Genomic DNA, 562,134 nt, shown 5'->3' with positions numbered 1-562,134 from the left:
TGGGGATTTCCTCCCCACTTTTAATTGGAGCAAGGCAAAGAACACTGAGTCTGTTATTAACCGGTTGCTGTCGTCACCAGATTAGCTGAACCTCTCTCTGCGCCCTCTCTCTGTCTTCTCTGAGGATTCCCTCAGGCCCCACGACTTCACCTCTCCCACGGGGCTCGTGCTCCCATGGTGGGACCACAGTGCTGGCTTTCCCAGCCACTCTGCTCTCCTCTGCCTCTGCAGTTTATTCTCCCCGGTAGTCTGCAGTCAGAGGAATGAGGTGGCCCAAAACAACCTTCTTAAAATGTTGCTTCTTTACCTCTAAAAGCAAAGCCCGGCTTTGCAGGGAGAAGGGCTACAGGTGCCAAAGTGCCACTTAATATGCTAGGTGAGCTGTTTCAGTCCAAGCCCACTAGGCCTGGGGTGTTGGCATCACTGTTTTGCTAACTCTCCCTTGCCCAGCCCTTGAACGACTGACACCTAAACCATGTAGGTGCTCCCAGAGCCAATGCGGGGAGCTCCTCTCTGAAGCAAGCTGTGCAGCATCTGTGCAAGCTCCTTCATCGTCTCTCACCATGTGGGCTGAGAAGATTACATCTACATTTTCCATTCTCCCCTCTGGCTGCATCTTCACAGAGCCACAGAAGCACAGAGCAACCGAGGTTGGAGAGGACCTTGGGAGGTCTCTAGTCCAACCCCTTGCTCAAAGCAGTACCAGCTTCGAAGCTAGATCGGGTTTCTCAAGGCCTTGCACTGTCAAGTTTTGAACACCTCTGAGGATGGGGATGAGATTCTCCAGCCTATCTGTGCACCCTGGTACAGTGCTTAACCACCCACCACTTTTTGTGAAAAACTCCTTTTCTTTTATCAAGTCCAAATTTGCCTTGTTGTAACATGTGACTGTTGCCTCTGACCCTCTTTCTCTGCACCTTCGAGAAAAGTATGACTCCGTCTTCTCTATAAGCTCCACAGAGGTATCTGGAAATGTCTCCCAAAAGCCTTGTCTTCTCCAGGCTGAGCAGACATAGTTCCCTCAGCCTCTGCTTGTATAACTTGTGCTCCAGCTTGGTGGTCTGCACTGGCCCACAGTATGTCAGGGTCCGTTTTATACTGGGGAGCCCAAAAATCAGCACAAGTGCCGAGTAGATGGGAGGGATCACTTCCCTGGACCTGCTGGTGATGCTTTTCCTAATGCAGCCCAGGAGGCTGTTGGCCACCTTTGCTGCAAGGGTGCATTACCCACTTGTGGTCAACTTGTTGTCCACCAGGACCCCCCAGGCTTTCTCTGCAGAGCTGCTTTCAAACTGGCTGGTCTCCAGCAGGTACTGGTGCCTGGGGCTTTTCCATCCCAGGTGCGGGACTTGGCAGCACCTGTAGTTGAATTTCATGAGATTCCTGTCCAGCCTGTTCACATTCCTCTGACCAGCAGTCAGAGCCGTCTTGCTCTGTGACTTGCTGGGAGTGTTCTCTGTCCCATGTTGGTACTGAGGACACTAAACAGTACTAGCTGCAGGATCAGTCCCCAAGGGATGCCCTTAGTAGCTGGCCACCAGCAAGACTTTGAACTGTTGGCCATCAACCTTTGGCCACAACAGCCCAGCTAGCTCTTCAGCCTCTGTATAGAGCAACCTGACAGTCCTGCTACTGAAATAGCTTGGGTTTGTGGCAAGTGCATGACACTAACCTATAGTACATATAGCAAGGGCCACAATGATCCAGTCAATAAACAGTATTCATGAACTATCAGTAGGCAGCTCTTCATTGATCACAGCAGTCACATGGGAGAGACAATTCTGGTTTACCCAGAAGCCAGACTGCAGGGCACTGGATCAGATCCAGTACCAGCTACTCTTTACTCTTCTCTCCTGTGTCTGGCAGGAGGGAAGGAGAGCCTCCGGCAATTAAATGCTGCAGGGCAAACATCTGTGGGATAATCTGGTCTCCTATATGGCCCTTTGTCCTGGTTTTGGCTGGGATAGAGTTAATTTTCTTCTTAGTAGCTGGTACAGTGCTGGGTTTTGGATTTAGTGTGAGAATACTATTGATAACATGCTGATGTTTTAGTTGTTGCTAAGCAGCGCTGATCTTAAGTTAAGGACTTTTCAGTTTCCCATGCTCTGCCAGCAAGCAGGTGTGCCAGAAGCTGGGAGGGAGCATAGCCGGGGCAGCTGACCTGAACTAGCCAAAGGGGTATTCCATACCACGAAACGTCATGCTCAGTATATAAATGGGGGGGGGAGTTGGCCAGAAGGGGTGAATCGCTGCTCGGGCATCGTTCAGGGGGTGGTGAGCAATTGCATTGTGCATCACTGGTTTCTTTTCTTGGGTTTTATTTCTCTCTTTTTTTGTTATGTTCCTTTTCATTACAATTATTATTATTATATTATTATTATTAGTTATTATTTTATTTTACTTTAGTTATTAAACTGTTCTTATCTCAACCTACGAGTTTTACTTTTTTTCCCGATCCTCCTCCCCATGCCACTGGGAGTGGCGAGGGGTGAGCGGCTGTGTGATCCTTAGTTGCTGGCCAGGGTCAAACCGTGACAGTCCTTTTTGGCACCCAACGTGGGGCACGAAGGGTTGAGATAACGACAGATCTGATCAGAGTGTGTTAAAACAAATTTGTTATAAGTATTCATTGTATTGGTTTAATAGTTACTGGTCACAATGTGGATTCTTTTGCTCTCAAAGTTGGTGTGGTTGTTCTTAAAGTTGCGTTATGTCATACCTTACTTGCAGTATATGCTCCTTGTGGTGCTGTTTATCACCTGTGGGAACTGGACTGGAGTTCTCATGCTGTTGTTGTTTGTAACACTGGCTTACGACATGATAGAAGTGCAGGTCGTGAAACTAATTTGGTATTTGTACTCAGCATCGCCGTCATCTCTGTACTTCGGGAGCCATCTATGGGAAACTATTGATAATACACCTTTTACCTGTTCTCGAAGAGCCAAGCTATGGAGACATCTCCGTACTTCGGGTGCCATCTCCTGGAGACTATTCATAATTACACTTTCTACCTTTTCTCCTCGGGGAGCCAACCTATTGGGGAGACATCTTCCCACATCTTCCCCTTCTTCGCCAGGTTAATTACAATAGCGTTTGAGGAGCTTGCAAATTTTGAATATCCTTGGGATGCCGAACTCAGCATGGTCCTATTGCTAGGAGCCAGCATGTTCCTGAATGTGGTTCAGACCTTGTTTAGGATTAAACAACCATTTAAAAATAGCACCCAGAGAGCAGCTCCCACGACTGCAGCTACTCCAACCCTGGTGACAGGCACTGCAGCTACTCAAACTCTGGCAACAGGCACTGCGGCTACTCAAACCCCAGCGACAAGCAGTGTGGCTACCCAAACTCTGGCGACAGCTACTGCAGCTACTCTAATCCCTATGACAAGCACTGTGGCTACTCAAACCCCAGCAACAGGCACTGTGGCTACTCAAACCTTGGCGATGGATGATGCAGCTGAACTAGAGAATCAACCGGTGCCAATATCAATCGCCCCTATACAGAAGAAGAAATATACAAAAAAATCAGTTCGCTTAGCGAAGGATGAAGGTGAACCAGGGTCATCACGAGAACAGCAGGAAGAGGCAGAACCGGAGATAATCACCCGATCCCTATCCCCGAGTGAGCTGCGAGATATGCGAAAAGACTTCAGCCGTCATCCAGGCGAGCACATTATCACCTGGCTGCTCCGATGCTGGGATAATGGGGCAAGTAGCTTGGAATTAGAGGGTAAGGAAGCCAAGCAATTGGGATCCCTTTCTAGGGAAGGGGGCATTGACAAGGCAATTGGAAAAAAAACACAAGCCCTCAGCCTCTGGAGGTGACTTCTATCGGACGTGAGGGAAAGGTACCCCTTCAGGGAAGATGTTGTATGTCACCCAGGCAAGTGGACCACTGTGGAGAGAGGTACCCAGTACCTGAGGGAATTAGCTGTGCGGGAGATGGTTTATTATGACCCAGATGATGGGCGGTTACCCACAGATCCAGATGAAGTCCAATGTGCACGACCCATGTGGCGGAAGTTTGTACGAAGTGCACCATCACTGTATGCCAATGCATTGGCAGTAGTGGACTGGAAAGACAAGGAGGGACTGACAGTAGATGAATTGGCTCGCCGACTTCGGCAATACGAAGAAAGTCTCACTTCCTCCCTCGTCGCGGCTGTGGAGAAACTGGCAGACATACTAGCCGAGAAACTGTCCTGAGAGTTCCAGCGATTTGAGGATAAGTTTGGCCACCCACCTGTACGGACCAATACCTCAGCTATTAGGAGAAGGTATTCTTCTGGGCAAGAGAGAGGAGAGAGAAGGTATATGCCACAGGGTACCCTGTGGTTTTACCTGCTTGACCACGGAGAGGATATGAGGAAGTGGGATGGAAAACCTACCGCAGTCCTAGATGCACGGGTACGGGAATTGCGAGGAAAAACAACCACAAATGAGGGTTCTTCCAGGAAAATGGTTGCTTCAGCCTCCAGTGAGCACTGTGAGCGGTGTGGCTGACAGAGTGGAAGGGCTGATCTTACTCCTGATTCTATGAAAAGGAATTCTAATCCATTTTTACAACAAGTGGAGAATCCTATGACCAGGACTAGAGGGGCCCTGCCTCCAGCCAGGTGGAGGAAAGGGACAACCGGGTTTACTGGACTGTGTGGATTCGATGGCCTGGTGCATCAGATCCACAGGAGTGTAAAGCTCTAGTAGATACCGGTGCACAGTGTACGCTAATGCCATCAAGCTATAAAGGGGTAGAACCTACTTGTATTTCTGGGATGACAGGGGGATCTCAACAGCTAACTGTATTGGAGGCTGAAGTGAGCCTAACTGGGAATGAGTGGCAAAAACACCCCATTGTGACTGGTCTGGAGGCTCCATGCATTCTTGGCATAGATTATCTCAGGAGGGGGTATTTCAAGGACCCAAAGGGGTATCGGTGGGCCTTTGGTATAGCTGCCTTGGAGACAGAGGAAATTGAACAGTTGTCCACCTTGCCCGGACTCTCTGAGGACCCTTCTGTTGTGGGGTTGCTGAGGGTCGAAGAGCAAGAGGTGCCAATCGCTACTACAAGGGTGCACCGGTGGCAATATCGCACCAACCGAGACTCCCTGATCCCCAGCCATACGCTGATTCGTCAACTGGAGAGCCAAGGAGTGATCAGCAGGACTCGCTCACCCTTTAACAGTCCCATTTGGCCAGTACAAAAGTCTAATGGAGAATGGAGACTAACAGTGGACTATCGTGGCCTGAATGAAGTCACGCTGCTGCTGAGTGCTGCCGTGCCAGACATGCTAGAACTTCAATATGAACTGGAGTCAAAAGCAGCCAAGTGGTACGCCACAACTGATATTGCTAATGCATTTTTCTCAATCCCTTTGGCAGCTGTTGTAAAACTGAAGGTTTGAATAGTTTTGTCATAAGGGTTCAAATAGCTTCTGCCATAAATGTTTAACCGATTGTTTGGTGTCATTTCACCTTAATTTAGCCCAAAGGTATTCCGAATATTGGCCATCCCAGAGGGGGTTGTCCAGTACGGTCCTTTCTGGGAGGCAGGACACGTGGCACCCCAGGAAGGACTGAGTCAGACAACGGGACACATTTCCAAAACAATCTCATAGACACCTGGGCCAAAGAGCACGGCACTGAGTGGGTGTATTGCATTCCCTGTCATGCATCAGCCTCTGGGAAAATTGAGCGATACAATGGATTGTTAAAGACTACATTGAGAGCAATGGGTGGTGGGACTTTCAAACATTGGGATACACATTTAGCAAAGGCCATCTGGTTAGTCAACACTAGAGGATCTGCCAATCGGGCTGGCCCTGCCCAATCAAAACTTTTACGTACTGTAGAAGGGGATAAAGTCCCAATAAAAAATATGCTAGGGAAAATGGTCTGGGTTACTCCTGCCTCAGGCAAAGGCAAACCCATTCATGGGATTGCTTTTTCTCAAGGACCTGGGTGCACTTGGTGGGTGATGTGGAAGGATGGGAAAGTCTGATGTGTGCCTCAAGGGGATTTGATTTTAGGGAGAACCGCCAATAGATCAAATTGTATGATGTTGATTGCTATATAATCCTGCCACTGTATGTCATCATTATTATAATTGTTATATGCTATATTAATGGTATTACAGTAAGAATTACTTAGATTAATGAAGAATGAACTTTGATAAAACCGAGCAAAGTGCAGTAGTGATGGAACCAGAACTGACTGCAGCATGCAACAATCCAACACCACACACCATCCTCCTGCTGCGCCCAGTGTCATCCGCCCGCTGCACCGCACCAAAGCCTGATCCTGCTCTGCCGACTGAGTGGACTTTGCACCATCCCTCCTGCCCAGACAGACTGTTACGACAGATGGAGCCCAACGTCATGGTCTGAATGAACTCAACAGACATCTAATAGAGATGGCCCATAAACTGCAGGAATTATATCTGTGTGTATATATTAAAAGACAAGAAAAGTAGTGGTGATTAATTGGAAATGTATCGGAAAGTGTGGGATCTGGGCATGATGTAAATGGTATAGAATAAGGGGTGGATATTGTCCTGGTTTCATCTGAGATAGAGTTAATTTTCTTCTTAGTAGCTGGTACAGTGCTGGGTTTTGGATTTAGTGTGAGAATGATGTTGGTAACACGCTGATGGTTTAGTTGTTGCTAACTAGTGCTTATCCTAAGTTAAGAACTTTTCAGTTTCCCATGCTCTGCCAGCAAGCAGGTGTGCAAGAAGCTGGGAGGGAGCATAGCCAGGACAGCTGACCCGAAATAGCCAAAGGGATATTCCATACCATGGAACGTCATGCCCAGTATATAAACTGAGGGGAGTTGGCCGGGAGGGGCGGATCACTTCTCTGGCATCGGTCAGCAGGTGGTGAGCAATTGCATTGTGCATCACTTGTCTTTTCTTGGGTTTTATTTCTCTCTCTTTTTGTTATGTTCCTTTTCATTACAATTATTATAATTATTATATGTTGTTATTATTATTGTTATTATTATATAATATAATAATATAATATATAATAATATACCTGAGCTGTAACACAGCCAGGCTGTGGCACTGGAAATTAAAGAGCTTGTAGAGGAGCATTTCCACTAGAAGCAGGGGAAAGCTGACAGATGCAGAGGACTACCTGATTTGGACTGATGTGATCTACAAGGTGGACATGGCTGACGTTCAGTTTACCTCTGAAAAAAACAGGAGGGAAATAAACAGCACAGTCACAATAAATGAGAAAAACAAAACAGACAGAATAGTGGCAAGGGTTTGGCACATGAAATATTAAGCAATGCAGCGAGGGCAAACTTAAAAGTGCTTCTGCACAGTTGCTAGAGGCTTCAAAAACAAGCCAGGAGAACCCAAATGCCTGGTGCCAAATGACAACCCTGAGACAGCAGGCATCTCAGAGACTTGGTGGAGGCTAGAAAACCAATGAGATACAGCACTGCCAGCCTTATAGGAACAACAGGGTAGGATGTAGAGGTGGAGGAGTGATGCCGTATGTGAAGGATAAAAATGTAACAGCATAAAAATATTACAGAAAAAGAGAAGCACCCTAAAAACCTGTGGGTGGAAATCCCAGTTGCTACTGATAAAAATGCTGTAGTAGGACTGTACTATTGATCCTTTATGCAGATGATGAGAGTGGTCAGTGAGACGAGAGAAGCAGTAAATACAGGATGGTCGTACGAGTGGGAGCCTGCATATAGACTGGATCAATGCCTCGTCAGGATGAGATGCAGAAGCAGAATTTTTGGTTGCAATAAATCCATGCTTCCAGGAAGAGCTGGTCCAGGAACCCACAGAAACAAACGCTAGAGAGTGGTACAAGGACTTTTTTTGAAGGGTGTTAGTGGGAAACTGCTCTGAGGTTGCAATCCCACAACATGATCACTTTTAACACTGAAATGGGAAAAAGCACACCACGTGCATCCAGTATGGGAGTATTCGGTTTCAAGGAAGGCAATTAAATAAACTGATGCAAGCATTAGAAACAACAGCCTCCAGCAAAAAGAAGCAGCCCCAAACCGAAGAAGCCTGCAAGCATCCTGGAGGCTGTTCAGAAATACCATGTTGGAAGCCTACACTAAAAGGATGCCACAACTCAAGAAGAAAACAAAATGTTGCCTCCTCAAAGGAAAAGTTAAGGTGACTACCATAGGAAAAAGGCTACTATGCAGGAAATGGAAAACTTGTCCATATCAGAATTGGTGGTAAATTGACATAAAACACAGGAGGTCACATGTAAACAAGGAAAAGGACTGAAAAAGGGTTTGGAGAGTGCCTTGCAAGGGATGCTCAAACTGTTAGCAAATGGTCTTCAAAAGCAGCTAGGGGAAGGTCAGGGCCGCTTGGTGAAAAAGGTATGAAAGGGGCACTCAGGGAGGACAAGGCCTTAGTAGTCCTTTGTAACCTTTGTGCCAGTCTTTACTGTGGAGGCTGTGGGGAGGTTCCCATCCTGGGACAGTTGATAGGAGCCAGATTAATTCAGTATAAATAGTAAGTAAGTACTGGAGCAAACAGAAAACCTCCCTGTCAGTGAGTCCACCCCGGCCAGGATGGCTGGGGGCACTGAGCTGTGCCACAGCAGAGCAGGCAGCCTGGGCAAGGGCTCTGCTGCCGGGCAGCATCAGTGCCGGCATGCCAGTGGGCGGCCAGTGTCACCCTCAACTGCGGCACCGGCTCCAAAGGGGTCCTTGGGACCACAGGCTGGAGCCCGTCCTGGGCAATATAGGAGAGTGTACATTAAAGATAAGATCACTGAGGTGATAGATAAACCTGGTCACCTGGGAGATGGTCAGCCCAGCTCCCATAAGGGGCAATCCTGCCTTGGTTCCTGATGGTCTTCTGGGACGCTGTCAGTGAGTACGTGGATAAAGGCCACTGGGTGAAGTATAGCTGGGTCTTCAAAAAAAATTTTATAAAGATTCAACCCAGCATTATCAAGGAACCTATGGCCATGGCTTTGCTGCCCAGGAGGCTGCGGAGGCCAAGAGCACCAGCACATTCCCATAGCGACTGGATGGATTCATGGACAACAGTGCCATACAAAGGGTGGACGTGTCTCCTGCCACCCCTCTTAAACAGCTGGGGATGCTGGGGTCACAGGAGGAAAATGGACTGCAGAAACCAGCCAAGCTCATGTGTCCTCCCCAGGGAGCATCTCCTCCTGCTGCTGCTGGAGACAGATTTCAGGGGTGACTGACCACCAGTAATACCCACACAGCGTTTCTCATATTCATCTGACACCTCCAGTTTAAAGGGGGGACAGTGTTGCCCTTTCTGGCCTGGATAAAACATGAGGTTGTTTTTATCAGGAAGAAAACCCCATAAGATGAGCCTAGTATTCTGGGGTGTGGTCCTGAATGTGCCCAAGGCAACCACCAGAGAAGCACCGTCCTGGGAACACGTTGCTGGCTAGGAAATCCCAGCCCACTTTTTCAATGTGTAACGAAGCAGAACAAACTCAGTTATTCAGCACTGCATTGCTGTGGTGGCATTTCCCTTTGTTTTCTGCATCTCTTGGAGAGAGAGACATGGACGTGTGGCTCAAACCCATCCAACTTCAGCGTTCAGAGTCAGTCATCAGAGCAATCTGTTCACCCATGTGGCTTACGACTCTGGCCCATGGGGACTTGTTTTTGGCAGTGGTTTCCTACTGCTTCAGTTACTGCTGAAACAGGTTGTTTAATTGTTCCCTCTACCTGGTGTCTATGAAAGCCAGTCATTGCAGCCCCAGACTTCAGACAGATCCCTGCCTGAGCCATGGAGGGATTGGCCCATACTGCCTGTAGCTTAACAATTCAATGAGAGAGAAAGCTTGCCACCTCACCATTTGTTGTTTATTTTAAGAAGCACATTTAAATACATTTCCCAATACTGACATCAGTTGTAAAACCAAAGCATAGGACCCTAACGGAGAAGATTTTTCTTCCCTGTCTGCAATTTGTTGTCTTTTTGACTTGCTGACTGCTGATACTGATGCAGCGATGTTAGCCTGGAAAGGTCCTTAAACAACACCTACTGCATTTCCCCACTCTATAGCAGCATGACATACAGCTACTTTTACATGTTGGTCTTGTTTGTTCTTTAAAATGCCCAGTGAATGTTGCATTGCTTCATTACCCTGAAAATTTTTTGAAGCATCCAACACAAACCTGCTGCCAAACTCAATGCTACTTGCCTTACCCTCAAGGGGAAGGGAAGGACGTGAGTCATTGCCCTCCATTTCTTCTGCATATTAAAAAATCGTAACTGTGTCCTCTTTCTCTTTTCTGGAAAAAATCTAATTCCTTGTTTGCAAGGAGGATGGAGCAGCAGAGAGGAGCTGCTATGGACTGAGCACAGGCCCCATTCCCTACTTGAGGAGTGGGGAGAGGAATCGGGAATGGAAGAGTGGAGCTGAGCCTGAGAAAAAAGGATTGGGGTGGGAGAGGTGTTTTCAGTTTTGTCTTTGTTGCTCACTTCCCTAAATTTTTAATTGGCAACATATTCCTTCACTGCCGCAGCTGTGAAGGGAGCCGGGACTGGGACCCCAGCCATGGGGCTCAGCCAGCTTGCTCCTCGGGGGAAACGATCTGCTTGGTCTTTACTTTGTACTTACTTTTCCTTCTTGTTAGAGACAGTAGCAATATGACCGCTAATAGATAGGTGTCCTGGTTTTGGCTGGGACAGAGTTAACTTTCTTTTTAGTAGCTGGTACAGTGCTGGGTTTTGGATTTAGTGTGAGAATGATGTTGATAACACACTGATGTTTTAGTTGTTGCTAAGTAGCGCTTATCTTAAGCCAAGGACTTTTCAGTTTCCCATGCTCTGCCAGCAAGCAGGTGTGCAAGAAGCTGGGAGGGAGCAGAGCTGGGGCAGCTGACCTGAAATAGCCAAAGGGATATTCCATACCATCGAACGTCATGCCCAGTATATAAACAGGGGGGAGCTGGCCGGGAGGTGCGGATCGCGGCTTGGGAACTAACTGGGCATCGGTCAGCGGGTGGTGAGCAATTGCATTGTGCATCACTGTTTTTTTTCCTTTCCCCCCCTTCCTTTTTTTGTTGTATTCCTTTTCTTTACTATTATTATATTTCATTATTACTATTGTTAGTATTATATTTTTCTTTAGTTATTAAACTGTTCTTATCTCAACCCACGAGTTTTACTTTTTTTTCTTTCCTCCTCCTCACCCCACTGGGAGGGGGAGGGGGAAATGGCTGTGTGGTGCTGAGTTGCTGGCTGGGGTTAAACCACGACAATAGGCCTCCATAACTTTTCTGATCAATGAATATCTGATTTCACATCACGCTGGGCAGTGAAAAGGCCCTGGGTGCAATGCAGGCATATCATTACCCAACATAGGTCAGAGTAGCAGCAGAGTGAGTGCGTGTGCCACATGCACACGTATGAAAGCATGAGAATTAACTTCTCCCCAAAGGCTCCTCACTGCTGCTGCTGCTGCTGCTGCTGGTAGTGCTGTTGATGCCGTGGAGGGAGCCAGGAGGCCAACCATGGAGCTCAGCCCGGCATGGAGCTCCCTGGGTAAGCCAGGGAGGCCCTTGTGCTGCCCCCGCTGCTCTTTCTGGGGTGGTTTAGGGGCCCTGGGAGCTCTGTCCTGCCGGGGGGGTCGGTGCTTTGCAGGTTGCAGGGGCTGGAGAGCCAGGGGCAATGGCCATGGCCGGCCGGGCGGGGTGTTGCCGTGGGGCTCTGGCGCCTGTGAGAGCACAGAGGACAAGTCATAGAGGGGTGTCACCAGGGGTGCCAGCCGGCAGTGCTGCCGCTGCAGTCCAGCTCGGGCCAGCGGTGAGTGAGGCAGGCAGGGGGAAGGCTGGGCTGGGCGAGGGCCGGGGCAGAAGCACTGGCCTCTGGGGGGGTTTCTAAGGCTGGGGCGAGGGCGCAGCCGCTGTGGGGAGCACCTTGGGCAGGGCAGGTGCTGCCCTCAGGGCTGAGCGCAGAGGTGCCCGGGACTGCCAGCCACGGTGAGTGCCCGGGGAGGGGCTGCGGGGATGTGCCCCCATCCCCGCAGCGCTCACCAACCTTACCCTCACTGCCTCCGAGCTGCCTCTCCCCCTCTCGCACCCATCCCCTGCCCCCACTGCCCCAGCTGCCATCTCCCTCCCAGCCACCCAGCCCCGCTGAGCACCTTCTCTCCTTCCTCCTCCAGGCCATGGCTGTGGGCATCACCCACATCCTGACCGTGCTGAGCATCGTTCAATACGCGCTGAGGGTGGGTGACCGGACAGATGTGGCCACGCAAGACCTCCTGCGGCAGCATGAGGAGCAGCAGAGTCGGGAGATGACTTGGCTGCTGCAGGAGATGGAGCAGAGGAGCCGGGAGCCACATGGGCTCGCCCAGGAAGGCGTGCTCCTTGCTGCCTGCCAGCACTGGTGGCTGTGGGCCTCTGCCGAAACCCTGCTCGTGCTCGTTGGGCTCTACTGGCTGCCCAGGCAGAGGAGCACTGACTCTGACAGCGGCAGCCAGCAGGGAGGCTCTAGCAGTGCGGAGGAGGAGAGGGAGGACGACTGGCAGGACGAACGAGACCCTTATGACACTCTGGGTCAAGACAAGTCTCTGGAGAATGTGGGCACCTCCGCTGCATTTGCCAAGCCCTTCTCAAGAACAGCTTTCTGATGGGGCTGCATCCAGCCATGGGAGCGGGCAGCGCCTATGAAGACCTGAGCGCCCACAAGGACAACATCATTGACTGCCTGCTGCTCGTGCCCCTCAGACCACCCATCGGGCGCTTCTTCCACCGGAGCTGGGCAACGTGGGGAAGATGCCGGCCAGGCACTCCTGCGTCTGCGTGGAGCTGGCGTGCGTGTGCAAGACGGAGCAGCTTTGATTCCTCCTACACCTTGAGGATGAGCTGAAGAGAAGTCGGGGCCCCTGCTTCCTGCGTGACCCTGGCAGCCGCCCCTGCCTCGCTGTGGGGAACCCGCCTGCCGGTTGCAGCTCTTGCTGAGGGCAGCCTGGGTGTTATTTCCTCAGTCGCTCCGCTGCCAAGGGACGGTGCTGCCCCCCTCCTGCTCCTGCAAGCTCCGGTTGAGGAAGGCCTCCAAGAATACCCACGAGTGTGTAGGACTGTAGGATAGTCTTGGTAGTCATAGATAAGGTAGCTAGGAGTTGTTTCCTGCATCGTTTAGACTCTTCAGTAGAAATGGATCTGCATGCGGTAAGGACCGCGGTCCAGCTGGCTTCCAGGCATTCAGCAAAACCAGGGGCCAGCGGAAGATGCAGCTGCAAGGAGGCTTGCAGCAGAGACCTCTGTTACCACCATGAGAGCAACCGCAAAGATGCCAATAAATGAGGCTGGTTGAACAAACACTCTGCCTGTGTATGTCTGGGCAAGGCTTTGTCGGGGAATGTGGGCCCCTCAGAGATGCTTCCACGGTCAGCTGCGGACGAATCAGGCGAGTGTTTTGTGGAGAAGTGGGTTTGGGGGGCTCTGTATTGACCCACCATGTAACTCAGGTGTCCCTGCCTGCCCCCACTCCTCTGTCAGGGAGGAAAGCTGGGTGAGAGAGGCCGGCACTGGCACGTCCCGGGAGCTGGCAGCGCTACTCCCTGGGAGGCAGCGTGTGAGCACACCTGCCTGCCAGGGCTCTGCCGGGCACCGCTGGGAGGGGAAGCCCTCCTCCTCCGGTACCTGGTGCTCCCAGTGCCCCGCTTCCCCTCCTTCAGCCCTCCTTGCTGCTGAGGGCTGCAGCTCTGGGGGAACCAAGAGCTGTCGATAGGCACACACTCACTTCCCCTGCCATGGCTGTGCAGGTCGTGGAACACCCTCCAGGTCTGTCAGAGCCTGATTTCCCCCTCTCTCTGATGGCACTGTATGCTTCAAGTCGCCTCTGGTCATCCCATGCGACCATACTCATCCTTCACAGCTCCTTAGGAACTTTAGCCCTTTCCACCTCCGTGAATAGCCTTTACACTGCAGGAGAAGGGCTAAAGTTATGGAAAAGTACCACCGCCTCATTGTTGCCACAGCCTCATTTTCTCCTGGGACGTAGACATGGACATGCTGGAATCGCCTTGGAGGTGAGAGAGAGCATCTGCCAAATTCCCATTGGAAATGAGAAACCTCGGAAAGCTGAAATCAGGGATGCTGTGGGAAATTGGAGCTAAGGCTGGCAAGGGCCTTTAAGAGCCGCTTTCAATGGAAAACTAACCTCCCCGGTGCCATGAGAAGGCCAGGGAAGAAGCACAGAGATGCAGTCACCTGGGGCACCTAGAGGACAATCGCTCTTCTTCACGACAGCTTAGAGCACGGTGGTCTTGTTTGTTCTTCTTCCGGCCGAGACCATGCCGCTGCCAGCCAGCGATGCAAGAAGAGCCCTGATAACTGGCATCGGGCACATCAGGAGTCCCCAGCCCTGCTCTGGGAAGCTTACATGGTGGAGGGAACATCCACCCTCCCTGAGAGAAACAGGCTTCCTCAGGTCCGCAGATGGAGACCTTCCATTGAGTTGCGATCCTCCTGAGCACGTTTTTGTTGATGCGACAGACTCAAACACTGTAGCGAAGCCTCACTGATGCTGAGAGCTGAACAGCTAAGAGGAGAATTACCCCAGGTGCTTCATACACAGTGCTATGGTAAAGATAAATCCCCAAACGGGATTCTCCCTCTTCTTTTGTGTGTCCTCCCCCTCTCCCCTGGCATCGACTTGTTCGGTTCCCACTGGACCCCCCAGCTGTTTCCACAGGAAGGTTGCCCACCTGCTCTACCCCTGCTTACGCCCCTGCTTGAGCTCCTCAAGTGTTTTGCACCTGTGTTTCCTTTATTTCAGTACTTTGGTTCCTAACTAGTTTTGTTAGTTTTTAAGCATCAGTGGAAGTGTTCATGTTCCCTCTCAGCGTAGCCCATGGTTTGATAGCTCTTGTCCACCGTTCATTTTCCAACCAGAAATTTGAGAGAAACTGGTGTAGGACAGACTTGTGCAGCTCCACTTGAAATGTCTCACCAGTTTGACCACCAGCTGCTGATAACCAGTGCTTTTTGTACTTATCTTAAGGCCCTTCACATATGAGGGCACTTCAGATTGCTGCTTAAAGCCTTATCGAGCTCATGATATGGCACAACCACGGCTTCTCTCTTGGCCACTTACTTGGTGAGATAAGGACTTTGGTTGGTCTGAGGTGGTTTTTCCCTGCCAAGCCAGGCTGCCAGAGCCCTCCTGACTGTTTCTTGCTGCCTCATCGTCCCCCAGGTACTCGCAAAGCAATCATTCAATCCTTCACTGTGGCATCTTCCTCCGTGTTGCAGCCAGGTGTCCTGGTCTGTGATTCCCTGGACCTACCTTTCCCCTCTGATTCAGCTTTTCTCTTTCCTTACCTGTTGTAGTGGGTTGACCCTGGCTGGCCGCCAGGTGCCCACCGAGCTGCTCTATCACTCCCCTCCTCAGCAGGACGAGGGGGGAGAAAATAAGATGGAAAAAAACCTCATGCGTTGAGATAAGGACAGTTTAATAAAAGCAAAAGCAAAGGCTGCGTGCGGAAGCAAAGGAAAACAAAAGATTTATTCTCTACTTCCCATCAGCAGGCGATGTCCAGCTGCTTCCCGGGAAGTAGGGCTTCAGTACACATAGCGGTTGCTCTGGAAGACAAATGTCATAATAACGAATGCCTCCCCTTCCTCCTCCTTTCTCTTAGCTTTTATTGCTGAGCAGATGTCATATGGTATGGAACATCCCTTTGGTCAGTTTGGGTCAGCTATCCTGGCTATGTCCCCTCCCAAGATCTTGCCCACCCCCAGCCTACTGGTGAGAGGGGGCAATGTTGGAGAGACAGCCTTGATGCTATGCAAGCACTGCTCAGCAGCAGCCAAAACACTGGTGTGTTATCAACACCTTTCTAGCTACCAATACAGAGCACAGCACTGTGAGGGCTGCTATGGGGAAAATTAACTCCATCTCAGCCAGACCCAGTACACCAGTGCTACTGCTTTTTCTGATATGTTACTTGGTATTAGATCATTTGCTTTGCAAACTGCCTGTTTGTTTTAATAGACCACGTGTCAAAAGGGTGACCAAGAGTGTGACCACAACAGCCCTGTGTACACCAGCCAGACGAGTAACCAGCAACACGGACGCAGGTGATCAGGAAAAGATAGGAAGGGAAAAGCAATCTGAACTCACTGTTTGTCAAGAAAGCTTTTGCTCAAATCTCAAGGCAGTGTGCCAGTGTTAAACTTCCCTTAATTATTTACTCCTTCCTGCCAATTTATCAAGCAATTATATTTCAACTCATTTTCTGCAGAGATTTTCCTCATTCACTACAAAGTGCTGATACCCTAAAATAACATTTGCAACAAAATATGGAATTCCTGTAATCAGGATTTTTAAATGGACTTAAAAAATAAATAATCCTTTGTGGCAGGCAGGTCTGCAGGCCCTTGGGTGTTGCTACCATAACGTGAAGCAGGAGCTTCATAGGTAACGCATGCAGAAATTGGACTCTTGAGGAGCTCACAGATCTGCAGGGATGGCAACATCAGTAGTGGTGACAGGGAGCTTGCTGGCAGCAATGAAGGGTGACATGACGGGAACCAAAGAAAGCTCCACTCTTGTTCACCCTACAAACTCAAAAAACAACTTTATACACATAGGCAGCAATGAGTTTCCCTGCCCCATTTGAAGTTTATACTGATCTACCAAAAATGCATTCATAGGTTTTACATAAGAGGTTTGTATAACATAGAGGTTTATATAAAATAATGCACCAAAGACTTCAACCTATGAATTTTACATAAGCTATTTCAAGTACAGGGGATCAAACCATGTGATATGTTTCATAAGTTTGCATTACAAAGTAATGATTTTACTAAAATTATCTTAATATAGTGCAGAATTCAGTAAAGACTAAATAATATATAGTTTAATACCTGCGATTGCTCAACACTGAGCTGTTTTCTGTAGTCTTAAAAAAAAAAAAAAAATTAGTAATGTTAGAGACATCCTAGAGCTCCCTCTGGTCTCCATAGATGATAAAATGAGTTTGCTTGCAAATACATTAATCATGCGCAGTCCTTGCCGTGATGGTAAGCAGATGAGTGACTGGCAAGACAAGGAGTACAGCATCAAAATTGCTCCACTTGCAAAAGCTGTCTCCAAACCAGCTCTCACGCTGCCTGTGTTGACCCTGCCCGGCAGCCCAGGCACACGTGCAGCGCAGCCCCATGCTGCCGGGCAGGGACCGCCAGGCACATCGCCTCTGCATTGGCAATGGTGACAGCTGGCAGAAAGGTGCCCTGATGCCTCCAAAATGGTTATTCAGATGGCTAAATGTGAACGTCCTTATTCCTCTGTTCACAGGTTTGGGGGCAGTGGCCGGGCTCGGGCTGCCTCACGCCCTGCCTCCCAGCCCAGCTCTTCTCACCCACCCCAGTCTGCAGCACCATTTCCCTCTCTCTGTTCTCAAATTGAGTTTTACACCCATTCCAAGAGTACCGAATTGGGTTGTTTACTCAAGTTGCAGGTTGCTGCCCATCGGGCCCAATAAATTGAAGGGAAAAAAAAAAAAAAAAGATTGGGATTCAACATTTATCTTTATTTTCTCTCTTATTCTCAGTAAACCTAAATTTGCACCCATACCCATCCACATTGAAGAACACTTTCAAACAGAGCTTATAAACCCAGAGCTAATTCACTCCTAACTAGAAGCTGGGATTCCTGGCAGAGGGACAGAAGCTGAAACGCTTTTAAACTTGGAGGAAATTCAGCGTAAAGGTGCCAAGGCTAAAGCAGGAAAGGTTGTATTTTTTTTTTTTTACCAACACTATTGTTGTGATACAGCTCCTGGGGTGGGTATGTACAGGGCTGGCTCCTGCTCAGAGGGCTGCTCTGTAATGGAAAGGTGGTTTGCATGCCTGCTATGGCGCTTGCAATACTTCCCATAGAGAGGATTTCCCCTGTTGCGAGGCTGCTTTTCACTCTGAAGAAGTCTCCAGCCCCACCACGGCCGTGGGCTCCAGGGCTCAGGAGACTAACAGAAGCATGTTTAGTGTTGTCTCCCACCAGGCTGGCCATAGGAATACACAGCTAGTGCAGAGACCAAAGGCTTGGCAAGAAGTCTCTTCATTGCCCTGTAGCCAGCACAATCAAGGGGAAGGAAGACTTTAACTTGGGGGCTTCATCCCCTCCGTTGGCCAGGGAGAGGGAAGGATGGAGGAGATGGGAAGAGAACACCTGATGCTCAGGGAGAGCTGCTTGTGTGCCCGTGCCTGGGGGATGCACGCACAGCCCCAGGTTCAGCTTCGAATGGGAAGAGGCACTTTCCTCACCCGACACTTAAACATCGCTGGTCTGTCCCCATCTGCCTTTCAAAGGCCTCGAGCTTGTGGTATCTCATCCCTGCGGGTCCCCTGGGAGGCAGCGCTGAGCTTGCCCATCAGCGAGTGGGGAGCTGGGGTTTGCTGGAGCGAGCAAGGTGCCGTTGCCATTGCCACCAGCATCGGTCCTGCCAGGAGACCTGAGGAACTGCTCTGGGTACTACGATCACTACGGGGCTAGTCTATGTAGAGGAGAGGCTCGGTGGCGCGGTGGGTTTATGAGCTAGAACCCATGTCTCTTAAAATACTGGGCTCGCCTAATCACGCTGTTGACGTAGTAGTTGTCTCTGTTGCATGGGTCTTCGTCGTAGACCTGGAGGTTGCCCATTTTGGCACGGTAGGTGCAGATTCCCCCTGGAAAGTTAAGAAGGAGTTGTTACGGGCTTCTAAGTAAGAGATAGAGATTTAAAACTAAAAATTCTTAGCCAAAAGGGCCATGCATCTCACCAAACCTACACAACTGCTTAGGAAATTGCTAATTGTGCATTATTGTTGAAAAGTGACTGATTTTGCAAAATCCTTATATCTATAGTGAAGGAACCCATGACTCTCTCCAAACACAGGTGAGAATGACACACTGGTCCCAGAAAAAGGTGTAATCTAAAAAGACAGTGGTGGAGTAAGGATGGGAGAGTAAGAAATAGCATAGGGTGAACAAACCAACATGCAGATAACATGGACTACAAGCAAACCTGGATCCCAAGCTTCCTTGACAAAACTTAACAGCCTGCCACGATAAGCCTGTTGTGTTGCAGTGCTTCGATTTCTGCCTTCCCCAGTAGCTTTTGTTTGATTGGTTTCTACCTTATTTATTCACCTGACAGCCATTTCACTTGTGGGATGAACAGATAAGAGGATGACTTGAGACCTGTTCATGTTCACTGAGCACAATGCCTTTTCCAGGGAATTTACGGAGGTCCTGGATCTGGCCATTCACCAGCAGTGGTCCAGCTGCTCAAGGTAGTGGCCCTCTGTGGGCATTTGTCACTGAAGTCAAGGGGCAACCTGCCGAGGCTGTGCCCGACACCTTTGTCCACCCCTGCACTGGGTGCCTTCATGCCGCTGCGGCAGCTCCCAGGCTGGGCTGTTTTCCCGTTGCTTCCTACTGCAGCAAAGCTGCCAAGGAGCTTGGCATCCCACCACAGTCTCCTGCAGGCAGAAACATGGAGGCCCTGTGGAGAGTGCTTTGAGCTGGGAGTCTGCAGACCTCTTGCCGGTCTGCTGTTTTGGGGTTGCCTCTTTTAAATTAGAAAACTCTGGTTTGGTTTTTTTTTTTTTGTTAAGAGATGCTGTAAAATCTGCTAGACTCTTTTTCCCTTAAAAGTGACACCAACAAATGCACAGCACTCCCCATCACTCAGCGTGTCCCTTGCTAGTATATAGCCCATTGCGTACCTCTCAGCTGCTGGTCCCAGGTCCAGGTAGGATGTCTTGCCCGTACTTCATTAATTGCAAGAACCAGGATAGTTGAGCACTGATTTATGTGTTCTTCACTATCCCACACTCCAAAAGGGTGGTGTTGCTGCCCGTCAAGCTAGAAAAGTCAAGCAAGAAAATGGGTTTCCCTCTGAACACAACCACCTCTTCTTTGTACTCCCAGGCTGTGACTCATTGAAGTGACCTTATTCAGGACAACACTTAAGCACAACCTTTGATGCAGAGGGAAAGCATTTAAGTGCTGTCTCAAACACAGAACAGTCATTTGCTAAGGTAAGGCCCTGGGATATACACTACATTACTGTTCTGTTACTCATCATCCCGATGTACCTGCATCAAGCCATACTTGTGCCGTTCCTGGTCCCAGCCGTTGTCCAGGAGCAGGCCGACACGGCTCTCCTGCGAGATGATGGCAGCGATGAGCGCTGGGTCCAAGCACAGGTTTCTGGCTACTCTCTTAATCGGGATCTCATATTTCCTCAGGCGTACAATGTCTGCCTCAGCAGTCCTCTGTACCGTGGCAAGTCCTGCGGCATAGGAAAAGGCAGACTTGCACACCCTCCTGTCCAAAACCCTCGCTTTCCCCTTGAGTGGGTGTATCAAAGGAGTAACTCAAGTTTTGAAGAAAATGCAGCTACACCGAGTTGGGCAGTGGCGCTTGAGGAACAAGCACAGCCCTATGGGCTCTGACCATGGCCGGGGAGCTGCCATGCCAGTACCCGAGGATGATGAGGGGAAGAGGGCAGCTTCTCAGGAGGTGGGGCCATGTGTTTGTGGTCCTCTTCTGCTGCCACACTGCTGGAAATGCGGCTCTGGAGTTGGAAAAGTGAATTTTCAAATTGCATTTGAAAAAAACGAGAAATGCATTACTATTGACCAGCCAAACTGCAGTAACAGCTACATTGTTAGTCTGTGTATAGAAAGGTGGGGTTTTTTTTAAAGTAATTTTGGAACAGTTTGGAAACAAGCAAGCGGGTTCAGATCCATGCTTGGGCACCTGCAGTCAGGTGTCTGCTCTGGAGGTGCCTATGTCCGAGGTACGTGGCAAAGTCCCTGGAGGTCTCAGCAGTATGAACCTGACATAGTCAGCTGTGTGGTGACATGGGGCAATAACACAAGGCAAGAAAGAGGGAAATGGGAAGGAGTTACCAAAACCAGGTCACCCAGAGGTAGGATGGCTACACACCTGGGACCTTCCCCCTGCACATTGTGTCTCTGGCAGGTCATCACTGGCCAGCTCAGCTGACATGCCAGCACTCAGGACCTGGCTCTGCACATCTTCCCCTTCGAGCAGACAGGCCCCAGGGTTTTGTGAGCATGCTGATGCTAAAGTCCTGGCTGATGAAGAAGCCATTTTAACGGAAAAGGGGTTGCACCATTTCCCTTTGCCTAGAGGCTGGGGATCCTGACTATGGGACCTGAAGTTTGTCCTCCCACTTCCCACCAGGTCTGGAGGCTTCACAGCACCTGCCGTTTTGGGAGAGGAGGTGTTGCTTTCTCCCTTTTGGCTAATTGACTAGCTGCAGCACATTTAATTTGGCAATAACAGAAGGTGAAGCCTCTCTCTGTTAGGTACAAATAGGTTGACAAATCAAGCAATGAATGATACCTACCACAGTCTGGGGCTCTTACGGCTGTACAGGAGATCGAGGGGGCTTGAAGAGCACTTATATCACCATAGCAACTGTAACTCATGGATGGAGCTGAAAAATTAAACGGAGGTGTTTGAACACATAAGATCTCAGAGCAATATCATACAGTGTGCTGCAAGTGCATACAAGTGAAGCATGAGGGATTCATCCAGACCCGTAATCCACATCACCTTGTGCTGGCCGTGCTTGTGTGGTTGCCGCTGCTCTCCATCAGTAACATTATCAAAAAAAGCTAGAGAACAGAAGATTGTTCTTTTCTAGTTGAATAGGTTGAAGCAAATGAGTCTAATGACAATTTAGGTGAATAGGTGTCTGCCCCGTTAAGTCTAAAGGGTGGTGTGAGAGAGGGGAACCACAGCCTCTGCATGTATTTCAGATGGGTCTTCCCATTCAATGCCCCCAATATCTGAGACCCCTCAGATGATGGCTGGTGGTACCTGAGCACCCTGGCTGAGAGTGTCTCCTGCGTCCCTCCGTAACTTGATGAGGAATTAATTCAGCAGAGTGCTTGCCTCAGCCTGGGCAAATTACCCTGCTTCCCCAGTAACTGAGGAATGAATAGCCTCCATCAAACAGCTTGCCACATTTGTGAGACCATTTCTGACTAGGCAGAGAGATCGTATAAGATTAGCTGGGAAAATCAAGAGGAAATATGTCTGTGACTCCCTTTTGGTGTCAGTCCTGTACTCCAGACATGCTGGTTTAAAGGGCACACGTGGGCAGCAAGCAGCCTCATACAGCAGCCAAGGACCTTCAGCCACACAGGGTTTTACAACACGGTGCAGAAAGGGGACCTCAGGCCTGACTGCACACCTTCTCTCTGCAAACAGTTCCTGCGGTGCTTTCAACAGTAACCCAAACCCAAACCCCGGCTCACCGACCAGGGCCGTAAGGCCCAGCAAGAGCAGCATGGGGATCATGGTGATGGCTCTCCTCAGCAGCCCCAGGAGATCTGGAAACACAGTGGTTTGCAAAACGTGAAGAAATCAGTGCTGACTTTTCAACAGCCCTGAAGCAAAGTTTGCGTGTCAAAAGCTCCAACCCTGAGGCACCAGACAGAGATGGCGTTAGCTGAAGACAGGTTGGGGAGTGGAGGCACCCTCTCCACAGCACGCTCCCCGCCCCCCATTCCCAGCATGGGATGCAGCTGCCAGCTTCAGAGAGTGGTGGTGGGAGGAGAAGCAAGTGGTGGGAGCCCCATCTGCTCCTTATTTCCTCCTTGTTTGGGGGATACAGGCTTCTCCTGCGGCTGAAAGTCTCCTCCATCTCGTGCACCACTACACCATCACAGTGAGAGGGAAGGGCTGAGCCTGGGGAGCTTATGAGCAGGGAGGTCCCTGTCGGCAGCCTGGGCCATCAGGGATTTTTTTAGCCCCTGTCACTTCGCATTGCTTGCTCACATGGCCCCTCCTGAACACCCATAGTATGTCTTTACGATGAGAAGGTACAATACCTTTGCTTTAATTATATAGGTGTTTGAAGTCTAATGTGCTACAGAGTGCACACATCCTTTGTCTCTCTGTTCAAAAGGCAATGGGATTTTTACTTGGCTTCTGGAAAAACATGTTTTCAAAAATCAAGCAATATGACCCTTAATTCTCTGCTAAAAGCATGCAAGGCAACTCCAAGATTTATCTGATGAAATAATACCTCTGTGTTAATTTCTGTGTGTGATAATGGCAGATAATCACTTTAGTAATAAATGCATCTGTTGTGCTTATTAATAAAATTCCAAAATGTCATCAGATAATAGCTATCAACAGCAAAAAAACATTGACTGTACCTGCCTTGCTGGTGAATGCATTTAAACTGAGCAGTTTTTATGGTTTAGAAATTTTTTTTTTCCCCAAGGGGGTTTCAAATACAAAACATGCCACAAGTCTTGTAGGCAATCATCACACAATGCTATTAACATTTGAAAATACCTTATTGATTTTAATAATGTGTGACCTTTTCCCTAGCCTGTATTTCTACTGCAAACCAGACTGCATGGATGCAGAAATACAGATAGTCCACTGGTGTCACTGGAAAGACTCTCTTGTCCTGAGTGAGCTTATTCAGGCCAGAAAACACCCATGGCTGGAGCTGGGTACGCGCAGTAGCTCAGTTTGAGCTCTAACACTGAGTATTTGCAAACCCAGATCAATATAGCTTGACCCAATACCTATGAATTCAATGGCAAATCCATATGGGGCCCCATCGAAAGCTACAGGCTGTAGCTGTTTCCACATGCAGAAAATTGCCAGATTATAAAGTTTTAAGTGATCAGCCTTTTTTTCCCCTCCCATCACAAAAATCATCACAGGCCTTAGGTAGAAACAGTGTAGCAATTGCAATATTAACAAAATGCTAAATCAAAACCAAATCAAGGCTTCTGGCTCTAAATAAATATTCTATGAGTGAATTCAGACTCACCTGTCTTCAGTCAACCTTCCTCTGAGGCAGGTCACTTGATGACTTTTATATATATGTGTTTGAAAAGGTACCCACCTATGGGCTTTGGAATGTTAATTCCTACCTAGCGTGATGACATTTGTTTTAAAGTACAGTAAGTAATATATATTTAGAGCTTAGAACTCTTACTATTCCTTTCATCCAAAGATTTGTACAAACAGTGGTTAGTAAGACTCAGGACAACTCTGTGAAAGGAAATAAACACTGGTTTTCCTCCATCAATAAGCGCAGTGATGCACAATAAATGACTTGCAGAAAGCATTGCAGTGAATCAGTGGCAGAGGCCAGGCAAAAATCAGATCCCTGTCTAGTGCTCTCCTTGCTTTGCATCTGAGATCAGTCTGGACACATTTCTGGAAGGATTTTTTGTCTCATTTCCTCAATGATTTTAGATTGGCAAGCTTTTAATTAAGTGTCATACTTTCATATGAATTCTAAAAAGGACAATTAAAGAAAAGCATCTTACTGCTTCATTGCTTACAGCAAGTCTAATTCAGGAGGGTGAGTTGAGTACTTGAGAGCAGAGGCAGGGTTTGACTTTCAGATTTGGGGAGGCAGGATGCTGCAGCTGAAACGAGGTGGAAGGGAACTGGTCTCTCAGCAGCTGAAGCCAGTGGGGGCACACAGAGCGTCTCTGAAAGACTTGCACCTTGTCGCCAAGACACTTTTCACATAAACATCTGAGTCTCTTGGAGATAGAAAGACGGTCTGGGAGGCCAGTGCCCTTCAGTCCTGTCCCCTTCCCCACATTTTTCTCTTCCCAAGACTCTGCCCAGCATGCGTGGAGGCTAGGAAAGCAAGATTTTCTTCCAGTAGCTTTCTCTTCATTATTTAATACCTCACAAATCCATCTATTCCCATTGTTCTCTTTTGGGCTTGAGATGTGGTGGGTAGGAAACATTGTTTTGGCCAGATACTAATTACTGGGTTCAAAACCAAGCGATGGTTATTAGTCTGCAAAGCACAGGAGATGATCAAGTGGGCCTTGTCACGTTAAAAATCAATAAACACAAATATCATGGACTTAGATCCTGAGACAGTATGAAGGAGGGAAGCTTCACTGGAGAACCTAGCCCTGTTGTGACAGGAGTGTTGGGATATGAGTTAAGGTGAGTCTTAAGTACAAAACTCATTTATTTGGGTGAAACATGGAAATAATAGACATCTTCCCAAAGATTACAACAAGGCTAGGCATTCATTCTTCATGTACAAACCTGATATCTTATTGTGGTATCTCAGACTAGACTATCAATTCTTTTGCTGGGGTTTAACATTTTACATAGTAAAAGGTAATGTTTGACATAATGTAAGCTAAGAATCTATGTGGTCTCTTTGGAAATAACACGTAGAAAATAGAGACATCACATGTACAGTGTGGCTTTAATCCTTTCAAAAGGAAACAGTGACTGAAGAAATGCTAGAGTGGAGGAAAGCCAGAAGAAATGAGCTGGGAAAAGGTCAGAGTGCACAGCTTGATGGCAACAAACCCAGCAGATATATTCATTTGCCTTCTATAGAAGAAGATAATCTGTATTAGAAAGAGATGTGTTCTCTCAAATAGATGAAAATAATTTAGTTTTGACATCCAGTTACCTTTTATAAAAACAGTATCATGTTAGTGATAATGAACTAGTGTTCGTCTGTCACTGAACCTGTGTTCATGCTGATGACTTGGGACCTTTTTTGAAAAGTAGCCTCTGACCTTAGGTAAGATTTCTTTCCTAATGTGTTGGCCACTTGCTGATGGTCCTTAAGATAGTTTTGAGTTTAAATACTGTTTATCTTTGCTATATATTTTCTCTCTCATTTATTACCCATGTAATCACAGATTTTCTACATTTCACAGTACTGTCACATGAATTCTTAATGCCTGCTCTGCATTGCATTGCTTTTTATTTACTCATTGAATGGCGGATGTTATATTTTAAGTACAATTATTTTTATCTGTGCTGCTATATGCTCTTAGGTCCCTGGGACAGATTCCTTGTATTCACACAATTTCCAGTATAAGGCCAAATAAGAGGATATTTTTTCAGGAGCATTATGAATGGGACTTTTTCTTGCTAAAGACCTCTTTATCCTCACAAAATTTGCCAACTGCCTTTTAGAGTGAATGCCTGAAGCAAGCAGCCTCTATGGAAACAAGGTCGTGCTCACATACGTTGAATGGAGCAGGGCTCTAAGCCAGTGCACTTGTCCAGGGGACAAGTCCACGTAAGGGGACCTGCAGGATGTTAGAAAACACGATCTTCTGCTCAAAGGTCTTTGTGGGGCTGTAAACCCAGAGCATCGAATCCAGGTGAACCACTTAATGAGAGTGGGCTGCATCTGTCACTAGTACGGCACAGTTTTTCATTTTTATGCTAGATTTAATTTGGAAAATTATGTCAAGAGTCAGATAAGGTCTACCTCTGACAGCCCATAACCCGATAGAAGGGATGTACACGGCTGTGATATGATGCTACTTTTGATAGGCTGAAGAGGGGATGAGTTAGAAGGCATCTTTGTGTATATGACTAAAGCAGCTCTTTCTAAATGGCTGGACTTCATAAAGAGATATCCAGGAATGTGCTGGACTGATGTCCCCAAAAAATGTTACCTTCTCTCATAACACTACCATACCTCTTTTTATATTTTTCTTTATTATTCTTGATATTTTGTTTAGAAGCACAGGTTTTTGGATTCATATGATATTGCGAGACTCTCATTTAGAAGGACAGCAAGTTGCTAGCCCTCATGCCTGGTAATAGGGAAAATATATGAAAGCCATGGAAATATGATGTTATTATTAAATTAATATGAAAGAAAAAGGACACAAATGTTATAATTTAAAAAAAAGACAGCAGCCCTGTAATTTTAAACTCCTTTTGCTGTTGTGTAATTTTTAAGCATAAAGGATGCCAGTACATATTCCCCTTGTGCTGGATTTTGGTCAGCACAGTGTGTGATTGGGAGGGAGGGGATGGAAACTCAAGGAAAGAGGAGCTGTTCACTTACCAAATGGTATCTGCATCTTCTTAAACTTAAGAAGCAGGAAAGCTTCCTGGTATTCACAGGGGCATCCTGGCAATAAGCTGCAGTCAGTGACCACAGATACAGTTTTCCCATGGCCTTTCGCTGACACTGTTAGTTACACTGAGCTAAAGGGAGTACAGAGTGGACAAAAAAATGCTGCCTGACAGAATAGCATTTTGCACTCGTTTTACATAAGCTAGGAGGGAGCACACCTGAGATCTAAAGCACAGCAAGGCTCAATACCACCAGTTCTTTCCTACTCACAGATTTTCACTTTTTTTTTTTTTTTCCTCATGCCAAGTGATCTACCAGGGTGAGGTTTTTTTTCATTCCACTTAATGGAGATGCAATCAAAATGGAGCATCACTTTGAAAAGCATTATGTATTGCACATGCTATTCTCCTTCAGGTTGCAGGTTATAGCATCATGTTTCACTGGGTGGTGGGAATACTATCTAAAATTACCTGGAACAATACCCACACTAATTACTGTCTCTGTTGTGAGTTTCAACTCTGGTTTCATAAGATTGCCAGGCAGATGCATTTCTCAGGTTGTTCCTTTTGTCTGGGATGTAATTATAGGTAACACCAGGTATTCACAGACTTTATAACTGCTTTAAAGGGAAGCTGCCCGTGACAGCTGACGCATGTTGGATGCCTACCACTAACTGGCCAGTTAAAGATGCATCTGTAGCATCATCTCAAACAAACCCTCTAGAGTTGTCTTTCCCAACTTTTAAAGGGATACAGCCAGTTTAATAATTACGTTCCCATAGATTTTCTTTTCTACATCTAGTATACCTATAACTAATGATAGCAAAGGTCTTCAAACTTGTAAGACATGAAGCTCTCAGTTTTCACTGTGTTCAGAAGTGAACAGGTGCTGAGGGCCCCAATCTCTTCCTTTATCTTGACTTTCTGAAGAATGCAGGTGGGCATCGAAATGACATCCCACTCTGCACAAAGCATCTCTCTAGCCATCATGTAAAATAACTAAGACCTGAAGTGTTTATGAGGGAGGAAAAAAGTATTTTCCTTCTGTTCTCTAAAACAAGACTTTGAATTTCACTGTAGGAAACGTGTTCTAGCAAAGAGGTCACTGGACTGCCTCTTATGAGACCTCAGTTCACATCCCAGCTTGAAGACAGATCTATCACCTAAAGCAAGTAATTTGAAGTTTGAGCCAGGAGGTGGTCCTGCACATGGGTCAGGGCAATCCCAGGCACAAATACAGGCTGGGCAGAGAATGGATTGAGAGCAGCCCTGAGGAAGACTTGGGTGTGTTGGTTGACAAGAAGCTCAACATGACCCGGCAATGTGCGCTCACAGCCCAGAAAGCCAACCATATCCTGGGCTGCATCAAAAGAATCATGACCAGCAGGTCGACGGAGTGATTTTGCCCCTCTACTCTGCTCTGGTGAGACCCCACCTGGAACACTGCGTCCAGCTCTGGGGCCCCCAACATAAGAAGGACATGGACCTGTTGGAACGAGTCCAGAGGAGAGCCATGAAGATGATCAGAGAGCTGGAGCACGTCTCCTATGAGGACAGGCTGAGAGAGTTGGGGTTGTTCAGCCTGGAGAAGAGAAGGCTCCGGGGAGACCTTATAGCAGCCTTCCAGTACCTAAAGGGGGCCTACAAGAAAGGTGGAGAGGGTTTTTTTACAAGGGCACGTAGTGATAGGACAAGGGGTAATGGCTTTAAACTGAAAGAGGGTAGATTTAGATTAGATGTAGGGAAGAAGTTCTTCACTGTGAGGGTGCTGAGGCATTGGAACAGGTCGCCCAGAGAAGTTGTGGATGCCCCATCCCTGGAAATGTTCAAGGCCAGGTTGGATGGGGCTTTGAGCAACCTGATCTAGTGAAAGATGTCTCTGCCCATGGCAGGGGGGTTGGAACTAGATGATCTTTAAGGTCCCTTCCAACCCAAACCATTCTATGATTCTATGATAACTATTAAGAGCATTCCTGTGTGCCTGGAATTCACGATACAAAGCACTGAGGACTGTCAACATTTTGGAAACCAAACAGGAAACAATTTCAGACTTTTTTCTAGGGCAGCACACTAACAAAAGAAATAATTAGCAAGGAGGAAGAAGACCAGGAAAGGAATTAATGTGGGTTTGTGTGTTACAATCACCTGGTTTTCATACAATGTCATCTTGGGAAAAGCCAATGGTTACTGGAGATTGCATGGTTTGTGAAGCAGATAAGTTAATTCTTAAACCTTTTTTATAAGAGTCACATGCTGAAATCATACCACCAGGCAGATGATGTCTGAACAGGTTGTATTCAAAAAGGCAAAGTATATTAACACAGATTCAACACTGAGCTGACACAGCTACATGGCTCCTGGATCAGTGGTTGTTTATTTTAGGCAGCTCAAGCCATGGCTGTAATAGCTAATCCAAAAAAATGTAGCCTTAGAATATGCACCTCATGAGATCTCTAAAAGCAAGTTTTCTTAACTACTCCCTTTCCATCAACAAGCATCAGTATCTCTCAGCGTACATGCACTTAAAATTAATCCACCAAATTCGAACAAGTTTTTTTTTGGGTGATGCTCTGGTCTCTTATGTACTACTTCAGCCAGTTTGATGTGTTAGCTTAAATTGATGAAGAAGGTATGGGCATATGTTCCCTTTTGCAGCGTACGATACAGAATGGTGCTGTCCAGGGGGACGGATAACAAGGAGCATCTGGGAGACTGGAATGTCTTGGATCACCACAATCGTATTAGACAGGCTTAACACTGAAGGCTCCAAAGCATGATCTAAGAACTAAAGATCAGAGCAGACCTTCAGAGCAGTAATTTGCTCAAATGTGGTGGAACTTATCTATTTATCCTTTGAAGGGGGCTCAGGGACAACATCCCCCTCAGAATAGTTCTAAAATATTCTACTGTAACATCAAGTACCCTCTACTTCCGATTCCTAGAGAAGCTTTCCTTAAAGTCTGGAGTGTAACCCTCACTCTCGAACTGTCGTATACAGCTGTTCTAAAGAGACAGACAGACGAACCCACTACTGACAGAATTTTCCTTTAAAAAAGTAGAATACACAGCTATTGAATATGCAGCGAGTACAAAAGCCGTACTATTTCTGCATCAGCTTGTGCTTGTTTGTGTGTGTGTGTATGGAAGGAACAAAATGACAGCATCCCTCACACTGGGTTGAGGACACTGGCTTTACTCTTACGTGGAAGACAAAGGGCTTGTTTCAGAAACTGTACTGTTCAAAGCCCAAATTTTCTGTAGAAATTTCTGTAGAAAAGTATTCCTTTTAGAATTTCTAGACGGGAAATAGCACAATGTGGATTACTTGGAACCAAGGACTGGAAGGCATCAATTCATCTTTCGAGTCGGCCTCCCTCAATGACCCCTATTACACTTGCAGGCAATCCAACCTACTAATGGGGTCTGAGAGCAGCTGCTCTCCAGTTTGTTCCTCATCCCATCTCTTCCGGGGACCAGACTTCTTCACGCTTCCCAAATCCCAAAGCTCAACTCAGCACTTAACTTCTAGGTAGATTTCTTGAGCAGACCATCACAAGTGTAACGCGGGATCAATCAGCGATCAAAGACTGCCCCGTCAAGTTCAAATAATCCAGCATTAAGAGCTGAACAACAGGGATCTTGTTTGGTTATTACTGTCTCCATGCATTTCTTTAATAATTACTTCCTGCAAGCATCAAGCACAGACTTAAGCACTAATCATTACTAAAGTTACATGCTGAGTTCATGCATAAGCCCCATAACTTCAAAAGCTATACGTGAACATTTCTCATCTCTTTGTTGTATAATACCCTTTCATGGCTAACACATGCCAGACCAGGTACCATTTTGTGATTAGTCTAGGCTCAGGAATCTTATTTAGTCATGTCCTTACATATACTATCTATCTGCTGCAAGCAATTAATCACATGCAACCGGCGTCCTTTCTAGGTATTGCGTATCGTCATCATCTTCTCATCTATCAGCCATACTGCCACTAGATCACTGTCGACAAGTTAAGCTTTGTGCTTTTCAAGTCTGTACAGCTGACATTCATTTGAGTTGGTGTTCTCTGTATTGTTTACGCTTCTAGCTTGCTGACCTAGGTCTTATTATCGTGCACACTTCATTATTTAATCTGCACTGCAAAATCACTGAGCTCTACCGTAGAAGAATAATCTGTTCCTCATTACTCAAACCTGAAGAATTTTCCAGTTCTTAAAGAATTTGTAAGTTTCAGCCAAAATAAAATTCTTGGATTTGGATTGTTCACCTCAAAGTAATACGCAGATCAAGAATGGAGATGTTACCAAGAGAACCGTTCAATGACAGTTTTAATGTTCATTCAAGACAGAAAATGCAGAAAGCAGACATGAAAGTAAAGACTTGAACATGACAGATCTATGAGGCTGCTACTTCAAAATAAATTTAAACTTATTAGTACAAACGGTCTCAACGTCCCCTTTTACCCAAACCATGCATTCCTGCAAACTCTTTGTATCAGCAGTAGAGTGCGTGTGGCCATATTACAAACCAGATGAAGGAAGAGGTCCAACTGAAGATTAACCTAGAAAAAAAATCAGCAGCTTAAAGTGACATGAAACCACAGACTCTGACTAGGATTTGCATTGAGTTTGTAATGGGGCTATTCACACATGGAACTGAATAACCTCTAACAACGCACCATGCTGGAATCCTGACAAGCCCACATGTGTTTCCACACAGCACACAACTACATTAGACATGATTTTGTATTTCCACAGCCTATTCAACATAATTAGGACTCAGAGATGAGTCCTGCTAAGGCACTCTTAAAAATGCTGTTGGAACATTGGTTTCCTAAATTAAATTTCATGCAGCTGGATTGGGGGGGAAGCACTTTCTAGTGCATTTAGAGAGTTTGTGCATTAAAAAGGGGATCAACTCCAAGCAAGTCTACTTTATGCTTCTAGTAGATTAACGGGCAGCTGTGTACATCTTGAGCTGATTGCCTTCTCAAAGTGATGTCATAATGTTAGACGGAACTGTATGTAGTTTGCTAGAAATTTAGAAAAAGCACATGCAACTTTCTGATGGACCTTTTTAAAAGAAAAAAATAACCCACGGCACCTAGACCACCTTATGTGAAAGGATGCAAAAGTCATTTAGAATTAAAATAATTTTATTTCAATGTACATGAACAGAAATTAAATGTAATTTTTTAAACTTACTTACAGAGATATATTGCTGGGCTGGCCCAATCACAAGTGTTCTCCACTACAAGGCAGCAAGACTGACTAGACCCACTTCACTGCTTTTTGGACCAACTGAATTCAAAGTACCACCTCAAAAGGGTCCTTCAGCACACAGCAAACTATTTTTTTTGAAAATGAAAGGAAAACTCATCAACTCTTGACCTAGCCAGAAATTTTACATTGTGTTCCAAGGAAGATCTCCCTTGAAAATCCTGTCCATTACTGAAGAACGGTACACAGTATGCGGCGCTATATCTAAACTTAACGGATCAAGGTTTCTCCCAAATACTTTTCTCTATTCTACTCTCTTGTACAAAGCATCTGCTATAAAATCCACACATTCAAACCCACAGCATTATACAAACCCGTGAACAAGGCTGTTTTCAATATTGTTGTTGCTATGTGCTATTACTCGCTGTATCAGCTTTAACATGCAGCGTACATAGATGGCAAAAGGGCATTTCTCTTGACCATCTATTTCAGAATTCACAGAAGTTATGACTGTTTTTACAACTTAGAGTGCAATGTAGTTAAGTTATTCAATGTCATGATATGGCACCATAAGATAAGCAATCGTTTGTTAAAATGCACAATTCCTTTACTAATCGTTTTGTGGTGCTTTACTGATATTATCAGTAATAAGAAATTTAAAAAGACAACTGGTAGAGGAACTGATAGGGAAAAATCTTTTTAAAAAGTGTCTATCATCTCCTTTAATAAAGAAAATTAGAAAAAAAACCTGGAACTGTCAGATTCAAGGAAAACAATAGGAAGTAGTTCTTCACACAACACAGTTAAACTGTGGACTCCTTGCCATATGATGTGGATGCTAGGATACTATGAGGATTTAAACAGATTCTTCCTCTATGATTTTAACCAGCAAATGCTCTCAGATACAGAGTTCCCCAAGCCACAGGTTGCTTAAAGTATATTCTGGGGAAGCATTGCTATCTGCTCACCCTGTTTTTACTCTTCCTTGTGCATCTGCTTTTGGCCACTGAGACTGGATACTGGGCCAGAGGGACCTTTGGTCTGACTTGGTACAGTTGTTTCTAACAGTTACTTCAAAACACTTCATAAACTTATACATAAGACAAAGTTCATCATTTGCCACGTTATTTAGTTAGGACAACTCAGATTTTTGAATTACAAATGACTTCCAAAAGAGGAAAAAAAAAAAAATTTAAGCTTTTTTTCTGCTATGACTCAGTTGTATAAAACTGTATAGAAAAATGAGCATTATGTGCAGATGTAATGAAAAGCAGTGAGCTTTATAAAAAACATTTTTAGAAATGTACCAAGCATAAACAAAAGATGATTTACAAATACATCTAGCTGTTCTTCTAGTCATCATCAGAATCTGAATCATATTTCTTTCCTCTGATGGTCTTCTTATCCAACTTCGTAAAGCTTGTTCCAAATTTCTTTTGACTTTGAAAAGGTGGGTCCATCAAGTTTCCACTAGAGAAAAACAGTAAGACATGTTGATTAAAGCTGTATTCATGCAGACAGTAAGCAGCATCTCTAACTACCTGTTTCTCCAGAAAAACATTGTAAGAGAACACAACCCCTACTCCTTAAAGCCACCCTAAGTAGTATTGCGGTGTTGCTAGCATAGCACATCCTGGACAAAATGGCCTGGATAACTGTAGTTACGACAGGAGCGTGAGTGTGAACAGCACCTGTGAGTGGAGCTCTAGAGAAAAACTGTCTGAAAGGGCTTTTGCTGCAAACTGATCATGCTAAGACAGCCATCTGTCAGATTGAACAATAACCAGGGAATTACAGAGAGACTTTTCAAAACAAATGAGGAGCCAAAAGTACAAAAGAAGCTAAAATTTTGTAACAGGGACTTCGGAGTAGAAACAGATGAGTCAAAACTGGGTTTTGCACTGCCAGAAGTCACCTTGTACTATCTCTGCCTAGGCCAGACAGAGCAGCTTCCCCATCGAACACTGCACTCCAGCTAGTGGAGTATGGAGGGACTCGGGACTCAGTGTGCATGTATGAGCCCGTAGGGGCTTTCTCACCAGCGTGTGGGTCCACATGTTGTTGGGAACAGCAGGTGTTCACATAAAGCTGGAGCACCCATATCTCCTACAGCGGGGGTGCGCAAGGAGGGGAATCCCCTCCCCTTGCTCAGAAAAGGGTGCTTGTGCTTTCACTCACATGACCTGTGAGGCGTTTGCATCTAAGTGTCAGTGAGTGAGCAATTAGAACCCTCTGGAATTAGCTATAGAAGGGTGTTTAGAAATTTGTTGGTATTAACATTTTGTAAATAACATTTTGCTGATATTGATCCTAAATGTACAGTTCACTGATTGCTAGTTAATTACATGTCAGTAGTAAGTCAATACACCACTTGAATCCTGATTTTGGTCAAACAGTGTGACCTGAACAGTTTTTCCCCTAAATACAGTATATCCTTTCACCATCTGCTATCCCACAGGTTGAAGGAAAAGAACTGTTTCTAGGCTCTGAGGAGGACTATCTCCTTTTCAGGAACTCCAGAGCACCAGACATTACATTCAGAGCAGCGTGGAGATGCAAGACTTGTACATAAATGGATGTCTCCTGGAATGGATCTCCTGGGCTGTGCAGATATTGTGGCTCACTTTGCAAAGCCAGGGTACCAAACTCAGGATCTGGCAAAATGAACAAAGAACGAAACAACTCCTCCACTCCACCAGGAGCTAAGAGCGGAATACACAGTACTAGTAGAGTCAAATAGGAAGCAAAATTATGCCATAAGCCAATGTACTAACATTTAGCAAATTCAATGCAGCTTGGTACAGGTCCACTGAAAGATTTCTCCCATAAAAGGCTGTTGCTGTCTAGAATATATATCCATGCTGTCTTTGATTCCTCTGCATATTACTGAACTGGGAAGCGGGTATTACCACTTGTTTTGAATTATAAATTTTCATTTCAGTCATTTCATCTGAAGTTCAACAGCTACTAGGCTAAATTGAATAGTAGTTTCTTTGCCTTTGAGATACAACAACAATTCTTGCCAAAATTTGGAAGTCAGACATTGAAATAAATTCAGATAATGAAGTTTAAAATAAAAAAAAGCCAAAGACATTCAAAACACAAGAGCAAAATTAACCTAAAAAGATAAAGACGACATTTTAGCCACACTGGAAAGCAAAGCAGAAAGTTCTGGTAAATAATTCTCCTGTAAAGTTACGCTATTGTGGTGACAGTTATCTTCTACTGCTGTCTATCCTGTAGTCTTAAATGTGGGATTTATGATGATTATATTGTACTGCTACACAAATAATTTATTTGCTCTTCTGCAACTTATTTTCGCTTTCTGTACTGTTCATTGGAAAAAAACCCATATTCATGTATGTAATATGGACTAAGATGCAGTTTAAGGATGACTTGCTGAGTTTTCTCTGAAGTGGATTAAAAATGCTCAAACTCTACTGCATTGCAACTGTGACATCTAAGCATCTATAGCTGATTTAGAAAGGATTACATTAGATGCATGACTCAGAGGCGAAGCAGCGTAGCTACTCTATACATCTCACGGCAAGAACTCTGCTTATTTTTGTTCCTGTACAAAAAGGACAACGTAACGCTCATTATAATGTCTCAATACTTTGCCAAAGAGACACTCTCTTCTTTCCTTTGCCAAAGTACACAGATTAAATAACCGGATTAAACTCTCATGTGTCTTAAGCATACAACTTATCAGTCAAAGTCACAAACTTTTACAGATTCTCCTGTCTGCAAGCGTGTTCTCCTTGCACTGTATCTGAAAATAAAACAATCACAAAACAATTAGTTACCTGTAATTAATTACGTCTGCACAGCCTAATCTCCATTCTAAGGTCTCTGTAGTGAAGTCATCAGTGTTACCAAGATCAGTAAAGCCCACAACATAGTCTTGTGTTTTTCCATCTTTTACTAGTGCTAGAGTGGGAATTACTTTGATGCGCAGTCTCTCGCACAAGAAAGGAGATTTTTCAGCATTTAGTTTCAAGAATTTTGTCTCAACGTGCTTTTTTGCCAATACAGTCAAATGTTTGTCCATTATTTGGCACCTGTGAAAAAAACCCAAAATACATAAAGTGTTAGAATCAGTAAGCTGAAGAATATGTATTTTAGAGAAAGTTTAAAAAGAACAGTAAAGAGCTAGTTCTATCATGTTAATTCCTCAGATATGACCTTTGTAATTAAGAATTTAGTTTCAAAAGAAACTGTATTTCAAAGGTAGCTGGATTTAATGATTAACAGAACAACAGCCTGGAGTACCTTGATTGCACAATTACAGCATCCATTTCTCTAATTTCTTCCTAATTACTCCCACATACACCTGAAAGCCTCTCTCATTTCTTGAGGCCTGCATTTATTGATGAAATTTCCCTCTGACTTCTATTCTTCCTGCTCTAGCTTCACTGCCTGTCAGCTGGAAAAATTTCTCTATAATGAACTTCACATCTTCAGAAAAGTACTCTCAACATGTTACAGCGTTTTGGTTTTTTTCAGTCACTACCTCCACAACTGAGATGCAGTAACTCACTGTACAGAAAAAAAATGATTTGCACAGACTGCTTCAGTAGTGCTATAGGCAAAAATATTTCACTTTTCTGTTGCAATGGAATAGGTGAGCATACAATTATTGTTTCTCAGCTAAGGGACAGTAACATGAACTGCTCAAAACACTTGTCAAATGGCAGAGATTTGTGGACCTGTCACCTGAAATCTCAACTTGCTGGATTGTCTTCTTTAAGTGGTTTGGCTTAGCTGCATGAACTCTGTGATGTGACTCTCCTTTAACTCAAGACGAGAGCCAAGCAGATCAAAAAAAGCTGGAGTGGGCAAGGATGAAAGCAACTTGATACTGTGGTTGGTAAACCTGACACACTAGCTTCAAGCTGGTTGTCAGCATGACACATTTTACAAAGAACTTTCTCTAAAAGAAAAAGTCTGAGAGTGTCCGAGTCTACAGACTTTGTTGGTTCAAGAAACAAGAACCAAACCACCCAAACCTGTTCCAAGCTACTTTATTTGCAGAGACAGTCTTTCAACTTCTTTGAGTAAAAGCTAGCCAAATACAACCACTTCAGATATTTCTGAAACTTAAACATTTAACTTAGAAAATGTAGGACGCAGATACCTCACTGCATAATCCAGCTTTGACCTCTTTCAATTTCTCACATTGAGGTTTCAGTTTATATTCTATAAGCTAGAGAGAACATAACACTTTGGGGGGGGGCGGGGGGGGGGGGGGGAACACAACCAACCAACCAAAACCAGTACAACTGGCACCTCCTTCAACAAACTACTCTACTTTGCAACTGCATTTTAACAGAAGACATTGAGACAGACCCTCTGAGGAACAGCCTACAACCCAGAACTTCCAAAATTCTTCCAAGGAAGTGGGAGATCTTATTTTAGGTTCCTATTCTGAGTCAGGACATATTCTCAGATCTAGGTCTCTCACACCCTAAAAAAGTGACATAATCACAAAGGCATAGGCACAAAGGGAAAGCAGCTGCAACTGGTATCCACAGATCCTTTCAAAGTAAAAGGTTAAATTCTGAAGATGCCTAGACAAGTTTTTGTTTACGTTTTTTATTTTCGTTTGCCAGAACTGTCCAGAATCTCTCTGTCTGGAATAACCACAGTGATCTTTTTGAAATGCTGTTCCTGTGTGGTCACTACGTTTACAGACCTGGCTCCCTCAAACTAAATCAATAATGAAACACAGCACACTCTCAAATATTGTCAAAGAAGTTATACATTTAGATTCTAATCAACTATGTAACAGAGTATTAATCGTTGTCAAATCATGTTCAGATTAACTGGAACGGAAAAAAATATTTAAAAAATCAAATGTCTTGAGAAGGGAGCAAGATTTGGAAAATGAAGGAATTTGAATACTTCTAAAAATGCCTGTTTGTGGGATTTGAAAGAACAGAAGAACATGTCTAGTTTTGTAGACCTCTGTAAACAAAAGGTTTCTTGAGCATAGCTTATTTACTATACCTGAATGTTGTATCTCTATAGAAATGGCAAACCACGTTTTTACTTTCTTTGACTTCTTGGAAAAAGTCTCTCTCACTTGGGATTTCTCTGTATTCTCCGTGTCCTTTTGAAAGCCACTCCTTTTGGAAAACATAAAAGGAAATAATTAGTATGGAGTCTGTTAGTCCTGCACCTGTCACGCAAGCTCTACAGCTTTTAAGAAAAATAAAAGAGGGGGCCTGCAGTGGAAACCCATTTCATACAGTAATAGAAGGAGAAACAAATTACTTCCCCCCTCTTTAGTTCTATTTTGAAAATACGCAAATGCCACTAGGCTAGACAATACTTTTGGATTGCCTCTTTCTCAACAACAGATAGGTGGTTGAGCAGTAAGGCTACCTTACTTATTTGGAAATACAAATTTTGTACAGAGCTGCATAAATTTCTGCAGTGCAGCCTCTCAGTAAGACTAGACTAGTTCAAAGAGAACACCAACGACAGAAAATTCTCAGCATTTGAAAACTGCTAATTGACAGCTTGGGCTACTCTCTCTAAAATGGTTTTGTACACTCAAAGAACTCTTGTCTAAAACTGATTCAAGTCACTACCTGTATTAAAATAGATTTCTAATTTTTTCCTCTATGAAAAAATCAGGGAGAAAAAAGCCTACTAATTCACCTGCAACAGATGATGTTTATCTATCAAATATACACTGAAGGTATCTTAATATAAGCCAGGCTTCCAGAAAACCATTCAGAAAATACATGCATACCATTAGTCATGAAATGTATGGAGAAACAGAATTTCACAAGCTGAAATTTACAGGCAACTTCAAAAACTGCCTAAGTGTGCAAATACAGTTTAGAAAAAGCTAATCTTCTAGATTTTCAACAAATGCACTTAAGAAAAAAAAACAGCTTCTACAATACTGAAAGTTAATTGTAGTGTATTAAAACAGGCACAGACTAAGCTAAATGATTAGAAGTACTGCAGTATGACAGAACTGGACAAAAAACTTTAGTTTCCAGTGGGAGAAAAAAAATTTAGATAAATCACTGTTCTTGATCTTGCAGTTTTGTCTTAGTAGAGTAAAAAACAAACAAACAAGGTTTCCAAGCAAACCAAAAATATCCTGTAAGCTAAATTAAGGTAGAACAAAGAATTTCCTGAACATTGTACACATTAAAAATGCATAGAAGTATGAGCACATGAAGAAGTCATCATAATGCAAATCAAGAACTGACTTATCCTTCATCAGTAGGTATGCATTAATTCCCCTCTGCACAATCCTATTCCAGAATAGTGTGGCAGTGTACTCCTTTTACTGAGTAGTGTCCTACTTCAAATTTGCATTTGAAAATGCATGAGAACAGTGACCTAAGATCAACTAACACGAACAAGTTTTTGCATGAGAACTACCACAGGTTCACATCCAAGAACATCCAAGTGTTATGACTCCTGAAAAAGGAAAACACTGGAATCAAATATAAACTGAACTTTTGAAGACAAGCAAATAGTGTGCCACTTTCTCTACTTCCGTGTTTAGAGAATCAAAGCCACTAACACTGCTTGTTCTCCAGCATCCCAACCATGCCATGACATTTTACCGCATTCCAGTTTCAAAGCACGGCATTAACTTTTATGGGTTCCGCCACAGCCAGAGCACCTCCTTTCAACCTAGTCACCTCCCCCCCAACCCAGTCTATTTCTTTGTTTAGGTTTGCTTAGATGGAGTAAGCTAAGAAACCTATGGCTTCCCTACTTACAATTCAGGTCTCACACCACATGTTACCAAAATTTTAGTGAGAACTATGTTTAAAGAGACTTTTTGGGGACCATAAAGACCACAATTTAGCATGAGGTATCAGGCACCAAAGCAGAATTTCTTTCCTGCAAGAAGAAATGAGCAGTCATACAAAGACAACATTTCATTGGGTTAGAAGGAATTGGACAAACGATTCCACCCTAGGAACAAGGAAAGACCCTGTATCATTCTTCTACCTTAAGAGAAGAGCATGCATCACTTACACGCTATAAGCAACAATCTCCAGAATTCAGAAGCTTAAGGAGCCTAAAGGCTTATGATTAGGTTGCCTATAAGGCTTATGCTTCCAGATAGCAACGCTCAGTGAACACAGACACACTCAAATCTTTGTACGAGACTCTTTATCCTGTCCTTATTGCAAACAATCACAGAGGTTCTTCTTCTCTCCCCCTGTTAAAAACCACAAAGCATGCACACATGGACAGACACTCGCTTTCCTGGATAATTTCAAATTAATAAGTACAGAAAGGTGAGGAAGAAGAGAAAAAAAAAAAAAAAAACCAACAGCAGCCTCAAAACACTTAGTTCACGTATACAATTTCCCTAGGATTTCCAAAAAGTCTGTTACACTGTACACATCAAGACTTTGTATTACTACAGGAATTACTTGTTTCTGTTGCTGGGCCTTTTTTAGTGCCTCAAGCCTCCTTTGTTTAAGGCATTCCAATTCATCTTCATCCATTTGGTCCAGCTTCTGTATTTCAGCATCCAGATGTTCTTCCACAACCTTGGTAGTCTGAAGTATTTCATTCTCCAGAACTTTTTGAAGTATTTCAACAGAGGTATCAGCAGCCATCTTTAACTAGAAAGTGATCTCTTCAGAGCTGTGGAAATAGTGATACATGGAATTAACATTTATACAAACACTTAACTAAAAGCATGACCTCTCTTACTTGCAGTTCACCCTGTAGAGAAACAAAATGCTATGCTATTTGAAGATAACAGTAGATAGTTCTTTTCTATATTGCAACCCCCTTTGGAAAATACTTTCACAGTGAAGACAGATGGCAACAAAGATACCAGTCAAGTCCTGTTCTCTCAATCCCAAAGGCAGCTGTTGAAAGTGCACAGGAACCTGAAATTACTTGTCAATATAAAGTAGTAAAATTCACCAGTTCCAAAGGAACACTCATCCTGAGCCAGATCCATGTACCTTTAATAAATATTCTGAAACTAGAAGATGCAATTGGAAAGCTCCAAGCTGCTGGCAGGAGGTGTGAGATGTAAGATGTCTCAGAATAAGTCTAAGCAATGCTCAGTATATAAGTTTCTGCGAGTAGTTTAAATGCAATTACTTTAAGTACCTGATGCATATTAACATATTTAAATCTGAATTACCACTCCTCTCTCCTCAACTAAAAGACAGACAAGGCACGCAACAGCAAATGCTTTAGGCCAATACACTGCTTCAATTAGTACAAGAAAATTGCTATAGCAAACACCACCCTATGGCAGCCAGCAAAAGGATTTAAAAAACCCCAACAACCACTACCTAATTGCTGTGTGAAGAAATACAGCTAAAATAATTTTCTGTAAAGTTCTCCCTGCCCAAAAACTTCAAAAGGCACAAAATACTAAGACTGGGGTGCATGAAGAGCTGGGGCAACATAATTGATTGTGGTCCCCAATAAACTTACACTACAAAAAACTGTCACTGTAACAAGTAACAGTTTTGAAATGGGGATGGTGCACAGTCACCCTAATCAGATGCTCAACCTGCAGGCCACGGATTTGATGTGCTGAATTTGGGTTCCAGAGTACTCTTGGCTGTACTTCAAAATAGCCAAACTACCAGTGCCATTGGCTTTGTGAACACCTTGCGTACAGAGGCAAGAAAGCATTTTAAGTAGCAATGGGCAAAGTACCAACATCACAGCAGCACTCCAAGTGTAATGCAACATCGGCAGTGCTAAGCCTGCTGCCACACTCCACATGTGTCACAGCCACACTTGCTCTGACCTGCAGCACCTTGAGCCCCTCTCCCCGAAGCTGTTAACTACAAAGTCCCTCCGTTAGTGTTTTCTATCCCCCTTTCTTGTATTTCCAGAAGAAATAAGAACCTTGCTAGCGCAGATCAGAGGCCACTAGGTCTTCAGGACAGGGAGGGAACCCTGCTCAGCTGGGGCGAAGGGAGGCTTGTCCTCCAAGCAAACACGAAGCAAAACGGAAAATCAACGCCAGCCAGTCTCCACCACAGCCTGAGCTCCCCAGAGGGCTCCCGGCTCCCCAAGCCGCAGAAGCCTGGGTGCCAACAAGCGCTTCCTACGCAGCAGGGGACCTGCGCCCAAGGCCCGCTCCCGGGGGACTCAGCACCACTGACGGGGCCGCGGTCCTGCCCGCTCCGCCAGGGAGGGGCGCCGGGGGCCCGGCCGACACCGCCCGCCGGAGACCGCCCGCAGCGGGGCCGAGGGCCGCCGCCGGCTGCGGGGCCGGCACACGGCGGGGCATCGCGCAGGCGCCGCGCGCCTCCGCGGGGCCGTTAAACAACGGTCGCCCGCCCGCATGCCCACCCACCCAGCGCCTGACGAGCTCTCCAGGGAAAGCCTCACCCTCCCCCGGCCACGGTGCCGGCCCCCACCGCAAGCGGCCGAAGCCCCGACACACAACCGCCACTCACCCCCTCCGCCGCGCCGCTCCCCGCCCCGCCCGCCTCGCCCACCGGCCGCGCCCCGCCGACGTCTCGCGAGAGCCAGGGCGGGGCGGGGCCGGCTGCCGCGTGCGCGCGCGCGCACGCAGAGCTCCCCGACGCGTTCATTGGCCGGGGTGGCGGGCGCGTCCCTGCGGCGGCCGGCGCCCAGCGCGCATGCGCCGCGCCGGTGTGGGTGTTGCACCTGCGGGCAGCAGCCGGGAGGGTGGGCGTGTGTCTGCCCCGCGGGAGGGGCGGGGCTCAGCCGGGGCCGCTCCCCTTCCGCGCCGCAGCTCCGCCCCGCGGGGACTACCGCTGCCGGGACGCGCTGCCCACCCACGTCCCGTCCCCCTAGCAACCGCGCTCCTCCCGGCATGCGCAGCGGCTTTCTCCACCTTTCCCTCCCCTGAGCCGCCGAGCGGACGCGGCTGGGGTGCAGCGCGGCTCCCCCGGCGCGCGGAAGCGGGGCCGCTCTAGGCTGCTGGCCTCCTGCGGCCGCGCTGCTCTGGGCGGGGCGGGACCGCGAGGGGGCGTGTCCTGCCCCGTCCCTTCCCTCACCTCAGTGTGGGGCGGGTTCGGGGCGGCGGCGGGCGGTCGTAACGGCTGTCGGCGGGAGCTGGGCGGGCCCGCCGCCGCTGCCCCCTCCGCCGCCGCCTTTCTGGGGGACTCCTTCTCGGGGTTCGGCGTGTGAGGCCGAGGCCGAGCCCCGCAGAGTGTCGGGGCGCGGCGGGGGCGTAACGGCCGGGAGCCGCGGGGCTGGGCCCCTCGAGCGATGCCGTGAGGTAAGGGCGGCCCGCGCGGCGCCTCGGCGAGGGCAGGCGGGGCTGGCAGGGGGCGGGGGCGGGCGCCGGCGCCGGGCTGCGGCGTGGCTCGGCCGGACGGCTCCGGCGGTCTCGTGGAGAAGATGGCTGTCTTGGAGTAGCCGGGGCTTGTCGTCACTTTGCTCTTGCAAGTGCGCTAGAAGATCCACAGATTTAAATAATGGGATATTAAAGTGTGTTTTCAAAAAAACAAGTGTTCTGCTTTCTTGTTTCCCGGAAATCTGACTCCCCGGTACTGAAGTATGCCGATGAGGAAGGTGGGGAGGGAAGATAAGCTCTTGGCCTTATCTGCAGTCTGCTGGGAGCCTGGGTGGGAGAGGCTGATAAGGAGTTGTAGCTCTATGAAGGCAGAGAGAAGTAGGAGGTGAGGGGTTTAGGGAGTGAAGCAAGATGGAGGTGGTGAGCCTGAGGCTGAAAGGTGAAGAGAGGCGTGAGGCCTGCTCTGTCCGCAAAAGGAATTACTCTAACGGGGTGATGACAACAGCAGAAAACGTGCAGCTCTCAAAGCATGTTAAATTGTGTGATGTCTGTGACTGCTGTTTTTCCTGCTCCATCTTGCTTTGCTCTGGAGAAGCATGGCCGGGAGGAGATGGGGTTGCACCTGAGAGCCCCTCTGCCATAATGCACAGTGTTTGCTGTCTAACTTCGGTGCCATATTTCTGTGAACATAGGCTGTCTTCTCCTGCCCCACAGCAGCAGCATCCAGGCTCTCCTGTCAGAGAGCACAGCACCATTTCAGCTCTCATGCTGCAAGACTTCTTGGAGGGGAGAGGAAGGAAGAGCTTTGTACACTGAGAAAATCTGGCGAGGAGGGAAGGAAATACCGTACTTTTAATGTTGCCGCCCAGCAGCCGAACTCCCTGCGGGGGAACCTCTTCTGTCCCTGGAGCTGAGTTTGATCGTTGCCTCTGCACTCAGCTATAAACCCAACCCTGCCGCCTCTGACCCCCCGTTTTGGCAGGAGGCCAGTCACCGGAGGGGTGGACGGTGGACTTCCGTTGTTCACGCTTCACCTCCGGCGCGGGGCAGTGCTGGGGACAAAGGACCAGCAGCGCCCCAGGAGGGGCCGTGGGAGCGCAGCTTGTGCGCAGGGAGGAGGAACGGCGAGGCGTACCGGGCGGCGCTTGCCGACGTGCCCTGCGCCTGGATTACCGCCGGGTCGCCGTGCTGCCACCATGCACCCTAAAAGCTTTCCCCTTAACCTCTCCGTTCCCCCACTTTGACCTAGCTGTCCTGTTTGCCTGCAGATAAAGGCTTTCCGAACGTGTTTATTTTGGCTATTCAGTCGGGTTTTGTGGCCAAACGGGCTACGATCCGGCCGGGAGTTCTGGGCCTCTGTGCAGCCCTCTGGGGAGGCAGGAGGGCTAGAGGGAAACTACAGGTTTGGGGCATCACTTAGATGTTTTCCAGGGCTGCCTGAGGACCGAACTGATGGGAACAGAGCCGATTTCAAGAAGCCGGTCGCTGCAGCCCCCGAGAGCAGCCGTGTCCCCGGCGAAGGGGCCGCCGGCTCTCACCCTCCTCTCCCTTCCCCTCCCCGGCCCGGGCCTGGGTCTGGGCCAAGCGGCGCCGCCTGCTCCCCCTCCGGCCGGCAGGGGGCGCCAGCGCCCGGAGGCGCTGCTCGGCCGGCGCCGCGGGCGCCGCTCGTCGCGTGCCGGCGCGGGGCCGGCCGGGACGGCAGGGGCGGGGCGGGCGCGTGCGCGGCGCGCGGCGGGGCGGGCGGTGGGGGCGGCTTTTACCATATGCACGGGGCTGCGCGCGGGCGGCCGGGCAGCGCTGAGGCGGGGGACGAGCGCCGGGGCCGCCGCCATGGGCAAGAAGCAGAAGAACAAGAGCGAGGACAGGTAGGGCGGCAGCGACCCCCTCTCCTCGCCCCCCTTCCCGGGCCGCTGACAGCAGCGGCGAGCGCCGGTGGCCGCGGCGCTGAGTCAGGCCCTGCCGGGGCTCGCGGCCTCGTCGGAGGTGGCGGGCAGGCGGGGCTCGCCGGGTCCGGCCCGGCCCGGCGGCCGTGGGCCGGGCGGCGTCGGGGCGGAAGGCCCGGTCGTGCCCCTCGGGGAGCGGCACCGGCTGTGCGTGCGGGCCCGGCCGGCGCCGGAGGCCCGAGGAGACGGCGGCCGCGGGCCGGGCCGCGGGGGGCGGCTGGGTGTCCCGCGGGCGGCGGTGTGGAGGGAGAGGCTGGCGGCCGCTGAGGCTGGCGTCGGCGGGAGGAACTTGGCCGTTGGCGCTGGAGCGGCTGCGTTGCTGCTGCTGCCGCCTTTGCGCTTCCTCTGAGAGGCGCTTCCCTGAGCCTCGCCCGGGTTCTCGGGGAGTTCGTCCGGGAGCAGGCAGTGGCAGACGGCCGTTGGTTGTGGGCGCAGATCTCGATTGTCAGCTAAAAATAGCTGCTTGGTTCAATTGCAGTGCTTGAAGTGTGTATTTTTCTGCGTTTTTTTTGTTTGTTTTTTTTTTTTAATGGGAGACAGTGCTATAGATCATGCTATAACTTAGTGATTTGTGCATGTTTAATAAATGCAGATGTTGGATATTTTAGTGGCTGGAGAATAAGAGGATCACTTCTACGGTTATGTGCATATCATCTTGGATACTACCCCATCTGTGAACTTTTTTTGTGTCTAAGAGATTCGTATAATGGCAGCTATATTAACCATATGGAACACTGACTGAATAACGTTGTGTCTATATATGCTAGCAGGAGAGAACATATTGTTACTTGTCACTGTAAAATAATAAATACAAAGATACAATCAATTTGGAGAGTGTTTTTAGTTCTTAATATTGACAAGGAGTTAAATGAAAACTGACATCTTAAAATGTGTATGAACTAGAAACTACAACTCCTTTTCCTCACCGAGACTGCTCATTTTATATATCCTTTTTGAGTCATTAAGTGTTTCTCTTATGAAAGTACTCCCTATGATGGCTATTTCACAAAATATTATTTGCTCTCTAAGCATTCCTGACTACCTAGAAATGTATTGCATTAAGATGTTGATGTTAGTGACTTAAGACTGTTACCCTTTACCAGGTTAGGGTGTAAACTGTTTCAATTTCTCTGGTCCTTTCTGGGTAATGAGTATTTTGCTAGTGAGGTATTTTGCTTGTCTGACTATTTTTCCTTGCACCTTTTGCCATATCATGTATGCTGCTTTGTAGTGTCTGTTGTTATCAGCTTGTTTCACGGGCTGTATTTCACAGGTATGTCTTGGGAGCAGCTCTGGCGAGGAGGTGAGTCAAGTGTGATTTGAGAAGGAAGAGGGAAGGGTTGGATCTTTGTGCTCTAAAGGAAAGAAGGCCTAGTGCTCGTCTTTGTACCTGGTGAGGTAGATGCCGGAATCATGCAGAAGCCTTTGGGTACTGAAGCACTGCTACTTGGGGCCCTTCCAGTGACAGCGGCTGCTATGCGGGGGATGCTTTGAGAATCTTGGTGCCTACTGGATACCTTGTTCTCTTTGTGTATCTCCGCATGTATTTCTGTGCGTCTGTAAATTACTGAGCACAGGCCTCTCTTAGGTGCTATGCGCAAAATCTCATTTATGTCTAAAAAAATGGAAGCATACCTTAAAAGAGAGGCCAAGAATTTATTGTTAGAATAATTGAAATCTTGAGAGCCTAATGATTATTAATTCAGATCTAATGGTTACAAAAAAAGGAAGAGCAGTAATGCAGTTAAAGTAGTTACGCTTACCGTCTCGCTGCTGCTCTGAGTCCTAAGGTCAGTGGTTTCATCCTGGTGGTGGTGAGCTGTTACGGCGAGTTGTGAGCATCAGGTGTCCTTCATGAGGAGCAGTACGATCATTCGTGTTGATGGTTTCATCTTCCTTGCTCTAGGATCCACTTGAGATCATTTTTTTTATGCTTGCTAACATGCTTGTATGCCTTTGCTCTTCATTGGTTTGCAGCTCCATGTTAAATGCAAATATGTAAAAGGCACTATATATTAGATACTATTTCTGGCTTGTTTGTTACCCCTAAAACCAGTTTTGTCCAGGTCTGCATTTCTCTTAGCCAACCGCCGGTGAGTTGCGGGGTGTCCGGTGCCAAGTCCTGTACAAGCCATCTCTGTTTATCCCATGCCTGCACTCCTCTCCGCTGCATCCTGTGTCTCCACTTCTCAAGGCCTCTGCTACCATACCAGGCCTGTATTTCTCTACACTACATCATTGTCGTAGAATATATTGTTCTATACAGAGTAACTGCTTGTTACTGCTATCTATATGAAACTATGGTTGCAGCATGCCTGGGTAAACAAAAGTAGAACCAATTAGGCATAGGCACCTGGTCAGTTAGAGAAATTGCTGTCACAGCTAAATCAAGTAACAGTTGCAGGCAGGTCAAGAAAAGTTCAGCCAAAGTAAGCCTGACAGGCTTTAGTCCTAAGGCCTTACAAATGCAGTACAGAGCTTATGGACTGCTACTAGCAGTGGCAATACTGTGTTACAGGGCTACATGGCAGTGGGATGGATGATGTGGAGGAAGAATTCACACAGATATGTGTTTGAGAAGGACAGGGTGGTTAGACTGTGTGTATTTTATAGCCAAGGAGTTTGAGGGGATGGGAGTGAGGATGGACCTGGAAAGCCAGTGATGTTTTGGAATAGGCTCTGTCTGCAGAGGTACCCTCATCATCTGGTGGTGTTGGTTCTAGCTGACACTCCTGTGAATGTCAAGTTCCCTTGAGGGAGAGGCTTTATCACATATTTGCATCTGTAGCTTGAAGTTGGCCTTCAACATTCCCCATCAGACTCCCATTCCCAGTAGAGCGAGAGAGGAATGGCACTGTGTAATCAAAGGCTTCCAGTCGGTTTTGCCTCCTGCATCTTCTGTTCTGTGCTATGCAGTGTTACTTGTTTTCTCCTCCTTTTCCTCTCTCCTTCCCCAGCAATTATGTTACGGATACAATCCCTTACATCCCTTTTGGCCACAGTTCCCAAAGCATGTGGCAGCTCACGGGCATAACTTGCAGTGCGGAGTAACCATGTGGGAAGGTGCAAGTGGTATGTCTGTGTTGTGAATATTGGTTTGAGAATTGATGTGACAGGAAGATTTTCTGCTTGTCTTCTGACATACTGAGACAAGTTATGGAAGGTACAAGTCATCTTTACTCTGCTTTTCTCCCCTCACACCCATAGCTTTGACTTCTGTTGTGTAGTTTCCTCCTCCCTTGTTTCTGCTGAGTACAGTAGAGGTCATACTGATGAGTTTTGATGTATGTCCGGGAAGTGTGCTGGTAAATGAGGGTGAGGATGAATCTTGTCATGGGAACACGGTATAAGTACATAGGGACAAGACCCTGAGTGAGATAATAGCTACAGTGAGCAGGGAAAGAGTGGGAATGCAGGACTGTTGCCTGTTACAAATACAGATTGTTACCTGAACAGATACACCTACAAATCTGTTTCTACTATACCAGCACCTGTGTTATGCTCCTCTGGAGCTCTATGCCACTTGATTGCTGTGCATCTGTCACTGAAGAACGTATTTATCTAGAACGGTCAGATACATGGTCACTGTAGGAAAAACTGAGTGTGGTATGTTAGGTGCTTTGTAAAGGTAGAGAGTGTCTTGGGTCATAAATAGCTCTTAAGCCATATGGAAGTTGCTTTAATTGTTTCCTCTTTGGAATTTTTATGGTTGTGTTGATCACTCATTTTCAAATGAAATGTCATACCTCATATTTTTACTGAAAGATTTGCTATCTGAGTTTTCAGGCTTTCCTAATGGAAGAGTAGGTGTTCTAATGTGTCGTCTAGCTCCTCCTGGGAGTGATGTGTTATGCTTTGGCTCTTGGATAGAGCTGTAATGGCAGAAGGTATGTCAAGGTTCTACTCTGCTGTCTTTGTGAATTTAGTATAGGATTATTTTTTTTGGTGTGTGGGAAGAAAGGCTGTTGTAAACTGCAGAACTGTGCTTTGAATTCAAGCCTCAAACTGCTGCTGTAGATTTCCAAGTAAGTGTGCTATATGCTGTATGTTACAAATTATTTCCTGCCCGGAATATGGATCTTTCCCCTTGATGGTGTTAGCTTTTCATGTGTTTTTCCTCTTCTCCCAGCTTTAAGTCATCTTTCTCCTAGGAGTTTTCCTTAGTTTCCTGTGGGTAGTCTTTAGGTGTGTTTATTCTTGTGCCCTTTAATATTGTGAACTGTTGCCTAGGCATACCACTCTGATCATTCATGCATATTGCTTTAGAAGTTACAGGTGCCAGCTGTAATTCTGCAGCCAAGAGTGAACACTGCTGCTAAAATAAGACTTACAGTGCTGTTGCTGATGCTATATATTGCTTTCTCTTCTGCAAATTAAATTGCTGGCATTGTCATCTAGTCATTCTATTTGGCTATTTTTTATTAGTGTGTTAAGTAAAATCTTCTTAATGTGCTGTAGGAAAGTTCTGTGAAGGCTAGAAAGCCTACAAACACCAGTAGTTCAGAAACATTCTGTACACCAGAAAATTTACAATAACTGTCTCTATCTGCTTCTCAAAAATATTTCCACAAGCAAAGCTTTCTGCAGCTCTGTCAAGGAGAACAGCTGATAAACCCTTGAAATCCCTGTTTTGCAAATCTCATCTGGAAGATGCCAGGATTTTGTACTGAAAGATGGAGTAAAATAATGCAAAATAGTTTCTCCATTACAGAAATTTATTGGCCTGTTCTGTGCAAACGTATATTTCTGTTCCCCCCCCAAACCTATGGTTTTTAACGCAGCCATTTCGTATTTATAAGAAAACTATTTGTAGACATTTGTTGGATTTTTTTTTTAAGCAAAGCATCATTGTAAAAAGACTGTAAGGATCTTCAAATATTTGCGATAATGGCAACATAAACCAAAAAGCACTGCAGTACACTAAGTATATTGTTAGAAGCAGCTTTTCTTGTCAAAATCTTGATTCTCTTCATTTGTTACCTTCGTGAAGGCATCTAAACCTTATGTATAACTACTGTTTATGAAAGGTACGAAAATAGTACATTACAAGCCAGCAGGAATTGCAGAAACTGTTCTTTCAGTTCTCTGAAGATCTCTGGAAAGCCTCGCTCAGAATAAAGAGGTTTATGGTAAGTTGAACTTTGCTGTTGTTGTTGACACTCTTAATATCAAGCCAGACAAGCCAACAGCTCTACATATCTTTGCCGGTTTTAATTGCATTAGTACTGTCATGTTTTTCTGACTCTGGGCTCCTGTGCATCGCTGTACATTTGTTCTGTGCTGTTCATCACTTAAAAGCTGCCTGGGAGTGAAGGTTACAGTTCTGGACAAAATCTCCAGTTTTGTAACTTTTAATGCTTGCATAATATTCCTTTTCCTTCTCCCTCTGACTCCCTCCACAAAAATAGTCCCCTAGACTGGTAGAGGAAATAATTTGTCTGCACACAAATTATGTGCACACATAATTAATTCAGTCATTAAGTTTGGCTTGCTAAAAAAGTACACTGCAGTCTGGTGGGTGTTCAGGTCTGAAAGCAGTTGGTATCTTACAGAAGATGTGTGTTTTGATGATCCTGGTGTTTGCAGCAGTGATGACTTATTCTTCCCATATGTCAAATTTTTTTTTTCTTTTAAAATTTCCACTAGACTATTGTAAACATGAATCTGCTATCTTAACACTGAAATATGTTTCTTTAGATACGTGCTGTAAGATGCAGTATTGGTTTTAATTATAGTTAATGCAGGTGGGCATCCTTTGCTCTTCAGGATTATAGACAATCTAAAGTGTATTTCATGAAGTGTTCTAAATGGTATTTTTGTGATGTATTTTGATTTTATACAAGAGATACATAGGATATGGAAGTTGTGAAACACTGGACTTGGAGGTAATTTCTGTCATCTTTGCACTTTTTCTAAACAAACAAAACCCAAAAGAACTAGTTCAGGAAAGACCGAATGCTAGTTCTTTACTTAGTGTTTCGTATTCCATGCTTTTAATCATCTTGTTCTCCTGGGACGTAAACACTTAAACTGAACCTTGAAGAACTGCTTTCTTCCAGAGCTCCACGCTGCCAGCTATTAGCCACAACAGAAGCTTTTTATCTTGAAGTTTTGCTATATCTTTGTTTCAATGGGAATTTTAGATTGTGGTGAGCTTTTCTCCTTTTTTCTTTTTTTTTTTTTTTAAATCTGGGTTGTATAAAGGAGACTTTCTGTTTTTCTAGAATCTGTTGGGGTTAAAAGTTATGTTTTGTATGTCTTTTTCAGAAGGTTTTGCTTAGCTCATAGTTATTCCACTCTTCTTTTTCCCCAGCCAAGCTTGAAAGAGACGGCACAACTCTTTAATATTAAAAATGGAATCATTGTCTTGGGAGCCTGAATAAAAAGCAATTACCCTTTCAGTCAAATTTTACTTCCTTGCTGTCTCAAGTAATTAGGTAGCTTCACCAGCTTCCTTCATCTTACTAGGGAAAAATAGCTAAGGTGTAGCTTCACATCACACTCATCAGTTGAGCTGTCAGACGTTTCAAACCTTGTGGTCTTACTCTTGCTGTCCCCAGCTGCATGCTGTAACTGCTTCCATTGCATTGGATTCAATGCTTGTGTGCCCACAGTACAACTCAGGTGTGTGATTTGGTCTGCTGCCAAAAAAGTGTTTTCTGCAAGGACTTGTGGCTGCAGGATTGCCTGAGCTGATGAGAGGGGAAAGTGTGGCTGGGAATGGGGAAGTAAGTCAATCCTCCCCTCCCCTGCCCCATAGTTTGAGGAAAAGGCAAGGGGAGGGTGGCCTTCTTCTGGGGCTGTGATTTTATTTTATTTTTTTAAGCACTGTCAGCTGCGGTGGTGGGTTGTATAGCTGGCGCTCATGTGGACACTCCTTCACTTCTTGGGCTGAGGAAGGAGTGCAGTTCATTCTTTCCTGAATTTCAAACTGTCTCAGGCATATGTAATTTAAATGTTTTCAGCAGGAAAAACAAGGTGGCTGCTTCCACTCTAAAAAGAGAAGTTTGTGGTGTTCGCGTTCTTTGATAGGTAAGAATGAGAAAAAGACCAGGGCTTTGTTTTCATGTTTTGAATAGCCTTGCTGAGCCAGCAGATGCTTGCATTTTCAATTTCATAACCCAGTTAAAGAACAAGTTGGTGGTGTGTGGTTTTGAACAATTAAATAATTACTTCCAAAGTGGTTTATGTTCTGTAGCGTTTTAAACTAGTTGTTCTAAAAGAACTTTTTTTGGAAGAGAGAATGCCAATTTATCTTAATACCTACAAGTACAAACAGCTACAAATATGCCATTCAGCATTGGTAACTTGCTAATTTTGGATAAGCCTGTATTTAGAAATGCATCCTTATTACCAGGCTTACGACCTGCATATACAGAGGATGGGTAAGGTGCTCTAGGGGAGTAATGGTAAACACTTCTCTATTTGTTTTACTTGATCTAAAAGTATTGCAAAACCAAACACATGGAAACAGATGGTTCAGCTTCTTTTCAGTCTTTCTGAAGTTCAAGGGCTTCTTTTTAAGCAAAAGAAAATGACTTAATGACAGTGATGTTCCTTTGAAGGTGGTTAGAAGAGCTGGTGTCATGTAAATGATGAAATATCTCCAAAGTTGCCTCAGCAAAAATGAGTCTTCTGATTATGCAGGAATGTGGGCAGTGAGTACACAGTAGTGATGCAACTTTCTTGCTGTGTCGACTTACTGACTCTTCTGCCCCATGCACATGAATGGTTTTTTTAGTCTGTTTTTAATTGTACAGTATTTTCTGACATTTGAACTTCATCTTTACAGAGACAGCTTAAAACCAGTCCTAACTAAAATATTTTTAGCATAATTTGACTTAGCTTTTTATCTCAGCTGTAAGATGAAGGCAAGCTTTAGTGATCGTATTTGTGTCGGTCAGTGCAGTGGATCAAAAAGTACTTGTGATCTTTTAAGTCTGCGTGTACCCTCTAGTTTTAGTTTCAGCAGGAGAGTGTTACCCTGTTGACTTTGTTTGCAAAGCTGGATGTTGGATTTCCAGTAGTTAAGGGCTTGTTCTCATTTTAAGCTGAATTCTTCCATTTAATTTCTGCAGTTTCATTTAACTAATTTCAATAGAGTCAAATTGATGTAAATGAGGGCAACTCAGCTCCTTTGTATACTGCTAATTAATCCCATTGCTCCACTCTTTCAGTTCGTGTATGGATTAATAGTTTCCTTTGCTCTTTATCTTCCTGCTGCCTAGTCAGGACGCCATCTCTGTCACACGTAGACGCACAGTGCCTATTTATAATGAAGTTTTGCCCTGTGTTGGGGATATGTATTGTAGGTACTATAATAAGTGTACTCAAAGTCATAATTGTGTGTGGTCTTGGGAAAGAGCATGAGGAAAACATGCATGTTTGCTGGTGGTCTTGCTAATATAATATGCTTCTCTGTTATCAGAGAGTATCTGTGAAATGCTGTTGGTGTCAGTTGGCTTGCAAGGCTATCCTTCACTAGAACCTGCACGGAAAGCTGGAGGAGCTTGTTTGGCAAGGAAGGGCAGTTATACGTTTCAGCTGCCCAAGTTCACTGAGCAAAGAAAAATGCTAAAAGTCTGTTGACTCTTATTTCGATAGCTGTAGTCCTGTCTTCCCCGCATTTGGCCTTGTTTTCTGGGGCAATGCCCAGGAAGCCTTTCAAGTTTCTATGCCTAGATTTGTCTGTTACAGAGATTATATTGCATGTAGTATCTGTCCTTAGTATGGAAGCTTAACACTGAAAATCCCTAGTGATGAATAAATTAACTATGCCAGTACTTGGAGTCATTTTTTTTAACTTTCCATGTAAGAGAGAAGTGATAGATAATTAAAATGTACCTGTAACTGTTCTGAAATACTTTGTTAGGAAGCTCTGATGGTTTTTCTTATTTCAGAATTGTAAGTTTAAGTCTTGATTTGGAGCATGACAACTTCTGTTCTGGTGAGATGTGTGCTAATTAACACCTGTAATATCCTAGATTGCAAAAGAAAAGGTAAAACTTCAAAAATACATCTCGCTAATTGTGCAAAAGTGTTAGAAACTATGAAACTTTAGAATTTAAGTGTTTGTAAGCAAAATGGCAAAGCACGCCCTTAAAAGACTAAAGCAAACCCTAGTATGTGGAAACTAGGATTAATGTAAGCTTGAACATCTGTAAATCAAAGCTTGTGTTAGGGTGAACTCTGGCCTCATGATGGCTTCCACAGGGAATTTCTGGGTTCTGGCTGTTGCAGGCCATTGCATCAGAAAAAGAACTTACTCCAAAACAGTGCTTGTTTCTCATGTTTTAAAGGACACCTCCCCCCTGCCCATGTGTGCCCCGCCCCCCCCCCCCCCAAAAAAAAAAAGGCAAGCCGAACACCTTAAGGTATGTGCTATTTTAGTATTTTTTCAGCAGATGCTGTGTAATAGCTGAGGGTTTTTTGGGTTTTTTGGGGGGTTTTTTTGTTTTGTTTTTTTTTACTGGGGTTCTAGTCTTAAGTATTGTTTCCTTGCTGTACTAGCAAGAGAAACACTGCGATGTTTTTCTACAGACTCTGCATCTATCAGTCACGAGGTTTTTCCACTTTTCTGACTCAATAGCTTGCAACTGTGTGGGATCTTATAAGTAGGAGAGCTCCTGGCCATCTTTTTACGTCTGACTGAGCAGCGGTAGGTGACAGCTCTTAATTTATTTCCTAACTCTGCTTTAATCTTCACACTGAAAATGTTTCATACTTTCTCTTATAGGCAGGATTTGGGATTGTAGCTTTATTTGTCATTGGTTTTGCTTAACATGTAACACAAGTAGCTTAGGTTGTGTTTTGGAGTGTCACTTTCTGTTACTGGCCTGATTAGATGCTTTGATTGTGTGAGAGATGTTGTTGAATTTCCTTTGTTGCCCATGCCTGTCTTAAAAATCTCCAAACACTTACTTGGGATGATCTGGGTATATTTGATTCTGGGTAGGTACAGAATGGTGTGCTAGCACAGCATTTAACTAGTGACCCAGTGAATATTCAGGAATCTATTCATAACTGGCTTTCTGTATGTAATGCAGGTTTTCAGTAGTCTATGCAGACAACTTGTATTGGAACCCTTTTGGGCAACAGATGATTTCTTAATGTCATTTCTAGGGCAGTAAGGTCAATATTTTTCAGTATAAAGTATGTGAATGTTTCTATATGCTACTTTTAAAATGCTTTGGAATATTTTGAAGTCTTACATTGCTCTGATCCTGCTTACATGGCAAAAGGCAGTGAAATTGCATAGGGGAAATGTAAAGCTTTTTTTTTTTTTTTGATCAGTGATGTAATTCTAAAGAAATATAGTTTTGCTTGGTATCTGAAATGTGGTGATCTCTGCATGCTTGTTGATTACTGTAATCTCCTTTAATTAGCCTGACTGCTGTGTCTTCTCCTGCTGCATGGTTTTGCCCTGTATTAGGCACAGACCTCCATGGAGGAATGTCTGCAGCCATTTAATGTTTTGGAAATTGCTTGTCTAGGTTTGAGTGAAGCACACACACCTAACTTGCTGTAATTTACGGCATTGAAATGCTGTTTTAGCAATATAGAACTCTTTTCATATCTGGCAGCAAAAATAGAGGCTGGAATCAAAAGTATGTGAATAAGAAAGGTGGCTCAGGCTTCACTTCTGAAACAGAGACAAAAGAAAATCAGGGAAGTAACCCCTTCTCAGCAGTGCGGTAGCACTTGGGTTTCAGTTTCACGCTTTCCAGACCTCCTTGAGCCTCTTGTGCTGGGGAAACATGGGGTTATCTCGGTGTGTGAACTTGATCAACAGCAAGCCTCCTTTGAGTCCAAAGCATTATGAGCTTGAATGGCCTAAGGTAGTGAGGCTGTGAAGTCTTCATGCAATAGCAATTCGAGGTCAGAATTGAAAACTGTTTGAGCATACTGGTGCTTTCAGGTTCCTGTATCAGGCACTCTTCGGGTTGGGGTTAGGACCCTTGTAAAGGCTCAATGGAGGGGCAAGAGAGGCTGTGTGGAGACCTTTTGGAGGACTTGGAGGAGGTTCCTGCAAGAGTGTTTGAGTTTCTGAAACGTGTTTGGGGAAGGCTTAAAGTTTACAGGAAAAAGTTCCTAGATATATCTTCCAATGCCAATAGGAAAGAAGCTCTCCTGTTGTATGTCGAAGTGCAGTGGGTTCCTTATGTCATAAGAATCTCCCAGGAAGAGAGAGAGGGGCACCTTCTCAATCTTCTTTTCAACTTTCTTTTATTATGAAATCCTCGTGGAATATTATTAGAGTTTTAAAAGGTAAGGAAATTCAAGGTCAGTATGGGAATAAACTCTTAGTAATGGAAGCCAATATTTGAATTCCTTGGCTTTCCAATGATATTCTTGCTTTCAGTTCTTAAGAAGAATTATAACTGTATATATTGCTGTATATATAAGTGCATGCAGCCTTAATTTTACTTTTTAATTCATGGAGGCTCAAATGTTTGAAGCCTTGTCGTGGTTTAACCCCAGCCAACAACTAAGCACCACGCAGCCGCTTACCCCTCCCCCCTCCCAGTGGGGTGAGGCGGAGGAAAGGAAAAAAAGTAAAACTCGTGGGTTGAGATAAGAACAGTTTAATAACTCAAGTAAAATATAATACTAACAATAGTAATAATGAAATATAATAATAATAGTAATAAAAAGGAATATAACAAAAAAAAGGAGGGGGGGGGGGGAACCAGTGATGCACAATGCAATTGCTCACCACCCGCTGACCGATGCCCAGTTAGTTCCCGAGCCACGATCCGCGCCTCCCGGCCAACTCCCCCCTGTTTATATACTGGGCATGACGTTCCATGGTATGGAATACCCCTTTGGCTAGTTCAGGTCAGCTGCCCCGGCTGTGCTCCCTCCCAGCTTCTTGCACACCTGCTTGCTGGCAGAGCACGGGAGACTGAAAAGTCCTTGGCTTAAGATAAGTGCTACTTAGCAACAGCTAAAACATCAGAGTGTTATCAACATCATTCTCACACTAAATCCAAAACCCAGAACTGTACCAGCTACTAAGAAGAGAGTTAACTCTGTCACAGCCGAAACCAGGACAAGCCTCCTGTGTCACTTCTTAGTAAATGGAAATGTAGTGGAAAGTATAGATTTCTTGGAAACCATTGACTGTTACGCAGTGGAAGCCGAGGTTGGAAAGACTCTCGTACTATATTTATGCCACTATTGTGACAGCTGAACAGTCTTCATTATTATTCCTAAACTGTTCTTGCTGGTGGGTGTTAAAGCTTAATGTCTTTGAATTAGTTTTTTCAGTGTTTGATTTGAGAGCTTTTTTCCCCAAAGAAGTTTTCTTCTTCAAGGTTCAGTTGAAGTGAGTTGACTTAAAAACAAATAAACCCCCACCCCCTTAAAGCCTGTATCCTGGAAAACATAAGGTGCCATAAGTATCCTCTTTGCTAGTAGCATAAAAAACATGTGTTTTATGTTTGGACGTAACTTTCTGCAAAGTTGCAATGTGAAAAGTCAGCCTTGAGAATATCCATGTAAAATACAAGCTGTTTAAAGGCTTGGCTCTTTAATATCTGTACAACCATATGGTTAAGATCCTGTAGTAGTGGAAGCGGTACAGCCATGAAAGTAGTAGTGGAGCTTATATTTTGGTCTCTTCAAACTATTGCAAGCTTGGATTTGACTCAGTCTTCTCCATTAACTCCTAGAGTAGAAGGAGGTAAGCAAGTGTGCTTAATAAACGGGTATGCTGCACTTAATGGAGAAAGAAATGTGTGGACCTAGATGTAATGTAGTTAGCCTGGTGTTAGGGCTTTAACTGTAGGTGTAGAGATGATTGTTGACATTTTTATTTCAGCTGTCTATGCTACCCCCGGTGCACAGCCAGTTAAACAGCTTATAAAAACAGCTCTTAAAATTGCTGAAACATCAAGTCAGCTGTTCTTAAGGTAGAAATGGCCAAAATGTTTACTCTTTCCTCTTGGGGGAGGTGGGGATTGGGTTAGAAATCTTGCATTAACTATTTGAGTTACATTTCTTTGAGAAATCTATAACTTCTCATGTCAGCACATAAGTACTACTACTAGGTATATTCAAGGCGTGTTTTTTCTTCTCTTGACTAAAAGTAAGTATCTCTGGTAATAAAGATGCTGTACAGTCAAGTGTTTCATTGTGCCGCTTTTTATTTGGTTCAGTCTATATAGAAGAAAATTTAAGATCTTAAAAATACAAATAATCAATCTTGGCCTTTAAAAAAAGGAAGTGCATTGTTGCTTACTTGTGCTATTCTCACGTATAGACAGTGTTTGGTGACTTGCTTATGCCCGATATTTGGGATAAAATGGGTTTGTGAATGTCAGTATTCACTTAAACTTGTAAAATGATTCTCTCAGCCCTCTCCTTTTGCGAAGTGATATACAACTTAGACTTACTGAATTTCAGAATCTTTAAAGGAATAGTAAGTACTTGATTTTCTTTGTTAATATTCAGCTCCTGGGTTTGAAAATTGGCAAGGCTGAAGCTCTGGTAGTTTAGAATTGGTTGATATCTTGGAGGTCCTGAATTTGGAAGAAATTTATTTCCCTTATTTTCTGGGTATAGATTCAGGTATTTGGTGGGTCAACCTTTGTCTGGCTGATTTGTCCTAAGTGAGTAGTAATAATCGAGACAGTGAAATTGTGAAACAAAGAACAGTTTTCTGCACACGTATCTAAGAGGGAGTTAGATGACATAATGATAACGTATTGATTAAATGGTTTTTGAAACTGCAAGCTGTGATAAAAGTAGCATCCTAATATTTGCTACTTTAATAGACCAGTTTTGGTTTGAGTACTGAAGTTCTAAGTGTGAAGCAGGGAATAGGTAAGTCTCCTGTCTTACAATTGTATTGTGAATGTGATTCGGTGGAAAAACCTGTGGACACTAGACTTAGTCTTTGCTCAGTTCTCGTGGTATGGGTCAAGAAAAAAGTGCATCAGCACTACAACTATTGATAAAAGATAGGAAAAAAGCCACTTCTACTTAGTTTCAGGTAAGAAGTTATTTACAGCAAGAGAAGAAAATGCTTTTGAAAGAGAAACTTGATATAATGAGATCTAATAAGGAAGGATGCATATTTCAGATGCCTAGTGAAACTTCTTTTTGGCTTTCAGGCCTGGGAGAGATAATACTAAGGCAAGTGGTGGAAATGATTGCTTGCCAACTACATTGGTATTTTTCATGATCTGCTTTAGAGTCTGGCCCGGGGCTGAACTGTGTTCCTCCGTGTGACTTCTTTTCTTGAAAGATAAGAATAAAACTTTTCAGTCTGATGGCAAAGCATAGGCAACTGTTATCGTAAGTTGGAAGCTGTGAAGAACTTCCACTTATTTGCTAAATAAAAATACAGTAGCTTTTTTTGTTTGCTAAAGGGTGTTTAAAGGAGCATATAACTGCTTCTTAATAGAATTTCCTGGTTACTAAATTGCATGATTTCTTCTATTTGTGTGTCATTTTTACACTTCCATTGCCGGGGCAGCTTTTCTATCAATGACAGCTACGGTAATTTGAATGGCTAAACAATTTATCTTTCGGAGGAACAAAGTGAAACAGTCTTGTTACGTTCTTCCAAGAAGTTTTATCAAATCTCACATCTGAACTTTTAAAGTCAGTGTTGCAAGAACTGAACATGTTTTACTGTTCCACCTCCCTTCAAGCAGATGACATGTGTGAAGGTTTTTCCTTTTTGTCCTACTGGGTGGAATAAGGTAATAGTGTGTAATGGTTTGTTAAATGTGGGTTTTGCCCCTGAATTGCTTATGTTTAGTGATTGATTTTACATTTTGAAGCTTTTGTTTGTTTTATGCAGATGGCTTCTACTTATGTAAACTTAACATTTGAACCCTTGATAACCCTGCTTTCCTTTTGCATTTTAGTGCAAAAGATGATATTGATATTGATGCTCTTGCTGCTGAGATAGAAGGTGCAGGAGCTGCAAAGGAGCAAGAGCCTCAGAAATCCAAAGGCAAAAAGAAAAAAGACAAGAAGAAACAGGATTTTGAGTAAGTTTGGGGTTTTCTAGCTGTCTTATTTTATTCCATTTACAAAACCTCAGTTACTTAAGGACCCTAACTTCTTTCTTATTTTAGTGAAGATGATATCCTGAAGGAGCTGGAAGAACTGTCAATAGAGGCGCAAGGAGGGAAAGTTGACAGGGAACCTTCTACAGGAAAGGTGAACACTGAGAGGGAGGTGGGCTATTTAAGAGGAAATAGTTGAAATACGAGACACCTCTGTCCCAGAAAAGTTCTAGTGTTGCAGTGTAGCTGGAGATTCTATGTGAAACATGCAGCTAGCATGTATTTTTAATTATACTTGATCATATTTTCATAGTAAAGTCAATTGTGAAAGATTTTACCAGAAGCCATGTCTTCATGCTGATATTTATTCAAAGCCAATCAGAATAAATTTTAATTGTGGGCTGAGGTGTAGTACACTCAGCAGGAATAGTTATTGCTTTCAAACTTTGTCTTCAATAAGATAAGTTTTTCTTGACATCTCTCAATGCTACTTCTTAGCTCACAATAGCAAGTAATTTTTCATGACTGATTATTGAATTGTTTAATTACTAGGTTGAAAATGACAACGAAGAAATCTTGTCAAAACAAGATAAAAAAAGGAAAGGAAAGAGTAAAAAAGCCAATCTGGAAAATGACTATGACAGTGAGGAAGTGGAAGATAAAGATAAAAAATCTAAAAAAACTCAGAAAGCAAGACAAGACATGCTTTCTGGCAGTGATGATGATGATCATGAGACACAGCTTAAGAAAAGCAAAGGGAAAACTCAGAAGTCGAATAAAAAGCAAGATCTGTCAGAAGAAGATGAAACTAACATTAAGAAAAGCAAAGACCGTGCGGGGGCAGTGTCTACAGGTGAGAGTGGTGATGAATCAGATGAGGTCTCCCAATCTAGAAAAGGACAAAAGAAAAACCAAAAACCAAAGTCCACTGCTGCTGCTGAAAGTGGGGATGATGAAGAAGAACCTTCATTCAAAGTAAAAACAGTGGCTCAGAAGAAGGCAGAAAAAAAAGAACGTGAAAGGAAAAAACGTGAGGAAGAAAAAGCCAAACTGAGGAAGCAGAAAGAGAAGGAAGAATTAGAAGGTGGTAAAGAACAAACAAAGCCAAAGGAAGCTCCAAAAAAAGCTGAAGAGAAGGCTTCTTCTGAAGTCATGGCAACCCCTGGCCCTGGGGAAAAAGGAGAGACTCCTGCAGGAACAGAGGGTTTGTAAAATGGTTTCTAAAACTGTAATTTAAACATTGTAGCTTTTATAAGAAGGCCAGAGAGTTGGCAGGCAGTGAGGATGATTTGTTGCTTTATTCTGAATCGGGAATACTAGACATTTGGTAGCCTTGTCTGCCTCTCTGTGTTGGCTCACATGTGATTGTTTTTTCTGGCCTGTAGTTTGTTCAGGTACATGGGAAAACAAAAGCCAGATGGCAAATTCTCATTACAATATATGCTTACAGTTCTGCATTGCAAACATACTTTTTCACTTCCCAGTTATTCTGTTACTTTAAGACTTCAGGCCCTGACTTTGTAACTTAAGAGACAGTTATATTTTTTCATTATGAAGTGCTTATGTGATAGCCAGTCAAAATGTTCCTTATTTGGTGTTATTTATCATATTTGAAATATTAATTGTATTTAGAGTATCTTTAAAATTTCTGGGATCTTTGAATGTATGCCTCTTCTTTCTGTAGCTGATGACAATGAGGGAGACAAAAAGAAAAAAGACAAGAAAAAAAAGAAAGGTGAGAAAGAAGAAAAAGAGAAGGAAAAGAAAAAGGGTCCCAGTAAAGCCACGGTTAAAGCTATGCAAGAAGCGTTGGCTAAAATGAAGGAGGAGGAGGAAAGGGCAAAAAGAGAGGAGGAAGAACGCATAAGACGACTGGAGGAACTAGAAGCAAAGCGGAAAGAGGAGGTACTGTGTATCTTACTCTGAGGACAGAATAAGGGAGAGGGTAATCTTAACTTGTACTGTTGCTGGTGCAGTTGGTGGATTAGTCCTTAATATGTTTCTCATCAATAGAATATACACTTGGCCAGTTTTTGTGTAAAGCATGCTTTAAGATATCTGCATGTGTTTTAACCTTTTTCTAGGAACGATTAGAGCAAGAGAGGAAAGAAAGAAAGAAACAGAAGGAAAAAGAGAGGAAGGAGCGTTTGAAGAAGGAGGGAAAACTTTTAACAAAAACTCAACGAGAAGCCAGAGCCAGAGCGGAGGCTACTCTTAGACTACTCCAAGCTCAGGGTAAGCAGTAAAGTTTAAAATAATAATAATTAAAAAAAAACCAAAAAAACCATACCCCTTTCTGCTCTGTGTTTGTTTTTTTATCTGGAGCTAGGAGGGCAAATACTGAGTAATTCCATGTAAAGCTGCTCTGTTGTCAAGGCAGGCAGTGTGTGTGGCTCCCTCCTTTTTTTTTTAAGTAGGTTTAAATGTCTGTATATTTTCATCTTATACTTTAAATGTCCAACTTTTTAATACATTCCACTTGTGGTTTAAAGATGTTAGTTATAGAACTTAGGAAAAATCACTTCTTCCCATTGCTTAGTCCAAAGGCCAGGAACAGCAGATGGGCTATGCTGCAGGTCTTGTAAGACCAGTGATCTGGATCCTCTTGAATTAATTCATGTGCTTGCTTAAGCAAGTGCATTGTTTTGCCTCAAGTTAGCTAGTCCATGGGAACAGTATATTATCCTCTTGCATTTGCTTCAGGAAAAGGGTATATAGGAGCTTTCCTGCTTTTCTGTCAAACATAATCTGTTTCCACTGCAACGAAGTAAATGTATCCAATGTATTGTAAGTCCATACAAGTTCCTGGTAACTTGTTTGTGGCTAAGGAAAGAAATGAATTCCTGAGTGCTGAGTATCCTTCTTTTTGTATTTGTAGAGGACACTATCTGACACTTTGCTGGTAGGTGGATGTATAAGGGTAGGAATCTCTGTAGCCAGTAATATGTTTGGAGCTCTTAAACATACACAAAGGCCATTTTTCTTGAGTCCTTGCTGTAGTTATTAGAATCCTTCTATTTGTGTGCTGCCACAACTGGGTTTTTGTCAAATCTACACTGTAAATCACACAGTATCTGAAGGAATTTTGAGTGTTTCAGAAGATGCAGCAGTAATTAAATTATTAATTTGTCTCTGCACCAAACTTCTCTTTTTAATTGAATCCATTCCAACATTACAGTGCTGTCTTTCTGGTGAGGTGAAGATGAAGCTGATGAATTGAACCTGGCATTATTTTAATACCTAAAACCATCTATGTTTTTAAAAAAAAACAAACCAAAAAAACCCCAACGTTGAGCAAAAGAGAAAATACTATCTACTGAACAATCTTAAGCTTTTAAGAAGAGCTGTGCCTCTTAACTGCTCCAGACTGTCTGAAAGTAGGATGATTGGCAGACTGGTTTTAAGTGAGTTTTAGCATGGCAGACTTTAAATTGACATATGCTTGTTAAACTCGAGGTATGTGTGTTCATGAAATTCTATGTAAGTATGTGATAGCTTCAAACCTCGAGTCTTAGGATCAGATTGGTGTTTTTGGGGTTTGTCTCCGCCCGCCCCCCCCCCCCCCCCGCCATTAGTAATCTAACTTCTTTTTGAGAGCATTCAGAGTATCTGAAGAACTATACTTTGCTCAAGTTTTGCAGCTTTTGAAAATCAGACTTTTTAAAAAGATAAAATATGCATTGAACCTACTTTCCACTCTCTTCCTTCCTCCACCTTGCAATTCTGGAAAATGTGTTCTCATTTAAACCAAAGCTTAAGTTTAGTAATTAATCACCTGGATTTTCTTTCTAACAATTTTTTTTTTGCAGGTGTTGAAGTGCCATCCAAAGACTCTGTGCCAAAGAAGAGGCCAATATATGAAGACAAAAAGAAAAAGAAGCAGCAGCAGCCGGAAAATAAAGAAGGTGTGGCTTGCATATAGGGATACTTAATAGATTAGTCATTTCTGGAAGTGTTTGTGGAATAAATCATCTAATCCTAAACTAATTGTACTTCAGGGTGCCTGTGAGGTTCTTTTGACACCCCTACCCCAACACGCAAGTCCTGATGCATTAGGATCCTAAAGTTGTTTTGAAGACTGCTCACTTAATCCTTTGTTTTACAATCCACTTGACTGTTATTTTTTTCCTAACCTGGGTATTTTCTTTAGAATTTCTAAATGTTAGAGATGTACAGAATGTAAAGGCCTTTTATGAATGTGAGGTTGAATGCTTTGGGTGCATATGTAGGTTAAATACAACGTAGTGCAAGTAATAATGACTTGTAATTAAGTCTAAGTTGATGTCCCAGGATGAAAGGGGTTTGATCCTAGTTGTAATACTTCTCTTTTAAGTTGGAGACAATTTTTTTGTTTGGTTTTTTCCTCATATATAAAAACAGTTTGCAATTTCCAGGGCATGAGTAGTTCAGAGAGCTTGCATTTTTGAAAACTTAATTTGTTGTACTAGTTAGAGTGAGTGTACCAGAATTTTTTACTTTTGCACTTCATGGCTTTCCTGTGGGGGTATTACTGTGGCTCTTCTCAAGACTATTCCTTTGTTTAAAAACCCCCAAACCTCCTTGCATCAGTTTTTTTGTTGTTTAGCTGGTTTTTTTACATTTGATATGAGAGTTATATGGCTACTTACCACTTAAGGAGTGTGTGTAAAGAATTGAGAATGGCGCTTATCTGAATTCTATCAGTGTTGGGTTTTTTTGTATGGAACAGTAGAGCAAGAATGGGTAGTTCATTAGTATTACTTCATTTTCTCTTGTCTTTTAAAGAAAGTGAGGTGTTTTTAATGTTCAAAAGCAATGGTAATCCTCTTAGCCAATAACTGACCTATCACATAAATCTATTTAACTGCTTAGAAAGCCAAATGTTTTTTAAATAAGCCACATGCTCTAACTTTGTTTTAGCTCAGTAAGTGGGAGTTCAGTTAGTTTGGTATTACATAAATTCAGATTTCATTTACTTGTAACAGCACAACTTAAAAACAGAACTTAAATGTGAAGCTGTATGTCTAACTAAGTTGGTTTGCACTTTGGAAGAATGTAGCAACCAATTTGCTTTCTTGCAATTTCAGAAAGTGTTGAGGTAACTTCCCCAGCTGAAGATGCTGTAGAACTGGAAACACCGGTAAAAGATGAGACTCCTCTTCCAGTAGAGCCAGGTTAGTAGTAATGCTAATAAACTTAAAACACGTAAGACTGTGTGGCAGTATTGTGGGTAGATATGCTACTTTGTTGGATGGGGGCTGAGTGGCCATCCTTTCTTGAGGTAGTTGCTAGTTTTTTTTTTTTTTCTTTTCCTAATGGAGGAACTGATGGAATTTTATGGAATAAAAAGGCATGAAGCTTCAAAATGAGAGTGTAAAGGTCCCTTATCCTGAATGAACTCCAGTGTTCAATTGGCTTAGGCAACTATCTCAAATAAGCACATTCAGTGCCTTATGATTAGGTCCCTTGATTTTTCATTTGCTTTCTAAAAGGCTGTTTTGTCAGCAGTTAGGTGGGGCTAGGGAGAAAATATGCTGCTTCCAGTATTGATACTGCAATATTCACAGCGATGGTATTCTTGATTCCAAATGTTTTGCTTTCACAAGTGCTGAATGCAGTGGATATGGGTTAGCTTGTGAAACTGAGTATCAGCCTAGCAAGTGATTGTTGCCCTCATTTTTGCCTACACACAATACTTGTTTTGGCAAAATCACATTGTACTGGACTTCTTCCTCAGCAAGGAGACTGTTTCAGTTTTTACCCTTATTTTTAAGTCAGACAAATACTGACAAAATTTCCAGCTTTTTGAAAACAAAGCTGAACATGTACTCCAATTCTAGCTTGACTTATCTCTTGAAGGAGCAGTTCCATTGCCATAAAAGAGAAGGGCTCGCTGGCAGAGGATTAGTTCCCAGTTAATATTCTAGCAGTCTGAAACTTACTCTTCATTTCAAAGAGCTGAAATTTCATGACACTCCATGTGCTGCAACATATATATTGTTTAATGCCTCTTTTGGAGAGGGTTAAAAGTTTGCATTTTTCCATTTGTCTGTTATTAAGAGCTGCAGTCTCTTCGTATATCTGACTGAATTCCTGCTGGAATGAATATATTTAATGCCTCTGGAATCCATGGTATAATTATGTTAAGGCAGCTGGAGTCCTAAAATAGCACTTCTTATGGACAATTTTGTTATTTTCCCACTAATTAAAATCAATACTGGAACCCAACTTGTTTTCTTGTTTCTCTGTCACTTTGTTACACATGGCTAACTGTTAATTGGGCAGCTCCTTTCAGGGAACGCAGTTGTGGTAGAGGTTTGCGTGGCATGCATTATGCGGGCACTTGCCTGATATGCAGACAGGAACTAGATGAGTAGTTTAGCTATGTCTTCCAACAATATGTTTTGCTAGGCAAAGATGCTAGCACTATAAGATTTTGTGGAGAGAACTGAAGATTTTTCCTTAAGTATGCAGCATTTTCTGTTTAGGGAACATGGAGATAATTTGGTAGAATTATGGTAGCAGCAAACTTGCAAGTTGCAGTTGTCAGCATGTCAAAGGAAGGGGCATCTAGAAATGTTGTATGTTGCTGGGCTGTTTCTTTTCCTTTAATGTTGGATTTCTTAGTTTCAGAAGAAAAGGAGGAAGAAGAAGAAATGGAAGATGCGGGTTTGGATGACTGGGAAGCTATGGTTAGTGATGAAGATGGAGAGAAAGGTGGGCATGTAAATACCAAACGGATACTTTTTCTGATTAAGAGGTTTCTTTGGGCTGAGTTTTTTGTTTCTGTAGAAAACCATATTATATTTAGATTCTCTCCCTGCCCCATTAGATAACTTATGAGGCAAGCGTGATGATAAATAGGTATAAGATCCTCTTCTCAAAGGCAGAGCTTTCAGAAACTGTACAAATACTGCTCAAGACGACCCTTTGGAAATACTCGTATGTGCAGTTATAATCTAAAATAAATCAGTTGGAATTTTTTTTTTTTTTTTTTTTTTTTTTTTTAAGGGGAGTAAAAATCCTCTTCTCTTAGTATGTGCTTAAACCACCTCTGGGAGTTTAGGGAAACCTTTTACCTGGTACTGTATTTCTCTAGTAACCATTCCAAAGCCATAACAGCTTTACTACATAAATCTGGCAACATCTAGGAGAGTACCTTTGAGACAAGTTCTCAAAGAAGCGGGGGACTAAGACGGTGTGAAGGTTAGCATACATGCATTATAGTAAGTTCTAGATACCTTCTCTCATCTGCTTCTCCAAGAGGCAGTTGCGGAAGAAGGGAAAGAATTGCCAGAACATTGATATTCCTGCATGTATATGCCAAAGCCCATATTCTGTCTGTGGCCAACAGCAGCATTTATGGGGAGGTTAGAGCTGTGCAAGAATGCAGGGATATAACTTCTCAGGTGTCTTCCGCCAGTGGTGGAGAAAGCCGTATTGCTGTGAGTCTTCCTGAACAGGAGTTGATTACTGTTCTTAGCGCTTCCATGATGTGTCTTCATTGTTTCTTAAGATCAAAGACTATTCATCAAGTATTTCTTGACTTGCTCAGCCCTATACTTCTGGCACCTGTGCTTTCAAGTGTAATACTTTATATACATGTATGTACAGCAGTATGGATTTTATTTCAGCACAAGTGTGTGTTCCTGTGGTGCTGGACTGTTCTACTTTGAGTACTAAGGGCTGCTCACCTTCTTGAAAGTCTGTTTTAGTCTGTTGCCACTGTCCTTGGGAGAACGTCACATTCCACTTCTTGCTGCTTGGATTTGAAAGATCTGCCAATGTGATCCAGAGAAAGAGCCTTCCTGGGAATTAGATTGAGTGTATTACTAAGCTGATGGACTTTGAGCATAGCAAGGGAACATAACTAATCTCTAAGAGCAGTGAGCCTCCTAGCAGCTCTGTACAGAAGAGAATGCATGGCTTTACAGTGTTCATTACCTTGTCTCTTATGATTTCCCAAGTATGATAAATGGGAAGCTTTCAAAGAAAGAAAATTACTTTTTGATAGTTCTTTTTGTTTGTTTAGTGAAGAATTCCTCTGAAAAATATTAATCTTCTCTGAACAGTCTAGGAAAACCTTAAGATGAGATTTTTTTTTTTTAAAGATGTGGAAGAGACCGTTTGTTCTGATTGTTCCTTCTGCTTAGATGTGCATTCCTGATCAGTAATACACAGAATCCATATTGTGTTGAATTTGGAGTATTTTGACTTTCTGTTTAAAGGTGTTAGTGCATTCATTCCTTTATGAAGTGCACACAGCTTTAAATAATGTCACTTCAACTGAATATTTGCAAATGATGTCAAGCATAAGTGTGCTGATAATATCATTCCTCTCCCCACCCCAAACTCACTCTGCTTGCACAGATTCTAAACACAAGTTAGCAGCTCTGAACATGAAACACTTTTTTATATTGAAAGTTGAAAAATGATCTTGACTAGCACTTCTTGAATGGAACCTACTCTGTCCTCACTCTTCTATAGGAGTCTCTTTGGTTTTTTTGTTGCCCTCTCCCCCACAAGTGTGAATTTAATAGAGAATTTTTACTTTGGATTTTGTTGTTTTTGACAGAGAGCAAACCTGTCCACATTGAAGTCAAAGAACAAAATGAAGTGGATGAGGAAGAGGAGGAAGAAGATGATGAGGAGGAAGAGGAAGAAGAGAGTGAAGAATCTGAAGATAGTGAAGGGAGTGAAGATGAGGATGAAAAGACTTCAGATGAGAGAGAGGCAGACTCCCAAGCTATTGGAAAACAATCTATGGAAAAAAAGCCCGGCAAGGAAATTAGCTCTGATTCTGAGTACGACTCTGATGATGACCGCACTAAGGAAGAGCGTGCTTATGACAAAGCTAAACGGAGAATCGAGGTATTAAGATACAGCTTTATTTGAACAGCTGAACTCTTGTGTTGTATAAGAAACAATCTTCAGTTCATTGAAAAGCCTTTTAACCATATTTGTCAAAATGTCACGACTAATATTTAGGCAGGTCCAGAAATTGGGTTAATTAAGAAAAAATACCTGGTTTTGCCTGAAGCATTTGGTTTTAGATGACTTGATCACAAAGAATGTGCACATCAGTGTCATTCTCCTCCACCTCTCCCCATCCTGGAGAAAGAGGCTTTTATCCTTTACAGATAGATATTTCAGTTTTAAAAGATGTCTTTCTACATTGTTCAACCTTTTTGTCACTGCCAGTGTCCTTGGTTTCCTTACCCAAGATGCTTCTTCAGAATGCACCATCAACAAAGCTACATGTTAGCAGATACAACAACTCAGCCTACTAGACTGTAATCAAAACCAAACAAACTTAACTGTTAGCTGTAAATTTTTGATTTGCCAAAAGAGGGATGACAGACCTTGAATTGCCTTGAAAATTTCAGTCCCACAGTTAACTCTGTTTTATGTATGTATGTAATCAAGTCAAGAGGTGAGCTGTGGTTTTTGGTTTATACTTACCAATTTTTATGTGTCTTTTACATAGAAGCGACGAGCTGAAAACAGCAAAAATATGAACACTGAAAAACTCAGAGCACCTGTTATCTGTGTCCTGGGGCATGTAGACACAGGCAAGACCAAAATTTTAGATAAGGTAAGATGTGGAATGTGAAGGCACTGCCTGTGCATCTTGTTTATGCATGTGTTTTTTTGGTTGAAAATAGAAAGAATTGAAGTGTGCTCAAAGAGATGACTTTAGTCTCTTACATGTAAGTATTTCTGGTCTTTTTTTTGTCTTTAGCTCCGCCATACTCATGTACAGGACAGTGAAGCTGGTGGTATCACTCAGCAGATTGGTGCGACTAATGTTCCCCTTGAAGCTATTAATGAGCAAACTAAGATGGTGAAAAATGTAAGTTATAGCACTTCAAAGACTGTTTTTTAAAAAATATGAAATGTAAACTAGTTAAGGCCCTGTGAAACTTCCTGACATGGGCATATGTACTCTCCCCCCCATATCTAATATTGGGGTTGATTGTTTTTTAATTCCTGTCCTCCTCCCCGCCCCCTCCCCCCCAAAGGGGAGGCTGTGTCATTTTTCATTTTAGTTGATACATTTGGTTTCAGTTAATACATTGCCACTTCTTCAGAAAAATACACAAATACTGCTTAGTCTGTTCTGGACAGTACACATATGTACATAGGCTGCTTATTTTTCAGTCTTTTGATTGTAAATTGAGACTTTTGAAACTTACTGAGTATATTTTCTGTTAAAAACTTACCTCTTTACTGTGTGTGCTGAAATTGGGCCAGTTCCTGGGCGATGAATTTTATTGTGTTACAGAAATAGTAACTGTTCTGTATTGCTTGTTTTGGATACTATATCCTATTTTGCTTGCAGCAGCAGCTGACTGAAAAACCTTGGTAGCGATGACTTTTTCCAAGATTTTACTCAATTTATTAAAAATGTAAAGTCAGTGGAGAGGAGGAAATCTTCAGGACAAGGATGATAAATCTCACTAGCCTGAACAATTTTATCCTCTGTAGGCTGCCTTGTCTTACAAATTTTAGCTGAGCTTATGGCCACTTGATACCTAGGGGAATGTGCTGCATCATTTTTTTAAATATTGAAATGAGCTTTGACTGATTTGGTTTGTGGAGGGTGCTGGCCTTTCTTAAAATATGTATCTGGATTTTTGAAGTGAAGGCTGTCAGTAATGCTGCCAGCTCTTAGGTTTTTTTTCTTCTTGTGTAATCTGTACAAGATGGCTAATATTTTGAAATGTTAGTTTGACAGAGAGAACATAAAAATTCCAGGCATGCTGATAATTGACACTCCAGGACATGAGTCTTTCAGGTAATGTTTGCTCACAATATGGTACTTCCCAGAAGTGATGGCTAAAGCGTCTGGATATATTTTTAACAAAGTGCTAGGTCTTTGCCTAATCCATTGTGTTTCTTCTCACTTTAAAAAAAAACCCCAACAAAACCAACCTAAAGTAGAGGAATAAGTGGATTTGTTTAGTTTGCAGGTGCTTTTTTATATCTGGTTAATTGCTGGCCTTTTATATCGGATTAATTTTCTGTCTTCATGCCAATTGAGCCATGAATATCTGAAAAAGCACATGAATAACTTCTTTCTTAATAGTTAGTGTAAGAGGAAAGATGGAAGCGGGAAGCTAGCTGGAGAAGAAAAGGTGAGGATTTCAGGTGACCTAAGTACTCTGCTGTGAAAAATTAAAACTTTTGTCCTAGCCTCCAGTTCATAGTGTCCCAGTTAAGGTAACTGAGTTCATAAAACTGGAAGTTACCAATTGCACAAGTCAGCTGAGTCTTAGGAGAGATCATATGCTGTCTAGGAACACCAGTGGCAGGCAGGCAAGCCACTAAATCATCTTCTAAGTTTAAAACATGATATGCATAACTACTCACTGAGGTAGTGCTCGGGTGAAATCTCCAAACAGAAGGATTAAGACTTTGATGTGACATTCTTAAACATAAACCTCTGCAAGCATTGAAATGCCATGTCTTAGGGCACTTGGTAATGTTCTGATCAGTTCCTTGGCATCATACAGCTTACAGCTCTTCGTCTTCTAGCCAGGTCTTGTTTGGCACCAAAGATGTCTGACAATCTTAGTGTTTATGTAGTATTGTATAATAAACTGTCTTGTTCAGATTTTGCACTCCTGTATTTCACTGTAAGAGTCTCAATTCTCACTCTGAAAAAATCAGAACATATCTTAACTTGTAAAAACATATAATAATAGGAAAACTCTTAGGAGAATAATAGTTTCTTATTTTTGCTTACACAGGCTCTAATATATTCTGTTAAATGGAATTTACACAGTGTGATTTGAATGTTTTTTTGATATAGTTTACATTTTTGAGGGAAAAATAACTACTTGATCAGCTTTAGCTTTTTGTTGGTCAATGTAAGTTTGACATTGTATTTGGTGTTTTTATTAAAATTCTGTTGCTACATGACTTTTTTTTTTTCCCCCTCTTAATGCCACAGCAATCTAAGAAATAGAGGAAGCTCACTTTGTGATATTGCTATACTCGTAGTTGACATCATGCATGGTTTGGAGCCACAGACAATTGAATCAATAAATCTGTTGAAATCGAAGAAATGCCCCTTTATAGTAGCTCTCAACAAGGTAAGATAGCTTTTTACTCTAATAGTGTGTTTTTCTACTCTAATAGTGTATATGACGTCTGACAATTTTCTGTTTTCATCCATGAACTTGAATTGTTTGTGTAAAGTCTGAAGCAGTGGTTCTTAGATCCTCTCTGTTGCATTTTTCATGTCCTTGATACCCCAGTGGCTTTACAGGAGCTTTGCAGAACAATCTTATCAGTTCTTCTCAGAGTCCTTACTGATAAGTTTCTTTACCTTATGTAACTTCCATATATGGTTCACACTTCTGGAAGTTGTACTTCAGTTGTGTTTTTTTTCTTGCACCTACTTATTTGTGTGCATTTTCTGATAAAATTGAAAGACAAGCTTCATGTTGAAAAGTCTTTATTTTAGCTACTGATACTTGTTAGTTTGACTTGAAGACAAGCTGGCTTTTAAGCTCATGGAACAGTAATGTTGATCACTGGTGGGAAGTATTTCAGGCTCTGCAATATTAGATGGTAAAGCCAGTTATTTTCAGCCTTGTTTTTAGAAATCCTGTGCATGAGAAATTATGCTGGCTGTTTGTGATGACTTATATGAGTTATAATAAGGAAATTACTCATGTCCAATGACTTTGGATGCTGTCTGACGTGCTGACAGAGAACTTACAGAAGGGTATTCATGTGCAGTGTAAAAATTGCAGTATAATTTAAAAAAAGAAATGAGCATTAAGATTGAAGGTTGTTGGAACTGAGGCGGCCATTATCTCATTGCTGAAAACAGCTGCTTTTTTAAAAAAACTATTGGATGGAGAGGTTTCAAGGCCTACAGTGAGCCTGAGATTAAATAGCCAAAAGTTCTTGCATTTCAAGTTATAGTTCTATCATTTGACCAGGTTACAATCCATTTTCTAAAGATGTAGTTTTGATTTGTACAGCAAATGTAATAGTTTCTTGGACTAAGTCTGTCTTGCTTTGAAAACTTACTTAGGGAAGTATTTCTGAAGTATGCAGTTGTGTCTCTTGAACAACCCCCCTGTGATCCCTTCTCTGTAGCAACATGGGAAGGGGTCCAAATTCACCAGTAAGTTTTAAAAGTTCTTTGTAAAACTAGTATGGTCTCTTTTCAGAAAAAAACCAAAACAAAACATTCGTGGGTTTTTTTTTTGTGTATATGAAGCTATACGTGGGTCTCTCTCCTGAATGTTTTACCTTAAACTTGATGTAATTAATGTAAATAAACTTTTCCCATATGAACCTAGATTATTAGAGCTTGAATCTTTAGATCCTGAAGTAGTATTGCTATCATGAAATACTGTCTGACATTGGGTAAATATATAAACAGAGATAAATATAGCAGCTAAAGCAAATAAAAAGATTTAATTTGATTACTGGAGCAAATAGATGGCTAGCTATGTTGGCTGGTAAAGTATTTCTCACAGATGATGTGACATAAGCATAAAGATGCCCTTTAGTAAGCTGCATAAGATGACATATTACTGTTTTTTCAAGATTGATAGGTTATATGACTGGAAAAAAAGTCCAGATACAGATGTAGCTGTCACCTTAAAGAAGCAGAAAAAGAATACGAAAGATGAATTTGAAGAACGTGCAAAAGCTATCATAGTGGAATTTGCGAAACAGGTAGGCTGGAATATTCAAGGTTCTTTGGTTAACAAAAGTGATAGTAAAGGTGGTGGGTGGGTGGTGTGGTTTGTGTGTGTGGGTTTTTGTTTTGGGTTTGGTGGTTTTTATTTTTTTTCTTTCCACAAAACAACTTGGAATATCAAGAAGACTGCATCTCTTCCGACACATTGGTGTTTACCTCTCATAAACCAAACTTTGTTGTTGGTAAATCTCTCTTAACTGCTCCATCTTTAGAGTGCTAGTTTGGAGAAAAGGAGCAGCTAGTTGCTGTGCGTGGTCAATGGAGTCGTGAATAGCAGATTAAGTTTTCTGTCCCTATTCTTTCTCTCTTTGGGAATCGCCTGAGAGAATCCCATCTGTCTCTTGTTCCCTTGGACGCTGGCAGCGCATGAATCACATCAGTTCTGGGAACTTCTGTTGGCGACATACAATGCTGTCTAGAAGCTAGATGTGGTAATTAGCTTTGCAGAGTTATCCCATACTGCTTCCAAGTGTGGGTTGAGGCTTCATGTTCCATAGTATACTGTCAGTAATAATGTGGTTTTTTTAAATTGGGTTTTAAAAAATGCAATAGTGATTGACTGGAGTTGAATGTTACTGTTAATACTGATGTGTATGTATATTTTTCCCTATATAACTATTAATCCTGATTCCAGGGCTTGAACGCTGCCTTGTTTTATGAGAATAAGGATCCCCGCACTTTTGTTTCTCTTGTACCTACCTCTGCTCACACAGGGGATGGCATGGGAAGTCTGATAGCTCTTCTCGTTGAGCTAACGCAAACTATGCTGACCAAGAGACTGGCTGAGTGTCAGGAGCTGAGAGCTCAAGTCATGGAGGTAATTCAGCAGCTGTTCTTTGAAATTAATCTAGAAATTTCTCCCTTCCCTGCCCCCTTCTTCCTGGTAAAAAAAAGGTGTGTTTGAAGTGCTTAAATAGGGAGTAACTTTTTTCCCCTTTCATTCAGGTTAAAGCACTGCCAGGCATGGGCACTACCATAGATGTTATTTTGATTAATGGACGCCTGAAAGAAGGAGATACCATTATTGTTCCTGGGGTAGAAGGTCCTATAGTAACTCAGATTAGAGGTCTTCTGCTGCCGCCTCCTATGAAGGAGCTACGAGTTAAGGTATGGAAACTGGTTAGTGTATTGACATTTAGAGAAGATTTAGAACCAGAAAAAAAAAGTCAAGTTTTAGAAAAGATGAGAATGTAGTAGAGTGCAGTTATATTAGCAGTATCTAAGGATGACATAAAGGGGAAGACAGTGCACATCTAGTGTTTTGTGAATGTATTTGTATATACCTATTGGTGTGTCTGTTATAACAGTGGCAAAGAAAAGGATCAAGGAGTTGCCTTGCAGTGAGGATTAAGATGTGTATGCTTTAATAAGGGATTCAAGCACGTGGCTACGTGTGAGAGGGAGATACCCATCTTAAATGGAAATTGGAGTGTACTAGTACAGTGACTTCTGAGTTAAAGTATATATTATTAGTAAAAGTGGTTTTTTAATAACAAAAATCATACACACTTAAATTTGAGAAAAGTGAACAAGTGAGTTTCTAGGAGTAGTTGGTGAGTGGTGATGACCAAGACCTCTGCAGAATCTGCAGCCTTTTGTCATTTTCAAGAACTGTTGGAGGTTTTGCTGCCCTAGTCTTAATAGACTGGGGAGAGACACTGAATTTGAGATCCTGCCTGTATTCCTTTCCATGAAAGGAGGAGGAGAGCCACAGAAACCAAAGGCTATTAATACATACATTAATATTAATACATACAATTCAAAGATGATGAAAAGAGCTGCTCTGATTTTTCCTGTTTAAAAGGGAAGGAATAAGTGTCTGCACAGATTTTGCTTAAGGCAAAGAAAACATACAGATAACCTCGGTGAATGTAATAGGACAGGCCTTATAGGTTTGGTTTAGAGGTGGAAAACTAGTATTGGGGTCCTAATCCAAGGCTATAACAATTGTGGTGTGCTTCATTTCATTGGAGAACTGTGTCCCTGCAGGCCACTGTAGTCCTTAGTGTTTAATCTAGTTCCTTCCTGCAAACTTAGATACTCCTGTGAAGTAGCACTAATAATTGCTGGGGCCTGGGTTGACGTTGGCATTCTCTCTCTGCCACGGTGATCCTCTGTTGTGAGACCATTGTGGCCTCAGAGGTGCTGAAGGATGCAGTATTGATGCTGAGGTGGAATCTGAGCAAGAGCTTCTTGGCCTGCTTTAAATAGGAAGACAGGAGCCACTCTTTCCACTTGTGTGTATGGCAGTCTAATCAGCTGTGGGGTAGGACAGGTGCCTTGGAGAATCTAAGTCAGGCTTCCTGCTCTGGAGCGCAGCTTTACAGTAGTGACTTGATAATGGTTAGAGAGTGGCAAAAGGACAATTGACATTTATGCTTAGGTTATGTTCTCTGCTTTGTTGGAAGCTGTTGCATGTATTCTGGTACTGTGAGGAATGAATTGAAAGCATTTCTGTTTATTTGCTTCCCTTTACTTAAAGCAGAAGATAAACTGGTGTGTGAAACTCTTATGAGACTGAAGGTTTTTTTTGTGGGACTGAATAGCAGTGTAACAGATCACAGGTTCCCATCAACAAGATCTTCAGATGAGTTTCTGCACTTTGGTGGGAGATGGAGTATAGGGTACCAGCACCACGATGAAGAACACTGGATTTGGGAACCTTTAGCTGGGGAAGTGCTTTGAGGGGAGCTGTTTTTTTTTTTTTTTTTGAAGCGGTCAATGAGGATACATTTCAATTCAGCCTGTCCATGGGCAATTGTCATCCTTGAAATAAGACCCAAATTTTGGAGTGGAGAGCTAAAGAACAGAGGCTTGCAGGAACAAAGTGCTTACTGAGGAAGGAAGCTGCCTTGCCGTTTCAAGAAAAGGGTGGGATATCTCCTAAACAAAAGAAATGAAGAAACAAACCAGAAAAATCCCTCCAACGTTGATTTAAAGATCTTCAGGAAATAACTGCTTCTGTGATGCCTTAGAGCCATGCCCTGAGTGGGGAGAGATCTTCAAGGTTCCCCTGTGTAGGGAGGAGCACCTGGGAAGTGGAGCATGGAACGACATCCATGAGAAGGCCGGGTGGGAGGCCTCCAGTGGGAGAATGAGACACATTCCTTCCTGCACAGAGCCTTGGGCTGTATCAGCTAAGCTTTAGTGCTTTAGTTGAGCTGTCGGCATCTTCCCCTTACTTCCCTATGGGGCTGAATTTGTGGTTTTCTCTTTAGTGAGCAGCTGCCTATCACTGCTTGCTCTTTTCTAGTATATATTCCTTTTTGGCTGCCGCCTCTGTTTTTAGATGATTCCCCCTGCCCCTCTTGGTGGGGGTGGAGGGGCTATCTGAAGGGAGAGCAGCATGCAGACTGAAACATGCAAAGGCAAAGCAGAGAAGATCACCGATGAAGGATGGGAGCTGCTGGACTTCACTGTCATGCTCTCTGCTGTCCTTGCTGGTGGCAAGTTCTTTAGCTGCTCAGCGCTACTTTGTGTTGCTGTGTAGCATCTACGTGAACTCTTTGCTAGTGTGTGTTCTCCTTTTCAGAACCAGTACGAAAAGCACAAAGAGGTCGTTGCTGCTCAAGGTGTGAAGATTCTTGGGAAAGATTTGGAAAAAACACTGGCTGGTTTGCCATTGCTTGTAGCTCATAAAGAGGATGAAGTCCCAGTCCTCAAGGTGAGATGGCTAATGTTGCAATAAGACACTTAAACCGAGGGTAACTGAGTTCTCTGGTGATGAAGCTCATTCAAATCTTGAGAGCTCGGTATGCAAGTAACCTGCTTTTTTTGGTTGCATTTTAAGAACCGTTACAATAACACGCTGTAGCCTTGTGTCCTTGTGAAGCATTAGTGTGGTGATGTTTTTATTTTATTATCTTGGTCCTTAGCTTTTCCCTGATATTTTGCTGGGGTGTCTCTGCTGGTAGAATAAGGTTTGAAAACAAGTATCATAGCATAGTTTGACTATATGTTAATTACTGATTTGGTATTTGTAGTAATTTATGCATATATTTAAATTATATTTAAAATAAATTCTATTAGGCAAATATCTGCTAGTGGAGTTCTTCAAACTATCATAATTGCCAGGCTGATTTAAGACTTCTGTAGTAAATTTCTGTTGTGACTTACACTTTAAAAATGGCAGAGGAAAGAACGTAGCTATCTTAAAACCAAAATTGAGATGAGATGCTCCTGTTCTCCGAAGCCAGGAAGTTAGTTTAAAAAAGAAACTCACATGTTGATAGTTTACTTTTAACCATAGTTTTACTTTAGCCTTCTGTCTACTTATCTTTCTCTCTAAAGGGAGATTACTCTTTCAGGTCCTCCAAATACAGACCTTGTTGCTGGGTACATATGAGTATGTATGTACGTAGTAGATATGTGAGGGCTTAAAGTAAATGGCAACACTCATTCATCTGTCAGAGGAAAAGACTGAGTGTTTGGGTTTAAAAGGCATGGGCTCTGAAAAAAACGGTTTTTTAACTTCTCTGAAAGCAGCAAAATAGCCTTGCTGCTCTTGCATCCTCTGTTTTGTGCCTAGGCCTAAAGAGCATTCAGAATCCTTTCCAGCTCACGGGTTTAGGAGCGTCTGCTCTTATTGTTGATCCTCAGTTAGGCAGCCAAAGATACTGCCACAGACTGAGGGGGGTGTGTTCACTCAGCCTTGCCAGTAGAAACTTGCAGTGCTGGGGAGAGCAATGCGTAGTCTGCAGAGAAATGTTACTAACTCCCAAGATGGGCACCTGCTCTGTGTTATATGATCACCTTCTTGCAAAATCCTCAAGTCTAGTTCAGTTCAGACTTTTCTAATGCCAGAAACAAGCAGCAGTGTTATCACAGGGCTGCGTATGACCTATACGGCAAGTCTGTAAGTTGGTACCTATCAGTATGGCTGTCATGTACTTCCAGCAGCTCATGAACAGAAAGACTTTGTACCCTGAGGCATAAATAGCAATAGAACTAAAACTTGCTTTTTTCTCTCCTTTTTTTTCTCTAAAGGATGAACTAATACATGAACTGAAGCAAACACTGAATGCAATCAAATTAGAAGAGAAAGGTGTTTATGTCCAGGCTTCTACTTTAGGCTCTTTAGAAGCATTACTTGAATTTCTTAAAACATCAGAAGTGCCAGTAAGTACTTCTGTGCTGTATCTGAAGTTGTTGTTTCTATGTTTTAGTTGGTAACTGTTTCCTTTCGACTCAGAAAAATTAGTGACTGATTTATGTGGCTTTCCCTTTCAACAGTATTCAGGAATTAATATAGGTCCTGTCCATAAAAAAGACGTTATGAAGGCATCAGTTATGTTGGAGCATGACCCACAGTAAGTAACTTCTTTGCTTTACTATGTTGAGAAATGTGCGGTGGTGTTTCAGGAAGGGCCCCTCCTTAGCTCTGGTTCTATGCTCTGTCTAGTAAACTGACTTATTTTTACTTACAGATACGCAGTCATTCTAGCATTTGATGTGAGGATTGAACGTGATGCACAGGAAATGGCTGATAGTTTAGGAGTTCGGATTTTTAGTGCTGAAATAATTTATCACTTATTTGATGCCTTCACAAAATATAGACAAGACTACAAAAAACAGAAACAAGAGGAATTCAAGTAAGTAAGACCAATCCTATTCTCGATGCTTCCCAAATAACAGTGTCTCTTAATTGTTTTATTATAGATGAAATTGCATTTAACTTCTTGTTTCCATATTATTATTTAGCATGTAGTTCTGATGGAGAGGAAGGAAAGGAGGAAGAGGATAGGACAGTAACTCCAGTCTAATTGTTTACATCTGGGATTAGGCTTAGTAGAGTGAGAGTTGTGAAGCAGTTACAAGATTTAGCTAAAACTATCACGTAATATGGAGCGTTCTTATTAACATTTGCTTTGTATACTTGGCTTCTGTTCCTAGTTTGACAGATGGGTTAGTCTTGCAGAGTTAAGAAAACAAAACTAAAGGGATTTGGATTCTATTGTTTCATGTTTATGCAATTCCAGTGTACAAGGCTTAATTCTGACTGCAGTAACATGCATATGCAATCATTTAAGAATTTATAGGGACCCAAAATTAATTTTTGGAATCTGTGTCATTGGCTCATCCTCAGTAAAGTAGGGACAGACAAAATAAATGAAAGTGCATTTCATTTCATATTGATCCCAATTTGAGTTTGTATACCTCAGCATTTAAACGTATTTGTTCACTTTACAAACAAAAAAACTTGAATTTTTGGCATCCCTGTGATGGGTTGAGGCAATAGTATTTCTATTCCTGTGCTCTCCTGAGACTACAATTACACTGTGAAATTACTATTCCTTTGGTCTTGGTCTTAGTTGACTGCCCAAGCCAGTCAAAATAAAATCCGTGCCAGCGATGCTTGATTATTGTTCCCTGTAGTTCTTGAAGATCAAGTATTGACTAGAATTAGCAAGATTGGAAAAGAGTTTTTTGCTGCTTGATTTCTCCCCAAGTGACACTCCTAGAAGAAACGCCCAAGAAGTGTGGGAGAAGGCAGGACTGTTGATGTTGTGTGCACTGTTCCAGCATCTATTTCTAACCGCCTTTTCTTTGTCATCTTCCAGGCATATAGCAGTATTTCCTTGCAAGATGAAAATACTCCCTCAGTTCATTTTCAACTCTCGTGACCCAATAGTGATGGGTGTAGTGGTGGAGGCCGGCCAGGTGAAGCAGGGGACTCCCATGTGTGTACCTAGCAAAAACGTAAGTAAGCGCCTCTTCCCAGCGGACGTTTGATCCTCCCGGTAGTTCCTGGGACGATGCACCAGGAAACGCTTGCGTGCCTTTCCCCAGCGTACAGAGTTTTGGTAGGAGATGAGATTCAGACTTTTAGATCGGGTCTCTCTCCCGGTGATCAGCCATCTTACCGTTCTCCGCTGGAACAGAGTTGCGTCCCGTAGCGGGGCGCAGGCCTCCTGAGTGCCGCAGGGCCCTGCCAGGAAGCATGGCTAGAGGGTCTCTGCCAGTCAACCACCCTCCTTCCCCCGCTGCAGTTTCTGTATTGTGATCTAAAGTAACGAGCAAAATTGTCGTTCCTGGTAGCTAATAAGGGGGGAAGTCAACTCCTGACATTTTAAGGGATAACAAACTGATACCCCAGGTGAACTACGGATGGGTTGATGCCACTGCCCTTTTCAGTACGACGTGCTTACGGTGCAGTATGTTTTGCTTTGCCGGTTCTGAGGTGGCTGCTGCACTAGTGCAGTACTTCATATGAGCAAGTCTGTATATACAAACAGGAATTTAGAGAAGGGTGTGTGCACGGAGGTTTTGTGGATGTGTATTACAGCTTCTTCATTGTATTGCAGTTTGTTGAAATTGGAATAGTTACAAGTATTGAAATAAACCATAAACCAGTGGAGGTTGCGAAAAAAGGCCAAGAAGTATGTGTTAAAATAGAACCTATTCCTGGTGAATCACCTAAAATGTACGGACGACATTTTGAAGCAACAGATATCCTCGTCAGTAAGGTAAAAGCAATCTGCGTTTTTGGAGAGGGCTTATGACATAGTGGCAGCTTGCTTGAAGTGCAAATGTTGCATGAAGCCTGAAAAACATACACTAGAAACCTTCCATGAGAGACTAACAGACACTTGAAATGGTTTGTGTGTGGCATTGTTCAGCTGAGTTTCTCTGTAGCCTTGTTTTGAGGTTTGTAGTAGTGCCCCTCGAGAGGACCGAAGGAATGATGTACTGCAGCTAAAAATACCTTGCAGCTTACTGCACCTGAGCGGGTAAAATGGTAAATGAGCTATTTGCATACTGTTGTGTGTAGCTGGTGCTCAGAGCAGCTTAGCAGTCCCCCATGGCACTACAGCGCGGTTGTGTTTGCCTAGTTTTGAAATTGTGCGATAAATAGCACTACTCTCGTTGCTCTGATTCTGGAACCCTGGGCTGAGATGAGGAGGTGATCCCTTGCTCAGTTTTCTGCTGTCACAAGCCAAGCCACAGCCCTCCATGCTCCTAACTGCTTCAGTTACCATGTCCTAAGACACCCCCTGCCACACACGCGCTGGGGGCATGTACCCACAAATGGGGGGCAAGTAGCCACAGGGGCTTTTCAGATGGAGATGTAGGGCCTGTGACAGGGACTGGGAGGTGGTGCTGTGCTGTGGGTCCTGGGGGAAGCAGGAGATCCTCTCCGGTCCCAGGTTCTTGCCGTACCGCCCAAGGTGCGAGATGGTCTGTGCTGCTGCGGTCTCTGAAGACCAGGTAAGGGATGTGAGGAGAAAGGAAGGGAAACGAATGGGATGGGTCATGCAGCAGATCAGGAGCAAAACTGGGATTAGAACGAGCTTTCCTGCTGCGCAAACCGATGCCCTTTCTTCAGATTAATTGCTTCCAACGCGCTAAAAGCTGCCTTTATTAATATGCATGTTTCTGATGGGTTTGTCTTGTGTGTTACAGATCAGTCGTCAGTCCATCGATGCTCTGAAGGACTGGTTCAGGGATGAAATGCAGAAGTCTGACTGGCAGCTTATAGTAGAGCTGAAGAAAGTGTTTGAAATCATCTAGATAACTTTTTACAGCAATGGGGAGGCAGGAATAAACGCACTATTCCTGTTCTAAAAATTACCAACAAAGTCGTATATTGAAGACAGTGTTGGATATATGTTTGGGAGGAAAATATGTGGATAAAATGTTTTCCATGAGAAACCAAGAAATTTACACTGGTTTGACAGTGGTCAATTTACATGTTCCCATGGTTCCAATGTGCCTGTTCACCTCTCCTACTACCCTTCCTAATACTGGCTGCTGTTTTAAAGTTTGCCCTTCCTTCTCTTACACCTTCCTTCTACCCTTTTCCCTCCCTCTCTCCAAAATAAAATAAAATAAATTGAATTTTTATTACAGAACTAAAGCTCTTTCACTTTTATACTGATGAGATCAGTACTGCAGTATTTGATTAACCAAGCTTCTGCAGACTTTGTGATTCTTGGGACATTTTTGATGTAAGAAGTACTTCTTTATTTATGCATACCTCTTCCTTTGACTCTTTTCCAACATTCTTCTGCTTTGTGCCTATAGAAATTTTTTTAAATAGAAAATTAGGCAATTGGATATTTCTGTATTTGCTTTGTGTGAAACCATGATGTAAAGCATAGTTGGCCGCCTTTTACTGCTTGTACAGTTCATCAAAGTCGACCTGTAATCATTATAACGCAGAGCTGCAAATAAAGGAGATGGACATAGTAGCCCGTTTGTTTTACAGTTTGCTTCAATAAACAAAGTTTCACTTCATGGGCTGTGACATACGTGGAAATGCCAGGGAGAGGCTTGCCTCTCTGTGCTCGGCAATGTAATGGAGGCGCATTCCAAAGGTGTTTCTTCCCCTGGCTTCACTTCCCCTGGCGGAGTGCGCGCTGGTGATCTCGGTGGCTGGCGTCTCGTACCGTGTTCCCGAAGCACCGGAGTTGCAGGGCAGGTGTTTAGCAAGTCACAATGCCCAGAGCGGCTCTGCTGGGAGGAGGTTAGAGGTGGCATCTCTTCTCCAGCTGCTGCTCGGAGTTGCGGTAAGCACCTGCCAAATGGTTGTCTGCGAGCGAGCGGCGACTTTGGATGCGGCATCAAAGCTGTTGAGTCATCTGACACCGTGGGACCGCGCCAGCTCAAAAGGCGTTTGGTTGATGTCTGTGATGACCAGAAGTCAGTCTGTAATCCCAGCACCTTCCCACCCCTCCTTCCCCCGTGGTTCCCTGCTTAGGGTGACAGCTTGAGGTACCCCTGATCAGGTAGTCTCTGTGTAACTTACAGCTCATGTTGAGAGGAGCTAAACACTTTTCAAAAGCACAAGCTGAAACAAAATTGATGTAGCTGAGATTTTTAGCATTTAAAATATTTACAAGGATTTAACTTGCAATAAGCAGTTTGATCAGATTTCTTCTGTCACTTGGGTTACTTTTTTTGTTGGAAAAACCTGAATTTTATCATTGGGGTTGTACAGATTCCGTTACAAAGGAACATTTAATAACTTACCTCCTTTGGCAATGGAATCTAACTTACTGGATTTTTTGGTTTTGGTTTGTTAGACTTTAAACTTGCCATTGAAAAGGACCTTTTCAGTATGGTTGGTGCATGGTGCAAATTCACATCACTGGGCGCGTCGATGGTTTAGAATAGAATGGTCACAGTGAGGAGACTGCATTTAATTGTTATGATTTTCTTTTGCAAACTATGCAATCATGAAAACTACACTAATAAAAGAAGTTCTTAACTTAAGAACCCAGATGTCAAACATTGTGGTCTTGATGTATTCTTGATTGTTTCCTTGAATATGGAAGGGTGTTCTTCCCACAGGTAAAAACTCTGGGAAAGGGATGATGCTGTTTTTGCAGGTTGCTGTCGTGGAACTTATCTACTTCCTTAAAGCCTTGTAATGAAGGTATAACTGTTGAATATAATATTTAAGGGCTTGAAGCAGGGATCACTAAGGGAGAATGAAAACATAATTACAAATAGCCTTACTCAGTTAAGTAATGCTTTGAGTATTTTATTTTTTTAAAGATGCTAGTTTCAAGTATGTCTTGAGCAGCACTCTCAAAACCAGAGCTGTGTACCTGAAACATAATTGGTAAAATACTTGCTTGAATTTCAGCAAATATATTCCTTTGTGTGAACACTTAGCATGCCTGTTTTCTTAAATGGGGAAAGAAAGGAAAAGGCAGGTTCAAAAGCAGCAACTAAAGGGGCTCTGAAAGACCCAAACTAGAAACCAGTGGAAGCCTAGACAACTTGATTCAGATAAGGTCCCTCTCTCTGTAGTTATCTACTACAAATAGATGCAGTTATATAGACAGATATCTAACAAGCTAACTTGAGCTGGAAAAATCAGTCTTATGACAGACGGGTTGAGGTTGGAAGGCACCTCTTGCAGCCACCAAGGGGGTGGTGTGTGTTTAAAAGGAATGTTTTGTACCAGTTAGTGCCCATTGTCTCGTGCCCTTTCACTTGATGCCACAGAGGAGGGTGTGCTTCTGTCTTCCTTATTCCCCCATCAGGTGTTTATACACATGGGTAAGATCCCCCCAGCCTTCTCCAGGCTGAACAGTCCCAGCTCTCTCAGCCTCTCCTTATATTTATGAGAGAAGCTCCACATCCTTAAGCAACTTTGTGGCCCTGTGTTGGAGTTGCTCTGTATGTCCATGTCCCTCTTGTACTGAGGAGCCCAGAACTGGACCCAGCACTCCAGGTGCGTCTCACCAGCGCTGAGCAGAGGGGAACAATCTCCATTGACTTGCTGGTGATGTTCTTCCTCATGCAGCCTGGGAGGCTGTTGGCTGCCTTTGCTGTGAGGGAGTCTTGCTGACTCAAGCAACCCACAGGGCATTATCTGCAGAGCTGCTTTCTAGCCAGTTGGCCACCAGTGCCTGGGTTGGTTCCTCCCTGGGTGCAGAACTTTGCCCTTCTCCTCGCTGAACTTGACGAGGTTCCCACCAGCCCATTTCTGCAGCCTGTTGGGCTCTAGATGCAGCACAGCCCTCTGCCACATCAGCCAATCTTGTGTCATCGGCTAACTTGCCGAGGGTGCGCTCTGCCCCACCATCCAGGTCGTTAACGAAGATGTTGAACAGGACTGGACCTGGTACTGACTGTGTGGGTACACCACTTGGGACTGGCCTCTAGCAGGACTTTGTGCCACTGATCACCATGCCCAGGGCCTGCCTGCCCAGGTAGTTTTCAATCCACCTCTCTCGGTCTAGCCCATACTTCATCAGCTTGTCTATCAGGGTGTTACAGGAGATATTATGAAAAGCCTTGGTGAAGTCAGGGAAACATCTACTGCCCTTCCCTTATCCGTCACCTTGTTGTAGAAGGCGGCTAGGTTGGTACCTCTCCCAGTGTGCGTTACAAGGGAAGCCTAGGGCACAAGCTAAAGCTAAAAAATGCTGTCACTGCTGTAAGCTGTGCTGCACACAGCCAGTGAAGTGACTGCAGAGCGTTCCCTGCTCTAGCTGTACCGTTAGCTGCAGCTAATCTGAGCGCAGCAGCTCCAGACCTGTGCTAGTGGAGATGCTTCCAGCCAAGCTGGTGGTGCAAATCCTGCTTCAGGGCTAGCTCCAGTTTGCGTTCCAGCTTTCAATTCTACAGTCAGGTGGGCCCACACCCATCCAGGACTATGTGGGGTACTTCTGATCACCCTTCTCCCCCACATCATTTCTTCAGAAAATGAAAAGATTTTTCTTACCACCCGGGTTTTCTTCAAATGGTCTTCATTCTTTCCAGGCACCTCAACAGCCTTGCTTCAACATATTGGGCCAAATATGACTATAGGAGGCTGGCATACATCTGGAAAAAGCAGCCTTGCCCAAAACACAAACTGTAGAGATGCAAGCATACCCCTCCCGACCACGGACACAGACATAGGGCTAGTTGTTTCACTTCTGCTACTCACTACAACCTATTTTGTTACGTTGCGTAAAGGAAATGCAAGTCACAGGCAGGGGAGAACTATGGTATTTTAAGAGTGGAATGTGGCTCTATCCCGAGTAGGAGCAACGCAGAGGACTGACACAGGCTCAAACAGTGCTCCATGTTAGCTACTCCCTAGCTCCTTTACAGTGCTTCTTCTGGGTAACTGTTTAAAGATCTCCATTTGTTTTCCTCTACGAGCACACATCTCCAGAGGTGACAGTACACCTGAATACACAGAGCTCAGAGAGCACTTACGCTTCAGCTAACACCGTGTGTGCTGCGGGAGTGGCTGGGCCACACTGGTTTCTGCCTTTGAAGGATGAAACTCAAAATGAGCTAACATTCTTCCCTTGGCTTAAAATCTGTAATAAAGTCAGTGGAGAAGAAACAAAAAGCAGGCGGGTGAATGTACAGCAGTCTCCTACGCGTGCTGAGGCAGTGTCACTGTGTAGAACTTTGAATCAAAGCTGCGGCTTTAATAAAAGGGGTTAGCTATATTCAAACTGAAGCATCACAAAATAGAATCAGTACAAAAATATACATACAGTTCTTTATTAAACAACTGTAAACACTTCACTGTAAAAATCCATAAAACTTTATAAACAAACATTTTGTAAATAGATTCTATACTACAATAAAAGAATTTTAACACAATTATTTACATGCAATACTGACAAATTTGGCACTTTCTGAAAAGAAATGTACAAAACACTTTGTTGTTTAAAAAGAAATTTGAAATTATAAAAACTCAGGGCATTACTATCATGCACTTTGCAAATACCTCACAAGCACTTATGGCACAGCTAGCAGAGAGCTCCAGGCTCTCATCAAGCTCTTTACTACAAGTTCAGATAACTTTTAATGTGCTTCCATAAGTTTGTTGTAAAACTACCTGAACATTGTCAAGAATGAAGTCAAATGCCATATTCCAAACTGATTCCACAGATGACTGCATTAACCTGAAGGGGAAAAGGAAGAAGAGGGAGAAAATTATCATTACAGAACAGTCCTTTTCACAATAAGTTTTGGTCTTCATACTGGAAAACAAAATCACAACAGTCCACTATGCACAGTATTTTGATTCGATCTTGGTACAGCCCTATCTCTTCAAATATACCAAGTCTTACCTAATGCCACAGATCCCTCTGCCATTCAATGGTGAAATTTCTGATGCACGCAGTGTCACACCAGCTTGTAAACGTTAGCATTTTGCAGTGGTTGTAAGCCTGTGATTGAAGTGGTGACCTTCTACCAACTTCATACTGAAGAATCAGAAACGGCAAGCTTCTGGATCCTGATCTTTCCTTCCTCATCCCAAGACATACATGCTACTTTTTTCTTCCAACAAATGCCAAGGGTGATGAAGACATTTAAATAATAGGTTTTGGGGGCACTATATTGTGTTTATTGCTAAAAATGGAACCAAATCATGGAGGCCCACAGAGAGCTGTGAGTTACCTCTATCATTCAGCTGCTACTAGAAGCAAATTAAGGAAATGCCCAAGGAAAACAAAGCAGCTCTGTACTCTCAAAATCCCCTTCTAGATCACTATTACAGGAGAGCAGAGGGTTCCTACACTTACAGCTTTGGAAGACCTAACATCAGTATCATATGGACAACTGCATATCATCCAACTCCTGATGCCTTGTCCTATGCTTGCTACCAGGCTTCGGAGAGACACAATGCCATCGGTGCAAATCTCACCTACAGGGACCAGGAATGGGACATGATGCTTTCTGAAGAGTTTTATAAAGAATTTACTATACAGCACTCAACGAAACAGTTACCTGCACTGTGTGTTTCGCATTTTCTGAGGCCTAAAGACACCCCAAAATACAAAAGCATAGTCAAGTTTTTACATTGCTGTAGTCTTTTGGGTGTCTATTAATTCTGTGAAATATTTTCCAGATCTAAGACATGGAAAGCTGAGCTCCATGGTTAAGCATCAGTTAGTAAGCAAGTCATAAATGGAACTTGGGCCTCCTGACTCATGGGAAGAGTAACAGGAGCACAACAACTAAGTAATAAAAATGGATTTAATAGGTTGTAGGTGAGACAGGATCTGGATACAGCAGCAGAATGAAATCAGATGAAACAAAGGAAAGATCTAAGGTGCTACAAAAAATGAACGAGAACAGGATGAAGAAAAGGGACAATGCTGACAAAAACTATATCCTCTGTCTAGAAACAAAAGACTTTGTAGCAAATACTACTAAATGCTACTCTTAATTTTTCACAAATTACCTATTTTAACAGCCCAACTTCTTCCCCCGCCCCCCCCCAGTTTTTGAATACAATTTAAGCTTAAAATATTTACACTCATCAATGGAATGTCTAATGGGCTTGTGGCCTCACATTGAAGCATCTAGTGCATAAATTCTAACAAAAATAGTCTAAATGACACAAATACTAGCAATTAAGCTACCTTTTCATGTACTTAACAACCAGATCTAACTTTTCCAAATCTTTTTCTTCTATTAGATCAGTACAATACTTCACAACCTGCAGAATGTCTTCTTCCATAGGATCTGTAATAAAAAAAATAAAAAAAATGAGAGAACTTTTCTCTAAGTATACTTAGAATATAATCATAGAATAACTGGAATATAATAGAAAGAAATTCTGCAGTGTTAGCACATCAGGGGCCGATCTGACAATTACTGTATTCCCATACCTTCCCCCAACATCAGAAGTTGTGTACATAAAAGGACTGCAAGGTCCTGAAATATCTGTCTCGTAGACCTCTTCTTTTTCTTCAGTAAGAACAAATGACAGCCAAGCTAATATTAACCAAAGGGAAAAGAAACAGGGATTTAGAATGGAATGGCTGTTTTGAAACTCTTAGGAGAATAGTAATGTCCAGGGTACAAAGGATCTCGCAGGTCAGATTTCCCAAGATATTAAGGCGTTGCTAATTGTTTGACATAATGTTAAAATTCAAATCACAATTTAGCAATGGTGTTACACTTTTGCACTTTATTCTAGAATTCTTTCCAGCAGTTATTTTGAAAAAAACTGCATTCCTTTGCCTCTAAAATGACATCTTCATAAAAGAGGAATTCCCTTTCAATAGCTTTCATCCTAGTGGTTCTAACACGTTGGACAAAATAAGGAAAACCTCCCACACAAGCAACATCAAGGCATAAAACAAGGGCCTAACAAACGGGTTGAAGAGAGAGCAAGTAGATTTTCATGCTGTTAAGCAAGAAACAGGAGCTGGCAAAAACACAGAGTAACAACTGAGTAGGAAGAACCAAGTTACTCCAAGATTGCAAGGCAGTTAAGACTTCAAGATTACTGTGAAAACCAGTGAAAGGAAGAGTGACAGAAGAAGGAAGGAAGTACAAAAAGCCTACTAAAAAAATCGTCTTCCTTGTGATGCATGCAAGAACACCACTAGCATGACATCCCGTACCTGAAATAGTTGTAATCCATTCTTTCAACAACGTCTTTACATCATTGAATTCAACAGCTCCAGCCAGGTTGGGCGCTTGTGGCCTAAATGAACCAGCCTGTTGTTCAGTCTGCAGAGCTGATGGGCCTGAAGAATCTGAAGTTGATGGAACTGCTTCCGGCTGTTCCAAACATAAAAGTTGATAACGCTCAGTCTGACAAATATGGTAACACCATATATATACATAGATAAGCATCTAGTAAAGAATCCAGTAAAGAAAACAAGCTGCATTTGTGAACATGGACTAAGTCTAAAGAAACAGACATAGCTTTACTGAAAGCTGTTAGTGTTAAAATTACCTGAGCAGCTGTTCCTTCTTGTTTCAAGAAACCATCTATTAGCTTCTGTGGGCTTCCAGATGTAGCCGGCATGTTTTTTGCAGGGCTACCAATGAGTTTGTTTTTCAAAGGACTCTGAATCTTTTTTACAGGACTGACTGGATTTTTTTTCCTGATTTTTTTCTTATTTTTTATTGTTGCATGCTTCAGGTGTAGGAAAGGATTTTTTGACACTGAAAAACACAGGAATAGTCAGTGGTTGATACATTTAAAATTTAATACTTTTCCACTGAAAGGAGGACTCTCTATCTTCCATAAAAATCTATGGATCAATTGGGAGAACATAACCTAAACAAAGCAACTTTAACTCACATGCCATTCCAGATATGGGCAATGTTTTAAGTATTTGAAAAGCACTGCTAGACATTAGTGTACTCAGAGGATACTCAACTATTCCAAAGCCTTTTAATATCAAGCATTTCAGTGCTTGCATATGAGCAGCTGGTGAAATCTGAAGCCTACTGGACAAATTGCTTCACCTCAGTCAGAGCACTGTCCCACCTAGATACCCGCTAAGACTTCCCACCAGTGGTTATCAGCAAAATCAGCAGCGAAAAGCCCCCCAAACTGCTTTTATCATAGTTTATGAAGGAAATCGCTCTCATTCCATCATACTAACATATCTGCATTAGTCCACTGACTATGAAATCAAAGTTTGATTACAACAATGAAGTATTTAACTGGCAATGAACCCAATGACATTTCCAACCTATTTTATGAGAAAGCATGTTCACAGGAAATTAATCTTATTTCTTTCTACCAATTATAAAAATGAGACCTGGGCGATCAGCTCAGAGTAAAACCATCTGACTATCAGACATATGGTGAAATGTATCTTATCTCTAGTTGCTTGAAACCCATACCAGTGCTATGGGTTTCAGGGAACCATGAGAATGCTGTCTGAACATAGTTTAACTAACTTAGGTACTGAAGGCGTAATACTTTAAATCACAAGACATATCAAGTTTAAATTCCATTCTGCAAACATATGGACATGGGTAAGTTTAGTGCCACAGTCCCCATGAATTGAATTAATTACCCATTTAAGTAAAGGTAGGCATCTGTTTGCAAAATGAGACCACAGCTGGTTGTAACTGACAGTCTGTCAAAAATAAATACAGAAATTTGATTTAACACAGCATCTTCATAGAAGCTTTAGTTATATTTTCCAGTTCGTTATTTAGGGTTGCATAACTCTCTTTGAACAGTAAACAACTCCTATACAAAACTACTGTACAACTATATATACTCACGAAAAGTGTTAGCAGGTTGCTGCTCTGATTGCTTTTGCCTTTGATCATATGCATCTTTCAGCTCTGCTTGCAACTCAGCAGGTAGTGCAGCAAAAACCTCAGGATCCACCTGAACAGTAACAAAAGATTCATTTGACTATTTTACCAGTGAGCAACACTGCTTGCTTTCCTGTAGATCACTCACATGAGAAGGTATTTACATATTATGGCAAGCAAAAATAAATGAGATATAACTGAAACACTGTAAAATATGTTGTACATTTTCTTCATGTATTTTAGCTTGTAAAAACAATAAAATTTTCCATTACTCTACATTTATTATTTTATAAAATTACTATTTATGGGCCTATAATACACTAACCATCTTTATTCACCTACTTTATTCACCACTATCTTTATTCACCTACTGATATACAGCACAGCTGTGTTAACAGCACAATTAAGCCTAACTCAGAGAACAGTCCCTTCAAATTTCCAAACTCAAACACTGTGACAGTCAGACTTTTGTTCCTCCTTTTCTTTTGATACTTCTATTTCCTGGAAGCTGCTACACTCCTCAAACAAAATATCCTTGGAAATAGTGTCGCTTCTTTAAGGACAGGAAACGCAAGTCCAGCTACCTCATATTTTGAACTAGCGCAGAAGGGTTTAATTTCTTTCTCCCACAGTTGTCCACTCCTTGTTCAACTGATAAAAATGCAGTCCCTTCCAACTGTCCTAAGGGCTTGAATTCTAGACAGGAAATAATTTGTTGCCAATTGCCATACACACTTATATGGACAAAATAAAATTTCATGTATTATCAGTTATCTTCCCTCACTGTGTGTCTGAAGTAGGAAATTAGTGACAGACTAGTCTTGTATTCTGAGTTTCCCAATATTATTGGACAGTGTTTTCAGCTCATAATCTGCAAAATCTAATTCAAAAAAGCAAACCTATCATTTAGAGGATTAAATCTGCCCACTGGGAGAGTGCCCTTCATTTCAGTGGTAAAATTTGGAGATGTGCACAAACAAAAAAAATTTATTCAAAACTACTATTACTATTCTAAGGGCACAATATCATTTCTACCATTATCTGAGATACTGTATTTATTATACGTCAGTATGCATATATATTAGAAGTTACCTCATTATTTTCAATAGAGATTCGATCTTCTTTTTAAACCAAAATATGTATGTTATGTCAGGAAGGTAGGCTGTGCTATTCACACATATGATGTCTAAATTGTATAGATAATAAACATGAACATGCTCCCACAGGTAAAACTCATCAATTTAGCACATTTTTTCCATTTTTAGAACTCCATGTGCCAACACAAATTTTTCACCACACAAAATATGTGCTAATTAAAGGAGGAAATGGGAACAACTCTGACCTCAATTACTGCATATATTGCACAGAACAAAGCATTGCAGTGGAACGTAGCCAGTTAAGTCCAGAGGCTTAAGTCATTTTTTAAATATAAATTTTATTTGATAAAACTATATTAAAAAGGTTAATATTCTCTGGTTAAGCATTTGAGAGTCAGGAATTTGGGAATTTACACTGTTTTTTGTGTACACCACTTAACAAATTCATGCAGAAATAATGCAGCCCAGGGAACTGGATGTGTTTTTGTTATTCCCCCTATCATTGCCCTCTGAAAGTGTAACATGTAAAAATTCAGTTAGAAGAGCCATCAGTCAAGTTCATATGAATTCTACACTAATTAATTGGAGTGTCAGGTAATATACTGTACAGTCAGAGTGGCCTATCATAGCTCTCACATAGCTGTATCACGTTCACATTATGGAGAACCTTGATTTTATAAATTCATGCATTACCTCAGCATACAGCTATCAGTATTTTTGATGTGCTGTATAAATTTCCTTAGAAGGAATCTATACCATGTTAAATGTAAGGACGAAGTGCAAATTTGTCACCAGTAATTAACTCCACTACTACAAATGTCATTCATTTGTAAGCATCTGTAATCTTTACTTCTTGCATCCTATGCTTTTACAGGATTCAGTTGCTGCAGAGATACACAGCTCTTCTAAATTTTAAGATGGCTTCAGCAGCTGATGGAAACGAATGCAACCTATCTGGATTCTTTTTGTGGCAGAACCTTACCCAACAAAGGACATTTTCCACATGTTTTCTAATGAATAAATCACTATCAACCAATTAACTTGGCACCTGGTCATAAAAACACAGTTCAGACAAAAGGAATGAAGGGTTGAAAAACAAACCTAATTAAGCTATAAAAAGATGGCAGGGCATCATTTACATTTGCTGAGTTGATGTAGCTAAAGTACTCAATTTGGAGTGGCTTGCAATATTTCTATACCTGAAACCTATTACTACTTAGTTCACTGCACCATTTGAAAGAAAGTGATCTTAAATGTTTGTGTGTACTCATACAATATACACTCCCACAAAGACTTCAACAATAAAAAAAATTATGTCAAACTATATTTAGACAAAGATGATATTTTTGAATTAAGTTCATGTTTGATTTTAACACAGAAAAAATCCTCCCTTTTTAATGAACTGGTTTTAGCATTTTTTTTTGCCAAGCCTAAGGAAGCTATTCAACCATATTATTCTAGGTATTAAACTTGGACCTAACTCAGAAAATGAAAATTGTAAATCTTAGTTCTCTTTTTGCTAATAAAGAAAGCTGAATGGTTTTCAGGAGAAAATTTGGAGTACAAGCATAAGGCGTTCTAAAATAGACAGTATGGACATCTCTGACAAATAAACAGGAAGTAGCCAATTCTTGAACTACATCTTTAAACAAAAAGGCTGCTCTGCTAAGCTGACATTTTTGGATCAAATAACAGAGTCAAAAAATGCATTAGGAGATAGAGACAGGAAAACCAGTGCATTTGAGTGTGTAAATTAGGTATTTCTAAGACAATTTCAAGAAGTAATGCTGTTATAAAAAAACAACAATCAATTCTCAACTACCTAATTAATAGATAGATAAAGCATAAACACAAACTAAATGTAAGTTTTATAGAAAGCCATATGCAGTTAAAATTTACCCTGAAAAAGCGTACTGAGTGGTAAAACGACTGTGGAGGGGTGTACTTTAAAGCACAGCATAATTTAACACCAAGTCCAAGATAAACTCTTGCCTATGAATGAATGTAACTACATAATTTAAAACAGCTGGGGTAGGGAGAGTTCATATACTATTTGCACAGTATCTCCATAGGGGAAACCCAACTTTGCAGTTCAGGAATAAAAAGTGACACAACTGTTTTTGAACCAATGAACTTGAATCAAGGTGAAGAAATTCTAGTAGCAGAATAGGCTACACATCTTCTAAATAACAATTATGCATTAACTACTATTTACTGAAAACAGGTCAGGAGTTTCTATCTAATTTTCTCTGGATTCTTTGTCAGCTAAGCAGCATTATGCCTTAAAAACAGCAACAAATATCTCTCTCTAAATCTGATTAGGTGCTATCACCTCGTTTGAGAACAGCAACAGAGCAATGGCACAGCAAATAGAAAAATAAAAATACTGCTCTATTTTAAATGATGCATATGCAAGGTATATCTCTGGGTAACCCAATCTCTGATTTTTTTATTACCCTACATTTGTCCAGCACCATCTTGGATTGAAGGGTGGAATATCATTAGAAGCATCATTACTGCGACCTGCTCCCCCTTCAGGCCCCTATTTTGAGAAACAACTTTGCACTTTCCTCATCCTGGACATGCTGTATATAAGCTCATTTAAAAACTATGGAGATATACACAATCTTTAGCCATGCCTGCCTTTCTCCCAGGAATGTTATATAAACAATCACATCTACAGAAGCTAGTAGAGGTTGGCTTTACACCATCGAAACATCCACTTAAACAGAGTGAGTCTCCTGTGACTAGCTAAGCAGATTTTAGGACTGCTTCAGACTTACAGTGCAGTGTAACTCAGCTGCAATGCAGCAAAAAGGCTATTTACACACTGGATTGCAAAGCAAAGCATAAATGAGGAGGTTTTACATTGAACAACAGCAAAAACATAGGCATACTGATGACTATAAATCTTTAATCAATACTGTCATACTATGCTTGTGATAGATCAAGTAACATTTGAAAGTAGACTTTTTAAAGACATTAAAGGACCATAAATAATTCTGGGAAGTCACACATTTTAGTTAATGCTGTCTCAAAAAAAAGTTGTTAACTCTTCCTATAGGTGGAAAGTTGATGTTTATTGATACCCTGCAAACATCCTACCTGTGAGAAAGCTGGCAAGGCTATTACATTAATTCCCATATTGGTATTTGGTTCTTGGAGCTCTGGTATTTGTAGAAGCACTGTTCCAACTGGTTGTGACAGAAGTGCAGTGTTACATCCATTTATTGGCTCTTTTTTGCTATCTCCGTAACTCTCTCCTTGCTGAATGGTGTATATTTGCTCTACTTGTTCTCGGAGATCAGGCGGCAGAGCTTCTAGCACAGACTTATCTAGCTACAAATATATAAAAGCTTTTAGATTTTTCTGAGGAATAGATAACAGAGTTAATTTTAGTCAAAATTTAGTTCTACATTTCTTTCATAGTTCTTGAATTTTAGAAAAAAAATCATTTTAATCTGTGCATGCAAACATACTTAGGAACCTGACAGTTACACTCTACAGCAGCAAAATGTAAAAATATTGTTTAAGACTAAGTAGTTCAGTAATATGAATGCTCAGTTTTATCTTTTCACAATGTTCAGTGTTCTCAACACAAATCATACATAAGGTTTCCTCTACAACTAGCTAGTGATAAGAAAACCCAAATTCTGAGTTCAAATTATATAGGCAACATGTTCATATGAATACTAAATTGGTGTCTGGTACAAAGCAGTAAGCAATTAATTTCTTTCTTTATATAGTTCTAGGATACATGTTACTAATTTACTTTAATGGTATTACGTATGTTTGCATACTGTCAGACTCTTGTCATAGATTTTGATAATGAAATAACCTTTAGATTCAAATTTTTGCTTGCTGTAATTGCTACTTACCATCAATTATCGACTTGAAACAAGTGAAATGACCCCTCAGTGCCTAAAAGCTGCTGTATACAATGACAGCTGCACAAGTGACAGAATGAATATAACTGACAAGCAGATGTACAGCATCATTTTTCTCACAAGTAAAATTTGAGTAAAACTACGCAGATGAATGCCAATGTTTGCCTGTAAGTTCTGCTAAATAAGACTCCATAGCAGTGTTAGAAAACTTTATCTTTTACCTTTAAGAAAAAAATTCAGAGTTTATGACCAGATTCTGGATTTACAGAGGAAAAACTACAAATATCTATGAAAAGCTACTTGGCTTATGGTAACTGAGAGGTTTTGATGAAAGCTGTCTGTATTACTAATCTCTTCAGTTGTTCTTCTACATTCTGCCTGTGTTCCTCATTCCAAGTTTGCTACATATATAACTCTATAAACATTTTCTGGAAATCCTGGGTGTAAAATATCTTGCTGTTGCTTTCCTAGCACACAGTACACAAACAGGAGTATGGGACTAGTTCTCACCATTCCCTTCCTGTACCGAATTCCATATTATATTCCATATTATAATACGGTTATAAAGCAGAAGGAGAGATGAGCATGTTGTGCCGTAAGGCCACCAAAGCTTTAGGAACTCTACTGCACAGCTAGTGCATTTTTCACTTGTTCATACATATTCCTCCTATAGCAGAATCTGAATGTATGGAGCTTCACATTATTCAGTCAAGTTGCTTTTAGATCCTGAGCTAGCTTGGGTATTGCATTATAGAAAAAATTTTTGTGCCAAAAGCATAATTTCCTTCTAAAAATGTACAAATATTTGGGAAAGCCGTTAACAGAACATCAACAAATGCTTTTACAGATCTAAATTACAGAAATTAAAATTACAGATTTTTACAGAAAAGCATGTAAATCTGCTTATACCTAAAATACCTACAGAATTCAGTGCAGCTTGCTCATAGCAGACCCTTCTAACAGATGCCCGCTTGAATAACATGGGGGTGGAAATAAGGAGGCTCTTCCTTTGTTAAAACACACAAAAAAAGTCCCCAAACCCCACAGAAATATTTTACTTAAATAAAGATCGTCCTCCTCTCATTTGAAAGGTGATATCCTGTACAAATGTTAAGTGTGCATCTTAGCTTCAAAAATTATTTGAAGAAAATTTGAAAAAACACAGGAAGATGAATAATTAAATCTAAAGACAAGTTTGACATTCTTTTAGGCAGAAACCTAGAGCACAGCCATTGTAAAAGTATATGAGGTAGCATAAGACTAGTTGCTGTTCAGTTCCTTCTCACTGACTAAATCTTGAAGACAGATTTATAGTGTAATTTAAAGACTGGTATAGAATACATGACTTTAAGAAATTATGTAGAGAAGACTACCTGATTATCATTTATTGGCATCTGTGGCAAAGAATATTGCTGCCATAAAGAGGGATGGAAAACATTTAAAAGTTCTGTCTTCATGAAAATGACACAAAGTACTTGTCAAAATTATTCTTGAGCCACTCATCAGAGATTAAACTAATCAGAAATAATTTTTAAGAGCTAACATAAGAAAAGGGAATTTACAAATCTGCATCATCTCATAAACATATAAACATTGAGCATTAACTATAGAATGTGTCTAATTTCTCTGAATGGAAGTTTTCCTAAAGGTTATTGCGTGTTTTTTATAATTAGGCTCTGGGCTTTGGCTGTGAAAGGTGGAAGGTAATGTTTTTTAATATTTCATCCTCAGCACCTTTTCCATTCCTGTTCCATTGCAGTCCTTTGGCAAGTGATGGGAAGGGAAAAAGATACTGGAAAATGAAATTTCTTTCCTTTGAATAAATACAATCTTTTTTGAGTTAGCCTATAAATGACTGCTTTTAAAAAATCCTTTTATTAAGGCAAAATAGTTTTGCATCAATAACAGTTTCTTACTGTGCATCATACTCTACTAGAGCTTTTTATTTTAAAAAAGTGTAATGTAACTTTTTTTGCTCTATCCAAATAAGACAAACAATCCCAAGTTATTACAATATATTGCAGATGTTTATATTCTCAGGTTTTACCTGGGAAGCAGACGGAACCTCAATACTCAAATTAAGCCTGGATTTTACGCTGATAGGTGAATGCACACCATTCCACTTGACAGCAGACTCAGTGTTGTTCACATTAGAATTGAGACCAGATGTGAGATGGGTACCGCGAGATGGAAGAAAAGTGCAAGTTCTTGAATCAGAAGATATTTCAAGGTCCATAGCAGCCACAAATACTATACATATGAAAACAAAATACAGAATGATCATCTAATAGTTAAAAATACTCTGAAGATTCAAGATACAGTGAAGCTACTTTCCAGTTTTCTTTGCTAAATAGTTTATACAATATATACCATAATTATAACACTTCCTATTTCAAAGTATCCTTTGTTACTATTAACTTTTAAAAAAGATTGGAATAATCGTATACAAAGTTTTATTTGTAGCATTTTCATTTGCAGCAGGAAAACTCACTCTCAAAGAGTTTATGTTAAATAATTTGTACTGGTATAATATTGAAGAAGTATTCCAAAAGGTAATCTATGTTGGAGCCCTTCAGAACTGATCATTATTATACATGCAAAATACAAAGCTTACTGACCTTTCTTATGTTCTTCTTCTGAGCACTTTTTTGCTTTCTGAACATGAAAAAGATCAACAACTGAATGCGATCCACCAGGTAAGTGTCCAGATTGTACTGTTGAGTGAGCTGAAGTGGTTTTACTGATGGGAACTAACTGCTGTACCTGAATTCCAACCTAAATCCAAAACATTAATACATTAATTTTATGAAGTTTAAAAAAAAATAAAATAAAATAAAAAAAAAAATCTGTAGTTCTTTCATAATAGCATTGCCTTCTCTGAAATTGGCTGCCTGTTGTGGGTGGGGGAGAGAACAAATAAAAGTATGTTGAAATACACATAAATAGCCACTAACAACACCCCAAACAAATCCCAGGATTATCCACCACAATCCAACAACTAAGAAATTACAAAGATAATACCATCTTAACTTCTCTGATATACAAAAGTGCTGTCAACAGGATCATGAAACAATGTGTTTATTATGAAATTTCTTAGACACTAACAAATATAGAAGTACTGACCAGGAAGTGATTAGTATTAAATCTGGCTACCCGTACAAGAAAGGAATGTTGTTCCTGAGGACAATCTATACCAAATCCATCACCTCAGTCTATAATTGAGAAAAATAATGTTGTTTCACTTCTAGACATGGTTCTCGCAAAGTCTCAATGGATGAAAGTACTTTGGTGAAAGTAGTCTTTATCAGATGAAGTGTTCCTCATTTTGAAAGACATCCTCACTTTTCATTAACTTTTAAATACCGAATCAACAGGGGTTCAAAAACTGTGTCCAACTAAGAATGCACCGGTACATTGTGCAAGTTTACTGCTAATCCTCCATAATTATTAAGGAAAAAACAACACTTAAAAAAAAATTGTATATAGGACTCAGAAAGCATAAAAGAGCTCGTGTATGTATTTCCACCAGTTCTTCTGTAATTATGTAGGAAGGATTTTGTTTGTTAAGAATTTCTTAGTTGCAATTAATGGGATATTAAAACATCGTTGTAAAAAGTTTTTCTTTGCGCTTTTATCTTTTTGCTTTGAAATATTTCTAGATTCAAGTTCTAGACTTTAAAAGAAGCCTTTGGAATACTGTGTTTGCTGTACTGTACAACAACTTTGCCTTGGGTTTTTTTGCCTTTTAGGACAAGCGTTTGGGTTAAACTGTTACGTGAAGTCTACAGGACAAGTGAGTGGATTCATCTGCCCAAGTGTGGGCATGAACATCTAAGGGTATCACTTTAGGACCTTTTCTAGATATTGAGATAAAAAGGACACTGTAAAGCATGACTCACCTCATGTATAAGCAAAGCTTAAGGGGACTAGCTCCAATACTGACATATACATTGGAGGTATCTGAAGTCAGTTGAAAGGAATACCACTGAGGGACCTTGGATACATGTGCACTTTATTATATAATCTAGAATTGAATGGCCCCTCCAGAACAGCCACCTGGTCAGAAGTAGTACATTGTTTTGCAAAACAACATGTGCAACACCCACGGGATACTAACTAAAGAAGAATCCTCTAAAACAAGGGCTAAAGAAATCAAGTGAAATAGAATGATGTTAGAAGTCAGGAAAGACAGCAAAGGAGACAGACAAGAAACTAGAAAAAGACAGGGAGAGGATGATAAATATTTCCTCAACTCCAAGAAGAAACCCAAGCCAGGGAGCTGACTTTGCAAGGCACCACTGTGAATCAAAACCCTACTTGTACATCTAGGTGACCAATAAACGCAGGTTTGTTTTAGAAAGCCTCTGTGCTCTGTTGTAACAAATGGCTGATGCCAAAATAGTCTTATCATGGGTTCATGCTGCTATGACAAAACCACTGAGATGAGGAAGAATGTTCTAAAATAAACTATGACTCAAAAGAGCCAGCAATTCACCTTCAAAGGCCAAACAATGGGTTGGTAACTTTTCTGGCTCCAAGACTTGCAGTCTAGAGCAAAAACTCCTCTGATCTGTATCTTTGATTGGCATTACAAGCAGTATTTGTATTAGTTACTTAACTAATAACTGTGCAAAAGTTTACAGAAAATTCTAAGTCAAAATAAAATTTACACGTGCTAATAGAACTGTAGAAGATAACAGTCTAACTTTGTTACCTCAGGCTGTTTTAAGTTGTGGATTAATCCATACCACAATAAAATTTTCTTTTTTTACATTTATGGCTTTGTAACCATGTTTTTCAAAGGTAAACATACAAAACATAATACGATTGCATAGCCTAATTTACATAAGCTTTGTATTATCTACACTTTTGCTTAAGTTTGGTTATTGTCTACCCTGGAGAACTGTAAATTTATGAAAGACAACAAAGAAGGTTGATAAAGGGAATAAATTTCAGTTTTCCCATTAACTCACCCCTCGCATATCTGATATGTTCAGTTTCATTGTGTGAAACATGTTTAGAGTTTCTTTCCCAATTACTTTTGCACTGTCTGTTGCATGGTCGAGAGTCACAGTCCTACAAAGAATAAAAAAGTATGGTTAAAAAGGAAACTGTTTCACAAATCCTAAAGACAGCAACGATTCTGTATTTATTCCAGAGAGGATCTCAAAGAAAGACAGATCATAATTTCTTGGCATATAGAAACTGAACACTGTTTTTTTTGTTCTGTGGTTTCTTTTTAAAGGTAATTAGAACTAAGCATGTTGTACAGAAAAAAAGCAGATTACTTACTAATTGAACATTCTCAGTGTGTGGTCCACACATTAAATTGTCAAATATAGTATATATTTATATACATGCTATCTACTGAAGCCAGACAAAAATGTTTCACTTTACAGTACTCATAGAAATGCACTCATGCACTACCCTTCACTCAAGCTTGGTTCATAAAGAGTTTGCTCAGTATTATTTGAGTTGTCAATTGTCAAATATCTAAAGCATGAGTTTCAGAAAGAACTCTGAGGGAGAAGCAGATACAGGCACGTGCATGTGGATTACAAATAACAAAGAACTGGGATTAATGGCAAGTAACTAACTTTAAACAACATTCCAAATACACGTCTTACACTGTGGGCAATTTTCTGCAACAACTCTCACAAAATTACCTGGCTGTGAGTTTTACAAATTGCCACCTGAGAGCTTGGCAGGGCAGTAGCAGCTCTTAGTAGTTCTGGATTCTCAAATGGCCTAACATTTGAGACAGATAAGGACAGAATTTCAGGTGGCTAATCAAATGTATGTGAGTGATGTAAAGTCTTCTCACTGAGGTAACCGATGAAGTTTTAACTCTGATGGAGTGGGCTCTATGGACAAAAGGAAGTTCCACCTTGGTGTTTTGGCAGGGTGCCATCCTGACAACTTACTAAACACTTTGATGGTGTCTCCTTAAATTTTACTCTACTTTTGAATCTGTCAGAAACCACCATGAACAGCCAAGTGATCTCCAGAAAGGTCTGGTTCTGCCAATATGAAAAGGCAAAAACCTCCCTGCTGTGAATGATATGAAGACCTCCCTGAGCCTTACACGTTAACATTTTTAAGAAAAAGGAGATCAATATCACCATTAAGATGCAACTATGCAAAATATTAGGGAGAAATGCAGGATGGGTCTAAAGGTACAAACCATTTCAGAAGAATATTTTACAAAGGTCTATGCTGTACTATCAGGACTTGATATCAATGATGCAGTAAAAATACCATTAACATCTCAGAAGTTGAATTTGATTTTAAGTGTGTCTGTGAGTCTGAATCCTGTGTAGGACTATGATTATCATTCTAGGAAATCTTGACCTGTAGGATGTGAAAGCATAGCAACTCATTCACCTGTGAGGTGAGGGGGCAAGAAATGGATCATAAGCTATAGCTACAGAGAAAATCTTAAATTGAAGAGAGAAACTGGTCACTTTTAGCTCCAGTAAACACTCCCAAACTGTTGGAACTAGGCTGTACATAGGGAAAGCATACTTGAGGGAACACCACCCTGAGACTCTAATCCATTTGCCTGGATGCAACTTCCAGAGTTTACCCTGCTGCTGCTAAAAAGCCTTTCACTGAAACAGAAATGCTCTAACAGAGACAGGAATACAGCACCTATATCATCAAATAGCATAATTTGGATTGACTGGGGTTGCCAAGTTCATTAGTTAAGCCAGAAACACAGAGACACTGCCAAAGGAGATCCTGGCATCAGAACTGCCTCAGCTATGTGTGAACAACTTAGCATCCTTGGGTGCCCCCTCATCTTACCTTAATGAGGACTTTATGAATTAAGGAAATTTCAGGGCACATGTGTATTAGCATGCCTGACAACAGAAACGAGGTCCAAAGCATTGACCTGTTCATGAGAAAGCAGTCTGGCACTAGTTCTAATAAAGGAAGAATAAAGCTCTATCTCAACACACCCTCAATCCTAAAAATATGTTCGTAGGCTGTTAAGAGTAAATCTTCAGCTCAAAGAATTCAGGATAGCCAGAAGACAAAAGTATAGACTGATGGATTTTCTTCTTGGTATACCAATCCCAAAAGGTGATGAGCTTTGATAGTGAAAGGTGAATTTTATAGTTTCAGTTTTTAATACAGCTGAATTGTATATCACAAGTTCACAATTACGAGACAGACCCTGTGCATGCAAGTCCTACTGTTGAGCTCTAACCCACTGAAAGAACACTCCTACCTCTTCCATTATCAGCAACCCTGAGCAAATGACCCTTCAGTTCAGGAGGGATTAATCTGTTACAACAACCCGAGATGGAGGGAAAAGTAGAAAAGACCTGTCTTCAAAGATGCCAAATGCACCCTCACACAAAAGCCAGGATCATCCCTTTACCTAAGGAACAACTGCTTTGATACAGAAGTGTCTGCCTGAAGAATAAACATGTATTTATAAGGTTCTGAGACAATCTTGTATGAGGCAGCATATAACTACATGACGCTCTATGCCTAGATTTCATTCTTGTGTTTTCAGTATGCAAGCACATAAATAAATTTGTGATTAAAAAATCTTTAGTTAACATCATCCAGTTGAACAACAGGAAACAAAGAAGAATCAGAAATAAATAATGGGTAAGAGTAACAGCACTGCTTGTGGAAGCTGAAGGTCCTACTCCTTGGACAGTGACCTATCAACTGACTACCCAGGCAGAGTAACCGGGTTATTCCATTTCACCAGGGATGGGCAGCCACCACAGGTAGCATCTCAATGAGATCAACAATGCTGCAGTGAGACCAAGTAGAAAGAGACTTTATTATGTTGATAATGATCCACAAGAAAACAAAGGCACTTCTGATGAGGAACTTATGACTATATGAAAAAACATAACTGTGAAGGTCAAGAGACATGAACAAGTTGCCTTCTTAACAGCTGAAACATGGGGCACAGTCTCTGACCTCGAGATTTTGAGATTCAACTTTCTTAGCTCCACTTTGGATCTTCATTGTCTTTTCTCTTCTAGGACCAAAAAAATTCTCTGCAGACTTATTGGTGAAACAACACAAAATACAGGTTCGACACAAAGAAACTTGTTTGTACTAAGACGGATAACTCCAGTCCAAGGCGTCTGATGCCAACTCCTGCCTTCAGAATCCAAAGTGGCCTCTCAGTCTTCTGCAGCGAGTAATTCTGCAAATACTGCCCTAGTCCCCATGCGCTCTAAACTTGAAGGAGAACGGTACTGATCAGATATCCTTCTTGACAAGTACAAAGGCAATTTTCTTTGAGAACTGACTCCAACTGTCACAATTTGCATGTGACCAACAACCTATCAAGGAACAGCAGAAAGCCCCTCAAGAAAAAGGAAAGTATCCAACACTACACAGCTCAGGGAGAGGAAAGTTTGCAGCAGCAGAACATTTCAACTCAGCTGGTCACTGAGAGAAATAAAAATGCTGCTGCATGCGTGTCATAGTGCAGGATGTAAATATGTCTTCTACAAGTACTGCAAAAGGAAAAACAGCTCCAATATTGAACAAGCTGGAAAAACGTACACCAACAATTTACATGTACATACGTATTATTGTTTGAAGACAAACCCTTTAAAAGATCAAACGCCTTAATTTCATAATAGTCATGAAATACTACCTAATAAAGAGCAACCTTAAACTACAGATTATTAAAGTCAAAAAGGAAGAAGAGAAAAAAAGGTACCTCCCTACCAAGAGAAATGGATAGTCACAATAATTCATTGAAAATATTTCACTAAATCACTTTCATTTTTAAGTAGCATCCACAGACATGCAAGAGTACATTCTCTCAAGAAAGCAATTTCAAACCACAAAGAATGCACTTGTAGAGTCAGATTCCTTCTTTCCCATTCCTGCTTCCTCTGAAAACCACGAATTGTTTCTTCTATGCCCCAAAACTTTCCAACTTCTGATATATTTTCTTTTTTCCCCATTTTTCTCTTTGAAGAAACTCAAAGGCAGAAGATGACTGTTAAAATTGTTCTCTCTTTCCGATTTGGACACCTTAGTCTCTTCCTTCTTTCTCCTCCCAATATGCTGTGCTTTTTATCATTGGGGGATTTACATTTCATGCTGATGACCAAAAGACCACATATGTACAACCCAAACACAGAGGACTTTTGATAATAATATTCTACTTCTGATTTTGGTGCAGGTGTGATACGTAGACAAAGAGGTACCAAGCACTTTAAAATTTCTGTCCTATCTTCCTATAAGTTTTGGTGCTCAACATCCTGCAGAAGTGTGCTCATGCCTACTACCGACCATTCTTTTTTCCATGCGTAGTTACCTGGCGATATTATCACAGATTCCATGACCTCCGTATTTTGCAGGCTCCACTGGTGCCCCAGCCTTTCTGACCATAATTTTAAGGGTCAACCGTTTACCCTTCATACCAGCAGCCTCAAGTCTACGTTGGATTTCTTCTGAGAGGCTCAGAAGGAAAGCTTCTGCTTCCTTAGGCTGAAAGGGAAAAACAACAACATGTTTAGACAATTACTAGTTTTCAAATACTGAAGGTAAATTAAGGGTTAATGCAATCCAGATTGTGTAAACTGAAAAGAGCAAGCTGACCCACAGACAATTGTCTTATTTAACTTCAAGTGTTTTGTTTACATTGTAGGTTGCTGAAGTTAGGTGAGATGGTAGATTCCTATCCTAATGCTGAAATAAGTAGGAAATACTACGAACTTTTGGAAATAAGTCTTTAAAAAACCCATGTATTTAGAAACCCCAACACAGAATTGCAAGTCTAACTTTAAGCACACACCCAGAAGATGAAGAGTGTAGGGCTTATAAGGAAAATCTTTTTCACCATGAGGAAGGTCTAAAGTAGTGGAACACGTTGCTCAGAGAAATTGTGCAGTCTTCATTGTTGGAGGTTTCCACCACCAGACTGGATAAAGTCCTGAGCAACTGGTCTGATCTCATAGCTTCCCCTGCTTTGAGCAAAAGGCTGGACTACACAACATCATGAGGTCTCTCCCATCCTGATTTTTCTACAATTTCTATAAACTCTTCAGTTCTCAACAAAGAGCTGAGTTATTTTTTAATACAGTTTTGTCAACAACACTCCCCCCCCTACAATATTTGTAAAAAGTCTAAGAAAAATGTTGTACTGGAGCAGCTGGTGATGGTTTCAGGCACTGGCATCTTTGAATAATCAGCATTTAAATGAAAGAGAATGCTAGGTGCTGACAAACCTACTGCAGTTCTTTTTTTCTGTACTAGACTTGTATAATGAATGCAGAATAGCCAGCTAATTTTGTGCAAGCTTCTTTTCAGTCCAATACTTTTGCAGTCTCTCCTCCCATTTTATCGTTTGGTCTCCTGCTTCTTCATTTTCCACATTTCTATTTGGTGGCTAAGATGGTGCTCTAACAGATCAAAGTGTAAGTGAAAATAATCAGAATATGAGAAGATTCTTCTACAGCTGAAAGAAGTCACTGCAGAAGAGAAAGTAAGTTTGAATTTACCTGTGTAAACCTTATTCCATAGTTGATTTCTGCCGAAACAGATTTTCTTTCTTTTTCTGTACGAACAGGTCGATCATCCAAACCACGACAAAATCTGTAGAGCATTTGTCCTGTTTTTGGACCAAATTCTTTTTGCAGTTTTGACATTGAAGCACACTGCAGATCTCCACAGGTTTTAATTCCCAAAGAAGCCAGCTTAGATTCCATCGTCCTGCCAACTCCTAACAACAAAGCAATTAGTTCTGTTAACTCTACACAATTCAGACCCAGTCAGGTTTTGAACAAATAAAATGTCTTTTTAAACCTACACTAGGTCATATCAAATTAATAAATAAATATACACCATAAAAAATAATTCCACTCAATAAAACATGGTTCAAATGGAAACTTTTGCTGTCTTCACCTGTATTTCTTTAATCTGTTTTATATATCTAGTTTAAGATGTCATATGCAGCGTGTTTCTTTATTTCTGGGTAAAATATGAATGACTCCTGCTTGCAAATCTTCTTGACAAGGTACTGCCTGTTACAGAGTATATAGCTCTGAACACCACAGCACTCAGTCCAAAAAGAGTGTCCAACATATAATATGTTTTGCCATCATATACAAGTGATTTAATCTAAAAGAAAACCAACAAATATTTTGACTACTGTTCCACTGCTTCCTAGGTAGAAAAATAGTATTTCAAGTAGAAATGATAGCATACCTCTATCACTTGTGCTTTGAATTACCAAGCACTGGAAATTGTAGGTATCCATGGCAACGGCACATACGTAAGTGTGATAAACTTAAGTATATTTCTGGGTTTTGGAGAGGTGGCCTGTTACTTCCGAAAAATATTAGTCCTATGAGTTTACACTACCAAAGTCAGCAAAAGTTAGAAATCTCAGGTAATCAGCTTCTATCTTTCATAATCTGTTTCTTTGTCGAGGTGGCATTATTGACACAAACACTAAAAAGTTTTTACTATGAACACGCACGTGAATTCTGAAAACTTTAAAATACTCAAGTCAAAGCACAGTACTATATGAATGCTTTTCTGGAGGAAAAATATCTCCTATAAGTTATGCCAGAGAGAAATGGTGCTGTGCTGTAAATTATGTTTGGCCATGGAAGGGGATACATAAAGAGAATTTCTGGTAAACCTGCACTTGTCTACGTATGGTATTCCTACCACTTTGCCATTTCAGTGTCAATTGCTGTCTATTTTTTGTTTCCCTTCTCTTTTTTTTCTTAAACAGAGAAAAACACTATTTTGACCATTTAACACTAAATACATGTGTACACATGCAGGCTGAGCTCAGCTGATCACTAACATACAAAGCATGAATGCTTACTTAGCACTTTTTGCACTACGTCTGTGTCACATTATACTACTAAAGTATTGAATAACAATACAATACAGAGTTACACGCCAGGAAACACTTTAGCTTACAACTGTTTTAAAGTATTTCCCTGGAACAATAAAAAAATGTAATAAAGCCTGTTTTCATACAGGTGTATTCCGTATGTCCTTACTGTCTGTCACTCTCCCAGCACAGTAACTCCAGCTCCCTGCCATCTCTCTGTGAATCCCACTATACCTTTGAGAACCTCCCTAAAACCTGTGGGCCAGAAATGCTTCTTTCCTCCCCTCTAGCTTTCTCCTTGGTCTTCTCTATGTCTGCAGGCACCCCACTCAATCGCTCCAGTTCTCCCTTACTGAAATATCCTTCTCTCTCCTATCTGACCAAGGAATGCAGGACAGAAAACATGTACTCTGGCTGTACATGTGATGACTGGGAACTACTGCCAAAACGTACAATAGCTGAGTTTTGCCTGCCTGTCCCTCAAAGGATGTACTCATTTGGATCACTCTCCTCTGTCAAGCCGTCATTTTTCACAAAACTTTTGGAAACATTATGTCATTAGAACTTCTATCTCTCAGTAAGATTTGGCTGAAACTGCCAAACAGTTCATAAAATTATTAGTACCGTCATACTTGCAAATTATAAATCATAATCATTGTCACAATCATTTCTTCAGACAACTAGGCAAAAAACAGTTGGAATTTGACAAACCTATTGTTGTTCTTTAAAAGAATCAACACATTCTGTCACAGTTTGCAGTATACCGTTGACTAAAGATCCTTACACAAAAAAATAATTACCTGTGTAACAAATGCCTAACGTGTATTCTAAGTCTACCAGAACCAAAAACTGTCTATAGCTGGATGCAGAGCGTAACAGTGGTAATACCCCCACAGTAGGCTTACTTTCTACCTTCCTCTCTGTTTATCAGCCATTCTAATACAGCTCATGTTGCAAGCAGAAACACTTCTCTAGTTCAGTAACATACTCCTCTGCCAAATTTTCTTAATTTTCTTCTGTCCTTATTCTCTTCGAAATCTCTCAGAGTTTCTTAGATGCAGCAGAGATTACACAAACTCCTCTCTCCTCTCTCTCCTTTTTTCCCTTCACATACTCTCTGTTTTATTATGGCATCTGTGCTATTTTTTCCAACTCCTGACTTCATACACTCCTTTTTAGAAAGAATAATCTTAGGCTAGTTCTCAGCTCTAAGCAAACCCTGCCTCTGTCAGTACTAAGTACCTGACATTACTCATTTTATTACATTCATTATGATACAGCAAGCTAGCGCTCACTTGAAATGACTCATCTAAATAATTTTATTAAAGAATATAAGGTTTCATAACATACTAAACTCTCAGCTTCTTCTGTAGATCATGCTGTGTGAATCTGCAAAATTCTTTACTAAAAAAGATGCTTCTCAAAGATACAAAAAGGTCACAGAGATTCTTTTCAGAAATTTCAGAAATTCTCAGAAATCAGTATATCTGCTTTTTTTGGGTCATAACCATGGAAGAGCATCTAATCTTGTTTGATCCAGAACACAGATTTGAAGCTGAAACTGTTTTAATATCAGGAGGCAAAATGTCTTCTAAAAGAAAGGAGTACCTGGAAGACTAGTAACAAATTGCCCTCTGATAAAATCATCCACTTCTTCAGGTTTTAAGTGATACTGTCCATCTGGTTTTGCTTTACGAGTTGCCATTCTGGCCAGCAGAATATTGGAACCTGTAAAAACAACAAATTATACAGTATACCTGTGGTAACTTCTGTCTTCTCAAGTAGAATGTTGCAGTTCAACAGTCAAGGAAAAAATGCAGAAAGTACAGTCAAATTCTTTATCTTCTACAAATAATTTAATGAAATATATTCATATATATTTGCAGTATCTACTTCCACATTAGCAGCTAGCAGTATTTGTGATTACAGCAGTGTAACTGTACTGGTAACTGCAATTGCAAAGTTAAAACCAACCAAACAAAAAGCCACCAAAAAACCAAGTAAGTGCAGGACATTTCACTAAGAACACTGAATTTATTTGTCTTGGTTATGTTCGACACATGTAGAGGTACAGATAAACAGTTAAGTGCAAATGGCTAAAAAATTTAGAAGTGTAATATTTTAACACTGCAGAACTTCAAAAAAATCCACTGTGTTCAATGTAAATAATACTTAGCTGACAAATCTATCAAGTATATTATATGTGAAATATTGGAATTAAGCTAATATTTAGGCCTAAGTATTCACTTAAAAAATCCAATTACTTTATTAAATTATTATATGCACTAATCAAGTGTGGTGGGAACAAGACTTATTTCAGCATTTTTTCTTCCCTGTTTATAGGCTTATTCATGCCCAGCCAATTAGATATCTGAAATAATACTCAAACACATTCATTATTGCCACTCAAACACCCTGTTCTAAGATAAAGCAAACTAATAAAAGGTCAGGGGAATTCACAACTCACAGCACTGTGTGTTACTATTGCTCTTCTCCTCCTACCTGTGTTCACATTCTTTTTGTCTATTCTAAAATTTTAGTCAATAAGAACAGTAAGAGAGTTTTATGTGCACTGTTTCTCCTGAGAGGTTAAACTGATGAAACAATTAATAATAGATTCCTCATTCAATTTCCTATTTAACTTTCGGGATCCATGTTTTGTCTATAGAGTACTGAACATTTCTGATCCTCTTATCTATCAAACATACCAACACAACCTCTAATACCATGAAATCTCAGTGATTTACCTTCTGCAATGTATTATTCCCACAACACTGAAGTAAAGTAGGAAAAAACTAATACCTCACTTAAAAAATGAGAAACCAAGATACAGGATGTTTATAGATGAGTGTTTAATCTTTCACTAGCATTATTTAAATCAGTTTAAGTTTAGCCACTAAAATCTGCAGGGTAAAAATTAAACTTATTCAACTGGCATAAGCAGGTCCTTCTTTAATTTATCTCTAATCAGACAACAGTGTTGAGAGGAGATCTCAATAGTGTAACAATACCTATTCAAATTTACATTTTATTATATTGGTACAACTTTCCCATTGGGCAACATATAAATCACTTACACAAGACGTATGTTTCTGGCAGACCATGTTTTTGAAATAAGGTCTCTACATTCATGTAATAGTACAAGTACAATTGTTTCCACGGATTTATTTACTTAATGATGAATTGCAAGTGAAGAGACAAAGTCCTTGTCGTGTACCTACCATATGAATTTCTAGAAAGGATACCAAAATTATTTTCCAATATCTCACACAAAATGATTGGGGGGGGGGGGGGGGGGGGGGGGGGGAATTGCTCATAGGTATTTGTCTCTTTCAATCAGTAAGAGAACTATGATATCAGATTTGAAAATAACGCTTTAAAAACTAATTCTGCTCTTTCTATACAAAAAACAAACACACTAAATAAGCATATAAAAGAGATCACAAATGTGTTTCAAGTCAAAACAAGACACAAACAGGAATCAAGGGAATTACAGTCTCTGTACTATACCATAAAAAATAAAGGAAGAATTCTGCTTACAGTAATGAATTTCAGCTTGTCTCACAAGTGGATTTCATACACTTATATACAATCAGTGTATTTATTTACAGGTACTCAACTCTAATATTAGTTAGGGACAAAAACAAAGGAGAAAGGAAGGGGTCAAGTGAAAAGAAATCAAGGAAGTCTTTTCAGATGTGTGATTTTATATACAATACCTACTACAAATCACACAAATCTTTGCTTTCAATACCTTCTAATAATTATGCTAAATCATGCCACCCCGTAAACTATTACTGCTATCTCTGATACAGAACACAATCTGTGCTCATTTTTCTATTTACTGGAAAAATGAAGTAGCATTTCATAAAAATGAATGTAAGAATATCATACAGATGGAATTTTAGCATACTGTTCAGATAACAAAGGAGAAGTGATACCAATTTTATAAATTTTTGCTTAAAACTTTCCACTTATGAAGATTTTCTTGCATTTTTATTTACACTAATTTAACGTAAATAGCAATATATTCCATATCACACAAACACTTAAGAGTTTTAGCAATCTTACATAGCTTTGATACACCTAACAATACCAGGGACTGCTTGTAAACAGAAATGAAATAAGGTACTTACCCATCCCAACAGAAGCAGTGCATTTAGTTTGGGCTTTGATTTCGGTGCGGATAGCATTTGCAAGTTCATCAGGAGTCAATCTGGTCTCTGTAAGGATTTCAGTGATATCTACTAGTGCTTCATCACAACTGACTGCTTCGATGTTATGAGTATAGCTATCAACACAAAGTAAAGGAGGTGAAACACCAGCAACAGCTCACCATCTGTTAAAACAAATATGTAGCAAATAAAGTCTTCCTTTTGCGGTGGCATTTCCCTGCTTATTTTGTGTCACACATCACTTACGTAATAAAAATGGTAAAACAGCAAATTACAGTAACATTACTAATGTAGGACTAATTTCAACATGCATCATGATTTTAAAGGAACAGCTGGAGGAGGAGTTGAATACTTATTTTTCATTGACAGTAACAAATTTCCAGTTTCGTTCAAGTGCATTTTAAAGCAGAAAGTAGTTTCTAATAGATGTTACTCCAATAACCCATTCTTAAGTTACTCAAAAAAGCTCTTGGAAGAATCTCACTACTAAGCAGGGATCTGCTGCTCATTGTGTAATCAGTAAAAAATTTAACAATGACTCCTCTGGAAGTCAGATGTTGACTGTTTACAGGATTTGGATTCAAGATAAAACAATGCTCAGAAGAAGCATGGTGCTTAAAATAACAAAAATACTACAAAAGGAAGATCTCAAATAGGAATGGCTTTATTGAAGCTGAAGAGTAACATGGAGATGAAAATACTAAATCAAATAATGGCATTCAGCAGTGGCAAATAAAATATGCTTGATAACCTTACCACAAAAGATCATGTAAACAAACAGCACGTTACCTTGCTAATATTTCATATACTGTCCGTGCAACCTCTTTGTACGCATCAAAATCATACGAAACAGCTTGAAGATTTGGACACAACTTTTTTGCTTGGCCAAAAAACATTCCATTCTTTATGCCGACTTGTCTAAAATTAAATAATAAAAACTCCCAAATAAACACAGTACCAAGTTTTCCACAAATTAATATGAGGTATTTCCAAATGAAGTATTTGTCTTTTCCCACAAAAATGAATTATCAATAAAAAGGAATTTAGTCCAACTGCTAGCAATTTAATAGGTAAGAAAAATAACTGCAAATAGAGTATCGGAATTAGCTGTAGCATGGACAGCCTGCCTTTGGGAACACGCTTAAGATCAAGTCTCCAGAAAGCACTACTTGCTATCTTCTGTTTCAAATTAAAACCACTCATATACTACAGTGACCAAGGTAATTGGATCTTATATTCCACTGTGCAAGCTTACAAAATTATGCTCCTGTAATAAATAAACTCTAACTTTTTGAGATACAAATATAAGCCTGCCTATCCTAGCATGCTTGAGAAAGGTTCCCGTGAAGGAATAACTTCTGGAGTATTATTTCCATCTGGGAAGAAAACTGTATTTCCAACACTGTGCTTATATGTATAACAAGTTGTTTCATACTCCGAACTTTTATAAGCTATGTTACTGGGGATGCTCAACATAATCTGTGCAAGAAATGGCTTTAAGTTTAGTAATCACACTTACTGTCTAACTAAAACCTTCAGTAACAAAGTGTTCTTAATTCCATAAAAGAATGCAATTTTGATACAAAGAAGTGAAGATAACATTATGAAATCAATAATATCACAGTGAATGGCATAAGGTTTTCCTTAATAGGCTTTGTTTCAAGTAACATGTAGGTTAGGTTGAGAGCTATTAAGCAGTGTTTAAAAAGCAGCAGCAGCCATAGGGAAGACCTTATGTTAAATTCTAACAACCTATATATCTACAACTTTTGAAAACATAAAAAAAATTTCCCCTCTAGATAAATTTAAAGAAATTGACATAACAACTGCTATTTTTGGACATTTTATGCCTATCTGTATGAGATTTTCAAGCAACCCGATAGGTAACTTTTACCTACCTGGCTTCGTAACTACAAGAAGCTATTTCAGCCATGGACAGAACAGTGAGATCGAAGTCAGCTCCATTCACATGTGTGGAATCTGGATGCTCCCAGACTGATGAGTCCAGCTTATCAGGTACTCTAATTTCTGCTTGGAAAATAATATTTATATTTGTTTTTATGTTATTTTTCTTAGGAGTTCAACAGAATGAATGTGAATAAAATAAAAATTACGGATTTTATTTCATACAATTTCTATACTGCTACCTGTTGATGAAGAGGTTCTTAACACTATATTGATTCATATCACGGTCCAGGAAAAAAAAAAAAACCAAAAAAACCAGAACCCCCCCACATAGTAATCTCTCCCTGCAGATAGGTATGTACATATTACTGAGAACAATATTAAGCTACAGAAAAATTGTGTTTCTGTTTTCCCGCAAATTACTAGACAGCAGCTTGTTGGTGACTACATACACCATACTGTAAAATAAGACTGATCTCAGTTAGCTTTAATGACAATAAGAATGATCAAACACTTGAGGCTAACTGCTACAGCCATATCCTGTAAAAAAATACAAGACACTTAAAAATTTACCAACTGCTTGGCTGAACAAGAAGACACTTAGCTACATTCCTTTTTACAAAAAGCACAACTACCACCAGAACACAGAAATTAAATTCAGATACAAACCCACTTTTTATCATACCTATAACCTCTTACTTAAAACTATTTTTCTAATAATCTAGATACCACAAAGTGATTTTTAAGAAGTGAACAGAATGCTAATTAGCTCAAATTAAAAAACACTAGCTAGAAACTTATATTTCCTTTAACACTCTTATGGGGATATTAATTGACAAAACTTCTGCTGTTACTTCCTAATAATTCTCTTATTAGGAGATGTCAACTTCTTTCAAATATCACCATAAATTTATCTTGGATCAAAATGATACAATTATAAATACTGCAACCCCAGACTTAAAATGAGACAGACCTTCCCTAATTCCATAAAACTTTACTGCATGCTCTTAGACAAATTTTAAAGAGTCCTCCAGGCCCACTGCATGCTAGGTACTAGAACAGAATTCCATGACACTGAATACTGGAATCAAGTAAAGCCTTTTCTATTCTTTTCTATTTAGGTTTTCACGGTATGTAAACCTTGAAAGATACATGCCTATACTCTAAATATAGATCAGCCTGAAAAAATGGCTAGATGAAGAAACTACTATGCCCCCCAAACTCCCCATCAGAATCAAAACAACAAAGTATCATACAGACAAAAAGCTTCTATTTACTTAAAATGAAATCCAATACGTATGTTATAGTTCTTTTTCATTACTATAGTCTATTTAATACCATACAACTTTGTAATATAATAAACAGGGAGTTTTCTTCAGAGGGCCACAACGCCTAATTATATTTCATGGTACTAACAACTTACACACTGACAATTTGACTGAAAGGAAACATGGTGCTATGTGCACATAGGAGTAGTTATCAGACCAGAGAAAGTCTTGTAACGAGTGAGTGGAGACAGCAGGGGTACAGCCTGACTCATGTGAAAAACTGCTTTTATTCAGAATTTCTGCTAAATTTGTGCACCTTTTTATGTCTTAAATATTTTCATGTATGATGAGCTCAGTAAGTTACCTAAGATGCCTGCAACTGAAAATTAGAGCAAAATTATGCCCCAAATAAAGATAAGAATGACAAGAACAATTTCTTTAGTCCATGCCTTCCTGTGCCCTGGCCTGAGATGATGCTGTCATCTTGTCTATCTTCATTGGACTCGTCGACTTTTTCCACATCGCAGCAGAGCAGATCCCCCCATGAGCTGATGGAGTCACTTCATGTGAAATTCAGGGCAATGCAGAACACATTGTCCTCAATGGAAGGCAAGGTAGAGAACCTCTCATCAAAAGCTGGGAAACTAGACAGGCACATGGTGAATGTGGAGCAACGGATGGAGAAATCAGAGGCCAGGACCCAAGTCTGTGAAAAAGAAATCGCTGAGAATAAATCTGTGACTAATATGATGGTTAAAATCTGCTGCTCTTTAGAATGAAAAAAGGGAGATACTAGGGTTGAGGGAAAGGAAGCCTAGAAAACATTCACATCTTGGGCATCCTGGCCGTGGAAGAGACCCCAAACTATGAATCCTGATTAACATACGTTAATCTTCTATCTTTAGAACATGAATGTTAAAGATGGCACGTATGTAGAGAAGTAATTTCTACTACCCAGAGAGGCTATCTCCAATTTGGAGATCCAGGGTGAGAATGATAGCAAGTTTTTAAATTTAAAAGTTATACATTTTTGGATGAATTCAAACAAGAAAAAGAAAGTATTTCATAAAAGATTCAAGATTCTATTAACACTAGATATTTGTCTAGCAATGCAGATCAAAGGCAGGAACCAGTATCACTAAAGAAGTATTCTGCAAAAAAAGAAGTAGCCGAAGCAGGAGAATTCAGCATTTCGTCAAAAGTGATTCGTAAGGGTTTGGTTTTGTTTATTTTTTGTTTTGTTTGTTTTTAATTTGGAACATTTTTTCTAATAAGCAAGACGTGGAGAAGGCAAAATCAGAGAACAGCCTGGAAAGCATGAAGCATCAAAAAATGAAGTGGGTTCCATGTTGAAGCATGGATGTAAAAATATGCTCATGTTCAAAGTTGGTCCCAACTACCTTTTTATTTCATTTATATAACATATCCCCGAACAGAATTGTGTATGTTTAACAGCATAATTTAGCATTCTGTATTTTTCATATTTTAGAAAAAGTACTTTTCCATGTGATACATGTGCCTACTGGACCATATTACCTCTGGCATGGCACAATTAAACACATGCTGTGAAGTGTGTCACATACACTTTCTAAGATACTGTGATGTTAGAAAAGCCTAACCTGCAATTCTACCTTTTCATCTAAGACCATAACTAACTGTGATTTCTTTTCCCCAAAAGGAAGACAAGCCATGTACTAATGAGAATGCAAGCAGAAACAACAGGTTGTATTTTTGGTTGATAAAACCATTGTACACAGAGATAAAAATTAATAAAGAGACTAAAAAAATATTATGAACTGCAGCTAATGAGATAGAGACTATTAAAAGAGTATTAGGAAAAAATCCTTTCACCAAAACAATAGGTTGCACAATCAGACTATCAAGAAAGAAAGAGCTAGCTGTCTGCCTGCGTGCAAGCCAGTGAGATTGGATGCTGAAGTTAAAGAAATGAACGTGTGGATATCCAGAAAAAGCTGCTGCAGTAAGAAACTGAGTTTGTGATACAATGAGGCTGCAATCTGCTGTACCCTTAAGCAATAAATATAGTAGAAGAGATACTATTGAATTTGTGAATCACAAAGAACATGCTAGGTATCAGCTAAACTTCTGTAATTTAACTGCCTCGCTCTCCAAACATCACTTGATTGTATGAAGTCACACCCTTACCCAGTGTAAGGTCCTAATAAAAGTTATGAAGTCACTGTATAAAACTGAACTACCAATAAATAGTTCATACACAAGCTATACTACAGAAAATCCAACCCCATAAAAACCACAGCTATCTTTGTAACGTACTTATATATGGCATTGCAAACAACACAGTAGAAGCTATGTCTGGAGCATCCTGAAAAGTCCTTGAAAAGTTAAAGGCCAGCGGGTTCCACAAACATGTATTCTACCTCAGTTTTGAAGTGTTCTTAAACTACAGCAAAAAGAAATAAAATGGCATCACTTCCTGTAATACCTTGTTTCCAAATGTCTTTGAAAATTGGCAGAATTTATTAGTTTGTTTTTTTTTTTTTTTAAAGTACTAACATTTCAGAAACCACCATGGAAGAACAACCTGTCTTTTTCCACCTCTTGTATCAACAAAATAACTCACTGAGGTGTAAACTTTATAACAATAGTACTTGCTACCACAAGGTTGGTAAGAAGTGCATGTACAAGGGGCAAAGGAGAAACTCAGCTTCCACATCTAAACTGAAATTAAACAGCAGCTGCCCCTTGTATACGCACTTTTTACCAACCTTGTGGTAAAAACTAAGTTTCAAGCTGATTAAGCAGACTGTTGGAGGAAAAAAAAGAGAAACAAGTTGCCAATGTTTAGCAATATACTTTCTCATACTAAATGCAGTTCAGGCAGTGTAATAACACTTGTTAATAGAAGTATGTTGTGTTTACATTAGTATGCTACTACTTGAGGACACAAAGTACCAAATTTCTAAATTACTGCAGGCAAGTAAGGAATTCTCAAACTACAACAGATGCCCTGGTTTTGAGGAAACAAAGTACTGGAGAGACAGAACTCATGGAAGTTGCACAGGCTTTCCAGAAACCTAAAATGCTCTAAGGACCACCCAAATTAACTCATTGTACCCAGATATTGTACACATGCAATTCAAAAGCCAACTTCAAACAATCAATTTCTCAGTGGCCATGTGCTGTCATCTCTACTTTTATAGTAAAAAAAAATGTAGCAGCCTTTTAAAATTTACTTTGTACCTTCTCTATAATAGACTTACTCAGAACAAAGTGATCCTGGACAATCTGTATTTGTTTCTTATTTTAAAGAATTACTTAACATTATCTTATACTCAACCTCAATGAAAGTGAGTAAAACCTAAATTACTCCAAAATAATTCACCCATACTGAGCAAAGTAAACTAACAAGAAGTCACAGTGGCATGTTATTACTGAGGCCACAGAGCACTGTGCTGTCCAAAGATATTTTTCTGAAATCCCCCGCATGAAAAAAATGAATTTAACCACTGTGCACTTAATTAATAACTTTAAGGAAAAAGTCTTCAATAACAAAAGTTAAAAACATACAGACAAACAAACAAACAGACTTATCTGTACCTGCTTTGCCATTCAATAGCTTATTCTGGTAATATTGCTGTTCAAGCTGGGGGTTTGCACCAGGGCGCAGTGGTGCCTTTCCTGCACCTCTGTTACTAGTAACAGCTACTGGTTTTCCTGTGGAGAAGAAATGCATGTACTTACAAGTCAACATCTATAACAGCTTACATTTTAATAATAGCACAACTACGGTAAGATCATAAAGATGTCCGCTTTATTTTTTTATAATTTATTTCAAGCTTATACATTCTTACAGCATTAAGGAGGAAACAGCTATGAAAGTGACTTTGTATTGCGACCATGAATTTGCTGTCTTAATTGCAGTCACGTGTAAAAAAGAAAAGCTTTTAAAGAGTGAAAATATAGCCGTACTACTTTGCCTTTAATAACAAGTATAAACGGAAGCTGTGAAACTTCACCAACGCCCTAATGATTCATTAGTTTAAGACACAGCAAACTCTGTACTGATTTTAAATACTTTATCATGTTTATTAGCTTAAGTAAACTAGAGGAGTATACATATACCAACACACTCAGTTCCACTTGTTTAATTAACTGTACAAAATCAAATCTTTAGTAAATTTCTGACTTCTTAGTAGTATCAACACCTCCATAATTTTCCTCCAGGAAGCTAATTTACGCACTGAAAGTTCTGGCAGACTTCTGTGCAACAGAAAAAATATTTGCAGAAAAGTCCTAAGTTCTTTATATTCCAGTAACGGAATTTGAAACTTGGCAGGAAATAAAGTTTTAAAGACCCAAACATACCAGGAGTACCTCTGATACAGTTGCTCCTGCCTTTGGACAAATCAGAGCAAAGGAGTTGTATATACAGGTTACTCTTTCCCAAGGTCTACGATAGCTGGGTGTCAGATGGTCACCACTGCACCAAGTCTTTAGACTTGTGCATCACCAAAGTTCAGTGTTTGCACAGAACAACTAGTATCTCCATTTCTGAATGGTACACTTGTAAAAAAAACCCACCAAAACTTGCTAAGGAGCTCCACTAACTCTTCCTATGCCCTAAGGATGATCACACAACTCAGACTTCTAAATGCCAATTGTTCATCCTCCAGGTCTTATAATACTTCATGTGTAAGAGCTTAGACAGAAAAGGGAAGGAGAAGCCAATTTCCCTTGAAAAAGATGCATCAGGCAGAGAGACAATTAATTCTCATCCTTGACCCTTCCACTTTTCCAGTTAAACAAAGCTCCTTACATTAATTCAGGAAAATTAGTAGGATTTTTGGTACAACTAGAATTTGATCTCCGATTTCTAATATGGTAGATTTAAGTCTCAATAAGATATGTGCAATATTATAGAGAATGGTTACTCCAGATTTTACTTCTCTCTTCTTACTTGAGACACTGAAATGATACAGTAAGGAGAATTCCAGTTCTCTCTTCCATTTGCTTTTGGATTGTGAGAAAGTAAGCAGGAATATGAAAATTGCATGGTCTGACTATCAAAGACGCCAGGAAAAAAAAATTAACATGCAAAGTTCATTTTGTAAGTGTGCAAGTTTGGTTTTGTTTTTAAAGGCTTAACTGAGTAAACTGTAACATGTAGAATTAAATACTGACCTTTGAGATCTGGTCTATTTCGGATAGCCACAGACACAAAGAAGCAATCCATATCCACGTGCATTATACAGCTCTGTGGCTTGGCTGAGCTCGCAACAGACACATTACCTAGTATGAAGATACACCAATAGAAAACTTGAACCCTAATTTATACACTTCGGTACTACTCACAGTAGTCATCAAGGACTATTATCAAGTTTTTACCACCTTAAATTATAAAGAATTTTGTTTCTTCTCACCAAGAAGATATTTACATTTACAAAATTCTCAGAGAAATGTAAACATAAACTAGACAAACAACCTAAACAACACATAATCTTAAAGTTTCTATTTTATTTTCTCGTAATTAACACCTTCTACCTAACAAGTTCCCGCAACCTAAGAAGATTAATGCATGTTGTGGGAACTGGATCGTAATTTTGCTACATTAATACTGAATCTGGAACAGAGAACTCTAGTCCTTTTTGTTCATCAATCAGAAAACTGTTCCAAAAGATAAAGTTTAGCTGCACTAAGAGCTACCATTAATTCTTCATGAAACACACTAAAATTAGTTTTAAACCTCCTATGCAATTGGATTTTGTCATTGCTGTACCTACACTCATGCAAACATTCAGCAAAGATGAGCAAGATAGCTCCAGACTGAAAAACTTACATGCCTAAAGCACTAGAAATACTTGTGTCAAGTATTGTGTCTAAAAGTTCAAGTCTGCATGTCTATGTTGCTGACCTAAAAGAGGAGGCTATATTTAACAAAAAAACCAAACCAAACCAACCAAACAAAAATCTTAATTTGAACAATGCATAAAGTGTAACAGTGAAAAAATACTTCAATACATCAAGTGAATTGTTCTGCTTAACATCTGACTTAATTACTGAGTAATCAGAAAAATATTTTCCTGGTTTTAATAATTTACCATTTGGACTCATCCTTTGAAAAATAAGGACTGTCTTGTAAAGGGCATATTTACAAATCAAGTGATCAAGTTAATGTTTAAGAAGCTGCTACTTGTCAACTGAAACACAGTCATTAACTATTTGAATACTCTAGGCCAAATCAAAGAGAAAATAAAAATATATTAGCTTATACCATATTTTGATGGAAAACAAATACACATTAAGGTAGTCTGCAAGCTAACATGTTTTATAACTAGGGTGTCCTGGCACAAACAGAGAATCAGTTAATTTATTTATCTAACAATAATTTTTTAGGATGTGCTAATTTATCGTCAAGCATACTTTCATACGATTACAAGTGAATATTTTACAGTACAACAGAGTCAGAATCTCTTTGATGGTACAGAGCTAGCCTTTTAATTGAATAAGACTGTAAAGGAGAGATTCTAAAGATGCAAAATACTTTATCTATACTTGTAACATTTTGCCTCTCATGAATTACACATTTTTTCATTTTGGCCCTTGATGTAATGACATAAAACATTTCTCTTCTGTCACAAGCCAGGTTCAGAAGTCTCATATGACACTGCTACCCATTTAAACAGACCCAGAGGTATATAAAACTCTTACTAACAAAAAAAAAAAAAAAAATTTAGATTTTAGTTCACTTCCAAATGTTACTCATCTTTTAAATTTTCACACTGAACTATAAGCAGCAAGGTTTTTTCTTCTGTTTTTTCTCTTTAGATTTTCACACAGCAACTACAGACTTGCGTATTTAGAGATATATATAGTATTTTTTTCCCCTTGATCAATCCACATATCTTGGTAAAGTCAGGAATATTATTTCTACAAGGAGGAATTGAATATAGACCAGAGTATCACATTAATTCACATTTTAAGTTTAAAAACCCCAAACAAACAAAACCAAAAGCAGTTGGATCCTTTAGTTTTCAGTGCATCAGTCACCAAGCTTTTCCAGATAGCCTGACTGTAACGTGAATATTGAATACTAATCTACTTAGTCTCAGTTAGACATTTAATGTACAAAGAAAGACATAAGGCACCTTCTCAACATAAACCTTCTTAAACAAGTATCTACCTGTGTCAGTTTTAAGTGCAGACCTGCCTGCTTTCCATTTTTTTAATTTTTCCCTTCCTGGAAAGACACCGCTGTTTTTTCTCTGCAGGCTGTTGACAAACTCTGTCAATTCACACTTCCACGTTGATATATGATGCAGTCTTGAACGTGAATAAAAGTCAGAAATAAAACTACAATCTGAAGGTTTGGACACAGGTAAGGAAGCTGCCTTGCTAGGAGCAGGTACAGAAGTGCTTTTTGTGCTTGAAGGCCCCTGAACAGTGGAGTGGTGAGCACCATTTATTTTAGCATTACTGTGCAAAGATGAAGATGAGGATGAATTACTCATAGTCCTATGTGGATTCCACGAAAAGTCTGTGTTCTTGTTGCTTTGCTGCAACTGCTGCGTTGTGCAGTCTCTAAAGTCAACCATGCCTTTTTCAGTCTTCCCCTCCTCCTGCACAGGGCCTGGAGAGAACCTACTTGCAACACCGTTGCCAGAGGGCACCAAGCAATCCTGTGTCTTTAAGGCACTGGTAGAAGTGTGTGTGTGTCCGTTAAAAATGGCAGTGCTGTCTTTGTGAGACTGAATCCCATTTTGTTTCCGTCCAGGAAGGATCTGCTCCAGCTCCGTAAATCCAAAATCGTCACTTTCTTCTTCCTCTTCTTCATTCCAGCTACTTATTCCATTGGGCGTGATCTCGTTTTCCACCTCACACTTTTTAATATGATTTCTGAAACAGATATGATTATTTAATACCATATCTTTTATAAAAAAAGGCACATTTACAGGTCATTTCAAGTGCTAAGTATTTATCTTCCTAATTGTTATCAGTATATACTTGAGTAGTTCTTACATTCTCAAGACAATTATCTCAAACTCTGAGCCATGTCCTCTCAATGTCACAAAACACTGTATTGCTGTACAAAAGATTTCACAGGTTTGGTGTATTATTCACACAGCACTACCAAGAGTTTACACGGGAGTGACCAAAATCACGCTCACATTAGAAAAGCTATTTCGAAGGCTTTTAATTTGACCAGCAGTCTCCAATCAAATTACAATAATTATTTATTTGTTAACAGAACTGTACTACCATGGACAGCATGAACGGTGCAGGAATATGCAAAACATCAGAGGGAGTTATCTTTTCATCAAGAGATGTGATTTTCCTTATCTAGTTACAAACAAACAAACAAAAAAAGAAAAAAGAAAGTATACATAGAAAATTTCTATTTTTTCGAAAACTATTTTAGATTAATGTGTTAGATTTATTTTGTCTTCTCTCAAGGAAAAATCTGTTCAAGCTCTATAAATCAAACATATTCTTAGCTTTTGACAAAAACCCAAACTACTTTTCAACTTTTAAGCATATAAAACAAAGTATTCTGCCACAAGTGCACTGGCAATTTACATTTACTCTGACAGCGTAGAGGCAAAGCTTTCATTCAAAAAATTAACTCTCTAACAAACTCTAAGTGGAATTAAAACCAAAGCCTTCAAGAGTTGTGCATACTCTTGATCTGCTGAAAAAAACCCCACCCATCACTCCCAAATCCCAAAGCTAGCAATTTAAGTACTCAAAAAAAAGGTGGGAAATAATTAGCTATCCAGTATACCAGTGAAACCAGGAAGTCAATTAACTGTGACAACAATTTGGTAAAGATTATCACAATCATAAATTATATTAAACATAGAATTTTTGAGGAGTTGCATGGTTGAAAGTGGTATATCCAGTGGTACATATTTAGTATCAGTGGATAGGGCAGGCTTTCAAACTCATGCTTTTCAGACTAAATTGATATTTTTGGAAGTCTGAATATTCTTCTCATTTAAAAAACATTAACAATGCAATAATAAGAGGTGATGGTGATTGTATCACTCATTGTTTAAAATACGGGTAAGAAATACTGCTTAGGATATTCATTTTGTGGCACTGGTTTTATTTTTCCTAAATATAGACAAATCCCACTCATGTGGTAAAGTCTCCTCAGCATTATGCAGAACTGGATTTTAAATAAATCAGTGGACTGTGGAAGAACACAGATCACCATTACAAATCAGAAAGTATAGTATCTTGTACAGTATCCTTGGCCCTGTTTGAGCAGTAGTGTTGGACCAGATGACCTCCAGAGGTCTCTTCCAATCTCAAGCATTCTATAATTTTACGATTCTTGCTTCTAAACCACAAACATGTGCTTCTGAAAAAGATGTAGGAAACCTCTTAAAAAAAAAATCTACAGAACAGTCTGCTCAAGTGAAGGTTTCTTTCCAAATTCCAATTCCTTTGCCAGTTAAAAGTTTTGCTGTTCGTCTCTGTTCTATTCCCTTCTCAAGGTCTTTTAGGAGAATTTTTTATATTGTAATTGGATTTTTTAATCCATCTTCTCTCTCAAGCATGACTTAAACCTTGGTGTTAGCATACATAAGGTATGCTGTGACTTTTTTTTTTAAAAGCTAAAGAAAGAACTTAACAACTAGTATGCATTTACATTTTTTCCTAGGCACCTTTAGCAAAAGTAATCAAATCATATCAGCTTTTTGTTTTTGAAATAAAGACCTACTTTTCAGTGTCATTAGTCAGAATCCTTTCATGTATGCCTGTTGCTTCCATACAGATATGTTACATCCTAGGACTCCTAGGTCATGTTATCAAGCAAAGTGTGGTCCAAAGACTAGAGACAAGGCTTGGAGTCAAGGTAACTGTAGTTCTGTCCTCAACTGCTTATACAGCTATACCTTATTTTTAAATTTCAGTGCCTCAGAGCTTCCCTCTTATAAAGCTGAAATGAATTTTAAAAATACTAGTTATAAATGCAAACCCATTATGGGTGAATGATTAGCATCTGCATTACAAGATCAGAAACACTTACACCCTGTTGAGATCTTTAGCTATATTGCTTGGACCTGGCACAGCATCTTCAGGTTTGCATACGCTATTGAAGTTGAGACCTTTTTGAACACTTGACTGCTTGGTGTAAAGCTGATATGGAATGTGCGAGAGGAGACGCCCAGCTTTAATGCTGAAACAAAAAAAAAAAAAAGGGAACAGGTTACTACTTAAGACATTTTAAAAAACCCCAACCTTCTATGCTAAAAAATACCTCATGTACAATAAACTATTACTTTGGTCATCACCTTTTGCTGTTCTGCTATATGTACTTGCAGTCCCTTCCACAACCCCTTTCCCACTACTAACTGGATTGAACTGAAAAGTAATTTGTGATGTGGTGACTGGTAGTACAAAAGATATTTGCACAGTTGTGTTGGTCCACTGTCTACATCCATTTATCTTCTCCAACTGACAGACACAAAACCCAAATTTTTAATTTCAAAACCAAAATAAACAATGCCCAGTCAAAACAAAACCTGGTGAGTGGTCCAGGTTATTCTAACTGAACAATGCTGACTGAGCTTTTTAACTTGGAACAATGCAAATGCATGTGTTCCAAGCAAATTTGGGTAGAATTTGAAGGAGGTCAGCTAGGATGTCGTTCATTATTAAAGAGGAACTACTTTTTCTGTTCCAAAAGGATAATTAACCCTTCTTGTGAGAAAATTCACTGAAGAAAGTTAGACAGAAGAATGATTTCCAAATAGACCTTCCATAAATATCTACCACAATCGTTCCAGTTCTGTCCTATGTGTTCCACTGTATCTCCCTCTCCTTTTTCTTCTTCCACTGAAACTGTAATCATACTTCAATGACTGCTAAATTACTTAGGGAAGTCAAGAACTTTGAAGTGGAATCCTCTCAAAAACACACCACAGCATGATTTCATCTCTCCACCCCAATGTCTGTTGCTGGCAGTAGAGATAACAGCATTCCCAGCCTATACTTCACCTCTTCTTCATATACAACTCTTCATATCGAACACCGGGTCAGAGATGCTGAAACTTCTTACAGCAGACGAATCTCTCTCATATCAAAGAAGCTTAATATTAGCGTTCAGTTTTGAAGATACAATTGGATTCAAATTTTAAAGAGAATTTAGGTCAGTGGCAGATACTGTTTTTCTGTTCTTCAACACCTGAATGCTTTCTCTTGGCTATGTGCTTTTTAACTAGCTCAAATCTGTACTACTGTCAAGGGAGCTGAACAGTAGAACAAAAGCCCTTAGGAGCTTTCTTGCTGCAATTAGAGAAGAATATAGTGGGAGATCACATTTCCCAATTAGATAAATTAGAACTAGTTAGGCATATACACAGAGACCTGGTAAGGTTTCTATGGGAATGGGATAGTAAAGACAGCCCTAAAAATATATAATTTAAATTGTTTGATACACAAATATATAGTATTCATAAAGGAACATCATTTACATTAAACATTGCCAAACAAGAGTTAAAAATACACATGGTAGAGTTCCAAAGCTTTCTTGTACAGAAAATGGTGAGGCAGCAACTAAGCTTTCACAATGCCTGGTTAGACTGTTTCTCGTATCACCACGTGAACCTGGGTGCATAAGCACCCAGGTAATATTTCAAAATCATTACTGCAATTTCAAGATGACAAAAAACCCCCGCATTTATTTAAGAACCTGTTCATGCTAAGATTTTAGCTACTGGAGTAGCTGCATTACTAGATCAATACACAGTTGGTTTGGTTTTTTCCAAACTGTATTAAGATGCAGCAACAGGAATCCTATTTTAGATGCATCATTCAACATCTGTCCCCATTCCACACTCCCTGGATCACAGAATTCATAATCACTAAAAAAAGTTAGGTTGGAAAGGACCTCTGGAGGTCTCTAATCCAAACACTGCTCAAAGCAGGGTTATCATTAAAGTTAGATCAGGTTGCCCAGGGCTGATCTCCAAGGGCAGAGATTCCACAACCTCTCTAGGCACCTGTTCCACTGCTTACTTTCTTTCACTGTGAAAAATCTTTTCCTTATACTCAAGTCAAAATTTTCTTTGCTGCGACTTGTGACTATTGCCTCTTGTCCTCTTGCTGTATATCCTGAAGAAAAATCTGGCTCCATGCTCTCTGTAACCTCCATATAGGTACCAAAAGACAACAGTTAGATACCCTTCTAGTCTTCAAGCAGAACAAAACCAGCTTCCTCAGCCTCTCATTATATATCACGTTCCAGGCCCCTATTCATGTTGGTGGTTCTCCTCTGAACTCACTCCAGTTTGTCAGTACCTTTCTTGTACTGACTGAGAAGCCCAAAATCAGACACAGAACTCCAGATGTAGCTTCAGAAGTGCCGAACAGATTGGAAGAATCACTTCCCTTGACCTGCTGGCTATGGTCTTGCTAATGCAACCCAGTATGCTGTTAGCCTTTATCTCTACAAGGGCACAACTGCTGCTCCATGGTCAACGTCTAGTCCACCAGGACCCTCAAGTCCTTCCCTACAGGGGTACGTCCTAGCCAGTGAGTCCCTAGCTTGTCTGGTTGCATGGAATTAATTCTGTCCCATGTGCAGGACCCTTTGTTGAATTTCATGAAGTTTCTGTCATCCCATTCCTCCTGTTTGTTGAGGCCCTCCAAAGGGCAGCCCTGCTCTCCAGTATACCAACTGTTCCCTTCAATTTGCTGTCATCCACAAACTTGCTGAAGGTACTTTCCACTGCATCCCCAATGTCCACATTGTTAACGAAGACATTAAACTGCATCTGCCCCAGTACTGACCCTTCAGAAATGCCACTTGTAACCATTTGCTAGTTTGACTCTGAACTAAGCCAGGCAGTTGAGCCAGTTCTTCACCCAGCTAGCAGCCTACTATCCCATCCATATCTCCCCAATTTGACTAAAAGAATGCAATGGAGGACTGTGTCAAAAGCCCTACTGTAGTCAAAGCAAATGATACCTACTGCTCTCCCATTGTTCAGTCATCTCACCACAGAAGACAACCAGGCTGGTCAGGCATGATTTGCCACCTTAGATACAGCTTCCAGGAAGGTATCTTCCATAGTCTTTAGTGACTGTGGGGAAGCTGATCACAGTGCAGTTCCCTGGATCCTTCTTCCTTCCCTTTCTGAAGACAGGCATGACATTTGCCTTTTATCCAGTCTTCTGGAAAATCTCAACTGATTGTCACAAATTTTCAAAGATGACAGAGTGGTGTAGCACTGATATCAGCCAGCTTCTTCAGCTCCCTTGGATGCATTCTATCCGGTACTGTAGAGCTGTATATGTCATGTTTCCTTAAGTGAACCATAATTTACGCTTCCTATACCTTTGGTAGCATTTCTTTTCTCCAAACTCTGCCACTAGGCACACAGGCCTTCAAGGCATGAAAGTAGACCTTGCCACTTGTCCTGGTTTTGGCTGGGACAGAGTTAACTTTCTTTTTAGTAGCTGGTACAGTGCTGGGTTTTGGATTTAGTGTGAGAATGATGTTGGTAACACACTGATGTTTTAGCTGTTGCTAAGTAGCGCTTATCTTCAGCCAAGGACTTTTCAGTCTCCCGTGCTCTGCCAGCAAGCAGGTGTGCAAGGAGCTGGGAGGGAGCAGAGCCGGGGCAGCTGACCTGAACTAGCCAAAGGGGTATTCCATACCATGGAACGTCATGCCCAGTATATAACCAGGGGAGAGTTGGCTGGGAGGCGCAGATCGCGGCTCGGGAACTAACTGGGCATCGGTCAGCAGGTGGTGAGCAATTGCATTGTGCATCACTGTTTTTTTTCCTCCCTCCCCCCCTTCTTTTTTTTTTTGTTGCATTCCTTTTCATTACTATTATTATTATATTTCATTATTACTATTGTTAGTATTATATTTTTCTTTAGTTATTAAACTGTTCTTATCTCAACCCACGAATTTTACTTTTTTTTCCTTTGCTTTCCTCCTCCTCACCCCACTGGGAGGGGGAGGGGGAAAACGGCTGCGTGGTGCTGAGTTGCTGACTGGGGTTAAACCACGACAACACTAAACACTGAAGAAAAGGCAGCACTGAGTACCTCAACTTTTTCCATATCCTTTGTCATGAGGTTGCCCCACTCTTCAACAGCAGGCCTGCTCCATGTGCTTCCAATATAGCTATAAAAGCTATCTCCTTCCCCTTCAATGCTTTGCTAGTTTCCAAAAAAAGTTACTGTGTTAACGTAACGTGGCATCTCTTCTGAAAGCTGTACTGTTTTAAGACTGGTAGCTTTTATTTATTCAAATATTTTGCATTCTGAATCCTCATCAGAAAAAGGAAATGAAGTGCGATGTACTAAACTAATTTTTTGTTTTTCTGGGGAAATTATTTTAAACTACTTTCTTTACCTTTGTGTTAGATTAACACAGATCTTTACGAAAAACATTCACTCTATCTGAAAATCAAAATAAGGAATCCACAAATTCTACTGGTAACTCGTTTTAGTGGTTAGTTATCCTCAATCTCCGAAAAGTGATTTTATTATAAATGTCAAAGAATGTTTGTTAAAAGAATACTCAAATTTGAAAGTCAAGCTCTCAGATCACCTTAATTTGGCTTCCATTGGACACTGCACAACAACCTTTCCAAGCTACGTAATTGTGTAAAATAAAGGAATAAAGATTTAGAAAGGTCTGCCTGCAAGTCTCTTCCTTCATTTGTTGCAGAAAGGGAGAGGTAGCAAAAACACGCAACAAGGGGAGTGCAGAAAGAATGATTTTTTCGCTAAAGCAACCACACATTACTCTGCAATACTGGATTTTGCAACTACTGTTAACACAGGATCTCTGTGTGATGCTAATTAAACAAAAATTCTAGAGCTACTTGCATTTAACAACAGGTTTAGGAAAGTCTGACTTTAGACCATAGTTCAGAATGTTCACAGTTGAGAATATGCAAAGCTTTTAATGCAGCAATAAACTTCAACATATGCCTTACCATCCTCGTATAAGTAACTGAAAAATCTTATCTTACATAGTTCACATGGCATATTCCAAATTATTGACATTTTTGGTGTTTTACCTTAATGTCTTTTTGGTGGCTCTCAAAGAAAAAATGAAAATAATAGTCATTGTAATAAGTGCTGTGGTAAGTTCATTAATCTTTGGAAAGCAGACAGATGCTATAGTGATAAGCACCAATAAAAGAGAGGAATTAATTATTCATTCCATTATCAGCAAAGAATTTGAGTCACATGCAGTAAGTAAGGAACAGGGTTACAGAGACAGGAAGCAAAAAACAAGTCACTGAATTAGCAATTTGCAACCTGAACTCAATCTTTTCCGTGAAGAGAATGTGGCAGGTACCATAGTGAAAAAAGATGGCAGGTAATCATGTAATCAAGGACTAGATCATAATGTGTGCACACAAAGAAATAAATCAAAGCTCCACAGACAAACAACCTTTTCATTCTGCAACCTTGGATGACAGGACTGAAGATCTGACAACACTGCTTCACCAGCAATTTGTGACAGTAACATTATAGGCTTGATTCTTAACCAAACTAAAAAAAACCAAACCCATCATATTGCACTAACATGATGTGCACATGAATAGTCAACAAATTTGGAACCTCTACATCCACTGCACCGATTTTCACCAACTGATCCACTGAGGAGAACATAATTTGGTATTCCACACACAGAGATGGAGTATTTAACCAATGAGTGTTCTTCAATACTGTTGAGAGGAAGGGAAAAAAATGAGGGGTGGTTGTGAAATCAGCTTTTATTCCAGATTCTGACACGAACCCTGTTCTACTGAGACAGTGAGTTCCCTGACTCCTTGTGCCCAACCCCATGTATCTGTCTATACTCAGTTCTTCTGATTTATTCTACAGTACAACCTTCCAGAACCAGGAGATGCAGAACCTGAACGCAAGATACCATAAGGAAAATTTTAGGAGATTTCATACATTAGGTTCTAGCAAGTCTCTACTGAATGTATACAAATTGATTTTTCCAACTTGGTTAAAATCATAATGAGCTTTAATGGCATCAATGAAACAGCCACATCTTTCCAATAAAAACACACCTACCACCAGTTTTCCAAGTCCTTAAATTCATGGGCGAGGCCCTAAAACTCTTTAAAAAATGTACCTAAAGTCTTTTTCAAACTGAGGAAGCTATCATTTCTGACAAAAATTTAAAAAATTTACCTTAAAGATACACGATATGAAACAGCTGAATCCAAAGGACTGAAAAATCAGCAAACTGAAAATAGGAACTGCAAATAGGATTTTACCAGTTATGTATGCAGAACAGTTCCTTGTCTGTTTCTGCTGGCCATCTAGGAAAGACACTAGTTAAGAACATCATGACACTGACAGAATGATTTCCAGAACATATTCCTGCCTGTTCTATTTCCCTTGGGTTCCTCAGATGGAAGAAGACAGATGCAAGCCAGATTAACTGCTCTGAGCCTGACTATCATCTTTTTCAAGGACCTGAGGACAATTTTAGTTGATCCTATATATTCCAGTGCATGGAGGAACCAAAGAACATAAATTCTTTGTAAATAAAACTTGTGTTTTTTTTTTTTTAATCTTGTTTTTGTTTTGTTACAAAGTCACAACATAATAAATGTTTAGATGGATTAATTTCAATTTTATGAAAATGCTTTTCAATTGACATTCTTCTTTCTTTACAGATGAAATGAAACTTATGCAACGCACAAGGCAAGAGGTTAAAAAAATAATCACCTGGTACTTATTTAAACATACTGAGATGAATGCTGGTCAATTGACTGGATATTAAATGGAATCAACAGGATAACGTTCAGTTTCCTGATATGCCTGAGACTTTCTGAATGTTCTTAGTGAAGTTTCTTAAGGAACAATCACTAAGCAGCATATCATCAATCTAACAGTGGTATTTTTACTCCGTTGTTGCAAGGATAGATTTATTTTAAACTAAACCATAATCTCAAAATGCAATCTTCTATAATGCTGTTTTTCCAGATTTTTCTTCTTTTTTTTTTTTCCAAAAGGAGAAATCTCCAAAAGCCATAGACCTAAACTTACCTTTCCATGATCCACTCTGGCCGAACTACTTTTTCTCCTTTCAATTCTTTTATTTTGGCATTTGGAAGATTTGTGGCAATGATGTGAGTTGTTTTTGATCTGGAGTAATACACATGGTATTGGCCTCCATGCAACATCATTAGCCGTCTTAATTCATCAGCTGAGGGATCTATAAAATTAAAACCAGAAATATTCCTGTTTTGTGTCAGCAAATGCAGTAAGAAAAACAACTTTAATTGAGAAATATGATGCCATGATCAGAAAGAGTGCAAACCAATGTTTTTCTCCTGAAAAACCTTACAACTTCTTCAAAGAACAAATCAGAAAAGCATTTCTGAAGAAACGTAGAAAACTGTTTCTGAAGAGACTGATTCAAAATGTAAACACTCTACTTGTTATAGAGGATCTTTCTACAACATGTATGGCGGAGGGGGGGAAAATACTCAAGTAGATTTAATGCTAAACTACATTAAAAAACACTTTACATCAACATTAACTCAAAATTAGATTAACTCACTTATTTTTTCACCAGAGTTTCGGAGAGTAGTTTATACCCAGAAGTAATAGAAAAGAATTAATATCAAAAGGGTGTAGCAACAGCACAGAACTCCTACTATACAATTTCTGATTTACTGAAGTAGTTAACTCACTCTTTCCTTACCAGGTTATTCTTGAATTGTTACAGGGAACAGAGGATACCTTAAAAACTAACATCTCTTCTTATTGCCTCAGTCGTGTTAAAAAGAGTACTTATTTTGCAAGCAGAGGTGGGGAAAAAAAAAGTTTTAGCTTTTGGAAAACCTTTGCAGTGGTGTCACATTGACACCAAAAGGTTTGGGTCAGCACAAATAGAATGTTTTGAATAGTTAAGCTGGCACAAGATACTAAAAAACAAAAAAGTTTATCAATACAGGAAGGAAGAAAATATTTTTAAAGAATACAGGTACAATTCCTTCCAGTGGCCTACTGTCAACTCTCAAAATATTTCTAATACTTGATTACACCTCTAACTTTTAACTAAAAATAGCACACATCTTCTCCAAGTGTTACCTTTCCTACTCAGCCTTTTGGACAACCATCTTGTAGAGCTCTGCTGAGGAACTAGTACCTTGAAAAGTATGCAAATGCTAGATTTTCACTAAAGAAACTGCCTGTATTAAATAACTGATTCAGATGTATTAATAGTTTAACATGTCCACCTTAACCTTTTTCAGTCCGTTTGAGCCCTGTACTCAAACCAGCACTGCTCTGTATCAGAGAAGCTGTACACATTGGTTATGTAATAGTCACAACATTCCTGGCATAGGTCTCTGAAAAAGGCTTCTGGGAAGTTTCAAAAAGGTTATTAAGCTGCTTCACAGAACCCAGGAGAAATACGAACGTAAGTATGGTAGATTAAAAATCTTACTCCAGTTAACATACACTATCATATCAGTCCATCACAGACAATGTATGTATATGTCTTACCTCTTCTCTTGTTCCGCCTTCCACTATTAATGGGTTCACTGTCTCACGCATTACACCACTCTGAGCAAGAAAACCCCAACATATCCACCCAAACATACATTTAATGCATGCACTCCAACCATCAATAGTTTGGAAAACTAAAAATTTAATATATGGAGGAATATGGAGGAATTTAAAAGGTTTCATTTCAAATAATAAGATCACAGAAAGGTGGAAAAAATTACTCCTATTGCTATCAGTGACCATTCATGTAAATGATCTGGTAAAGTAATATTTATATTCAGAACCTAAATCTGATTTTATATTGAAAAGCTTAATCATGAAATACAAAGGAACATAATATATAAAACATATACAGTAATTGTTATGTATTTACTTAGCTGCAAACTCATGTGTTTTACAGTTCTTTACTTCACTTAGGATGGTAAACAGACACTAGAACAAAACAGAACAGATCCTTAAAAAAATAAAAGCTTCACCTGTAAAGCCATTGACATAGATGGCAACTCCACTAAAGATACTTGACGAATTTCCATCCCTCTGGTGCTGTATGGCTGAATCTGACCGGAACTGATCCTCCAATTTCTTAACCTTTGCCGACATGTACCCGCCCTAGTTTTTAAGTTAAAACAAAACAAAATCCATGATGCTAGTCTTATTTTCTAAGGTTTATAGACAGAAACTGGTCAATTATAAGACGGGAAAGGTAAGCAGCATTCCTTCAAATTGATTTTGACTGACATACAAAAGACGTATTCTTTTTCCAAATGAAAAATAGCAAATCCTCCACCCTAAATTCTTATCTACAAGATAACTGCATCTTGTTACCAACACAGCAGGATTTATTTCATACTTTATCTTATTCTATGAGAAAAAGATTCTATCTATATAAAAATTCTTATAGAATAAAAAGAAAGAAGAAAAAAGAAATAAGGGAATGATGCAAGTTTGGATGCTAAATCAGAGGCTCATTGCCTAAAGAAACAATGTAGAGAATATTCATTAAGCTCCATGTATTTTCAGTTCTTAAATATACATGAGACAGCAGTATTGTAAATATTTATGTAAATTAGGTGCCTCAGTTATTGTTTGTCCAACTATATAGAATGTGGTGGAGACAACCATAAGTAGTTTTACAATTATTTAGTTTAGTTATTAAATGGTGATTTAAAGCTATTCAAGGGTCTGCACTTATTAATAATGCAATTTAGTGGATTATTGTGAACAAAGACTTCAAAACCTGGTAATTTTAAAAATTTCTTTTGAACTTAATTATGCGTTTTCAAGTGAAGCAAAAGGGTTTAATTTATAGCATACCTTTAGCATATATAACAAAATTGTAAACCTTTTTTAACCACAGTGCCATTTACGTCTTTAAAAAAAAAAAAAAAAAAAGCCACTTGCTTTTGAACATACCCATATGCCCCAGCCATCGCCATCGCCAGCCCGTTTCCGCCATCCACCCCGCCTCATAATGAAGCTTCTGCATAGGAAGAACAATGCTTGATCAATTAGATGTTTAGTAATATCATCAGTGGCATTTCAAATGATGCATTACATGCCATCTACAGATTATCACAAAGATTACATTTTTCAATGGGCTTCACTGAAGTATATGAGTTATACAGTTAACCTAGAAACGAAAAATTGCATAAAAACCTACTTCCACAGTTTTGTAGTAATGCATACTGTAGCTCCTGCTATGTATCAAAAACCACACATGCACATTTTGTTCTATTCACCCAGAATACAAAAAACTCATTACAAAGTTCAGTTTCCATCATGATTTATTAAATTCTTCCTGTTCTTCATACATCTCCTATAAAAAAGGAGTAATAAAAGGTTCTTAAATACAATTGCTACCATTCATGCAAAATATTGCCCAAGTCAGGAACAATCTTTTATTTCCTATTTGATACTATCTACATGGTGGGATGCGGGCAAAGACCTTCTGCTACTCGAGACTGGATTAATTTCACCGATGGATTTTACAGCTCATCATAAAATGTCCAAACACTTGTTGCTCCAATGCAATATATCCCATAAAAGCAAAAAAACCAAAGGCCATCTTATGGTCAATGAAAAGCCAGTTGTTTAAATGATCTAATATGATCTATAGCTAGGTTTGGATTTGTTTCTTTGGGTTTTGTTTGTGTTGCTTAATAATAAATAAATATACGCAACCAGCCAAATTGCCGTTTTCCTTTATGCAAGACACTTATCCCTGGACCATGAGCTGTACACAGCAGCATCCCCAGATGAGCTATTAGTTGGCTAGAACAGGATTGGTGGAGAGAAAAAGAAACGTTTTGGATTGTGGCCAACTGTTCACTGCACCCAAGTGATTCACATTAACTATAGCTGTTGTAACAGTGATTTTAAAATATTGATTCATGATATAGTAAGATCATGAGGTCACTGCCTGCTATTACATCTCTCACTTTCTACTCTGTCCTGGTTTCAGCTGGGGTAGAGTTAATTTTCTTATTAGTAGCTGGCACAGTGCTGGGTTTTGGATTTAGTGTGAGAATGATGTTGATAACACTCTGATGTTTTAGTTGTTGCTAAGTAGCGCTTATCTTAAGCCAAGGACTTTTCAGTTTCCCATGCTCTGCCAGCAAGCAGGTGTGCAAGAAGCTGGGAGGGAGCAGAGCCGGGGCAGCTGACCTGAACTAGCCAAAGGGGTATTCCATACCATGGAACGTCATGCCCAGTATATAAACAGGGGGGAGTTGGCCGGGGGCGGGGGGAGGATCGCTTCTCGGGCATCACTCAGCAGGTGGTGAGCAATTGCGCTGTTCATCACTCATCTTTTCTTATTTCTTTTTTTTTGTTGTTGTATTCTTTTTCATTATAATTATTATTATTATTAGTTAGTAGTATATTTTTACTTTAGTTATTAAACTGTTCTTATCTCAACCCACGAGTTTTACTTTTTTCCGTTTCCTCCTCCCCACCCCACTGGGGGAGGGGGAAGCGGCTGTGTGGTGCTTAGTTGCTGGCTGGGGTTAAACCACGACATACTCTAACCAGTTCCCTAAATAAAAGCGCTGTTTTGTCTTTTAGGGCTATCAGCTCTTAGAGTGTGAGGACAGGACTGTGAAACTAAAAGTAAGAAGATTTAAGCCAGTCACCTTTATTTTATTAAATATTTAATTTCTATTCCTTTATCCTCCATACAAGTGCACAAAACTACAGTTAATACACAGAAGGAAGTCAACTGTTTCTTTTTGATACTTGTCTGCTTTTGAGAAGATACCTATTCTCTGGACTGTCCATAGCATCGTCCAGTCATGGAGCACAGAAGCTTCACTCAGTCTCCAGCCTACCAGAAAGCACATACAGCTGTGGATGGAGATAACAACACATTTTGGTCATTTTCCTATCCAACCCTTCTACTGCACTGTTCTGGAGACTGCCTCATTTATCACATTAAAATTTTGTTTCCTCTGAACCCGGCTGAAAGTGGAATTCTGGCTTTCGTCTCTTAAATCCCTTTTGTTCTAGAGTTACCAAGCAGGCATACTCTGAAATCCAGTTAAACCACCCCGGATTACAGGCAAGTTTGCTTGCAGAACAAGACACAGCCACAGGAAAGTTTTCATAAATATGATTATTTTCATGGAATACTGCAAATTAGGCAACCATAGAATTATAGTCAAAGCAGGTATAACTACCTTGAAAAGACAAGCTTGAGTTGTATGTTTCAGGACCTCTGCAAACACAGGAAGATCATGATGCACCTGGTTCTATTCTTCTTATAGTTGCTGTAATTTGATACATAACCTACACACATGTACATAATTATGAAGATTAATCACACCGCAAGGAGATGAGCTCTACACCAACAACCAAAATAAACAAACTCCTCCTCAGTATGTCGCATTTTCTCTCTAGGTACCCGAGTTTCTTACCCGGCGACCAATTTCCAAGATGTCGGGTTTTCTGAGATTAATTTTTAGTGGTTTGGGTTATATCTAACGGATACCACAGAACTCTTAAGGATCAGTAAGAAAAATGAGAGGAGATGAGCTAGATGACCACATGAAATACAAAATTGACTTTTTTCCTGTAGAGGACAGTACATACTGGAAATGGCTAGATGATTTCTTTCATATGGAAAATTTGTATTTTTCCATCAGCTGAAGTCAACTATAATTCAAATATATCACTTCTGGCTAAGAAGTTCTTGGAGAAAACAGCAAACTGTAAGCTCAAGAAAAAAAAAATTCATGAAAATGTCATCTAGTGTTTTTAGAGACTATACGTATCAGTGTATGAGCTCATAAGAGACACCAGAACTTTAACTATTGATTAACCTTTCTCCTTAATAAAGGATGAAAAAGTCTTAAAGGGTGGCTACAAAAAGGACAGAGGCTCTGCCTTCACAAGGAGCCACATGGAGAGGACAAGAGGCAACGGGTACAAGTTGCACCAGGAGAGGTTTCATCTTGATATAAGAAAGAAATTTTTTACAGTGAGAACAATCAATCACTGGAACAACCTCCCCAGGGACACGGTAGAGTCCTCATCACTGGAGGTTTTCAAGCTGCAATTGGACAGGGTGCTAGATAATCTCATCTAGGCTTCCCCACCCATGAAAGGTTGGATTTTTGAGGTCCCTTCCAATCTGGGCTGTTCTATGATTCTAAGTTTATCAAAAAGAAAATCTCATACGAAAAGAAACTCTTACTCTGAAAAAAACCACAGAATCTTCAAGACTCTATGAAATGCACACTATAAGTCACCGCAACATCAGTCTAACAAAGATGTTCTTTATTCCAATCACCAGGTTTTTGATTTGATAGGTAGTTACTCTGACCCCTATATAGACAACCTCTTGCTTAAACTAAAGTATCTAATGCCTAATACACTGAAGAACTGCCCTCATGAGGGTAAGCTTTTCTTAAACCTTGAAACACATTTAATTTTTATTCAGGACACTGGGAGGTGAGGAAGAAAGATCTCCAGTCTAAAAGCCATTAGATCAGAACACCACAACCAGTGGGGCCAATCAAAATCAGAATCATGGGTACGTGCCTAGTTTGATTAAAACTAGAAATCAGAAAAACAAAACTACTTTAGGTTAGTGTGTTAAAAACACGACATATCAACTGCTCAAAAGTTGTCTTCCTAGAGCCTGCAAAACTAGAGAAGCTAGGCTGTAATGTCTACTTACAACATCTGATAATGATTTACCATTTCCTCGGCAGATGTGATTTTTGACGCAGCCAGTCCACTTAAATTCTAAACACACAAGTTAGGAACATGGTACTTCAGTGATTACTAGATGCCTCTGGCTCAAATCTTGAGAGTTGTGGATTATTTTCTTAATGCTGATATGAAAACCTGGGAGACTAATTTCTCCCTTTGTAGTTCCAGGAATTGAATGATGAACCAAGGTTTCTGGACTAAGGAGAATCCCCACTGCTAAAGACTTGTGCTTACAGTGCGAATTTTTCCTTGAGAATGAAGATAACTTCTACAGCTGAAACCTAAGGAACAAATGAGCGTGAGAGACATCTTGCACGGGATATACTAAATCAGAAGAAAAGTTAAGCAAGATTTGAAAGATGCTCACTGGTTCATGAAATAAGAAATGTAAAGACGATATGATGCTCCCTCTATAGGAATCATGATGAAGCGATGAGCAAGAGAAATGCTTTGTAAAGAACCCTTGAAGTGCGGGCAGAAAGCGGGGGTGGAAATCAAGACGGGGACTTAAACACCCATCACAAGCAGGCCAATTTCAGACAAGATTTCATCTTTCTTGTGATTACAGTATCTAACTTGTTTCATAACAGTTTTCCCTGTTTTCACAAATTCAAGAGCAGAAATGCACAGTGACTCACTGAAAGTGAGCCACCATAGTTAATAGTTTTCAGGGTATCTCTAGAGCCTGAAGGACAAGCTATAGTGACCCTTTGCCCAGACAAAAGCTTTTTAAATAAAACTGAAATGCTCATATTCTGGACCTGTGAATATAAAGAAATCTTCAGCAATTAAAAAAAAAATGCCAACAAACTCTGAAACTGCACAAAAGCCTGCAAAGGTAGAAATAGTATTCCTAGGAATAGAATCCAAGTGTTCAGCACAAGAGAAACAACCTTCCAAGAAAGAAAAAAAAAAGTCAAGTTAAGAACTCCTGTGATCAAAATTAACATAATTTGGCCCTGCATCTCTTTCTAGACCACACACAGATGGTAAAATCTTACCATTCTACAAAATAAGGTTCTTTAACTAAAATTCAAATTTCTATTGGGCAATCCTTTTCAAAACTGAAGAGGAACTAGGAGTTTTGATGCTTTGTACATGACTGGCGGCTCAGAAATACTCAATACAGCCCACTAGGAAAAGATATGTAACATCCCTTCGCACACTGCTTCATAGGCCTAGCATTATACTTCCCAATCCACAACCACTTAATCCTATTATTAAAGACTGTTAATCAAAGCCTACAGATCAGGTAATGGAATGAAATGTTAAGTCTACATTTTATGAACTCTATAAACATGTCTGTGTGTATAGAAGAGTTGCACAGCAACTGTGAGATTTTAGATCGCAAAACAAGGAATATAGATGCGAATGCTGATGTTAAGTTAATATTTGTTTTAATCTCATCTGTAGCACACACAGTCTGATGCAGGGAAGTTATTTCTTTAAATACTTTAAATTCAGGATGGTGTAGTTGTAAGACAAGTCACTTCCCATTATCTCAGGCAGTTGGGATAACACAGATAACAGACAAACCCAGACCAAACCCACAGGTACTATGGGGAAAAATGCTTGGGAGCACAGAATGGAGATCTCAATGACTCTGTAAGAAGTGAACATGGATCCTCACGGGCTTTTTAATTCCAGGTCAGTACTAGTCCTGCCCAAACTTGAGTTGTCTCTGCCATACTTTTCAGCATTCCCTTTTCCAGGTATACGGTACAGAGACATTCCTGCTGCCTCTTCAAGTAGCCAACTTGAATCTGGCAGAATATACACTTTATGGCTCTGCACTACAGGAAAGCATATGAACTATTTCTAAAGACAAAGTGAGGCTGCACTGTGACTCAACAAATAACCCTGCCAAACTTGTGTCTCAATACACGGCACACATAACCTCTAATCCAGACAGTCCAATTTCAGGTAACTGAAAGCTGAGTGAAAGCATAACACATTCTTACAGCTATTTTTGCATTTCTGACCAGAGTGAACATCCTGTCAACGTCCTCTAACGCAAAAGAACTTGATTTAATTAACATATTCAAACACATTCTTGAAGGTGTAACTCCACTGCTAAGGGAAGTATGGCTATCTCGGGCCACTGCTAATGAGTATCAGAATCTTTTGCTTGAACTGTAGATTGAATCCATCCCATCTCAGCAGGGCTTAAAAGTTGTTTCCATCAAGTGGGTATTTTGTGGCCTGTTGGAGTTTCATGCATCTACACTCCAGCTCCCACATCAAACTCACCACTCTACTTGGCACTAGTTTGCAAGCCCTTTGAGGAAAGAACTGTCTTACGTGTTTACGCATTTCTCAGCACAAGAGACTCCTATTCTTGGCTGAGTCTTTTGGAACAGGGTCTAAAACTGTTTTCTACCACATATTGAAAAGTTTAGAATCCAGCAAAAGAACTTAAAAATAAAAAAAGATAGTTCAAAAGTTTTTTTTTTAAGATACTGTATTTTTAAAGCCCCATGATTTTAGACACTTCAGAGTTAACACTACTGTTCCATATTAAAATAAACTAATTAGTATGTTGCAAAGCAACTGAATTTTATTCTAGGAGGGAAATAAACTCTCAGGGTGAAGTTTCATAAGATGGTTGAGTCAACTTCATGGCTGACTGCCACCAAAAGGGATGGTTCTGCTCTTCAATCTCTGCTAGCCTAACAGGCTTTATCCCTTCTTCCCAACCTCTACACTACCTCCGAACACACATGACCCCTATGTTCATACTGGTGCTATGTGTAATTTAGCTCACTAAATCAATAGAAAATTGACATAATTTTACGGGTTAGTTTCCTGCCAATTCAGCACGCAGAACTGACTCACAAAAGCATCAGACAAAGCCAAAGCAGACAGGCCAGAAAAGAGGAATGGATGGGACTGTTCCTTTCGTTGCCAGTGGGATCTTAAGATTCTCTCAGCCATTTCTAGAAACCAACTTTTAGAATCATGGCTATAACTAACTGTGGTGTAAATGTGGACACAGTTGCAATGAGCTAGCTACTCGCTTTTGTTCCCCCCCCCAAAACAAGAGAGGTAGGCTACCTCGCCTTTTCCATAGGGTAAGAGTTTCCAAAGAAAGTTACAATCGAACAGCTCCCCATCTTAGGCCACATATGCCCATACGATAATCACTTCTAACTACAAGCACCTGATATTACAGGGTCAACCAGCAAGTTCTGTTTTGCAGTTCAATCTTTGATGGTATTTTAAAGCAATAGAAATGAAATTAGCTGAAGGACACTTGAAAAATATCTGTCCCCAAAACCACCCAACACCACCCCCATCTCCTGTGAGTAAACCTAAGACTATAAATTAGGAAAGAACAATCATTAAAATTTTGGGCAAATTAAATACCAGACACAAAACTGTTAGTATGAGAAATTTAGAAATAGTATTTTTCTAAAATATGAACATCCATGGCGTTTGCTAGAAAGGTGAAATACCATACAACTCACACAAAGCATGAAAAAACCCAAGTCCTTCAGAATCAACTCCTTATGTGTAGATGACTTTTCTAAGACTGTGTTCTGTGCATACTTTCATTTGAGCTTGACAGCAAAGAAATGATACTCTGACCTTCAGTTCAATCACTCCCCCAGCAAGAGACACAGGAACTCTTTGCTAAACTAATCCAGTTTCCAAACTGACTATTTTTGCAACTCAAAATGGTCTTTATTTCAGATCAGTTTACTTTAACATCAAGGACTAAATACTTTACATACAAGTAACAATTAAGAAACATATAAGTAACAATTAAGAAACATACATTTCTTTTGCTGGCGAATCACCACAATGACCTAAAGCAGTTGTACAGCAGGTAACCATTTATACAAGAGCTGTACAGGACAAAAGTGTTTAGACCTTTTCACAACTGACTCGGAGTCCAGGACAGACAATTGTTTAATTGTCACAACTTAAGGAACTATGAGCACGAGGTACAGGAAACAGCATCACTGCACAGTCTGCACCAGCTTTGAGAAATCTGTTTTCAAGAAGATACTCTTTTTGCTTTTATACATGGCATTTGAGATGGTTAGTTCTCTGAAAAATAGCAAGCCAGATTCAATTTGAGACCAACTGTCAATGTTTCATTCCTCTCTAGGAATAACACTCAGTAGCAGCTACAGTCCATTTAGAGCTTGTCACAAGTAGTGGTTTAACTTGGTTGAATTTTTCTTCTGCTCACAGAAGACTCTGGCTTCAGTTTCAACATTTCTGCATTTTTTGGTAAAGTTTCCCCCCCCTCCTTCAGAGTTCCTCAGCAATGAGTGGCTCTTCTTCATAAATTTTCATTGCTATATTTAACCATGTAGCTCAATTCACTTTTTAGTTCAAATATCACCTCTTTGATATAACTATTCTTACTGCCACAATACACTGGCAAGTTTCAGCAGACTTCAGCAACTGGCTTCATTATTTCTCTTCTGCACTTATATTCTTTTGGGGCTTCAACCCTAAGAGGACTTAGCACACTCACAATCTTTATGCCAGCTTCTAAATGCCTAGATTCCAGAATAAAATCCATTAAGTAAAATGGGAATAAGAAGTATAGCTTGTGGAATTAGGAGTCTCAATAGCAACATAGTGAATGGATTGTAAATCACCAAGAGGAAATTCTCTTTCTCTCTTGGATTTGAGTATCTGAAACAATAAACAAGATGAGTATATGAGTTGGGTAGTCTTCCTTCAAGCCCCTATGTTTAGCTGTCTATAGTATTTGAGAACAGAAAACTCTGTTACTCTCTTCTTTGAAGAGTGGGATGTTCATTTTTCTACCTAATAAATCAATAGAGCCTGTTTAGGAAGTTTTTAGTTTGAGCACTGCTCAGTCTGACAACAATCCAATCCCACAACTCGCATCTTACACAAGAAGCCTATGCTGAGGCGTAGGTCAAGCAGTCGGTAGGTAGCATAAGTAAACCATGATCCCTCCTCCCAAAAAATGAGAAGTGTTGCTGCTGCCGAATGATTTAGGGCTTCCTAAGACTTCCTAGGCACAACTGAAGGAAGTGTCCTTGTAAAGCTAAAGAAATACTTAACAAGGCAGGAAAAGTTGGTAAGTGGAGGTATAATCATTCAAAAATAAGTAACTGGAAAATTTTCATAGGTGATCAAAGCAAGGTATCTGTGAATGCTCTGAATTTGTTAACATCGAATTCAGAGGAACTGTGCTGGTGAAAACCTCTGACATACACTATCCTCAGCTTCCCCAGATTCCCTAGACTTCAGGCCAGCAGACTGGTGAAATCTTGTCAAAAGAGATTACAGATTTTTGATTGATTTTATGTATTTGTTTGGATATATACACATGTATATATATATGTGTGTGTGTGTGTGTTTGTCTGTGCACTTGTGCACATGTATATACAAACAACAAACTTTGTTGCTGACCAATTTGATTGCTCGCTACCCAGATTAACCACTTTGGCAACAGAGAATGGCACAGAGACAAATCCGCTCTCTGGGCCAATGCTCTAACTAACATAATGAGAAGGCACCACTTCTTCTCTACAAGTTTTTTTTTTTTTTTAGAAGTGCCCAGGGCAATTGTGCTTTATGCTCAACTCAATGTTATCAGCGTACACTGAGCAGGTGCTGATCAGGCCAGGCTTTTCAGGGAAAAAGAGATAAGACATCCACTTTGCGAATCTCAAGTGGTAGCTGATGTCAGATACTAAGGAGGACTATCTCTCTACTCACATACAGGTAGCACTAAACATGTACAGCAGCAAAACTGTAAGAACTCAAGTAACTTTACCAGCAAAAGTATTGATGACTACAGATTTAGTATTTAAGTAGGTAGATTTTCTATTGATAGCAGCTTTCGAATGACATTACTTAATTCCAACTGACATTGCGTAGTCAAGTTCCCAAATGTTTTTCTGGATTTGCCTTTGAAACTCTCAAAGCTGCAAAATCTTTTTTGAAGTAAAATCTTCACAAGATATGGCTTCTATGCTTAGCCTTGAAGTTTTAAGTTTCTACTCAAGTTTTCTATATCTTTTGTTAGTCCATGGATGTTACTTTTATCATCAACTCAGACCAACAAGACTAGGAGGAATCAGATGAAACTACTAAGTGGAGAGATCAAAACAAATGGAAATATTTTTTCATCTATGGCCTAGTTTATTTGTGGATTCTCTGACACAGGACACCAAGGATGCTAAAAGTCCATATGGATTCAACAGATGAATGGAATAAAAAGTCATTAAATGTTTTTGGGTTTGGTTTTTTTTTTTTAAAAAAGGTAACAAACCACAGGAACTCAGAATATAAAGGCAAAGTATCTCAGTATGTTTGTTTCTTTACTATTACCTAGGCGAACTTTTGATCTGATCCAATACATTCTCAAGTTTCTTCCTAGATTCACAGGAAAGTGAAAAGATAGAGCACAGTGTTTCTACGTTTTCCAGGAAAAACATAGTTCTAAGTACTTAGGACAAAACAAAAATGCTCTAATTCTTTAGGACCCCTAATTAAAACTCAAATCTGAATTGCATTCTTGGCCTGAAGTGGTTTTAAGTTGGTATATTAAGTACCTCTGACATCGAAACAACAGTCTTACGCTGCTTCTTAGTGGAGACAGATTGATACAAAAAGGCCACAGAGCAAAAATGGCCTATCCCAGGCAAACAGGATGCTTGTGGAACTTAGGTTAAAAATCAAGATAGAAGTTACAGGAATCATTATGGAGGGGCAACACTGCTAACTTCAAATTCCAGATCAGCCAGAAATTAGAGTGAAAAGTCATTACCCCTACCTCTCCCCCAGTATTGTTTTATAATAGGATTCTTGGAACTGCTTAACAAATAATGCAGTTTCAGCATGGAAATCTAGGAAATAGTGACTGAAAAGCCAGTCTTTCCAGTTTCCCAATGCTCTAATGTTTCCTGAAAACAACAGGCAGATTCAGAAACCAGGAACAGTATCCTTTCAATCCAGGCCATTATTTTAGTTCTTTACTTCAACTGGGAGTTGCATTCAAAAGCACAAAATGGTAAAATACATTCACTCTACTTGGTAAGCTGCACTAATCATTTACCTTACATGCGATGGGGTCACGGGCTTTCCTATTTGTAAGAATTATCAGCAATTTCATGACTTCCTTTAAACAGCAACAGCTCCTAGGTTTCCAAAATGATGTAAGTGGACTACAACCATTTGTCCAAGATGCTGACTCATCATGCCCTGGACTAACAGCTGATCTGAGTCACCTCAAAAAGACGAAGTCATGAACATGGTGGACAGAACTTTATTCTACTTTGGATATTCACTGGCAACTAGAACCTGACCAAATATGTTAGCAACAGTCCCCAGGATCCTGCCAAAATGCACCGCATACCTCACCCTGCCAGAATACTGCCAATCTCTAAGTCAAAATGGAAAAACCTTAGAGCAGTTGCACAGCTTCAGCACTGCTTTCATGTTTTGGCATTCACACCAATCCACCTGCATTTGCAAGAATGACTCTGCAAGGTACCTGAGCAGTCTCTTCTCCCAAGTGAAATTAGCTTTCTCTTTTTCAGGACTATTTACTTTCATAAATGAAGAAGCTGAAAAGGTCTGCATGAATTCAAGCAAACCAAATAAGGAGGTTACAACCAATAACTCCTTTATGTTTGGATTTGGTTAAAGTATTTACAGATAGCTGGGAACAGAAAGCAAAACCAACACAGAAGAGTTAACCACAATATGGCTAAGCTTTACTTACGCAAGCAACTAAATTTCAAACCACCAGCTTCAGCACTATTAAACAGGTAGAATTCCAATTGGGAGACCTGAAGCTTTGAGATAGGAAAGGAGTTGGTCGTTTGTGTGTGTGTGTGTGTGTGTGTGTGTCCCCAATTAATAAAATATTACTTTCCCCAAAAGCTAACACTGAAATTCAGGGACCATGGTCTGCTTAGGCATTTACAGCAAAGAATCCTTTCTATGGGTATACCAAACTAAAAGTATCTCCTAGATGAATTTAACGGTCACAGATTCCTTAACTACAGTAGCAGCAGTCCTTCAGTTAGTTTTGAAAATGCAAGCCACAGGAATGGAAATTATCATCACAGCCCAAAATTTAAAGCTGTTCTACACACTCACCTCTCTTCCACTGAAGAGTGAGAAAGAATAAGGGTTTCCTAATTCTGACTTCTATCTTACAAGCACCAGTTACTCCACATGAAATACAGAAGTGGGGGAACAACAGACACAGGAGGCCCTCCTTCCTAAAAACATTTCTCTCTCCAATTAAAATGCTGTCTGGTTTCCACAACAGAGCAGAAAGCTGCTCTCGGGGAGCAGCACTACACAAATTTATCTTTTAAAAAAAGACACTTCCACAAGTATACTATATTACAGATGTTCGAGAATTCCTCACGCTTTTTTGCATCCGCTTAGACTTGCCCTCTTACTTTCAACTTTCTTTATAACTCCATGGCCACTCTCATTTCTATTTCCTTCCAGTTTTTCCTCACTTTGCTATGCTTAGGTAAACACATGGCACTATCACCCAATTAATCTACATTGTATTGGGGAGGGTTTCAACATTTGGATACTTAGCTCCCTTGTTGTATCTATACCAGGCAAACATGCTGCTAAGAGCTGACAGAGATCTCAGTGATAATAATATACACCTTTAATTAAAACAGAAAAATGTTCAATACAAAAAAATTCATTCTTCATGAAATAAACAATAGCTAACAAATTAAATGGGGAAAGCACATGGCAGGGTCAGGCAAGTTATTCTTTTCCTGCTTGTCCTGAACAACTGATTTATTAAAAAAAAGGTCTGTGTAATCATATTAATTTTTTCTACCTACTCAAAACCAGGTTTCATGTTTGAATCATTCTTACTTTTTTTTTAACCTCTCTAGTAACTGAAAGGGATGGTAGAAAGGCTGAAAATTTGCCATGAAACTTCTTTAAAAAAGACATCTGGGTCAAGGGATCAGAAAAGACTAATCAAAATCAGCACTCGGTTACAACACACTATCTCTGCATCAGAACAGGCTGTGACTAAGTAAGAGTACGTACATACTATCCAGAAAGATGGACTGGTGCTACGCTTGAAAGGCCAATTACTGAATAACGTACTGAAGACACGTATACCGTACACAGAAAAATGTACAATCAGTTTACCATCAAGGCTTGAAATATGCTAATGTATTTTTCCTATTAGAGCTCTACTTTTAAAACAATCTTTCCTCAAGTAGTTAAACATCAGTGAGTCACAAGGCAGGTGTCTGCACTGTGCCTCTACTAATACTGTCCTACCAATGACCTCCAGTCTGACAGCTTGGGATTATTTACTAACAGGGATTTGGTACATTGTCCAGTGGAAGAAATGGACTGAATGAAAGACCAATATGGTGGGAATGGGTAATAACTACACGCTTGAGACAAGATTGCAAAGAATGTCAGAGATCTGGATTTCTGAGTTAAATGTTATAAACCTTAGTAAGACAACTATTCTAGAAATAAATTTTAACTATAACCTCTTACAACTAATGGTAATTAGCCAACTGTTTAAAACAGTTCTATCTGAGCAACAATAGCATCTAAATGAATAAAGAATTCGGATCGCAAAATTACAATCCCCTATTTTTGCTTCTTTGGACTACAGTATCAAATTTGAGATTGGACGTGGATTTTAAATCAAGATGCAGAACAAACATCAACTCATCTTTTCATGAAGAAAATCTCTCATTAAGACAAGCAGAGTATTCACAGCCCTGTCATTTTGAAGACTTTGACATTAATCTTAAAGCATCAGAAATAATGGAGTATTACAGCGTACAACACACAGATTTTCTACCAAAAAAATCACATGCCTGTGATATTATCCTTCTCTCCCTTCTTAAGGTTAACATGCCATTACCGTGCATCTCCCATCAGGGGCTTTTTGCTCAGTATCACAGGTCAAGTCAATGGTAACTGTATAGCAAAATGCATCAACATTAGATGGGGAAGGGGTGAAGAAGCATCAGTGAACACATTCCTCCCTCGGTGTTTGTAAGCAGAGGCTTACTTATCAAGCACAGGTCCTCTTCCTTACCGCACACTGGTTATATCCAGCACTATTGCTCAGCAAATACAACTTGTGACAAACACGATGGAAAACCGCAGACAGATTCATGCTGCTACAGCTGAGTGCCACGCGCGTGGCGTGTTCGAGAGGGCAAGGCTGCACCAGGGCTTGGGCTTTCCTTCTCCTCCTCCAACCGATTTCCCTGCAATGACCCCTTAGCTGGCAGAATACTCGCAGCATCACTCCGGCTCTGCCTTGGGAACCGTGTTGTGTCTGAAGCGCAGGCCCCATGTGACAGACACACGCACACACCGGTGCCGTAGCTGACGGGAGGCGGGGGAGGGGAAGGCGAGGAGCGGGGGTGGCTGACCCAGACACCCACACACCTAGCACACCCTCGGCAACTTGCAGCGGCCGCGCGCGCGCGCCCAGGGGTCCGTCCCCCTCCGCCCCCCCCCCCCCCGCCCGCACACCCTCCCGCGCGCGCGGGCAAAGCAAGGCCCCCGCGCCGGTTACATAACCCCGCGCGCCACCCTCCCCGCCTTCCCCCCCCCCCCCGCCCCGCCGAGCCCCGTGCTGGGGAAGAGCTGCGGCGGGGAGAAGGGGGAGGACCAGGCCGCGGGCCCAGGGAGGGGCTAAGGCAGGGCAGGGGCTGCGGGCCCCGCGGCCGCCTCAGGCTCCCCCTTCCTTCCCCCCCCCTCTCCCCGAGCCGCCCCCCGCACGCGCACACGGGGGCGCGCTCGCGAGGGCCGGGCGGCCATGGGGGGCCGGGGCCGCCGCGCCTCGAGGGGGAAGGCGCCCGCTCCGGCAGCCCCCCGTCCGCCGCTCACCTTTCGCCGCGTCCCAGACGCACATTCCCGGGGCGCCGCCGCCGCCTGCCCTGCCGGGCCGTGTGGGGGCTTCACATCGCGGCTCCCCCCGGCACGGACGCACGTAACCACCGCCTCCTGCCCGCCTTCCTCCTCCTCCTCCCCAGCTCTCAGCCCCGGCCGCGCTCTCCCTCCTCTCTCTCTCTCCCCCCTTTCCTTCCTTCCTTCCTTCCTTCCTTCCTTCCTCCCTCCCTCTCTCCCCCCTCCTTCTCCTCCCCCTCTCGGTGTCCCCAGCAGCAGCCCCTCCTCCCCCCGCCCTTCCTGCGAGCGCGTCACGAGAGAGTCTCGCGCCACCAACCGCCGCTCGGTCAACAAGCGGCGCGCGCCGGGCAGGCCAGCCGGCCGGCCCGCCCGCCCCCGGGGCGCCCCCTAGCGGCTCGCGCCTGGCGGAAAGTCGCGTGCGGCGCCGTCGCCGCTCTGCCGAGAGGGCTGGGGAGCTCTCACACCGGGCACGTGACGGCGGGGAGGGGCGGGGCGGGCGCGAGCAGCTCGCGCGCCTCTCCGGTTCCCCCGCCTGGGTGGGCTGCGGAGGGCGCGGGGCGGCGGCGCCCCCTGGCGGCCCGACGGGCGCGCCGCAAGAGCGGGGACTGCTGTAGCGGCGGCGCGGGCAGACATTTCGCACCGGGACGGGACGGGACGGGACGGGACGGGAGCGGAGAGGATCACTGTGCCGGGTGTAGCCCGGCCTTCCCGCTTCCAGGGGTCGCCGGGAGCCATCGGTCGGCTGGCCGGCGGAGGCGAGGAGCGCGCGCGCGCGCGCGCGCGTCCGCCCGCAGTGCGGCCGCGTCTCCCGTAAGCGCAGCAGGCGGCGGCGGCGGGCGGGACCCGGTGAGGGCGGGCGGCCTGCGGGGAGGGGGCCGGCAGGTCTGCTGCCCCCAGCACAGGCACGGCCCGCCTGCCTGGGGCCGGGCCGCGCCGCAGCGGAGGGGGGAGCACACCGCCCCCCACCCACCCCTTCCGCCGCCCGTTGCCGCTCCCGGGGCCGCCGTTCAGGGAAGAAGCGCGCTGAGAAGGCCCGAGTTGGGCTGTGGCGGCGGCGGCACTTCTGGCGGGGCCCGCCCCCCGCCCCCGCCAGGATCCTCCAGCCGCGCCTCGGCTGGGCCCTCCGGAGGGGCCTGCGCTAGGCCGACCCTGCAGCGTCCCCCTCCCGACCGGAGCCCTAGGAGGGGATGGCGGGTCGGGGATCGCAGCCCAGCCCTGCCCCTGCCCTGGCTGGTTCCTGGTGGCTGAAGTGGGGCTGAACCCGGCTGAGGCCTCGCCAGCCTCACACTAGAAGGGATTTCTCCCGCAGGGAAAGGGCCTGCTTGTTCCCCTCGCTCCCTGGGTACGGGAGTAACACCCACTGGCTCCTTGCATGTGAGTCTGCGGTTTTAATAAGCCAGGTTTCTAAAAGAAGCGCAGCGGTGCTACCTGCTCTTCCCTGGTAACTTTAAAAGCCAGTGGCTATTTCAGCCCAGTTTGATGAAGGGATCTCGGCCTCAACAGTGTGAAGCTTTACAAGTTTCATCAGAATGAGCAGCAGTGAGGTAGCATGGGAGCCCAAGGTAACTCGCTCGCTGAGCTTTCTGGCGCCAGCCAGCACGGCTCCCGTGCTGAACCAGTCACAGCACGCGTGTGGGCCCTTCGCCAGTCCTTCCCCAGTTACAGCTCGTGGGAGAGCATTTGGGGATACTGTGAAGAGTGTCTGAGCGGAGGCGGGAAAGAAGGAAAGACCAGTGGTGGGGGAAGAAGACATAGGGTATGTGGGGATCCTTGTATAGGAAAGTGGGCGTTATTGTGGTGTGGCAATGTAGAGGAAATAAGACACAAATCCGTAGGAAGCTGGGCCTTATTGCTTGGGCTACTTACAGAAAACTTGTTTGTTACCGAGTTACCTGTTCTAATTCCGTGTTACGCAATTTGTTTTGTAACTAGAAAATAGCCCCAGTCCTGGGGCTGTATCCACTTAGGTAGATCTGCTAGGAGTCCCCATTGATACTGGGCAAAACTCCAGTTTGGCTAGAAGGACATCAGTCTACCCACATGGACTCAGTTCCAGGGGTGAAGCCGTACATGTCTCTCTCTCTTAAGAAAAGTGCTGATGTGGAACCTTCTTTTCTCCGCCTGCATTGCCAGAGCAGAGGAACAGTTGTCGTGTTCTGTGAAAAATGTTACAATTTCAAGTATTTCCGCACTAGTTACATACTGCTCGAGGTATCCAGGTAGGATAAGGAAAAGTCAAGTTCAGGTCTGCCTAGGTCAGTTGACCATCAGCTGTTTTAGCCAGGACGTCATTGCCTCATTTCACTTTTAGAAAAATATTTATAGGAAACCTCCTGGCACCTTCATGAGAAAACCCCAAATATTTGGCTTTCACTCAGTATTTTAATGAAACTCATCTTCAAAATGCGGGTGTTCCCTGCCAGAGGGAAGCACTAATTGGAGTTTTGACCAGCTTTAACCTGTCAAATTTTAGAGGCATCGTGGCTGGCCGCTTTCTGTCTGGTTTTCATCAGCAATTATATTACCTGAAAAAGTTCTGAAAAATGCTTTGTTCAGAAAATTTACATTATCTAAAATATGTCCGTTTCACTGGGCCAGCATTTTCCAGTTTTGCTGAGAAATGTCTCTACCAGTCTCAGTCCTTGCCAGTCCGGAGCAAACTAACTGTTCCAAGTACTGTGTGACTGGATGTGTGTATTATTTTTTCCTTACAGAGCTGTTTCTCTAGGGGGCAGTTGTGGAGCAGGAAGGCAGAAAGACAAGTGGAATAGGGATTAATTTAGGTTAGCAAGAACAGCTTTAAAATGGTTAGTCAATGATTGTATTTTATTTTTAAATAGAAGCTGACATATAAGCAAATTATAAGAGGAACCAGCGATTATTTAGAGAGGCATGTGGGGACAACTACTTTGTTTTGTGAAGTAAAGCTAGGGTAAGAGTTAACAGTGAAAAAGCCTGAAGTAGCCGTACTATACTTTCAGCAGAGATTACATACAATTAGTCAAAATAGGCCAATATTAGTTTAAGAAGAAACAGAAAAAGGAAAGGAATTAATGTTAAAAAGAGGGTAAAAATAGGAAAGTTTAGGAAAAGGGCCAAATATTAACAGGAGTAAATGATCTTCTATGTCTTGTAAAGCCCTCGTGTTGTAGTGTATCTGCACCAGCCCGCTCCTGAGCTGACAGACAAACATCTTAGGTTATAGTAGCCAGATTGGGAACGGGGTCATGTGCTTATTCGTTGGTAAATGTTTACGGGGTGAAGCCTGGCTCAAAGCGTGCTGACTTCAGTAAAAGCATTCTTGCTGTCTTCACCGAGTTTGAAATCAAATCCGGGGCTGGGGGGAGAGGCACGGTACAAACAGGCCTGCGTTCAGTGGGACTATGGTCTTAGCTGGGGCATCTCAATGAGGTAAGCGTTATTGTTGAGCAGCCTTTACCTATAAATCCCACTTCCTGAGCCAAAATCTGCTCCAACTTACAAAAAGTACATCTGATGTAATTCCAGTAACTCCAGCACAAAGGAATTTCGAGGTGAAATACGAGAGGCTCAGCGTCACGCTACTTGCAGCCTAATAAGGGAGACGTGGCCAAGCGGTGATTGTGGCTGCTATGGCCTCTGAAGGCTGCTGCCATAAATACAGAACAAATCTGGGTCTCTTACTATCAGAAAAGGGGTGTAAAGCCACCGACGGAAGATTTCTCCCCGTGCTGATACTTCTGTGTGTTCCTTCTAGTCTCAGCGTGTTTCCCAGAGTGATCTTGGGCTGTCATAGCATGTATAAACATGAGGGCCAACAGAGAGCCCATCTTTGCTATTCCACAGAGAAAGGAGAAAACTTAGCTTTGGCTGTTCCGTTGCTTGCGATTTTGCTGGTCCGTAGGTAGTTCTGTTTAAGGGGAAAGGCACTGCCAATTGCTTGACTCTACTAGAGCCAAGCTGATCATATCATAAAGGAAGGCTCACCACCCTCATCCCACCTCCGAACAGAGACGCTCAATAATGTGAAGCTGACAACCAGTTGCTGCTCTCTGATTTTCCATGCCAGTCACCGGCCTGCAGCTTCTGCAGCTCTTGTTCTGTGGCAGCGGTCCCCTGACAGGCAAATAACCAATTGAGAATGGCTGCAGTGTGACAGCTAATGGACTTTTTTCCTTGTCACACAGTAGGTTTACCCTTAATTCTCACTCTGTAGTTCTCCTGGTCAAGGAGCTCTTGGAGGAGTCACCTGTGTTGAATTCCTGCCAGGTGGCGGACTCCCCAGCTCAAGTTCAGTTTTCAGCAGTAAATGCAGAGGTGCTTTTTATTCAAGCACACTGAATCCACCTCAAAGTGTGGGCTGGGCTCTCTGGACCCTTTAATACCAACAAGGTTCAGCCCTGTCATTCAGCAGTTTGATACAGCGTACCCACCCTCATCCCCCAGATATTTTTCTACGCGCCAGCCCTGCAACGCTCTTTTGTACGGATGAGCATAACGATCCCCAAACACGCCCGATACAACGACCCGTGAGGCGTTCAGGCCCTGGCCGTCAACGTGGTCCCGTTTTACGCGCAAACACCGGTGCCCGCACACGCCGCCTGCCACAGCCGGCTGCCGGCAGCTGGAGGGACTAATGGGGGTAAACGGTGCGCCGGCTCCGACCCCCAGCCAAACCCCGGCCGAGAGGGTCGGCAGACGCGGCGCGGGAGGCGCAGGGCAGGCTCTGTCCCCCGGTACCGCGGTACGGCACGGACGGATCCGCGCCTCCCGGCAGCAACACCTAACGGGGAGGCGGCGGCGTTGCAGGGGAGCCCGGCCGGCGCAGCCGCTCCGATGCCGTCTCCCGGCGAGGCGGTGCTGCATTGCGGGCGCAGCCCGCCCCGCCCGGCGCCGCCTTTCTTCCCCAGCGCGGCAGCCCCCGCGGCTTCCACCCCGACCTGCGCGGCAGAGGCGGGCCGGCAGCCCGCCGGTAAGGCGGGCCTGGCAAGCCGCCGCCTCGGAGGGGCAAGCGGCGGGGCCGCCGGCTGCTGGCACCGCGCGGAGCCGGGCGGCGGCCGCGGGGAGGCAGCGGCGGCCGGGGGCTAGCGCGCTGCCGTTCCCCTGATGTCCTTTAGCGATGCAGCGGGGTTACGGTGAAATAGCCCCGGTGAAAAGCCCGTCGTTCCCCCGCCGGTGAATAATCGGCCAGACCGCCAGAGGGAAAGGAGAGTACGTGCTCATCTGCAGTTTCGCACGTCTCTCGCAGGGTAGAGGTAATTAGGAACGAGGGAGACACATTTCACAACTCCTGCAATGCTGTAGTAACACAGCCTACTGTAGTGATGCCCTAAATATTGACATGTAAAAGCTGCAGGATTATTGCAGTAGTTTCCTGACCAAGCACTATTGTTTCATGGTAACCAGTGAAACTGCTATTGTAAAGTCTCATCTGCAGCATTTGGTTCTAGCATTAATATGTTACATAAGGCCTATCGCTACGTACACGTGCTTTTTAACTATGATGCCAGTTTTCGTTAGCTTCTAAAACACAATGCAGTCAGATATTTTTAGGCGGAATATATGTTTTATTACAATCATAATTAATTAGTTCTGCTAAGCAGAGCTGCTCTTGCTCTTTCAAGAGTGACAGAAGCTAAGGAAGATTTCTAGCCAGGGATAGAAATCCCTGTCTCTCTTGCATGATTTTTAAACATCACAGAAAAAAAGAAACCTCTGCAGGATAATCTTCACTTGCAAACAATCTTCCCGCCCTCCCCTCCCCCCCCCCCTTTTTCCAAGCATGTTACTAAGAACAGTTATGAAAGGCTAAAACAACATAAGATCAAAACTTGTGGAGAGCAGCAGTCTACATTTGGGCCTGGCATTAGGGGAAATGGCTGTGGGGCTCTTTGCACAGAAGACACTCTCAAGACAAGAACAAAGATCGAGGTAAAAAATGGTGGGAAGCAAAACAATTATGAAAAACAGACAAACCTGGAAAGGCTGTTGGAAGGAATCACAGCCAACAGTTAGCTCCAGGCATTTTGCTAATGATGGAGCAATATGGCTATTACGTTACTGCTGTAGTCCACAAAACCAGTGGTTGAAGGGAAGATGTCACCAATGGATACTTCTCCTGTGTCTTCAACCTGCCCAACTAAGAAGAGCAAAAATGCTGGCACGTAAGCCTGTTCTGATGGCTTTATTTTACCAACCTGCTCTACTCCCCAGTAGTCATTTTGGAGTTGTGCAAAAGTGGCCAGAATGGACCAATGCATCAGGCCTATTTTGCACAAAGTGTGGATTTACTGAAGAGTCTAAAGATCCCTCAGTCCTCTCCTCTTGGTCATTACCACTGACAGGTGCAACACTCTTAACTGGTGCAGACTCTGGTCACAGCTGAATGATGAAGAGTCCTCCCCCAGTTATACGTCAGGGCTGCATCTGCCCTTGGAACTGGGAAGACTACATAAAAATAAGTTTTATTTTGGCTAATTTTGTGCTGAAGCAGTCTAGGACACTGCAGTGGAACTTATTTTAGATGAAAATTGCACATCTGCAAAGATTTCTACATCATCCTGATAGCGCTCTGGCATCTCCATTTCAGTAGCTCCCTCAATGCAAAATTTGTTTTGTGAAGAGCAAATATACATGAGTGAATTGCCACCTGCAGCCCCATTTTCAATGAATCTGAAACCGTGACTCAGTACTCAAAGATATGGTTAGGTAATAATATACTAGATATATATAGATAAAATATAATGGGTGCCTTTAATGCCGTTGACCTTTTCTTTTCATAGTCTTCCTAGGCTAATATTCACTTATTGATGATAAGTTCTGCATCTCCAAAGAGAAGTTGAGATGGAGTCCTGGATTTCAATTGCTGTGTTTTTTATTGTGGTTGCTTCATTATTTCCAACTGAGCTTGGAGCGTTGTTGGACACAGACGTTCTTATGGAGTTTTGCCAAAAGCAGGTGCTTGCTGCAACACAGGGTGGTCTATTCAAAACAACAAAGTCACTGTTAGGCAACTGGAAAAAAACCCAAACCAACAACAGAACCCTAGGTAGGTGTATTGGATCACAATAATATAAAGAAGCCTGAAGCTGTGTCTCTCACCTAACTCCCCAGTTTCTCCATATTCAGAAACGTGGATCTCTCTTCACAGTGACCGAGCAGATGGACTCCCTGCTGACTGCACGACTTTGCAGGCCCTTGTTGGCCTGTTTACAAGTTGCAGAGGAGGAGTGTTCTTACTCTTTGAAATGTTAGTTTTCTGCTGTAAACTCCAGGTAGTCTGTATTTGTGTTAAGGCAGGGGAAGGATTTTTCTGTTACAAGGTCAGTTACCCCCAGTTCTTTTTTTCCCATTTTCTACTCGGAGTCAGTGTCTTCCTTCTCCTCAGAATTGTTTGAGATCTCAGTTATACGGAAATCCATACATTTTACTTCCATTCAGTGCTGCCAAGGGGTTTTTTTACATTGTGATCAGGGATTTAATGGGTGCCACTGGCAGCATTCAAACAGGCTGACATATTCTCTTCTCTCTGCACAGACGGCAAGGTGTTATTGCTGGGGTTCTTTCTCTATAAAGCCACAGAAGAGCTCAGCTTTTCAATGGTGGAAATTAGTCAGTACATTTGTTCAGTCTATCAGGGTTTGAGGTACCTGAATAATGGTGAGGGCCATATCTGGAAAAACAAGTTACAGAGATTCTATTGCAACTTCCAGTTAACAGCCAGGAAGGATCCTGAGGTAATTTGGAAGACAGAGCTGCATCCTGGCATATTTTTGCATGATGTGTCTTGTGGTATCTCCAAGAACGTGAGTGTTGAAAAATGCCATTAACATCAGTGAAGTGGATGCAGTGGATTTAGTGAATGCTGACACAGAAGATGCAATTGGAACCAGAAATGAAGGATTGAATTGATTTCTCCTAATTTAGATAACCTACAGCTGAGCTAGCCTTGAGTGTACCTGTCTCCACTGACTATAAAGAGACCCTAGGGTCACTAGCTCATGTGTAAAGGTCTATGCTCTGGAATGTTTGATATTAACTGAGATGAATCTTACTCATAAAAGTCAGTGTCTTATATTCTTCTCACTTTTCTGCCATGCATCACAGTCTTCTTACATGAGGTCAGCTTATGGGCTACAGGATCAGAACCTGCCTCTGTTTTATTTGCAAGAGATATAGGAAACGAAAGAGTTAGGGAGAAAAGAAACAATTGGATAAGGCAAAACAAATGTCTTTGCTACAAATCCAAGTATCACATATAATGGCTGCCTGGGAAATGTGCTGTGGGAGAAATTAATGAGTCTGAAATGAGAAAAACTTGGTAAGTAAGACAACATTTTCAAACTCGACTCTGGACACTCCTGTGAATCCTGCAAGTCTCAGTGCATCAAAGGCGCATTAAGGGCAATAGGGACCACTTTGTCCTTTGGCTGTTCTGGGCTGCTGGGAAACCCACGGACAGTTCCTGAGAAAGCAGTCTCTTGAATTGATCTGGCCTGCTCTGGCTCTCAGCCCAGTGTGGAGTCCCAGAGAGACAGAATTGCCACAACACTTCAGGAAAGGATAAACAAGTAGAATGTGGATGGTAACATGGGGGAAAGAGGACGGCATGTCAGCAGGATGAAATGGCATGAATGTTACAACCGAGCTAGTAATAGAAAGTAGTAGAAAAGATAAAAGCTTGTGCTGAGGCTAGAGGTAGGAAAAGATTTGGAGGATGTTTGTGAGCCAGAGGAAGAGACTGATTGATACAGGGTTTTTTTGCATGTAGGCAGAGGCCTCTGCAATGCTCTTGGACAGAATTTCAATTGCTTTGGATGATAAGATAGGGAAAATCATACTTTCATTGAGGGAACATTGGGATCCTTCTCTTTTTGCAAGATTCCTGTCTTACTTTCACTGGATGCAATTTTGCCAGGAGGGAAAGCAAGACTGAGGTGCCAGGCTGTGTCTACATGTTGTGGTAGAGGAGGTTTTCAAAAGTTCCAGTGAATTGAATAATATTACAGATGCATGCTCCAATCACACTCCTGAATTCCAGGCAGTTCTATGAGGCTGCATGCTGTACAAATCATACAGCTGCGATGTACAGGAACAGGTCTAAACCAGATTGCAGGAGTTTTATTGTTAAAAAAGGCTGAATATTGGCTGTCACTGTTGTCCCAGAATGCAAACTCTTCAGATGTGAAACTAAGTGAAATTTGGCTTGGAGCTTCATTCTCTTCTTAGAGACCTGAGCCTAAGAGGAGGACTATGAAAAATCTTTCCACTCATGCCTGTGATGAATTCCTCTGACTTACGTATTAATAAAGAGTAACAGAATGCTGCCATGAATTAGCAAAACTCTTTTTTCCTACTACTCTGTCATAGCAGAAGAGAGGATATGAGTGTAGCATGGAGCGAATGGTGATTTTTCCATGCTCAAATAGAGGTAAAAATTGTTTTTCAGAAATGCTGAGCACCTAGAACTCCAGCTGATTGTGTGGGAAGTTTGGGATAAAATGTAGTATCTCCAATCACAACTGTAGCCAAGGGCAAGTTAGTTAGGCTGGGTATGCTGGTTTCCTGCCCGAGAAAGGCATAGCACAAATTATTTCCTCTGATGTTTGTAGCTTATTAAAGATTTATCCATGCTTTGCACTCCTAACTCAAATCACCATGTAAAGACACTATAAATGGGAGCAGCAAATGTTGTTTGAAATCAAGCCTGGTCTATCTGAACTTGGCATTCAGAAAAGTCAACGCATTTTAAAGAAAAAATAGATGTTTTTACATGTGGACCATAAACCAGCTGCAAAATCTTAACTTTCTGAACTGACCACTCTGTGGCCATTTTCCACATAAATAAATGATTAGAAAATTTGCAAGAAAATGCACAGGTTGTCTAGTTCTTCTCTTACATGAATGTGTCTTGGATAGGCAACTGATAATGCCTCAAGTGCGTGCAATGCTTTCAAGGGAAGACCGGAAAAGATCACTCAAAAGATTGCTCACTCTGGATAATCCGAGACAATTTTTTCCTTAAATGACAAACAAAATAAGGCGAAGGCAATAGACCAGCAAATCAGGCTTGATGTTGCTAAGACAGAAAAGAGTTTCCAGGAGAATGCCATGTGGCACATGCATCAGCACAGCATAAGGCTTGCCCATAAACCCTGCTTTAAAAGCATCAGCGCTTAGCCCGCACTGTTCTGGTGCTCGGAGCTGGGAAAAGAGTGTGTGTCCCCAGCTGACCCCTGCTTTTCCACACACATCTGGCCTTCCACACATGGGACATTTCCTGAAGGGAAGTTCTTTGTAATGGATTTTCAGAAATTGCACTGTTGGGCTGAGAGAAAATTTATATTTTAAGAAATTTTTTTAGGAAATGTATATTTTAGGAAATTTGTATTTTTGCCTATGGGGCTATAGTAGTGCTGGTTTCTATATGGGTGAAGTCTCATTTTGTTTCATAGAATCATAGAATGGTTTGGGTTGGAAGGGACCTTAAAGATCATCTAGTTCCAACCTCCCTGCCATGGGCAGGGACACCTTCCACTAGACCAGGTTGCTCAAAGCCCCATCCAGCCTGGCCTTGAACACCTCCAGGGATGGGGCATCCACAGCTTCTCTGGGCAACCTCTTCCAGTGCCTCACCACCCCCACATTGAAGAACTTCTTCCCTACATCTAATCTAAATCTACCCTCTTTCAGTTTAAAGCCATTACCCCTTGTCCTATCATTACATGCCCTTGTAAAAAACCCCTCTCCACCTTTCTTGTAGGCCCCCTTTAGGTACTGGAAGGCTGCTACAAGGTCTCCCTGGAGCCTTCTCTTCTCCGGGCTGAACAACCCCAACTCTCTCAGCCTGTCCTCATAGGAGAGGTGCTCCAGCCCTCTGATCCTCTTTGTGGCCCTCCTCTGGACTTGCTCCAACAGGTCCATGTCCTTCTTATGCTGGGGGCCTTCTTATGTTTCCATGTTTCCATGTTCCTCCTTATGTTTCCATGTCCTTATGTTTCCATGTTCCTCTTTCCTTTTACCCTTTCCCCATGTGCACACATGCAGACACACACACACACAAACAGGACATGGTGCGAGGAGGAGCTGTGGTGTGTGCCTCTCCTTCCAGTACTAGTAGTGAGAGCTGTGAGGTGGGGAATGGAATGTGTGCTGTACCTTGGTGTGGCCACACCAGATGGGGTCTCTGAAAGCTGCAGCAGCCCATCCACAATCTTTGGGATCCCTGGTGTAAGACACTGCCTTGCACTGTCCTCCCGTGCAGGGCCTGGGCTTAAAGCCATCCTTTATCTCAAGCAGCCTGAAGCATATGTGAGCCTAATTTTTGCCAAAGCTAACCCTTCTTTTCTATATGAATGCAGCAAGTGGCAAATCCAAGCGGGATGCTCTGCCCAAGGTGTGAGAAGATCCTGTGGATTCCCATGTCTCTGCTTCTGTGCCTCAGCTAAGCTCTGTGTGTGTGAAATCTCCGCTGGTTGGATGGTAAAACTGGAAGCACGGAGAAGCGATAAGGAACAATGCAAGCGGATTCAAAAGGGATTTGGATCATTTAGTTGATGAGCCAGCAGATGGCAAATGCTGCTTGGTATAGAAAATGAAAAGTAATTAGTCTGGGAACAAAGAGCAAATGTAGGGAATGGGTGTTACATCCAGCACGCTGATCAGAGAGAGAAAGGGGTTACTGTGGAAAAAAATCATAGAAACCGTCACTTCAGTGCACAGCTGCAATAAAAAAGGCAAACAAGACACTAGACCGATGGAACAGTGAGCTATAATGCACAACGAAAGAGGCAATACAGTCCTCTGGAAGATGGTTATTAGGCCCCTCCAGAATACTGCATGGAGCATGGGTCACTATCTCAGGAAGGTTATGTTTGGAGAAAGGTGCTTTATAAAGCAGCTAAACTAATGGTTTCAATAATTTCAGTTCTGAAGCAAAGTTAAGAGGCTCATTCTGAGGGGTCAAAGAGACCTTAAAGAGATTTTAAAATTATAGTAATGACCAGCACAGTTACCAGACAACACTCATAGTGCTACGAGATTATAAAAATTAAGGAAGTGGTACTGAGCAGAGAGCAGAAACTTCACAAACTGCTGCACAAAAAAAAAGATGATTACCTTCTGACTTCATTGAGTTAGCTAAGGGTGAATACAACTTCAGGAACACATAACTCAGTCAAGTGAGTGAAGCACAATTACAGTACATGGAACTGTCCTGTGGAACAAGCAGGAGGACAGTAAAGGCCCAGATAGAAATAGCAAAATGGTTTAGGGGAAGAATCCCTCCCCAGTGTTTCAGGGTTTGTTTTTATTTGGATTCAGTTTGTGCAGGTTCCTAAACTGTATCTGTCTGCTAATAGAAAGATCAACCTTTGCGCACAAGCCATAGTGAATGTGGGTTCCCCCAACCCACATTCCAAGAGGAGAAAAGGGGAGGGGGAAGGTAAATGTTGCCCTGCCCTCTTGGTCCTGCTCACGATGACGCTGTGTGAAAATAAGCTAGCTTCAGGTCTAGTTAAGACAGAGAAGAGTTGTTGGGCTGACTGCTTAGGAGAAGATGGGACAGCAACAGGCTGAATTTGAGGTCGGCAGGTAGTTTACAAGGCTGGGGAAGGAGGGGAAAACTGGAAGCACGTATACCTGCAAAAGGGGATGTAAGCATTTAAACTGCAATTAAATAGGTTTCAGGCACCTAAGCCTACCAGAACTATGTAGAAAATATGTGCTTGGTTGTGTAGGCATCAGAGAGGCACCTGAAGTAAATTTACTGACATGTGCTGTGGTGCAGATACAGAACTGCTGCCACTGCAACTGGGCTGAGCTGGAGGGAGCCCGTACCTCCTATTTAGCCCTGAGGTCCTGAAGGTGATAGATACAGTTTAGAGCATATGGATTAACTATATGGACCTTGACAGAAAGCCTGGGCTCCTTTCATTTAGCGCCATGGCCAGAGAAGACAGTATATCACTTCTATTATAAAAGGTTAGTTCTTAGGGGTATGTCGTCAGGAAATAGGAGGTTCATATGCACAAGCCTCCTAACAGAGAGCTACTTGCTGTGGATTAAGCTTAGGTCGTGATCAAGCTTTGCCCTTTCTGTAAAAGGGAATGCAAGACAGTGAAAAGGAGCGGGCAAGACTGAGCTTGACTCGGGGGTGAGGTGAGGAAGGTAGCGAACTCTGTCACTCCATGTCTACATGGGTGCAGCTCCACAGTCATAGCCACCTTACGTTAAAGGAAATTGTGTTGTGATAAAAATGCCTTGTGCTGATTTACTACAGGTGGTGCCATAGCTGTATTGCTAGTGGAAAAATGCAGGTTTGAATTTGCTGACATTGTTGCAGCTAGACAAAGCTTTTCAGTGCCTCTGAAGCTGATGTGGAAGTGGGAAAATAGAAATTGTGTAGTTCACGTAGACTGATGATCTGGCCATAAAGGGACCAGCATTAACTGCTTGCAAAGAAGATAGAAGGACCTCAGAGAAAGATGTGGGATAATCTATCCCTATAGAAACCTAATTTTAATTCTCCCATAGTCAGGTACTGGCTTAAACTCTGAAAGCCTGTCTTTTTACTTCTTCCAAAGTTTAGCATAATTGTTCTGACTGGATATTCCTGTGATCCATATAGCCGTCCAATCCTTCTTTGAATCCTGCGCAGTTCTTGACCTCAGTGCTTCCTGTGGTGATATCTTCCACTGTCCAATTACGCATTATGTGAAAGAGAATTTCCTTTGATCAGCTTTGAATACATGAGCTCTTCGTTTCATTGAATGTTCCTTTATTCTTGTGTTATGCAGCAAGGTAAAGAGAGGCGTCAGATACTTCTTCTCTAGGGTATTTGGTATTTTATGTTACTGTGTGCCTTCTTATTTGTCTCCTTTCAGAGATAAACAAATCTCATTCCTTTCAATCTCTTCCTGTGATAGTCCCTGCCTCTGCCTCTACCCCGCACGTGCTTATTCTCATTCTTACTCTCTGACCTCTGCTTGTTTCTGCAGGATCTTTTAGAGCTTGGGGAGGGGGACGGACAGTATGCCAGAGGAGAATTCAGCACTGATTAGTATAAAGGGAGAGTATTTTCTGCATTATTCCCCATCTCATTCACTGAGTAGCCGAACATCTTGTTAGCTGTTTGGATTGCAGCTGTACCCTGAGCAGATGTCTTCGTTGAGCTGTCAGTAATGTTTTTTAGGCGGTTGGTGCTGAGCTCATCACCTCAGACCTTAATTACTGTAACCAGCTCCTCTCTGGCATCTCTAACATTCATGCTGTCTCACTTCATTTGGCAGGTATCTTGCTACCCAGGAAGTCTGCATTATCCAGTAACCTGACCTTATCTCACCTTCCTAAATCCTTTTTTCTACCACGTCAAGAAGAAAGGTCTTATCCTTATTTTAAAAAGGCCTTTTTAATGCTTCTTTTTGCTATCTCTCTGCTTTTATGCCATCCTCAAGCTATTTGTGGCTTCCTTTTCATGTATTAGTAGTTTTGACATGCTTTGCCCACACTGCCCGTGCAGTCTCCGTGGTAAGAGCTTTTCCGTGCCGATCTACAAGTTTTCTTATTATTACCACTTTGTAGTCATTCAGATCATCCTTAAAGTCTAGTTTTCTGGTAATACCTCCAAGACACAGTGAAGGGGGGTAATGCAGGGTCATCTGGAATTCCATGGTATGCCTATAAGACATGCCTAGATGTGAAAGCATGTGCAGCACAATGAAGGTGGAGCTCCCCTTGATATTTAGCAGGAGGTGTATCCCTTCCAACCCACTCAGCCCAGGTTGATACATGGAGTTGTAACATAAGCAAAGCCAATTTGTGCCTTCTGTGTCAAGAGCCACAACTACTTCACCATATATGTGTTTGCCTCTATGTACTAAATGCTCTGATGGTGAGGCACTCCATTTTCTGGCTATGCTTCCTTGCTCATGTGGATTGCTCCTTGGAAAGTCACAAATAGTTTATGTAGGATTAGACAGTGACCTCCAGGGCTGTGAGGGGAGCCAGGCACTCAAACGCAGCTCGATTACGTAGATTATCCCACTCCCCATCCCATTACGACTCAGTGCAGAAAGCTTTCTTGGAGTTTTGGAGCTGAAGGTGTCTCTCCCATGCAGCTCTTGTGGGCTGTGTTTTCTGTATAGGAGCCCTGTTTGCAAAGTCCTGTCTTCTAGAACTAAAACCCCAAACATTCTTGAAGCTGAAAAAGGAACTGACTTTCAAGTGTTTTTTGAGCCTACTTCATACTATAGTGCTGTTTTGCTATGTTGGCCAGATAAACCAAGGTGTCTTTCATACTAGTATGTAGTATTGGAAATGAGTAAATTCTCAAAGGTAGGAAGTTGGGATTGAATTGGAAGTTGACTGAGTGAAGTTCAGGAAGTATCTGAAGAACATTACCTGGGAGAGTGCCACTGAGAGCATTTAGTGCTGAGCTCGTGATACATTGTGCTGAAATCCACAAAGCATTTGTTTATGCAGTCTTACTTGAAAAAGAGCAGTAGAGGTATTAGGATCTGTCCAGTTAATTTTAGAGGGCAACTAGGATGACAAACAATTTGCAACATTACTTAAAATTAGGAAGACACCAGTTAGTGGAATCTTTTTATTACTTTAATAAATGCAATGTAATCGGAATGTCATCTCTTCTCCTCATTATGAGCCAGTTGTGCCTGACCCACATGTTTTAAATTGGCACTTGTAAGGCAAATGGAAAGGTGAATAGAATAGCTGAGCTGAAGAAGCAAACCCAGTTGGGTCACTTCTGTTTCTTTAGTGTAGAATTTTCAGAACACATGCACAATAAAGGTATAATCAAAAGTGAATTTTGGATTGCTTTCAGGGTACCAACTGCCTTCCATCTTCTCAAAGTACCTATTCATGCTTTCACAGGAGCTTTATGAAAGCACATGAAGTGGGTATCAATTTACCCCTATCTTATGCTTGGAGACAGACAATATACTTTTATCCTTTTCTTGTGACTTTGTCTGGATGATGATGAGGAGTTTTGTGAGACTGATCTAAAGGAGAAAGACAAGACAAAATAAATTTTTTGTGTACACCTCATTCACTGAGTTTAAGCTTAAATCCTCCACTCTTGCAGTGTTTTAACTCAAACAGCTTAATACACAGCAGAGGATACCTTGTTTTGATTAGAAACTATTAGCTCAAGCTAGATAACAGGACCTAAGCCTAGATCCTTAAATCCCTCCCTAGTCAAAATTTATGTTCTGATGAAGCAAGAACAAATTATGTCTGCTCCATCTAAACCTTTTTGAAGCTTTTACGCCATGCAGCATCATGAAGAGAGCTATAAAAACAATCCACTGAGTCCAGATTGGCCAGGTTGCAGCCACTTGCCAAAACAGATGACACCTTGTTTATTGTTTTGTGTCCTTGAAGTTTAAAGAACTTTTATCACTCTTTTAATTTCCTCTCTTTTCAGTTTATCAGTGAGTTTAGGATGCCAGTAAGAACTACTCTATTGATCACATCAAAGGACCATTTAGCCTAATGAATTTTTTTCTGACTGCTGCCAGTATGGGATGTGCAAGAATGGACATAAGGACGGAGCATGCATGCTGTGGTGGTACATGTCCCAGGCCCTTGGCAGAGGGTGCAATGTGGCTGATGCTGGAACTGTGGAGCCTGTCTTGGGAGTGTGAGTTTCTATTGATTTGATTTTCTGTAGTCATTTTTCAAACACCAGTATTACAAATAAGTACTTGGTCACAACATGCAGCTTGGAGTACAGTCTCTACCTGAGAGAGGGCCTATTTATGTTAAGAAAGGCTTGTTTCCAGGTTGTAGCAAATAACCCGCTATATTGACCTGCAAAAAAAAAAAATAAATACTGGAACTATTGCCTCCTGGCTCACTCGTTTCCTAAAAGGTTTGCTCAGTACCCTGAAAAATGCCTGCAGGAACATACTTTGCCTAGATCCGTCTGGGTGGAAGGGCTTATCTGGGGCCCTGCATCAGGTGCTGATGCTTTAGAAGGGACTGGAGTTTATCGCCCTGCTCAGGCACTGCTACTTGCCTGGATCCAGGAGCTCTTCGCTCAAGTGAAGGTTCATCCAAGTCATCCAGGTCCCTCCACATAGTGCATAGGGTGGCCTGGGCCTGACACAGGGTTTCGTACTCTGTTTGGGGCCAGGCATCTAAAATGATGTGTCTTGTTACAATGCCTAAACCCTTAACTAGCCATAGCTGCAAAAGCTTGCTTTTAGTACTTTTTGAGAAGCGTGCTAGCAGTGAGAGGGCTGGGGATATCTCTCAAGGCAATCTTTCAAAGATGGGTACCCTTTCCCCAGCTGCTTTTCAAAATGGATATACTCCTTGTGCTTAGTGTCTATTCTCTCTGCTTTCCCTGGAGGGATTTGTAAATCATAAGCTGTCCATAGTACTGTGGGACTGAGAAATTTTTTCTGGGGAACAGGAAAAAAAAAGAAAAAGAAAGATCTGTATCTGTAGCATTGGGTTCTCCATTATTTTAAACTATATGTAGGCGTATGTTCTACCAAGTCATAGTTCTTGGCATATGTAACCTTAGCTTCTTATAGCTGATTTGTAATACTGGTGTTTGAAAATTGACTACAAAAAATCAAATCAGTAGAAACTCATGCTGTCAGGAGTTGCATAAATGGTCCTAGGAGACACTATAACAGTACATCTCTATTGATTTGTAATTCCTTATAGTACAGGAGATTTCAGGCTAATAACCCCTATCCAGACAGTTGGGTAGCCTGGGTTTCATTCTAAGAAACATCCACACGTGCTGCTGGTTCCTATTCTTAAATTAAAGAAAACTTAAGAGTCACATTATTATGAATGTGAGCTTGATGCAAATGTGAAAGGATCATGACAGGGTCTGCATTTCAGCAGTACTTGTTGCAATGTTTCCTTTTGTGTTTTGTCTGTGGGCTTGCATGTCTAGTGAACAAGATCACAGCCTATTTTATTTCAGAATAGCAAATACTACTGTCTGTACATACTTTCCTCAAATTAAGAGCAGAAAGTCCCCTAAAATGCAACATTTCCCCGTAATTTTTTTTTCCTTTCTTTCAGTACACATATTGCATCTTCAGGTTTTGAGTTTTCTTTTTTTCTGTTTGGCTTTACGGTTGGCTTTGATACCATTCAAAGTGAAGCCCTAGGGCAGAAATTTTAGCAAATAGCAGTCCAAGAGCTGTGGTAAATTCTTCATTGCTCTGTGTCTTTAAATCAAGATTGGGTGCCTTAATAAAAGGTTAGGCTTCTCTTCATCAAGTTATTAGCCTTTCATAAAGGAATCCCTTGATGAAATGTTATGGCCTCTGTTTTCCTGGGATGTAAGACTAGATCATCGTAATGGGCCCTCCAGGTCTGCAGCTCAGTGGTGCCTGATTTCTTTCCTGACCTTGAATTACGCTGAGAAGAGGAGGTTTTTGAGGAACAAGTCAGGAAGTAAAATTCTGCATGAATATTTTGCAGGATTACCAGCAAACCTCTGAGGCATTCAGGGATAGAGGCAGTGCTGAAGCAAGCAGGTCCAACCTAGCAGAAGTTAATGGAGCTGTGTGTGGTGTGTAGGAGTGAACCGGCACTGGTGTGGGAGATAGCAGTGGGCTCACTCTGAGCCTCGATGGTCTCAGAAACACAGCTACATGTAACTGTCCCTCTGGTGCATGGTGCGTCAGCTCCTCGGCCGCTGCAGGCAATGCCTGGGGAAGCTGTCTCCATCCTTCAATGATGGCAGTGCCTGGGGAGACCACTCATTGCCTGTTCTCCTGTCCCAAGAGGAGACTCCTGGCAGTGACAGGGAGCAGCGATGTCTTGTGTCAGCGCATCATGAATCATGGCACGTCATAAGCCAGAGCTTGTTCCTGAAATACATTCCCTGCCCTCAGTAGCAAAAGCTCTCCATTTGTGTGCTTCAATATGCGATGGTTGCAGTCCATTAAAGGCACATGTTCGTGTATGGTGGTGAGTCACAGAAGTGCAGAACATTTTTTGGGAAGCTCATTTCTGGCCTGTCCCTGAGATGTTCAGCCAGTACCTGCCCCGGCTGTCAGATGCTGCTTGGGAAAACGTGATTTCCCAAGTAAGAAGCAGGAAAACATCCAGCCCCTGACTGCCCAGGTATTGATCAAGCAGATCACCAGAAACTACCACTTGCAAAATGGTCATGTTAAAACAGCAGCATTTAGGTTTTGGCCCCCAAAAACATGCTGGAATAAGTACTTCTGAGAGACGGCAGTCCTATGTGGGAAGAAGCTGTAGGAATTGGGAAAATAATTGGTGAACAATGTGTGTGTGTGTGTGTGTGTGTGGACAAGGGAAGGGAGGATGGAGAGTGACTTGGTACTTGTGTTGTGGTTTTGTCATAATACTGGCCTATAAATTGTGAACTGCTGCTCTGCAAGTGCTGAGATCATAGCTCTCTTGGCACTACCTACGGACATTAGTGGTCTTAAGGTACAGGGGCTTGTCTTCTACATCTAAATAAAGAAAAGTTTGGATTGGTTATGTGCTCATCCTGTGCCTCACTAAAAAGTAGCAGTGACTCTGTTCTCCTTTCCCCAGAGAGCTGCCTCTTTTCATGTCTTTGGTTCTGTCAGACGCCCCAGATAAATCCGGTGCCTTGGTAATGACATCTGCTTTGATGAACGAGCCTTTCCTCCTTCCTTGTACGAAGTTTTGAAACAAGCTCACCTGTGAAGGAGTGTGGAGAAGGGTAGGTGGCTTAGGCAGGATAGGTGGCTTAGGCAGGAGCACAGGCAACTGCAATGGGGCCCGAAAGCCATAACACAAAACCAGGCAATTTTTTCCCTCAGGAAAACGTTTAAGAAAGAGACAGATGAGGCATAATTGAGACAGAAGGATGTTGATTTCATGGTTTATTGTCACATTAAAAAAGTAATCTTACTGATGAATTAATATTTGCTTTTTAATATAAAAGTGCTTATTCTTACAAATCCTTAAGGCTCATTCTGTTACATTACAGTAGGATTTTTCACCATCCCAGAAACTGTGCTACATGATCTTTATATGAACTATGGACATAGCAAAATCTCCAAACAGTAAAACAAGTAATTAATAATTTCATTGCCTTTGTATGCATGAACCTGTTTAATTGTGTAACATAATTTAACATGAAAACAAAAAAACCCAAAATTTTCTTGTATTTTCTAGTTTGACTCGGAACTGATCCCCAAAAGATTTCTATTTTGCTTAAGCGAATGGAAGAAATACAATTGGTTTTGAATCTCAATTTTTTACTCATACAGCAAAAAGAAAGGAGTGAGACAGAGGAGCATTACAGATGTAGCATTTACCGTATGTTTCTTACTAAAGAGAAAAGGAGTGACTACAAAGCACAAGTACTGTTCATACGTGATATATTTATTTTTGTAATGTCCCTATGTTGTACTTTTACTTAGGTAAAGCTCCCACTGAAGCCAACGTGAGTTTTGCCTGAGGGAGGAATAAGACCAGGGCTCTCACGGGGAACATTTTACATTAAGTAGTTTATTATTTTTTTGTCTGACAATGGAAGAATGAAATAGGTGAAATTTACTAAAGCTCTTGTTTGTATTGATCACAAGTGGAATATGATTTCTGGCATATACTATGATACACAGATAAGAGTATACCATATTTATTTTTAATCATAATCAGAGCTATATTAGTTGGATGGGCAGTGAATTTGCTATTTCTACTTAAATTTTAGATATCTATTTACTATAAAGACCAATTTTGTTTTTTGTCAATAATTGAGTCAAAATGCAGTAACTAAAAAAATACCTAATGCAAAAGATAAAAATAATTTAAAGTATTCTGGAGCACGGGGGGAAATGCTAACAGATCTAATAAATAAGGCAGTTTAAAGCATTTGTGACTGCTACTGTGATATATGTACATACTTTACAGCATAAATTACTGTACAGAATACTCCGTTTATTAACCTGTGTAAACAATATTGCCTGCTGTATGGGGACATATTGTGGGATTATGGTCAGTGGAAAGATAAACTGCTATAGCTTTGGCTGGGTGGGGGAGGCCTCCGGTAGCACACCCTCAGAGAGAAACATGAGCGATATTTTATGAGCTGCAAATAAAGCCATCCTGACTTGAATAATTTTACAAAAAATCTGCTGACGTTTGTTGCTATAAATGAACTATGGAAATGAATCTCTGCGGTTTGTTACAAAACTAATTCTGGTCGTAAGCAGATCTTTGCGTACCTCATCTGGCCGGGAACCCTCGCTTAGAAGTTCGCTGCGTGAAAAGGGGAGGTGGGGAAGAGTCGCAACGCGCCGGTATCCCGCCGTGCGCCGTCTGCACTGCCAGCGCGCCTGTCAGGAGGACAGTCGGCGGCTGGACCCCACACTGGGACTGCCGCATTGCCTTTTCAGCCACTGGTGCTACGCGCAGCATGGGAAATGGGGAGGGAAGTAGGACTACTGCAATTATTGCAACTGGCTGGAGAAGTAACGACAAATTTAAGCATCCTGTTATTTTGGCTGCCCTGTACTGTCTTCCCCACCCGTCTGTTTCCCTCACTCACCCGCAGCGTGGTTTGGTTTTGGCTTCTGCATGGTGGCGACTGCATGGAAGAGAGTCTCTGTAGGATGCCTGTCGCAACATGGCCCTGGTCAGCGGACAACACCGCAGTCCAGGTTTCCATTAGTAATATGCCCAGGAAGGCAGGGACTTGCCGTAAGCAATAAGTGTGTGTGTGTGCAGCCATGATTTGTTACACCAGTTATCGTCTCCATCTGCCATGGTCAGCAAGGAGCGATGTTCCTGCAGAGGAGGACCGGGGGTTAGCCTCGGGCTGCCCGGAGCGCAGCTCTCACACTGCCTGGCTCCTCTGCCTTGGCTCCTGCCCCTCCTGTTGCCGTCCGTGGAAAGAGACAGCCTACACACCGCAAACACACCTTAATCTGGCTGCTCGGAAGCTCTCAACACAACACTGCTCTTTCTGCCTCCACCGACAGCAAGGGACGCTGCCTGGCCAGCCCTAGGAGCTGCTATGGGACTGCTGGTCTGCAGGCAGGCCACGAGCTTTAGGTGGCCCTGGGTGGCCTACAGGCTGTTCATCACGGATAAAATTGCCATTTTCACATAATGAATTGAAAAATGCTGTTGAATTTCCACTAAAAAGAGTAATATTGGCCTCATGTGGGCTCACAGCCAATCTCATCTCTTTTGCCATCTACAGAAAAACTGTTTCTTCTGTTTAAAGGAAGCCAGCTCTACTTCCAGACACCATATGGAAAGAGTGCCTGCGAGTGTTTAGTAAACTCCAAAATATATTTTCTTGATATTTCAGTAATCTTAATAGAAGAAAGGTGCACATTCAGTCCTCGAGGAACTACTTACTTCTTTGGATTTGGGCCCAGTGAATTAGACAGTGGGCAAGAGATGGTCCAAGTCTAAAACGTATGCTTTAAACATCTCAGAAATAAATGTATTTACCGCATACCTATTTTCCTGCATATCTGCTCCCTCCCAGCGTGATCTCAGCCCCATCCTGCATCAGCGCATCCTAAGATATTTACCAAATTCAGCAGGCACTCTCGTTAGCAACAGGTATGATTGTAAACCCGAGGTGGGATTTATAACACCTCTATATCTGAGCTCATCACCTAAATTCCCTTTGTAGCCAGTGGACAGAAACAAGCACTTCTAGGGTGTGATTCATTGTGCTTATTTTAGATCTTCAGTACAAGATGAGGTGAATCCCAATTTCTGTGTTTAAATCAGGACCTTTTTTCTCTCCCATTCCACCTTCTCTTGCTATTTAACCCCAGTGAATTGTTACAAGGCTGATTGCGTGTCCTCAATGGCCTAAAAAAGGTCCTTGCACAGGTGTGAGACCACCAGTTCCTGCTGGTTCTACTGCAGGGCTGCAAAGCAGCAATGCTTATTCAAGCAGATCAGTAACACAATGTCAGGCGATGGTGCTGGGCCAGGAGATGCTGCTGTAACCCCTACAGCTACGCTGCTGTTTCACACAGGGTATTTGAGTCACCAGCGCTAAGGGCTTTTGGTCCAGATTACTGGTCTCTCTCATCCACCTTCCGACACAGAGAAGAAGAGCTGGTCAGAAATTGTGCACGGAGTCATCAGCACTCACCGTCTCTTCCTCAGGAGGGAACTGAGCTCTCTTGCTAGGAATAATGGGAGAAGGTGGGCGCTAGTCCCACAGGTGGGGAGGGAACGAGAAGAAAGCAGAAAGATCCTGAGCTGCTCGGAGCAGCTCTGCACTGCCCTCCATCTTTCTTCCTGTGAGTAATTTCAGCTCTAACTTGTCCTGTATGTCACAAGCCCAGGCTCGGAGATGGGGTTGAGGAAGAAAACGTCTAGAACTGCAGGAAGAGCTGACTGTGGGACCAGGAAGGCAAAATGAAAGGCTGAGGAGATAAAAAATGAATTACTGATCATGACACTAGTTAGCTATGTGTGGTTTGCTGGGGAAAGCCAGAAGTTCCCATCTTCCCATACAGCACCTTATGCAAATGGAAGACAGACTTGTTTGTCCTGGGTGAAGGCGGACCCCCAAAGGGACCTTGACATCCAGAGGGACCTTGACAGACTTAAGGAGAGGACCCGTGTGAACCTCATGAGGTTCAACAAGGCCAAGTGCAAGGTCCTGCACCTGGGTCGGGCCAAGCCCCAATATCAATACAGACAGGGGACGTACTGATTGAGGGCAGCCCTGCAGAGAAGGACTTGGGGGTACCGGTGGATGAAAAGCTGGACATGAGCTGGCAATGTGCACTTGCAGTCCAGAAAGCCAATCATATCCTGGGCTGCATCAAAAGAAGCATGGCCAGCAGGTCAAGGGAGGTGATTCTGCCCCTCTACTCTGCTGTGGTGAGATCCCACCTGGAGTACTGCATCCAGCTCTGGAGCCCTCAGCACAGGAAAGACATGGACCTGTTGGAACAGGTCCAGAGGAGGGCCATGAAAATGGTCAAAGGGCTGGAACACCTCTGCTACAGAGAAAGGCTGAGAGAGTTGGGGTTGTTCAGCCTGGAGAAGAGAAGGCTCCAGGGAGACCTGATTGCGGCCTTTCAATACTTGAAGGGGGCTTATAAGAAAGACAGAGAAAGACTTTTTACCAGGGCCTGTAGTGATAGGACAAGGGGTAATGGCTTTAAACTGAAAGAGGGTAGATTTAGATTGGACATAAGGAAGAAATTTTTTACAATGAGGGTGGTGAGGCATTGGAACAGGTTGCCCAGAGAAGTTGTGGATGCCCCATCATTGGAATTGTTCAAGGTCAGGTTGGACGGAGCTCTGAGCAACCTGATCTAGTGAAAGATGTCCCTGCCCATGGCAGGGGGGTTGGACTAGATGATCTTTAAGGTCCCTTCCAAGCCAAACCATTCTCTGATTCTATGATAAATCTAAGCTGCAAATGAAAATATCCTTTTTCAATACAAATATTTTCCAAAATGGAAGTGAGAAAAAGACTAAGAAGGACCTGTCCTTTGGTAAATGTTATCTATGTCTAGCTCGTTCCTGCAGGAAGTGTTTCCTTTCATGTCTGTTGACAGGGTGAGAATTCCATGTCTAAGAATGCTGAGTGGAGGAGAAAAGAATAACTAGTGCTAAGGAAGGAAGGATTTGTTAGTATTGCCTGAATAACGTGAATAGCAATGGAAACATTTTGTTGATTTGACTGGTGTTCAATCCTTGGTGAAGTGCTTTATTGATGGCTTCTAGAGGTAATGTGTCAGAACAGAGTTTGACCCGGGGATGCTGGCTAACGATGGTGTGATTTGGGAAGGTGTGAACATTGTGCTCCCAACATATCTGACTTCCCAGCTCAGTTACTGGTAATGTGCATCACAGACAGACACATATTTTGTTCTGAGAGAGACTTTTTTTTTAATGTTTCGTTAAGCGACTAATCCTCTCTGCAATGCACCATTCTAAAAGGAAATTTCCATTGATTTGAAGTTATTTGAAGCTGGATTTGGAATAACAAATGATTTGAATACTTCTGAGGCTGTTATGAGAAACATACTTGGTACAACTGGGGAGGCAAATTTCTTTCACAGGAATACAAAGTGGCTCAAAGACATAAAAAGATTTGAAATTCTTAGGATAGCTACACAGCACTTGGTTAACCTACGCTGTTTGTCCCATTATGTACTCTTGTGATTCTTGCTCTCTACCAGGATCAAAGTTATAGATACTCTGGGAACAGCAATTTCACCTAGGCTGTGACTCCCCTCAGCGCTAAGCACAAGTTTTATATACTCTGGCACTTACATTGAGAGCTTACATGGTATTTAAGGATTTTGAAGGTCTTGTAGCTCTGGACTCAGGGGTGAAATTCATCCAGTGTACTTAGCAGTTTTTTCCATAGCTCTTCTACAGCACTTTCCTTCTGAGGATACAAAGTGATTTGCAAACATTAATTAATTCTCATAAAGCCCTATGAGGCAGATAAGTGTTAAGTATCCCTGTGTTAGTACATATGAGAAACATGAGACCTGAGTGCCTTGTGATCCATGCTGTTCTCTGTATTCACTCCCAAAAAGGAGTACATGCCTTGGGACAGAGGAAATCCCCAGTTTTTTGTCATTCTGTTCTTTTCCTTGGACTCTCTGGAGTCCTTCAAGGGCAGCAGGGATGAGGCTGGGATTCAAGCTACAGCATGTGAGATTCAAGTTACACAGATCGGAAAAGAGAGGGAGCCCTGCTGCATTTGCTGCTGGTTTTGTGGGGGAAAGCAAGGCCCTTTATGCAACCTGTGGGTTACTTGCTCCATGCTCCAGCACCCTGTTTGAAAGGTAGCTTGGGCTGCCAAAGTAGAAAACACCCCTGAAAGTGTAGGCATACTTGCGGACTACCAAGAGCAATAGAGCCAGACAACAAGCGGAGGCAGAGAAATTACTTGAAGAAATAGCCCCAGCTGAATCCCACCCATCTCACTGAGGAAAACCATAGTCTTTTGAAAGAACGATGGAGCCTCGGATGCTCCAAATTTTAGTGTTTTTCCTCTATGTAGCTTTAGTGAGGTAAGCACAAACAGGGCCTTATGTGACTTTCCCAGTTTGTTAATTAACCTTAAGAACAATTTACAGCATGGCAACCAGTAACGCTGGAAATGGAGTTTGGCCTTACTGAGGGCAAATGGCAGCTTTATGGGAGACATTAAAGTAGCCAAATTTTCATGCCAACAATATTGGGTGAGAGACATTGTTCTCCAGATTTCGAGACAGACTACACATAAGATCATCCAAGTGCTTTTCTGAATGCATTCTGACAAATTTATCTATGGTTACATGCCTTCCCAGCCCTCAGTGCACAGCACATAAGCTAATGTAACAATTATAATTATGATAGTGATCAGACCTACCAGGCCTTTTTAAGACATGAAAATCAGACTAATTCTCTAGTTTCAAACACAATGAGTTCAAATATGTGATGTAAATGCTAACAAAAAGATACCAAAATGAGAGGCATGTTAGGTCTGCGCCAGCCAAACTTCTATTGTTATCTTAACAAGTCCATATTCTTCAGGCATTGTTTGTATTTCTATTATGCCAGGAGATTTTATTCTTTAGTTTGAGGATTCTCCCTGAATGGGGGAGGGAAATTAAGCATTAAGAGGATTATGTAAAGGCAGAGCATATCGCAGAAGGAGATGTTCTTAATATAGCTTTGACCATGAACCCATGACCCTCCAGAAAATTTAGGAGAGTTAAAAAACCTATTGCTTTGACAATCTTTTCATTTAAAAAAAAAATCTTCTTGTAAAAAGATCAAGGAATTCATCCACTGTTATTTACATAAAATTCAACCTTTCCTGCTAAAAGTCATGAATCATTTAATGTCACATCTGCAGGATATCTGAGGCAGATGCCAGTAATCCAAGTAATTTTGCAAATTCCAATTTCATTTGGATTAAAACCTACAACTAAGTCAGTGTATATACTGTACATGCGTTAAGGCTGGTGACTACTAAAGTCTCTCGGGTAGATGAACTAAGCACAGATTAGCCAGGTCTAAGTATATGTCCTCATCTAGGGAAAAAAAGATATCCTGACATTTCAGTGATGTAGATTTGAATCAGTAGCCATGAAAAATGGTTGAACATTTGTATTACAGAAGAGATACTATGGCACAGTCCCAAAGGTGCATTTCTTATAAATTAATTAGCTACACAAATTATTTTGATAACAGCTACTGCACTTCTGAGGTGATATGGCTGCTCAGTGATGAGTACTTGATGATCAATGGTAGGCACTAGTAATATCCTTCATGCTGAGTGACTTTTATTACTATTTAGATTTACAATATATACATATGTGTTTGTATCTACACTTAGGGCTTGATCTTCTTAACCTCCTTTACCTAAGGTCCTCTGTTCACAATAATCTCTTCTTTTGGAGCCCTGTGATATTTGGATAAAAGAAATAGGCAAACAAGCGGTTGCGGTATCCTGCCATGCGACAGGGAGGACTATGCTTGGCTTTTGGCCACACTTGAACCTCTGCGTATGTTTTGTTCTTACCTGTCACTTATGCCACCATGGAATACTATAAAGGATTAAGGGCAAGGGGTCTGTATGATCTTGCTGTCTGTGAGGATCCTATAGGCTGCTCTGTATTTGTTGCATCCACCTGCAATACATAGTTCCTTTGAATCCATTCCCATTGCTTTACCAACCCTGACTGATTCAGAAGCCTCTGTTTGTAAGCAAACCTCTCTCTCCAGGCATAATCCTTCTGGATTTGTACAGAATGACTTCTTACTTTCCCAAAATGAACCTGAACATTGCTATGGCATAAAGAAGCCTTCATGTTCCTGGACTTTTACAACGGAGTAAAACAAGTTAGTGTCTTTCATGGAACCCCAAAGAAGGACAGTCTCCTCTGGTACCATCCAGAACACACAGAGCACCTTCAACTCATGGTGAAGTGCCTAAGACTATTCTTAAGGTGGAGCATATGCTTAACTGGACCAGACCTAAAAGCCACGTGCACTTTTCTAGACCAGGCCCTAAGAAGATGAAATGAAGTATTTGTTGTCACCATGCCACATTCAGTCATCTAAACAGCAGCAACCATATACAGCAAATAGCCTGCACAAAAGACTATTCTAAATAACCTCACCAAAATAGTATAGCTGCAAGAAACCCTATGGAGAGAAAGCAGAAACCTGTAATCCATTTATATGTCTAGTTGGTTTAAATGGCTGCTGTTTCATCCTGTTACACCACCAGAAGTTAAGGCTCAGTGTGCTCATCAGACAACACAGGTGATGCCAGCACAAAAACTAAAAACCAGTGTGTTTTTCCATGGAAGCAATGGGTATTTTAGCTGGAATAATTCCATATAAGAACAATGTACAAGAACGGACAATCATCTACAAGAGATCCTTAGTATTTGGAAATGTTACAACAGGACAGCATTAATTCTTGCATTTCTTTGAAGTCTCTTGACATATTACATCCATACAAAGAGTTCATCGTGATTAAGAAAAATATCCCGATCTTAGTAAAATAAACATGCTTCAAAGTTCCGTATTTGAAACTCAAATGCCACATGTGCAATAAAACTAAACTCCATTTAAGGCAAGTAATATATGTCACTTGTAAAATTTCTCAACATTAAATAGCAGTAAGGGCTCCCAAACCCCCAAACTTATCTGAAGATAGGCACCGTCAAAGAAAACAGAAGCTAATCTAACTGGAATTTCACTTTCCTGATCTGAGGAGAGATCCCACAGTACCTTCATATGGTATTGGAGCAGCTGACAGAATCCGTTGCTACTAGTCTAGTAAATCACGACAGACTTCCACAGCCGGAGATCAGGCAAGCGATAAACAGAAAGGCACCAATCAAGTTCTCCATGATACTTGTGACCAAACAAATTGTGTTCCTTCTGGGGTGGGTAACAGCCAGAGTTAAGAGTGACGGGAGGACTCGGAGGATGTGTATTTTGTCGTTTAAAGCCAGGTCCGTGTTCACTCTTAAAGCCAGCCACACTGTAACACTCAAGTCTATGCTAAGAAGTGACCACAGCCTGAGCTCAGGACTTCTCTTGGGGAGGAAGTATCTGAGCACCAACAGGCACATAAATATCGGCCCAGGATGGCTTGGGGCTGAGCAGTTCCTCAGTAGCTACCCTGCTGAGCTGCTTCAAAGAACGGGGTGAATGCTCTGAGTCTGAGCAACAGCTGAAGTTATGGTAAGCAGCCTCAACAAAAAAATGCAGGTACGTGGGGCTCAGTGTGCTCTCAAGCCCGCTCTTTACCACAGGGTACATACAGCCTGTGTTACCAAAGATGTTTTACTGAGAAAACGTGCCGCATTGTTTGGTATCTTTTTTCCAAAATGAAGCTCGTCAAAAATGGGGGAGGAAAAAAAAGGCAGCAAGGACCAATCAATCAACCATTGATATCAGTGGCTACTTTTACTTGTATCTTCTATTGAAAGAGTCTTTTGTACTCACATTTCCTTAATATGTAAGTAAATTAGATTAGAAGACAACAAAGGGTCCAACCAGTGACTTGGACAAGAACAGTCCATTGAAAATCACTGGAGCTGCTGACTTGAGTAAAGGCTGCAAATCTGATTGCAAAAAAAATTATATTTCCAATACAGAAAAAGAAAACTAAATGTGTGAAAACCACTGAAAATGAACAAAAATGCACTGAATGCAAGCACAGTTGATATGAACTGGCCTTGACCTCAGCTGACCCAAATTAAACTCCAATTATTGTGGGATTAATTCTCCTGGCATGAAAAACACAGCCTGTCAACAGGAACTGAAAACATCCCATAAATCAAGAAACGTTAAAGCCTAGTTGAGGATTATGCATGAAGAGCGAGAGGATTATGATAGGAAACAGTTCTTAGCCTGATGAGCTGCAAACTCAGCTTCCCAGATAAAGGAAATTGCATGTAATGCTCCCATACAGCCTAGAAGAAAATGCTGCAAGCTTCTGCTAGATGAAAAAGATATGAAAGTCAAAATCTGTGGGATGAAGCCTTCCCATGCAAAGCCAACAACTGTTATAGATATCTCTCTGTCTCTCTGTGTGTACGCAGCTGAAATTAACACTTTTTCGTTACTAAGTGGATTGCAGTTTGCCATATTTTTTCATTTATCTATTTACTGTCAGTAACAGAATGCAATTTTCCACCATCTCTTTTAAGTTGTTGCTATCAGCATATCTGTTTTCAGGCTTTTTCTTGATACTGTAGGTTATACTGTTGGTGAGGAGCTGAACAAGAGGTAAAGTTATTTAAAAAGACAGGAGATAAAGAAATGCATGCAATTTGTTGAAACTTATTGCACATGAAGGAATGCCGTCTTTCTCCAACTTAATGCGGACTACACAACTCCTCTGTGTGCCCCAGTGGGGAAATAACAGGGAGATGGCATGTTAATATTGAAAATTCTGTGATGTGTCCATGCTCGTAGTAAAAGTTCTCCACGTCTATGATTTGCCCTCATTCATTCCAGTTCAGGAAAGCCCTTGTGTATGTGCTTAAGCTCTGCCGAAGTCAATGGGATTTCAGCACAAGCTTAAAGTTAAGAATCTATTGAGAGCTTTCCTGAATAGGGATCTGTGCTTATTGCACTTGGTTCAATCAACCCATGAGATTTTGGTTTCTGAGTTTTTCAGCACAAGAATAGAAAGGGTATGCTTTGTGCATTAAGATCAGTTCTTTCTAGTATTTCTAGTGTATGAAAATGTTTGGAGAGTGGTACAGAACAATTCATTCTGAAGAGACATCATTGTATATTGTACATATGCACACATACATGTCTACACTCAGAAAAATTTTGCTCAATATTGAAGAAATATTCACCTTTGTTTGGATCAATGCTGTGGTTGACTATTTCTGTAGCACAGTGTCCAGAATAACTGAATTATCCATGAAAGGTATACTGTCCATGTGAATGGCACACAGTCATTATGGCAAGTGAGCGCTATTCCGCACCCAGTGAAGTCCTTGTTGAGTGTACTGAACTAAATGCTCCATACTGCTGTGCAAGGTGATAGGTCCCATCAATGCATCCAAGTCGTTAAAAAAATCTACAGGGAAAAAAAGATTCAGCATCAGAAGAGTGAAGCTGTATTTGCTACTTGTCACCCTTTAATAGATTTTATTCTCTTGCAAATTGAGTCAAGCTGAACATTTCATGGGAATGAAAGTTTAGTGCTGGCGAGATTAATTTTAAAGCCCTGTGGTTCATGATGTTACAGGCTGATGCACAACAATTTTCTTTTTAAAGAACAAAACAGTGAGTTCTTCGGCTTTGCTTTTCATTAATTTCCATTGAGTCTTGATAAAGCAAACATATGCTGGGCGAGATTTATTTTGAGATTAAGGACAACTAAATCAAAAAGTCTACACACAAGTGCCTCTCTATACATATGCTAGATATCTGAGCTACTGTAACAGACAAATAGAGGCCTGTAAAACATGGTCATCCCAGCCTAAAGAGTAATTTGGCTAACTAGCCACTAAGGACTACATTCAGTTGCCTGCTTAGAGGCATGTAGTGCCCATCTGAGATGCCCTCAGGCAGTTGAGACATACAGCCTGGACTGGCAGATCTAACACAGGACGTACAGGAGACTTCTGGAGTGGCAGTATAGGAAAGGATACCTCAAGTGGCATTTGGCAGCTATGGTTAGGCAACTGAGTTTTATCCCTGTGTCCCCTTCAGGGTGAACTGAACAGCACTCTGAGCTCTGCTGCTTGTATTGAACAAAGCTCCATCAACTGTAATGGGAGATTGCCCCCCCCAACTCATATATACACACCTACACTTAGGTGTCCTCATTTTGATTTGAATCCTGCCCATGTCCATGCCTTAAATACATAAATTAGCCTGAAAACCAAGGAATACTTTATCATCAAGTCAAATGCCGAGGCACTTGCTCATGGGAATGAGTTCAGCTGAGAGAAGTTTGCTTTGAAGAGGGAGCAAGGCACCTCATTCCCATCTGTGTCTGCTCAGATGGGGGGAGGGCTAGGGGCTGTTCATTCCTTCTGCAGAAAGGAAGTGCGTTCCTGCTTTTTGACATGGTCTGGCTAAATGCATCCCATCCAGCTTCACGACTTTGGGGGGCAGGAAGCTGCCTTGCCTCCCACAAACCTTTCTCTCCAGGATGACGTAGATGGCAGTGAATGCTACCCACAGCTATGTCCGTGACCTGTCTGTCACCAGTCCTGACCAGCCAAATAAAGAAAAAAATTAGACTCTTCTGAGCAAGACAGCTATCAAAATTGCCTTTTTGGGCCGTTTTGGAACAGACTAGGAGCAAACTGAAGAAAAAAATCACCTCTGCAGTCCTACTTTGCAGACAGGATTCCTATCAAAATAGTTATTTTCCTGATCAAAATCATGTGACGGTCTTCTAGAACAGTCCATTGCCTTGACTCACTCACCTCTGTTTTCCTTGGCCAGGTTGTCAGCCATCTCCCAGTAGTCATAGCTGTGCAGGATGCTGTTGGTGATGCTGACGTGGTTGGCGGCCATCTGATGAATGCGCTGCGGGATGCTGATGATAGGAGATGGGGAAGGGGCCCCTGTGCTCCCCTGGGATCCTACAGAGCTGACTGGAGAAGGGCTAGGGGACATGGGTGATGGAGTTCCTGTGCTCCTGGAAAAAGATGTTAATAGAGTTACTTTAAAGGTGTTGGCATTAAAAACATGAGAGTATCAGAACACACTGCAGGTAAGAAAATATAATTTCTGACTGTCAATCTGATGTAAGTTTCTGTGTGACTTACTTTCCACTGGCACCCCAAGGAGAAGGGTTCTGGGCAGCTTTTGATGAATTCTGTAAAGGAAAAAATAATTCACAATGCATATAATTTATATAAGACTATGAAATGAAGAACATTAAGCAGCATAAAAGTAAAGAAATATAAAGAAAAAATTGTGCAGATAGAAGTATTCAAGTCTCATGATGCAATAAACCCACTCAGCCTAGTTTGGTGTTGTGATGAAGCAGTGGTACAGCACAGGCTCAAATCACAGTCTATTAAACACCCTGGGATGGGGGCTGATTAGGAAAACATGTTAGCTGAAACTGAAACTTTTCACAGAAATCCTGGGAGTTCAGAAGAAAGTGCTGCCAGGACTCTTTGTGAGGTTTAGGCTGGAATTTCTTGTGATAGAGAAAACCAGAAGTATCTTCTCCCACTCTCCTGCCCCCAAAGACAAATGTCATTCCCCTAGGACCTGCGAGACTGTGCAGGTCTGCTCAGCCTGGCTGACCACAGGGATGTGAATCTGAGGCTCCCTCAGCTCAGGAGGGTGTTTTAACCACCAGGCTCAAGAATCTCTCTCACGATTGCTCCTCTTGGAGCTGTTCCCCTTGGTCTGAATATGGCAGCAGCCACAGGGTCAGAGAGTCTGCCCTTGTAGACTGGTGATTCTTCTAGCTGAAGGGTTCCCCAGAAGCCCCCAGAAGGGGACATTAGATCATTTAGTGTGATCTCTGGTATACCTGCAGTCATTAAGACTCTCACTGGTATACTGTGCTTAGGCTAAAGAATTTAATTGCTTGAGGAGAGACTACCTTGTACAAGCACTACGTTTACAGAGCAGGAGAAATTCAGGTGTCCACAATAATGGAAACTGAATAGCTGAAATGATTCTAGTAGTTAATCTGCAAGAGCTGGTGGGAATTTACTGGCAGATTCCTGCCCATTTGACCTGTGGAAAAACTCCTCCCCTCTCCCAAATGCAGTGACTGATTTAATCCTGGGCCTGTGAGAAAGAAGGATGTAAAAAACAGAGTCTAAGAAACAAAACTTTTCTAGTCCATCCCATCCGCAGCCTCATATTCAGCAATGGCCAGTCTCTGATTCTTCAGAGGAAAGTGACCTCCTCGCACTCTCACCTGAAACCATACATGCAGATAATTGTGTGCTGGAGAACAACCCTCCCTTCCTGACAACCACGGGAGACCAAGTGAAGTCCTGCAGCTCGAGATCTGTTTATGGATATGTTTAAATGCAAGGCTGCAGGTGTTGCAAGCTGCAGGAGTTACAAGCGTTAACAGCAGTACAAAAACTCTTGGTCTCCCATGCCTTAGGAAGGAAAAATGATAAAGGGGCTTCAGAGCTTCATGGATTTCAAGGCCAGGAGTAATCCCCCAGGACACTCATTCTGCAATTTCCCTTTTCCACCAATCATGGAACTTTTACCAGAAGCTAAATTACTTTTAAAATTTATTTTATTTTATTCTTTTTAAGAAGGATAGCTAGTTATATAGAAACCCTAAGACACTATTTATCCTCCTTGTTCTCCTGTGTCCTGTTCTAATGTTTAGCAGGCCTCACCATTAGAAAAACAGATTCTGTTTTAGGGTTTAAAGATTGAATTTTCTTAAGTGCTAGCTTTTGGATTTTGTTGGTCCAATGCCAGCAAAACTGCATGTCGCCTGGTATTATCAACTCTGTTTCCGTATACATACGGAAGGGCTAAGGTGTGAAAGGAAAAAAAAAGAAAAGTTCTCATTTACCATCCTAAATAGAACCAACCTAGGAATCCTCGGCATTTGCTGCTCTTACAGAATTATTTCTTTTTTTTTTCTTTTCTTTTCTGATCTGTCTTAGAACTACTGGCCTTCATCTTTCTAGTGTAATGGAAACTGAGTACATGTTATTTACTTACAGAGTTGGAGGCAGGAAAATATGGAAATCGAAGTGGAGTCAAGGATACTTCCACTGTAAATGTAACCAGCCTCTGCCTTACCGTACAACTTCCCACACCTTTTTTCTCATGTTTTAGGTATATTGCTCCAGCTTCCTCTCAGTTCTGCACCAGAAAGGTGGGGGTAAGGATTCTAAAGAGTGTAATGTTGTAAGGGACCATCTCTTATCCCACTTTGCTTACTGCTACCCATTCTCCTGGTTTCTTTATGCTCTCAAATGTGTCTGGCCCCTGAATATCTGTGGCTTCTTTTTAAGTCTCTGCTGCATTAATTTTTTTTATAATGGAAATAAAATACTTAAAAGGAGATTTAAATAATCATTTTTTCTTTTCTAAAAGAAAAGTGTATCTAATTTTCCCTGCAGATGTGTGTGACAAGGTTTAAAATCTTTCTTTGATTGATAATATATGTGGAAGTTCTTAATGCAGTCAGCATTTCACGTCACTTGGTTTTGAAAGCTTTTAGATACCAAATATGAAATGAGTGGAGAATTGGCTTGTTTTCCACTGAAAATTATAGCAAATGGATTTTTTTTCCATTTTTACTTTCAAAGGTGAGAATACTTTCTAATGTGAAACTACGCTATCATTATATCAGCAGGAGCTCTGCAAAAAAACCAAGCTCATCTTGGCTATAGCAGAGTGTAAGTCCATTTTATGTTTGCTGTGAAACAGTTTCTGTCTGCTAGTAGGAGACATTTTACATGGTTGAGAGCCTGACCATCCTGTTCTTAATGCAGGTATTCTCTGAACTGGTAAAGAAAAATAAAGTACTGTAATAGGCACATATTTCTTTCCCCTGAAATCAAGTCATTGTTAGAGAAACATAACGTGTTGAATTATATATTGCTAAATTTTTAGAAGCAATTACAGTGACTTCAATTTCAGTTTGACAATAACGGATCTGTCAATTTCCTTCACTGTCTTCATGTGTTCAGAATCTGGTCATGAGCATTCGTGCTTGTATTTGAATTTTTTTTATTAACAAAATGTCAAAGGATGGATGTTTTTCATTTCAAGGCACCTCCCTTTGCAAAAAAAACCCAACAGAAGAGCCCTGTGTTCAAAGACAAATGGCTGTTCAGATCCCCCAAAAGAGTTTGTCTTAAAGCTTGTACTTTGTAAAGCTTGTACATATGTACTTGTATGTACATACTATTTTTTTAATTAGAAAGATAAAGGCTAGTTTTGTGTTTGGAGATGAAATGCTGGATGGACTGACTGCTAGGTGAGCTCCACCTGAAAGGTTTTGTTCCTGAGATACTTTCCAGAGAAAGGTTGCCTGTCAAATAAAATATATTAAAATACGTTGAATGACTTCCTGTCTTATTCAAAATAACCAGGGTTTGGACCTGGCAGAGAGTGGAAAACAGAAGCAGTAGCAGGCAAAGCAAAGCAGGCAGGGGAAGCCAGCAGTGCTGTGTCAAGTACATGGCAGGCGGTTTGGTTGCCCTCCGACGCTTTCGTACTACTCCCACTGAAGTCAGCGTGGGATGTTTGCCAGTCCCTTGGGTAAGAACATGTCCCACTGTGCTGTCCTACCTATTGATGCTCCTAAGTGGAAGCCCTGCAGCTGAGGACTGATCTAGATCAAAGTCTTCAACTCACAGGTAGTCTAGTGGGAAGTGTGATCCTGGAGGGGATTCTTAGAGCAAAATCTGCAAAACCTATTCGCAACAGAGCTGCATAGCACTAGACAATCGACCAAGAATAATCTGAAAATACCTGTTTGTTAGTACAATAAATTTCTCATCCTTCATGAAGGGACACGGTGTGTATTTCGCAAAGAGGGGCTCTCATGAAGACAGAACTGACTCAACTCTAGAACTGACTAGAGATCAAGTGTTGCCATGGGAGTCTATGGTAAAACTCTACTGACTTCACAGAGGAAGAACTAAGCCCAGCACAGCTACTGTTTTAGTGAGATGCTGTATTTCCTATAATGACACACTGATTTAAAAACATGTCATAAAGAATGCACCTTGAAATACTCAATAAGTGCTTTCGAATACTTGACTGCATGGTCTCTCTTGAGTCGGAACATCCTCCAGTACAGAAGGGCCAGGCAGCGGTAACTAGAACAAAAGGGAGAGCAGAAGGTAAAGCGTGCCCCCTGAACAGAAATCCCAATTAATTAGCTTAAATTCTCAAACTAACACAGAGTGAAAGGCTGACAGCACCTTGCTTACGGTTTTTATCACCATTTGTTTACAGTACTTCACACTTTGCGATGGATTCATGAGCAAGACTAGGTATTACAGCCAGGACAGGTCACGCTGACAAATGCTACCAAGGAGATACTAAACAAACCATACCACAGAAGGGTTTGCAGGGTTGGGTTCCCAGGCCTTGACTCTGACTCGAAGTCTGCACACTTGACCAATGGCCTCTCTTGTGAAAAGGTCATTAGAGGCCTGGAACCCAACATATGCATTTTTTTGGTATTTCTTTTTGTAAATGCAAAGGCAGCCTTTTGGGGTATCTTATCCTGAGCTGTTATTACAACAGCCTGGAGCCTGTATAATGAACTAGAGTTATAATGGGTGTATTTTGTGTACACCCAGTGGTCTCTTCCAGCAGCTGGAGGTAGCTGGGAAACAGGGAAACCTCGGACCTGCCCAGATTTCACTGGCCAAGCTCCTTTGTGGGAAACCAGAACGGAGATTGTGTTGGAGCCCGGAGGCTATTCCTAGCCCACCTGCCCGATTTGTTCCCCAGAAGGAACCAGCAGTGGGCTGAAAAACTCAATCTACTGTACTAGAACTGTCTGCCCTCGTGTTCCTCGTTAGTCTGCAGAATGCCATACACCTTTAATGCTATGTAATTAAATGAGAGTAATAGCTATTAACTACAATTATACATCACAATAACTGATAATTAGCATTCAGGACACATAAACTCTTTTCTTCGCTATTGGCTTTAGGTGCACTGGTCTATTTTCCGAATCAAGACTCACCACCACCTTTTCCCAGCAAGCTTTTTGATCGGCAAGTGTGGGATTGCCCCTCGGTAACACAGCTTTTGAAGCAAAAATCTGGTGTGTTTTTCCTTTGGCAGCAGAGGCCTTATTTTTAAAAGCGGTATTTAGTCTCGGAGCCAAGCCGAAGCGCCAGAAGGTGGCTTGAGTTTGGAAGAGCAGAGCGCTCCCCATCTCCCCGCGCCCAGGAGCTGCCCAAACCTCAGCAAACCCCTCGAATTAGCAAATGGCTCTTGGAAAAAAATCCCAGCCAGGGTTCCTCAGCCCGTTTGCCTCCTGTCCTGAAAGCAGGAGGTGAATTTCTGCCTTTGGCCGCTGGAGGACAGTCTCTCCTTAGGAGAAGCGGAGCCGGGTGCGCCGGCTGCCTGGCAGCTTGCCCGGCGGGCGCTGGGAGCAGCCCGGGGATGCGGTGGCCTCGCAGCCACCATAACTCTCACTCTGTCACCTTCACAGGTACAGCACATATGCAAATGGTGTCAGCTCATCTGCTGGCTGGCAGACGGTGAGTTAAGATCGCTATTCATCGCCCAGAGAAGGCACCGTCTGCTTTCCCTCGCGCTGACCTTTCTGCTGAAGCAGATGCAGCGGCTCCGTGAATTTGGATGTGGTTCCGCGCACACCGAAGCGCTCCGGCAGTTCTGAGCAACCCTTCGTAATATGGCTTTATTTTTTGGTAACCGTTCTTTAGTCGTTTTCCCACCTAAGCGTTTTTAAAGCAATTGCCATGAACGCGTTCTGTGCTCCTCCCCATGGCACAGCAAACCAGTGACAAAGAAAGGGCATTTTAAAAAAAAAATTGCGTCTCTGAATATTTTGTTCTCTTTTATACAAATGCTTAATTAGGGCTCCTTATTTATGGAGGCTAAAGATGCATTTAATTTGAATTTTTAACAGATGGTTAATAGATGTTAAAAACACACTTGCTGATTGTAAATGTCCACTTACTGAGAATCAGTAACCATGTAATAGGTATTTTATGTATTAACTACATAGATATTAAATTAAAATTTGATTTTAATAGCATTTTAGTATTTTACTAGCAATCAGCAACCATCCTATAGAATCTAAGGTGCATGCTTATATACCTAGAAATCTCAATTTAGAAGGTAATCCAAGAGGCTTAATTATCACCATCACTGTATCTCCCTTCATATAATGTAAATATAATTTATGATTATTGAGCCTAAAATGTCAGCCACAAAAGAAATTACCGAGCTATTGGTACAAAAGTACATCACTCATAAAAACAACAAACCATCAGGCATTTAAAAATTAATTACGCTGACGTACCATAGCTGACCTGTCACAGTCAATAAGTATGAATTGTTTATTTACAGAGACAGAATGCAGACCTGGTACAGTGATACAAGGGCTGGACCTTTCCAGAGCAGAAAGTATTCTCTTAATTTCAATAGACAACATAATCCTATCTGGCTGCGTCCAGCATCTGATTTTCAAGAACTGGCTCACTGCAGAAAAGAAGCCTTTTGAGGAAATCTTGATCTACTAACCATAATGCTGCCAGCTGTTTGTCTTCTGGCGTGGCGTTGGGGCCTGAGTGGGTTTTTAGTCTCACTGCATACCTTAAGCAAAAGGAAAAAAGCCAATGTGAGTTAACTGAGACAGCTTTATATTACTGATCAGAGAGCTAAGCTCACCGATGTCATTTGATCTGCCTCCTTATACATATTTGCTGAAGTTACCAGACATACATGTGCTTTTTCTGGTTGTGTTTCAGAGCTATTTTGCCATTAGCAGTTCCTCCCTGCACTCTTTAAACAGCAGTAACTCCCTTGAACATCAATCAGTCCAGAGGGGAGCCTAGGTGGCGAGGTGATGCTGTCCTACCAAAATAACCTCTGCTGCTGTGGAGACCCAGTTACACAGAGTTCATGCAGAAAGGTTTTCACAGTGTTTGAAGGCAGACAGCCTGCCTTGAAGCTGGTGCTGCCCTCACCCTGCCAGTTCTGAGTGTGTCTACCCAGATTTGCTCCTCCAAGCAGAGCACAGCAGAGGGGGAACATGTGGCTTAGAGCTATTTTTGCTTATATGACATTACATTCAAATTCTATAAATATTAAACATCCACAGAGGTAGCACTGCTGTTTCCAGAGCGTATGTGCTGTGCAATCACAAATTAGTTTCTGGAAATCTCAGCTTCCAGCTGAATACCTGAACAATGGACAAGGTTAGGACAACACACAGCACTTCTGGGCTCACTTCCAGAAAAATACCTGTTCCCCATAATTAGCTGCTTGTGTTTATTCTTATCTTTGCTTTCAAACTTTAATCCTGATATCTGTGCAAAGATTCGGTATGAACATTTTGTTTCAACAGGCATACCTAGCAAACCACTTATTTTTCTGAGCTGTAGCAAGTGACATCAACAGCAATTCACACTACAACACAACCACAGCTACACACATTATTGAAAGCTATGGATCTGCAACCAAAATTCATTTCCAGAGTTAGGACCATATATTTACTATCATGAGAAAAGACAGGGCAGACAAAGAAAGAGCTTTCTGCCTTTTGAAAAAAGGAAGGGAAGAATTGCAGAGATGGGATGTACTACTCTCTTACTGAAAAAAAATATTTGATTTTGTTTAATAACCTTCCAGTTAGAAAGCTGGCCTCAACCCACTGAAATGCATGAGAAGACAGCCCTAAGTGGAATAAAATGCCAATGGAATTGTTAACATGCGAGAAAATCTTCACATCAACACTAAGTCCAAAAGAATGTAATTGTTCTAGAAGCTTTGCTTCATTATGAATACGATTAAAAATTAAAACGTTTTACTTCCTATGAACTTAGTCCTGATGAGAGCTGTGTGGTTGACTGTCCTGAGGAATGATGCCATGGTCACTGACAGTGCAGCTTTCTCTGCTGGTGTGGCTGGGCTTGCTCTCTTGCGGAGAGAGTCACTCAGCTGCTGGGATGATTTTGACCTTTGTTTTCTCTACCGACACTGTCAATAATGTTAACTATTAGTACTAACTATAACGGAGAAAAGGACTGAAGAGACAGACTTTCTTCATAAGGACTGCAGGTGGGACTGAGTTCTAGACTGTCCTGTTTGGAGAGCCATGAAGGTGACTAAATGTAGGGGTAGCTTTAGTGTGAGCTGGCCTGCTTTTGGGACTCCACTGGCTACAGCAGGAGCATACACACCAAATGGACCTTCACTGTCCATTTGTCTATCGCTGTTCACATCTTCTTTCAGGTAACCTTTAAACTGCAGTCTTAAACATGTTGTGACATTTTGCAAACTACCACTCCATGAGAATGTTTTGGTATTATGTATTATTATTTTTCTCTTTTGAGTAGCACGAGACTTACATCATGAAACTCTTGCAAGTAATTTGCAACTCAAGTAATAGGAAAAGCTTTGGGGTTTGGGTTTTTTTGCATTCTGCACAGTTTCCTGATTTAATTTCATAGAAATCACAGATAATACATACACATTACATATGACTGACCAGGCACTTGGGAGGACCTCACTTCTCCCCTTTTACTCTATCTATGGAATTATGTGATAATGTAGATGAGCATGTTTGCACAAACAGAGTAACCCCTGAGGTCATCTCCTCCCTTCCTACCTGATGAGTTCAACTGTTTCTGAATACATTGTATAAGGGGATTTAGATTCCATTGGGCCTTGTTCCATTGCATTTCCACACTCAATAAACGATAGTGCTGCTTCTGCATAATTCAGTGCCTTTCCAAACTTTTCCACCTAAAGGGAAAAAATAAGGACACAGAGAAATAGTGTAATCATCAAGATATGGTTACATTTGATGGGATTTTCTCAACATGAATTGTAAACTTGACACAAGTTGGTATATCTTCAGATTCACAATTTTTCCTACGAGAAAGCTAAAACCCATCAAACCCTGTGAATCAGTAAAAATCGTAAGATACAGAAAGTAGAGCTGAAAAAGGCTACGAGATGTTATTTGGTCCACACTCTTGTGTCCAAAGAGGGATCAACTCTGCCTAGGACATTCCTGACAGATGTTTGTCAAAGCTCTTCCAGTGCTGGAAATTCCACAAACTCATGAGGCCTTTTTTTCCAGCTTTCATTAAAAAGGGTTTCACACATCTTTGCAAATGTAGTTTTTCATCACTCAACAAAGAAAGATAATGATTATCTTGAACTAAGAGAATGAGAATTAAATACTTTGACTACTAACTCTTATTCAAAGGCTCATCTCTGTTCTCATGTCTTCTTTATCCCTACCATTTTCAGCACTGCTTGACCACACTCTCCTCTTGTCAGGAATTTGCTTTCTATATCCTCCTCCTCTTTCAGGGACTGCTCTGCTCCCTCAGCTTCTTCTGCCACGCTCCTTCTTTGCCCCATTTCTTCTCCTATTTTCAGTACTTCTTTGACTCTGTGTGTGTGTGTATTTCTGTACTTACATGGATATACATGCATATATGTCCTCAATGACGGTGTATATGCAAACATGCACATATTGTCCATATGTGTACACTTACATACCACTTATCTGCTCTCAGAATTTCATTTTTGATGTGGATAGAGATGAATCATACTAATACCTCTCTGTCCTGACTTCTCTTTCCTTCAGTCAGAACTCCTGCGGTACATAAAGCCCATTAATGGACTGGATGCATTTGGTTGAAATCTGATGCACACAGTGAAAGGTTAATGGACCTTATACTTTTCCAAGGGATAAAGATTTTAAATAGTAACTTTGGAATGGCACACTGGCTTCAATCTATTTTAGGTTCTTATATGACTCCCATTGCGATCATACCGGAGAACTTCACAAACTTTTTATTATATTTCTCTCCCCGACGCTCTTGTGCGGGTGGAAGTGCTATTATCCCAATTTCACAGATGGGGGACTAAGGAGCAGAGAGACTTAGAGTAATTTTCAGGCTGCTCACTCTAAGTGCCTATGTTAGGTATTGCGGTGCCAAAGTAGGAGGTATCGAGCCTAGCAAGGTGATTCAAGGCACTTTGGCAATATGGCAATTCCTCCAGGATCCCTACACAGTCAAGGAGGGAGAGGAAGTACCTGCAAAGGGCGATTCACAAGGTGTAAGCGAGGTGCTGGTCCACTGTGTAGGGAAGCTGAATGTGAAGGATATTTCAATCACCCAGTACTGATGGGAGGCTATTTAAACTCTGCCTAAGTGACTTTCAGGCAGGAAACTTGTGGCAGAGCATAGAATAATGCTTGCACCTCCTGTTTCTGGGAGTCTACCATAAAAACATTTCTCTTCAGGCTAAGAATTTCCTTTGCATATTAAGTAATCTTTTCCATTCTGTTTAAAGCAACACACTAAAATGCACCATTTGTACTTCTCCACAACATTTTCTGATTTAAGACTCACTTTAGAGTAACATGGAACTGAATAAACCATGGAAATTTGCGCTAATGAACTCAGGTAGAGTGTCAAACTCGGTGTTAGTGTCCTAAATTAAGGGCCTGTTTCTGCTTCCTTGGCCTTTTTACGTTCTGCACAGCTGAGAAAAAGAGGTGAAGAAACAGAGGCTCTGAGCTACCTTTCTTCTTTCCTGCTGCTGTGACAACAAAGTGTCTGTCTGACAGAGCAAGGCAGGACTGCAGCTACTCCCACCTGCAAGATAGCCATATTAATGCAAGGTCCCACCCCATCTATTGTGTCTCCCATCCCAGAGCCCTAATGTTTTTAAGGCTGTGCTAGCTTATTCATAGTGCTGGACAAACGTAGCCTTGGAGAAAGCTGAGAGACAGCTAAGCGGAGCTCTCCTGGAGCGCTGCGTACTTCATTGCACCCATTCGTTTGGAAAGACAAGCGTCTCTTCAGTGCTCCATATAACCTCAGATTCTCCTTTTTGTTACTGGCTACATTTTTAGACAGGTCAAAGCCAGGGCCAAGAATCTGTTTGTTGCAACAGTCCTTTGTGTGCAAGGTGTTCCTCTAGGGTTACAGATTCCTTGTGAGCTTCTGATTATGTTAGGAAATGTCTGCCATGAAACCAGGATTCTTTTGGCACCAAAGAGCCAAAGCTCTTTAAAAAAAGTACAAATACCTCAGCCACCAGACCAAATTTGGGGATACAATTATAGGACCTAGCCAGCTAGTTAAACTGAGAAGATAGGTATGTGGATCCCTTACACAGCCTCCATTACTATAGTTACTAATTAAAGCAAAGGAATAAATGGAAAGTTTTATTTATCCAGGCCTTTATCTCAGTAAGTCATTATTTGTTAAGTCATAGTTTATTGGGCTATGAACATTTGATTATATAAACATTTCTTAATTTAACAAGCCTAGCCATCCTTATAATAGATTTTATAATTACCCCAGCAATACTGCACTGATGAAGAAACTGCATTACAAAAATAATTTGGAGCAACATAACTGGAAAGAAAATGTTCTCACCATTGCATCTGCTTTATGCTTCTTCCGTTTAGCTTCCTGCATAAAGTAATCTGCATTGCGTGGCCTACCAGGGGAAAATAAGAAGACATTTTATTATTTTCTGAAGTGCAGAATATTTTAAAGTTATTTTTCCCTTATTTTAAACCTGATTTGCAAACATTTTTTATGAAGAAAATACACTTATCATGTAACCATGCATCTTCTATTTCCAAATTGCTGCCTGTGGAGACAATAGCATTTATGGCTGTTCTCATTCTTTAGAAGTCAGTGATTCAAAGCAAAAAAAAGCTAATAAAATGCGTTTTTATGGATTATATAAACTGCTTCCCAAATTAGTGCAGTTTTGATCTGCAAAATGGATACAAGTGTTAAGCGGAACACGTTATTCCGTCCTCTCCTCTCCCTGGTGCTTGCTTACCTCTTTTTCTACACTTCTCTGTACATTGTCATTTGCCTTGGCTTCTCACTCCTCTCAAAACAAGTGTGTGTTTAATCTCTCCACTTTGAAAACACACGTCGAACCTGCTTGCCTCCACAACTACCATCTCCCTCCCCTTCTCCCTCTTATCTGTAAGCATGCTGAGAGTGCTGTTTACTTTTGCTGCCTGGAGTTCATCACCGACTCGGTGCTGGGCCGCCTGCTGCAATTCCACTGGCGTTGCTCGTGCCAATTGCTCCATTGATTTCTCCTCAAACAGATCTCAGAGATTCCATCCCTTCCTTAACCTACCTGACCTACTGACTGCAGGGCACAAATTCAACTGCTGTCTCTGTGCTCAAATTCACAAGTCCGTTTCTGATCCAGACTTATCCACTTCCATTCAAACTGAAAGCACAAACTGATGTCTCCTTGGCAATGTCTGGTCACCACTTCAGTGAGCTCCTCATGGCTGAAGCAAATTTCTTCTCCTCCTCCCACAAGCTCTCCCTATTGCACCTTTCTCAGTCACTGTGGAGAATAGCCATTTGCCATGTCATTCCAGGCCACAACCTTGCATCTTCAGTTGTTGCCTCTCATAGAAGTCTTCACATTTCCTGACCCTGCAGATTCTTCCAGTCTCATATATGTGGGAGATGGCCACCTTCTTTCTCTACTCAGCTAAAACATGTCCTGGTTCTTCTCAGCTTATACTGTGGTTACTGCCATATCCTCGTCTCTCTCAGAGAAGGAAGTTTTGCCTTGCAAAATAGTTTTCTTAGTATTGGTTAGAATGTCATCCCTTTGCCCCCATCTAATGAAAATGAGATATTCCTGAGTAGTCAGAGTATGAATTCTGATGTTTTTACCATTCATGCTTTTAAGTGCTTGGTGTTGTAAATGATATAGTATTATTGCCACTCAGCACTCTGTTGTAGGTTAACCCCAGTAGTCAGCTCAGCCCCACACAGCCAGTCACTCACTTCCCTCCAGTGGGATAGGGGAGAGAATCGGAAGAGTAAAAGTGAGAAAACTTGTGTGTTGAGATAAAGACAGACTAATAGGTAAAGCAAAGCAGAATAAGGAATTCATTCACTGCTTCCCATCGACAGGCAGGTGTTTAGCCATCTCCCAGAAAGTAGGGCTTCATCGCGCTTAATGGTGACTTGGGCAGACAAACACCATCACTCCAAATGTCCTCCCTTTCTCCTTCTTCCCCCAGCTTTTATTGCAGAGCACGACGTCATACGGTATGGGGCATACATTTGGTCAGTTGGGGTCAGCTGTCCCAGCTGTGTCCCCTCCCAACTTCTTGTGCACCCCCAGCCTACTCGCTGGTGGGGTGGTGTGAGAAGTAGAAAAGGCCTTGAGGCTGTGCGAGCACTGCTCAGCAACAGCTAAAACATCCCTGTGTTATCAATATTGTTTTGGTCACAGATCCAAAACACAGCACCATAAGAGCTACTATGAAGAAAATTAACTCTATCCCAGTCCAAACCAGTACGCAATCCTGACTAGTTTTTTTTTAAATTGGGATTTCTCATCACATTTATTTAAAAAAATGTTTTGTGTCAGTCAGAGAAGATACAGATCTACAAACTGAAGTCAGTGGGATGGATGAGTAAAAAATTCTTGCTCACAGCAGTAAGAACATGCTCAGATCCATACCTGAGATCAGTGGGAGCAAGAAGATCTTGGCAGAAGAGGACAACCATATATACTTCCTTGAGACCATAAGGCTATTTGGCAGTGCGTTTACTTAGTCTGTTTCCGTCTACTTATGTGCACACAGTTTCAAGGACATTTAATTGCATCACGGAAGGTTAGTCAACCTTATTTTGAATAGAAGGGAGGCTAAATAACACTAGATGGAAATAAAATTCAAAGTCTGGCTAATTTTGAATGACCTCTGCCCTAAAAATCTTGTTGATATGAAGAAAAACAGTTCCTTTGCTCCAACTTCCTTTAAAATATTATTCTCCGTCAGAGTGGAATTTCTCCCCAGCTTACTCTACCCAGTAGGTCAGAAAGGGGACTAAAGACAGGTTTGTGTCCCCTTAATCTATCTCATAACCTACGGCAGCTGCAAATACTTCCTGTGCCCAGCAAGATGCTAACATTATCTTAATAATATGAACCATCTGGATTTGGTCGTGGTCAATTATGAAATATTAGACATTGAAACCATGTTAGCTTGATATAGAAAAATAACTATGTTTTCAGAACCATTGAAAGAATTCTTAAAAAAATGTTAAGTCCTGCCTCTCTTCGTCTTGTGCAATGACCTAGGTAAGATGGTTTACTATGAAGTGCCAAAAAGCAAAGCAAAGCAGAGCAAATCACCAAAACAGTGGTCCCATCTCTCTGAAATGATCAAAGTGATGAACCTTTACATGATCCTTTCAAACTCAGGTCATTACAATATGTCCTTTGCAACATTCCCTCCCATATATCACCCAGCACTATATGTCTAATTTGCTTGTTTGAAGCATGGTAAGAGGGTGTAAAAACAAAGTGAGATAACACAATGTAATTATGGTCTACTTATAAATAAGTTAATTGTAAAATGGTTTTCAACTTGTAGCAGGATTTATTTTCCCGAGTTATGATTAGCAATGATGGTATTAGCAAGAGGCATGCACATTACTGAACCAAGAAGCCTGCTTTGGGAGCCCTGCTATGGGGTGGTTAACCATAATGCAATGGGCAAAAACTGAAGTAATTGGTTTGTACTAAGTCCAATTGTTTTTTGGGAAGCCTAATATAAAAAAGAAACCATTAAAAGGCCATTTTAAAGCAAAGCATATATATTCTCAATTTGAATGTTTGGGTATTTCCACAGGAAAAATATAAGATTGATTTACAAATCAGGGGATGCTTAACAGAAATTAAGATTCATTGGGAAAAAAAGGATAGGGTATAGTTTCTTCTGGTTTCTTAAACAGAGCTTGTTCAATAGTGTTAATAAACACGCCAAGTCAAATTCTGATCTCTTTATGCCATCTATGAAATACTATTCTTCAATTTATCAGTACATGTTAATAAACTTCCTATTCAGATTATTAATGTGCATGTTGAGTGAAAATGGAAAGCTGAAATGTCCTATATATTTAATGTATGTTTATGTACATTGCATACATTTCTTACATAATTTTAATAACAAAATGAGAATAAGGATGTGCTTGGATTTAATTATTTTCTGATTTTTTAATGAGAAAGAAAGGTTTCAAATTCAGTTTTGTTTAGGTTCCCACTGCACACGAACATCATTTGTCTTTTTAAATCCAGTATACTAGTTAAAATTATATGTCATGAAGTAAAAAAACCAGAAAAAAACCCCTTTTCTATAGGCTCCTTGAACATAACAGGTTACCTCAGCTCATGGACATATGAAGACACATGAGAAAGCTGATGCATGAATTAATTGCTCAGGATAGCTCTTTTGCATACTGTACTTTTCGTATCTATGAAGTTCACAAAAGATTGTTAATCATATTCTGATTTTGCAGATCCTTAAGTTATAGTGACTGAGAACCCTTATCTGTTACAAACATGAAGGTTCATCCAAATTTCCTCTGCAGCTTGGCCTGTTTAGTTACATTGGTGATAATCTCAAACTGGAGAACTTGCAGGTAATCTCATTGGATGCTGATTTCAGATACTATATGTTATTGATGAGAGGCATCTCGAGGAGAAGCAAATCTGTTCTCCCACTGACAAGATTCAGAAAGATCTGTGGCTAAACCCCTTTTCAGGTCTTTGGTCTAAGGTTTGCAATCCCTCTGCAGATCACAGCCTTGCTACAGCCTGAGAAGCCAGAGAACAGAGAAAATTTCTACAGGATTAAAATGGTACCAGACTACTGGTTGAACTGGAGTGGATGTGAGTAGCAGAAGAAGCACTGGAGTCTCTTTGTTAGGCTTACTGGTCATGAATGTAAACTGAAGTCCCATGGAAAGTTATTCAGTGACTTCTGGTTTTCAGACAATTGACTCAGATTCTCCTCTTAAGTTATTTACAACTGTATCTATCTATTGGTGTCAGCACTGTCTCTCCAGATTTACAAACAGAATTCAGGCCTCTTGAAAAAAAAAAAAAATTTAAAAAGAAGTCTGACTTGAAATTAACAGGTACAAACAAGTGTTTTATCTCTATTAATAATCTTGACTGCACAAGAAAGTCTTTTGTTTCTGAATATCTGATCGTTGGTACTTTTAGAAATATAGTCCTCTTCAACAAAGCCAAAAAGGAGTTCTAATACACTGCTCTAATGCATCTCATATATCTCTCTGAAAGGCAAGAGAAAGAGCGTAAAGCATCAGTGCCAACTAAGTCAGGCCGCTGGTGAATTCTTTCTGAGATCAAGTGTCATTATGTGAAACTGGCTGCTCTCGAGGAGAATTTACCCTACTATGTTGATTGGGGAAAGCAATCAAGTACCGCTGGAACCATTTCAACGCATTCTCAGTCAACACTACCCAGTCACCTAGGCAGTGCAACAGAATCCAGCCTTTTACAGAATAACCCCCCCATGGCTAGATCTGATAGTACAAACAAGGCCAGGCTTCCTTTTCAGCAGCGGCATTCAAACCATTTATGACTTTGACAAGGGCAGCTTCAGTAGCATGGCTGTGGCTGAATCCAGGATGAAATTTATCAAACAATCCGCTACTGTCCAGAATTTCTCTCACTCGCCTTGCCACCACTTTCTCTGGGAGCTTGTCGAAAACCAGCAGGAAAGACAGCATTGCCATTGCTTGTTATGTTGCGTGGGATCCCAGCGTGAGGTGAGACGCCTGCGGGCATCGTAATTACTCCCCTTCCAGAAGCAGCCTTTCAGAATTTCCAGGCTGTTGAGCTCCTAAGAGTGGTGTTACCATCACCCAGGTGAAATGCTTGTGTGTGTATATGTTCCTCTCATCCTATTTAGCTCTATGCCATTACAGCCCATCTCTGCCACCTTTGTCTTTTGCTGCCTTCTCTGAATTTAATTTACTCCAGTTCAGCAGATAATTGCAAAAATGTAAACTCATGCAGTAAAAAAAGGGAAGAGAATCAAACAAAATGAATCAATAAAAGCCTTACTTCGTACAGTAATTTATCAGCATCTACTGCAACATAATCTCCTTGGAACTCAGAGCAACCGCTGGTATTTACAGAGTATGGTGTAGCTTAGACTCCAATATACAATTTTAATTATAACTGCATTCAAAACCACATTTTTCATCTAATTTTTATATTTTATATGAACTAAATACTAAACTATAGCATTTTCTGCTTCATTTACATAATCTACCACTTGTACATTATTTCTTACTGTGGTATGGTGCTTTATGAGGATACATTAAAAAAAACTAATAAAACTTCAATTAAACATCATAAATGTAGCCAAGTGCATATTTTAATACCCTTCAGAGATAATGCTGCTGAAGTGTTATAAAAAAACAAACTAGTGCTTCCTCAGTGTACAACAATTGCATGTAATAAAAGCGGCTTAAATCATAATTCTAAATATAGGACCAGTTTCACAACTTTAGTAATCTAGACCCTAAAAAAGTGGGTGGGCTGGAAAGGAGTAGAACAGCAGAATGAGTGACTTTAAAATTTGATCAAAGCTAGGGGCAAATCAGAAGAAACTGGTGTAGCCAGGGTTAGCCCATGTCCAGTTTTGAAGCTGTGTCAGTAGGCCCTGAACTTTCAGTCCAAGAAGAGAAGAAAATCCTGTAAGAGCAAGAAAACCCTGTAAAGTGAATGGTAGGCATATACAGCCCTGCCTTTTTGCTGTTTCATACTGGGATATGTGTCAGGAGCATGTCTGACATGTTGGGTCACAGATAAGGGTGGTCATCTTGGGGGTAAAGGATAGAGCTGAGCAGGTATTACTATACAAAACAGTGTTCTCCCCTGATGTATCATGGCCTCCTGCCCATTCCACAACTTAAAATAAATGCCGTTTTATGGGACATGGTACTGCTGTGTCTGGGGCACGGCACGCATGGTGGCACACAGGGTGGGGGAGAGCCCGTGGCACTGTACAAGGTGGGTACGCAGTTATGGGAGTCCCATGCTCACTATGGCAAACCCAGCACGTCTAGGAAATTCAGCAGAGGAGCATACAAGTGGAGAGGGCAGAGAGAGTATTTGTGACCCATTTAAATGATGGTGCTATAGGCATTTCAGAAAGACAGGAACAAAGGATCTGATTGGAGGCAGGCCAAATATAAGAAAAATTTACTCAATCACACAACTACACAACTACTCTTGTTGGGCTTAGTATAACAAGGTCAATAGCTTAGATTAGATGAATAGATGAATAGTACAGATACCTAGAGAGGGAGTTACTGTTGCAAAAAATAGCAGACAAATTAAAGCCTGGCACCTAATTTAAATGAAATGAAGAAGGATAAAATAAGTGGGGTTTCCTATTTTGGCAAAAATGCAAAATCCCCCACACTAACCATGTCAATGTAGTGAAATACAAGATACCATGAGAAAGAGTCAAAATCTACTACAAATTCTTGGGCATGACCCAGATTCATGACTTAAAGATATCCATGTGAAATCAATATCTAGACTAAAACATGCAAGGGCAAAGTGTACAAGCAGAGAGAGAGGAATGAAAGAAGTATTAACAATAGGGACTTGAGCTCCTGTATTAAAAGCAGAGGGAGAAAACATTATATCCTTGCAGATAAACTACAGTTGTGTCTCTTTCAATATATGTTAAATAGATCAACTAATTTCAGTTGAAGGTGGGGTGAAAGCCTTTACAGTCAGACCTAGGGAGAGAGGGCAGGACCACAGCAGTCCAGATCTATATTGTTTTAAAATACCATGGAATCACACCCTGAATTCTCAAGAGGCAGCTGAAAACCAAAGGCGGAAAGATCTTTCTGAGAGAGGGACTACCTGGCAGCCAGTCCAATATTCCCAGCTCTGATGAGTGAGAAGCCAAGGTGTGGGTGAAACTGTTGAGTGACAGCACATGTGAAACATGAGTCAGTGAATGGGGTATCTACACTGAAAGGAGTGATCCTGAAACAAAGACTCTGCCCAGGGCTCCTGTCCTGCAATGTCTGTCTAAGAAACTTCAGTAATCACAGGATTTGAAAGAAATCATAACTAGGCACCAGAAGACCAGGAAAGCATCTGATAGAGATTTGGGGAATTCATATTCCTTATGTGCATTAAGTCATCACAACCCCTCTCCAGCTCCATGACTCGTTGTTGGGTCCTAAGATGAACAGGGTACTCCCAGGCTAAAAACGAGTTTGAACAGTCTACCTGTGATTCTCTAGGCTAAAGTGGTTATGATCATTTGCTAGTGTGGTTTGTTATCACTGGAAGATGAAAATATCCTTTATATGTTGAAGGAATGATCAGGAAAGCTCCCAGGCTTCCTTTGGGGATCGCAGCCTTTCCACCCTAGGGCCATTACAGTGAGCCTTCTAGTCCAAAAGGGAAACTTCTGGGTAATTATATTGTGGAAAATGGACTTGAAGCACATTCCTCAAACGTATGTAAAGATATTTTCTTTATTTGCTGCCACAGGGACAGCAAAGCTGACTGAGGAATTAAGCTGCAAATAGAGGCATTAGAATACCTCTTACACACCACACCTGTGAATCCTGGCATTGAGGGTGATGAAAACCCACGCTGCTCTGTGATCCAGCACAAGAAGACAAACCCTAAGTTACACTGGGATGGACTTTTAGCTCTTTGAGGAGAAACCGACATTTGCCACCAAACCTGAGGAAAAGAAACTCTGTCAAGAACCAGAGGTGTGGTAGAACGGTAAACACCATGCGAGGTTAGATGAGACTTTCTCATATTCAGTACGAGACCTAGACTAGTCAAAGAGCTGCAGGGTTTGGAGGGTGCTCATCACCTGCTGTAGGCATCTGCTCATTGCTCACCAGTTGCAGAGGTGAGGAAAGACTGGGAGAGACTGGTGGGAGAGACTGTCTTCTCCTATCTGAGAGACTCAGCTCTGCTGCTGGGACCTGGAGGAGAGTTTGCTGAGCCTGATTAGAAGACCCTTGTCCTGGTCACTGTTATGATTCATTGTGGACTAAAGATATTTTCTAGTCAAGCTGTAAAGTAAGAAAAAAGCACATCAAAATCAATTGATGCAAACAAATCCTTTTTCCTGTGTGGCAAAATTCTCAGAGGCTATTTCAGATCTGAGTCTGTCAATAAAACCATTCCTTGGTTATGTCTGTGGAAGTGAAATAAGCAGGGCAAGGATACCAGCTCTACCGTTTGATCATCCGTGCTGTTTAATTGCTAATACTCTCCCTGGAGTAGTTTTGAGCTCAGTCCCAGACAATGCCTGGGCACAGCTGGGGGACAGCACAGGCCAGGGACTGTTCTCAGGAGGCAGTGAGCGTTCTTTGTTTTGGGGAGTGAAGGCAGTTTAATCACATAAACATAAGCAGTGCTGGACCACTTGCCCATAGTGTCTTTAGTTGTAAGCGCTACTTAGCAACAACTAAAACATCAGAGTGTTATCAACATTATTCTCACACTAAATCCAAAACACAGCACTGTACCAGCTACTAAGAAGAGAGTTAACTCTGTCCCAGCCGAAACCAGGACACATAGGAACAGAGGAGGGGCATGGATGTAGCTTGTAAGTTCAAATGAGGTCCACAGCTCTGGCTTTTCTTTGACGACAGGGAATAGTGGCTATAAAACCTTTACCCCATGAGAATCTCCTGCTAGAGCTGATTAAGCGTCTATTTCCCACCAGACCAAGCTCTCACAAAGTGTCCCTAAAAAGAAAGAGGGTAGGTGGTCTTGCAGAGAACAGACGGCTTAATTATCTAATCATGGGAGGCAGTGTCTGCTGTCTAATAGTCTAATGTTATTTTATCATGGGTAGTGTACCCATGAGAAAATTCAGTCCCACAAGTAAGAAGGGAAGGAGAGGAAGAATGGGATGGTCAGATAAAGTCTTGAAATCCCCCAAAGCCAAGAAACTGGGAGCAGTCCAAAATAAGCATATGAATTTGGGAGGAACTTAGTGTAGCAGATGTTGGTCTATCTGACCAGTGATTTTTTAGATTGCTGATGAGAAGAAAGAGGAGCCAAGCTCTGTTCCTTAACTGTGCTCCTGAGGATGTGCTCAGCACTACAAAAGTCTCACTAAATACTTCAGAAGACCAGGAGTCCTTGAGGCATTTTGAGCAATGCAAAGTGAGATGACTTCCAGATGTTGTATGGGAGTCACAACCCAAGAGCACCTTTTCCTTTCCACTCTGAGGCAGAAGAACAAGGAAGAGGAGACTGAAAATGAGAGACTTGGGGTTCAAGCCAAAACAAAGAGATGTGCCAAGAAGTTATATTTTGAGCTTTTTATGAGCTCTATGCATAACACCTTTACAGGTTGAGTATTTTCTGGGTATATGGTTTACTGGTTGACAAACAAACACAGGAATGCTATTTCACAGCAGGATATGCCCCTTGGACAATGTAAAGCCGGTGGGTGTGTGTAACACCTAAATCCATAAAGGTGGAACAAACAGTCAATAAAACATTAATTAAAAAAAAAAAAAGGCTGAAGAAGATGTATTATCTTGCTCCTGTAAGGCCAGAAGAAAAGGAAAATAAATGTAAGCGAAGAGAAACCACACCCCAAGTTTGAAAGGGTAACCCACAATGCAAGTGAGAAAATAATCCTGAGGAGCATGTTCTGATTTAGCCACAAGGAAAACTGGCAAGCTGGGTACGCTCTGCTCTTTTTTATACCACACATACAGTATTTTGTGGAGGGTGTGGGACTGTGCCCTCGGGCACCCACAGCATGTCTGTGCTTATCACTTCAAGGACAACAGACTTTGTTCCTAAATGCGGTTATTGGGAATTCTATCATTCAGTGAAATTACAGCAGGACTGAATTTGGCTTGAAGCATTATTATGTAGCCTTGAAAACGTTCTCTTCATAGAGTCAGAAATGGCCAAACATCCAGGAAATCTTGTTGAGAATTAATATTGGAAACAGCATTGATGTCACTTATACATGTGGCATGCTGGGTACCTCAAAGCATATTTAGAGCAGGCAGTAAACAATGGCAAACTAGGGGAAGTAGGATTTTGCCTGCCTTTTGAAGACTGTTACCTATATTTGCTTTTATATTGTGATGTATGTGTATACAGCACTCTGCCAAGCAAGATATACTTTTTATTGACCTACTTGTGTTCCATTGCTAGTGACAGCTGTTGTCAATGATCTGGAGAAAATAAATTGAGAATAAAGCACAGACACACTGATTGGTCAGAAAAATTAGTTGTTTTAAATCAAATATAACAGATTTAGTCTCTTAAAAACTATAGAATCTGATTAAAATGAAGACTTTAAAGCCATGGCTGGATTACAGTAATGCAGAACTTCATGGATTACGAGATGAAATACTTCATAGGCATCATTTTGGACAAATGCTGCCATTAGGATTACTACATAATGTTAGACCTACTGTATTGCATTTCTTCAAATCCTCTGCTGTGGTACTACACAAATTTGAAAGACACTGGCTGCCGTGTTTAATTTGATCCTTCTAACATGTGAGTCAAATTTGTTGACATTTAACATTTGCAGCCAGTCTAATCTGCTACATTTCAGTGACTTCTCCGCACAGTAATTTCAGAATCAAGGTCTAGTATAGCTGGTATTCTGGTGGTGTTTCCTAGATACAGGTTGTGGATGACAGTTGTAGTACATGAAAATCTCCCTCCTCTAGTTAACACAACAGGCATTTAACCGTTTCTGGTTTTTAAGGGCAAGTTAAGATATATTTGAGTCTATGTTTTATCTTATTTGGCTTTTTAGATTGCTTTTTTTAATGGGCCACAAATTGCTTGGGGACATTCAACATGGAAGGCACTATACACGAACAGTTTAATTACATCTCTCTCTGAAAAGGTGAAACAGTTTTATTGAAGATGCCTGCCAGAGAAATCATATGTATCACTAATGGAGAAAGCAAGTGATAAAAGCCTCTTAGATGATAGAGATGGTGAAAAAAGCAGTTTTCCTATGACAGTATTCTAGGGGAAAAACAAAACAAACCAGTCCCCCTGTTTTTTGTCAGCATCTTGAGAGAAAATCAGATGAAGATACAATAGTTCTTTTGTAGCTGTTTCTGATGGTGTTTTTTTCTAATCCAAACAGATGAGCACATCCTACAATTTTGACTTTTATCAGGCACACTGATACCTTTCTGCCTTGTATGTACATGTTTAAACGGCAGAAAAATTGAACAGTTGCAAGTAAGTTATAGATTATAAAGTATTTTAAGAGATAAGAAGAGTTAGGTAGTACTTCTAAACAGTTTCAAATTTCCTCAATGGAGATTGTTGAATAAATATACTAGAAGAGTTAAAAACATGGAGGGAGGCGGAGAAGGAGGGAAAATAAGGATATATACACACAGGGGAGAGTTTTGTCCAAAAGGGGCAGAAAAATTGATTACATCTCCTTATGACTGCCATGAATACACACAGAAATTAATCTCACCAGCCTTCTTTTCTTGACATATCAAAAGTAACATCCTTTTGAAGTCTATGGGAATTATTTATACCTTACAGGAGGAAACCTGGATTCTCTTTATGGGAAGCTGCTGTCCCTTTAGTTGTCCCTGAGACCAGCTAGTGTGAACAAACCTTACTATTATTATTATTATTATTATTATTATTATTACTAAGAAATCCCAGTTCTGGTAGAAAGCAGTTCCTGAGGAAACAAGGCTGTTATCCCAGGGTTTCCTTTGGTATAGAAGAGTTAGAGATGTTGTGGGTGAAAGTCTGGGAGTACGAAAGGTGCGTCAAGGTCACGCAGCTTACGGAGCTCCAAGCAGTCTGAGGCATAGCTTGAACAGAACCTCTTCTACACTAGCCAGAAAAAATCAGTATTTTCAGGCCAGAACATTACCAGTCAAAAAGAATCTGGATTTTCTAGATACTAGGATTTCAACCTTCACTTTCACCTTTATACCTTATCATCTAAACAATACCACATCATAAATGAACTTGGGAAAAAACCCAGCAATTTTAATTTACCAAAAAGAAAAGAAAGACAATTACAAGCTTAAATTATTTTCAGAGGAGGAGAGCAGGGCATGTTTGAAGGATGTAGTGGAGGTGGAGAGGGCCAGGTATCCCTCCAGGTACGCATGCTAAACACTGCTGCTTCCTACTCGCCCTGCCTTTGTGATAACTTTTTCTGAGCAGCAGTAGCAATGACAGCAGCAGCTGTTAAGGCTCAGGGATGCAAGGCTCCCATATGTCCTCTCCCCTTGCTCCAAAGGGTGCACAAGAAGGGTGCCCCTCTCGCTCCGCCTTGCTATGGTTCTGTATATATTAATAGTCTGATGTGTGCATAATTAATGCCAGAGCCCCGAGGGTACTAATAAAGCCTTAATGGCCCTGACCTGCCTCATGTGGGGCCTCCCTCCTCTGCCCATGGGCTAAAGAAATCTATTTAAGCTCAGGTCTGGGCCTTCACTCCCTGTCCAACTCATTGTAAGTGTGCCTGTCTTCAGCCCTTTCACAGCCATGCTTGTGCCTGGCCATGGCCCCCATTGATCTGGACCCTGACCTGGGGACTGTCTTCCTGGCTCGACCTCAGACCTGCCTCATCACTCTGCACGCCTGGCAGTCACTGGGCTGTGTCTGACCCTCACCGGACCTGATCCTGGCCTGAATTCCTGGCCTGACCTTGGACCTGCCTCATCACCATGGACGTGCCTGAGGGTCTAGGCTCTTGGTTGAACCTGACTCCACCCTTGGGCCTGCCCTGCTCACCGTGCTTGGGTGTTGTGGGACTGGACCCCTGGCTGGCACGGCCCCTGCCCTGCCAGCCACGTTCTGCCCCTTGGCTCCTGGCTCCCTGTCCTTTAGGGAACAGCCAGTCCTCACTGCCCCCTGATGATTAGAGGCTTAATTTATGATGAAAAATAAAAGAGTTTATAGAGTATGTCTCATTCATTTCTCAATGTACAGTATTACTATAATACTTCTGGCCATGTCTCAGTTCCTGTTGGACAAATTGTATTTTTCTCTCTTTAAATGCAGAAAATGACACTGTTTTCTTTATCTTAAAGTCATCTGTACTTACATATCATCAAAGATAAGCTTTGTCCTTCTGCAGTCCCTGGGTGTGCTGGACAGCGGTGACCAAGTCTCTGTTTGGGACTGTGGCTTATTGCAGAGAACATTTTCTGAATTGATGTGAATTGCTTTCTAGACAACAAAGAGCAGAGAAGACATTGAGGAATTGACTACTAACTTCGAAAAAGCAACTAATAAACAACAGAGTGTCTTTGCATTGTGTTGTAAATTGACAGTTAGTTTTCCTACTATTTCAGCAGGTAATATGTACAACTGTCCTATCACTGATAGCCACAAATTCACAGATATTGCTCAGAGCACTTTGTAAAGGGCTCCAGTTTCAATGTTATATACAGAAGAAATTGAGCTGAGCTATTAGTAACTATCAAAACACTCTGAAACACAGTAAGTGAAATTTTTAAAGAATAGATCTGTTGTGGTCATTTAGAAGATCAAGTTATATCTCTAGTCTTCAGCTTCCAAACTAGCATTGTACCTTGCCTCAGGAGAGGAATGCTCACTTGTTTGACTCGTTTCACGCTGCACTGCTGATGTGCCTGTGCGGTATGAATTTATAGTGCCTGTGTGGCATGAGCTTGTAGCCCAAAGTCCAGGTTTCCTTCTGCTCTGGGTCCCTGATCAACTTGAAAGATCACTGCTCTGTGTTCCAGTGGAAGCACATGTCTTTTGGCAGGGTCTCATGCATTCCCTCAGCTGCAGCCCTGTTCTTCACCTGGCCTCATGAGCCCTTCGTCCTACCAAGTGACCTGCTGTGTGTGCTACTACGCACTGGTACAGTGCAAAGCAGAGAGCTCCAGGTTGTTTTTGGTTGATAACCACTGCCAGAAAACAGTGTTCTTTCTTCGTCAGGTGGCAGACAGAAACACAATAGGGAAATGGACAAAAAGCTCAAACGGATAGAAGCCACTCCCTGGCTTGCGGTCTCTGACAGAAATTCGAAAGACCACTTGGGCATGCCAGTTAGGTGCCAGATGGGAAGATGGGATAAAACAAAGCTAACTTTAACATTTGTAGTTCATGAGCTCTCATCTTCTATATGGCACATCCAGATCAGTTCAGCAGGCTAAAGTTTTCAGATGAATAACCGGATACATAAGAATTTTATTGCAAAGGTTGTTAAAATGTTGACCAAATGGTGCATTGCTAGGCTACGCAGAAAATCTCAGTGAAATGCATTTGCTAAGGGTGTGGATCATAAAGCAATCACCTTTTACTTTTGATTTCCAGCACATTTGCCTGTGAAGGAATTTAAATTGTTTTGAAGATACCCAGTGAAGAATCATATCATTATAATTCTGAATGGGTTATAAACATCTGAACTTATGTTTTAGAAGTTAAAATGTTTAAAAATTTACATTTAATCCATGAAAAAATAAATTAATGACTATGATATGTTAAAATGCCTTTTTATTGGAATATTTTTATGTAATTAATTTTATTTCAATTTATCAAAAGCATCTGTGAGATATTCTTGAAACACACAATTTATGATAACTTGTTTTTTAAACAGTGTAGAAAATTAAGATTATAGTTACTACTTCCTCCTCCACTCTCAAAAAATGAATACATTTAAGTATATACATATACTTAACATATACTATGGGGACAGTTATCCCCACAGCAAAACTGGCTGGAAGAGACCACTGCTACAACTCAGGTAGTTTGTTTTCCGAAAGTTGCTTAGGCACTAATACTTAGGCTTTTGAAGCCTCTCATGTATCAGATAACAAATACAACAAATAGATATAGGATAAAACATATAAACGGCTTTTGTAGCAAGGAGAGGAGCATGGGCCTTTCTAGCAGCAGCAGAGTGCCCTAACAGCTTGACTAGATGCTCCAGCAGTGGACATCAATATGATGGCACCCAAATTGCTTCTTCTAGGTATTTACACGAAGCAGAACAGCTTCAAGGGGAGGACGTGACAATATTCTGCCCTTGCTCTTCTACCGGCAGTGTCGTGTAGGCTGGAGGGTAGGGTATGATTTTGAGAGGTGAGAGAGAGAGAGAGATGTGAATTCCTTCAATCAGAAGAGCTAACAGGCTCTTTACTCCAGCATCCTCATCACAGAACTCATGCATAAATGGGGGCAGCATCTGCTCCTTTCTGTGCTCTGAAGGCAGTGGCTATCATGTGGTGTACTAATACAGCCTTATCTGGAAGAGCGCTCTGGACACATTTAGTGTGAGCAAGACTCTCTGATAAGTATCTGAATACTTAGGCTCTGATGGAGCTGCGTTGTGAGGCTGGTGCTAAGCTGTTCACTGGTGTCAAGAGTAAGTAGAAGTGTCTGAGAAAGCTGGTTGTAAAAGACATGTAGGAGAACTTGTCTGCAGGCACACTCATGGTTAGGTAGTGGCTGAGTAGAGGCCTTATATAGTAGAGGCCTTATGCACCACACTTTTGGATGTAGGGGGCTTGTATCGTGCCCAGACAATACTCTGGAGGCCTAAAGCCATTCGTTTTGGGCCATTAGCTTTTACCTTTTGCTTATGTAGCCTTTGTTATTTGCCTGCTTTACAGCCTGCCCTCTTTCCTTTCTTCTCTGCCTTGCTAAATTCCAAACCAGAAAAACTGAACTTACAATACAGCATTCATTATTATAATTTTTTTGCATAACATTCTGCAAAACTATCACAGACTGCAATACAAAGTGAAAAATATGCAGCTAGGCTTTATATTGTGAACAACAGCATAAACTCACATTGAAGTCTCCGGGATGTGGCTGCGACTGGATTTCACCCTTATGTTTTTTGCTGGAGGAGATGGAAGGTAATAGACTGCTGCCATTAGGTCTGCTGGAGGAAGTTAAATCATCGTTGGAGTATTTGTGTTTTGATGCATCAGAGAGGGGAGAGACGGGTGACCGAAGCATTTTCTCATTTTTATTTATTGGTATTGCCAAGCTGGAAATGGAAATTACAGTAATGGAGTGTCACAAAGCTGGCTTTGAGAAAGGTAAATGTTTTATATATTACCAAAACTTTGAATTTAAAACCTGCTGGCAGGATAAAGTCTATTGGTATCTGGAAACAAGCTTACCGTATTGGGACCAAGGGTTCATTTACAAATTTGTATCATGTTTCTCCTCTTTCCCTCCAAGGCAAATTGTAATTCTGGAGTTAATATAAAGTCTGTATCAGAGTACTTGAAAAAAAATACAGAGATAAATGGCCACTTGCTCACCATTTCTTAAGGGATAGCCGGAGACGAAGATTAGGCTCTGAAGTGTAAGTTCAGGTTATGGAGCCCTATTTCACCATTACAGGTGACAATTTATAAGCCATGGCAATAAAACCATATGTGAACTAAAACAGGAAATGTGTTTAAAGATGACTGGCTTGTCTTTGTGCTCAATGCCCAGCCTTTGGTAGCACTGTTTATACTAATCTCATACAGATTTTGAAGACAAAGAAAGATAGGCTGGTAGTGCAGACAAAAGGAAACATATGCAAACAGTAGACGCAGAGAAATGTGAGCTGCTCCCTCTTCTAAAGAAGAAAGCTATAACACAGACAGTATTTTCAGCTTTCATTTATTTGGGAGAAGCTTTGGATGAGGAGAAGTCAGACAGACCATAAAAATATGCCCAGAAATAAACTTCAGATGCACTAATTTGAAGAAAATATTTAGCTGAAAATCTTAAAGCAACACACACAAAATAAAACTTTTTTTTAAGGAGACAGGTTGCATTAAGACTAAAACTGTGATTAAGGTCAGACAGACTATTTTAACACAGTATCTTTCCCTGTCACATTCCCCTTTATTCAGCCTATTACTTTTTATGGACAATTCTCACTTCTTTATAGTTACTGTATCAGACAGTATACACTTAATGGAATCACAAAAAAGAATATGGTACAAACTATACTTTATTTCTGCACATAATTTCAGGGAACAGAGCTAATTAAATGTGCTCTTATCATACATTTGTCCATTTATCTGGCAAGTCTTTAAAAACTAGCTGTGAAAGAAGCCATGAGTCGTAATTCAGAACCTTTCCTGTTTCCCACAGTGTAGTACCTTTAAAACACAACGTGAACTGTTTTGCTTTAATGACCAATGCTGTTTACAAAAGCAAGAATCAGGGTGTGTAAGATGGACAACTGTGCCCTTCTTCTCCCCCTAAGAAAAATAAGATCTTTAGCACTGTTTTGAATGTGCAGGCTGATGCTGTCATTTCTTTTCCTCTTTCAAACATAAACCCATGCCTTGGCTAGCCATGTTTATACATCACTGTTAAAGTGCAGGCCTAAAGCATCCAAGAGAAGCCACAGCTCTTTGGAAATGTACCCAGCCCTCAAAAGCTTGGCCCAGAGCTTGTGAGTAGCTGCAATTTCCAGCTGTGCTGCGGACCTTCTACATGGCCTTCAGCACATTGCGTAGGCCACACCTAAACGTATTGTGAGTAGTCAAACTGCAGCAGCACAATCATCTTATACTGAGAAGCCACGCAGAACAACTTGCAGTGAGCTGTCGTCTGCTGGGACTGGGCAGATTGTGGCATCCGACGTAGGTGCAAGACTTTTGGGGTATCTCTGCCTGACGCTGCAGCCTTTCTTGTCAAACAGGGCTTTGCTTAATCTGCACCTCAGACTGTAATTCCACAGTAGAAAATGCTCATGTCTGAAGGTGGTTTTGCTCCTCTCTTTGCTACCAGCCCTCAGCTGTGCTGACAAAACTGTCTGTGTGGCTCTGCTGGGAGCCAAATAATAATAATGCAGCCAAAAAAAAAAAAAAAAGAGAGAGAGAAAGAGTTCTGGTTTCAGACAAGTTTCTTGAGTGAATTTACAGAAGACCCTCACAGGCAGCTATGGTGGCATAACTGGAGGGGGGATGTGCCAGCATGAGCAGCCGCCTGTTGCAAGAGGGACAGGAGGTCCTGATACCTGCACTGCTGGTTTAGCTACAGCTTCAGTAGCCCATCCTCAGCTGTGGGAATATTAGCATTTGATATCGTGTCCTACAGTAGCATAAACCACAGAAACATCTTGGAAGCAGGGCAGACCAGGGAAGAATTAGGAGGCAAATATACATTTAAGACCACCTTCTTTGTTTCTTTAATGTACAGTTTCTACCAGGAGTACTGAATATAATGTCAAGCAAACACAAATTATTGTCCTGCTTCCAGGAAGCACAAAATTAACCCTGTGACATAGCAAGCTATGACAGCCATGCTATTCTCTGAAAATGAATGCGACGTAAAACATACGACACTGCGGTAACGGGAACGGCATGCCTGCATGCAATCACCCACAGTAAAACAAACTGTTCTGTGTATTGTTTTCACTTTATGAAACATATGTGACATGTCAGGACAAAGAAATTGAATGCATATTTTTGAATAAGCACTATATATATTCATTTTCTCCATGATTTTTTCCAGTATTAATGACAAGAATTGCTCAAACTCATCAGTGATGTGTACAATAGAAAAGCCTACTACAATAAATACAAATATTCTCTAATTTTAGCAGTTTCACCCCAAGAGATACCCTGATACTACCAGAAAATGGTTTTTTAAAAAATACTGATGACCAGCATGTGCTAAGCAGCATGCAGCTGAACTCTGAAAAGATGCGTGTCTAAGTTTGACTGTTGGAAGCCTCCAGAGAAACTCAGTATGATTGATCTGACATTCATAGGGGTCTGTGTGCATAAACCATGCCAGCAAATGCTAAATATTCATCGTTTGTTTCACGCCCTGCATCCTTTGAAAATCTCATTGTTTTTAAAGTCTGAGTTCTTTGTCCTAAAATACTTACTAATTACACAGAATAGATTGCTTGTAATCTCAAAAATATTGGATCTCAAATATATTCTGGAACTGAGTATTGCAGGCATTGTTATGAATATTTTTCTCAATCTTTTCCATAGAGTTTATAGATAAATGTATTTATACAGTCAAACTTTAAGTTTGAAACTTATAACATTGTAAGGAAAGAAGAGGCTATAAGATGGTTGCCTGTGTGAATTGGTACCTACAACACAGTGTTTGCGAATACGTCTCGGACAATCGCACTGCTCTGGCTATAATTATTCCATGAGCCTCACACTTGAACTCACAACTTCTTTGTGCAATAGGAAAAAAATGCAAGTATATAAATGTGTCACGAGCTGCTAACTTGTTCGTTAAACCAGAAGAAAGGAGAATGCAGTGGGAAATTTTTCAACATAAAATGTGATAATTAAAAAATAAATCCTATTAAAGGAAAAAAACAATACATGGCATTAAACTGCAACTAGTTGTATGACTCAGTGGTAAATAAGAAGGAAAACGCTTACCTATTTTCATTCATATTGCAGTGATTTGCTGTTGTGATGCTGTGGGCAGACGCAGCTAATCGTGAAGAACTCTCTCGCTCTAAGTGAGTCTTCTTGATGTCTCTGCACTCTTCCTCATTCTCACACTGAATGAAGAGAAAAATAATAATCTTGTAGGTTTTAGATTTACTACAGATCAAAAAGTATTTCAACAAGTCAGGGACTGGTATTTTCTGGCCTTTTGGTATTAATGATGACACTTTCTTTGAGCATATATCTAACGCAGATCAGAGATGATTGGTCCCTGTCTTCAAAAAATAAAATCTAAAGAGGCAGTGTGTAAACAAAGGAGTAGAATATAAAACTTGAATTGCTTCCACCACTTCCCCACTTGCACCTTGGCATATTTTTTCTGTATATTGCCCTCTTTGCCCATCTCCTGTGCGCTTTTCTCTTGCCTAGTCCTCAACCTCATACCTCTTTTGTCTCTCCCTCTCTTTTCCTGGCATCAGTGACTATGCATACACTAGTAAATACAACAGATCAGCAACTGGTCCTGAGGCCAACTGGCATGGCACAGCTCACACCCATGCACTCATCTCACTCCTCCTTCAAACCAGGTTATGTCACATTCAGACTGCCTTTTGGGAAGGGACCTTAGTCTGGTCCCGAGCGAGGGCCAGACACTGTCTGGAAGAACAGAAGTTGACCCAGGCCAAAACCACGTTAGCAAGCATGTTAACAATTAAGCAAAACGGGTGACTGTGTGCCACCACTTGGGACTGCACCCTGGCCCTATCTGGCCTACTAGTATGAACATAGCCAATGTTTCCTGCCACTATTTAATTTCATGTTACGTTCCTTAGGTTCCATCATCAGCTCCCAAAGGCTCTGCTTTCCCAATCTCCTGCAAAATCCACATCCTTTTCCACTTCTAACACTTCTCCAATTTCCAGTGCTGGCTGAGTTTTTCTTGTGAGCTGTCAATTCTGCTGTATTTATTGCCTTGCTGCATGGCAACAACATTTTCTGTGTTACCCACTGCCACTGTGGCCGCTGCTACGGGGTTAACGTTGTAGCTTACACTCCACAGGAGTGAAGATCTCACACCTCAGTGCTTAACCATCCTCCTCTGTCTCTACTTTGCCCATCTTCTTGAGATCATGACAGAGGTGGAAGTGATAAGGACTTCTTTCTAATTTTGCAGTTATGCCTGATAATCCATTCTTATTAGTCTTATTCATAAAGTCTTTTGGGAAGGGGGATCACATATTGCGAGTTTGCATAGCAGCTGTCCCATTGAGGGTCTTATTCCAGGCTGAGGGGCAATTTCGTACTCTAGGAATGCCTTGTATTTATTATATCACTAAAACCACCACCAACAGCAGTGCTTTAAGACAGAAGAGTAAAAGATAATATGTGCCACAGAAAGTCAGATTAAACATTTCTAGAATGACTGCATTTATTTTGCTCTTCTATCGTGTCCTCCTGTTTCCTTCTGGGTGTACAGCCTGGCACTATCACGTTGGCATCTCCTATGGCCTAAATCATAAATATTTTGCTTCTGCCACTCTTTCTTGACCTGTTTCCAATCATTTTTTACTGTGCAATTACTTCCATGCTACTTCCTAAAGAAAATGCAGATAAACACATCTCAAAGCTTATCAGGGCTCTCTGTTATGGCTCTACTAGTAGCTAGAACAGGGTTGCCACCTTTCAGATACTAAAAAAAGAACCAAAAAATGAAAAAAAGATAAAAAAAGGAAAGACTGCTTTAGATAAACAGTCCTCAAAAATATACAGATCAATCTGCACACGTACAGTAGCTCAGAGGGTGACAGATGACTGCACAGTAAAACTGCCCAGCAATTAGGCAGATCGTGATTCCAGTTCAGAGTGGCTTTTGGGGTCAGATCAGTACAAACAGACCAGAAAGCCTCCTTGGTGGACAGACTGTGGCCATGGGGTGGCGGGGGCTTTCTCCTCAGCACTACCGGCAGCTCAGAAAGCATGCGGGAGAGGCAGGGTGGAGGGGTGGATGTGACCACCCGGCTGCTGTGATGGTGCTCCTGGGGAGGGGGCAGCTAATGGACTACTCTCCCACTTCTACATCTCTCTGAGAGCCCTGAGGTAAAAGGGGGCCGCCAGGGTGCGAGGAAGGCAGGTCCCAGAGCCAGGCAGGTCCCAGGTCTCTGCGAGTGCATCCCCCATGAAGCTGGGGCTCCCTGCTGGGACTGAAGGGCTTGCCTCTTGTTGACAATCTGAGGGGAAAAAAGACGCTGCCTCTTCTTTTTCCACACCCGCAGTGATATCGTGCAGATCCTGACAAGAGAGATAGTTGTCCCTTTGTCGACCTAAGCATCACCTCCAAATGCTCAGGTTTTGAGAGAAGCCTCAGGAGAGAAAACTATCCTACTAAAAAGGCAGTGCCTTCACTGAGGTGTGGAAAGCTGCACGCCAGCAGTGAACACCGTCTCCAAGGGGCTGTGATCCCTCCTGGCCAGGAGTTTCACCACCTCCTGGGATGGCATCTCCCCTGGGGCTTAGCCAGTTCCTACGTGGCGAGTGGGGACAAATCCCAGCTCTGAAGTGCTGGCCCGGAGAAGACACCACCATTGAGCACTGGACAAGGGTGTAAGCAATGCTTGCTTCCCACTTGCTGGAGGCCCCCCTACCCGCCCCGATCGGTCCCCCTGAAGCTCACCTTGCGTTTCCTTCTAGATTTCGGTAAACCCTTCTCTGCGGGGGGGTCAGCACTACTACCCTGCGGGAGGCTAGCCACCTGGTTTGCTCCAGCGCTCATGGCCAGTGGCTCTTCGGGCAAACGCTCTGGAATCCTGGACAAAAGAGCCAAGTCAATGTTGACCCACAGCGACTTTACCTCATCACTGTCTTTCAGAGGAGACAGGAGCTCATTCCTACCGAAAGGAACCAGCGTGTAAAACTGTTCCTCCAGCTCCTTTGCTATTTCACTACTAGTCCTGGCATTAATGGAGCCAAAGGCACTGCAGCCGCCGTGGGGTTTGCTGGCAGCGCCGGTCCCCACGTCCTTGGTGCGCGGCTCGGCCCCGGCCGCTGCTGGCGCCTTGGGCGGCGGATGCTCCTCCCGCTCCGACTCAGAGCCCGAGTCGGAGGAGGATGACGAGGATGAAGACTCGGTCTCGATGAACTCCTTGGATTTGGGTGCCGTTTTGCTTGGCCCCCGGGCCCGACGCTTCTCACCAGCTGTGGCCGAACGGGGCTCCCGGCGGTGCCCTGCTCTGCAGCCACCGCCGCTGCTGCCGCCACCGGGCCGGGCCCTCGATGCCTCGCCAGCAGTGCTCTCCGGAAAGCTGTGGCTCCTGGGGGCTCCTCTGCACTGGGGCAGTGGGGGCCGTCGCTGGCAGAGGTCCTCTCGGCCCGCCGCGGTGCCTTCTTCCCCGCCGCCCGCCTCGGAGGCCCGCCGTCAGCGGCGGGGGGTGACTTTTGCCGGCTGCCCTTGCTGCCTGGTGCTTTGTTGGCGGTCCTGGGCCGCGGTCCGTCCCCAACGGCAGCGGTGGCAGCAGCACGGCCCTCCCCGCTGCAGTGCTCGGCCGGGCCGGTGGCCGGGGTCTTCTCGCTTTCTTGCCGCTCCGCCTTCACGTGGCCGTAGTAGGGATGGGCCTCCAGCGCCGGGCCGTCATGGTGGGTCAGGATGGGTGCTTTGTGTGGGGTGACTTTATTCAGCCACTTGTCCAGCTGCCACTTGTTGGACGAGGGCGGCTCAGGCTGAAAGGCAAACAGATGGCAATGAGCTTAGTGGCGAGACCCTGCTGCCCTTGCCCCAGGGCTCCCTCAGGGTCACCAAAATGCCAGGTCCCTCCCGGTACCACAGAGATTTTCCTCTTGTCAAAGAGCCGCCCCTAAGCCATGGCAACCCCCTGGCACTGGCCCTGCGCAGCGGGACGGGAGACGTGGGGCATGCCACTCAAGTGGGGATATTTTTGGTTTCAGAATGAGGTTGGGAAGGAGGACAGCTTCCATGAATCATCATTTCTAAGGATGATTCACGCAGCGCTACTGGCATCGGCTTTACTGGGAAATGCTCCCAAGTTTCCAAATAGAAGAAAATATAATGGCGATAGGAAGGGAGGAAAACAAGGCAGGGGTACGGCTGAGGCTAAGAGAGGATAGCTAGTAGGAAAGCTAGGGACATGTATTTTGTGTCCTGCGCCATCGCAATAAATATGAAAAGCATTTAAAAAGCGTACAAAGTGGCATGTAGTGGGGAGTTGGAGGGCTAACCTGGCAATTCATGTAATCGGTCTGGTATTGATGTTATAATCCTGTGAGATCCCACAAACATTTGTTGTGTGGTGATATTGTCAACTGTTCATTTTATGAGTATTGTGCGGCTGTTTTAGTTTTTCTCTTTGTTCCTATCACAACATGATCAAGTTATAAGAGAGCATCTAAAACATAATGGTGTTTGGACAGTGAAGAAGTGGGATAATCATGATTTCAAATGTAACCACAGCTCAGACAATGTTATTTCAGAACAATGTGCAAGTGTTTTCTAGTGCTTCTTGCAATCAGTAATTTGAATGTAATAAAATGAAGAGGAAAGGCAAAAAAATCCAAAAGAAATACATGATGGAGTAGATGGCCAGCCATAACCTAACCTTGCAGAAGCCAACATGAAAAGTCTCCTAATTTCCTTAACTGGAACCAAAATTTGATCCACTAGGCTGTTGCATATGAATAATCAAAAAGTGTGTCGTGAGTCTAACATGAAAACCATCAATGCTCTGGAAGAAAGTTTGCTCAAGAGAGAATATCCACAGTCTCTAACTTAAAAGAATCTCTTACTTAACTCCTTATTTAAAGTAGGTGCCTGAGGGCAACATAGGTTTCCTGCATAGCCAAGGGCGTCTCCAGAATCACCCACTGAGGGTTGTATTCGCTTTACATGGAGCAAAGGCTCCTAAAATAAGCAAAAAAGTTAGACATCAGAATTCATATAACACAAATATTCCTTCTCACAAAAGTGTCTAATTTACTCATTATTGAGCTAGCCAATACCTATGGGAAGTTTGCTGGATTGGCTTAAGTTTATTTTTTCTTAAGCATACTCCCTAATATCTTACATGAGGAATTTCTTTCCTGAGCTGTAAATCTTGAAAATGGATGGGCAGTATTTCTCTTGGATGAAGTTATATTTTTACAACTCTTAACTCTATCTAAAATAAACAGCTTTTTTTTTGATTGCTGCTGAAAATACAGATAGCTTTTTTTGGTGCCATTCATTGTGCACATACTGAATTTACTGGATATATAATAAAAGGTTCACTATACATGGAAGTCTTTCCACTGTTCAGGTGTACTTAAGAAAAGGACATACATCAGAAGCACGTGGGGAAAAATATACCTCTGCCCATAAGTATAGGTCAGAGTGAGGGCAGCTTAAAAGTTCAAAAAAACTTCCAGCTTTTCTGTTACATCCCATTCTGTCTCTTTATGTACCTTGTAATTCTTGAAAACAGTGGTTCACAAAATATGGATTTCAAGGGATCACAGTAAACCAGCAAAAAACAGTGATTAACTGCTACAGTGTCATCACTTGGCAATGTGGTACTTTCCTAGAGTGATATGTCTGCTATTTAGGCAGAATAATAACAGTCCCACCAACCTATAAGCCAACCATGAAGTCTAATAAAAAGGATCAACAATGTTGCCAGCTTTACTAATTTTGTCAGGAGTTTCAGGACACTTGTTATTTTTTCTTAAAGCCTCAGCTCTCAGAATCATGGGCTTAGATGCACTTCTGGGGTTTATTTAAATAAAAATTCAAATCTGTGTGGCTGCTGAAAACAACCCTTAAGATGTGTCTGCTAAAACCCCCTTTACGATGCATCTCCTAAAAGTAAAAAGCTTGCAGCCCATCAGGTAAATTAAAAGAATCGAAATTTAAAAAATCAGAATTTTGAAACTTTTCTCACTATTTTTGGGCCCTGATACACCTTTGGAATATTTGAGATTGTCAGTGTACATGAGTGATGCCAATTCACTTTTGGAAGTAATTTATTCAATTGATTGCTCTAACTGAAAAGTACTGTATTTGAAATCACTTGAAAAAACAAGGTACCTTGCAAGAGAACAAAATCATGACAGCCAAGAATGAAGAGCAGGCCTGGTTAAAAAAGGGATTGGGAAAATTCACTTGAAAGTTTTTGCCAGTCCACTTTACATGCCAGCTGCAATTATTTGTGGGAGAAAAGAAAATCCCTAATTCTCCAGTCCACATCACCCCCCTGAGCATGTCACATACCATTCTACGGAAGAAAAGTTGGTTTGCTCAAAGTGGGAAATTTTCAGCAGCACATAAGGATAGAAATATATATAAATATATATCCAGAGTGATCAGATAGCAGAATGGTCTCTGTCCCTTGGTTTTTGTGTCATGGAAATATGCTGCTCTCAAGGCCCTGTAGAGAACTGGGCAGTTTTTAATTGGGATAAAGCTGATGGTGCCTAGATGGGCAGCAGTAATAGGAATAACAGTCTGTGATGAAGCTGACTTGCAATGAAATATGGGTTTGGCATGAAAACTCAAACCAGGAAACTTGACGAGACAAAGACAGTTTCAGGGACCAATGCACCACAGATGTACACATGTGCCAGGCTTCATCAAGAAACAGAAGGATGTGATACACTTCCTTAAAAATTGTGGGTGGATTCATCTGTACAACATAGACACCTATATCTGAGCTAGTCAACGAGTTCCTTCTCCAGTCAGTGGACTACTCTTCTAGGGTGTGAAAAATTCCCTCTTGAAATAGACATTTGAAATAGCCCAGATGGGCTGGGCCCTAAAAACGTCTATTCCTCTCCACCAACTGTAAAGGGGAGGCTGAGGTGATGAGCAGATGTAGGTATCTACAGTAGAAGTGTCCAAATTTAGGTGGGATGACTCCCACACAGCACGTCTATATATCTCAGATTTCTTCAAGGCTACAAGTGCAACCAGAGGCACGAGTGGCCTGCATCCAAAAGAAACCTTTGTCAAAACATTATCCAGAAACACTTTCTGGGGTAAAGGGCTGTTAAACAATGTAAAAGTGTAATGGGGTCACTCTACACTTGTTATTACAAAGAGGGACCTAAGGTGTAGCTAATAGCATGGTAAACTGGAAGCATGACACCACTTTCATTGAGAGATTAGATAGCCTATAATATGTGCATTTACTTAGCCCACTGTGGACTGAACTATCCGCCATCCCTGCAGTATACTCCGCCTACTGTAAATCCACATACTAATTTACCCTTATGATAACTTGCTTGTGCTGCCCTGCTATCAAAGATTTCATTCAGGGCAATCCCCATACAAATGTGGTGCCTTTTCATTGTATTTAACGCATAGATGATGATGATGATGATGATGAAGATGATGATGATGATGATGATTACTATTATTACTACTACTACTACTACTTTATTGCTACTATTAGCACTGCTGCTAGCACTTTATCAAATTAGAACTGGGGATTCCCATGTGTTACGCACAGCACACATATACTGTAAGAGGTGGTTCCTGCCACAAAGAGTTTTCTGGAGGGAAGGGAGAGTTTAGTTTGTAGTCATTGTCAAAGACAGTCCCCAGGACAGCTAAAGACTATGAATCCTATTTGGAAAGGTAAAGACAGTGTCTACAGTTGGTCTAGTGGTAAAATCTCCTTTTCTTCTGAGTGTACCAGTCAGGAAATCGAATCATGGCTATACTTAAGATGGGAAGCAAAAACTTATTGGTAACAAAACAGATACAGAAAACGTACCCCTCCTACCCTGCAACCCTAAAACTACAACTATTCTTCCCCTGCCTCCCTAATGAAATCAGTGAAGAAAGGCTGGTGAGGTGGCAGGAGCATGCTCACCAGTTAGCTAGTCTGTTAGATACACACATTCTTCCTATTTTCCGAGCTAAAGAGAAGAGAGCCAATGCCACAGAGCACCTGAGGGAACAGCAGGGATTCACAGGCAGTGGCTCCTCAGCCACTGGTACTGATGTCTAGGCACTTGAAGGACTTGATGCACAGTGGTCAGGAGGTGGCTCTCTGCTGATGAGAGAGGAGTGTGCGGAAGAGCATAACCCTACAAATCACTTCAGCTTTGACCTGGTCAGTCACAATGTGGGGACTTGAGACGAAAGAGTATATCCTGTGATGATGGAATAAGCATGGACAAAAAGTATATGTGAATCCTTCAAAAAGAGGAAAAAACTTTAATGGTTGTGAACTAGTCACAACAGCAGAGGCTGTAAAGGACATTGTACGTGGTGTGTGGGGCTGGTGGGGCCCAGAACAGGACACCTCTCTTTTCTGGCCTGGTTACTGTTGACTAGCCACTGATGCTTTGTCCCATGCAATGAATTCTCTGCTTCCTTCCTGCCCATTCCCCCTTCTAGTCCTCCCTGCATAGTGGGAATTCCCTGTTGTCTAACCAGATTCAGCCTTATTAAAGGTCTGCAGGATAATTCAATGGAACAAAGAACAAACAAACCAAATTCTTAGCTTTTGAGATGTAGCTCTTTCTATGGACTTGACACTCAAGGTTTTTTCCTACCATCTGAAATAATTGCAAGGACAAGACGTCATTGTTTTCCAGAGTCCTCATTTATGATGTTAATTAAGGTCATGCAAAGAATTCATGACTTCAGCAAAAAAACAGGAGATAGAAGCCTCGGTCCCTTGTTCATAATTTCAGGTTTGGCAGTCTACAAAACTGTAACTACTCACATTAATGTCTGAGGCACCTTAATTTGTCCACATCACTGAAACCAGTCTGAATGTTGTCTCCTGTTCTAGCTCAGCCATTATTCTTAGTTTACTGCAGACATAAAGTGTAGACAGCTGAGCTAGTCACTACAGGCTCTAAACAGTCAATGGAAAGAAACAGACACTTTTAGGGTGCAATTCATCTAATCTATTTTATATGTATGCTTTACAATGAGCTGCTTTTACACTCTAGGCAACTGCATTTAGACACCTGAGAACAGCTCACAGATCTCAAAATGAGATGAGGAAAAAAATACAGAAGAAATGAAGCAGCAATTGAATTTCTATATGACCTTAAATGCAGAAGACACACTGTCCTAGAAATAAAAATCTTTGAGTATATGTGTATAATATTTCAGATTATGGAAAAAAAAAAAGAATGAAGGCCTCTGCAGATTTCCAGATTAAGTTCCTCCCAACCTGGAAATATGCATTTCCTGCCCAGCATTGTGCTGGAGTACTCAAGTTCATTGTACCTGAATTTATCAGTTTATGCTAAAGCAAAAGCAAAGATGTATTTGCTTTTTCTCTTATCCAATAGATGAAATTCATTTTAAGAGTAGGACTGGAATTGAGTCCACTACTTAAATTTAGGTGGACAGGGCCTCACTTCAAAGAGCTTCCAAGGACCTGTCTCTCTCCATTTACTGGGTAAGAACGTGGCATATACTTTAGAAAGATGGCTTCACTGGGTGCATAAATGTAAGTTAAAGCATTAATGCAAAGCAGACAGGACTTCCAGTCAGAGACATCACATAAGCGTATTTTGAACTGGTGCCATCAGTCATACGATGGGCCTGAAAAAGCACTGGCCCTTGGGGAAAGCACAGGTATCCTACCTACTTCCCTGGGACACCCTGACCCTATCCATGTGTGGCCTCTCCCATATCCCATCAAGGCATGACCTATGAAAACCACTGCAGCCATCACATTTTTTGAGTCATTTACATTTTCGTATAAGCATGTTTCATACAGCATGTCCTAGAAGGCAAACCACACAAATATAATGCAAAGAGACAAGCAATCTGTTGGAGCAGTGCAGCTGTTTCATGACAACGATCACTGATAACTCAGGCTCTGTACAAAAGTAGTTCCACCGATCTCAAGAGGATATGTATAAAATGCTTAAGAGGAGGCACTTCCTCCACGTTTCCATGACTCTCAGTCCCCTGCTTGACTTCATGAAATCCACGACCTGCCTCAGTTAATTAACTTCCCACATTCCCTGAGGAATTGCTGCTCTCGGGTCCAAGCAGTACAGGTATCTGCCTAGATAGTAAACACTCCTCCCTTCCTGGGTACTACGCTGCTTCTTTTATCTCATATTTCCTTCCGCCCACAATGGTTCCTTCTCTTTCTTCTCTTTGTCCTTTTACTTCCGCCTTCTGAGATCCCGCAGGGAGAGGAGAGACCGAGTGCAAGATCTCTGCACTAATTCCAGCAGGGAATTAGGCAGAGAGAGAACAAGGTCTTAACAGGTCGGATGAGAGAGCTCAGAATGGGAAATAAGACATGGGGTAGCGCAGGGAGGGCAACAGGGAAGAGAGGCTGGAAGGAAGAGAATAGAGACAAAAGAGAACCAGAGGCAGAGGTTTAGCAAAGGGACAAAGTGAGAGGAAAATTAACTGGAAATGGATCTGAAAGTACTGTGAAGGAAAGACAGAAAGGAAGATAACTGTTAAATAAGGAACAAAAGTGACAGAACCTGAGAAAAATATATTAAGGATGTTTCTGCAAGTACTGCATTTTGCCTGATAGGAAACATGGCCCCAAATAACGGAGCAAAAGATGAGGAAAGGCTTGCTGATTATTCAGTATAATTTTTCAGGGTGAGAGAATAGGTGACACATAGTTTTGGGGGGAGAAGTCCGGTGATTGGATGCTTTATGTGGAGCAGGAAAATACACTGACTATATTTCATGTGTATTTACAATCTTGCCGCTAGATTTTTGAATATTTTTACATACATTAATGTGTGTGATGTGGCTGTGGAGTTCATGGTTTTATACTAAAGTTGTGTATTGACCAAAACATGTGAAAACATCAGTCCTGGTAGAAAAGCAGAGCAGAGAAAGCAGCCTTGTCGTGTCTGTTGAGCACTCTGCAGAGGTGAAAGCAGAAGGCGGCATAGCACTGGCAGCTTAATTGTAATTTGGCTAGGGCTTGTCTACATGTGGAAATTTTCAGTACTAGCTTTCCAGATGACAAGTTTGGGCTTCATGTTTTGCACCATGATTTTGCACAATTCGGTTTAGTCCATTTTGGAGGTGGATTAAAATAAATCACACAAAGGCAGGAGTAGCAGAGAATAATTCACTTAAGAGAATGAGGTGAGGGAAGTACGTGAGTGAAAAACAACTGTTTTTCTTTAAAAATCCACCCTCAAACTGATTTTATAATAGCACCCCTGTGCAGAGAAGCCTTTCGTTCCCTTGCAGTGCCGGGAGCCCACATCAGGACTTAGGCATTAAGCAAGCCATTGCTATGGAGGCAGAGTTGCATAAAACTTCAAGCAAGCTGTGCGCCTTGCAAGGCGCTCCACTCATCTCCAATTTGAGGAAAATATCAGAGGATTATTTCTTTCTTCATTTTTGTTTCAAATGCTTTAATCTGCCCCAGGATCCCCTGCCACTTGCATTTCACAGCATGCCAGGAGGAGGATCCCTGGGCCTTTCTCTTCCAATTTTTTTGTGCATCTCCCCACAGCCTCCTTGTGTTGGCTTGGCTGGAAAGAGGTCTGAGTGGGTGTAATAACAGATTGCCACCCTAAATCATAAACGAGCAGAAGCCCTTACCTCTGGGCTGGAGTAATGCGAGGGCTTGCTGCCGTCACTCTCGCTGGAGCTGCTTTCGCTCTCTGAGTCAGACTCTGAGCTGGTTTCGGATTCACTGGAGCTGCTGCTGCTCGACCCCTTGCCGGAGAGTCCCAAGGCTCGGGTGTTGGACTGCGGCACCACCAGGCTGCCAGCCCGACACACAGCCCAGCAGGGAGCGGGGAGGGAAGAGAAGAAAACAAGAACATAAAAAACCCACATGTAAAAACCATAGTGTTTTAGGGAGCATACCTATCTGAATTGCTGTGAGCTTGTCTCTGCTGCTAATGAATGGTGAAGTGAATTCAACATTACATTATTATAATTGGGGGGAAAATATGAGGTTACCCTCATATCCATTTAAATCCATAGCCTTTGCCATTTCTTCATCTGAGGGAGGGTCAAGTTTTCACTTCAGCTTGTCTCTTTTCTCATTCAACAGACATTTTAGGATATATTAAAAATATTAAACGTTAAAAAACAGAGTACAGAAAGCAGTCTTACACTGTCTAATGAACACTGCACAGAAGTGAAAGCAGGAGATGAAAAAGGTGAACAGTTAAGAAACGGAGTTGAACTCCACAGTACCAGTCATTTATAAGTAGTAATAGCAATAACAATAATAATAACAATAATAATACATCCTCACTGGAGCTTCCGACCCCCATCTTTTGTTCTGCACACTTCTTCACCTACCCGTAAATGATGTGGTTACCTGTATATGCCATCTTGATATTGACAACTGCAAGATCTAAGACTCTGATCCTGCAAGAACTTGAAGAGCTCAGGCTTGTGTTTTTGCACGTCAGCAGTGCAGTGCTGTCAGCAGAGCTACTTGCCTTCTTAGAAGTTATGTTTGCATGCCAGTGTTTGTATTATCAGGCCTGACAGCAGAAGAAATGGATACTTTCCTGAAATAGTTGACCATGCATATTAAAAATATCACAGTCATAAACACTTGAGTGTGAAATGTCCTATTAAGTCATCCAGCTTATTCCCCAGGCAATGGAAGATTGTTCCCTATAGCAGGGTGCATTTTCTAGTGAGTTGTCCAATATGATTTTAAATGACTTGAATGCAGCTTTTACTTTTACCCCTGGGAAACTTCTCTGCAAACTAACCCAAATTCCACTGTCAGAAATTTCTCCCTACATTCAACCTGAAGTTGCCCTTTTAAAATTTATTGTTGTTACTTATTATTTCATCCTATTACTAATAGTTACTATGATAAATTATCCTCCTCCCTTTTTGCTTTCACATATGTGCAGGCTGTTTTCCTGCCCTACTTCAGTCATCTTTCAGATAAGGCCTTACACATTTACTTCTTCTGATCTTTCTTCATAAGTCATTATCTCCAGGGATATGGGATCATTTTTATGGCTCTTTTCTGAACTCATTCCAATTTGTCTATATCTCTCTGATAACAGGATGCCCAAAACAGAGTGCAGCATTATAGATGGGTTCTCACTAGAGCCCTACAATGAAGGGCTATTACCTTCCTGCTCCTTGATGCGTTGCTTCTGTAAACATATACCCGAGCTGTGATGGAATATATAGTCCATTAACACTCCTACATCTCTTTCAACACTGCTTTCTCCAGAATTCCTCCACTGATAGCTACATTTTTGATTATTTGCTTCCAGAGACATTAGCCTGCTTTTTTTCTTCATACCAGATCTCATTTTCTTCTTTACCGCACATGCTTCTAGCTCCTTTTGATTTATTTCTCTGCCCTCAGAGGTGTCTGCAGCAACTTCTAATTTAGTATCAAATGCAAACTTAATTAAATGGTTATTCACTTCCTTTTCCAGATCATTAATGAGACTGTTAAATAAACCCCACATGAAACACACCGGTACCCTAATAACCATCTCTTCCCAACTCCATTCACCGGTGTTTATCATTACCCTTGTTTATGCTCCATCAGTCCAATATTGTGGCTAATGCAATGGGATCTTGGAGATGCATTTTGTGAGAAATATCTAATAATTAATTACAGTTCTGCTACGTTGCACCTAATGAATTGTCTTTACCTGCTAATGGTGCATTTCATTCTGGAAAACTAGTACCTGACACAAGCCACATATGACAGGCAATTTCTGGGGCTTTGAAAAGAGGCCAGGCCATCAGAGATGCAGTTTCAACTCCATGATTCCCCACGGCCGCACGCTTCCTGGCCCTATCCCCGCCTCCCCTAACACATGCCAACCTTTCCCCACTGGACCACCTGTCTTGCACAAGCCAGTACTCCCAGCACATCACCTTTACTTATAGTGTCCCCCTTGCCTTTTGCTAGGAAGCGGCACAGCTGCCCGTGGCTTTCTTGCTCCAGAGAGTTTCTGGTTGCCTGGGGAATTGTGCCGCTGTTGGAGAGCCTTCTGCATCCTTCGAGGCACAGTGGGGCCAGGCAGTGCAGAAGACCTCACCTGTGATCTCACCTTACTAATTAAAGCAAGTAAAATAAACAGGAGAGGGAGGAGCTGACATCAATTTATATTTTTGACCTTTATTTCCATCCTTGTAACCATCAGGCAGAAGAGAGAGGCAACAGTAAAAGCTCATGCACCGGCAGGATGGCTCGGTGCTACACGCATGTTCGCAGAAGCGCCTGCCAACTCTTGGGAGGCAAGAGGTCTGTCATCATGCATGGGCATTAAATGTACCAATTACAATGAGTGCCTTTAAAAACTTGCCCTCTGCTATTTTTGTTGTTATTCATGGTGTCCCTTTGTCTAGCCAGGTAGGTGTGGTAAATACAAGATTTTCAGGCAGCCATTTGTGTAACAGCATTAAGGCACAGAGGTGCCTGAAACAGAAACAGCTTATAAGCTAGTAAAAATTTTCCTTCCTGGAGAAGGAAAATTGATGTTTTGTGCACTGCTTTGGGACAATGCAGTTTTCCACTTGTACAGGTTGCCCAGTAAACTCTAGATATAAGTTGCTCACTTATATTAACAGATTACAGTCAATCCCTTGCTAATAAAATAGTAAGAGCTATATAAAGGCCATTGTGAGTAGGTTTTCTGGTTTTGATTTTTTTTTTTCTTTTTTTTTTCTTCTTTTTTTTCTTAAGGGACTATGAAAAGGTAACTGCCTTTTCTGACGGTGTAGCTTAGGGAATGGTTTTGACAGTGTCCGACTCTGATGGATTTCCAGTCCTCTCCACAACAGCATTATGACTGTTGCCTGAAAAGTTCTTCAACATCACAAAACATCTGCACATTTATGTCCTGCCCCTAGTGACTGTGGTTTTAATTTTTAAACCATCATTTTTGTTTGGCATTGACTGAAGTATTCAGAATTGCTATATAGGGGATGAGGGAGAAAAACCCCCATAGTAATATTTCTTTCCTGTTGTGACATGAAATGTTTTTCTAGGCTGCTGAATAGAAATTGTTACTACAGCCATAGATATAAAATATAACTGTTGGACTCTTCACAAACATCTGGAAATCTATGTTTGCTGCTCTAATGGTAGCCAATATACTACAAAAATTTAACATTACAATATTTTCCCATTTATGCTGATACTGTTGAAGTCTCCTGTCCCCCTTCTACCTTTTCCATTTTTAAATATAGCGTATTCTTACAAGGATCCTCATTATATTATAGTGACCAGGGTGAAAACAGTTACATGTTTCTTCATCCATTCTTATTAAAAAATGACCATTATTTTAAATTGGCGACTTCCATTTTGGACTGTTCTTTCTAAAGTATGTAAGCAAGATCATGCAGTCAAAATAAAAGACCGATTTACATTTTAATGACTGTGGCACATAACATTCATGCATATTTTGCTACTGGCTTATGCCCCAGAATTAATTACTACATCATAGAAATGATATTTTTATTTTAAGTAATTAAACAACAATTTGGGTAAGAACCACTTTTCTTTAAAGCCCTTGATCAGAACATGTACTCTGACTTGAGAGAGAGAGTAAATACCTTGTAAAGTTGCCAGAAGTTCAGTAATACGATCACTTAGTAACCAACACACCATCTGAAGCTTCTGATCAGGTATCTCCCATCATCCTGGCTACACGGGACTTGGGCACCTCAACACCATGCAAGTCTCCAACAACCTATGTTCCTGCAGTGCCTAGTGGACAAGTCACCCTTCTCTGAAAAACTGCTAGATACCTTGTTGCCTCAATTTTTCTCAGATGTGCAGGTTCAGAAACACAGTGATTTGGGGAGATTAATACTTCTTCCCCACTCAAACTAATTTGTGATCCAAGTTGAAAGGTGGAGCAATCTCAATCCCTGGAGAAGCCTGAGAGGTTAGTTGTGGTGGGACCAGTTATTAGCTCCATCAGACTGCATGGCCATGGCCAGGCTTTGAACAGCATCAAGGTGGTTTAAACACTTGTGCAGGAAGGTGCAGGCGTTTGCTACTGTCAGTGGAGAGAGATTCCCAAATCAGATATTGCCTCAGTGCCTCAGAGACCTCCTGAGGTTAATCATGCTGGATCTGGGTCCTACTCTATGCTTCATATTAAGCTGCTGCTTACAGCTGCACTCCTTTCCATCATAATAAATCATGGCGTTCAGCACTGGCCACAAGAAGTTTCCGGACAGCTAAGCATATGCTGCATTGCATGAATTCAGTCTCAGCGTTTCAAAGACAGACAGCATGGATGCCTGATCAAGGTAGAAGTAAAACAGATGCAGTTCTTTAACAAACTGCAATTATTTGGTAACAATATTAAATGGATTCAAAAGAGAAAAATGCCTCCTATGCTGAAGAATTTGCGATCCCAATTCTTCACTGCGTTACAATATGAAAGCACTTTATACCTACTTTACACAGGTATGAATGATTATCAGGAACGCAAAGCAAAGGAGAATCAGGCCTTGAAGAAAAGACTGTGCCAAGAAAACATATCGGAGTGAGCCTCTGAAATACTTTTCCAGCCACAGCAAAGGCTACGCAAATGCTCATGCTTCATATTTTGGAGTCCAGTTGGTCTGAGTAATTTCACTTTGCAAGAATTGTATCCAGAACCTTCTTATCAAAAAGCTCAGTAACACTATCAGACACTTTCTGCTGTATTTGTTTTCATGTCTGGAGATGGGACAATATTTAGCCAGTGTCACCTGCATATCTAAACTATTTTTCTTCTAAGTCTCACCTTACAGTACCATCCATCAAGCACTGTGCAACTACCAAGTGGCCCTAACTCCCCATAGGAAAGAGGAATGCAACAATTAGTGCGAAAAGCTGACTTTAAACAAATGACACTGTTATGGATCACATTGTCAACACTGAGAGGTAAACACGGAGAAGGTGATCTGAACTTGTAGATGTCACAAATGTTTGGGAAAATCCTAAGAAAGGCTGTATGAATGCTTGCAGTATTTGAAATAACCAGAAAAGCTATCACTGTCTGGAAGATCAAGGCCAATTGTGGGAAAACAATACTCTGAAACAGACACCAGTCCCTTGGCTGGTATAAACTGTCATAGCTCCATTGACTTCAATTATGCTACACTGATTAAAATCAAACAGCAAATCTGACCAAGACTCTGAAATGATATTTCAAACTCAGTGATGAAAACATATTCCACAGTTTAAAGGAGCTCTGTTTGCAGAGTCTCTATTTTATTCCAGATTAAAGTATCTGAAACACCACTTCCTTCTTCCCTTGAAGCCAACCTAAAACCCAGCAAAGGTCTTTTACGGAAAACTCTTTATCCCTTTGTTGCAAGAAGCAAATTCCACATGGTGCTTCCTCAAAGCACAAACTGAGAACATCGTGCCAAGATCTGTATAATTATCTCTGCTGCCTGGCACTGAAGATATTGCACGTCTCCCATGCACACAGTAGGGAAATTCCTGTGTCGATAATTGTGAATGAATCACAGAGGCAACAGAAATGCCCACTTCTTGCTGCTGCCCCTGTGTATTTTTCAAACTCTGTTTCAGTGAAGACATCTGAAGCATGCTTACCATGAGGGTCTATCTGGACTTGCAGATCAGGCCATCCCAATGTTGTAACAGAACATATTGGGATATTTTCTGAGGCAACTGTAGAATGCCAAGAAATAGCACTGTAAGGATAGCCTACAGAATGAATGTGGACATTGTCCATTTGTTTCAGGCCAAAATCATGCTGAGAAAAAGGAGATGATACCATAAACTCTAGAATATTCACCTGCTTGAGGACAGCCAGATACCTCCATGTTTTAAAATACAAAGGCTGGTTCTGTACTTAACATACAAACGTGAGTATAAGGATCCTCTGCTCTAGTTTTAGCTCTGCCATGTCAAGTCTGAATGACCAAATCAGTCGACCCTTCCAGGGCTCTGGTCACCATCGTAGTCATACATGAGGATGACCGAACTTGCCTGCCTTCAGTGTGTTAGGAGACGTCCTTCGTTATTCTTTAAAAAGCACTTGGATATCCTTGTTCCGAACAGAGTACGGAAGTGACACAAATTTATGGTTTTGTACCTTTGCTAACCGAGAGCATGAAACCAATTAACCGTCTGAGTTCTTTACAGTTACCGATTGTCAAAACCTATTGTTCACTAACAAAAAAAGCAGCTAGCCCTGCCATGGTTGGCTGTTCAGGCCTGAATGCAAAAAAATGAGGCTGGGCACTTCCCTTTCTCCAGGTAAACGATTTCCCGGGCGTCTGTTAATAACTTTAGGAAACAGAGAAATGTTTTCATACCTCATTCCTATAACGGATGAGGTATGAAATGGGAGTCATGATGAGTGAGAGTCCTGGAGGTTGTTTGGCTTGTCACAATATATAATGCTTCTGTGAAAGCACTGCATTATCTGAGCCGCACCACTTTTGCACAGCACAACTAATAAAGCACAGCTGCCAAGAACAGAGTTCATAGACTCCACCTATATTTTAACACTGTCCTTGGGAGTTGCTTAAATAGTTTGTGCTGACAAGACTACAAGTATCATCCGATAATGCAAACCTAAGGTAAACCAGGTCTCTTCAGAGTCAGGTGTGCCCTGTGCGATTGCAGCTTAATTGCCAGAATAGTCACCAAAGAAAAACAAATTGATAGGAAAGGCTGTTTAGAAAAACAAGCTATGAAGCTCATGCACACACACATACAAAAAACCCTCAAGAAAATTCAGTCTGGCAAGGGGGTATCTACTTAAGGCCTGGTTGATACTGGAAGCAGCAGAATCACAGCTCCCACCTTGAAGGAATATGGTAGGAAAGAGAAAACCACTGAAAAAAACCTTGGCTAAAAAACCCCTCCTAAAATAGAACACTACATAACAATTAATAGTGATATCTCTGTATAAATAGCTCTATCAGGAGGAGCATGTGCCGGGGTATCTGAGATGAAAGGGTCCAATAGACCTGGAGCAGCATTAGCGTGGGGATGAAGTGATTAGTCAGCAGGCTGACAGCTGTGCTAGGAGCCTGGTGCCAGATTCTAGTGTATGCTTTCCACCGCTGCCAAGTGTTTGCTTGTCGCTCCAGATAAATGGAGCATCAGCAGTGTTTTATTTGACCTGCTCACAAGAAAAATAAAGCAACTCTGACTTCCTCGGTGTGTTTGTCGTTGACCTTGCATCAGCTGAATATGAGCAGAGAGATGCCCTGGTCCAGGAAAGTTAACTCTTTAGTAGAAGAGGAGTGATAGAGTCTTTTTACCTTGGTAGTATAATTAGTCTCTTAATGGCTCAAAGTACAGTGTCTTAAAAAGAAAAAGTGACAGGCACGGCCTATGTGTCCCATACTGTCCTTGGAACATGCCCTTGGACCAGTGGCCTGGAGAATGATGAACAGCTTTGAGAATAGTCCGTGAACAGCCACCCTCCTGCCTGCAGTGTGAAATCAGGAAACCATTTCTACAGAGACTTTTTGGAGGAGGCGGGGGTGGGGGGCAGAAATAAATTGTAAGTGGGTGAAGTTGTTGAGAAGATTCAGTCAGACAACACCACTTTTGATTTCCCCCTGAGACCAAGGGCAATGGCTTTTGTGTGTTTTCCTTCATATGTACCCCAGAAGTTTTATTTTTCTCTCTTCATCAGTTTGGTCATGTTAGGAACTTTCTATTTGAGATCCCCTCTGTTGTCTGGTCGAGGCCAACTTCTGCTGCTGGGTGGAAATCAGACGCAGTGTCTTTGAATTACACATCTGAAAGGGAATGTAAAACACACACTTTTCTTGACCTTTAATGCCCTCAATGTGTGAAGGTTCTCCTTCAAGGTGGCTAAGAGTGACCACCATACTCTGGAAGCAGCATTACTCAAAGGACTCTCTTGGGAGATATACCCTTTCCTCTTCTCCTCTAGGAATCTAGCCCTCACATCAGATCAAAAGGCCCAGGGAAAGGGTAAGAAATGTAGACAGACTTTGCAAGAAGGAAAAAGGTCTCCTTTGAGCACTTGCAGATATATGGTACTAGTGGCTGAGACTGTGGTCAGGCATAGTTTTTCCATATCCAATAATACTGAAGCTTTGGATGTCTTTCTGGCACTCATTGATTCCTTGTGATAACCAAGGGTGTTCTTCTGGACACTGCTACTTTCCAATCTTTCCTCTTTTCCACCTGTCTCTCCTCCTTTCCTCACTTTGAGGAAGCTCCTTTCCTGGCAGCATCAGGAGTTGCTGCATACAATTGCCAACGGTCTCCAGAGAACATGAGTTCATTTGCCCAAGGGAGATCAGATTACTTAGGTTCACTGAAGAAGGTAAATATCACTAGAGATGAGCTCTGTTCCAATTCCCATTACATGAGTTAAAAACATGCCTGCATTTAGTTGGTTTGCCTGATAAGTCAAACACGGAATAGGAGCTCAGGGCTCAGCTGTCAGAAGGTCTCATTAGAGTGGGCTAATGTGAAAGTAAAGATGTCATGAGGCTCTGCACAAGTTCTTTTGGTCACAGGGAAGCACTCAAGATGCTGAATCCTACCATCTGAAGAATGACTTCTGGACTGATGGCCCTTCAAGAGAGAGGAAGAGCTCCATAGGAGTCCCTTTCTCACAAAATCTTGATGTCACATATGACAGTAGGAGGAGAGATCCTTGTGCTTTAGCAAAATAAAAAATTAGGAAGTTATACCTGAAATCAATGAAAATAGGAAGAAATGCTCTAATTTAGTAAGGGGTGAATGGAAATGCAGAGTCTAAAGAGTGACAAGGACTAAGGACTGTTTAAAGGTCAGCTGGGTGATCACCTGAAGACCTCAACCAAGCCAATTTTCTGACTTTGTGAACAAGTAAGTCATGTGACTCATATAGTCAGGACTCCACCTATTGTGCAGGGCTTAAAAAGACTAAAAAAGAATGTAGCTGAATTAAATCAAGGGGAAATTGGACTCTCTTGATCAGATCTTGATATAGCTGGCCAGTGAGGTAGAGGATAGTGGGTTGGTAGGCATACAGTTTTTCTGCCCTTAACTTACAAGAGGACCTAACTAGTGCCTAACTTCAGCACTCAAAAATGCCCTCTGGAGATTCCTACCTCTCTTGATGGACTAGAGGGAACCTAGGATGCTAAGGATCGCTTAAACAGTATGGCTGGTATGCCCAACACTATGTGCATTGTGACCTGTATGGGAATCAAGGGGGACTTAGTTCAGATTCCTCTTCATAATTTCCCTTTCAGGGTTTGGTCAACTGTCTCCATTTGTCCTAAGGACTGGGGGTGGTATGCAATATGAAGACCTATATCCACTCCCAACTCAGTGCTCCACTATTTCATTAGAGCACTATTAAAAGCTGATCCCCTGTCGGATTCAACGATATCAGTACCACCCATCTCAGGAATAGATCCTCCATTAACATTTTGAAGGTGATTCCAGTGGCTTGGTCTTTGGTGGGATAAGCTTCAGCCCGCTGGGAGAGATGTTGCAAAGATAAAGGTAATTAAGCACTGGAACAGATCATCAGTGAAGATATGGAACATCAGTCACAGTAGATTCAGAAACTAGGTTAGGCAAAGGAGCAATGCAAAATGTTCTGTAGAGTGGCATTAATCCACCATCTTCAAAATGTCTCATCAGGAGAATTTGATACCACTTCTCTGGAAATTAGCCTGGGTGTTACTTTTCTTGTCTCATTTATTTCCTAAAACATGAAGTACAGATGTACTTCTATCCAAGAAAACAGCAATTTTTGCTTATGAGTGACAGCTTCATCAAGCCGCAGAAGACAACCACTGCAGTGCAGACAAGGAAAATCTTCGTCTGCATTGGCCTACCATCACCTTATTTCAGAGTTACTGTTAACATAACTCATGTTGTGGCTGGCCATCTAAACGGACAGCCTTTTGTAATCTTCAGACACAATTGTACCTCACTTCAGCACGGCAGTCTTTTGCCTCAGTCAGCAGGGCCCTGGGTATGGTTCTGCCTTGCAAGACCTCTTGCTAAGCTCTGAGAGTCCAAATACAGATGAACTTGTGCAGATAAAATTACTAACTACCATAATGGCTGTCCAAATGGGTGCAATAAATTTCAGCGTGAGACAAACTCTCTCAGGTTTTACTGACTCTTAATGTTGCTGCTGCCAGCTTTAGTGTTACTCTTTGACTCAAGCCATATTCTGTTGTCTCCCAAAGGTCTTTTCGGCCCGTCAGCTCTAATCAATATGCTGCCTTGAGAAGGAGCTTGTTTTAAGTAGGTTTGCTCACCATAAAGAACCATATAAAGAAAATTTGACTTCTACTCCTTGTCAGCATATATCACTCCCTATGCAGAGCAGCATTTAGATGGCCTGTTAGTTGAATCCAAGTGCTCTTTTTTATACATTTCAAGAAATGACAAATGCCTGGAAAAAATGCATAGTTGTTCTACAGAAGACATTAGGCAGACTCAGGAATGGCAAGCAGAACAGCTAATAAAGCCCCGAATTGTAGCAGAGAGGATGTTAAAAGCTAATTAGTTTGAGATTATTTGAAGACTTGTAAAAGGTTCTTCTGTTCTCCTTTCTGATGGAAGTACAGCCTGTTTTCCAGCAACATGCAAAACTATTTTAATATGTTTCTAGAAAAAGTTGCCCAGGATATGCTGTTTACCTATTATTGACATACTAGCTCAAAATAAAGGATGTTTAAAACCAATTTTCAGCTGCTGAATATTTGCCTGTGGTGCAGCCTTAGGTTTTCAGGGGTCTGAGCCACTGAGAAAAAAAATTCTCCCATTCTGACCAGGCTCAGATTTTTGACCCCTTATTCTGGCCTAGTAGCATCGCACTTTACAGCTTGGATTGGAGTACCCAGAAGTGCTCCTGAAGAGCAGGAATGGTCTGTCTGGTGAGGGTATCAGGATCTGACCCACTGTAACCCAGCAACACAGTGTGCAGATACTTGATGAAGGATTTTAAAATAGAGAGCAGCCCCTACTAGTAACCTTTGCTGTGCCTTCCTCAGGTATAATGTGGCCTGTGAAAAACAATGAATAAGTATGATAAGCACAAATACATAAATCTATGTTAAGAAAGAGTTATATAAATTGCCCTTTACAATTCAAAGGAAAAATCAAATGTGAATTACATCCTTTTGTTAGATGTCCTCCATGGAAAGCAAACTTGAGGTTTGTTCATGCACACACAGATGATGAGGGGAGGCAGAAATAAATTACGACGTAAATATAATTTTATTTGCTTTATTAATCTAGAGTGTGGTACCAATGTGTCTGGACTCAATGGCTCCCGAGCTGCACCCTCCTGCAGGATGTTATCAATCCTTTATTTCTGTGAAATGTGCTATCAACTAGTAGAAAAGCACTAGAACTGTATGACATTTTAATAAAAAAAATTGGTCTTACACCATGCTGTGTCCTGATGTAGTTAAACTTATATCTTCCAATATACCTTTCAATCCGTATCTCTCATGTTCTGCTGTTCATTAACTTCCATGCATCTTTTTAGATTTCTTATGAATTTACAGTATCACTAAGGCATGCCTAGGTGCCTTTGCCTACTCTTCAATGTATCTTTTGTTCTCCCTGCCTCTCCCAGGGAGGCAGAAATGAAACGCACATGTGATAGTGGGGAGAGGGCATGGGAACAGGGAGAAATATTGCTCATTGGTGCTGCATCTCCCTCCCAGTGCCACAACAAGCCGTTGCTGCCGCCTTCCTCTCTCTGGCCCCAGGCTAATGGTCCCTTTCCGGCACTCTGGTCTTACTGTAGTACCTCAAACACCCCTCTGCCTGCCTGAGGTCCTGCATGGTCTAGGATGTGCTGCGTGAAGTGGTGGGCCTCTTCAGAGCACGAACTTACTTTTAGCAGTGTGATCCAGCAGGGAGACTGTTAAAGGTGTAGGAGTCAACATGTGTTGCTGCTAGGAGTTCAGTGCCCAGCTGTGAGAATATACATTCAGTATTTCTTTACACGTGTATATCAGGTCACCTGCCTGCAGCTGGGGGAAAGCGGAAAATTCTGCACAAGAGCTTTGCAGAGAAGATGAGATGGACAGATACATTTCCAGGAGAGTATGGTTTTCCATAGTCAGTGCAGCAAGAAAGTAACTCTTTGGGATTTTTTTACCACCCCGACATGACTCTAAACCCTGCTAGACAAGCCTCAGCTTGGGAAGAAAGATCAAGTGTTGGGTCTTTGCCATTAGCTTAGACACTAGGGGAAAGTGCTAGATGACTTTGTTGATAACTAGCTTGAAGACCCCAGTAGGCCTTCAGACAGTTTTATTCATCATAAAAGTCATTAGAAATAGCGAATTCCTCAGGGGCAAAGTAAAAACAAAACCTCAGAAGAATGAATCAGGGCAGGCATCTCCCATTCCTAAGAGCACTCTGTTCGCATTCCGCACAGGGAACTGAAAGGGAATACTTAGGAGTGAAACTCCCAAGCAATATAACCAAATGCCTTCTCAGGGAAGGGGCAAGCACTTTCTTATGGACTTAGATTGCAACAAGGAAAGATATTGATGGGCTTTGTGTACAGCTCAGAGGCACTGAACTTTCAGACAGTTGACTCTGAGGCTTGCATGTCACATCCAGAATCAGCAAGATAGTTTTCCCCTTTGCCTTTGCGCTTGGCCTTTCCTCTTTCACTTTTTTGCTTTCCCCTTGCCTCTCCCTTTTCCTCTTATCTTTCCCTTTTCCCCTTGCATTACCTTGTCTTTTTAAGAAAAAAATGGATAGAGATAACATTTATTTGCCTCTATGCCACTGTCCAGTGCCCGAGCTCTATCTCAGCAGTCTTTAGCTGCCTTTGCCATATGAACCTGTCAGGCCCCTAAAGATGTCTTACATATCTTAGGGCTTCTCAAGTGACTCTAGATGCCTGTGTTAAGGTACCAGAATCCCATCTTAACTTTGTCACCTTTTGTGAAGGTGTGAAGTTGTGAAGAAATCCTTCCAAAGCAGACCCAATACGAAACAAAGCATTGCTATCTTCCTGGGTCTGCAGACAACCAGAATTGATTCTGGTTTTATTTATTGATAAAAGGTATAAACTTTCCCAACAAAATTAGCTTTATAGGGAAGTTGACCACAAAACGCAATGGTAGTTTAAATGTAAGCATTCATTTCTCTTATTTTAACTGGGAAGATTTCAATGGTGAAAAAAACTGTGAATGAAGAACTGGGACATAAGGCAGGCAAAAAAAGAGGATGGAGGAGAATCGTAGGTGGTGGGAAGGAGAGGAAGCTTGCAGAGCCAGTTTTTCTGTGGTCTGTGGGGCTGGTGACTGAAACATGTACAGTAAGTGAATGATGCAGATCTTCCACCCAGCAAGGTGCCTCCCTGCAACACTAGACATCATTTTTGGACTTCTGTGGCCCGGGCTTGGGAAGACTTGGGTGAGACTCCACGCACCAGTATAAGCAAAGGGGATCAACTGTCTGGAAAGCAGCTTTGCGGACAAGGCCCTGAGGGTCCTGATGGACACCAAGTTTACCATGAGCTAGCAATGCTCCCTTGTGACAAAGGCAGTCAACAGCACCCTAGGCTGCAGTAGGAAGAGCATTGCCAGCAGGTGGAGGGAGGTGATCCTTCCTCTCTGCTCAGTCCTGGTGAGACACATCTAAAGTACTGGACCAAGGTCTGGGCTCCCCAGTACAAGAGAGACATGGAGTGACTCCAGCAAAGTGCCATGAAGATGATTAAGGGACTGGAGCATCTTTCACGTGAGGAGAGGCTGAGATGACTGGAAGGGATAAATACCTGATAGGAGGAAGTAAAGAAGACAGAGCCAGGCTCTTCTCAGTGGTGCCCAGTGACAGGACAAGATGCAAAGGGCACAAACTGAAATATGGAAAGTTTCATTTAAATATAACAAAAAACTTTTTGCTGTGAGGATGGTCAAACACTGGAACAGGTTGCGCGGGGAGGCTGTGAAGTCTCCATCCTGGGAGATATTCAAGACCCAACTGGACACAGCCCTAAGCAACTGCTTTAGCTGACCCTGCTCTGAGCGGGGGTTGGACTAGATGATCCCCAGAGATGCCTTCCAGCCTCAGCCATCCTGTGACCCTGTGGGACCAGCTCAGGTACCACAAACTATGGTGCTCTCTGGGAACACAAAGCTCAGTGGGGTATGAAGCCCACCCAAGAAGCTGGATAACTACGTGAGCACTGAATTGTTCCTGAGCTCCATTTTGCCATGTGTGTCCCCGTTGTGTGTTTAAAGCTCACTCAGATGGCTACATAAGTCATTGCCCCAACTTGACTGAAGTGTAGACTTGGCCTCAGGCACCAACACTACAGCTGAAACCATGTGCCAGCTGCATATCACATGTTGGCAGCTTTACCCACTGCTCCATCCTTTTGCAGGCTACTCCATGCTTGTCAAAGTAAAATGGACTCTGGGGGTGTTATTAGGTTCATTTGCTGCACTTGGTGTATTTTACAGCAGGTGGAAGGTGCAGCAGCAGCAGCCGCAGGCTGGAAAACTTCCTTCTCCTTCAAACATTTCTGGATCTGTTTCCGAATGTAGTCAGCAGTGTCTGAGGCAGCCCATCAGGTCATGCTTTATTTATTTAACTGTACTTTACAGCACCTCCCTCCTTCTATAAAACCTTGCTGTTAGGAGACTGCTTTACATTTTTTTGGGAGTATCTCTCAAGTGCAGTTGTCTAGCATCACTGCCCAGAGCAGCTGCTGACAACGCCAATGCACCAAGACCTGCAAAATCCTTCCTTTTTGAAATCAAGAGTAGAAAAGATCATCATGAAATAATGGACTAATGTGGCCATTCTATCTATGCTGCTCATAAATTACATTTTGAACCTGGCAATTGCAGGGTAATTAGGAGGAGAGTAGCTTTCCTGCAGGAACATATATTTCCTATTCTGCCTGCCTGACACACTCCAGTTTAATTTTTCCTTTGTTCACTCAGCTCAGAGAACGGCAATTACCAAAGGTGATAGCCTAGTGGCAATTTTTGAATCATGAAGAGACTTAGCACAGAAATGAGGAAAAAAAAAAAGGACAGGTATCACTCGTAATTAAAATAATTTTGAATTAAAGGGACTATTTCAATAATTGCTTTTGCACTATAATCATCACCACATAACCTATCCTTATGAATTACTAATACAGTGAAATAACACTACTGTGGAGAGTGAGCTTAAAAAGACAGCTTTCCTAAACACGTAACCTCATCAGTGAGAGATAAGTAATGTTTGGGCAGATGTTTCGGAATGGTAGGTGATGCCACGGCTCTGATCACTAACAGCCATGCAATTTTTAAGCTCTCCTTCCCCCTTTGGCCCTGTCAGAGAGGCACAGGAAACAGAGCAGGAATTCCCATCTCGGGTGGCCAGAAGAAGGTTTCACATTATTAAAATAGATGATTTCCTTCATCTAAGGGCCTCCGAGGAGCATAAATTACAAACAACATCAAAGCAAGTGAAAAGTTTTAGAGCAGACTGTCAAAGAGACTGCTGGGGTTTCCTCGGTAGATTTCCATTTTTAAGGAGCCTCAGCAATTTACTTTCTTTCTCAAAACAATTCCATATGTCTGTGGATTATTTACGGTTGTTTTGATTTTTGTTGTCAAGGGTTCTAAAGAAACAATATTGCAATTATTTAGCATGGGGAAATAAAGTTAGACAGACAGCGCCTGCAGTAACAAATTACTGGGATGATCTCATGGACTAAAACTTTGCAGACTTGCTCTGTGCTCTCCAGGGTTAGACAGCATGAGTCTAGATACAAAGAAAAGCAGTATAGCCAACTGGAAATATGTATAAGTCTGATGCTGTACGAATACAGCAACTAATTATTCATGTTGCCATCACTGATTTTACAGGACGAAACACCATGGCCAGTGTGGCACAAGAATAAGGGCTGTGAGATATGTTGGCCCAGATTTGAAGTAGACCTGAGAAAACTTTAATGATTATTGGAATTCATTTGATAAAAGGCGCAAAGGCCAGCTGCGGTCTTAGACTAAAAGTCATCAGGGCAAGCTGTGAACGCATTCATATTAGCTTCCTAACTTAGGGTGAAGAAGTGACTATTATTAGAAAAGGCGTGGAGAGACTGTGTGCTGACGAGATTATTAGCTAGTCCCGAGGAGGTGGCTCCTGCTGAGTGCAGGTTTTAAGTGCTTTCCCTGCAGGGGAAGGTTGTCATTAGTTGCTGGGACACGGACCATGCAGGAGACTGGTGTGTCACACCTCAGCCTGTAGTTCCTGCCTGCAAGGCCACAGGTATATTCAGCAGCAATCTACAAACTAGATACCAGGTTGTATTGATCACATCCAGGGAACCAGGCTCCATCTATGCAGTGAAGTAAGCAGGGAAAAGGATGGGGCTGTGAGAAGCATTGCCACCTCTCTGGATCACCAAGCAGGAGATGCCAGTTTTAAGCTCTGTCATTATGTTGGCCTAAGCTTCTGCCGTGTTGTGCTGGCAGCCAGCAACCATGTGAAATAAAGATCCTTAGGAAGAAAGCACAAGTCCAAACACTTTATTTTCCTTTAAGGGAAGGATCCCTCTTTATTTCAAATGTGCATGAACACATAGGTGTTTGGCCAAAAAAAGAAAAAGGGAAACAGGTCTATATTAATTGGTTCCAAGCCTAGCAGCAAATGTCAGATTCTTAAATCTGCATTTACTGCTGGTGAATTATTCCAAAAGTTATTCATAGTTCTTACCTAGTAATTCTTCAAAAAGTATTTTCATAAATGTTGCATCAATAATTTAAAATCTGCAACAGCATATGATTTTCAGAGTGACCTCTGATTCGAGTTTGATGGCCAGGAGAGGGTAAGAGCAGAAGACTAATCATAGATGATAATCACGTGACATGAGAAGGAAATGCTAAACTGTGCATCGCTAATGAGTTGGCTCTGATGGGTGTACTTCCCTGGGCTGAACCGTAACAGCACCAGTCCTCCATGCACCACTGGCAAGGACTGAAGAATATAGTCTTTGATTGCCTTACTCAATGCATTGCATTGACTTGAACGTTTGTGAGGAGCGTGGTCGAAACAAGAGCTGGCTTCTCTTCATTTTTTCCTGATGCAAAACTAACTGGATGTAGTTCCATCTCATGTCAAGCTTATAATTTAAAGCTCATTACCTTCTGCATTGAATGTGTTTGTTTGATAACTCAAAGCTCTGATTCATTGGTTCAGGTCTTGATTGTGACCTTGATTTGATGACTGTGTTGTCCACCGTTAATTAGCTTGTTGTGGTTCTGCTAATATGGTGATGTGTTTTACATTTGTTTGCTTATTTTTAGTATACAGGGCTGGCTTATTCAGTCCAACTGTAACATGAGTCATGTCAACTAAAGATGTATGTAACTTAAATAAGATACTTCCCAGCCATGTGGCCCTACAATCAAATAAATAACTCTACCCCCCATGAGATGGTATCAAGATTAAAACAGAGCTATTAAAATGCTGTCTTTTAGTTAGCAATTAAACTAAAAAAACCTCAAGGTTGCAATACTACCTTTAACAAGCTCTTTACCAGGTGCAAGACAAACCTAAGGCAATTGCTTCCTAACTAAGCAAACCCTGTTTACATCTCAGCTTTGGAAACATATGTTGTTAATTTTAGAATTGCAGTTGCCATGTGAGCTGGGTGTCACTTCTAAAAAAAAAAGAAAAGTGCGACTTTTGGGGGTAATTATTTTTTCAGCACAGGTGCAGAAAGTGCATTTGAATGCCCTAAACTTTCACACAAGCTAAGCTTTGACTCAATCAAACTGCAGCCTATCACAACCTGAAAACAGTAGCATAAAACCTATTCTTTCAGGCATGGTATGGCCTTAATAAAAAAGTAGCGCAGAATTTCTTAGCAGAGGCTCATCTTTTCTCCTTCCAGATTTTGCTTTCCCTCCATGATCTCCCTTTTCACACTGGCCAGACTACCCACACGTTTCACCACTTCTTCATCCTTGCAGCTCTTGGATTAACTGGAGAAGTGACTGGTGGGTTCCATGCAGTTATGGAGTTTGCAGTTACCAGTCCTTTCAAGCTAATCTCCCAGTTCAACAGCTGAACACTGGTGCATGATATCCCTGTGGAGCTCAACTCCGAAGCAGCCAAGGAGGGTGTTGTGACACTGTGGTATGTCTTTTCCATGTGGGGCAGCGGGAATTCATTTGCCATACGTTCCCTCATTTAACCAGAGAAGGTATTCATAGAGTTTGCTGTAATGTATTTAAAAGGCTGATGTGGTAAATTACTGACATATGAACAATTCAAACCAGATCCCCAATTTACTGCTGCTCCATAGTGATACCAGACTTTTGGCCATAAAAACAACCGGAGTAATTTGGGTAGGGTAACTCTGCGGTAATCGCCTGTTCTAACCAACCTGGGAGACCTTACCCAGGCAGAGGAGGACAGCAATGTACAGTGGCCAATGACACAAATTTGTCACAGCTCTTGTAATACTAATAAATGGTTAATGCTACATTTTGACCAAACGGAAGAAAAGAATAAAATACCTTTCTTAGAAAATAATGTGGTGTTGACTCAGTTTAGCTAACTACATCAAATGCTAAGGCATTCGTCTGCTTTAACAGTGCCCTTTGTCTGCACACATAAAGAATATACATGGGGATAATGCAAGGCTCCAGGAGGGGGGGAGATATGCTTGCAACACAAGGGAGAAATTCCTGGATAATCAGGTGTCAACCTGGTGCTTTTCACAAGCATTAAATCCCTTATAATTATTTAGGAAAATACATACATTTTTACACAATACTCAGAAAATATCAGCAGTCTGAGGTTAAAATTTGGTGGCAGCTGACAAGCAGATAACATGCTAATACAGAAAATGGTATAAAAAGAGAAGTTGAATCAGAGGTCACAGTACCTCTCTGTATCAATTAGAGAGTGATAATCTCAGAGGAGTGTTTAGGTTTTGCTGTCTTCTCAAGCTGTTCTCTGGGTTTGCACAACCGACTTTGCAGTTGTTGCTTTCCTCTTCAGCTTTAACAGAGAGAGGTGCTGTGCTGTGAATCCCTCCAGCAGGAAGAGGAGGAGGAAGAAAGCTGAGGGTGATCCGACAGCTGGAGGAGCCCCAAATCAGGTTCTTCTGAGAGCTCCACCTTTCAACATCCTTATTTCAAAAACGTAGGCTACAGCTTTCACGTTGGAAGCCCAGCACTCTTCTTTTCTGTACACTGTACCTCTTCCCACAAGTCCTGGGAGGTGTTTGCATGAGGGGGGTTTGCAGCAAAAAGTTTCAAACTGAAAAAATGAGTGTGCTTGTTATTAGGTTCAGCAGACTGGGAATCTGCCAGGCTTTTACAAAACTGCTCATTTTCTGAGTCTTAGCTCTTTTAGCTATTTTTTATTTTTTTAATTGAGCGGAGGACAAGCTCTATCTTATTAAGTGAAAACAATAGAGTGAGAAATTGGAAATTGCCAGGAAGCCTGGGAAAGACCGACACTCAGCCGAGATTTCATTCCATGTTTTCCTGTTGACCTCACAGGCTCTCGACACAAGAGCTCTGAGTACATTAAAGAAAGGCCACAGTCTCATTTGGTCCTGTGAACATTGGCAATATGTTATGAGGACAATATACAAGCTTGAAAGGGAAAAACCGCAGCAATGTCCCCATGCCCTGGAGGTTTTGTCTGGTGCAATGCTGTTTAACCAGAGCACTGTGAGGTTTTAAATGGCCAGATGAGATTTATAGTAGGTCATGACCAGATCTCTTTTCAGGGCAAAGTTTGAAAAGTCCATTTGTCTCAAAATTTAAAAAAAGAGTCTGGTAATTCTCCAAGGTTTTTCCTCTTCCTTCAGGCAACTATTTTTGCCTGGCCAGAGTTCCTAAACCCTCCCCAAGAGCCCTTTTAATGTGGGAAATATTGTCCTAGTGTCTGCTATCACAGGAATAATACTGAAGATACAAATATTTACAAACCCACTCTAACTCCACATGGTCAGTATCAAGCTTATTAAGTTTTAGAAAAAGGGACATCATGACCTTAAAAGAAGTGGCTTCAGGAAATCAGTATTTTAGGGCATTATTAGCAGGGAAGAGTGATGGTTTTGCAGGGAACTGAATGGAGAAGACTCAAGCTGCAGACAGAAATCCCCCGTGTCCGGCTGATGGCGTGACCACCCCACTGCAGGGCCAGCAGCCGAGGGGCAGCCCTGGCTGGGTGGGGGGCAGTGTCAGCCTCCTACTGCTGCCCAGCTGGGCTGCGCCCCACCACGTATCGGCAAAAGGCATAGGCTGGTGTCCTTGGAGCTGCAAAACAAGACAACGGGCTGGCCCCCCACCATGCCTGTTTCTCCTGTGCAGCAGGAAGAGAGGTTGTCCCCTTCCAATGATGGGGGCCACGTCAACCTTTCAGCAGTGGGTGGTGCTTGGGTAGCCTCCGCCAGGCTTCGCTCATGACACTGCCAGCCCGTGGGTCTTGCCTCCCGCTGTGTGGCCCTGAGATTGGGGGCAGCTGGAGGAGACTGGTGGGAGATGGGGTCCCAGGGAGGGCTCCAGGCACGCCAGTGGGGCCAAGGTGGTTTTGAAGAATGGGGAAAGGGCAGGTTGGGCAAGCAAGACAGCAAAGCTCCATGAGGTGCAGCCAGAGAGCCAGCAACAGAGGCTCTGGGGCAAGGTCCCCCTGGGAAACTTGGAGAGCCAAAATCTTGGAGATCTGGGGCCAAGTCAGGGGAGATGCCTGTGATAGAGGCTCTGTGTCTGGTTTTCCTCTTTTCTCTCTAAAGGGGCTGTAGGAAGGAAGAAAAGGAAGATGGGAATGGCAAGCAAAGTCCCGTAGGGCTGCTGGCAGCCAGGCTCTAGCTGCCCCTTCACCAGCGCCTGCACCGCCAGCAGCCATCACCTGCCCGGGTATGAAACAACACAGACCTCCCCGGGTATGTGCGATGCCAGAGCCAGAGCAGATCCTCGCAAAAACATATTAAAGTGTCTTAAAGGATCATTGCAAAGCAAGAAATTTACTTGGCAGGTCTCTATGACTTTTCTGGGGTGAGTTTTATCTGTTGTATAAATCAGAATCATGGGATTCTTTAACCCCACTCCCCTGTTTTTTTATTTGACAAACTGTTTGTTCATTTAGAGCAGTTATGCTTGATTGTGCCAGTAAATAATAAGTGAGAGCTATTTGTGAATTATTTAGCTGCTTGATTTCCACTGAGAAGGGCCTATTCTCTTCTGTGTGAATGTGTGTGCGAGAGGCAGTCCCTCAGCATGAAGAAAAGTTTTGCGCCTGCGTCAAGAATGAAAAAGAACTTTAAAATCTTTATAGCAATCTAATACAGAAGATACACTGGTATGCAAAGTAAATTTCATTAGGTATGAAATACCTACCTTTAAAATAAATAATTTTCTTTTTTGCGAAAATGCCAGAAGATTGCAGACTATATTAAAGATAGCACGTGTCATGTTTAAATCATACCCCATGGAAAAAATACCTAACTTAATTTAAGTAATTTCTATTTATTTCTGCCTTTCAAAATGATATCATTTTCAGGTTATAAAAATGTAATGGCTGAACTTAGACTCTTTACACCTAGTTTCAAGGCAGACCTAATTTTACATCTAAGTTAAAAACACATGAGAGCACACAGTCATAATATGATCTGGCCCCCCTCTGACTGCAAAAAGGGCAGACTTATAAATAGAGTCCTTGAGAGAAGGAAGGTCTTCCATTTTGAGGAGGATTTTGAAATTTCATGCCATTCCAGTTTGGAACAAAACTCTCCAATTCTGAATTTTCCCACGAAACAGAACCCCAAAAGAAAGCAAGAATAAAGAAAAATAAAGCAGAAAGTGTTTGTTCTGATAATTTGTAAAGAAAATATCACCAGACAGACCTCCTGGAAATGCTGACTGAGCAAAAAACCTTGCAACTTTGGAAAATGAGCTGTTTGAGATTTTGGGGTCTTGGTTTGCATCAAAAATCTCCAATGGTTCAGGAGTCCAAATACCTTCCCTGCAGCTCTACTCATCAGGTTGCCAGCGAGGGTGTCGGGGGAGCTGGTAGATAGTCAGGCTGAGTTGAAGTGGAACCGTAACTGAATCCTGATGTCTGAACCGCATGCTGAGTGCATTCCTTTAAAATAATTCACTTGTGCAACCTTTGGAAGCGCAAATAGACAGTGATGTGATTTTTAAAAGCTGGAAATATTTCCAAAGTGCTGAGGTCAAATCCTCAGTGGGTGAAAACTGGGATAACGCTACTGAAATCAGTGAAGCTATTTCATTTTGTACTGGTGAAAATCTGGTCACTGAAGTTTAAAACAGAATTCAAAGTCTACAGCCAGTGTAAAGTAAGAATCATCGCTAGAGTGCACCGATCAGAGCCATTGATGAACCACAGAGAGAATTACTGTGGGACTCAAAACATTAAAAACAATTATATGATTTAAGCTTTCATTTCATGCAGAAAAATATCTCTCAATCAAACTAAAACAGAAACTTGTCATTTTTCTATTTACTTTTCACATTTACCATGAAAAAATGCTCCCTGCTGCCACAAACTACTTGGGTAAACCAAAAGGTTTGCATGCAAAGCCAATTTGTCAGCATTGGCTGAAAAGTATATAAACATACCTCCTCCTGATGTCTGCATGAAAGACTTTTCACATGCATGGAAAAAGTATTCCTCTTTAACCAGCTCAAGCCCTACAGCTAGGTATAACATTTCTTGCTCGCCAAAAACTCCCAACAATTTTAATTTGGCTTCTGGGTATATCAGGAATGTGGGGTCAAGTCCCTACTTTGGAAGCTCTGCAGGGCATAGAAATTCTCTGAATGTGGCCTTGCTTCAGTATCTAGATTTCAATGCACTGCACAGAAAGAAAGGAGGTTTTGTTTGTTTGTTTGTTTGTTTTTGGGTTTTTTTAATAGGAGGAAGGAAAGACACAATTCCTTGGATGGGATGAGACTTTTGCAACCCCTAGGATCTCCAGGATTCTGAGAGTAAGACCGATGGGGGTCTGTAATGGGGCTGTGGAAGAGTATCCCCTTCACAGACTTTTCCATAGGAATTTGGTTACAAATACAGATGGTGGTCCTCAGGAGACTTAGATGGTATTTTTTTGGCCCAAAATCATGTGTAGCCATGAGGTGGCCTGCATATATCACCCAGCATGCACTGATTCTTTCTGATAAGGGAGTAAGATGAAAGCATTGCCGAAGAAATAAGAGTCTGGGAGGAGACAAAAATAGTTTTGTGAATCTGATCCTTTTCTCAGAAAGTTCTGGATGTGAGTCTTTCCCAAGGCTTTCTTACCCAAGGACTTCTCTAGGGGTACTACCAAACATGCCTGAAACCTTTCAGCTGGGATATTTTTCAAGGTAAAGCACTTGTATGAGATTTGGTGGATCACACTGAGCTATAGGACCCTACTGGACCACTGCTTTACCTTCACACCAGCATATGTGAAATAGCTAAGTGGGAAACTGCTCTTCCATCCTACGAGCTCTGTCAGATTTCACAAATGTTCCAGTTTTTCGCTGGGAGGAAACCCAGGCTGTTCAAAGATCAGTGAAAGTGATTTTCTTTCACTGAAATGCAAGAAACCTAGAACAGTGTGAACCCTTCCTCAATGGCAGAATAAATCCAACTCTTCTCCAAGAGGACAGGAAAGGATAAAAGTTTCCCTGCAACCTACGTCAAAATTGAGGTAGTCAGGAGACATCTGGATGGGACTGCATGGGGGAGCAAAGTATTTCAGATCATGACAATGTGATCTCCTTGCAGGAGCATCTCAGGCCTGGTTCAGCCACACACTAATCCCCATGGGGAAATCACAGGGCATTTCTTTCTTTGTACATACCCACCTTTTTTTTTACCAGCAAAGAAACTGGCCACAGTTCTGCTTCTGTGTAGTGTCCTCTTGACCCCTCAAAGAGCAAAGGGCCAGCCAAGGTACAGACCGTGTGTCGTCCCCCCTGGGGCCCCATGAAGACACTGTACTGAGGTGTCCCGTGCCCAGCCTGGGCACAAGCACAGCTCTTTCGTGGGACTGGCCTCCTGCAGAATGCACCTGCTCTCCCCCGAGCAAACCAGGGCTCCCCTCTCCTTTTTGCCTCCGTTGTTGCCAGGGTCAGAACAAAACCAAGAGCAAGGAGAAAATGCTCTTGAAACAAAAATTAAAAAATACAGAGGGCAGTAGGCAGATAGCCTTAGCGGTGACAAAGGCAAACCCAGAAGTTCAGCTGGGATTTCTAAACCACCTTTGCAAGAAGGCAGGAAAAACCGACTGGAGCGAGCATGTCATCCATGGAGCTGATGCCAGAAAACCCTGTTGTGCCTGGCTGATCACTGAGCGATTAAAGCTTGAAGGGGGGATCTCCTTCCATCTGCTGCATGGACTACTGCCTCACTGAAAGGGAACTGAAATTTCTCCTTTGCATTGCTGCATCCGCTCTGGAGACTCGCTGAGCTACAGCTAGGACACGATTCACAAACACACAAGGGTCAAAAGTCCCAAGCTAGCATCATGTAACTGGACCAGGCCGAGGTGCCGCTGCTTGCTATGAATTTTCAGGTTTTCTTAAACTAAGATGGTAATGAAAGTGTGGTGATTTGTGGTAACAGTGTGGTCCCCAGTTTCCTGCTATGGTGCTGTGTAAACCTGAGCTCTCTTTTGTCAGACTGCCAGGAAATAGATACAAATGTATTTATAAGATTTCACTTTTGCAGCATAGCACTAAAAATAGCACAATACATCATTCATACTATAGGTCTCTCTATTCTCTTATCCCACTGCTGAAGTAAGAAAGGCATAACGTTATCAACTAACTGTCCTCCTACCTCTTCCAATAAAGCAAGTTTTAGCTACTGGAGTTACTATCAAGGTTAAAATCTCCTTTGTTTTACAACATGTTCATTGCCTAGGGGGACGGTCATTGCCCAAAGGGAGCATAACGTTCAAGTCTCATTGAAATATCATAAGTAATATCAATAATAAGGAAAACAGAATTCATTAACAAATTCACTGCCCATAGCTATGTACTCATGATATATGGGAGTGGTGTTCAGAGCATCAATTCAACAATACTTTAAGTCAGTGCTCCTTTGACCCATGCTGATGAAGATGGACAGACAGGTTAGACAAGATTATGCCTCCAAGGGTCATAAAAATGTAGAAGTTTCCCAACTGCAAACTGATTTTTCAAAGACAATTACCTGCACAATTTAACCAGATGGCCATTTATGCCTTCCAGGTTTCATATCGTTAATGTTTGTTTCCTCTTGGATTTTTGCTATTTCTCCTACTCTCACTCTTTTTTTTTTTTTTTTGCGCCTCAGATACACACATTAAAAAAACACTCTCACACTTCTTGTCCTATGTGATTTATTCCCAAGAAATTAAATTACATTTTTATAAGCCTGTGTTACTGCAAATGATAGCTGAAGATTTGCTGAAAAAATTAATTCCTGATCTGTTGCCGTGAAGCGTCCTCGCTAGCACTGTACTGACTCTGTCTTTCAAAACCAGATGGAAGCAGTCCAACAGTATGATTAACTTCTTAGTCCCTGCAATTTCCTATTGCTCTACTTGCCCTAGATTTCAGGATTGACCTCCTGCTTCACTGCAAAATGCACAGTTGCTCAGTTTGATAAATCACATGAATACTTTTTTGATCACAGTTATCTACTATTTACTACATACCCAGTGAGGTTAATCATATGCTGAGGCACTTCATATGCTGCACACATATACACTCTTCTTCCCAATAGCACTTTGCATATTCTTCATGCTGCCAGCCAGCAATGGGACCTGTTTTCTCCTTACTAATATGTGAAAGACCACAGACCTGCACCTTGTCTCTTTTCCTCTCCACATTAATTCTGTAATTATCCATACACTGATTCTTAAAAGACCTAGCAAGCCAAAGAAAATGCATGAGAAATTACTAGTCAGACATTTCTTTTAGCAGATAAATATTTTTCAAAATGCAAATGTTTCTGCGAACTAGAACCGATCGTCTCCCCCCAGATATCTTTGGGGAGCCATTGAGAATGCATGGGGTTGCCCATAGGGAGGTGGGAAATCTTTGGCTGTCACGATAGCAAAACACTATCACTTTCTTGAAGAAAAAATGCATTTTAACTTTTATTTTTCTTTCTCTAAACACCAAAGGAATTTCAGTATTTAGTATCGCTAGCTAGGGCTCAAAATTGTTACAGTGCCCTGGGACAGCTCTGCTCCACCTTCTCACGCAGCGTTGCAATACATCCAAATCACGTCTCCGGTGCTACGGTAGAACAATTCTAAACAAACACCAGCAACAGTCAAGGTATGGAAAAACATCCAACAGCGAACAGATGAGTGCTACAGATCTTGCTCATAAGTTAAATAAAGGGAAATGGAGTCCCAGTTTTACAGAGATATCTATTCCTTTTCACGCCAAGCCTTCTACACAGAATGGGCTCTTCTTTTAAAGCCCCTTTTCACTAATTCACAACAGTCTCCAATACTGGAAATAGTATCCTATATACAATATGTATCATTACTCTTCCTCCTTCAAGTTCTGTAACTAGGAGGGCTGAGAAACTCTAGACCATTTCTAGCAGCAGTCGCCCTTTGCTACCCTGTACCATGTGGGAGGGCTGCAACTGTGCGACACCAGCGTTTCCAAACAGCCAAGCTTTCATGTAAGGCATAAATGATAAATCCATATCCCCTGTCGGAGGTATTCTCTTTTTCCTCTCAAAGACAATCCAGATAGTTTAAGCAATGTGCTAACACTGTGAAAGCCGTGTATTTGTTTCTGTGGCAGTGAACACTGTGCGTGTACACTCTTCTAGGGCCAACCTTTGACTCCTGTGGAGCCCATGATCTCAGTTCCATCATGCTCTGCTGGGACCCAGATCAGCTGTGCTGAGCCAAGGCTTCCCCTTGGCTGTCACCGATTACACAGACCTGTCACATGAAGCCCTTCCGGCCAGCCAGCTAGCTGAGTCACTCCGCTGATAAGCTGACCACGTAGCTTCTTATGTGGAGGACTCTCACGGTGTGAAAGGTGATGTTATCGAAAAACTCAGTCCAACACAAACATAAATATGTGAGTGACACGAAGCACATGAGTATTTTTGCTTGCTGCCACTGGACTATTTACTTGCTTTGGCGTATCACAAGTTTAACTGCTTCGCTTAATCACAGCTCAAGCAGATACTTGAGAACAAGAAATCTTTGGCTCAGTCCACTGAAGTTTTAAGGCTGCTTGGACAGCTGCCTTCCCTGCTTTAAGCGATCTATTAAAAGTCTAAATTGCCTCTTATTGTTGCCTTAATGCTTTACAGGCAGTTGCTCCCCAGGCCTCCTAACCCAAATGGTGTGTCTCAATGTGGCTCTGTCTGAAGAAGAGCCATGCTATAGATCCCACTGGACTAATCATTGATCCTGTGGCTGCTTACTTGATCAAGGGAATGGACTGGATTGTCCCAGGTCAACCTTTTCCATTCGATTTTTCTTGCTGCTGAGTGCTAAATATGTTCATGCACCATGAGAGGCGGTGCAGCAGCACCTCTGCTTGCAAACTTCTCTCTCCCTGCAGATGTGGGGCTCTGCTGCTTCGCATGACCTGCTGCTCAGCTCCCCGAACCCTTCACTGCTCCAGAGGACAACCGGGAGTATTTATTTGCCCTTCAGGATCTTAAGTGCGACTGGCCAGACCCACTAGGGTAAACCAACTCATGCCTGGCACAGCCTGCATTTCAATGTCCTAACTGTGATCAAACACGGACAGACAAGGCATGGTTACATGGAAGTGCGAAGTACTATCCCTTCCGCCCGAGAGGAAGGCGGACCAAAGCTCAGACAGGATGCGTAACTCACCAACCATCATGAACGGGGTTTGTCTACACTGCCAAATAGATGTTAGTGTTGAGATGCCTTGTCTATCAACAGCCCAAGGTGGTAAATCAAAAAGGTTTATCATAGCCTGTACTTAACAGTTCAGGGCTGGATGACACGTATATATTAATCAGTTGCTGAGCGTAAGCTAGTGAGTTGGACTCTTCACAGGACTTATTAGCTGGGATGGGCAGGCTTGCCAGCACGGCATATGGCTGCTGGGCTGAGCGGGTTCAGCTCTCCCTCTGCCCTACACGCCTGTGCTGAGGTTCGTACAGGCAGAGCTAGCAGGGTCTGCCTGCGTCCTCCAGTGTAAGTACACAGAAAGGATAACAGACCGCAATTGTGAATTAAGCATGTCTCCTAAGTACCACCCAAGCACCGCGGTGAATGAGCTATCTTTCCCCTATTACAACGAGAGGAAATTCAGCGGTGGTACAACGCTTTCCTCTAAGCATTCAAAACTCTTCAGCAGACCCACTTGGCCTACACTACAGCACAGAGAAATAAAAGCAGCTAGGGGAATAAAAGTGCCCTAGGACCACTGTAAATCTTTACTTCATGGAAAATCTTATCTTGCACATGAATATGAGCTGTGAGTAAATTTAATGTGTGGATTAAGTACTGTGCGGTCTCCCTCATGGTGGGCTTTTCAGCCTAAAAAGAACAAAAGAATAATAATGAGTGTTGTGTTTGGGTATGATTACAAACAGCTGTAATTTACAGCTGGACATTCTCCATTGCAAATGTATCCAGCAAGCAAGTGCTTCTGGGTTAGTGGAACAGACTGCAAAAAATTAGCTTTTAACTTCAGCCTTAAGGTCAGAGTTCTGGGACCATGGGAGTCAATAATAAAATCTATTTAGCTCAGTGGGATTAAGCAGGTTTAAGACCTGGCTTAACCACACTGCTTACTGTTAAATAACAACAGAACACACTGAATATTTTAGTTACAGACGTTTTTCTTCATTTGAAAGGTATTCAGGCAGTGGATATGAGAATCAGACAACTGAAGATATGCTAGCACTATACCATTAAGGTATATGAGTTAAGTTCTTGCTCTTCTCTGTCCCAGAAACTGAGCAATCTGTATAGTTAAACCACTTTACTGAAGAGCACAATAAAATTAAAACCAAGCTGTGCTGTATAAACACCGAGGGTTTTTCACGAGAGAATGAAAAGCTAATGGGGCCAGTGCATCTTTCCTGACAGAATAGTTGGTGCATGTGCAGAGCAACCTGTCTTCTGGAAGCAGAAAAGCTGTTTCAGTCAAGCTTCTGGGTCACTAATCTTTGTGTTTGCACATAAATCTGCTGGGGGTTACTGTGTCATTCTGAAAACAAGACTGAGTGCAATACACTAAAGAAATCAATGGCTACAGGTTTAAAAACTCTCCTTTTTTTTTTTTTTTCCCCTCTTTCAGTTTAGCTAACTGTTACCTTTTTAACAGAACCTGAAAGCAAAAACTGCAACAAGAACTGCTGGAGAATATTTTTCAAAAAAAAAAAAAAAAAAGGGCAAAATTACTGAAAGCTTTATTTAAGCTGCCATCTCCCTTGGCACTGCGAAGTGCTGGTGTGTGACCGGGAGCTCTTAGTTGCTACTGGGACACAAGTAATGAGCAGCAATATCATAGGCATCCTCACTTTAGCCAAGACTAGACAGAAACTGCCATCACAGTATGGGTTTTTGGCCCCCTGCCCTCCCGTTCGCTCGCTGCAGTGAGGTTATGGGCGGCAGGGAGGCACCCCTCCGCAGGGTGCACCCGCGGCCTTCCCAGCACCCCCTCCAGAAGGAGGGGAGAAGGGTGCCCCGGCAGCCGGGAAAGCTGTAGTCTCTGGGCATGCTTTTAGGGGCAGAAAGGGGAATATCTGGTCATAAATACTAAATCTGAGGTGTGATGGGCAACATTTAAGCCCTTTTGCCCTGAGGATGAGGGCAGCCTGCGCCCAGCTCCCTTACCATCCCCGATGAGGTAGGGACCATCTATCCACCATCGCCACTTTTCTTTCTAGGGGAGACAGAAAGCACACTGCGGGGTTTGGGGCTTGTTAACTACCTCCGGGGGCAATCCTGCAGGAATGCTCCTCATTCAGCCCAGGGGAAGGATGCTGAGAAAAAAAAAACCACCACGTTTTCTTTGGTCACGGTATTGTCCCCACCAAGTGCAAAAGCTGCTTTGCCTCGGGGGCGAGCTTGCACACCTCCAGGGAGAGGGGCATAATGCTGACTCTGACTCCTCTTTCTTTTTGCATTCGTCCCAGTTACAGCAAACTTGTGTGCCCTACAGCCACGCTAGCGATTTCACCCGCATCCCATACATTTCACTCGGGATTTTTTTTCCTTAAGGCGGGGGGGGGGGAAATTCTAAACAAAACGGTGTTTGTAAACTTGGGGGGGGAAGGTCGATAATTTTGGCGGTCTTAGCCTCTGAGCAGAGAGAAATGTTATTCATCCATGCACAACATATAATTCAGCCTAAGTGACAGGCTCTGCTCTGGAGAAATCCTGGCCTGAGCTGGCTTCCAGAGTCAATTACCGCTTATTCCCAGGGAGGCGGGGGGCGGGGGGCCCGACGGAGCAGAAGGGGCTGCCAACAAGGCATGGGGAAATTTACTCTGTGTCAGCCTGCATGACACAGTACCTCGTTTGTGGATAAATGTAAATCTGCTAGTTCTTTTTCACAGGCACTAAAATGTACAGTCTCTCCTCCCCCTTCCCTCCCCCCGTTCCCAAAACTGGAAAAGAAATCAGGACCGTCTTAGAAAGCTACCTTATATTTCAATCAATCCTCTTTCATAAAAGTCATTTAAGGTAAATACCTGTGCAGACCTATGGCCCAACTATAACATTTACTATGGCCCAAATCCTGAATTCCTCACTCAGGCAACTTTCCCATTGAAGTTAATGGATTTTTGCTTGAAAAAGAGCTGAGTAAAACCTGAACACTGTTTAAGGATTTGGTCCCCTGCTTATCTGCCTGGAGCACTGCTGCAGTTCCAGAAGAAGTGAAAAAATGAATTAAATTCCTCCAAAATACCAATCCCTCAAAACTTAAGGGGTAAAAAAGGGCATTGTTTTTGTGCATAAAACGTACAGAGAATCTCATCAAAAGAAGAGTAATTCCCAGGGAAAGGATTTGGAAAAAGTCAAAAGAGAACATCTTGGAATAAATGAAGTACTTATTGCTGAAAAATGAGCTCAGATATATCTCAGCAAACTCTAAAGCTCAAAATTTACTGCATCATTCATGCCTTCTCCAGTAAGTTTCTTATCTCTTGTTTGGTATCACAACAAGGGATTCTGCATACTCTGTATGAAATACAACAAGACTGTGATTTTTGCAGTAATAAACTCTACACATGCATGACAAATCCAAGCATGCAAAATGTTTAACATCCCAGTTCACAGATACTTTGGGGACAAAATCCGATTATGAGTTATATGCCACAATAAATAGGGCTCAACGTTTCATAAAGCAATTTATAGTTCATAAAAATGACAAAATGTACCTGTCAGATAGAACGCGGAGAGCAGATCTCTGTGCTGCCTGCTGGAAGAAAGGGCAGAGATGTTTATTTTATATTCTGACTTGAAAATTACAAGCACAATCAACACTTTAAAAAATGCGTTACACACATTTTTGTCACGTGTCCAAAATGTTAAAGTACGAGCAAAGTAGCAGAGAGTCTATAGTCAAATGGACATTCCAGCCTAGTAAATGTAAGAACACTTTGTTAAGTATGCCATAAACCAGAAGACTGTCAAAGCACCGCACGGTATTTGAGGTCTGAACTACTCTATTTAGACGATTTTTTCTGCAGGTCCCTGAAAACTCGGCAGGGCTCGGTTCTCTTCCTTCCCCTCTCCCCGCTTCCGCACTCCCACTCCCTCTCCTTTACCATTAGTCTCCTCCCATTCTTCCACAGAAACAAACATCACATATTTGGTTCCTTTTGCGATGAAGCCCGTAGCTATGATTATAAATTTTGCAAAGTTTGCCAGAGCTGCTGCAGACTTCTCATGAGCGCTGCCATGTTAATCTGCTGGCAACTTTTGACTACACAGTACAGGATTGACCTGTTGCTGGTTTGCTCCTCAGTTTTTCCTTAGTACAACTCTTTGGATGGGGTGGGGAAGCATGGTGCTTGTTCTTGTGTTAACCAGCAGGTCTGGGAATAGAAATTGTAGCCTCTCAAGTTTAATAGGACTCCCAAGCCTATCCCTGAGCTAGTTTGCCACTTTATTATTATTATTATTCTTTCCCCTCCTTCAATCACTTCAAGTGGTGTGATTCATGGCTTTGGCACAGTAACCAGCTGCTAAGCAAAGATGAAATCCATAACATTCTGAAAATGTACTTTAAAGCCTCCATTCTACTTGGAGCTGCCCAGAGCGTCCCCTTCCCAGCTGTACCTGTCCAGGTTGTGCCTCACCTGGCACAGAAGGGACACAAAGCTAAGCAGTACAGAGAGTCAATAGGCAGGGAATTAAACATCAATTTTCTCTTTGCAGTCACCAGTAAATACGTTTTGAAACCATTCTCCCTGGCTTCTCAGGCTGCTGGAGGCTACATCCCCATTCCCGAACAAGCCGCACGGCTTGCAGGCATCCCGCTCAGCACTGGAGAGCATGGAGGCAACCTTTCTGCCCAGTCAAAATGCTGCTGACAGGCTGCAAAGAAAAACTTGGTAAAACCTGACTTGCGGTTGCAGTTATGGAGCATTTCAAAGAAAGGTGTGAAAAGATCCCGAGTAGATCCCTGCAGATTCGACAGAAGTGCAGAAATACTTTGGGAAGAGTTTCTACTTGATTTTGGAAGCAGGATTTCTGCTCGGGGAACTTGCTGGAATAATTTGTGCCTCCTGGGCTCCCTGGGGAGAAGTAGTTTGCCATGTATCACACAGCAAATCGTCAGAAGACAAGGTGGCATGGCTTGCAGGAGGGTTTTTCCTTAGTGTTGACTTTCTGCAGTGGGCAGAGAACCTGTGGGAAGGGCTGGGAAGGTCCCAGCAGCTCAGTGGGAGCATGCCCATGGCACGAACATGTTGTTTTCAGTGTGAGGAAAATAATATGGGGAGTGTGGTATTTTTTACTGTGTCCAGTAAGTTATCCTGTTTGCATACTCTTTGGATACAATGCCATTCACGCCATCCAGGCCACTGGGTACAGGGCAGGGTTTAAGGGGAGCAGCCACTCTCCAGTCCAGCAGACTGGCACCATTTTTACTCTGTCCTCTGCAAGGGGCTCGTTAGGACAATTTCATCCCACTTCTTGCACACAAATGCAGGAGAGACTCAAACCTTAGTTTTAAGAATGTCTTATGGCTTAATCTCCTCTTTAATGCCCCGGGCCAACGCAAGTTCATCTCCTCCCATGCCTAATCACCCTCACTAGCAGGAAGCTATGTCCATTTTGAGCTTCAAGCTGCCCAGCTTTGATGCTGAGGCCCACACTGTGTTACGCCTTTGCCTGCAAAACTCAGGAGCCTCCCTCTCACTATCAGAGCCCTTTTCCACGGCCAAGTTGTGTGGACACCATCAGTCACTCCCTTCTTCTCTCCCACCACCAGCCAGGGCTAGTCTTTCCCTCACAAGCAGCCACTATGTGGCAGTGCTGTTTAAGCCACTTCTAATGTTTCCCACTCTTGGCTCAGGCCACCACAGGTGCTCATGTGGTTGTGCAATGCAACAGGTTGGAAAACTGATCCAGCTGAAAAATAACACTTTTCCTTCTTCTTTTTTTCTTTTTTTTTTTCTTTTTCCCCAGGTTATTTCTAACCTGGATCCCTTTTCTGAGCTGCTTCCCCAGGGAGAGGGTGTCACATTGCAGGGTGCGGTGTGAGAACGGGGACGGGACCGTGGAGGCAGCGTGCAGCGGAGACCTTTGCTGCCGAGATACGGGCATGTCCACCAGTGAGGTTGCTTTCAGCTGACATGGCTCTCACTCCCTTCTGGGGAGCTGCAGAACACTCCTGGAACAACGTACGTGGTGGCTGCGGTAGCCAGAAGGCACTGAAGGAGACAGGCTGCTCTGTAGCCGCAGGCCTCATGGACCTTACAGAGACCTCAAGAAAGCAAACATGGACTTTGATGACACTAAAAGCCCCTAGCATGGGGATGTGAGGTATGTATCACTCTTATATTTCCCTAAAATCCCTAATTTTAGGAGAGAGAGAAGAGCTGGATACTTTCTCTTCCAGTCTCAATAAAAGCTGCCCACAGGAGGGAAGAGGAGAGGACTCTTGTCCAGACCTGTTTGGTGTGCTAACCGAGCCAGGCCATGTGGTGTTGGACTGCAGCCTCAAGTGCCAGTCTTCAGTTTCCCTCTTGGTACATCCAGTTGCTGACAGCTTTGAAAAGGTGATCCCTTCTGGGCAAGAAAGTGGGTTCAGATGACAGGCAGGGCAGCAGAGAGAAATGTACAAGTGCCTTTCAGTGAGATCATTCTACTTTTTCAATTAGCCTCTCATTTTAAGTCCTTTAATAAATGTCCTTTTTCACCAGGATGCAATGCAGATTGCATGGGGCACCTCACTCTGCTTGGTGGTCACACATTCTGTAAATGAGACTATTGATTTCTTTCTTACACCGTCTGAAAATACAGCCGTGTTTGATTGCATATTTGTGTGACCCCCTGAGTTGGTAATGGCCCCATTTCTACATGATGGGGGAATAAGATCCAGTCGCAAGTTTATTCTTCCTCCCTGGAGAAACAGATCTATTGCCTGCAATGAAAGGCAGTTAGCAACTATCCGGCAATTTTAATTCTAGCCTATATTGCTCCCCTCTCCTGGAGAAAGTGAACTGTTGTAATTAAAGGTAGTTAGCAGTTCCTTAGCAAGTATAAATACTTGCAGCCACTAATTACAGTCTGCTCTCTTGTTCCCCTGCTAGAGGACTGGGCTGCTCAACTTAGGGGGAAATATCTGCCCTTGCTTCTCGCTTAAAGTTTTTTTGTGACCCCATTCAAACTCATTCATGAATCCCCATGGAGGGTCATGACCCATAGTTTGAGAAACTCCGGCTATAGAAACAGCTTTCTGTGATTTATTATGTTTCTAATATGCTGGTATTATCTATGTAACAATGTAAGCAAAAGGGTGGTACTTCGTATCATATACTGCCTGCATGACTATTTTTTTAATAGCTTGATTTTGATTGTGCTATTTAATTTGTATTTTATTTTACATTGCTAACAACTTTACTGAGGCTAACTCATCATCCATCAAGAAAGTCTGTAGAACATATTCTCATCTTTCTCCTGGAAGTAAGTGAGTATGCTGGTTATAGAAATCAGGGATAAGAAATAATTTTGAAGTTTGATATTGCTGACAGAATTTAAAGATCTCCAAGACTTACCACTAAAAATGCTTAATGGGAAGCTTAATATTCTTTTGGTAAGTGATTGAGTGTGTTCAGCAGTAACGAGTATAATCCTGAATTTTCAGTTCTTGGAATCAGTGGGGTTACTGATGTAGGAAGGTTCTCCTCCATATGAACACGGATATTGGAGGCCAATCCACCACATAACAACTTTAATGCTGAGTAGGAAGCAGGGAAGGGAAAAAAAATAATCACTTAGGTGACTCAGGTACTTGGGCTAGAGAAACCAGCCACAGTAAATGAGATGAATTACTCTGTTTCAGTACATCAAGAGTTGCAAATTACAGGATACCAGCTGGTTAGACTTCTTTGACCCCCACCTGAGTTGGTTACAGATACATTTAGGTCAGAGTTTCATTGATCTGCCTATAGTTCATTAATCATTCCTGAAAGATTCTAGCTGTACCCCAAGACTACTGGGACAAACCAAGTTTTCAGCCAGCAGTAATCATGTTCAGGTTCTCAGTCTCCAGAGATTGCATCTCCTTTCTCCATCCTTTATTGCAATGAGCCAGAGCTTGGGAACATAATCAGCAGATATTCAGGTTTCAGTGTGTGTTAAATGAGCTACCAAAATTACTTGAAATGTCACAAGTTGCAATCTGTTGTTGAAGGGAAATCAAAGAGGAAATTAAATACTTTCATTGTAATTGGGACTGAGCAGCAAGCTAGTTCATTGTAATTGGGACTGAGCAGTGAGCAGAATGGGTTGAATACAGCTATTGAGCTGGAGATACAGGACTGTTAGGAGTGGTCCCCAGAAATCCCTCTTTTTTTTGTTTTCCTTTTCTTTTTTTAATCTGTTTGGAACAGAATTGCTTCATAAACTGCTGGGCTTGCAGGCATTTTTGGATAAGAAGCAAATGAGAACTACCGAACAATGTTCTGCTGGGCTTGGAAGAGTGTCTTGGGGGCACTGCAGGCTGACTGTGGATGCATTTTCCTATACCTCACCTACCACAGCACACTTTGGCAAATAAAAGCCAATAAATTGACCGTTGGCAGATTCAGACATTTTGCTTTCCATTTTTCCTGTCCTGTGGATTAACCGCTGTTATCGCGGGAGAGCTCAGTTACAGCAATCGTATGGAGTTACACCAGTTATACCAGAGGCTTCACTGAGATGGCGCAGGTGTACATAAGGTGAGAATTTGAACCATTTCTTTGGTGAAATGTACGTACTACCTGTGCATGAGTAAATTGCATTGCTTCCAGAGCATCTTGTTTGTCTTCCTCGGGTGGTAGGTGTTGCCCTGGAACTGTGCAGTGAACCGTTTATGCTGTAAGTCAGCATCTCCCATATCAGCAACCACCCAGACTGCTGGATGTCACCCTGTATTGGGCTGCAGTTAGTGAGCTGTAGATGCACTTTTTCCAAGTCAGGGTTAAGGAAAGATGTCATTACTATATGCTGCCATTTGGGAACCAGACCAGAACAAACACTTTTACACCTGTCTTCTTTCACGTTTCATTCTTCTTATGTCTTCCGTGTTGATTCTGTTTTAATTTCCTAAGGTTTTGTTTGTTTTTAGCCTAAAGGCAGTTTATTCCTAAACTAGTGAAGACAGGAAGAAAATTTTGTGAAGGGCACAACCTGACTGCATGCCATAACTTGGGTCACAGGACTCTCCAGAGCTTTTTTCCTGCTTTAGATCTAGGAGCCATTGTGGACCTAGAGCAAAACTTCTGGATAATCCTCTTACGGTGAACCCACCTCGGTCCAACCACACGCACGGTTTTTCACCTTCTGTGTTAAGATGTGATTTAGTCCAACTCTGTTTATAGGCACCTTCTTGTGCTGAAAGTTATACCTTTGCCTGTGAGACGGAGCTGCCTTCCAGCCTCACAGCTCCTCTCCCTGTGCAGGTGTTTATAGACTGTGATCAAGCCAGCTACCAGCCCTGCTTCAGGCAAGCTCAGTTCATTGCGCAGATATCTTTCCAAGGCATGTTTTCCGAACGTGTTAGGCATCCTTCTCCCTCGTCTTGAAACCCTCTTCAGTTTTCGGTGTTCTCCTTGAAGAGTGCAGAGCTCCACAGTGTTGCAATGATGCTCTCATCAGTGCTCAAAATAGAGGTAATGAAACTCTCTCGCACCTACAGACGTGCCCTGTTTAAATGCCCGTGAATGTCTTGTGGCCGCAAGAAGTTGCCCGAGGAGCTCAGGTCAGGCAATTTATCGTAAGTGATTCCTAATGTGCCTTCTCTCACTGCATTATTCTGTACTCCTTGCTGTTCCTAGGGGCTTTGTTTGAGGATTGCTTTCCAGTGTGGATTTCTGAGGGATTTAAAATCACTTGTAAACTGCAGTTTGAGTGTTTCTCTGTAAATTTGCAATATAAATGTGTGAATGTGATTTTCACTGTCCAGTTGATATTTATTTAAGATTTACAGGCTGTCAGACTTAAAAGGGTCTCCCTTCCTTCCGTTTTTGGAGTTGGTTATCATCAGAGCCACATCTTTTAAGAAACTATAAAACCCTTTCTGGATTTCATGATTTCTCCAGGCCTTTCAACACCTTGGTATTCATTTTTCACCCTGGAGTTTTATTATTGTATTTCTGGCGTACATTGTTCTTTCTCCTCTGCTTTGCCCATTAATCCTTATTAATCTTCAGGGGCAGCACAGTCTAGTGACTTGCACATGGCACCTGGGAGTGAAAGACTCAAGCGCTAATCCTGGCTTTGCAGCTGACTTGCCATGTGGCTTCAAACAAGCCACATCTCAGTCTCAGTCTCCCTGTCAATACTACAGAGATAATAATTCTTGCTTAGCTCTACCTAAATACCTCTCAGGGGCATTGTATTAAGCAGTTAATACTTGTTAAGTGATTTGGATCTCCAAATTACTGTATAATCAGCTTGGGTATTAACGATACAGAGAATTTTATATATCTGTAAATGTTGAGTCTTCTGTCCTGCATCTGTTCAGATTTCTCCTGCACTCTGGCCCCAACAACCACACAGGGTTTCAATGCAGATGAGTTAACTTTAATCTTTTTCAGTGGAGACGAGCAGAAGGGAAGTCCTTGATACTTTACATTAATAAAATGGTTAATTTTCAGTGACGCTGGAGGAAGGTCTCAGTCATTGCAAGTGAAGCAGCGGTCACCTTGGAAAACCTCCTCTGTCTCCACAGAAGTAGTCTCCTTATTCAGGAAAAGGTAACTTGGTTGAAGTGCTGCTTACACTTAGGATATCGCAGGCAAAAAATGTCAGTGTTGTGCCACAGGCTTTACAAGATTTACTGGGAAGTCTGAAAGCTCAGAAATTAAAGCAGAATTTTTCTAAAAGCCCATATATGTGAAAACAGGGGAAATACAAGCCTGAATTCCCCAAATGGTGGTAACTCTGCCCAGGGAGGTGCTATGTCAATCGACTATGATGCATTTGCTACTACCCAAGTCTCTGCTTGGATTGTGCTAGGAAATAAAAAAGAAGATGGGGGATAAGATCCTAAGTTGATTGAAATCAGTGGCTAAACTCCTGCTGACTTCAGAGGAGAGAGATTTCATCCTAGGTGCAGGAGAAATTGTAGCAATGGTTCCCCAGCCCCTTTTTCTTAAATTCTAGTTTTGATGGATTGGCTGCTGGCTCTTTTTGCTTATTTCTCACCGTGTTCTAATATAGCTGCTACTCCCTTTATAATGTCCTTTTTTTTCCAATTTATTTTCTTCATTCATTTCTTTTTCATTCCCTTAATCCCTTTCCCTTTCCAAGTTCCTTTTGTTTTCTGACACGCTCTCAGCTGCCTCTTTCTCTGTTCCTGCTGTCATCCATCTCTGTGCGCCACATCTCCTTCACACAGCTCCTCATGCTGACACCACCCCAGCCTGAACTGAATGGCCAAGGGGAGCGAAGTGAGCTTGACCTTCTGCCTTGCAGAGAGCAACAGGCAGCTCCTAGAGAGGCTGGGAGTCTGTGTTTGTGTGCGTGCATGAGTGCGTGCATGCATGTGTGAGAGAAATACAAGCAGGGTATGTTCTCACAGCTTTTAATAGCTGCAATATTACCAACAACACTAATTTGTGCTCTAAATTATTTGTGACTACTGGTCATTTAACTGTTCTCTTACAGGCACGCTGGAATGAATTTGCCTGAAGGCAAACAGACGCTTTGTGGCCACGCTTGAGTGGGGCGAAGGCTCAGGCACGGTGGCTGGCTTCAGCGAGGGCTCTCTGCAGCAGGAGGAGCGGTGCGTGGGCTGAAGGGCTCACGAGAGACAGGGACAAGGGAAAGCCAGCCTGGAGATGTGGGGCCTAATCCTTCTTTATGCCCCAAATTAGCTGACACTGCTGAATTGTTTGCATCGGGTTATGTTCCCACACCAGTCAAAACAGACGTTCATACAGTAATTCCAGTTCGACAGGGGAAAAAAAACACTAACCAAAGATTTCAAGAAGATGGGGTTAAGAAAGTTACAGTAGATACAGAGAGAAACTGTTAGACTTGGGAAAAGGTGATACCAGTGGAAAAGGGCAGGCTTTGGAGATTGACTAGAGCTAAAACTTAGCTTAGTCACAGCATCCACATGAGGAGACAAGGAAGATGCCCTTGTATTTTAAGTTTATTTTCCAGTCTATTTTTAGAGGTTTGCTACTGAGGAGCATGGAGATCAGAGTGTTGTGTTTGAATTTCCCCAAATTTTGTGCATGTCCAAGAGCCAAGCTGATCTCTAACCTTTTTCACTGTCATTCATGGTGGTGGCATTCAAATTTAGAGCTTGATCCTGCCTGCCAGTGCATGCCAGACATTGAATCTGATTTTGTAAGATCGGCAGTGATGTGAGCCAAGTTTGGCAGGACAAGACTGAGCTCTTATTTTGTTTCATCTGACAGTTTCAGTGAGGCAATCTTGGTCTTCTTGTCATGCCTTGTGGAAGTGCAAATTTAGATGTCACAGAGATTTTAAAATCAGAGCTGGCAAACCACAAAAAAAGCTTGGCTCAGCTGGCTTAAATCTTACTCTGGATTTTAGTTAAGTTGGATACCAAAAGGATTGCTTCTCTAATACACAGGAAATAATGGACTTACCCGAGTTAAGTAAGGCTGTTACAGTGGCTATTCCTCCAGTCTAAAAACACACTCACGTTATAGTGACAGAGGGCTGAACAGAGCATTTGGATTAAGTACAAAACCACCTGAGGTTCCAGCCATTCCTTAACCCAAAACTTATTTTTTCCACTTTTGCTTATCTCTGCTTTGTGCAGTTTTGGTTGCAGTCAGACTCGCACATGGCCAGACTTCATGAAATAAGTTTCCTGTGCTCAGTGGAGTGAGAAACTTGTCATCAGAAAGATTTTTTTTTTTGCAAGTTTATCAGGGCATTTTTTGAGAGAGAAACTCATTTGCAGTGATGATGCAGGCTCTGTGCTTTTTTCCCCAGGGCTGAGTGTTCTCATCTCCTTTTTCACTCATTTTCCTTTCTGATCAAGCATCAAGTATTGCACCAAGGAAGAGGTGAATAAAAGGGAGCACAACACTAAAATGACTTAATGTGGTTAAAATATTCAGACATGGCATATGTGAACACAATTAGCACTGCCTAAAAATAGTTCTAATGATGAACAGGGCTATGCAGTGGCGTGTTATAATTTGCCCAATATAACTTTTCTCTCTAGATGTACCTGACTCTGCGCTCTGCTCGGCTGATCTTCGACTTCAGAAAGCACCGTCCTAACAGAGGAGGTCTTATGGAAAGAAAGCTTGTAACCGCTTTGCCCCTTTTTCAATTTGTTTCAAAATTCATTACAGATGGCTTCAAATTAGCTGGAATATTACATTTCATATGCAGAAGTAGTGCTTATAAAGACCCCACTAAAAATTATTCCTTCTGGAAGAAGGTAGATGTATGACTGTTCATTTCAGGATAATTTTTATCTTTTTGTTGTCAGTCCATATCCAGAAGTGTGAGGGAGAAGTCCTACACATTATTAAAAAGATTGTCTTTACATACGTTCCTTCTCACTTGTTTCTGGCTACCATTAAAGAAATGAAACATGATTTTATGACTTAAAAAAATAAAATCATTTCCTAATGCTATTTACGTAGGGACACAGCCACACTGATTGCCACTGACCACGTAGATGGACTTTTGTCCTGTTGCAACGACAGGACGGGTTTGGTTTGTCCTAAATGCCTATGCTGCAGACAGTCCTGCCAGAAAGATGCATTTCCAGCGCTGAGCCCTGGCATCCCTCAGCGCATACGTGACAGGGAGGAAATGTAGGCATGTGTGTCCCCACTGGAGCTGTGGGTGTAACTCGAATTAGCGTCAAGTTTTCCGGCTCAGCCATGGCCAGGGTGATGCTGAAGCATGGACAGGTCCCCCAGGGCCAGCAGCCCACCCTGGCTGTCCCCAGGCTGCCATGGGTGAGGGGCAGCTCTGGGACCCCCGGGAGGGCACCGGGCTGGGTGGGCTGCCATTGCCCTGTGGGGCTCTGGGTGGTGAGCCAGACCAGGCTGCTGAGACTTATATTTTACTGCGCTGAAGCTCTTCCTGGTGAACTTTCTTGAGGCTGCTCTTCCCCCGAGGTCTCCTGTGAAGGGACATGACTTTCTGTTTGTCTTGGCTTGCCGGCGGAGGGGCCGGTTTCGCTCACACCGCTCAGACCCTGCAGGGCCAGCCTGTCCCCGTCCCTTCTTAAGGAGGGCAGCCACTTGCAGGCAAACGCTGCCTTCCTTCTTCCTTTGGTGCAAGGCACACGAGCAAAATTAATGAACCCAAGAGGATTGTTTGCTGCCTCCCTGTGCACTGTGCGTGGAGGGTGTCTTCAGCCCCTGCATTTGCCTGCTGCTGCAGGGGGATAGTCATACGATTATTTAAAAAAAAAAAAAAGTACTGAAGTTGGGTCTTTCCTTTCAAGATACAGCAGAGGCTGGAGTGCAGAGCCATGTCCCTGGGAGTGTGTTCTGATTGCTTCTTCAACTTCTGTTTATACAATTTTACAAAATTTTGGCAGGAATCAAGAGCACATACCAGGGTGTTGGCTTTTATGAATCCCATGGGATGTGAAAGTCAAGCTGACTCGATGAACTTTGGTTACATATTCCAGACAAGCACAATGACTCTATTTATTCAGACTTGGCAGCCAGAATGCAGATTGACTCTGTGGGTAATAAATTTTCACAGCCACAAAACTTCAGCAGCAACCAACCTGATCCCACGCAGAAAAAATGCATACAAGGAAGCAGACTTGGGTTGCAAAAATATGTTAGATTATTATTCCATGTATGCGTAGCAGTCAGTTAATTTATTTGGCTATTGATTGACATGAATTGCACAAATGATGCCAGGGATCTTTTTCCCCTTAAAGGAACTACTTTCTATTACAAAATTTTCATATTGTAAAAGGACAAGTAGGGGGAAAAAAAGAGAATTGTTCATATTACAATTGACAATCTCCTTTTAATATTTCACCCAAGACTGATTTAAGTTATCCAGTGACCTCTACGGAGAAGAGCAGGGTATTATAATGGGGACTGTTTCATGTGCTAAGCCACACTTCAAGGAACCAAAAGGCAATAACCACTACAATTCAGTACTCTGAACAATCTTAAGTACAATTTTGACATCTTCATGCTACAAAGCTTCAGATGCTTTCTGGGAGAGACGATGATGAAATTATTACTCTAGGTGTTATAAATCAAAATGAATTGGCTCTTTAACTTGCAGATTTATGTTAACTACCTTGGTATCTGTTAATTGCATGCTCTTCAGATATTGATTGGGGATTAAAAAGTATATTTTCTTCAATCTGTGTGATGTAAAATATGCCAACAGGAAATTTTCCCTCTGCATATTAGATCCTGTGATCACTGCCTGTAAAATTGAAACGATCAGTTTAAATGGATAAACTATGCTCATTAAAGAGGAAAAATACATTTATGTAATTAAAATTAAGAGACTAATATGTGTGGATAATGTAATTACTGTGGGCGCACACACACTCAGCTCAAACCCAGCCTCTTTTGCCTCTCCTGGGTCTGTGAATCTCACTACCTTAATTGCTGGCACGGAGGGAAGGGTTGGGAATGCCTTGCCCACTGCAGGTCCCGAAGCTCTTAATCATGTCTCTGTCTTGCATTTGGCCTCCCTCATCCATGGCTCACATTCCCTGGGTCAGTCACAGCCCTCCAAATGCCAGCCCTGGGAGTGCAGAAGCACCTGTCCCCCTTTGCACCGCTTCAGAAACTTTCTGTTCGCTGCTCGGCGATTTCAGACGCAAACGTAAAATCTCCTCCAAAGTTTTCAAAGTCTTTCCCCTAAACTTCCCTGTTTAGAAGTCAGCAAAATGAAAAGCTTCCCGGTTCTTGTACAGCTCACCTTCAGTTCTTTGAGAAATTGGACTACTTAAATGAGTCTGATTGCTCAAAGGTTAATTTATTACATAAGGAATATCTGGGAATCACTCATGTACTGTTCCTATCCCTTCATCTTTGATTTCTTTCTTTCCTGTTCCCGAGCTCAGGAGGAGATCTGAGATTAAAGAGCCTCAGAATTAGGAAGTAAAAGGACATGGGTTCTCCCACTGACATTTAGACACAGATCCATGTTGTAATCTCTGTGTTTATTGGCAGAGGGGGTTTGTGTTATTCTTTTTTGGGCCTATTTCCTGCTAGGTAGATGGAAATGTAGTGTTTTGTTTATCCAGCAGGCATATTTATTTAGGATTGTTCGTTAAGCAAACCTGCAGGTTTCAGCTGAGGTTCTGCAAAGCATTTCATATAGCAGGAGCCAGCCTGTGCCTCCAGGAGATTTTTATCTGTACAGTCAAGTTAGAAAAAAATGTGACTAGGGAAGGGGACTAAATCACAAAGTAATTGCCGAAGGTTGCTCACGCTAGGGCCCGTGACGATTAGAAGTGAGTAATGGGATCTCAGCTCTGCTCTTTGCCATGCGGGTGGCAAACTCTGTCTTGGCTCTGCAGAGCTTGTTCGAGCATCGAGGTGAAAGACCCAGGCTATATCAGCTGTACCTTAAAGCTCTGGTTACTGAGCAAAGACCTTGCGTAGCACACATAATACTGAGCAATCCAAGTGCATGAAAGATGTTAATAGTTGTAAGTGGTAGCACTAAACCAAAGGTACCATGTGTGCATGCCCAAATGGCAGTACTTTTCCGCAATCCTTTCTCTGCCTGAACCTACTAATGTTCTTTTATCTCCTGCATGATATACACTTTCACACGTCCTTTTCTGCTTGTTTTGAAGCAAACCAGAATTTCAGCTCGCTGGCTCTGCCAGCCTGTTCCACACTGACATCCATTACACGGGATCCCATCTCCCTTCCTACCTGAAGGACAAGCCATCTCTCCTGACCACTGGCTCCCCCCTCCCCTACCACCCAGCCCCTCGCTGCAAGCACCACAGCATCTTGGTACGCTATTGTTATTCTTCACATATCCCTTCTGCCCCTCACTTTATTTTGCCCTACGCTGTCTATGCGCTGTATTATTTTAAACTATCTAGACAAGCAGGAAGAGTAATTAAATGTGAAGTGTTTCAGGATGAAATACATTAAACAAAAAGAAATTGTATAAATATGTAAATAATTGAATTTATGTGCTGAATCTTCTTAACACCAAGAAGCTTTGCTCAAAATAGATGAAATAATGGTTTAGTATAAATATTAAAAGGCTTTGATTTACCTGTTGTTTGGAATATATTGTAAAATAGACACTTCTAATAATACGAGTTAAAGAAAACCCTGGAAGAGATTCATGCCTACATGCCGAGAAATATTTGTCTAAGATCCTGAATTTCAGAAGTCTAGATGGCTCTAGTTACCCTTGCCTGAAATAATCACACTTGAAACCCATGTTATATCCAGGTCTGGATCCATTTGTGAGATGCAACCAGGGACAGTACTGCCCTCATACGCTCTGGTGAAGGCACAGGACGTGCATTTTAGTGCAAGAAGGAAGGGAAGTGGCTCTTGCCCTCTCATCCCCAACCAAATCACTCATGCCAGTATACTGAGAAGGAAAAAGCGTGGCATAGCACCGCTTGGCAACGAGGCACTCGGCCAAGTCAAGATGGGAAAGTCAAGATCCAGCCCTATTCTAGTGAGTACTTAATTATTTAGATAAAACACAGCAATGTTTTAAAGAAAAATTGGGACACACCTCCCCCCCGCCAACAAAACCCAGCTCTCCTGACACATGGAAAACTTTGGCTGATGTATCTGCTCCCAGTCAGGTAGTTTGGGGTCGTTAAAACTCAGGCAAGTGCCCTAATTGCTATGTTATGGAGTGAACCAAACACACAGCCAAGGCTTTCTCTCAGCTGTCCTTAGCTTTCTTAGCATGCATGGGCCACGCAGAGACAGGACCGAAAACGCTCAGAGGAGAGGCGAGGGCTGGGGGGATGCCGGCGAGGCTCTAGGCAGGTAAGAGGTAAGCAGCCCAGCAGCTAATCCCTGGGGCCAGCTCATGATTGCAAGGTTTGGCCTGAACCCTTAATCCAGAATTCCTGCTTCTCCCCTCCTTGGCCGCTCTTTAAAACAAAACGAAATCAAATTAGAAGGAGACTGATACAAAAACCTTCTGGGTCGCATCAAGGTAATAAATCAAGAGCACTGCAGACCGTTCCCCACCAATCCAGCAGTTAGCACACGCAGGCTGGCTCCGAGCAGCAACATCTGTTACTCCAGTTACAGTACCGCCATGTATTTTGATAACCTTTATGTACGTTTTGAAAAAGCATTAGCAAAATATTTGCAGTAGCTCAGTCTCAACATGAAACATGCTACAAGTGACATGTTAGTTGTCTGGTTCTTACCTGGTCATTCTCTTCTTCGTCGCTGCTTAACTTGAGGTCATCTTCTAGCATTCTGGAAAGTAAGTAGTAGAATAAATTATAATTTACCAAAATGCTTTAGCTCTGATGTTTTCTCTGAGCTACTGTAAACATTTAATAATTTAAATAGAAAGAAAACATATTTTATCCCAGCAACTCTGTAAATGTGACACTTTATAATTTTTTCTTATCCAGTTGCTATCAACTAACTTCTTAATTCATTTCCTACTATTACTGCCTAAGGGAAAATGTTTACTAGAGTAATAATGGATTTTGCAAAGATTCTTGTTATTACAATCACTGACAAACAATGTTTATATGCTAAAAATAATATTTTTGATGCTGACAGGTCAGTAGTCTCTCTGAAAGGAAAATTTTGCTCCATTTGGCTTTGAGCTTACAAAACAGTAGTAGATATTTACACTGGCAGTACTGCAGCACAAAATAAGATTCAGTGATGTTTCCCAAAGGCCATTTTTACTTTATTGCATGTTTGATGTAAAATTGACATTGACTGAAACAATTAAAACTAAAATATATTGTCTCAGTGCACAAAAGTATCCACAAGGATTTCACTATCATATAAACATAGAAAATAATGCATCTTTTCTAATCGGGATTTCATCCTCCCTTCCCATATCCTTTCCTCAACTTGCTTAAACTGGCTCACAAAGAAGAGGAGTTTGTTTTTACCTCCATGCGGTTTTTTTTACAAGCTAGGGTTAAGTAACCAGCAGTTAAAGGAGCCGAAGAGGTGCAAAGTTTTCCCCCTGTGCTTGAAAGGTCTTCAAGAATGGGACCTATTTTTAAAAAATGCCTCTGTAATAATAATAATAATTCAGAAAGTTGCTGATTTTTCTTGTGTTCTGGGAAAAGAGAATCTGTAATTTCGTCTTGACTCCAGAAGAAAGGTTGGTGAGCAATTCAAACACATCCTGTGACGTGGGTGGTCCCCAGAGTGTAAATATCTCAAGAAGACATATGTAGTAATTTCAAACCACCTCCTTGTACTTGTGCCTAGATCTTCCAAGAGCGTGCCTGAAAAGCGTGACTCTTACATGGGCTACATGGTGTGCTGTGTCTTAAAAGAGCACCGAGCCTAACCACCCTCTCCTCAGCTCCTCGCTACACGTATGGTCCCTGCCTGTTGTTGCCATCACAGCTGCTTCCCTATTTCCCTGCGGCACGTTTCAGGGAACGTAGGTGTGTCAGAACAGGATTGGGGGTCAGAGCAGAAACTCCTACTAGTTCATCTCTTAAAGACTCTTGTCTTGCTTTTTTCCCACATTTCCTTCTACTTGTGCCAAGAATTTTCCTTTGTAAAACCAACATATCAAATTCAGCAAAATCTCATTGCAATGCAGACACCTCAAATATATAGGACACCCATTGAGTTAGAGGGACGTCACTATCTCACAGCAAGACTTGCCTGTGTTTTATCCGGAAATATGTCCACAGGCAGGAAAAAGCTCGCTCTGCCATCTCCTGAGTCAGGAAAAACTCCGGTGGCCATATCAATGCAGCCACCGGCCAAGCTAACAAGCCCTGCTGAGAAGTGGGCAAATGGGACAGGTACGAAAGACATGGGATATAGCTCCTGGGAGCCAAAATATGTCAGAGAGGCAAAGCTTCCTGTAAACACTGCAAGATCCACATTGGCTTTGGATCCCACCACTTACAGGGACCCAAACAATCTTACAATTCCTCATTTTTTAGTTAGATCTGTTTAGGGCATCCCTGAGAAAATAGTGCTTGAAAATAGAAAGCTCAGATCTGGGATTGGGCACCATGTAATTAAATGTGACAAAATCTGCACCGATAGTGATTTAACCAGAGAAAGATGTGCTTATTGTGTGAAAAGCAGAGCACCCAGGGTGTCACTGCCTGCTCTCCCTTGAGTTTGAGTGCGTGAATTTCTGCTAGTGAGGTGGTAGTTAAGTACATTATTTAAGATTCGGCAATTTCGCTCTTCTCCTAAAAGGAAGTTGGAAAATCAAAAGCGTATAATGAAACATTCTAGGTAGCTCTATGTGTTTATTAGTGTCCTGGCTTTTTGTATCAACATTAAAAAAATGTGTACTATAAGTCTGTGATTAGAAGCAACTATGATGCTTCGAAGCCTTCAGGTTGTGTGGAGGTGCAAGTGGAGCTAAGGTGAGGCACCAGGAGTGCAAGCAGGAACCATCCACACAAAAGGAACATGAAACCGCAGTGCTGGCCCATCAGACTCTCCTTGCTTGTATGTTTTATCCTGTCTTTATCTTCCCTGTCTGTTTCTCATTTCAGAAGCGCGGCTCTCCAAGAAAAGCACTGCCTGCCTGGGGCTCGCGGCCCCTTTTGGAACTACCATCAGCATACAAACAATCTCCTAATGCTGGGGATAGGAAAAAACAGGTCATCATAAAATGCTTGCTTGCTTGCTTTTTTTCCCTAGAGTGGGATCTGGCCTGCCTGATCCATGTATTTGTCACAAGGATGTATCAGGTTAAGACAGCTTGCCAATGTAGAGGTCTACCTTGTAAAGGCAGGAGCTGCACAGGTATAACCTCCATGCCTAAAAGTCTTCACTGGTTCCCAGACTGCTTTCACTGTCAGGTGAGGCCCTCAGCCCTGATCTACAAAGCTACAGCCAGAGCAGGACACATCGTCACCAGCGACTTCAGCTTCACCTGCCAGCAGTACTGGAGAGGGAGGCTCCTTGGACACCAGGCAGCCCTCACAGCCCAGGCTGAAGCACACCCTGGGTGAGGAGGAGGTATTTGTGTTATAGGGACTCCAGTTTGCAGTAAGCGTCTTAAGGAAGGTAGATCAATTTTGAGTCTGGATGCTTTTGAGGAACGCTTCTCCTCAACAACTCATTTCCACCATGACAACGATGATGGTTAAAAGAAAAAGTCCATAACTGGACCAGCAGACCCCACTTGAAGAGAGGGAGAACAGAAGAAAAGAAAAATACTTTAAGCTCACAAGAGGCATTACATTAATTTGTAATTTATCTGAAAAGCACTTTGGCACAGATTCAGCACAGAATGAGCTTTGGTACACCCTATGTTAGCAGAGCACTTCAGATCATGTTTAAATCAACCCCTGCTTGGGGTGGAATTTCTTTACATATTCTGGCGAGCTAGTACAAGGATGGACAGACAAACACATACAAGCTCATGTGCAAACACAGCCTTTTCAACACAGCCTATCTATAGCTATTCTCTATAACACCTTTTTCAGAATATGCAAAATCCAGGCCAGTAAGTGACATCGTCCATGGCCTTTAAGATTTTTTGAAATTGACTTGGCTTTGATGTGCTTGGGCACTGGTAAAAAGATAAGTAAATATAACTTTGTAAAAAAAAGCTAGAAAAATGAAGTGGTACTCAAAGCAGCTCTGAAAAACACACACCACCACTTAGGGCTTCTGCACTTGAAAGGAGTGCATACAGTCAGGAAATCACTTTGCAGAACCTAATTACACATTTTTAGTGAAATCTCCGTGAGGTCGTGGAGGCAGCGAGGGGTGGGAGGCTCGGGCGGGAGCGCTCACTGCACTCTAATTAATGCATTTGTTCCTTTCTCCGCAAAGAACGTGACAGGTAGAGACATAATGAAAGGAAACGAGGATGAGTTTGGGATATTGAGAAATGCCTCAGCAAGCCAGCTGGTTTCTTTCTCCAGTAACCAATTAAGGTGTTGCAGCCTGGGGTGCTGGGCCACTCAGTTACGGTGGGAAAGGAGAGGGTTGAGGGGTTACTTACATGCAATGGAAAATTGGAAAAAGACAAAAAGTCTTCTAGAGGGCATCGATATCCTGCTAATTTCAATGTGACTGCATGTCCAAATCTCCTACATAGCTTATCAGAAAGCCTGACCTGATTTATCTGGGGGCTACTCACTGCATTGGTTCAGTAGGCTACCGGGGCAGGGTGACCATGGGGGGCACTGCAGAGGTACCCTGTGGGACTCCTGCCCATCCCAGCATGTCGAAGGGCCAGGAGATACTCCTGGTCAAAAGTACCCGGGGTTTGGGATGGGAGGTCATCGCAGGCTGCCCGGGAACCACCTTGCTCAAAGGGAATGGTCAAGTCGAGACTTGCAGCTTCACTGTTTTGTCTGTCTGTCTTTTCTCCTGATTTGTTGTCGCTGGAAAGTCAAGTCTCAAGCAAGGATTATCTTCAGCCCCAGCCAGAGTCCAGGGGATAGCAGGAAGACATCTAGTTTCCCCTCCGGGAAGTAACATCAAAGTAACACTGAGTTTCAAGTGCGAGGGTAGAGCCAGGGCTCAGGTCAAAGATTTTTGGATTTGAAGGAGCTGGAGGAGAAGGAGCTGCTGGGGAAGGAGATGTCGATGGTGTGGTGTCTGGGGGAAGCGGTCTTCAACAGCCAGCTGGGAATCAGTTGCAACTTTTAATGTCAGGAGCCAGTCCGAGACCCTTCCAGTGTAGCCCTACTTAGGAGGATATCTATTTCCTTCCAGGGTGAAGACACGGCCCCACTCAGGAATTATCCTTCACTTCTGCTGGTACACACGAAAGAAGCAGCAGGCATCACACCTTGCATTTTACTTCAAACCCCTGATACATTTCACATTCCTTGGCCTAATGAATTCTTTCCTTCCCCCCTGCAAATTACTTATTGAGGCATATAACTCTCAAAAAATGCCTCTGTGGTTTTGTTTTGTGATGAAAGAGATTGCCTTTTGGCACGTTAAGTCAAAGGACAAGAGAAGAGGCCTTGAAGATTTTCAAGAGAGGTTATGAAAATGAGGGGCAAAACCCTCCTTGTGTCCCTCTGGTGGTCTAACCTACTATACGAGATATGGTCTTCATGATAATTTTGATAATTAGAACCAAAAAAACAATCGAGATGGGAAAGGAAAAATACTGATAGTAATTAAATCATTAACACTAATGCTTTAGGAGAGAACAAGTCAATGGTTTGCAAACCCAGGGCACAAATATATGTATGTTGCAATCGTCATTTAAATAAATTCAGAAGTCACCACCTTTGCAATTTGTGAAAGATCTCATGAATGCGTTAATCTGATCAAGTATATTGTTCCATTTTAATGCTAGGCAGCATCTCAGTCAGAATACTGTGTTTATTATGGACTTTTGTGATTTCTGCTCATTATGTAGGAAAGGAACTTCAGTAGTGGAAAAATACTTTGATTTTAGCTGAAGAGGAACCCCACAAAGCAAAAAGTTTTGATGAAATATGAAAATCAGATAACTAAGGGCTCATTTGAGTTTATGCCACCACAACGTTTCATCTGAATGAGACTGTTTTTGCAAAATTATCTTATTTTTTAAGGCACAATATTGACATTTTATTTTCTTTCCCATAAATGCATAGTGACCTTTCAAGAACTGGACATTAGTTTCAATATTACCAGAAACTCAGAAAGAAAACAGATATTATTCTAAGTAGCAGTATGCTAGAAGGCTCTCAGACTGGCTCCAGTTATTTAAAGTCACAACTGATGCGCTGATATAGGAGAAGAAAAGTTGTAGAAAAACAAAACCTTCCTGGAGGCACAACATTGTGCAAGACCTTTAGCTCTTGTTCCCAGCAAAATGAGAGAGAATGCCAGGTGGGAATCTGCCGTTCCTATCCAGACTGTGCCCTTATGTTACTGGGATTATTTCAGCTACGAGTGCTCACGTACATAATATGACTTAAGCTCCAGTAAGACAAATGTACCTTCAGTTTCTGGCTGTCTTTGGTTGCTTTCTAAAAGAGAAATGCAAGGAAAAATATGCCTGGTAAGAAGTACGGAGAATTCATAAGAAACAGATGAACATGTTTCCCTCCTTAAAAAAATAGAAAAAAAAAAAGGGAAGCTAATGTTGTTGCTATTACCTTGGTTACTTGCACATAACAGATGGCCAGTTATATTTGCTACTTACCTACAGCCAAAACAGGTATTTCAAATAGCTTTGTTTACTAATCCTAAATATAGGAGTAGCTGTTTTTATACAGTAATAATTTTTAATTAATTAGATTCTGATTGCTGAAATTATTTTTCACTTTAGTGCTATAACTGATGCAAATGTTTCACTTTAAAAAAGCTCATGCATTTATATTATCTGAAAAGTGTAGTATTTATTCGTGTTTTATACAAAATAAAGTCAAAAGCTTATGGATTGAGGTAAACAACTAGATCAAGAGGATATTTTATAAATACTGTAATAGAGCTTTCAGCAGGCTTGTAAGACCTCTGCAAGCACTGCTTGCAGCATCTAAAATTCACTCTGAATATATGATGTTTAAGTTGTATAAACCCCTCAACAAACAGTTTATGCAAGTTCTGCTACACAGAAACATGTAGGAAAACACGATTATATAGAATACTGTCAAATCTAATTAAAAACAGAGGGAGAAGGCCAGTAAAATCAGGCTGGTGAAATATTAATGTACTTAATGCTGGAATGAAGCATATATATCAATGTGAGATTTAATTCCAAAGTGTAGAATTTAAATGCCTGAAAAACGGACTCAGTCTATAGAAATAGAATTAGCAATTCCAATAAAAAATAGATGTTCTGAAGGAAACGTTTTCTGTCCTTGGCTTGAATCCATCTAAGCTGGCCTACACCGCTCTCCAAAACCATTTAAACCGGCTAAATGCTCTGCTAAATTCCCATTACAGTGACGGTCTCATTAGATGCAAGGCAGTCCTCTCCAAGTGATACAGACATCACTCTCTCCTATGACCAGAAGTTGAAATAAGGTTTCCTCTGTAGCAACTGCCTCGGTGAGTGACTGCATTTGCCCCAGTGATGTTTTCCCTCTTTAAAGAAAGGGAGAACAAATGCAATGGAATCATACCCTGAATTTTCTAACTCCTTGGCAGAGTGGCAAGAAAGCGCCCCACAGTCCACAGCACTTCCCAAGAATGATGTTTGGGCAGAAGGACCCAGAGTACCTCCTTAAAAATGGGAGAAATTCTTCAGAAAAGTGAGGAAATGAACACGTGTGAGCCCACTCCCCGAGCAAGGAAGCCACCTAAAAATGCACGAATACTCAGTGAGAGGGAAGAGTGATGAGCGACGTACTGGCAGCTCATGCCTAAGCACCCGTCTAAGTAGTCCAATCACTCTGAGGACTTACCAAAGTTTCATGGATAATCATGCTCTGTGTGACAGGAGGAAACACATTTGGGGAATAAAAGTTTTGAATGCACCTCTCGCAATTTTCCAGTCCATTTCTTGCCTCCCTGCCCCTGCTCCCCCCAGGCTCTCTGGGTGTGATTAGCAGTTCTTTACTAACTCTCTCCTCCTGATTTCCTAGCAATTGCTGATGCTGCCATCTAAAAAATATTCATTTCAAATGCAAAATGAAATAAGAGTGCATGAACTGCACTACCGCCTTGTGCGTCAGCTGTTGTGGCAGAAATCCTGGCAAATCTAATGTGTCTGAGACAGAACTGACACTGTCAAGTCTCCCTGCTGAAGGTGCAGCATCTGATTTTGTACTCGGTGATTATTTCCTTACAAATAGCCTCTTTCTGCCTAATCCCCAGCATTACAAGCATCTGTCCTCATGCTGGAGTCATCATCCCACACATTTGTATTCTCGTGCTCCCTTGCAGATGACTGCAGTCATCTGTACAACGCTGACCGTTCATTTAGCAACGTCCATACCCGAGGCTGCGGTGGTGTTTAACCCTGCCTCGCTGGTCGGGCAAGGGAAATGAGGTCGTTCAGGCTAAAGGGTCTCAAACTTTGCTCAGGTGCCCCTGTGCCGACATAAGAAGTATCTTGTATCATCAAAGCGATGGGGAAAGTGGCAGCTCCGTGTCCCTGTTTGATGCCCTGGGCCCTGCCCTGCACGCCAGAGGCTCACGCTGTCTCCGTGTGTCGGGGCATCCTGCTGGAGCTGACTTCCAGCTGGGGGATCACTTCCATCTCTCAGGCATTTTCAGAGTTGCAGCTTCCCAGGGTAGAGACCCCACTTAAAAACGGAGTCAGGAGGACATTCCCTGTTCTGGGATATACAACTTCGTGTTGGCTTTTTTCAAGCCTCCTTTGTTTAAGTGAGGCTGAATTATTAAATTATTCAGACTATTTGATAATCTGCTCCATCCTCACTGTTTCTTTCTGTGTCACCCTCTACAAAGTTTTACCATGGCTGAATATAATTTCCTACCACGTCCTAGTTGCCAGCTCCTCACAGAATGAAATCAGCTTTGGTTGATAAGAACTTACATTTCTTTCCTCGAAAGTAAAACAGTGAACGCAAATAATTATGCTCTTATCCTTCAGTTCCTCAGTGGTGTTAAAGGAACCCTGTTTGGGCTCCCCCCAAACTTTGTGTGCAGTAGGAGGTGCCAGACGACCCGTCCTTAAACTTCCTTCCTTGGCCTTTTGGCATATTACACAGCATTAGCTGTCTCCTGGGGTTTACCCCACATTTCAAGGTACATCACAAATGACCCTCAGATTTTGCTAGCCAGTGGCCTTCATGGCTATATGGTAGCATGGAAGATCTGAGGCTTACGGATACTTGTATCTAGGGTTACTGATTTTAAATAATTTATTGTCTCTAGACACTGTTCAGCTTCCTGCCTGTCTACTAGGCACCCTGCTTTTTCTCATATAAAAAAATATTTATTGACTCTAATATTATTAACAGCTTTAATATTTCCAGCTAATAAGAGGCTATTGCTAGAATTTCTTTATTGTTGTTTTCTTTATATACCTTAAGAAAACCCTTATTCTCATTGTCCTTGAACTTTCCTTTGGTATCCTCCACTCCTTTTATCCATCTTCAGTATTTCATAATTTCTCTTTCAGATTGATTGTTATCTTCCCCTTTCATGTTACATGTATTTTATATTTCATCTCTATTGCACAGACTGCTTTTTCATTTCTAATTGCTACTTCTACTTCACCACTGAAGCTGAGCTAGCTTTCAGCAAAGTTGGGTTTTTCCTTGATTGTGGAAATGCAGCCTTTTGCTAACCTAACAAGCTCTGCTTAAAAAAAATCCAATCTTCCTTGTTTCTAGGTTTTTCTACCCCATCAATTTCTGGTCAACATTTCTTCCACTTTGGGACACCAGCCTTTCCTTGTTGGGACTGTCCTTTATTTGTCTAGCTTGGACATAATTAAATCATAATCTAGTTCCCAGGCAACCATGTGCTTCCCATCCAGTGACTGATTTATCTTTATTCAAAGCAGGGGTGAGCACGTCTGGTGAAATGTCCTCAGTGCTAGAAAAGTGCCACAAAGACCATCCACAGCCTTCACTTTAATTTCACGGCCGGCTGCGCTGGACCTCTGGTGAAACCTTCAAAACTAAGACCTCTGGTATCCACCTGATGAATCTGCCTTTGCTTTACAGATCGATGCCGACGGAGCAGCTCCGTCCCCTCCAGTAACTGGAGTTGATATTCAATGATATTCTGGCTCTGGGATAAAGAAAAAGATTATTTGATATCCCCAGCTGGAGCTTTTCATGTCAATAAAGGCTAGAGGAGGGGAGGAACAGGCTAATTCGGTCCATCCCAATGGCACGTGGCTGACAGGCAGATACAGAGAGGCTATTGGAGAATATATATATGGCACTGAGTGGCAGGACAGGAACATATGGGAACTATACCTCCTTCATAACCTCCTGAGCTCCAGCCAGTAGAAGCACAGCTGTGAAAGACACACCAGGACCCCCAAAGTTTTCAGCATTTCCTTTTAAATACTTCTCCTAGCCATTTCCTGGAAAGCCACTATATGTATTTTACTCAGTCCCGTCTGCAATACTTATAGCTTCATTTAGTTTTAATATAGTTATAAATGGGCTGTAGCGGCCTGCTTCTTTTAATAACTAAGTAAATGAAACCCTGTCTGTAATAATAAATGAACCATCCATCTGGGAGGCCTCCAGTAAAAATTTCAACAGGTATTTATTGCTCCTTTATGTAAACAGTACTCTGGACAATACAAGTGATTATACTCTCTGTCAGCCCTGTCAGGAAGGAGACAGTATAGTTTTGGATGAGGTTCCATAGCGTACACACTGAATTTACAGGTTTATTTGACTAGATGGAGAAAAAATGATTAAAACAAGCAAATAAACAGACAAGAACCCAGTTGGCTACTGTGAAAGGGAGCATACCATTTCATTTAAAGATTTGGGCTGCGAGGATAAAATATAGAAAATTGACAGGTCCGTGGTGCAACAGACTCCTCAGAACTCCAGCTACTTCACAGACACCCCCCCTAAACAAAACCAACACCCCCCCTGCAGAAGTGGAAGGAGTTTCACTGTAAAATCAACACTTTACAGAGACTTTAAAATATATTGTGCCCTTGTAGGTTCTCATGGTACAGAAGAGCAGTGCCTCGGGAGAATCCCCGACCAGGGCACACAGGGTGGCAAACCACGCTATCCATTCCCGGGGTCATCCCTTTAACTCACGGACACTGTTGCTCACATACTGGAAAGGGCAATAGCACGACACATTTGCAGTAATGAAATTTTAATTAAAAAAAATCTCATTGCCAAAATCATCTTCATACCACTATTATATTCTGGCTCCTAATTACATACCATTACATTCGGCTATTGTTGAAATAATACAATGTCAGAATATATTGTCAAATAATTAATTCAGTGTGTGGCAAGAGGGAAAAAAAAAAAAAGAAACACGGGGTAGAAAGACCTGAAAGCTCATGTATGGCCAGGTTGACATGCCATCAGTTGATGCTGAGGAGTGAGCTGTAGAGAGTTCTGTGCATTAAATATGTAGGGGCTGCTGTGATTTTTGTCAAAATTTCCAGCCCTCAAATTTCTGCAGGAACAGGCTTAAACCTCTCCCATGAGCAGGTTTCTGAGTGCCTTTCATCTGCAGCCAAGCTAGGCATAGGGAAAACCACATTTTTTTCCTTATGAGGCAGACTACAAAAGGAAACCAAAGCTCTCGGTCAAAACACCAGGCAGCATTCTGCTCCATGGGGTGAATGGATTGCTGATCATTCATTATGCAGACCTGCACCCTGTGTGCTCGGCTCAGAGAAAGGGGTAGCGCTGCTCCCAAAGGGGCTACCTCCATGGCCCAGCCACTTCCAACATTTTTACTAAGCTCAGCACGCTAACAAACTTACTAGGAGATGGTGCATTAGTGATAGTATTCTCTTTTCTCCTCTCTGCTTTTGTTGTAATCACAAGATGCTGAAAGGGGAGAATATAATCCCAACGGGGCAGACACCTCTGAATTGATAGCAGTCCTACCAAAATACAGGAGGAGTTGTCAGGTTTTCCTGCGGATGGGCTGAGGGATGGATGGGGCTGCTGAGGCAGCGCCAGGGCTCAGGGCACAGGCGCTGCAGGGACAGGGGAGCTGGAGGCCGGCGCTGGCACCTGGGGCGAGCACGTGGCTGTGAACTTCACTGCTGGGGGGAGAAAAACATGTGCGATCTGCAGTGGTCAGATAATTCCTTTGCTTCACATGGAGCTGCACTGAAGGGATGGTTGCTCATGTGGGATCCCGTTACTTCAAATTGCATTTTGCAGCTCCGGTCAAGGTGTGTGCTCAGGTTGTCCGTGGGCTCCCTGGCACAGACCCTCAGCTGCTCTGGGGTCTGATGGCACCAAGCACTTCTGGCTTGCTTGTTTCACTTCGCGATAACCCCTTCTAGGAGTCAAAATGGGAAATTCCTCTTCCTTAAAAATAATCTCCTTTGGACATTGCAACAGCAGAAATAATCAACTGAGGGCTCCTTCAGAGAGGGGAAGGGCTTTACTCCCAGCATTCAGATCCTGCACATGCTGTGCAGAAATACACCACCTGGACTGCAATATATATATATTAAAAAAAAAAAAAAAAAAAGCCTGTATTTTTTTCTTTAAAAACACTTTTTGGACAAAATTATGAAGTTAGCTCTCAAACAGTAAACCACACTATATCTCCTTTCTAATGTCTCTTTTTAAATATACACCAGGGAACAACTCTCATAACTCACTCGACACACACTATCTTATGAGTTATAGGTCAGTCTTCTACGCAGAGAATGTGTGTTGCACTTCTACACACCATTATGAATCTTCCATCCCTCATCATTCATATCGTGTCAGAATATCTATTACAAACCCCTTTTTGCAAGAAGGGCTTCTATTTTCCCCTTTCGTTTTATCACTGCTCTTAAATTTTCTTCTGGACACCAGCTTGGCATGCTGGCAGTACCATGCTGGCAGTTTCCGAGAAAAAGTCATATTCAAAAATCATGTGTCAGGGCCGTAATGTCACTTCCAAAGAAATATCCTTTTTTGACTAATAGGAGTAGTGTATAAAAATGAATTAGACACAATTGTATTCTGATTGCCAAATTCTACCACCCAGCTGCTAACTACCACAACCATCTTGTAAAAAATAATCATCTGGAAGTCTAAATGATGTCTGATAATGCTTTCTGTGGTCCGAAATCTTTGGAAATGTTGAGTCATCTTGAGAAAAACGTCGACAATCATTTTTCACAAAGGCTCGAGCGTGGATGAGGCTCTAACTAGAGTCTTGTGTGAGGGATTTAGAGCTGAGGGGAAATTTCTGACAAATAGTTCAGGCATCAAGAACAGTGTGAGGACTCGTCAAAATGCTTGGCAATTGCTAGATTTGAGAAATTCTTTTCCCTAAATAACTAAAAAAGTTTAATTTCTAGGTAAAATGATTACTTTCAACATTTCTGAAATGCTATGTTTTCATTTTCTTCTTTCAAAAACATTATTTCAAAATATGCTGTATCTAGTGCCGTAACAAGGCTGCCCAAGCGCTTTCTGGAGTGAGGTAACCTAAACTAAATGATTAGCCCTGAATGTATTTTTTTCATTTTGCTGAGAAAATGAACACAACTATTTTTTTTTTCAGTTGATCCATATGATTTTTTATTCTATCAAAATATCAATTACCCACACAGATTCAGAAGTTAGTTTAATTCAGCTTGCAAAGTACTGAAACTAGCCTTGGTTTGAGTTTCATGTGCATCCACAAAACATACTGGCTTCTTTCATTTTTTCCCACTCATTGGCTGTTAATTGAAGCTTTCTGTGAAATATTTTTTTCTGTCATCAGCTGTCAGACTGCCATCCATAGGAGCAAACTTCTATACCATAGCAGCATTGTAAGTAAGTGTTGGTATGAACCAAGCATGCAGGAAGTGCATTCTCAGATTGTTACATGACTGAAATTCAAGGATTTAGTTTTTGGTTTGTTGGGTTTTTTTTTTACAAAATCAGATTGAAATTGAGACCATTTGCTCAAATCTGCTCCCTTATACAACTGGTTGGTTGGTTTGTATGTTCGAAATTTATGATTAGCTGATACTGAGTTCCCAGGAACTGAATTCTACATAGTCTCCTACAGGATCTATCTACAGCCTCCACCTTTGAAAAAATGGCATTAAGTATCATTTAACTTGTTATTATTTGATGTCAGATTGAGTCCAATCAAAACAATCATTATTATTTCAGAAGTACTTTTGAGCATGGAAATAAAATATGCGGGACTTAATATTGACAGAGCTGTGGGTAATTATCTGTTTGATATTTAAGTACGAATAAACCCTACAGATAATAATGTGTTAATTTAGTACAACTGCAAATAATTTGTAAGCAAATATTGTGTCTATATTATGCAATATATATTTTAAAAGTTAAATATATGAGGGATGACACTTGACTTCTAAAGAATTCAATTTAGTAGTAACAATGTTAATGGTCAAAAGTGGATCTCCTAAACTAAATATATTGGGTTAGTTTCATCATCAGTGTCACTCTAGTAAAACCAGTTTCACCAGCAATTAATTTAGCCCACTATATTACCTTCAAGGCAAATGATTTTTTACTGATAAGAGAAAATACTTCAGATGTACATGGTTTATCAGGCACTTAAATATTTTTAATGCACTGAAGACAGCAGAGATGGCTGATGAAAATACTGAATAAAATAGGCAAAATGTAGGAGACTGACAGTAAAGACCTTTGAAATATGTAAATAACTTCCCAGAAGTTCTATAAACCTTTAGACTGTCTCCAGCAGAGCCTTTATTAGTCTAAAGAAATCATTCTGTATTTTTCAGTGTACTACTATCCTCACACTAACAGCAGAAAAATTTTTACTGTTGCAAAGATGCAGCAAACAGCCTTCACTACATATTTTTATAAATGTCTCGTGTTTGAAGTTTATATGCAATTTAAAGCAGTGCCAGGGAAGAACTGGGAGTGAACAAAAGGTCAGGTCTGCCAGAATTTTCTTATTGATACTTTCTCCAACTCTTCCTTCTAGTTGAACACCAAAGCACGAGGACTTACTCTCCTTATTACCAGGATCATTAACTAGTATGAAATAGGACCCATCCTATCAAGACGGGTACCAATTTATTATCGGGCTGTATTCTATCACACTATTTTCTAGTGAGAGATCTCTGCATAGGTACATTTCCCAACACTCTATGAGGTCAAAAGTAAACAAACCGGTGATTATTCTCATTTAATTGGAAAGAGGAAACTGAGGCAAAAAGATTCACTGTTTTTTTTCCAAAGTCACACTGTTCAATCAGATCGAGAACTGGGGAAGGAAACTCCAGGTCCCGGCTGGGAACACATCAGCATTGCCTCACACGTACCCGTGACCCAACATCTTACGCTGTTCAGCCTCTACTTCACCTTTGGAGCCTGCGCTAGGAGGAAATTTAAGTGAAAGAAGGCTGAAGACAAGGTGGGAAGGTGAAGAGGTGCCGAAACAGTATCTTTCTATGTATAACAATATCTCTTCTATCACAGCACAGCAGAGCTACTGGAGCAGAATATGTCAATATTTAAGAGTCTGTAGTTCTCTGGCAAATACGCATTCCTGCCTGAAATGGGGCAAGTGGGTTTTACATAAAGAATGCATTTATTAATCTGTAAAATGTTACAAATAAAAAATAAAATTGGACCGGACGATTTGAATTTCTTCCAGAAGAACCCGTAACATTTGACCTATTTTGGTATTTTAAATCAAAATCTGATTATTTTAAGCTACATGTGAGAGATCATTCATTCCTAACAAGGATTTGTTATATTGCTTGTTTAGAGTAGGATTAAATAAACTTTTGTCACGCTGGGACCGCTAACTCTTGACGTTCTTTACTGCTACGCTCATGTAGTTATTAACTCCTGACAGTCTTTGGTTTGGGCTGTAATTGCTCCTTCCATTTGTTCTCGTGAGATCTGAAACTGCACTCAGAAGTGCCCTTTAAATACCTTTTTTTTGGTGGAGTTTTTCCCCCCATCCTTGTAAAAGTCATGACAATTCACTGCTATTTATTGTCACGAGTGGGGTGCCAGCTGCAGCCAGGGTGACGGTGCCCAACCGCCTGTCAGCCGGGGAGGGGGTCCGCTGCCGGCAAGGCACTCTGTGTGGGGACTGGGTCTGCCCCCGGCTCAGCACCGGTACGGCTCTGTGACCGGGCAGGCAGGCAGGCACACTCAAAATCAGCCAAAGCCAAGTGCCGTGCTGAGGGGTGTCCTTCGTCACAGCGAGAAGAGGTGGGTGAAAATTGGCTTGGAGGGGTGCCCGTGCCCTCTGGGCTGCTCTGGGGTCTGGTGGCTTCGGGATGAGGGGGAGTGGTGCCCACAGCTTGCAGCAGCCACTCTGCGCGGGTCTTGGGGCTACTTCACCTTCTGAAGCAGCTGAAATACCAAGTACGGAGACTTTTCCCCACAGCCACAGCTCTGAGGCTGACGAAGGGTTAAACGGAGACGAGTGGCAGGTGCCCTTCTCCAGCCACTTCCAGCTCAGGGTCCATCCCCGACGAGTGCCCGCCGGGTGGTGCTTGGGGCTGGAGCAAGGGACACAGTCACACATGGCCTGAAGAGCAAGCAGTAACCACACCAGGGGCTTGAAAAGGTTGAACACCTGAGTGAAAGCACACTGAAATGAGTGCCTAGCTATTTAACAACAAACATGGATATTTAGGACTGAAACCCAGGCCACGGCCCCGTTCTGGGGGTTCAGGCACAACACGAGCCTCTCGGGAGCGGGGCTCTCCTGCAGCTTTGCTCCGACACCGCTCCTGAGGCACGAAAGCCCTCCGAAACCCAACAAGAAGAAGAGGTGGGCGAGCAGTCGCTGGCACACCCCGCGGGGCATCACTCCTTCACACTGACAGAGTGACAGCAGCCACGCTGGCGCCAAGCTGCTCTCCGTCCTCCGAGGACTGTGCCTCATCTGCTGTGCGAAGATCGAAACCCGGGAAGGAATAAGGAGGAAAGTACTATCGAGAGCGCGCTTTGTGTTTTTAATTATTAGCATCTTCGGTGCTCTTCAAAGACGGTGATGCTGCTGTATCGCATTAGCTCCCTGTATAGGTAATGAATGGGAGCTGCATACTGTGAGCATTAGAGCATCAACCTCAAAGAGATTTAGGGGAAAAAAAAAGCATTATACTCACTGAAAAATATATGCAGCCTGGCACATTCAAATATGTCTTTTCTTCAGAATGCTGATTAATGTTGCATCAAATCACAATAAAAATAGCCCCTAAGGCTCATTTTCCTATTTGTAAAAGGGTAATAATGATTAGCTTTACCAATGTTCGTAGCAGGCTTTGAGGGGGGTTGTGTGTTCAAAAGAAATACTAATGACCTGAGGAGGTCGTTAGTTGGGGGATATTCGGCTGGACCGGCACCAAATCTCCTATGACACTTTCTGCCTAACAAATCATACAGCAAAGAGTGGACTTTCATCTGCGCAAGCTTCAGGCACATTTGAAACTACTTAAATGAATGTAATTGCAAAGTAATTTTATTCCACTGTTTTATAGCAGTTTCCATGCTCTGCCAAAGGCAAGACCGGGGAGCCCTTGAAGGACAAGAGGCTGCCGAGAGGGTTATATTTTGTCAGGTCTTCTTCACTTTTCTGCACCAGAGGACTCGCATCATCTCAGCAAACACCCCATCACACAGGACCACCACCATGAGCCCCACCACCATGAGCCCCACCACCAAGCAGCGAATCCCTAATTTACATCACCAGCACTTGGTCTCAGCACCTGATGAGGTGCTAACTATAGCAGATCTGTGTGACATGACTATAGTCCTAGAGGTAATTTCCTACACCTTATTACCACATAATAATGGCCTCTTAACAACCAGGCTAATCAAGAATTAATGAGGCACTAAAACATTTTAAGGAACAATGAAGGATTTAAAAATTTCTCTTATGTGTTTTATTTAAAAAGCAATTCATTTAACAGTCACTGCCCTTACTTTGGAGTCATATAAAAAGTCTTGGTACTTATCAAATGTATCAGCTGAAAGGTTTTATTCATTTATCAGTTATTTACTTATGTGGGGCTGCACATAACCGCAGAACTGAAGGAAACCTAAAGGGAGCAGAACCAGATTTGGGCCCCGTCTGCCTCCCTCGTGTCCATCCGTCCGTCTGTCCTCTCAGGCGCTCCCCTGCTCACACACAGGAAGCCTGTTTGTCCGACGGTGAAGTGCAACACCAGAAATAGGATGAAGTCAGCCCAAATTAACGTGACTGCCAAAGGGGATTTTGCACTATCTCTGGAAAGCTAGGACTGTCTTTTTTTTTCAGGAAGGGAGGGTGCACTTTAACGGGGGAGCCATCCTTGATGGAAGTGTTTGAGAAACTCAGAGTGAAATAAGTGGGAAAAAAAAAGTAGGGATAATTTATGCTAGTAAAGGATTTCATATCAGTGACTCAACGCTGAATTAAAGCCTGAAAATATGTGCCTTTACCATCAGCCTGGAAGGGATAATCAAAACAAAAACACGTTCAAATTTGACTTATTTTTTAAAACTTCCTTCTCTGCTGAAAGGGTGGGGGATATATCCTGGTTTGCGGAGAAAATCCCCAAATAGATCATTCTGTGACAGATAACTGTTATGATTATTAATTCCACTGCTGACATTGAAATTAAACTGATTCCCAACATAATGGATGAGTAAATAGCACATCAGAAATTCTCAAATGCTTCCACGTTTCCTATGCAATCAAAAAAAGAACTCCCTCATTAAATAATGCACTGACAGAAAAGGCAATTTGATTAAATAAACCTATCTGCCAATCATGCTGAAAGTTATAAAAGGAAAGCATTTTGTAGCTAAGTAAAACTTTTCTCCATATTAATCTCTCTCTCTCTTTCTTTTTTTGTGATTCTTAAAAGAGAAGTAATGGAAAACTATGCGCCCCAAAAGAAGATCAGAGCAATACCTGGGCACCTGACAAAGGAGTTAAAAGTTAGTCTTCAGCCCAGTGATTTACCATGAAGCAAAGAGGACATGATGGAGGAATCAAGGGACAAAGGAGAAAGCAGCAGGTGATGAGGCATATGCACCAATCCAGGAACCTGAGCCGCTGTGGGTATATTTGTGTATCCCTTGTTACATATATCTATTTCTTTTCTGTTTTTCAGGAGACATGGGGACATGTTTTGTGGGGCAAAAGTGGAGAAGGGGAGGGCCAGCAGAGGTGAAAAACAAGGAGAAATGAGGCTGCAGGTGATGAACCTGACAAAACCAGGAATGGGACGGTAAGAGAGCAGCAGAAAGGGTGCAGCAAGAAAGAAAAAGGAAGGAAAGAAAAGCAGAAAGCATGGTGGATGGCATGGGATGGACAGCAGGTAACAAGACAGGGGAAGAGAAATCAGAAATCACCCTGTGCATAGGGTCTGAGGTGCCCGAGCATACCCGGAGAGCGGGCAGGGACGTGGGGCTGCAGAGGTGCTCCCCAGGGTTGTGCTACCAGGCTCCCCTCTGCCCCATCCACAGAGCCCCCACTACCAAAGCAGCAAACACGTATACTCCTGTAGCTGTAAATGAGGCCACACATTACCCAGCTGCATTCCAACAACGGTGGGGTTAATTTTTCATGCTATTTAATTTCACCAACTCTGTGGGCTGGGGAGAGGGGAAGAGTTGTGTAACATGTTGTGATGGGTGGAAAGTCTCTGAACGTCACTGTGTCTGGTGGCCAAAGATGGGAACGGGGCCTAGCGGCTCCCTCTCCTTGGCTTTGGGAGGCAGCAACTTCTTAGGACATCAAACAATTAACTAAGCTGCAGAACTGCAGGATAAGATTCATGCAGTTGCTTCTCTGTTGGAAACCAAGGGTGTCAGCCTGGACCTCTCTGTTCTTGGTGAGTCTTTAAAGCTAATGCAACTCATACGGAAGATGTTCTTTGAAAAGAACCAGAGATTTATTTGGATAAAACTCTGAGTGCATGACAAGTGCATGCAAAGAAATAAAATGAGATTTTAATTTTTCTCAAGTAGAAAAACATAAGTGGCTTGAGCAAGAGGTATTTGCTTTCCAGCTAGACACCAAGGCTTTTATGTTCTTCAGGGCACAGAAGGAGTGGTTCTTCTCATAGTGAATTCATAGCTCTGCAATGTCATTGAGCCAAATGGGATCATGCTAAAGATGTATTTGGCCATGTCTGCTAGATAAAAATAAATGAAAATAATTTCAAAAGGAGGACTGTTGCTCATTATAATCTTTCCATAATGCCTGGAGATGATGGTTATTAAGTCATCCACCTACTGTGGTCTTAAGGAAATATATGAAAGTTGGGAATAATATAGATATTTTAGGTCCTTCTGCCAATCTAATCTTCACCATCCAGCTTTGTGCCCACCTCTCATCGTTTATGCATTATATATGTCTTCGTATTTGTTTAGTCTTATGTGTTACATGTAATAATGAAACTCCTAAAATCTTATCATCTGGTTGACAAGTCTTCTGTTACTATACCTGTAATCTCCCCTTTTCTCTCTTTATTCCACTGTCTCCCAGGCTTCAGAGCTGGAAATTTGGTTCCTGACTCCTGGCTGCTCAGCATCAATCACAGCAGGCTGGTGTGGGTGCTGCAGGGCTCCTTACGTTAGCATGCTTGCTGCAGAGTGGTATCAGCCAACCGCTCTTAGACAACAATGAAACCTATGGGAAAGGCTCAGGGAGAGGTTTCTTTCTCTTGAATACAAAGCCTGAAAAAGTAAAGCTTTTCAGAGGAGGAAAGGACGCTCTTCCCGAGTGACCGTCTGTCTTCTGGCCTCGGTGCTGGACTGCTCGCTCACCGGAGCTGTGCTGGCATTACTGTGCCACGGGATGCAATGGTCAGCATGCTAGTGGCAGCTGTGAGGGATGGGGAGAAGAAGAAGACCTCCACCCTGACAAACACAGGTTCCTCTTTTTTTTTCCCTTGGTCTTTCTACGTGCAGTCACTCTGTAGCAGGCCACTTTTTCGACACATATAAGTCATCCTGCTTTACTGAGACTGCTCACAGTAAAGCATGCAGCTCACGGGGAAATGTTTTCTAACTGAACTGGAGATGGGCAGCACAGCATAAACACGAGTCTAGGTACCCACAGGAACTCTCCGTCTTTCAAAAAATAATGCTGAAAGAAGTCTCGCTGGAAAGCATCATGCTTGTCTATAATTATTTGCGAGATCAAAACCCTACTCTGTGACAGAGGAAGAGCCCAGGGTTTTTTAACAGTTTGTGGCAAAAGGCTTCATCCTTTCTTCCACAGAAGTCTACAGAAACTGCTGTTGCTTACAGTGGTTGCAAGTATTAAAGTTTGTGTCTCATATTACATTTATTGTATAAGCTATGGGGAAAACATGTGCATTTTACATGAGCAGACACATGAATTTTTTCTTAAGTTCAACAGTTAAAAACAGTACAGACCAAAGTGATGACAAATTATTTTTGAGGTTATGTTCTGTGATGTTCTGGGGTTCCCAGCTAGACCTTTTGCTCCCTCTTTGCTGTACTGGGCCTCCGTCGGAACTACGTCAAGGCAGGTCGCATGTCTGGGTTGCCTGCCTCATCTGCCTAGGGGACTTCAGGACAGAAGGCCCCCTCCACCCCCCCAAAATTCAGCCATTATAAATGGCATAAAAATTGGTCATCAAACAAGGTACAAAAGGGTAATTTGCTCATCCTTTGTCTGTATCACACTATCAAATACTTTTAAGAGATTATTTGTGCTGATTTGTCTGCTTTGCTTTGATAGTAGGAAAGCTGATGGTGAATGTACAGGATTTTCGCCCATAATTGCACTAAATTCTAACACAATTAAATACAGAATACGTCCACATGCTTATCAGGTAACAGATCAGTTCTGTTTTAATTTAGTATACCTGATCTATCGCACCTCCTGGAGTGTATCTCTGAAGAAATATGTCAAGAGATTCCTTCTCTCTACCTACAATTGCTTACAGTTTATGCCATGAAAGGGGGAATCAGCACAAATGAATCCTGACAAAATATCTTACAAAAGTAATAAAAATCAGCATGCAGAAATGCCAGCTGTAATTGCTCTATTTTGCCATAAAAAGTCTGTGGGCCAATCAAACCATGTTTTTTTTTCTTGGAAAAAAACTTAGCTTTTATCTTTGTAAGTCAGTGGTATAGTTGCCTTGATTTTGGAATGATCTGTAAGTATAACCCTTTTGAATCTCAGGAACAATATACCTCATCCAAACCTTTGTCCTGATTCATCTCCAGCTTTGATAGCTTCGGTGTGTCACCCTGCTTGCTTGTCAAATCTATCATCAATTCTAAATTGCCAATAAATATATTCCACATCTCTTTTGGGAGATGAAGCTTGTCTGCATGCTAAACAAAGAACAGAATGCACAAAGCCGAGATACACACTGAGATATAATATTCTCCCTCTTAAAATACCGCAGGTGAAATGATAATGTGGAAATATTCTTACCCTGAGGAAGGCAGACTCCAGTTGTAGCTTAGCAAATCAAAGACCAGAAAACTTGCTTGCAATAACATCCTAACAAATCCAAAGAGTTATTTTTTTCCCCCAGTTAAAAAATATCCACACTCTGACATTTAATCCAAATCCAGAGATTAAGGCAGAAGAACTTCAATAATTTGTTTAGTTAGGTATGAAAAGTAATTTGTCATGAAACTGTCAGCTTGCTACTATAAAGGTTTAAAAAAATCACAGCTATTCATGGCTAAACAGTAGGACTTTTCCACACAGGAAAATTCATCATCATTTCAGGTTTCAGTATCTTTTTGTATTTTGCATGGCAAATAAAAAGTTGTCCACCAAGCTTGAAAAGTTTCTTTTTTTTTAGTTGGTCACTCTGTGGGAGAAACAGGCATTTCTTTAGATTCCCTTAATTTGGTCTTCATAGTTGTAAAATAAGTTAAAAGCAAAACGAGGGAGCTTCTCATTCAAAACCTCACTTTCTTGTAATTAAAAAAATATATCTGTGTACCAACAAAGTAGAAAACTAAGGCACTTCAAATTCCAAAATCTTTCCATTCCTGGACGAGCTTTAGTGTTCAAATGTTAATAGGATGCCTGCATTTAAAAAAAAAAAAAAACCACACCATAAAAAAACTTGGCCTGTATTCAGGCTCAAGAGTCTGTGAAACAGACTTTTTCCATACTATGACCTCAGTCTTAGGATTTCTCTTTTGCAAAATGTTAGTTATTTTTCTTGGCAGATGGCCAGAACCCTGTATCTCTCTTTCTCCCCCTCTCGCCCTCCTCCTCTCCCCACCCTCCAGGCGCACACACACCTCTCCTCTTTCCATCACTGAGCGATTCAGCCCCGGGACGAGGTAACCCCCTGCCCTTTGGCTGACGGGACACGGTGATGGTGTGGGAAAAAAAATGAGGTTATGCGAGCCTGAAAGTATTGAACGCTCCCGATTGCCTTTCTCTTCTTTTGGACTCATTTTATGTTGTTTCCCTGCCTCAAATCCCTTGGCGAAGCCAGCAGCTCCCCGCACCCAGCACCGGTGCTGCCCCTGCTGAGCATCAGCCCCGGCGGGTTTCAAGTTGCAGCAGCTTTCGCCCAGGGTAGAGGATTTCCAAAACGTGTTACCCGGGCAACCAGGAATTTTAGCCCAGCAAAAACACCACCACGCACAACGTGCAAGACGCTGAGCTTCCATTTATCATCTTCCTCAGAGAAAAAACACAGAGCGGGGTCGATGGTGCCTGCCTTCCTGGCGGCATTTCCGATGAAATAGACTTCTTCCCAGGTATTTGCATCTCCTGATTTTCCTGGCAGCCCCTCTTTAACCACCGTATTCAGAGCTAACATATAATCCATTCCAAATTCCCAATTAGTCCCTTACAAATGACAAAGTCCAAGGAAAACAGTGCCTAAGAGAAAAATAATACGCTTTCGATGCAATACAGGAAAACATTTCCTCAAGCATGATGATATTTTAGCCAGTTAAACTGGTCAGCTTTATTCTAAGTGACGTTAAATGAACACCAGTGTTACAGAAGCATTTTTGACTTGGTATAATATTAGAAATAATGCCCAGCATTATAGTAAGTTTTCCAACAGGACAAAAGCTGCTGTTTTGAAGTGAGGGTTTCTCTTGCATTAAACCACGTTCCCCTTCAGCTTTGAGCCAAGGGTGCCACCAAAACGAGGGTAGCTTCCCATGGCTAATTATTTTTCTCTCCGGTGTGCAGAGTACAGGTAGATAGTAAAGGTGAATGTGCTAAACAAGAGGGCCTGGATCAAGGGGACTTTATAAACAAAACTGTGCTGAGCCCTGCAGCGATAAGGGTGGTTATCGCAAGCTATTGGCTATATCTGGTAAAAGAGAGGGCTAGCATTTAAAAATAGGACAGCGAAGGCCCTATCTCACCCTGTGTAAGTCAATCACAAAACTTCCCCAGACCTCAGTAGGGCTTTTATTTAGCACTCATCTATCCCTGTTCCTACTGACATCTCAGATAAAGCTTTTGTCTGTCTGACTCGAACTCAACAGAAGCTAAATTTTGTCCCACAGCTGCAACTAAGGTCAGATTTGGCTTCCAAGTGTTTTCTTTCTAAACCAAACAAATAAGCCCCATCTAATCTGCTTTTGTGGACATCGTGTTTTTAAGATCTTTTTATATGACTTTATGTGTTATTTAAAGATTTTTTACTTGTATCATCTTCGACTGCTATGTGTCTATAATTTTTACATAGCAAAAAAAATCACCAATAACACCAATTCATTCTTCCTTCTTAACTTTGCTAAACCTCAAAGACAGATTCAGTCAAGACCTGTGTGAGCAAATATCTTCCAAGAAAATGTCTTTATAGCATTTGAAGAAAATAGATTTGTTGGTATCAACTTACAGTAGTTTTTTGTGAACTATCAGCAGCATTGTACACCACAAATCCAAAAAATCTGTGCTCAGAAAAGGTTAGGAATTGGCAGGCAAGGTTCACGTCAGCATTGTGACAATACCGCAGTGGCTCTGATGCATCCCACAGGCAAAATCACTTTGTTTCTTGGGGTGGGAAGTTATGGTGGAATTGTATTTTTTAACGGTCTACATATTTAATACACAGAGAAACACTCTGTACATGGACTGAGGGTAATTCTTCAGGGGAGAGGGTAGAAAAAAGAACTTTTTCATGGGAATTTGAGAGCTGAGGAGTGTGTTTTAAAATTTTAGCTGTTCTTGCTGGACTGGCTGAGCAGAGTGACAGTCTGGTAGTGTTAGGGGTTAGCTCTGCAAGCCGAGGCTCAAGTAAACAGGTGGAATAGTGCAATGAAGCCAGCCTTCTTCTTCTGCCAGCAACTTGGTTCATGGATAAACACCAGACTTTCACTTCTACAGTTTTCAAGACCTCCATCGCTCTGAAAAACACTGCCTTCATTCATCATAGTAAGGGTTTTTTTTTCCTCTTTTTTTTTTTTTTTTTTAGTGTGGACTGCAAGACTTTTCTCAGAAACATCACAGACGTACATTAAAAGCCATCGATGCACTGGTGTTTTCAGAAACAATATATCTCAAAAATTAACTTAAAGGATGTAATTTCATATTGTCTACCATCCCTTGGAAGTTGTGTTCGTCGGCAGAGGAGGGTCATCTGTGGCTCATGAGCAGGTTGATATGCTCATGACGGCCCTCAATAGAGCCCGTGGAGTTACTAAAAGAGGTGTCACCAAATCATTGGCCAATGTGTCTGCTGCACATGTCCTTGCTGTCCAAAATGCCCACAACTTGAGCTGTGGAAGACTGTTTGGGAAGTTGCCCTGGTATCTTAATCTGAAAGCTAAAAGTGGATTATATCCCATAAAAGTTTGGGCAGCCCTTTTCTTGGAACTGACTTCCACAGTTACATGGATTTCACCCTTTCCAGTATCCTCCAGACTCATCTGTTAACTATTTTCTGGTTCAATTGACTTGACCCATCATGGGTTTTTTGGCAAACAAACAGAAGGATATCGAAGATGTACTGCCAGAGGGTTTTCTTCCTCTGCAGCTTGCATGCTTTGCCGCTTCCCTATTTGCCATCCTTCCCTCCAGTTCAGCGAGACAAAAGCCAAATCCTTCTAATATAAATTGGGTGACTGCTGTCCCAAGATTGAAACTCTGGGGGGAGGATGGGGGAGTGGTGATGGGGCAGAGGCTGCCTGTGCTCACCAGGTCTGCGGGTGCCTGGGAGACGCAGTGGCTCCCGCTCTCCCCTTCTCCCTATATCTGGCACTCCTCAGACATTTACCACTTACTACCCAAGTCTGTCTTTAAAAACTTACTTAAACTACCGCTCATTTCCTTTACTGTTCTGGGCGAGTAATCCTTAGCCATTTTTACAGAACATTACATTTTTCAACACTTTGTACAAATATTAATAAGATAGTCTTCATGGCGGTCTAATTACTATTTTAGATGGGGGAAAGCCAAGGCTAACTTTAAATAACTTGTACCAGGCCTTTCGGTGAAGTGAGGTGGGATTAAGGCTCCTCTTCCAACTCTGGTACTCAATCAGGTTGCAGTTGTTGCCTGAGAGACTTAAGGTCAAGACCACACATCAGCCACGTGTGAGAGGCCAAGCTCCGTGTGGGCTAAGAGCTGGACGGTGCGTTGGCAGCACTCGCTCAAGCTGATCTCCTGTATTTGAGATTGGTTCTCTCTGTTCTCTGGAGGCACCCTGCAACCCCTCTGCCTCAGCCTTCCCATCCGTGGAAGGGGAAACCAGCAGGAGTTTTTGGCTGTTGAATAACTATCTGTGAGTCACCCTGAAGATACAAGGGGCAAGACAGAAGAGAGGAAGAAAAGGCAAGAAACCAACAGGTGACACTCGTGCCAATACAGAGGTAGGTCACATCAAGCAAGAACAACAGTGATGTTGCTCCGAGCACCTGTTTCCTATTTCCTTCCTCAAGGAGAATCAGGGTGATGAAAATGATGAGCAGCTGCTGGATGGGCAAGAGACTGTAGCGCTAATGTCTGCAAATGGGCAGCTTGGAAGCTGCTGAATTTAGTACTGTTACTGAAGATCCCCCTGAGCAAACTATTCTCCAAGAGATGCTGGGGACCGGTGCAGGGAAGGAACATCTATTTCTGCCTGGCAAAAGCAAACAAGCAAACACACACCCCGAGACTGCTGCGATTCTCAGAGATTACTAGCAAAGGGCAAAACTTGCATAACTGCCATAAATTATAAAAGCCTCCCTCAATCTTGGTTAATTTTCTTGTAAAAAGGGAGGGAAAAATCTGGAGCAGCTCAGCATGAAAACAATTGTGGGAGGGATAATAAAGAGACAGCACTGAGGTATCTAGTTGCTAGCCCTGATATCATTAAGTAAGTGCACTAGAAATGTCGAGGTAAATGCATAGCAGTGAATCACAGTCAGGCATGATTAACCTTGGGTAGTCTGAACTGGAAATCATTTACAAACACAAAGGTACTGAAGAACATCACAACAGACAGTACATCGAAAGTCATCCCAAGAGCGGGAGTCTTGCTGAGCACTTTGTGTATTTGTGTCATTTTTTAATTATTGTCATATTTTGCACGCGGGAGGATGGAAGATCACAGACCCTCGGCTCGGGGAGGAGTTTCTATGGCACCGCAAGGTCCTCTGAAACATGTGCACTGGTTGGAATCACTTTTCCTTGCACAGAAGTTTTATTGAACTAAAAATTTTAATTGCAACGTTCCAAGGTTTCCTGAAAAGATTCAGTTTTTGCCAAAGAAAGACCAAGGTCCTGTATCTGAAAATATTAAAGAACAAAAGAGCACTCTTTCTTCATCCCTCCCCCACTCCTTAATGCAGCCCTTCAGACTATAACTGGTAAAACCAGGGGGAGAAAGAATTTTAATAAAAATTAGGTGTTTTTAACAAAATCTGCGAAAGTTTTCTGACCATTGAAAATTGAACCTTTTATCACAAAACCAAAAGAACAAAACATTGCTGGATATTTCTGAACAGTCCTATAAGTTTAGAAATGCTCAGCGAAGCTGTAACCAGATGACCCATAGAGAGCTATATATATTAAGAGTACAACAACAAAAACCCCCTTCAAATCCAGAATTCTCGTGCCTTTAAAAGCATTCAATTACAAGGAACATGAATCAACTGGGGAAGACTCCAGACAGCTTAACACCTTTGTATTGTTTGCACCTTTTATTGCAATTCATCGGTGCCAGCTCAGGCGATTATTGTGCATGCCGAGGCAGTGAAGGCCATAGGAATATTGTGCAAAAGGATACAGCTCTGCTCAGACTTCCTCCCCGCTTTCGCATCATTCTCATTCTCCTACATCCATCTCAGTTATCTCTAGCATTGTAATAACTGCCCTTATTTATCTGCCTCATTAGGATGTTGCATCAATTAATGTGTATCATCTAATGCATACCAGTTTCTTAATGTTTAATATTATTATCAGTGGAGAGCTATGTCATACTGAGTCTATCTAGGGAGTTAATGCATACAGGAAAAAAACCCTATGCATAATGCTATTCAGAATGATGTATTTACTGTACCCCAACCCCCCCGAACAGACCACTACGCATCCTGCACTCTGGCTTTCTATACTCTCGGAGGTTATGGGTGGCACCTTTGGCCCCGGGGCTCCAGGTCACAGGGTTATATCTGGTTTTGAGGACCTGGAGCCCAGTGGACAAGGCAGGATGAATGTCTTGAGGGGAGACTTCATGTAAACGCTCAGTTCACAAGCGCCTCACTGCCTGATTCAGGAGGGTAATCAACCTGTCCTTTGAAGCTGCATAAATAATGTTTGGATGGAGGTAGTAAATCTGCACCAGGGATGAATTAACTGCCATTGAGTCATATAAGCTTGGCTTGAGTGTGTGGCTTGTAACATGCCTGAGGAAAATAAAAAAGACATTTGCAAGAAAGAAACATCAATTTGCTCCTCCCCGTCTTTTCTGTTATTTTTGTCTAGGCCAACATGACTTGCTTTGGGGGTTTTTTTGTTGATGTTTGTTCCATTTTCACAAGGAAACACTGATTCACAGTGAAACGAATCCACGGTTTCTTCTGGTCAGGCCCGAACATTCCACCTCTCCTACAACAGTGTCGCTCCTTTTTAGCACCCCGGCTAGGAGATGCCAACTGGAGTCCTTCGACACTCTCAGGGCAGCGACACCTCGCAAGAGGGTGCAGGCTTTTTTACCCACAGGGACCCCCGGCAGCGTTCGTGCCCTCTCGCACACATCTCCCCTTGAACACCTCCACCGGCTCCCAGCTGCAGGCCTGGGCACTGCTGGGGCATGCGGAATGCCATGGTCTTCTCCATGTACGCGGGGGAAGAGTATGTCCATTACTGTAGACGGACCCAAGCACATGCGCTCACGCATCCATATGTACGCATGCACTGCAGGTCCTTCTGGTTATGCATCGAGCACAGGTGCAAGCTGCTACATTCCCAAAAGAACAGAGAAAGTCTGTATTCACGACTGGCTGAGAACCAGGGATAAAAGTCTATCCTGGAAGAAGATGGAAAAGAGAAGAAACCCAGGGGAGGCCAACAGAAGGTAGCAGAAAGGGAACTGGGATGTCAGTGTGCACCTACACATCAACGTGAGTTAATTTACTTCACTGTAACACTCAAGTATCCAGCCCTCTATTCAATACCACATACGTTTTAGCTTACTAATAGCTTTTGCTCATATCACTCTCCCTTCTTTCTCATTTCCAGTGTTTGACCTCAGCTTTTCTCTTCCACTGCTCTCAGTTTTGTACCTCTTTCTGAAAATTTGGTGTTTGCAGTTCCTTTTCCTCCTTCTTAGCTGTATCCCTCTCATTTTCTTCCTCCTCTTTTGGTACAGCACTTGCTGGTTCCCTTCCTCTCATCTCCTCCTTTCTCTCCTGCCTCCTTTTCCACAAAATTTCTCTAACTAGAGGGGCCTCTGCTTCTTGAACACAGTCGTTTATCAGTGGTAACCAGTTGTTTCTACTTCTAAAAATTGCTCTGGGAACCAATATCTGCTGTGGGGTAGCCTTAGCATATAGTAACAATTTAAAGATAAGCATTATAAATATACTATATCTATTAGACCGCACAGTTTCAGAAGGTTGTAATAAGATCTCTTATTAGGCAAGGAACTTTTCACACCTAACCATATTCTGAAGTCTGCTGTATCTAATACAGCACACTATATGACACAGTACGTAGTCTCAAACCAAAACCATAAACATATTGGGGTGTATCTCTGAACCCATATTCTGGGTTCAGAGATACCCCTATTGTGGGTTCAGAGATCTTACGGGATTTTAATCTGATGAAGGAGAAGAAAGGAATGTAAAGAACATTCCTCATCAATAAAATGCCATCTAACTAGAAAAACCACTTTGGAGGATGGCTTATGTTTTACATATTGCTAAATATCAGCAAAAATAAATGTGTTCATTTCTCCAAAATACCTCCAGATGGCATTAAAACCCTTCTTCTTTCAGTCTTTATTGCGATATTATTTTTAAAAATGATAATTATTGGAATCATTATATTAACCATTCCCAGCAATCATACTATCAGAAGGCATAAGGCTGCTAATGCTTAATTAATTTAATAAGTTTGGCTAAATATGCTGACAAACTGTAATTACATTCCACAACACAATCTGCAGGACAAGCCATTTCTTACACCATATCAAATCTTTTTCTGGATTCATTTGCAGAAGATTTTTAATGTGTAGTTGCAGCAGAAATCAAAACATCCCACAATAAATCACCGTTATTGTACCTCCTTCTGTGACTACTTTTGGCCATGTAACAAATGGTGACACCTTTGAGAGATTTACATGATATAATGCTCTGAATTTAAATAACAGGAATCAGAAAACATAAATTATGGGCAAGATGCACTCTAAAATTCACATGACTGACTGTTACAAGAACTTCTTTCCCTCAAATGGGATTAAAAAGGTGAATGGTTTTGCAGAAATTCATAATGCTCCTGCCTGGTAGTTATTAAAGGAATTCACTTATCTAGCTCAGTTTGGGAGACTGATGCCATGTTGTTTTTTTTTTTAACTTTCAGCCCATCTGTTTCATAGACTGGTTTATGTTGGCAAAACAATTCAGTCCTTTGTATACTAGAGTTAAAAATGGTAAAAGCTCCTATTGTTGCACTAGAGTGAAGGTGAACACTGATATATTACAAGAGCCTGTTCCTATCTATTTCTCGACTTCTTTTGTTAATTCAAAAACATCAACAAAATCGTGAGAGACCAGAGATAGCTGTAATTGGATTTCAAGTAATTCAGAGGTGAAGCTGCAGACTGCAGTCTTTTAAAATTACATCAGTACATCAAAGGCATATGTGACATGATGTTTTTTAGCAACTGTGACAAACTCCGGCAGCATTAAGGTAATGTTGAAGTCAGGTTGTAAAGGCCAGCCTCGCACACCCACAAAAATAATCTCATATCTATTCAGCGTGATATGGAGCCATTTCACTTGCAAAGATCTCTGACTTACTAGCATGCAAAAGTTCTAGGAGTAATTAATGTTTAGTCATTATCTAAAAAGCTGTTTTAAGAAAAGCATCAGTGAAAGAGCTTGATCTTAATGAAAACAAACAAATTCTATTTTGCCCAACAAATCTGATAAAAACACAGCTGCCTTCTCCGATCTTAAACGCAAAAGTGACTTACGATGTATGGGTTGCGCTTTTCTCGGGACTCTTTGGCTCTACATCACTTTTCCCTTTAAAAGAGAAGAAGAAAATGACATCAGAAATGGGTCAATATGGAAACTGCTCAGACGTGACACATCAATGCTTTATTCATTGCTAACACTGACCACTCTTGCCACACATGCAGACCACTGCTGAGGCAATCACAGGGCTGCAGGGGCACTGCTGGAGCATTTGCGAGTGGGGAGTCAACCCTGACTTGACTTTTCTTGTCACTGCCACATGTACTCTGGAAATGTCAGGCAAGGAAACTCCACAAGAGAGGCTGCTTAGAGGACACAAACTTTATCAGGGATAGCAGACCTTGGAGCAATGGAAAAGATTTCCCTAGGGCCCTACAGCTCTGCTATTGAGAGTGTACCCCATCCAACATGCACATGCTCCGAAATCCTGCTCCAGGAACAGTAATTATTTCATACAAAGCAAAACAGCATCAGCAGGAGCTAGTAAGGCAGTGATTAGGACACAACTCTGCCAATGGATGTTTTGGTTCACATTCTGTATTGGGTTTGTGTGGCAAGGTTTTGGTAGTGGGGGGGCTACAGGAGTGGCTTCTGTGAGAAGCTGCTAGAAGCTTCCCCCATGTCCGATAGAGCCAATGCCAGCCGGCTCCAAGACGGACCCGCTGCTGGCCAAGGCTAAGTCCATCAGCAACAGTGGTAGCGCCTCTGGGATAACAGATTTAAGACGGGGAAAAAGTTATTGCACAGCAGCAACTGCAGCTGGAAGAGAGGAGTGAGAATATGTGAGAGAAACAACTCTGCAGACACCAAGGTCAGTGAAGAAGGAGGGGGAGCAGGTGCTCCAGGCACCGGAGCAGAGATTCCCCTGCAGCCCGTGGTGAAGACCATGGTGAGGCAGGCTGTCCCCCTGCAGCCCATGCAGGTCCACAGTAGAGCAGATATCCACCTGCAGCCAGTGGAGGACCCCATGCCGGAGCAGGTGGATGCCTGAAGGAGGCTGTGGCCCCGTGGGAAGCCCTCACTGGAGCAGGCTCCTGGCAGGACCTGTGGCCCTGTGGAAAGAGGAGCCCACACTGGAGCAGGTTTGCTGGCAGGGCTTGTGACCCCGCAGGGGACCCACGCTGGAGCAGTCTGTTCCTGAAGGACTGCACCCCATGGAAGGGACCCACACTGGAGCAGTTCATGAAGAACTGCTGCCCGTGGGAAGGACTCATGTTGGAGAAGTTCGTGGAGGACTGTCTCCTGTGAGAGGGACCCCACGCTGGAGCAGGGTAAGAGTGTGAGGAGTCCTCCCCCTGAGGAGGAAGGAGCAGCAGAGACAACGTGTGATGAACTGACCGCAACCCCCATTCCCCGTCCCCCCTGCGCTGCTGGGGTGGGGGAGGTAGAAAGTTCGGGAGTGAAGTTAAGCCTGGGAAGAAAGGAGGGGTGGGGGGAAGGTGTTTTTAAGATGTAGTTTTATTTCTCATTACCCTATGCTGATTTGAGTAGTAATAAATAAAATTAATTTTTTTCCCCAACTTGAGTCTGTTTTGCCCATGACGGTAATTGCTGAGTGATCTCCCTGTCCTTATCTCGACCCATGAGCCTGTCACTATATTTTCTCTCCTCTTTCCAGCTGAGGAGGGGAGTGACAGAGCGGCTTTGGTGGGCACCTGGCACCCAGCCAGGGTCAACCCACCACACATTCATTTTGACAGATTAAGGATCCAATCTTCAGCTCCTGTAAGTGGGGGCTGGGGAAGCCCTCTTTGCTATGTTGTATATTTTGGCTTAGGCACTCAACCCCAGGAGAAGTCAGGTACCCAAATGCTTGAGCAGTGTCAGAGGCCCAAGGGATGCCTCTTCACATTTCCTTACAATTCACACGGGTCCTTGCATAGCATGTTGGCTTGTGATGATCCCCTTCTTGTGTCCAAAATCCTATATCTGCCCAACACAACTTAGTTACATAGCACAGACACCGGGGAAGCAGACTGCTAGCTGATGGGTTGGTACTGCCTCTGCTAAGTCAGGCCAAGTCCTTCTCCCTCCTTTCTCCCCTCCAGAAAAAGTAAGGCTGATGTTGTTTGCTGTAATTATTGCTCTCTGAGTAACCTGAGAGAGCTGCACTTGAGTGTAAGATTTTTGTTTAGCTCTACCATGGATGTACAGTGTATGCCACTCCACTTGAGTCACCTTGAACTTGAATTCTGGACCTAGTGACTGTGCAGCTGCTGCTCCTCTTGTGTGTTGCTGGATGCTAATAGCTGTCTACACATGAGTTTATGTTGCCTAGCAGACAAGGAGGCGCAGAGGTTGAGTGTGACTGGTTTACTGATGGATGTGTTTTTCTTCATTACCTTTTAATGAGCTTCGTTAAACCAAAATCCACCTGTGCTTTCTGAAAAAAATGTGAGAAGTGCTTATTTTGGTCAGGCTGTTTCGATGTTGCCTGATTTTCTGCTCATTGACTTGAGTTGAGTGGGTTTTGGATCAGCCCCCAACCTATTCCATGCACATAAGCATTACGTATCATCCATTTGCTGCTGACAAAGTCCTCACCTTCAGTTTCCATACAATGCTGGGGTGCCAGCAACGGCTGTAAGGGGCACCTCTGGAAAACTTGCTCTTGCCTTCAGAAGAGGCAGGGTTTTGCTACCAATGTCCTTCCACTGCTGTACAGAAGCAAGCTGAAGGACTTACTCTAGACAGTGACCTTCTGGAAGTGGGTGTCTTGTAGAGGAGGTTCTGGGTATTGCAAACACCTTGCCGTGGTGCTTTTAGATCTCATCCTCCCTTCTGGAAGGGCTTGTGTCTACCCATCTTAGGTGCCTAAACTTTAGCGAACAGGATGGGGGAAGCTCTGGATGACTTCAAAAGCACTGATGCCTCTCTGTGGACCTCTAGGGAAGCTAAGCACATACTGTAGGGGGACAGCTAAAGGCACCTAAAATTTAGGCACGAGCGGGGCATCCACACGAGATGGAATACATCCACTCCATAATCTCTAGGTCACTTTTCACTTTTAGCAGAGACCTCAGAAAGTATATCCAGATGACGAACTTGCTGGGTAGAAAGCTGTTGCTATAGTATACGCTTGTCAGCCTTAGGGTGCCTGGAGCCCTGGAGCTCATCTGCATTATGGTAATTTGGAACAAGAAACCAACAGTAACAGTTGGCATATTTTCAAAGATTTTCTATTCGTAACTTAGGCTTTTTATAAGTGATGAATTATTACCATGAACATTGGTTTGTTTGAGTGTGAGAGGGAATATGGATTCCTGAGTGCTTTGCCAGCAGAGTTCACATCAGTTCTACTTTCAGCAGTGTATGTTAATGCAGCAACAAGGGAAACAGCATAAGAACTGTGAGGAGAGAGAAAAGGGAATCTCTGTGATTTAGCCAAACTGGATATTAATGAATTATCCTACAGTAAGCATTTGCAGCTGCTTTTATGCTAATCGTCACTTAACATACTTCTGTGCGGAGGGGGAGGACGAAGCCTGTACAGATGGTAGAAACACATCAGTCTGGCCTATCAGAGTAGAAAATCTGGCCATTAATGCTTTATCAGTTCCTTCCAACTTTGTTCTCACTTGACTGAATCATAGAAATTTTAAAAATATGTATAGACTAAGCATAGTTGAATGTCACAGATACAATACAGATAAGATTTTTGGATAAGCATATGTAAAAGGGAATTACCTGTCAGCACAACTTCTTTTTTCCACACTCACTCTTGACCAGACTAAGATTTGCTTTCCATTTTCCATGTAACCTGCCAAATACATGCAGGTGCAATTGTGGGAGGCTGACATTTGCCGAATTGCTAAATCCTCTCTAGCTCTGGCTTCTTCTTATGGGCAGATTTGTGTTGTCCTTTGTTTTTCTTAGTCTTTTTGGAATGGACAGCTACCCACCTCGCTATGGGACTGCTGTTAGCACACTTCAGTTCAGGTGCTAAGCACTGTGTATGTCTCCTGAAACAAGTGTGGATGTGTGTGTGTGTGTCTGTGTGTTGGTGTGTGTATTGCATACACATGCCTCCAGACACTCACACTGGAAACCATCAGTCCTCAGATCCTTAGCCACAGAGCTGCGAGTTCTTTGCTAGTTTCTACCTCATCTCACACAACTCCCTTTCTAATCTTTTTAGATACAACCAGAGGAGACGTGTCCAGATTTCTCCCATTTCAAAATAAATTTCAAATGAACTTTTGTAGAATTTCCCTGATGAATAGTGGGTGGCCAGAGAAGGAGTTCTCTCCTCTGAGCTGGAATTTGGGTGAATCACTCAACTTAACCAGGCCACGTTTCCCTTTCTGGGTAACACGGATAAATAATATTTATTGTGACAGAGCGGTATAACTTCAGCTATTATGGATTTTTAAATGCTTTGATTTCCTTGTGGGGGAAGGATGAGAGAAAAGCAAATGTTATCCATGAGAAAGACAATGTTTGGAGCTGGAGTAAAACCATTGCAAACGACAGGCTCAAGAACCACTCCAAAGAAGACATGGTGCAATGGGAAATAACAGCTAATTGGAACTCTGAAGATGTGCATTTGGATAACACAGTACATATAGACCATTAGATTTCTTTCCCACATAGAGTCATTTGCTAGCATTTCCTCACATCCTGTATTGGGTTTGCGTGGCAAGGTTTTGGTAGTGGGGGGGCTACAGGAGTGGCTTCTGTGAGAAGCTGCTAGAAGCTTCCCCCATGTCCAATAGAGCCAATGCCAGCCGGCTCCAAGACGGACCAGCTGCTGGCCAAGGCTAAGTCCATCAGCAACAGTGGTAGCGCCTCTGGGATAACAGATTTAAGACGGGGAAAAAGTTATTGCACAGCAGCAACTGCAGCTGGGAGAAAGGAGTGAGAATATGTGAGAGGAACAACTCTGCAGACACCAAGGTCAGTGAAGAAGGAGGGGGAGGAGGTGCTCCAGGCGCTGGAGAAGAGATTCCCCTGCAGCCCGTGGTGAAGACCATGGTGAGGCAGGCTGTCCCCCTGCAGCCCATGGAGGTCCACAATAGAGCAGATATCCACCTGCAGCCCATGGAGGACCCCATGCTGGAGCAGGTGGATGCCTGAAGGAGGCTGTGGCCCCGTGGGAAGCCCTCACTGGAGCAGGCTCCTGGCAGGACCTGTGGCCCCGTGGAGAGAGGAGCCCACGCTGGAGCAGGTTTGCTGGCAGGGCTTGTGACCCCGCGGGGGACCCACGCTGGAGCAGTCTGTTCCTGAAGGACTGCACCCCGTGGAAGGGACCCACACTGGAGCAGTTCATGAAGAACTGCAGCCCGTGGGAAGGACTCACGTTGGAGAAGTTCGTGGAGGACTGTCTCCTGTGAGAGGGACCCCATGCTGGAGCAGGGTAAGAGTGTGAGGAGTCCTCCCCCTGAGGAGGAAGGAGCAGCAGAGACAACGTGTGATGAACTGACCGCAACCCCCATTCCCCGTCCCCCTGAGCCACTGCAGAGGGAGGAGGTAGAGAACTCGGGAGTGAAGTTAGGCCTGGGAAGAAAGGAGGGGTGGGGGGAAGGTGTTTTTAAGATGTAGTTTTATTTCTCATTATCCTACTCTGATTTGATTGATAATAAATTAAACTAATTTCCCCAAGTCGAGTCTGTTTTGCCCGTGATGGTAATTGCTGAGTGATCTCTCCCTGTCCTTGTCTCAACCCATGAGCCTTTAGTTATATTTTCTGTCTCCTGTTCATTTGAGGAGGAGGAGTGATAGAGGAGCTTTGGTGGGCACCTGGTGTCCAGCCAGGGTCAACCCACCACACATCCAAATCCTTTTTTTCCCTGATTTCCTTTGAGTTTGATGTACAGGACTGGCAAGGTCTGTGTCTCATTCTAACTGTGTCTTGTTCGATGTCTTATTCCAGCACCTCAACAAGAATCCTCACGGACACGGGTCTCAGAGGTAGTACCAAGTGCAGCACCAGCTCAGCTGCAAATATATGCTGATTTTGCTGAGCAGGATGAATGAAGAGATAAGAAGAAGCTGGAGGTACTGCGGTGTGGGAGGGCAGATGGGGGAATTGGAAGTAAAGTGAGGTCAGAGACCACTGGAGCAAGGAGCAGAGGAAAGTTGTAAGGAAGTAGGACCAATTTCCTAATCCACAAGAAAGCAGGTTTCATTAGATCTGCAGAACAACCTATTTTATTCAAGTGTTGAAAGAAGGAAATACTCAAAATGAAACTATGACCAAAGCTGGCCACACACTGTGGCCTCTGATGTCATCGCGAAGCCCTCAGCTCAGCTGGTGTGTTTGTCATGCTCGTGACTCTGAGTGTGTTTGCATAGCCCTCTCTATTATGGCCCTTTCGTGCTTCCTTCTCTCATTACTGTATTCATTATTTTCTGACAAAACCTTATCCCCTTTGCCTTTTATTATTTCCTTAGTGCTGGTACTCAGAGCAATATCAAACCAATGCCAGCAATTAAGTGACACCACTGCATGTTTCTTCACAACATTGTCTTCCGCATGCCAACCTTTCCCCAGCAAAGAGCCACACCGTTTTAATAGCCTACATCTCCCAGCCTTGTCTCTCTGGATGTCTTCTCCCTCACGCAGTGGGTGACCAGCCACTTTCAAAGCCCTACATACCAGCTCAGGGCATTTTTCATCTTCTGTCACAGCCCTGTAATTTGCAAACAAGGCTCTGTGCTGGCTGACAGGTCAGGAAGCTAGCAAAATAGTTCTTTTGGTTGAGATTATTTTGTGTTGAGAGCATTTTGTGTTGAGAGCAGGATAGGATCATGTATTTTTAATACGCAAAACAACATTAACAACAGTCAGAGGTGTCAGGGGAGAGTATTAATATTTTGGTTTGCAGAACAATTCAATCTTTCCTTTCAATACAGCTGCTAAGTTTTTTACTGTAACTAAATGTAATTAAAGTGCTGCTGATCTGCACCATGATTTGTAAGTTGGAGTCCACTGAAAAGCCCCGACCAGGAGCCACACAAGCACACATCACTCCCCTGCCCACACTGCTAGCCAGAAAGACCCACGGCCATATGGTCTTTGAGACATTATCTGGTGTTAGTTTGGCAGGATTTATGTAGCTTATTACTGTGCAATAGCCACAAAATATACCATTGCCTATGAAAGACAAATGATAACAAGTCTTCCTGCAGAATTTTCTGGCAGCCTGGATCTGGCCGTGCAACTAGGTCAGCTCTTTCCTAGCTTTCTAAAAAATCCACTTTTGCCCTTTCAGTCTTTCTCATCTACACAATGAAATGGCCATAACAAAATTAATCCTTTTTGTTCTTCCCAGTCAAAAAGAGCTGACATTTTGATGGTCACTCTTCAATTCAGTTCTCCACATTTGGCCATAGCTGAGTACTGCCTGCTGAGGCTCTGCGCTGTCCTTGTCTGCCACCGGTTCCTTACTCTATCAGTCACTTGTTTTTCATAGTCATTGTCATCCCCTCCACCCAATGCAGCCAGAAAATGTGTTGGTACTTACTTGTATTGTTGTGTCCTGTAGATCCCTGTTGTGACTCCTACAGTAATAACAGAAAAAAGGTACGGTGTGTTATTTTTATGGCACTTTTTAGTTGCAATACTTGCTTGAACGTTACCTTAACAATACAAACAGCATTGTTAATTGTTCATTCAGTTTCAAAGTAATTTTCAATTACAAGAATAAATCCAATATTTCTTTGAAAATCCATTAATTCTAAGGCTTGTAAACTTATTCCACAACAACCTTTTAATGGTGCAATTCCTTGTATAGCTATTACAACTCTCCTGCTCACTATTCATTTATTGATCAGCCAAAACTCGTCTATTATCTTCTACAAGTTTAGATAAGAAGACAGAGGGAAGACCAATATTGTTTCATGGACCATTGGATTCCTGAGGTAGTAGCACAGGTGGTCTTTCCTTTTCACATGTTGATATTGACAGCACCGGAGAATGGAAATACAGACTTTAGTTCTAGGTCCCCAAGATTACAAGGTCAATCTCGTACTACAACTGCAATATCTATGAATATGGTGCAATAAATCAGACCATTTTTTCCTCACATGCAAATATTCACCTATTTTACTCACAGAGTTTGTTTGCATTCATAAAAAATATAAAAGAAGCCTATAAATAGAAGGGAAATACAAATATAAACTATAACAAAAAGATATTTAAATTAAGGGAAAAAAGAACACTTTGCTATGGATGACAGCAGGGAAGGTATCCTGTATGTAACTCTGCTTCTGAATAACTCAGACATGCACAGGAATACCACCTTGTATACTTGCTGCAGTTACAACTGCAGTAAAGACTGCTCAGAGAGGCCAGGCACCCACAGCAACACACGTGGTCATTTTTGGTGAGGAATCGGGCACTGGACCAGATCCCTGGTCCACAGAGGCTGAGCCAAATGCACAGCTCATCAAGAAAGGAACTGCAAGTCCCCAGAGAGCTCAAGGATGCTCCAACTCGGCCGAGCTGAGATTTTGCTGCTGAGTCACTCAGAAGCATGCCTCAGGGATTTGGGGCCCCAAGAGTTTCTTGGCATCTCTAAATGGAGGTTGGCTGGACCGCAGGCACTGGGGTCTCGAGGGCTCAGCTAGTCAAATCCCCTCGATCTGCACCATTTGCTCTGGAGTCAAGGCTCTCCAGGCTGCATGGCTTTGATCTGTAATTTTTATGCTATAATACACATCTGCAATTCACTCCCATCGTACGCACCTGAAATGCGAGACATTAAATTTTTGGGCAAGCCCTAAGAGTTTCTACCTTCAAACTGCAGTATGAAAAGATCTGTACCATGTTTCACATGCTGACAATAATTTCTCAATAATTTGAAATTGTCTACTTTTGACAAATTGTCTCAGCTTTTTGTGAATGCTTCTGATGAAGGGATATTAAAGCCTGTTTTTTATGGTGACTGAATATAATCTTAAGAAGTCTGGATCAGCTTGCAGTAGTAATGTAGTGACATGTACTCTTGAATTTAAATGCTACTCTAGTAGCCAACCAGGCTACCAATAAAAGTAGGCTATTAGAGCATGTTCAGTTTCCAGAATAGTGAATTTATGTACCTAGAGAAGTTTGGGGGAATACAATCACTTTGATGGAAATACCCTCGGGTTTATAAAAGTGTTTGAAAGTGCTAAACAAGGATCTTGCTCACTCTTTTACATTTTCATTAACCTCAGGAAGAATGTACCCTCCCCTTTAACTGCCTAGCACAGTATCTTACCTCTGCAGTTGGCTCTGCATAGTCTCAAATTTGACATCAGCAAAACATATGAGCAACATATGAGCTATAACATTTTCACTTTTCCTTTTAACTAATTCTTTAAAATAAGTGTCTTGACTCTCAACAAATTATTCTTAATAATAAAAGCTAATACAAAAATCTCATCGCGAAATAGAGAATGCTCCCACTGAGGTAGGAAAAAAGTACGACTTTATGTAACTTAAAAACCAAAGGTGAAGTCTTCACTTCTGGAGATTATTTTCTAGTGCATTTGCTCCAGCTTGTTAAAACAAGAAAGGAAAAAGTAAATGAATTGAGCATGTAAAGAATAACATCACTATGATAACTTAGCTTCTGCTGAAAATAACCACCCAATAGCTTTGTGACAAGACACCAGTTCTCCTGGAGTGGATAAATTAATTCTCAAATAACAAAATGATGGCTGATCCCGTAATATCACATACACATAACTAGAAATCAAAGACCTGATCAAACTTTCAAGACATGAAATCACAGTAAAAATGAAGAAAGAGAGCAAAGCAGGCAGCAGAATTAACAGCATTTCTTTCCCACACAAGAGTAGAGAATTAATGCCTGAACATGAAAGCTCATTCGCACAAGCATCAAGTGAGCTCTTATTTACCAAATTTAATTATTCATTTAAAGTTTATTTATTAAGATGTTTTTAATAAAATTACAATCAAATAATGCCTGATCATTTGTACATAACAAAGTGTGACAGAGATAGGAGAAAGGAAAGCACACACAGTCTGTCACATCACACACTGATTCAATTATCCTTAAGCTTTGAAAAACAAGAAAAAAAGACACTGTCATTGCCCCTTCCTAGTAAAATTCAAGAGTACAAATTAATTCCACCAAGAAAGAAAATGCAAAGTTAAGGATGAAATGTAACTTTATGCCCTCTATTACATAAAGGACAGTTCCCTAAATGTGCTGTCCCAGCAGCGCTGTGCTGGGAAACCTACTGGGCACTGCTGCACGTGTCAAACCTGACCTGGACTTTCCTTCCATTCTTGTGCATTAATGCAGAACTCCCATGTTAATGAGGTCTGATTTCATATACAGGTACAGCATATGCACATACATCCCCCCCATCCACCGAGCATACAGTTATACAGATGGACACATCCACATGCGGTTTCAAATATGCAGTTCTGTTATATTTGTGATGTATAAACCTCAGTTATTTAGTTTTTATTACTAGACTGATTTCAAAACTAGTCTAGCTATAGTTGCTGTAGCCTTTGCAACTTTAATAGCCTAATTAATAAATTTCAAGTTTCAAGCTGTCAGACCACTAATGACTTGAGCTGCAGGTTAAAAGCAGTGTGGCATGTATGGGAACTAATGATGCTGACACTCAGTTTTTATAGACAGAAAAGTAAGGATGATTTGCATCCTTGCAACAGGGCAGGAGTCCTACAAGCTTCTCTTTTTCTCATTCCCAAAATGATGAGTATCTTTACACTTGGGAACTGTCTTCTGTTAAAAAGGATTGCAGCCTACTTGCTTCTCTGGCTGGAAGAGTCATTGCAAATGAACTGAACTGATCTCTCAACACTGCCATAAAGACCGAAAATGAATTCATGGTACCATGCATCGCTTGGAACTAAGAGATGAAGCCGATGCTCTGAATTTAGCCTTTTAGCCTCTTTGCTGGCCTTGGCCACTATTTAACTGACAGGCCCATTTGTCTGAATAATGTGCGATCCACAACAGTTTGGTGTAGTCCTTAGGTTTTAACAAGTTGGGACAGCCACATAGCTTACCTGTGGGAAAGCTTCCTAAGAGTTATGGAGACATCCCCTACGAGATCCAATAAAGATTTTACACCACACTTTGTGAAAAGCAATAGCTAGCTTATGAATGTTTCAAAAACACGTTTGAAAAATTAGGAAACCATTCTTTGCATTTTGGAGCCTAAAAAGCGGATGCCCTCTAAAGTCTGCGACTACAGATTCAGAGTAAGCCACAGAAGTAGTTTTTAATTCTTTTAAAATATTTTAAAATAGAGGTGGTGTCTAATATTAACATGATCTATGGCCAGTAATGCAGGATTTTTCCAGGACTCTGGTGAGTTTTGTTAGGTACTTCTTCCCCATCTCACACAAAGCACTCTAATTTCTGACCATGCAGACCACCCAGGCCACAATACAGTTGTGATGTTATTATATGTACAAAAGTATGCTCATATATTATTAGATTAAATCTTGTCTATCCTAAGCTTAAATAAAATGGAAATTCTACTTTGGTAAGACGAAAGGAAACCACCTAGAAAAGGCTCTTTAAAAATGAATGGTAGATCTCTGAAACGGCTCTGCAGTTCAAACTATTAGAATATTTCCCAGAGAGATGGCTGAACAGGCAGAGAGAAGATGAGAAAGTCAATATCAACCATTATTCACATATCTTTGCCCTATGGTCTGTGGTTCTCCTATTCCTATATTTATCACAATACATTTAGTTGTGAGGAATTGCATTCATGATGGCCACCCAGATACGCTGATAGGTGCATACCTTGCCCATGCATGTCTGCACACGTGCCAGACAAACGTATTGCGTGGTGATAATTATGGCAGAAACTGCGGAGCTGCAAGCATGGCTTCGTTTCTGTCATCCATATCTGGGCACTTCACCTGCTTGTAAGCTGCTGATCCATCTATCTCCTACCGGACTTACTCTAACGTAACAAGCTTGTAGCCCGCCTACCATCTTCAATCAGCTGTCTCCCTTCAACGAGCAAACAGACAGTGAGTTATTTCCTTCTTTTTCTTTCATAACATGCCAGAGATGTTTTGGTTTACACCCCTGGTACTTCAAAATCATGACACTCTCATCCACGGAAAAGCTGTTTTACTGTAGGCAAATCTTGAAGGTTTCTTGGCTCTGTGGTTATAATTATTCCCTGCACTAGATTTTGCAGAATGGACTTAAAAGTTACCGAAGGAGCTTGCTTTAACAGGAGAAAGGCTATAAACAGCATCAATACCATCTTTCAAGCTTGAACACTTCATGAAATATGCTTGTGGCATATAAACAGTATATGGTGATACAATGTGAAATTTTTATTGGCTCTTGCATAGGATAGCTGATTTCATTCCCTCCTGACTTACCAAGTATAAATAATGTGGTTTCCCCAAGGTCGTGCCGATGAGCTTTACCACGCTGCACTGCATCCTCCCTGGGATACACATACAATAGTGGAGCTGGTTTCAAGGGAACATCAGTAGGATCAGTGGCCTTGGTCCCTTGAGGGACCAAATACTTCCCTGGCAAATACTTCTGTGGCCCCTCTGGGCATCATGGCACTGGGCTGCCTGCCTCTCTAGCAAAGCTGCCCCTGAAGCCAGGTTGGTGGCTGGGGATGTATGCCCACTCCTCAGCCCCTGACTGCAGAGGCCAGTGTATTAGTAAAGCCCACCTCAGACCTCAATGGTTTCAACAAAATTCTCAGCCAAATGAAGCTGGAGCAATGGACACGAGCAGAGGCTTCTTGACTCACAGCAGCTTGTGCCCTGAGGTTTCAGTCAGGAGCATCAGCAGGTGCCCGCAGAAGGCACCACATCTGGACACCCCATCAGGGACACCTGCGGTTTTGCCTTGTGGTGAGGAACTTGTGACCCACACAGCAGCATCAGTGCTGCTGCCAGGAGGTGTGCAAACAAGACCGTGTGGCCCTGCAGAGGCTGTAAGCAGCAAAAAGGCAGGGGATACTGGCACACACATGGAGAAGGTCATCAGCATGGCATCAGCCTCAGCCCAGAGACCTCACACACTTAGTCAGGGCTCATGTAGGACATATTTTGAGGTGCAGGAGGCATGTTTCTACATGATGCTGTGTGTCTTACCTTGTTTGGGAAGGGAAACTTGCTTTGTTCTGCCTTTCCTGGTGTGTGAATAGCTGACAGTGGCGGAGGCCATGAATGGGTCATCTCCTGAAAAACAATATTTTACAGGAAACTCTGTTTAGAAAGTCAATGGAATAGGAGACAATGACAGTATATCAGTAGCAAGAGTGCCTGGGTAGTGGAATATTTAAGTTACTGCAGCTTCTAGGAAATGCCCAGTTTACATGTAATCTAGACAACACATGAGCTACATTGACTTTTATCACAGACTCTTGAGAGCAGTTCTTAAGCACCGTTTCATTTCCCTGAATAGTTAATGCATCTTAAGTGCAAGAAGTTTGATTTTTCTGACAATCTGCAGCCACATTTTAATCATGCAATGTATTCTGGCTGGTGAGACTAACAGAAGAACTTTTTTTTGTAGTATGGGAACAGAAATTTCAGTTCATGACCAAGTAATGGGGTACACACTATGGAGTAATGATGAAATAGATTTCATAGACAAGGTCAGAATGATAAATGCTTAACACTTGCTCAACAGTTAATTCCTAAAATTGCCTTTATCATTGTAAAGAAGTTGAATAAGTTCCTAACTGCAACGTGTTTGTGCCTTGCAGGACACAGACATGTGGCAAGCCCTAAACAAGGTGTGCTGCACTCCACCTTTGTCTCCTCCCTGTGTTGTTTCGAAGGACATTTTTTAATAGCTAAGAGACATATGTAGCTTGACCTGACTTGTATGCGGTCATCCTTGACACAGCTTCAGGTAGCAGGTAGACACACGTTCAATACCATTATCATTCAAGCCTGAATGACTTGGTCTCCAAAGCAAGGCTGCTTTTGGGAAGGTGTATATTAAACACTTCAGACAAGAACTTTGTTAAGAGAGAGGCTTCATATTCCTCTCTAGTGCAGGCTGTTAAAGGATGGACATGTTTTTTGACATGTTCAGCACCAACAGCCATAATATTTGGTACACAGTAACTTAACAGAATTAATATGAGAAGTAGCGTGGAGCGTGACAACCCTGAAGAGCTGGCCCATAAGTTTCAAGAGCTGACGAGCAAATAACATCCTGCCTAAGCAGGGGGCTCGCTGACACTATCAAGAGTTTGCCTGGCAGATGCTTTGCTGGGTTTTGATACCATTAGCTGGCTGTGGAATTGTTTCTCAGTGATATTCCAAGGAGTTGTGCTGAGATCCACAATCAGTCCCAAAATAATACTGGAGTTATATTTCCATGACTCATTCCTTTTTAAAGAGAAAAGAAAATGTTCTTGTTTGAAAAAACGTGTGGGTGAGTCTTTTGCCCATCCTTCGTCAGTGCTGATGGAAGTGCTTCCTGACCTGGCGCGGATTGAGCTGGGGCATTTTTTACATAGAGGAAGGTCTCCGGCTGTTCTGCCAGTGAGAGGATCAGCCCTTTCAACATAGTTTATTAGTAATAAATGTCACCTTTAAAGCATTCTTGATAAACAGTTTATTTCCTAATAAAAACTGCATTCTTTTATTTTATTTGAGGCTAAAAAGTTACATGATTTATTATACTTCTGTAATCTACATGCGTGCCTCTAATCAGAGCATCATCTGGTTTGCAGTTTCAGTATCAGAATTGCTTTGCTTTTCAGTTCTTTGAGGCAGATTGTTCATCTTATGACTTCCTTATCTGATAAGTGCCAGCAATAGCAGTATATAGTAATTTTTAATATACAGTAAGTTCTTTAAACTCAGGCAACAAAAAACACAGGCAACCAGACTGCTGTTTGCTACAAGTACCTGGCACACATGCTATTCTTTTCAAAAGATTAAGGAATTACATACTGAGAAATATTCCAACAGTAAGGGTTTATGACAATAAATTGATGAAAAGGAGATTTGCAATGTGGACATTTAATCCTAAGGCTGTGATCTAAAAAAGTATAGCTTTCTCACCTGCTTTTCTCTGCTTTTCTGTTACAGGACCATTTGTTTACTTTCTAGAAAATGGGATGTTGTGCATATAGACTAAAGGTATTTCCACCGGTAAAACCCCATTCCCAAACAAACAAAGTGTTTTTCCCTACCAGTTGAGGTGCTGAGCCCAAAAGTACACATAGGAATGAAATATGTTTCTCTTTCTTCTGAAGGGCAATGCTTTACGTTATCTCTGTCAATTGAAGAATCGGGGCAGCCAGACTGGGAACGTCTGGTGGCTCTGACCTAAAGTTATCCTACTTGTGAAATATGCTATTCAGTACTTATGATTTCCATTTGCCCAAGAAGCAGTTCCTCCAGGTTATATGGTGGCTGACCCCCACTGTCACCTTCAGGGAAACGTTGTCTGAGAAGCCTGCTATATGCCGTGCAGAAACCAATCTGTTACAGCAGCAGACCTCTTCCCTCCCACCTTGCCTGCCCGAGTCTGACAATGATGCCTTCATCCAGGGAAAGGACCAGAGGGCTGATTAAAAATAAGGGTGACCTTTTTTTTTTGACATGTCAGAATCTTTCATTTCTTCTTTTTCCCAAGATTATTTCTCATCCACAATTCAATGAAAAATGGCCTTAATGGTCTTTTTTTTTTCAGCTAGCTTCTCTTCTCCCTTTTTACTTTCAGTTGTGGTATATAATAAGGCTTTCTACATAATTTAAATTTGACGTAACCCTTTCTGACACAAAGATTTAGTAAGACCACTGATATTTGCCAGGGTTAATAATTGCCCTTATCATGAATATCTGAATGTGAATTTACTAGAATAATATTTTGAGTTGTGATCATATGGTGTATTTATCATTACCCTTTGGAATTCAGACAACTATAAAATGAAATCAAATTAGAAAAAAAAAATCAGAAAACTAACATGAAAAATACCCCAAACTATAGGCTGTCACCACTGAGGAGTGGTAAGATTTAAACATAGTAAAATATTTTTTGAAAAGAGAAACATTAAACTATGTGCACATTCTCCTTCTGGCTGCCAAGAACAGAATCTCAAAAATCAGGAGAAAGGATTTAGGTGTCCAGCAAGTGTCAACACTTTGCAAGGTCAAGCAGAAACAAATCCAGAATATGTTCCTGTGTGCCAAATCTCATGATTTTAGACTCTATCTGAAGATATTTGAGACAGATTAAAAGCACTAGTGGTGACATATGATGATATCAAGATCTTTTTTTAATACATGGTGTGAAATGTTTGAAAATGTAAGCCCAAATGGCAACTATCTAACTAACCAAATAGAAAGGACTCAACTTTTATTGTTAAAATAAACTTTCATGCACAGCTTCTCTTTTCTGCTCAGCTAACTTGCCTGTCTTTGGAGTTTGGGATTGGCAGTATTGGCATAAGGCACCCACTGGACTGAAAGCAATGTTTCAAATGGACTGATGAAAATTTAAATGTACTTAAGATCCTTGACACCTTCAAATTGGTGTTAGAACATTGATTGACACAAAAGATTTTTGAAATTAGAAAGAGAAAAAAGCAGGGATTTTTTTTAGCATAAATCAAACAAAAAATAAGTCCGAAACACCTGGCACCAGAAAATGTTCCAGCCACTACAAGATAATGGTCTAATTTAAAACCAATTTAGATCTTTCTCCAAACTTGATTAAGTTAACCTTAAAGTCCTGAACAACGTTAATTAAAGGAAGCACTGAGAAGCCATTTGGGGTCCAGAAGTGGGGAAAACAAAGATTTCTGGATCAAAGAAGGAAGCCCTGACTAGACTGCTTAAAAATACATGTGGATAAGCACGTGTGCCCAACTGCAGCACAGCTTGTTTGAGATGACAACGACTGCCCTCCTCCTTCTGTGGCCAGATGCACAAGACCTGAGGGGCGGCTCTGAGACCCCCTCTTTTTTTTTAACATATCTTTCTCCTTGTGAGGGTTGCAGCGATGTTGTTTCACACTGACATCTTTGTGGTGGTGGTGATGGCACGTCTCACTCACATGCATATTGTAACTCCACAACTCTACAACTCTACTCGTCTCCACCTGTAGTAAATCAGTTTTCAGCAGTTACACATAAATGTCCAGTTTTACAAGCTATAAAGGTCCAAGGCTAGTTAATCTTAGTCAATGTGCCAACTTGGCTTTTCTTCTTACTGAAGGGAAAACCTTCAAATAAAGAAATCTATAGTATTGTGTTTCCTTGCTCCAAATTCTGTTTCTGCAGCAACAATTAAGTAACGAGACATTTCTTGTGGATTAATGACTGCTTGGCAGTGTTTTGTTTGGGGCTTTTAACCCTAGCTTGTAGGTAATTTTTCAGGAAAAGTACCATGCAGAGGTAAATAATAGTATTCACTCTAGACTTAAGGCTATGCTATTTATCTAGTGCTATCAATCTTGCTGTGTGGCACATGATACCAGGAATAGCTAAACTGATTCAGAAAAATTGTAATTAATAAAAAGTAGGGAGACCAGTATCATCTAGATTTAAAGTCTAGCCACATGTATTATCTTGCTGTTCATTCGCTGCCAAAACCAGAACTTATCATCGGGCCACTAAGAAAATTGACTGTTTAATCCTCCTCTTTGCTTGTGCTCACCTAGCCAATTTTTGATTCATAATATTTTGTCTCTCCACAGATGATGATTTAAGAAATGTTTGTAGTGTCTCATAAAGGACCCTGTCAAACACCTTTTGAAAATTATTTTAACTGGCTCAACTTCATCCACTGCTCTACTGACATGTCGCAGAAATTATAGGAGACTGGTGAGACACAATTTTCCTTTGCAAATACTCTGCTGTTTAGCTCACAGGGACCGCAGAGGCTCTCTCTTTGTAGTTACCTACACTAAAATGCAGATTTTAGGGAAGCATTAGATATATTTATTCAGCTGGAAGTCAAGGCAACACAAAGCTAACGCAGAGCTTTCCAAGACCCTTTAGCATGTGATCACAGGACACAGTTTGAGAACCTCTAATCCAGTTACTCTCCTGTCTTCATAAAATAGATTATTTTTTTTTTAAACACAGGAGACTCTCTCTTTAACTGCTGTCAGTTGGCAAAGATCCCTTTTAGTTCAGTGAAGCTACAGTGCCACTAGCTGACAACATGGCTATGACTTTAGTGTCAAACACCCAAAGCAAAGAGTCTGACACTGAAACTTTTGGAGGCTATGTTGAAGCTGACAGCATTTCACTACGATAAGGTTCCCATGATGTGAAAAACAAATTTTCTTTTTTTAAAATTGATTCCTCTAGTATCTGTTATTGCTGCAACTTTTCTAACCCAAACCTCAAATATACACCTGTAAAATAAAAAGATAAAGCTGTTTCCTCTTGTTTCTTTACGATGTCATTTATCCAAACTACATCTACTTAACTCTTTTTCTTCTTCCTCATAAGCCCTGTAGTTTCTGTTGAGCACTTGATAATTTTCCTCTTTCCATTTGAGCATCTTTTATTTTGTCATTACCCTTTTGGTAACATGTTATTCAGAACCACCACCCCCAACAAACTATCTTGTCATATTCCAGCTTCTGTTGTTTCCTGTTTTACTTCCTTTCCATCTACTTCTTTGGGCAGGTTTTAAAATTAGTTAATATTTATGTCACGTATGATGCAAAATGCTTTCTACACTTGAGAAGTGACAAGTGTGGTTTCATCCACCCACTAACTGAAGGATGAAATAAGGGAACTACTACGCACTCCCTGTCAAGGAGCTGAAATAGCCATAAGGACACCATTTACACTGAGCTGGGTGCCAGTTCAGCACTGAAACTCAGTCAGCAGTTCTTCTGTCTCCCCTACTCCTGTTAAAACAATTCCAAGGAGTCACTTTTTTCACAGCAATCTGCTGCAAAACACATTCTACTACATTTCCCCTTTGGCACCAGTTCCAAGACCCTTCAAATGCCCTGTTGCTTTCTGTAATATGAATTCCTTTCAATAGGCTTCATCAGTATAACATCCAAAGATATATGACAATCCAGGGAAGAGTGCTTGTCAAGGAATTTTTTTGTTCTAAGCAAAGAAATAAAGGTAATTGTGTAGTTTGTGACTGTGTCATTTGTGCTGTGCTTGGTTCTTCAGACCTGCATGGATGGGCATTAGCTGAAATTGCTTTATAGAAACAGGACTCTGTGTACGTGTGTGTGTGCGTGCCTGTGGGCTGGGGAGAAGGAAAGAAAAAAAAGAGAAATTAGGCCCTTGGAAAGGGAGAAGGTCAGAGATTTTGCAGACTGCAGCATTAAAGAATGTGTTTAGCATTAAATCTCCAGATATTTGGTATCTACAGAACTAAACCATTCCAAATCATGAACATTTGCAACGTGATCTGTGGATCAATTCACTCTACAGCAAATCACAAATGCTGGTGCAATAAGTTTCTGTTTGGAATACGTTATCTCTGCTTTAGTGGAACCATCCTGCAAATAACCTGCAACATTTAGTCAAGGTTCAGCAATCTAGGACAGATAAATGTAAAAGAAGGCTACAGCTACTTACTTATCAAACTGACTTATTTAGGTCCTTCATTGTATGATTATAATTCTTTAACAAAGAGTCTTGCAAATTTTTATTCATTTTGGGGGTACTAAATGAGCCTATAAGTACAGAACAAGCTATGGATACCCAAGAGAAATGTGGTTTGATTCTAAGAGCAAGTGTTAATTAGGGTATAACCCATGCCATGCCCTCTCATATCAGATTTTAAGACAAAAAGATTTATGTCTAATTATCAGGAAAGGAAGAACGTGTCCCTTTACAGGTAAATCACAGAACAGAATTTAGAGGGTTTCCATAAAAACTTTTAAATATTCTTCACCGAAATGAAAAAAAAAAGGACAAAATTTCTCCTTTAGTCACAATGATGAATATCTGTTCTTAGCTAAGAAGCTATGTTTTTAGATGAATGCATTGGGCCATATGATATGATAAACTGTCTGAAAACCAGCCTTGCCTGGGCAAGCTGAGATGATGTGGTTAATCAAGGTACAATCTTTATTAGTGCATTAACCTCCTGCACCCAAGGACTGTGGATTCTAATTCCTGAATTGCCATGCAAGACTGATGCAGCTAGTTTTCTAGTCTCAGTTGGCAGCAAGCTAACAGAAGTGGCTAATGAAGATGAATAGCTGCCTCTTGGGAGTGGAGGGAGGAGAAAGAGGAAAGGAAAAGACCTAGGATACTTCAAGGTCCAGATCTCTGCATGATTTCAGATAATAATGAAAAAATGCACATAGTCGACATTTTCAGAGATCGTAACAAGCGTGTTAATTCTGCAGTCTGCTAACAAAGCAATGGTAGTGGCCTCAGGATTGCTCTGGAAACATTTCAAGAAGTTAAAACAAAGGCTATTGAAAATAAAGACCAGGACACTGGTCAGGGTCTTACCCTGTTTTTGATGGATGATTGTATTAATATGGACAAACGAGCAGCCAAAAAAATGCCCAAAGCTAAAAAACAGACACATTTACTAAGGAAAACATCTGTGGTTTGAGAAGAGAAAAATACATCACGGTAAATATTTAGCAATACTGAAATATTTTTGCCACAAAGGCATGTAATGTTCTAATATAAACATTCCTTTATTCCAGACAAAAATACACTGCTAAACATAACGAGGTCATCAAAGCAAGATTTGTGGAGAAAAAAATTTGAAACTAGACAAATTTTTCAAGTTTCTTATTTTGTGGGAGGCTGGAAGCTTTCTGATAGGTACATTAGTGGTCCTGGTTCACACCGTGGACAGAAGGTGAACTAGCAGGTCATCGGTTTGGCTGAATTTGTTTAATTCCAGTCTTTCATACTCCTGAAGTGAGTTTAAGAGGACTGGGGTACCATAAAGACTTACTTGGTTCCTGGGAACCCAAGGGCTTGTACAAAGAGCTCTTTTGTGCATCTATGGTGGAGATTCACCAGTGGGTATGAATTGATAATTTTAGCTCAGCTTGTTCAGCCAACTGATTGAGTATTTCAAGCTTCACGAACTTATGGGTAACACAGTAGTGCCTGTGTGCTCTGTGCACAAGTTATGGGCAGACATTACATGAAGTAAATACCTTGTGCTCTGGGTTAAAGGTTTAAGGTGCTACGAGAACGCCTTTCAGCTAACATACCTGCGAAGGCTGCCAACCACAACAAGAAGGAAGAAAGCTTCTGTTCTGTGCTACTACAACAAACTTCTTGGTCAGTGTGAAAAGATGATAGAGAGGGTAAGAAAAGACCATAGAAAGAAAAAAGTCAGAATTAAAGTATTAGAAGTTAAATTGCTGTCAAATGCGGCTCTATAAAGTGTAGCTCCAAGAGGTTTTGCACTTGTGGTTTCTTAATCGTATTAGATGAAATGCGCTCAATTTACAGGTGAAAATTACACCACTCTGGGACCTCAGACTGTGCAGCTGAGCATCAAGGCAGGGACTCTCCTTCCCTTTTCCCTGCCGTAGCACAGAGAGGTTCTGCAAGGCAGAGCAGCCTGTAAATCCTTCCCAGACAACCTTGCATGGATGTGGCTGACTGCAATTAGCAAACAATTTTGTTTACGATGCTCTGACAACTTGGGGAATCTGTTCATATACAAGTCATTTATTCTGAATGAGATTAAGAAATCAGTGTAGCACTGCTTGCTTCAGTGTATGCGAATTCAACCGTCTGTTCTCAAGGTTGCGTTGTGTGCCTCCTAGATCTGAACTGACAGAAAGATGTTAAATCTTGACGGTTCGTATTCTAGAAGTAGCACAGTGGCACAATGTGATGGCTGAAGCCGACAGAGACCAGTTCAGCTAAGAGTACAGAGATGTACAGAGTTGAACACAAACTCATGTCCACAAATGAAAAATATCATATATACCTGGTAGACTGGGACACTGGACCCAGAAAGGAGTTAGGGATCACCAGAGGACAAGCAACTGAAAATAATCTCTCAACATCTCATGCTCTTGCCTAAAGAGCTCGTTCCATCATTGTGCATTTGAAAATGGAGAAGTAAGTAGCACAGTAAAACTGGTGAGGTCAGTGCTGGAATAGCCTGTTTCTTTGATCACATTTCTTCAAATATGCTGGAAATTCTGAGAAGGTGAAAAAAGGAACAAAAAAAGATCACAGATATATACAGAGATCAGCCCTGTTAGACTAAGAGCTACTATGCTTTATTTGCATAAGCATCTTCATAGGGGAAAAAAAAAACCCTCTAACATGACTTTTAGAAAACTTATTTGTAGCCAACTGTCAAGTGTCCCAAGGTAAAAGGCAGAACCTCTACTCAACACCTTCAACAGGATTCACAAGAGATGACTGAAAAAATCAAGGTTGTTTATGCTTAATAGGAGTCCATGTATACAAAATTTCCAAATAGGTATCAGTGGAAAATGTTGTCAGTTCACAGTAATAGAAAAAGATGAAAACCACTAACTTCTTGTATCATGAGCCAATGGATAGAAGGACAAAAAGCCAAACTGAAGTTAGGAAAAAAAGAACAACTTCTTGTGAGCTGGTGGTTCACTGCTGGGATGCAGTGCTACAGAAATGCCTGTCTTCATCTCTTGAAGTCTTAAGATCAAGAAAGAATGCTTTTCTGAATGATATGCTTCAGCCAAATACAAGATAATGGGCTCAAAACAGGGGAGAGTGGCTGCAGTTATCTGGCTTGTTACATGGGTCAGAACGCTAGTCAGACTGGGTGATAAAATACACCATTCAGACTCACACCTAAAATGTACCTAAGTGGGATTCTTGTTCTTTATTTTGGAGCTTCTTTTTCAGTCCATCAAAATCCTTAGCCTTTATGGCTCTCAATACAGGCTTTGTAAGTCAAGAAAACATGTGAACCACTTGTATTCACATGTGAGTGCTAGGTACTAACCACAAAAGCAGTGATTAAGAGAAAGGAATGTTCCATTGTGTTTTAGAAAAGATAGAAACAAAAGTTTGCTCTTTCATTATGTATCAGTAATCTATTGCCCATAGTTGTCCCCTGCTGCTTTTGATTGTATAAGGTCCAGATGCATCACAATTAATCTTGGGGATCTAACTGAGGGGTCAACATGATGAAGGCATCTGCCCAACACTCTTGCTATAGTCAGCAGAAAGATAGACTCCAGCATGGGGCACATCAGCAGACCTAAGATCTGAAGCATCCTCTGGAAGTGACTTTCTGTATTGTCTAGAGATGAAGTCCAGGTTGCTGTACTCAGTCCTAAAGTGTCTCCAACTGAGGGGGTTGAGTCTGGCCTTGTGCTCCTTGGAGCAAAGCTTTATTTCTTACATGTTTGTATGGCACCTAGCACAGAGATTTTGATTAGTGCTGGGCCTCTCTAGATGCTAAAATCACACATATAAGTTGAGGGAGAATTCAGACATGACTTCCTGGCAGTGCCATTATTTCAGCTTGGCTGCCCTGATACTTTTTCTTAGACCATCTCTTAGGTTATGTCTCTATCTCCAAATCTGAGAGCATTACCACATCTGTATCTTGGCCATCTGCATATCAGGATGAGAGTCAAGCACTCTTTTATACTCCATATGACCTTTTAATACCTTCACATTAAGAAGACATTGCTGTTCCAGAAAGGTCATCTGTGATCATCTGAAATGTGTATACATGTAGGTTATAATCTTTCTGGGATGAGCACTATCTTGTAGCATGTACATGGCACTGTGCATACATAGGCTATGATCTGTTCAGAAGTGACCTGGAGCAACAGGTTTTGTTGACTTTTACAGTGGTAAAAATACCAGCACAAGTGGGCAGAGATTAAGAGGATAGTCCCTCTTAGATAAATTACTGGATAACTTTGGGACTTAATTGGCAGTAAAAAATTAATTCACAAACAAAGCTTGCACAGTGCAATGGTAGAGGTTCTCTACCAAGGATATTTTATCCTCTATCAAGGATAAAACATGTAGTTGAACCTCCTGAAAACTACTACTGCACCTTGAATTTAGTGATCTGTGAATTGACAGAAACTTTTGTGGACAAGATCATCTGACAGTATTTTAGATGGGTGAAGTGATTTCCTTTTCTTTTTGACATCTTCCAGTGTTGATGTTTGAATGATTTTGTCCAAAATGTGTGTCAAAAGCACATGGGATAGGAAAAGAGGAAGAAAATATATACTGGAAGACTCCTCAAAATAGCTGAAGAATTTAGTAGAGAAGTCCCAGTGGATGCACTCTCCATCCAAAGTCCCTCAAGCACTTCTGATACCCCCATCCATGCACGCCATGAACCCTGGCCAATGCAAACTGGACGCAACAAGGCTGGAGGTTTCATTGTTGAGAGCAGAGGCAAAAATAAAGCCTGGAAAGTGATAAGACCCAAGTCCTGCTGCTATGTTCCAGTCTTTGCGTGGCTTATTGAGGCAAAAGCAGATAATCAGGGCCTTTTGCATCACAGTAAAGGGTTTGGTAAGCAGAGCACACTGGGCTCCTGTTATAATCATTTTTATCTGTTTTGCAGAATCAAAGCAACAAATCAGCAGGTACAAACAGACTATTTTTTTACATTAATCTGCAGGTTGTTTTTGATGTTTAGGAGAGAAGTCCTGTGACAGGGTCAATCAGAGTGTGAGCGCACGGGGCACTGCCCCTGCTTGCAGAGCTGGCACACTCACAGTCCCTGCACTTCAGAGGCTGCAGGTTCCTACTGCGGCAGCCTCGGAAAAAAGATCCAGACCTGCACCCTGAAAAGACTGGCAAAGGTGGGGAGAGGGCTTGAGGCCAGTCGCTTGTTGTGGTGTAGAAAAATGTGAGGCTTGCCAGCAGCACGGTGCTTCTGGGAGCCCTTGCGAGGGTGTTGTGCACAGGCAGGGAGCCCACCCGGGCTGCCGCTACTCGCCATCACGTTCTTGGGAGCCAGTGCCAGGAGCATGAAACAGCACTTGCCACTTCTCCCCACTACACATGGGGTGGCCTTTGGGAAGCTGTCAGAGGCAGGGAAAACTGCTTTGTTTGCCCTAGTTGTCCCTAGGCAATCTGGCATTTCTTGTTAAAACTGATTTTAAATTGTGCTTCTCTCTAGCTGCAAATATGCCCATGGAACAGTGAAGGAGACCGTTCTTTAGCAGTGCAATTCACACTTATCTAGTGTTTATATTAAGTGGGTTCTTCAAAGCTATCATTGTCTCAAGCTCTGTCTGCTTTAAGCTCTGAAAAAATATTTAGTGCTTATTGTACACACTGGCTTTCATTTGCAAGGTATTCAGCAAACCTGAATTAAGCATCCCAGCACCCTTGTAATCTCTGTCAGTACTGTACTATTATTATGAGGTAAACCACATAAAACTGGAATTAAGGTTGAAAGAATCTGGAGTCAGAAAATCCCTTAAGAAAATCCCTGTCCCCGCACAAATGGTACCAAGGGTGACAATGCCATTCTGCAACTCCACTTGGAAAAAATAGTTGAAGGTATGAAAATATACACTGAAGCCTTAACTGTGCTCCTAAAGCACGTCTTCTGGCTTCATCCATTATACTGTTTATTTCATTAAGAAGCAGAGTAACACTAGTATCTTATTCATTACTGTAGGCGTTGTCCGCATAAGAAATTTGCATGTATTAAAAAAAAGCAATGGTTTTAAACCACTTTAAAACCAAATACATTTAGATTTATCTAAATTGGTTAAAACCAAATTAAATGAATGGAAAGAAAAATAAATAGATCTTTGACACAGTTTGTAAGTAGACTGATTATGAAACAATTAAACTTGAACTGATGAAACACCCATATGCCCAGAAAGCCTACACAGACTAGCGTATCACGCTGCCTTACCATTTCTAGGCATTCTCTGCTGATGTTGTACCAGACTCTCAGTACAAAGACAGCTTGGTTTTACAGCTAGAATGTTATGAAAAATGATGCTAACAAAAGTTTTTACAACTCTCTAAAACATTCCTCAAGATGTTTGCCAGCAAACAGTAGGTGATTATGAAATTATAGGCTGCATTGTGACAGAGGCATGCAAGGAAGTAAGATGGTTACAAATGCTTGTTTATTTTTGAGCTCTTAACTACACATGATTTACTTATCCACTTTACAGCAAAATTAACATTCTTTTGCTGTCATTTAAAAAAATGAGGATGTATATATTTTCTTTTTTTTTAACCTCATAGAAATCATGTGGAAAAATTAAAGTAATACATAAAGAAAAAGGAAACAGGACATACCATTACCACTTTTCAATTATGTTATCTATTTTTTAGAGAGCAGGGAATCAGGAACAGCTGCCTTAGCATTGGAAATTTAAAATATTAAAAGATGTGAAAGGTTGTTTTGTGGCAGCGAATGTTAATTTCTTTTGATTTCTCATCATGAGAACCATCAAACTGCAATTCACTGCAATAAGAAGGTCCACATAATGTCTACATATCAATTAATTCCCACTTAAGCCTTCAATGACTTTCCTACCCAGGGAAGGATTGCACCCCTGTTGATTAAAGGTAGTCCTTTAGGTCAGTTCTTTTTTTACTTTGAAAAAGTTTCTTAGTAAAACAAAGCAGTGGATGTATCTTCCAAAGCTTTAGTATATGTAGAACCCCATCAGAAGAAAGATCACAACATAGAGCTTTTTTCCCTACCAGCAATAAAAGCATAAATAAGGAACACCCTCAAAATGAAACAGAGACAGTTGGAGATTACTGCAACGGTAAAAGACTACTGTAATCATGAACGTTTCATGCTTTTTGTGTCAGAAAAACAGGATCCTGGAATTATGCCAGGCAGCTTAAAATAATTTGCATGGGCAAGGCAACTGCATCCAACTGGTGTATGTTGAGAGGAGAAACGATGATCTAGAGGTGACTCAACTAATGCAACTCTGTGTTCAGAATATCAGACATAAAAAATACCAGTGGTACAAACCCGGTCCATCCCCAGTGCTGAATTACATCAACCAAAGGGAACTCTGGTTACAGCAAGGCAAAGCAGAGTGGCCTGCCAAGGGTTTTGCTGATTGTTCAGCAAATAGAAACACTCGCAATACCTGTGCACAAGACAGACTAAAGTTTTAAGACAGAGCATGTTATAAAGTGAGATAAGAAAAGATAAAGACTGTACTTCCAAATTAATCCTTTAATGCCAACTAGCAGTAAAGCTTTTAGAAAAGTCTGTTTGGTTTTATTGATAGGTTCAATGTGTTGAATCCCTATCCATATTTTAGCCCCAGTGCCTAGATTCACATCGCCATTGGTTTCTGATGCTTAATCTCATTAGTACAGCTATTTGTATTGATACACCCAATAACGTTGCTAATACTACCTTAGCTAAGTGTTATTTATTGTATCTGTATATACAACAATATTAACACAGTCAAGCATCAGCATTGGCACTTGAGGGCACCATTAAATTCACCCAGTGTTCAGTGAGAGATTTAATGATGGATTTAATAGTATTAAATAGGAAAAAATGCCCTTGGCCTTTACATTCTCATTTAAAAACATATAAAAGAGTAGTAATTCAGGCAGTTATACTTCTTTCAAAGATTTTCCTTTAAATCACGCTCAGCAATATGAGATCAGCTGTACTTTGGCTGTTATTGTATCTTGACCAAAGACAGCAGCCCCTGGCCTATCAGAATTACCAAACTATTGGCAAATTCAGCTCAAGTTCCTACGTCAAATATGGGTGAGTTTACTGCTAAAACAATGAAGACAAAGATTGGTGGAAAATTAGCACAATGGTGTTGCCTGTGAGCTACATTACAGAGACTTCTGTTAGCAACAAATGTAAGCAGAGACATGAAATAACTGGATGTTACGTTTTTATGCTGATTTTTTTCATGGAATGTAAATAGGTTGAGGGTTTTTTGTGCAGTATTGCCCCTGCTGAATTTTCCCATAGCTTTTAGTTGCATTTACCTTGCTTTCTTTCAGTCTCCAGATGTCTGTTACTGAATGGACCTACCGATGTCCTCTAGCCCATCAACGAGAGAATTTCACCCAAGAAAGGCATGTGAATGGCTTTTTTGCTGTCTCTGAAGCAATTGCACCCTTTAGGTCAAAGGAACTAGGGCTCAGTCTGACACCAGAAACTTTCTTCATACGCTGCCCAGCCGCGTCTGTCCCTTACATTCAGTTTGAAACTACCAAGTGGGTGGAAGAAAAATGTTGGAAGACAGAGATGGTCTCTATGTGACCCTTACCAGTGATCAGAGGGTCACCTAAGCACCTGCGAGTTCTTCTTAAGCTTGGAAACTGTGGGCCATATGTGCAGGCTCTCAGTGACTCCCATATGTAGAACTGAATTTATATCACCATGAATGAGCAACTGTTCAGTTGTAGGCTTTTTTTTACATATTTTCAGTGTCTATCATGAAAAAGATTATACAAACACTTACACTAGCAATATGAATACTGACAATTAAAAGATAACAGTAAAACCATCATATTTGAATTTGAAACCAAATTAAAAAAGTTTTTTTCAGCAATTTTGGCATTAAAGAGAATATGGATCAAATCAAAATTATGCTTCCACACACATGGGTAATAACACTTAAAACTAGATCCTTAGCAGCAAATCATGCAAAAAAACAACAACAAAAAAAGCCCAAGTGACTGCTTATCAGGGAACATTCACATTTTCCTCTGAAATTTCCCTGCTTGTGAATAGTTCTACCAACACAGCTACTGGGGCATTTTGAACAAACTTGCTATATATCATCTTGGAAGATAATGCACCTAATTTAAAGCATGAGTTATGCAACAGAGACAAAGAAAGGGACAGGCCATTCCCATTTCCTCACACATCCAGACATGCTGGATTAATTACAGAGCGTTATATAAATGTGGATGTGTTTGATTCCACAGCGCTTTCCAAAACAAGGGTAAAATATCGCTGATGTCAGCCACATCACTGGTGGGAAAAAGCCATACAGGGTACACAGTTCACTGCATAACAGTAAGGGGATGGGGAGAAGGTTAAAGGAAATATTATCCAAGGATGAGAAGAAATCCCATTTCTTATCAGACAAGCCCCCAGGTCTCTGATGTCATTTCAGAACATGGGTCTTTGGCTGTTACAGATACAGCTAACATCCTCATACGATGAAACATACGCTTCTCAGTTTATCTATTTCAGAAAAATGAGCCAGTACCGAAAACTAGATTCCTGTTCGTGCCATTAGAGCCAGGACTCCTGCAACCATCTGCACATTCTCATGATTTTGGTGCATGAGACCTTGGGTGGATCCACAGCTAAGGCTTAGTTTATACATCTGTAAGTGTAGTGCATATGTAATATGCATATTTTGCACAGTTATTTTGAATAATGAGGAAGTAATTTTTCATTAATTTTTAAAAAAAGGATCTTAAGTGGTAAGGTTTGCTGAGAAAGTACCAGTACAGGTATCACAGTGCTGTCTTCTCTTGCAATCAACAATGAGATTTATTTTTTTTATCATCTCTAACAGCAAGCAATACAGTATTAGGCATTCCTGAAATGGTTTTGTAGCATTTTGCCATCTTTGCATGAGATACTTGTGGTGAGTCTTTCAGAGGCTCTAAACTTTACTTCCATCTGTGGGTGCTCAGAGACAGCTCCTGTTGAAGTCAATGGAAGCTGAATGCCCATAAATAGGAAAAAAAAGTAACTTTACTAGTGGCAGTAAGGATTTAAAAATGCTTGAGTAGGCAAAATCCCTTCCTCAAGCTGGCTGCTAAAATGATATACTTTTAAGAGACTGAAAAGGTTCATCTAGAATTTGCTCTGTTGGTTAAATAATACTTACATAGGTTTTTGCATGCCGATTATGTATCAATTATTGTATAATTGCATCATTACTTTAATTAGATTAAACTACATAATTGGGACGTCTAATTACAGAATGAGGGGGAAAAAAAGGTAACTTGCCCGACATTAACTCTGGTGCTTGAAGAGGGGCTGTCCACACAGATTGTGCTCCAGGGGCAAGTTTCTGGCACAGGAGACACTGGTTTCCTCTACAGTGGCAACACCTGAGGTGGCCCCAGGTGCACCATCCCCAACCAGACCCTTTCAGGAGCACCAGCAGTAAGGTTGTCCTGGGGAGGCCATTTGCCACTTGGTACCTCACCAGTGAGGTATGCCAGAGCACTCGGCTCCAAGCCAGCAGGGAGGAGAGGCGGGTCGTGGAGTCTGTGTGGAAAACTCCTTGTGAAAAACCACAGCTAGTGCCGAGGAAGCTGCTCCTCTCCTCCAAGTGCCAGTCCACAGAGACCCCATTCTTGCTAACGAACAAGCTGCATTTTAAATTCAGATGTGGGAGGAGAAATTTTACACAAAGAACAACGAGGGACAACTTTATCAGCACTGTCCTCTGATTTACCAACTGGAATTGAGGACTTGGAGAAGTAAATGAGTAAACAAAGCATTAGGAAGCAGGTCTGAGTACCTCGGCAAACGGAGGAGAACAGGCTCTGTCTGGAGGATACTCTTTAGTAACCCATGGGAAATAGGAATACAGCACAAAATTTACCTGGACAAGTCTGCATTGGAATAAATTGGCTTCTAACCATTTCAGACTGGACACCTGAGCAATTCTGGGGGATCACCTGAACGTACCAATCCTATACACATTAAATGACATCTCACTGTCTTACTTTGTTGTGAGTGAACTGAGATTTTGGGGAAGAAAACAAGTAGAAGGCTAAACTGATGGAGTTGGACATCGATGTGAGATCTGCAGAAGTCTCTAAAACTATCTGCAGGTTGTGACATAATCTAAACACAACATTTCCAGTGCTGAACTTACATTGTGTCTGGTCTTTATTGAAAGCTCTCAGAAGAATGAATGCTATAGGGTGGTGAAATGATTGTAATTTTTTTCCCCAGATACACAGGTCTTAAAGATTCACTTATGTACCTTCAGAAGACAGAGAACCTGCGAGGAACTCCATCCTGAAGCTGGAATGGCCTGGTAAGGTGGGGAGACCAGTGTGGGGAGAAATGCCTCATGAGAAGTGAAGCTACAGCTATATAATTTTTGGCAAAGGGACCTAAGATTTGGGACCCCTCAGAATCTTTTGAACTTAGGAAAACATTTCAGATGAGGCCAAACTTTGTCCTTCAAAGGATGAGGCAGGGGGTGGGCAAGCCAACAGGTCCTGGATCTCTCCACCATTCTCTAGGAAAGGCTCCTTTCAGGCTGTTGCAAGCTATGTTGAAATGCCAAGAGGAACGCAGCTCAGCTAGGAACGCAAGGTCTCTGCAAATAATCTCACTTAGGGATGTAAAACTACATGATAATTGTGAACGGGAGGTGTAAATGCGTAGTTATGGTCTAGACTCCTGGTCTGGACCCACTCAACAAAGTGCCCCACACAGACACTGAAAGAGCAGTTCCTGCCCCAAAGCACTGGCAGTCCAAATACATGAGATGAAACTCAAGACGGATGCAGACAGAGAAAGCAATACAAGGAAACAATGACTTAATTTTGACTAGCAAAACAGTCTTAATCTCACTAAGATTATGTAACAGTATTTTGGCAGCCCAGCTACTACTAGGTGTATTTGCTATTTTCATTTTTTTTCCTAGAAGTATCACAGCACATTTAACAAGTGGGCTGATCAAAGGCATCATCCACCTCTGTATCCTAACCAAGAGATGGTAAGTAAGCTGGGGGCAAGACCAGCAAGGGCCAAGAAATGCCATGTTTGACAATATAGGAAAATGGATGCCAGCAAAAGCGTCCCATGGTTGAAGCTGCAGATCGGCTCAGCGTTCCTTCTTTTGTTTTTTCCCCTGGCAACTCGGACTGAAATGAAAGTGGCAAGACGAAAAACATCGTGACATGAGCTGGTGAGACCCTGATGTTGGGCTCCAACAACAAAGCTGATCGATGTACTCTGACTGAGCTGATCAGAGAGCTGCTGGGAAGCAATCCAGTCCATACACTTCTTACATTCAGCTTTGTAGAGGGTTCTGCACTTGGCACTAAGATGTTTTGAAGAGTGTTGGCCAAAAAACCTTGGACTATCAGGTGTTGGCTGGCACCAGGTGTCAAATTTGGCTCTGGTTCTGGAAGACTAAGATTCACAGAAAGGCAACAGACAGGGCTGGCGGATTCATCATGTTGGAGAAACAAAATTATCCTGATCCTGCCTACTTGAGTTTTCTAAGAATTATGGGCATACAAACAGTCAGTGGGGAAGCAGAGAATTTATTGGAGTAAAACATCCTGTTTTTTTTAATGAAGTGCATAGCAAATAGAAGTTGGTAACATGGCTCTTCCTGGTCACGGAGATTTTTTCATCCACAAATCCCTGTAGAGCCCTGAAAAGCTCAGTTGATGGAGTAGGGCATTTTACAGACCATGCCAGTGGGTGGCAGCCAGAAATATGCATCGTCTTGAAAGACATGTGCCTCCTTGACAATATGGAAAAACCCCCTTGTTCCCCAGGACCCAGGTAAAGTGTTTCATGGCTGTAATGCCACAGGGCTAAGGTTGCCTGTCAGCACCTGAACAGTCCTGGAGTGGGGACTGGGCGGTTTGCAGTTTCATGCCTGCCAGTGAGTTTCAGAGGGAGGCTGTCACTTCACCTCCTGAGCTGACCACCTGCAGATGAGCATGAGGAGAGATACTGTGGTAGCTGGGAGAGGAGGCCGATGGGGCATCCTGCTGCACATGTGGCCTGCTGACCAGCAAGGATAGCCTCTCCGAAGCAATGAGAGCCAATGGATCTGTAGTCCGTTTGGAAACCAGCGCTGAATTTTTTGTAAACCAATGAAATAATATACGATGCAGGCATGGGACATGATGTGGCATGTGAGTTGGAGGCTCATCTTCTGTTTTGTTCTGGGGTATCCTCCATTTTGTTCTGGAGTTGTCAGGTGAGAAATTACAGCTTTTTTGGTGCTCACAGGTGTGCTTTTGTTGTCCTGTAGCACCGCCGCGGTTAATTCTTTAATCTGAATGTGGATTAAGAGAGAATTCTCTGTCTTTTGCACGGAGAAACAACAGGTGATTAACTGAGCCAGCTCACCTACCTATGGCAGAAATTTCCCGTGAATGAAACAATCATCCAGTTAAGCTGATTCTGACTGATTACTGAGTTCATTGGCCATGAGGGAATGCAATCACCTTTGCAGGGCTTTCTATATAGACCAAAGGAGCTAACAAGAGATCAGCTGGCAAAACAGCTCAAACAAAATATGACTTTATGGATAAACAGATACTAAAAGAGAGGCTGATTCCCCAAACTCCTTTCTTCTCTGAAATGGAAGGAAGGTTCCTCTGGACACTGGCAACACTTCTTGAACTACAATGAGTTGCATCCATTTTAACAGTGCCTTCTCAGAGAGATCAGAGATGGGAGGGAAAGGAATTAGACCAGGTTGGTCAGGTTGGGTATTCATCACTTGCTATTATCAGGGTCAGCCAGTGGTGTGGAGCAGAGGAATTGTTAGTGGGAAAACAACGCTAACGTTTTCACTGATTACGTTGGAGGAACAGAGCCAAAGCTGTTGTATGATCCAGGGGCCCAAATGTTAAAGGCAAATTGTGTGGTTAGAAGCAATGGAAGAGTAGTGTGAGGCCACCCTATTCCTTCCCTTGCAAGTTACAGGGAAGCAGGTAGGGTGCAAATGGAGCCACACCGTTGTTCAGAAATAGCCCAGTGTGTTCCAGGGCTGAAATCTGCATGTAGGTAGTTGTTCAAGCGTGAACAGGTAACTATCAGTTTTAAAATGTTGTCCAAATTATTTGCAGACATTTTTTTAGGAAAGTACATTGATTGATTGTGAAGTTAAACATTTTGGCCTTTGCAATTTCTTTTCTTTCATTTAGAGCTTCATCTATTAAAATTTCGCAGAACTAATTGGTCCCATTATAAATTAATTATTTGCACATTTTTCCTTAAAAAAATAGGCTTTAGAGCATAACAAAGTCTTATGTCTATTTTAAACTCTTCTACAGCTTAAAAAATAAGAGAATGAACTTCTTTCATGTTTCTTTCACTCCTCCCCTCCTCTGGAGCGCATGCCTTTAGAAATAACTGCCCTGATACCACATGCCAAATGATACCTTCCAAGGGAGAGGTTAGACGAAATCCCATTGATTTACTGGTTGTTATTGTGTGGGTGTGTACTGAGGAACAGCATTTTTAAAGGCTTTTAGCATGCCAGCTTTTATCCAAAACAGCTTAATTAAAACCTGATATTATAATAGTACCGTTTGCCCCAAAATGAACAGTAGCTATACCAACCGCCACTGCATTAGGTCTGGTTAATGAAAGTAATTACAATATGCTAGTAACAAAGGTATGAGGGATGAGGATAATAAAGAGCCATTTGCTGCACGCCGAGGTCTGCGGAAGCCCCCGGTTTCCCCCTTGCCTGGTGCTGGCAGCCCCTCCACGTGCCCTGGCTCCACGTGAGCCTGCGGAGGCATCTGGGGGGACACGTGCCAGAGCCACCTCTGCCTCTGGGGAGCACATATGGCCTCGGCAGACAGATCTCCAACTCAAGGAAGCTCGGGAGGAGTGGTAATGAAGGGAATAAACGCTGGCACTCGGAAAAAAAAAATGTTATTTTGTTGTGTGGAAGATACTTGTGAACGATTCTGCCTGTTATTACCAACTGCATTTTTCTGAAATAGATTTGCCTTCTCCAGGCGAGAATGAAGTGAGGCGATGAAGTCAGCTTGGTCCTGTAAAGCCCCAAATCTTGCACAGCCTGACCCAAGCTGAGGCAAAACTGCCCTCAGATTTGGAAATGCTAATATAGCAGGAGTTTGCAACAGCACTATGCTGAAGCAGGAACTGCGGATTATTTTGAAGAGAGGAAGAAATGAGTTTTAAAGGGAATTTTTAGATCTTTCCCAGAACACCCTAGGTAGCCTTTGCTTTTTGTTGTTGCTGGTTTTTTAAGCCTAGCTGTCATAGGCCATATCTTAAATACACCACCACTCAAATTACTTCTCTGATTTTGAATCCCAAGTGAATGGAAAAGCACGGCTCCCTGCATGAAAACAAATTGCGATGAAGGGGGAAACTAAAGATTAGCACTAATGCACATGCTTTAGGTTTCAACCCCAAATTCAGTTAATAAAAAAACTGTTATATTTCTCCAAAACCTAACAACGGATGAAGCCTCAATCAATAGATATCTGAGGAAGCAGGATAAGATCAATAACAGAGCTAATTTTGCAGAATTAAGGAGCAACATGAAGATTTTTAACGAGGAAGCAGACACCTTTGCAATAACTGCACTATGATATGTTGCCTAGCAACAAGATATAAAAATGATGTATAACGCCAGTAACTTCTTTCACATATGAAAACAGCACCCTACCAAGACAGCTTCATAATGTACTCTTACAAACTAAAAATCCATAGAGACCATTAAAGCCTCCATCTTCTGTAATATACTCTGTTAAACAATCATGTGTTTTTGTTAATGCAGTAAAACACTGAATTTATTTAATGATTACCCAATGATACATCAGCAGCAGCAAGCAGGAATGTTTCTATTTTAAGCCTGCAGAATCCATCCCAAGATATCGCACTTTGATGGAGAACAAATGCAATGAGCCAGACCCGTGCAACGCCCAGGATGGCTGGGGAGGGAGACGCACCATGGATGCTTATGGGGCACGAACTAAAATCACCCTCTGTCTGATAAAAAACAGCATTATGGGAATGCACGGGAATGCATTTACTGCTTTTAACCACTTTTTTCTGTGGCTTGTAGCTTAACACAATATTGCTTGTGGAGTACCTCCTGCTTCCCAGCTCCGGAATGGGAAGGGCGAGGAGGGTGGCAGGGTGTGCCAAAGAGCAGGTGGTTACTGAATAACGTCTGCTAGAAGTAATACTGTAAAGATGGTTCAGCAGGACAGGGGGAAGGAGAGGACCGTCGGAGGGCGAGCTGCCGGGTGCTGGTGGGGCCATCTGCAGCCTGGGTGGCGAGGGGAGCAGCTGGCACTGGCAGCCCTGGCCCTGAGCAGGAGCAGAGGCAGCGCTCGCCAGCCCAATTACGAAAGATGGTCCGCAGCCAAAACACAAGCCCTGCAGCCAGAGGGACGTGCCAAGACACAAGGTCCTTGTCTCTAGGAGGGCTTGAGGGGCGACAGAGTGAGTGGGGAAGAGTGCCCCATGCCCTGGGGAGGCTCTGGCACTTTCCCTCTGAGGCATCGCACCCAGCAAAGCGGTAAGAAGAATGGCCTTAGCAGAAGAACACGGCAAGTAAAACCAGGCCAGAATAACCCGAAGTTTAGGATTGGTAACGTGTTACAAGGCTTGTTGGGAAGTCATCTCAGACATAGCTGGGAGTAACTGGGGTCTGGCTTATGGGGCAGTTTTGCCCAGGTCAGCATTACACAGAGAAGAAAAAAGAGACTTTGCTTATCCGCTGGGAGTGGGCACTTGGCTCAGGTTATCACCTCGTGTTGTTCCTGAGTACTCATGGTGGCAGGTTAGCTGTGAAACAGCCCTGCAACCCAGTAGCAGCATGGCTTCTGTGGGAGAAGTCTGCCTCCCACCCACTGGTCCACCCCTCCCTGAGGTCCCTGGAGGTCCCTTCCCTGTCCCTGGAGAGTGTCCCTGCCTCTCCTTTTTGAGAGTTATGATGTGCTGAATATTTCCAAACTGTGATACCTGCAGATTATCTGAGGTACCTGTTATATATGTCTGGAAATGAAGCAGATGAACACAGCACTTAATCCTTCGCTGATCTCATGCCTTGAATTTTAATCTTTGCTCTGCCACTGACTTGCTTTTTTACCTTGAGCAAACCACAACGGCTCTCTGTACCTCAGCCCACCCATCTGTTCAAACGTATCTGGCGATGTGACCCTCTCTGGCTGACCCACATTTTATGGGATGGCTGAGAGTTTGCATTAACACGTGATTAGATACTAGGACACTTTCGGATGAAAACAATAACCAAGTTGTTGCACAAAATAAGCACAAAGCATTCTTGCATTGAACTGTTGAAATTATTAAATATATATAAAAGATCATATATTCCACAAACACAGCAACGCCAACCAGAACCAAAATCCAGATCATTGGGATTTCAGTGCTGGGAGTGTAGTGAATTATAGGATCCCAGATTTTGTTAGGAGCAGACTACAGAGACTAAGCAATTGAACCTGGGTCCTGGGTAAGCAGGGAGAGGGTAACATAGACAGGGGAGCAGAAGCGGGCACAATCCCGTCCAACTGCCATGATAATTTCTGCTGCAAACCTTTGAAGGTGGAGTGCTGAGAGAAATTAAAAAGTCCCATTCTTCATGTAGTACCGGGGACCTGCAAAAGTCCAATGTCAGGAGACAAATATGATCAAAGAGAAGCTTGTGCGGTTTTCTTTAATCTAAGTGAAGGCCAACTTTTTAACTCCAACAGAGAATTTCACTGTAAAAGGTATTATTCTAGGCAGTTATGTGGATTAAAGGTAACTGGAAAGATGGAGACATTGGCAAGATATAGAAAAATATATAAATATGTAAATGCATAAAGGGAAGTCAAGTGTGACTCCCTTTCCTAATTGCCTAACATGATTCCCACTAGATGCATAAATTACAGCTCCTATTAACAGCACTATGAATAATAATCAGTTTACTTTCTGGCTTGTATCTAAATATACTTTCTATATGATTTCATCTTTTATTCAGCTGTTTAAAAGCAGAACATCTAATTACAGTTCCTATTAGTCTACATTAGTATTTTTTTTTGCCACAGAGCATGTGTGATGACTGATTTTCTAAAAACAGACAGAATTTTTTAGCATATGGAAAAATCATGTTATTATTAATACATTCCCACATGACTCTACATTTCAATTCCCTTAATTATTTAGTCATTGCTGATTATGTCTTTTCACAATTCATTATCCCATTTCCTGCAACATGGGCATTTTATTCATTAAGTGTCAAAATGAAGGGCCTGACCTCCGGGAAGATAATCAGGAAATAAGTGGCAGATATAAAAGGTCTGGGTTTCCCTTAAGTGCTCACTTATTTCAGTAGCTATGCCATGTTTTTAGTAAGTGGTGACAGAAACGAACTGTTGTTGGTAATTGCAGAAAGGCGCGGGGCTGCCAGTCTGCATGAGCTCTGTTTTTCCCAACACGTGCCGCTCGCATCAGCTGATGGTTTCTGCTGTGCGGTGACAAGAATGGGGCGGCGTGACGGCAAAGCAGTATCGCTTATTGTGTAACGGCACAGAGTAACGCTGCCTTTCAAATATTTAGCGGCGGAGAGCGCGGACGGCAGAGAGGCTGGTCGGCGCTCCGCTGCTCAGGTCGACCTCAGGAGCGGGGACTTTGCAGGCTCTCATCAGCCTCAGGTGACTCCTGCTCCCCAGGAGACCTTCAGGCCACACTAAGTTTCAGGAGGGAACACTGCCTGCTCCCTCCTGTCGAAGCCAGACCTCTGGCGAGGCAGAAAAGCCCAAGCCAGCAGCCCAGGAGGCACGACGAAAGGTCACGTTTCCAGCCTAAGGGTTAGATCATGGGGCTGGAGAGGGACAGCCCTGGGGTTTCAGGCCAGGCATTGTGCTTCAGGCTTTCACTGGATTAAAAACAGGTCCACGCTGCACCCAGACGCAGAAGCACATGCCTCCGGACTTGTGCACAAGACTAGCCTCAGCCACCGATGGGCATATCAGTGTCTTAAAAACTGAATGCTGATGGAAAAGCACCTCCATGTGTAAGCATCGCTCCCTGGCTTCCCACGGCTGCTGCTGAGCCGACCCATTCAAAGCTGAAGGAGCTCAGCAGACAGGTGTGTCCCTTCTAGATTTTAAAAGTCAACAATGTAACCTGTGAGGAACAGGGATGTGACATCAGTGCACCTCTCTTCTCTTCCCTCTGCCATAGATTTTTGTCAAATTCTGTCACAGCAAAAATAGTACCATAACACAACCAAGTAACAATTATTCAGCACACACACAGAGTAACAATTAAAATAAGAATGTGAAGATGATTTAATTAGCCTGAATAGCTGCTAATAACGCCTGGTAATTTTGCAAAGTTACAACTAAATGTTTGCTGTATTTATATTATATAATGCATACATATGGATATCCCCATATGTGTGAGTGCATATATACAAAATGCATATACCATGTTTTATTTATGGGGTTTCTATGAGCAAAAATTAATTTGAAAAGCTTTAATAGACATTACATTAATAGACAGCAGTTTCCTAAATAGCCTCATAGCTAGACAAATACTTTGCCTAATGCCATTTCATTTTCTGCCAGCTGCATGTGATTTGCTTTTGATCTGGCACGCGCTTCGTTATACATTATTAAAGAGCCAATCAGCGTGCCCCTGGAGTTAGCATCCTGCCTCCTGCTTATTTTTTAACAAATTTCCTCTTTTCTTTCGTACCACAGTGATTAATCATTTCAGCTAACGGCGGCACTGTTTATGATCTGAGTCAGTGGCTTCAGACCATCTTAATCTCCTGTTAGGCAGGTTTTAATGTCCTGGGAATTTACTTACAAGCTTTTATTTATAGCACAGTATGCTCTCAATTTCATACAACAACAAAAACAAAACCTGCAAATAGTACTCGATTTCTGCTTTTAATGTTTCTGATGAATTTTCATGGGAGAGAAAAGCCCAACCAAACCATGAAACAGAAACTAAAAAGGCAGCGTGATAAATGCGTATTTTTCAAAACTGTCTCGGTTTTTATCTAGTTGTCTAGAGAGAACCTGTTGCCTTCCAATGTCTCTCTGCAGTCAGATCGTTTCTGGTCTGGGTTATTTTGTACCCTCTGGTTGTCTGCAACAGTGCTTTTAGATGACTCGCTTATTAAAGCAGAGTCCTCTGGGGCTTCTAAAGTCCTTACTTGCAGCATCCTTATTTGCAGCATGGTTGGCAGAGAAGCAGCTTTGATTCTTCTGCTAATATTACAAATATTTCCAGCTAACTTTAAGATCTATGCTGAAATGGCTGACCTCTTTTCTATGTTATAATAGCAGTTCAAAAGACTCTTTTATTAAGCCAAGTGCCTGACCATTATTGTTTTTTATTGTGCTGTAGTTTTCTCTGACATTAAGGGAAATGATTTGAGGGGAGAGATAAAGCACCAAATGGATTTAGTTATCAAAAACTTTATGGTATCTTAGCTTGCTGCAGAAGTAGTCTGAACAGATTTTTTGGGAGGATTTTTATTCTTTTCTAAGCCAAAATTATATACCCATTACAATGCTCTCCACCACATGGGCAGTGCCAAGGACTACGGGCTGGAGATCTAAGTCTGCTTAAACAAATACTGAGCAAGGCAGAGACAAAGTGTCTACAGAGCCCAGCCAGGATGACACAGAAATGAGGTTACAGGGTCAGGATCTGCCATGTCACTTTCCCAGAGCACCCCCTTTAGGGTCACCCTATGGAATTCTGCATTTCTAATGCCGTCAGATTTTCTCTTTTGTTTCCCTTTTGCATCATAATGAACCAAAACCCAGACTTTTCTACACGGGAGAAGTAATAGGCAACATCTAAACTTTGGCATAGGGGAGGGCACAGCAGCAAAGGCCGCACACACGGTTTAGGAAATTTGTGGTCCATGATACAGGGAGACAACTCTGCGCTGCTCTGGGGAGCGAGGAGACTGAGCTCCTTGTCCTCTGGGATGCAGAAGAGATAGGTAGGAGCCAGGATCCACCTGCTCCCTCCCACTGGTCACTTCTCCAGTATTGTGTTTGCTTTTGTCTTTCTTGCATATATTTTTAACCTCATAATTTTTCATCCTCACTCATCTCTGTCCACATTTGTTCCTTTTCCTAAAGCCACACTGAGCATCCCATTATGGCTGCAGTTTGGATATCAATGGCTCACTTTGACAGACACTTTCTCATGTTCTTGAGCTGTTCCCAAAGGCAGATGATCAGTATGGACTCCATGCTTGTGTTCTCCAACTATCTTCTTCTAAGCATTGCCAATCAAACAGCTGGTGGGCCAATCATAACCTCACAGTACTATTACTTGTTTCTGGCTTTTTTCTTGTTGAAAAGTTTCCTATTTACCATTTCCCAACAACAAACTTTAATCCCCCTTAGCTTTAGTCATAAAAAAAATTCATTGCCCATTTCAGCAAATTGACTGGGATCCCTCTGTAGTCAGTGAGGAGAGAGGCATCTTCAGAGGACCATTTGTCCCATCATCTCTCCTGTGACTACCTAGGGAGATTAAATTCATAACTTAGATTAGATACCTATCTTCAAATAACTACAAGGTGAGATAAATTCCATCTCAACGCACATTCACGCAGTAGAAAACATCTTATTTTAAATGCTCTCATTTACTTTAGACTTTGGTAAACCTGTATAATTTAACATGTTATGCTTAGAACAAGGAACATGTTAGCAACTTCCCTTTTACAAATTTAATAGAAAACTATCAACTTGTGTAGAACCAGTGAGATGAGTAATAAATGTTACAAGAACAGCTTTAGGCATTGCATATTAATAGCTGCGGTAGGATTGACTTGCAGCGCCTTGGTTCTATGATCAGCAACAAGATAATTAGTAAAATTATCCTGCAAATTCGTTATCTTGATTCCCTCCACTTGTGTATTTTATTCATTACATATCACAATGAGGAGCTTTGCCTCCAGACAGATAATCAGAATGTAAGTGTCAGACACAAAAGGTCTGAACTTTCTTTAAATATACTTTGGTAGATGTGACCTTAAATAGTCTCCGTGATACCAAGGAATTTACAGTCATTATTCCAAACAGAAGAAACCCTGTAATTTTGCAGAGAAATGCAGTTGTGCATTTTATAGGCTTTCTCACACCTTAATTCTATTTTGAGATAAATGACTTAAACATTGGATAGTTCTGGAACATAATGGTTTCTTTCTGGCTTAGTCTAAATTCACCTGTAGTGCTGTGCATTGCTCTCCATCCTCCTTGTCCTCCCACCACCCAGATCCAAGAACGAGCTGATCTATATTGGGACTCCCTTCAATGTATGCATCCAGGGGATTTGGGGCTGAAACTAGGGTGCAGGAAAGATGCATGGACTGATTTATGGAGGTCTGTTGCCCTGCTGTACAGTTAGGACACAGCCAGACATGTGAGACCAGAAGTACCTCTTGGCTACCACCAGTTTAGATGGAGTCAGACAGACCAACAGTGTTCTCTTAAACAAAGTATTTCATTTTGCAGATCCTTATAAAATGTTTCACATTTTAGATCTGCCAGGAGGTTCATGCATCCCTCCTGCTCGGAACTAATGCAAAGAGTTTAGCTGTCAATGCTGTGTCTGTTTGGCAAGCGGTGCTCAAACTGGCTGCCTGCAACACTGAACTCGGGGCTAGGTGCCTGCTCCTTCTAGGCTCTCACAGGAGTCAGCGAACGAGAGCAGGCGGTAGCATGAAGGTGATTCACAGCAGGGGCCTGACTTGTTGCACACCAGAAAAATAGTGCAGTGCTTGGCTGGACCGACCCTGCAGCCATCTGGACTCAGCAACAGCAACAGAGCAGTGGAGAGATGAGTGGACGTGAGCTGGAGAGGAATAGCTAGGGCGCATGGGTGTATGATCAGCTACTTTTTCCCTTTTACCTCTGCTGGCTTCAGCATTTAATTCCCTTTATCTTTGTCTCACAGAATGCTCCATTTTCATATATGTTAACATAACTTTAAGTTGTAGGAATCTTAAAGTGCTTTTATTTTGAGATATGAGCTTCGTAACAATGCATCTGCCAAGCCAACAATGCTTTAAAATCGTTGCTTTGTATTTTAAAGACACCCAAGTTCTTACTTGTAAGACTTGATTCTATCATTGCTGCAGGAAGACTCATGCGTAGGGTGAGACATGGCCTTAAAAATTTAGTAAGAGCAGTACCTTTTGTGGAAAAGTTGAGGACACATTGCAATGGACCATATAATTATGGTTCCACCATAATTACGTACTTCTTGCCGGCCCCAAATCCTGCATGGTTCCTAGGATGTAATGATTACCAATCTGATGGCTCTTGGCCAAAATACAGGCACTTGAACAGACAGAACAAGATGCATCACGGATCAGCCCATTTCTGCATGTGTTGAGCTTGCTAGTACTCACATACACTATCTGGCTGGCATGGCTTTTTCAGTGCCACATGACTTCTGAATTATCTTTTGCCAAGTGAAGCATGTGAGAAGGGACATCCTCAAGCTGGATTTGCAGCCTTGCACATCTGCAAAGCCGCTGCAGCCAGAAATGCTGCCAGGGGCTATGTGAGAGTACCCAAAACACAGGCATCCCTGGGCAGGCTGGCTCCTTCCCTGCCATCACGGGTTCAAGCGATGGGACACCGAAACGAAAGACTCCAGGTCTGTGTCTGTCTCAGTTGAGAACTCCCTCCACCTGGTCTGTCCAATCTGTGTGGTTTCTGCCGGCAAACAGGGACAGAGAGAGGGGTAAAAAAGCAGACTCCTGTTGGTTTGTTTTACATCAGAACTCACTGAAATTACAAAAAAGAGAAGAAGAAAAAAAAATCCATTGAAAGCTTAGATGACAAGATATCGAAAGGTACATACACCACAGAAGCAATAACTGATACGGAACATCCTTTACAGAAGGGAATGTTTGATGGTTTGGGGAATCTGCCTATGTATAATTTATGAATTCCTTATGGCTGTTTTTTACCGTGTAATGCTTTATACTCCATGTGCTAAGAAGACAGGGAAAAGAAGTTAATGTCTGTCCACGAAAAGCTCGATAGCTAAAGATTATCAGCACCTGAATAGATCTTACCCAAGGAAAACAAAAGGTTAAGGGCCAGTTTTTTTCCCCTGCCTCTCCACAGGGGTCTAGACTTGGACAGCGGAAAATCCCAGACAAGAGAAAAAAGATATCAGATACTAATTCTGGGTCTTAAAAAAAATCACAGAGCCTAAGTGACTCCTGTGAGACTCCAAGGGCCCAGAGATAAAGGCAGCTTGTTTAGGAGAAGAGAGCCCGGGGGCAGCTCTCTGAGCAGGGAGACACCAGGGAGGCTGAAAGACGCTGCTGCCAGGGAGGGGAGGGAGAGGGAAAGCCAAGCTGAGCCTGGAAGACAGGGTGGAAATGTCATCTTCAGATGCAAGGGAGCTGAGGAGAGACAGCAAAAAATGATGGGGAAATTTAGACGAGGCAAAGCATGCAGATCTTTTATTGCTTTGTCTAGAGATGTACGCTGCGTCTCCAGCTAATGGCGAGAAGCCCCAACCATCTATTTTTTTGGAACGACTGCAGAACCTGCAGTGGTCACATAGCCTGGAAAACACGATGCATACGGCAAATTTGGGTAGCCTGCTCAGGCTAAGGGAAGCCTGCACACCCGTCGGCCCTGTGTGGTGGGCCCAAACACAGCAGGATGAAGACTGTCCATCCGCTTGGGAAAAGTCTGAAGTGCCTGGAAGTTTGAAATTGAGCTCATACCCCTGTTCCCAGGAAAAAAATTTCTTCAGGCATCATCTTTCTTACACCGTGAGGCTGCTGCAGCTTCCAACTTCCCCATCTGATGAACAAGAGAGGGAACCAGCTGCCGCGGCAGCAACTATATTTAGCAGTCTATTCTGCTATTGATGCATATATACCTGGTTCCTATTGACTATAATGAGAATTATTCTGACAAACCACAAGGAGAATAGGCCTTTTAGGATTCAGTTTGTACTAACGAAATGTCTAAGGAAAATTACCCTCTTTTTGTCCATGCTAAATTATTCCAGCTTTTCATTAATACTCATTAAGTTTCTAAGGGTTGGCATTTTTAGCAAAAAAATGGTTTTCACTGACAGAAAAAAGCCACCCAGATAAATGAAGAAAATGTTTACTCAATTAATAGGCATAATTTTCTCTTTTGGTGCTCAATTCAACATCAGGATCTGAAGTCAACAAAGGTTGGATCAGGGTCTACAATTTTTTTAATTGGGCTCTTCTCATTTACACTGGAATATGTTGAAAACTCAGGGCTGTAATGAACCATTACATATGCGTACATGCAACGCTAGGAAAACTAATAATGTCTTGAATTTGCTCGGTATTTATTCAGCATTCATGAGTAAATAACAAATAGCTTGATAACATTAATGAAAAAAAGCCTGTGGAAAATCCTCGCAGCTGGAGCGAAACTTTTTTACTGCGTGAAGCCCACTTTCTCTCCCACCAAGCTATTGTCATTACTCTGAATAACTTTTTTTCCCCCAAGGGTAAAGTGACAGGCTTGCAATTTCTATATAAAATTGCATGGTTTTTAACTGAAGTTTGTATGTAAGCCCTTTTATGTCTGGGTGACTTTAAGTGTAGTCAATATTGTTGGAAAGAATATATATTTTTCATTAAATTAATTCTGTTGGCAAAAATTAAGTTTTCAGAAACTGTCAGAAATGTGATGGTTTATCACCATCTTCATTATAACCTGTACAGTGGTACTATTTGGACGACTGAGTGAGAATCCCATCATTTAAGGCAACATCAATAATTTGTACATGAAATAATTGGGTCTTTTCCAAGTACCTCACTTTTGAAGCACACCTGATAGCATTTTACCTCCTAAGCTACTGAATCCAAAATAACTCTAAGAATGACACAATGCAGCATACACAGTAAATGGCATTTAATGCTAATCATAAAGGACAGATACTATGGCATTTTGGTTGGTGAAAACTTGATCAGTATTCAGTCAGTCTCTCTTAAAATATTTTATTAACAGCACTTTGTGTCCTGCAGACAAATGACTGTGTATGTTCTTGTCTTTCCTTCAAAAACAGTTTTTACCTTTCACATTTTCAGAGAAAAACACCAACCCAAGGGCAACGAACTACAATGGCAAAAAGATGCCAAAATATATAGAATAAAAAATGCTAGAAATTTTCAATCACAATTTTTGCAGCGTGGCTAGTACCGTATTCTCCAAGGTCTTTGAGTTTTTGCACAAGGCAAGAGGAAGCCCAGCGTGTTGTATAGAAAAGTTAGACCACACCTCTCCTAACACACCGACAGGACCACATACCTGAGTGCTGGCCCGCAACTGTGCGTATCATTAAATCACTGACACCAGCACGTTTTTGACCGGGGCCAACTCTTGCAGAGAAAATCCCTGCATGCCCAGGGGCCTCTCCCAACAGGCAGCGTGGGTGAAGCCTCTCTGTTTTGTGGCTGTAAGAGAGTTCAGCTCTCTGGACGCGAGCCATGCTACGCTGATTGGCCTCAGGGTAAGAGAACAGTTATTAGTCCATTTTACTTATTAGTATAGACATTGCAATGGAATAATTTTGAAGGCAATTTAATTTCCTTTTAGCAGACTCCTCTTTTCTTCCACAATTTCCTTAAAGTCTTTCTGCCAAGTGAAGCTAACTGCTAACTCATGTGTTGCTCCTAAATATGATTAAATAAGATTCACAAAAGAATATTTGTCTCAGCTCCCAGATGAGGAAAGCTGCCTCTCTCAGACATAAACAGAGAGCTCACACTTCCTGGGTCAGACCAAAACATGACAGTGGTGGGAGAGTTCCCGCTGATCATCTCCAGTTGTGGAAAATCAGGCCCCACATGAGGAATTTCCTAGATGTAGGAGCATGTCTACCGAAAATATTAGTGTAGGAGACAGGAAAAGGTGCACGGCCGAAGTACATGTGTAACGTCAGCCACTGAAACCCACAACTTGATCTAATGCAGGTTTTCACAGACGCATCTTCAGGTGGGGATGGCAGTAGGTCTGTCACCCTGTGGGCTCACAGGGCAAACCAGGGCTGTGTCCTTAGGCGTCGGGGACTGTGGGGCAATGACTGCCCGGCTCTGCAGCCACAGCTGCAGTCTGCAGCCCAGAACACACGCACACTATGGGAAGCCCTCCGTCTCTCCCTCCCCTACTCTACAGCCATCCCTGGAAACACGGCGAAGAAAATGGGAACATTAACTTGGGTGGAAAATACATCACATAACAGCATCTAGTTGCATTGTCTGATGAGACTGCTTCCTTAACACCCATTTAATCAAGGAAGAAACCACTGTCACTATAGGGTTTACTGGAGGATGCTTTATCTCAAGTCATACTTCCTTTGTGGTCTCACTTCGTTTTGAGTGAATCTTACCAAGGGGGTAGAAAGTAGGTTGTTCTCTAAAGGTGGCAGCTGAAGGCATGAAACCCCAGGCTCCCAGCAGATACCTGCTATTATCCAAATTTTATTCTTCTTTCATTAATACTGATAGCACAGATCCTTTCTGGTGTTAATATGCATAATTCTGTTGGCCTCAGAGGAGCTGTGGCAGGGATATACAAAATGAGGATCTATCTGGCCCTTTGCCATTAATAACAAGGAATCATTTCTCTGTATTGGAACAAGATGGTGATTGTGCCTCTTTTCCAGCTTTGTGAAACACTCTAAACAGAGGGAAAAATTAGTAAGTATTTTACTGTATTATTTTTGTATAGCAGAGAGGCTGGATAATTCATTCTGGATTCTCTCTTGCTTTGTCAAATAACAGGGTGTATACACTCACTACAAAACAGCAATTTTGAAAATTAATTCCACCACATTAGCATGATAGTTTCACCAGCTCTTTTTACTGGCCTGCCTTTTCCTAACACAAAGACTTCGCACATTGGCTACGTGTGTTCTAAAAAGAATATGGGTGTCTTTCCTCTGTACCACCCTATTCAATTCAAAACAGATAAGATTTTGCTGTATTTGAAAATGTCAGTGCCCCAGCACATGGGTGGCTAATGCCACAGAAAGTGCCTCTATGTCCTGCATCGGGACCTGGAAGACTGAAAGGCAGATTACCTTTGAGTGGCATTTGTTGTAAGTCTTATTCCCACCATAAGAGTTTCTAGCTTGATCTCCTTTTCCAATAAACTATTTATAGTTTTTGCCTTTTTAAGGTGACACTTTTTCATTGACACCAAGATTTATTAAGTTAATAGTTTAAATATATGGCATACTTCAAACCTCAAACTCCTTTGAGACACTATTTTCAACAACAACAGTGACAGCAGCAAAAATCCAAGCGTGATAATTCAGGGGGGCTGTTGATGTACAAGTAATTAATGGTTGGTTGACATTATCACTGCTAGTATAGTATTTTAGTGCCATTTTACATGGTGCTCTGTACCTCAGACTCTATATGTTAAGGGCCAGGGAAGCAATATTTACATGTCTGGGTTTAACGCGTTGGCTGTGAAGGTTTATTGACAGTTGAAAACCACAATGCGGGCAATAAAAAAGGATGTGCCATGCACAGTACCCAAACCAGGAGCAGTTTCTGTTCAGATGAGCTGACAACAAGTAACAGATCACCTGGAGAGAGACTCTGATGATCTGAGAAGGCCCAAAAAGGGACAAAGGCCGTGAAAAGTGAGGAATCTCCCCCCAGCCTTTTGGATGGAGAAAGAGGTAATAAAGAGACCATGGCTGCAGCAGACACACAGAGGAAGTCCAAGGCACCACATACAGATGGTCTACCCTGAAAGCTGCCAAGGTGTGAGGAGTCAAGGGGATAATGGTGTACACAGGTATGCTTCCTCTCTAGTCACTGCAGCTTACATGGACAAAGCCAAAATATTTTTAGCTAGCTCTGGTACTGCTGCTAATTTTGCTCTAGCAGCACAAGGTACCGTATGGACCGCTAATTCTCACTGAGAAGCTGGAGAAGCTCCAGGCAGAGCTTGCTGAAGCTCCGTGGTGCTGCCATCCACACCACTAGTGGTACCCAGGCTGGCTGGAGGAAAGCTGACCTAGGTAAATCGCTGCAGACAGCGACTGCTGTAGAAAAGATGCTCTACAAACGAGCTGGATGTCACGGTGTGGTAAGAAGGGCAGTGTTAATAGGTGAGTATTGGAGGTTGGATTAGATGGCTCGAACTATGCCTTAATGTTTCTGGGATTTAGTGCCTTGGGTGAAATGACATGTTTTCCAAACACTCTTGGGTATGCTTTTTCATTTATTTGAGTACGAAAGACAAAAAGAATAGTCCTGAAGAAATGCAATGAACAGTATACATCAGCCAAAATAATGCTTTAATTGCTCTGAAATTTAGGATACTAAAAGCAAAGCCATCCTGTGAAAGTTCTCCTGAAAGACTGCAATGAAAACAAATGATATTTTATGGATCTGATACATGTTTAATATGATTCTGACACTTTGGAGTACTTTTGTATTCAATGAGACTGAGCAAGAAAGGTAGTGTCAGCAAACTGGGGCTGCTTCTAAGTCTCCGTACCTTCTCTCTCCCCCACCGCCTCTCTTTCGCCTGAAGTTGCTGTGTTCCTCCTGAAACTTTTCCAGGAGTTTCCCACGGGGCTCAGTCACAAAAGCCAACCCGAATTTCCCCATGAAGGTGCTGTGCTGATGGTGGCCTTCTCACCTCCCTCCCAAAGTTACCCAGCAATTTCTTTCCAGCAGTGAGACTGCAGTAAAAGGCTCTGCTAGTGCAGAGGTAGCTATTGCACTAGCGCTGTGCAGCAAAGTGGGTCTCATTCCACCTGTAGGCTTTTCCCTCTGCTTTAGAAAACAGGAGGAGTGTTTAGAAATATACTGCTGATTACCATATTTGTGTTCTGTAATTCTTCACATGTCCGACTCCACCAGGAGCTTAACTGCAGCCAGTGGGATCTTACAGTCATTAACATTTACAAGGCAGCAGTTCACAGTTGTTGAACTAACAACCTACCTCTAAGAAACTGATTTTTCTCCCCTCTAAGTATTGACACGTGCTCCACTGACTGTGATGCTTATTCACAGTGACAGTGTGTTTGGTAGGATTTCATGTTTTCACAGGATTTGTCTTGTGCAGACAGTTTCTAATTTACCTCTGCTCTTGTTTTAATTCAATCAGCTGATGGAGTGCAGCTGATCTCACGGCACATATGGTTGTTCAGGTTTGGAAAAAACCCTGAATATTTGATGGGTTGATCCTTAATGCTTTCTGCTAAAGAATTAGCAAGCCTGCTAATGAGCCAAGGGGATCCCAAGTGGGGAAGGGGAAAAATACAGAATTATTACAGATTCTGTTTTCATTTCATTCAAGCAGCGTTTTTTTAAGCTGCTCAAATAAGAAGTACTGTGCTTTACATACTCTGATTAGTTTCACAGGGTGGAGAGATTCAAGTAAATTACTCATCAAAGCCATCACACTTAAAATGTCATGTTTTCGTAAGTGGATGTCTTGTGGCCATGGGGCGTCACAACCTATTTGCAAGGGCACCTGTGGGTGCTCACCCCTGGGCAGGAGGCTCATGGCACCAAACAGAGATGTCCTTCACTGGGAGGGATGTTCGCAGCTAGAGTCTCAGTCCTTTCGCTGTCTCCCCAACTGCTTTTTCTATCTTCCCTGAAAGAAACTTATCTGTCCTCCACCCCCCACCCCATCCCAAAGGAGGTGGCTTCTTCTGTGTTAACTGGCTGTGCTTGGTCTTCCTCCAGCCCTTTCTCTGCATTCCTGTTGCTCCATCAGCTTCCTGCTGTCTCCGCATCCTGCAGCCAAACACTGTTTGCAGGCCAAACACTCAAACTACGTCTGTCTCTCCCCAGTTCAATGACACCTCTCATGTCAACACAAAAAAACCCAGGGAATTCACAAGGAACATCTTCAATAATTAAAAGCTCAGCTTGCCTGTGGGTTTCCTTTCAACAAAGCTACTGAAACTCTAGGAAATCGCAGCTAAGACTGTAAGAATAGCCAGATCAATCTCCAACCACTTATCTTACAAACCAAGAACTGCCTGCACTCGACACACTCCCTTTCTCCTTAAATCCATAGCAAATATACTCAGAGTGCATCTGATATTGCTTGCAACAGTTAACTTAGTGCAGAGGCAGAACTCTCGCTGCTCCCATTTTTTGCAGGTACTACAGCAAAATAAATGTTTACTCCAAACCTCACCACTCATAACAAAATGCACAGTTCCACACAGTAATAAAATCAAATAGAAATCAGCCAAAATCACTAATCTTGCTTAGCAAGCCTGTGTTTTAGTGAGGAATTGAATAGGTTGGCTTTGGTAGCGTCTCAGGAACTCAGGTAGCAACTGCTCTGGGCACGGTGGAATAAAGGATATTTGTGTAGTCTTAACTCTTATTTTCCGCTTCAAAGTTTTCTACCATGTCTTCCACCAACAATGCAAAAGCTTACAAGGAATTGCCTTTTACAGCTACCATCAAGTAATGAGGCTTTTCTCTCTTGATTTGACATTACGTCTGTAACTTGCTCTTACTGAAGTTGTTTACATCGAAGGCTCTCTTAGAAGTTTCTCTATCCTTGACGTGCGTGCCTGCAGCTGGACAGAGAAGTCACTACACTTTGAAGAAGTTGCTATAAATTAGTGCATGGGGTTAGATGAGGTTCAGGATTCCTGCAGTGATTATAAACTCAGCAGGAGTGCTTACAACAGCTCCGATCTCGACAGGGTTACTGTCTTGTTAATCAACCTCCTTCAGGACTGGAAGCGGTTCTGCGTCTCAGTTCTTGGGGGCTTTCTCTGGAAGCTGCAGTTTCGTGCAGAAGGATCTGTCCATTTACAAAGTCTACAGAGCTCTGATACATTTGGTAAAACAACATCAAAAAAGGCTAGACTTACGCTGTGGCACCCTGCGTTGCACCAGACAGCACAAAGACTATAAATTCTTGTCACAGTTAGTGCAAAATAAGATTTGGTGATTTTAAAGCTACGCCTAAACTGATTTTGCAGCCCAGGTCCAGATGTTAGCTCTGGCCATGTCCTGAAACCAGAGGGTGACGAGATCTGTGCACAAACCAGCATTTGCCTTCTCTCACCTGCTGGGGGAAGGAAACACAGGGAAGCAGACAGAGCAGACTTGGGGCACACTTTCTACTGCCCTTGGTCTTGACTGGGGAAACACATGACCCATGACCCATGTACCAAGGGATAGGTACATGGAAGTACCTATCCCTTGGAAAAGCCACAGCCTGACTTGTTGTCCTGGTTTCGGCTGGGATAGAGTTAACTCTCTTCTTAGTAGCTGATACAGTGCTGTGTTTTGGATTTAGTGTGAGAATGATGTTGATAACACGCTGATGTTTTAGTTGTTGCTAAGTAGCGCTTATCTTAAGCCAAGGACTTTTCAGTTTCCCATGCTCTGCCAGCAAGCAGGTGTGCAAGAAGCTGGGAGGGAGCACAGCCGGGGCAGCTGACCTGAACTAGCCAAAGGGGTATTCCATACCATGGAACGTCATGCCCAGTATATAAACTGGGGGGAGTTGGCCGGGAGGCGCGGATCGCGGCTCGGGAACTAACTGGGCATCGGTCAGCTGGTGGTGAGCAATTGCATTGTGCGTCACTGGTTTTTTTCTCCCCCCCCTTCCTTTTTTGTTATATTCCTTTTCATTACTATTATTATTATTATATTTTATTATTACTATTGTTAGTATTATATTTTACTTTAGTTATTAAACTGTTCTTATCTCAACCCACGAGTTTTACTTTTTTTTCTTTCCTCCTCCTCACCCCACTGGGAGGGGGAAGGGGGAAGCGGCTGAGTGGTGCTTAGTTGCTGACTGGGGTTAAACCACGACACTTGTGCAGGGAACACACTATCTAGAAAAAGAGGATGTTTTCTGCTTTGTGTTGTGCAAGACACAGCTAAAATAGATAAATTTTAAGCATCTTCTTCCTTTTGTTCCATGCAGTAGAGTGGCCCTTCCTATAATAAACATATTTCAATGTGCCAGCCATCTTTTCTGAGGGGAACACAAGGATTGCAGCTCCTGTGGCTTTTCATTGTCTGCCTTTGGGCACCCGTTCGGGAATTGCATATATTCTGTCTGAAAAGAAGCTAAACTTTGGCTTTATTATGTGAATAGCACCTCCAAAAAACCCATGGAAATGGCATTCCTTATAAACAGTCTGTTTCAGAAAACCAGAAAATCTGTGTTAAAAATGAACGGAACTGTTCAGGACAAAGAGGGCACGGAGAGGACTAGAAAAGTCTGGATGTCAGTAATTTACAAAGTGAGTAGCGATGGCACATTATTACTGTTGTTGTTTTCACTAATTATCAGCAACAACAACCACTGCTGATCCGGATTTGTATTGCGAGAGTACTTAAGCACTGCTTTTGTACTACACAGCAGTTCTCTGACACAGAAAGTTCACTTTTCAGGACAAAAGAGAGCAGATGGATACATCCGACCTGACCGGACACTACAAGGGACAAGTGGGACAACAATGTTCAAGCATGAGAAACAGTGGTATAGCTCTGACCTCACCACTGTTTTTCCACAGTCCTTGTGAAAAAGGAGGCTCTTAAGAGGGGATCTGAAGGTAGGTATGGAGCTAATTGGGAAAGTGTTCAAGGCTCTTCACAGGTCTGATGGGAAGCATGGGAGAAATTAATTGATGTAAAACTTACTTAGCAACATTGTGATGGAGGCTGGCGTCACCAGGTAAGCTAAAGTGGGAGCTAGTATGTTAGCACGGACTGGTAGACTTGAGGCCTTAAAATCAGAGACAAATAGCTGTACTTGATGTGATAGAGAAGGAGTGGTGAGATGTAAAGACAAATGTCTTTGGGCAGGATGTCAAGCTAGGAAAATGATCTGCACAGCAGCATGAATGGAGGTGGGTAACATTGCATTTGTCAAAACCAAGGAAAGGATGTTGCAGCAATCAAGGTGTGTAATGAGAATCTGGACCTGAGACTTACACCTTTGTGAATAAAGAGCTTCAGCTAGAAATGCTATAGAGTAACAGTCTGCCAGATTTACGTGTAGTCTTAGACACAGAGACACAAGGGAAGTTCAGAATAGAAAGTGATTGCAGACCTGGAGGATGGGCAGATTGGAGAGGTTACCTGTGATGACTGAGTATTCATGTGAGGACAAGAGCTAGGGGATGAAAACAGTACGCTCTCTATTTTAGCCATGCTAAGCCTCAGCAGATAGCGAGACACTGATGTGAAGTGTGGCTTTTGAGCTGTGGGTTGCTTTATTCAGTTTTTAAGCAAAGTGAAAGAATTTGTGAATAAATCCTCACGGACAAAAGGGTCCTATCCATCCAAGGATGTCCTCAATGCTTCATCATGAAGCTTCGCAAAAATACTTCTTGAGGAAAGTTCCCAAGGGAAAAAAAAGAGAGAGCAGCAGCTGTGTGTACTGGTTTGGAGATACACCTTACCATCCCTAGTCATACAGTGCATTTTTCTTCGCAGCTGGGGTCTCTTACATATCCATGTTCCTCTGCGTGGAAGGAACCATGTCTCTTCTACATTTTTTGCCTAATTGCACAAGCCAAATCGCACAACCTAAGGAGGAAGACCAGCTTATTTGACTGTTCATTTTCAAAGCCTTGCATAAAAAAGGGGTGAATGAGCCTCACATCACATAATGAATTCATGATATCTGCTACTAATTTGTAACAAAACAGCAGAGACTGAGGCTAAGGCTTGTTGAGTACGTGGTTCAGTCCTACAAAAGCCTACTTTGTAAACGTTAGCTAAGTAAAAACTCTGGCAGTGAAGTCATAAGTAATACATCATCATCACCCTTTGATAAACTCTTTGTCCAGTTTAAGAATTAAAAGCTGTATTTAACATATTCAGGGAGAATGGAGAAATGCCTTTAGAAACAACAGGCTTAATGCACTACTAATCTCTAAACCAAATATTTATAGCCCTGTAGTTTATAAAAAATCTGAAATATTTGGGTAGTGGATATCCAAGAGGTGGAAGCGCACACAGTAATAGGGAGGTTTTACCATTCTACCTACCTTGTTTGGTGTTTCAATCACTATTATATCAGATTTATAAGCATTGCAAATTATTGAATTATCAGTTTAGAAAAAGAACTGAAAAAACCACGAGTTAAAATATATGGAAATGTTTCATTGTTTATAAATTTGTCTGCCTCAGAAAATAATCAATATCAAATTTGATTCAAGCCAAGATCTGTTTGGAAGTGTACTAATTTGCTCCATGAAAATAAACTAGAAATTACTAAGATAAAAGAAATAATAATGAAATATGGAAATAACTAAGGATTTTGCACATTGTCATTATATAATGCACATAATGGACATAATGACATTACATAATGGATTCTAATTAAATCCAGGTGGAAAATGACCTTCCTAGACCTCCCTTCAAAATTAAGATTTTTGACAGTCATGATTAATGGAAACATGCACTTTGCATGGTTTGTAAACCTGAAACATCATTGTACATTTCAGTTTATAATTTATCCCATTATCTGCTTCTGCATGCATGAAGGTCAGCCGTACTGGCACAAAGTAGCACTGCAATCCAGAGGCTCTGAAAGGTTGTTTTCACAGATTTTTCAATTATTTTTCATAAGGAAATAATTTTGCCTACTTTTTCCTTAGAAAGATGACAATCTAAAAGAGTAATATTTTTAACAGCAGTAATTGCAATATTCTTGTTATTCTCTTGTCTTTTTAGAGTAAACAAAATGGCACTGGAAAAAAATGTTTCTTTAAGGATTCCTACCCGCAATATTTCTTCAATGCAGCTGTTATCTCCTGTTCCACTGTCCTGTAAACAAAATGAGAAAATAGTTTGTTTGTGTTTTAAAAAGAAGTAACAAATAGCAGGTTTGAGGGCATGGTTGTCACATGAAATATATTCCAACCTCTATTACAGCTTCGAAATGAGGCCAAGTCTTTCCAGTATCTGAAAAGTTGCACTGCTTAAAATTCTAAATTATTCCCCATCAGCACCACAGGAAGATGTAATATTTGCAGTGTTTACACATGATTGCAACATATTTGTACAAATTCATAGGATTTTGTTTACACCACTTTTGGGTGCGGTTCCTGCCGTTTTGGCTATACTGCATATGAGTAAGCATAAGCAAAACAGTTATTGCAGGTACATAGATCCAATATGTGCATTTATTTTTATTAAATAATAACATCTCTCTGCATCCTTTGTGCAGGAAAGACTCTGCAGAGACACTGCCTATGTGAAGCCTGACGACGTATAGGGTAGAGGCACCTGTGATGCTGACGGGAGAGCTGCAGAGACTGCAACGCAGGCGGCAACACTGAGCACGGGCTAGGCAGCACAGCGGTCTTTGAGAAGGCTACGATTTCCTAAAACGCTGAACCCTAAACCCACCCGCACGTTGTGAGACTGAGGGCGCAGAGGAATTCAGCTCTCCTGAACGGTGTGGCATACTCCAGAGCCATTCTGGAGAGGGGAAATCAGAGATTTGGCAGAGCTGCTGTCCCCCTATAGGAGCCATCCAGCTGGTGCCTCACCTACGTGCTCAGCTTGGTTGTTCGTTACGACGCAAACTTCTGCCAGCAAAGACCAGGCAGCGCAAGACACCAGACTGCCATACTTATGCCCCCACCCCCTTCCTGCCTGCCCTCTGCCCACAGTTCCCTTGCGCTGCCCAGCACAACTGGGAAGAGAGGGCACACCACGGATGGAGGTACTGATGCTGAGGGGCTGCCCATCTCCTGCAGCTCTCCACAAGATACAGGTAGCTGCTGCATCAAGCAAGTTTTCTGGAGATTTACTTCACCACATCAAATTCCCTGACAATTCCCCAGAGAAAGGTTTTCTGCCTTTTGCAGAACAGTACTAACTCAAGAAGCAGGTGACTGGGGCTTGAGGTCTTCCCATGTGGGAACAGGGGATGGAAACAAAACCAATATGATTAATTACTGTCCCCAAAGAGCTAGCAGGGAGGTGAGCTTGGTCTTTGCCTCTCGTTTTCAAAAAACACCTGGAGGTTCTGAGTTTTCAGGTGCCCACCTGGAGAGATATCAAAGCAATTTGATTTTCCAAAGTGCTGAGCTCTTCTCACTTGATAATCAGACTTCTCTACCACGTCTGTATTTGGGCACCCAAAAAATCACGAGGCACTTTCAAAAATGGATACCTCTGTGCCTACCAGACCCAAATGATCCCACTAGCCAGTTTGTTCAAGTCCTGCTCCTGGACACTGTCACCGCTGCTCCCCAGCCTGAGCTGAGTGACTGAGGAGGTCTGGATCCGCAGCCACTCGTAGCCTACCAGCTGTAACAAAGGTCAGAAGTACAACAGTCATGCATATGCACGGGAACAATTTATGTTTCATAATTTTTTTTTGTGGCTGTTATTTCATGCCAATTCATAGAAAGTCATAAGTGCTTTATTGTCAGCACTCCTGCTAAATCTTAGCTGAATATGGCCCTTGATTGTTCAACAAATGAATCGCATTCACTCTTTTTGGTGCAACACAGTCCGTCAGCTTTGCAGTTCACCAGGAGTTACACCACTGATTTCAAAGGGAAAGGAACTAAGCATGCTATAAAGTCAGCCTTTGGAGAATTACTCATACCTAATGTACAGATGCTGAAGAGAAGCTGCAGCCCTCGAGCAGATAGCCCTGTTCTGACCTCAGCCCTCTCCCCAAGCAGCCACACAACGCTGTGTGTGACCTTCCTGCTGCTGGAGCAGGGGGGCAAGTGCAAGAGTTCATGTTGCCAATGAAGCTAACAAGACAGATAGAAACACCACAACAATCTCTGGATATTTAAGAATTTTAAAGTTCATATTAGCTAATTTTTACTTCTCTCTTCTCTGTGGGTTTCCCTCCATTTTCTCCCTTTCCTTCCCCAAACCCCAGCCTATGGCTTGTTATCCCATTAACAACAGCGGAGAGTGTAAAGCCCTCATCATGAACGCCTTCTTTACAGAGCAACGAATTTACTGCCTGACCTCAAGTTCGCTATTCTAGTTCATTGCCATCTTACAGAAGGAGGGATGAGATGACCTACCACCTTATGCTGTATACAATACATGGAACATACGGTAAAATGATCCTCTCTGTTTTTGTGTGAAGACAAAACTACTGAGGGTAAATTTGGCAATAAACTATTTCAGACTAGGTTTAGAAACAAGCTTCTCTTACAAAATTAAATATCCCTCCTAGAAGTGTAATGAAATAAGTCTGCAAATACTCGTCAGCAAGAAATTACACTTTCCATTACCACAGAACTAAAACTTTAGCTATTCTCCGTAGCACATCATATCTCTGGGCAGGGAGTAAATAAACTTTTCACATCTCTTTCTCAGTATCATCACACTGCCTTTCAAAAGGCAAAAAAAAGCGGGAAACACAAGACCAAAGACAAGATATACAAAACTGAAAACAATATTTGGAAAAAACCTCAATTCCTATATTCTCTCTTTGTTCTTCATCTTTTGAGTACCAAATATAAATTTCTTAATTTATTTTTGCTTTGAATACTTGTAAGGATCTTACATTACTGCTGATATCAAACTTTCTAGAATAAGGGCAGGGAAATTAAGAGACCATGCTCTGCACACAGCAAGCAACTTCAATTTCATATGGCCTGGGGCCATATTTTTTTTCGTCATGATATCATATAACACAATGCAGAGTGCTATTGTGGGACCTAAAGTATGTCTGAAAAGTGTCTGTAGATGTTGGTATGGAAAAGACTCCCTAGTCTCACTTTAAAAGCTCTTCTCTGCTACATCTCAACTCACATTATAGAGGAACCCGCACTGCCCAGGAATCTGGCAACCTGAATTTAACTTCATAGCCATATTTTAATTATAAAAAAAAAAGCTGGTAAATGTTTCTTGAAATCTGAATTAAAAGGAGAGATTGCATTACCTGCAGGCAACAAATAGCACAGAGCACTTGACGTGCTATTTGCATCAGTGGACTTGCCTGATCCAAACACCATTGCGTCGGTGCTGGCTGTGTGACGCAGCACCTGCGTAAGGCTGATGTCAGCAGTGCTGGCCATCTGTGCAAAGCAGTCCCTCCACCCTCTCAATAGCCTGCACGCCACAGTACAGTTGTGCAATAAACGTTTTAATTGCTTAAAAAAAAAAACCAAGAAAAACAACAAAATAAAGGTTTTGAGGCTCCTCTTCCCAACTAAGCCAAGGAGCTGCTACCCTGTACTTATTCTGACATTGATGAACCCAGCTCATTTGCCTCCCTTTGCATTTTGCGATCTGTCATAACAAACTCGCCTCACTGAACCTCCAATGAACCATCAGCGAAATACTGGCAAGTCTCGGGGAGCTGTCGGGGGAAGTGGGCTATGGCCTCGTCCCTCTCCGATGCTCTGCTCATTACCTTCGTTCCTCAGTCAGCGCAGCCTGAAGAACGCCAAACATCTGCACACACGTGCGGCTGGCGTACAGTCTGGCAGGAGGATGCGAGGAGCTGCCACCGAGGATAATGGCAGTGGCTGCTGAAGAAATAGCCGGGAGCATCGCGCTGCTGATAACATGAGCAGCTAATTACCATGCAAAGCACAGAGAACTGCAAGAAACAAGGCTGACTAAAGGCTACATCAAATTCTTGAGAAACGGGATGTCATTTCAAAAAAAGCTACATCTGTACAAATTTTATTTCAGAGCATTACTTTATTTTTTTTTCCCTTACCAAGAGCTTTCACATGGAGATATATAAAGAAACCTCTCTGAAAAGAATTGCCTATCTGTGATACTTCTCCCTCCTTTCAAATCTTTGTGTAAGGAAAGAAAGACAAATCTTCTGCAAGTATCTGTTTCCATTTTAGCCTAAGAGATTTTTATGGTGCGAGCTTTTGGTGCTGTTATTATTTGGACTGCGCTAAGTGTTTTTACAAAGTCTCCAGAAGTTACTGGATTTTGTCTCCAGTAGAAATTAAGATCTCCAGAAGGCCGAGGTACGTACTCAGCCTCTTCCACTCAGCGGGAGCCAGGCTGGCTCTGTCGGCGCTTGAATGCCGGGCATCTGCAACCAGCGGCACGGCAGCGGCTGCCACGCGTCCACCCTTTGGGTGCCACCTCTGCCTCCAGGGCAGCTCTCGCCCCCGCGCTGCACAGGCACTGCACGGCATTGCTTAACAGGGGGCTGCGGGATCTCCCCTGGGGCCTAAAGTGAAGCTTCAGGCAGTAAATGTTGGCAGACAATAACCTAAATCCATGATTAAAAAAAATAGGAAAAAAAGGGAAAAAGCCCACATCGATGGACCTTGATCTGAAAGCATATTAGAAACGCTTCTTTGCCAGGCAAGATCATGAAAGTATGGAGACACACACACACACGCATGCACATATTTATATATAACATTTTCTATACAATCCATTTGCTAGAAAGGAACTTCCAGTATGAAGAAGATAAGTAAAGTCCTTATGTTTTTACTTATTCATACGTGCAGCCTCCGCCTGTTGGGTTGTGGAGAACCATTGCCCTCAACAAAGCTTCCCTTTGATCATTTCTCTGAAGAGATCTTAACACCTTCAAGTCGTGGAATAAAATGTTGAAATTTAACACGGAGATGTGCCTGAGACCAGAGAGGTGACTTCTGGGATTTCTGTGGAAAATCAGGGTAAATATCAGGAAAAAAGTGTATTTTTTGGGAGAGGTCATTTGCAGATGCCCAGGAAGGGTTTTTAGACATTCGGGGCTTAACTTGCTGTTGATTCCCTTACATGTGCTACATCCTCCAAAAGGCTCTTTGTGGGATGGCTGTGCTGAACCCACACTGCTCTGGAGAGAAAAGGCAGGACTTTGGACCTCAGGAAAGGTGGGCTGGTTAAAAGATTAGACCTCAGCCTGGTTAAAAACTCACTTTTTTGTCCCTCAGGAAATGCCCACTTTTTGGAACGTATTTTCATTCTGAATTGGAGGGGGAGGGGCAGGCACCTACATGTAGATTTTATCCTGTTGGCTATGCTCCCATTAAAAATGTAATTGTGTGACATCATTACCTTCAAAATGAAATTTTAAGAAGTGTTCTTCAGTTCAGTTGAAAATGAAAGTTTGATCAGATCAAAACACTTTAATGACAAATTTTAAGAAATATAAATAAAATTTGTAGTTACAGAATAAGATGTGGCCTAAATCAAGAAGTCATTAAAACAAAATATTGAAATGTTTCACTCTGACTCCAAATTTGGTAATTTTTTACTTTAAGAAAATATTTTCTTCAAACAAGAATGAAAATAGGTTTGGTCAAAATCAACATAGATGCAGACGTTTTCAGTTTCAATAAACTGGAACGTCCCAGAGGAAAAGGACTGAGTAGGAAAAACCTCTGACCAGAATAGAATTAAAAATAGTACTTCTCTTTTTTTTTTCTCTAACGAGAATGGCATTTCCATCTTGATGGGTGATGTGAGACCTACCAGCAATGTTTCCATCTACTTTAACAGGGCTGGACTTCAGGAAGCCACGGCATACTGTAGTCCCCCTCATTTCACCGATGGACGTTAGTAATGCTGGGCACTTCACAGCCCTTAAACAGAGAAGACTCCTCATCTCTCTCTGAGGATGCAGGCAAGCAGGGCTGAACTGGGTAGGGTTACGCCAAGGAAAGAGAAATTAAGAGACTGCTGAGGAAGCTTGATTTGCTGTTGTTCCTGATATTTGAAAGCTTTACTTTGCACTCTTGCTGTTTCTTACTACTAATTTGGAGTGCCAGTGGCCATGATCTGTTGATACAGTAGTTTTCTCCTGCGCTCTGCACTGCTGTGAGTAGGAGCTGTTTCTCTTTTACTACAAGGAATTGCTGCTGCTTCTTTAGACACGGAGACGTACAGGAGGGAGATGGGGATGAACAGCTGAATTCTCCTCAAGCTTTCTGTCAGAAAGTGCTGCACTAATTAAAGTTATTAAATCCATCTAATTTACAGTGACTGTTAATAAACTGTTACCCTTAATAAGCCCATTCTCTTTTGAATGGAGCCTTCATATTTATTATGGGGATTATTTTTCCTACCATGGGATCTTGCAACATGGTTCTTGGTTCAAAAGGGAAGAGAAGAAAGGTTAACAAAGATTTTATTTCAAGAAAAAAAATGAATAAAGAGCAAGTGATGAAAGTCATCTAGCTTTGCTTTAATGAAAGTATCTGGCTATACTAATTGGGGGTCTCATTGCAACTGGAATATCATGATGCCCCAGTCTTGTACCAGGAACAGGAAGATATTCTGGCTAATCAAAGAAGATGAATCAAAAATATCTGTAGATAGAGAGAAACATCAAATGATCCAATAGACTTGCCGTGCACACTACAAAGGAGACGCTAACTGGACAAGAGTACATTTTGCTCTTGATGAGTGATACTCGCTCAGAACAGCCTGCTCAGCAGCTCACCCACAACCGAGGTAGGGCAGCAGCTTTTGGAGAGCAGAGCCTCCAAGAAGGAAGACTGCAGAGGAGTTTATATCCAGTGTACACCAGCCTTAGGCTGTGCTGGCCCTATATGCAGACCTGAGGGGTCAGAGTGCGAGAAAGGATCCTACCTCTGAGGTTCAGGCTGACATCTAGTTGAAGATGGATTTACTGTGGATGTATAAGTAAAGGCATTCACCGTATTGTATTATTTTTTTTTAAATAGCAGGGAGACGAGGTTAGAGTGTAACTCCTCCAGTACATGCCCATGGCCTGCCCCATAGCTTGAAGCACCTCCTGCCCATGTAGCGCCTGACCTGAACTAAGTATGGAAAGCCCAGGGTCAGAAAGTGGGGTGATGCTGAAGGGCCGCCGTCTGGACAGCTGCCAGCAGCTTCACTAGAGCTTAGGAACCCACAGCCCAGTTTGGAAGGAATTTAGAAGCGCTGGGTCCAGCCACGTGTTGACAGGACATCTTCAAACTGATGAGATGGTCTGAGTCCAAGTCTCAGTGTCCACACCACAAAAAAATCAAGAGAATTAAAGGTCAAGAACCCTTCTGAAACCTCCCCACCCTCTCCACCCCTAAAGGCCATCGAACAATCAATGACTGGAGCTGCACCGGTAACATTTCATCTAATAAAAGATGCTTGGGAGCCTCAAATGAAACCTACTGGCAGATCAGTGGAGCAATTTTACAGGCTTTTACATTATATTCATAAAAATAAAAATCCAAACATGCCAGAATTACACTGTGACCCAGAACAATAAAAGGGAGCTGTAATGGAGAACTGCATTGTTCTATTAATAAAATATAAAGGTTTTATTGTTATTGGGAAAGATTGATTGTATCAAATCAATATCATGTCACAGTAAATTAATGTTTTTCTTCACTAATGAAAAAATTGGGTCTGATGTGACGACACTCTCTTGCTATCCATTTGAAAAATATAATAGGATGGTAATAATGAAGATTGCAACTTGCAATTTTACTCCTTGCATCATGCTCGATCCTGGGAGGTGCTGAGTAAGTGACCTTGGCTTTCAGTGAAGTCAACAGAAGCTGAAGGGAACTGGCGTTCATGAAAATGCTGTCAAAACCCCCCTGAATGGACTCGGCAGCCCCTCTTCCCACCCCAAAATTGGAAAAAGCCAGTGGGGACCTCTGGAAATGCCTTCAGCATACTACATTTCCTGCAGCACTGTATGCATGCTCTGAACGTATTAAGTGACTGCTTGCTTGACACAGTGGTCTATTTGTTGGAAAGTTTCCATTATGGACACCAGAGTCTTTGGTTTTGCAGCAGGAAAGGCTCTTTAGCTAAGATAGGGGCTTCTCCCCTCAGCCCACGCAGTCCTTCCAACAGCCGCCCCAAGGACCCTGCCCTGGGAGCGATAGAGATCAGCTTTTCTGCCCATTAGAAGCCTGTCCTCCCTGCTACACAGATGGCCAATTAGTGTCAACTGGAATGTGGTATTTTTAGTGATGTGGACACTCGTCCGCAAGGACTTGGACTGAGACCAATCGATTGCATTTAATATATTGTCTGTGTTTGTTTGGGGAGAATATATAACATCTGTATAGCAGCAACAGTTGGAAAAACAAGTATTACGGAACTGTTAATCTTTTTGTGACATTTTAGTATGAATTTACCATCAGCTAGTATAATATTCAATAAATTAAATGGATTATTTTGCCAAGAGATCCTTTAAAAATGTTAATTAACAATAAATCAATAAAAACTATTCAACATGAAAATCAATTACATCCCTGTTTACATTATTTAACTCCAAACATTTCTGTTTTGTGTGCTTGTAATTAGCAAGCTATAAAAGATGCCATAAATAGGCGCATAATGAGAGGAACTGTTTATAAATGATAATTGGTATTCATTCCCACTGAGCTAAAGGTTATGCGATTACAAACTATTGTGCAGAAAGGGTTAAACCTCTTACAGATACAAGGTTTTACAGTACACAACTCTGCAGAAATCTCTCCGACAAAAGGCCCCTGATGGAAGAAAGCCCCTCTATATGAGTGTTTGATGGAAAGAGTAACAACTATCAGGCATTCCTTAAAGCCTATTTACATCCATTTAGAAATGGCTCATGGGGAAAAATCTACCCTTTGGGCAGTGGTGGAGGGAATAAGAAATGGAGCCTGGCATGAGGAATTCAATATTGATAAAACATCATCATCTGAACAATATCTCTACTAAGTCAAAAGGAAAGATATTAGCATTGAAATGCCATTAAAAATCTGGGTGACCATCCTGTTAACAAAGCTGAGGACAGGACAAAGGAAACAAGAGTGGTTTCTACACCCTTGAGCCTACAGAGGGTGGAAGCAACGACAGGTAGCCTGGGAGGAATACAGAGAAATTGTCTGAGCAGCCAGGGATCAGGTTAGGAAAGCCAAAGCTCTGACAGAATTAAATCTGGCCAGGGACGTCAAGGGCAATAAGAAAAGCTTCTATAGGTATGTGCTGCTTTTGGCTGGGGTAGAGTTAATTTTCTTCATAGTAGCTTCTATGGGGCTGTGTTTTGGATTTGTGGTGAAATAAGTGTTGTAACACAGGGATGTTTTCGTTACTGCTGAGCAGTTCTTACACAGAGTCAAGGCCTTTTCTGCCTCTCACATCGCCTCACCAGCGAGTAGGCTGGGGGTGCACGAGAAGTTGGGAGGGGACACAGCCGGGACAGCTGACCCCAACTGACCAAAGTGATATTCCATACCTTATGATGACATGCTCAGCATGTAAAGCTGGGGGAAGAAGAAGGTGGGGGGGACATTTGGAGTGATGGCGTTTGTCTTCCCAAGTAACCATTACACATGATGGAGCCCTGCTTTCCTGGAGATGGCTGAACACCTGCCTGCTGATGGGAAGTAGTGAATGAATTTCTTGTTTTGCTTTGCTTGTGTGTGTGGCTTTCGCTTTACCTATTAAACTGTCTTTATCTCAACCCATGAGTTTTCTCATTTTTACTCTTCTGATTCTCTCTCCCATCCCACCGGGGGGGAGTGAGCAAGTGGCTGTGTGGTGCTTAGCTGCTGGCTGGGGTCAAACCACGACAAGGTACGTCGGTGATAAAAGGAAGACTAGGGAAAATGTGGGCCCTCTCCAGAAGGAAATGGGAGACCTGGTTACACGGGATATGGAGAAGGCTGAGGTAGTCAACGACTGTTTTGCCTCAGTCTTCACCGGCAAGTGCTCCAGCCACACCACCCGAGTCACAGAAGGCAAAGGCAGGGACTGGGAGAATGAAGAACTGCCAACCATAAAAGATCAGGTTCAAGACCATCTAAGGAAGCTGAAGCTGCACAAGTCCATGGAACCTGATGAGATGCATCCACGGTTCCTGAGGGAACTGGCAGATGAAGTGGCTAAGCCACTATCCATCATATCTGAGAAGTCGTGGCAGTCCACGGAAGTTCCCACTGACTGGAAAAGGGGAAATATAATCCCCATTTTTAAAAAGGGAAAAAAGGAAGACCTGGGGAACTACAGGCCAGTCAGTCTCACCTCTGTGCCCGGCAAGATCATGGAGTGGATCCTCCTGGAAACTATGCTAGGGCACATGGAAAATAAGGAGGTGATTGGTGACAGCCAACATGGCTTCACTAAGGGCAAATCATTCCTGACAAATTTGGTGGCCTTCTACGATGGGTTTGCAGCGTTGGTAGATAAGGGAAGAGCAATGGACATCATATACCTGGACTTGTGCAAAGCATTTGACATTGTCCCACATGACATCCTGGTCTCTAAATTGGAGAGACATGGATTTGATGGATGGACTACTCGGTGGATAAGGAATTGGCTGGATGGTCGCACTCAAAGAGTTGTGGTCAACTGCCCCATGTCCGAATGGAGAGCAGTGACAAGTGGAGTTCCTCAGGGGTCAGTATTGGGACTGGCACTGTTTAACATCTTTGTCGGCGACATGGACAGTGGGATTGAGTGCACTCTCAGCAAGTTTGCTGACGACATCAAGCTGTGTGGTGTGGTCGACATGCTGGGGGGAAGGGATGCCATCCAGAGGGACCTTGACAGGCTTGAGAGGTGGGCCTGTGTGAACCTCACAAGGCCAAACACAAGGTCCTGCACATGGGTTGGTGCAGTTCCAAGCACAAATACAGGCTGGGCAGAGAATGGATTGAGAGCAGCCCTGAGGAGAAGGACTTGGGGGTATTAGTGGATGAAAAACTGAATATGAGCTAGCAATGTGCGCTCGCAGCCCAGAAAGCCAACTGCATCCTGGGCTGCATCAGAAGTGTGGCTAGCAGGTCGAGGGAGGTGATTCTCCCCCTCTACTCCGCTCTCATGAGACCCCACCTGGAGTACTGCGTTCAGCTCTGGGGCCTCCAGTGTAAGAAAGACATGGACCTGCTCGAGCGGGTCCAGAGGAGGGCCACGAAGATGATTAGGGGGCTGGAGCACCTCTGCTATGAGGATAGGCTGAGAGAGTTGAGGCTGTTTAGCCTGGAGAAGAGCAGGCTCCGGGGAGACCTTATAGCGGCCTTCCAGTACTTAAAGGGGGCCTACAGGAAAGATGGGAAGGGACTCTTCATCAGGGAGTGTAGTGATAGGATGAGGGGTAATGGTTTTAAACTGAAAGAGGGTAGATTTCGATTAGATATTATGAACAGGTTGCCCAGAAAGGTCGTGGATGCCCCATCCCTGGAAGTGTTCAAGGCGAGGCTGGATGGGGCTTTGAGCAATCTGATCTAGTGGAAGGTGTCCCTGCCCATGGCAGGGAGGTTGGAACTAGATGATCTTTAAGGTCCCTTTCAACCCAAACCATTCTATGATTCTATGATTTTGTCATGATGGGTAACAGATGTTGCTCTACCCAATACCTCACTCAAAAATTAGGGCCAAAGAGGGTCTGGTTTTCACAGAGAGCTAAAAGAGGATTACAGGATCTTCATGTGGCAGCCGAGAGCCCAAACCACTAAGCAGCAGACTGTATCTCCAGAAGACAACACTGGACTATTTCTCATGATAGGCTGCTACACAGAGCTGAAAAAACTGTTTCCTAGGGAGAAACAGCCTCTCATTAATCCCTATTGCTGAAAACCGCCTTCTCAATTTTAGAGACTGAGACCTGTTCTAGACTTAACAGGTAAAAAACCCCACGATCTGGAGACCAGAGTAACATTTGGCTTTCTACTAAAGCCTTTTGCTAGTCCAAGGATGTCATCAACATCTGACAGTTTTGGCTTTGACTGTGTCTCCTCCCCAGCAAAATAAATCTCATCCTTTCACTATAACTGCCTTTGTGAGGGCAACAATCGTCAAGAACCCTTGATGGAGCAGGTCTGAAGTATAGACAGACCAGTGAGCATCTGGCAATAAAGCCAGCAGAGTTAAACAACCTATTTGCAAATCCAGAGAGAAACCACTTTTTCTACCTTGTCTGGGCACAGCTGATGCATATTTCCTTTCTTTTCTGGATCATGACTTAAAAGTGAATTAATTTTGGCCTGAGACACTTACATTGCACTACTTTTCTTGATTTGCACAAAATACAATTGTTTCATGGAAAATATGGATCGGGATTGGGAGTTTAAAAAAAAAAGTCTATTATGTGTAAGGAACAGAGCATCATATGCATTGGTTTGAGAATGACTGCTCAGTCTCATTGCTAAGACTGCAAAAACATATTCTGGTCATGGCAATTATGACCTGCACACCTATTTGCCCAAGAGGGATATAATTTGCTACTGGATACTCAAAGCTTTATCAATGAAGACGAACAATTGTATGCACCTGCATCTTTAAATCAATCCCTTGAGGGCTCTGGTCAGCTTAGGTGGATTCTCTTAAAATCCACACAGAAGCTGATAAATAGCACAATTCTCCAAGCTACAGTGAAAATCTCGGCAGGGCTTTATTGTGCTCTCAGCATTCCTGAAAGTCAGAAGAAAAAACCAGCCATACCGTGGTAACTGACAGACTGATGGAAACACACTCACTACAAAGCTACTGAAAATAGTACTCTCTAAAGGTTTTGCAGAGTTAATAGGACACGTAAAATTTCAAATAAAATGTCAGTGCTGCAGTGTCTTAGGGCTCAGACAGGTAAGTTCCTTCCAGTTAAGAATGTACATGACACCATGTGTATATCAAGGTATACATATATATATATGTATACACCGTACAAAAATCCTCTGCAAAAGTTTCCTGAAAATACCCAAACCAACCAAGCAAGTGTTAAATCTTATCAACTGTAGCCTTAATATGGGAATCAATAAATTCAGCAAATCTAGAAAGTTGCAGAGTAGACAAATACCTTCCTTATTTTTCCTGTCCTCTCTTTCCCAAATCCCACTGCAAGATTTACTTTCCCATCAATTCACTGCAGGCCCGTATTGGTCCTCTTTGGTGGTGGACAGAAAGCCCTTTGGCCAGCTAGGCAGGAACCAGGCACTGTTGTGCTGCCTTGCAGAGGACTTACCTCCAGAAGTCAGGATACTTCCACATCTGTAAATCCATCTGCCCCAAGGAGTGGCAGCTGCCCAGCACTTGTCCCCATTTTCCTGTGGGGTCCATGCCAGCACCCTACTGTTCAGGCAATCACAAGACCAGAAGTAGGAGAATAAATAATGTCCCAGGTTTGGGGAAGGTTGCAGGTAGCTCCCAAGTAGTCGTACGCTACTAGTTAACATTTTTTGATGGAAGCCACACTGGTCTCTCAGGCTTGGAGAGCAAAAGGTTGGCTTAAAATTATCTTAGTCCTTTCTCTTTTGGCTTTCACTTTTCTTTCCACATATTCTCAGGTTATCCCCTTTTAAGTAGAATATTGCATCTGGAAGTCACAACGCTTTCTGATTTTCTTTTTGCCTGTCACTGTTACAAGTAACAGTGAAATACAGAAAGAAAGTAGAAAGAAAAGTTGGCCTCAGCTTTTCCAGATTTTGTGTCTTTGAAAGAGTTTGCTTGTCCTTCCAGTAAATAGACGTTTGCCAGTTCCCAGCTGTTTGCATTGAGCTCTCGCACACAGCTAAAGGCTAATGCAGCACCACTTATAAAACCCAGAAATACAAAATTGTACAGGCCACGACTATTGGCCATGTTACTCAGGGGCAGTAACTGCTTTTTACTGTCACATTAACAGTTTTCTTTTTAATACAGAAAATGAGCAACAAGTCATTTTATAACAGTGCAGTGCCATAGGGGCATAACTGGTGTATGGACTGCAAAGCTCTGGCTGGTGCCTACAGAGAACTGCTCTCTCAACAACCTTACTGCCAAAAAATTATTTTAAATCACGTATGCACCAGCATTTGTGCACATGCAACACATAATACAGTGGGGGGAAATAAAAGGAAGAAATGGACAGTGATAGTAGAGTTTAATTTTTACTGGGTTGCAGACCAAAACCAGCATGAGAGGGGTTTGTGAATTTTCTCAGAAAGGTTAGGTTGCCCTTAGGTTTGGTTTGGGTTTGATTTCCAAAACTTTTATTGGAAAGCTTCAAAAAGCTGAGCTGCGTCTTGGATTTCTATTTTTATTTTTTTGAACAGATGAGGTGATCCTCCACTTAAAAACAGGTTATTTTGTCTCTAGAGGAAGAAATGTTCAATGTAGCCCCATTTCATTTTAAATGGCAGCTAAATGGAGAGAAAATCTCTAATACTGCTACAGCTCACAGACATTTCCATCTAGGTCAAGTACAACAAATCTGCATTTTTTAAGTGGCAGAGCCAGCTCTCTGTCCCTGTAAAAACTAGAAGGTCTTGTGGCACCCCAAATTATAACAACACATACAGAAACCAGGAGTACAGTTGGAAAGCCTTTGAGCTGAGAAGCCACATGCTTGCCTTTTGTTATGTGATCTTGATGAATTTATTTTTGTGGCTTTTATTCATGTTTCAGGATGTTGAATCCTTTAAACTTGTTAGTATTTTCCTTTTTTATTGTTCTCTGCTGCCTTTCACTGTTTTATTTTGTTCTTTTGTTCCCCGGTGTAACTGAAGGTAATGCAGTCCTGGGCCTATTACCCTCCATCTCTTTGATCTGGCAGTGGATATCAACAAAGAAGTTATTTGTTCTCAACACATTAAACCCTTCTGCGTAGCTTTTTACAAATTCTGTTATGCAACTTTGATAGGGCCTGGAACGAGTTGTCAGGTACCGAAAGGCAGGGGAGCACAAAGACCTCTCCAAAAGTCAGGCTATGAATGGTGTCATCTTGCTGTTTCACTTTCAAAGGTGGCTCATACGGGTTTGCTGAATAGGAGTCGTTTGACAGCAGACATCTGAATTTGTATCGCAGCCTCTAAGACACCTTTATAAGAACTTTGAATATCTTAGTTGAGTCCTGAGGATCAAAGCTTCCTATGTAATAAACCTATCACAGGTTACTCAGGGAGATTTTCAGCATCGGTAACAATGGCAGCTGATTAGCCTCGCATAACAAGCTACCGATAGAATATAAGGGTTGTGATCAATACTTTAACTAGCAAGATAAAAATCTATCTAAAACTCAGGAATTATATTAAGGTCTCATAATTTACTTTATAAACCATCTCCTATAATTTTAAGACACACATGCATCAAGCATTGCTTGAAATACATTAAATCTTGATTTTGCAAATCAGAATACTAGAATAGTAAGTAGAATTGGCAGCATAAATGAATATAATGCATAAAACACAAAAAGCTCTTGGCTGGCTTTTGTATACAGCATTAGAAACAGAGAAACACACATTGTTGCACAGTGATCTGCATTAAATATATTTGTTATGGGTTTGAAATACTCCAAACTATTTGTTTTGGATGAGAGAGGATGCTCTGCATTTATGATATATGATACCACATTGTCATCAATTGTCATGCTTTGTTTATAGGACTGAATAATTTGTAATCATCAGATTACTATGTTTAGTCTGCACTCTGGTTTTCAGAGAATGCGTATTAAACAGATCAAATCCTTGTATCTTTTATTTATTTGTTTGTTTATGAAAGGAATGATGAGTGGCTCATTCCCCTGAGAATTAACTATTTGGTGAAGGGTTCAGAGTTTCAGGTGCTGGTTGTTCTTGGAGAGGAAAGAAGGCAAAGCTGCTCTTGGGCTCTGATTTTTAATTGTGTGCCCATATTGCCATGTAGGGACATTAGGTAATAATGCCAGAGGAAAATGAAGAAGATGCAAAAGGCTATGCATATTCTAAGGGCTTCCTTCAGCTTTCTGCCTCCCTTTCCCCAGCTGTACTTCCAGCAGCATTTCCTGCATGTTCTATCTGCAGATGTTGCTCTAAGTCACCCACAGCCCAGCTAAATATTGGGGCAGGTAGAGGACGAGGAAGCCCCATCAAGACATGGATTCTCCTGTACCATTTGCAGCAACAGGTACTTTGTGAGGAATAGAATGAAATGTTCTTGGCAAAACTGTCTCTTTTTCATGATCCTTTTTCTGCTGGAGAAATACAGCTATGAAACAAGATACTCTAGCAAGGGCTGCAGGCAAAGACTTTTAGCTGTTTCTGTGCAGGGGAAGGCACAGCCCTGGCAGTCAGGAACTGGCCAGTCGCTGTTGACTCTGCTGTAGGGCTGGTGGAAAAATCCACACTAAAGAGCAGTCCCTGCCTAATTTAAATTTTATGTACATTTATACTATAAACACAACAGGATTTTAAATACCTGCAGATGGGAAATCAGTCAACAGCTATGGGCTGAATGCCTGAAACACTTAATCCCTGGGGACTGTATAGGCACAGCAGCCCATCTGCACGAATGGTCACCTACACAGGTCTGTGCTTAGGGTCTCAGGCACAGGAGAGTAACAGTTACTGCTCACTCACTGCCCAAGCTACTTTGTTGATGGCCCTATATATAAACTCAAGATACAAGGAAACAATGGGATTACTCATGCCTAGAAAATAATTACAAAATCAAGCCATCGCCTTTGCAAAAGTGTGATATTGGTTCATTTGCCACCCAGAATATCTGTACCTCTAGGCTAAAGAAGACAAAAACAGCAAGAATGAGACAGAAGCCAAGCTTACATTTCCATCCTTATCTCTCCGTACCGATACTCTCTCGGAGGTCTCTGCTTGCATAGCAGCTGCTGAATTGCTACAGTTTACAGTCTGGCATATTAAAATAAACTAGCACTGATTTTGGCAATTTGCAGTCATGCAGTTGCTGCTGCTGCATAAACAGTTGATGGATCCCTACAGCAGAGGCAGGAGCTCTTCATCTGTGCCCACTTGGGCGTCAGACCTCTCAGTCTGTACAAGCACTAACCACAGCAGAGACTGCCATGTGAACATACCTGAAGTCACCTGTTATTTGTGTCTCGTTACGGTCCAGAGCTGGAGCAACACTATCAACACAAAAGATGTGACTTTTGAAAGTGGCATATCCTGCCATTTGATCAGATGGAAAGGATTAAATGGGGATGTCTTGATTGAAAACAGTCTGCAATAATCTGCATTTTCCACGCATGCACGTAACCATGAAGGCTTGTATAGCACTATACAAGCACACAGTCAGAAACACGTATGTAAACAGATGCATACGTAATATAATACATCTAGATATGTGGTGGCATTTATAACTTTAGATATGGAATATGGCTACAATTCTATATGGGCAAAACTATATATTTTTAGGAAGGAAAACAAAGAGTACATTTTGTAGTCTAAAGGGTTGGAAGCATTTTAGGTAGGCAGAATGTAATTCCCCCAGAAAATCAGGGTATCAACTGAAAAAAGAAGAGTCCTAACAAACCCTAAAAAAACCCCTTAAAAACCTAAAATGGGTATTCTGAAAACAAACAAGCCTGTCCACAAGACCCCTGCTTTTCCAAATCAAGCCTGCAGACTTTAAGCTGATTTCTCAGGCTCAGTCCTTCACGAGATGGGAGACAGGGCATGGTGCATGCTGGAGCAGTATCCCTGGGGCTTTCACTCACAGCAACTGGGTCCGGCCATGGGGTGCCACCAAGAGGAGGTCTACAAGGACTCAGCAGCAGCTCTCCAAACAGCAGTCTGCCATTGGTGCCCAGAAATACCTCTAGCACACTTTGGGAGGAAAAGTAGCCAAACGTTTCTGTCTGCCCATCGATTACCTGGACACAGCCAGGTCACAGTGTTACAAAATATTCCCATAGTTTGTTTGCCCACAAAATATGAAACAGCAAAAATCTACGGAATATATTGGTAGCTGACTAGCAATTTCTTCAGAAATCAAAAAGATAACTAAAATTGAGATCTCCTGTTCCAGATGATCAGCACCACCTTGTGCATGGAAAAATCAATATGAGAATCTGTAGAATTAGATGTAAGGAAATACTTTTTCCTGCATACTGCTACCTGCTCTACTGTCAGCTGGACTTGCAAGGCATGGAGGATGGCTTTGGAAAGGGGAAGGAAAACAATATCAAAGATTCCCACCTCATATCACAATGAACAAAGCAAAGCTGTACGTCATCTTGTTTTACACACTCTCCTGAAAAGCTAACTGAGCAACTGGTGCTCTGCCCCAGCAAGGCAAATGAAATCTTTGACTTGTTTCACCCTTAAGGTCGCATATCACTGCTGCTGAGCAGATCTACTGCAGGAAGAGTAGAAGAGGGAATGCAGGTGAAATTATGGTTTGCGCTCAATAAGGGTCTAAACTCTAATGTTTGATACAAAAGCAGTGTGTCTTCTAAGACAAACCATAAAAATATAATTATTGTAATAGTGTATAATTTACCAAAATATTTTGACATTTTTCCAGAGATAGTCTGTTTTCTGGTATTTGCATACCTTTGACTCTAGAGTATAGGCATGTATAAGCACTGAAGAAGGCGAGACAGCAAGTAATTATTTACTGATTAAGGAGTGGATGGGCTTGAAGTTTGAAACATTAGCATTCCTATTTCACCCTCATCCTTCCAGAGGAGGAAGGAGAAGACATGAAATAGAAAGTTTTCAACTCACAGAGATTCCTAATTCATGGCATTAATGCCATAAATTCCTCCTCTTTGCTCTTTTGACTTACTGCTGTCTCCTGGTATGCCCAGGTCAGCCACGCTCAACTCACATTTACTTTGCTGAGGTGGTAAAGGTTACACAACTCAATTTTTTTTCCATTTCTAAGAGAAATGAATCCAAACTCAGCTAATTTGTATACAGCTGCAGGCAATATAAACATGGCTGGTTAGAATTCTTTATATAGTATAAGCCTTTGTACTCCATACTTCATGGAAGTTAATAAGTAGGTGTCAAACTCTGAATTAAAATTCCCAGAAGAGGACACAGCACAAAGGACAATAAAAATGATTTTTAAATAATCATAGGGATAAATAGCATCCACTTCTGACAAATGTAAGTGCTGGCATAAAATGTTATTAGGCTACAGAGATTTTCTTTTGTTCAGGAAGTATGTTTTATTCTCCAGCAGTGTCATTCATCATCCTAATGAGCCCTCAAAATGTAAATTAAATAGCAAAGACTGATTCATTCAAAAACATCTTTGTGCTGTGTGTTAAACCATTTTTCTACTTTTATCCTTATATATTAGTTCATTCTTTCATTGCAAAATAACCCCTCAGCCCTTGTATACTTTAATGGCCAAGTTCAAGCAAAGCATATTTTCAGTAAACACTGTTTATTCATTGGTGCTTTTGGTACAAAAAAAAACCCCCTAAACCTCATTTAAAAATGTTGTGCCCCTTAAATTATATTTGATCCGGAAAATCTCAGAAACCTGTGCATGCATGTGGTTTTTGTTTTATTCAGCGTCACTTAGTCCAGGGAAACCCTCAATGGAAAAGGATTAGTAGAAATTTCAAGCAGCTCTAATTTACTGAACTGAATACATTAACAACTAAGCAAACACCATATTTTTGGTAATGGCAGAAAAAAAAAAGAACCCAGGGTCATGAGCTAAATTAGTTCCGATTTCTTGGTATCTGTTGATAAGGACATTACACATTCTTACCAGGAATGCAGAAAAGAGGTTTCATACTTGACCTGAATTTATGCATGAGCACACACACAACAACAAGAGCGACAAGGAACAGGGCTTCTTTGGAGCCAATCCAAACAAAAATATAACAGGAATGGAAAAAAACAGCAAAAGCATGTCTGGTTTTGGTATGATTAGTCTTCAGTTATCTTGTTCTCTGCCTCTTCCCTTCTCTTTCCCTTTCTCTAATGCTTCTGTAAATCACCTTCAGCTTATTTTGTGTGTATATATGTTTGTGTGTATGCAAAATGAAGATGAAAATATTAATAGAGAGAGCAAAGTTTGCCTGATGACAAGAATGCTGTTATTAAACTGCATACGGAAGATTTAAAAGCCACAATCTTCAGAATAAATTACATAAAATCTCAGCATTCAGTGACATTATGCTTTTATGAGGTCAGAATGTTGGAGAGAGACACCAGGGGTTACAATGAAACCATCCAGCTGTGAAAGAGGTAACTACATGTACAGTGTCTTGCTGCCAGGGATCCAAAAAACGGCCCTGGACCAATACTTCTTTTATTGCAAACCCAGAGAGAGATGAGTGATGCATTGGTGTAATTGAGTTAAGAGAACCTAAAGACGGGGTTAAGTGTTACAACTTCTAGCTAGAATATCTTTGATGACAGGTGACCTTTCGAAGGGTTTCTCCTAAAAAAGTTAAAATGGTGATTTATGGAAGTTCAGTGATGGCTCCACACTGCAACTGTTAAAAAGACCATACATGTAATTAGGTTAAACTCCGCTAAGCAGAAAGAAGAAAAAAAAGATCAGGATTATGGTATGAAATATTATCACTTAAGAAAATTAAGCATCATGAACCCTAGCTGAGAGAACTTAATAAACCATCTATCATTTATCTTTGAGTGCTGATTCAGAAATCAGACCGGCATTCACAACTGCAGTGATTGATTAAAATAAATGCATACAGTATAGTAGTTTATAAATACAGTAATTTACAAATTAAGGACAGACTTTATGCCTGCAGAATAAGTTGCTGAAGCTGAAAAAATATTTGAAGATACTTCAAATACACTCAACTTGTAGGAAAGAGTCACATGATACAAAAGCTATCTGAGTTTATGCTTTGCTCGCCTAGTCTTCAAACACAGAGGAGCTACTAGGTGAAAGGCCTGCCTTTCACATGCTTGTGCGTATATAACACACCTAGGTACACTACCTGTATGCTGACTAACTATCCTTTTCATGAATACTGATGTATTTAAGTACCTATCATTACCTCATTTTTTTACACTACAGTCGAAACACAGATCCATGGATCCTATACACTGCTGCAAATGAGAGTCTCTCAAGTCAGTTGTCCAAAACCAAAGCACAAAGAAGGAACAGAGGCTCCAGAAAATCTTCCTGTTAGACCTTAGGCCACCCGAGAAGTCAGAAAAGAGAAAGTAAGCAACGGAAACTCTTTATTCTGACTCGCTAACAATGAGAAAACAGTGAGATTATGCATTTCATCATGGTATTAAAAGAATACTATAGATTCACTATTTAAAAGCTCATCCACAATACCACAATTTTAATTGCATACTTAGAAATGAACAGGGCCAGGCGTTGCAGCTTTTTTTTTGTTTTTTATCAGTTTGCATTTAATTTTTAAAATGTAACAGAAATAGCAACAAAGGAAAAGTTAATGGGACTGATCTGCCCTTGAGTCTTCCTGGCTTTCCTCAGCATCACTGAAGCCTCAGTGCTTCCTGCAGCAGATGGAGAGGCTACCTGAAGGTTAGCCATCAGTGCCGCACAGAATTTGAAACCTCTGCTCTTCCTTGGCACCTGCAGCCATTTAAAACATACCCCAAAATAAATGCTGTCATCTGGGACCCAAGTATGGTCCTGACAAACAGTGGATTGTTTTGCTTCTTACCTTGCACTTCCAGAAGTGAGGTACAATGCAAGAAGCTGGTTGCTAAATTTGAAATGATGTTTGCTGTTGCTAATTCAGGCACCAAGAAAATCACAGTCCACAGCTATGAAACAGCCTCCAGCTCCTGGCTGCATGCCACTCGCGCCAGCTACAGTAAGGAAGGGCTGATGATGGCTTCGATTACCCTCGGGTGGCAGTTGCCACCACCATGTCTTGGATGGCTCAGTGGCAAGGTGAAACCCGGAGGCGTCACGTTTTCCATGATGAGCCAGAGACCATCAGTGGCAATGAAACACCGGGGCTGAGGAGCCGTCCTCTGGACAGCAGGAGGATGGCATGCTGTAGTTCAATGCTTTCATCAATTGCTCCAAATTAAGGAGGAGGACAAAATCAGGAAAGATTTTGTCAAATTAGCCAATGTTTGTTAATGATCCCCCCCCCCCCCAACTTCTGTCAACACTGGTTCAGCTCCAGCTGACTCCCTGGTATTTGGGGGGTGAACAATCAATGTCTAACAGAGGACTTCTACACAGGGACCCTGTGGAGGGGTTGGTAATCATCAAATCACTCCAGGCTTCAGCAGTGCTCCAAGATCAGCAGTGACAGGCGCAGACAGACATTTTTAAGGAAATGACAGGACAGGAGGCTGGTGGCATTGGGTCGGCAAGGGGGCCATATCCTTGCAGGATTCATCTCGCTGACAATGATGACAATGTTGACAACAATGATGGAAGTGAAAAAGATCAAAACACGAAGGAAGTAGAAGAATTAAGCTCATCTGTGTAAAATGTTCTCGTCTCCCCTGAGCACATGCATCCCGTTCCTCGGCTGAGTTTCATTTGCTGCTGCTTGCTGCATGGGAGCTATTTGTGAGTCTGACTCCGGCAGCATTAGCTACGGCTCCTCCATTCACTCGAGGGTCTTCTAGATTGTACAGGCTCAAAAAATGACTAGTACAGAGAGAACTGGGAAGAAAAGAGAGGGAGTGAGAAGAAAAAAATTCTTTATATAGTGCAGTTGTATTGGGTCTGGCTGAGATGGAGTTAATTTTCCCCATAGCAGCCCTCATAGTGCTGTGCTCTGTATTGGTAGCTAGAAAGGTGTTGATGACAACCAGTGTTCTGGCTACTGCTGAGCAGTGCTCGCACGGCACCAAGGCTGTCTCTCCAACATCCCCCCTCTCACCAGTAGGCTGGGGGTGGGCAAGATCTTGGGAGGGGACATAGCCAGGACAGCTGACCCAAACTGACCAAAGGGATGTTCCATACCATATGATGTCTGCTCAGCAATAAAAGCTAAGAGAAAGGAGGAGGAAGGGGAGGCATTCGTTATTGCGACGTTTGTCTTCCAGAGCAACCGCTACACATACTGAAGCCCCGCTTCCCAGGAAGTGGCTGGACATCACCTGCTGATGGGAAGTAGCGAATAAAATCTTCTGTTTTCCTTTGCTTTTGCGCACAGCTTTTGCTTTTGCTTTTATTAAACTGTCCTTATCTCGACCCATGAGGTTTTTTTCCATCTTATTTTCTCCCCCCTCATCCTGCTGAGGAGGGGAGTGATAGAGCGGCTTTGGTGGGCACCTGGCATCCAGCCAGGGTCAACCCACCACAGCAGTTTAGCAGTTTTTGCTATACTGGAAGTTACAAACCTCCAAATATTCTTGTAGAACACAAAGGAGTTGTTAGAAGCAAAACCCAGCAAGAATGGGTAAAATGTGAATGCTGAAGAAGAAAAAGATTTTGAGAGTGCTGCAGGATGCATATGGACGTTGGATACATCCGACTCCTTTTTCCTCGCTCCTTTTCATCCTGTACTTGAAGTTTTAGACACAAAATGAGTGCTCACAGGATTAAAAACAGAAGTTCTACTTCAAATAATGTGCCTGTAGTTAATTCAGTGATAAATGATGTCTGATAATATATTCCCTGAAATAATTTTAACATGTTTTCTGTCTATACATGCCATTTTCACTGTATCTACTCTGCATCTATCAAAGATTTTTAGATAAGTTGAGTCACATATATGCATGGCCATGCTTGTAAGATATTGCAAATATGTATCTAATGGTTCTTAGTTCAGCCAAAAATATATGCTGCATTATTTGAGAAATAGTTCACGACCATATAATGAAACATCAAATTACAATGCATAAATCTAATGAGAAAGAAATTAAGATTGTCATTAAGATTGCCACTGACAAACCTGAGCTACTACTTTACTTCCGAGAGCTTAATTTTCAACTAGTTTTGTTCTAACTGGAGAAGTACGCACACAGAAGGCAAGAAGCAGATTCTGTCCCCAAAACACTTTGCCATTAAGAAAGACACAGGGGACACCATGCGTGGAGAGGAACAAAACATACCAGAGAACTGAGTGGACTGGTGACTGATGCAGATTTGTCAGCCTTTTTGGAGTTTACTTTTAATGAGTAAACATCTCCAGTGGATGCTCTAGGCTAGATGAATTCCTTGGAGATCCTGAATAAGGAAAGAGGGGTGATCTTGTGGGTCATTTCAGCAGAGACGTCCCATTGTCCACGGTGGAAGGGAGAAGGGCAGGAGACACGGTGTCCCTGCCAGAGCAGGGCATTCAGCCCATCGGGGACAAGGCTGGAGAAGAAGGCAGGAACAGACTTCTCAGTGGCTTTGAAGGGGAAAAGAAGAAATGTAAATTTGACCTGGTAGACAAGAAATGGGATGACGTAGCCAGACAGAAGGTCATCTTTGGGAGGGGATTTTGCAAGAGCAGAATGAGAAGACCTTGTCATGAGCCTGGAGATGAGACACATCAGGCCAAGAAACCGGCAGGGCTAGATGTGCTCTGTGAAGGCAGGACCATTACAAAGCATGGATGAAAGAGAAGCAGTACCTGGGCTCGCTCTCAGGTGCACAGGATGAGAGGAAGGGAAGAGTCAGGTTGGTGCTGCAATACCTCCAGCTGAAGTACATTGGAAACCTCATTTTTTTCCTGGCTGGCTTCCACTTACTGCCTGACAGATTGCCCAGGTTTTTGCAAACTATTTACAGGATTTAATAAAAAGCATAGTTTTGTCACTGAGTCATTAGCAGACCGAGTCACTAATATCTCCACCCCTGTTGAGCTACAGGTCATTCATTGAACAAATCCATTTTCTCCCAGACATGACAGTACATGTGGCAGAATCTGGCCCTTTTTAACATAACACTGATAAAAGCAGAAGCATTTCTGATGTTGGCTGCAACCCAGTCCTACAGTCATGCTCATATGTTCGTGCATTTCATTAAAGGTGATGCATGAAATCACTTAGTGTACTTGACTCCTTTAAATACCTTGACAGAGAGTTAGGTAAATTATGACTTGTTTTCTGTAGAAGTAAAAGCCATATTTGAATATACACACTCATGTGTATTAAATCCATATGTATGCAATTAAAAGTAATTGTTTTTACAAATTTAATTATATGACTCTTGTACCAAATATTTCACATGAAAAACAGGCAAGAGAATAAACAAAATGGTATCAAATAGCCTATTGCCTGATGACTGTGAAAAACAATCTATATAGGGGCTTTTAAAAATACAGGCAGTATTTTTGATAAAATTATGTGTTAGTTCAAGGGCCACTTTCTTCTTCAGTGCACACAGTCAAGTCTTCTGGAATTCGTGACCACTCAAAGCCTTTAATGAAAGCTGAGCACATTAGTCAGAATAACCTAATCGCTCTGTCTTTGAAGATAAACTCAGCTTTTCTTGCTCATTCCCACATACACTGAAATGCAGAGACACTAGGAGTGTCATCATCATGTAAGACACTTGCTATTAAATCTACTCTCGATACAAGGCTGACCTGAGGTATGTTTCAGAACTCTTCCTCTTTGTCTGCTCTAATCCATCAGAATCCTTTCAGCTAAAACTACCGCATTTATATATCAAAACTGTATTTTTTAAGTAAAGCTGTCACTTTTAAGGCATGCATCTTTTCAGGAAAATGTCAGGGATGTTATACTTGGGTGTCCTTCTGCCCAAGAGGCCAACGGAGCCTGAACAATGAAGCAAACGAGACAGCTAATCAATAGCAGTCACAGCACTATTTTTTATCCTCCCAACATCTTCATTTTCAACTCGGTACACATCATTACAATAGGAAAACAGGACAGTCAATCTCCATTAAGTTCAAGCACTGCATGAAAGAATTAATTTGGCTGCCTTAAAATGATGATACAACTGCATGCCCTTAAACCTTTTAAATTTATTCTAAATTTACAGAAAATACTTGGATAGGCAGATTGCCTAGATATGAAGGCAGGGGCATATTGACTTGTTTTTTCCTGTTGGCACAACGTATTTCTTACCGTGATGATTTCTCTGACCATTGGAATACATCCTGTAAATTTTTTTAAGGCTTTGGTATAAAGCAATTTCACAAGTACCTGTGTAACTAATCAGATAGAAGGGTCACGATGCCAATTTCTCAGACGTATGTCAGTGGCACTGAGTCTCATTGCTAGCTCTAAAAATTATCCTTTAAATTTAGGATTTTCAAAGGAGCTAAGGGATTTAGTTGTCCATAAGCCATTCAAATACAAGTGATGAGGACCAAACTCCCTTTGGCTATTTTGACAAATCCATTTCAAGCAACTACTCATTTTCACGTTTAATTTGAGTTCAAAGGAGTCAAAGTTATGGTTCTCCCCCTCCTCCATGCTGACTGCTTTCAGCATCTGGCACTGAACACTGACCTTATGTCACTCGCACGTGTATGCATATATGCATATGAATACACATGCAAACACATACAGGCAAAATCACTGAAATGGGCCAGCATATGGCACGAAGCCTTGCTGGCGCTTCAAATACATACGCTGGCACTTGCCACAGAGGGAACGGGGTAGAAATGAAAAGCATGCAGGGACTTCTAAGTCTCCCTCCCTGTACGTCTGTTAACATCCTTATATTTTCTATATTTAACAGAGGATGCATACACAACTTGGTCCAGTACAACCTTTCAGCACCTGACACGCTAAGCTGCAGGGGGAACACTCTTCATGCAGCCAGCATCAAAATTTTGTGTCCAGGGCTATTTCGAAGTAAAACTGGGTAGTCTTACAGTTACTAATTATGATGTGGTTCTGCTTGGTCAGACATGCTGATTTTAACTGAAAGTGGAGAAACTCGTTCATTTATAAACAGCCCCATGTTTCAAAACTTCAGCCAATTTTGAACCTATCAGTAAACAGATTTTTTTTTTTTTGTCTTGGGGTAGTAAGCAATCAATACTCAGTCTATAGGCATGAACTCTGAGAAACAGGACTTAAATAGAAGAGAAAATGTGAGGAATGTTCCTGTCAGAAAATTTATTCCAGATCTGCAATGTATGTGGTACCTTCTGGTGGTACTTTATTTAAAAATTTCAAAATATACTTGATTTTCAGCACATTTATAGCTATACGTATGACATTAGAGATATAGGACAGGCAAATAAGACAGAACTTTTCAGTGCTTTGGAGGAGCAGCACACCAGGAAAGGCCTCTGGAAAAAAGAGTATTGCAACATTTGGAGAGTAAAGCTCCATCATCTAGCAGCCACTCTGAATGTTTTTTAGTCTATTTTCTCTCTTTTGTCCTCTGGCAAAATTTTTCTCAATATTAGATTCAGCGTGAACATACTTGTAGGTTAGCCTCATGTACACTGCCCCGTTTATAGCTCTAGGACATGACAATGACTGTCCCGATGTTTTTGAAACTTCTGGAAAATTATCTGCTCCCAGATCTTTCTTCTGTAAGGCAGTTCTCTTCAAGCTAAACAGCTTGAAATAAGTTCATGGTTTTGTTTTGTTTTGTTTTTAATATCACATATCCCTGATTATGCAAAAAAGTGAAGCTCTACATGAAGTTTATGCAATGACTAACTTCAAAACCATGCATGCATTTTAGTTTTCATCTGGATCAGAACTTCTACTTAAAACTTTTCTGTTTTTCATACAAATTCTCAAAATGTATTTTAATTATACTATCTTTTGAAGGAAAGTGATTTTCTGGTTTACATAGATGTAATGAAGCTATGGAATTCCTTTTCTCTGGCGAAAATTAATCTTTTAGCAGGTCTTAAGGAGGAAATGTACAGTGAGATAATTCTCTCTGGATGATTGAATGATTATCAAGGGATGCAGCTAGAAATGAATGGAAAAAAACATAGAAAATGTATTTTTTTTTAATATTAGATGGGATTGTTGAACACTTCAGCACCAGGAAACAGGAAAGAGTGAAAAGCCCTTGGAGAGAATTCTATTCACAGAAGATCTGTGCTTTACTGAAGACTCATTGCGGTCCCTACCAACCGATGGCTAGAGCTTGTGCTGGCTTTTCACACCTTTTGGTCTACATCCTAAATATATACAGGTCCACTGAGCCTTTTTTTTTTGCTCTTAATAGGATTGTTGGAGAGAAGTACACTTCCATCAAGGAACCATAAACATATATCATTAGTTCTTGCTGATGGCAGATTGTGTTTCTGTATGAGCTATGCCAACGGAAGCCAGAACAAACCTGTTTGAGATAAGGATTGAACAAAGTGACAGCTGAAGACATGCCAATCAAGTTAGAGCACTCACTATCAGTTATTTTTTTGGTGAAGTTTGGTGAAGAGTGTTCAAGATTTAAATCTAGCTGTGGCTTAAATAACATTAAGGTAGTTCAGAAATGAGCACATTTATCCCAGGTAGAAAAGGAACTAGCAAGAAATGGTAACTTTTCAAACTTCTAACTGTGGCTTGTTTTTCACCAGTTTCTACACATTTTTTTCAGGTCTCAAATATTCTGTTACTGGAAAGGTCATTCTTCTTCCAAGATAACTTCCCTAAGGAGCTTCACTGTTTTATATAAACATGCAGAAGCAGGCACCACCTGTATATGCATTTCAAATTTACATTCCATTTTTTATGAACAGGTGAGTAACATGGGTGGTGTTCAGTAATTGGCCAGGATACAAAACAGTAGGAAAGCTGATTTATACCTTGAGTTTTCCACTTATCCCTTTCATTCCACCTGTCCTCTTCATCCTTGTCCACCTGCTCAGAAGGGATAGCAAAGTCACATGAAATCTTCCAAGCCATGTAGTGTCTGTTAGTCCATCTTTGCCAAGTCCTAGGACAACTACCCTACAACTCAGAGCACATGAGCATGGTATGGCCAGGCTGGAATAGACCCCTGATGGCCCCCTCTTGTCCCCCTGTGTCCACCTGGGATGAAGCTGCACTTCTTGGTCCTTGCTGAACTTAGGCTTTCCAGACCATCTCTGTCCCAAACACTAGACTGGTTTAGGACTACCTGTCTTCCAAATTCTGATACAGTGGGCTCCTCTCAGTTTACCACAACTGAGAAAATAAGTTGTTCTCTGCTATACTCTGTCCAAACACTGTTTCGGTGAGATCCTCCAAACCGGAAACTCCATGTTGCTCTCAGGACCTCCCTTGAATCTTGCCTTTCTCATCCAGTTTTTATATGTTCAAAGCTTCCAGGGATAAGAGAGAGAAAATTTTCTTCCGTATGTGTGCATAATTCCTGTTAATGCCTGCAGGAGTTAGATCTGTTTATCGGATGAAGTATGTAACCTCTTGCGTACTTTTTCATTTTCTTTCAGGTCACTCATCTCTTCCATCCTTGTATCAAAATAATTGGTAGCAATGCAAGACTCCTCAGAAACATCTCTGCTGTTCCACAAAGTGGATGTCAACAGTATCAGTATAAAAAAAATTACATGTTATGCTGTTTCAAATGCAGAGATAGTATGAAAAAGAACAAACAGTGGTGTGCTATGCATCATTTAAAACCAGACACACTCTTCTGCCAAGATCCTTGTCACTGACAGTGTTAGATGTGTGGTTTTTCCCCTTTTACTTTCTACAGGGTTTAAACTTAAGGCTTTTTGGTTTTGTTTGGGGTTGGTTTTTTTTGAAACAAAGGTCACTTACTTAGCTACAGATAAATAAAAATTCAAGCATCCCCAGAAAAATCAATAAAGGTACTAAAAGTCTAAGTTGATAATAAATTTTTGTTCCCCCTTCACATAGCTCAGGAATGTCAGTATTTACTGGAACCACTGTAATATCAGATATTTCAGAAGAGTATTGATTTTGCCACTGAAGTGTGACTAAAGGGATAAATAAACTGCTCTTGGGGTCAATCGATCCATTTATCTTTGCTGTTATTTTATAAAAAGTCAAAGCAGCATAAACTTTGATAAATAAATGTTATCATGAAAGAAATACTATCAATATGAAGATTTTGAGAACAATGTGAAAATATCTAGTCTGCCAGTATTGAGCTGCAAAATCAGGATTATATTTATGCTGCTTTGAGTACTAACAATGAGAACAAAATATGTCTTTTCACCATTGATGCACAATGCAGAGTTTACAATTCTGAATGTGGCTCAGCGAATTAGGATGAGTGTTACCGTATATAAAGTAGAATATTCCACAAGATAGGAAATACACACATGATGGGAAAAGAAGAGGGAGAAGAGCCTTTATTTTTGTATTTGCAATGAATCTGAATCACAGTTGTACTGACGCATTCTGCTATTTAAAAAATAAAACATTTGGTAACAGCTGATGTATTCAAGTTGATGAGATAAGTAATGAGAATGCTCTGAAGTGACTATACGTAGCTTTAATTGTGAGCAGGATAATAGCTACTTCAAGAAGTCACAATGATATTATAAAGATTACAGTGCAAAAGTCATGCAGAACCTGCCACAATGTGATTATGATGTGAATTTAAGGTGGTAAGAGAATATTAAGACAAATATGAGGTTTGTGTAAGGCATAAGAAAGTGCTGTCATTGTGAGAAACTATGAGTCTACTTTGTAAAGCTATGTATGTAAATCAACAGAAAAAATGCAATGACATCAAGATAAAATGACAGAGAAGGTGTATAACCCTTTTTTATACGATACCTAGGTAATAGGTAGGTGTTATCCATCTGAATTAAAGTATTTAGAAACTAGACACCTCAGCTCATGGCTAGTCACTCTCTACTCTGCTCACAGTCAATGGAAAGAAGCAGACTCTCTCTGAGAGCGGTTCATCTTCCAAGGTCTGTGCCTAAGAAAGACCAAATGAATCGCCCTTTGGAGGTACATGTTTTCATCTTTTGACTATAAAAGGAGTCTAGGCTAGACTTGGACATGCAAATTTTAAACACTGCAAGTGAAGGGAAATGAATCCTACGCAACATATCAGTGATAAGAAAGACATCCGAAATTCACCAAGTGAGAGATCAGTAGGTAGTTGTTCAAAAAGCAAAGTTGTCTTTCCTGTAGTCATCAAATTAAAAAAAACCCCAGGAACAAAAACCAGGGACATACAGATGGTTTTAAACTTTAAGCAGTTTGAAACGGCTGCATGAGTTTGAATGAAGACATCATTGACGAGACTGGAACGAATCTTTTCTTGTCTTTTTTTCTTAAAATCTGGGTTAATGACTTCTCAGCAGGCTCCTAAGAAACCCAGGGGAGAGCTGCTGAAGAGATTACCACCCTTTTGCCAGTGGAAAAGCACAGGGTTGCTCAGAACAATCAAGGTCTTGATTTCACCTCAAGCAGCATACTAAAACTTGCAAGGCAGTGCCCCGCTCTCCCTGAAGAGTGAGCATTCCGAGAAGAGCTCCTTATCTAAGGTACTGCAGCTACAGGGGAGAGACTGGGAGACAGGGAGAGAGAGAAACAAGGAGAGGCAACTTTATGAAAACTTCACCATGAACAGCCACAGAAGTCTACAGCGAGAGGCAGAGGTGCTTTCTTATGAAAGAAAGAGGTGAGATGCAGAGGCTTTTCAAAGTCTGCAGGACTACAAAAGCACAGCTAGCTAAATAAAAGCTGCTGATGGGAAAAAAGGATTGTGTTAGGTGGTTAATGGAAAGAAACTGAAGGGCATGAAGAAAAGGAGAGCTAACAAAAGCTGACAGAACTTAATAAACAAGCAGGTTTCCTTTTGGTTTAGCATGTAAACTTCTATTGAAAGAAATACACTGACACAGTTCAGGACTGTGCTTTTTAATCTCCATGAAACAAACTCTGATTTGACATCTCAATCGATATCTGAAAAGTACCACTGTACCCTGGTCTTGCGAGATAGTCCCTATGGCCTCCCTGGGTCCTTCCAGCCCTGCTGTCTAAGGTCAAAGTAAGGTAGCCCTTATGTATCCTACAGTCTTACGTAGTCATGCCACAGACAGGTCAGGGCAATGAGAGCTGACATCCAATTTTCTTCTGATGACATCAGGGCTCCACGCACCCACCCAGCTCTTTAGATGACCATCTAGAGCCACGGGACATATACAGTTTGCCTCAGAGACCTAGGAGGAGAAGATCCTGGGAGTTGTTAACCACGGAACTCTATTTTAATTCTGGCTTTGAAAAGTGAGGCTAGAAACCCTAACTTACTGTGTAGGCTTTAACAGTGACAGAGCCTTAATGAAAGCCAATGAAAGCAGCTACTGCTTTTGGCTACCAAGTGACGAACCTCACCCACGTGCAGGCAACCTCCCCTCGCAGAGCAGAGATGACTACCAGACGACTGTCACGTGCAGTTCTCCTGCAGTGACACAGCTACACACCGGCTCCGGCACACGAACTCAGCTGGAGAACTCAGGAGGGGAAAATGACACTCTACTTTTCAATAATGAGGATCAGTCAGCTTTAGGGTCCATCTCAGGCACTCATCGTGACCTTCCTTGGTGAAAGATGCTTCAAGAAAACTATTCACGTGTCTGAATCTGGCCACGTGTATAACTTCAGCTTGCTGAATCAACCAGGGCTGGGTGCTAAAGAAAACCAGCTACAGCCAATCCTTACATATTCGTCTTGTTTAGAGACTAACAAAGAGCAACTTAACATCGGTCGGAAACACCTACCAGTACTTTATTTCATTTACAGTCAGAAGAAAGAAAAGGAGACAGAAATATTGTGCACAGCATATGTGTGTTTTACTGTCTGTCCTGCCAGTAACAGCTGCCAAGTGGTGATCTATTTGCTTCAGCAAACCATTAATTTTCCAACAGTACCTGGAAACAAACAGTAGAGCTATAACATTTCCCATGTTCCAGCAACAATATTCATGTATGATATACAAACATTTTTCAGGTATCAGGGTATATATTCAGTATAAACATATTTCTGGCATAAATTTATTTCTTTCCCCAAATTTTGTGCTGCCCACTGGTTCATATATGACACAGTGCATGCTACCTATGGCCTGGGATGCTGTTTTGGCTCATGAACTGGACAACAATACAACTCTTCCCTTTCTGTAATGCTGTTCTGTGAGGATCATACATATGTTTGGGAAAGACAGCAAATCAGCCACACCTCTGAAAGAAAAAATCAGTCCCACAGCCGCTATGTGAGATACGACTTCACTGCTGTGCTTTGATATAAACCTGGCTTAACACCAACAGATTGTCAAACGCTTGTTGTTGCAAAGCTTTGAAGAAGCAGCATGTTTCTGAGCAAAAACATAAAGGACAGGGAAGGCAACTGACTCAAAAGAGGATAGAAATTCTGTTTCAGGGGAGAAACGAGCCACTGCTGGGCAGAGCTCTGCAGATGTGCCCTGGGACAGTGGCAGAGGGACGGCGGGGCAGGGTAAGGGCACAGGTAGGCTCCAGGGAGATCGCCCACTCCCAGCGATGAGAGGTAAAAACCTCCCTCCCCAGCAAGGCAGATAGCAAGCCTCTGCTGACTCCCACGGAAGAAGGAGCAGGGGCAGTGAAGCTGCCTCGCTTGGGTTGTTTTGACATATGCTATACCCATCAGTTATTTTTAAATCATGTCGTTTGACAAATCTGCTGAATTCATTCACAATTTCTGATTTGCAAGCTGAGTTTCTCTGTTACTTCTAGGAATCTATGCAAATGGTAACATGATGCTTTCTGTTTTGCTCTGTATTTTAAAATCTCTACAGGTTGTGACTCTTCTTACTTATCCGTTCTATTTGCTGGCAACTGTGTTAAAGACTGCAGTAAACAAACTAAATAATTAACTCATCCACTTTCTTACACTTTAAATGATGTATTATTTAAGAGTCCAGGCATTAAAGTCTCAGTCCTGAAAACATGCCCTTGGGATCAGTTGCTTTGAAGTCATCTGCAAAGTTAGGCAGGTGTACAAATACTTGAAGGATCAGATCCTAAAAAATGTTATCTTTATTGTAATGGTGAGCAATAATCATAATGAATCTGTTTGGTATTCTATCATATGTTAAAATATAGCACCTAATCAACTGCCATCAGAAAAGTAATCGTATTTCAGTGTTTGTATTCTTTTCATTTGATAAATGAGTTTGCTTTATACATTTGTTTTATGCAATGAAAGAATATTAAAGCAGGCCTGGTTAACATCATGTTTGGAAGCGTAAGGGAATTGTTCTTTGGGAGGTTTCACTCCTGCCAGTATTAAAGTATTATGAAAAGCAAAATGAACATATGGTTAAGCCAATATAAATGCATTTCTAATGAACAAATGAACCCACTTAGTTGCATCAGTTAAAAACCAAAAACCCCCAAATCTTCCCTTTTAGCATTGTTTGGCTGTGTTACCATCATGAACACCATCTATGTTATTGGCTTCATTTCTTATATCCCAAAGAGTAGAAAATCAATTAATTGGGAAGCCTGCTGAATAATACATATTGTTTGACCACATAATAAAAAGTAGGTCATCAAGGATCTGGCCCTGGTTACCAGTAGAACAGCACAAGGCAGAATCTTGCTCCTGCATACGCAGACTGCAAAACCTATGACAAGTGTCCGAGCTATTTAGCAAGGATGAAACCTGTCCTTAGATCCACTCAACTGGCCACCCAGAGGTAGGGTTTATTTTGGCTCTTTCTGTCTTTGATATAGCTGGTGCTGGTTTTGTTTTAGTTTGTAGCAACGTAAAGGCTGCTTAACTTTTTCATAGTACCTCCAGAAACTGAAGAGCTCTTCATTGCTCCTGGCCATTCAGATAAACTCTCCCCTTCCTCTCTAAAGAATCAAGATATCAGGACAAATTCCAGATAAAACTTAACTGTTACTTATTCAGTTTCCTGGAAAAAAACAGCATATTAAGGAAGCAGCAGATGTTACTCCACTGAATGACAACTTGTGTTAAAACGTAAATATTCAGAGCACTATTTCCTCTTGGTCCCAAGCTGATTCTAGGAATCTGCTAAAGGGTCTTTAAACAGCAATGAAATTCAGTGCCATGACTTCAAGGATTACTGTGCTTTGCACATGAACATTTGGGCAACAGACGCACAACAAACTCCGGCTGAACAAACCACAGTTAAATATTTCAAGGGAAGAATAAGAAAAAAAGCAAAACAGCTCCCTCCTCAAACCCAAAACAGTCCAACAGAAGCCCAGCATGCAAAAATTATTCTGAAATGAATGCTTCTTCTGGAGCCAAGGTGTATATAAGAAATATAGCAGGAAATTAATCATCAAAAGCCTGTTTTGTTCCGTAAGGGCCGCAGTCCCTTATACCTGCAATTCATCCCTCCCTCCTTGCTAAAGGGGAATTATCTTCCTCCTGCAGAATGTCACTCGCAGGTGGTAAAGACTCACTTACATTGAAGCATCCACATTCACATCATCTTGATTCACGTGAGAGTCACCAGAGAGAAATGTGCACTGAGAACATGTCACTCATCTGGCCTGTTTTAGCTGTCTGCCTTAAGTGAACTGAGACCGATGAGTCCCCATTTCTCTCCTGTGACAGCGAGCAGAGTCTAGACAATTAGCTCAGATGTCAACATTGAAAATATACCTCTGATCAGATGAAACCCATCTTTACAAACCACTGTGGAAAAGGGGGAATGAGTTGGTTCTTTGTATGGAAAGATTTGGGCAGTAACTTCAAAAAGTTAAGAAAATCAATGCCCAGCACCATGTAGGACAAGCTGGCTTACTGACTTACTGGCCACCATTATTCCAAACCCCACCAAATCTGTATGACATTGCAAGGCACTCACATATTAAATAAATATTGTGAATAACTGTAGTTAAAAAAAATTGGCTGTAAGCACACAAAACAGTATTAAAATACCTGTTTTCAGTATATGTGTTAAGACTTTGATGGAAAAGGGAAATTTACTGGGATCATTAGTGACTTAGCTTTGCACACAGAGGGAAGAGGCTACAGAAGCCTAAGCAGAAGTTTGCTTTGGCCAACAAATGAAAAGCATCTCTATGTAAAACAAGGCTCAAAAGGTCTTCTGAGTCTATTTGTCTGTCTTTGCTGGAGTGTGCCCAAACTGTTTGCAAGCTGCAAGCTGTCCCCCCCACCAGCCACGCAGGTTCCTGACCTGGCATTGGGTCTTTAGGTCCCACTTGTAAACCTGCAGCCTTCTAGCTGCATCTGTCTGCAGGTGCCAATGTGCAACCTAATAACCTGTATTGCTGTGGAGCTGAGAAACTGCCTCTCCTCTAGCTGAGGCTCCTCTATGTGTTCTGTCCTGTTCAGAAGATGGGCAGAGAAGATAGGAAATGAACGTTCTGATGAATCTAAGTATCCTAAATCATTACATCAGTTGAGCAGATGCCACTGAAATGATAGTATTTTGCTCAGGCGTTTAAGCTGTTCAGAGCACACCCAGTTCTCCTCTCCATGAACAGGAAGAGTGACAGTTCATGAACTACTCATTAACCAGGTCAGCTGAACACACTTTCCAACTGTGTGCAAGTCAATTTGAGTTAACTGGATAATAATCATACCTTAACCATGTTTGCCGGCCTCAGATTTTATTCGGCCTGGTATTCACTTACAAACATCACAAAGAACAAATGACAGCTTAGAAATACTGAAGTCTTAAGTAATACCTAGTATCCTAACATAATACTGTAAGTCTGAGATGTTTTGGCTTAATGTGTATTGCAAAAAATATCTAGGAACTTTCAAAATGAATGGCAATTGAGCAGCATCACTAAAATAGTGATTTTATTAATAGAAGTCATACACAAAGACAGTGGATAAGAAAAGGCAAAGATTATTTCATTCCACCATCATCAATCTTATGTGCAATTAATTTTTTGCTGTCTTAAGTTGGTCTTTTCCCTACCTTTTTAACAATTTCACAGATTGACCTAATTAACCTGGATTGATTTGTACATTTGAAAATCAGGTTTCCTTCTTATTCTGTCTGACATGTTCTTTCTCCTTCACCTCTCTAAGGTCTCTGGTCTCTTTCACTGCTTTCTCCTCTTCTTTTCTCTTCCCTGCTCTCTTTTGGCTTTCTTATTTCATCTTTCAAATTCCCCCCAAACAGGCTTTCAGGTAGGTCTAACCTTTACTTATTGTAAAAATTGCTGAATCAGAAGTTGTCAGGAAATTTTGATTTAGCTTTTCCACATTCTATGGAACAAGCAGAACTAGGTACTGACACTGTAGCTGAAATGCCAAAACGATGGTATTTATGCCTCTAGAAGCCATGATTCCCTAATTCGGATAATATTATACTGTATTTTTATAATACAGTTTGTCTTCAGCAATGACAGTTATACAGTTTTGAATAATAATAGACATTTTTTAAAGACTATACTAATCTCTTATCTTCCCATTTGTTATTTCCTTGTCCTGCCTGTTACTATAATATAATAGTCATGCATTATGGACATAAAAGGCTCTATTCCATCATGAGATGTGCACTTCAGATAGATTGTCCCCACCAACTACTGTCAAACAAATTAAACAGCACAAACATGTCCACGGCCATAAATCTGCTATGCCCCCCCTTCAAATACTTCTAAAAATATGACTTTCCTTTTGAACCACATGGGACCAGTGGACCCGTGTGGTACATTGCCCATTGGTGCTTGCAGAAGCAGACCCCACCCAGACTGAGGAGGGCTGAGAGCCTGGGGGCAACGCTCTGGGACTTCAACATGGGCCAGATTCGACATAGATGCTATTTGCCATCTTTCCTTCATATATCACCTATGCCTGAGTAAATATGGTCTGGCGCTCTGAGGCACATTTTATTTCCAAGGGGCCTCGAACAGGGCACCTGTATGGGGGACACTTGGGCTTAGACGGCCAACAGTGATCCAAGCAAATGGGACAGATGTGGATTTTAATGGCATTTGTGATTTGGCAACTGGAATTCAGGGACTTGGTGTAGGCCTCCTATGTCACAGGCATTTGCCCATTCCCTGTCAATGCAATTTTCAATTTGGACATCTGGGTCTTCCTGGAGTCCCTCATATAATGTACAATGAGACCCAGAGGTGAATTAGCAGCTGGTGAGAAGGACAGTGAGCTCTTCACCAAGAGCAGCAGGTCCTCACCTGCCAGCTGCATGACCCATCCTGCCATCAGCCCCAGGCAGGGCCATGATATCTCTGGTGCAAGCACCTTCTCCCCTGCCTACCCTGCTCTCTGTAACCTCTGCCCTGCCTACATCTCCCTGAATATGCTCCTTCCTACCTGACTGAAATGCCTGAATAATTACATAGTGGGCTGCATGGCATAATCCTAACTCTTTGTAGCTGTTTCCAGTCCTTCTTGTTTCTCCCCTGTATCACGGCTAATTAATTTTATATTACAAACCAGCCACTTCTGAAAGATCTGTTGAGGTTCAGATTAAATGCAAAATTTCAGCCTCCTTCATGTGCCCCTGATAAACATGATTTTATAGCCCTTATGTCAGATGTTTTGGGCACTAATTGTGCCTTTATTTTACTCAGGTAAATGAATCTGCAACAGTTTGGGTTGGTTTTTTTTCCCCCTGTAAAGTAACAAGTACCAAGTGCCTGGATTTTATTTTCTTTCTTACCTTTATTGGACTATATCAGATACAAACAGACTCGTTACTGTGAAGTGCACAAACCAGAAAAAATATTTCTCAGTTTAAATCCAATTATATGACGATTTTCTGAGCATACCATTAAGCCGTATGGTACAGCAGTAGGACGAAAAAACATATAAATGCATAACTTAACAAAGTGTAATAGACCAAAACAAAGCACAATAACTGGACAAATCAGAATATACAAATACAGCTGATACAACTAAATGATCCAAGAAGGTGCCCATATCAAAAACAGAGAGAACCCAAACTGTCAACAACCCAGTAAGGGCAGTCTGTCACTTAGACCCAATCTGTGCAGCCACAGGCACCTTGGTCTCTCCACTACATGGGAGCCTAGAGTCTTCAGAGGGATCTTTTTGCACCTAAAAGTTCCCAGTCCCTGCACACACTGCATCCTTTTCATCCCTGGATGTGCCAAGATGATCAAAATCGGGCTGCTGTGCTCCCCCCTTCCTTCCACCACCATCACAAGCATTTCCATGCCCCTTGCCTTGGGGAAAAGGGATGTCACCTAGTTGGGAAAATGCTGGCTTGGTCTATAATGGGATTTAGGTATCACCCAGTGTGGGCACCACAATTGCATTAAGTGGCTCAGGCACCCTCCCATTCAGGCTCTGGAGACGTGGCATACCCCGTAGCCCAAGACAAAGCCCTGTAACGGGCTTCCCAGCCCGCTAGTCCTCGCCTGCCAGTCTCACCATGAGGAGCCTTCTTGTAACAAACCTGCAGGGCCGGTACCACAAAACACATGACCTTCAGGAGTATGGGTGCTTCCTTTTAGCCAGTACCTCCATGGCGAGGATGCTCTGCTAAGGTTAGGGAACATGGTGCCAGCAGCCTTAAGAGCCACTCTTTAAGAGAAAAAAACCACAGTGGGGACAGATTCAGAGCCATCTGCCCTCAGGGAAGGAGCAGTAGCTGGCAGATGCTGCTAGCATCTAGCAGACAGATAACACGGACTTGAAAACCTGCCAGACCAAGGAGACACTGGAAAATGGGCTTTCCCTTTTCCAGGTGAGCGCTCTCACCGTTGAGCTGCTGCTGGAGAGGGAGTGAGTGAAGGGGAAAGGTCGTAACAGGGAGCACCTCAGGCAGCTTTGCCCTGGAGAAGGAGCTTGCCAGGGTCTGTAGTGGCTCAAGCAAGCAAACCTGGAGTAGCTAGGTGCACCTATCTGCAGCCCAGAGTTAGAGGCGCAAGCCTTGGGGAGGAGAACAGCCCCAAAATACAGCCCTGTTTGTAGGATTTCCAGCTGGCTAGCTTTGGTAGGGCTTCAGGATCCTACTCCCAGACACATGGGCCTCTCCATGCATTGTGCTATCTAGATGTAATATATTGCTACTAACTTGAAAAGCCATGCTATAAAGTAACAGTTATTAGAAATGTAAAGCGCAATGTACAAAAAATGCTGTGTTCTCCTTATTATAGAGGAGTAAACTTTGATTAGTGGAAGTGATTACTCTATAAACTTTAACTTGCCATTTATTAACTTAACCTGGCATTATTAAATACTCTGGGTGGGAACCACTGTGACCTGTGGAAAAGTATTTGCCTGCAAAAGTGCAGATCAATAGTTCTACATTTAGATAAAGTTTTATGTATTACGCCAAATACAGTTCATAAATGTCACTTCATAATTTGGATTAGCACAAATTATTAGCAAAGAGTCACACCCCTGGCTTGCCACACCAAAATACACTATTAGTTGTTTCAGCAGGTCTTCTGATTTATAGTTATGCTTAATGACCCTGTTAAAAATACAGTAAATAACTTTTTTGTTCTATATAACTTAGAGTCTTTATTTTTTTCAGGTACCGTCCAATAAGGCAAAAGTTTATAATAGGCTGAAGTTTTGAACTGTTAGAAACTAAGCTGAATACAGGAATATACAACAATCAAAATCCATCAAGAAACTGACTTTCTAGATATGTAAGATTGTAGAATGAATCTGAAAATGTGATAAACTGAAAATACAAATTTGATTGATCTCTAAAAAAGGAAAGGTCATTTTCTATAAATGCTTTTTAAAATTTATTGCTTGAAACAGTACTTTCTGAAAAAATGCTCATAGTGATATTTTACTATGCATTCAAGTGTCCTATTCTAACTACTTTCCTTAATTATACCGAGGTTACAGACATTTTCAGTCTCTTGTCCAGATACAGCATTCGGGGCAGTAGCATTTGCAAGTTATGTATTGGAGATAGATATGAACTTCAGACTCCACGTAGCATAGTGAGTACACCTTCACAATTTTAATTGGCCACGATATCACTGAGAGGCCAGCAGTGAAATCTGTATCCCAAAGTTTATGGCTGTCATTTTATAGATTTTGATTTAGGGTTGGCGCTTGCACAGCAATTAATGATCAAGCTGTGATATTTAAACTACTGGTCTCAAATGCAGGTGCTCTTCCTGAGCAATCGGAGACCGTGACAAAACCAAGCAGAAGGTCACAGCTTGCTCCTCCGTGCAGACGTTGTCCTCTCCCTACAGCCAGAGGCTGTAATCTTCCCGGTGTTTGCACTGGATATGTGCAAACAGAGATCTCTCCTGTCCTCCATCCGCCTGCGGTGGTAAGGACCAGATGCATCGCGGCCCAAGCCAGGTGTTAGCAAGGGGGAGAGAGAGAGGAGCTAACTAGGGAAACCTTCAAAAGGTTATGTTCATGATGACAAATGTTGTGCAAAGGGTCATAAATGCACTTTCACGGAAACCCGCAGATAGAAGGGATGTTAGCCAGAGCTTCTTGGGATGGCGCATTCCCCATCATTTAACACCCCTAATGGAACAGCGTCCTCGTATTTCTCATGACACTGTTATTCTTCTTAATGGGGATTAACAGCCTTTCGTGTTATTTCCTGCCTGGATTTCTCATGAACTAACATTCCCACATCAGATACTATATTAGTCAATAATAAGAATAAATGACAGACTGCACAGTTTCTTGCCTGACAAGGGTGCTGCATTATCCCACCACACAAAGAGTACAAAGAAATTTCTGGTTTTTATTTATTGTTTTGGCTATTACATAAAAATATTACAGAAATAAAAACTCTGAAGAACTAGTATGGTGTGGTATTGCTCCAGTCATAATGTGCTAGTACACAATCAATTCTTATAAAAGCTTTTCTCTTTCAGAGTAGTTTAGTTGTCCAAAGGGAATAAATAATTTACTGCTGGTTCAATCCAGTACTTCTCTCCTATTATTTTAAAAAATTTATTCTACTTTGCATTTACCACATAAAGCATTCTTTGTTTACATTTTGACCATTTTAAATCTCTTTCCTCTTTAGGCACATAGAGGATACCCTTGGTCAACTGAGCTCACCAACATGATGCTGACAGCTTGAGAAGAGTTCAAGTGTACATTTTATTTTCCTTATTTCTGAAGCCAGTATGGACTACCTGGATTTATTTCGATGTAAATTTTCATGATTTCCACATTTTCAAATGAAAACCTTACATAGCTAATAGACACAGACATGTATTCTTAATATACCTAAATACAAGTCGGTGATGTCAAACTGGTTCACAGCTGGCTAGAAACTACCCCGCAGTTGACACGGTTGTTAGGAAACTGCAGAGAAAGGTTGGAGCAGCTTGACACCAGAGGTGACCATATCTAAAAGAGGACCGTACAGTGTCGGCCAGCAGAGACCCCCGTGCGGCGCTGCATCGATACTGCCCACGCTCTACCCAGTCGCAGCTGCACAGAGGAGCTTCCCCATCCCCTGAACAGAGCATCCCTAGCACCTTGCACACCCTAAGATTTCTTGGAGAGGAACAACCTTAAATACTCAAGTACCTCCGTTTTTAGAGGATGAGATTATGCTCTAGGCATTTAGTTAATGCTTCCATCTAGCAGATTTTTTCACATTTTCACAGATGAAGTACTCAGTAGTTCTCCTAAGAAAAAATACAGTGTTTCAGTTGGAGACAGGCCTTAATTTATCATGAAGAAAGAAAAACATCTCAACTTGTACATGTTTTCTATACTGTCTTCCCAAATGTTTGCATCTTTAAAGTATTTGAGGAATAATCTTAAAAAGATGAGAATGAAAATGAACGCATGAAATAGCGTTCACTAACACATGCCTGTATTAGTGGTATCTTCAGCTGAGAAACCCACAATTTAATTTTTACTTTTAAATTGCCTTTTTCAAACCAGTTTACTGGTGGGGGAGAAGTCAATATTTACTAGCAAAATGAAGAGTGTTTAGAGGATCAGATTTCCAATTCAACTTTTCAGTTTCACCGCCTCCCCAAACAGACATGTAATAGTGCATCTAAAAACTCCTGAGACAAATTGCATGACCCGTATAGCCTTCCCCTAAAATCTTTTTAATGACAATGTCAAAGTCACTCATTTACTGTCTTTGGTATCACACAGAGATTCTGAACTGCATTCAAATCTCAGATGTCATAGTCTTTTAAAAATAGCATGGTTACTTGATTATAAAAGGGATCTATGCTAGTGCATCACTTTGAAACGGGCAAAAGATGTACCAAACTCTCTTCTAAATGTGTTATCTATGTTGGCCTTGCTGGTGGTGTGATTCCTTCCTAATTTCTGCTCCAGTGATCACTGGTGACTCTCACGGTCACGGTAAGTGGTCTCTAGGTACATTTGCAGTATTATCACTGATGTGTTTTTCAACTAAAAGTGTGATGAACACACAGTGACCTGTGAATGATTTTGAGGGCTGACACTCATCTGTTGACCCTTAAAACTTTGAAATAACTACAGTAAAATATTTAAAGACAGGAATGAAACATAATGTCTCTCTAAAATACAATTTAATGACTAGCAAGTATTAAAAAGCAACATGTGTGACCATCCTAAAATGCAGTGTCATCACTCCAACTCTGGACTGAATGTAGCAAAACTCTACTGCTAGTACTGGAATGAATACAATACTAGATTTAGTTAATGATTTCCCCATTACATTGCAAAATCCTGGCATGATTTGGCTGAAATTCCTGATCAGTTTTATGGCCTGCCTATGAGACCACAGGTCCAGGTCACTCTGCTAGACAGAACCTTTGAACTATTGCTTGGTTTGGATCTGGAGGTTAGTGAAAGCAATAGAAATGGACGTGTAATATATTTCATCACCGTAAGAAGCACACTTTTGCTCTCTAAGAATAAAAACCTGGGCTTGCTTTCTGCAGCTTACTGACAGGAACATCATGCTTGGATCATACTGCACAAGGACTTACGGCTATTCATGCTGCTTCCGCATGGAAATTCAGCAATTGATCTGTGAAGTCCTAGACAGTCTGGGTCACATTCTCGAGACAAGAGATTGAAAAATTTAGGGTAGAAATATTTGACTGCACTGAAAAATTCAATGTTGGCCTTCACAGAATTATTTATAAATTCACTAAATGGTTTCAGGTGAAAAAAAAAATGAGGTCTACATTTACAAGACCGTTGACAGCAATCTGTTTACCATTAGCCCCACTTTTAGCACAGTATATATGAGAACCAGGTTCAAATCCACTCTCTAACTTGATTGATTGCAAGCAGGGATTTGAGCCTGGGTCATCACACTTTCTCTCCCTGGTTCACTGCATGTTTAAGTAGGGTGCAAAAATCGAATATCTCCCTCAGAACTAACTGAGTGTGCCTGGCCCTGCTGTGCATGTCGCGTGCTGAGTAGATGCTCATCGGGAAGACAGGAGAGCTACATTTAGATCCATCCTGGTCCAAGTAACAGCAAGGCTGAACTCCCACTCAGCAATGTGGAGATGGGACATATGGAATTTCTCCTGTTAAAGCTGTTCCACTTTTTTCACTGAATACTTAATATTCAACAAGAGAGGGAGCAAGTAAATAACTCCCTTGCTTGATGGGGAATTCATTCAGGACACGGGATGCCTGGGCTCTGTTCTCTGTGCCAGGGACCAGTTTGCAATGAGAAAGTAGAGCAGCATCAAAAGAAAGGGTGGAAAACCCTTCTTAGTCCTCTCTGGAGTATCCTACAGGTCTGCAGTCAGAACAGTCTTTCAAAGGCTTTTAGGTAAAAGTACCTGTGCCATCTCTTCCTCATCCTGTTTTATCAGTCTAATTTGACATTGCCTTTGCTTTTAGCACAAGCGTGTTCTACAGCAGCATTTTACCTTTGGGTTGGAGCAGGATGCTTTGTTCCATTAGAAACAATTCCCCTAATTTTTCATTCTGATGAAAAAAAAATCTTTTCAATTTCAGCCAATTCTTAAACAATTTTTAATATATTTTTATTTCGCTAGAGAACTGAAGCAAAGAACATACAACTTACTCAAGGCCCTACCCTTGAAATTTTCCTACTACTGCTGACTGTGATGATAGCAGAACTGAACCTTCTGAGTTTTAAGCAAAACAGATCAGTTAATGGTTATTTCCTAAATTGATTTCCTTTAATTCACTACAACAATTGGCTAAAAGTAGCCCGGGAGCATTACAACTTGTATAGGGGTGGGAGGAGGGAAGGGATTGAGACACTCCAGAGAGGTCTGCTCACCACCAGCAGGAGTTAACACTGGCTCCTCTGACAATCAAAAAATAATTGTAAGTTGTTATGCATATTCAAAAATGCCTGAGATCACGCTTGTAGGCACCCACATGCGCAGGATCCTCTTGTCTCCAGGAAAAGTGTGCCTTCCTGGAGGTTGATACCATCCCACTATAAACCTCCCTGGATTTGATATTTATGAGCCCAGCTCTGGGCAGATCCCAGCACTGTCAGTGACGCTTGACCTCCCCCAGAGAAAGTGGCTGGCAGTGAGACACTTCCAATGCAGCGCCCTGGATGCTGGACTTTGTTTGCTTCTGCTTTTTTTCTTTGTTTTAGGAACTTCAGAAAAATCATCTACCTGACTGTTATCAAATCCCAAATTCAGCTCTGTGAATTGATGCTATGAGTATGGCAGAAGGGGAACGTTATTGTTTGAGACTGAACAGAACTTCAAAAGATAGACTGACACAGAGATGCTAATATTAACTATATCCTCATAAATATTAAATGCCTTTTCTTAGGTGATGGAAATTTCTTGTTATCACACGATGTCCAAGTGTAAGGGTAGGTGCTTACTCAGCAAATTTCTTATGACAAGACATCCAGTAAGACAAAGCCAGTATTTAATGACAAGAAAATAATTGTGTGGCTTGGTGGTCATGGCATTCATCCAGGTGTGAAGACTTCTGGTTTCTGAGTTCCCTTCCAACGAACAGTTAATAAATGGAATGTGGGAAAGGATCAAAAGAAGAGATTGCAACACCTTTTCTTGATTTTCCTGAGGTATCCTCTGTATATACAAACACATATGGATTGAGAATGGATTGAGAGCAGCCCTGCAGAGAAAGACTTGGGGATATTGGAAGGTGAAAAATTAGATATGAGCTGGCAATGTGTGCTCACAGCCCAGAAAGCCAGCCATATCCTAGGCTGCATAAGAAGCAGAGTGGCCAGCAGGTCAAGGGAGGTGATTCCGCCCCTCTACTCCGCTCTGGTGAGACCCCACCTGGGGTACTGTGTCCAGCTCTGGGGTCCTCAGCACAGGAAAGACATGGTCCTGTTGGAACGGGTCCAGAGGAGGGCCACAAAAATGATCAGAGGGCTGGAACACCTCTCCTCTGAAGAAAGCCTGAGAGAGTTGGGGTTGTTCAGCCTGGAGAAGAGAAGGCTCTGGGGAGACCTTATTGCAGCCTTTCAATACATAAAGGGGGCTTTAAGAAAGATGGAGAAAGACTTTTTACGAGGTCCTGTAGTGACAGGACAAGGATAATGGTTTTAAACTGAAAGAGGGTAGGTTTAGATTGGATATAAGGAAGCAATTTTTTTAGACACTGGAACAAGTTGCCCAGAGAGGCTGTGGATGCCCCATCCCTGGAAGTGTTCAAGGCCAGGCTGGATGGGACTTTGAGCAATCTGATCTAGTGGAAGGTGTCTCTGCCCATGGCAGGGCGGGTTGGACTAGATGATCTTTAAAGGTCCCTTCCAACCCAAACCATTCTATTCATACACATATACAGACATGTATTTACATACATACATGCATCCACCTATATGGTTTTTCAGAGTGACATACAATGCATCTATTTTTATTGGACCTGGATATAGAACCCTCTGACAACATTTGCTACCTTGTAGTAGAAATCAAATAGCTTTAATCAACTCCGCTCTTTCTGAAGCATCTAAGGAATATCCCAGCACTTCTCCCACAGATTTCTGTCCTACTGGTGGTCATAGATGTAGTTCCCAAGGATCACACATAGGCATGTGACAATCTCAAAGTCAGTGCTTGATTTCTTTTTAACAGCACCCATATGGAAAGATTCACCTGGACCATCCCAAGAGGATGATGGCTCACTAGGGCTTCCCATATAACACCATATGGATGCTACTCTATGACCATAATGCTACACTCTTCGGAGAGGTCCTGGCCATCTTTTTTGTCATCAGATGCTGGCTGTAGCCTTACTGGATGTCCTTTCTGGTGCCCAATGAGCATTTCTGTGCTTCCATTACTGGCTTGCTGTTGCAGCTCTTTAATTCATCCTGTCACTTTCTCCACTATTATGGCTTTGAGAGTTTATTTGCTGCAGGCAACGGAGAGCTTGCACAACAGTGTGACATGAAATGTAGCGCTAGGCTGCTAGTACCTACTGTTTGTGCGCTGCTCCAGTCCAGCAGCACGGTCTGAGTGTGTTTATCTCTTCAGTTTGCCTTTTCAATGTATTTTCTTGGCAATCTTGACAGCTGCTTCTGCTTTGCCATTAGACTGGGGGAGATGCTGAGAAGGCATGATGTAGTCGAAGCGTGCTGACGCTGTACACTTCTGACATGCAAACTAAGGTCCATTATCCATAATAACTATTTCTGCAGCCCTCTTCCAGGCAAACTCAGCCTTATGGTCATTAGTGATAGAAACTGCTGCTTTTTTGTGTAAGGGATCCATTTCCCAGCCGTCAACAAAAGCACTCTGCATTCATTAAGGCAGGAGGGGAAAAACGAAGACGAGACGAGCTGTGGGGTTTTGTTTAACCTTGTTCCTCAGGGACACCGGCCTCCTCACAGCCGCCGTCCAGTAGACCAAGAGCTAAGTAGCTCAAAGCAAGATGGCTCCCTTAGGGAACTAATGTAGTATTTACACAATGAGGCTGCTGACAGCTTGTCTGTATTAATACTGGTTAAAACAAAACTTGAGACACTCATAGAGCACAGGTTGGCAATTTAGAGGAGTGAGCTGACAGTATTGGAAAATAAAGAGAAAACAGAGAAAAGAAGAGATACAGTCTCGAAAACATTGTTTTTGCTGAAATGCTGCTAAATATCAATAGATTTCAAGGCCCATGACAGAGTGAGAAAATGAACTCCTGAAAAATTACACTTGTTCAAAAACCAGCTTGGGACCATTTCTTGTGTGAGGAGACCTACATCTCTAACGGAGACCTAATGATTCAGCCATCACCACTGCTAATGGAAGACTTCTTTGTACCTGTCAACTGACATTAGCCATAACCCTCATAAATGCCTTCACCAGAGACAGCTTTGCTGCTGGTACGGGTGTGAATGCCCTCCTCTCCAGGCTGCTGGAGGCCAGGGAACTGCTGGGGAGGCGGTGGGGCACCTGTTCGCCTGTGCACCTCCCTGGCCATGGGGCCAGCCTCTCCCTGCCTTGCCAAAGCCCTTCTGCAGCAGGGGAGGAAATCTTCCTCCCTCCCGGCCACAGGCTGAATTAAATTGAGGTGCTCACCCTAACTGGCACTCAAGAATACTCTCTTTTTCGACACTGTGGTCAGCGTCAGCTTCAGGGGAAGAGGGCTACATTTTAGAGAGGGCAGGGGACACGCTTAGACAAGGTGCCTAAGTGAATCATAATTTTAAACAGCTCTGCTGGGAATATAGCAAAATCTCTGCTGTGCAACCACTCTGTCCCCTGCAAAAGAAGGAGGCCTTTCCACCAAGACACACCAATAGACGCCATTAGTTTGAGCAAACAGATTTTCTTTGGGCTTCAGTTTAGTTACCAAGACTAGAAGAGGGATCAGCTTCAACTGGGTATTTTTATCTGTTGAGCTCCAAAAATGTTAAACTTATATTGAATGTAGAAAAGACAGAGCTTTAAGAAGCTTTTGTTTCAAATAAATGAACAGTGCTATCAGAAATATGAAGTATGGCATTCTGAAGTATGATATTGCATTTCAATTCCCCTGTCAGTTGGAGATCCTTCATGATGAAAAGTTGTTTATAAATTTAAGGCAATACTAAGACATTAGTTTTCTTTTTTATCAAAAGGAAGGAAATATTTACATTTATTCTCTTTCACATGGTTACAAGTAAAAACAACATACATAAATACTGTATGGGCTAAAGGGCTATAATTCTGCCATGCACTTATCTTTTATTTTGCATGGTGATTTCAGGGTTTTTTTCCCAACTGCTGCAAGTCATTTTATGGATTTTATGCTGCCTAGGTAATCTTAAAGGTTTTAAACTTTTCATTTTCTGTTCTGCTTTAACACTGATCTCATTGTAATGGCAATTTTTTTTGTTTTACATCTGGGTCATATGTGTCATATGGAATGTGTCATATCATTAGCTTATTCACTCCAATCTCTGTATGCTTGCTAAATATACCTAAGAGAAAGTCACCAAGCTGTGAAGATGACAAGATGACAGCACAAATCTACATTCAGTTTTGCTCAATTTCAGGTACGAGGACACATCTCACAAGGTACAGGTAAAAGGTCACATCTAGTGAGATCCTTCATCTCGCATCCCTTCCATCCTCCCAGCCGGAGGAGATCAGGCTGGTGCACTTGAAACTAACGACATGAAGACTTTACGCTATTCCTGCTCCTCTCCCTGACACATGCTCATATGAAGAATAAACCAACAACAATTTAGTTGAGATTGGAAGTGTGTTTCCTTACAGCCTTGCTCATAATTCAGAACAAAATGCTACTTAAAAAAAAAAAATCAGGGTTCCTAAAAAATCTAAATGTCAGTGTGTCTAGGAAAAGTGTAATTAAGGACTTTGCCTTTGTAATGCTGTACTGGCAGGCAAGCAAAACACGTCCTGCGAAGTGTCAGCAGAACAACTTTGACATATGTCAGTGACATGCCCTTCCTTGAAATACAGTGTTTAGTTCTTGCTGTCTTACTCTGGGTTGTGTGAGAACTTGTCAGCTCTGAGGTCCCAATGGTTGTGTCTTGACTGGAGAAGACCTGTTAATGCCCAGTTGTGCAACATCCTTTACTTAGATTTTTAAGCACCATCCAGTGCTTAGATTTCTAGTGGAAAAGTAGGTATGTAGGCAGAAAGGAAGCCACAATATGCTCCAGAAATCCTTCTGATAACTGGGACATCAGGACTGTGAAGTGCCTTGAGGAACACAACTGCCCTACAGTTAGGACAGAGAACAAACAAGGACAGAGGGAAAATAGGAGTTGAAATAACTGGCAAAAATGATAAGAGGCATGGGTGGACTTCCAGATGAAGACAGATGGAAAAGACTTGAATGGCTTAGCTGAGGGAAGAATGGGTCACAGATTATTGCAGCAAAAGTCAATTGGATGCTGCCATTTGCCTTTTCTTGCAATACCAACATAAGGGAACAGTTGATGACACTGAAGACAGATTTAACTTTTTTTAGGTGAAACATAATTACACTGTGGCATTCACTGTCACAAAGTAATGAGAAAAGCCTGGAGCTTAGCAGGATTAAACAGGGACTGGACCTTTATATAGGTAATGAGAACACGTTCCGTTACCTTAGTTGGCAAACACAGTTTTCTTAATGAGAAGCGTAAAGCCTCACATTTCAGTGTATAAAGCAACCAGGAACCTTGAGACTGGGGAGGCAATGCTCCCCCAGGCAGGTTATTTTGTACCTCAGTGCCTTGCCTTGAGGCCAGAGGCAGGATGCTGGAGCAGAGGGACAGCTGGTCTTGTCCGGAATGGCAATTCCTATATTTCAGTGTTTATATGTAAAAAGTAACAGCTCAGTTATAACCAAAACAAATTTGAGTGAGATCAGTTGATAAAGCAAATCCAATCATAAAGAAGAGAGAAAATATTATGTGTATGCAGTAAATTCTTGTATGGAAAGAAAATAAATAAAACCAGTTAAAGTAAATACAGCCCAGTAAAACTGAATAATGTCCGAAGTGCTCAGATATAATTCTCACAAATGAAGGTGTCTCTCTGTTCCGGCAGCCTGTGCCGAGGCACACAGAGTATAATATTTTCTCCGACAGTAACAAGCAATTGTCACAAGACCATGAGGCATTTTTCTGTTCTTTCTAAAATTCTTAAAGCAGCAGCTCCGGATTGGGAAAAACACTCTTAGCCACAGAAGACTGCTTCCCCAGCCAGTGCAGATTGCTGCAGAGCCTTTGACGTCAACGGAGCCATACCGATTTATACCAGCTGAGGATATTCCTGCTCCGTGAAAACCTTCAGTAAGATGGTGTGTCCCCCAACTAATTTTATTAATTCTCATAATTATGTTTATTCTCAAGCCTGATGCTAATGCTTGAATGTGAGATGGAATCACTGAAATTTAATTTTACAGCTATGAAAACCCATTTGTTCACATTCTCTGAGTTGTGAAATAGGTTTTACTGGGCTGCCTAATCAGTTCAAACAATTCTGGAAAAGAGCAGAACCATGTATTGTTATATATATATTTGCTGGTTTACCTTGCTTCTTCTTATTAATTTATAATTAAAAAAACAGCCTTATTCCGCCCCCCGGTTTAAAGGCAAATTTGCAAGTCACTCATACAGGATATAAGCTCAGTCCTTTGGGGATTCTACTTATATTTTCTTTATCATTATGAATATTTGCTCTTTTTAACTAATGAATAGATTTAAATTAACTTAAATTTGTGGATCATTTTTACTGTCCAATTTTTCATCTTGAGACTACAGAGGTCATGGTCATGGGAATCTTCAACATGCTGTTGCTATACATGTCTGAATAAAATGACATATTCTAAACGATTAAATCTTGGAAAAGAACCTGGAACAAGGTGGTGAAATGATATAACTCTGCCTTTCCTCAACTAGTGAAAGGCAACCTTTCCAAGTTGAATTTCCACCATATTCCCTCATAGTTCCCTTCCGATCACTTTCCCATGTTAACACTGGATGAGTAAAGTAAACTGGCTTTGTACAAAGAATATTGAAAATACTGGTCTGTGTCTTCTGACAGCAATCTGTGACTCCTGTTTCTCAGCTCCCACTTTGAGTAAGTGTAGCCTTAGCTGTGAACAAATTACACTGCAGATTTGTAAATCCTGAGATAAATGGCTGTATACAGATGAAGGCAAGCAGTGCCAAAATTAAAAAGAAATGCATTACAGTGGTTTGAATGCACAGTGCAACACCATTAGTCCCATAAACCAGATTTAAATAGAGCAATCGACGACAAAACCAAAACCAGGCAGTGAAAGACCCAAGCCAAGCTTAACAGCTCCCACACTCAGAACAAGAAGCCTGGGGTTTGCAAGAACCCTACACCCGCTGCCTGCCCAAATAGATCAAGGTGGGAGAGCAACTCTTTGGCTTGTCTTTCAAAATTGATAAAGGTCAGATTGACTGACATCCTTCCTGGAGTTTGAAAAGTGAACAGAATACTTTTTCTCCCTCCTTCCTCAAAGAAGAGATTGTGAAAAGCAAGTGCTTGAGCAATTACTTTCCCAAGGAGCGTACTGCAGCCTTCAATCAGCTGCCAGCCACTCCGAAGTGAGTCACTTCACGTCACTAGAGCTATTTCTTTTCACAGTGACGCAACTCAAGTTCTCCATGTTACTGTAGTTTTAATTCACGAGAGTCTTGCAGCCACTCATTACACACAAGGTGGCAACTGTACTCCCCATGAGGAAGCTCTGGAAGTGAGGAACTGCCTCATCCCTAAACACTCCTGCTTGTTAGGATTTCAATGCAGTTATGCCATGCAAAAAAGTACAGAAACATGGATAAAACTTGGGAAACCCCCCCTATACCAGGTTATGCATGCTGGTCCTCTGAATGCTGCGTAATATATGTGCCAGCTAGCTGGAGGACTGAAACATTTGGTCCCTCAATCCCAGATCTGAGCCAGGAGCACTGATGGATGCTCTTGGCTCTACTGAGCCAGTCAAGAGGCCGTATGGTATCCACTGGCACTGTGTGCTTCATATGGACCATCAAGGCAGAAGGCAAAGCTCTTCTTGTGTCTCTGTGTCCATTGGTCTCAGCAAAAAAAGAGAGGTCAGGAGAGGATTTTGTCTTCTCTCCCTGCCTGGGGCTGCTGGGGAGAGTCAATACCTCCTGAGTTATTAGCCCTGTGCTCTGTTATCAGGGGAGGGACAAGGAGGAGAAGGAGGAGAAGGACATTCTTGTGCTCTCCGTAGCTGCAAATACTCTTCTCTAGCCTCAGTGGGCAGTGAGAGATCTTGCTCCCTGTCACAAGGAGCCTTGGATGAAGACTGCATAGGAAGGGTGGGAGGAAGGCAAGGGAAGGAGAGAGGGAAGAAAGTCAGAAAGAGAGGTCCAGTGCTGAGGCTCTTCACTCACTGCAAAGGTGGGGCTTCTTGAAGTCACCTCAATGGAGCAGATGAGCATGGACATCTGTGTTTGCAAAATCAGGGCCCCAGCATCCAGTCTCTAACACTGCTGCTCGTCCTGTTGAGGATGTCTTTTTTATGTGGCCAGTTAAGTGGAGAATAAAGCTGTTTTAGAAAAGATACCAGACATTTTCAGGCAGGAGCAATTATCCAAACCGTGTCAAAAGTTGGTCTAGACTCAGTTACAGATGATCAAGGACAATGCGCTACTTCACAAGTTCAAAAGCTTTGATTAATATTTGCAGCTACTATGCAGCTACAATGCAATACAAGTCTAGCCTTAGGGCTTTTGTGTTTCTTTAAAGCATTAGCCATTAATAGGGTAAGTTTACCACTGGGATACAGAACACTGGCCCAGCAATGCAGCTCGAATGTATTTATTTTCCAATCTACAGTTTTCAAGTACAGTGTATCATTTCTACAAGGCTTTAATGAGAGCCAAGAGGTGTACATTATAAGCAACAAATTTCTACTTCTAATGGAGCTCGGTTCAGATCAGAGAGTGATTTATTAGCTTTCCTCAGCTTTTACTTGTATTTTGCTAGAGAGATCAGAAATTTAGATTTAGATCTAAAATTCACAGGATAGCATCAAGAGCCTTGTTTTCAAAGTCAAGATTATTTTAATCTTAAATTTACGAATGTTCCATCCTGCTTAAGGTCAATCATTCTGAGGAACAGTGAGTATCTGCCAGCCACTCTGGACTGCCTCATTAAAATGAAAGCATTTAACTTCTAAAAGCAAAAAAAAACCCAACCATTTTTGAGAGCATACATTTTTAGTGAAAAAGCAGAAGAAAAGACATTTGTCTAAATAAGTAACCCTTAGCAAGATGTTTATTGCTACAGTCATTGTCAGTAATGACAGAAATAGCAAGAACAATACTATTTGTCGCCAGCCAGTGGAACGGGGACTGCCCTCTCCAGCAGCAGACAAAGACAGTGTCCACCTATCTGTAACCTGTAAGTTGGATGTAAAGTATGACCAATTCTAAGATCCATGAAGCTTCATGAGTAAGTCCAGCATGCTGGGTCCCAACACAGTCAGCTGGCAAACATCCAGAAAAGGCTATTAGGGTTATGATAAATGGCCTAACATGATCACTTGATCTTTCAGAGATTAGCTCTTGTGCTGAATGGTACAGGACCAAAAGGCAGGAGGAAAACCAACATAAAGATGACAGAACCTAGAAAGAACTGTTTACTATTTGAACAATTTACAAAGCAGATGTTTCCTGGAGATGGAATTGAAGAAAGCTTGCCACAGATAACAAAAATTGTTATTTCTGACATATTGAAGCACTATAAAAGACGTTCCCACTGGAATCAATTTTTTAATAAAACACTTAGAATAACATCAAAATTTGGATATTAGAAATATAATGCTACAATGTGCTCTGAATATTAATTAAAGCTATGTTAAAAACCCCACACAACCTCCTTTCTTACTATCTAACTGAACTGAATAAGAAAGAAAAATATTGAAACAAACAGAATACTAACAAATAGCCTCTGTTGGTTGTGATAGAATATTAATGTACTATTTACCAGTGCCATTTATTTCACCCTTGCCCAATCCATTTATTTGTGGTTGTTACATTAGTAAGCCTAGACTTTAATATGGAAAAAATAATTGAAAAGTAAAGAGGAGAGGAGCATTTTGAGCTTATGCCTCTTTCTACAACATCTCCTTGAGACAAGAGTCCATTTCTGCTTATTCATGGCTCTCTTCGGTCACATAGACCTGTTTCTTCTCACTGGAAAATCTGAGGACAGTAAGAGCAGAGTGAATCAAGTTTACATGATCAGATGAATTTTTTCTACCTCTAATGGAAAAGAAAGACATTAACTCATCCCTCTCTTTACATAGATTTATTATGTTCAATAATTGTCTGTTATTATTACTGTACATTGTAATCTATTTCTAATGAATCCCTCTTGGTTATGGTGAATCAAGTCTTGCATAATAAATTCTAATCTGTTAGTCATTATCTTTGTTAATATTTTACAGTCTACATTTATTACTAAGATTAAGAAATAGTTTGTACAGTGCTTGGTATTTTCACTATTTTTAAGTGCTATCTCTTCTAATTAGTGATCTCTTTGAATTTGCCTTTGCCTTCTTAGATTAGTACCAACCACACTGGAAACATCTATGTTTTCAGTCTTTTTTTAAAGTCTTCTGCTGGGAAACACAAGTTACAAAATTCCCATGTATTTTTTAGAATGGGTGTTTCTTTGTGTGCTATATCAGCTCATCTGATTGATGCTGCTTGGGTTCAAGCCTGCAATCAGATGCATGGGACTGGAGCTGACAGGAGCAAAAGTGGCTGCACACAATCACATCTGGGCATTCTCCAGCGATTTCTCTTTCTCAGTTCTGGAAGACAGAGATTTCTTTGGGGGAAGTAGTAAATCTGCTTAAGCTGTAAAGCTACTTCCCATCTACTAGTTAGAAGGTTTTGGAGTGCACTCTGCACTCTCCTATTTGTAATACCTTTTACAGTTACAAATGTCTTGGCATAGAGATAATAACTGGGGAGCTATTATCAGGTCTTGTAATCTCATTACAAAACAGCCATCACTGGCTTGATGCGAGTTAGCCACGGAAGAATCCACACTCTGCGTTAAAACACTGAGGGATACAGTGCTCAGCCCCCATTTAATTAGATGCATGGTAAGAGTTTGTTTAATGTCACGCCCGTGAGCATTACTGCAGTGAAGTGAGGGAAGGGGCCATTTCAGTCGGCTGAATAATTCCTGAACAGTATTATGTGCCTGAAGAACCCCCTCGAGTACTTCATTGCGCATCCGTATGTGGTGGTGAACATCTCTGAGCAGGCTGCCATCAGGGTTGCTTTTGGTAGAATGGACCAGCAGTGCCTTTGCCAAAGCTGTTTGTGTCTTCTGCAGTCCTTGTTCAGGCAAAGGGTTAAGGGTGGATGAGCCATGCTCGCTTTTAGTCCCCCTACAAACGCTTATTGGCATTTGGCAATTAGATTTGGCAATTAGAGCCGGTTGGTAAACTTTTGATGATAAGCAATGGAAAATGCTCATTTGTTCAAGCTTTTAATGGGAACATATTGGGTTCGATTAAGTGTTTTTGGAAGGGTTCCTTAGGGCACAATGGACTTGTGGCAGAAAATTGTAAGCCTGTGCAGTAGATGAATAATTAGGTACTCACCCAAGGCCCCACTCTGCTTTACTGGGGCAGAAACCGAACTTTTATATATTGGGCAAATATCTTGTCTTATCTGATAACGTGTACTAGTGAAAGCATGCTGCCCGGAGGGAGGCAAGGATCTCTCCATCACAGAAATCTTCAAAAAGTCTCAAAGTGAACCTGTACCATCATCCTGCTGCAGTATCTGTAGAACAGCAGGACTGCTCTCTGTCTGCCTCTAGGAGCACTTCAATGAGTCCTGTAGTCCATCCGTAATTTCTCCTGGATGTCTTTCTGAGATGTGACCTGTTTATCAGAGCCCTACCTTTTTGTGGCATTTGTCCATGCTTTTTATAATGCTGGAAATAATTTTTGATTTATCTTTTCCTAATCTCTCAGAAGAGATCATTTTCTTCAGTTTCCATTGCTCTATCTAATACACTGTGTAGAGCAGCTTTCCTTTCAGCAGTTCTAAAATGTCCTTTAATATGTGGTCAGTATATAACCATTTCTATTATGCCCAGTGTGTTCCTCATAACTGATGCCCAATGAGCATTATTAAACCAGTGTGAGAAGGATTATATTGAATAGCTAACTCCTCGGCAGCATCTCCCCTGCTGGAGTGTGGAGTCTCTGTCAAAGTTTACACACTGCATTGCAAACGTTCACAGCAAAGTGGAAGGAAGCAGGAAAGGGCAGCAGGCAGAGACAGCTAGGAAACACCGGCTGTCCTTCAACATGCAAAATATCCATCCCCAAAATCTGACATGTCAACACTGGTTTACCATGGTTATATCAATGAAAAGGAATTAATGAGTGAGACGACTCAGGCCCCTTCCCCCACTTCACTGGTGACTCTGATCCCTGATTTATGTGCAAAATTCACTGTGGTGAACTTAATCATCACCGAAGGGAACAGAAAACACCTGGCTGTGGAATGACAGCCTCAAAAAGTCGTGCGCAGCTGCCTTTTGCTGCACTGTGGTATGGGCAAACACGCTAGAAAGGTTAGCTTTGAAAGCAGCACACAGCAAAACTCGCATTGCAGCTATTTAAGCAGTAGTTCCTTCAGCTGAAGGAGTTTTCTTTTCTACGAATGCGCGACACCCAGGTTATGAAGTTCCAAGGCTGATTAAGGCCTTTGGATACTTCCATAAGATAAATGTTTACTCAGAACAAAACTAGTCACAGCTGCTGCACTGATGGAAAAAGATCAACCATGGAAACCAGGAAAAACCAAACAAGAAGAGAGCAGATAGTAATGTGTGCGTAGCCAACAGATTTTCCCTAACTGTGGAGCCTTCTCTGGGACTTGAGAATGATCCATAAGGTCACAAGTCTCCTGAACTTGCTGGGAAATCATGCCTGATCACCGCAATTCAAATGGTGGTATCTTCTTTTAAGAACAAAAAAATTCCAATAAATGATTACACAGTTATTATCAGTTCTGTGGTGTCATCCTCATTTCACAGGAAAATTGACAAACATATGAAGGGCACGAAGATTCAATGAAAATTCAGAAATTAAAAAGTATGCATTTTTGAAAGAACAAATTAAATACAATTTTCCTATTCAGGATGGAGGGGAGAGGTGATACAGAGACAAAACTCTACGGAGAAACAGAGAGAGGACAGAAGCACCACCCCAGACAGAAAAAGTGAAACAAAATATATAATGCTAGAGCTGTATAGCTTCTTAGACAGCGTATACACCTGGTGGAGTGTGAGAGTTAGCGGAGAGACTTCAGAGGAAGACAGAGGTTTCCTACTCCCTTTGAAGCGGGGAAGAAAGACAGAAAAGGAAAGGGAGAGACCAATGAAAGATTAGAGAAAAAGAAAAATGAAGGAAGAGGGATCAGAAATAAAGAGTAGCAAAATTCATTCCCAGGGAAAAGAGAAATAAAAGGGGAAGGAGGCAGAAAGCCAACAAAGAGGAAAAAGTGAAAACAAAGGAATAAGAGGGAAAAAATCACTCATACATGTGCCTACTGAAAGCCATTGAAAATACAGTTCTAAAGTCATCAGAAATATCTACCGGCAGACATCAGATACGTGTCTGTGTAGGAGAAAACTGGGAGATCTGCTTGCAGTTGTGAGATGAGCATGAGGGATATCATTGATAGCCATGGGAAAGAGGACAGCACATATGTTTCTGTAGTCTTCTGAGATGAGTCTCATATTTCCCCCTCTGTGAGAATAATGCACTCACTGGTTGCATATATGGACATACGAAGAGTATGCAGATGTGTGCACACATGCACACACAAAGTATAGCATTTAGAAATGCTTGGATTGGTTCCAAGGTAGTTGAACAAAATGAGGCTAATAAAATATAATTAAACATTAATTACTGTAACTATCAAAAATAATTGACTTGTACAAAGCACAGCACTCCTATTAAAAAGGGACCTAAGGGTAATAAAAACCATATACTATTCTGTAATGCAGACATAATAATTGCTATGAAGCAATTAAATTTATAGGCAACTGTTAAAATTCTTTTGTGACTATTTAGAAGTGTGAGCACTGGACAGATTTGGTCCAAAATTGTCTACTATAAGGCAGTCTTGGTATTAATAAGGAGTAAACATTACTATTTAAAAATCAAACCAAAGGTGCACTGCTGCTTGAAGTAAATTTTAAGTAAAACTGGCTGGAGCTGTCATAAAAACGCTGCTGCATGTGTCCAAACAAGTCATCCTTCTTCCATCAGCTTTTCCTTCTAAAAATCTTTTGAGCTTAAGAGAGCCAGAGCTGGCAGATGAAAGCAGGAGAGTTGAGATCTTCAGCTGGTGTGAAGCTACATCACTTCCTCATGCTTTGTTGATTCTTAACAGTGAAGGAAAGAACTAGCCTCAGTGCAGGCAGAACTGAGAGAGAGACGCAGACTGGTTGAAACAAGGTGACAGTAAGTGAAAGAGAGCTCGAGTCAAGAAGAGTATTTCATCGGCAAGTGGGGCCAAAGTGGAGCTGTAGACCAAAACAGTTCGTGCCGAGGACCCCCCTACTTGCATTTCAGGGTGTTTGACTTCAGACTAGCGCTTAGTCTGCTCCTTAGAGTGTCCATTAGTGTCTGGAGTGTATTATTAGGTGTGTTTCTGGAATGAATTTTTGGTTTACTTTCATCTGAAAGGAATCTAGTTTGCACACTCTAACACTGCTCTGCGAGGTGAACCAAAGTCTGGTAAGTGGGGATGACCAGGAGAGTGAATTCAGATGCAACTCCTGATCCAAAATAGGGCACTAACGTAGATGCACCTGAAAAACAGCTTTATGCATTTTTATTTTAACTTTTTCGGTGCAGGATAGGTATTTCATTCCCTTGTGAAGAGCTTGTTCTCTTAGCTTGCCTTCAAGAAAAATAAAAGTTGAGCATTTACACAGAATGCAGTCTTCTTGAGTTAGGGGCAGTGCTAATGGCAGGGCACAGTCAGAAGGGGCAACGACAACGATGAAGATTGCATGAGTCTGTTTTGCAAAGACAAGTGACAACAACACACTGCAGACAGCACTTCTGTGTGTTCTCACTCTGGGAGTCCTTATCCACTCCCTTTGCATCGCCTTTTCTCCTCCTTTGCCTTGGCTGCAACCAAAATTTACTAGTTATTTGGCTGTTCATCTCTCATCTTTCTCTTTTAATCTCATATATTCTATTTACATGGAAAAGTTTTGTTCTACTCCACATAGAATAAAAGAGTTGGAACGGAAACAGAAAAAATGCAGAGCACAAAAGTTCATCTTCCTGAGCCTACCCTTAATCACGGAAACGAGAAGCATTGAAAATTTTAGAAAGAGGAAAAAGAATACATTTCACATATTTCTTAGGCTCTACTCCTTCTCTACGGCTAGTGTGTTGGCAATAGCTTGGTAAGTTAGTGACTTCACTCATTTCCAGAAAAAGTTGGCATTCTTACATAAAACGACTACTAAAAAGGAGTGAAATTTTTAAGGCAGATGTAATATATCGTTGTACGTTGGTGGAGGTGCCATAACATGAAACATACTTGGCACATGGCACCTTCACTTGTCCTACAAGAAAAATATTAAATGTAGCAAGGTAAAGGCAGTTGAAATAAATTGTGAAGGAATGACACTGCCATCTGAGAAATTGTCATTACTATGAGACATTATCATTGCTATGTTCAATTTACTACAATCCACCACTCAAACTTACATCTACCAACCAGCTCTGCTTTTAGGACATTCATTCATTCATTCATTCAAAGAAAAACGTGCCATCCCAAGAACCAGCTGAAGGGGCTAAAAGGATCCTGGTTTTGGTTGCGTCTCTTGGCCTCAGTGCTAAATCATATCATATCATATCATATCATATCATATCATATCATTAGAATGACAAGAAAGTAAAGAAAAGCCTTTTTTATTACCAGCTATTCTCCCCAAATTTTCCATGTCATGCTATGTTTTCTGGGCATGCAGCAGGTTGGGTTGCTCCTAAGCTATAAATATTTCCCTTACATAACCAATTAATCAGCTAAAAAGTCAAAGAAAGCAACTATTTTTAGTATAATATTGCGAGTCATGCTTCTGGAGTGTTATTTTTTGCTTTTAAATAAAAGGACTTCTTCATTCTGCAGTTCTTTCCCATCAATGTGTGGGACTGTGCCAATTCAAGCAACATTTCTGTATAAAGAACACTGATTAATGATCCAAAATACCAGGCAGGCTTTATTGTCTCAGTGTTGCTACTCGAACTGCTTGCAAAGTTTCTGGAAAAAGATTTAAGCTATTCATATATAATACCTAAAGTATATTTCAGGCTTTGGCTTTCTCAGCCCCAAAAGAATGAATCAAAGAATTTTGAAGAAAGATGATATTGTTAGGCAAAAAACCTGATTTTTCATCAAAAAATGTTTTAAAAACAAATTTTTACTAGCTTTCATTTCTACTGGATATGGCCTTGGCTCTTTAAATGTCTTCTGCCAACCAACCAGAGACAAGAACAATTACAAACTGGCCTATGGAGCCAATCCTCAATTACTTCAATCTGGAATGACACAGTTTTAATTCAAATTGAGGCTTTCATTCTTAATTTTGAAAATCATTTTTTAACGTTACAAATACAAACTGTATCCCCAAATCCTGTATTAAAAGCAAATCAAGGTTGTGAATTTTGAACTCAAAAGCTGCAGGAATTAAAGTGCTTTCTTTGTTGATGGAGGGAAGACAGAGTGGTAAAGCAAAATGAGTCTGAAAAATCTGAAACCCAAAATGAAAAATTTAATGTTGGATGGCTTAAGTTCATGTAGTTCACCTAGTTTCAAAGCAGAACACTCCTCTTGAATATATTACACTTCTACCTTAAAAAAGATCTGGTGGCAGCTGCAATCCCTGGGCCAGTTAGCACTGGATCTGGTTGACCACTAGCGGGGTCTGGTGCCATCTGAGGACCCTGAGGTCCCCTCAGCTTCTGACTCTCATTCCATAGATCCTGTGTCATATCTGCTCATCCCTTGAGGACACCTCACTGTCTTACATTTAAAATTACTTCAGGGACACCTACATGGGAGCACATTTCACCCTAACTGGACGTGAACTGGTGGATGTTCATAGCATGAAGCTGTGGATGGAAAGAAGAGCTAAGCTCTGGATGACGCAACAGGCCCACTCTGGTCCCCAGAGTATGGGGCTCTGACTCCAGGATCTTTTGGTTTGACACCAAAAATATAAGGGTGCTTCATGCCTCTGAGGGATGGAAACTAACAGGAGGGGTGAGAGCGCTCTCTCTACCCTACAAAGGTGCACCAGGGTTAGAGGACAGAACCCAACAAAACCAGCCGCACCTACGGGCAACATCTCCTCATTAATAATATCCATATGTATTAAAACACCACAAAATGAAGCTTTTTTTTTTCAAAACCGGTTAGGTTTCTCCTCTAGGATACAGATAATTTTTGAGCAAAGGTCTGTTTCTACAGAAGGTTGTGGTCAGGAAGCCTTTCTTCATTCAATAAATGAGTCTCAGATTAAATGTGCACCTGTAGCATTCCCAAATGTTTATCTACCACATGACTTTCGTTTTTCATTAAACATTATCATACACAACCAAATGAAGAGAATTTTCCTGTATTTATTTACATGTAAGACTGGATTTAGATACGGGAGATTAAGTACACTGGGGAAAAAAGAACAATGGATGCTGATGGTGACCACAAGGGTAAAATAATTGTTTGCAGCCGCAGCGCAGTATTCGAAAAGCAGGACCTCACCAAAGATAGCTTGCAGTTTTAAAAGGATCAAATGGCTCCCGTTAGGTTAAGGGTAACTTTCATACAAAGCAACATGTGAGTGGCAACGGATTGTGCTGTCTGGCTGCCAAGATTTATTGAAGATAAAGGCAGCAAGCTAGATCATTTTCAGGGGAAATTCACCTCAGGATCTGGGAAGTTCTTGCTGTGTCTGATGTGTTTTCTACATCAGAAGCACAAGAGATGAGCCAATCTTTGAAGAAGAGAGCAGTCTGTACAATACCAAGGAAGGCGAGCAGTGGGACACCACGACAGCCCTGTCAAACCCAGAATTTTCCTGCTAATACAAATCCCATCTGGCAGGCCAGGCATGTATGCCTTCTCATCCTGCTTCAACCAACCAAGGCCACAGCTCAAAGACTATCATGCCAGGCAATATGCAATTTTGTAATTAGTTTTATGGAAAAACCCAACAATCACAAATTCTCTGTCTTCTCAGTAGCAGTTGTTATTCTTTTCCCAGAGAAACTGGAGACAAATATCACTTTCAGCTATGTTAAATTCTTAAAAGAAGAGTGAGGAAACTCCACAGAGTGCAATGAAAATGTTTTAAAAATGCAAATAAGGAGTGACATACAACAGAGAAGAAGGGAAAGCTTTTTTCCCAGGGAACATCAACTCCATTATTGAACATAATCCCAATACATTTATAATAAACCCATTTCCTCGAACAATTCCTCTTCTTTTTGAATGACCCTTTAAAATAGCTATAGATCACAGTAGTACTATATTAACAGTTGACCTCTCTATGTGATTAACCTAATTTTAATATTGAAATAAGTTTAAAATGTATATACTTCCCACAAAAACAGAGTAATAATAAAAATCTGGTAATGTGAGAAAAGCTTTGCATATCTGTCTTAATCTCACCAAATTTAAACCTGCTGAACCCAAGTCCTTCTCTTCAAAACACACACAATTATACTGCTTATACTGAGCCAAGATGACTGCATGTTAAATTTCACCAGTGTGCTAAAAGTGATGTCAAGAAATAAGAAAAAATACCGTCATCATGTTCATTTAATGGATAAAACATGAAGTGAGCAGCAGCGGAGATAAGCACCCTGGAGGCTGTTTGGTTTGTCACAACATGCACATGCAGTAATCCCTGACATTCCTTCTTGGTAAAGAGGGTTGGGTTTTTTTCCCTTGCTTTTTGCTAATGCAGAGCAAAGCTGTGGTGATTGCTGCTTACTAATGCATTAGACTTTTAACAGTGTAAACATGAAGGCAGTAATTCAGAGAACACTAAACTTGAAAGACGTAGCAGATGTGTAAAGTTAATTTGATTTACAGCATAATCAGGAGCAGAGTTCTCTTGCTTTTCCTTCCAATCTAAATCTGAGCCCAGAAAAATCAAATTTCTGCCTCCCTACAAATCCAAGCAGCTTCCACTCCCTGTGTTATGTGGATGTAAAAAGAGCCAAATTTGACCCAGACCTCAATGTTCTTTGGGGGAATCCGTAATTTTTCTCCCCAACTTGTCTACATTACACTGCCATTATCATTGTCTTCATTTGTTTACTTCAAGAGCATTTGCAATACACCAGGCGCTTCCCAAACAAAAAGCAGATGCTACCTGGATTTGAGACTCTTAAAGACTGAAGGCAGGAAGACAAACACAGGGTGAGGTAGCAGGTAACACAATATAAGCACGCACTTGAAAAAAACCAAGTAATTTCACTCATGCTATGGCCACAATCAGTCAGCTCCTTTCCTCATGTCAGATGATGCCGTTACAATAAACAGCTATGATTCTGCTTCTCTTACGACTGTTGGCCAGTTTCAAGCTGGATAGCTCAGGCCTCCTCCTCCTCCTTTGTTACAAGAGGTGGTCTCCGTTCCCCACCTTGAGCATTTCTCGGTGCGGTCGGGAGGGCACAGTTGCTGCAGGTGATTTCTACACTTCAGAGGGTTGCATTTGGCCTCCACAGAGGTGCAGGGCCTGGTGGGGTGGGATGGGATGCAGAGGCTGGACAGAGAGAGAAATGCTTGGGGTGGGGAATGGAGACAACCTCTTGTAGCAAAGGAGGAGGGGGCCTGACCTATCCAGCTTGAATCTAGCTGACTGTCATGAGGCCAAGCACACACAGAGCTGCAAGCTAGGGCCAAGTCTGAAGCATTTCCGAGGAGAAAATTTCAAAACCACTCAGCCCTTTGCCATGGGCCTAAACTTTTCCCAGTAGTCTGGAGAGAAGGCAGAGGTGGCATATATGGTGCTACTGTGCATCCACCAAGTGCTGCCTCAAGCTCACTGCCCAGGAGGGGCCTTGTCGCATTGGATGCGGATTGATCAAAAGAAGAGCTGGTGCCACTGATCCTGGACAACATGAAGCCAATGTTGCAACTGAAGCTCCTGAAATACAAAAATCACCACCTTTCTGATCTTCTGTAGAGCATGTACGCTATAGAAAGAAATCGCCTAACATTTCCGCTTTCCCCCTTCACTGACCCAACATGCCTTTGCCCCAAGTAAATAATTCACCTACATGAATTTAAGCTTCTGTGAGGCAGATAGCACAGGCATAGTGAGTACACTCAAACACGTCCTCTCAGATACTGCTGAGATGGTTTACAGGGTCAGTTTCCAAAACTTCTATAGGCAACACTTTGTGATCATTCCCGGGACAAAAGCTCACCCATCTCCTACTGCACCTGATGCAAGAGGTACACATAAATAGAAGTAAAGAAAAGAAAAATGTACATCTGCACATGTGCCTGCTAATGATTAGACAGGTATCAAAAGAAAACAGGGCTAAGCCTGGAGGATTTTACCACAGTCAGATGCATACAATACGGCATAGACCTCTACAAGAGAGAAACACCAGACAGTGAAGACACTAAAATAGAAGCTTGCAAAATGGAAAACGCAGATAGCTTTGTCTAATTCAGAAGCGTCATCATGGAGGACAATGACTGCTCCAAGGGGACTGTGAGGAGGACAGCACTGGCACCACCACCCCAGAGAAACACAAAGCCTATGTGGAGAGACAAGGGACTCTCCTGACATGCAAAAATGAAACTGTTCTCTCCTGCTCTATGCAACAGAGATGTGGACCTTTGAGAAAGCTTCCAGGCAAGGACTCCCAGCCTCTGAAATGAATTGTTTATGGGCAGTCGAGGAGATGGCATGAGAAATGAGATAATCACAGAGAGGATCTGTGCGAAAGAGAGTCCCTGGCATGGTAATCAGGAGGAATCATGAGCTGTTGGGCATGCTTGCCAGACGAAGGACAAGCACTTGCAAAAAAGACCACGTCCTTTGGCCAGAAAGGTTTGATCTGTTAAGTGGTGAGACAACATAGCAGAATATTTAGGCAGTGCTTTTAAGACACCATGTGCCAAAGCTGGAGCCAGAGCCTTGCTAAATGAAATGCAGGAGCTCAGTGCAATGCTCATTAAGCTGTGACAGTGCTATCAACCTCCCTGACTCTCTGGGCCATCTACAAAACACTTCACTGACCCGCCAGGCACATACCACCCACTTCAGGAAGCTGTCAGGAGAGCCTGGCCCCCAGGCAGATAGGACTGGTGTGACTGAGCCCTCTGCCCTCTACCCGGCTGTGGTGGGGTAACTCCTTTTGGGTTACCCCGCCACCCCCCTTGCCTGCACTGCCTTGGGGGGCCACGGGATGTACCCCAGCCTGGGAGCCACGTGCAAACTGCTCTGGAGCTGCATGAAGCTCAGGGGCCACAATAAACCAACCGTGGGGTGACACAAAGAAGGAACGGGAGTCCAAAACCCGAAAGCAGGTATATCCTTTCACCTATATCAAGACAGCTATGGAGAAACTGTACCCAGCCCCTTATGCTGTCCAGCCCAGACGGCGGCTGGTGAGGCTGGCAGGGTTTGCTCTGGCAGGCAACGGTGCCGCCGGGGGTGGGCAGTGGCGAAGCGAGACCATCCCTCCTGCAGAAGGGGGATGGCAAGGCCGGGTATGAGCCGTCCCCCCTGCTTCATTGCAAGAGATGTTAGCAGGCAACTGTGGCAAAGGCCCGAGCTGCACTTTCTCAGCACAGCTCCCAGGTGTGCACAGCCAGCCCAAGCAGCAGCCGGCTGTTTGCACACACACACACACAATATTACGTGATTTCAGCGCAATAAGCATTTTCCAGCCTGAAGAGAAATGAGATCTCCTGCATTGCCATACATGTGGCATTTCATTCATCAGTTTTTCCAAACGGAAGACTTGTCATATAAACAAAATGAGTGTGTGTGTGTCATTTTACTGCTTCTGGATGCCCTGTGAGAGAAACAGAGCAGAACGCATGCTATTTATCAAAGTCCTGATGTGGAGGAAGGTATTTTTGTTGCATCCCCTAAATATCCTCCGTTTCTGCTACTTTCTCTGCTCTCAGTGACAGCAAACATCGTTTGACAGAGACCAGAACATGCTCGCTGTTTTCCCACCTCCAATCTAGCCTTTTTCTAAAAAAAACACTAAACATGGGTGAGATTTTCAAGAGCACTCTTGCTGAATTCAACCTCCCTCTGCTCACATTTGAGTCAGTGGGAATTGAGGCTGGTGCTGAACCTTTTAAAATTCTTACCATGTATTTACATTATTCTTTTACAGGTTTACTTTAAATAATAACCATGTATAATATATGCTGTATATATGCAAAGCACACTTCTGCCTTTCCTGGCACTGAACTTTACAGATAATGACCCTCCAAAATGCTTGCCTTTGTAAGTCAAGCAAATGTCTGATACACAGGGTTTGTCTCCATTTCATGAAGAAAGGAAGTGAAGGAAAGGAACCGGACAGAAACCACATCGTACTGTGGAAAAGGTGATCAGGAAAGGAAAGAGACGGTCTGAAGGGTATTGATGAATCTTTGGCTCATCTATAAAATGCAACAATTTTGGAAAACACTACTGGAAATAATATGCATTAGGACTTTCAGTGAAATTATCTCTTTCAACCACACGTATCTGACACAGACATAAGTATGTTTCAGATGACATTAGTTCACTTAAGAGGAAGCTGTTAGAAGTACATCCCTATTTGATAATAGCTATGGAGCCAGTTTTATACATAGCAGCTGGAACAAGGCAACTTGAATTAATAATGTACATTTTGAGCTACAGCTACAGCTCAGGGGCTATCTCAAGAGGGACGACGTTTTTGGAGTGCTGCAGTCTATCTCACAATAGTACCTTACTTTTGAAAAACACCGTGAACCTTAGATACATGTCTCCCAAGTGGGGGTCCCCAGGCTTGCTTGAAGCTGTACTGGTTTCTCACTAGACTATGTGATTCCCCAAAAGCTCACTAGGATGGGCAACAGTGCTGCTGGGCAGATGAGCTGGGAGCAATCACTACTGGGCCTCCAGATGAGCCAGGGACTTTGGAAGCTGCCTGTATCCCAGTTGGAGGAGCCAGGATATGCCAATAGAATATCTACGTTATTGGGGGTTTAAAAAATCTGTTCTGAATAGGAGCACAACAAATTTTTGAAACGTCAAATCTTACTGCAAACTGGAAACTTGTGGTTTCACCCAGTCCTGTCTTCAACCAGACACACAAGTTTGGTACTTCAGCCAAGTACACAGAGTCTGACTTGAGATGGGGATTTCTGTTGCGCTCTTAAGGAATGATTTGAGATTTCCAGACCTTCTTCTACCAGTGGAATTAAGATATCACTCCTTAAAAGGCCAAGCTAATCACATCAATTGCAATGAACAGAACAAGTGCTGCCACATAAGAAGTCAACAAGCCACCTGCATTTGCTTTGTCACAACGTATCAGTACACTTGCACCATTATTCAGAAGTGGTAATGACTGTCATACCTGGCCTTAATATCATTACCAAAATACACTCTTACACATGCTGTGAAAAAATCACATCAACTCTATGTCTGCCCAGAAAATGACCCAAAGAAAGATGTACAGTTTGCAATCCCCTCAAGTTCCTTGACATACCTTATATATTTTTCAAACGCTCTGAAGTTCCTTTGACCTTCAGATGCCGTATATTGATTGCTCAGTGAAGTTAAACCTGCTCCTCTCAGCATCCTCCACCCGCGCTCATCCCTGGCAGAACTTCTATCATCTCTTGTCATCAGCTACACGAGCAACTCTCAAAAGTAAGCCCTCTCTTCTGTTTTGCAGCTTATCTCTACACTAGTATTAACTGAATGCAAACACAGATAAAGGAGGGATTTTTATAGACGCCCTATTAACAGAAGCTACTTATTCACTGAGTGCCAGCTTTCTTAAAACAAGCTCTGAAAGGATCATTTCCCCCATCTCTCTGCTGAAGTGCTGCTAATACTGCTAATTCAGACTAGATGATTTTACCCTTGCTTGAATCCAGCACAAGTCTCATGTACTTTTGCAGGGGGATTAAACAGGTTTAAAATGATGTTTAAAAGGCCTTCTCACAACTCTGCTCAGGGAAGGGCAAATTTCATCCACTACTTTTTTTTTGGTCCTTGTTTATATTCACAGGTTTGGATCTTGTCAAGGTTGCTAGATAGCCTTTGACAATTTTGTAGCATTCAACGTTTTTGGAAAACATTACCTGGAGTAATATATATTGCAAAAACAAGACACTCTCTCAACCTTCTTCTCTCTGTCTTAATTTAAATGCAGTTTTGATTGAGGCTGGCTTTAAGTTTTATTAATTACAAATAAACATTTTGTTCCCTCCTTTGGAATTTTTTTTTTTTGCTTTTCTTTGAAACTAGATGCTTCTTTTGTTTTCTATTTATGAAACCTTTTACAGAAAATGATTACTTCATGTATGGGTCTTCGGTGGCACAATAGAGCTTCTGCAGATATTATTTTAATTAGGTTGCTTGGTTCCACTTCATTTTTAAATGGCTGTGGCAGGGACCTTGTGTTGTGATCTGCTGAATGGGAGGGGATGTCTGCTGAGGATTCTTCCCTTCTAGAAGTAGTGTATTAATGAGACATTTTCTTAATAAGAGCCTTGCGTCAAGTCCTGTAATCAGAACACGAGAGACACCCAAACCAGCAGAAACATTCATTAATTCCAGAAGCCACCATTTCTGCATTGCATTTAAACAATATTCCAAAAGGAATTTAACCTTAGCAGTGATTTGGGGTGAAAGGATGTTTATGTATTACAGTGAGAGATACAGTTAGTCAAATTTATGGTGTCATATACCGATTGGGTTTCCTATCTATGAGGCTAGTCCTTCTTTAGAAACAAAAAACCAAAACCTGTTAGATATAGGGCTGCAGTGCCTTGGAGTAAAGAAGCATTGTAAAGTAAAGTACAGGACTTTAAAATTGTTACCTGATTATTCTTCAGTTTTCCCTAACCAACACTGAGAAATTAATTCGTGCTTGTCTTTATACAATAGATTGAAATCATTCTAATTTAACACCTGTGAACTCATTATTAAGTCTTTCCAAGCAGAGAAATAAGTGTGTTATTCAACACTTCTGACACAGTGGTGCAATATGATCACACCGTCTCCATCCAAATGCACTGGGATGAGAAGCCTAAAACATTAATTAAAACAAAACCCAGTCATATACCTCATCACACTACTGTAGCTAGAAGGTAAAATCCTCCAGGGAGATCTAGAGACTGATCTACAAACTATTAACACAAGTTCTCCTTTCTATGTTCACCAACCAATTGTATTAACAGCCCTTATGGAATTAAAAGCAAACAAAGGATAGACAACTCAGGCGTACCTGTTTTTTTGGATCTACGTGCCATTATTTGCAAAGCAAGAAGAGTGTGATAACAGAAATACGTTATACTAGTGTTATAATCAGCATTGGATTAGGTTATTGTATACAAATATTATTTTTAATAAGTGCTAGTGTACATACAATATGTAAAGTAAAAATTCCATTAATTTTCCCCAATATGTCATGAATGGGAGAAGAAAATTAAATTTTTATCACCAGATTTCATAAGGGTCATCTACTTGCATCTAATCCAAAACAGTCACTATAATAATTTCTTGCTTTTGTGAGCTCCCAGCTTTTCAAAATATTTACCATTTGGACTAATACGGTTCACATTTGGCCTTATCTGACAAGTTGCTTCAGTTAAATCCCTTAAGCCATCTTTAAGCCATGAATAAAAGTGAGTAAATATAGTTTACTACTGTTTTCTGAACCGGGCGAAAGCCCTTGAAACACTGGTAAACATGGGGAGCATTTTTATCCGTGACAGTAAGTGCTTCTGACTTGAGGAAACTACATTCAAAGTGGTTTAGAAGAGCACGCTGAGGAACAAAGTACAGTGTTTCCCAAAGTGTATGGATATCCACATACAAATATTGTCTGTCTAATGCACCCAGTAAAAAAAGCTTACTTAAGTATAGGGGTAGGTATGTGCAAACCCACCAGTAAAATACATTTCTCAGATCTACAGGAGAGGTCAGCAAGTCAATCAGCTGCAGAGCAAAGACTTATTTTCTGCAAACCAAGTACTCCCTGTCAGTCTCTCTTACGCTTCTCTGCAGCCATTAAGGTTCATTTGAACAATCTGATTTGTGCATGAGGCATTATAGATCAAATTTGCCAGTGGTACAGAGTCTCCTTTATTTATTCTTTACAGAATAAAATAACTACTGAAATGACCTAGAAGTTCCCCTTCTCTCACTCAAACAAAATGAATTTCTTGGGAATAATGGGCCTGATTCTCATTATCACTAAACCATGCCTCTCCTCCTTCATCCTGACAGTGAATCTCTTTACAGTGAATGTAATGGAATTTAAATTGTAATTTCTACACTAATTTTAGGGCTCCTTTATAATGGAGATAAAAAGCAAGATGAAGCAGCCTTACCATAAATAAAAAAAAATAAGGCCATATGTAGTTCATATTGATCCACCTACTTCCCACCTTTTGTTTTTTCAGCGCATCATGCTTAGGAAAATGATTTCATGGATTATTATTTTTAAAGTCTGAGCCAGGACTTTCAAAATTAGACCCTCAAAGTATGCGGGTTCTGGTGGTTTTTGGTTTTGAGCCTGGGCAATCATCAGCCCCCTGAGCACCTCCCCACTCCAGCTCTGATACTCCTCGGGCCATGCTTCTTCAGTGCAGAAAAGAAAGTCTCAGGTTGTGCTAGACCCACAGAAACTGTCTCCAGCTTACAAGTAACTAAAGCAACAGCAAGAGCTGCCAAATTAACACAAAAAGCAGCAATCCCCCAAACATGAACCCTCTCAACATTTCCTGCTCTTTGCAAAAACCTCAGAAAGTTTCATTTCACATCAGCAGTGGTCACGGGTGCGATGACGAATCGACAGAAGAATATCAGGTCGATGCCTATAGATGAGTATTTAGTTTCCCAATTTTGGAAAAACTGGGTCTGGCCTTCAAATGTTAATATTGTGCAGCAGCAAGTGCTGCCAGTATCAATGTCAGTCCACCACTCTGTGCACCCTTTCCTCCAGCCTCATGGAAACTGAAGTACAAACCCCATGAATGAAGCCACCTTTCTCCAGCTTTTCCAGTGCTGCTACAGGAGCTGGTACTGAACTAGCGCCAGAGCACTGACACAGTCAGCAATGCTTTCCCTGCATCTGCAGCTCGACCGCCAGCGAGGACAGAAATAACCATCTGAGTGGGAATGTGGCCAGTCAGCAATGTAGTAGTTGGCTTGTTTGTTTGTTTGTTTGTTTCATTTGCCCCTGCTACTTTGTCCTGTTCTCCTTCTTCCCTTCCACCACCCCCTTAACAATACATAAAGTGCACCAATGGATGCTAGGACTTGATTTACTAAGTTTATTCCAGAGGACACTGCTGACTGAAATAGAAGTTGTTTTTTTAAATTATCATTAAACATTGTTTTTTCCCCTAAAGCTTAACATAGGACTTACTGAAGTGTGACCAAAGGCATACACTTCCCTCGTGCAGCTTGCATCCCTCTTGTCTTCAACAGCTACAGCTTTAGGTGTCCTCTGCCTGAGGCAGTGTTTAGGACTACCGGCCCCAAGAAGCAACACTCTACGTTGGTAGGAGAAGGCAGCCACCCTGATTCAGATGGAGGACTCCAAACATGACCACTTCTGCAGCTCTTATCTCCGTATTAAAGAAAATGGCAATTACTGTCCGCTCCATGTAATGCAAATACTATCCTGATGCTCCTGGAAAGGTGCCAGCTGGTTCCCTTGGGGCAAAGTTGGGGCCTTTTGTATTAGCTTGTTCAGTATACAAAACAGCTATATTCTGGGTTTACTGCAACGCTTTCTCAGCAAATGCTCAAGAAATTAATCACTTACCAACTTCTCTGTTAATTATTTATTTTCATTGTCACTTTTTCTTTAGGAAAAAATGGATGCATTAAAGAAGGGAATGTCTCATCAAATACACACAATGCAAAATTCAAACACAGAGACTTAGGACTATGGGAGAACATAGATGGGAAACAGTCAAGTAAGAGTTTAACAATGATACAGAGTTTAATTCTGCAAGATATCCTAGATTTCTGATGGGAATACTTCACAAATGAAAAACACTTTTCAATTTAAATTAAATTAAATTTCCAATTAAGTCACAGAGAGCTATACTCCAGCAGGAAAACCTACTAAAAATCACATATTTCTTGGCCATGAATTAAACATTTAGTATAGTTCAGTCTATAGTGACCCAAGATAGGAAGGACAAAAAATACCTTCTGGGTCCCCCCCCCTTCTATTTTAAACCATATGCTTTATAATGAAATGTTTCTGACATCATTTTAAGCAAGACTTTCTTCATTATATAGAGTTATATCTGTAAAGTTTACTTCAGAAAACAAATCTGATAGTCAAGCTACTTGTGTCATATAGTTTGATACTTTCATAAATATTTAAGATATTTTATGCAATATGCCCATCAAGTGACAGGCCAAAATAGCTCCTAAGACTTTACCATGAATTAAAAATGTGAAAATAATGGATTTTCTGGGTTGGTAGCTGAAGTGAAAATTGTTAGAAAAACTGTTCTTTTTTGAGCTGAATATTTTTGGTTTGTTGTGTCTTCAAAAAGGAAAGAAGGAATAGTAAATTAATTATACCACATCAATCAAAACAATTTATTTGATTTGAAACCAAATGTTCTGATTTTATGATAATTTTATCCCTTGAAAAAGTAAGAAACGAAGGAAAATTTTGAAATGAGGGAATTTTTTCACATTAAAAATTTGAAATGTTTGACTTTTTGAAATTTTGGAATTAACTATTTCAACATTTCTCTTTTCTTATTTTCTCCAGTTAAAGCAGTTAGTTCTGTTCTTTTCTACACCAACTGCTTTGGAGAATCTGCTATTCACAAAAAGAAAATTAACCTAGCTCTATCAAAAACACACCAAACTTTTAAAAAAAACCTTGAAGCTCATGAGAAATTTGCCTTTGCCTTCAGTGGAGCCAGGACCTCTCCTCTTGTCTTTATCTACAGAATAAAGATAATGCGCTTTTTCTAGAAAGGACTGAGAGTAAACCTGGTATTCTGAATTTTTAAGCTACATCGATGTAGATTTTATGCATTATGCACTTTTCTACGATCTGTTATTTTTTGAACTGTAGCTCCAGGAGTCATGTAGTTGTGCGAATCATCTGGGAGGAAAAACTCATGTTATCCAGGGGAAGAACATCCCTACAAACATCTTGCAGCGGCAATGGAGCTTACAAGATAACCAATGTCATAAGAACAAGCACGTGCCACATGGACTGGGATGCTGGAGGTGAGTCCCGGGGTATTTCTGTGTGCACCTCCCTCAGGGACACAGAGCTGTCTCCTTTATCCTTAAATGTGTTGTATTTGCAGGAACATGGGGCGGTGGGGTGGAGAAGCAGGAGTGCAGCAAATGTCCCACTTTTTCCTCCTAGCCCCAGGGGACTGTTGCCAAGCTGCTACTTGGATCAGCAGGGACCGGGCATGGTTTCCTCTCCAAATTCCTGACAGAACACATTTCTTAACCATTCAGGTTTTGGGATGTTGAATATAGGGCATCTTTTTCCCTTATCTTGGCTGACAGCCTGTAAGTTACTGGACAGCAGGGGGTGACATCTATAATATGTCTTTAAATCTTTTCTCTGCCTAAATGGGAAGACCATATCTCCCCTATTTTCAAACCAAGTCATCTAGAGGGATCAAAGATTTCACTGCCTCAAGTGCTTTACAACCCCATGCATTGATGCAAATGCAGTATCAGACCTTTGTTTTTATACAGAATATATTTGAAAACATTTGCCAACACAAAAGTAAATGCTTTTTTATGTAATAAGGAAAAGGCATAAAAAGTTGGAACAGACGGCATCCCTATGAAGATGCTTTTTAAGAAAATTTTGTCACTTTGAAGTGTGATTACTTGAAGTATTATTATAGTGTGATTTCACAGTGTAATTAGTATCATATGCACCTCTTCTATTAAAGTACCCTCTGTAACATATGCTGAAGTCATAAGTCATAATTCACTGTATCTCATTTTCAATTTACTGTGTCAGCAAATTTCAGTGACATAATGCTACAGAGCAACATTTCTGTATATTTATTACTGTAATCACGATACTAAAGTGTGAAGACACCTTGCTAAAACCTATAACCTCTTGTAAATGGTGCTTTTTTGAGGGGGAAAAAAAATCCACTAAGAAGTGAATAATATGCAATTCACAGCTACAAGCTCAGTGACTACTGTTCAAAACTACAGCAATTATTTAGGTATGCAACATGCTTGGCCCAGCAGCAATAGAAAACAGACACAGAAAGCAAGGGATTTATTTGACTAACTGTAGACATCTGCATGTAATCTAACTGCTCTACATTCCCTTGCTGGTTGATGGAGAGGGTTACATGCTTTTAAGGATTTATCTTATTCTAAATGGACATTTGGGAAGGTCAGATTAATTGCACCTAAAAATAGCCTATTTATTTCAACTGAGTGCAACGGAAGACTTGAGTCACTAGTTCACATGACCACGTCTGTATTAGAAACATCTAATGGTAGGTCCACTCAGAAGACAAGAAATGGTCACAACAAACAGTCAGAGAAGACAGATTTTAAATGTAACTTCAGTGGAAAATCCAGACGTTCCTCACTTCTCCAGTAACTTCATTATGACTCTTGCTGCCCTCCCAACTCTCCTTCTCATGAAAACAAGCACATGACATGGAAACATGCATGTGACATAGACAGGAAGTCCAAAAAATCCTTTTGATATTCCAGTAGCAATAGCACTTGGGCTTCCTGACAGGAGATGAAGTACCTTTCTGAAGGAAGTCACGCTTAAAGGAAAATAAGGGGAACCGGAGACGTTCATGGCTGTGTTCTAACACTTGGGCTAATGGGAACAATATATGCAGCTCAAAAGGGTAAAACCAGTTTTACCATGCACAGGCATCTTGGAAAGCTCAGAAAAATAAACTAGGAATTTGTAAATTGTAAGACATGCCGTTTAGTCCAGTGACGATGCCATGCAGTCACCCACCATGAAGGTGGCTGCACTGGCAGCAGACAGGCAGTGGTACCCCAAGGTCAGCCCTACTGCGGTACGCTTTACCCATCACTGGATAAAGCACTATGTCTTCTTGCCTGTCTACTACATGTTTATACTATTCCAGTTCCTCACCAGAATCCACTGTATAATGCTCTTTGGGTTGTTTTTTTTTCTTTTTAAGTAAACAACTACTTGTGGACAGGATTTCCTGACAACTGTCCCATCCTACCCATGCCCATACATCAATTCCCAGTATGACCATCCCTATGATATTTAAGCATATTATTCTACTGAGAAACAATCCATCAGTCAACTCATTTTATATTTACAGATTTACTACTTCAGACAGCTTAACTTTGAGATATCCTTCATTTATAAGTAAGGTAAAGTTTACCTGCACCCTCTCGTTTTCTCATGATCTTGCATTTCTTTTAGTTAAATGCAAGATTTAAAGGTCAAAAAAGAAAAAGGAAAAGTCGGATTGCAGAAAATAAAGGGAGAATCCTTCTCTTAAGTGAAGAGTTATACAATCCACTGAACTCTTTCTGTTTGTGGAAACAAAAGCAAATTGCTTCTCTCAGAATGCTAAATTTTGCATATTCTTTCAAGGCCTGTATCTGCTCTCACTATGTTCTGGGGCCAAGTTTCCATTGGTTTCAGTGATGCAGGATAAGCCATCAAAAAGTTAACCGAAAAAGGAGCAGGGCTGAAATCTGTTTAAATTTAGTGTTGCCTAGATCAAAAAAAAACAAGGCATAAAATATTGGTGTGGAAACAATCCAGTGTGAAACAGACTATTAGTCTGTGATTGTAGGGAGACCATAAATGTTTCATTCAGTAGGCTCTTAGCACATAAGTTTTAGTATCAATAACTTATGTCTTCTTTTTATTCTGTTTTCATTTGCACTGCAATTTTTGGCCAATTTTTCGTTATGCTATGAAGCGTTATTGGTCGTTTTCTGTGTTGATTTGCAACAGCATTGCCTCATTAACAAATTACTGTAAGAGATCGTGTATTCAGAAAGGAGGTTTTTTATCATCCTTTTATAATCTTTCCACTTTTTCTCTTTCTTCCTATTATCAAAATGTTGAGGAAATAGAGTATTAAACTCTCTGGCATTTACAAACTTCAATAATCTACTAGGCTTATATATGGAAACGAAATAATTGAGGAAGGAAAAATAAGCTTCCAAAGTGTTTATCAATACATTATATTAATGCCATCTGTCCCACAGCTATGATGTCGGACGTTTTTTTCCTTCTTCATTAAGGCATCGTTCATTTACACGAACTGCTGCTTAAGATACTTGCTGGAACACTTAACAGCTCCCTCATTTGTTTGGTAGTTTTATAGGCCTCTTGTGCTGGAGCAGAGGTACAACAGCTTGCAATACAGGAAAGGAAAAGATAAAACTACCCCGCTGTGCAGATTTAGTCAATTTTCACTGGCTCTCGCACAGAAAACAAATTGCAATCCCTCACAAAGAGTTCTCTCTCTGCACTGGCAGCCCTGACAAATGCAGACAAAAATGAGTAAATCAGGCAACTTCACATCAGGAGGAAAAAAATGGCTACTGCTCCAACAGCTGCTATCATAATTAAGAACAGATTTCATCACTAAACTCTTGCTGGTTGTGTCTGCAGCAAAACAAATACACAGATGTGGCACATTTGCATACTGAAAAATGTGTGCCATGTAACTGAAACAAATTTGCATTTTCAGCTCTTAAATATTCACTTTTTAATATGAAACAATGGGGGTAGTTTGCATGCTAATCCTCTGTCTTTGCTCATCAAACTCATTCAGTCAGTGTATGAAATATAATGCAACACTAATACCTAATAAGTCCACATTTCAGTTGTGCAATCCAATACCAAAATTTGTTATCATGTCCAATAAAATACAATTTCGAATCGCTTTCTGAACTGTCCTCTAGCACTTCTATTTGTAAATGACATGTTTTAAAAAGAAGATAAAAAAGGGGAAAATGTGAGAGCGACTTCTTTTAATCATGACATGCACTAAATTTATTGTTCCTTCATTTATCCACACATTTTAAAAGGTCACCTAGCATCATCTAGTAGAGAAGAAATGCAACCCTTTTAAAGTAAAAAGGGTATAGCATCATGCCCTGTGAAAGTAGGGTGGGATTATTAATGCAACAGTGACTGAACCCTCACAACTGCAACATGTCCATCAGAAGTTGCATGCAATATCCTGAGAGCCTCGCTTACAACACAGAAAAATGCTCTAGCTTCTCTTCTCCTCACTCCAAAGATACATCTTTCTGAGCTATGGCTATTTCATAGCTAAATAACCTAGCTGGTTTTATGCAAACTCTTATAACAGTATTCTGGAATTGTTTCCTGTCTGTAAATCTGTCATAATTAAAGAAAGAATGTGATTACCAAGGTCCATAGACTGTTTAAAGAGCAAATCTGCAGATCTGCTGATAATCTGAAGAATAGTTTCACCTTAGATGTATTTTAAGCCATTCAGTCATGCCACTATGCTTTCCCTAGTGAATACATTTGTTCAATTTAAATCCCTCTGTAGAATTAATTTGTTTATTTTAAGTATTGTGCAGAACTAGATGATTAAGTCGGAGCACAGTTATTTTTCAGACAGATGCATGTCTGATCAAAGAAGCCTGAATACAGCTCGTACTGTAGGTACTCAGACCTCCATGTCCTCAGTCCTCCTCTTCTGGTACTCATTTCAGAAGTTGATACGCTGTGTATTACAGGCGGTGGGATTTAAAATCTGTACATTTTAGTGATATGCACCTTTACATGAAGGGATTAAGACTTGTAAAGTGTTCCCATAGATATTTGCATGCACGTCTTTGCATGCTTACAAAAGAAGATTATTGCTTGAGAACCAGTTTCTAGACAGTGGACACCTTTATAAGGCAAATAATTAATGCCACTGCATCATCAGTGCTATTTCACAGAAGTATATAACTATCTGCAAATGGTAAATGTCAAGATTTTAATGGCAAACCAGTGTGCAAAGAATTCAAATGAAATCTTCGCTAATAACGAGGGGGCTACACAGCCAGGAAAGCAGAGTGGTGCTGATATGTACGCTTTTTTCCCATGTATGGTTTGTTCGTGTTTTGCAGTAAGGGCCTCCAGATAACACAAGATACTGCCTTTAACCTTCCAGCTGCCTCTACCACTCTCACCCAGCGTGGCAACACTGATGAGGTGATTTGTGCAGCCCCAAGGACAGCAGCTGACCACTTTCTATTGCTGTTCTCTGGAAATACGGAGAGATGGCCATGCCCTCCACAGGCAGTGGGAGATACCCACCAGAAGGTAACAGTACCAGAAACAGAGCCCAGGTCTCCTGAACCTAACCAGCACTGCAACTCAGTGTCCTCTTGCACAGGACTACACTGATCCTGCACCAGCCAATCCTCTTCTTTCTTGTTTTACTTGTCTGTTCAGCAAGGGACATGAGAGGTGCCACGCTCTCTGGGTAATGTTACGTTTGAAGACGTCTCTGATGACAATGCTGGTGTGCATGCTACTAGACCTTATGTGCCGATAATCTGTCACTTAAAGTAAGTGGGCATCAGACTTGACGCGCAGGTGCACAAGCACCTGATTCTGTATCTGTAACTTTGCATGCATAGAAAAAGGAGGCCAAATTAGGACTTCTGCAATCAAGGCTGATCTGTTCCACAAGCAAAATTCTTCAGCATTTTAGAATGAGCCCTGTGTTTGAACCATGAAATACCTTTGCAATGAAACTTGTTGGCCTGATATCTTGAAAAACACAGTTTTCCAGATCTGTGCATAACTTTATTATTTGTTCTTTCATAACAATATTTTCGTCTTGAAGAATGGCTTTTAAAAGCTGGTTCTTAAAAGGAAAAGGGTACAGAAAACTTTAGAGATGGGGAAGGGCCTTTCCCATCTTAATGGCAATCAACACATAACAATAAACAAGTAACTCCAGGATTTTGGGGAGTAAACAATATCAAAAGGACATGCTATATGAATCAACTACGTTTTTGCCTATCTCTTAGCTGTAGATGTGCAGTGCAAGTGACATACGAGAAACAGTAAGAAGCCCATTTTTGTGCACATCTGGATTCTGTTTTGGTTATCAAGTCCTCATTCCTGTTTGTCTGGCAGATGTTGTGTGTACATTTTTAAGATGAGTTTGCAGAGGTTTCCAAGGGAACTCAGGGTCATGGTTTCTTTTTTTTTTTCCCCCTAGTCTGTGGGCCACTTTATCATAAAGGTAGTATCAGTCAACTGTTCAAGCCTTTTGCAGTTGTTCCTTTTCTTTATTGTTTTCTTTTTTTAGGCAGTAAAAAAAAGATAAAGAAGTGGCAAACAATCAGAAAGTGTAGCAAAGGCTATATAATCAATGAATTTGCTTTCCTTCATGTATTTAAAATTATTAATTTCTTAGCAACCAGTACAGTAATCTCTGCAAAGCTATCTCCCCACAGCACTTAAGTACAGTATTTTCAGTTATATTAGAGCAAACAGGACTCAGGAAAAACTGGTGGGTTGGTTTTAATATCAGAAATCAGATAACTGAGCTCAGCCCCAGGACACTTGTATGAGTATTCCCTGGTGCATGCTGCATCAACAGCAGTCAGGGAATCGTTTTGCTTTTGAAGGACACAAGCTTTGGGAGTTGGGATATGTACAGCCTCAATATATCATTCCAACGCTGTTTGCATGAAAGTCAATGAAAGCTTAGTTCAAACGTAGTTTTACTCAACTTACTTATAAACTAAAATCCTCATGTTCTTAAAAATATTAATATCTCTAAACTGTTCATCAGTGCCAAGTTTGTTTTGTCTGTATGCAAAGAATTAAAGACCAGGGTGGAGGTATGGGCTAGTCAAATCTGGACATTTTTGTCAAGCCTCATAATTTTTATGCATTTTGAAATCTGAAACAAATATTTAATTGCAAGTTATTGGGTCGGAGGTAGCCTTCAGTCGCCAGGTATTGTTGTTATAATGGAAAAATGGTAGCATTAGTTTAATGTATTGTAATAGCACAGGGTAATGATCCTTAGCTCAGTAGTACTGAAATACCTTGACAACAGCAGTTGAAGTCAATAGGAGCATTGCAAGTGCGTATAAAAGTGCAGTCTGCAGACCATTAGGCATAATTTCATCACATCTTTATTGGAATAAAAATTGCACTTAAGCTTCTGCTGTTGTGTTGGCAATTTAGAAACACTGTATCTGTGTACATGAATTTTACAAAGACCCTCTGTTAAACCAGAGATTAAACTGCCGTTAGGGTGCATGAACACTGGGAACTTATTTGGGTGACCTCTTTGCATCTAATAAGAGATCAGCAAGTAAAGAGGTAAAACTCCAGCGTTGGTGGCATGAGGCCAATTTATACCTGTAGAGGCCGTGGTCCATGGTATGTATAAATGCAACACACATACATTTTGAGCTAGTCTAGATACTGCCTTTTCAATCTCAGCACTGCTGAGAGGAATGCTGACAGACCAGAGACATTTATAGAAATTTGCCTCCCCTTGAACAATTCCAGAGGCCTACTTTATTAGGGGAGAAATGAGGTCTACACGCAAACAGCCCCCTTGCAAACCGTGCCTCTAAGGGTACGCTACGTGCTTACCCATGTACTCTATGTTTTTGCACAAGGTTTAAAACCAGATACAGCTCTGCTAAGAAAAGTCCCAGAGTCTCCAAGCTGGTCACATAATAGTTTACCACTGCCTCGACTGCATAGGGAGTGCTGCCACTGGCTTGCTAACAGCAGAGGTTGCAGACATCCCTGGGAATTCCCAGCTGGGCACTGGGATGCACCCCGGCTCATCTCTGAGGGCAGGCTGTGCCTGCTGCCAGACTTCCCTGCTCAGCCTTCCTCGCCACAGAAACCAGTGTAGGTGGTTGTGGGCTGTTGTAGCCCTGACCCAGCTCTTGGCCTCCAAAACCAACACAAGCTCTGAAGCTTGTCATCCCTTTCCTGGTGTTTTATTGGAAATGCTTGTTTTACTGGAAATAAAACAAGTCAGAGAAAAAATTTAAGTGATTTACCATTTTTCTGAAGCCTAGGGGGAAATAACGGCTGCTAATTTACTAGATGACTTCTGTGAGAGGCAGCAAAGAGAACACCATCCTAAAAAGTCTTAACAAAAAAATACAGCTTCAAAGAAAAAATTCTTAACAAAATGCTTACATTACCAAAAGCCAAGAAGGCAAAAGAAATTACTCTAGAAAATAGCCTCATGCCAATGTCAAAAGTCATGACAAGCCAGGAATAAAAGAAAATGAGGAGAAAGTAAAAGGAAAAGGCTTAGCTTTGTGTGGTCTCTGGAGGATGGAGAAGATAATTGTCAACATCTTTATCATCTGGACACAGCTATTTCAACTATGCAAAAAAGAGAGGGCCCAGTGACCCCAGACTGAAATTAGCACAAGGCCATTATGCATATTCCCATTACTCGGTGGAACTACTTTCCATTTTTATCTTTCAGTAACACACTTGGGATTTTTAACACCTTGTGCCTTGAATCTCAGCCAAACGATGCCAGCAGCCGGGAGTCACCGCAGCCTGCGTGGCAATGGCACCTGTAGCACTGCCAGCCTCTGCCGACTCGCTGTAGGAAATGAGGTGCCTTTAGTGAGCAATTACAATTTCCAAGTCTGACATTAGCTCTGAAACAATTACATGCTCTGTGCAATGGGTAAATTTTATTTAGCGGAAAAAAAAACCCCACACTGCACCTCTTCCTGGTTGATCTTGCCAAATTCAAAATAAATCCACCAGGAAAGGGTTGTCCAAGCTCCTGAGCCGGCTGCAGAGTGCTACTGCAATTCTCTTGTCCCATATATGAGGAGAAAAACAACAAAATGCTATCAGAGGGCTGCCAGCTCCATCCGCAGAAAGTCAAAAGTAGGCTTGATTACGTAGGAAGGCATCAGTTTGTTCTCACATTCACAATATGTCATACCAGTGGGGAAAAAATGGCAATTAGTGTGAGCTCCACATCATTTGGTTTAGCACAGCTTACTCAACACAAATGTCTTCATTTATTTCTCCCCCCCTGTAAGGCCTCCGGCTCACACTGGTGGTTCCCCTCCTGTCTTATTCTGCACAGCTGCTGTATTTCTTTCCACCGATCTCACACACGCGCCCAAGCCATCCAGCCGGATTCCTTCAACGTCCTGCCCTTCTCTGGGACAGAAGTGCCCTTTCAGCTCCAAAGAGTGACCTTCATTATCACTAAAGGAAATGCAGCGAGTCCTAACTATCTTCTGCCCCTTTGGAGCCCTTTTGTTGGTCTACCTTCTCCAGCAAGTGGAGTACCAGACGAACGTCTCCCGTACCAGCCAGGCTGCGCTTTCAGCTTCACCTTCTCTATCCTCTCCTCCTTGTCTCACTCTTCTTCCCAAGTGTGGTCTTTGCTTACCTTATTAAGACTTCCTCCTCCCAAACACCATCTATGTTTTTCCATTTGGGTACTTCTCTCAGCATTGTCCCTATCTTCTTTCTTCAGGTGCAATAGGTTAATTTACTTTCCAGGCTTCTGTTAACCTTTCCTCTGCCTTTCCAGGGCTGATAGGCTCTATCACAGGATACATCTCACTGTGTGCTTGTACAGCACCTTGCATAATGAATCCTGACCTCAAGCTGTTCAAAAACATTATCAGGAATTTAAGCCTCTTGTCAAACCCAACAGAAAACCATCCCGCTGTACGTTTGCTGAAGAATACATGGGAAAGGAAGAATACGCAGAGCTGACCTGTCCTTACGGCTCTTGGCACCATCCTGCAGTTTCCCTCTATCCTGTGCATTTAACCCTCAGTTGCAGTCACACACCTCAAAAGCCTACCTGAATCAAGACAGCCTAATATTTAATCTGAGCATATCACAGTTTAATCAATAATTTTTTGTGTGTGCCTACTACTTGTTACTTAATCTGTGAAATACAGTTTGGGGGGAAAAAAAAATCCAGCCTATAAAACCTGTTGGTGTAAAGATAAGCACTTTATTTAATATCCAATTAAATGTGGTCACCGGAGAAATCACAGCTTATGCAACTTTATCAGAAAAAGATTAATCTATTTCAGGCTTAACCCAAAATGTCATAAAAGAACTCATGAATTTAGATAGGAATCCACTTATTATCCAAAGACATTTTCCTATTGAGTAAGAACAGCCTAAATTGCTGCCTATATTTATACTTGGTTCAATCAAATTTCTGTACTCAGTAGCTGTCATTGATTTTTAGGACAATTATCAAACAAAAAATGATGAACAAACTGAAGGAACATTTTAGAGTCTTTTTCAACTCCACCATAATCATTAGAAAATGCACAGCCTGCTCATTGATAACAGTTTAACGGCTCACAGGGTGACATCATCACATTTAAAAGATAGTCACACCCGGAAGGCAGAAGATTTTTTTTTTTAATAGCATTACAATTTGCCATTTTAAAGTTAATTGTATTTTGCTTGGTGTTTCAAACCACACAGGCTGCACTGAAGTTACTTTGTTCATATTATGTGATCATGCCCAAACCCATGATTTTAAAATAAGGAGGCAAATAGTTGAATTTATTTATTTAAATTAAGCAGACTTTCTTGCCTGTCTAGAAACTGATACTCTTCACTTCATTAGCTGAATTTCCCACAGGGCCTGCAATGGTGCATTTCATTTCTATACTGTTTGATTTGCCTAGTTGATTTATTTTAAAAAAGTATTCTATATTAAAATTATTGAATAATAACTATTTGGTTTCATCCTTCCACATTAATTATTATCTTTAGTAGGATGCGCATTTCACAGATAGTACAGAAAACCTGTTTAAAAAAAAAAGCACATAGGTGTATCAGTAGAAGTAGCAGAGCAGCTGTTAGCTGCTGGGGCGCAGCACGTTTGATTTCTGTCTGCCGGGTCAACCTAAGGCAAAGGCCTCAAGTGCAACGGTTAAAAATCAGTATTAAGCAGTGATGTTTAATGGCCTACTTAAAATGAGTTCACTGATGCAGCCCCATTCCACTGAGTGCAAAAATACCTATCTGTATTTAGTGCATAAAAGGTATCATTTAAAAAAGCTACAAGAGTATAACTTGTGCCTGGTTACAGCACATTTACTGAACTGTATCTCCCCCTCTATGCTGTAAATTCTTTTGCGGTGCTCTGCAAATACGGAGCTCATTTGCAAAGTTTGGCATGCATGTGAATTTAGTACAAATTTTGCAAAAAATTTGGAGGATCATTTACGTGGACAGCATCTTCCTGTCACTGAACAGTAAACCTAAGCTTCACAGAAGAGGTAGTAGATGTCCATTAGTTAGACCAGCTCATGCTCTGAATACACAAAAAATTCAGTCTAAGGAAAGCAGCAGCTTTATTTTGAGAGCCAAGCTCATAGACGAGAAGATGGGAGCGGGAAATGCGATCCAGTCCATTTCAAGAGAAATGAACTAGGCCTACATTTGGGTCTATTTTAGGACAGACGAGAACCCAGCCTGGGCACCGCACCCAGGCAGCGAAGAGCGGAGAAGGTGGGAATTGCACCCATGCCGGTACACTGCCGACCCCGCTGGCCCCCTGATGCCAGCAGCGGCTCCCGGAGGCAGCAGACCCCTGTCCCAGCCCCTGCCTGGCCATGGCGCTGGCCTGCAGGGAGCTGCCAGCCCTCCGTGCCGGAGCTCGCTAAGCTACAAAGGCTTTGCTCAGCGGAGCTCTGCCGTGAAGTGGCAGCAGCAGGATTCACTCCTCCGTGAACCTTCGAAGATTTGTGGCAGGTACTTTTTAGTTGAACTTCCTCTGTGTCAGCTCTTCATCCCATGCTCTTTATATAGCAGCAATTAGCATATCTGAGAAATTCCCATTCGGCATGTTTTATGGTCTCTTCTCTGTGTATTGAGATAGTTCTGTAAGTTATGTGCAGGGATATGCCATAATTCCTAATGTACAACTGTCAGGAAATCACTCACATAGATTTATTCACTGAAGAGTTGGTGAGGAAACTGATTCTGAACAGGGAGCTAGAAACTTTAATTACAAGAGAGAAAAAATGACTCAAGCACCTCAGACTGGTCAAGAAGCGCCTTTGATGCTCTAAAGATATGTCCTGAAGTTAACAGATTAACACAGCATAGCATTTCTGAATTCAAATGCCACCTTCTGCCAGTGGTTGTTACTCTGTATTACTATTGCTGACTTTCTTCAAACTAATAACGATGTCAAAAAACAACCACAAGTATTAAATCTCCATTTCTGGAACAAAACAAAGAAAAACTGAAGAAAAAAGGCCGTCTTCCCTCAGGCAATATCTTCTTGACCAAAGGAAGTTCATACAATGTAGAAAAGAAATATTCATCCCTGTCAAACCCTGATCCTGCTACCACTGAATGCAATGGCAAAGCTCCTATTAATTTCTAGTGGAGCATGTGCAGTGAATAACTCAGATGGAAGTGGTAAACCATAAGTGACATAATCACTCAGGAACTGTCTCTGCCTCAAGTGACCTAAATGATAGGAAGAAATACAGTGAGAAACATTAATTCAGAGTTTAGCAAGAAGCCTTTACTTATGTTTCTGTGTTAACTTCCTTTTCCAGCACAAAGTTATGGAAGAGTTTCATGCGCTGCTCTGCTACATGGCAAGCTGTAGCACAAACGTCAGAACACAGAATTGGGGGTTCAGTCTCTTCAGTTTTGCTCTCTGCTCTGACACCGATTCACCCTGGCTGTGCTTGCTCTGGGGCTATGGCCAGCCGCGAGCATGGCCAGCCTTGGTCTGGGGATGGGATAAGGTGCACGATCCGGGCGCGCCATCCTGTCCTCTTCCCCAGCCTCCTGCATCATTTTCCAGCTGGTCCCTCAGCCCGGACCACCGGCAAACAGGGCCAAGGGGAGCACGCCTGGTCTGCGGTGTAGCTGCTGGCGGTGCCATCGAGAACGGTGTCCCCATCCGCCTGCACCTCGGCTAACTCCTCTGTAACCAGATTGAATACATTCTTTCCAGAGTTGTCATTAATGTTTATGAAGAGCTTTGAAACTCCTGAATGGAAGAGATTACAGTAGTAAAAGACACAGCGTTTTTGGTTTATTGATGAGAGTGCAACTGGGTATTATCAGAAGTTACAAACCCTCTTGGGGGTGGGGAAGACCTGCTGGGTTTCAGAAGATGTCAGCTCTGTCTAGAGGCTGTTCGCAGACATTTGACACATCCTATGTGAGCGTGAGGTTTCACCTCTTCCACCTCCCACAGAAGCTACGTCTACACCCAAGCCCAGCTTTGTGCATACTGCCATACTGCTTATGGGAGGAGATGGGTAATGCATTTTCCTCCCGAGACAGTGATATCACATCTGTGAAGAAGGTGATGGCCACCGTCTAATTTTTTGACCTCATGGGAGAGGACAAGCTTCTTTACAAATAACCTCAATCGTGCAGTTCGATTCTTTGTCAGGGGTGTCCTCTGGACATAGGTCCATTCCTATCTGGGAGCAGGAACTGCACAGGAATGAAGGGTGCTCCCAAAGGCTTCCTCGTGGGAACAAACACACTGCAGCAAAAAACTGAAGTTTTGGGGCCTGCTCAGCCATCTCTAAGCTACTGAAAGATCTTGCATGCAGACTTTATCATAAATTACGATTGCTGCTTATGGTATTTTTCAAACTGTCCATCTCACATTGCACTCGGTCCTCCCATGAGGACAAAAATTTAGACCATGACTAACCCCTCCTTTTTGGTGGGTTTCTGAAAGCATAATTTCATTCTTTTCCCTTCAGACTCCCACGTAATTCTTTTCTCAGACTCCTCCATTCTTATGGGGCCCAGCTCATTTTTATGTCCTCTCTATCTATTTATATTTAACTTTTCCTGCATGCTAAATATTTATGATTTGGTGCAAGAAAGAAAGACATTCATTATCTGCTTACAATATTTTTCAAGCTGTCCCTCTCACATTGCACGTGGTCCTCCATCCCATGCCTTTTTTCTAGACAGCATACTTCTGCTCTGGACTGCTACTTCCATGAAATCAGAAATTAACCAGCTAATATGTTTTCTTGTATCAGATGTCTCTGATAATATGTTTTCTTGTATCAGATGTCCCTGAGATTGTACTTAAAATCAGAGTAGGCCTCTTAGAAAATAATGCATAACTGCCAAATCATGGCCATTCTATATACTTTGTATTAATATCGGTTTTGACCGCATTTGTAATCAATAATCTCACAGCTGTCTTCCCCTTTTCTACTTCAGATCTAGAAGTTGTAGCAGTCACATAAAGCTGTACCTGCCTGTGCATCTGAATGCAGTTGTACAACTAGCTTTAAATAAATACAAAATTTGATTAACAATTGATTATGCTGCTGGTATTTGAATACTAATAATCTCTAGCATGTGCAAGAAAAAAACCCATCATCTTCAACATCTCATTTCAAAATAGTTACAAAGCAGACAGAGCGTTTTAAATCCCATCTCTCCTTAAACATGTGTTAGTGATAAGAGTTAACAAGAAATACTCTTGGTTTTCTTCTCTTTCTAGCTACACAAGCTTCCCTTACAGTGATTTGCAGTAAATGCAGAGGAATATGAATAGCAATTTTTGGTTCTGAGAGAAAATGCTGGATCTCAATATTCCTGACCCTGTGGCACACTGGCCTGAATGCTTTTTGTGTATTTATCTTCTGAATAAAACGTGGTGTAAAGCCACCTCACACTGAGCCTCCGTCGCTCAGAGAAACATGCTGGTGGGGAGGGAAGAGAGTGGGGCGTGTATGAGGGAATTTGGGAAAGGAAATGCTTATCCTAAACCGTGTAAGAAGCAACCTCAGCCTTTCTGGCATGCTGGTTTTAACTCATGAAGTAAAAAAGGTACCATATTTCAGAACATGCGATTGTTACATATAAAATACAATTAAGAGATTTGGAACTACATGAATATGTAATGTACACATTTCTTTACAGATGCATTTTTCTCCAGACAGGCCGGTGCCTGCTTTAATTTGGAAGCTATCCATTTTCATACAAAGTTAACCAAGAGTGACAGGAAATCAGACGCCTACGTTATTTATCTTTTCTGAACTTAAAAAAAAAAAAAGCCTTCTGTTAATTACTTTTCTAGGAAGCTATTTTGTGATACCACAGGGATAGATCTTCCATATTCAGAAGTGCTACGGAAATGACAACTTTACGATGTGCAGGGTGAATAAAGTATGTTACATGCAGATATTTAAGGGTATATTTGTCTTCATTTACTGTAAGTGAATATGTGACCAACAATAAAGAATTTAACTGCTTCTGGCCTGTCTGGATGCATTTACAACAATTACTGGAGGTCTGACCTCTTTAACCTTATACATCAAGTGGCACATATACATTATTTATTTAGCTGGAATTAACAGTGATCTGTGAAGCTCGCTGTATTTTCCTTTGGTTCTCTTGCTCATCAGTCATAACTGACCCCCGTGAGTATGTTCAGTGGTGACAGTTTCATGTCACTCTGATTCATGAAAGACTGGGGAAACTACAGAACAAAGCAGTAAAATATTTTTCATGGATATTTAAAAAAAAAAAAAAATCCTAAACCACCTTTACATCCTACATGATCCCTTGCAGATTGCTGTGAAGACAAAGAGTAGACAGAAATGCTGTACCCTGCTACAATTATTGGAAAGGAGAATGTGAGTTGGCATTAATAACGGCTCTGCAGGAGCAACAAGGGCTGGGACTCCACACCTGACTGCACACTGATACAACGCTCTAGTGTTGTGCAATGTAAGGTCTGAGAAGCAGAGTGCGTCTAAGTATTTCTCTGGTAATCTGAAATCCGCAGCAAGCCTACCCTCGCTCTCTGTCCGTACCCTAACCCTTTCTAAGCACTCCTTTGTTTAAGGAGCCACGAAGCAGACGGGGAGCAGATGCTCAGCCGAAACCTAGCGCTGAGGACAGCTTCTTGTGCTTGCAGGAGCACCGTGCCGCAGCACACAGCTCCTGCAGCCACATCCAGAAAAGGACCGGTTTCTCCAACTGCTGAGTACCCTTAGAGGCCTGGGAGCAACCCATGTTAATGGGACCAAAGGTGGAAAAGTGATAGCAATGCCATGTACTGAGATGCATTTCACAAAGGAGGTCTATTAGACTACTTTGTTTCTGGTAGGGAGGATTTTTATTACATCCAGTTATCATCATCATAAGCATGACAATGGATTCCAAAAAATCAGACAAAATGTGCAATTAAAAACTGTTTTTGTAGTTCTAAAATGTTATTTCCTCCATCAATAACTTTAGTGCTTACCAAAAGGAACTAAAGAAGCAATTACACAGGGTTGTGGATATTTTTATGCATGCACTTTTGTATCAACTCCAGAGCTGATTCATAAACCAAACCATCCACTCGATTGGGGGTAAAAAAAAAAAAGTGCGAGGAATGTACTTCTCTCACAATGAACCATACTCTTACATTCATTGAGCTCTCCTTATCCCAAAAGTGGTTACTTTTCCAACTTTTGAAAAGATGGAAAGACTAGTTTTATCAAAGGGAGGATCTGATTTATGAGAGACCCCAATGAACTGCTCAAAATATTTTTTCAATAATTGGAAAAAAACAACCTTGGGGAAAACTTGCAAAAAGGCAGGTGCATACATTAAGGAATTCCCTTAACAATCACAAGTTTACGTCCAGTTTCAAGAGATTTTTCTCTGATGATAGTCATCCTACCAGTGAAAAACAATGAGGAACAACAAGTGATTCACCATAGCAACAAACGCATAGCACATACCATATGGTAATCAACCCATATAGAAAACTTTAGGCTCTATGTAAATAAATTCTTTATTTTCAAAAACCTATAGATAAGTTCAGCTAGTGCTTGCACAGAAAAAGATTTTGATATTTAATTCAAAAGGGAAAAGAAACTTGTTTCACTGAGGGTAGAAACAGTAAAACTAGGGAGCTCTAAAAGTCAAGTAAAGGTGTCTAAACAGTATTTTCCTTCTACAAGAGCTGCCACGCAAGAATAACCGGAGGGATTAGGCCCACTCTGTTCAGTGAAAGTGCCCGCACACACAGTCGCTGTGTGCCTCAGCGACTGCAGAACGCGAGAAAAGCAGAGGCTTGTGTCACAATTTGAAAACTATACCGAAAATCCATCTTTGCGCATTGTGGTCTCCGCTGTGTTTGTTCAGAGCGTTTCAAACACCACTCTGTCTATTTAATACACTCTTTCTTTGCAGTCCTAGTCTGTTGAACTCTCCTACATAAAAACAGGCAGTTATGCACAGCCCTCCCACGGACACACTCGAAGGTCCTGAATAACCTACGATTAGCGGGGATCTTAGCACCACACTGCTCTTGTTGTCCAGTTCTTCCTGTTTAACGTGGGAAAACATGCTTTATTTGTGGGGAAGGTCAGCAGTACCATTACAGGGATGAATTGAGCTGTGTCTTCATGTAAATGCAGCTTGCTAACTCGTTCCCATGAACATCTGGGAAAGAAAACATCTACAACTGCCTCATACTTACAGTACTTACAGTACTCGAGTGCTGTGATTGCTAACTGGCTTCTCAAGCACTGCAATTCTTCAATAAAGTTGATAAATGGTAAAGGAGTATCAACACACTTAATTCTCTGCTTCTGTCTCCAGCCTCTTTGGGCACATCCTAGAACGGTGCTGGAAGAACTCTGGACCTTTTTGCTAATGCATTCATCCTCTCCCTCCCTTTTTATCTACAAGCATCTTCAACTGCTCTTCTGTTTTCATTTCTGCCTTTCTGGGACAGAACTGAACACCCTGGGAAGCAGAGAAGAAAAACCTGGATTCAACTCCCAGTCCTGCAACAGTTCAATAGGCTCTGTTGGAGCAAGGGGAAGGTGGCATTGTGCCTCTAAGGAAAAGCACTTCCTCAGATCTCCTCTAAAACCTTTTCCTTTCTTGTGAGACACTGTCTCCCCTCTACTTTTCTGTAGATCCACATATGCGGTATTTCCAGGGGAAGCATGCACTGATCATGACAATCTTCCCAATTTAGTCTACACTGGAGCTTCTGTTGTCAAATGAGATGCAGCTGCACTTGTTCTTTCACACATGAACTTCCACCTTCAACTTTAAACTGGAATGGAACTACTTATTACATGTGCTATGCACCAAAGCTCTCCTTAAAAGAGTCTGGTTTTGAACAAATTACTGACATTAAGTCCATATTTGGGAGGGTTTTTTCAGAGGGAGGGAAGAAGGGGAGGAAAGAGTTGTGGAGTTTTTTTGCTTTCCATTAATATATGGGGATAGAACTGATAGGCGAGAAAAAGATTGCAGATTTAAAGAACACTTGCTAGCGCATGTGCCAGATGCTGATAGCTATATATAGCCACTCGAATGAGAATGACTGCAGAGAGTATCTTAGCCAGGCAAATAGGAATTTGCCTGAGTAAGGCCAGGGCAAAAATGAAAAAAAAAGATTCAACATTTAATCTACTGTGCATTACTTCTGCTGCAGAAGTTGTGTAAGTAAGCACTCCGTGAAGTGGAATAAGAACATGTCCTCATGATGACCTTATCTACATTTCACATAAACGTGTTCCCAAATTTAACAGAACCAAATCTATCCTTTTTACCATTAGACTGCTAGTCATTCTTGAATACAACCTCGATTTCCTTGCTCCATAACCCTTAGAGAAGTAAGCAAAGGACAACAGATAAGGCTTCTTCAATGTAATAAAAAAAGCAGCATGCAGCCTATAACATAAAATTAAAAAACAGAACTCAGATAGAAAGAATATGATTTGCCATCTTAGGTTTTTCTTATTGTCTCACTTATAACAAAATTTTAGAAGAGAGAGGCACTTGATATTCCTGCCTCTTTTCCTCTATACCCTGGTATCACATTTCTCTTCCCTTCTATCCAGTACAGTAGGTTTTTACCTACAGCAATACAATTTCTAAGTAGTTCAAAATGTGAAATAGCAGTACTTGAGATGACAAGCTATCATTTCTACAGAGCAGTATGATAATTTTGGAAGGACCAGGAGGTTGGGTATGGATTCTAATTAACACTGATGAATCTGGCTCCTAAAGATTAAATTCCCAAATGAGTAACTGCTACCTTTCTACACACAGGTCTATCCAAGTTATTCTCATTAAAACAATTAAAAAAAATTATAAGCTTCAGTCTGTGTCAAGATATTGAAGGCTTTCCAAAACTGATTAAAAATATTAAATGAGGTATTGAACTACATTAAAAATCAACCTTTTTCATGTATTGAAAAGTAATGGTCTATAATTTGTATTCAAGTGATTTTATTTCCAGTGAATAATAATTGTACTGCAGCCAACTTTGTGCCCTGTTTCTCTGAAAACCTCAAGGGATGTACAGAAGAGGATTTTGTATCCTACTGAAGACACACACACTTTGCATGACATTGCTTCTTATTCTTCAGTTCTTACAGGGAGGCTTAACTTTGTTTCATTATGTGTTTATCTTTCCACTGATGGTTCCTTCAAACTGGTAAACATGAATGAAAGTGCATAGATATTAGATATACTGATAGACTCTGGAAAGTACTATAAGCTAAATGTAAGTGCGTGGAAGCAGAGGACTCGAATGCACTAGTAAGTGGACTTGCAAATCAGGAGATTTATAACAATATATTCTCGTTTCCTGGTTTTCTCTGTGGAACTTGAAGTTGCCTATAGTCACATGATGTTCAAAATAAAACTGAAACATCACAAAGAAGTGCTCATCACTTCATGTGCCCCAACTTCATGTGGAGGAGTTGGGGAAATGGTCATTTCTCACCATTCGCTTCTCTACTTGGTTAGGCTAGGCAGCTGCCTCTGCCCCCTGCCCCCCCACTTTTTCCTCCTCACACCTACACCCTGCACTCACATCTTGCTTCCTTTATTTGCATCTTTTTCCCTTACAGCCTCCTGCAGTTCAGTTTTCAGTTCAGTTAAGCGGCCGTAGAACTTGTCTAGGCCAAGTTGAAAAGTATAGGCTTCGGACCATGGTATCACTATGAACACATTTTAAGAGCTGAAAGTAGAAAAAAAATGTGTAATGACAAAATTAGTCCTGCAGACAGAAAGCCAAGGCTATAAAAGCGATCCAGAGGGTGGTGATCAGTGGCACAAAGCCATGCTGGAGGCCAGTCACTAGTGGCGTACCCCCACAGCCAATACTGGGGCCAATGCTGTTTAACATCTTCATTAATGACCTGGATGATGGGGCAGAGTGCACCCTCAGCAAGTTTGGAGATTATACAAAAGTGGGAGGAGTGGCTGATATACCAGAAGGTCGTGCTGCCATCCAGAGGGACCTCAATAGGCTGAAGAAATGGGCCAACAGGAACCTCAAGAAGTTCAACAAGGGAAAATGTAAACTCCTGAATAGGGGGAGGAATAACCCCAGCACCAGTACAGGCTGGGGGCTGACTGGCTGGACATGAGCTCTTCAGGGAACGACCTGGGGGTTCTGGTGGACAACAAGCTGACCATGAGCCAGCAACACCTCATGGTGCTGCATACACTAACCCCCAGAGCACACTAACTGCCCTACCTAGCCCATCTCAGCCACATACCTTTTATTTTAGCAGACATAAAGCTTCATTCCACCACCTGCACTCCAGATACCCTATGTCCAAGCTCTCTGCCCTTCTGCTTCCCATATTCTCCTGGCTGCTCTTAGGCACCTTTCTGCCGCTCTCATTTCTGTTTCCATATAGCTTCCCAGACACTGTTGGAGCCCACTTGTCAGCCTGCTTTCCCTCACGATCATCCTATATGGCATCTCTACTCTTCCCACGGCCATTAATGATACAAGGTCTTTCCTGGACATCACCTTTAGCCCCATGCTGAACAAGAGAGGCCTCATTTTGCCTGCAAATGTTCACAGGACTATGACAGCTTTTGTGCTGAGAGCAGCTTAAAACTTCTGTCCCTAATAGGGGACAGTGAACATTTGATGCAAAGGAGAAGTTTTATGAGTTTGAAAGCAGAAATTTAAAAAACGCATGGAAATTCTTACAAAACTGTACTAGGAGACGTATGATACAAATAACAAGAATGGAAAAACATTTTGAAATAAAAAGAAGTATGATTGAAAATTAAAGGGAGGGTGGATTAGGCAACACTGACTGAAAAAACTTTCAGTCTTGGCCAATATTTCTCCCTGTAGCAATACCAGTGGGTTACCAATTTCATCTTGTGCCACTTGGGATGGAAAATGTTAGAACAAAGGAAATGTCAGGATAAAGGAAAAAAATCTGGGCACTTTTATCACCAGGACTCTCAGCCCTCCAATATGAGATCTAAACATTGTCTTTCATTAGCTCCAGTTTCAAACCGCAACACCTATAGTACCTACTATTTTTCTGCTGAGTAATTTGTCCATTATTTTTTATAATCGCTTAGCTCTTTTTTAACCTACCAATGTTATTTGTCCACCTCCTTCAACTTCAGTTAAATGTTTATATTATCAAATACTGTTTCATTAATACTGCATCCCATAATATCTGTGAGAAGTTTTTGAACATTTTAGTAGCTACCCTGCAGTCCGCTCTCTCCTACCATAGCCTACGTTGCCATCAGTACCTAAGCAAGTTAGTTTAAAGCAATCTCAAACACATCTACATGTCTAGACACTGCAGTATAAATTTACCCTTATGCATCGGCATGGATTACATACAACAAATGAAAGCTTTCTTTCCTGAGGTAGGCGAATTTGGAATGCAAATGGTGAATCCTGAATTTCAGACAAACAAATGATTGCCTATCAAAACTCCTTTCCAAACTAGTCCTTAGAGCATTGCATACATGTAAAGGGGGAAAATTTGAAAGCTCCAGACAATTGCCACAGGCATCTTTAATTCTAACAATACTTCCCACTTGCAGATAGAAGCACAAGTCTGAAAGAGGTAATAATAGCTAAATGGATATTAGTATCTGCCATTACCTGATCTATCTGCACAATTACAGCAGTTTATGAATGCTAAATTTGCTTATCAAATCTGGCTTAAGAGCCTAAAACAACCCCTTTTCAGGAACAACATATCACCTACATGTTGTTTGGAACTGATGGAACTTTAACTTAGAGAAAAACCACATGGGTATAATCCCTAAAAGAGCTGAGAGAAGTAATTGCTTCCAGAGAGATTTCTTTCCCAAACCGAACCGAAGGGAGAATACAACAGTCACCTCCATTTCTGAAAAACAGGCATTAAGAGGCCAGAGAACTCCACCAAAAATTAGATTTTTCCTCTCCTTTAACAATGCCAGAAACAAAAATGTTAAGAATAAAAACATCTCAAGACACACCACAGCTGTCAAATAAGAGTAAACAGTCACTATCTCTGCTCTGAGAAAGTCCCAGTGATTCAGCCAAATAAAGTCGTTTAATCCTATAAATACTATAAATTGTTTAAGTCATGGGAGCTCTACCAATTTGCACAAGAGGATGATGTGACCATCTTTGTATTGGCGTACAGGCCTCTGAATACACCCAAGAAAAAAAAAAAAAACACCCTTCATTCTGCCAAAACCAGCCATTTCTTCCCCATCCAAAAAGCTCAAACAGAAATCAGACTGTATAAGTGATAAAGCAAGGGGTCCTACTGGCATAAACGGAATGTGAAATAAATGAACAGAAAATAAGTCCAAGCAGAAATCTTTCATATCTACTGCTGATAACAGAAATGTTGTCTAGAAGCTTCTTCAGACATGTTCTTATACTTGTAGTGTGGCTGGGTTTCTACAGGTGGTTATTCTTTAGGAAGAAAACCTCAATCTTCTTAGAAATCAGTTTGAAACAGAAACAGATACTATGAACTAAAAGGACAGTCTCATTGCTATATTCTCATCTATTCCACAGATCTCATATTGTTTAAGTAATTTATTCAGATTGTGAAACTACTTTGACATCATTGAGGATGGCAGAACTACTTCTGATCACAAGCACTTCATTTAATCATTGCCAAAGAGAAAAAAGTCAATGAAATATGAACAGTTAGAAGTAATACCCAAGCCTAGCAAAAAAATCCGAATTAAAAATACCCAGACTTTATATGTGCACAGTAAGGAAAAAATGTCAGTGAAAAGATATACACTATTAGTGCCATTGTAGGAGACACTGTAGTCCTGAAGATAGTGAGCATTTCACTGTTGAGATATCTTTACATTACTGTGAGGCTGATATTTGCAACATAGTATATCAATGTTATTAAAAAAAATTAAACGTGCAAACTAATGTATTAAAAATGTGTAAAGAGACAGATGCAATTTGCAGTTCTAAGCCACCATCACCCATCCAAGGGGGGATGTCATAAAAAGCATAAAAACCCTTACCTCTTCTTGCTTAGGAATGCTGAACTTGGCTATCTTTGACTTGGTCCTGGCCGAATCAGGCTTGTTAGAAGGCACTCCCCTATACGACTTGGTCGTTTCTGCTGGTAACTTCAGCTTTGGAGACTCATCAGGAGCCTGGTCTTGACCGTCCATTGGCCTTACATAAGCTGTCGGTTTCTGCTGAACCAGACTGGGCTTCGAAGCAAGAGAGGGTGGGAAGTTTTGGACGCAGTGCCCGCCACCATGCTTTGCTGGCCTCTCTTGCGCTTGACCTCCTCCTTCCGAGCTACCATTGAGCTTTGCTGGCTGCTGCACTCTGTTGACGTTGTCTCCTAGTGTGGCCCTCAGCGAGCTTTGCTGGACAGTGTTGGAGGAGGAGGAGGAGGAGGTGGGACTTGATGCATAGCGTTTTAGTTTCTCCAGACCGGATTTTTGGTTCGCCAGTTTGAAGTCACCCTTGTGTGACTCCAGCGACCGGTGCCCGTGCTTGCTCGCTCTCTGCTGGCCATCCGAAGCGGCACTGTGCCCGGCCTTCTGCCAACCCATCGTGGCGCTTTTGCTCTGCTGGGCAGGTAGGGCTGCTGGTGTGGAAGAAGTAGCGCTAGAAATGGGAGGAGGAGGCGGCGGTCTCGAGTCTGCAATAAGATGTTCATCGGGCTTGGGGAGAGACGTCTGAGGAACCCCAGGTTTTGGAACCCCAACAAGGTGGCTCTGGTTTGATCGGTCAGTTAACAAGTCTTTCATTTCATCGTAGTTGCCCAGCGTATTCTGGATGCGATTCGAGAGCTCATCCCCCTTGTTAGTCTGCAAAACAAAAATCGAGTGTTCTGCAACAGTCAATGTAAGAAAAACAAAATTCCCTGCATGCTTCTGCTGAAATCCTTACTGAAGTAGCACTGCCTTATTCAGCAGCAGTGTTGAGGGATGAAATCGAAAATCCTTATTGTCTCTGAAGACGCTTGTCAACATCTTAAATCTACCCTGAACTGGAAAAGCTATAAAGGGCCTTAGAGTATATAAAAAAAGAAATCTATCACTGGTATCATGCTGTAGTTAAAGTATATTACCTGGAAACTAGAAAATTTATTATTGCAACTACATAGAATGGTTTGGATTAAATCTGACCATGATAAAACTTTTCCTATAGCCCAGTGCAAGCTCTCCTTCAGCCATGAATGAAAACACTGCATTCCCAATTTCCTCCTCTGCCTGCCTAAGTTTTCACATGCCATCTGGGAAGCCACACAACATCCAGTGCAAGCACTGACTGAACTCACCAGTCTAAGCCAACCAAATACTCTGAGGTGACTTGAAGACAGCTCAGGGGACAATGGGAAAACTACAGATGATTATGTCCCTTCTTTGAAAATACTCTGACAGGATGCTCACTCCAGGGCACTCTCCTCTTTAAAAAAAAGTGAACAGAACCCCCCAAATTCTTCACCTTGCTCAGTGCTTGCTGTGTGCAGCAGGAGGAACACAGCCACCCTCCCCCCCCTTTAAAATTAATCATTGTCTTTAAAATCATCCATTTACTTCCTGACTGAAAAGGCAGAAGCTCCACAAAGAAATAAAACAAGCAAATAAAACATACTGGAAAAGATTGAAATCTCTTGCTTTAAAAAGCCACTGTAAGCAAAAGGGTGTATCATTAGCATTTATGCAGCAGAGATTTTTCTGAACCCTGCCAAGATTCAGGCGTGTGATGTTCTTTGCTCTACGTTTTCAGAGGAAGACAGTAATGAGCCAGTGGTGTTCTCCTTTCTCTCTTCCAGACATGGGGTCTGGATAGGAAAAATCCCATTGGCTTCAGAAGGCCAAGCTTTTGTCTCAAGACTCTCTGTTTTAGAAGAAAACTGAAAGAAGGAGAAAAAAGGAAGTAAAGGGAGTGGAGAAGACCCCCTTAAAGTTATATAAAAAATATGAAAGATGTAGCAGCAACATCAGTTACTCTGGAAAATTGGGGCTATTTTTGTTTTTAAGCCTTCAAATAAAATTGAGTCACTCAAACAAAAATGTAAGGGAAAATCCCCTAGTTCAGAATCTTTTTTTTAGGGTTTCCTATTAAAAAACCTGAATCCAAGCAAAAATGCCCTGTAAATGACTGCAGTGATTGCCACATGCTAACTTTCAGAGGACTACAGTGGAAGCATTCCTAAGTCAGACAGTAGAAGCAGTCCTGTCTTGCTTGAAACTTGTCCCCTCAAATTTCGAGGACATTACGTTGTAACTACAGAAAATATATTACAGCTAGCTTTCTGATATGCATTTGTTACAATGCTAACAGAATTGAATATATATCAGTAATATATATTGAAGGGAAGTGGGAAGGGAAAAACTCAAAAGTGTTGCATCCGAAACATTGCTTTGCAAACTTGGAATAAGATGGCTCAACCACTACAGCCTGGTCTTCTCTCTGCATATGCAGCTGCTGTTGTCACAAGGACAATAAGGTGCTACAAAAAGAAATATGAAGCATTAATTCACAGACAGCAAGTGGCTTAAAAAAAGGGTGTTCCTTCGCTTCACATCGATGTCCTAAAGAAGAAGAAACTATTAATGACGCTTCAAAAGTGGGAAGCATCACATACATCTGAAAAGAAAGAAGGTTGGAGATACACTCATGTGTCTCCTGGGGTCTCCTGGGCTTCTACACTTGGGCATTGCCTTGACCAGCAGAATTACTTTCCAGAAGGCACAGAAAATTTTCCTTTAACCCAGTGGATCTCTTCTATGCTTCCAGTGGATCCTCCACCTCGTGTAGATACCTTGTAGAGACATGTGTTTCCAGCTTCCCTCTAGGGAGGGAGATCTGCCCTTGGGCCTACACCCAGCTTGATTCAGCCAGCCTGTGCGTGTGAGGTTTCCTTCCCTGCCAGGAGCACGGCGACAAGGACCACCAAATGGACCGGGGCTCCTGACACCCACATGTCTCCTACAGCACAGACAGCTTGTGGGGCAGCTCTCCACCTGGCTGCCTCTAGGTCCATGAACGTAAGAGAATTTATGTGCAAGTTTTGCCCCTGGAAAGTCCAACTTCCCTAACAGAAGGTCCATTCTTTCTGATGGCTGCTGTTGGATGGGAAGTAAATAAAAGCCTAATTTCAGATTATCTGTAGACTATCACTAGCCCAGAGAATTCAGCAGATTGTCTTCTATATGCATGTGATGTGAAGGTCACACAGAGATACCTCATATTGAGAGATGCCAGATAACCACAAGAATAATTGCAGCAAACCAATCTAATGCCTGTACCACGGCACATGCTGGCAACTGGTCGGTGTTGTTCATCCCTTCTGGATACACTGGGGACAACCTCAGGTGAGAAGATTTTGTGTTGAGCTGATCTCATCCAGAAGAGTTCTCCTACATCCTTTTGGGAACAAGATGGGATCTGAGGTAACTTGTTATGAGCTTTAGATGTAGCAGTTTGTCCTATTATTTGCTCTGAAATATTGCTGGCCTTATTTAATCATTCACATAGGGAAAACATAATCACAAAATGAGTAAGTAGGAAAAGCATTCTGTGCAAACATTTCTGACTTACAGTGCTCTGATATTCTTCTGCAATGTAAGATGTATCCATGCATTTGAAGACTACAAGATTCAACACTTCTAAAAACAAACCTGATGGTTGCATGGAAGGTCATCAGAATTTTCTTCTTCGTTAAAAATACTGATACGGTTAATGAGGCAAGGTATTATGTCCAGTAAATATCTGGAATGAAACTCCTACTTTTTACCCCCTGTAAAAGACATTTTAAGTAAAAGATACTGGATTTCCCGTAATCTTTCATAAAGGGTTGCTATGGATACTTTGAACAGGATAAGGGGCAACGCAAAGAGTCAGGATTTTTCAGAAAATCTGATGTTACAGTAGTGATACATGTCAAGGTGAGAGAGGACATAAGATTTAAGAGATTTCCAGTCTGCCTTTGATTTTCAGATATGGCCTTCTGAATGGCAAATCCTTTGGCTTTAGCTCCTGTTTCTCAAGCTGTGCAGAGGAATACTGAAATTAATAAGAGCTTGCAGTGAATGTCTGCTGTAACTTCATTCCCCTCTGGAAACACCTAAAACTTGAACATGATCTTTAAAGACAGTAAGAGTGGGTTTCAGTTTTGCTTTTGCAGAAAGGTTTCCTCTTTTGCAGTCAGCCTCTCTCCACGATAAGATCAAAAAGCCCAAGCCACAGCTCTGCACCCCCACACTGAAGGTTGGATGAGTTCAGACAGGGCAATGGTCCATTGCCAGTGTACATATGACATTCAGAGTATGCCACTGCTGCAGTTTTGATGTCCAATACTGTCAGAATGACTGGTCATCCCAAGCAGCTGTGACTGTCACACCAACAGAGCTGTGGGTGAGTTATACTGCTGTCCTGGGCTTTGCCTTTCTCCATGTTTCCTTGACAAAGCCAGCTGTAGGATGTATTTCTGCAGCACCTTCTTTACACGCTTGTCCAAAATAGGGACATAGTGTTCAAAGATAAGAAGCATGCATGGAGCCATTCTTCTGATCTCCCCATAGGATACCCGCTCAGTGTCCTCTCTGCTTCTAGAGACGGCAATGATTTTTCATCCACTCCTATTACAGTTGATGGAATTATACTGTGGTTGCACAGAGGCGCCTTCAGACATTATAACTCAGAAACTACTGGTGTGTCCATGATACATGAAGTCTGTGCCATGACAGTCAGTACATTGGCACACAGGTAATAATCAAAGTGCATAAAATATTCCAACTATACCACTTTTATAAGTGATTTGAGCTTCAGTATTACCAACTTTAGGTACCACAGACAAAACGGTATCACGGACCCAGCAAAAGGACAGGCCCTTTTTGTGAGGGGTCTATTTGATTGGACCTACCAAATGGAAAATAATTAAGTCCCCATTGCAGCAGATCCCTAACGAAATGCCAAGACACAGCTGACTTCAGCTTTTCAGGCTTTTTCCATGGCTTAGCCCTTGATTGGTCTCACAGTAGACTTTTTCAAGTAGAGCCTTGAGGAGTTCAAGACATTTCCCATGGTTTCTAAATGCCTTTGTAATGAATCTGAAATTTGGGCAGCTGGAGGTCAGCTTCAAGGCAGACAGAGCTGTCTTCTATCAAGGGACATGGTTTGAAAGTGGTAGATCTTTCTTTTTTATTAGGGACTAGAAAAAAACAACAATCTGGAAGAACAGCAAGCTAAAAGCTGACCCTGGGGCACAGGCAGAAACACGGAAGCACGGAAGTCAGGTGCAGAAGCCAAGTGCCAGGTCCCAAATAGGACTCCTGGAAAGAGGCACTACAGCACCCGAAGTGTCAAGGACAAGTGATGCTGCGTGCAGGGAAAGGGTTCACAACATGGTGGTTGAAACAGTAACTTGGACATTACTGGAAGGGCACAGTAAACGGTACATGATGATGCTTTGATGCACACAGGCAAAGCCACTGGGTTAGCTGGGGGAGAGGAGCAGCCCCCGTGGGATACCGCTCTCTGGTCCTGTCCACAAGGGCTTGGTTTGCAGGCTTTTGCAAAGTGCAGAAGATCCTGCTTGACCCTTCTAACAGCGAGTGGGGAGAGACAGTTGTGCCTCATCACACTACTGTTACCATGAGGAAGAGAACAGGAAGTTGAGACTCATAAGTTATTCCTGCCTGTGGTGAGGACAGAACATGTCTAGCAGACAAATTTTGTTGGTAATGCCTATAGGGGGGGAAAAAAAAAGCGAACACCAAGATATTTCATTGCATTAACCTTGGCCAGAGCATAATGTTTACTGTGTTGCTTGACCTTCACACACAATTCTAACACAATTGTTTTCTTCTAAGTAAGTGTTGCAAAAACAGGGCACCGTCACCTTCACCTCCTAGTTTTAATTCCATCTCAAATATTGTTAGGATATTTCTAGTTTATTTCATTCTTGTGTGCTGCTGAACATTATAAGAAGCTTTTATATGTATATATATTTTTTATATATATATATATATATATATATATATAAAATCCGGTTCTCAGTGAACCATAAATGTTCTCTGTGAGTTTTGTGAGGCTAGCACTTGTGGGAGGGTGCTGAAACCTGGACAATGCCTTCTGCAGGCTGCATTTTTGTACTGTGGAATAAATAAATAAACAAAGAGCCACCCAGCGGGGAAGCATCTACCTTGTACGGTTCACTGAAGAGGGAGTAACTCGTGTTAAACGCACCATCCTCCTGCTGGGCCTCCTGATTTCTCCTTTCCCATTCTTTCCTTCGCAGCACGTTTCTATCCGGCTCGTAGACACTGCAGCAAAAAAGAGGAACAGCTTTTTAAGAGTTAAAAATTAGCAGGCAACATATAAACCAGCGTGAATTTAAAAGTGAAGAACTCTGGTTTGCAGACAGATGGCAAAAATAAGCAAGAACATGAATCAGATGAATGCCAGTCCAAGCAGGCTGGGGAGGCTCAGGTCTCTGGGAATGCTGGTGCTTTCTTCACACAGAGAATAGATAATTAAATTCTTACAGAAGAATAAAAAAGAAATCACAGGGCAGGATCTAGTCTGTGCAGAACTTCTCTGCTTGAAATGTGACAAAGGAAATATCTAAGCAACTTTGACAAAGACTGAAAGTACTCTTAAGGCAGATGGTAATTACAGCTATGAGTAAATAGAAATTATGAACATATTTCCACTTATGACATATCCTCTGAGTGTTGTATGAGAATGCTCCTTTTTTCACATGGATGTGTTTCTGTAGTGATTCTTTCATTAACTAGCTCCCTAAAGAGCTGTTAAAACTACATGCTATAGTGGTTTCCACAGTTAGGCTGCTTCTTCTGATCTCTGTTAATCAGCCAAGTCGTGAAACTACTACTGAAACAATTCCTCTTTCTGATGGATTTGACACTATCACAACTTCAGAGCATGAATAAATGAATACTGGCACGACAGTGTATGTATGGCTGGTAGAGTGTAGCTGGAGAGAGAATAAAATCACTGCATTACACAACAGTATTAATTTTTAGAAATGAACTAGTCTGGCTTCAATATAGACATCCAGAATAAAAATTAACTTTTTTTTTCAGAATTCTAGTGTAATGCATGACAACATAAACCAGAGAATCCTTTCCCTGAATTTCCACAGAACAACACAGGTTTGCACGTTTCAGTCTGTTATGTTTTATTCTCCTCACAAAGGAAACCAATGTGTCTAATAAGGTTTACGTGTTATTTCAGGACAATGTGACGAGTATGCTGATTGCCTGTTTTGCTTAGCTCAGCTAATGCCTTTCTTCTGGCACTGTAAATCTGTAAAGTAGAAATATATATTAATGTCATGTAAGTGCACCATGTGTTAATAAAAAAACAGGTTGTCTTGCTAACCAGCTTCCCAGTTAGCAAAACATATGTTGCATCGGCTACCCACGTGACGCTACCTAGTACGCCTCAGGCAAGGCAGTAAAAAGGCCAACAGCTATGTGATTCTAATTCAAGACTTGAGAGAGCTGAAAATACATAGGATATGTTAGATGCCATTAGTATTTAAAACCAATGCCTTAGCAGTCACCAAACGAACACAAAATCTTATGTTTACTTGTTAATGCTGCTAACTCAAACTGGACTGCAGAGTACCCTTCCGATGGGTCGGAGGGCATCTGAGGGCAGATGCCAAACGCTGAGCAGGGCTCTCAAACACGGGGTTTATTGTGAACACAAGGTTTCAGTACAGCAGGTTGGAGACAGCTTCCAACCACCCGTTTGTTTATTCTACTTACAGGTGGTTGAGTTTTTTTGGTTTTTATCTCGTGTTTTTCATGAGCAACGCATGTTATTCACACCAACACCCTCTCTTTGAAAAGCAGTGTAATGAGGACTGCAACCGTAGGGGTGGAGTTTTGGGCATGGAAAATGCCTTTCTCCAGGAAGAAGGGGATAGCGAAGGCCTCCCCATGGGGTCCCTGTGAGTGCAGATCATCTGCTGCACACACTGCCGAGGCCAGAGGCAGAGCAGTTGTCATTTACTGCTACATGAGCAATGGTCCTCAAGTACTACATCATGCTATCTGAGTGTACTCCCATCAGTTAAGTCAGGGTAAAAGACTTTCTAACAACAACTTGTGTGTCTAAAGTAGACTTTCTGCCACCCTGAATAGCCGTTGCTGGATTGGGTTTTCCTGGAGCTGCAGGATCTGCAACTTCATCCTCAGCCACGTTTCCCCATCCGGAACCTCTTGACTCTTTGAGACGCTTTGCATTTGGACTCTAGCCTGCAGTGAAATAGAGATGGACGGCTCCTGTGAGATTAGTTATAATACTGATCTCTGCCCAGTTTCTAGGAAGTAAACAAGTGCAACATTCTTCACTAGGCCTCATCATAGAAATTTAAAAATGCACTGGTGGATACTCCTAAAGTGGAAGGACATTTTTATCCCTTTATTTGATGGAGACATATTTGATGAAGACATACAAGTCGTCAGATCTCTGAACCCCCTTCCCAAATGAGAAGTTCACTGTTGGCAATGCAGTGCACAACCTGCAATAATTCAGAATGATTATGCAAATGGCAAAACTGTGTGACAATGCCTAATATGCCATCTATAAGCAGTGAAGTTAGGAAGAGCTACAAGTTGAGAGTTGTATTCCTTTGGTAATACCAGATGGCAAAATCTCTAGCATTTGTGAGGCTGCTCCTTATTTCCATGCACATTGCAACAATCACATTTCCTTGAGCGCATGTCACCAAATGTATTTATTTATTTTGGTTCAAAGAGAATACTGCCAACTGCTGTAATTGTCTTTATTGCAAACACTTTCAGTTAATGGAAAATGATTCTTTTTAATAGTTTTCTTCCTTCTTTCTTTTTTTTAAATTTTTAATTTAAAACAATCCCAAAAGTACATATACCTTTTTAATCATTTACAGTGCATGTCTTTTCCATAGCTAAGCCATGAAGAACAAGTTCATGAAAATCTCAAGATTTTTTCCTCATTGGGGCATGTGTGCGTATGTGGGCGATGTATGCATATATATGTGTTATATGCACGCTCGCACATCAGTTTATTGATGAAGAGTTTTGCTAGTATGGGCCAAAATGTTGAAGTAGTTTTGCAAGACTTGGAAACCAAAGAACATGCAACCATTGATCTCAAAAGTCAATGTCTTTCATATTTGTTTCATACAGGTCAAACTCCAAAAGGATGAATTTAAACAGTTTTTAAATGGTATATTGTTATTTTTAAAATGCTGCATCTGTTTCAAATTCATGCTTAAAGGACATGAACTGAAGCATGAGTAACAAGTCAAACACTTGCAAAAGTTATATATGAATAAATGTTGTATTGTAAAAATTACACTATCTCGAATTTAGCACACTGCTTTAAAACCACACTTTGATTTATCTCAGCCCTAAGATCTACCAAGAGACATACGGGACTTAACAATGAATTATGTCTAAATACCAGTGTCTCAGGCTCAAAGCACTTTCAGCACACCATCACCACCACACGGTCACAGCAGCCCTACCTTCTCTGCTTCTTCTAGGATACTTCGAATAATTTCACTCTCAAGTATTTTACAGATCAGAATACCAACGGATTGCCAAACTTCTCAGAGTAGGTACGTTTAATAAATTTCGATCTGTTGTGATGCCTTTTGGAAGATTACCTTGATGGCCATCCACTCTTTGGCCGTGCGCTAGGTGAGCGTGGCTCCCCATGAGACCAGCGTGAAGAGGAGAGCCCAGGCATGCTGGTGCCTGATGGGAGGGTGGCTGTGGTACCAGCCTCCCCACGGTACTGACAGAAATGCTCATAGCTTTCTTCACGCTACTTCTGACATCAGAAGGAACTGCTTCCTTTAGTCCTTAATTAGAAATAGACAGAGACGTCTCAGGGGACAGCCTAGGAACAGAGCAATAACCTTACCTGAAAAACCTGGGACTGGATTTAATCTCCTACAAAGTCCAAAGAGTTATGTAGTCTCAGGCTAGGCTGAAAGCAATCATATAAAAAGCCTAAAGTTTTAAGTATTGAAGAGTCTCATTTTCTTTCTTTCTTTTTTTTTTTTTTAAAGCACACTATTTCTGACTCAATTTACCTCCCTCAGACATCACTACTTGGAACAACTCAAATAAAAAGGTCTAATCTCCATGATGAACTGGGTGGACACAATGCACCCACATATTCTCCTGTCCTTCAGTTTTAGGGAATGCCCAAGTTTTGCATTCAGAGGAAGATGTCCTTTTCCACAAACTAAAGCACTGCACCTTCACTGAGGAATTACACACCTTCGCAGATGTATGGTGTGCATTAACGATGCTGCTTGACCTTTTCAGAAACCACAAAATTGCCACATCACTAAGGGGAGATTCAGGAAGGATACTGTTATTTTGCTACGAGATCATCATCCTCGTAACAGCTGGCATCTTTGAGGCTGTAAAAGACACAGGTAGGTAAATTGAGGGTGAGATCAAGGGTGCTCCCCTTGCCTCGCTTCCGTTTATTTCCTGGCAAAGGAAGGGGGCAGTTACTCAGGCTGTCCTACCGGCACGACAGAGGAAGGCTTTACCACGTGTATACACACACCTGGCGACAATTACTGAACCCATTATAGTTTACAGTAACCTGCAGTCGCGCCTTTGCCTTTCCAGACCTTCCAATATCATTTTCCAGTCCAAAGATTTAGTTCATTATTCTCTGAATTGGGAGGGCTTTGCAACACCCTCCCCCCCCCCCCGACCTTTCTTCTACCTCCCCACACACATAAATATTGTGATATAGATTTAGCAGGAGTAGGTTGTTTATTTGCAGTTAATGTTTTTGAGCCAGGAGGCTGATCTCCTTCACCCCAGCAGCTACGTGTGGCACTTCGCACAAAACTTTCAGAACTTGAAGTCTAGACATATTAATAACAAAAGCAGAGCTGATGCTTCACACTAACATGCAACAATTTCTTAAATTGGTAAAAACACAGTTCCCGCAGGCTCCTGGCAGGCCTTTGCTAGGGAAGACCTAGAACCCATTTGCAATGGCTGAGTTTCTTTCCCAGATTTTGTCGACTTCCCCATTTGTGCCCAAACTGACCCTTCTTCTTCCATAATCAGATTAAGAGGCTCCATATGAAACGCTGTCAGACTGCAACACCCACTCCCAGCATCATGGAAATGATACCATCCCCAAGCTGCCAGGCGCGGTCCCTGAATATCCCCTGGGAGTGTACAGAGCTCATCATGTTCCAAACAAACAAACAAAAAAACCCCCAAAAACACAACCCACACCATAAGTGACTAAAAGACACGTGCATTTCAAGAATAAAACTAGACCCGTGAACAAGTTTTCTGTGAGGACACATATATCTTTGAAATTAAATTTTAGCACATGGTCACTTCTGAATTATGAACAAAGTTGGAACTGCTTCAAAACCATGAAAAACAGGCAATATTTCAAGAAAATAAATTTTAAAATGGTTTACTGATTATTCTCAACATTTCCCCGCAAATTGTAATCTGGCACACAAGTCAATATACTAAATCTCAGGCTGAAGTGAGGACATTTCCTTAAATATTTAATAGTCTAATTCTCCCCTGAATTACCACATTTATGCCAAAGTAGCTAAATAGAGTAACTCAAGGGAAAAACTTACACAACACAATAAAAAACCAGTCCAACCCTGATGCAGGACAGTGATTATGAAACTGAATTCAGAATGGAAATTGGATTCTGAATTTAAATGTGCCGTCATTCCTGTATCTCTGCAATATTTTAAAACACAAAAGGACTAACCAGCCTGAGACCTTGTAAAGGCAATAGCCCCAAACATTTTTAGAAAACAGGCTTAATTCTGACAATTTAGTTACAACAATTCAGGTTATTTTGCTTGCTGAATTGCTGTGCTTAACATGGAAGTGCTATGATTTAATGCCTGTTTTCTATTTCACTGTTTGTGTCCATGGTTTTCACTAGCCAATTTCTTGGTACCAGTTCCATTTCCAGCCAAGTATAAACGATGCCTGTTTGGGAACTCATTGCTAATGGATTATGAGGAGCTCTTAGACATGGCAACCTTACATTTTTGAGCATTAAATGTTTTCCCTAATGACATTTGAACTATCAGTTCGATTATAACAAAGGGGCTGCCTTTGATGAACAAGTGGCATAATCAATAAAATACCTTCCTAGGTTGCAACTGACTTTTTTAGACTTTTTATCTAGCTTAAACAGCAGAAGTTAATTTGAGGATTTTTACAGTATTTTTTCCCATTTACAAACAGGAATGCCGTGGGGTAAAGCAATTACTCTGATTTACTGTTTTCACTTTGATTGAACATAAAGATGTAGCAGGGTCTCAAAAAAGCAGTAACTTAACAAACTGTGCTCCTATCCACAGACAGATAAAGTACCTACTTTGCTATTTCAAAGAGTTTACCTCCAGGCAGCAGCACAGAGCAAACATCAATCAATGACATGTGTCTAAGATGAGATTGATGTTTACTCTCACAGCTTTTCATCTTACATCCAATAAATTATTTTTCCTTCACCAAAATGCCTGGTTAAATTTCATTTTTCACTTTGCAGTATCAGTTTTAAAACTTTAGCTTCCAGCAATTTTAAAGCTAGGATTCATTGACGCTTCAGCTTTTATAGCCTGTTTATGATTTGTATTAACCATGAAACACCACCGTCCAAACATGAATATGAGGAGGGGGAGCTGAGCTGGGCCGGCTGCTCGGGCGGCGGCAGGTGCGGGCTGGAAGGTGCGAGATTGCTTTAATTATCTGCCTGGAAATTCCAAGTCCGAAACAGGGAGCTATATTTTCAGGGGCAGATATATCGCATCTACCAAATGAATGCATATATACGTATCATATCTGCAAAATCAGCACCTGAGCGTTCAAGGCAGGTCTTCTGCGGGCTCACACTGGGCAACTGGAAGGAACCAAGGAAAGACTAATTGTGGGTGCAGTTGTTATCTTATAGGCACTCACACCTGACATTCACAAAATGCGAGTGCTTTGCATGGAACCTGACTGAATTTTAAGTATGTCTTGAAATACTGAGAAAACCTAGGGCTGCAATTGAGACTGGGATCTAGGTTGTTGAGTCAGAGCAGTAAACATCACAACAGAGGAACGTTAAAAAAAAAATCCAATTTAGTTCAACATCTGCTTGTACAAGAGCACCTCTTCCAGCTCCGCTACAGAAAAAACATGCACACTTTCTTCCCTCAGTGAAGTTTTGCCCAATGAGAGAAATTGAGACCTAATTCCAATTTTCTTTTTTGTTTCAGGAAAAATAAATTCATCACATTATAAAAATCTATCAGTCCATAGCTACAGTATACATAGATATCCAAAAATTCACCATTCAGTATTAATGGGTAATTCTATATTCAATGCCTTACTATTTTCTTTTTGCTATTAAGTGCTGCTGCTCTCTTTTTATAACCCTGTACTGCTACCTAAGATGGATGAAGACCTAATAACAACACTGAGCCAAGCTAGAAACAGAAAATTACTATTACTTTTAATTTTGCACTGCTCTAACAATATACTGTTTGAAAGTATATTCACAAGTTACAGATTCACCACTATTAATAATCTTACACCTGGAATAGGTGTTTCTTTTTCTCCACAATCCAAAATTATATTTAAAACCTCCAGAAATTAAATTGAGATCTTAGCTGTCAATAAACAGATACTGTAGATGAGATAGAGAGGCGAAAGTATTCCTTTTGTATCCTCATCCATATTTTCCATGTGGAGAGAAAAAAAATACCAAGACTGAAGAGCACAAACCAGACAAAGCACAGTGAAGCCCTTTCATTTGATTTTCTTAATGTTACTTTTATGTTGTAATTTAAAAATACAACAGCTGATGGGATCAATAAGGAATCTTGTTTTCTGCCTAACCTAACGCTACTGAATTCCCTGGGCTGCTACACACGGCCTTACCTAACTTGGTGATGCCTGTATCTGATCCAGTTTCTTCTTGCATTGCTTCCCTGCCAGATATGTCAGACACAACGCACCGCTTGTCTGTTTTTCTCCACAATGATTTCTGCTTTCCATGGCATCCTTATGCATAGGAAACTGTTCCAGCTATCATCTGCCAAGCCTGTGTGGTTTTTTTCTCCTTGAAACTTCTTCTTTAGGCTCCTTACAGTCATAATTAGTCAAAAATGATAGGGTTTTTTTTGATCAGCCATTCGGCTCATCTCTGTAGAGGATGTGCACACATAGGCAAATTATTCATATAGTCTTGGTGCATATCCTGAAGAGTTTACAGACTGAATGTTGTAATAAACTGAATTTACTCCTACCATTGCGTGATTTCTAGGGATGTTCTGAACATTTTAAATGTAATGAAAAAAATCTGTTCTTTTAAAAATCTATTTGACATTTTGCAGCAAGTGTTTAATACTTTATTCAAAATGTTTGTTGAGCTTCTTATTGATGTGTTTGCTGAAAACTGGATTTCATTCAATAAAGATCTTGAGTGCTAGTTTCAGTAGCAAAAAAAATGAAAACAAGTATCCTGAAAACTGTGAAAAATTATGTTTTGCCTCTATGATCTTTTTCTTGAAAAAAGGTCTTCTTCAGGAAAAAAGCACCTCCTTGCTCCCATTTTTCTCTAGCAATTTAAATAGCCTATTCTTTCCATGGGGTTCTGAACAGTGATCCATCTACCCACAGCTAATTACAGGACTGAGAAGTACACCAAGGTATACTTCCCGTAGCACACAAAAACTGAAAGCTCTGTAACTGGTAGAAAAATGTTATCACGCAATTCACCCTGGTGCAACTTGACTTAAAGTAGCAACAGCAAAGATTGTAATGAATCATTAAGGCCAGATCTAAGAGCACTTTGCCACTACAGAGATAACAGCGGTGTCTATTAGAAAACGTTCCTGGCACAGTAGCAAAAGGAGCAAAACTTTACAGACTTTAATGGATGACAAAGACGAGTAGTTTTAATTTAAGTTGTTAAATGCTCTTGGTGCTGCTAAGAAACCCTATGAAACATGAGTGAAAGACACACAGAGATTCAGTACCTAAATGTAAAGGTTGTGAAAACTCTTGCCTATATTTATATTCTGTGCACTTGATTTCAGCTTAACACTCAAAATTACCTGATGTCCAAAGGGCACCAAAATACAGCACTGAAGTACAGGACACAGGATTGCAGCCTTATGTGGTATTGTACTTTCACAGAAAGCCGAAGTACAGTATTTCATTATGAATGTGTCAGCTGTTAGTAACCATCAAATCTATGACTCATGAAAACATCTAGACATGTTTTATTAACAAAGCAACATTTCCAATTTGCTCTTACTATAATGGATAATGACTGAAGGTTCATCAGGGTTAATCAAGAAAATGATGTAAATTTTATATTGTATTATGTTTCACTTGGCCTAAAATGGAACTTGGGTGACAATCTTTTTTATGTGTTTAATCATGATTTACAGCATTATGAAAACCACACAACAGCCTCAGTGTGAAAAAAAATTATGAAGAAGCCAGTGCATAAGTCATCAGATTTTATGTATTTGCAGAAAATCACTTCTCGGGATCTTCAGCGGACAGTCACTGAGTTTGGTTTCTGTAGAAACAGAATTGATATGTTTTGAGATGCCTTGCTTTAATTTATCTTTCTTTCATATTTTATAGATAGATGGAGACCTTATTATAGCATTTTATATATTACAGAGGAACCATCACACGTAAGGCTGAACTGAGTTTTAAACAGGTGTATGTTAGCATGTCTACATGATAAAAATAAATTTGGATGATGTTAATAACTGCACATGCAGATAAAGCAACAACCAAAGTAGTTAAACCCTTTGCCAACTGTACAGATACAAAAAAAAAATCAGCCACTGTAAACGTCTAAATAATAAATCCACTAAAATCTGTGCTTTTGCTTATATGAACACCTGAAATGTAGCTCACTATACGAAGAAACTGCCATTGTTTTTAGCAATAGTTTGTCTGTATCAGAGTCTGTAAGCATAAAATCTTATTATGGGGAATTATGAAGTTCCATCTTCATTCTGCTCAGCTGAGGTAGAACAATAGAAAATGGAATGAGATATATATATATTTACATATAAATATATATATATATAAACCTAAACCTAAATCTATCTACCTAGTGCTTACATAGACAGCTTGCTTTCACAGAAAAAAAAGGACCACTGTAAGAAGTCTGGGTTCAAGAACCTAAGAAAGTTGTGGTTCATATATAACTTTAAGCTACAAACAGTGAAAAAAATGCTTATATAGAGGATGTTTCACTCTCCTTTCACAAGAAACTAGTACTAGCCAAACATATTGCATTGCACCATACAGCTAGCTAGCTTCTCTAAAATACATTTTATACACTTAAACTCCAGCAAAATGCAAATTTCTTCCCAGCTCTTTCTTCTGAAAATGGAGAATATAAACTGGACCTGAGGTTTCTGCTTGACCAAATAACAATATCACCACATATCCCTGGAACCTGCACAAGAAAAGTGCACAGCACACAAACCATATGACTTTTAGTTTCTTATTCATTATATCCTGCTTGCTCTGTGCGGCTCTATCATATTTTGACGTGTAGCCCCAAGGGATACGCAATCAAAATTAGGAAGAGAAGTTAGCCAAAACCAGCATACCCATGCATAAAAGAATAATTTATGTTCATACTTGAATAAAAATTCATACATGTTAAAATGATGAAAAAGTTAAAACTTTTATGCCCTCTGACTGGTGTAATTCATGTAAGCTTCTTACACATGCTAGTCCCAATTCATTCTGCCTACGAAGACGACTATATCATAACTCATGCTGCCCACCTTCAGAGCTGCACAGAGAAGCACCCACACGCTCCCTTCCTTAAGTGACATGCAATGGGAAGTGAGGTATTTTATCTCTCATTATAGGAAAAAAAAAATTTGAAACAAACTTATCTGTTTTTTTTTGGTTTGTGCCTCTCTTGACACTCTGCTTCTGCTTAAGAAGAGTGGTGGTGACATGGCCATGCCACAAATCCAAAACAAAATGTAACATGTCAGGAATACAAAACCCTAAACATAATAAAGTGCAAAATAAGCTCCTGTATTTTAACTCGCAGAAACAGCATGACTGTTTGAGTGCCTCACTTTCAAGTAGGTTAAAATTTCTTTAAATATTTCTGAATCTGAAGGAAATGAGATAAAAATGACAAAAGATTACCCAGAAGCTTTAATGGTTGTGATAGATGCAGAAGCCATTCCAGAGATGCCCATGCAGGGACGGTGCCAGAGACAGATGCTGTCTGTTGGAGGGGATCAGCCTGGTTCCAGTCCAAAGTGGGGAAGCGAGTGACATGATGAAATCAGATGCATCGTCCCCTCACTCTCTAACAGCTCCCTCGCCCTGACTACTTTTTCTCGGCAAATTTTAGCTTTAGCAACAACAACAAAAACTTATGAGAGAAATGTTTTATTTTTACTGTATACTGTATTTGAAGTCTGAGTTCATAAATGCATATTCGTGTCACAGTAAATTATAAGGATATCATTTACCTGTATAGCATAAGGTGTAAAATTATTCAGTGTTTCATTTTGAAAATGGTAGGAGGTATCTAAATTCTATATATTGTTGTAAAAGCATGAGGAGGGATCTAAATTGTATGTATTATTCTAAAAGCAAAGGTTTGGGAGACGTCTACAACATTTCTATTTGAATCTTCCATAGCAAAGATCCCCTTTTGCTATGGTAGGAAGCTTAGAAATCTCTGGGTCATTTTTCCTGCAATTTTTTTAAATGTTTCAAAACATTGGACTTCAGTTTGACCTTCTCTCATTCCAGTGTTCAAGAACATAAAATTTGTGTGTCCTCCCAGAAAGCCCACTGAAGCTGGTTTCATGGGAACAACTCAGGAGGACTAAAATCCTTCTCTGACAGGTCATGCATAAAAAATGCCAGAATTTCATTTTCTTCTGTTTCACTAGGATAGAGAATATAACCAAAAGGAGTTAAAACACACATTTAAAAAACAAAGGGGGAGAGGGGGGAGGAGGGGGAACAAGGCTGAAGGAAATTCTCCTGATTTTCCAGTTCAGAAAAGCCAACAAAATGGTGATGCTTAAGATAGGAGATCTTCTGCAATGGAAAAAAAAATCCATACAGGAGGAACCTATCCTGCATCTTCATATTGGCAGATTATCAACCTGTGATCCCACAGTCCTCTGGGGATGGGACAGGATTGGAATGGATAGGATTTTGAAGCTCTGCCCTGACCACTATCCATGAAGTTCACTGAAACTCATGTTAGCATTGCTAAAAATCCAGCACTTATAAGAATGCTAATCATGTAGTTTGGATTTAGCTGCTCACACGCTCTCAGGCTCTCTAGTCTTAAAAGTGATGACAATCAAAACCCCCGCAGTAGATACCCAAATTCTTCTTAAGAAGTAACATTTGAACCTCGTGGAAGGTGTTTAACATTTTAAAGACACAGGATGACTCTGGCAGATCTAATAGCACATTTTTTTCCCACTGCAAGCCAACACATCTCTGCATGTTGGAGAGGTGGCGTTCCTGGAGTGGGCTGTAACACAAGTGAACGGTGGCATTACTCCATCAGCGTTACTTGCTGGCAGAAACCTGAAACAGCACTGAACAGAAAGGCGAAAGAGCTGCTTGCTGTCCCCTCCCAACGCTGCTGGATGGGCCCACTGTGGGGAAAAAATGACATGGATGAGGGTGGGAGAGAGCACGAAACTAGACCACTGCGGGTGAACTTGATTTTTATTTGAATCCAAACAAAGCACGGTATAATTCACACTTGGTAACTGGAATATCCCAGTGCAAAAAATAAACAGAAGCTGTTATTAGCAAGAGGATATTTTGTTGCTAGCATGCCGTGTTAAGCAGAAAACTGTTACTACATTTAGCTTTCCTTAAAACTTTCCTAAGTAGCAATACTGATATAGCTTCTCAGTAACAAAGGAAATGGCAGAGAATTATTTCCTTCTAGGTAATGGAAAGCAAAAGACTTATGTAAAGATATTCCATTTGGGTTTTTTACTACAAGTAAAAGAAAATAAGCTCAGTGATTTTGTTCAATTTTAAATTTGGGACTGTTTCTTGGGAAACTGTGAAATAACTGTAATACCCATGTTCAATTTTGCTGTAAACCAAAATAATATCTTAGTGACTCAATGACAAAGGTTTGTCAAAGATTTCTGAGTTTTTAAGTAATCCTAAAGAACATTTTGCTGTTCCTGACGTGGGAATACCTAGCCTACCTAATTTGATACTAATGACATACCATGAGAAAGAAAACTTTATTAGAATCTCGGGAAAGAAAATATGAAAAGGATAATGCACTAAATCAAAAGGAATTGACTACTTAGGTAGACATAAGTATCAAGCTGAAGACAATATTATTTAAACTTATTCATCTCAAATTAATCTGTTCTCTAACCATTTAAAAGCCTAGGTTTACCATCTTACGATATATCTTATTCTAATACACAAAACAGAAAAACTATACTGCTCTGTGTATCTCCCCCGGGCCAAATTAAACAAAACGGAATTCCAGAACTTCACCTCCCTTAATGAATCTACTTGCTCAAATGCTTGTGAAAATGTATAACCCTAAAACGTTAGTTGATTCTCTGAAACCAAAGAGGAAAGCACTTCATAGAGTTAACAGCCTCCCACTTCCAATGTGGGAACCGTCATATCGTGCAGCTTATTTGATGTCCATTGTCAGGAAAGCTTGCAAGGAGGAGCAATCTCTCTGGTATGCAGCTTCAAAGCCACACAGAACTTACAGCTAAAATGCAACAGGCATGTAAAGCTACATCGTCTGAGGGAGGAGGTATAAGGCAGTAGGTTCCCTGAATCTAATGTGAACCAGAAAGTATCCTGCAGCAGAAGAACCAGCTGAATGATTCATGGTCCCATTTAGGTCCCATTTTAGCAACCCCAGCACACAAAACATCTCCTATCCTCCAGGTCTTCCTTTCACTCCATTCCTGTTGCCCGTGTCTTTTTGATAACAAACTTCATCCCAAACTGACCCGCAGCTGGGCACTGAGAAAATGCACACAGTGAGTGGAGTGTCTGGCCTGGGGACCTCTGCTGTAGGAAAGAGGTGGTGTAGCCCAGAAGAGAAGAGATAGATGGATAAAGGAGTGAGATATGAAAAAGGACAAATTGGGTTTGTCTGGTTTAGAAAAGAGAAGACTGGGAGACACATGATAATGATCATCTCACCTATAAAAACTTGTTGCAGAGCAGACAATGATGAATTGTGTTCTCTGTCTGCTAGGTCACACAACTTAATTTGCAGCAGAGGAGATTTAGATATGATTTTAGAAATGCTATCTAACTTAAAATGAAGGGCTGGAAGAGGCTGGCTATCTACTCCACAGCCTCCTTCACAGCTTCTTTATTTCAGAACAGGTTGGTCAGTCCTCACCCCGACCCTGTCCTCACGAGCAGACAGTTATTGTTAAGATTGTTCCCTCTCAGCCAGGTTTAATACACAAAATAAACAAGAATAGGAAATCTTCATCCATTGAACAACACAACTCCCTTCCCTCCTTCCGGGTGAGCAACAGTGCCTTACAGTATTGTATGGGATGCCTTTCCTCCATAAGTACCTGCCTGTTAGCACTTACCAAAGTAAGACTAGTTCTCCCCAACAATGAAGACACTTTTCTGTGAGGAACATGCATCAGATTATTTCTTGGCCAGGGACCTATGGAAGTCCCTATGCAGCTGCTCCGCAATCTTGAGGGACTCATATGTGCTATAAAGCTTAGACTCTTATCTGTCAGGCTGGCCTAGGTGTGCTTGTCCCGCCTTAGAGCCGAGGGATGGAATAACATGCAGCTCAGCATTTGGAATAATTTTTTTTTGTTTTGATTTTTTTTAATACATGGGCTAAAGGACAGAGAAATTTTCCTTTTTTCAGTCACTGGATTCAGAAACTGATCTGTAAGATGTGAGAGCAGGAACATCTTTTCCATCATCTCCAAATGAACCATGTTTAGCTGCTACAGAGACACGCAGGGCATGCAAAGGGAGACATGCAAAAAAAAAAAAAGAGCTTTTCTAAAATATCTTGCATTGGTGATCAAGAACTCTAGGCAATCTCTGACACTAAAAATTCCAGAAGGGGTGCTACTCATGGCAGCTTATATTTGCTATTAGAAATTTACTTTTGATCCCTCAAACCCTGTGGTGCACAAAAGGTCCAAATCCTCTTTTAGAACAACAGGAAAGGCAAGGGGCGAGCAAGACGATTTTGTGACCAAACGTCACAACTGCTCCCTCAGTCACCAAACTCAAACTCCTATCATCTTCAGGTGATGTGAATGGCATAGCTCTACTCATGTCAAGGGTGCTATTTTAATTTATTCCGCATAAGAATGGAATAAGATCTTAATTATGCCCAACTGTACCTATATATAAAGTCAAACACTAAGCAACAGCCATTCAGAGCAAACTCAGGAAGATTCTCATCAGTGTAGACTTTGGGGACACCCAGGATATGTGGTTGAAAACCACGGCTGGCAAGAAGCTAACCGCCTCAAAAGCTGAGTCCTGGAGCTTAAGTCCACTGTAGACTGTACACTAAAAGGACTACTTCTTCACTTTCTCTCAGGATTTGCAACTATGAGGTGAATACAGTCCAACAAATTCACTTTTGGAGTAGGAAGTCATGACATTTGAATTCTCCTACCATGTGTTGCAATTTATGACACATCAGAAGCCATTGTACAAAAAATAAATTAAACAGTGCTGATTTCCTTTTGAGAGGCAAGCTGAAAAAAATTACAACTCCTCCTGCCCCCCACCAGAAAACTTTTTTTACTCTTACAAGTTTAGAAAAAAATCAAGAAAGAGGAAAACAAGTTGCCTGTATGGTGCAGATATACTATACTCTATTCTGGGATCTGATAAGACATTTTCTATAATGAGAAAATCATGGCATCTTTTATCACAAATTAAGGTATACCTTTTTTTTTTTTTTTTTTTACTGGTTTGGATATTATTACTTACCTGTTCATGGCAATCTATTAGGTCCATCATAAAAAGAAAATACTGTTGGCAATATTTATTTGTAGAGACAAACATCAATGCTAAGCACTTAGCAGTACATTATGGTTTTTTGAGCATGCACTTGGGGGAATCAAAGTATTTTATTGCACAATAGATATTATTCTGTTTGTACTTGCATTCCTCCAAACTTAAACCATTCACAATGTTTTATTTCTGAGCATACATAACCAAGAACACTGACTGGGGTGATATTGTTAAGTATTCAAACAATTCTTGCACATCACTTACAAAAAGAATGCCTTTGGGTAAATATCTTTGCTTTCTCTTTTTCTTTGCCTTTCCTTTGTCGATGCCCTTATATGACATGTTCTTGGAAAAATGAACCACATCTGCTCCATTTACTGTTTAAGAAAAATAAAGCATGAAAAATGTTATAAGCTATAAATAAAATCATCTAGTATTTGTATTGCACTAATTTGTCAGGGGTTGAATAAATGTTAATTATACAGCTTTTTAAAAATCAGACTTGTTAATGTCATTTTTAATTTAGAATGTTACACTGTAAATGTTTTCCATTGTGTTAATTTACACCTGTTATTACAGCCTCCATTATTAGCTCTACACTGGAACAGCTACTTTGTGCCACTGAAATTTGCTTAAAACAGCAGAAACAATTACTAATTAGAAGGGCATGTTTACTTTAATTATATTTATTTCCTAGTCTAGTTTTATATGTAGCACACTATGAAAGTGTATGATTCAATTAGCCAAACCCATTTATCTTAGGCAATTCCTCAAATGAGCATCGCTTAGAAAGACAGCAAATTCTTTCAGCACTACTTTGCCTCATAAATTTCATAGGTGACACTAATAAATACATATGGTGACTTGGTATCACTTTCTATGTGACCTCACTGCTTTCTCCCATTTTTGCTAATGCTTATTCAGTAATTGCAGATTACCAGAATGACATTTTATTTAAACAACAAGCCCAACTGTTTTAATCAAAGATTTTAAACCAGTGACATGGTCTCTGGACATAAACTCAGAATCAACACAAGATAAGCATTCAGCTTATTCAGTTATTCGCACAATGTGAAACTACTACCGATATTCATCCACTGATATCTAGAGCAAGTCTTATGTATTACACAGTGCTTTATAAATTTGCAAACCAAGTGCAATTTAAACTTCTTGGGAACAAAAAGTTAATGTCTTTATCCTTTATGAATATGACTCTTTGAGTAGTTTTTCCAGTGAAAGTTGTATTATCTATCCACTCTCACAGATTAAAAAGGAGAGCCATAAAAATTCTTTACAAATTACTTCCCTGAAGCTCATTCCTAGTATTATGTTTTAAACCTGAAGTGAGGATTAAAAAAAATACCAAAAGAGTTATGCTTCTAACTGATAGTTGCTGCTCCTAATCTATGTAAATGATATTGGCAGGTAGTACGACATACTGTTGCTTTCGAATAACATTATTTCAGTACTTATAACAAAATTCAGTACTCTGAAAAATAAAACTGAAGAGAAAATTGTACAAGCCAGGGGGAAACCCCAATGAGTTCTACATCGCAAGGCACTCTGCCTCGTTCAGCCATCAAGGCTAATGCATTTATACTATCTCACTGTCACTGCATGGGCATAGCAGTTCTATGACACTCAAAGAGTGCAGCTGATGCTGTCAAAGTGGCTACGATGGGGCTATAGCTTCCCAAACAGGGGTAACCATTGCCTGTGGAACGATGTGCGACAGCTCTGCGTATCAGCAATGCTACCTCTGATGATCAAATACATGAATTTAGACCATCACACTTTGGACCGCTTGGGTCACACTTTATTCCTTCAATCACAACGGGAATGCATTCCTAGTTAAATTTCTCTTTAACCCATAGAGCGTAACAAGAATGACAAAAATCTAAACTTCTAATAAGAATTAAGCCAGTATCTTGTGGCGCCAAAGATCACAGACCTACCTTCTCCTAATCCACTGCAACGCGGAAAAGAAAACAGTGTATAAATGGAAAGCCTGATGTAATTCAGAAAAAGCTGCTATTAAAAAGTCAGCATTTTAAAAAAGCTAACAGAGACATATCTCAGCTGAAGCAATTATTTTGTAGGTTAAGAGGAGAGAAATACTGCTGCAAGAGAAGATTTGTCTTCACAGGGGTTCTCAGCAAAGTCAAGGCAAATCAACTGAGGGAATGAAGTCAGTTCTCAGTCAGATGAACATGTATTATGGCAGCTTATCCTTCTTCCAAGAGGAAAAGGGATCAACTATACTGATGTAAGATCACTTTGAGGATGGACCAAGCATGTTCATGTAGGGGTTTAACACGCTTTAAGGTATGGAGACTGACTTCAGGCATTTAGTGCCTCCCCTGCTCTGGCGTTGCCTTTATGCACCCCACGTGGTCGCTGATAACAAAGGCTGACTTAATGGACCCCACCTCTGACCTTTCACTAATAGCACCTTCTCTTTTATTTACATGTGGGGCACGGGGAACGGGAGGTTATACGAAGTGCGCTGGCAATTTCTAATAGCTAACTATCTTTAATAATGAAGTGTAAGATAACAAATCAAGTCTGAGTCATAACTAATTAAAAGAAATGGGAATTGAAAATGAATGTAATTAGTCAAAATTTCTGAGCAGTGCCTTTATTATAAAGTCAATAATTAAAATGGAGAAATCAATGTTTTGTAACGTAACCAAGCCGATACACAAGCAACTTCTGGCCTTTCTTCAAGTGTCTTGGTTTTGAATATCTCTGCTTTTGGAAAACTTGGACTACTATAAATGTTGGGTTTTTTTTTTTCCAAAGAAGGAACTGATGAGATGGACTTAGTTATCTTTGCTGGGATATTGTCAGGAAAGGTTGACCACAGTATGTTGTTACTGCCTCTGTAATTAGGTTACTCTGTTTGCAACAGCAGGGAAGAGGCATCATCAATTAAAACTGAAATAACGCTAGTTGCGTTATTTTGCTTCAGTCAGTAATACGCTTACATGTACCTGTATGGTACATACAGCTGTAATGAATCTGAGTTCTTAAGTGCTAAAAGCAGGTATGTGCCTTTTAAAAAGGGGCCTGTAGGTGTTAAATTAAGCAGACTTCAAAAGAATCTTAATTTATAAGAGAAATATATTGATTCACTCTAATATTTTCCCTCTGCCATACACCTTCTTTTAACCGTGGGCTGGCTCTTTTTAGGCTTGTTCAATATGGATCCCCCAAAAGGGGTTTTCTTCTGTGCAACAATTCACTAAGAGCAACGATATTGCTTTTCCGACCAAATATTCACCCTGGTCTAATTCTTTTTGCTCCAGCACAACATATTTTGACACAAAAAACCCATAGAAAAGCCTGGTATTTTCCTCAGTGGTTGCAATGCTGGCCCAGATGAGAGCTTTTTGATTACTTTTAGCCAACATCCACCAGGTAATTTTACTCAGGCTCACTTAGTGGGAAGCAGCGCATCAGACCCAGCTCTGCCCAGCCAGCCAGGCATTCTGCCTTGCTGGTGCAGCTGGGAACCAGCCGGCTATGGAGCACTGCATTTACACTCTTCCTCTCCTCCTCCTTTTGCCCCTCGAAAAAGAAAGATTGAGATGTGACTGCCTTTTCCAAAAGAAGAAGGGGATGATCCAAAGGTATTGCATCCAGTGGAAACCCACCACCACAAAGAGCCAGATAATACACGACACAGTCATATGTTCTTTATTACTCCTAGTAGAAAGTAATAATATTTTAAGCCAGCATCCCAGACACCGAGCGTGAAGGGGAAATGCACTCATCCTCAATTCGGGGCTGCCGGATAAGCGACGACTCCATTAAGCCGTGCCTGTGATCTGACACTATCTGAAAGGCAAGGCTGCTGCCCGGGGAGCCTGCCTGGTGCTCGCTCCTGCTGCTGTTGTGCAAAAGGCTTCAATTAGTACTGACCTCAGCATGGGAATATTTTCCTTGGGCGGGAAAGGAAATATCACAGACTTAAAGCCCTTCTCTCTCCAAGACTGGGGTGAAACTGCGCCATGCCGGATTCACCTCCCACAGACCCACCTGGGTAAAGGGTGCGCACCAAGGAGCAGCACGGTAGCACAAACTAAAACAAAGACACTGATTTCTTGAATATTTGCAATGCACAGGGACTACACCAACCTGGTGCTATCGGTAGCAGTCCACAGCGCGTGTGTGTGCACAAACATGCTCCCCTCCACAGGCTCACTATCTACCCTGAGGCAATGCTGCTCCATACACACACACCCAGACACAAACTCGCACATACGCAGCTGCGCATTAGGCACAACAGGGAAAAAAAAATACAGAAAACTGGGAGTTACAAGAGACTGAAAGATATACTCAGGGTCCACAGGGATCCTGAAAGCCAAAAGAAATGGCAAGAAAAGAAAAAAGGGGGGGAAATATCTGAAATGTGGCTGTATTCAAATATTCCCTACACAAACATTTTTTTTACTAAAACTATTACATTACCTTCCAAAGAGCTAACACTTCAAAAACATAGACCTGAGTGCTACTGTAGTGATAAAGAAGCTACTGAAACACAACATTGAGGCTACCCTAGTCCAGTGTAGTTAAAATTACCTTTATTCCTGATTCACTCAGAAAAAAAAAACAAAACAGATTCTTGCACACAGTTGGAGGCCACTTTAAAATAGATATATGTGCCCATCTTAAAACCATTAACAAATGTCTTTTTACCATAGGATTCTGGCTAGCACAGAAAACTGGGCAAGCACCGTGGACTCAAACGATTAATAATGCATGAATTCCTCCGAATCAAAGGTAAAGCAAGCAAAAATGACAAGCAGAAGGAGAAAGCATCTTAAAAAAATTACCAGAGAGCTAGTTTTGGATCTAAAGGCAACACCAAGCCTGCCAACTTCTCAAAGAGGCTGCCAAGAAGCCAGATGCCATAACCGGAAGGATATTATCCAGAGTTTTACATCTGAGTCTCATGAGTGCCTTTGAAAAAGGACAAAAAAATGGATGCTGGCAAGAGCTCAACTGTTTAATTTCTATCCCCACCCTAAATATTTATTTAAAACTTAAATTGAAACCATTGCAAAAATTAAAGACAGGACGCGTAAATACAATGTTAAGTATTTACAATGACCCACAAGGGCGAGCTAGCCCTACCAAAGTACTGGAAAACTCTCTGGGAACATGAATTAAAGACCCGAGGTCATCCCAAACTCCCTGTTCGAGCTGGGCTTCAGAGAGCACACAGAGTCCCCGAGGAAGGACTTGTGATGACTGAGTTTATAGAAGTGGTGCCTGCCCCTGCAGCCGGGCTGGGCACAGGAGGGCTCTATGCAGCTCCTCTCCCACCAAGTACAGCAGGCACGTGGCTCATCCCCGTCACACGATGGGTGACACCTGCCACATTGTGGTCCCTACACGTGCTCCAGTGCAAGAAAGCTCAGCCCATTATAGGAGCTGGCACATGGCTGTCATGCAAGAATGATGCCTTTGTTTTGGCTATGCTGGAGGCATGTTTGATCATACGGAGGAGATGCTGACCACCCTTGAGACAGAAGCCAGCTGTAGACCGTCAGAAAAGTTTAGATGGTCTACAGCTTTCTCCATTCTCATACCTGAAGAAGTCAATGCAATGAGGTAAGTAAACAGCCTGCAAGTAACAAGCTGGAAAAAAAAGCAGCTGAAGAGTCTCTAATCAGCAGATAGACCAGTTGACTACCTCTGCTCTGCAGCAACGTCCCACAAAGTGTAAGGCAGCACTGACAAATTGGATCCAGCCCCTCTAATAAGAAAGAAAGTGACCATAATATTTGGATTTTTAGGGTGAGTGAAAGAACATCTACAGAGGTCTCTCTTGAACCTGCAAGCCCAAACTCTGACTTTACTTCATGTAGCCCCCATTTCATGAACACATAAGCACACACATTTAAAATACTTGAATAATTCCATTTAAATCACTGGAACTCCTCCTGTGCATCAAGTTAAACACTTGCACAGGGTCCTCTTAGGTCACAGTCTTGCACTGTTTATGCAGAAAAAATTTTGTAACCAGATTGATTTGTATATCCTGCCATCGCTTGGCACTGAGCATTTGTATCCCTTGACGTTAACTGGCATCTGTCAAGACTCTCCTATAAAAAAGTTATTCAGTTGCACACATTTGTAATATGCAACTGCATATATTACTTGGGTAAAGGAAACACAGTTATTTTGATTTCTGCCATAAAACACAGCATAAGTGTAAACTATGAACTGCAGAATACAAAAAAATGTAATGACTTTTTCAAATACTCGCCAAGTAAGCAGTATTTTACAAGACAAGAAACAAATGTTAAGGTCAAAACTGCAAATGGACGTGACCAAGCCTGCACTGGACTTGAAGGAGCACAAGATCCATGCCCAGGACTGTGACAGGTTAACATCTCATCTTATTAAACACACCTGCTCTGTCTCTCCTTCTACACTTTCTACAGGCTCATTAGGATTTGTTAGGGCTTTTGGGGTTTATTTTTTAAGAAAACACCAGGTAGCATGCAAAAAAATAAATAAAATACTGAATTAACCTAAATCCCCCTTTTAGCTAGTTCAAATTTTGTTTATAATGTGCATGCACCACTTTGCATTTACCATGAGGCTCCTCAATTAGTTCATAGACAAGTTAACCTTCTATCTCCCAGCAAATATAATTCATGCTCATTTTATACAACACAGCATTCTGCTGGCTATTATCCATCATTTACAAGTGTTATTTGTCTATAAAAATGACACTAAAAAGTTGAAAAATGATTCTGCTCTGCCTGCTTCTGGATGTGTTTTAACAAATGGTACCAATGCAAAAGGCTCTAAGTCATGTAAGAAGCAATTAGTCAAAGAAGCCATAAATATTTTTTAAAAAGGATATAAATGATTGCTTGCCAGATAGTAAAAGCTCTAAAGGTTGCTACATAATAAAAGACTGAACCTATATCTGAGTAACTTTACCCCTGTGTGCAATCCCATTAGGATGAAGAAGGTTACTCAAGCAAGTAACATTAGCCAGGTGAGTAAGTGTTTGTCCTAAAATAGTTAAAATAGTATTCTTCATTATTTATCATTAATGAAGTTAATCAAATTCAGCACTACTTACTCATGCATGCATTAAATAGAAACCTGAACATGACATGCATATTTATGGAACAGAGATTGAAAGATCATTATCTGTAGGGAAGAAAATTCAGCAAAGAAAAGGATGCGTAAAATGTGTCTGTTATCTTATTAGAACATAAACTGTTTTGCTTAAAACATAAATATTTATTTTAATTAATTCAATTAACCTAAATAATAGCTTCCACACATGACAACTATAGCTAATGTATGAATTTCATGATTTCTGATGAAGATGTAGGCCACAGCCATAGCTACCATCAACCAATTGGTCTAATTCCATGGAAGTCAGTGGAGCTCTACCAATTTATACCAGCGTGTATCTGGCCTGTAGCTCCCCACTAACTGCATCTCTTACATTGAACTGAAATATAATATACTGTACGCCACCAGAAACCCAAAAGAACAAAAAATAAATTGTTCTATTTACTTTTCAGTTAACAAATAAGGTGAGCATTCCTCACGTCCATCTTAAAATTCTGAAATTGCAACTAAGGGAGTTTTTTATTTTTAAATGTAGATGCCCATATACAGGTTTAGAGGCCAGACAGATGGGTTTGGCAATCCCAGAGAGAGAGAGAGAAGAGTGAAAAAACTTTAAAAGTGCAACTATTAAATATTCATGCCACTGGCATTCTGTACCTTCAGTGAAGTTCTTGCTCTATATATGGAATGAAACCTATAGTTAAGCGCATGACTCCACTAGCTATCAGTTTTGAAAGAGTTCATTGTAATGTGAGGGGGAAAAGACCCTCTAGGTTGCTAAATCTACAGCAAAATATATTGAGAAAATAGGGAAAGAAGACATATTTCTGCATGTTCCTTGGCCTTTAAAAAATTACAGATCAATTTTGTTTTAAAAACTATCTTATCATTCAAACACCTGAAGAAAAAACAGTGCATTACCTTCAATCATAGTTTCAAGTTCTAAGGTGATTTTATTAACTCCTTTTTATTGCCCAGTTTAAATATTCTAATTGGCACACAGCATACTTGCAGTCACTACATATCCATTAGACTTTAATGGGTTTGAAATGGTCTACAGTATTATGGGGCTGGCAGACCTACCACAGTCCCATTTACAATGACACAAGGTAAGTGGGGCATAAAAACACAATGGTTAATGCCACCGCAAGAATAAAAAAAAAAAACCTTCCTCCAGTTCATCCAGTGTGTATCCTTACGGATGGTTTTGCACAGGCAAGGGCCAGTCTCCACAAGCGCAGATGACCAAAAAGAGGTCTACAAGAGCGTGTAGGTAGCAGGATAGGAGAGGAGCAGGTCTGTAGAGCAACACAGCTCCTGCCCAGTGTGTGTGCCGGGGCTTGCTTCCACTCCACGAGCTGTATGCCCACCATGACTGCTTCCTATACGGAGCACTTACCGAACACATACTGCAACTGTCCTCTCTGCGGTAAGTGTGAGCCTTTGCGCACACCCACCACTGAGGTAACCTGCTTTCCCTGTGCTCTCAGTCACGGCACCCCATGCAGGGAAAAAAGGGAAAGCGATGCGCTCTCCACAAGACGGGTTTGTCTCCTCCTTCCACATCCCCCCAAAATCACAGATACAGAGCGTTTACGTGCCTGATACAAGAAACAATTATATATTTGTGCCCACTATGTTGCAAACCTTGTTCAGGAAGGTGGTTCCTTTCCATAAAAACTGTCCCTGCAATGCCACCAAGGCCATTTGGATCCTGTTTGGGGATCCAAATTCTGGCCATTTCAGGAGAACAAGAAGTTCATGACTCTGGGAAGCGTGAAAGGAAGACTGAGATAGTCTGGTATGCCTATTCAAGGAAAAAGTGAGGGCTGGGCAGCCGTGTTTCTGTGAATGAGAAAGCCCTTCCCACTGACACACTGTAGCTGTGTAAATGCCAGCCTGAAAAGGAAAAAAAAAAAAAAAAAATCCGAGTTCCACATGATAGTTTTTAATTTAATTCATTTCCATGTGAGAGGTTTAAAACATCCCATGTTTTATGATACTTAGGAAATATTAATAAAAGCCTACAGAAATCTGGAGATCTTTCTGCTACTACATAAATAATTCCCCTGCCTCCGCTCCCAGGGAAGTGCAAAGGCCATGTGAAGATTCATTCCCTCTTTCCCCCTCCCCAGCTTTTCAGGGCACTTCAACGTGCAGGAATAATCATGTTCTTCAACAGACTCCTTTATTGAGTCAAAATAACTGATTCCACACATTTAATCTCAGAATCCTCCTTTTATCCTCTAATTATGAAGCGGTGCCTGTTGAAATTAAAGCGGCATGCTTGTAAATATTTTCAGGCACAAAGGAAGAAGCAAAGCCAGCTGAGCAATGTGGTAAGAAGGGAGGGAAAAATATCGCGGACCTTCTGTATTCTTCAGTTACAAGTGATGAGACCGTTTTTATTTGGGTGGTTTTACACAATAAATTTTAAAGAGTAGTTGCTTAAGTACATCTAAAGGTTAAACCTTCAAGCAGCTAATCTGTATGTAAGAACAAGTAACTGTCAAATACTTAACCTTTTACAGATTAAAACTGTCTGCCTAACAGATGTGAAATCATCATTGTTGTAATTGTTATAAGTAGATATCCGAGCATTTTCTGGAGATAGATAATTTTTTTTTTGAGCAGTAATTTTATGCCCCAGGTCACTTGCGTGTTCATGGCTGTGATAAAACCACTGCTTTCCATGAGAAGTTATATGCCAGGACTTTATAACTGCTGTACTGGTTTCCAGCACCAAAGTTATTGGTTGTAACAGGCAGTTTTAAATTATTATAAAATGAACTTGTAGGGTGACTGGAAATGTTTTATTGTTTAGTTGCTGTAAGTGATCATATAAGTGAATTTTCACAATAGTATGGCCAGGGCATAGGAGGAGAAAGTGCTTCAATTTCTGATAAACTGTAAATGTTACTATAAAATATTGCTCTCTGACAACATTTGATAGAAATACACTCAGTTATTAGAATATGTCTAAAATGCCATTACATTATGTTTATCAGTTAGAATTATTAAAGATATAAGAGAAAAATGTTTCTACTATGGTAAGTGAGCATGGAAATGGTATTTTTTCCCATATGCTACTTATATATAGCAGGGCAAACTAGCTTGAAACCCTTCAGATACCACTAAGCAGATACATGTTCCTACATGGGTCTACGTTTAGGCCAGCGTCCTGCAACTAGACCAGGCATTTTCCTCTTCAATCACAGCGAAACATAATCATTAAACTATCCGGCAGCCAAGTCAGCTTATAAATCCAGTATGTTACATTCAGACATGCGAGGTTTGTGGGTATAGATTTTGGCTTGGCCCTTGGGAAAGTGGACCTGTCTCAGACTGAGATCCAGGCTTCACCCTCCTTTCTCCTTCAGCTTTTTGTAGTTTTATATCATTTTAGCTGTAAATACGAGAGGTCAGGATTCTTCTGGTGCAAGATGCTGCACAGGGTCCAGCGCAGGCTCAGTGACTGCCCCTCACAGACTGCAGCTACCTCCCCCACCACCTTTCCTGAAAGACCTCATTTAATCCAGCAGGAAATTTCCTGAAAGTATGTGTTTTGGGCTCTGCGCCAGATACTCAACCTGCACTTTTTTTTCCATCTACCAAATAAACATGGTTTTGAAACAAGAAAGATTTTTTTTTTATTTCTTTTTAACCCAGGTCTGTTGCACAGATGGATATGTATTGCATGGTCAGCAGGGCTTCCTTGGGAAGCAAAGCGTCAGACCATGGTGTCTCCCCATCATCTACTCCCTCTTTCCCGGCTGTTACTTTGAACCTGCTACTCAATTTCAACCAAACCTGACAGAGGTTTCAAAAAAGTCCTACTGAAAATCAGCAGCTGTTTATGCAGTGCTAGTAACTCGGTACTTTATCCGTGCCAGCTGATGGCAGCCAGTCGTCCATCAGCATGCAAGCACCGTTCAGTTCAGGCACAGCTCTGAAACCGCCCCAGCTGCTGGTGTTTTCTCCCCAGGTCAACGAAGAGGAGCACGAAGGAGACACAATCACTGGCAAAGAGGGGCTGCTAGGTTACAAGACACAAAACTCTGGTCTGGTTTTGGTAATTCCACTGCTCAGGGAAGCTTTTTTCCCCTACCTAGATGACTGATATTAAAAATAACAATAATAATAAAAATAATAATAATAGTAATAAAACTGAGTTCTAACAATTGTTAGTTAGACCCTATAAGTATTTAAAGCCCAATCACTAAAGACAGAAAAATGAGGTTTTGAAGAGCAACAAAAATGCCAACAACAAGCGCAGACTCTCTTGCAAAGTACTCTGCAAATGACCCCTCGCACCTCGACTCGTCTGAAAGGGAGATGCAAAAGTTGGTGCATCAGCACCACCCGTATGAGAGGTCATTTCCAGGACACAATGAAGCAATATGCACTGACCTGCACTCTGCATCGATGCAGTTTCCGTACAAGTTTATTTGTGAGCTGAACTTGAGCAGAGAATGCCAGCTGTGCCATATTGTAAAGTGGATTTGTCATGTGGATTTATCCATACTTTGTCCATTAAGTCACCCTTGGGAACGAGCACTAGTTAGAACTCTCTGATAGATGTGAAGGGTTTTTATACAGACGGGGGGAAAAAAAAAGGAATGCAGCAATTCCAAGAGACTGGAGGAAAAAAAGAGAGGTATTATTAGCACATCGAAAGGCATCTGAAATATAAATTATTTGAAAGCACATCACTTTATATATCCTGTTAATTACATGGTTAATATTATGGAATCTGACAACTCCCCATAGACACCAGGACTATTGATGAGTTCCATTTTATGTTAGAAATTTCTCTCTTCTTGTGCAGAATTACCTCTTTAACCTCTTTCAGTCCAATAAATTCACATTAAAATGTGACCAGGAGTGACAACCTTGGGAGAGGACTAACCTTTCCCTCTATCATGTCATTTTAGCCTCAGTCTCAAATTGGTACAGCACTCCCATAGCTATTAGCTCAGCTCTTCTCCTGCCTCCTGAGTAGATGAAGCAGCATGTCTAATTAATTTACAATCCTTAAGTACAAAGGTAGCTATCAGCAAAACTACATTAAAATCAAACTACCAATAAGGTAATTGTAAAATCATAATTTTCTGGGATGTTTTCACTAAATACCATCTTAGCTTTGTAGCTGAATGTTTTCCAAAGTCTAGCCTTACAGCTACGTGAAAGTCAAATATTTCATACATTACAGTATATCTCGCTCCACAGAAAAAAATATGACAGATACTCTTTAATACAATGAAATGCAATTTAAAGCCAAGTCAATAAGATACTAACCTCTTATCCTCAAATGAGGGCTACGTTATACATCATGGGTTAGAAGTTAAAAATGAAGAGAATGGTTCTTGCCACTCATAATTCAAAGACTGTTGTCAAAAGCTTTCTGTTCATAGAAATGCTATTGGTTTTATTCAGTTGGCAAAAACTGTGCGGTATTCTAAGTAGCTCAGACAGATAGCTTTTTTAGCTATACAGTTCAGAGCCAAATTTTCCTGAACAGCATAAGGACTTGATTTTGCTAATGTATACATGTTGCACTGTACCCGGTTCCAGAAATAACCGGTGTCCATGAACACAGGCTGGGATCTAGGGAGGAGACACGCTAACAGCCAGATTCCCTATTTTGCTTTGTACTCAGAGAGACCAGACACAACCAGCAAAAAAATGTTGCTGCACTAAGAAGCCCTCTGACAGCACAAAGCTCCAGGAAGAAGCTCTGCTGCTGCCCAGTTCCCTACCTGCTTCTCACTGATGAGAAAATAATGAATATTGGGGGTGGGAGGTGATGGGCACGCTGCAGCACAGCAGCAATGGGTGAGATTCTCCACTGAGCTCCAGCCACCCTCGTGAAACTCTCATTTTTGCTCGGGCCAAATAGCTGAGGGACATGAGAGGCGACTAACCTCCTGCAGGCAGCCATCCTCTGCTCCTGCTCTTGAGCCTGAGGAGAATAGAGATGAGGTGTAAAATCTGAAGCTCCCTTCAACCCCTGTTTTCTCTGGTTGTCAGACGAGTGATACTTGCCAGCATCCTGAAGGGCGTGGGGAGCCTTTTTTCTTTCTCCTTTCCCTGAATAAACCCCTTTCTGTAACCATGCCATTCCTGCATGGTCAGGGGAGGAGCTGAGCTCGTTTGCTGTGAGGAGCTGTCAGCATCTCCCTTAAGGAGGGCAGGTTGCCAGCCTCTCCGAGGCAGTTATGTGGTGGCCTGGCCTTAAGCAACCCTCATTTCCCACTGTCACATTCCCACTCTGTCACGCACAGGGAATCCTGTACACCACATCCTCCTTTTCCCCTATGGCCACACCTGATCGCCACAACATAGTCCTAGACTTGGTCCTAGCCCTTCACAGTCGATGGAGCTTATGTAAAAGACTGATAGAGGGAGCAGAAAGCTGGACCAGCTAGAGACTTCGCTGCGACAGCCCAGAGGTGGGTGCAGAGGAACAGATGAAGCCTTAGGTGTGAAATCTCATACTGTTTGCTCGGTGTTGTTTGGTGTGAGTGGCCCTAAGGAACGAGCGACTGCAGCAGGAACAGCTAGAGATGTTCTTGCCGACAGGAACAGAACAGGATGCTTATTTGTCCCCATCTTCTTTCTGGAAGGAAATCATCTGCTACTGCTAATGCCGAAATCTGTGCATTATGCTCATGTCTGCACCAGGTTGAGGAGTATGACAGAAATTGCCAATTACAGAGAAAGGCTATCTTCAAAATTTGGATAGAAGCCGCTAATTTTGACTCCTGTACCATATAGTGGCACTTCTCATTCTTACAAGAAATGCTTAGAATTTGGTACGGGCATTACATTAGCTATATTTTAAATCTATACAAGCAAATTCAGTTAAATAACTGCACATATGTGTGTAATTTTCCACATACCAATGCCAGCACCCTGCAGACTGTACAGCAGGCTACTCGGTTTACATCCTCATGCATTTTGCTTGCTCACATATAGGCAAGCCCATACTTACTGATATTCTTTTAGAAATCTGACCTGCTGTCTACTGGGAATTATTATACATCTCACCAGAAAACGCTGAATAGAGGATAGTTCCTGCATGAGAGCATGAGGACACGCATGCCTTTACCCTTATGCACTGCACATGCCTTTTCCCCAGGCACATACCTGGCAGGTGCAATCCAGACCTTCATTTGTCACTCAGACACCAGTAATGGGGTCTCCAGAAATACTCTAAATAGATTAGATTAGGTAAGAATTATCTTCTGTCTTTTTAGACCATCTTGGCATTAACAACAAAACTGGGTATATTTTCCACGCAAACATGCTTTCTCTGAAAAACTAAAAAGATAGGACAAATGTTCCTGTCCCCTCTGAAATAACGTTTACCAGTCCTCGCTAGCGAGAAGCAGCTGGCTTCAGATAATCTGGTGGGATAACATTAAACTTAATAAATGTAATGACATTAAGATCTAAACCTTCTTCTAAAAGACTTGGGTACAGGGATGAGCTGCACAGCTGGGTGCAGAGTTAAGCACCCAGCTCCTGACATGGATCTCAGTGCTGCGTTGGGTGTCGAAGCTCCATGTACTGAGGACAGGGAGAAGCCGGCACCCAACAACCAGCTTCTCCATACCCAGAGGCTATGCTGAGAGCCAAACCCGATGCCTGCCAAAGGAAAATGTCAAAGAGAACTTATGTTTTTGCTGTGATTAGACTCCACCATGAAAGCAGGACTCACAGCCTGAGTCCCATCCCTGTGTCCTCTTCGGCATTTAGGTCAGACAAGGGGGGCACACCTTTGAAAAGAAAACCAAAGGACACAGCCAAGCATACTGTTCTGATAACATCCTAATGGTTCAAACACCAGCATAAGAAAATGGGAAGCCCAGATCCAAGTATATCCCCAGCATGGGGTTAACATCCATAGATTCAGTCTCAAGGAACATGCACTACTTATTAGGCCAAAGGCTTTTCTGAGTGACAAGCCCTTCACCACTCTTCCTGGAGCTTGACCCCAATATGGATCTGGGAATGGATGGATCATGGGACCAGGAGGAAAATGGCTGAAACATTCAGCTGGAAAAGGCGGAGTCCTGAGTTTCAGCCCTCACCTCCCTGGGTGCTGTCATCCCAAAGCTGTATAATGTGTGACGTGCAAGGAGTACAGACAGCATGTGGCCACAGCATATCTTGGACTTCTCCAGGACCTTATGTACTGGGCTAAAGAGTCTGCTAATCTCCAAATTGACTCTAGGCATGTGCACTAGCAAAGCTGGAGATAATGTCTAAGTGTGCTTCTGCCAGAAAACAAGGGCATCTTGGGTGCCTAGTTGGGTTGTGTGGGGTTTCTGGATTGTGGGTTTTGCTATGTTAATTCTGCCTAAACTGTGCACATAAACCACTATGTTGCACCTTGCTTAAGAGCTGTGAAGACTGAAGTAAATATCTTTTTTGGTGGCGCACAACCAGCTAAATTAATCTCCTGGCAGAAACTTGCACTGCTTGGTTCAACGAACAAAATCAAAATCCAGTCTCCAAATAACTCAAGAGGAATTTCTGGCTGATGTGGCAATCATTAGGCATATTAAACAACAGATATAATGAAGGTGATTTTTAGTGGTTCAGATAGATAGGCAGCTAGTACGTTAGTACCGCATTCAGCTTCCAACCTAGGTATGTCTCCGGCCTGCTAACAAGCATCCTTTGTGGATTATTTCCTGTACTTTGACCTTCCAGAGCTGCTTACTTTTTCTTTACACTGGAGACCTAAGATTCTTCTGTGCTCCCTTAGTCTGTACTCCCCATAAGCAATAAAACTATGTCTCTTGCCTTAACTGACTGACTTTCTCAGTAATCACACACCTTAGATTACAGACTTCAGGTTTAGACGCATCACTGTATGAAGTACTGTACAATGAGCAATCTACTGACTTTCTGTCGTGCTTAGAAAATACAGTCTCACAGATAAGTCTGGTTCTACCCCTCTCCCTTTAAGCCTGTCATGTGCCCGTGCCCCCAAAAAAAGGTTCATCTGGCCCACATCCTCCGGGAAGCTTTGAGCATGTGTACACAGCACAGCGGGGCAGAGATCCCCAAGCTAACAAAGACCGAAGCAGGGCTTCACGTATAGCACCATGCAGCCCTATAGGCTTTGGTTGAGGAGAAGCATAGCTGTTACTCACATGATGCTGAGCCCAAAATAGTTAGTTTTGCCTCCTGAAAAATACATGGGACAAAGTTGATGAACACAGATGTTGTTCCCTATGAACATAGCTGAACTGCTTACAGACCTACTGACGAGATGTTCAGTGCAACTGGTGCCAAATATCACAGAGCGTCACTTAAGGTAAATACAACCCCAGTGTTAATAATAATAATATCATTTGTTTTTACCATCACCTAGTGTATTTTTGTAATGTCTTTCAATGCATCTGGCCCATATCAACTGTATAGTAATTGAGTGTTTTCAGTAAAATTATGTAAAATTAATTTCGACACCCTTTCTCTGAAGTGTCTGTTCTGTTCTGTGTCCTTGGAATGAAATGTTTTGATATCAGTGATTTTCTTCAGAGAAAATAGCTCCCAAGCTCCTGTTGCTACCCCTCTAGCTGCAATACTGCCAAATGTGTCATATCCAGGCTCTACCTCATCCTCTATTTCTGCTTAACAAGTCCACAGTTATTTTCAAAGATCTTTTTCTATGTCTTGCCATTATTAAGAGAAGGTCAGTTTCTGTTCACTTGAGTAAAAATATGACTGACGCTAATTTTCTGGTGTTAAAACTGTGTATCACACGCTAAGAAAAGCATCAGGTGTACTCTTTACCTATCAGGAAAAGACTGATATCACATGTGCTAAAGATTTGACCCGAACATGTCCCATATTTGGTTGCATTACTTTTGCTTGATTGCTGAGAGCTGAATCTTTGCAAGTAGATCATCAGTCGTGAATGTGTCACACATCACTATGTCATTGTGCCAGAGACTCATTAAAGATCTACTCAAAGCTTCCTTCCTAATTTATATTTCTTCTATGAGTTGCTTTGATTTGAGAAATCTCTTTTGCAAAAGGAAAGCCGTCCATTGTTTGGACTCTAAAAGGAAATGTAGGTGTTTAATTGGTGGATGTGGTTTTCATTATACTTTCCATCTCCACCACAAACTCTCTTCATAAATTGTGACAAGTCTGTTGGCAGCCTGCTGTATCAGACTGGAGGTAGCTGACTTGATAAGCATGTCGCCCAGCCGACGAAAAACATGAATTCCCTCCAACTTTGCTCAGAATTGCTAATCAGCTTAAAGGCAGTGTCCTGAATTGGCACAGAAAACCACTGTGAGAAAGTCCTAGGGAGATGCGCAGCTCTAACTTAATAGGGTCTAGTAATATCTCAAACACTTTCTGGTTTATTGAAATCATGCTAGCATCTTTGCTCTGAATATACTCCTTATTTAAACACAAGTGCAGTGATTTACAATCCAGTAAACTCCCCAGCTTCATTTCTATGCAGCCTATATCATGATGGTAAAGAAGGCTCATTTGCCCGAGAAAGTAAAGAGGGAAATGTTTTCATTTTTATAAAATCAGTCTTACAGGGCTGAGGTCCTTTTCCTCTCGCACAAATGCAGAGGTGGGGGTAAAGAAAGCACTGATCTGGTCAGTGTTGCAATTCTCAGCTGCTGTTTCTCAATGGGGCTTATTCCTGCTCCCACTCAGACCAAAAAAAACCCCAAACCCTTGTGCCTACCTCTATCGTTTCCAAGAGCCAAATGGCAAGGAAGCATTTCCAATATGCAACTTGCATGTGGCCACCCTGTTTTCCACCACACGGAGATACTTTGTGCCAAGCCAGTTGGCCTACAGGGCAGAGAGCAACCCTTGGCCCGTTTAAATATCTCCACTGTGGCCTGAAGTTCACCACTTTTGAACATCCTCAGACAGAGGAGAATACACAATCACAGCGGGGGACTATCAGGCTCCAATCTCTCCCCAGCTGAGACACCCTGACCTCCAGCACCCTCAGGAAGGTCCTCCTGCATTCACAGCTCTTAAACTAAATCTCTCCTACAAAAGTAACTGTTTTGGTGCAAACTGAGAGGGTACTCAGGATGCTGATGCCCTGAAGTGATAAGAGCATTCACCTGACACACACAAACCCCTCGTACAAAGAAACTGGAGAACAGATTCAAACTTGGAAGGATTTGAGGTATAATTTGCAAAAAATGCCTAAATTGACAGAAAGAGCATCTTTATGGGTGCGGTGTTGTTTATCTTTTCAGGATGGTATCCTGGCTTGAATGAGTATGGGCACGCTGAAAAATAATGTTCAAGCTTTAGTCTCCCATACATCCCACTCCCCCTGGACATGCTCTGGAAATGCTGACATGAAAAGAGGAAGTCAGCAGTTTTGCCAGGACTCCCAGGCAAGCCAGTCACGGTGGAAGCCTGACATCCAGAAGACCTGGAAAACGGCCAGTTTGTGCACAGCATGTCCATCCTGTATGCCTGCATTCAGGTGCATCAGCTTTATTATGCATGTGCAGATCACCTGATTTATTGCCATGGTTTATTACCATGTGCAGCAAGGCCAGCAGCATGTTCAGAATATGTTGGATTTACTGCACGTACACGGGACATCTGCAAGCGCACACAATCACCTTTTCTCCTGAGACTTCCTAGGAGGAAATACGGGAACCATACTCAAACTTCTGGATTCACTTTGGTTCTGTACTTGTCTGCAGGCAGAGACAGACTTCTGGGATAAAGTAAACGCAGCTACTTTAGCATACTCTTAGAGTGCATTGTGAGAAAACTTGTTTGTACTTTTCAATCCTCCAGAGGGAACTGTGAGCGGATAAGGGTGAACTAGCAGCATTTCAATAGAGCTAGCCTGTTCCTCTACCACACAGCAGATACATTAGCACCTAATGAGTTATGATGACTTCAGCTTTAACAGATGACTCTTCTTCCGCCAACCAAATTGCAATATAAGCACCACTGAAATTTTGTTAGCTGGTTTTGCATGTGAATATGAGTTGAGGAAAGGAAAACACTTGAGTTACGTATTTGTTCAAAAAATCAGAATTCCATTTTCTTTAAGGCTTTCAATGAGAGGCACGTTTCCAAGTCATTTCTGAAAGTGGGAATTCGGGTATATTTAACTGGCATCCAGGTGTGGGCTCCAAGACCCGCTTTGATCTGAAGCAGCAGTACTGGAGTAGTACTCCATAGTAGTACTGTAATAGGTATATTTAATTAGTTCCCATTGGTGCCACACGTATTCTGATGAGGTGCTGGAGTGCCTTGAAGAATACCCAATAGTTATCAGCATTTCGATATGCTGAGCCCTGAGGAGTCTCTCTCCTCACTCATTGTGGAAGGGCTCCCAGGCAAGAGAGAGGTTACCTGCATCTCCGGGTACAGCCCCAGGGAGCGATCCCACACCCCCGAGACACTTCTGCAGGTACCACCCCTCCTGATCCTACCCAGAGCAGGGGGCTTGCTTCATTCACCCAGCCCGCGGCTTTCTGCCCCCAGAACAACGTCTTGTGCCTCCACCGCACAAGCGCCTGGCTTCCCTGCCGTTCCTGCAGCTGAACCCGTTACCTTCAACCTGACTCTGTAGCAGTTGTTTTATGTAATTCTGCAGGTTCCAGTATCCTGTGCATGGAGGTGGCATTTCTTTAGGTCAGGTCGTGGAGATTGCTCAAGTGCACTCATGGCCTTTGATCTCGTATGACCTCAGGCTCCAGCCCTCCCACGAGTAACTCCCTGGCACTGAGATACACCGTCCTACACCAGGGAACCTACAGAACTTAAACACATTGGGATTATGGTAGCTCTAAACTACAATGCATTACTGACTGAGACTTAGCTTACCCATCTACTGAGATCTTTGGGCAAGGGCATTTTTCTGCTGTTACACATACCTCAGTTTGCACAATTGGACTTCATAGATGAGAGCCAGCTCCAGCTGAGATGCCGCAGCAAACAGCATTTCCCAGGCAGGATGCTTTGACTATGAGCCCCTTTTCTTTACAGCTCTTCACTGGTTCCCACTTTCCTCACCATGAAGGCCCTTTGTGGCCTATCCTCATCATTATGAAAAGTCATTACCAAAAGTTATTACAAAAAGGCTGACTCCAGTCTTCTCTTGACCCATTAGGGCAATTCACTGTCCAAGTTTCCAACTATCACCTTCAGGGTATCCCTGTGCTGTCACTCATGCTTGGGAGGAGTCCTCTTAAACATGCACAAAATTGCTTCATTGTTCTTTTTGAGGTTCTTAAAAAGGAAGTTCTGGTTTTTCCCATCATGCTCACACTCATGCATTTGGCAGTGCTGTCAGGCTGGCCGTTTGCTGCGACCACTGTTTATCTGGATGATTAAAATACTCTGTCTTTTCTTTCTGACCAGTTTTGCCTATATCCATCATTTTCTTTTGTCTTTCACTTTGCCTGCAAAGTTTTTAGTCCCACGACTAGCTCTTTGTCCCACGTCTGAACAGCACCTAGTGCAGCAAATCTGGGTCCCTACCTACAGATGCAAAGTCCAATGGTAATGCACCTGAATAACAACAGCAACAGGCAGAAGGGTAAAATAACATAGCTGCCACCCTCTCCTGGAGTCAGTGCAGAGCACTAGCCATTCTGGTCCATCAATGAAATATGGTTATGATGGGAACATGAGGAGTTTCACTATTGTTTCTATTGGGGTAAAGAGTTAGGACGTTTCCTCTTCTAGGAAACCTTCATTGTAGTTTAATTACAAATCATCCATGCTTCAGGATTAACTGCAACTTTCATGATTTGACTATTTTCCTTCCTCCTTTTAACCCATATGATAATGTATTCCTTTTTTTTTTTTAGCTATAGGTTACTTTGCTGTGTGCGAGTGTGTCACAGAACTCATTTTTCTAGTTACTTTGACAAACCTGACATCTTGCAGCTGTTACACATCTTGTTTCAATTACATCTCTAGATAAAAAGAATTCTTAAAGCCTGAAGGCTGCAGATGGCTTCCTGGTGAGGGGTTAACTCCAGCTTTGTATTAAAGCCTTTTGGGGGTCCCTTTTCTTGGGCTGTTCTCTTCAGTCTCCTTCTCTTATGCCCTTCTAATTTTGCTATATCTCACTTACTATAACCCCCATTCCTTTCTGGTCACAGGAGAGGAACTGGAGCACCAGTGTCCATCCCTGCTTCCTTCCCACCTAAAGGTGCCTGGGGGGAAGTGAAGTATCTGTCGCTTGAACCTTATCTCCACATATCATGCAGGCTGCTTATGGCAGGGCACAGCTGAACGAGCACAAATCAGTGGAGTGACAACTCAGACCACCACTAATCCCTAATAAATTCTGGACTGTCCCACAGACTTGGGAAGCTCTTGACAACTGGTGATGCTCTCAGCATCTGGCAAACCACTTGTGTCTAATTGGGTACCCTGAGATATTTACACTGTGCTTAATGGTTACAGAAGAGATTGATCACCCTATTCTTGGTTTCTATCCAAAAAGGGCATATAAAATCCTTTGATCTTGCTAAGGCAGCAAAACATGTCTAACCATCAGTTATGTAAAGGTGGTTGTTATTAATTTGAATACTGCACAGAGAGGAAAGAACAGAAGTACCATATAATGAGATATATTAAGACTACAAAAGAATTAAGTGAAGCCGTTATGTTATGAATCATGATTTTATTGTTTAGCAGTCAGCTCTTGATGTAATTCAGATAATAATGAATGGGCTAATTCCTTCCACCTTTATTCAGGCAAAACTTCCATTGACTTCAAAGAGAAAGTTGTCCAAGTCAGGACTAGAGACTGCTGCATCTATCCCATTATTTGCAAATGCTTCTCTGAATATAAAGTGTTCCTTTATAATGGGCTATCGCCAATAACAGTAACATTTACATAATATAAACCTCTTACATAAGTGTCTTTCGTGTTCAAAAAAGACTTTTTATTCTTATTGCAAACTGCCGCGTTAAAAGTTCTTCTGCAAACCCTAATATTTATTAAAGTATAGGAACATACAGACTTTCTCATTGTACCATTTTGATCATCTTTCCTTCTGCTCAATATTTTTCATTTCATTTTACCATAATTTTCTTCTCAGGAGAATGTGTTATTTATTGATTATTAGCAAAGAGATGATTTATCATCGCAAATATTTCTCTTTATCATAGAAAACAGAGTGCCAAAAATGGGAAAATGTGCTAAGCCTTGTTACATTTTAACAGATGCCAGGAGTATTTGAGGAAACAAATGAATAAATAGTCCTACATCACTGTTTCTCTCACTCTATAGTTCTATTTATAAGTTAATGCCCTATATAACATTTCAAATTGGTACTTTTAAGTATTTCTTAAAGCAATGGCTCCAAACTTGAAAAATGTGCTTAAGCGTAATACTTTCTGGTTTGATCAGGGCAGGACTCTTCAGGTTTTTCACAAAACCAGATTTTTTTTCTCTGATTATAAAGTATGCACTTCCATCTGGAACTTATTTTGATATTGTGAATTTTAATGCCTCAGAAAAGCACACAGAACAATGGACGGGCACTACTTGATTGTTTTAAATTGAAATTAATTAATTATGAAACAGCTGCAATAGTCTAAATTACTTTTTTCCCCTTTTGGTGAAAATGAATTTACAGGCATTTGCAAAGCATATAAAAATAAAGAGAGAGACAAGAAAGTCTGTAAGAAGGGAAGTCATGTAGAATTGTCTATGATCTGTATTTCAAGAAAGTAAATAATTAATAGCTCCAAGGAAGCATATTAGAGATTGCTCTTTCTATTATACAGTCACATTGAGCAGTAAAATAATGCTTTAAATCTCAACAACAAATACAGTACAGAACTCAGTAGAGTTTACCTTTCCAGATAATCATTTTTTCAGCTGAAAACAGCGATTTTTTCACATTACAACCAGACTGTGACTTGAAAGAAGCTTCTCAGTCATTTAGTCAAGACAGATGAGCAATGAGTGTTAGAAAAGCTACCAAGGCATCAAAAGATCTACAGTCAAGGCCATTAAAGAATAGCTAATCTGCTCTAGTTCTAATTCTCCGCTAATGGGTTTCCTTAAATGTGCTTTACATCAGCTGTAATTAGTTCAAGATATTGCTACTTATATACGTCTAAGAACAACAACAAAAAAAAGGTTGCATTTCTACCACATAGTATGTAATCATGTTCGCGCAGCCATGCACCCAAGCTAGTAAGTTCTTGTGCAGTGTGAAGCCTTGAAGAGCGTCATAGAGATGCTTTGCTTGGATCTACAAAAGCCAGTGCAGGTCCAGCAGCTACAGCATTTATCTATACTTTCCTTTGTTGGGGTTATCTCAATGCCATTTTACCTCAGATGTTGCAGAATCGACTGTACTAAATGGCCAGGGATACATTAAGCCACATACATTGGAAGTATGTACATTTTTGCTACCAATGCTATGGGTTTGGAACAGATTTACATAGCCAGTGGCAGCGACAAAAAAAACCCAAACCCAAAACCCTTGCCACTTTTATGATAGAGCATGACTGGGTTTTGAAGGGATTCACTCCTTCTGAGAAAAAGGTTTTTTTAACTGAGAGCGCAGCAGACCGACTCAATGACCTAGGAGAAGCGTACGAACCTATAGCCCTTTTGGACCCATCTATACAGCGAAACTGGTAGAGCTCCACAAGCCAGCTGCAAGCACACTGGTATTCCCAAACACGCAAGGCAACGTGGTGATACTAATTCAGATCAGTTGGGATCATGGTGGTTTTCTTGCAGGGAGCCTGAGTAAATACACTAGCACACAATCACCTTTTGTACTAAGAAATTCCCGACAGTCTTCAGGCCTAACCACAAACAAAGCACATTGTAACATTAATTTACTCTTTAAACTGGCGACGTTTAGTTAACTCAAGGTCATCATCCTGCAGAAAATGCTACACTCTCCTTGCCAAACACAAATGAGGAAATGCACACTTAGCTTTTATTGTTACTTTGTCCTTTAAAAACAGTTGATGACATGACAGGTTCCCTCCCTGACTACTTCAGAAACAAAAAATGTAAAAAAGTGTCTTCTATTGGACGGGTATCAATATAATTATGTTCTCCAGAGCATCTCTGTCAACAAACTCTGTTCATTTTTTCTGGACTGAGGTTCAGTCATCTACTGCACTTGCTGTTCTAAGACAAAGGAGCACAAAAACATTAAAATTACGTCATTCCCTCCTAAAATCGACAGACCTGAGAGATGAATCCTCCTGGTCAATCAGAAGCGGTCAATGACAGAAAGAATCAACTTTCTCTTGGTGCATCGCTAAGAGGTAGACACCACTTAGCAATGTCAAAACAAAAGCAAAACTCCCACAGAGGAGGTTTAGGATATCTGCCAACACCCATACATCAGAACAGGCTCCCCAAAACCTTCACAGTGACCAAAGCAAAGAAGGCAAGGATAGAAACAGGGAGATGGATGGTAGGAGACACCACTGCTGGGTGGCTTCTGAATCTGAACCCTGCAAATGCATACTTCACCAATGCTTTTTCCTCCTGATTCATCTGTCTGTCGTATTTGCATTTTTCATACCACCATAGGTCATCATAATACCCTGGCACCTGGGCTGCACCCTCATGGCAATGCATGGACTAGGAAGGCCACTATTTTCTCCCCAATGGATTTCAAAAGTGATAGGGGCAATAAGAAGTGATCACAGCTCAAAGCAATCAAAACGTACTCAGTGTAAGAAGACACCACCTTCATCCTCTATTTGTCCACTCCTGCCATTCAGTCAAACTAGGCTGAGCCACAAAGGACTCTTTCTTTGGTCCAAAACATGTGAAAACAACCACACGGAAAGACTGGGTTACATTAAGAAGTTGTGCGGCTTTGTCAGATACAACCCTCTTGTTTTTAGTTTTAAGTACTTACAGTTGTGGATCATCTTTATTGAGAAACAAAACATAGCAACAAAAAGCTTCTTAGCAAAGATTTCTGGTCCCTTCTGCATAATTTTAAGTGTTTCCTGACTGCTGAGACCACCACTGCTGCATTGGAACTAATTTATTTTTTAAAAAATACACAAAGGATCTCTGAGGATAAGTTTAAATTGCATTCCTACTGTCATATTTCCCAAGATACATCCGTATCCAGGTCCTTGGTACATGCATGCAGGTTAAAATCTTCCTAAGAGGATAAAAAGCAGTCAACTTAAGTCACTAACACTACTTGTTGTTTGCTTAAGGTATTAGGAAAGCTGAGATACCAAGCTGTAAGAGAGGAACACAAGTTATGCATTTTTACCTTTGAAAAGACATAGAAAACGTTTAGCACAGAATATTAATAATTGCCATCATGTTCATTTAACTGTCACTACAGTTCATTCACTCTTTCTCCTAAATATAAATCTGTAGTTACCCACAAATTATTCAGAAATTATATAGATTATTACCTGAGTATTAAACTACAAGTGTCCATTTTTGCTCTCCTGGGGCCTTAGGCAGCACCAGCAACCATAACCGGTGTCTTAACATTGATTTTAAGAGACAGAAGACCAGTGAGTAGCCCCGTTGGTAATGATGCGAACACGGTGGGTTCGGCCAAAGCGGGGACCGGTGGGCTCCCCGGGAGCAGCCAGCCAGCAAATCCAGCCCCCAGCAGCAGCACTGAAATGGTAATTCCCGTTCCCCAGCAGGGCAGGGTTTACGAAGAGATAGTTTTGTTCAAAACCAAGGAAGGCTGGTTATAGCTTTCCCTTTTCCTGCTTTCAGTTTTTCACAAAGAACTTGTGGTTTTCCGCTGGAATTAGCCTTACAGCTAACCAGCCCGTATACAAAGAAACTTTACATGGGTTTCCTAGAAAATACCATCTTTTTGAAATCTCATTTTGTGAGGATGTCACTTCAAAGTTACAACTTGATCCGTCTGTTAGATGAGACACCATCTCACACAGAATTTAACCTCCCTGTTTTCTAGCTGCATGTAATATCAGGTTTTCTTCATTTCTATTGATTTTACTTTATTACTCCTATTGTTAATAAAGTTATAACCAGACTTTAAGGTATCTCTGAACATAGGCTGCGAATAATTGCTGGAACTCTTTTATCCATGCTTTGTTGTTTCCTAGTCATAAATATGATGCAAATGGATTAATTTGTTATATGAGGTTAAAAACCTTGCAGTTAAACAGTTGGTTTCTCTAATGAGAGTGTTGTGGAGTTGAATATGATGTTTTTGCTAATATATGGATGACAAGATGTTCCCCCAGCCAGTATTTTTTCTGTGTCTTTTTTTTTTGCTTAATGGCCCATATTTCTCTTCCACTAGTTTTAAGAAACCTGGTATTTTCCTCGAAATATTCACATAGAATGGGAAATGCCGCATGCACCTCATGCCCTCTTCCCAATCCTTCTCCAATAACCTGGTGAGATTTCTGCCTCAACGAAAACATCTGCCTCTGGGAAAACATCCCCAGAGGAGACAAATCTACAAGTCCAAGTGTTAGGAGGAAAGCCCAAAGGGCTGTTCTCCTCCTGCATCACACAATTGGGCATGGCTGCTCAAACAGTCCTCGGGGAGAGAGATGAAAGCACATTCACTGTCCTACCGCTGTATAAAAATTTCATTTATCAGACAAAAACAAAGCAGAAGTTTAAAAAAATAATTAGTCTTAAAAAAAAGTGACTGAGTACTGCAAATCAGAGATGATGGGCCAGATCCTCATCTGATATGAACTGGCAAAGCCTCTGGACTCGGTGGAGACTTAAACCAAATGAGGAGGATGTGGTATATTACATCCAGCAAATGAGCACTTACATGGCACGACAGATGTATTTTTAAAATATTATTATTCAGCTGATGTTTATAAAGTATTATGACCATGAAAAGCTTGCTTTTCTTATTATTTATAATGTTTAGCACATACAATTTGTTCAGTGCTGTAAGAAAAAAACCTCAAACAATAAAAGTAATTCCTGACCCAAAGGGCTTCCAGACTAAAAAACAGGCATCAGGAAGAGAGAACATGCTGTGAAAGCGGGAGAAGGGAACAGTCTATAGTTATTACTCATGATATTGTCTGCTCACAACTTATAATCATCACAGAAAGAGCAAATTTTTAGATGGGATCTCAATGAGGGAAAGGTGGTAACTGTGAGTTGACACTGGGAGGAAGGCAGAATGGGAAACACCACAAAGATAGAAATAAGAAGGAGACAAATATGATTTCAAGCATTACTGGTAGAAACAGGCCAAGAGCTAAAAGGAAAGAACACAGGCTGGAGTAGAGTTGTAAAGGAGACGGCAGATAAAAGAAGACACTAACTTAATTTTTTGTGAGAGGGAGGTATTATTGCTGAGTATTGTCTGTAAAAAGGGTAAGCTGGTCCAGCCTCTTCCCCTACTGAGAGAATGGTTGGAGTGACCCCGCTCCCCCCAAAGTAGCTGCTTACTGTTATCTGAAAATAAACATCTTGATACTCTACTTTGACTGAAGAAGCATTTGTAGAATTAGCTTTCTAAAATTGTCTCCAGTAAACACTACGCAACATGAGAAAAAAATCTTGACTTACACAAATATAAAATGTAGTGACTAAAAGCTAGACAACCTGGGATCAAGAAGTTACAAAAGGTTCATTTATAAGACTGCTGGATGTCTGGCCACTTTTTGTTAATAGCAACTTCCAAACAAAACTCTCATTGACTTCAAATGGAGCAGGAACAGACCCAAAGATAGCAAATGAACTAATAATTCAATACATGGTCTGTAAAACACACTGGGCCACCTTACACTGTGGCATTTGATATTGATCTCAACTTGGAAGCTATACAGCTATACATTTTTTACATGACTATCCAACCCCTACGAAACTGATGCTAACTCAAAATATCCAGAAGTATTAGATAAGTACCAAATAAACTGATTACATACTTGGCTTCTTTTACCTAAACAAACACTGTTTTGTTTGTGGCTAACAAACATCTTACACTCGAAATTGTTTTCTTCTTTGGTACAACACAGTAAGCGCTTTAATAAATCTGCTAATTGTTTTTAATGAATGGGGAAAAACTCAGCCTACGCATGTATCTCACATAAGCATGTGAGGAGAGCCTTTACTAAGTGGTCTTCATCAGGGCTACCGCTCTGCCTAAACCTAAGCACAGAGCTAAGGACCTGGCTGAATTTTGATGTAGATTTGTTAAATAAGGCAAATAACAACATGAATGCCTGTAATGCAGAACTAGTCCTGGCACTCCAATTAAGTCCTTCGGTCTGCTCATTTGCTGCTTTCTGTCATGTATAGTATGTTTTCTGCTGTACAAGAGGCATATAAAACACCTCTAACTGAGATTTTCCACATCTTTTTGTCTGGTGTAAACAAGTACAAAGCTATAAGCACTGGAGAATCCACATCCTTGAATCTGGACAAGTAAAACTACACATGTAGCATACAAATAAATGCATGGAGAAAGAAAAACAGGAGATGGGGCTGTGGTTCAAAGTCGTTAGTGCCGTGTGTTTGGGATAACTGTGTTAGTCAGCAGTAACAACACCTTGAGTTAAGTTGGGCTGATCATCCCAAAATGTTCCAGAAAAAGCTTACCAAATGGGCGTGAGTTTTGTTTATGCCACAGATTGGTATGTTTTCTTAAAATTTCTATTTGAGTTTGTACTCAGCTTTCACTATTTAAATTATAGTAGTTTTCTGGGAAGCAGAAGTGTTACTGGCATCAATACAACCTGGAAAAACTACTGTTTAGTAGAAAACAGCTTACAATATTCTCCCATTGCAGTTTACTAGTTAAATACTGTCTTATAGCCACGACACAATATATTATTACATTTTCTACGTTACAGCAAAGTAGAAGACATAGGACATATTAATTGGAGAGCAAATTCATTAACAGTATAAAAGTAACAATCAATGAGAATTGATTAGCATGCTGCTGTTCATCTGGAAACCCCTTTTGATTTTCCAAGAACATACCAAATAAAAAAAAAGCACTTTAGAACAGCATGTTAGTATTTAATTACTGCACTTTTAAGCAAAATGTTCACCAAATACTGCAAAAAGTGGATTTTCAGTCATAAATTAAGTGCGCAAATTGCCATTATGACTACATTCAAAAGAATAAAGGACAACATTCATTCTCGCTGCAGAGAAAACGAAGTCTCTTTAAGTGTTGCTCTTTGCCATGAAGTACTTCCTATCTATGTGGTATATTTTATTTCCCTTTTTGGCAACAACTGCACTCCTTTGAAGGCATCCTGACAAGCCTTCGGAGCTTAAAATTAACATACCAGCTTTGTTTTGGTCAGTTTAGCACAGTATCCAAATCAGGTTTCTCGAGAATGTCCATAACCCACCCGTCATCGAGCAGCGAGTGGGCAGGACGGCAGGCAGGACTGCCTGCGATGGGAGACCAACCCAGGGCCCTTTGCCACAGCCGCTGCAGCACCGAGGCACCGCTGGCCTTCACGATGGACTTCAGAAGCTTTCACAGAGTGAAAGTAAGTTTTTATTTAATACTGCTCATACAACTTTTCAAAATTACTATTCCGAACCATTTGCCAAAACAGCTGCTTGATGATAAACTTCCAGCCCGTGATCTCAGATACTCCAAGCCAAAGCCGGTCAGCAAAACGTAGTGCCCCAAAAGGACGCAAACACGCAACAGCAAACGCCTGCAAACCCCCTGCTCCCCCAATGAGCTCCGCTTAAAATAGGGGTGATCCCCTCGCTAGGCACTGCTCTGGACATTTGTGGGTTCAACCCCTACACAGGGGTGAGAGTTTAGCAACGAATGCAGGCCTGCCACTGCGGAATGGCTTTTAATGTGCCATTTGAAGCCCTTCTGTTGAACCTACCTTCTAAACTGCAACAACCATAGAGGAAAACAAACAACAAGATCTATGAAACCACAAGATCGCTTGTAACGCAAATACAGACATTTTTAAGCTGGTAATTTGGCTGGAAAATGTTTGATGTCTTCTTGGACCCGTACAGGAGCTTTACGGCGACCACGGTCATTTGAAAGTGGCCCCACAATAGACGAAAAGCATGCTAAAAAGGTTATGAAAAGGAGCAATTGCCAGACACAGCCTAAAGCCCTAGCTTTCCAGAGTTACGTTGTTAGCTTTTCAAATTCAATATTAACTCCAATAGCCAGCTTGCAGAACAGACTAATGAACAGCACGCTTTTGCTGGAAAAAGAAAATTCCCCCAAAGTTTGTCTTCATTCAAGGAGAAAGGGAAAAGCATTCAAATGTGTGAAAGTATTATTTCTCCCGCTCTTGTTTAATAGAAAAAACATGTAATTTAATTGTAAAACCGTGCATATGGACTGAAAACTTAACATCAGACCAGAGATAAATGTTATGGTTTGGCTATAAACTGAATATTGGTATTTATAATTGAAATGAGGACATAACCTTAACTTGTGTCACAGGCAGAAACACTGTAATTAAAAACTTTTACGGGGTAGTAACTAATTTTGTATTATATGTGCTCTTTAAAGTTCCCATAGCAATATAAAAGTTTTATTAGGCTGGATGTTATCAATGTATGCATTTATAAGCACCCGCATTATGCAGCGCAAGCTTTTCTCATCATCCTGAGGTCTTCTGTAAGAAGCGGCTCAACTAATGGGACTCACTGGTCCAGCTTATTTTGTTACACCTGCCACCGAAGAGATAAGCCGGTGCTGTCGAACGCGCACCCTACTGACAGAAGCTATAGATCACCTAACATGTTAAAAAAAAAAATAAAAATGCATACCGTTAACCGATTTCAGGCAAAAGTCATCCCAGCTCCCCAAACTACCGATCTAGCCGGCCGGACACAAACTGCCACCGCTGCCCCGGCTGATCGCAGCACCGCACCCACGGCCGAGCGCACCCAGCCCCGACGGGGAGAGCACCCCGCTGGGGAAGGCAGACGCCGCCTGCCCGCGGGTGGGGGCGGCGGGGCCCCGCGGCATCCCACCCGCCTCTCACCGGCGGGGGTCCGCCGGGATCGCGTCCCACCGCGGCGTCGCACCGGGGGTCCCGGCGCTGCCCGGCGGCGCCTCCCCGCACACCGCATGGCCCCGGCGGTGACCGCCACGGAGCGCGTCCCCCCGCGGACCCCAACCGGCCCCGACGGGGGCTCGCCGCCCCTGGGCCGAGCCGTACCGGGCCGGGCCGGGCCGGGCCGGCGGCGGGGAGCGGCGGCCGCCCGGGGGCGGCGTGCCTCCCGCAGCAAACTCCGGGACTTGGCAGAGGCAGCGGCTTGGGGAGGGTGGTGCGGGGGGGAGGGCAGCGCTTCCCACCTCCAGCCGCTAATGACATTTCTAGAAATTGTTTCCCCTCCTCCCTGGCAGCCCCGCACCCGCCGCCGGGGCGGGCAGGGACGGGGGTGCGCAGGGGAGGTCAAGGGCATGCAATGGGGTGGGTGAGAGGAAGGGGCAGGAGAGAGCAGCGGAGAGGGGCGTCGGGGGGCGGGGGGGGGCAATAAAGGCGGCCCGGGGGGGAGTTGCGGGGCGAGGCGGGTGTGTGTGAAAGGGGCGTGCAGGAGGGATGGGGGATAAGCTAGGGGAGTGCAGCCCGGGGTGCCAGTGGCGGGTGAGCACAGGGGATTATGGCGGGGGGGGGCGGGGGGGGGGGGGGGGGGGAGTGCAGGAGACCCCCCAGCCAAACACCACATTCACCTCCCGGACCCACCCTGGCAGCCAGGAGAGGGGGTACCCTTCTCTCTGCCCCTCCCGGGCCAGCAATGCTGGGAGAGCAAGTGGCAGGGGAGACACCTCCCGGGGTACTGCACCCTCTCTTGCTAATGCACCCGCCGCCCCAGTTATTGCACCCCGGGGCCACTGCACCCCTCTTAGTGCACACCCACTATTACTGCACCCCCAATTTATTGCACCCCTCCAGGTAAGTGCACACCCACCCTAAATTATTGCACCCCCCCCCCAGTTACTGCACATGCCCCAGTTATTGCCCCCCTTCAGTTATTGCACCCCCTTCAGTTATTGCACACCCCCCGTTATAGCACTCCCCCGTTACAGCACCTCCCGCAGATCCTGCCCCCGGCCCCCCCCCCGGTTGCTGCTCCCCGCGCCCGGGGGGAGGCAGAGGCACCACTCACCACAGAGAGTCCAGGTCCCACTCCTGAAGGAGAGCTAAGTCGAAGCTGTCCATGGTGAGCGATGTCAGCGCCGCCGCGCCGCAACCACACGGCGTCCGGGGCGCATCTTAACTGCACCGCGGGCAGGGCGAGGGCGCGGAGCACCCCCGGCGCCGCCGCCGGCCCCTCTCCGCACAGGCGCGGGCGGGGACGGACACCCCCCCCCGCCACCACCTTCCTCTCGCTTCCCCCTAAAAAAAGGCAACCCCCAAAAAAACCCCGTGCCACCACCGCTCGTTTGCAAGCGGCTCGGCTCGGCTCGGCGCGGCTCGGCTCGGCTCGGTCGCCGCCGCCGCGCTCCGCTCCCGCCCCGCTCCCCCGCGCCTCCTCCCTCCCCCTTGCGCGCCGGGAGCGCGGCCGAGGCGGCGCCCGCCCCGCGCACGCTGCGCCCGCGCCCGCGCAGCGCCCGCGCAGCGCCCGCCCGGCGCGGAGGGGCGGGCCCAGCCCGCCGCACGGGGGGAGTTGGTGGGAACTTGCACCCCGAGAGGTTTGCCCGGCCGAAGTTGGGTTTGGGTTCCCCCCCTCCCTCCTCCTCTTCCTCCTCCTCCTCCTCCACGCGTGCTCTCTGCCCCTCGGCCCCGTGGGGCGCGGGCCGGCCGGGTGCCCTCGGGTGGGCCTCGGCACACCGGCTGGCCAGCAGCTCACGCGTTGCGAACACCGGGATGGAGACAACACTGGGGAGAAACTGGGACAGGTTTGTTGTGGGACAGGCCGTGGCCCCAGTCCCACAGCGCTGGAAGCCGGCAGCCCGGGGTGCGGCGGGGCCGGCAGCCTTTCAGCAGTTCGGGGTCTGGGGTTGGGCCGATTGCGTTTTTGCACCGATTCCTCCTTGGATGTGTAATAAGCTGCACCTGCACACGGCTCCTACAGGCTCCAGCTACATACAGGTCTACCTAGATCTGCACAGCAGATTAAAGATCCCTGGTATGCATGAAGCCTTTGAAAATGAGTGATCTCTGGTTAAAAATAAAAGTACCGATCATCGGTGCTTGCCACCCAAAGAGAGTAAGACCCCTCGCGCTGTCCAGCCTGTGGGAAGCACTGGCTGTGATATCTGGCTGGCCAGGGGAGGCAGGCTCTCCTGATTTGTAGTTGCTGAATCACATTAAGAGAGGTTAACAGACATTAAATACTTTCCAGAATATTGGGCTTTTCAGCTAAGCAGTGAGTAGCTGCCAGAGAAGTGCCATGTCATCGCAGACAGGAGAAGAAATGTGCAAAATCCGTGATGAAAAGAGGGAGCTATTCACGTGACAGTGCCAATAAGAATATCCACAGGGCGATCCCATACTGGGAGATCCCTGCTCTTGGAGACCAACCCAACCCAGCTTGCAGCTGGCTAGTGGCACCCCGACGTGCATGTAGCCCTGGCAGCCCAGAGCTGTGCACAGGCTCAAGTATTTATGTAAGCTTCTGGACCGGTTTTGTGGCTGTATGTTATTCGTTCCTGAGTGAGTTAGATTTAATTTAGGGTTGGTAACCCTGCACAAGCTGCGGCCACACCTTTGGCTGCCGTGTAGGCACACTCCAAGGAAAAGGTTTGAAAATCTATACGTTAGCTCTCAGCAAGTCATCTGAAAATCCCGAGCCACTCCAGAGCTGCTTCTGTTCCCTTGCACAGCCAAGGTGGTGCTGCCTCCTACTGCCAGAAGTCCCCCGACCCTGTGGATGTGGCGCATCTTCAGCCTGGAGGGACCCACGGGAGCCGGTTCCTGCCAGGTCTGTCTCCTCACCTTCAGCAGCGGGATGGAGAAGGACGTGCCCCGGCTCGGGAAGGCTTGCTGCACCCCCTGTCTAACCAGAGCAAATGAAGATGAAAATGAAAAAAATCAGGCCACTTCAGATGCCAGGCTTGGTCCAGTATTGATGGACACATAAAACCACATGAAAACAGCCTTTTCTGTCAGCTGGGATAAAGCTTAGCATGGCTGAAGGTTGAGCCTGCGAAGCAGGTAACATTCTCAACAAATACATTACTTACGTGTGAAGGAGTGAAGGGCAGCATATTTACACTGACCTTTTTAAGCCATGGCCTGTGCTGCCTCACTCTTCTTATTTTAAGGGAGATTTTGCAACCCATGTTGCAGTATGCCCCTGATTCTTTCCCTGAGTCCCAGCTTACACAGTGATTTGCAGAAGTGCTTAAATCACCCTTGAAATGGTATGTACGGCAGGGGAGGCTTAGGCTGTCTTTATGGACTACATCACTACAGGTAGACCCCCTTTACATCAGCGCTGGAGCTGACTGTAGGTCATTCTGTAAAGCACGAAGTGGACTGCGATGCTCGCAAGCGTCAGCTCACAAACATGTGGAAACTTGGAAGTGAAATTCTGTAGGCTAAATTCATCATCCAAACTGAGATCAATAGAAAAAGTAAACAAGCATGAACAGCATTGAGTGAATTAAATTTCAAACAGTAATGCGTAATGATAGCAACATAGGCAGTATGTTTTATGTTTTTAATATGTATTAACACACAAGATTTTTTTTTTTTTTTTTACATTTCTTGCATGTATATTATTATTGTGGTGTTCTTTTCTTTCCCATCATGGCCCTGATTCTCTTCTCATGAGGAGCAGAGAACATCAAGACTAATTGCATTGAAATTAATGTCAATTGAAAATCTCAACTGCTTTGGTTAGCTGCCAAGTGCTGGAAGTTTCCCCTTTTTTCCTCTGGCCTTGATGGCATTTTTTGAAACTCCTTGTATGTGAGACCTCACCTACAGGTTAACGTTCCACCTCTGATTTTGCTTCCTCTGTGATGTGCCCAGCCAGGCAGGCTTGTGGTTTTGCTGTGCTCCTCTGCTAAATCCTCGGCATAACACCATGGTCGATCCCTGTGGCCGGAGCATCCTCTGTGCTCCGCAGACTCAGTCACTCAAATCCTTTCCGCTTGCCAGCCATCGAACAGTAACCTCACCTGCTGCTTTCTTACTTAAAAACGTCCCATCTATCACCAAGCGTGGTATGATCGTAACCATAACGTACAGTAAATTAACGCAGAGTGTTTAAAAGGAGTTCAGGCCCGTGCCTGAAGGAACTCCTTCCATGCTGCCTGTTGCAACCCACGGCTTCCCCGCAGCCACCAGTTCTCCCCTGTCATCCCTTGCTGTGTGACTTGTCAACATATTTTCAGCTCCTGTAGGGAGTGAAGCCTGCCTCTTTAGGAAAGCATGGCGTTATATAAATAAAAATATGCCATGTGCTATCTAATCCTGCTCATTGTACATATATTTTTAATGATTCATGTAGACATTACTTGCCCCCTCATTGTGCTCTTTCCTCTGTTAACAACTCTTCATTAAGAATAAGCAAGCAACTGTGCCCAGTCAAGCAGACTTTCTAAGAGCTGAAGGCCTAGGAACAATATCTAAGTCAAATCCACTACATAAAGAATGCATGTAACAAGAAAGCTGAACATCATCTTAAAAGTTGACATTTCCCACTTCTCAGACTATCTTGAGTGTGGCATAGCAACTGCCTGAGAAAGAGTAAAGATAATTTTAATGCAACATAAAATAAGGGGGAGGTGAGAAATACTACATTCTTAGTCAACATCCTCTATGAAAAATATCGCCATAGTATCTCTTTGGTGTAACCTACCTTTAAAACATGTACCCAGCGAGAAATTAATTCCCAGCAAATTCATAAGACCTTAGCTGAATGCTTTTAAAGAACAAGAAAGGAGTTCTGGAGGAGACCAGTGTAGGAAATTCCTTAGCATCAGTACAGCGTGTCTCAAGAATGTGATTTTCTACATCTTACCCCACTTTTGACACACCAATGCAGAGGTGGTGGGACACGGTCAGACCCTGTTTTTTTGCCTGTGGATTTCAGCAGTTGCTGGGGGCAGCCGCACAGCTGTGTATACGCAGCGTGGTCCAGGATTAGACCGTGCGTGTCACACCTTGCGGTTTCAGGGGCAAAATGGAGGCTGTTACATCTCACCGCTTCTCCAGTAGATCCACACCTGCTCTTGTCCAAAGAGCCTAATCCATCAGCAACTCTTCTGGAGGGCAGATTGCCACATTGTTGGGGGGGACACACACACTACCAAGCACAGTCACATGTTTTTCAGCATGCGATGCACTTCCAGCACCCATTGCAAGGCAGTCCTCCCAGGGAGCTCCAGCAACTGCTCTGAGCTCTTGTATAGGCTGGGACAGGACATAGATGGTTCCTCAGTGAGTGTTTACATAAAGCCCAGACACAATCTCTTCCAAAGGAAGAAAAAGCCAAGAAGCATTATTTAGTCTTGCTTCAGCAACTCATCACCATACTGAGTAGTACCTGCTTCAGCTGGGCACTGTCTCCACAGGGGCAAGGGATCCTAAATTAGAGTTGGTGTTGCAGAAACAGTCCCTCAGTGCTTTAGGATGTGTTTTGTTTGTCCAGGGGTCTCTAAAGTAGTCTATTGAATATACTTTATAATAGGTTTGCTATTTAAATTTAAATAGTGTTCCACTATAATTCGATACTTATAGGCTTAAGTGTAAAGAGTTTTAAATGTAGGGTTTTTTCATAACCTCATAGTTTACAGCAAGGCAAACCCACTGGATTATCTAGTCTAGCCACCTGTATATCACAGCCTATCCCGTTTCACTGTTTTTCCCATATTGAGCTCAGTAACTTGCAGTTTGAGCAGTTGCGCAGCCCATAGTTTAGTACTCTTAACATAATAAAATGTACATTTGTAAATAATTTTACTCTCTAAATAGCTTTACTTTCCCCCTTGTATCTATATGTCTTCAACTTGATAATGTTTCATTAAGTCAGTGCTAAGTTCCAGCACAATGGCCGGTGTTGCTTCAGCAGAGAGCGAAATGAGCTCTGAATTGGGTTTCCCTATTCATTTAAACTTGCAGTCTGCTTTGAAACTCCTTAGGATGAAAGTTGTGTTTATGTCTGATCGCTAACGTATGCCTAACCTTAACTCTGACTCAGCATGTGTAAGTGCTCCTCGATTCTATGCTCTTATATACCCCTTTATTGCATTATTATATGCTATATTCGTTAGGTGGTTCTTCTCTAGTCACTATAGAAGATGCCAAAAATATTGTGAATGATTTCTCTCCTGCAAATATCATCACAGTCTATTTATACACTGTAGCTTCTGAGATTCGATAAGACCAGAGTGTAATATGGCATGGATACAGATGCTGTCAAAGTTAAGTTAACACAACATATTTCATCGCCCTCCCACTTAACATGCGTAATACACAAATGGTTGCAAACTATCGCTCTTTTAAAGAAGCAAAATATATGGATTTAATTTTTAATGATTTAACTTGGTAATTAATCCAAATTATTAGTTAACAATAGCTAAAACAGAGAACTATAATGGATTCTCTAGATAATGAAAATATTTATTATTTTAATAAGTTGCATGGCTGGAAGTCTAAGTCAAGTCTTAGTCAACTGGCCACATATTGCTCTTGATTCACACATAGGACCCCCACGGAGGTAGGTGGATGGCTGTGTCCCCGAACGAAGAAATATAAATCGCTGCTTCCGAGTATTGATGACAACATCTATCATGTCAGCTGCAGAATTGATCCATCTTAAATTATGAGCCAGGGCTGAAGGAATTATGCCAATTAGAGAGACACAGATTTTTTTTCCTCTGTTTTTCTCTTTCCTATAATTTTTTCCCCACACAAAAGGCTTTGAGACCTATTTATATTATGAAAGTCCTTTTGTTGCCTGAGACCCAAAGAAAGAATTAAAAAGAAAATGTAATTGCTGAACAGAAGTGCTACGAGGGCCGTTTCAGGCTCAGGGGAGGGGAAGGTCAGGTTTTTAACCTGGAAACAAAAGGACTGAACCCAACCCTATGAGTGGGCTTTCCCTAGGGTCCGGGTCGAACAAAGCCCTTTTGCTGGACGGTGGCTTTCTCGGTGATGGGGAGGGCACGACCCGCTGGCAATGAGCACGGCAGGTACACACTGTCCTCCAAAGCAGAGCCCAGCAAGGGGTCTGCAGGTTGGGGTCAGGCACGGGGAGTGTGGGGGGCAGTGAAGAGGGTGTCCCCAGTGACAGCTCCCAATTGCCCATGCCTGCCAGTCACCCCCCAACAGATGTCAGGGGCCATCTCACGAAGTGGCCAAGCGGATGGAGGCCTGAGCTGGCCACCACTGCCAGCGGCACACAATGCCCCTCGGACCCAAAAGAGAAAGGTTTTTAACCTCTCCTTCATCTTTCCTCCAAAGATTTCTGAATTTGCGAGCGGTGTCAGATTCGGTTAAGCGATTATTACATATTTCCTTTTATCTTACGTTCCTGCCTTTTAAACGGCTTTAATAAATGCTGTAATTATAATTCTCGGTGACTGCGCCAGTTTTAAGGTTGCATCCTTTCAGAGCATCTCTCGGAGCAGCGGCTCCCTGAAGAAAACCTCCGCGTGACCGAGGTTGCTGCCTGGCTGCCTTCGTCGAGCAGGCAGAGGCAAGCCAGAGACAAAGGCAGTGGTGCACAGCGCAATCCCTGCCTGCCTCCACGCCGCGCCGGAGGCGCGGCGTGGAGGCAGGCAGGGATTGCGCTGTGCATGTTCCCCATCTCGAACCACTGCCTGCACCGCACGGGCAAGCCCTCAGCAAAGCCAGCGCCGAGACATCTGGAGAAGACTATGATGAGAGAGAGAGATATATATATATGTTTTGGGATAATTACATTTACAAACCAAAACAAGGAGGAGAGGCAGGTGGTCCTTGCTGAACAACCATGGGGGGGGTTCATGTGTGCTTTCTGGGGGTCTCTGGTGCTGCTGTGAGCTGAGGTTAGGTAACAGCAGCCAGGACCTGCCATGGGGCATGGGGTGGGGATGAGGGTATGGCCAACATGACATTCCCGTGCCGGCCCCTTGTCGCCCGTTGTGGTCCCCAGATCACTTCCTCTGGCATCTGAAACGGGCTGTTCCCTGCTTGCTGTCCCAGACAGGTCACCCAAACTGGGCATGGAGGTTGCAACCACCACCTGGCTTGAATACAAGTCCCCAGCAGCTACTCTTCTCCAAACCCGAGCAAGGGCACTCGAGTTGGGAGGCAGTTGCCTTGCCTTGCGGAGCAAGGGTTTGTTAGAGTCAAGATAACAGTCCAGGATCATCATCTGGCAGGTGTGGATCCGGACTTCCCAGGGGGTTACTCTTAGAAAGGGGCATCTAATGGTGAGGAACAAGAGATGACGGTGATAATGATCTGCCTGGGTGACAAGGTCACTATTCAGAAATAGCAGGCACTTCAAAAAAAAAAAAAACAGTTTAGGATGGGATCCTTTCATCAATTGGTAACGCCTCAGGACTTGCCATGAGTGCAAGTCAGCCTATCACTGCCGTGTCAAAATGTTTCTTCTGCCTTCCTCTAGCAGCTGCGGGCGCTGGTCAGTCCCTGGGCTTGAAGGATCGCTGTTTGGGTCCAGGGCGGCCCATCCGACCTTCCCTCACTATTTTGATACTTGAAGAACTACATGCTCAGCTAAGCCCCAGCAAATGTCTCTCAGCTGAAGCCCTTGTTTCTGGGCTACCGGGAGTGTCATTCAGGTGAATGTTTTGTTTCATGAGGGAAAAAGAGGGCCTTTTGGAAAGGCAGTAATGTGTTTAAAGCAATATTTCTGGACGTCTTAGTGGGTTTTTTATGTACAAAAGATTGTGTATCCAAGTTAAAGGGCACGGACCTTAGAGAAATTCAAAGGATCTTTTGAAAAGAGGTTAGATATTTTTAAAATTTATGACTGTGCACCCATGCAAATTGGAAAAGGAAATTAAACTATATCTGCAGAAAAGGAAAAATAAATCTACTTACACATGATGTAATTTAGAAAGTCAACTGTACCTTTGAATGATGTCTGGATGAAAGGATAAGGTAATGCTGAGGAAGGCTTAATATCTGGGCTTAAAAAGCCACATGGGGCCATAGGGGAAAAGGGATGGCAATATACATGTATACTCATTATGAAGAGTTTCCAGCAGAATGAAAACTATATCTACCTGGCTTTCGGCTAAGAGAGAAAGATACACAAACAGAGAGAGCAAGTACAGTTTTTTCAACCTCATCCGTGTTTTCTGTACAACTAGAGCTGTGCTCCACATAACTAATTTGAAAACCTACACACTGATATTTTTTCCTAAGTCTGGTTAGTATTTGTGGATCTCTATTTCCTATACTGTGCAAAATAAACTTCTAGTCAAAATAACTGCACTGAGAACAAGGGGAAAAAATGATGGGAGAGAGATGTAAAGCAGAAGGAAACAATTTGTGGGGGTATTTCAGGGAGACGTAAAGCACCATCCGACTTAAAGAAGCGACAAGAGTAATTCACAATATTTTCCTTTAAACTAAACGTGGAAGTTGTCTGTGTTTCAAGCCCGGCGTGGCACAGGGTGCTACCATCCGTGTACCACGTTAAAAGAGCCAGTGATCTCAGCTCAATTCCTCGTGAAGAGGTACTCGCCGCGCAGTGCCAAACAATTGGGTCCCTGGATAATAATTTTATTGGAGAGGCCAAGAAGGGAACGGCCATGGAATTAATATCGCTGCACTGTGCTGTTCCGATTCTGAGGGTGAGAGAGGACTTCGCTTTATAATGCTGACACTGCAAATCCCTTAATGAGCACTAAATTCGCTTAACAAAATTCTAACTCCCTCAGATTTCTGATGTAGCTTAGCACGTCGGCTTTACCTTGGAGTTTTCTGTGTTTCGCTGGTCTGTGCCATCAACCTGAGCATCCATAAAGCCCATATTCCTTTTTATTCACTCTACCTGTTTATTCCTTAATATATTTACCCTTTTCTTAAGAGCTTCCACTTGGTTAAGACTTGTTCAAGTATAAGCTCAACAGGAAGCATTTTCCTTTATACTGTAATAACTCTATATTGTTGCCTAGAGGGTGACAGAAAGTAACATAAGATTCATAAAAATATAACTGTCTGAGCCAAGTAGATAGAATTATGGTAAGCATTAACCAAAGCGTATTTCTCTGTCCTATAGGGTGAAATCAGAACATCTTAATGTTTTCTTTCTTGGGTCACATAATTCTGCAAAAGAACACCAAGAGAAATGCCAGACTGCTTCTGCTTGATGGTTACGTTCTGTACCAGCCTTTCGAACAGGTTTGCAAATAAAATTACTTTATTTCATTACGTGTCATTTTACATTTTGCCCATGCATCACCCCACTGAGACCATTTGGTTTAAGACATTTTTTTTTAAGCTATAACCAACTGGAATTTTAAACTCATTTAAACTGTAATTCAGGATGCTTCTAGTAGCCCCTTTTCAAGTTTAACCATTAAATGAGTACATCCTTAGAAAAAGAAAAATGTGTGTCTTATCCTCATTTATTTTTTATCCAAGTGATATTAAAAAACTTCAAACTTCCAAAAGACACACTGCTGGGGAAATTTTAACCCTATTGGAACAGGCATGGTAGTTTCTGAACACAACTTTTCTTCTTTTGTTTTCTTTAAGTTGGATGAGGCAAATGTAGGCATGCTAACTTTCCTTTCTGAGCCAAGGGGAGTGAAATAGCCCATACATCTCTCACTCTCCTACAGCGAGGAGGTGGCTGAGCCCCGTCCTCCACAACACCGCACTCCTTGCTCCCGAAAGAGGGGGTCAGCATTTTGGATCTGAAATCCAGTAAAGCCATATGTTCTGTGTCAGCAGCTAGACCAGCTCCATTAGCATCAGTAATAAGCTTTTTGATAATGTCCTACCATGCTGCAGAAGAGCTACCCATGTAGAGCAGCTGCCTTCAGCAAAGAGGAAGCAAAATTATAATAGTAGCAGGAGAAATGCCACAGGCAAAGTCATGAAGGTGATATTTGTTAGCAGTTGTGGCTTGAGAAAGAAACCTCGCACCTGAGAGATTGAAAGAATAAAGGATGAGATGGTCTATTATATTATTTTCATTATCTCATTTCAATATTTAGTTAAATTAGGAAGCCTTAAATAAGATGGAACTAGGTATAGTTGTGTCGAGTAGACAGGATGGAGTTGAAAAGTCTAGGCCACCTTTTGCATCTCTAGACTTGAGGATTCTGATGTTTTCTTTGTTCTGGTTGCCTGGTAATAATTTAATATTTTTATTTCTATATTTACTTTAATTCTTAAAAAGCCAAGAGGTGGAGATATGTTGACAGACTGGAAAACGAAGCTATTATTAATTAAAATTATTTTAAGTCTAAGATTAAAATAGTGCTCCTGCATATAAATTTGCTTCAATGAGCTGGACCCACTGTAATGTTAAATCACTGCATAAATTAGGAAATGTAGCAGACATACTGACTGGGGACTAGATGGTGCCACCATTTTAGATGGTGCAGATTCTGTTTTCCCTATATCCTTCTTATGTGCACGTGCAGCTTAGATGCCACTAGGTAATTGTCCATCTCCAGTACAAATTAATTTTTTTCTCTTAAAAGGGGCTAGTCCAAAGTCCATGAAAATGAGTGGAAATTTCCCAGCTAGCTTGAGTGCAAGTTGGACCAGGCCCAGAAAGAAACAGAGTAGAGAAATTTGGGAGGCAGTGGTTGTCTCTGTTGTTTGCTGGTAGAGCTGGAAGGGAAATCTTGCAAAATACCATGCAGCCTGCTGTTCGTTATGTCTAACTAATACATGCATTCACTATCAGTGAGCCTCTGAACAAATCTAGCTTCATCTGAAAAATCAAGCAAGGAGGGAAAAAAGCTGCTATATAAGATAGTAAGACATTCATGAAGTTTTGGAGGTTTTATGTCACTTCTCTGTAATCACAGTGAGTGGTGGCAATCTTGTATTCCCAAGTATTCAAATTAAATTAAATTGTAATACTGACCACCATCAATCCAGCTTATGAAAAACCATGCTCTTCCATCTGCTCGGTGACCTGGAGTGGGGAAAACCATGGCAATCTCTGCAACAACAGAGCCCCTGCGTGAGGTACGACAGCCAAGAAGGGAGGTTCCCATTGGAGTCTTTATATGTCCCACTGCAGCAGCAGCAGCCCAAAACACACGTACCCCTCCAGAGCCAGAGTGGAGGGCTATGCCTGGCCCATGCTGTGCTGAGATGGGGGTCAGCAGAGGGACCATTATGGCTAATCCTGGGGCCAGGTTGTGCTGATTTACAACAAAGTACCGTCAGCTGCACGTGATCCCCAAGTGACCACCCAGCTCTTCAGAAGTGGTCTATAACTTCTCCATCCTGTCCTCTTCTTGCCTGTAATAAAACACTGTCTGCACTGAGGTGAGGTGACTGTTCCTCTCCCCTCTCCCCCATAAACGAACATTACACTCTGAGGCTGAGCTTGTCCATGGGAGGGCAAATTGGGGGCCAGGAGGGAACATGAGGAGTAGGATCCTGGATCTTACTCCTGCACACCCAGCAGTTCAGATAGGTACAGAAATCCAGAGGCAATGTGCAGTCTGCCAGACCCTGTAGAGTCAGGCTGCAGAGACCTGAGGCTCACAGGACTACTGCAGTGTCAGCTTCTTAAAGAGCAAATGGAGAAGAGTAAAGCTATCCTTGTTCCTGGTGTGACATCCCTCATGACTCTTCTTCAGCAGAAGTGATCTGCATTCCCACATGGTCTGCAGGGCAAGCTATAAAATAAACTGGAAAAAATCCAAACAAGACAGCAGAGCAGCAGAAAGCACTGACAAATGCACTGTAGCAGAGCTGTCAGCAGGGGCTTCACCTGCTGTTGCAGGATTGCCTTTCTCTCCAGCACCACATGCGGATACCCAGGCGAGATTAAAAAAACAGGCAAAAACATTACATCCCGACAATGCTGATGCATGAAGGAGTTAATATTGAGTAGTGCTGGAACTGACTCTTAGTTCATGCAGGAGCACTTGTGAAGTAGTTCAGCTGAGTTCAGCTGAGTTACACCAGAATATTCCTGCACTTCTTGTACAGACAAGAGCTGATGAAGACCTCACAGAAATGCGTATAGGCATTACAGATACATAGATCTACTTTTATAGGTAACCATTATATCAGTTTTCTGACCGGAAGGGCAGCCTGTTCTGCCCTGGGTCTTTCTGTCCCAGCCACCCGTAGAGCAAGCACAGCATCCTGTCCCATGACGGAGAGGTGTAAGATGGCAGTGCAATTTCACATCTGTGACCAAAAAGTCACGATGCAAGGTGAGGACCGAAGACTTTGCTGCTCCCCTCCTTCCTTTCTGTGGAGGAGAGCTGGGACAAGGGACTTGATGGGATCTCTAACAACCTCTCTGGGACTGGCTATCATGTTGTAAGCAGGGACATATATATCCCCCAAACTGTTTATTTGCGTGACTGCAGAGGAAGAAGAGGATTTGCCCCAAGTGCCTTCTTATTTATGTTCTCTCCTAACTGTTTTATTATGCCTAATTTGTCATCCTTAGAGGATGCCTCTTATCATGTGCAAATTCTTTTTAAATTATTATACTGACACAGAAATAATAGATGCCTGATTTACATTGTAATCTTCGGTAAGAGGGATGTTTGTATTTTTGAAAGTGTTATGATTTTAGTTGCTTCTCAGTGGGTTTTTTTTGGCTTGTGATGTTGTATTGCAATGTACAGAAAGGAAAGGGAGTTCATTAGAGACACCTCACGACGAGATCCCAAATCCTAGTCCCTGCCTAGGACATGGCAGTCATCACTACAAACAGCAAAACATTAAAAAGCTCTTAAGTAAATAATGACTGAGATGATGATATAGTGGGAAAAGGAGTAAATTTTCAATTCACTAGGGTTAATAGTGATAGGCTCTATTTTCTAAACAAAGATTACTACCCATTCTCTGGAGCACACATACACTAAATACACAACCACAACATTAAAGCTGAGATAAGGAGGCAGATAAAACTCACAGCGGGAAGCTCCATACAATGCAGCATTTACAGACGAGCTCCCACCGTACTGTTTAAACCCGGTGCTTTGGCACTACTGCGTTTAAGGCAAGAAAGCGAATCAGCCCACCTCCACCACGTAAGCCGACCTCAGCCCACTTCACGCCACAGAGCTCCAGCTCTGAGGAAGTTCTCACCTCTCCTGGAACAAACCCAGCTAATGGCTGCGCAGAAAAAGCACGTATTTTTTTTTAGCTCTCACAGTCCTTGACACATAGCAGTTTTTATCTCATGGCAACATTTAAAATGCGTCTTTTCCGGGTGAGATTGCCTATGTGAATTTGGAAAGGAAGGCATCATGCCCTGTCCAATGCCGTGTGCTGCCGAGGTCAGTATTTGGAGTGAGGACCTGTATTCTTCTTTATGACTTTCAATGTCACTCTGTGTGCTGGGCCCTTTTGTCACCTTAGCGAAGAAGAAAATTACTTGGGGAAGTGAAACTCATTTAGAAACACCTTCTTTTTTCCATGGGATCAACTCTTTTGCCTGGCAGTAGATGTGTCCTCTCCCTACAAATGAAAACAACAATACTGAAGAGCAAGGGCCAAAATCAAGCCAAAGAGTAATTTAAGATCAAATGAAAGGGCAAATGGTAAAGTTTCATTAGTACTCTTCCCACTAACCACTGACCCTGCTGTGCTGCTCCTCCTGCACGTGAGAACAGCCTGGGATACCAAGGACAGGAGTCCCATCTCTATTTCTCCAACAGGAGATGCATTAAATGCAAAACCAGCAGCAGTTTCATTTTCACTACAAAAAAAAAAAGCTCTTTTTATCTTTCATGTAGTTATTTAATGTCCCTCCTTTATAGGCCAGCCTTCAGAGTCATGGCACAAATGATTTTACTGGCTATCTGACTGTCATTCTCTTTAACACAGTCTGTGGTTCGCTAGTTGATGATAGCTTAAGCGGAATTTAATTGGTAACATATTGTCAGTTGAATTAGAGGCCATATGATACAGATTTAAACCTTGGTAATTTTTGCATGAAGAACAATCTGTCAACAAATCACAGCAAGAAAAACAGCCATAAATCAGTTTGTCAGGTTTATTAGTAATTGCAGAAGTTTTGTCGTCTTGTTTGACTAGAGCCTCTCTTTCCCAGCTGCCAGAAAATGTTTCTCTAGATGCAGGTAACTTTGTAGGTGTGCAGATTTTATGCTTCCCGTGCATAGGGATGTACATAAACATATACAGGGATATATGCAATTGCAAAGCACTAGAGATAATGACCTAGACAGCTCCTCCAGCCCTGTCTTCCTAAATAGATGAAACCGCAGCACCACACATAGATGCACTATAGAGTCACATCCACATACATTTAACGATATAAGCTGAGGCTACATTCAGAGGAGGACATTGCACTTTTTCTATGCCTCTGTATTTCTGCTGACTGATTTTGCATCATTATGCTTCTCCTGATAGACTCACTTTTTTTTCTCCGAAGATTCATGATAAAACTTTCCTGGCTCGAAGCTGGGACATTGACACAGTCCTTTTCTTTTTTTCTGAAATTGTGCAGTTCTGAAGCCATTTTTCCAACTCTGACAATATTCATCCCTGTAGAGCGTTCCCCTAGCATGGATTGTATCACAAGTGATCGAGCTGGCTTCATGACACGAAGCAGAGTTAGCTTTATCTTGCAAGCCGGATGAAGCACAGAGAAGGATGGGTTCGTCTATAGGGCCTCAAGGAGAGGGACTGCCTCTCCCATCCTGGAGTCTGCGGAAACATGGTGAAGGACCACATCTCCTGCAAAGCCCTTCTCAGGGGTGTCAGAAAGGGGCCCTGTAAGTCACCTAGCAGAGTCCCCTTATTTTGGGGTAGACACCCACTATCGGGTATACATATACACCCCCTTCCTCTCCCCCACTGCACACCTATGGACACCAGTCGTCCTCTCATGCTAGCCTGTGTCTACTAAGCAGAAGCTGTCCTCTACCATAGAGGTGCACAGGGGTGTCCCCTTTGGTTTATGTCTAACAGGATTAATTTTTCTTAATAGTCAGGAATATGCAAAGAGAAGGTAAGGCGCCGATTGAACAGATATCCAGTGGGCATCATTATGAAAAAGATGGGAAATCACAAAAAAGTGCCCCATAAATATTTTATTTAAAAGGATGCCTTATGTATTGCGATTACCCTTGGGTGACAGCGACTGACAGAGCATGTCTATCACTCACGATAAAAATTGCAGGATGATCTGCACCACTGTTCATAAGCATGATATAAGGCACAGTAGTTGTTACAGCAGCATAATGTTCCTATGCAGTAACAAATATACTACGCAGAGACATGCACATAATTAAAACGACACTCGCTGGCTTGCTAGCACCGTTTGCCAAAGAATAAGTTGCATGCAAGTGGATTTGCATACAAATGAGATACTGTCAGAACAATAATGGGACTTTGATAAGACCACATACTCATGTCATTAAGTCACTTCAATAGCTAAGGAATATTTAGTTAGCATTAAATGAGAATAAAAGTTGATCGTTTCCCCTTCCCCCAAATTAAAACAAAAGCCAACAAGGTACATCCAGTTAAAAATAATAGGACATTTTTAAATTGAAAAGATACCACTGTTAATGACATCTTTTAAAAGTTTTATGATGTACTGTGGAATTAACATTGTACTTTTGAACACAGAAGCGAAACCTATTTATTGATAAGAGCTATTTTCACTGACACTCCATGTCACCTCCCTGCTTGGGAAGCGCAGCTGTAGTATGGTATGTGATTTTTTAAAAAATAAATAGAACTTTTAAACTAAGACATTTAAATTCATGCTTATATTTAATTTTATGCTTAAGTGTAATTAAATCAGCATGGATTAAATACCTACTGAAATCTTCTAGTGAATCAAGAGCCTTCAAATCGTCCTATTTTTTTACTGTGCTTGGAGACCTCTTGGAAGTGTCTGAACTTTGGGCTTGATCCAGTCATGCTGAAATAAATGGGAATTTTTACATTGACTTCAGTGAAAACAGGTCCTTTGGGAACGATCTGAACTGAGATGTATTGCTCTACTTAGCTGGTAAAAAAAATTCCAAAACCTTTTGGAAGACCATCTTATGGCAATCTCAAGGTCTGTACATCCTATGTGTTTTAGAAGTAAACAGGCTTACAGTAATTTTGATGGTTTTGCCTGTAAATAATCAGAGGAAAAGTTAAACACTGAAGTAAGAAGTTTTCAAAGGAGAAGTCAACACTTAAAATAGTCTTTTGCTAGTGGTGGGAGACCTGCTAACCCTATATTGCAGGAAACGGTCTTGCAAATTCGTTAACTTCTTTTCTAACTTGAAAAATGGTGCAGGAGTCACTCAGAGGAGGGTAAAAATTAATATTAATGATTTCATTTTGACAGGAATGAAGTCATTACCATGCACATTTCCAACGTTTTTCAACAGTTAATTTTAGCTGCTGAAAAAGACCTCTCTTGCTAACTGAAAATATGGTAATTTCACATTAAAAACTGTGTATTAAGAAGTCTTTCTTTGCCAAAGTTACAAGCGCTTGACAGGGTTTTATAAACCACACTGAGCACCTCGCAAACTTTCAATCACACGTTATGAGAGGACTAAAAAATCCAAAATTAAAATCAGTTGCCTGATTCAGTTTTTGTAATGTGTAATTTTTTTTTAGTTACTGCTATTATGCCAGGGCAGTTGGAAGTGATGGAGCGACACACCAAATGGTGGGGTTCGCTCCTCCATCCCCGGTCGCTCCCCCTCCCCAGCCCTGCTGCCGATCCTCCTGCCATTTCGCCTTCCCAAAAGCTGTGCTGTGTAACTATCCGCTTGCACCCACCGCCTGGGGCAAGCGGTGCAGGAGCCCTCTCAGTGCTGCGTGTGAGCTATGTACTGATAAAATAAGGCAAATAGCTCCCTCCCAATGCTGTCAAACCTACAAAATACACAGCCCGCTAAACAAAGGAGATGGCCTTTATTTCCTTTCCATTCTAATCATCTTCAGGGCTATTTGTAACAATAGTAGGCATAACACTGCCAAGCGCAAATGTGATTTCCAAGTTGGAGTTCCTTTCAGAAAATGGATTAGTTCAATTTTCCAGATGTCAGACAGGTGTGCAGTTAAGTATACACTGGAATTCAGTTTTGGTTATTAACACGCATAATGACTATTTGGCTATGACAATCAGATCCTTATTTTCAAAATCTACCATTTATTTTTCTAGTACATTTACTTCACTTATAGCCACCAGCCAAACCCAAGATCAGCTAGAAGGAAATTAAGAACGGATTTATTATGCTTGCGCTGTTTGTATCACATTCATCATCACTAGAAGAAAGTGACTGCGAAAAGGAAGGGTAAAGAGGTTTTATGCCAATAGAGAAAGAAATGAGGATGTGTCATTCAATTCCATGTGGTGGTGTTGGGAAAAAGATGAAAGAAAATGCATTCGAAATTTCCCCGTATCACTTGCATCCCTTGGCCCTTTGCTTGGCAGAAGTCATTCACTTCCAGAGCAATCTTACCCCTAACTCCAAAAAAATTCCCCACCCCCCAAAAACCCATCGTCTGCAAGTGGCTTGGACTTGGAGTTATACAGGTCAGTATCTTTGAAAGGTTACTTTTGCAAGGAAAAGCAAAAATAGTAAGAGATGTTTCTGTATTAGCTTCTCTGACAAGGCAACCCTTGCTCATGCTGGCTTCTCACATTACATTTTGAATGGGCTGAAACTGGGCAGAGGAATCCTGGGTCAGCACCAAACGTAAGGAGAACTGATCACGGCACTAAAAGGTTTGCTTCTGTATCTGGATTCAACCCAAGGGTTTCAATTCTAGGCATCTCTGTATACCTTCATAATACTGGATGGAGTTACTACAAAGTCATAACAGTTCAAGATATTAATTAATCTATATGAGCTAAAAGCAGATAATTTAGAAAAGCAGTTCTGTGAGGCCTTGATATAGCAATAGATTTGGTTTCAAAGAAGCTGCCGGTGTGCTTGAAGCCATGTAAATGCTATGTCATATGTGCTGTGGTTTATCTGTTGTACTGCTGGTATGGATCCCGAAAGTATTGTTCACTGATTGCTGGTTAATTAGGCGCTGTTAATAAATCAATAAACTGCTTTGATCCCGATGATTGTTTTTTCCTGCAGCAGACATAATCTATCTTTAGCCATTTTGGATAGGCCACAAGGTTGTGACCACTCTATGCAGCCAGAGAAAAGAAGTGTGCAATAGTCGCTGATGAGAATTTTCAGTATAATAAAGCATGTCTCCATCTTAATAGTGAAGTGAGGGTGTAAAACTTAGATCTTATAAGTGGACACAAGAAGGAACCAGGACATAACAGAGGTCAATTTGGCTTGGTAAGCATGGCAAGTATTTTTCCAGGCTTATTAAGACTACTGAGATCCTGCTGAGTCTGTCAGCCCCACACGGTTTTAAATCTGCTTCCAGTTCCAGGCAAGCGAGACTTCCTTGGGCACTTTCTTGCATGCTTCTCTCTTTCACAAACACACCTACACAACATCTTGCTGGTTGTTAAGCTTCAACAGCCTTTTCTGAGCTTTCAGAGCACTGTTCTATTTCGCAGATGCCAAAATACCTTAACTTGACCCAGTCCCTGGGTTGGTTCTTTTAAAATTGCCTTACTGACATTTTAACAAGGAACTTTGTATCAAGACCAAGTAAAGACTGCTGGATCTGGTTGTTCCACTTTGCAATTTTTGTGCCCAGATATTACAGTATTATACTTTTTTCAATGAGCAGAATTAAGACTTATACCTGGCAAAATACCAGATGGAGTTAAAAGAAAAAAAATGAAATTTCCTTTTCCAATTGAAGGTAGACATTAGAAAATAACCTCTTCAGCTATTTTTCACTCATTTTTATTAATTTTGAGGATAGTGTCAGATGAAACATGGACTAGTTCTTTTCTGGGTCAGGCTCCATGAGAGTGAATTAGTGTAGGTGGAACCAATAATAACTCCAAGGAACACTGAAAGCAACATCATATAAAGGTCTCTCAGCACCTTTGAAGTTGCATTATGGGTCAGAGCTCCTTCATTATCGTTGCTTGTTCAAGTAACACGAGCAGAACTGGGCCTAGAGAGGCCTCTCCTGTCACAGCATAGGCCCTTCTTAACCTCAGCTCAAAGTATTGCCTTGTTGTACTAGCACAGTACTGGAGATGCTTGCTGGCCCAGATCTCAGTGGCTGGCCCAAACTGGCAGAATTGTCTCAGAGGTACCAGAACAACCCCAAACCTAACAAACACAAGGCTCTCAGGGAAAAGGGATTCCCTCTATTGAACATGGGCTATCACTGGAAAAGGTGGGCAAAGGTCTCAAGGATCTTGAGAGAACCTGAAAACTTGCGCACTTTTCCCAGCCACGTCGAGTGGTGCAGTAAAAGGCAGCAGCTCTCCCTAGGACCTTTCCTTGTGTGGTATCCCATGAGCACTACACCTACAGCATCACCAGTAAGATTACCATACGAATTCAGCTGGTTTCCAAACAAAACGCTGTACTGGATTGAGTTTGCCCCCAGTACAGCACAGGAAGACCTAGTATGTGCGAGGGGAAGGAGAAGGTGAGCAGGAAAGATGGAAAGGGAAAGCAAAGCTATGAAATAAATTTGTTTAGCATTTAAATATCACAGTGATGAATATAACCTAGATGGGAGAAGCCCATGGGGCTTTTCACGCATTTTAAGGTGTGAACCCACTTAAATGATTCGCTGGAACATGTCCCCAAAATTTACTTATCTCTTTAGCAAAGGAAAACAATGCTAAATACTGACTTTTTTAATGAAGTCAAGCAATTAAGAGAGGAGTACATTCTTAAGCTCACTGTGCAAGTTGAGCCAATTATAATCCTAAAGCAGAATGGTGAAGCCAGTGTTAATTAGCCAGAGAAGGGAGTCATCAGGTCAAATTTACATCTCAAAGAACTACAGTAGAATTCCATGAACAAAAAAGAAAAATAATGTTACAAGTTTTGCTAAGTTCTGAAACAATCAGGATTTGGCAGTTTGGGTTGTTTTTTTTTTAAAAAGAAGCTAAACATTGGGCTAACTTTCTCCCATTGAAATCAACTTTTTCACTGACTTTCCTAGAAGTATAATCTTGGCAGTTATAAATTCTTATGAAAGTGAAGTGTTGGAAAATAATTATTCTGTGAGGTAGCAGTACACAGAACAAGACTATGAAAATGTAACTGTTCTGTGCTACACTTTCCTACTGTTTGGTAAATAACTTCCAAAGATATAGGAAATGTTTTAGCGTTTCCAGTTGAAAGTGAAAAACTAAGCCATTAACTGAAGAAGTTAATACATATTTTTATTTAAAAGTGGTGTTTATATATATATGTATTTAAAAATTAGTTGAATGGTAATATAGAGGACAGACTGAAATATATATATACATATGATTCCCCTTCTAAAGAAAGTGACCAATAGCACGCTTCTATTTTGTAGGCCAATTATTCAAAATCAGGCACTGTTTTTTCCAATGCTACATATGTTTTGGAATGGTCTTCTTTAAGTACAAATCTGATTTTCAAAACATTTATTTATACTCTTTTGCATCAATTATTTTTAAAAAATAAAAAAACCCATTGAACTGTGATCAAATGAGTATGCCAATATTGGTGTTGCCATTCAAAGTTGTTTTGCATTAGAAAGTGCAACCACTTTTCCCCCCGTTTTTCCATCAGGGAAGTTGTTTTTGTAAGATCACATATTCATTCAAAAACATAGTTCAGACACACTGGCTGGCTGACCCAACACCCCATTCACTTTTAAAAAAAGTGTTTTCATGTTTGTTTCTGTAGCTTGGATCTAGGTCTCTATCACGTTGCTCCCTTCATCCTAGTGGTTTATTCAACCTGACAAAGCTTCGGGGTTTTTTTTTCTTTTATTCAGTGCAGCTGAGAAAACCCTCTTACAATGTGTCAATTTTAATATTTGCTTACTCCACCAATGCACAAACGAGTATATCAAAGTCTCCCTTTGGGGAAGCGGCAAATGCAGTTGTTGATGCTGTACCACACAGTGCTTGTAACAGCGTCTGGGTAGCTGATCTCGGGGCTGATAAACCTACCTGCTCCCTCAGACTACTTGCTTCTTTCTCTCCTCCACCCTCCTTATAGTCTTCATCTTTCTGGCAAGACTTGATGCTGTTGCCTCAGTGAGCCGGGACTCGTTCTGGTCTCACAGGAAGGTTTATGGACCAGTAAATGTTTGCAATGTTTGGGACGCTTTCTGAAATCCTGTTCCACCAGTCTCCAAAGTGAATGAAGATTGCACTGGAAAGGCCTCAAAAATTAATTAAAAAAAAATAAAATTAAGGGTTCAGTGCATTTGTTTTCACTACTTGTTGTTTCTACTAATTTGACTGGAGTTGAAATTGGCCTTAATTTTCTCTTAGTTCATAAAGACTGATTTTTAGAAGTGCTGAACGCGCCATTTCCCATGTGTGGAATGGGGGGAGTCGCAGGACCTTCGCACCTCGGAACATAGGGGCTAGTCCAGCTTAAGCCAGGTTCCCAAAAACCAAAGGAGTTTAAACTTTCCAATAAGCGCTCAAAAATTTCCTCAAACACAGACAGGGACAAGACTTAGCACCCAAGGGGAGGATACATTAAGCAGCACTTTTATTTCCCCTTGAAATTGTGATGTGAAAAGCACTGTAGAAATGCAAAGTGCTACTGTCACAGCTGTTCTCAGAGTTGGTAGGGTCACCTGCCTTTTTCCTTTGAGGCAAAACACACAGCTATGATTTTTTTTTTCTCTGTGGCTCCTACAAAGACTGTTGTCATATCTTATTTTACACATAGAACAGACATGAAGATTTTATTATTAAAAATTGTCTTTATAAATTGGCCATGTAATCAGATGACAATTTAGTACCTAGTCATAACTTTACCTGGTCCATATTACTGATTATTGCCATAAAGATGAAAATTAAGGATGTTACTAAATGTTTTATTTTTGAGGAATATTTTTGATACTCCACTCATGACTTTCTGCTCTATTAATGTGTAAGCTTTCATCAGTCACTTGAGTTATCATAGAATCATAAAATGGTTTGGGTTGGAAGGGACCTTTAAAGATCATCTAGTCCAACCCCGCTGCCATGGGCAGGGACCCCTTCCACTAGACCAGGTTGCTCGAAGCCCCATCCAGCCTGGCCTTGAACACTTCCAGGGATGGGGCATCCACAGCCTCTCTGGGCAATCTGTGCCTCACCACCCCCACAGTGAAGAACTTCTTCTTTACATCTAATTTAAATCTACCCTTTTTCAGTTTAAAGCCACTACCCCTTGTCCTATCACTACATGTCCTTGTAAAAAGTCCCTCTCCAGCTTTGAGTTATCTGGTAATTTGTGTAATACTTGTGAAAGTGTTTCTGTAACAGAAACGTACGTGAGCTATAGTTTTAAGAGATTCTTTAGTGGAGAGAATTTCAGGTTTTTTACTGTTTTATTGTTTGCCCCTTTATCTCATCATATCAAAATTTAAAAATTGATCAACATCACCTCAGAGGACAGGATCTGATGTTTTTTAAGAACACCAATTTTTAGTAAAAACTGCCTCTGTTCTATCAACAAAAATATTTACAAAAATAAAGGCACATGCAAGTCAAGTATGAGTTCTTGCAAGCGACTACTAGCTAGTATAATGCCATCACCATCTGCAGAGAGACTCACAATTCTTAGAAAACATTTGAACTGACATCATGGGGCAAATGGGTTATAAGGGACACTGCAGTCAATGGGAGAGTGATCGCACACACACACGTAGTTGTGTGTTGTGTTTGTGCATCTATACATACTTATGTACTTACGGGATATGGAAATACATTTATATAAATACTTGTATATTATCCTTGCTTGTAAGCCTGTCTTTTTTAAGAATTCAGTATGAAACTATTATAAGATAAAGGTTTCATTTTGTCATCAGAAATTCTATGATGTGCATAAAATTAGCATTTACGAGATTATAGGTTGGTTGTAAAATTTTCTGTTGTTGAAACCTGGCTTATGTAGAAGTAATTAATTTTGCTCAATTGGATTTTCTAAAAATGCTTTTTTTGATTGCAACAGTATGAGATATTTGATGTAATTTAACTGTGGATTTCTGAGGAGGGGTTTACTGTCTGAGATAGAGTTGCCTATTCTTGAGCAAGCGAACTATTATACAACGTTATGTTTTGTGCTACTGTGTAATGAAATGCTATAATTGATATAGGTCTTTACCACACTGACTATCATACAGTACAATATAAAATAAATTACCAGAAAAGAACAGCATTTTTCTAATCCTAGATGCTTATATAAAGCATTTTGGATTGTTGCATTTTAAGGAAGTGACAATTATTCTCTCCATATTCACTTGATTCATGAATAGTGCAATTTTCAAGCATTTGTATTTGGTTAACAGTGCTCAGAGAAAAAGCCCCATAACAAATAGTCAAGTGGCTATAAACCAGATCCTTCCATGCTGACAGACTAATTAATCTGATCAGTCTTGAACACCAGTGTTTGTCATGTGAGCAGTCAGCATTCAGCGGCAGCCAGCTACAGCAGTCACCTATAAACGCTCCCCAGTTGCCTTAGGGCTTCATGCTGCTCCCACCAAAGCTAAAGGCAAAATCTTTACTGATCCTGGCTTTTAGAAAATCAAGTAACATTGGCTCAGTAACTGCTGCTTTCCCACAAAAACAAATACAAAATGGTAAACTGGAAATTTGCTCCTCAAAAGCTGAATCACCAAGTTCCTAAGGACGACTGCATGTGATTTTGTCTGGCAGGAGCCTGCCCACCCAAGAGTGGTTCCGGAGCTGGAGGAGGAACCTGACCTCCTCTCGACTTCCTTGGCGCACACCAAATGAGCTGTGCAGAGCCTTGCAGCCTCCTGTGGCCATACCCAGCTCTGTTACGAGTGCAAATAGGTAGCTGCGACTATTATGTGCATAGATGTAAAGTGATCGCGATTAAATGGTCATGCTGTAGTGTGTTAGCAGCTCAGATTTTTAAGAAAATCTACAAGAAAAGTACATTCAAAACAATTAAAAAAAAAAAAGCTGCAGCCAAAAACGCTGCTCATGAAAGAACAAATACTGTAAATACAGAGGATCTGGGATTTTTAGGAATTTTTAAATTTCTCCAGTTCATGAGCAATCTTTCTCAAAACTCATGCTACAGGTCACAGCAACAGGCTGGTAATTTTTTGCCATTTGAATAAAGCATCATGTACTAAAGCAAAGGAAGCTTGTATTAAATTCCTATCATCCTGAGAACACAGCAAATTTCTAGCAATATGCTACCAGGAATAATATGAAAAACATAAAATCAAGTTATAATTTTTGCATTTATTTATTTATTTTCACAAAATTCTCATTAAATTTCATATCACATTATGAGCAGCAATTGTTGCTATAGAAAAGCAACAACCTAGAGCATCAGATATTCTCTGGTGGATCTTTCAGACCCAAACCTGCTTAGCTTTTAAGATTAGACAAGATCAAGCCTACTTAGACAAGGAAGGCCATCTGTTTTCAAGGATCCAGCTGCTATCCCTTCAAACACAACTCACTGTGGACTCCTGTAATTTATTAATCCCAGGATAAACCTGCAAGTCTGCAATATCATTATTTGACTTCTTTATACCATTAGCTTGAACATTTTATCAACCACTGTGCAGGTAACAGTCAAAAAGCTAAGGAGATTTGTCAACCCTCATAATTAATATGTCCCTTCTTTTAAGTTATCAAGACTCCAGTTCAGCACAGACTTAAGCACTTTCTGTGTGTGGGCAGTTCGGAGGAGAAGATTAAAGACTGGCACGTGTTTAGGATCCTTTCAATATCTGGGACCTGTGTTCAAGGTTTTGTTTGTGCAAATTTGTTTTTGAAATTGGTCCTTACATGCACACACACAGATGTGTGAGCATGGACACATACGATGCTATTTTGTTATTTTTAAATTTGTCATTTCTTCTTCAGAACGGGGGAAGCTGAAGACTCCATTCAGCCCAGGTGAAACTGGTATTTTTTTTTAAACCGAACAAGTCTGGAGTTACCTCAGCCCCCAGAATTTATGTGCTGGATTTAAAAGTGAAAAAGGCTTTTTCTCAGTCAGACAACTCCGAATTGGCTAAGTGACTGGATGGATGTTAATAAAACTTCCCTTTCGTCTGCAAAATGATCGTGTCTGGTCCCAGGTGGAGCATGATAAATCAATGCAAAAGCTACTTTTCTCAGAAAGTTATAAGTGACAGAAAATAAGGGTTTAGAACATAAGTGCCATGTTAGTTGCGGTTTCAGAGTGTTACTGCTATGATGGTGCAATCCACCTGCTAAAAGCACATTTAACAAGATAAAATAAATACACTTTTTTATGTATGCACGAGTATATAGTTGAGAAAACCAGAACTGTTAGCCCTTACAGTGTACTTTCCCGGGAAGCTCTGAAGGAGTCTCTCATTCAGGTTTCTCACATAATTATGTGTCTCCTAAGACCACCACGAAGATGTGCAGAGTTATCAAACCTTTTTGCCTGAGCAGAGCCAGTGGTCATGCTCTGCCGTGCTCTCTGCCTGGAAAACAGCAGGAGGAAAGGGTGGGTCGGGGGTTTCCATTTTCAGGCTTTTCATTTCCGGGTCATCCCAGATGTCTTTTTGAAGAAACAGAAAGTGAGCATTTAATAGTGCATTGTCTTAGATAACTTCTGTCTAATCCCTTCAGCCTCCCTGGCCTGTATGTGGGTGAAGCACTCAATCTCATGTAGCTGCTCTTACTTTCACACTCTTGGCTATCCCCTCCCTGCCAGCCCATCCTCCTCCCCAACTCCGTTCTAACATCATCAGGAACTCATGACATATTGAGCATCTTCAGGCTGAGAAAGCCAGGGCGCTCTCGGCATCTACAAACGTGGTGACGTGGCTGGATCTTTAATTAGCAGCGGGAGGTAGCTCCACCTTTGCAGGGGGCTGAATAAAGTGCTTTTAGATCATCTAAGCTGCTGCCAGCAAGTGCTCGGTTCTCTGAAGTAATGGTATATCATGCAGCATTGCAAACTGTAAAGGTTAAAAATCTTATATTTTTATTAGAATCCATTAAGGACTCTATCCACTTGTTTGTGAACTTATTGAATTATATATTCAACTTACTCTCTCCCATTCTTTCTCTCTCTCTCTTTGACTGGCACGTGGGATTTTACAAGAGTACATGATTCTGGGAGCCAATATTTTGGATGAACTCAAAATACTGAAGAACTGACTGTAAAAAGAAGTCAAAATCTATATTGATAGTTAAGAATCCTTCCAAACCAATATCAAAATCATTTAATTTGTGGTTAGGTCACATTGCTTCATATCCAGTGTAATACAAGGCAACATACAGGAATTGCCATAGCTTATGTTGTAAATCCCTGTAAGCAGCAGGGAAGCAGCCTCCACACTTTTATACATAATTTCCTGACATGAAATGTTCTAAACGGTTTTCAGGCAAACTCAGTGAGGCTCAAGAGATGTACTTCTGTTGTGAAAGAGCAGCTTACAAACCATACTGTATACAGCCACAGAGCACCTATCGGTGGGCTGCCAACTCTTGGGAGGGTTGGGTAATACCCAGACAGGACTAAAGAACGTGTCCAGCTTAGGGAGAAAATAGCTGCGGTGGAAGGACGCCTGAAGAAGACGACTGCACCACTATAAGCTAACTGACTTGGTGGACGAAAGGTGCTGCTTGCAGAATGACGGTGCAGTAAGGCTGTAACATACACTAGGAGGAGCACCAACAATGGCCATGCCTTTCGTTTGGGAGGTCAGTATGAGATTCTGCGTCCAGCTGGCAGGCTGGTGTGGAGACGAGAGAGGCTGCAAGCTCCGTCTTGTTTCAGCAGCGCTGGCCTGAGCAGAGTGTGGATAGATGTGGTTCAGGATTTTCCTCCAGCACTGCGACTGAAAGACCCCAAAGAACCATTTTTGGTCAAGAAGGCCTGAGCCTGCTCGCCCTGCAAACAGGCAGTGTCGCACACTGGGGCAGCATCACAGCAACGTTCTATCTCAAAACATGTACATTGCCTCTAACTCTTTTAACACAAAACTCATAGCTTGAAAAATAAAGCTGCAGATTTTAATTGAGTAGATCAGGGTTGCAACGCTTTGCTCACAGGCCATGAGAAGTTACTCCCATGGTTACTGATGGTTACTCAGTGGCTGCGTACATAGCCCCAGTGCCGACATTTCCTGGCTTTCCACTGCTTGATTTCACCACCCCCCTGTTCATTTAGTACCACAACTTCCCGTTAAAACCATCTGAAAAGCAAATGATGCCAGAGCGGGGAGGGAAGCTAGTCTCTGTAAGAGACATCTTATCGAGATGATGTCCAGATCCTCAGCACAGAGGATAGGTTTTGAGGATTACAAGAGAGCCTTGTGGCTGTATGGGGACTAACCATACTTTTCCAGGTCCTTTTCCAAAAACTGCTGGATGATGTCACTGTGAGAAGATAGATTGCAATCTATCAATAACTGTATCTAAACTTTCTCTCCAAAATGACTCCAATGGGTGCAGTCTTACAGAGGTGATCTTCAATGGGTGCAAAAGCAAGAATTTTCCCGGTGCCCAGGGCACCTTAATAGTACCTTTATATTTACCAATCTAGTATCCTATACATATAGCTTAGAAGGTGTAGGTCAATGTAGCTCCACTAGCTTGTCAAAGCAGTGTTGATTTACTCCACATAAGCATCTGACTCAGGAGCTGAAAGAGCAGATGTACAATCAGGTAATCTTGTTCCCAGGTAGGTGATTCCTGCTACCGCTTAATAAAAGTGCTAAAAAAGCACTAGGAAAGCTTATTTGTTTTATCATTCGGTGATTATTTTGCCTGGTAATTGCAAACATCTGTGTTAAGTCTGACAAGAATTAACTTATGCTTTGGCAAATACTGGTGCTTTCCTTCATGTTCCCCCCTGATAAAGGTAGTCTGACTTTGATATTGCTTAAAGCAGTCATAGTCTTTGTTCTTCAGAAATGATAAAGCATTTCTAATTCTGAGTTTTATAATACTACAATATGGAGAGACAGATTTTATCTTAATAACATCTATATTATGATAAAGAACCAGCTACATGACAGGAAAGTGAACATTTCAGTTCATCTACAATTCTCCGTCACATCAAAAGACACTACATGTGAGAATGATATGCTAAAACTTCCCATTATGCAGTTTGGAAACACATATATTTATTCCAAAGGAATCGGTATTGTTAAGAGTAACCTCAATGGCTGATCTAGATAATGTTTCACAGCCCAAACTGATACTTTAATTACAGTGTAATAAGATACTGATCTTATTTCTGTACATCTTCTAAGATATTTCTGTGAGCAAGATGCTGAATGTAAAGAACTGTTCCTGATACAATAATTGCAAATAATAACACAAACGCTATCCCTCCCAGCTATGTTGTGACACCTAAACTGTTGTTAGTATTTAATGCAACCAGCAATGAAATAGGATAAACTCAACAAGAATTCTATTTCCAGAAAAAGGTAATAATTTCTGTGAAGGAACAGAGAATTAGGCTGAACCATTCCTCACCCCAAAGAGAGAATTAGTCATTTATTCTTTATAGAACAACATAATAACCAAAGTCCTCCGCACCTTCCAGTAATAGAAGATGTGAAAATACAGAGAATAAACCATATGCATGTGCGCTTTTGTATAATATGCACATTGGTAACTACATAGTCATATTTTAAAAAGCCCTCTCTCTCACATATGTGCTTTCATTCATATAGGTGAAATACATACTGATACGTATTTATGACGGGCCCGATTCTGCCTACCTTGCTCATATTGAAAGGCACCTTACCCTGCAGTAGTCCTACTGAAATCAAGCAGAGATAATGCTCTTCAATCTGAGTATGGGTGGCAGATTCCACCTATATATAGCACGTCTATATTTATCTCCATTTTAAGTGGTTAATTTAGCTCTGTATCACTGAATTAAATATAAATTATCTGCTAGCACAAAAGCAGCTTGGGAGCAATTACAGTCCCCTATCTCCCCCCACCCCAAATACACTAAATATCAATGTGTAATATGCAAATCCTAGTGGGTTTTTTACACTAACCAAGTTGAATTCTTAATATCAGACAAGAAGAAAATCATAGCTTAACATACACCAGTAGATGTAATAAATAATGAACAGCACTAACAGCTTAACATCATAAGGAAACAGATGGAAAACTTCCCTCCAGAGATCATTGCATCTAGTATTAGAGAATGAGTTTCTGGACGTGCACAGGGTGAACAGTTCAAGTCTGAATTACAATGAGGTTGGTAACACTTTTTTATTATAAATGTAGGAATTTCATGTCTTCCTTTTAGAAAGTACTGCTATTATAGCATTCATCTGTTTCACTGAAGACATGAAAAGCAAAAGGCAAAATCTTTAGCTGCTAAAGCGTGCATAGCACAATCAAATCAAGATCTCGCTCTGGGAGTACCTTGGCTGGGTTTGCAGAATACAGCAGGGCTACAATGCCATCATCTGTCCAGGAAACGCAACAGAACCCAACCTGGAAGCCAACTCTTTACTACCAGTGTTTATCTATGCTACTGAAAAATGCTATTAAGGCAGTGGCTATTGTATTTGTAGGTCAATGACTATTATACGTTTAGAGAATTATAACGAAACAATGTCCAATCTGTTTGTCTGATAACATTTCCTTTTCCACATCAAGTGGCTTGGTTTTATGTTCAAAGTGCCTTTCACACTGCAAATACAAGAAATGGAGATTTCTCTGGGAAGTGAAGCACATCTGTTTAGTTTGAATAAACCACACTGGAGAAGTGAACCAATTGTCACATTTTGCATGCATTTGTTTGCAGGTTTTTTTGGTATGTGGTGTCCAAATAACATATATGCACTATATCACTGGAAGCAGCCCAGCTAAAGCAAGATGTCATACTTGAATCCTTCAGCTATACTTCCCTCGATGGGCTTTTGAGCCCATGGCATGGCTTCTCTGACTTTCTAATAAGAATTTGTGCACATGTCTGTACTGCATGGATTACAACAGATCCTGCCTCTCCTCTGCCATCAGGAAGGTCTCCAAGTATGGTGCAAAACTCCACCTCTAGACAGACTCTCTTTCAAGTGTCTGTTACAGCAGCATCAATTTGCCATGTATGAAACCACACTTTATATAGAGTTTTGTGCAAGTAATAATAAATGAAGCTTCTCAAGAAGAAGGAATTTTTCTCCCTGCTTCCTTCCTCCGTGCTCTTCACATCCACCTCACCCATTTTATGGACCACAAAAGAAGCACAAAAATAAATGCTCTGTTCAGGGTTTCAAAATCCATTTCAGCAGAGAATGTCCAAGCCAGATGAGCTCCTGTCTGCTCTGTCAGCTGTTAGATAACATTGCCTCCAACATCAGATGGATGCAGAGACCACTGCTTTCTATTATGGCTGAAGATATATAAACATAATTGAAACTTGTATTGATTTTGAAGCCAAAACTTCTAGATGACTAAAACTCTGGGGCAACTGTAGGGTCAGCCAGAACACCTTTGGTAATAGGGTGAGGAGCGGAAGCTGATATTCTCCTGACAAACCTGCTAAGCTTATAAACGTCTAGCACTCATTACGATATACACAATGCTGGCCAATAATTTCAGGTTGCTGTTCCAAGACACAAATTACTTCCAAATGCAGGACGATACAGAAATAAATGGAAGAGGTCCAACATCAGAATGTAAGAGACACCAAAGAGTTATTTCAGTAATAAGACTACTCAATAATTTTGTATTGCACAGTTCGATACTGAATCAAATAACTCTCCTCTACAGCACCTACAGTCCATTGCAAACTGAGAGTTAGTGATGTGCTCACAGAGACTGACTATAAAAAAATGAACTAAGAAGTGGAACAACAACTTTCCAAAATAATAATAAAAAAAACCCACAAGCCAAACATCTTCTGGGACGCTGAGACAACTAAAACTCTCCCGTGTGCACCCCTGAACAGCATCTGAAGAGATGCAAGGTTGCAGGGCTGTGGAACAAGTAAGCCACTGCAGGCAGAGTTTAGCATTCCCCTCCTGCCCCATCACGGGAGGCAGTGTTGGCAGCGATGAGCTGCAGGCATGGGCACAGGGCAGGAGGCTGCCAAGGACAGCAAACTTGCTGTGATCCCCCACAGCCCACCACTTCTCCTGCTCCAAGTGCTGGACAAGTGGACACATTGTGGCTAGGAGGGAGAAGGGGTTGAAAGTGGAATTTTGCAAGCAGAGTTGAAAACAGGTGCCCAACAAAAGTAGTTGCCCAATTTCTCCATCCCCTCTCACTGACAAAAGCGGGACTAGCGAGCCCTCCTCATTCAGGCTTTCGTCCTTGCCCTCCGTCTTGTGTTCCCCCATCTCCTCCTACTAAGGGAGTGGCCTGGCCAAGTGTACCTCCACCTCGGGGTAACACTCAGTCCACCTCGGTGGCTGAGAAGCTTGGAGCCACATCTGCTGTTTCTCTCTAAGGGAATGAGAGGTTTATACCACAAGTTTCACCTAAAAATCAATGGAATCAGTGAGCTTTGTATTGAACCCTGGCATGAACTTCAGGATTGGGTTCAAGATCTTGCATAATGAGGTAATTGATTAGGATCTTCTTAAGGTCCTGTCTTGCCTTTGACATTCACCAGGTTAAACTAACATCTTTTCTGTGCTCATCACCTAAGGCCCTAGGGTGACTCCAGGTCACCATCTTCACAGCATGCCAGAGTTTCTGGTGCATCAGCTAAATTTGGATCACGCAAAATTTCCTTCCAGTTTTCCCTGGTATAACCAGCTTTGTCTGCCAAGCAAATCCTGTGTGGCGTTGCTGCTGACAACTAGGATGATAACCAAATAAGCTAACATGAGGAAAAAAAAAGTGGAATATGGTGAGAAGTAGCATGTCAGTTTGATGCTGGAAGCACAGATTCCCTTCTTCTTCACTCTTCCCCTGCATTTGCCACCATTTGGCACTCTCTCTGTCCCCCCTCATTGCTTTTACACAGCATTTCCTCACACCCTTGGTAGCTTTGAATGAGAATAAAAAAAGAGAGACATTTTCTCAGAGGCTTTTTCTTTCCCCTTCTCCTTACAGTTACTTTACTTTTGTTTCTCCTGTGAATTCAGAGGCCAGCTAAATTTTTAAAGTGCAGATTTGGGGACTTTGCAAGAGATCCACAAGAAAGTGATGCTTGGGAACTTGTCCAGAAACCTTGCTTGGCACAAGAAGAAAAATTTCTCCTGGTGCATTTGAGGCTTTTCAAGGAAACCACATATTTTGCGTCTGAGGTTTGCTCATGACATTTCTCTTTTCCTTAGGCTATGACACATTACGTGACAGTGGCTGGATTTATCATTTATTAACTTAAACCCCTTTAAAAGTGAGGTACTTTCTATACAGCTTTGGGAAACCCTGGAAGATGAGGAACAGGAACGACCAGAGAGAATGCTAGGGAAAGCTTTGAAGGCTGAAACAAAAAACTGCATCTGTTAGGGGAGGGACTTGATCCTAAGCAGAGCCTTGTATCACCTGACTTACTAAGAAAGTGAGGTTTAAACCACTAACCAGGTGGATTTACACCCTCCAGCATACATTACAGCAGTCAAACACGTGCATGCTGTTAGGCTGTGGCTACAGGGACTGAGAAACCAGGGCAAGGGCAGAAGTCAGAGGCTGTGCTCACGTGAGCAGTTTCTCTGTGCGCGAGCACCAGGACCGGTTCCTTCATTATTTTGCAAAAAGATGCCAAGAAATGTGAAAGGTTGAAAAAAGAAAAAGAGAAGCCAGCAGCACTAACACATATTTTTCTTTAAAGAAGACTAAATTCAAAGAAATTAAGTGAGACAATAAGCTGCTAGACTTCAGTGCAAAGGTAGGGAGTGGAAGAGTTCAGGTTGTGTGGCATCACCATCTCATTGCTCTTTCAGAGACAGTTTTGGGCATACCTGGTATCTGTAGGAGTTTAATGTTAGCAGAAGGAATTCTCACCCTTCCTGCTTTTTCCCATTAAAACTAATAAGGTTGTGTTTCCATTGCTTTTGTATTGCACTTATTTGAATACTGACAAATTAAGCACAGTTGAAAACAGTTTTGCACTACTTCAGATCCAAGACACAGTGAGTATTTGGACAAGGGTGACCTACTTCATTTGGAGCGATGGGTGTTTATCCAGGAGGGGGATTCTGACCCGCTTTCCTGCTGGAGCAACACAGGCGTGATTTGTTGTGTATGTGCTCAGGCTGGCTTGGTAGACTCAAATCAGTTGAAAGTATTTAGCAGCCATTAAGTCACAAATATTCCATACTCCTATTAATAAAAATAACTGCCTACAGAGTTCTCCATTTTCAAAGCTCTTTACTGTTATTATTGTTCTTATTAAATATTTATGTTACCATAGGGCCCAGAGGGAATAGTCAGGATCAACTCCCTATAGCGCTAGGCTCTCCACAAGTGCACGAGATGTAAATATTAGTTCATATACGTATTTACCAGTCGCGTTACTTCCCAGCTCACCTTCCCGACCACCCTTGCTCCTTCCACCCAGCCGATGAACACTGTAAGAAACGCCCAACCAGAGAGGGTTAAGCACTGCAACCCTCCAGCCACGATGGCTGCTGTCGCGCCGCCCATCTCCTCTCATTATCTCCAGCACCCCCTCGGCAGCACCCCGAATGTCACTGCTTTCCAGTCACGCCTCTGCCATTACAGTCTGCCGCGCTCCTGCAACACCCCACCCTCCACGTCTTGCTGGGGGCTCTGCAACCATATGCCGCGACTGATTTATTAGTCCAAATTTCCCGAGGGAGCACAGCGTACCCATCTGATGCCCCTGGATTTGAGCCTCTGAGTCACAGGTAGTGGAGCAACGTGTGAAAAAAAATCATCACGTATTCTGTCAGCAAAGCACTTCCCGTGGTGCATGCAGCGTAAGTTGCTCGCGTGCACCACTTATCCCACTATGTCTATAGAATAAATTATGCTCCAGAAATTTGCTCTCAATGGCCTCTTTCAGATAGTAGCAATGAGTAAGATAAAACCTGCCACTTTATGTCAAGTCACACTCGTCGAGTACAGATTTAGTAATAGTAATACTTATCTTTTATGTAGCACTTTACATTTTCCAGTTGCTGCACAGAGATTAATTAATCAGTTAGACATATATAAGCCAGGCCTGAAGCACATATTGGAGGATTGACAGATGCCTGCACTGCTGCAAAAGCACAAAGGAGACCGCCTGACCCACACAGGCATAGGTATGTTTAGTTGGAGTGAGAAACGGGCACGAGCCCTGCGATCTGCTCGGATTTAAGCGGGACCATGGGGGCTCCGAGGCTTTGCTCGTCTCCTCTCCACCTGCTGAAAAAAATAAATGCAAGCAAACACCAACCATTCTGCCACAATTGCTCTCTTGCAATTAGAGCAGTTACTGTCTCCGAGGCTGGGAAATGCAAAACAAAGACGGATGGGTTTGCATCCCGCTTTTCATTAATGCTCGCTGCCTATGGCACCCCATTGAGAGTTCCCTTTGCCATGGCTTAAACGTCCTCCCGCCCGCGCCCTCCCAACCCTTGCTTGCCTTGTTCTGAAATCTCTCCATGTGGTGCAGAGGAAGGTGATGTTTCTGATGGCAATGTGGGAGAAGGCCCCCGCTGCACAGCCAGGCTATCAACTGACAGCGCTCATCCAACCTGGCTGCCCGGCTGCTGTTACTGCTGCTGGTGGAGCGCTTCAGACATACTTTCTGAATTAAGCCAAGCCTGGATAATTGGGAGTTGGAACCAACTCAAACATGAGCCAGCAGACAAGGAATCATGTTGTTCGCCGAATTGCTCGTTGACAGTGAAGAAAAGCATTTGCGGTGGAGGGCTGCTGCCCTCCAGACGGGAGCGTTGGCCAGTGGAGCAGCTCACAGTTTTGTGAAAGCATCAATTTTCATCTCAAACTGGTTTTGTGCAGCTCTTCTTGCCCCAGACTATGCCCGAGGCGGCACAAAGGCAGCCTGGTGACTTGTGCTGAGGATATGCCCAGCACTACATCCTAGCTTGTCATAAACGAAAAAAAAACCAAAACAACCAAGCCGTACAAGAAACTGCTGACATTTTTATACTTAGGGACTTTCTTTTTTGACATCCACCTTCCTGATATCTTCAGAAAATGTAGGAAGGCATTAATATGCGCATGTGGGATTACTACCCTTACGCCTGTCATATACTTGCTATGTGAAGAAAAATCTTACACTGAGCATGTGTAAGATGCTCAGATGAGCTAAAACTGAAGCATTCACGAAACTGCAACACAGGCCTTGAAAGCATCAGTTGAATTAAGAGTCAAAAGAGTTTTAAAATTAATAAACACAGGGCTTCTTGTATTTGTCTTTTAGTTTCTGAGTCCGTAAGTCATAACTTGAGGATATTTATACTCAGCCAAAAGGACTAGCAGTCCAACTGTTATTTGAAGTGAAAGATGAGGTTCTCCCATAAACAAAAGACTCCAGCAATTGAGATTTTTTTTTTAAAGTCTCAATTAGGCAGAAACTTGTAAAAAGAACTAGCAACACTACTATAAGACATTAAGTTTTCCATTTTTTGACACTGTGCATGTTTATGTTTGTATTCACTTAAGTTTTCTTGCATTTAATTACAGCGGCACTTCTGTCATCCACAGGTGCTTTTCCATCTTGCATTTACTGTCACCAAAAACTCTCCTGCGATAGAGGCCATGGAGCTGCCCCAGGTTCTTAGTGGTGCCCAGCGATACTGCTGGTGGAAACTGGTGATTTTGCACTGAAACCAACATTTAGGCACTTTAAACAGCTCTAAGGAGACTCTCTGGTCCTCCAAGCATGTTGAGGTGCCTTGTCATCTCCATCTCCTTGGGCTGCCACTGCAGAGACGTATCTCCTCCTCTTTGCTGGGGCTCAGACAGACCTGCTGTGCAAGTCAGAGATGTGAGCCACTGAGCTGGCAAATGACTTCTGTCTCAGTGTTTCTGAATTCTCCCTCGTCTTTGGAGCAAGGAGATAAGTGTATGCTGCTGCAACATTAAAAATGAGAAGATTAGTGCCCAAAAGCCACCAAAAAAAACCCCTAGATTGTAAACATAATGCAAAGTCAGCCTCGCTGTGCCTGGAGTCTACCCTTGTGTTTGCTTAACCCTTGTAAGGTGTGATTTAATGCTGAGACCCGGAGCCTGTCTGTGACCTGACCCGTGGGCAGCTGCCTGTGCTTCCCAGGGAGGGAAACACTGGGGACCACGTCCCAGCGCAGCCCCTGCGGCTCTCAGGAGGGTGCCAGGGGCATTGCTTTGCTCTGTGAAGGTGAGCAGCTCTTGAAGCCCCAAGAGGTTACGCACCAGTGCAAGTCCCTGGTGCTTCACCTGCGTATGCTGGCTGATGTTTAGCTCCTGATGTCTTGGAGAAGGCACAAAGGACCTGACCCGGGACACGCTGCATTCGCAGGAGTTGGTCTATAATACTGTCAAAACTATGAGATAGCCAGTTTTAGTTTTTCACCATGTAACTGATTCCTTGTTGTATCTGGGAGTTCAGAGGAAAAGTAATCATTTTTTCCGAGCTTGCTTTAATCACAACTGTTGTTGTGGATGCAGGATTAAAGTGTGCATGCAGGCCTGTGACGTGACATTTTTCCAGAGTCAGAGCTCCAAATCAAAACCCCTTAGGTTATATTCAGAAAGGACTATGTTGTGACTGTTGTTTCATGTACCAAAAAAACCCCAAAACCAAACACCAAAAACCAGAGGGTCACTTTTAAAAATATCTCTGTGTTTCAACTATGTCTAGCAGAAACAAATGTTTCTTCCCTCTTTTTCCCCCCATGACGAATACTCCCCCCCAGACTGTCAGATTTTGTAAAGTCCTTATTATCACACTTCACTACATATCAGGATGTATGAAGAGAGCTGTGCAAACACTGCAGATATCTTTTCTTTATTACAGCTGCAGCCACTCCCCAGAGACGTTATTAATGTCCACGGCTCTCGTAGAGAGGTGGCGTACGCTGGCATCTGATTGCTATTCAGATCAGCAGCCTCCCTCCGTCTGTCTGTGAACCAATACATTAGTAGGTACATAAAGGGCTCTCGCTGTGGGCTGAACAAGTTCCTAGGGCCTCCGTCATGAAAAGATAATGGCAGCGTGATTGCCAAAATTTTGTGGAAATTGTGCTAAGCCAAAGCAAAACAAAACCCAAGGTAGGGGATGTATTTTTCCTGGGCAATTTATTATTTATCACTGCTCAGCAAACCCCTTTGTTCTTGTGTATGGCAGTTACTCTCCATTTATAGCTCACTTGGGTGTATAATTCAAAAAGAAGATATATGATGTTTTTTAAGAATGTAGGGGTAAATCTCGTTCCCTGGACTAGGCCCAGGCTTGACAAGGGGTAGCTACATGAGAAATGAAGGTTAAAAAAACACAGCCCACAAAGTCTATGATGGCCACTGCTGCCTTGGGGTTTCTGCAGGGAGAAACCTGATGCGTGGAGTCAACAGCTACAAGTATTTCACGGATCAGGGAAGGCTCCTGCCCTGCCAAAAATGGAGCTGCCCACCAGCGGTTTTGAGTTACACATTGGATTGTGGCAGGAGCAATTAAGCGGCCACAAAAGGCAGCACTCATGAACAGGACCTGGGTGAGAGCTGTGGGCCTGCCTTGCCTGCGGCCACGGAGCCCTGTGTGCTGGAGGACAAGCACCCGCCGCTCCAGCCTCAAGCCACCTGCTTGAATCCATGATAAACCAGACCCCATAATATCCTACTCCCAAGCTTATACTTTTTGGCGTGAAGCAAGCAGCATGCCCATTAAGTGTCCATTCAGCCTGGAAAACTAGTAAATACCTATCTTCTTGTGATACACCTATATCCTTGGCACAGATAAGTATAAGAGAAGAAAGCAAAAAGATGTTTAGCAATGAAGACCTGAGCAAGGAGATTTGATTAAGGCAGGAAAACTAGTGTTCACACAAGAGGATCAGGAAGAGACATCTGCTTGAGGAAACACAAGGAGAACATAAATGCCCTGCTATCTTGTTCCCAACCACATCACAGGTAGCCACGGGTCCCTCACAAGAGCAAACCTCCAAAATAAGCTACTTCATATAGATGTTGCAAGACAAAAGCAGTGCATGGCTATGTACATGCATCCCACGGGCACTCAGGAGGTGCTCTTAGAAACACAAAAGTGACCAAAATTGTCAGCTAGTGACAGAGCTCACAGGGAGTGACCCAGAAAATTGATTTTTCAGGGAAATCTGTCTATATACAAGACATGCAGAACTGTGATGCATGTGAGTGCGCAGCTGTGGTCCTCACAGGATGTGGGAGAAGCCCATATCCATACCTTTGCAAGAATGCATTTCAAAGTTAAACCAGGCACTGAAACTGGAGCAGACAGGAGGAAATATTCCATCCTCTCTATTGACTGATGCCATGCATTCATTGTTGAATATTTCATTATAACAGGCCCTCAGTCTGCACATAGATCAAGAACGAGAAAAACTGTAGTATCTTCTCTTTTCTAGAGCTCCCATGATAAGTACTAACCATGAATATCTGCCTGGACCTGCTTTGTCTCATTAATGTACATAGGAGGAAGCCAACCTCTGGAATGTGTTGGTGTAATAGTATCTTTGCCCAGCTTTGTGCATCCTGACACCAGGGCTTCGCACAGAGTAAAAAGGTCCCTAGCTTAACACAAGCACTGCCTTTCCCCTCGCTGCCTACTTCCATGGCCTGGAAAGCATTGCCAGCTGCAGTGCTGGTGGAGGTTACCTGATATGCTGCCAAGGCACGCGCTTTATGAACTTGTCACCGCCTGGGGCTGCCACCTCCTGCCCGTGGCCTCTGGGCACCATGCAGCCATAGACTTCCCCCCTCGCTTGCTTTCCTCCCGAAGGAGGATGGGGAGGCACACTGCTGCGCAGATTTCCTTCTAGCCATTCTAGATGTTACGCAGCAAGAGGCACCATTTCCTCCCATTAAAGTGAAGCTGAAGGTTGCAATGAGCTGTGGCAATGACCTGATTCTCCATAACGTCGCAGGCTGTCAGGGCAGAGATGTAGACAGCAGCTGCTTCAGAGGAGGGACTCTTGACTCGCATAGAAGATCCAAGATAGATAGCTGCTTTTCAGTGAAGGCAGATTTTTTTCCATGAATCAAAGTCCTGCCCCATTCTGCACCAGTATTAAACTGCCTCTTCTCCCCCTCAGTGCATGGAAATACAGTCCTCATGGGAATCCTGTGAAGACTTTCAGGAAATCTGAAAAATCTGTTTTGTCTGCCTCATGACAAAGATACACTGCCTCCAGATGCTACCAAAAAGTGGCTAGAAGTATTGGACAGAGAATATTTTCATTTGCATATCCACATCATGAAATCACATTACATTTGCTTTTAAAGGCGTTGTGAATCTTCTTCCCTTCTGGCAAGCAGCACAGATGTACAAAAGTGACCTCATACCTGAGGATGACAGGTTTTGACAGAATTCTTCTTGTTGTAAGTAAAGAGCTACCCACGTTTCCAAACAGCAATAAGAAACACACAGATTGACATGTTATTTGTTCATAATATAAATTGCAAAAAATTGCTGAGCCCTCTTGGAAAATGATTTTGCTCAGAGAACAATGTATTTTCATGGAAAAGTTTTATTTGTTAGGCACTTCGGTACAATTACTTGACCATGCACAGTGTGGCTGAGTTGCACTGAAAATTGATACTTTCCATAATGGTGTCTCATTACTGGTGATTCATTGGAGAGGTGCTGCTGTGATAATTAGTGTTTTATGGGCAAATGGGCCACACATTCTTTAAGTAGTCCACTTCCCTAACAATGATTTATTTAAGTGGTTGGTTTCTGATAGTCATGTAAATAAATACATGCTAATGGAACATAGCGACAGTGCTTCTGTTGACAGGTTTCTGTGTCTTACCATAAAGCAGCTGAAGAACTAAATCTGCATATACAAATCCATAATGGTTAGGGGCTTTTATGTGTTTTTGCAGGAGCAGTTTTGACTGAATGCACAAAAAGATGCAAATTTCTCATCTCCTTCAATTTTTACCTCCCAGGCTGGCTTCAAAGCTTACTTTTTAACTTAGATATTTGGAGAGGCTGATGTTGGATGAATGAGCACTACGATGCATCTGTTGACAGCCTACTGCTGTTTCGGAGGCTGGCTTCCCCCTCCCATTCCATTAACACACTTTGTCTGTGACGTGTGCTAGGCGCTTTGAGCAATGCCCTACCAAACCAATTCTGCGTGGTCAATAAAAGCAGGGATTTTAACACTGGCTGTAGTGGGTGATGGGGCAAAGGATGCAACACATCCTGTCCGGGCTGCTTCTGCTCCAGTGGCTAAGGTCACCAGCCCCAAGTACTTGTCACCACTGCTTTGCTGGAAGTTACTGCCCCCCAAATTCACCAGCTGAGCTATCCATGTGAAAATGAGCCAGAAATGGTAGGTCTCTGTTAAGTCAGCTTTTGAGGCTGACAGGGGTTAGGGAGCGCGCACAGGAGCAGAGAGCTGGCAGGTCCAAGTGTGGCAGAAGCCGGGCATCTTCTTCAGGCAGAACTGCTGCAGGCAGGAAAAAAATAAAAATAAAAAAAATTTAAAAATCAGCTGAACCAGCAGCTTGGCAGGTTTTACTTCCCAGTCCTGGGAACCCCCCCTCAGATCTGTGCAAGCCCTGCCTGAGGGCTCGTGGGACAGGGTGCAGTGAGTGAAGCTGGCACAGCTCTTCCACTCTGTCATCCTCTGATCACCGTGAGACAGCCAAAATAAGGGCTCACAAGCAGTCCTCATTCAATCAGCTCCAGAAAAAATGCAAATAAGCTCAACAACAACAAAAAACCCAGAATTTTTCTGGTGCAATTGTGGTGCCTATAAACACAACTCCAGCTTCAGTCTCACAGTTTATATTGCTTCTGGAAACTCCTGAGACATGCATAATCTTATTGAGCAAAATCCTAGCCCCACATAAGTAATTAGCGAAAGTCCTACCCGTTTCTATGAGCAGAATTTTCACACCATGAGCAGTTTTTGTTTAAATCCAGAATTCAAGTGTGAATATATAAAATTAAGATAGATTATTATAGCTGTAATAAAAGTATACACAAGTATATTCATATACTTAGAAAAAGGAAATAAAGGAAGGATATTTGCTAATAGAATACATAACAGTTTACATCTGCTAGTATAGTTGGAGGGAATTAGACCAGATGTTGAAAGTCTGTCATCTTTTATTTTGAAAGAGATTCTTTCAGTGTACATAATCTGGTGTGTCAATTAAAATATGTTCAAGAGTAAATTTCTTCCTCAGCATTATAAACTTACTGTGACAGGGTGGCTGAGTCATGCTTGTCTGAATCGCTTCAGATTTTCTACGTTCCTTCAGCCAGACTTAATTCCCTGCGGACATGAAGAGGACCAGTTCCTTGGTCGTGCTAGCCGGGAGGGCACGATACGGCTTTCAAAGGCTGGCAGGCAGAGTGGGATGTCCTTCCCCTTAGTTTGTCACAAACCTGTGTTCTCCCCAGGGACAGAAAGCTGTTCCTTCTTGAGGTGAGGACGGTAGCAGGCTCTTTTCATTGCTGTCTTTTAAAGCCTAAGATGTTTGGTGAATGTGCACTCTGACTAGACGAAGGAACAGGGGGCAAGGCAAGAGACTGCCTATTTTAAGATAGGTTAGATGTTAAGGCCCTGCACCTCAGCTCACCGCAAGATACCTAAATATCTTTGAGGCTTTCAAACTGCGGGACTCCATCCAGCCCATGACTCATTGGCTTCTCCCTCCCAGAGTTAATTCTTTGAACACTCAATACTTTAACCGGCTCTTTCTTGTAAAAAACACCTTGTTGTAATTGTGCTGTTTGAGTAACATACAGATAAGTCATGTAGAAATTTGGAGAGAGTTGCTGACCCAAACACATTATTGTCACACAGACCTCGAGGTAGAAGCACTCGTGCGCAGACACACGTGCAAGGCAGGCAGCACAGCAAGGTCCCTACTTGCAGCCAGTCCCTACTTGCAGCTGGTCCCTTGGCCTCGGCCACCTCCCAGGTGCCAGGTACAACTTTATGCCTTTCAGTAGAGTTTTCCATTATTTTTCTCATCACTTAGCAGGGGGAGCAAGCGGCATGTAAGAGCTCAGCCTGGAAGAAGGGTGACCGCTCTGACCACCAGTTTCAGCAAAACTGTGGATGTCTTTAAACCCATGCATGGGTGCTGGCAGCTGCTGGGTCACTCCAGCAGAGCTGTCTGCCCTCCTTGCAGGGTCACCTACCACCTCCCTGACCCGCTTTGGGCTGTGCTGTGTGCGAGCTGCTCCCCAGAGATGCCTGCCTCAGCTCTTCTTCAGCTGCCGGTAACGAGGCCTGACAACCTCTCCCGACAGCCCCTGCCATGGCAAGGGAGGGCTTGTGTTGTGTCTAACCTACACCATCTTTGCTGAAACATTGGTCCTGTCCTAGTTGTCTCCTCGGCAAACGGCATGAAGGGTAGATCAGCTGTCTCTCCTAAGGCTAAACTGCACCCATTTCTTTCAGACTTGGCTAACGGGACGTGTTCTCTTGGCTCTGCCTTTTCCAGCGGTCTCTTCTGAGTTGTCTCCAGCTGGGTCTGACCTTTCTTCAAGCGCAGTACCCCAAACCTGACATAGTCTTTCAGCTGAGACCATGCCAGTGCTGAATAGAGCTAAAATGTTACTTTACATATTCTTACTTACATGTAGGAGTATGAGGTTTATCTTTTTCATTACAGCACGACACAGTAGATTCACATTCAGCCTCTGATCCACTACAGTTTCTAGATTTTTTTTATTTATAGATTTATGTATTTATTTGCAGAGCTGGTCCCTCTCTGGCATTTGCCATTTGTACTTTGGACATTTCCCTGTTAAATTGCATATTTTTTCTTTTTCTTTTTTTGGGGTGCCATATCTCAAATATATCAAGCCATTTGAAGCCTGCCCCCAGCACTGCAGAGGGTGCTCGCCCCTTGCTGCTGTCTGTAAATGCAACAGGCCCATTCTCGAGTCCATCACCAGCACCGTTGGCTTCGCTGCCAAAGACACTGAGCGATCACAGGGCCACAGCAGCCTCCCGCCGAGCCTTCTTGATCAAAACTTCCATTTTGATAATGAGCTAATCACTGGTACTCTCTGAGTAACGTTTTCCAGCCTGTTTTGTGCCCACCATGCAGTAGATCTGTCTAGACCACACACTTGCTGCGCTTGCCTGTGAGCGCTCTGCGGGAGACGCCGTGACCAGACATGCATTTGCTTCTGTCAGCAAGATCTGTCACCCTGTCACATAAGGAAATAAGACCGGTTTGACAAATCCATGTTGGCAGCTACTCCTTCCCTGCTCCCTTCCAGGTGTCTGATTATTTGCTTCAGTATTTTTTGCAGGAATTGGTGTTGCGCTGATGGGTGTACACTTCCCCAGAGGCTCCTGCCCCCTGCCCTCAACGATAGGCACCCTGTCTCTCCTTTTCCAGTCCTTCAGAAGATGGGGCAAGAGCTCAGCATTTGCAAATTCTTACAGAAAATCCCCAATGGCATTTCAGCTGCCCCCTCCCCCCACCCAGTTCTTTGAGCATCTTAAGATTTAGATCAGGAGGTCTAGACAAATTTGAAAGCACCATATTTATTTAGAAAGTATGTGTTAACCTGGTACTTTGAACTTGGTTGGAGGGCTTGTTTGTTTTCAGTGTTATATTAGTTACATAAATCTCTTTTTTATATTCCTGCATGAAAACTTTGCTGTTGACTAAGACTGTATACAAAGACTGAGTCACTTCCTTTGAGGCACGCTATGTTAAAACATGGGATGAGTGTCTGAGATCTCCATTTTGTTGTGAAGAGCTAAAATAAAGAAATCTTCCAAGAGCAGCTGGCAGAAAATATTTGTAATGAGAGCTGCCAACTACTAGAGGAAAGTGGCTTATTTATACAGGGGCACCACTGAGACAGACTGAAGAGACAGACTGCGTTGGATTTAGAAAATGAAAATCACCAGAGTGGACAAGGCTGTGAAAACTATATAATATAAAAAATGAATCTTGTAACCCAGCAGCACCTGCATCTGGCAGTCTCATTCATGCCTTCTGCAGGAGATAAACCTTCTTGCTCTATCAAATAAACCCCATAATTACATTGCTTAAGTAGGATATTAAGTGGCATCATATTAAGCCATTACATGACCCTTGTCATCATCAGCCCTGCCAGGCAGTGAGGAGAGCTGTTGCTCCCTGCTGATTTCTCTGGGTATCTATTTAAACATACTGTGGTAATTAGAAACATCTAAATAAAGCCCTGCCCAGGATTACAAGGGCTGAATGGAAGAAGCCTTTCTGTCTGGTGGCTACAATGCCCCTACCTGCTGTTGTTGTGTGTGTGCACACACCCTTGCCAACGTCCCTCGTTTGATATGATCTGAAGCTCTATGGGGTAAGAAAGTAAAGAGGTTCAAAGGCGGCATCCTTCTCCTCCTCCGATTGATAGAGCCTCTGCCACTGGCAAAGAGGATCTTTCTGCAGGGCTTGAAAGACAAATCTGCTAATTCCGCCTGCTTTACTCCTTTATGCCTTTCTCTGAAGGGAAACCTGCAGGTTTCAGATGCCAGCTTCATTCTAGGCGTCCTTCCTAATTACCTGAACCGCCGTCATTAACTGCAGCACATATATTGATCACTATCATGAACGTTGTCTTTCTAATATTCAGTGACTGTGAATCAAACTGTGTCAAAGATGTGGATTTCAATGACAAGATATGTCTGAGTGCACCCCACAGATTTCCCTTCCTTATAGTTGAACTAGAAAAAAAAAATCACTCAAGTTTCTGTCCTTTAGCTCTATCTAAGGTAATATGATTTGCTCAGGAGCACTACTGGGCACCTAGTCCTGGGAAAGATTTCAGATTCAGATGGGAGAAACCCCTTGCTGACCATGGAAGGTGTTTGGGAACACGCTTCCAGACTGGATTGCCTCCCAGATTTAGGAAACAGATGGCCTAGAAAGGTTTACGTTCATTTTTCAAAGCACCAGTTTTAGCATTTGTCTTTCACTGAATTGTGTTTCGACAGAAAATATCTTCACTTTCCACAGGAAAACCACTACAAAAGGGTTTCCAGCTCTGTGCTGTGCTGCTGTCCCTGCTCCTCTCTCACTCGCAGGATTTACCCCTGCAATGCCTGGGCTCAGATGCTGCTGTGCTTTCCAGCGACTGTAAAAATTGTTCATGAACAAGCTCACAAACAAGCAGTAGTTCATGTCACTGTCAAGTAATTATAGTGGTGGACACAGTTTGTAATAATGCTTTTTTCACAGGAAAAAGTCACAGATATCAAAGATCTTTGTCAAAAGGGAGGTTTAAAGATTTTAAGATACATAAGGAGAAATAGAAGTTGTCCACTTCAATAACAAAAGCAGCCTATATTTTACAGCCAAGGGCCAAAGCACAATGGGATGAGACATGCCAGTAATACAAATTATTTTGCCTGAACTATTTGAGACAGTCAGGCTCATCTGAGACACATTTTGGTATTAATACATTGCCTGTTAACAACCTCTTCCCTTGTTCCCCTCCTTCATGACCGGGTTGTATTCCAGGTTGGGAGGACCCAGTTTTATCCATGAGATGGTCCAAACTACATATGAGGCACTACAAAATTTGGCCAATATTTTACCCTGGATACGGAGCACATCTTTTGCTAGCAAGAAAAGTCACGCATGTAACCACTAAAACTTTGCAGTGCCTGGCCATGTAATTTATCCACATAATTGCCTAAATAGGTGCACAATTGCACACTCCCAGCCAGCCGGGGGGGGGTGGGGGTGGGGTGGGGTGGGGGTGGATGTGAACGTTAGGTTAACTGGTAATCCTCTGGCCTTTCTAGACCAGAGTAGCTATTCCAAAACAAACATGCTGCAATAGCTGCTCTGGAATAGCTCACCAGGTGGCTTTGCTTTCCTGAAAAAGATTATTTCTCCTGAATAATCACAGCCCCCTGGAAATACAGTGGCTTTTCTTCAAATAGCATGCCCTGGTGGGAACTACTCCCAAACAGCTATTGGGAGATGATGTATTCTGCAGCAGTTATTACAGACAATTTGCTCAGGTAGAGAAGGTCAGTAGAGGTGTTGACTAGAAATGCTCTTGGACCAACTTACCTGGAGGTTAAGGAGCAATTTTCTTTGGTATGGAGTGGAAGGTTTTACCTAAGCACTTTCCGTATGTGCACAATTGATGCTGAAAAGAGAGTGAAGTCTATTTTTGTCTCTTGTCATCTGCGCCTCAATCACAGTATAGAATTACTCTGGTCCAGCGATTGCCTGCCCGGAGAAGGGCCCATATTCATTCCACCTCCAGGGTTTCCATTAACACAGCAGTTACACTGTCATTTGGGCAGAAAGCCCAAGTCAAAGCACTGCTTCATTTGATCTGCATCTGTCCTAAAGTAATATCCCTCTGCTCTTTCCATCCTGTTTCCCTCTGAGGCAGCGGACTGCTGTTTTTGTGAGGAATGACTGCCTCCATTTGACAGCAGAATACTTTGAAGCGATCGCGCTAAGCAGGCAGTGCCGCTGCTGTGAATTACCATCTACAGCACATTATGGTGACCTCCCTACTTTTCTTTTCCATTTCATATGAGGACCTAGAAAGGAAAGGCAACCTTGTGTGCATGGTAATCATTCAAATATGCTGCTTTTTGGCAATTCTTTCAAGGTAATGGAAAGCAATTTTGTTGAAAGAGGAGAATGCTCAAATAACAAGGATCCCACGGATTCCAGTGTTTGGCACACTGGAATTTACAGGCAGTCCCTATATTTCTGGGTGATTGAAAATTTAGCATTCCTGAGGTCCCAGTTCAAAACCAGCCCTTTTTTACCACCAAATTTTACTGTCAGAATATCAGGTTACTATTTCTTATAACCTCTCCCTAAGGGAATTTATGGATCTGATGTTCTAATGGATGCTTTTACTTCTAGTAGCAATTTCACACATTTTCCCCAGTCCATGTGTCTTTTAAGTTAAGAAAAGGCCCCAGATAGGACAAGGAACCTGTAACACAGTGAGGTTGCCATCCTCTGCCAACCTAAGAAAGACAAAATTTTGATGCTTTTTTATTTATATTTTTTTCTGTAGTACCCTGAGAAACCAAGACAGAACCGTGGGCATGTCCTTGTAAATCCTTCTAACTAAAATGTCTTGATTTGCGAAGGTCATTCTTTGACAAGGAAAAACATAGGATAGTCTCAGCATCTTTAAAATCTAGGATTCCTATGATGAATTTAGGAATGAAAAACTGTTATCTCAGTAGATTCATTTTGTAAGACAGATGAGGGAGATATTATGTGGGGAATATTTATTCTGAACGACCTTAGGTTTTCTCTAAGGGAGAAACGATGCCCAGCTCTCAAGTCCTAAAACGAGGTATATTTATCTATTGCTAATGATAACAGTGACCTCTTGTGGAAATTTCTAAAATCTTTTCTAACTCAAGTTATTTTAACCTGGTTGTAGTTTTGGATCTGCTTTGGGCAGTTCTAATACATTTGTTACTGTTCATAAAAGAATAACCAATTTAAGGTTGCCCCTTCTCCCTTGGCCAAGTTTATGACTAGGTCCCTAATTTCAGTGTACCAGATCTTTAAGTTAGAAAGGAAAATACTACATATACGTTGTTATTTTACAAGAAGAGAGTTGTTTTAAAAAAGAAACGGATGGGCCTTAGGTTTACTAATTAAGCATGCTACCGTATCCAGAAGTCACAAACAGGTTTTGGTATTTCCAATTAAAGCCATTACATCTATTTGAGCAAAAGCAGCTTGTTTGTGGTTCTTTAATTAAAAATGCCACTAACCATGAAGTTGGTTTCTAATGAGTCAGTAATAACCACACCTAGGCTAGCAAATCTGTCTTTTGACTTCAAAGCCTTTTCAGACCAGTCATTACTTCAGACACAAAAGGTATCTTCGGACTAGTGTCACAGGGCGTTTTGTACCATACCTCTCTTTTTGGTTTCCAGCTGGATGTCGTGCCATTTTAGACTTGGGTTTAGACCTCATGCCATGGCTTCTCAAAGTCATAGACAGACGTCTGGTCTCCAATTAGCTAAGAGCCTGAGGTTTGTACCAGAGCAGCTGAGTCTCATCTACACTCTGCTAAAGGGGCTGGTCGCTTTTGCAGAAAGACAGGATGAATAAACACAGGGCACCCACATCTGATTGTCACTGGAAGGTTTGCCAGATCTCTGTTCTCAAAACCTGTGTACCTTGCAAAAGGTATGCCAATGGCTAGGAAAAGATTTTTTTAACTCATAAATAAAATTAATAGCAGAAAAACGAGCTAGTGGCTAAGGATGGTGGAGAGAGAGTCCAGGTAAGGTCATAATTTTCAATAAGGATGTTGATGTTCACCAGAGGTTAAATGTGGTATGGATAAGGAGACTTAAAACACAGAAAAAAAGGTCGTGGATCTTTACTCACTTAACTGCAGAGATATCAAATTACCTTACTCCTGAAGGAGTGAATATACACTATTTTTTTTATGGTGGACGTGGTTTTTTTAATGTACCTACCCAGTTGGGAATGTTACCTTCTGAAAACATTGTAATGCCAATATTTAAGGAGAGAGAGAACTATTTAGGTACCTACAAGCCTATCAAGCTGACCTTAACAGTGTGTAAGACTTTAGAGCAGTCCTGAAATGAAAGGATAACTAAAGACCGGGCGTTAAATGAAAAATGGGATAAAATCAACAGAGACTAACCAGACTGCTGCATCTCCTTGGCCTAAGAAATTAATCAGTCTCATTTGGTTTTGACGTAGTTCAACATGGGATCCTAGCAATAAAGCTCAAGGAGATAGTGATGAATGGACAAATCATAAGGCTTATGGGATGCACTGACGGCAAGTTGAAAAGGAATTATGTGGCTGGAGATGGGACAAAATACCTAGTGTTTTTTCTCAAGGATCAGTCTTGGGAGAAGTCCTTCCTGTTTAATAACTCCTGAGGTTTACATAAGCATGGGAGTGTTTTACAAAGCTGAAAGGCATCCATACAGAAGACGACAAGGATATTGTGCCTGAAGACCCACAGGACTGAACTGAATGGAAATGAAACTCAATCATGCAAAATGTATTTGGGAACTAGCAATGAAAAGTTATCTGGGAGATAGGAACTGAAATCTGGAAATGATGAAAGGAGAGAAAGAAAGAGCTTATCATGACCCACTAATGGCACTGGGATCCATTAATGGGAAGATTCAGTCTTGAGGGAGATATGTCCCATACAGGTGGTGAAATACTGGAATATAAACAGTGTGCATTTCTATGGACGTACATTAAAGACACAGGAACTCAAAAGAGGATCAAATGCAGAGATAGGCTACTTTGACCGTCAGGGAAGAGGAGGAAGCTGTCCTGCTCCTGCCAGCAAAAGGAGGGCTGAAGAAGGTTATGGTTACTCTGCACAATTGCAGTTGGGCTGGAGGACATGGAAGGGAAAATCTGCAAAGCATACACCAACCACTGAGCCTAGAAGCTTTTTGCAGTCTTTGCTTTGACCAGTCCATGTCTGCGGTAGGTGAAGATTCAAAGTCCCACAATAATGTGAGTAGCCTGAAGGGATTGCAAGCAGAATGTCATGAAGCAAAGAAAGAATACCCCTTCCATATACATCATGGGGTAGACATAAGCAACAATTTACATTTATGTAAAAAAGCAATCTATTTCATGAACAGCAAATAAAAAGGAGCACACACTTGGCTGAAATGAGCAGTCATTTGAAACGTGAACCAATACTTGTTAATGGAGTTTTGGCACATGCTGACAATTTCACTTATTAGCACTGGCTGAATGATGCCAACACTATACAATAATCCCATAATCGGAGGGCTTATAGCAGAGGATAGGAGACACAGCAAACTTTGCAAATGACGCTGTAGTTGCTTTCTTTATCCAGGGGCTATTTATTAACATGAATAACATCACCAAAAAAAAAAAAAGAATTATGTCATCCTTTAAAAAGAAAAGAAAAACAACGTAATAGTTTAGCTTCCTGACGTTGACGATCCTCTGTAGCTTTTTGCAGGACCCTGTGAAATTTAATTGACTGGTAATGGATTTTTCCTTTCCTTTACTTATACAGTTACTTCACAATGAAAATAGCACATATATAGAAATACATATTCAGTAAAGCAGATGATAGCTGATAAACAGCCTAACCACAACATACTCGTATTTGGTTTTGTACACATTGTACTGAGCGTTGTGAAACTGGGACACGCAGTACTTAAAACATTATACTACACCAGGAGACCATATACCATTACCATTTCACATGGGGCAGGAAGGGAAAAAAACCCACTGTTCATTTTGCTTGTTTTTCTTTTTCTGTAATTACTTCTTAACATTCATCACTTAATATAATTTCAAAATTTCCAGAGGTCTCAAAACCTCTCTCTCTCAAGTTTCAGAAACAGCAGCGTGGCAGCAGCACGGCCAGGGGATCAGCATTTCACCTAGGCAGCATCACTGTCCCTACAGCTTTTGATTGAGCCCTCTTGTCATTAATCCAAGTCTCTGGCCTTCAGATGTTTAATTATCTTTCTTTAAAGTGATGCACGGTCGTTTACAGCAATATAATTGTCCTCCTGGACAATGTCTGAGACATGAAGTTCTCTTTGAGAAAAGAGGCTGAGGCACAGCGTCCCGGTGATTCCTGGGCTAAATTGCTCCACCAGCCTGCAGCCAGCATCAGGGTGCTGCACCCCCAGGCAACACTCATTTGTCAGAGGAGCATTGCCATGTCCCGCTGCCTGGCAAAAGGGTAAAGGAAAAACTGTCGTAGCCTGGGTGAGGGGGCAGGAGGGATGAAATGGCAGGATCGCCAGGCTCCTGCCTGGGAGCCTACAAGATAAAAGCAGTGCTGAGTCACTCCCAAGTCCAGAGGCCAAATACTGCTCTGGTCACACTGACCGCCCCCTTCCCCAAAGCCAACATGTTTGCAGAGAGAAAACAGCGGTACAACACGTAATTGCTGCTCTCATGTCTGGAATGCCCGCTGGTGCTCAGGGAGTTGGTCCAGGCTTATAAGAGGTTGCCGTGGGAGCTAAAGAGGGAAAAAACCCAGCAGAATTAGGGCAGAAGAAGACAAGAAGGGTCTGTCCGACTGTTAGAGACAAGAAGGGAAGGCTTGTACATAGGTACCGAGGCAAAAAAAAGTGATGCTGCCAGCAGTTACAAGGTCCATGCTGCTCTTCACTGCCCTCCTATTTAGCTTTAAAATTACGGTGCAATCTTTGCTAAGAGGAAAGAGAGCAGGTGGAGGCAACGCAGGGTCGGAGAGGAGCTCTGAGCACCTCGCTGAGTGGTCTGAGCACAAGACGGAAATGCCAAAAGCCCAGACTCACTGCCGGACCGCCTGCTACAACCAGCGCTGGGTTGGAGCGACAGCCAGGCCCTTGCTATGTACCGTAGGGATTAGTCATGCTCTGAGGCAACAAGATGACACGGCAAATTTACTACTAAAACAAGTAGTTCCCAGGGCTCTCAGAACCATCCCAGCCTAGTTTTCTCAATATTTGTTTCTTCTGCTTGATCAATAGTATCTAAAAATGCAGATTTTTCCTTAGCAGAAACTGGAATTGGAATTAAGGTCATCTCTCTCCTCTGCTGGGCCACCAATTTTCATCAAAGTTACAAGAACCAAGACTTCTGTATCGCTAGGAAATCTTGCTGAAATCACCAAGTGGCTTAAATTTTTGTGGTGGGAAGGATTGTTCCTCCGGCCGTGAGACCTTACGAGTCCCACTGTTGCTGTCATTGCTGGCAGCGACACTCGGAGCCCTCTAGAAAGATAGGAGGGGTTATTTCATGTTTTACATGCTCTGGGTATATTTTAACCACAATAATAAGTAGCGATTGCAACATAACACCGTCTCTGTCAGCGGCTGGTCGCTGTTCAGTCCCAGCAGTCTGCAACACAGGGCAGGATAATGTATTTACCTCCCAGTAGCTGTAGGAAGAGGAAGCTGGTTTCAGCCATCTGGCACTGGGTGCTTACTGGTGTGGCAGAAAGCAGAGGCACAGCCTTGCACCCAGGCATGGTTTCCTATCTAAAAATCTAGCAAGAGAAATGAAGCATTAAAAGGAGCCTCAGTTTCTTTTTCCAGAAGCAATCAGGGACCAAGTTTCTCCATTGGCTGCTGAGCGGGATGCATGGATGCAGGCAGGTTTGCAGGGCTGTTCCCAAGCTGCTTCTGGAAACTCACGGGGGACTCCCGGCTCCGAGGAGAAAAGAGCCACATTTTCCCAAACTACAAATATTATACTAAAACTCCCAGAGGGACACAGAACATACGGGCAATAACTGCCTGTAAAAATGTGCCTAGGAAAAATACTTGCATCTGTACAGCCCTCAAAGGCAC

The 562,134-nt window shown here is 41.9% G+C and overlaps 5 protein-coding genes and 1 long non-coding RNA gene across 11 annotated transcripts; 2 read left to right on the top strand and 4 right to left on the bottom strand.

The window, feature by feature from the left end:
* Window positions 1-18,386: 18,386 nt before the first annotated feature.
* On the bottom strand, window positions 18,387-22,323 carry LOC127029509 (lysozyme g-like). The gene is made up of 5 exons (XM_050915151.1): window positions 22,281-22,323; window positions 21,365-21,454; window positions 20,082-20,278; window positions 19,710-19,848; window positions 18,387-18,668 (listed from the first exon to the last, which is right to left on the bottom strand). The coding sequence occupies exons 1-5, from the start codon at window positions 22,321-22,323 to the stop codon at window positions 18,538-18,540; spliced, it is 600 nt and encodes a 199-aa protein (XP_050771108.1). The 3' UTR covers window positions 18,387-18,537.
* A 9,679-nt stretch (window positions 22,324-32,002) lies between these two features.
* On the bottom strand, window positions 32,003-42,044 carry TXNDC9 (thioredoxin domain containing 9). Its single transcript, XM_050908596.1, has 5 exons — window positions 41,961-42,044; window positions 40,508-40,724; window positions 38,097-38,215; window positions 35,894-36,148; window positions 32,003-33,557 (listed from the first exon to the last, which is right to left on the bottom strand). Exons 2-5 carry the CDS (start codon window positions 40,694-40,696, stop codon window positions 33,440-33,442), a joined length of 681 nt encoding a protein of 226 aa, XP_050764553.1. The 5' UTR covers window positions 40,697-40,724; window positions 41,961-42,044; the 3' UTR covers window positions 32,003-33,439.
* A 1,116-nt stretch (window positions 42,045-43,160) lies between these two features.
* On the top strand, window positions 43,161-44,618 carry LOC127029520 (uncharacterized). The gene is made up of 2 exons (XR_007768206.1): window positions 43,161-43,308; window positions 44,041-44,618. It is a non-coding gene; the product is annotated as an uncharacterized LOC127029520 (long non-coding RNA).
* A 499-nt stretch (window positions 44,619-45,117) lies between these two features.
* Window positions 45,118-83,191, top strand: EIF5B (eukaryotic translation initiation factor 5B). The gene is made up of 24 exons (XM_050915162.1): window positions 45,118-45,191; window positions 60,149-60,274; window positions 60,362-60,446; window positions 60,845-61,496; window positions 61,977-62,197; window positions 62,377-62,527; window positions 64,102-64,197; window positions 65,359-65,445; window positions 66,899-66,988; window positions 68,847-69,142; window positions 69,759-69,866; window positions 70,014-70,124; window positions 71,002-71,069; window positions 72,228-72,369; window positions 73,844-73,975; window positions 74,635-74,817; window positions 74,946-75,107; window positions 77,533-77,664; window positions 78,987-79,118; window positions 79,233-79,309; window positions 79,427-79,591; window positions 80,561-80,699; window positions 81,305-81,466; window positions 82,404-83,191. The coding sequence occupies exons 1-24, from the start codon at window positions 45,157-45,159 to the stop codon at window positions 82,509-82,511; spliced, it is 3,660 nt and encodes a 1,219-aa protein (XP_050771119.1). The 5' UTR covers window positions 45,118-45,156; the 3' UTR covers window positions 82,512-83,191.
* A 3,755-nt stretch (window positions 83,192-86,946) lies between these two features.
* On the bottom strand, window positions 86,947-150,283 carry REV1 (REV1 DNA directed polymerase). 6 transcript variants are annotated; one of them, XR_007768221.1, is made up of 24 exons: window positions 150,240-150,283; window positions 135,582-135,648; window positions 134,645-134,777; window positions 132,699-132,867; window positions 125,683-125,832; window positions 122,830-123,542; window positions 120,831-120,938; window positions 119,247-119,363; window positions 114,393-114,525; window positions 113,284-113,412; window positions 112,456-112,610; window positions 109,928-110,047; window positions 106,971-107,191; window positions 105,785-105,957; window positions 101,448-101,550; window positions 99,093-99,249; window positions 98,522-98,724; window positions 95,693-95,926; window positions 91,455-91,563; window positions 90,163-90,374; window positions 89,825-89,984; window positions 88,835-88,937; window positions 87,536-88,113; window positions 87,307-87,367 (listed from the first exon to the last, which is right to left on the bottom strand). XR_007768221.1 is itself a non-coding variant. In XM_050915434.1 (23 exons), exons 2-23 carry the CDS (start codon window positions 135,636-135,638, stop codon window positions 87,256-87,258), a joined length of 3,771 nt encoding a protein of 1,256 aa, XP_050771391.1. In that variant the 5' UTR covers window positions 135,639-135,648; window positions 150,240-150,283; the 3' UTR covers window positions 86,947-87,255. The 6 variants fall into 6 exon arrangements, 4 of the variants coding, with proteins under 4 accessions (XP_050771391.1, XP_050771408.1, XP_050771400.1 ...); XR_007768220.1 differs by having other exon boundaries at window positions 87,536-87,818; XM_050915434.1 differs by lacking the exon at window positions 87,536-88,113 and having other exon boundaries at window positions 86,947-87,367.
* Window positions 150,284-181,174: 30,891 nt separating this feature from the next.
* On the bottom strand, window positions 181,175-509,784 carry AFF3 (ALF transcription elongation factor 3). The gene is given in 22 exon segments (XM_050912014.1): window positions 181,175-181,296; window positions 182,660-182,874; window positions 183,005-183,054; window positions 186,919-187,012; window positions 189,426-189,497; window positions 191,515-191,651; window positions 194,315-194,378; window positions 207,847-207,971; window positions 210,567-210,768; window positions 214,148-214,272; window positions 216,831-217,468; window positions 217,471-217,873; window positions 225,711-225,876; window positions 257,449-257,489; window positions 272,100-272,151; window positions 303,020-303,071; window positions 310,490-310,526; window positions 316,099-316,185; window positions 358,388-358,432; window positions 455,485-456,288; window positions 461,637-461,757; window positions 509,732-509,784. Coding segments are annotated over 22 exon segments (3,705 nt in total).
* Window positions 509,785-562,134: the final 52,350 nt, after the last annotated feature.

Source organism: Gymnogyps californianus, chromosome 1 (genome assembly GCF_018139145.2).
Source record: "Gymnogyps californianus isolate 813 chromosome 1, ASM1813914v2, whole genome shotgun sequence".
NCBI lineage: Eukaryota > Metazoa > Chordata > Aves > Accipitriformes > Cathartidae > Gymnogyps > Gymnogyps californianus.
Note: the sequence above shows the minus strand (reverse complement) of the source record. Positions and strands in the feature narration are given on the sequence as shown.

Excerpts from the sequence above, each read along its gene's own strand:
- LOC127029509 (XM_050915151.1), bottom strand. The coding sequence starts at position 22,323 with ATGATCCCCATGCTGCTCTTGCTGGGCCTTACGGCCCTGGTCG. Across the intron at positions 19,849-20,081 it reads ACAAGTATGGCTTGATGCAG|CTTGACGGGCAGCAACACCA; the intron begins GTACATCGGGAT and ends TGACTTTTCTAG. Across the intron at positions 18,669-19,709 it reads CTGGGACCAGCAGCTGAGAG|GGGGAATCTGCACCTACCGT; the intron begins GTACGCAATGGG and ends TTAACTTTCCAG.
- TXNDC9 (XM_050908596.1), bottom strand. The coding sequence starts at position 40,696 with ATGGCTGCTGATACCTCTGTTGAAATACTTCAAAAAGTTCTGGAGAAT. Across the intron at positions 38,216-40,507 it reads AGGCCCAGCAACAGAAACAA|GAGTGGCTTTCAAAAGGACA; the intron begins GTAATTCCTGTA and ends GTTTTCCAAAAG. Across the intron at positions 36,149-38,096 it reads TATAGAGATACAACATTCAG|GTGCCAAATAATGGACAAAC; the intron begins GTATAGTAAATA and ends TTTTTTTCACAG.
- EIF5B (XM_050915162.1), top strand. The coding sequence starts at position 45,157 with ATGGGCAAGAAGCAGAAGAACAAGAGCGAGGACAG. Across the intron at positions 45,192-60,148 it reads AAGAACAAGAGCGAGGACAG|TGCAAAAGATGATATTGATA; the intron begins GTAGGGCGGCAG and ends TTTGCATTTTAG. Across the intron at positions 69,143-69,758 it reads AAGCTAAACGGAGAATCGAG|AAGCGACGAGCTGAAAACAG; the intron begins GTATTAAGATAC and ends TCTTTTACATAG.
- REV1 (XM_050915434.1), bottom strand. The coding sequence starts at position 135,638 with ATGAGGCGGGGTGGATGGCGGAAACGGGCTGGCGATGGCGATGGCTGG. Across the intron at positions 123,543-125,682 it reads GCTAAAGATCTCAACAGGGT|AAATCATATTAAAAAGTGTG; the intron begins GTAAGTGTTTCT and ends TATCTGTTTCAG. Across the intron at positions 87,368-88,834 it reads GTTGTTAAGTACATGAAAAG|GTTAATGCAGTCATCTGTGG; the intron begins GTAGCTTAATTG and ends TTTCCCCTTCAG.